This window comes from Chlorocebus sabaeus, chromosome 25, assembly GCF_047675955.1.
Source record: "Chlorocebus sabaeus isolate Y175 chromosome 25, mChlSab1.0.hap1, whole genome shotgun sequence".
Taxonomy (NCBI): domain Eukaryota; kingdom Metazoa; phylum Chordata; class Mammalia; order Primates; family Cercopithecidae; genus Chlorocebus; species Chlorocebus sabaeus.
The window spans coordinates 56,057,579-56,534,681 of NC_132928.1; the positions used below are offsets into that span (position 1 = coordinate 56,057,579).

At 39.5% G+C, this 477,103-nt stretch overlaps 6 protein-coding genes, 1 long non-coding RNA gene, 1 other non-coding gene and 2 pseudogenes across 23 annotated transcripts; 5 read left to right on the forward strand and 5 right to left on the reverse strand.

Annotated features, from left to right (window-relative positions):
- The first annotated feature begins 1,661 nt into the window (after positions 1 to 1,661).
- Positions 1,662 to 64,713, forward strand: ANKRD45 (ankyrin repeat domain 45). The gene is made up of 6 exons (XM_007989458.3): positions 1,662 to 1,690; positions 11,728 to 12,070; positions 25,781 to 25,948; positions 46,717 to 46,811; positions 48,978 to 49,116; positions 60,490 to 64,713. Exons 2-6 carry the CDS (start codon positions 11,743 to 11,745, stop codon positions 60,558 to 60,560), a joined length of 801 nt encoding a protein of 266 aa, XP_007987649.2. The 5' UTR covers positions 1,662 to 1,690; positions 11,728 to 11,742; the 3' UTR covers positions 60,561 to 64,713.
- Positions 10,962 to 11,065, forward strand: LOC119619875 (small nucleolar RNA U13). Its single transcript, XR_005236317.1, has one exon. It is a non-coding gene; the product is annotated as a small nucleolar RNA U13 (small nucleolar RNA).
- On the reverse strand, positions 29,663 to 35,195 carry LOC140710285 (uncharacterized). The gene is made up of 2 exons (XR_012091270.1): positions 34,789 to 35,195; positions 29,663 to 32,577 (listed from the first exon to the last, which is right to left on the reverse strand). It is a non-coding gene; the product is annotated as an uncharacterized lncRNA (long non-coding RNA).
- TEX50 (testis expressed 50) lies at positions 35,697 to 37,484 on the reverse strand. The gene is made up of 2 exons (XM_007989457.3): positions 36,977 to 37,484; positions 35,697 to 35,999 (listed from the first exon to the last, which is right to left on the reverse strand). The coding sequence occupies exons 1-2, from the start codon at positions 37,298 to 37,300 to the stop codon at positions 35,790 to 35,792; spliced, it is 534 nt and encodes a 177-aa protein (XP_007987648.1). The 5' UTR covers positions 37,301 to 37,484; the 3' UTR covers positions 35,697 to 35,789.
- A 9,774-nt stretch (positions 64,714 to 74,487) lies between the features above and the next one.
- Positions 74,488 to 170,783, forward strand: SLC9C2 (solute carrier family 9 member C2 (putative)). The gene is made up of 27 exons (XM_037985941.2): positions 74,488 to 77,755; positions 79,716 to 79,816; positions 81,879 to 82,007; positions 88,721 to 88,886; positions 93,170 to 93,286; positions 94,808 to 94,969; positions 100,043 to 100,142; positions 103,448 to 103,591; positions 115,722 to 115,890; positions 118,437 to 118,518; positions 125,462 to 125,625; positions 126,242 to 126,337; positions 137,008 to 137,105; positions 138,093 to 138,212; positions 139,356 to 139,554; positions 140,242 to 140,430; positions 143,964 to 144,113; positions 147,321 to 147,372; positions 149,089 to 149,237; positions 149,921 to 150,046; positions 152,235 to 152,333; positions 155,923 to 156,090; positions 163,929 to 164,060; positions 166,602 to 166,787; positions 168,336 to 168,420; positions 168,672 to 168,679; positions 170,338 to 170,783. The coding sequence occupies exons 1-27, from the start codon at positions 77,629 to 77,631 to the stop codon at positions 170,395 to 170,397; spliced, it is 3,378 nt and encodes a 1,125-aa protein (XP_037841869.2). The 5' UTR covers positions 74,488 to 77,628; the 3' UTR covers positions 170,398 to 170,783.
- Positions 170,784 to 184,104: 13,321 nt separating this feature from the next.
- On the reverse strand, positions 184,105 to 195,849 carry PRDX6 (peroxiredoxin 6). Its single transcript, XM_007989487.3, has 5 exons — positions 195,657 to 195,849; positions 191,315 to 191,471; positions 187,383 to 187,529; positions 186,482 to 186,628; positions 184,105 to 185,119 (listed from the first exon to the last, which is right to left on the reverse strand). The coding sequence occupies exons 1-5, from the start codon at positions 195,749 to 195,751 to the stop codon at positions 184,991 to 184,993; spliced, it is 675 nt and encodes a 224-aa protein (XP_007987678.2). The 5' UTR covers positions 195,752 to 195,849; the 3' UTR covers positions 184,105 to 184,990.
- A 121-nt stretch (positions 195,850 to 195,970) lies between these two features.
- Positions 195,971 to 474,297, forward strand: LOC103230569 (TNF superfamily member 4). 16 transcript variants are annotated; one of them, XR_012091274.1, is made up of 5 exons: positions 195,982 to 196,421; positions 228,902 to 228,997; positions 251,673 to 251,845; positions 267,704 to 267,834; positions 474,072 to 474,297. XR_012091274.1 is itself a non-coding variant. In XM_073011787.1 (3 exons), the coding sequence occupies exons 1-3, from the start codon at positions 196,085 to 196,087 to the stop codon at positions 251,766 to 251,768; spliced, it is 240 nt and encodes a 79-aa protein (XP_072867888.1). In that variant the 5' UTR covers positions 195,982 to 196,084; the 3' UTR covers positions 251,769 to 252,483. The 16 variants fall into 16 exon arrangements, 1 of the variants encoding a protein (XP_072867888.1); XR_012091271.1 differs by lacking the exon at positions 474,072 to 474,297 and adding an exon at positions 288,597 to 296,139 and having other exon boundaries at positions 195,982 to 196,132; XR_012091279.1 differs by lacking the exons at positions 267,704 to 267,834; positions 474,072 to 474,297 and adding exons at positions 198,742 to 198,901; positions 249,029 to 249,174 and having other exon boundaries at positions 251,673 to 252,483.
- LOC103230572 (T-complex protein 1 subunit alpha pseudogene) lies at positions 285,785 to 288,483 on the forward strand (annotated as a pseudogene).
- On the reverse strand, positions 314,848 to 315,974 carry LOC119619648 (large ribosomal subunit protein uL24-like). The gene has a single exon (XM_073011433.1). It carries the CDS (start codon positions 315,810 to 315,812, stop codon positions 315,390 to 315,392), a length of 423 nt encoding a protein of 140 aa, XP_072867534.1. The 5' UTR covers positions 315,813 to 315,974; the 3' UTR covers positions 314,848 to 315,389.
- LOC119619887 (small nucleolar RNA U13) lies at positions 396,317 to 396,441 on the reverse strand (annotated as a pseudogene).
- Positions 474,298 to 477,103: the final 2,806 nt, after the last annotated feature.

The window sequence follows — 477,103 nt, forward strand, 5'->3', positions numbered from 1 at the left end:
ACTACAGGCGCCCACCAATACTCCCAGCTAATTTATTTTATTTTATTTTTTTATTTTTAGTAGAGACGGGGTTTCACCATGTTAGCCAGGATGGTCCCTATCTGCTGACCTTGTGATCCGCCCGCCTCGGCCTCCCAAAGTGCTGGAATTACGAGCTTGGGCCACCGCGCCCGGCCCCAAGATGTACTTTTTAAGTGGTCCATTTTCAGAAAACAGGCCCGGGCAAATCCGGGCAGCTCCCTTGCAGACATGACAAGCCGTGCGCTACAGACATCTGGGAAGAGTGATAAGACTCACAGAAGTCAGAGGGGAGGGAGAAAGAGAATAGGGGGTGGGGTGGCTAATCCATAGAAGGAAAGAAAGTTTTGTCATTGGGAAATCAAAACTTAAAGTGGGGAAGGAGACAAGATGTAACCTTGTAAAGGGATAATGAAACTTAGGCAATGGAAGATTGTAACCCCATAGTACTCAGCCTATGAGGAACCGGGGTAGGGACTTGCACACTAGGTGATAAATTCCTTGTCGAAACTGCACTGGGTGTGCCTGCTCACCAGACACCTGATCTTGCAAGACTGTTATTAAAAAGTCTCTCTTTTGCTGTTCTTCATGCCTCTAAGTCCATTCTTTGGGTTTGGACAGGTGAGTGTGTTTCTCACATCACCTAACTCCTGAGATCTTATGGGGAAAGCTGCTGATAACCCGTTTCAGGTGTTTTCTGTCTATTGGGAGAGTGCCTTTTCCTGGCATTGGATGCAACCAATTATTATTTTAGAGACAGTTAACAACTGCCTATTACCTGATGGTCGCGTGACATTCCTGGTGGGGGATGGGGAGCCTGCTCTGCTCATACCTGACTACCTACCTACTGTAACAATGGTGAAATTTTGCTTGGGCCTTAGGTCAAATATTCATTTCAAACTAGGCTATTCGAACGTCAGCACAAATGTTCAGAGCCCCTCTAAAACATTCACCTACTCCTTAATGGATTCCTGGTAGAAGCACTAAAGAAATGAATATTTTCCTTCACACTTGCCTTCAGCACAAAAACTTCCCTGTTTTCACTGTGTGATTCAGGTGAACGTTGATATAATTACTAGGTATGCCTGACCCTTCCCTGCTGTTTCTTTCGAACCCCTTGTCCCTCCACCTCCTTCGCTTCCCCCTTTTTAAAGTTGCGTTTTGCATCTTGAATTTCTGAATCAAGAGCGATATAGTCTCCAAGTTTCTTCTGCTCCTAAGGTAGCTGGCACTTGTGAGGTCGCCTGAAACGCTCCTTGCTGGTGACAATGACCATAAACCATGGGAGAAAGATATTCAATAACTGGAAAATTAAGGGGTTATTCGTACAATCTTTTGTAGTTTTTAGAATGCAATCTCATATTTCCAGAAAATTCTTTCGTTTAAAAGCCAAAGATTAGACGGGCCAACAACCAATATGCACAACTTATTTTTAAACTGTAAAACAAATACAGTATTACAGAAAATTTACAAAACAAAGAAAAAACCGACACGCCACCCAGAAACTGAAATTATCTAGATTAATTTCTGGCTGTTTTCCCCCTCTCGCTTCCTGCGCCTTTGCCACCAAGCATAACCTTCCCGCGCTGCCGGAACCGCGGCGCAGGGGGAGGCGCTGCCTCGCGCGGTGCGCCGTTGCCATGGTAACCGAGGAGGCTGGGGCTCGGGTGTGGTGAGTCTAGGGGTCCTGGCGCCGTGAGCTGGGTGGGCACTCGGGGAAGGGTGCGAGGGGGTAGACGGACATCTTCCCTCCAGGTTGCTCGGGCAGGGCTGGAGGGGAGTGGGCTTCAATCTCAGCGTCCTCAAACTGCTTCTGTCCAGAGCTTTGCGCATCGGTCCCCTACCCCGCGGGCCGGCGCGAGGGACTCGCAGAAGGTCCCCAGGGAATTCAGGCCGAAGAGCAAACTCTGGTGCCCGGAAGAGTCCGTTGCCCCCTCGCGGGACCTCCTGGATCACCTGGCGGCGCTGACACTTTCTGTATCCTGTACCTCAGGCCCTCTCTTTGTTTAATCCTGTGTACTCAGGGCTGCCCTTGGGGGTCCTTCTCCTTGAGCTGGGACTTAAAATCCTTAAAGGACTACATTTTTTTTTTTTTTTTTTTTGATGAAAAAAATCAGTTGGCTTAAAAGGCACGTAATGATCTGCTCCTGTATGACAACTTCAGGCTGCATCGCCTGCCTCCTTGCCCTTTGTTTATGTTCTTCCCGTTACCTGGATTGTCCTTTTTTCCTCCTTTTAAAACTCCTGCTCTTCAATATCAAGGTTTCACCTCTTCTGGGAAACCTTTCTGAGACCGCCACCCGGAATTGAATGTAGATGTCCACGTTTTTACTCTCAAAGCACTCTTTGCTTACCTCCATTGAATCCCTGATCTCACTCTGTCATTGCTAATTTACTTGTGTCTTCCCTAGTAAAATGTGAGAGCCTTCGGGGTAGGGACTATGACCTATGTGATTTTCTACTGCGGGTGCCTCGAAAGCATCCACATTCTATACTTAAAAAGAAAGGTTTATAGATTTTTCTAGACTGATTTAGTAAGGCAGACCAGGTGCTATCCTCATTTCAGAAAAGTCACATAATTAGTAACAGAATCAAGACTAAAGCAATGCCATTCTGCCTTCATAGTTCCAGCCTTCCCTCTTCCCTCCCATGTTCATATTCTATGTGAAACTTTAGTTATATGTAGCAGGGTTACAATTTTGATGTATGTTATTACTTCTGTGGGCAAAGACAATGTAATTTATTTTTGTATATGACTGGTCTAGTTCCTTTCATGAGCATTTACATATTGATTATTAAGAAAGAATCTAACTGTCCAATTGGTTTTAAAGTTTAGCTCAATCTAGAATTGAATTCTTTGGGTAGTGCTTAATTTCTCTTATATACAAATGTTTAGGTTCTCAGGTATCTTCTTGGATTCTTTCCTTGAGATGGTCCCCCGGCTATGTGGATGCATGTGGATGGCTCATGGAATCAGTTATGGGGACATGTCAGGGTCCCTTTGCCTTCCCTTGGCTGTCGGGGTGGGCGGTGATGTTCCTGGTATATCGGGTGCTCCCTAGGGCTTTCGTGGTTCTTGGTTAACCTTTGGCTTATATACCTTGTGAACAGGTATCTCTTGGTTTGGTCAGGACTCAGTAGAGCTCCCTGGCTCACTCAGTTGCGCTGAGTTCCTGCTGTGACTTCCCTTCAGCCCTGACTGGAGTGGTTTGCACCACAGCCCTCCCTACCTGCAAAGCCTCCTTGCCCTGCTATAGCAATTGAGTAGGGTAAGCATCCTGCAAGACTTCCCTATTTCTAGGTCTCATGTATATCCAAAGGCAGTGCCCTCAAACTTTGTTGTCTCAGGACTCCATTTGACTCTTAAAAAATGATCCCAAAGAGCCCTCCTTTATGTGAGTTGTATCTTTTAATACAGTATTAGATATATTATAAGAATTAGAATTTAAACTGAGGATTTAAAAAATGTTTATTAATTCCTTAAAAAATAACAAATTCACATGTTAACATAAATTACGTATTTCTTATAAAAATAACTATTTTCCAGAACAAAAGAATTAGTGAGAAAGTGGTATTATTTTACATTTCTGCAAATGTCTTTAATTTCTGGCTTAATGGGAGAGAGATTCTTAAGTCTGCTTCTGCAGTCAATCTGTTGCAATAAGTTGTTTTGAAATGTGTAAAGAAAATTCCTCCTTACATAGATATATAGTTTGAAAAGGGAAGAGTATTTTAATAGCTTTTTCAGATAATTGTGCACATTTTTTGTGACTGCACCAAAACTCTACAAGTGGTAGTTTCTTTTTTTTTTTTTTTAAGACGGAATCTCTGTTGCCCCAGGCTGGAGTGCAGTGGGGCAATCTCGGCTCACTGCAACCTCTGCCTCCTGGGTTCAAGTGACTCTCCTGCCTCAGCCTCCTGAGTAGCTGGGACTACAGGTGCCTGCCACCATGCCCGACTAATTTTTTTTTTTTTTGCTTTTTTTGTATTTTTAGTAGAGACGGGGTTTCACCATATTGGCCAGGCTGGTCTTGAACTCCTGACCTTGTGATCTGCCCACTTCAGCCTCCCTAATGCTGTGATTACAGGTGTGAGCCACTGCAGCCGGCCACAAGTGGTAGTTTCTTAAAAGCTACTTGCAGTGTGGAATCTGAAGCCATGTCAATGAACTTTTCATACTGTGTTACATTAAAATCTATTGATCTGTCTTATACTTTGGATCTTTTACCCATGCTTAATATTGTAACATAATGGAAAATGGCAGGGGGAGTAAAGCTGATTTTGTAAAGGAGAAAAGCAGTCATTAGCAAAATGTTGCTTCATTTAGTCATATCAATTTTCCAAATGTTAACATGTTTCATGCTGTAATATTTTTAAAAGCCCACTTTCATTAATATCACCTCTGATCTCATCATGAAAGTATTGGGAAGTTGTTGGCCAACACATGGCCAATAGGAGTTTTCTAAAATGTAAATTGCAGCTGGGCACGGTGGCTCACACTTGTCATCTCAGCATTTTGGGAGGCTGAGGTGGGAGGATCGCTTGAGGTTGAGACCAGTATGGGCAACATAGCCAGACCCCCTGTCTCTACCAAAAAATTAAAAAATTAGCCTGGTGTGATGGCATGCAGCTATAGTCACAGCTACTTGGAAGGCTAAGTTGGGAGGATTGCTTGAGCCCAGGAGTTCAGGCTGTAGTGAGACATAATGGCATCATTGCACTTCAGCTTGGGTGACAGAGTGAGATCCTGTCTCAAAAAAAAAAAAAAATAAATAAATAAATAAAATAAAATGCTATACATATTAGAGTTCTTCAGAGAAACAGAATCAATACAATATATATAATCCTCTGTATTTGTGGATTAAACCAGCCCTGGATCTAAAATATTTGGAAAAAACATGGATGGTTCTGTTTGTACTAAACGTATACATACTTTTTTTCTTGTCATTATTCCTTGAAAATAGGCAGAGAGAGTGAATTCTCCCTTACTTAATCTTTCGTTGTATTCAGGCCTAGTTATTTTTCATAAACTATTTTTTTTTTTGTTAACAGGTAATGTGTTTAAGATGAATTCATATGTACTTTATGTTTTTGTTGTTGTTGTTGTTTTTTTTTGGAGACAAGGTCTTGCTCTGTAATCCAGGCTGGAGTGCAGTGGTATGATCATGGCTCACTGCAACCTCTGCCTCCTGGGCTCAAATGATTCTCTGACCTCAACCTCCCAAGTAGCTGGGACCACAGGCATGTGCCCCCATTCTCAGCTATTTTTTTTTTTCTGTATTTTTTGTGGAGATGGGGTTTCAGCATGTTGCCCAAGCTGGTCTCGAACTCCTGAACTCAAGTGATCCACTCACCTCAGTCCCCCAAACTGCTGGGATTACAGGTGTGAACCACTGTACCCGGCCTCAGTTTTAATTTCTCATATAAATATTAATTTAGATATAACCCACATAAACAAAAATTCCCTGGGGTTCTCAATTTTTAAGACTGTAAAGAGCCCTGAGATCAAAGAATATGAGAACCGCTGCCCTAATTATGTTGGTTCTGGGCTGATATAGAAATTAAGCTCCATTCAAGAGTATAACAAGAGTAGCTGTGGGTATTCTGGCCCAAATCATAGTGCAAGATTTGATCTAGTTTGTCTGCATATCTCTGAATTAACCTGGGATCAGACTGATCTCTAGATGTGGAATGATATGTTGGTAATCAAGTGTCTGGTGGTGGTAGGGTAGAAAATTATTTGTTCATACCCTGCATAGGAATAAACTATGGAATATTCAAAAAAGAGAAAGAGCTGGGCCTGGTGGCATGGGCCCGTAGTCCTAGCTACTTGGGAGGTGAAGGCAGGAAGATTGTGAGCCCAGCTATTTGGGATCCAGGGCAGGAGGATGGCTTGAGCCAGGAATTCAAGACCAGTCTGTGCAATATAGCAAGAACTTGTGTTTTTTTGTTGTTGTTATTGTTGTTTTCTTTTTTAAAAAAAGAAAGAATAAATAGCAGCAAGCATTACCATCTTTTCTTTTGCTTCATGGATGATTTTGCTGGAGGTTTGATGATGACCTAATAATGATAATGGTAGCTTGTATTTACTAAATGTTCCCCATGTTCTTGGCATGTACATCATTTAATTTATTTTAATTCTTAGAACAATCATAGTCTAAACTCTAGTGTTATTCCTACAAGAGAGTAGGTAAATTGCCCAGTATTATGCAGCTAATAAATTGCAGGATTGAATTGTGAACCCAAGTCTCTCTGACTCCAAAACCCATTGCTCTTGGCTACGAAAAGCAGCACTGGGAATTGCAAGCTTGACTTTAAGAGTTATTGAATATATACAACTTGTTAAGAATTGTGGCAAGTCTGAAAGTAACACAAAGAAATGTAAAGCTTCATTCCTGCCCCCAGCAAGTTTACAACCTAATTGGATAGATGTCTTACATACTTGAAACAATTAGAAAATAATATATCATATTTGGTAGGTTGTATTGTATAGACTATACACAATGGCCTTTGGAGTTCAGAATATTGAGAGGCCAGTGTGCACTCAAGAGAGGAATTAAGGAAAGTTTTAGGAAGAAAGTGGGTTTATAGCTCGGCCTAAATAGGATTTGGGTAGTTGGAATGTAGGAGATGTAAAGCTATTCTAGGTCTCATAAGAGGAATACCTGTGAAACAAAAATAGGAATTTCTCAGTCTCTTCAAGGTCTCATGGCTGGGTCCCTGGTGTGCCAGTGAAAGCCATTCCTAACACATCCTGCCTCTATTCTCCAAGGTTTGAATATGGATATCTTTAGCAGAAATGTTTCAAAAGATTATGACTACTATTAATAGAGTGACAAAATTATTGTCTAATAATAATGGACACTTTTGAGAGTGAAAGTAGGTGCTATTAAAAATTATACCAGGAAAACAGATAAAACAGGAAATGTCCTGTATACATCGGGACATATGTCACCCAAGCTATTAACCATAAACACAAGCTGTTTAACTTCTGTTAGAGTTCTTCTTGTTGATTTCCTGGTATAGTCTCCATAGTGCTTATTCGAGACTCATGTTTTTACACACTGTGGGTTGCATCCCATTTAGTGGGTGATGCAGTCAATTTAGTACGTGGCACCCAGTTTTAAAAAAATAAAATGGGATGAAAAACAGTGATATGTTACCTGTAGTAAAGAGAAATATTGCTTTGTTTGAAAAAGAAATATATATGTACAAATATAGCCATATATGCAATGTATCCATGGTAAAATTGTCCATTGTTACCGATCAATAAATTATGTGGTCACTCTATTGATAGAATTTACATATATTTACATATAAAATTAAAATGAAATGTCATAAACTAATATATATTATGTATTATAACAGAAATAATTTATACAAGATATAAAATAATACATATGTATTTGAAGAGACCAACCATTATCCTTTCAAGCTCCAGCTATTATGCTTGAAATCCAGTGAGAAGGAATTAAGCATTCCTGGAATTTGCAGTCTATATATCTGCTTAGATCTTATTGCTTACTATTTGGGCATGTGGCAACACCAATATTACAAGAGAGACTGGAAAATAGTCTTATTCCACCGTAAAGATCAGTTTAAAAAAAGCCTGTTAAAAGAAAAGAGGGTGGGCTTCTATTCCAAAAGAAAAGAGGGTGGGGTTCTATTCCAAAACAAAAGGAGATTAGATTTTGGGGAAGACAACAAGTAATTACTGGGAGGCTGAAAATGAGGAAGCCAAGGGAATTGTGGAGGATCAGACCACAAGAACCACAGCATCTTCTCATAGCAGGAAGTTTGATCAGCATACTATTTCTGTCACTTGTGATGAATGCCCTTCAACTAGCCTCATTTTCTTGTATCCCTTGTTCAAGAGTCAAGATCCTGGGATGGAGCCCCTGATTGGCTGAGCTTAAATAATGTACCTACCCCCAGGCTTGTGCTGAGAAAGAGAAAAGAAGAATCCTGCTTCTTTATCTTCTGGTGTGGGAAGTTAGCTATATCTTTTATTAGAATTATCTGAAACTGAGATAGGCATGCTTTAAAGAAGGGGTGTGTGTGTGTGTGTGTGTGTGTGTGTGTGTGTGTGTGTGTTGGAAGGGTGGGGAGTTGGATGTCAGACACTGAAGAATTACAAGTTTCCACTGTAATTCTTCTGTAAAATGAAAGAGTTGAACTAAACCATCTCAAATACAAGACATGCACCGAATCTTATGATTGAGTCATTGTTGATTGGGTAACTCAACTCCTATTTCCAATCCCTGTCTACCTTGCTCGCCTCTATCGTAGAGGCTGGAAAATCAAGAAACTTGCTTTTTTTTCCTCCTCTTCTCTTAAAGATGGGGTAGCCACACCACATTGTACAGTCTGGCCTTTGAGATATTAACTGGAAGTTTGTTGGGACTTGTTAGGAAAGATTTTTGTTTTGCTTTCCCCTTAAGAGGCATTGGAGGGATTGATATCACTGGTATCCTCTAGGGGATTCCCCATTTTTCCTGCCATGAATTAAGATAAGATTCCAGGAGTTATAACATGAGGCAAGAGTTGTGAAGATGAAAGTCTAACACACTAACTATGATGGAGTGATAGAAAGAGATTGGATCTATATTTTGGAGCTGCTGAACCATCTCCATCTTTAAATTTCTCATTATGTATGAAAAGAATCTCCTACTTTTAAATGGTCAATCTTATTTGGCTTTTCTATTATTTACAGCCAAAGAATTCCTAATGGCTTACAAGCATTATACACATTTAGAGAAGGAAGGGATTAATGTCGGGTAGTAATAGAGAAGATTGTAATATTCTACCAATTTAAAATGCATATCACAATGAGCTTTCAACTATTATCCTATTTATTTTCTTTACTTCACCGTAGAAGTAAATGACAGTTTTCTTTTCTTTCAGCACTCTTTAGGACTGTTATTTCTTAAGAACAGGGTCAGAAAACTATGGCCTGTGGAACACCACCTGTTTTGTAAATAATGTTTTCTTCAAACACAGGCACACCCATTCATTTGTGTATTGTCTATAACTACTTTCAAGCAACAACTGCAGAGTTGAGTAGTTAGAATAGAGACAGAGGGCCCACAAGCCTAAAATATTTGCTCTCTGGCCTTTAACCCCTGCTTTGGATTTCTGTTCCATTTTCCTGTGGCCTTCATAGTCTTTGTCATTCTCTGCAGTCCTACTTCAATATCACCTTGATTTTTCTTTTTCAAGTTTTTTCTCTTCACTTCCCTGTTATTTCCTAGTGCTTCACCATGTTTATTTCCTTGGAAACACTTATAACAGTCTAAAATTATCACGTTTGTTTTATTTTTTATTGCCTGCGTACAATCAGAATATATGCTTCATGATAGGAGGGATCTTTCCTAACCTGTTGAATCCTCAGGATCTAGCATAGTGCCTGGCATAGAGGAAGGAATCCATTAAACACTGAATTATATGAGTGAATAATTAAAGCCCTAATTCACACTAATTTAGACTTCTCCAATAACTGTCTAATTGATTTTTCTTTTTTGCCTCTAGTCTCTTATTCCTCTAATCTATGTCACTCAGGCTTGTCAGACCAATCTCCTTGAAACCTACTTAGTTCCTAGCACTAAAACCTTCAGCTAACTGCCCTTAATTGTTCCTTGCTCTACCAGTTGCCTACAGAATCAAGTTCAGACTTATTGATGCAATCCCTGGCTCTTTTTAAGAGCAGACTTCTTGCTTATTTTGAATGGCTTATACTTAACCAAATTGGCCAACATGCTCATTACCAAAAATACCTGTGATCTTTGCTTTGGTGCTTTAACTTAGTTATTCCATCTGGAATTTCCTTCCTTCTGACTTCTGAATGACAGTCTTGCCTATTCCTGATGGCTCAACTTGAATGTTAATATTCTTTACTAAACATATGATTCCCTTTATCACATTTCTGGCATCTTGTCTTCTCCCACTACCCTTCACCCTGTTAAACATGATCTTGAATCTGTGTTCAATCTTGCTTTTTGTCTTTTTTTTCTGTGTAGTGTTACTGCATCTACTTGTATTCCTAAAAAGTCTGTTTAATTACTTTTCACTTGGCAAAAATATATCTTTATATATATATAAAATCTTTTGGATTTATATTTTTCATGTGATATATTGATAAGATTCATTTATATTGTTCTGTGTCTTACTGCTGTGTGACAAATTAGCCCCAAGCTTGTTAGGTTAAAAACAACACTCATTCATTATCTCACAGTTTCTGTGGGTCAGGAATCTAGGCACAGGTTAGCTGGATCCTCTACTTCAGGATTTCTCATGAGGCTATAATCAAGGTGTTGCCTGAGGCCATAGTTACCTCAAGGTTAACTGGGCCAGATCTACTTCCAAGCTCACTCAGTGGTTGCTGGCAGAATTAAGTTCCTTATGGAATTGGATTAAGAGCCTTGATTCTTACTGGCTGTTCAACAGAGATCACCCTAGTTCCTTGAAAAGTGGTCTTCTCCATCACAGCGCATGAGAAGAGCAAGGGAGAGAATATCAGCAAGACAAAATCACAGTCTATTGTAACTGAATTACAGAATTTACATCCCCTCACTATTGCTGTATTCTCTTCATTAGAAGCCAGTCACTAGATCCAACCGACATTCAAGGTGAGGAAATTACACAAAGGTTTGAATACCAGGAGGCAGGGGTGGGACATTGGGAGTCTTGTCAGAAGCTGCCTACCGTATGGTATACCACTGTAATTTATTTCTTTTAACAGTTACATACCATTTTGTGTGAATATACCAGTTTATGCTCCTCTTCTTGGACATTGGTTTTCCCTTCTGGGTTTTTTGCTGTTGTGAACAGTGATGCCACGAACATTCTTGTATGTATGAAGGGTCTCTGGTACTCTTCTCTGAAGCTTTCCCGGTTTAATATTGTGTTCTGACAGACTGAAGCACTAGCAAAACATCCTTAGTTTGATCCTTTTGTAATTCATAGGTGTGATTATTGGGTTTTCATGCTGATGTTTGAGAGGTACCTCCTTCAAACCTTGTTACAACATGGGCACGTTTCCTGTCTGATGTGAAAAAAAAGAGACATCCTTGAATAATTTTATCTAGAATTAATCTTATCCCTTCTAATCTCCTATAGCATTTCTTTTGTTGTGGTATTTACTACTTGTCACCTTTTATTACACTTATTTTGTGCATTTCATATTTTTTCCCTTGAAATAGTAACTTGTTGAGGGTAGGAAATCTGATTCTGGTTTTCACAATTTACACAGTGCTTTCAGTATGTGTTACTGAGCGAATGAATTCTGTTTAAATGTTGGTGCCTAATTTTTAAAGTCTTTATAATCTGGCTCCAGTAACCCAATTATATTTCTCACTTCTGTCATACAGGGACCCTTATTTAGGCAGGTGGGTCTCTTAGACGTTCTTTTTCAATCTCTTCCTAATGAATTTAGATCATACGATCTCTTTCTTCTGTTTCTATTGAATTTATTATTTATTTCACACGTTTAACATTTTAGTATATACTTGAGCCGTGTTATATGTACCTAGTCGTAATAGGTACACAATAAACTTTATTGATGGAATTACTGAAGTATCTTACTTTATAGTTATTTTCAACTAGTTAAGTATTTTTATACCATCTATATTGTCAGTTGACTGAGCAAATAAATAAACGAATACTGATGTGTTTGAGTAGATTTTTATCACTTTTTAATTTTTTTGGTCATAGGTATTTTTGGAGTTAATGGAGTCAGAAGGACCTCCAGAGTCAGAGAGTTCAGAAATTTTCTCACAGCAAGAAGAGGAAGATGAAGAAGAAGAAGTCCAAGAACCAGAGGAAACAGGCCCCAGGAACCCCCTTTTACAACCTGCTCTCACAGGGGATGTAGAGGGTTTGCAGAAGATTTTTGAGGATCCTGAGAATCCTCATTATGAACAGGCCATGCAGCTCCTCTTAGAAGAAGACATCGTTGGGAGAAATTTGTTGTATGCAGCTTGCATGGCTGGGCAAAGTGATGTGATTAGAGCTTTGGCAAAATACGGTGTGAATCTGAATGAAAAAACCACCAGAGGTATTTTGTCTTTTTTCTCTCATCAGTATTACTTAGGATGACCTAAAGATGCCATGTAATACATTTCAGGTTAGATATATTTGATGTGCCTGTTTTATACTTTACATATATGTGTATATACATCTATATGGGTATATGTATGTGTATACATGTAAGTGTCAATGTCGATATTACATAGTATAGTATTTTAGAACATAGACTTCACTATTTATTAGCTGTGTGACTTGGCAAGTTACCTGATCTTTTCGTGTTTCTGTTTTTCTATCTGCAAAATGGGGACAGTAATTGTATTTTCCTTACAGGGTATAATGAGGATTAAATAGGATAAAATAAATATTTTAGTGCTTGGCATATCGTAAATTGATATATAGTAAATGTGTAGTAATTTACTGTTATCTCTTTCCCTTGAAGATTTATTAATTGTTAGCAATCATCTAATTAGCTTTTTAAATTCAGTAATTACTTTTTCAGATTGCAAATATAATATGTGGTCATGGTAGAAAATAAAAAAATGATCATCAGCATGATCTTCAGCAAAGAAAGGATATACACTCTCTTCATGCTCACATGGAACATTTAAAAAATACTGATCGTATGTTAAGCCATAAAGGAAGTCTTAACAACTATCAGAGAATCTATAGCATATAGTCTTTGATCAGTGACTATGACAAAATAAAATTAAAAAGTAGTAACAAAAAGATAACTGAAAACTGAAAGCAAGAACACACTTATTTATTTTTTATTTTCATTTTTATTTTTTGAGACAGGGCCTCACTCTGTTGCCCAGGCTGGAGTGCAATGGCATGATCTCAGCTCACTGCAACCTCCGCCTCCCAGGTTCAAGCAATTCTCACACCTTAGCTTCCTGAGTAGGTGGGATTACAGGCATAGGTCACCGCGCCTGGCTAATTTTTGTATTTTTTGGTAGAGACAGGGTTTCACCATTTTGACCAGGCTGATCTCGATCTCCTGACCTCCAGTGATCCACCTACCTTGGTCTCCCAAAGTCCTGGGATTACAGGTGTGAGCCACTGCACCCAACCAAGAACACACTTTAAATCATCTATTGGCCACAGAAGACATAATGAAAATTATGAAATGTTCAAGTGACAACAGCATCACTATGTCTGAACCCATGGGATACAACTAAAATTAAAATTCTAGTATAATACATATATTAGAATATATGAAACATAAACAAATTAGTAAACAAAGCATTTGACTGAAGATGTTAGAAAAAGAACAACTGAGTAACCAAAGAAAGTAAAAGAAAAATAATTGAATAAATTAATGATGTTGAAAATAAAGAAATAGGCCAGAGGCCAGGCGCAGAGGCTCACACCTACAATCTCAGCACTTTGGGAGGCTGAGACAGGAGGATTGCTTGAGGTCAGGAGTTCAAGAACAGCCTGGGTGACATAATAAGACTTTGTGTGACATAATAAGACTTTGTTTCACAAAAAAAAAAAAAGAGAAAAGAAAAGAAAGAAAGAAAGAAAGAAAATAGAAAACGGAATAGATGGAAAGGAAAGGATTGTCAATACCAAAATCAGGTTCAGTGAAAATGACAGTTGAAAAACATTTGATTTTATATATGTATACACATACACACACACACACACACACACACACATATTTGTTGTTCTCTTTTTTTTGAGACAGAGTCTTGTTCTGTCACCCAGGCTGGAGTACGGTGGCACAATCTTGGCTCACTACTGCCTCCGCCTCCTGGGTTCAAACAATTCTCCTGCCTCAGCCTCCTGAGTAGCTGGGATTAAAGGCATGCAACAACATGCCTGGCTAATTTTTGTATTTTTTAGTGCAGAGGGGGTTTCGCCATGTTGACCAGGCTGGTCTCAAACTCCTGACCCCAGGTGATCCACCTGCCTTGGCCTCCCAAAGTGCTGGAATTACAGGCATAAGCCACTGCACCCAGCCGATCTTTGATAATATTAATCAGAGAGAGACAGCATAAATAATATTTGGAACTGAAAACATAGAACATTAACACAGAAAAAAAGTAAGATTTTTAAAAAATCATTAGAACCAGGTATGGTGGTTCACACCTGTAATCCCAGCACTATGGGAGGCCAAGGTGGGAGGATAGTTTGAGCCCAGAAGTTTGAGACAAGCCTCCCTACCTCCTGGGCTCAAGCAGTGCTCTCACCTCAGCCTCCCAAAGCGCTGGGATTACAGGCATGAGCCACTGCATCTGGCCTGTGATGAAAGCTCTTAGGGAAATAGGAATAGAAGAAACTTTCCTTAAGGCTGTCTATCAAAAACCTGAAGCGAACTTACCCAACATTGAATTTTTCAGAAACATTCTTTATAATCAGAAATAAGACTAAGATATTTGTTATTATGGCTTCCATTTATCATTATAATAGAGTTTCCAGCAAGAGCAGTAAGAAGGGTAGAGAAATAACACAGTATTGTGCTAGAGCCAGCTTTTATGAGCTCTGAAGAACTGATTGTTAAAATTTCAGCGTTTTTGTGAATTTGTTGATGTCATGTTGATAGTTATTGAAATTGGCCATGTTGGGCCATACATGACAGTAATTGGCTAATGATACAAATCAGGGCTTTTCTCTCCAGATAACTAGTTATACATTTACCAGCATACTACTGGATATAAAGATCAGAGTATAAGAAACAAAACTCTGATTATTCATAGGTACATAGACTTAAATTCAAGGGAATCTGCTATTAGTACTAAGAGAGTTTAGGAAGAATATGAACATAAGACCAATATCCCAATCAGTAACTTTCTATATACCATCAACAACAAGGGAATGTGATAAAAATAAAGATCTTATTCATAACAAAATGATAAAGGAACTAGGAATAAATCTGACAAAATAATTGTAAGACATGGGTCCATTACAAGATGGCCAAATAGGAACAGCTCCAGTCTGCAGCTCCCAGCATGATCGATGCAGAAGATAGGTGATTTCTGCATTCCCAACTGAGGTACCTGGTTCATCTCATTGGGACTGGTTGGACAGTGGGTGCAGCCCATGGAGGGTGAGCTGAAGCAGGGTGGGCATTGCCTCACCTGGGAAGCACAAGGGGTCAGGGGATTTCCCTTTCCTAGCCGAGGGAAGCCATGACACACTGTACCTGGAAAAATGGGACATTCCTGCCTTAATACTGCTCTTTTCCAACAGTCTTAGCAAATGGCACACCAGGAGATTATATCCCGTGCCTGGTTCGGTGGGTCCCATGCCCATGGAACCTTGCTCACTGGTAGAGCAGCAGTCTGAGATCGACCTGCGAGGCAGCAGCATGGCAGGTGGAGGGGCATCCACCATTGCTGAAGCTTGAGTAGGTAGACAAAGCAGCCAGGGAAGCTCGAACTGGGTGGAGCCCACCATAGCTCAGCAAGGCCTGCTGCCTCTGTTGACTCCACTTCTGTGGGCAGGGCATGACTGAACAAAAGGCAGCAGAAACTTCTGCAGACTTAAACGTCCCTGTCTCACAGCTCTGAAGAGAGCAGTGGTTCTCCCAGCATGGTGTTTCAGCTCTGAGAACGGACACACTACCTCCTGACACCCATGTAGCCTAACGGGGAGATACCTCCCAGTAGGGGCCAACTGACACCTCATACAGGCAGATGCTGCTCTGGGATGAAGCTTCCAGAGGACGGATCAGGCAGCAGTATTTGCTGTTCTGCAATATTTGCTGTTCTGCAGCCTCCGCTGGTGATACCCAGGAAAACACGGTCTGGAGGGCACCTCTAGCAAACTACAACAGACCTGCAGCTGAGGAACCTGACTGTTAGAAGGAAAACTAACAAACAGAAAGGAATAGCATCAGCATCAACTTCAACAGAAAGGACGTCCATACCAAAACCCTATCTGTAGGTCAACAACATCAAACACCAAAGGTAGATAAAACCACAAAGATGGGGAGAAACCAGAGCAGAAAAGCTGAAAATTCTAAAAACCAGAGCACCTTTTCTCCTCTAGAGGATTGCAGCTCTTCAACAGCAACAGAACAAAGCTGGATGGAGAATGACTTTGATGAGCTGACAGAAGTAGGCTTCAGAAGGTCGGTAATAACAAACTACTCCAAGCTAAAGGAGGATGTTTGAACCCACCGTAAGGAAGCTAAAAACCTTGAAAAAAGATTAAATGAATGGCTAACTAGAATAAACAGTGTAGAGAAGACATTAAATGACCTGACGGAGGTGAAAATCATGGCAGGAGAACTACGTGATGCATGCACAAGCTTCAGTGGCCAATTCAATCAAGTGGAAGAAAGGGTATCAGTGATTGACGATCAAATTAATGAAATAAAGCAAGATAACAAAATTCGAGAAAAAAGAGCAAAAAGAAAAGAACAAAGCCTCTAAGAAATACGGGATTATGTGAAAAGACCAAATCTACATTTGATGGGTGTACCTGAAAGTGACTGGGAGAATGGAACCAAGTTGGAAAGCACTCTTCAGGATGTTATCCAGGAGAACTTCCCCAACCTAGCAAGGCAGGCCAACATTCAAATTCAGGAAATACAGAGAACACCACATAGATACTCCTCAAGAAGGGCAACCCTGAGACATAATTGTCAGATTGACCCAGGTTGAAATGAAGGAAAAAATGTTAAGTGCAGCCAGAGAGAAAGGTTGGGTTACCCACAAAGGGAAGTCCATCAGACTAACAGCGAATCTCTTGGCAGAAACTCTACAAGCCAGAAGAGAGTGGGGACCAATATTCAACATTCTTAAAGAAAATAATTTTCAACCCAGAATTACATATCCAGTCAACCTAAGTTTCATAAGTAAAGGAGAAATAAAATCCTTTACAGGTACGCAAATGCTGAGAGATTTTGTCACCACTAGGACTGCCTTGGAAGAGCTCCTGAAGGAAGCACTAAACATGGAAAGGAACAACCGGTACCAACCACTGCAAAAACATGCCAAATTATACAGATCATTGATGCTAGGAAGAAACTGCATCAACTAACTGGCAACATAACCAGCTAACATCATAATATCAGGATCAGAGTCACACATGATACTATTAACCTTAAATGTAAATGGGCTAAATTCCCCAATTAAAAGACATGGACTGACAAATTGGATAGAGTCAAGAACCATCAGTGTGCTATATTCAGCAGACCCATCTAATGTGCAGAGACACACATAGGCTCAAACTAAAGGGGTGGAGAAAGATCTACCAAGCAAAAAAAAAAAAGGCAGGGTTGCAATCCTAGTCTCTGATAAAACAGACTTTAAGCCAACAAAGATCAAAAGAGACAAAGAAGGCCATTACATAATGGTAAAGGGATCAATTCAACAAGAAGAGCTAACTATCATAAATATATAGACACCCTATATAGGAGCACCCAGATTCATAAAGCAAGTCCTCAGAGACCTACAAAGAGACTTAGACTCCCACATAATAATAATAATGGGAGATTTTAACACCCCACTGTCAATATTAGACAGATCAACGAGACAGAAGGTTAACAAGGACATCAAGGACTTGAACTTAGCTCTGCGTCAAGCGGACCTAATAGACATCTACAGAACTCTGCACCCCAAATCAATAGAATATACATTCTTCTCAGCACCACATCACACTTATTCTGAAATTGACCACATAGTTAGAAGTAAAGTACTCCTCAGCAAATGTAAAAGAACTGAAATCACAGCAAACTGTCTCTCAGACCACAGTGCAATCAAATTAGAACTCAGGATTAAGACACTCACTCAAAACCCCACAACTGCATGGAAACTGAACAACCTGCTCCTGAATGACTACTGGGTACATAACGAAATGAAGGCAGAAATAAAGATGTTCTTTGAAACCAATGAGAACAAAGACATAACATACCAGGATCTCTGGGACACATTTAAAGCAGTGTGTAGAGGAAAATTTATAACACTAAATGCCCACAAGAGAAAGCAGGAAAGATCTAAAATCAACACCCTAACATCACAATTAAAAGAACTAGAGAAGCAAGAGCAAACAAATTCAAAAGCTAGCAGAAGGCAAGAAATAACTAAGGTCAGAGCAGAACTGAAGGAGATAGAGACATAAAAAACCCTTCAAAAAATCAGCAAATACAGGAGCTGTTGTTTTGAAAAGATCAACAAAAGTGATAGACTGCTAGCAAGACTAATGAGAAAAGAGAGAAGAATCAAATAGATACAATAAAAATGATAAAGGGGATATCACCACCAATCCAACAGAAATACAAACTATCATCAGGGAATACTATGATGCAAACAAACTAGAAAATCTAGAAGAAATGGATAAATTCCTGGACGCATACACCCTCCCAAGACTAAACCAGGAAGAAGTTGAATCGCTGAATAGACCAATAACAGGCTCTGAAATTGAGGCAGTAATCAATAGCCTATCAACCAAAAAAAGTCTAGGACCAGATGGATTCACAAGCAAATTCTACCAGAGTTACAAAGAGGAGCTGGTACGATTCCTTCTGAAACTATTCCAATCAACAGAAAAAGGGAATCCTCCCTAACTCATTTTATGAGGCCAGCATCATCCTGATACCAAAGCTTGGCAGAGACACAACAAGCTTCTCTAAAATTCTCCTTTAGAGAATTTTAGACCAATAAAGGAGAATTTTAGACCAATATTCCTGATGAACATCAATGCGAAAATCCTCAATGTAATACTGGCAAATAGAATCCAGCAGCACATCAAAATCTTATCCACCACAATCAAGTCGGCTTCATCCCTGGAATGCAAGGCTGGTTCCACATACACATATCAGTAAACATAATCCATCACATAAACAGACCCAATGACAAAAAACCACATGATTAACTCAATAGATACAGAAAAGGCCTTTGACAAAATTCAACAGCCCATTGTGCTGAAAACTCTCAATAAACTAGGTATTGATAGAATGTTTCTCAAAATAATAAGAGCTATTTATGACAGACCAGCAGCCAATGTCATACTGAATGGGCAAAAACTGGAAGCATTCCCTTTGAAAACTGGCACAAGACAGGGATGCCCTCTCTTACCACTCCTATTCAACATAGTATTGGAAGTTCTGGCTAGGGCAATCAGGCAAGAGAAAGAAATAAACATATTCAGTTAGGAACAGAGGAAGTCAAATTGTCCCTGTTTGCAGATGATATGATTGTATATTTAGAAAACCCTGTCTTCTCAGCCCAAAATCTTCTTAAGCTGATAAGCAACTTCAGCAAAGTCTCAGGATACAAAATCAATGTGCAAAAATCACAAGCATGCCTATACACCAATAACAGAGAAACAGAGAGCCAACTCATGAGGGAACTCCCGTTTACAATTGCTACAAAGAGAATACAATACCTAGGAATCCAACTTACAAGGGATATGAAGGACCTCTTCAAGGAGTATTACAAACCACTGCTCAATGAAATAAAGGAAGACACAAACAAATGGAAGAACATTCCATGCTCATGGATAGGAAGAATCAGTATCGTGAAAATGGCCATACTGCTCAAGGTAATTTATGGATTCAGTGCCATCCCCATCAAGCTACCAATGATTTCCTTCACAGAATTGGAAAAAACTGCTTTAAAGTTCATATGGAACCAAAAAAGAGCCTGCATTGCCAAGACAATCCTAAGCAAAAAGAACAAAGCTGAAGGCATCACACTACCTGAGTTCAAACTACACTACAAGGCTACGGTAAACAAAACAGCATGGTACTGATACCAAAACTGAGATGTAGACCAATGGAACAGAGCAGAGGCCTCAGAAATAACACCACACATCTACAGCCATCTGGTCTTTGACAAACCTGACAAAAACAAGCAATGGGGAAAGGATTCCCTATTTAATAAATGGTGCTGGGAAAGCTGGTTAGCCATATGTAGATAGCTGAAACTGGATCCCTTCCTTACACCTTATACAAAAATTAATTCACAATGGATTAAAGACTTAAATGTTAGACCTAAAACCATAAAAACCCTAGAAGAAAACCTAGGCAATTCCATTCAGGACATAGGCATGGGCAAGGACTTCATGACTAGAACACCAAAAGCAATGGCAACAAAAGCCAAAATAGACAAATGGGATCTAATTAAACTAAAGACCAGGCTGGGAGCAGTGGCTCATGCCTGTAATCCCAGCACTTTGGGAGGCCGAGGCAGGTGGATCACAAGGTCAGGAGCTCGAGACCAACCTGACCAATATGTGAAACCCCGATTCTACTAAAAATACAAAAATTAGCTGGGCGTGGTGACATGTGCCTGTAATCCCAGCCACTTGGGAGGCTGAGGCAAGAGAATCACTGAACCTGGGGAGGCAGAGGTTGCAGTGAGCTGAGATCATGCCACTGTACTCCAGCCTGGCATACAGAACGAGACTCCATCTGAAAAAAAAAAAAGAAAAGAAAAGAAAAGAAAAGAAAAGAAAAGAAAAGAAAAGAAAAGAAAAGAAAAGAAAAGAAAAGAAAAGAAAAGAAAAGAAAAGAAAAGAAAAGAAAAAGAAAAGAAAAGAAAAGAAAACAACAACAACTAAAGACCTTCTGCACGGCAAAAGAAACTACCATCAGAGTGAACAGGTAACCTACAGAATGAGAGAAAATTACAAGAAAAAACCAAACAACCCCATCAAAAAGTGGGCAAAGGATAAGAACAGACACTTCTCAAAAGAAGACATTTATGAAGCCAAAAGACACAAGAAAAAATGCTCATCATCACTGGTCATCAGAGAAACGCAAATCAAAACAACAATGAGATACCATCTCATGCCAGTTAGAATGGCAATCATTAAAATGTCAGGAAACAACAAATGCTGGAGAGGATGTGGAGAAATAGGAATGCTTTTACACTGTTGGTGGGAGCGTAAACTAGTTCAACCATTGTGGAAGACAGTGTGGCAATTCCTCAAGGATCTAGAACTAGAAATACCATTTGACCCAGCAATCGTGTTACTAGGTATATACCCAAAGGATTATAAATCATGCTGCTATAAAGACACATGCACACGTATGTTTATTGCAGCACTATTCACAATAGCAAAGACTTGGAACTAACCCAAGTGTCCATCAATGATAGACTGGATTATGAAAATGTGGTACATATACACCATGGAATACTATGCAGCCATGAAAAAGGATGAGTTCATGTCCTTTGCAGGGACATGGATGAAGCTGGAAACCATCATTCTCAGCAAACTATCACAAGGACAGAAAACCAAACACTGCATGTTCTCACTCATAGGTGGTAATTGAACAATGAGAACACTTGGACACAGGGTGGGGAACATCGCACATTGTAGGGTGGAGGGGCTGGTTGGAGGGATAGCATTAGGAGATATACCTAATGTAAATGACGAGTTAATGGGTGTGGCAAACTAACATGGCATATATAACCTGCATGTTGTGCACATGTACCCTACAACTTAAAGTATAATAATAATAAAATAAGAATTGTAAGACATTTACGGCAAAAAGTATGAAACTTTATTGATTTATATGAAAGACCACACAAAGTGTATATATGTCTCAATAGTGAGATTAAATATCATAATGCTGTTTCTCTTAATTTCTTCCAAATTAATTTGTCAATCTAGTTAATATCTTTTTAAAAAGCAACTGAGAAGCTGACTCTAAATTTCAGTGGGGAAAATGAACTATTTAACATATGATGCCAGAGAATGTTTATTATTCATCTGGAAAAAAATAAAATTATATACCTACTTTTTTTTTTTCTTTTGAGGAACAACTCTTTAATTAGTCTTTATCATGCTTGCTTTTTCTTTTCTTTTAGCCACCAGAAAACATTGGGAACAGAAAAAGACACAAAGTAAATAGATTGGCAAATATTTCTCTTCTATGACTCATAGAAGTTGCTGCCATCAGGTATTCCCAGATATAGTGCAAAGTACTTTACATGTCTTACCTGATTTAATTCTTTTAAAAACTATCTAAAGATGTTCTGTGTTATCTCTTTTGATCAATGAGGAAGCTGAGGCTTAGAAAGGAAAAGGAACTTGTCCAAGCCTCACAGCTAGAGACTGACCTATAGTTTAAGTCCTGATTTGTCAGGACAAAATGCTTAGTTCCTATTACATGTTGCCTGTATTTGCAGACATAGGACCCACTGCAAATTGGCATGTGATACCTGCTCATGTGCTATGCAAAAATACTAAGATGCCTAACTATGATTTGTGCCACCCTCCCATAGCATAATATTGATGTAGATAAATGTCTACCCATTGTCCAATTCCCCCGTATGTATAGGTGTGGCTATGATATAGATAGGTTTTTTTTTTTATTATTATACTTTAAGTTCTAGGGTGCATGTCCACAACGTGCAGGTTTGTTACATAGGTATACATGTGCCATGTTGGTGTGCTGCACCCATTAACTTGTCATTTACATTAGGTATATCTCCTAATGCTATCTCTCTCCCTCTCCCCACCCCACAAAAGGCCCCAGTGTGTGATATTCCCCTTCCTGTGTCCAAGTGATCTCATCGTTCAATTCCCACCTATGAGTGAGAACATGCGGTGTTTGGTTTTCTGTCCTTGAGATAGTTTGCTGAGAATGATGGTTTCCAGCCGCATCCATGTCCCTACAAAGGACACAAACTCATCCTTTTTCATGGATGCATAGTATTCCATGGTGTATATGTGCCACATTTTCTTAATCCAGTCTGTCACTGATGGTCATTTGGGTTGGTTCCAAGTCTTTGCTATTGTGAATAGTGCTGCAATAAACATACGTGTGCATGTGTCTTTATAGCAGCATGATTTATAATCCTTTGGGTATATACCCAGTAATGGGATGGCTGGATCAAATGGTATTTCTAGTTCTAGATCCTTGAGGAATCGCCACACTGTTTTCCACAATGGTTGATATATACCTACTTTTTACCACACATAAAAATCAATTACAGGTGACTGTAAGACATGAATGTGTAAAGCAAAATATTTTAAACTTTCTAAAAAATAGAGGTGTATTGCTATGTTCTTGAGACATCACAGAGTATCTTGAGATGTAAAGAACCCAACCACTAAAGGAAAATATCTCTCTGTCAGTCTATCTATCTATCTATCTATCTATCTATCTATCTATCTATCTAAATTTTGAACTATGCCCAAAAGGTTTCATGAACTAAGTGACAAAATAAGCCACAAAGGATATATCTATGTAAAGACAGCCTACTAATTAATAGGCTTAGAATTCAACCCAATAGAAAAATAGGCAGAGGTTAGGAACATGCAATTTATGGGAGAGAAACTCTCATGGCCAATAAATAAATGAAAATATGTTTAACTTCACTATAAAAGCAAATGTAAACAATGGGCTACCATGACTCATCAGAGTCAGAAAAATTTAAATATTTGACAGTATTAAACATTGCTGAAGATGTAGGAAATGGGAATTCCATCACTCTGAGGAGGGAGTATAAATTGATGTAATCACTTTTGAGAACATTTATATCAAGTTGTTAATAGACATACCTGATGATCCTAATTTCCATTTCTAGAGATATGTCTTTGGGAAACTCTCATACATGCTTACAAGAAGACGTAAGTATAAAAATGATTATTCAAGCCTTGCTTATAACAGTTAATCACTGGAAATAAATAAAAGGAGAGTAGATAAATACATTATGGTATTTTCATACAATGGAATATTACACAATAATTAAAAGGAATGAATTATCTCTTTGGGTATTAAAATGGATAACTCTCAAAAATATTGAGGCAAAAATCAAGTTACAAAAGGATTCTGTAATAAATTGGTTAACAGCATGGATTTTACAGCCAGACTACCTGAGTTAAAACCCCAGCTTTCCATTAACTTGACTATATGACTTGGGCAAATTATATAACCTTTCTGTGCTATGGTTTCTTCATCTATAAAAATGAGGATAATAGTAATATTTTAAAAAACACTATATAAAGGAAAAGGAGAGACCCAAATCAGTACTTGGCAGTGTTCCCTAACACTATTCAAGGAGGGTTGTATTGTGACTGGTTGACATGAATATTGCCATCTTTTTGGTAGGTATTTTCCAATGTGTGGGAATAGGTGTATACTCTATTAAGACTTGATGATACACTCTAAAATATTCTGTTTCTTCATTCTGATTCTATGTCACCATGAAACCTTATTTAGAGAGGGGATTCCTAAGCTAAGTGTTGCAGGTGCTCCTGGTTTCTTCTTGCTGCTTATAGGAAAACACCAGAGGAAAAATAAATTAAGAAAAGGATAATTTGGGAAATTCCAAGCCTGTCCATATGGCAAAGACATGAAAAATTAAGATTCACTGTCAGAAAAGCATGCTTCAGAGAAAAAACCGAGCATATGACTCTACAACCTTCTGTTGACACGTTGGATCAAAAAGTTCAGAGTGGCTGGGTGCGGTGGTTCATGCCTGTAATCCTAGCACTTTGGGAGGCCAGGGAAAGACTGCTTAAGCCCAGGAGTTCCAGACCAGCCTGGGCAATATACTGAGACTCTGTCTCTACAAAATGTTTAAAAAATTATTGGCTGGGTGCGGTGGCTTATGCCTATAATCCCAGCACTTTGGGACGCTGAGGCGAGTGGATCATGAGATCAAGAGATCAAGAGCATCCTGGCCAACATGAGGAAACTCCATCTCTACTAAAAATACAAAAATTAGCTAGATGTGATGGGGCATGGCTGTAGTCCCAACTAATCCAGAGGCTGAGGCAGAATAGCTTGAACCCGGGACACATAGGTTGCAGTGAGCCGAGATCGTGCCACTGCATTCCAGCCTGGCAACAGAGAAAGACTCTTGTCTAAAAAAAAAAAAAAGATCTGGGCATGCTGGCATGAGCCTATGGTCCCAGCTACTCAGGAAGCTGAGGTGGGAAGATTGCTTGAGCCCAGGAGTTCGAGGCTGCAGTGAGCTATTCATGCCACTGCACTCTAAACTGGGCAACAGACAGAGACCCTGTCTGAAAAAATAGTTTAGAGAATTTAGACACAAGAGATTATGGGAATGACTGGGGTTATCCCTTTATCACACCAGGAAGCCTCTAGAAAGCTTAAGAGTATTGTCCCTCTGTGCAATAAAGTGAATTGCAGTAAAAAGAAGTATGTATGTCCTTGTGGGCAAGTTCTAACAATGATCTTTGATTTAATTTTTTAAAAATCAATCTGAAAAAAATTTAAAGATGCCTTCCATATCCTTCTTGTTTACAATTATACCTCATGGCAGTCACTTGAGAAAGTCTAAGAAATGACTTTCTAATTTGATGGGCCATAATTTTAGCTTTAATTAAAAGAATTTCCAAACCTAAGGTATACACAGTTTTAGTAATTTATATGATTGTGCTAACAATAATGCTAGAGTGGTTAGAGTTTGATAAAAATTCTTTACAATCACAGTCCAGTTGTGTTTAGAATAGATGACTGTTAGGGAGATTGCCATCTTCCTCTCATGATGTTGAAGAGCTCAGGCTTCAGATAGGCTATGTTGGCATCTTGCATCCGTCATTTACTGTTTGCCAGAGATGTTCCTTGGGGAAGTTTCTTACCCCACCTGGACTTTAGTTTCCTTGTCTATAAAATGAGAACTGTAGTAGTTCTGACATCATAGTGGTTTTATAAAACTAAATGAGTTTTCTATATGTAAGACAGAATAGTGCCTGGCCCATAGTAATTGTTCAATACTTGATCACCATTATGATCTTCCACTACGTAAATTAGCCTAAAACAGTGTTGTCTGTTTGATCTCACCATCTTCATTCCATTTGTTAGGGTATACACTCTTACACTGTGCTGCAGCCTGGGGTCGTTTGGAAACTTTGAAAGCACTCGTAGAACTGGATGTTGATATAGAAGCTTTGAACTTCCGGGAAGAAAGGGCTCGAGACGTTGCTGCTAGATATTCTCAGACTGAGTGTGTTGAATTCCTGGACTGGGCAGGTAAGCAAGCTCACAAGGGGTTAGCAAACTGACTGATGTGATGAGTTTTTCTCCTATGAGTTACAGGATATGTCACCTTTTTTCACAGTGTTTTATTTGTAGATACAACTGCAGTCATAGTTGACAATAATACATGAAATTTCCCCCTCTTTCTTTATTTTGCTATTGGCCATAAACATTGTATTTATTAGGAACTGTACATATTGGAAGCTTGTTGATTTACCAACTTCTGTCTCACCAATAATTTTCTATGAGAAAATAATTTCTATAAGAAGATTATTGTATGTTCAATATATATGTTCAAGGCCATTGTTTGAGAGACTCAGGCAAAATGGATCATTTCCTAAATGTTTAAAAAATAGCATATTTGAGTAATATATTTGATTCCTCAAATATAAAAGGTTGTAACAATAATTTTAGAAAGGCTTATTTAGGCTAAATTAATTTATAGTGCTAATAGTCAGAATAGTAGCTACCCTTATGGCATGGGGGAACTTCTGGGATGTGATGTTCTTTTTCTTAATCTGGTTGCTGGTACATGGGTATGTTTCTTTGAAAATTCATTGAGCTGTACACATAGGTTTTGTACTTTTCTGTTTGTAAGTTATACTTCAATACAAAGGTCAAAAAACAGTACTATTTTGTCTTTTGCTAATATTTTGCATATATACTTCCACAACCCTGTAAAATATAGCTTAAAGAAATTTCAGGAAGATGTACCTTTGTAACTAAGCTAGTGCTTATGAAGTTCACAGCATTTATTTTGCAAGGCTATCTGCATTTCTGTTTTTAGCAAGCATTTATTGAATATCCATTGTGAGTATACTATTGCTGTAGATACAACTGGTTGTTCCTGTCCTCTGGATATTTGTTAGGTGGGAGATTATAAGTTATGGACACATTCAACGATTATTTAAAAATATCAGAAAGACTGTGAATAAAGGTTAAAATTGGCAGAGCAGGTATTCTCTGCTACAGGGTGGTGGGAGAATAGGAAGTCAGAGCATGTTGGGCTTGAGCTGGGCCTTGAAGAATGGATGGGATTTGAATATGCAATATAAAGGGAAAGGGCATGAGCAAAATCTTAGAGCTGTGAGTGAAAGTGGCATGTTGGGGGATGGTGACAAGATTGCCTTATTGAGCAGTGGGTCATAGTTTCCACAGGTAGGCTATAACATAGGTAGAATAATAAAAGGGTTAAGTACATGTCCTCTTGAGATTGAGTTTAAATACTGGTGTCCCTACTTGAAACCTATGTGACCTTGGACAAGGTGCATAAATTCTCTATACCTCAGTTTCCTTCTCTGAAAAAGGGGCCAATAATATAGTTCCCACCTTTTGAGGATTACTGTGAAAATTAAATGAGATGATATAAAGCAGTTACCACAATACCTGGCATGTGGTCAGCACTTGAAAAATGCTGCTGCTTTTATTACACCGTACCCTTAAATGCTTGGCTAAGGTGTTTTTATTTTATTCTGGGAGCCACTGAAAGTTTTTATGTGGAACAGGAAGAGGATGAAAGTGATCTTGAGGAAGATTCAGCTGGTAGTGGTAAGGTGCATGTTCATCAATAGAATGAGAAAGGGACTAGAATAATTAGTATAAATAAGGAAATTAAAGGAAGGAAACACATTTGGGAAGAAAGAGATGAATTGTGCTTTGTAGATTATAATTAACTGTCCACTTGAACTGTTTTCTATAAGCAATCTTATGTCAATATCTTTTATTTTTATGATTAGATCTGTAAGTAAAATGAAAACACAAATAACAAATAATTCAATTGATCCCCCCATGATTAGTAATTTTAGGTGAAATTCACATTCCATAATTTTTCTTTTTTTTTTTGAGATGGAGTTTCGCTCTTGTTGCCCCAGTTGGAGTAAAATGGCATGATCTCGACTCACTGCAACCTCTGCCTTCTGGGTTCAAGTGATTTTCCTGCCTCAGCCTCCCAAGTAGCTGGTATTACAGGCATGCGCCACTATGCCTGGCTAATTTTTGTATTTTTTAGTAGAGACAGGGTTTCACCATGTTGGTCAGGCTGGTCTCGAACTCCTGACCTCATGATCCGCCCTCCTCAGCCTCCCAAAGTGCTGGGATTATAGGCATGAGCCACCATGCCCAGCCCACATTCCATAATTTAAAATCCATTTTTGAAAAATGACCCATAGTACTTAAAAATCACAATTCAAGGACAAAGTTTGCTGTAACTTTTCTGAGAAGTTTTTTGGGGCTTATGGGTGTGAGGTATTATTGGTTTCCTTCTTCATAATATCCATCTGTTTAATTTGGGTCCTTAGGTTCTTGGAGCAATTATACTTAATATGTCTTAGTGGTGAAAAGAAATGAAAACTATAAAAAGCAAACTAGTATTGTGTTTCCAGATTAATGATTAAATTAATATTGGAGTTTCATAGAAATGTAGCTGTGGAATGTCAGAAACGTAAATAACTCAATATAAAATTTAACATTTATATAATTCAGCCTTACTATTTGTTTAATTCAGTCTTATTCAGAATGGAGTTTCATAGTAATGTGGCTGTGGAATGTCAGAAACATAAATAACAGAAAATTTAACATTTATTTAATTCAGTCTTATCAAGAATGTACATCACTTATATTTCTTCTGGTGATTAGAGTAGGAATTACCTGGGGGGACTTAAAGGATTCAGAAATCCCTACCCCAAATAGTCTTCTCCATTCTACTGAAAAGTCCATTAGTAGAGATAAGATAAATTTCTTTGGGTTTTAGAGGTTTGGGGATTTTTTAAGTCTTCAATGGTTCACCATTAAAATAAATATAAATGTTCTTTTAGAGGGAATTAGCTAACTTTTCAGAACTCTGAAGGTATGAAACAAACATTTATAGAAATGTGAAGGTGGGGTTGTGCTAAGATGGAATGGAGGTAAAGGGAGTCTGGAAAGTGGAACAAAATAAACCTTTCATAATCCATAGTATCTCAAGCCAGGTACTATTCTTTTCCGCTACTTATAAAACTGTAAAGTTTATTACTGTTTCAAGGATTAGTTTTGAAAAGTTTTTTTCCTCTCTTATAATGATGGCAGATATGTTATAGATATATTTTTCTTGGATTTTTCAAGATATTTTAAGTCAAATCATCTGTCCCAGTCTTAGGCCTATCTCCTAGTTGTTCTTTGAAAAATATGGTAACCATAGTTTAAAAAATTGAATTGTCTTATCAACAAAAGCCTGAAATTAAAAAAAAGTTAATCTATAATTCATCATTTATTATACTGAAAATGAAAACATTTATACTTTAAAAATTAATATATTCTTTAATATTTCCATGCTATTTTAGCAATCTGAAGTAGGAAATTAAAAGTCTTTCTGTGGTTATAAAATTTTCTCAGGAAGGCTGGGTGCAGTGGCTCACGCCTGTAATCCCAGTACTTTGGGAAGCCAAAATGGGTGGATCACCTGAGGTCAGGAGTTCAAGACCAGCCTGGCCAAGATGGTGAAACCACATCTCTACCAAAAATACAAAAATTAGCTGGGCATGGTGGCAGGAGCCTGTAATCCTAGCCACTTGGGAGGCTGAGGCAGGAGAATTGCTTGAACCAGGGTGGCAGAGGTTGCAGTGAGCCGAGATGGAGCCACTGCACTCTGCCTAGGTGACAGAATGAGACTCTGTCTCAAAAAAAAAAAAAAAAAAAAAAAAAAAATCTCAGGAAAATAAGACAAATCACAGCTATTATTTATCAGAGATTTATTAAAACACTAAATTAAGCTTCTGTTATATACATTGGTTAATGATTAGTAATCTAACACATTGAAAATAACAAAATATTTAAACATGTAGCAGTGATAGTGTATGTTGGGAACAGGTGGTCGGAGTCACACAAATCAACACTGAGACAAAGGATCTCTTAGCAAGGCTAGTTTACTTTCTGCAGAAAGGGTGCTGCTCATTAGCAGTCTTGCCACATGGGCACACACGAACAAAAGAGACAGGGTCATTTATAACCTGGTGCGTCCATCCTACTGCTGTGTCTGGTTTCCACTGGCTGGAACAGGACCTCACATTCGGTACTCGACCTGACTGGCTAGCAACTTAGAACCTCCCAAAAGAGGCAAAGGCAGAGGAGAACAAAGGAAGAGAGGAAGTAACTTGCGGAATGCTGAGAGAGGCAAAAACACTTCCAAATAAGGAAAGAGGAACAGGCTATGACCTAATGCTTGCTTGGACCTGTTCAGGCAAGCCAGGGCAAATATCTAGGCTACAATGTGGAGCTAAGAACAGAGTATATTGATTTCTTTATTACAGCTAGCAGAATTTAAGAATATTAGCACAGGTCTTTGAGTAAATTTTGCTTCTAAGAGAGGTTACTATCTATTCTGAATTAGACTGAGAGGAATGTCCCTTTGAAGAGGAACTTCTATTTCATTTTCTACAATTCCCCCCTCTTTTATTTTATAATTCCTCTTTAAACTTGTTTAACATGTCTTGACTCAATTGCTCTGTTTGTCCTTTTAAGAGAAGTAATCATTCTGAATAGGCTGGAGGAAAGTTAGGAATTAGCTTTGTAAGAGTGGCAGAGACAAATTTTTGTATAAAACTTTGAAGGCAGGGAATAATACAACAGCCTGTGAGAATAAGTATACCAATAACAAGGGCTAATGAGGTGAGAATTGAAGTCAAAATCCCTTTCCATCCACTGAACCAATGTTCTATCTTTTAGAAAAAGGATCATCTAGTCCTTTTCGGCAAGTTCATCGGATAGGGCTGTTAATCCTTGCAGCATTCTTGTTATAGTTCCGTCAGGGGCAGTATTATTAGGAATAAAGGTACAACATTGAGTTTCAATCATGATGCAAACATCTCCCTTTTCTGCTAATATCATATCTAAGGCTATTCTATTTTTCCAGGCCATCTGGCTGGTAGGTCTTAGTTGCTCAGCTATCCCTTTGATGGAGTCCCTAATATGATTTACAAATCATTGATGATTGTAATATAGTTTATCCAGTCTACATTTTTATTTATAGATTTATAGTTAACCACCAGAACAATGTAGATTCAAATCCTGTAGCTATTTGATTCCATGCTTTAAACTTATCTGGCACTCCTCATGGGACCCCAATAACATCTATGTAAACCTGAGGATCAAAGGACTCATATAGAGTTTCCCTTGGCCTGCAGTGTCTTGTTTTTACTTTCTCAGATTGATGAAATGCCAGGGTGAAGGGGATAGTCAATTGGATTAGAGCACAAGTACTGCTTCAATTATAAGGCAGAGTATCCAGTGAAGGTCCTCCACAGTACCACCATACATCTGCTCGGGGACTGATGGGCAAGCTTCTGGATAGGCTTGAGTTCCTTGCATCTTTTTATGCTTCCAAGGAACACCAAATTCTCCCCCTCCTGTGCAAGGCATGAAGTAAACGTGGCATTTAGAGGTGGAAGCTGGATTGCCCTCCAGGCCTGACCCTCAGGATGTTGAACTTCAGGAAACAGCAGAGAGAGCTTGGTGTGATGGATTATCCCAAGCAGTGGGATTCTGGAAGAGAGCCACCATACAGTCCATGCCTGGTCAACGAGGAGACCATCTGAGTGGAAAGGGACAATCTGGGCCTCTGGTCTACCGTGTGCACAAGCGTAACAATCACTTTTATTTAAAGTGCAAACGGAATATTTAATCCATTTCAGCCAGGTATTTGCATCTTGATATCCTGTCTCAATAGCTAAGGTCTGTCTTAGATATTTCACTTTCACAATAGACACTCTAGTTTTATCATTAGGTGTTGGAGTAAGTGGTGTGGGATTTAAAAATGAGGATACTGAAGAAGGGGAAGATGGGGGAATAATGCGTATCTCAAAAGTGCTTAGGGGGTCTTTCCCATTTACATCAATCCCAATACCATAGAAGTGAACAAGGGCATGTTTAGAGTCAGTTAAGGTGGAGGTGGTGAGAGAGAGGTTACACCGATAAGGCTGACAGTTAGAAGGGGTAGTCCCTTTAGTGAAATAGATGAGGGGTTTTAGATTTGCACAAACCTCCTCTGTGGAAGTCTAACCTTGCTCCTGAGTAGTTCAAAGGACATAGTCCCAGCTACTACAAGGTTGCCAGGCTGTAGCAGCAGAGAATTGGTGTCTCAGCTGCAGGCAATCACAACTATGAGTGCTAGGAGTAACTGTGTCAGTTAAAGGGCTGGGGCATAAATATTTGTGTGAAAAGGCTAGCTGTCATTGATCCTTCACATCTCCACAAGGTATGACAGAGCAAGCATTAAAGGCAATGGTCTGAGGTGGGTCAGACTTAGTTATATTAATAACAAAGGACCTAATAACAGAATAAGGAGAGGAAAGGAAGCAATATAGAAGGTACATGAAAATTAAGCTTTCTTTAACTTTAACTTGGTAGGGCTCAATCCTGGTACAGCAACCCATGATTCTGATGAGGAAGATGCTTTCTTGACCTGAGTATGGTGAGTCCATCCTTTCTCAGCTGTGTGGACGGCAGTAGCGGTGATTAACAGCACCAGATAGGGGCCTTCCAAGCTGGGCTCGAGTTTTCCTTCCTTCTACCCTTTGATGAGAAGGTGGTCCCCGGGTTGGTGCTGGTGTTCTGGAAATTCTAGTGGTGGCTGGTGCTAAGAGACCTTTGACCTTAAGAGAAGAAAAGGTAGAGGAGAGACCAAGTATATAATTTCTGAGGAACTGATCCTTAGTTTTAAACGTAGGAACATCAGCTGAGGAATGTAAATAAGGCAATCCATATAACATTTCATATGGAGACAGGCCTGTATCCTTTCAGGGAGCTATCCTGATCCTCAGTAAGGCAATGGGAAGACATTCGGTCCACAGTAAACGAGTTTCTAGAACTAATTTGGTTAAGTGGTTCTTTAAGGTCTGATTCATCCTTTCTACCTTCCATGATGAAGATGGATGCCAAGGGATATGATACTCCCATCTAATGTTTAAAACCTGGGATAGCTTCTTAACGACATGGGCTGTGAGATGGGTTTCATTGTCCAAGTCCATATTCTCTATTAGCCTACATTTGGGTGCTATATTCTCAATTAATGCTTTAACTACATAATTAGCTGTTGCATTTGAAAAGGAGGTAGCTTCAGTCTAGTGAGTGAGATGATCTACTCTTACCAACAAATACTTTAGGCAACTGATTGGGGTCATTTCACTGCAGTTCATTTGAACACTTTGGAATGGCCTTAGTCCTGGATCCCTGCCCCTTGGAGGTGATTTCTTTATGACTTGTTTGTTGGTTTTCTTACATATTAGACAACTATTTGTAACTTGCTTGGCTAGGGTATGAATTCCTATACACCCATGAAGTCTGAGAACTGTGGTTAAGACCTGCCTTATGAGAGGTTTGGATAACATCTTCCTTTGATCTAGTAATACCCATTTTCCTTCTGTGTTCTCTTTAGCTTCTATTTTTATTAACTTTTCCTTTTTTAGTGGAAGAGAAGATGGGGACTGCAGTAGGGGAAGGAAGGCAAGGAATTAAGTGAAAGGTATTTTAGAAGAAACAGCAGCTTGTTTGGTTATCTGACCTGCAAGGTCATTTGGTTATTTCCCTGACTTGTGAAAGAAAAGTCCTTTATGCCCTGGGACATGTACAATAGCTATCTCTTCTGGCAACTGGAGATCATCTAGGACACGAACAATTAGTTCTTTTTGGACTAGATCTTGGCCTTTATTGTTAATAAGACCTTGCTCAGCCCAAATTTTTCTAACTGTATGTACCACTCCAAAGGCATACTTAGAATCAGTATAAACAGTTCCTTCTTTGTTCTGCAAATATTTCAAAGCTTGATTGAGTGCAAACAGGTCACAGGTTTGGGCAGACTAATTATTGGGCAGTCTTCCTTACTCTACTTCTTCAAGTGTTTCTCCATCAATTACTGAATACCAATTACTTTTTTCTACTTTGACTGTTTTGGAGGAACCATCCATAAACCAGTGCCACCCTGTTTTAAAAGGGGCCTCTCCTAGATCTGGCCTGACTTTTGTTTGGTAGTGAAATCTAGACACAAGTGTTTTTTAAATTTGGGTCTCCTGCCAAGAAACCTGCTGGGTTGAGCAAATTATCAGTAGTCAAGGTTAAATCATCTTTTTCTACTAAAATAGCCTTATATTTCAAGATTCTGGAGTCAGTAAGCCACCTTCCTGCTTTTGATTTAAAATAGCTCTAACTTGGTGGGGTATGCTTGCAGTTTATTTCCCACAAAGGTTAATTTTCTACTTTCTTCAACTAATACTGCTGTAGCCACAGCTCTTTATCTTCTCTTACTCGAAACATTTCCTCTCTTCAAGTTTTTGGGTGGTGCCTGACTAGAATAGGCCCCTTCCCTGGAGCTTTCAACCCCCCTTGCTCCTTGCTGGAGGTTTCTAGCACTCCTGGGTGCGGTGGCAGCGGCAACGGGGGAGAGGGGCTTGGCTCAACCTCTCCTACTAGAAGGTTCTTGCCCTCCCTTCCTTTGGAGGCTTGCCAAGGGCCTTTTCCCATGTTGAATCCTAGATAGGCCCAATTCTTTGTGCTAGGGATGTCTCGCCTATTCTTTTCCCGGGAAGGCTCAATCCCCCAGATCCTTCAGACTGGGGATACCTTGGCTCTCCCATCCTTAAAGGCTTGCAAAAGGCTCAATCTCTCATTCCAGAGATGTCTCGCCGATTCTCTTTCCCTGGGAGGTTAACCTTCCTCCTTTTCCCTTTTGGAGGTTCCTTACACCCTTCCTGTTTGTGTTCACGCACTCTGTCCAGCAACAGACTGGTAATCGTTCACACACACACACTCAGCTTCCAAAAGCTGACCACCAAGGACGTACTTTGCCACCCTCTTGCAGCTTTTCCTACCTTGGCCTGTGCATGGAGTCACCTGGTCACTGCAGTCCCACAAGCCTCTCTCTTTCCCCGCATTGCTGAGAATCCAACTATATTCCTTGCACCAGGTAAGTCCTGGCTCTCCTCCTGGGGCTGCTGCAATGGGCGGCAGGGCGCCTCCCCATGAGAGAGGACCAAAGACTGTCCCAGAGGGGAATGTTAATCCCCTATGGGCCACCAAATTGTTGGGAACAGGTGCTCAGTGTCACAAAAATCAACACTGAGACAAAGGATCTCTCAGCAAGGCTAGTTTACTTTCTGCAGAAAGGGTGCTGCTTGCTAGCAGTCTTGCCACACACGAAGAGACAGAGTCATTTATAACCTGATGTGTCCACCCTACTGCTGTGTCCAGTTTTCATTGGCTGGAATGGGACCTCACATTCTGTACTCGACCTGATTGGCTAGCAACTTAGAACTTCTCAAAAGAGGCAAAAGCAGAGGAGAACAAAGGAAGAGAGGAAGTAACTTGCGGAATGCTGAGAGAGGCAAAAACACTTCCAAATAAGGAAAGAGGAACAGGCTATGACCTAATGCTTGCTTGGACCTGTTTAGGCAAGCCAGGGCAAATATCTAGGCTAAAATGTGGGAGCTAAGAACAGAGTATATTGATTTCTTTATTACAGTTAGCAGAATTTAACAATATTAGCTCGGGTCTTTGAGTAAATTTTGCTTCTAAGAGAGGTTACTTTCTATTCTGAGTTAGACTTGGAGGAAAGTCCCTTTGAAGAGGAACCTCTATTTCATTTTCTACAGTATACAATTTATTCTCTAGTACTTTAGTAAGTCCGGGTTCTTTTTTAATTGAATGGAAGCAACATTTCAACCCAGGCTTCTTTGGAAAATTTTAGTAAAGATTGTGGCAAAAAATTTATAAAGGTTTATAAAGGTGTCCAAAGAACCATTTTTATCCTTAGATGATAGATTTCTTTTGTGATCTCTATATTTGACTAAGCTACATTTGCATATGCTTATATTTAGTGTCTTCTGGCTCCTTCTTCTTTACTCTTCTTCTTTAATTTGCAGTGCTTAATTTTCTTAGAGGAAGGATGGCAAGACCTGTGATCCCAGATCTTGTATATCGCTGATGCTGTGGTTGCCACTCTGTAGAGTGTTTTGTCAATGTTGTAGATGAATGGGCTTTCTAGATCATTACCAGGTTTTTCTAATGAGGCTTGGTTTTTCAGCTAAAAGGGGAAAAACAATATAGATTTTATCTACATAAAATAGTAGAGTTCAATACTATAGTAGAGTTAATAATACAGTTCAAATTAAATTTGTGTTCTAAATGTGTAAAGAAACTTTGTTAAAACAGCACACATCAATTATTTATACAAAAGGAAGGTTACTATAGAAGAAAGGTATAAATGCAGAGGAAATGTTATCTATATACCACATATATGATCCTTATCACCATCAGCAAATAATTAGCATGTCCTATGTTTAGGGTACTCTCTTGTGAGAAATTATTTGATTAGCAAAATGTATTCCTTTACTAAAGAATCTCAAGATATAATACCATAAAGTAACAGTCATTTTAAAAATAAGAAAACATTTATAAATATCTAATTCTTCTGAAGGTCAATGAGGTTTTGTTTTTTGATCAAAGAGCTTTTAAGGTTGCCTCTGACACTATGGTGTCATCTATTGGCAAAGTGGGAAATTATGTAATAGTTTAAAAACTCCTTTTCCCAGAAAGTTGTTTTAATATTAGCAATTAGTTTATAGCCCATATAAAAATTACATGACAACTTTTGTACTTAGATTTCTTAGATACATCTGGAAGAGTTCTAAGAGATCTCTTGTTACAGATCCTTTTATGGATGAGGCAACTGAGAAAGAGCAAATGACTTACCTAAGGACCCAGACAGATAACTTGATTTTCCATACATTCTCCGAATGGTAGCACACTACTTTTTTTGATGTGTTTTGTAACTTGAAGTAGAGGGGACTAGATGATTCTAAGGACCTTCTAATTCAATACACATTTGTTCAATACCTAGTATGAGCAAGACACTGTGCTAGACGCTGAGGATGAATGGGAAGTTGGGGGAAGGTTACAATGAGGAATAAAACACGGTAACCTCTCTCAAAGAAACTAGTAATATTATGTTCTAAACCCTTAGAGATTTTGTAACTATTACTACTTGTATCATGAATTCACCTTTTTTTGGTGTTTCTTCCATTTCATCCACAGGTAATGCACAGACAAAACAAATAAGATGAAAAAGAGAGCTTGTAATAAATTATAAATGAGATATAAACAACCCTGAAATATATCCATGTTAGCAAAGTCGCAGCATAGTTTATCCAGAAGATAAGGCAGACGGTGAGATGGAGAACCCTTAAATTTCCAATAATGTACTTCTTCTGGAAGAATCTCCCATCCAACCTTTGTCCAGATAGTTCCATCACAAATGCAGAAACTCTCCCCAAAGAAGCAGATAAGCAACAGAGAAAAAATCAGTGGTAGTCCTTGATTAGACATCCTTCTTTGTCAACTGAAAAAAAAGTAGCTAAAATTTAGCTATTTTAAAATAGCTAAATTAGCTAAATAATAAAATAAAATAGCTAAATTCCCTATGAAGGGAAGCAGAAAATACCATGAGCTATTAGCTAAAATGGTGCTTCAATAAAAGCACTTCATATAACCTTGCCAGTCAGCAAAATATGCCCAGCAAAGGATACACTGATGATCATTGTAACATTATCAGTCATAGTGACTCAGGGGTAAGTTCAGTGACGTCATAAAGAACCACATTGGAACTAAAAGGTGTCACCTGACCAATCACATTGAGTTTCTTAAAGATACTTTTTTGTTGTTGTTGTGTTGTTGTTTTGCCAGAATGGTTTCAACTTCTTCAATTTTCCTTAAAATGAACACTTTACTAATATTTTGTTAGCTAATAAATTCAACTAAGTCATATTAATAGAATCTTATGGAAATAATTTACTCATATCACCTCTAACCTTTCTTCTGAAGCACTGCAGTTTTACATTTACTTAAAAAATAACCTAGTATTTGCTTTTATTTTTTTGTTTGGGAATGTCCTTCCCTTCAAATAGTTCAACAAATATTGAGTGCCTATCCCTTATAATATATTCCTGTGGTGGTGATGTGGTCCTATCAGGTAGTGGGTAAGGGGTGAGGAAGGTGGCGTGGTATATGATGAAAAGATGGGACATAGACCTTGCCTTTAAGGAGTGTACAATCTAGAGGTAAAAGCAAAAACCAATGTAATAATTAAAATGATTCTGGTTTTATTATAAAAAATAAATATTATAAAAATAAATATAAAAAATTATAAGTAAATAAAATTATAAACACATTGTTGAGAGGGCAATGAGTTCCACTTGGGGGAATTAGGAAATTTTGCAGAAAAGATATGTGAGTGGGCTTTAAAGAATGAGTAGAATTTTTGTAGGTGGCAGTGTAGAGAGGCTGTCTAAGATTGGGGAAACATAGTAAGCAAAGACATTTTGTGTAAGCATTCATATAACAAATATTTGTTGAGTGCTGACTGTGTGCTAAACACTGTTTTAGGAGCTGAGAATACGTACACAGTGTAGCCCAAAACAGAATCATTAACCTTCATAGAGTTTACTTTCTAGTAGGGGGATACAGAAAATAATTGTATCTATCTAAATCTGTATGTCTGTATCTGTGGAGTGCTGTGGTGATATGATATATCATTGCAGTTTTGATTTGCATTTCTCTGGATGATCAGTGATGTTGAGCACCTTTTCATATACTGGTTGCTATTTTGTATGTCTTTTGAGAAATGTCTATTCACATCTTTTGCCCATTTAAAAAATAGGATTATTAGATTTTTTTTCCTATTGAGTTGTTAGAACTCCTTATATATTCTGGTTATTAATCCCTTGTCATATGGGTAGTTTTCTTCCATTCTGTGGGTTGTCTCTTCATTTTGTTGATTGTTTCCTTTGCTGTGCAGAAGCTTTTTAATGTCATAATCCCATTTGTTGATTTTTTTTTCTTTGGTTGCCTCTGCTTGTAGGGTATTACTGAAAAAATCTTTGCCCAGACCAGTATCCTGGAGAGTTTCCCTATTGGGAGAACCCGCTCCCAATAGTTAACGTGGGTTCTTTTCTATTTCCTAGGTGTCTCCGCTGGTTTGAGAAATAAAGGGAAAGAGTACAAGAGAGAAAAATTTTAAAGCTGGGTGTCCGGGGGAGACATCACACGTTGGCAGGTTCTGTGATGTTCCCCAAGCCATAAAACCAGCAAGTTTTTATTAGCGATTTTCAAAAGGGGAGGGAGTGCACCAATAGGGTGTGAGTCACAGAGATCACATACTTCACAAGGTAATAAAATATCATAAAGCAAGTGGAGGCAGGGCGAGATCATAGGACCACAGGATGGAGCGAAATTAAAATTGCTAATGAAGTTTCGGGCACGCATTGTCATTGATAACATCTTATCAGGAGACAGGGTTTGAGAGCAGACAACCTGTCTGATCAAAATTTATTAGGTGGGAATTTCCTCCTCCTAATAAGCCTGGGAGCACTACAGGAGACCGGGGCTTAGTTCATCCCTTCGGCTTCGACCATAAAAGGCAGCCGCCTTAAGGAGTCCGTTCATAGACCTACCGTCAGGGCGCATTCTCTTTCTCAGGGATGTTCCTTGCTGAGAAAAATAATTCAGCGATATTTCTCCTATTTGCATTTGAAAGAAGAGAAATATGGCTGTCTTCCACCTGTGCAGTCAGGCTCACCTGTGCAGTCAGGCTCCAAGTCTTATCTCCCTTGTTCCCTGAAGATTGCTGTTATCCTGTTCTTTTTTCAAGGTGCCCAGATTTCATACTGTTCAAACACACACGCTCTACAAACAATTTGTGCAGTTAACACAATCATCACAGGGTTCTGAGGCGACATATATCCTCCTCAGCTTATGAAGGAAATGACGGGATTAGGAGATTAAAGACAGGCATGGGAAATCACAAGGGTATTGATTGGGGAAGTGACAAATGTCCATGAAATCTTCACAATTTATGTTCAGAGATTGCGGTAAAGACAGGCGTAAGAAATTATAAAAGTATTAATTTGGGGAACTAATAAATGTCCATAAAATCTTCACAATTTAAGTTCTTCTGCCGTGGCTTCAGCTGGTCCCTCCGTTGGGGGTCCCTGACTTCCCGCAACATTTCTCAAATGTTTTCTTATAGTAGTTTCATAGTTTGAGGTCTTATATTTAAGTCTTTAATTCAGTTTGATTTAATTTTTGTATGTGGTGAGAGATGGGGTCTAGTTTCATTCTTCTGCTTATGGATATCCAGTTTTCCCAGCACCATTTATTGAAGAGACTGTCCTTTCCCCAGTGTATGTTCTTGGCAACTTTGTCAAAAGTGAGTTCACTGTAGATTTATGGATTTATTTCTAGGTTTTTCATTCTGTTCCATTGGTCTATGTGCCTGTTTTTAGGCCAGTCCCATGCTGTTTTGGTTACTATAGCTCTATAGTATAATTTGAAGTCAAGTAATGTGATTCCTTCAGTTTTTTTGTTTTTGTTTTGCTCAGGATGTCTTTGGCTATTCTGGGTCTTTTTGGTTCCACAAAAATTTTAGTATTGTTTTTTCTATTTCTGCAAAGCATGTCATTAGTATTTTGATACCAGTGTATTGAATCTGTACATTGCTTTGGGTAGTATGAGCATTTTAACAATAGCGATTCTTCCAATCTATGAACATGGAATGTCTTTCCATTTTTTGTGTCCTCTTCAGTTTCTTACATCAGTCTTTTATAGTTTTCATTATAGAGATTTTTCACTTTTTGGGTTAAGTTTATTCCTATTTTATTTTCTTTGTATGTATTATAAATGGGGTTACTTTCTTGATTTTTTTTTTTTTTTTTCAGATTGTTCACTGTTGGCCTATAGAAATACTACTGATTTTTGCATGTTGATTTTGTATCCTGCAATTTTACTGAATTTGTTTATCAGTTCTAATAATTTTTTTGGTGGAGTCTTTACACTTTTCCAAATATAAAATTATATCAGCTGGAATCAAGGATAATTTTACTTCCTCCTTTCCAATTTGGATGCCCTTTATTTTCTTCTCTGATTGCTCTAGGTAAGACTTCCAACACTACATTGAATAACAGTGGTGAAAGTGGGCATTCTTGTCTTATTCCAGATCTTAAAGGAAAGGCTTTCAGTTTTTCCTGTTCTACATTATACCAGCTGTGGGTCTGTCATATGTGGCTTTTATTGTGTTGATGTATGTTCCTACTATACCCAGTTTTTTGGGGGCTTTTACATGAAACAATATTAAATTTTAGCCTCAATTAAAATGATCATATGGTTTGTGTCCTTCATTCTGTTGATATGATGTATCACATTAGTTGGTTTGCATTTGTTGAAACATCCTTGCATCCTTGGGATAAATGTCACTTGGTCATTATGATAGTCATGATGAATGATCTTTTAAATGTGTGATTGAATTCAGTTTGCTAGCATTTTGTTGAGGATTTTTGCATCAGTGTTCATCAGGGAGACTGGCTTGTAGTTTTGAGGTTTTTTTTTTTTTTTTTTTTTTTATGTATCTTCATCTGGTTTTGGTATCAGGGTAATAATGGCTCTGTAAAATGTATTTGGAAGTATTTCCTCCTTCTCTATTTTTCAGAATAGTTTGAGTAGGAATGGTATTAGTTCTTTAAATGTTTGGTGAAACGGCATGAAGCTATTGGGTCCTGGGCTTTTCTTTGCTTGGAGGCTTTTTATTACAGCTTTCATCTCGTTACTTGTTATTGGTTTATTCAGGTTTTGGATTTCTTCATGGTTTAAACTTGTAGGTTGTATGTGTCTAGAACTTTATCCATTTATCTTAAGTTTTCCAATTTGTTGGCATATATTTGCTCATAGTAGCCTCTAGTGATCTTTTGAATTTCTGTGGAATTGGTTGTAATGTCTTGTTTTTCATTTTTTCTGATTTTTAAAATTTGGGCCTTTATTTCTTAGTCTGGCTAATGGTTTGCCAATTTTGTATATCTTTTCAAAAAACCAACTTTTCATTTCATTGATCTTTTGAAATTTTTTAAAAATTTCAATTTCATTAATTTTTGTTAGGATCTTTTTTATTTATTTTGTTCTACTAATTTTGGGTTTGGTTTGCTCTTGGTTTTCTAGTTCTTTAAGATGTATTGTTAAGGTGTTTATTTGAAGTTTTTGTATTTTTTTAAGGTAGGCGTTTATTGCTATAAACTTTCCTCTTAGTATTGCTTTCATTACATTCCATAGTTTTGGTATATTGTGTTTCTATTTTCATTTGTTGCAAGAATTTAAAAAATTTCCTTCTTATTAGTAATTTCTTCATTGACACACTGTTCATTCAGAAGCATACTGTTTCATTTCTATGTGCTGTATAGTTTCCAAAATTCCTCTTGTTATTGATTTCTAGCTTTATTCCATTGTGGTCAGAGAAAATACTTGATATAATTTTAACTTTTTTTGAAACTTTTAAGACTTTTTTTGTGGCCTAATATATGGTCTGTCCTTGAGAATGATCCATGTGCTGAGTAGAAAAATGTGCAGTCATTGAATGAAATGTTCTGTAAATATCTAGTAGGTCCATTTGGTCGGTAGTGCAAATTAAGTCCGATGTTTCTTTTTTAATGTTCTGTCTGGATGATCTGTCCAGTGCTGAAAGTAGGGTGTTGAAGTCTCTACCTATTATTGGATTGGGGTCTATCTCTCTCTTTAGCTCGAATAATATTTGCTTTAAATATCTGGTGCTCCAATGTTGGGTGCATGTATATTCCCAGTTGTTATATCCTCTTGCTAAAGACCTTCTTTGTGTCTTTCATAGTTTTTTTCTTGAAATCTATTTTGTCTGATGTAAGTATACTACTCCTGCTCTTTATTGGTTTCCATTGGCATGGAATATCTTTTTTTATCCTTTTATTTTCCACCTATGTGTGTCTTTATAGGTGAAGTGTGTTTCTTATATGTAACAGATAATTGGATCTTTGATTTTTATCTCTTCAACCACTCTATGTCTTTTGATTGGAGAGTTTAGTCTATTTACATTCAGTGTTATTATTGGTAAATAAGGACTTATTCCTGCCAGTTTGCTATTTGTTTTCTGGTTGTTTTGTGGTCTTATATTCCTTCTTTCCTTCCTTCCTGTCTTCCTTTTAGTGAAGGTGATTTTCTCTGATAGTATGTTTTAATCTCTTGCTTTTTATTTTTTGTGTCTCTGTTTTTTTTTTTGTTTTTGTTTTTGTTTTTTTTTTTTGACAGAGTCACCCAGATTGGAGTGCAGTGGCGCAATCTTGGCTCACTGTAACATCTTCCTCCTGGCTTCAAGTGATTCTCCTGCTTCAGCCTCACTAGTAGTTGGGATTACAGGCATGTACCACCATGCCAGCTAATTTTTATATTTTGAGTAGCTGGTCTCAAACTCCTGACATTAAGTGATCCACCTGCCTTGGCCTCCCAAAGTGCTGGGATTATAGATGTGAGCCACCATGCCCAGCTTTGTTGTATGTTTTTTGATTTGAGATTACCATGAGACTTTCAAATAGTATCTTATAGTTCATTATTTTAGACTGATGACAACTTAATATAGATTGTATAAACAAGCGAAGAGAAAAACAAATAAAAACTACATTTTAACTTCATTCCCCTCCAACTTTTTACCTCTTTGTTGTTTTTATTTATATCCTATTGTACGATCTATGTCTTGAAAATTGTTACATTTGATAGGTTAATCTTTTAGTCTTTCTATTCAAAATATGAGTAGTTTACCCACTGTAATTACAATGTCATACATAGTATTTTGTGGTTTTCTGTGTACCTACTATTACCAGTGAGTTTTATATATTCTGATGATTTCTTATTGCTCAACCACATCCTTTTCTTTCAGATTAAAAAACTCCCTTTAGCATTTCTTCTAGGACAAGTCTAGTGTTGATGAAATCCCTCAGCTTTAGTTTGCCTGGGAAAATATTTCTCTGATGTGTTTGAAGGATATTTTCATGGATATACTGTTCTAGGGTAAAAGTTATTTTCCTTTAGCACTTTAAATATGTCATGCTACTCTCTCCTGGCCTATATGGTTTCTACTGAAAAGTCTGTTGCTAGATATATTGGAGTTCCATTATATGTTATTTGTTTCTTTTCTCTTGCTGCTTTTAGGATCTTTATCCCTGATTTTTGGGAGGTTGATTATTAAATCTTGAGGTAGTCTTCTTTGGGCTAAAACTGCTTGGTGTTCTATAATCTTCTAGTGCTTGAATATTGATATATTTCTCTAGGTTTGGGAAGTTCTTTTTTTATTAATATTATTCCTTTGAATAAATTTATTCCTTTGAATAAATTTTCTACCTTGATCTCTCTCTACCTTTTCTTTAAGGCCAGTAACTTTTAGATTTGCCCTTTTGAGGCTGTTTTCTAGATCTTATAGGAGTGCTTCATTGTTTTTTATTCTTTTTTCTTTTGTCTCCCCTGACTGTATTTTCAAATAACCTGTCTTTGGGCTTACTAGTTCTTTCTTCTGCTTGATCAATTCTACTGTTAAGAGACTCTCATGCATTGTTTGGTATGTCAGTTGCATTTTTCAGCTCCAGAATTACTGCTTGATTCTTTTAAATTGTTCCAAACTGTTTGTTAATTTTATCTGATAGGATTCTGAATTATTTCTCTGTGTTATCTTGAATTTCTTTGAGTTTCCTCAAAATAGCTATTTTGAATTCTCTGTCTGAAAGGTCACATATCTCTTTCACTCTGGGATTGGTCACTGGGGCCTTATTTAGTTTGTTTGATGAGGTCCTGTTTTTCTGACTGATCTTCTTACTTGTGGATATTCATTGGCATCTGGGCATTGAAGAGTTAGGTATTTATTGTAGGTATTGCAGTCTGGGCTTGTTTGTACCTGTCCTTCTTGGGAAGGCTTTCTAAGTATTTGAAGGGACTTGGGTGTTGTGATCTAAGTTTTTGGTTACTCTGGCCGTATCTGCATTAGGGGGCACCCCAAGCTCAGTAACCTGTGACTCTTGCAGACTTGTAGAGATACTGTCTTGGTGGTCTCGGGTAAGATGTGGGAAAATGCTCTGGAGTATCAGGCAGAAACGCTTTTTAAATTTTCTTATTTTCCCCTCAACAAACAGAGTCTCTCTCTCTGTGCTGAGCTGCCTAGAACTGGGGGAGGGGTAACATAAGCACCCCTGTGGCCACCACCACTAGGACTACCCTGGGTCAGACCTGAAACCAGCATGGCACTGGGTCTTGCCCAAGGCCTGTGGTGACCACTGCCTGGTTATTGCTTGTATTCACTCAAGGCCCAATGGTCTATAGTCAGCAGTTGGCAAATACAGCCAGGCATGTGTCCTTCCCTAAAGGCAGCAAGTTCCCCCAGGCTCTGGGTGGGTCCGGAGATGCTATCTGGGAGTCAAGTCCTGGAGTCAAGAACCTTAGGAATCTACTCTGTTCTACTGCAGCTGAGCTGGCACCCAAGCCGTAAGACAAAGTCCTTCCCACTTTTCCTCTCCCCTTTCTTCTAACACAGTAGTCTCTCCCTGCGGCAACCACTGCCCAAGCCCACAGCAAGTACCACCTGGCTTCTGCTGATATTCACTCAAGGCCTAAGGGCTCTGCAATCAGCCTGTGGTGAATACTGCCCAGCATGGGTCTATCCTTTCAGGGCAGTGGGCTCTCCAGGTCCAGGCAAGACCCAGAAATGCTCTCCAGGAGCCAGGTTTAGAATCAGGGACCTCAGGATCCTGCTTGGTGTGCTACCCCACTGTGGCTGAGCTGGTACCCAGGTTGCAAGACAAAGTCCCATTTACTCTTCCCTCTCCTTTCGTCAAGCAGAACGTGTTTCTCCCCATAGTCACTACAGCTGGGGAATGTTCTGGGTCACCCCTGAAGCCAGCATGGCTCTGAGTCTCACCCAAGGCCTGCGGTGAGTACTGCCTGGGTATCACCGATACTTATTCAGGACCCAAAGGCTCTTTAGTCAGCAGGTGATGAATCCTGCCAGGACTGGGTCCTTCCCTTCAAGGCAACTGGTTCCCTTTTGGCCCAGGATATGTCTAGAAATATCACCTTGGAGTTAGGGCCTGGAATGGGGGCCTCAGGACTCTGCTTGGTGCCGTGTTCTACTGTGGCTGAGCTGGTATCCAAGTTGCAGGATAAAGTGTTATTCACTTTTCCCTCTCTTCTCCTCAAGCAGAAGAAAGGAATCTCTCCCAGAGCTGTCAGCTATGTCACCTGGGATTGGCAGAGGGGTGGCAAGCACTCTCATGGCCATTCAGGCTGGTGTCTCACTAGGTGACGTGCACCCCGAGTCAACTGGCTCTGATCCCTGCATAGCACTAGGACTTGCCCAGGAATTGCAGACCTCGTGGCATAGATGGTCTTTCAAGTTTATTTAGGACCCCATAGCACTTTAGCCTGTAGTGGTGGGGCCTGCTGGAACTCAGATTCCAACTGTTGGGATGTGCGTCCCCTCTGGCTAGGGCTGGTCTAAATGCTGCATCCATGGGTGGCAGCTGAATTCTGCCCCATGTTGCTTTCTACTATGATGGGAAGCATTGAGCTGTAGTGCAGAGTCCCACAATCACTGTGCTCTCCCTCCCTCAAGCATACAGATTCTCTGTCTGCACTGTGTGGCCATTGCCAGGGGTATGGGGGAAATGTGGTGTAGGCAGTTCAAAACTGTCTTTCCTGCCCTCTTCAGTGCCTCTTTCCTTAATATGATGTTAAAATGAGGTACTGTGATTGCTTACCTGATTTTTGGTTCTCATGTTGGTGCTTTTTTTGTATGGATAGTTGTTCAATTTGGTGTTTCTGTGGGGTGGGGTGGACAGTGGAGGCTTCTGTTTGACTATCTTGCTCTGCCTCTTGTCTTTGTCTTGTCATGTGTGTGTTTCTGTCCATTCTTTCAGATGCAAGACTGACTCTGAAAAAATATATTGCAAAAGTCTCTTTAGCTATTACTGACACTGAAAAGGGATCAGGGAAACTCCTTAAGGAAGACAAGGTACTGTATTGTGATTATTGCTTGTTCTGTGGTATTTTGAGAATTTTGTCTTACATTTTAATTTTTGCACTGATGTTCTAAAGGCAGGTTGTGGTCCTTACTTCCTCCTTCCTCCCTCTTTCTTTCCTTCTTCCCTCCTACCTTCCCTTCCTTTCTTTATAAACCTCTAATAGAGGATAGTCTGATCAAAACTAAAATAAATAGTATTAAAGAGTGACATAGAGATGTACTAAGTATCAAACCCAGTGACATGGCTGAATCTTAGAAGTGTAATATTGAGTTAAAAAAAAAAAAATCAAAGACTACATAGATTTTTATAAAGCTCAAAAACAAGCAATTACAAACTATATAATTTAGGGATGCCTACATATGGAAGTAAAACTATTTAAAAAGTCAAGCGAAGGGATAAGCACAGATCATAGTTATCTCCTGAAGGCAGTCAGGGGGCTGGGATGGGGAGGGACAGAAGCTGCATTAATAGTACTGGTAGTGTTCTGGTTCTTCTGTTGAGTAGTAGTGTCCAAAATAATACAATGGAAATATTCATTTCATTATTTTGCTTCAAAACTGAGATACACATTATATATTTTGGTATATATGTACATGTACAAACATATTGCATATTATTTAATGTGTCAATTTTTCCAGAATTGGAAAAAAATACACAGATGTAAACATAGTAATTTTAAAGCCCACTTGCCCACTCTAAGTACTACCCACGCATTCCCTGTGCAATAGTTTAGTGCTCCGAATGTGCATTTAAAAAATATACTGAGGGTATCAGAAATGTGTTTTGGTTTTAAATTATTTCTTATATTTTTGTGCAGGATGCTCTGTGAATTTCCTGTGACCTATTATTCAGATGAAAAAGAATTGGGTATTGCTAAATTATAAGATATCACCAAGTCTAAGCATTTGATAAGTTATACATTTTCTCTTGTGTCTTGTAGAGTACTCTACAAAATCTCTTGTGAAACAAATAAAATGTAGGAAAAATTCTGTTAGAATAGCTTTTGGAGCTATCAGATCTGCAAAAAGCAAAATTTTCCTGACACAAAGAAATAGTGCTTTGTCAAACTAGTTACTAGAACGTTCTTATTTTACTTTTAAAAAATTTGATTATTTGAACTAGAAATTATGTATACATAGTAATAATTAGAAAAACATCAAAATGTCTAAAGCAAGCCTAATAGTTTTTCTTTTTCTATTTCTATTCTTATGCACTCTGTGGTTCTAATAACAATTTTGTGTTATGTTTTTCCTTTCACTTATATAATCATATGTATCCATACACATAATAGGAATTTTATGAAAGATTTTGTTTTTATAAAAATGAGATCACACTTATATATATTATTCAATTTTACTTTTTTTCTTCTTAATAAGATATTAAGGACACCTCTAAGTCTACTTCCTTCTACATACTTCTGCATATTCTACTGCTTGTTATTTAACAGTGTGGACAGGACATACCACAAATGTATTTATTTATCTTTATTATTACAGACCATAGTACAATAAACATCTTAAATCAGACATCAGAAATTTGCTGCATATGTGCAACAAGATAATTTTACAGTGCAAACTGAGAGATTTTCAGTAAGGTGGAGCTTTTCTTGTATTTCTTGAACTTCCTCCTGTGAACCATTTGAGAGGGAATAAAATATCAGCATTGTCTTTTGAGATGCATGCAACTGATACCATCCACCTATTCTTTTCTGGTCTTTGCAAGTACTTCTTTTAGTCACAGGGCTTAACAAAAATGAAGAATTAGGGAGAAAGTGTAGAATGGTACCAGGCTTCATGACTCTTGATGGTGAGTTTTATTGTGCTCATATTCCACTAATGTTAGAGCTGCACTGTCCAATATAATAGACACTAGCCACATGTGACTATTCAAATTTGAATTATTTAAAATTAATTACAATTTAAAATGTAGTTCCTTAGTCACCCTAGCCACATTTCTAGTGCCCAATAGCTATTTATATCTAATGGCTACTGTATTGGTCAATGCAGGTACAGAATATTTCTATCATCACAGAAAGTTTGATTGGTTTAGAACTCTGCTGGTTTTAAACCAGCAGAACATGTGCTGGTTTAGAGATACTGTTGAGTTTTATTTTTCAGTAAATAAGTGGAGAGCAAACTCTGTATTTCTGTCCCTAGAATACCATCCTGAGTGCATGCCGTGCAAAAAATGAGTGGTTGGAAACCCATACAGAAGCTTCCATTAATGAGCTTTTAGAGCAGAGGCAACAACTGGAAGATACTGTGACTCCTATCTTCACAAAAATGACTACACCACGTAAGTTTTGGATAAAAGGTGGTTTGAATGTCAGAAGGGATGAAAATTAAGTTCAATGTTGTTATTTCTGAGATATTCTGATTTTAACAATCTTCATTAAGTAGTCATTAACATTGTTACAAGCACTAATCTATGATATAGTTCCCTAGTTTCATTATTTTCAATATTAGTAATAACTAATAATAACAGAATTCTTCCTACAGGAAATGTCTAATACTAATCTTAATGTTACCATTATCAGTCATTAAATTTTATGTGATTACTGTCGCTTTGCTTTGATTTTTTTTTTTTTTTTTTTTTTTTTTTTTTTTTTGAGGCAGAGTCTTGCTCTGTTACCCAGGCTGGAGTGCAGTGGTGTGATTGTAGTTTACCGCAGCCTCCAACTCCTGGGCTCAAGTGATACGCCTGCCTCCGGAGTAACTGGGACCACAGGTGGGCATCACCATGCTTAGCCAATTTTTAAATTTTTTATGGAGATAGGGTCTTGGTATGTTACTCAGGCTGGCCTTGAACTCCTGGCTTCATGTAATCCTCCTGCCTCAGCCTCCTGAAGTGTTGGCATTAGAGGTGTGAGCCACCACACTGGGCCTGTCTTTGATTTTGATTCTCATCTAGGAAGTATCTCCTCCTGGGAGATAGGGTGGCAACATTTTATTTTATTTATTTTTATTTATTTTTTTTTCTTTCAACATTTATTTTAAGTTCCAGGGTACATGTGCAGGATGTGCTAGTTTGTTACATAGGTAAACGTGTGCCATGGTGGTTTGCTGCTCAGATCAACCCATCACCTTGGTATTAAGCCCAACATCCATTAGCTATTCTTCCTGATGCTGTCCCTCCCCCAACCCCTACAGTGTGTGTTGTTCCTCTCCATGTGTCCACGCGTTCTCATCATTCAGCTCCCACTTACAAGTGAGAACATATGGTGTTTGGTTTTCTGTTCCTGCATTAGTTTGCTGAGGATAATGGCTTCCAGCTCCATCCATGACTCTTAAATGGACATGGTCTTGTTCCTTTTTATGGCTGCATAGTATTCCATGGTATATATGTTCCACATTTTCTTTACCCAGTCTATCATTGATAGGTATTTGGGTTGATTCCATGTTTTTGCTATTGTGAATAGTGCTGCAATGAACATACATATGCATGTATCTTTATAATAGAATGATTTATATTCCTTTGTATATATACCCAGTAATGGGATTGCTGGGTCAAATGGTATTTCCATCTCTAGATCTTTGAGGAATTGCCATACTGTCTTCCACAATGGTTAAATTAATTTACATTCTCACCAACAGTGTATAAGAATTCCTTTTGTCCACAACCTTGCCAGCATCTGTTGTTTCTGGACTTTTTAATAATTGTCATTCTGACTGGCATGAGATGGTGTGTCATTGTGTTTTTGATTCACATTTCTCTAATGATCAGTGATGTTGAACTTTTTTTCATGTTTGTTTACTGGCCACATGAATGTGTTTTTGTTGTTGTTGTTGTTGTTTGTTTGTTTGTTTTTTTGAGGCAGAGTCTCACTCTAGTCACCCAGGCTGGAATGTAATGCTCACTGTAACCCCTGCCTCCTGGGTTCAAGTGATTATCTTGCCTCAGCCTCCTGAGTAGCTGGGATTACATGTGTGCCACCATGCCCAGCTAATTTTTATATTTTTTGTAGAGAGGGGGTTTCACCATGTTGGTCAGGCTGGTCTTGAATTCCTGACCTCAGGTGGTCCACCCACCTCAGTCTCCCAAAGTGCTGAGATTACAGGCATGAATCCACCATGCCCGGCCTTTTTTTTTTTTTTAATGTTGTCTTTTGAGAAGTGTCTGTTCATGTCTTTTGCCCACTTTTTAATGAAGTTGTTTTTTTTTTTTTTTTCCCTCATACATTTGTGTAAGTTCTTTGTAGACTCTGGATATTAGACCTTTGTCAGATGAATAGATTGCAAAAATTTTCTATAGGTTGTCTGTTCACTCTGATAGTTTCTTTTACTGTGCAGAAGCTCTTTAGTTTAATTAGATCCTATTTGTCAATTTTTCCTTTTGTTGCAATTGCTTTTGGTGTTTTATTCATGAAATCTTTGCCCGTGCCTATGTCCTGAATGGTATCGCCTTGATTTTCTTCTAGGGTTTTTATAGTTTTCAGTTTTACATTTAAGTCGTTAATCTATCTTGAGTTAATTTTTGTATAAGGTGTAAGGAAGGGGTCCAGTTTCAGTTTTCTGCATATGGCTAACCAGTTTTCCCAACAACATTTATTAAATAGGGAATCCTTTCTCCATTGCTTGTTTTTGTCAGGGTTGTTGAAGATCAGATGGTTGTAGGTGTGTGGTCTGATTTCTGAGTTCTCTGTTCTTTTTCATTGGGCTATGTGTCTGTTTTTATACCAATACCATGCTGTTTTGGTTACTGTGGCCTTGTAGTATGGTTCCAAGTTGGGTAGCAGGATGCCTCCAGCTTTGTTCTTTTTGCTTAGGATTGTCTTGGCTATTCAGGCTCTTTTTTTGTTCCATATGAATTTTAAAATAGTTTCTTCTAATTCTGTGAAGAATGTCGATGACAGCTTAATGAGAGTAGCATTGAATCTATAAATTTTTTGGGCAGTATGGCCATTTCATAATATTAGTTCTTCCTATCCATGAGCATGGAATGTTTTTCCATTTGTTTGTGTCCTTTCTGATTTCCTTGAGCAGTGGTTTGTAGTTCTCCTTCAAGACGTTGTTCACTTCGCTTGTCTGCTGTATTTTTATGTATTTTATTCTTTTTGTAGCAATTGTGAAGTGGATTTCATTCATGATTTGGCTCTCTGCTTGCCTGTTGTTGGTGTATAAATATGCTAGCAATTTTTGCACATTGAGTTTGTATCCTGATAGTTTGCTGAAGTTGCTTATCAGTTTAAGAAGCTTTTGGGCTGAGATAATAGGATTTCCTAGATATAGGATCATGTCATCTGCAAACAAAGATTATTTAACTTCCTCTCTCCCTATTTGAATACCCTTTATTTCTTTCTCTTGCCTGATTTCCCTAGCCAGAACTTCCAATACTATGTCAAATAGGCATGGTGGGAGAGGGCATCCTTGTTTTGTGCTGGTTTTCAAGGGGAATGCTTCCACCTTTTGTACATTCCATATGATATTGGCTGTGGGTTTTTCATATAGGTTTCTGATTTTTTTGAGGTATGTTCCTTCAATACTTAGTTTATTGAGAATTTTTAACATGGAGAGATGTTGAATTTTCTCGAAGGCCTTTTCTTTGTCTATCAAGATAATCATGTGGTTTTTGTCTTTAGTTCTGCTTATGTGATGAATTACATTCATTGATTTGCATATGCTAAACCAACCTTGCATCCTGGAGATGAAGCCAACTTGATCATGGTGAATAAACTTTTTGAAGTGCAGCTGGATTTGATTTGCCAGTATTTTATTGAGGATTTTTGCATCAATGTTCATCAGGGATATTGGCCTAAAGTTTTCTTTTTCTGTTGTATCTCCACCAGGTTTGGGTATCAGGATGATGCTGGCTTCATACAATGAGTTAGATAGGAGTCCTTCCTTTTCAATTATTTGGAATAGTTTCAGTAGAGATGGTGCCAGCTCTTCTTTATACCTCTGGTAGAATTCAGCTGTAAATCCATCTGGTCCTGGGCTTCTTTTTGGTTGGTAGGCTATTTATTACTGCCTCAATTTCAGAACTCATTATTGGTCTATTCAGGGATTCAGTTTCTTCCTGGTTCAGTCTTGGGAGGATGTATGTGTCCAGGAATTTATTCATGTCTTCTAGATTTTCTACTTTATGTTCATAGAATTGTTTATAGTATTGTCTGACAGTTGTTTTGATGTAGAATCAGTGGTGATATCATCCTTATCATTTCTGATTGTGTCAATTTGATTCTTCTCCTTTATTAATTTAGCTAGTGGTCTATTTTATTAATTTTTTTCCCCAAAAAAACCAGTTCCTGGATTCATTGTGTTTTTTTTGAAGGGTTTTTTGTGTCTCTGTCTCCTTCAGTTCTGCTCTGATTTTGATTATTTCTTGTTTTCTGCTAACTTTGGGGTTTGTTTGCTCTTGGTTCTCTAGTAATTTTAGTTGTGGTGTTAGGTTGTTAATTTGAGATCTTTCCAGCTTTTTGATGTGGGCATGTAGTGCTGTGAATCTCCCCCTTAACTCTGCTTTAGCTGTATCCCAGAGATTCTGGTACATTGTCTCTTTGTTCTTATTAGTTTCAAAGAACTTCTTGATTTCTGCCTTAATTTCAGTATTTACCCAGGAGTCATTCAGGAGCAGTTTATTCAATTTCCATGCAGTTGTGTGGTTTTGAGTGAATTTCTTAGCTTTGCGTTCTAATTTGATTGCACTGTGGTCTGAGAGACAGTTTGTTATGATTTCAGTTCTTTTGCATTTGCTGAGTTTTTTACTTCTGCATATATGATCAATTTTTGAGTAAGTGCCGTGTGGTGATGAGAAGAATGCATATTCTGTTGTTTTTGGGTGAAGAGTTTTGTAGATAACTATCAGATGTGCTTGATCCAAAGCTGAGTTCAGGTCCTGAATATCTTTGTTAATTTTCTGTCTGGATGATCTTTTTAATATTGTCAGTGGGGTGTTAAAGTCTACCACTATTATTGTGTATGAGTCTAAGTCTCTGTAGGTCTCTGAGAGCTTACTTTATGAATCTGGGTGTTCCTGTATTGTGTGCATATGTATTTAGGATAGTTAGCTCTTCTTGTTGAATTGAACCCTTTACTGATATGTAACACCCTTCTTTGCTTTTTTTTTGAGACGGAGTCTTGCTTTATCACCCAGGCTGGAGTACAATGGTGCAATCTCGCCTTACTGCAACCTTTGCCTCCTGGGTTCAAGAGATTCTCCTGCCTTCCTCTCCCGAGTGGCTGGGATTACAGGTGCCCACTTCCACACTCGGCTAATTTTTGTATTTTTAGGAGAGACTGGGTTTCACTATGTTGGCCAGGCTGGTCTCGAACTCCTGACCTCAGGAGATCCACCAACCTTGGCCTCTCAAAGTACTGGGTTTACAGGCATGAACCACCGTGCCCAGCCCCTTCTTTGTCCTTTTTGACTTGTTGGTTTAGAGTCTGTTTTGTCAGAAACTAGGACTGTGATCCCTGCTTTTTTCCTGTTTTCCATTTGCTTGGTGAATTTTCCTTCATCCCTTTCTTTTGAGCCTATGTGTGTCTTTGCACATGAGATGGGTCTTTTGAAGACAGTGTACTGATGGGTCTTGGATCTTTATCCAGCTTGCCATTCTGTGTCTCTTAATGGGGGGCATTTAGCCCATTTACATTTAAGGTTAATATTGTTTTGTGTGAATTTGATCCTGTCATCATGATGCTTGCTGGTTATTTTTGCAGACTTGATTATGTGGTTGCTTCAAAGTGTCACTGGTCTCTGTACTTCAGTTTGTTTTTGTAGTGGCTGGTAATGGGTTTTCCTTTCCATAGTTAGTGCTCCCTTCAGAAACTCCTGCAAGGCAGGACTGGTGGTGACAAATTCCCTCAGTGTTTGCTTGTCTGAAAAGGATCTTATTTCTCCTTTGCTTAGTTTGGCTGGATATGAAATTCTGGGTTGGAAATTCTTTTCTTTAAGAATGTTGAATATTGGCCCCCAATCCCTTCTGGTTTTAGGGTTTCCACTCAGAAGTCCACATTAGTCTGATGGGTTTCCTATTGTAAGTGACCTGGCCTTTCAGTCTGGCCTCCTTTAACATTTTTTCTTTCATTTTGACCTTGGAGAATCTGATGATTATGTGTCTTGGGGTTGATCTTCTCATGGAGTATCTTACTGAGGTTCTCTGGATTTCCTGAATTTGAATGTTGGCCTGTCTTGCTGGGTTGGGGAAATTCTCCTGGATAATACCCTGAAGTATGTTTTCCAACTTGGTTTTATTCTCCCTGTCTTTTTCAGGTACCCCAATCAGTCATAGGTTTGGTCTTTTTACATAGTCCTATATTTCTCAGAGGTTTTGTTCATTCCTTTTCATTCTTTTTTTCTGTATTCTTGTCTTCCTATTTCAAAAGATAGTCTTCAAGCTCTGACATTTTTTCTTCCTCTTCATCTGTTCTTCTATTGATACTTGTGATTGCATTGTGAATTTCTTGCATCATGGTTTTCAGCTCCATCAGGTCAGTTATGCTGTCCTCTAAACTGGCTGTTCTGGTTATCAGCTCCTGTATTGTTTTATTATAATTCTTAGCTTCTTTGCATTGGGTTACAATGTGTTCCTTTAGCTCAGTGAAGTTTATTATTACCCACCTTCTAAAGCCTACTTCTGTCATTTCAGCCATCTTGGCCTCAGTCCAGTTCTGTGCCCTTGCTGGAGAGGTGTTGCAGTCACTTGTAGAAGAAGAGGCACTCTGGCTTTTTGAGTTTTCAGCATTTTTGCATTGATTTTTTTCTCATCTTTGTGGGCTTATCTACCTTTGAGTTTTGAGGTTGCTGACCTTTGAATGGAATTTTTTTGAGGTCTTTTTTTGTTGATGCTGCTGCTGCTGTTGCTTTCTGTTTGTGTGTTTTTCTTTTAAAAGTCAGGCCACTTTTCTGTAGGGCTGCTGCAGTTTGCTGGGGGATGGCTCCAGAAAACTGGAAGTTGCCTTGATTTTTCCTCTACCTGGAGGTATCATCAAGTAAAGGCTGTGAAACAGCAAAGACAACAGCCTGCTCCTTTCTCTGGGAGCTTTGTCCCAGTGGGGTATTGGTCTGTTGCCAGCCTGGAAGCTCCTGTAGGAGGTATCTGAAGACCTGTGTTGGGAGGTCTCACTCAGTCAGGAGGGATGGGATAAGGGAACTTCTTAAAGAAGCAATCTGGCTCCTTTTTGATAGAGCAGGTGTGCTGTGTTGGGGATAGCCCTTCCTCATCCAGACTGCCTGGATTCTCCAGAGCCAGTGGGCTGGAAAGGCTGTTGACTGAACTGCAGAGACATCAGTCATCCCTCCCCACAGTGGCTCCATCTTAAAAGAGATCAGAGTTATGTCTGTATAACCCTGGCTAGAGTTGCTGTAATTCTTGCAGGGAGGTCCCACCCAGTGAAGGGGGATACATTGGGGTCCCATTTAAAGAAGCAATCTGCCCACAATCTGGCACAGCAGCTGTGCTGCATTGTGCAGCCCTCCTCCTCATGAGGACTTCTTGAACGTCCCAGAGATGGAAGGCTAGAAGGACTGAGTTAAACAAACTGCAGAAATGGATGGCACCTGCCTCTACCCCCTGGGAACTCATCCATCTCAGGCAGTCTCCAGCCTGTTGTGCTGTCTGGCAGCAATTCCAAGGTGGTGGCTCTTAACTTGTGAAGTGCCGCGGAAGTGGGGCCCACAGAATGACACTGCTTGGCTCTCTGGATTCAGCCCTATTCCTAGGGGAGTATACAAATGGATCTCCTGCCTTGCTGGGATTCCTGGGGCCAGAGTATGTAAAACTCCTGGGTCTCTGTGTGAGCCTGAGCATCTGCTTTGCCAGGACTCCATGTAGGTCTGTGTATCAGACTCAAGGCTCTGGTGGCATAGGCTAATGAGGGGATCTCGTGATCGGTGGGTTGCAAAGATCTGTGTGAGAAGTGTGGTTTCTCACTTTTCTTACTCCTGCAGCAGATAAGCCACACATACATTGTACATGGTCACACAATCACTTACTGCTTCTCTTGGCTGGGGTTGGGGGTTCCTTTGGTTCTGTGCCACTCTTGGGTAGGCCATTGCCCCACTCTACTTTTCTTTATTCTTTCTGGGTCAAGCCATTTGCCTAGTTGGTCTCAATGGAAGAACCTGGATATTTCACTGGAAGCTGCTGAATTCACTCACCGTTTTTATTTTCCATGAGAGCCATGGACTGCAGCTTTTTCTAATTGGCCATCTCAGTTCCTCTTGGTAGCATTTTAAAAAGCAGTTTAAGTATTATAATTCTGTATTTGGGGAAAAACCTACTGTGGGAATACCGTCCTAAGAATCGGGAAGGTGAACATATCAGAATCTTGGTGGCAGGCACACCCCTAGCATTTTTAAAAAATAATAGCTTTATTGAGATATAATTCTCACACCATAAGAGTAATCATTTTAAAGAGTACAGTTCAGTGGTTTTCAGTATATTCACAAAGTTGTGTAATTATCACCCTTATCTAACTTTCGAGTTTTACCTCTTTGAAAAGAAACCCTATAGCTATTAGCAGTCACTTCCTATTCTTCCCTTCCTCAAGCCCTGGCAACCACTAATCTACTTTCTCTCTTGATGGATTTACCTTCTCTAAACATTTTTTTTAACTTTTTCTTTTTCTGGGGGCAGGGCAGGTTGGGTTAGGATGGCTGCCCTCTGGACATGCCCCTCAACATTTTATAAATGAAATAATATAATATTTTGTTGACTTTCGTGGTGGCCTCTCTCACTTGGCATAATATTTTTAAGGTTCATCCATGTGGTAACATGTATCAGTACTTCATTCTGCTTTATGACTAAATAATATTCCATTTTGTGGGTACAAATTTAATCTATTTTTTTTTTGAGATGGAGTCTCACTCTGTTGCCCACAAAATTACATTTTGTGGGTACAAATTTAATCTATTTTTTTTTGAGATGGAGTCTCACTCTGTTGCCCAGGCTGGAGTGCAGTGGTGTGATCTCGGCTCACTGCAGGCTATGCCTCCTGGGTTCACGCCATTGTCCTGGCTCAGCCTCCTGAGTAGCTGAAACTACAGACACCTGCCGCCATGCCTGGCTAATTTTTTGTATTTTTAGTAGAGATGGGGTTTCACCGTGTTAGCCAGGATGGTCTTGATCTCCTGACTTCGTGATCCGCCCACCTCGGCCTCCCAAAGTGCTGGGATTACAGGTGTGAGCCACCGTGCCTGGCCCAAATTTAATCTGTTTATCAATTGATGGAAATTTGGGTTTCCACTCTTTTGGCTATTACAGATAATGCTGCAATGAACTGTTGTATGAAAATTTTTCTGTGGTCACATGTTTTCCTTTTTCTTTGGTATATTGCTGAGTTATAAACTGATTTCCATTTTATATTCCCACCAGCAGTACATGAAGATTCAAATTTTTCCACATCTTTGTCAGCATTTGTCATTATCTTTTTTAAAAAAATTAGCCATCCTAGTGGGTATGAAGTGGTATCTTAATGTATTCTGATTTGCATTTCCCAAATTACTAACAATTTTAAGCATCTTTTCATGCTTACTGGCCATTTCTGTATTTTCTCTGGAGAAATATATATTTGAATTGCTTGCCCATTTTTATTTTTTCTTTTCCTGGTCATTAAAGGGAAGAATCTTTTCCTTCCTTTCTCTCTCTCTCTCTCTCTTTCTTTTCTTTCTTTCATTTTAAGACAGGCTCTCACTCTGTTGCCCAGGCTGCAGTGCAGTGGCACAGTTATAGCTCACTGCAGCCTCAACCTCCCTGGGCCCAAGTGATCCACCCACCTCAGCCTCCCAAGTAGCTGGGAGTACAGGGGTGTGCCACCAGACCTGGCTAATTTTTCTACAGTTTTGTAGAGACAGGGATTTGTTATATTTCTTAGACTGGTCTCAAACTCCTGGGCTCAAGTGATTTGCTTCTACCTTGGCCTCCCAAAGTTCTGGAATTACAGGTGTGAGCCACCACACCTGCCCTTGCCACCTTTAGATTGGATTGTCTTTTTATTTTTTAGTTGTATGAGCTCTTTTTGTGTTCTGGATACAAGTCTCTCATCAGAAATATGATTCTATTTCTTCCCATTCTCTGGATTGTCTTGTCATTTTCTTAATTATGTTTTGGAACACAAAAATCTTTATTTGGATTGAGTTCAATTTATCTGTTTTTCCTTTGTTGCTTCTGCTTTCCGTGTCATATCTAAGAAACCATTGCCAATCCAAGGTCGCCAAGATTTAATTCTATGTTTTCTTCTAAGAGTTTTGTAGTTTTAGCACTAATGTTTAGTTCTGTGATATATTTTGAGATATATATACATATATGTATAATGTGTGTGTACATATGTGTGTGTGTTGTGTGTATATATATGTATTAGGCCATAGGGGTCCAATTTAATTCTTTTGCATGTGTATAATCAGTACCTAAGATTTTTATGTTTATCAAAAGGAGTTGTGGATTTTTAAAGGTTAAGACACTTAACCCAGTCCAGGTATTACAGTATGACAGAATGCTTCTTGCCATCTAGAACTAATATGAATTATATGATCTGTTGAGCACACCCATATCACTCTCCTAGGAGCCTACCACTTAGTTTGTGAGTAGAACATACCTGAAAAGATAATCTAAGTGCTCTGTATGATCGGAGAAGCCTAAGTATAAAGAGAAAGCATCACGAAGAAAGAAGAGTTTCCTGAAAGGATGGGTAGCCAGCGTGAAGTAGGAAGGAAATTCTGGAATGAAAACACAATATTATGATCAAAAGTGGAAATGTGGGAATAAGGAAGTGGCCAGTACCCATCTGGCTGATTGTAGTTGAGTCTGTGTCAAGGTACATTAGAAATGTAGAAAATAGAGGTATTGAAAAGTTAACGTGAACATTTTATTGAAACTACTAAATTGTAAACGTAGAAGTTTAGGCTTTATTTTTTGGGGCAGCGGGATGCCATTTAAAGGCTTTGGGGTGGGAGAGAAGAGAGATTAAGTAGGGGAGGATAATCTGGCCTAGTTTGTAAAATGGATTGGAGGGAGAGGAGACTAGAGAAAGTGAGATGAGTATAGTTTAGGAGTGAGATAATTAAGACCTGAATTATTTTTTATTTTTTAAGATTTTGTGTTTTGCTTAATTTGTTTTTCAATTACTTTTTTTATTTTTTTATTTTATTTTTTTTTAGATACAGGGTCTTGCTATGTTACCTAGGCTGAACTTGAATTCCTGGGTTCAAGCAGTCTTCCTGCCTCCGCCTCCTAAGTAGCTGGGACTATTGGATATACAGTTATTCCCACCTCTCTACCAGTACCATTAACCTGGCCCAGCAATCCCCCCTCCTTCCCTTCTCACCTATGAAGATTTACCTCTCTCCCCCAATCCTCTATATCACATGTTCTCTAAGCACCTTCACATCATAGAATGTTAGATCTTGATGGAACCTCTGAAATGAACCCTGACTTCACAGTGAAGAAAGTGAAGAGGACAGAGGTTTAGCAGTTTATTCAAAATTATTCTCGTCAATGGCAGAACTAAGGATAATAATACTGATTATATGGGAAATGTGATCTCACAGCTTTAAATATAATGAAAAGGAGAGACTATTTGAATGACATACCAACAACACCAGGGTTGAATTAATAGCTGGTTCAGGCTGGGACAATCTAGTTATTCCATGCTTATTGTCTTAAAAAGTGGCTTCATTTTGTTTCATATTGCAAACTAATTAAATTCAATTTTAAAATCTGTTTCCTTTCAGGTCAAGTGAAAAGTGCTAAATCTATAACAAGCCATGACCAGAAGAGAAGTCAAGATGATACCTCCCACTGAACATACGCTTTGTAAAAGGCCACATTTTCTTCTAGTATCTGAAAGACAAACCTATTCATGCCATTTGAAATCAAGAAAACAGATGTGGGTTTCTTTAAGTATTTAAGTACAACATTACATCACCCTTGTTTTGTTTGACCTGTTCAGCATGCTTATGTCTGGACCCTCTGGCCTTGCCTCTGCTCCTCCAAGCCCAGCCCCATGTGAGTTTCACATGCTCCTTCAGGAAAGCACTTGGGTATAAATCATTAGGCTTTAAGAACTACTCAGAGAATCTAATAATTTTCTGTGTAATTGAGGCAATCCATATAAAGGGACATATTTGGCTATTTCCAGAGAAAAAAATTGTTCTCCCTCTCTGAAAAGGAAATCTTATGGAATGACACTTGGAGCAAGGAAATATTAAGACGGGCGTAGATTAGGAGCCTCTGGGTACAGCTATCACTTTTTATGTCCAAATTAAAATTCACCTGTGAAGTGGGATATACCTCTGAGTAAAACTCCTCTTTATCTTTGACCTCCTTCTGTCTGTCAATTAATTAACACAAATCTGTATAGTTTTTAGATTTAGAAGAGTTCTCCTATTCTATAAGGCTGGCAATACAGATGTTGTAACTGGACTGAAGGTCATCTCCTCTCCCATTCTGTTTTATATTTCCTAGGTTTTAAGTACCATAGTTGGTTTCATATTGGTGGTTTGGAAAGCCTTTTTTCTAGTTTATTTAATCAGGCGCCTCAACCTTCTCTTACGTTGTGACTTTATGGAAAAGTTTTGTAGAAAAGAAAATGGTTTTTAAAAAGCATTTGTTGTTTGTTCTTATGACTTTCTCTTCTTTGTCCTGTTCTGAAAGCCAGTTTTCCCTTATGGGAGAAGGAAAAGGAATGGGTAATTCAGTAATACTTGGTCAGTTGACATGTATTTAACCATGGTTTTGAGATAACTCTGTTTTAAATGTCTCCCAAAATTTTAAGTTTTTAATCTTTTTAATGTATGAGCAATTCAGTTTCAATTTTTTAAAACAAAAGAATACTGCAATAACTTTCACCCACCTTTTTGGCCGACCCAGTGGGTGTTTATGGAGCAGTACAAAGAAGACCTGTGTTTGCTCCTTTTTCTTTTCTTCCTTCCTTTTCCCTTCTCCCTTTTCCCTTCCCTTCCCCTTCCTTTCCCCTTCCCTTTCCTTCCCTCCCCTTCTCCACCCTTCCCCTCCTTTCCTCTCCCTTCCCTTCCCCTCCCCTCCCCATCTTCTTCTCTTTCCTCCTCCTCTTCCCTCTCCTCCTCCTCCTCCTTCTTCTTCTTCCTCCTTCTCTTCTCTTCTCTTCTCTTCTCTTCTCTTCTCTTCTCTTCTCTTCTCTTCTCTTCTCTTCTCTTCTCTTCTCTTCTCTTCTCTCTCCCCACCCCCACAACCCCTTCTTGACAGGGTCTCCCTCTCTTGCCCAGGCTGGAATGCAGTGGAGTTATCATGATCATAGCTCACTATAACCTGTAACTCCTGCACTCAAGTGATCCTCCCACCATGCTTGGGTAATTAAAAAATAAACATTTGCAGCCTGGGTGCTGGCTCACACCTGTAATCCAAGCACTTTGGGAGGCCAAGGCAGGCGGATCACCTGAGGTCAGGGGTTTGAGACAAGCCTGGCCAACATGGCGAAACCCTGTCTGTACTAAAAATACAAAAATTTAGCTGGATGTGGTGGCATGCACCTGTAATCCCAGTGACTTGGGAGGCTGAGGCAGGAGAATCAATCACCTGAGCCCGGGAGGTGGAGGTTGCAGTGAGCCGAGATTGCAACACTGCATTCCAGCCTGGATGACAGAGCGAGACTCCATCTCAAAATAATAATAATAATAATAATAATAAAAACAAATAAACATTTGCAGAGATAGAATCTTGCTACGTTTCCCAGACTAGTCTTTGAGTTCCTGGCCTCAAGCATTCCTCCTGACTTCACCTCCCAAAGTCCTGGGATTACAGCTGTGAACCACTACGCCTAGCCCATTCTCTTAATACAGTATATTGTGCGAAGACCAGTGTCCTTAAGCACTGCAATAATTTAAGAAAAGTCCAGGTGCCATTTTTGTCCTTTCTATTCTAACTCTACATTTTCTGAGCTTGGATTTTGAATATAACATTACTTTCCAGGAGTGTGTTCCAGATTAGGGAGGGATTCCTGGATTCTTAATTCAAAGATTTCTAAATTAGACCAAGGCATTTCTGGAGACCCCTTAGTATAAAATAAACCTATTTTCCCTCTTTATTAATCTTTCAATCCTTATCCTCAAACTTTGTATAGCTTTTGATACATTTGCTGATGCTATTTTTAAACTCCTTGTGTTGGCACTTTTATGCCAGTTATGATTCCTCTACTCTCTTAAAACTGCTTTTCTAACTCCTTCACCAGTTCCTCTTCTTCCTCTTGCCCCCAGTTGTGGGAATTTCTCAAAATTCAATCCTAACCTTTGGTAAAGCAATCTGTAATTCTCTATTCCATGACCTTCCCTGTCACCAATATTATGAAGAATGAGTCCTTCCCTCTTTAGGGCACCCATAGTGCAAATAGCCTCATACTGTGTTCCACTTAATTGTTCACAAGTTTGTCTTTCTGTGTGAACTGTAAGCTTTTTGAGGGTAGGGACTTCGTTTTGTTCTTTTTTATACCTAAAAAGTCCGTAAGATAGTAAGTTAGTAAATAACTTAATGAATTACCTTTTAGTAATACCTTATACATAGAACTCATTACCTCTTCATTAATTTATAGAGCTTGTACACCTTTATAAAAATGACTACCAACACTTATCTCCATATTTTGCCCCGTTTTAACTCCTACTCCTCTAGCAGATAAGCCATACATACATCCAACATTGTAACTCTATGCCTAATTTCTCCTCTGACCTTCTATTTTCTGAGCCTTCACCTTGAATGTCACTTTACTTTTTGGCATGTGAACCAAGTGATTACCAACAAATTCCTAGATCTCATGTCAAAGATTTCTTTGATGTGAGAATCTGAACATTTATTTATAGCTATGGATTTATAATTTTAGTCAATTTTGAGAGATACAGTATATCTTGTTACTTATCGTTGCACTGAATTATAGATATATTCATAGGAGAATTTAAATGCCCTTAGGCTTTGAGTTTGAGCTGTTACATAGGTAGCTGCATGACTTTTTCTGAACATCCACAAAGTAATTACTATTCAAAGTGCATACTAATAAATCAACGAAGCCTCCAGATTATTTGGGAAGTAGTCAATCAAAGGCTAAATTCAATGTTATAACTTTTAGACAGTAGTTCTTTAGACTTCTGTATTTAATTAACCAGAAAAAATGTAAAAAAATAAGGGGAGGAGATTGATAGGACATCATTAAGGAAACAACTACTATCTACTGTCGCTATCATTTAACAAAAGACATTTTAACACCAGAAAAGGGAAGAGATCTCAGTGTAGGGCTCTACCCTTTAAGTTAAATAAATTAAGTTTTATTATATATCTTTATGTTATTTTTTTTCTTATTTTGTCATATATGATGGAACTTTTGTCATGAATCAGAACTGGCCAGTGGTCCAGCCTTTGAGAACTACTGCTCTGGACTAAGTAGATTGCTATTTAGATTAACATGATGGCCCCAGATTGTAAAGGACTGACAGTTATGCCCATGTTCAGTCTAATATGTGGTAGATTGTATTTTCCAAGATGGCCACATCTCCCTTCCCACGTGCTCTTCTTACAATATGGTCATGACATTCCTCGCATAGAGAGATATGTCTCTGTTCTTTCCTCTTGAATCTGGGCAGGCTCATCACTACAGTGGAAGTGATTCTATGTGATTTCTGAGGCTAGATCATAGAAGGTGATGAGGGCTCTGCCTAACTAGGGGAAATGCTTTCTCTTGAGATGCTCACTCTTGATCAGCCTATAGAAAGATCCACAGGGAGGAACTGAGGCCCCAGCCCACAGCCTTGGTTGAGCTCCAGCCTGCAATCATCCCCAACTTGCCAGCCATATGAGTGAGCCATCTTAGAAGCAGATCCTCCAGTCAAGCCAGCCCAGCTGATGCTGTATGGAGTGGACGCAAGCCTTCTGTGCTGAGCCATGCAAAAAATTGCAGACTTGTGAATGAAATAAATGATTGTTGTTGTTTTAAGCTACTCAGTTTTGTGTTTGTTTGTTACTTAACAATATATAAATCACAAGTTTTACAACTTGGAAGTGAGAAATTGACATAACAAAACCTAAAATATGTGTCATTGTCTTTGGGACTGGATGGTAGGCAGAGGACAGAAAGGCCTGGAGGAGGGTGTGGGTGAAAGCTGTAGGCCTTCAAGTACAGTCTTAGCAGAAGCCCTAGGGCCTTCTAGGAGGCTATTGGTGAGTTTACAGTAAAGAGAGGAAAATGCTATTGGAAACTGGAGAAACCTTTGTTAGGAGACGGTAAGTTTGGCCACATTTTGTCTAAATAATGAACTCGATGACCCTGCTAAGGATATTTCCAGACTGAGTGTTCAAATACCACCTGGCTTCTACTAAATGAGAGGAGAGAGAGAAACTGAGAAGGAACATTTCAGCTTGCAAATAAAATTTAGAAGATACAGAAAAGAGCCAGTGCTCACTGGCTTTGAAAATAAAATTGCTTTTCATTCCTATCCTTTCTAGATGGCAAAAAGTTCTCTGCCTAAGGAATGGTTTCTGGGAAAAGATAAAATCCATGGTGGAATTATAAAGTCATTTGTTAAGAATTCAGAAATATCTAAGGTCGTGCTTTATAGGACCTTTCAGACTTTAGGTGGGCTTTCTCCATGCAGCTGGGAAGGTGGCCTCTAGCTGCTCTGGGCAGCCATCATCACCACTAAACCTAAGTGGAGAGAGAATAGCTGTCTCCCAATAATGTAATATACCAATCTAGGGAACCATCTAATTGGTATTGTCTGAGTCCATGTCCACTCCTGAACCAATTATAATGTTAGGAGGATGGGAAACTGACTAATCCTTCTATGTTATGTGTCTATCTCAGTTAAATAGTATTATCTCTTTTCAGAAGATGGAGTTGGGAGAAAACACACTGGGCAGCCTGTCAGCAGTCAACTCCCCAAATTGATGAGAATCTCCTTCAGCTGGATTTATAAAAAATGGTGAAATATAACCTTATTATTGCTTTAAAAAAAAAAGCTCCATGGGAAAGGATAAAAAATTTGATCACCTCTATATTTTAGTTATGTGCTTTCTTTAGTTTTCAGAACTATGTGTAAGCTAGCTGACTTTATGGATTTCCTCCAAGTTTTCCTGAAGTATGAGAATTTTTCTAAAGGCCATAGGGAATCTGAACTTCAAAACTTAGATTCAACCTACAGGAGTCTTAGCTGCAGGGCTTAGGTGAACCGAGTGAGTCTGAGGGGACTGCAGTAGGATAGGAACTAGGTAGAACCTGGAAGGGCATTACTCAAACTGATCTGAGGCAGTGCTGAGATCAGTTTGACTAAGGACGGAGTCAGACTTAATTTTGAGAGGAATCAAGGTGACAACCAGTATATAGATTAGGTGAAGATCAGAACAGGAGGGTAGTGAACTTGGTAATGAGGTGAGTTAAGTAAAGGCAGAAGAGGGAAGAGTAAGGAATGGGTTTCTTAGGAGCGGGCCTGTGAATAAGACAATTTTTTTTTTTAACATAGTTCTTGGCATTGTAGTAGGGATGGGCTCAGTGACTTAAAGTAACCACACCAGTTTATACAAAAAAGGAAGTCATAAAGAATATTTTAGGAGCTAGTGTGTGGGCACCAATGTTGCTTGTCACAGTCATAGAGCTGTTGACAAGAATTGTGTTTAGTCTCAAGTAGGAATTGAGACTCACTTGTCAGAGGTTTCTTGATACATAGTGAAGGTGTAATTTTACTGCTGTGATGTTCTCCTTGGTGCCCTTGGGACAATGATGTGCAGCGACCTTAATGAATGTGGTATAGGAATGAAAGAGCAGAATTTGTCACAAAACAACTCTTCTTTGAAAGTAATCCACCAATTGATTATTGTTCATTTGTTTAATATTTATACTGTATTTGTTTTTAGTAATTATATATGAGGCAAGAAGTATGTAAGTCAGGCATCATGGAATTTGGAATGCATTTGTCCTCCCATGAAGAATGGGTAACACTGTTTCTTCAAATTAAGGACCGGAAACCAGTGACGGATAGGAGTTAGGAAAATAGAAGCGAGAAACATTGAAAAGGAAGGAGAGGTAGAAAAAGAAAATGAAACAGTATGACTGAAAAAGAATTAGAGAGGAGACAAGACTGTGTTGAAGAGGGTTAGGGCTGACCCAGGTAGTGTTGGCATAAGAAATATAGAGTATATATTAAAAATATAGAAGGAGATTCTGTTTACATTAATATCTTTGACCATTTCAGCTATTATGTTGTTGTGGGACAATCAAAGATGGGAGAGATGAACAGAGTGAGTTCAGGAAAGGTCTTTATTAAAAGGTGATCACCTGGCTCAGTAGGACTAGCATCCAGGAAAGTCTGAGCTCCAGACAAAGAAAGCAGCCACCTTGTAAGCAGTCAGTGGCCAGGAGCTACATGATGTAGGAAGCCTACTTACGGAAGTGAGAACAAAAGCAGTTGATCAGTCTTTTACATTTCCACATTTCTGCATGTTCCCCATTCCTGGGAAACCATATTTTGGTATTAACTTTGTAACTTTGCAGTTGCGCTAGAGAGGTGAAGCAGGAACTCGCTGAGCCTCATGGAATGTGAAACTAGCAAGTACATATAAGGCTAGCTGAGCACAGAAGGAAAAACAGGCTGTTAGTATTCTTTTCTAACTTAGACTCTTAGACTATGGGGGAGCTACACTACACTTAGCTTTTGAAGGAAAAAGTAAAAATTTTTGGTTGTCTTTGATTATACTTGTAAAATTCATGAATTCCTTCTTCATCCCCCCTTTGGTGTTCACCATAAATGTAGATTAATAAAGAGTACCACAATAGTTTATTTTTTCTTGTGTAGGCACATATTTTTCCTGGGGGACTGGTGGGTGTTTTTGTAATGCTATCATTTTGGTGGTAGTTGTTTGGTCCACTATCGTTTCAATAGTAGACTGGATGCTTCTGATGAGGAGAGGTAAAAGACAAGGCAATATTAGACATCCTCCAATTATAGCTATAAAACCTATTATCAAGATTTTAAAGCCTCCAAACCATGAGAACCATTTTCCAAAAAGTGAGTTTGGGCTTCACCCGGACCAAGTCTGGACTGGGGCATGGGCTAACTTCTGCATTCTGGCAGTAATTTCCATAACAGCTCTTCTATTATTATTGATCTGTAAGCAAGAGTTGGTTAAATTAAGCTTACCACAAACTCCTCCTTCTGAGGCTAGGAGATAGTCTAATGCTAGTCTATTTTGGTATAGAGCATCTCTCATTTGAATGGCCTGTATGGCTAACAGATCTAAGGCTCGAGCTGTCTCATTGACTATGATCTCTAGTATTGCTTGCAATTTTATAATTTGGTTTAACATGTAAATAGGGGTGTGGAAGACCCATGATCCATCTTGGGCCTATGTAGCTGGCCCATATTATTTGATAATTCTTTTAGGAGGCCATTCATTATCTTTCCAGCTAGCTATCTTAATGTCCTTTTTTATGTTTGTGTTTATCTTTTCTACAGTACTTATCTGAGTAAAGATGTTTCTTCTGGTCCTTTTTTTTTCTTCATTATAGACTGGGTAACTTAAATCTTCCCCTTGTTTCAGTGGGAGCAAGAAGGATAGTCTTATTGTCTCTAACACACGGCTCTGGTCCATTTCTTGGGCAATAGTTGATAGGCTTTTGTCCCACAAATCCAGTATAGTCCTGCTGGTGCTCTCCAAACGTTTGGAGCATCTAGTTGATACCACAACCGATTCAGCACTGGAAACTGAGAGAGAGAGAGTGTTAAAATCTGGTACAGAGGAATTGTCTATGAAGCTTCTCCACTGTTTCTTATTCTTAGACTCTTTAAAATATTGTTGACCTAGATAGGTTGTGTCTCCTACTGGAGTCTGAAAGTCTTTTCCCCATCATGCTGTGCAATATCTTCCAATGATGGGGGTTTTTAATAGCCAGACCCTTGGGTTTGCATTGAACTTTGTAACAAATCCAGTATGGTAAAGTTATCTTGTGGCATTAGTTCTCTAGCCTCCCAGAGCCATTGGTCACCTACACTGGTACCTCCATATATATAACAGGAGGTGACTCCAAGATTAGTAGCAATACTTTCAGCTAGCTAAATGAATAGGTTCTTGGCTGACATTGGTGGAATCTGAACTTTTGGCTCCTTGGGGTTAAAATATTTATTGAAGGATTTGAAAAATCTGGACTGTGACATTGGACTGACTTGAACTTTAGCTCGTTGAGTCTTTTTAATAATGACTAATGGAACACCTAGGTTTGCTCCTTCTTGATCAAAGCTTAGCTCTCCTTGATGTCCTTTAGTCCAAAAAGTTATGTTTGTCTTTAATATGGTCAGATTAAGGGGGCTGCATGTTTTAGTCGTACAACCAATCTTTGCTTCTTGGCTGGCAAGCAGAGGTATTCTCCCTGTATATAGGTGTTGGTTGAACTCATGTGTGGTCCGTTGAATGTTACAATCAGGACATTCTTCTTCTGGATCTCCTATTATGATCATAGCAGCTTTACTGCTGACTCTTTCTTGTCTTAACTTCTTGCAGACTCATCCTAGATTGGTTAGGATGCTGAGGTGTGCAGCCTGACAGGCATCAAAATATATAGAAACAGATCCTTTATGTGAATAAGGGAATACCTGTGTTTTGCTTATGAGTTTTCTAGTTCCAGCATCTTTAGGATTGGCCTATGAGGGTAACAAAGGTTTCCCTATTTGGATTTCAAACCAGAAGTCATAGGGTGGAAGGCCTGGATCATAACACACTTGAGGTTGCCCATTTCCTGGGTCACAGACAGAGTAGCTGGTTTGATTATAAACACATGTCTCCAGGGGAGTTCCTGTCCTGTACATTTATAATAAGTTTCATATAACAGGGTCTTAGTTATACTTTTACCAGACCAAGCTTCTATTATACAATAATGGCAGTTATCTTGGTTTCCTCCTGTGACTGCTAACATTATTGTTATTAGTGTGATCCAGTTTATACTATGCACGGGCATCCTCCTAGGCAACAAGTTTGATAACAATTGCAAAGAGCATGACAGCAAGACAATCAGTATAAGCAATAGTATAACTACACTTGCAAATTCAATCTACATTTACTTATCTGGCACCAACTTCCTCAGGCTTTGGCCGTGCGTAGACTAGTCAGTTTCTGGTTGCGTGACTAGATCAGGGCTTGACATTTTCTCAAGCTTCAGCCATGCATTGGCTGACCAGCCTCTGGTGTGGTTGGAGCAGGGTAATCATCTTTTCCTGCTGCGCCTTGATTTCTCTGCAAGTTCGAGTTGGATGATCTGGATCTTGCTGACTCGTCCACTGGTCTTGGACTGAGGCTGCAGGTTTCAGTAGGCTGTGATAGATCCAAGGTGTAATACTTGTAACTTTAACAGTGGTAGGGGTAGACATGATCACAATATGGGGACCATCCCATAAGCGCCCGATGGTGGTAGGATTCCAGTGTTTAACCCATACAGAGTCCCTGGGTGGAAAGGGATGTATTGCATCTGTAAGGCTAACAGGTATTCTTTCTCTTACCCATGCTTGTACTTCTTGCATTATCTCACCTAATGCTTGCATTTGTCTTCTTAGGATCAGTTCTCCAATTTCCTTTAAATCTCCTTTTACCTGAGATATAAGTGGGGGTGGTTGGCCATACACTAACTCATAGGGTGAAAACCTGGTTAATTTAGTAGGGGTATATGTGACTCGGAGAAGGACCATGGGCAGTACGTGATCCCACCTTAAATGTATCTCTTGGCAAAACTTCTTCAACAGTTGTTTCAGTGTCCGGTTCATCCTTTTAACTGTTTTAGAACTTTGGGCGATAGGCTGTATGCAGTTTCCATTTAATCTTTAACATCTGAGTTAGTTGCTGTACTACTTCTGTCACAAAAGCTGGTCCATTGTCTGAGCCTAAAGTTAGAGGCAGTCCAAATCTAGGAATAATGTCTTTTAATAATATCCTGGTTACTTCTCGTGCCTTTTCTGTCCTGGTGGGGAATGCCTCAACGCATCCTGAAAAGGTACAGACAAACACTAATATGTACTGATAACCTCCAGCCCAAGGCAGTTCAGTAAAGTCTACAAGTAGGTTTTCACATGGCACTGCTCCTGTTTCCTGAATTCCTGGGGGCTGAGTAGGCCCTTGCCTTGGGTTATTCTGGGCGCAAGTAACACACTGCTTGCAGACGGCTCGAGTGATGGCAGTTAGGCGTGGCACATAGAAATACTGCCCTACAAGAATTTCTAAAGCTGTTTTCCCCATGTGTGTTCCTTGGTAAAACTGCTTTATAAATCGGGAGCAATGGCTTCTGGAATGGAAGCCTCCTGTCTGAAAACTTCCACCAACCTCCTTTTTAATAACTCCCATTTTCCTGCTCAAACCATGCCTTCTCGGAGTAGTTAGGAGTCTCTGCAAGGGGAGGCTCTAGTAAGGGCATAGTATAAGTCTCTTCTTTCTTTGTTATTTCTGTCATTGCAGCCGTTTTTTGCTTCCTTGTCTGCTTTTCTGTTTCCTATAGCCTTATCACCTCCTCCTGTTCGATGTCCTTTACAGTGGATGACTGCTACTTCCTTTGGAGCCTATACAGCCTTGAGGAGCTGCTCTATTTCTTTTTTGTTTTTTATTTTCTTTCCTTCAGTAGTTAACAGTCCTCTTTCTTTGTAAATGGCTCCATGAGCATGCAAGGTGGCAAAAGCAAATCTTGAGTCAGTATAGATGTTCACTGACTTTCCCTTCACTAGAAATGGTGCTCTTGTGAGAGCTGTTAGTTCTGCCTTCTGTGCTGAGGTTCCGACCAGTAGAGGGCAGGCTTTGGTCACTGAGCTTAATCTGACGACAGCATATCTGGCCTTTCTGATACCTTCAGATATGAAGCTGCTTCCATCAGTAAAATATTCAATGTCAGGGTCCTTTAGAGGCTGGTCTTTCAAGTCTTTTTGGCTTGAAAAGACCTCATCCACTGTTTCTATACAGCAGTGATACCCTGGGGCATATAACGGGGGCTTCCCATGCTCCGCATATTCTATTGGTAACAGTATGGCCAGATTTAGGGTCTTCACAGTCTCTAAGGTGATGTATGGATTCTCACATAGGAGGCCTTGGTATCTTAGCATCCAAGGGTTAGAGAGCCAACAGTGTCCTCTCTGTTCCATCAGGGTGACAACTGTGTGGGGTACCCAAATTATCAGCTTCTGTCCAAATGTGAGTTTGTTAGCGTCCTCAGCTAACAAGGCAGTGGTGGCCAGCACCTTGAAACAGGGTGGCCATCCTATAGCCACCAAGTCTACTTGCTCAGACAAATATGCTACAGGCTGATACCACAACCCTAGCATTTGCACTAAGACCCCTGTAGCCATTCCTTTTCTTTCATGAACATACAGGTAAAAGGGCTTTGCCATGTCTGGCAGCCCTAGTGCTGGTGCCTGGATTAAGGCTTTCTTAATTTTCTTGAAAGCCATATCTTGTTTCTTTTTTCAAAGGAGGGGCTCCTTTCTCCCACCTTTCGTTGCCTCATTAAAAGGTTTTGCTAAGAGCGAGTAGTTGGGGATCCACATGTGGCAGAAACCAGCTGCCCCTAGGAATTCCTGCACTAGTCACTTTTTTTTTTGTCTGGCTGAGGAATGCTATAGTCTCTTTTTGCTCTTGCCCAAGCTCACACCACCCTTGGGAGATGTAAAATCCAAGATACTGGACTCCATGGCCACAGATCTGTGCCTTTTCCTTAGATACTTTATAGCCAGCTTTCCACAGCACTTGAAGGAGACTCTCTGTCCTTGGATACATTGCTTTCTGGTGGGTGCAGCTAGCAACAAATCATCTATGTGCAGCAAGACACATCGGTCCTAGGTGGCGTGAAAGCCTTTAAGTCTGAGGCAGGTGCTTCTTCAAAGATAGTTGGGGAGTTTTTAAATCCTTGGGGAAGTCTAGTCCAGGTATACTGAGATGGGCCCCACTCTAAGGCAAAGATATCTCGGCTTACAGGGGCCAAATGAATGCAGAAAAATGCATCTTTTATGTCTAAGCAAGTGTACCAAGCAACACTAGCAGGTATTTGTCCAAGCATAGTGTACGGGTTAGGCACAATAGCATGCAGTATAGCTGCCACCTTGTTGACTGCCCTTAAGTCTTGTACAGGTGGATAGTCACCAGAAGGTTTTAACACCGGCAATAGGGGAGTATTCCATGAGGAAACACATCTTTCTATTATTCCAAACTCAAGGAACCTTTTTAAGTGTTTTTCAGTTCCTCAATTGGCCTCCATGGGAATGGGATATTGGCGGATCCACACTGGGTAGGTTCCTTGTAGTCGCTCTACTATGACAACTGCTTGATTCACTGCCAGCCCCGGGGGATTGTCTTCTGCCTGGACTCCTGGTAACTTAAGAAGTAAGTCTGTGAATAGTTTTTCTCCTTCAGTCACACTCTATCTTTTTCCACACTCCTGGCAACTACTTTCATAAAGTCTCCATTCCTCTGTTTTCAGGAACGTGAGTGTTAATACCATAGCCTTTCTTTGCCTTAGGCTTAAAGTCATGTCTCCACTCGGTGTAAAGGAGATCTGAGCCTACAGCTTTTGTAATAAGTCTTTTCCCAATAGTGGCACTGGGCAGTTTGGTAAGTATAAAAACACGTGTTGAACCTCTTGGTCTCCAATCATACATCTCTTCGATTTGAAAAAAGATGTATTTTCTGTGACCTGTGGCCCCGATAATATTAGCGTAGTCTTTTGATAACAGCCCAATTGTTTGAGTCACAACCAAGTGTTCAGCACCTGTGGCTACCATAAAGTCTATTTTTCGGCCCCTTACCACCATTGAGACCATAGGCTCCTTGAGGCCTAGTGAGATGGAGTCTGGTCTGTCTCAGTCTTCAAGGTAGCCATTGGCTCCTGCCAGCCCAGTTAGATCCATGTTGGATCCTACTACACCTTGCCTGGCAGTGGAAGGAGGCCCTGTCCAGTCATTCTGTCCCTGGTTGTTGTCCTTGTCCTTTTCTTTCTCTGGACATTCATCTTTCCAAAGCCCTCTTTGCTTGTATCTTGCACATTGATCTCTCAATCGGCCTAGTCTAGGCCGATCTTCCTGACCTGTCCTGGTCTCCTGACCTGGGCTAGCTTGTCCTCTTCTGTGACTGCGTCCACGACCACGTCCACATCCTCTTGCAAATCCAGTCTCTCTTTCAACCAGGGCTGTGGCCAAGAACTCTGCCTTTTCCTTCACTCTACGCTTGGCCTCCCGCTTTGCTTCCTCATCTTGATTTACAAACATTTTGATTGCCACCTGGATAAGGTGGGAAATGTTCATACCTTGAAACCCCTCCAGCTTCTGCAACTTTCGCTTAATGTCATTTTGTGCCTGACTCACGAATGCCACATTAACCATGTACTGATTCCCTGCCACTTCTGGGTCAAAAGGTGTGTAGAGCCGGTAAGCCTCACAAAGCCTCTCATAGAACTCACTGGTGCTTTCATCTGGTTTCTGATGAACCTCTGAAACCTTTGCAATGTTCATTGCCTTTTTCCCTCCAGTCTTTATTCCTTGTATTAGAGCCTCTCGGTATCTCAGCAAGTTCAGCAGCCCTTGTGCCTGATTTGGGTCTTTTCTATGGTTCCTTGTTTTGTACGAGCCACTGGAGTCTTACAATAATCTTCAAAGCAGGACTGTAGCCATTTCGGACAGGTCTGAATCACACTCAGCCAGGAGTCTAAGTTTGGGAACTGATCAGGGTGCCCAGGCTGTTGTCTGACCCCAGTGACAACCTGAAACCCTCGGCCAATTATTTCCTTATCTATGGTTCCCTTGACGGGCTACCTTACATTAAAGGAGGGCCAGTCAATTTCACAAAGGGTTCTTAGCCTCCGTGGTGTTAACTTCATTCCATAATCACCATAAAAACCTTTCTTAAAGTTCTTCAACATATATTCTAATGGAGTTGGCTTTGACACTTTTCCTCCCATTTCCTCCCTCACGGCACACTTTCACTCTCACTTTCACTCTTGGATTCACCAGACCGGGTCCTATTACTGGAGGTTAGGATGCTGCTTAGCCAGGTCACAGTCAACTACTGCTGTGAAGCTATGAAGCTAATCCTCTCAGCCTTACGCAGTGACCTAGGTCTGGCTAGTCCCACACTCAGCTCGGAGGACACAGTCTGGACTAAGAGATCTGCACCTCCCCACATCACTCCCTGTGTTGGCCTCTCCCAAGACTATCTCTTTTACACACTTTCACACACCTCCCCTGCCCCAGGACTCCTTATCAGATGAAACGAGCCTCTCTCGTGTCCCAGGTAAGCCTAGTTAGGCTCCCACATTCACACACATACACACACCACTCCTAACCTATGACTCCTCATTGGATGAAACGAGCCTCTCTTGTGTCCCAGGTAGGTGCACACAAACCCACACACTCCCAGTTGGGGTGGCAAGCCACTCTTGTCACCCTGCCAGCAAGCCCTACCTTGCTGCACTTGCTGCTCTATCGTCCCATTTTCTCCGTTCTTCCAGTTCATGTTAGTGGGGACATGAGGTTCATCCAAATTGGCAAGCCACTCCTACCACCCCCAGCTCCTCTGTTGGATAAGTGGTTGTTCCCTGGGAGGTGATCAAGCTCCCTTCCGTCCTTATGAGATGGACTTTCCTAGGGCCCAACCTTACTGCAGTTCAGTAGTCTGCCTGCGCGCTGCTCCTGTGACTGTCCTGCAACTCCCGGGTTGGTTCCATTTGCACTGTCAGGGGAAGGCTCCAAGACATGGGAGAGTCGTTGTCCTTCTGGGCTAAGTCTTACCCAGTGGTGCCAAGGGTCCCACAACTCCCATGTCCTGGGGCCCTAGCCCACAAGCAGAGGAGACAGAAACCTGCCGTCTCCAATCCCGGACAGGCCCCCAGAAATGTGGCGGGACAATCAAAGATGGGAGAGACTGAACAGAGTGAGTTCAGGAAAGGTCTTTATTAAAAGGTGATCACCTGGCTCAGTAGGAGTAGCATCCAGGGAAGTTTGAGCCCCGTACAAAGAAAGCAGCCACCTTTTAAGCAGTCAGTGGCCACGAGCTACGTGATGCAGAAAGTGTACTCACAGAAGCAAGAACAAAGGCAGTTAGTTGATCAGTCTTTTACATTTATACTGCATGTTCCACATCCCTGAGAAACACGTTTCTGTATTAACCTTGTAACTTTGCAGTTGTGCTAGGGAGGTGAAGCAGGAACTGGCTGAGCCCCAAGGAATGTGAAACTAGCAAGTACAGATAAGGCTAGCTGAGCACAGAAGGAAAAACAGGCTGTTAGTAGTCTTCTCTAACTTAGACTATGGGGGAGCTACCCTACACTTAGCTTTTGAAGGGAAAAGTAAAAATTTTTGGTTGTCTCTGATTATACTTGTACAATTCATGAATTCCTTCTACAATGTCAGCAAAAGAAAAAAAAATCAGTTAAAACAGTTGTGGGTACCTACATAGCTTGAGGGTTAAAAAATGAAAGCTTCCCCAGAACTAGATCACTTGGCTTCTTCTGGATTGGGGGTGGGGATAATGTAGGCAGCCAATCAGAATGAAAGCAGGTTGGCAAGAAACCAATGGGAAGTAGGCATGGAAATGGATTTTGGTGTGGCATCAGTTGGTAGTACTGTCCCTAGCAAACAGAAACATAACTGTGCATTGTATTTTGGGATTTTGAGAGCCTTCATCTCAATTTCAACTTTGAAGCAGCTTAATCTTTAAGGAACATATCTCTGATCTGGGTAATTTGTAGAAGAACTTAATTTGAGGGTCATTACACATGAGGACAGCAGGAGTTGAAGATGCCAAGGACCTGAAGGGCTATTTGAGGGACAGGTGAAGTGATTTGAAGATGTAGTATTTTGAATCTCTTTCTGGCCCATCCTCTGCTTCACACCAGAATCATTGTGACCTGTAGACCAAACCAGTACAAAACAAAGGACCAAAGATAAGCCTTAAATATTATTGGAGATACTTGAGGAACCTCTAGGATTTTTAGGTTAAGGCTAGCTGCAAGGAAAAATAAAACAGAACAAATCTTTCTCAGGACCACCTCATAGATTCGCATTGGTTACATCCTATACAGAGCACCAACTGAGGTGGGATACTGGGACTGAAATCTAGCCTGGTAGTCACATGCCTTGTTGTCAGGCTTCATTGCTCTGAGGAAGGGGGACTTTTTCTAATTCACTCGAAGGCATCATATGATCAAACCTCAACTTTGGTCTTTTCCTTTATTTTTAGGTTTATTCACCCTTATCCTCACTCCCGACCTTAACTGGTGTGACTCAACTTTGACTTTGTTTCCCATTTGCCATCTTTTATTTGAAGGGTGCTGAGAGAGGAAAGAGATATTAGGGCGGGAGTGGTAAAATGGAATTCGAGAATGATTTATACCCACAGAGAAGGGGGAGCATAACATTTATCCTTGCTCCTTTCCCCTCAAATAGTTCAGCCCATCAAATATTTTTGGACAGCCTATCTCGTGCTACATACTACGTGCACAGCCCTAAGGAAAGTTCGGGCTCTGGCCTTTGAGAAACTCACTGTCCAATGGGGAAAGAAAGCACATTACTATATCATTACAATGGTAAGTGCACCAGTCAATGCACCCCCTCTCTCATATACATGTAACAGTACAGGGAGTCAACACTAACATTGCTGTTAGTGTTCCTATAAAATGTTCTTGGAGCAAAAGGTAGGGCAAGAGGTATTAATGTGTGCCCCGTGACAAGAAGAGGCATGTTCAGATCTGAGTGTGGCACAATCTTAGGTAGAAAGGGTATGGATTAACTGGGTCTTGGTAGGTCTTATGTTCTTTTTGCATGCTATACAGGTCAGTGTGCAGAAGTGAAAGTGTCCATAATAACCAAACCACTCCATCAAGTTAGGTCTGGGGAAAAGCAGCAGCAAAAATGAGTTCTTACTTCTGGGCACAAAACAAAAGTGACAGACCTGATTTACTCTGCGGGCAGCCAGCTGACTACCTTATTGAAGAGGAACATTTCACAACGCTTGTATGTTTCATTGTTGTTTTGGGAGGTAGGTGGTTGTTTTTGAAACTCATCTTACCTCTGCCCTGTGAACCTTCTGTCAATGTGGAAAGCCATCACAACTACATAACATCAAAAGAAGGGGCCCAGTGAACTGACAAGACATGAGTGAATACTGTCAATCTCGCTTCATTTAATTATAAGTAGTGTCTATTCTATATTCCTATATTCAGTAACATTTGCTGAGCATGGTAGTGAGGTAGACATGTAAGAAGAACAACTTAACTTCAAGGAGCCCTCTCATGGGGGAGATTGGCAAACACATAATTACTATGCAATGTGTTAAGTATAACTATAAAGGTGTGGTCAAGATTCTCTGCTCACAAGAAGGAGGAAGAGCTATACACTGCCTGCCTGGCCAGACCTAACCTGACCAAAATATCTGAGGCGAGGGGAGGACAATGGGAGCAAACACACAAATAGAGCCCAGGCATACAATTCATGACTTACATAATTGATGTCATTCATTTTGTCCATTTTATTATGGCTTTTGGTGTGATCTCTCTTCAGGGAAGATAAATAACCCACCCCAACCCCAAGAAGAAAATTAGGAAAGACTTCACAAATAAGGACCTCTTAAACAATGATTAAGAATTCAACAGGTATAGAGAATGATATTCATGCAGATCGAGTTACATATCCAACACACAGATGGTTTAGCCCACAATTCAACACTAGGGATTAGGAAAAAGGAAAAATAGCTGCTTTAAAATCCTTTCTGGAACTAGGAATACTATACAGAAACAAATAAACAAATGTGTATAAACTTCTTCAATTTTACCCATTGTATCAAGGAGTGAAATTACTTTCTTTGGGAATCTTTAATATACTCACTAATGACCTTGGTCCCTTTTGATATCACAAGGTGCTGATGACCATGGACTAGCTCTATATCCTTTGTAGAGACAAATGCTCCAGTAGTAAAGAGCATTGCAGAAATAGTGTAAAAAACATATCTTTATCTGGTCTTACCTATAACAAATATAGATGCTCCTTGATTATCAGGTTGTGTCCTAATAAACCCATCATAAATTTGAAATATTGTAAGTTGAAATGCATTAATACAACTAACCTACTGAACATCATAACTGAGCCTAGCCTACCTTAAAAGCTTTCATAACACTTACATTCGCCTACAGTTAGGGAAAATCATCTAACACAAAGCCTATTTTATAATAAAAGTGTTGACTATCTCATGTAATTTAGTAAATATTGTACTAAACATGAAACACAAGAATAGTATGAGTACTCGAAGTACACTTTCTACCAAATGTGTATCACTTTTGCACCATCCCAAAGTAAGTTGAGGCCTTCTGTATTCAATTAATATTTAATGATGTGGTTTAACTTATAACTGGAAGTCAGGAAATGCAGAATCTGGGATGCCAATGAATCTTACCCCAGGCATAAATTAATTGTATTGTAGTTTATATATTGTCTCTAGAGGCAATGAAATGAATAACTTTAGATAGAGTAGAGGTTTCAATGCAAGAAAATGCAGATAGAGAATAATGAGTGGCTTTTGTTACTAGTGTCATGAAGGCAGTTTTCTCTATAGTTAGAGCTCAGTTAAATGTGTTTCTGGCTTTTGGGAAAATTTTAGAAATATGTCGCTATAGCTTAGGATGAGGAATTATTAATAGAAGGTGTACTATGTAGATGTAAAATTGGGCTTTCCATAATTTCTCACCATCAGATCCATTAGTAAGAAACCCATACGTTATCCTGATGTGTCACTGGGCAGGCACATTGGAAGCAGGCAAATCTGTGAGAAATGCCTCATCATGTGTCATATCCTTAAGAGACAGCATTTATAACAGATGTCAGTTATTCATCCACAAGAATATGACACTCAGAAGTTTAAAATTAAATAACTAGAGAAAAGAAATATTAATTAAATTGCTTTGAAACTTATCATGTTTAAATAACACATACATGTATTTCTTTAGGGCTTTTGAAGATGTGTTTAAAGAATTCCGAAGTCATTGTTTTGACGATTCTTTCTCTGTCGGGATTCGTGATAGGACAGATGGCCTACAGTTCTGTTGAGGTACTGTATGTACAATAAATTAGAGAATAAATTAAAGGAAAAAATGCCAAAAATAAAGTCCACTCCCATCTCATCCCTGAATGCATGGAATGTTTTTTCTTATGGGAACAGCTACTCAAAAAGTTCTATCTGGTATTTAAAAATTTGAAAAATAAAAAAACCACACAGTAAAGGACACATCAATTAGGGAAACTTCAAAAGAGCAGTAATAAGAGGAAAATGTGCCCAGGTGATGGCTCACGCCTGTTATCCCAGCACTTTGGGAGGCTGAGGTGGGTGGATCACTTAAGGTCAGGAGTTTGAGACCAGCCTGACCACCATGACAAAATCCCATCTCTACTAAAAATACAAAAATTAACTAGGAGGGGTGGCCCATGCCTATAATCCTGGTGACTTAGGAGGCTGAGGCATGGGAATCTCTTGAACCCAGGAGACGGAGGTTGCAGTGAGCTGACATCACACCACTACACTCCAGCCTGGGCAACAGAACAAGACTGTCAAAAAGAAAAGAAAAAAAGAAAACAAGGAAAGAAAGCAAGGAAAGAGCATCCCAGCTAACACAGTGAAACCCTGTCTCTACTAAAAAATGCAAAAAATTAGCCGGGTTTGGTGGTGGGCCTGTAGTCCTAGGTGCTTTGGAGGCTGAGGCAGGAGAACAGTGTGAACCCGGGAGGTGGAGCTTGCAGTAAGCTGAGATCGTGTCACTGCACTCCAGCCTTCATGACAGAGTGAGACTCCGTCTCAAAAAAAAAAAAAAACAGCAAGCAAGGATAATGTGTTTGCATTCTTGGGTTCATCATCTGCTTCTGAAGCCTTGCTCTGGCTTCCTTACCCTGCACACATGCACTGGCTTCTTCCCTGCTCTTGCCTTATACAAGGCCTGCTTATAGGTTGAGGTAGGAGAATTGCATGAACCTGGGAGTCTGAGCTTGCAGTGAGCCGAGATCACGCCACTGCACTCCAGCCTGGACGACCGAGCGAGACTCTGTCTCAAAAAAAAAAAAAAAAAAAAAAAAAAAAAAGGGGGCGGGGGGACCTGCTTATAAAAGGTAGCAGTTATGTTCATCATTAGGCAAGGTCACTGCCAGATTAAATGTAAAACATGCTTCATATAATATGTACCATAGATACAAGAAAACATTCATTCATTATCAACCTAGTATTAACTTCTGATTTCAACTGCATAGCAATTTGATCGATAACAATTTGCCTCCACTCATTCCTTTATTTTTTTAAAATGGAGATAATGCTTGTACCCATCTAGGATTGTAAACGCTTCTTCCTGATCGTCTCAAATACCACCCAGGCTCTCTTTTAAGTGCTTTGTATTTATTAATTTATTAGTTTATTAACCCTTGAGTTAATTTATTCACTCTAACAGCAACCCATTGAAAACAGATACTCTATTTCCATTTTACAGATGAGCAAACTGAGGGATAGGGAGGTGAAGTAATGAAAGTTAAACTATCGATTCGGCCAAAATAAACTTTTTAGGAGGGAACATTTATAGCACTTCAATCGTTGTTGTTGTATTTTCCATTAATCTGTGTACAACCTTCATGATTTATGTCTTATGTATACAATCTGCTATTTTCTATGAATTATTTTTCTCTACTGACTCACTTAAAGATTTTAAAATCCTAAGCCAATCTGTGAAACAAGTACCTGTTTAAGATTCTTTCCCTCACCTAAAGCGAATTGAAATAAACATCTAACAGTCAAATTAAAAAATGCTTACCTGTGAATCACCAAAAATATTTTCTGATATCACCAACAGTAGGGATACCACTTTTGAAAATACTGATTGCACACCACAAGCAGTGTTTGTGTAGCCCAAAACCACTCAATTCTCTGGTGAATAGAGGTCTACATAGATAACTTATTTGGATGGCTAGATCAAGCAATCTACCACAAGACCCTTAGGACTGCCCTTGTAGATACTCTCTCATTAGCTGTATACTGAAAGATTCTAAAATTTATATTGATTGATATAGCATCAACCTAATTTCTAATACTTGGAAATGGTAGCACACTAATTTCTTGTTTGTCTTTGTTACTTTAGGTGCACCAAATTGTCTACCCTCTTCTAAAAACATCAAGTTTTTCACTTTATTCTTACTTTTCACCTTTAATTATATTTATGGTTGCTTTGGATGTAGACTTTTATATACTCAAGAATATGTTTTGGCAGGTAAGAACACATTTAAAACAAAGTATGATCAATTCTTGCTTATGCATGTTGATAGAGAATATGGCTGCCTGTATAGATGATTAATAATTCACAAAATCTCATATTTTATTTGTTTTGCCCTCTTCATTCTACAGAACTACTAACTAAAAAGAGTTGAAGGGAGAGGAAAGGAATTAGTATTTGCTGAGTGACCATTGTGACTAGGCATTCTCAGTATAAATATCAGAGTAAATATCATTTTCATTTTGCATATGAGCAAACTGAAGCTTAGAGGTCACAGACAAGGATAATAAATGTCAGAATCTGGATTCTAGTTCCACATCTGACTTAATCTCAACTGTTTCTGTAGATTTGCCCATTTTCCCTGCAAAGATTGTTACTTGTGCCTTCTCTCTTCTTTTCTTAATCATACCTCTTGTACTGTTTTATTTCTTTTTTCAGAGAACACTTTATTTTGGTTTTATTCTGTTCTTTCTAACATCTTAAATTAATATTTGATCCATTTTTAGCTTTTTTTGTTTTCTGTGTGCATTTAAGGTTTTAAATTTTCTTTTTAGTGGTATCCCACATGTTTTGGTTTTTAGTGTACTCATCATCATCCAGTTCTACATTTTCTTATACTTTTTGATCCATTAATTATGTAAAAATTGTTTTGAATTTTACAAATATGATGTTTTATTATTATTTCTCTTATCATACCATGATCAGAGAATGTGTTTTATATGTCAATTCTTTGATTTGTGAAAACTTGCTTTGTAGGCTTGTACATGATTTTTTAAAATGTTGCGCTGTAAAAATGTATATTCTCTATTTAGTGTAGGGGTCTAAATTTGTTCAGTAGATTGGTTTATTAATTATGAAGTTCAATCTTCTATGTTTTTCCCAATACTGTTTTTCAGTTCAATTTAATAAGTTTCCCCTATCACTGTGGATTTATCAATTTCTCCTTGCAATTATGTCAGTTTTTACTTTATACAAATAGAGGTTGTTATTAAGTGTCTACAAGTATTGCTATTTTTCCCAGTTAATTTTTTTTCATATTATTTAGTTTCCCTTTTATCCCAAATAATGCTTTTTGCCTTAAAACAACTTTATTTGGTATTACTATAGTTACATCAGCTTTATTTTGGTATTTGCCTGCTACAATTTTTCCATCCTTTTGTTTTCAAGATTTTGGTATCTTTTTAAGAGTATACAGTTGGATTTTTTCTTTATTTTATACAGGTTGATAATTTGTGCTCCTTTTTAAAAACTAGTTTAGTCCATTAGTATTTATTGTAACTAAAAATAGATTTAGAAGAGAAAAGATTTGAGCAGATTTGAGACACCAAGGAAGATATATGAATGGAATAAAAGCACTTGGAAAGATGCTCAACATGATAAGTCATCAGAGAAATACACACTAAAATCACAATGAGATACCACTATGTACCTATTGGAATAGCAACAACAAACCTGTTAATGCCAAGTGCTGGTGAAGATATGAAGACAATGAAACTTGCATACATTGTTGGAGAGAAGGCAAAATGGTACAACCACTTTGGGAAACAGTTTGGGAGTTTCTTATAAAGTTAAATATATCCTTGCCACATGACTCACCAATCTCACCCTATGTATTTACCCAAGAGAAATGAAAACTTATGTTTACAAAACCTCTACATGAATCTGTATAGTAGCTTTATTTATAACCTCAAATGTCTGGAAACAACTCAAACGTTCTTCAGCTGGTGAATGGATAAACTGTGGAGCATCTTACAATGAAATATTACTCAGCAATAAAAAAGGAATGGAGTATCGATAGGCACAACAAGGAAGAATTTAAAATGCATTGTGCTAAGAGAAATAAGCCAGCCTCCAAGGGGTACATACAAATTATATAATTACATTCATAGACCTTCTAAAAATGGCAAAACTATAGGTCTAGAGAACATCATTGGTTGCTAGGGAATGGGGTTGGGGAAAAGAATTGACCACAAAGATGTAGCATGAGGAAATTTTTGGGAGTGATGTGTCTGTCTTGTTTCTTAGTTTTGGTGTGATTACATAACTGTATGCATTTATCAAAACCCATATTACTGTACACCCGAAGAGTAGATTTTACTGTTTATAAATTGAAAATAAAGTTTTTAAAAGAAATATATTTGAACTTTTTCTCATATATTATTTTATCCTTTTATTTGCCATGCTTTGTCTCATTCTTCCTTTTCTCAATTAATTGAATTAATTCAGTTTCCTTTATCCCTTTTGTTCCTTCTACTAATTTAAAAGTTTCATGTTCTATTTTTTGGTGGCAGGCATTTCTGGTTGCTTATCCAACATGCAGTCTCCCTCTCTTTCTCACTAACAGAAATTTAAAATTTTTCGTTTGGTATGGCAATAGGTCTAGTGTAAAATGTCATATTTCCAAGCATCCCTAACAACTTTGGTACCCTAAGAAGATAGTTTGGCCAATGAAAAATGTACAAAAGTTTGCTGAATGGGCTTCTAGAAAGCCCTTAATAAGGGGGTTAAATCAGCTGGCATGTGCTTTTTGCTCTTTGCTTTACCTCTCTTTCTGCCTGGAGCCTTCCCAGTGGTCTAGAATGAGTATTCATCTTGAGATTGTGAAGTAGTGAACATGAGAACAGGCACTATGTATGATTGAACATAAAGAGAAAAAAGAGCTTGGGTCCTTAAGAGCACTGGGAGCCAACATACTAACATAAGGCTGTTTATTCCGGATTTAGGGTTACTTGAGGTGCAGTGGCTCACACCTGTAATCCCAGCACTTTGGAGGCCAAGGCAGGCAGATCACGAGGTCAGGTTTAGTAGAAACCCTGCTTCTACTAAAAATACAAAAAATTATCTGGGCGTAGTGGCGTGCACCTGTAATCCCAGCTACTCGGAAGGCTGAGGCAGCAGAATCACTTGAACGTGAGAGACAGAAGTTGCAGTGAGCCGAGATTGCGCCATTGCACTCCAGCCTGGGCAACAGAGCAAGACCCCATCTCAAAAACAAAAACAAAACACAAAACAACCAAAATCTCCATTTATTGACACTATAAGCGCTCTTTTCTGTTAAATGCAGTCAAAATTGCTATATTCCTAAATACAATTCTCTCACTAGTTTCGTACATTTTAAAAATCTTAGATTTTAATAATTATATTTGATTTAACAAGTCTAAAGTTAAATGTCTCTACCTTCCTCCAAATAATGCAGGAACTTCAGAATGCTTTAATTATCCTTTCTCATCTTATATTTTATTACATTATTGACATAATACTACCATCCCTGAAATTAGTCATTATCATTATTATTGCGATCGTAATGTTTTAGGTACCAGTGCTTCTCCACACTCATCTAAATGCTTACCAATTTCAATTTCTTTGCTCACTGCTTCTTCTTGCATCCAACTCCATCTTTCTGGATTCAGCTTCCTTTTTCCTGAAGTTTCGCTCTAGCAGCTTTTTAAAAATTATATTTTTAAAATGACTAATAATTGTACATAGTTATGGAATACATAGTGATTTTTCAATATATATAATGTATAATGATCAGATCAGGGTAATTAGCATATTCATCATCTGAAACATTTATTATTTCTTCATGTAGGGAACATTCAATGTCTTCCTTCTAGCTGTGTGAAACTATATAATATATTGCTGTTAACTATAGTCATCCCACAGTGTTATAGAACACTAGAACTTACTCCTCTCTAGCTGTGATTTTGTGTCCTTTCCATTAAAGGTCTGTGAGTAGTCATCTTTTTAAATTTAGTGGTCTTTGTGGCCAGCATATCCACTGTGTATACATTATCTCCTGCCCATTAGTCACTTAGTAGCCATCTCAGTTATCAGATAGAACATACAGTATCACAGTGCTTGTGTTCATATAACCCTTATTTTACTTTATAATAGCTCCAAAGTGCAAGAGTAGTGATGCTGCCTTGTGGTTATACTTGTTCTATTTTATTATTACTTATTGTTAATCTTTTACTGTGCCTAATTTATAAATTAAACATGATCATAGATATGTATGCATTTAAAAAAACTATAGTATATTTAGGGTTGGGTACTATCCGTGGTTTTAGGCATCCACTGGGATCTTGGAACATATCCTTTGCAGATAAAGGAGGACTATTTTAGTTTCACTGTGATGTTTCTGGGTGTTAGTATCTTTTTATTTATACATATTAAGACTTCTTATGGTTACTAAATCTGAGAATTAATATATTTCATCAATTCTAGCCACATTTCGGCTATTATCTTTTAAATATTTTCTATACTCTGTTATTTTTATTTTTATTTTTTTGAGATGGAGTCTTACTCTGTTGCCCAGGCTGGAGTTCCATGGCACAATCTTGGCTCACTGTGACCTCCACTTTCTGGGTTCAAGTGATTCTCCTGCCTCAGCCTCCTGAGCAGCTGGGATTACAGGCATCCGCCACCGTACTTGTCTAATTTTTGCATTTTTAGTAGAGATGGGGTTTCACCATGTTGGCCATGCTGGTCTTGAACTCCCAGCCTCAGATGATCCGCTCGCCTGGGTCCGCTAGAGTACTGGGATTATAGGAGTGAGCCACTGCACCAGGCTTGTTATTTCATTCTTAAATTCCCATTAGTTGTAGATTTTTCATCATATTCTCCATGATTTTTAATTCTCTGTCTTTTATCTCTCGGAACTCTATTGTATGTAATTTCCTCAAATTTAGTTTCTCATTTACTACTTTATCTTTAACAATATCTAACCTACTGCTAGGCTTAATTGAATCATAAATATTTTTAACCTTTATTCTTTTCCAATATATGCATTTAATGTTATAAGTTTCCCTTTAAGCACTGCTTTAACTGCATCCCTCTAGTTTTGATGCCTTATTTTCTTTATGATTCAGCAAAAATATTTAAAAACTTGGACAAAATGGGAAATTCCTAAAAATATGTAATTTGCCAAAACTTATACTGGAATTTCTTTTTATTTATTTATGTATCTATTTTTTTTTTTGAGACAGAGTCTAGCTCTGTCACCCATGATGGAGCACAGTGGCATGATTACCCCTCACTGCAACCTCAACCTCCTGGGCTCAAGTGATCCTCCCGTCTCAGCTTCTGGAATAGCTGGGACTACAGGCACATGCCACCATGCCTGGCTAATTTTTTCTTATTTTTAGTAAAGGCAAGGTCTCGCTCTGTTGTCCAGGCTCTTTCTAGACTTCTGGCCTCAAGCAATCCTCCTGCCTCAACCTACCAAAGTGTTAGGATTACAGGCATGAGCCACCGTGGCTGGTCTATTCTAGAATTTAAAAAGACCCAAATAGTCCCATAATCATTAAAAATTGAATTGGCAAATAAAAATGGTTCAAAAAAAATGATACCCAAACTATTTTAAATGTAAGTTATGTGAACCAGTATGAAAGATAACACTAATCTTATGTCTTAAAGACAAGAGTAAAAGGGGAAATCCTCCCACACTTACTTTGTTTTATTTTTAGAGACAGAGTCTTGCTCTGTTGCCCAGGTTGGAGTGCGGTGGTAATATCATGGTTCATTGCAACTTCAAACTCCTGTGCTTAAGCAATCCTCCCACCTCAGTTTCCTGAGTAGCTGGTACTACAGTTATGCACCACCATGCTCAGCTAATTTTTAATCCTTTTTTTTAGAGGTGGGGGTCCCACTATGTTTCCCAGGCTGGTCTTTAACTACTCAACTCAAGAGATCCTCTTACCTTGCCTCCTAAAGTGCTGGGATTATGGGCATGAGCCACTGCACCTGGCCTCCTCCCTTACTTATTTTATAAGGCTTGTTTAACCTTAACACCAAAACTATACAGAAATATTAAGAGAAAGAAAAATCATAAGTCAATGTCACCCACAAACATAGAACAATTCTACACAAAATTTTGGCACAAATATATCCAGTAACATACAAATAATAAAAACATGATCAAGTTGTATTTATTCCAGACCAAGTTAATTTAACATTTAAAAAATTCCTTAATGTAATTCATGCTCTTAAGAGATTTAAGAAGAAAAACCATATGACATTACAATAGATAAAGAAATAAAAGGACCTAAAGGGCAAATTGTGGAAACCTCACAGAAAGTAAAACAAAAGACAGAGATGGAAAATAAGAAAAGGATTGAATAACACAACTATTTTTTTCCTGAGGATAATTTTGAAAAATGAATACTTTCTTATACTTGGGCATAAACAATGTGTGCATAGAAATTACAAAACTCTGTAAATCACTTAATCTCAAGCATTTCATGGCCTCCCCTTTCTCTATTGCAGAACTACTTGTTTTACAATTAATAAAAGGTAAAGGGGGGGATTTTCTGTGAATATTTTAGAGTCTTGGTATATAAATTTGTGTCATGTACTAGATACAATATGTCAGTAACAATTTACTTTCCAAACTAATCAGGATATGTTTTATATAGAAGCAGGAGAAATTTGCATTCTGTTTTAAGAACCTTTCAATATTGAGAACTATTGAACTAGAATAACAACAAGAAAGATAGTTGAGTAAGTCTTTTTAATAATAAGGTAGAATCTTGCTTATTTGAAAGGGGCGGTTTCTTTGTGGCAGGTGGTTAAACTAGAATACTTTTTAAAGTTATCTTCCAGGGTAATTGTATAACATGTACAACCAAGATCTGTCTCTTAGGATATAAGTAAATGCCATCATGCCATCTTTAGATGTTAAGTCTAATACTGTGTTATGAATTGGTTCACAGGTCTTGTTAACTGGATTAATTAGCTTTTCTACAGCAAGCATCATACTTGGATATGTGGTTATAAAATTCAATAAAGCTTCATGGGATTTGCAATCTTGCCTACTCTTTAGCATCACCCTTGGCATTACAGATCCTCTTCGTTCTGTGAATTCACTAAAAACTATTGGTATGTCACATTTATTTCTCTCTCTTATCTTGAAAATATAAGGGTACATTATTTTCTTTTGATTACATTTTTCTTGCATGAATTGTGCACCCAGAAGAATAAGAATCTGTGCTTTTTTTTTTTTTTTCACCTTGAGAGGTAGAGCACTGACTGACTTGAAGGAGACAGTGCAAATAAGACAACCACCAAGGAGATAAGATAAATAGCGCCAATTATAATCTCCAAGGAACTTTTTCAGTTTTTTTCAAAGAAAATGTAACCTTCTAGAAGGTGATAAAAATTGGCATTCTTATTCTGTTCCAGTGAATTCTCAGCCACAAGGTAGATATTCTAAGTTGGTGAGTTTGTTTACCAATAAGAAGAAACATTAAAGATCCCTAATGAGACTATTTCAAGGCCTTGCTACCTCTTGTTAGAACTGCCTCCATTTGGAGTAGCTAAGGTTTGGCAGGTGGTGGAGGGGGTTATAGTTTATCTTCAAGAAAAGCGGTAAAGATATAGTCTGGCACTCAAATATATTACTCAATAAAAGCTTATTCCCAAGAGGACTTGGAGTCCTGCACTATTTCCCATATTATTTGGTAAGGTGGAAGATGATTTCACTCTGAAATATCCCCCTATTGTCAGGTTTTTTTTTTCTTTGTTTCTTCTATAAACAACAACAACAACAACAAAAATGGGATACATGTGCAGAATGTGCAGATTTGTTACATAGGTATATGTGTGCCATGGTGGTTTGCTGCACCTATTGACCTGTACTCTAAGCTCACTCCCCTCACCTCCACCCCGCAACAGGCCCCGGGGTGTGTTGTTCCCCTCCCTGTGTCCATATATTCTCATTGTTCAACTCCCGCTTATGAGTGAGAACATGTGGTGTGTGGTTTTCTGTTCCTGTGTAAGTTAGCTGAGGATGATGGCTTCCAGCTTCAGTCATGTCCCTGCAAAGGACATGATCTCATTCCTTTTTATGCCTACATAGTATTCCATGGTGTATATGTACAACATTTTCTTTATCCAGTCTATCATGGATGGGCATTTGGGTTGGTTCCATGTTTTTGCTATTGTAAATAGTGCTATAATAAACATGCATGTGTATGTGTCTTTATGGTAGGATGATTTATATTCCTTTGGGTATATACCCAGTAATGGGATTGCTGGGTCAAAAAGTCAGGTTTTATTAACACAGAAGTACCAACATGAATGGCTATATGCTATGGTTTCTGTTTTTTGACTCAGAAATATTTTCCTAACAAATTTAAAAATATCAGTTGTATTTAGTGGAAATATACTACCTTATGATTGGAGTGAGAAACCTCCAACCTTTCCAGCATGTGATATTCTTATTTTCATACTCCTAGCTGGGAAAACATAGGGTTTTAGGCACTTTTGGAGGTTCTGTTCTAAATTGTTACAAGGTAGATATGTTTCTCAAAGACTCTGATCCTGTTCTCTTTTTTCCCTTTGCTCCTGTAAGTACAGTTTCTTTCTGTCTTTCCTTACCTGTCTTATTCTTTCAACCATTTGTATTTACCTCGTGTTTCATTACCTCATTTTTCTTCCTGCTGTCCTTTCTGCACTCTCTTGACTGTAAATGGTTATAATAAACTATAATAAACTATAAATGTTATTTATTGCAACATTCAATTTTTTTTCAAAAAAAGGAGTACAGTAGAAAGTCTTCTTTTCTTTTCTTTTTTTTTTTTGAGATGGAGTTTAGCTCTATACCCCAGGCTGAAGTGCAATGGCGCGATCTTGGCTCATGGCAACCTCCGCCACCTGGGTTTAAGTGATTCTCCTGCCTCAGCCCCCTGAGTAGTTGGGATTACAGCCATGTGCCACTACTCCTGGCTAATTTTTGTATTTTTTAGTAGAGATGGGGTTTTGCCATGTTGGCTAGGCTGATCTCGAACTCCTGACCTCAGATGATCCACCCACCTCGGCCTCCCAAAGTGCTGGGATTACAGGCATGAGCCACTGCACCCGGCTGAAAGTCTTCTATTTCTTTAAGACAAAACTAGTGAAGGTATTGGATTGGCTCTTAATTTATATATTTTTTTATGTCAGCAACACTCAGGAGGTTAGATGGATTCTGGATCCAGTAGCATTGTCTCCTGATAAGACAAATTTGACTTAATTTTATGGGGAAAGTCACTCTCACTTGTTTTGGGTGTTGGCTGGACCATCATATTGTCTCTGTGTGTGAATTAGATAAATGGTTCTTCCTTCAAAACAGTTTTCTTCTATTTAATAGTCATAATACATTAATTTTTTAAAGGAAAAACTATTTTTTGCCAAATGCCTAAAATTATCATAATATACAGAACTACAATTTCTATAATGTTACTGGTGTTTCTTTTGATGAGGTGCCTGTCTGCACTGTAAACCTGTGCAACCTAAATCTAAGGTGGACTGGCCCAGTCAAAAATGTAGTAGACGTTCATATGTAAGTTAAAAGGAAATTATCTATCCATTACCTGTTTTAAAAGAGTGTAAGGGCTTAACTCTTATTTTAAAGCAAATCTGGAAGAGGATCTTGTAAAGAAATAAAATACAGAGTGTTAGTATGATCTCAGTTGAGTAAAAAGAACCATCTGCTTAGAAAAGGAATTTAACTTTAAAATGGTTATATCTGGGTCATCATAGAATTATAGAAGATTTGTTTTATTCTTTTCTTTTCCAAATTTTACAATGAATCAATATAAATTAGGTCCACATTAAGCCAAAAGAGAAGGTGGAGAGTAATTCTTGTTGTGTCTTACTATTAAAAATATAAATCAAATCCAAAACTTTATACACCAAGCCTTATACCTTACTTGTTCTGATTAGTTCACCAAATGTGAGAGAAGAATTAAAGGATTTCTTCACCAGATAAATCAAATGTGCTAGTAGTCTCTCAACCTGTTTAACCAGTATTTTTATGCCTTCTGTCATAGTCAAAGGTAGTAACAAGTAGTAAAATGAGATGATTGTGACTGTTAATGACAACAGATTAGACACTGCAGAAGAAAAGATGAGAGAACTTGAAGATGTAGCAATAGAAACTATCTAAAATGAAACACAGAGAGAAAAAGACCAGAAAACATGAAGTGAGCATCATTGTGCTGTGGACAACTTCAAATGACCCAATGTATGAGTCCCTAAAAGAAAAGAGAGGGAGGAACAAAAAATTTGAAGCAATCCTGGAGAAAAAGTTTCTAAATTTGATAATAATGAAAGCTACAGATTCAACAAGCTCAATAAATTGCAAGCCCAAGAATTATAAAGACTACACAAAAAGCACATAAAAAGCAAATTCCTTAAAACCAATGATAAAGAGAAAATTTTAAAAACAGCCAGAGACAAAAGACACATTGTATTTAGAGGAACAAAAATAATGACAACAGACTTAGAATTCTACACTCAGTGAAAATATCTTTTGAAAGAGAAGGCAAAATGAAGACTTTCTTAAACATACAAAAGCTGAGAGAATTTATCATCAGCAGGCCTGCACTGCAAAATTGTTAAATGTCTTCTAGGCCAAAAGAAAATGATGTTAGATGGAAATTTGGCTGTGGAATTTTATTTACTCAAGCCTCTGGAAATCACACCCAATCTATTTTGGTCTCTATGTCTACCACGGACATTTCATATAAATCAAATCATAAAATATGTGACTTTTGTGTCTGGCTTTCACGTAGTATAATGTTTTCAAGGTTCAGGTTGTAATATGTATCAGTAAGTACTTCATTTCTTTTTGTGGAGGAATAATATTCCATTGTAGGGATATATCACATATATTTATCCATTTATCGGCTGACAGACATTGAGTTGTTCCCACTTTTTGGCTCTTATGAATAATACTATTATGAATATTTATGTACAAATCTTTGTGTGCACATACATTTTCAATTACCTTGGGTATATACCTAGGAGTAGAATTGTTGTGTCCTATTTTGTACTTATTTCTAAAATGAGGTTATTTTGGAATCTGATTCAGGTTTATTCAAACTAAATGTGGTATCTTGAGAAGTATTTGTCTCATTCTGAAACTCAAGTACGGTTGAGACACTGAGCAATACAAGCAGTGCTATCGCCATGTTTCTTTGCCATTGCAAATACAGGAGGCGCAATATAGAAATATAAAAATGGTGATTGTGATTGTCTCGCAGATCTATCCCAGTCATAGTTGCCTTGTTCTTTCTTTTTCTTTCTTTTTCTATTCTTTCTCTTCTGTTTCTGCTTCCTGTGCAAGAACATGATTTTCATGTAGCATATTGAGTTATATTTTGTATTTCCTTTTTCAGGCATTTCTAAAATATACATTGATCTCATTAGAGGAGAATCATTGATCATTTGTAGCATCACATCAGTTTTTCTTGGAAATTTTCGGGGCAGTGGAATCCACTTTTCTATTTTTAGAGGTAGGAGCATTTTTTGGGTCTGTATATTTTCTAAAATCATTCTCATTAAAATTAAAATACATTCAAGATGTTTCAACTTTGCTGCCTTTTCTATACTTTACTTTTGTGCTGATTACAATGATACATGAAGTAACAAGAAAAAATCATAGTTGGCCATCTGCATCCGTGGATGCAACCAACTGCAGATCAAAAATATTCATAAAAACTCAAAAAAAATAATGCAACCATAAAATGCAAATTAAAATACAATACAGTATAATAACTATTTACATAGAGTATTTACATTGTATTAGGTATTACAAGTAACCTAGAAATGATTTAAAGTACACAGAAGTATGTGCTGTAGGTTATATGCAAATAATGTGCTATTTTATATCCAGGGTTTTGAGAATCTGCAGATTTTGGTATCCAAAGGGGTTCTTGGAACCAATACCCCATGGATACCAGAAGGAGTACTGCATGTGTGTTCTTGCACATTAAGGGGGAAAGAACATTCAAAAAGTGTTTTAGTTTTTCTCCATATGCATAAATGCATGTGTGCACACATATAGTGTCACAATAGAGACAATATAGTGTCAGCTCGCTCAGACTTACTTCTTTCCTGGATCAATCTGGATCTCAGTGAGTGAGTGCGAAGAATTGGCTTGGTTCTGGATTTGGGTCTGAGAGTGAAAGCAGAACATTCTATGCAGGACTGGAGAATCCAATCCTGGAAATGACAAGAGCCAGATTCCTGCAGCTAAAGCCCACTGGGATATGAAGCTGTTGCCTTGCTAGGTTTCCAGATGTGTTACTAGTAGAAATGAAAAGGGGGGAAAAGAATCACAGTGTGAAGGGGGAAAATGTGTTTTTCTGATATACTTTTGTGATAGTCACAAGAGGAGGAAGATACTAAAAGGAGAAATAAATATTAATGAATAAAGAGGGGTGTGCAGTGCTTCGCAGTGAGGGAGCTACCAGGCATTGGGGTGGAACAATTTTTGTCATTTAGGACTTTGTAATTTAGGACTCCCCTTATAGCTACCCACTAACTGCCACTAGTGTCCCCAGTTATTGTGACTAATGAAAATGTCTCATCTTCATTTTCCAGTGTCTCCTGGGCTGGGGGTAGGGGTCATAAACTAACTGCAGGTTAGCAGTGACCTTGGGCCTAGTTAGCTTGGTCTTGACTAGTTCATCAAAAAATTTTTAATTTAGATTTTTTTTTTTTGTTTAGACATTCACTCTAAACCCATTTGTCACAAGTTTTTCACATTTATTCTCCTTGCCTTTCTCCTGAGGACATTTGAATCTTCTATCCCTAGAGAAGCAAACCTTAAGCTGCAGACTGTAAAGGAAGGTTATTCTGAGAGAGGCTTTTACCAGACTTTCATGAGACATACTCCTATTTGCTGAAAAATAAGGTCCCCACTCAAAATCTCACACGTAAAACAAAGTGCAAAGACCCAAATGCCATCAATGAAAGAAACGAAAGTTATAGCTCAAGTTTTTATTTCTTATTTTTTCTTTCTTTTTTTTTAGATTTACATGTAGGCATTGGACTCATCTTGGACATTTTGGGAAGCATAATATTTGGATATTGGTGTGCAAAAATCATTCGGTGTATATTGGCTGATGTTTTTAGCAATATGCTGACTAATATAATTCTCTGCTTTTCAATGGTGTACATGACTTTCTATATTGGTAAGGCAGAAGTAAATACAAAAGTTACTGTCCTTAAAGTAAGCTTTATACATGTTTATTTTTTCCTGATCTTGAATCCAGTTGCTTCTCCTCCTTTTTGTGGTCCCACTGTGTGTCTTCTCATATTATCTAACTCACTTCTAGCTCTTTCCTGGTCTTTCTCAATATCCTTTTTACTTCAACTCCATGTCCAATTTCCTTGCACTGTTCTCTGTGATTACTCTCTTATTCTTTTTGAACTCTTCCTTTAACTTTGTACATAGTCACTGGTATTCCCCAGGCAGAGGAATCAACACTGAGCTCTCTACTATGATCCTGAGAACAAACCATCTGCAAACTGAGAAGGCTGGGAGAGATGCTCCTGAGGCTTTTCTAGATCAACAGCCTTTAATTCAATGGATGCCAAATTGAGGAGACTATAGAAATGGCAGCCTTCACTTAGGCTAGGAGTCGGGAAAGGAGAGGTATAGTTATTGTTGAAAGAGAAGCAGGAGAGTGAAATAATCACAGGAGTAAGAGTGCCCAGCACTGACTGACTTTCAGCTAGTTTAGTCCAATGAAATGGAGATTTAAGTGTTTACTGGCCTGACTGAGGCGCCCGGTCCCTAAGAGACATAACTGTGGTCAAACTGTCAAATTCCACTTTTGCTGTCATCTCACACAGTGAAGCAACTTCAGTTCTTGAAAGACCTCAGGTATCAAGAGGTTAATTACTTCTCTTTCACCTCCAGTTACCTAAAAGCGCTGCTTCTTCTACAGATTAATTGCCACTTGAGGGTTACTCACTCCCCTGAATCAGAAAAAGTATAGAAAGCATTCGCTGAAGGCTCATTTCCTTCAAATTTCTTCATTTTTCCCCTCTCCTGTGCTGTTTTTTATAGATGCCTTAAATGTTTGAAGAAAAAAATTTAATTTAGTCTATCTTTCTACTAGACTGTGAGTTCCTCGAAGTAGAGGCTCTTAGTCATCTTTTTATTTATTCTCTTTTCTGTGTTTGGAGCTTGCCATATGCCTGATAGTAATTCAACACACGTTGGTTGAATAAACTGCTACTAGTCCTAGAAGAGCTTTGGAGTTAGGCAGACTTGAGTTCAAATCTCAGCTCTGCAATTTATTAGCTTGGTGACCCTGGAAAATTACTTAACCTCTCTACGGTTCACTTTCCTTAGCTTTAAAAGTGGTATGATAGGCTGGGCTCAGTGGCTCACACCTGTAATCCCAGCACTTTTGGAGGCTGAGGCAGGTGGATCACTTGAGGCCAGGAGTTTGAGACCAGCCTGGCCAATATAGTGAAACCCTGTCTCCACTAAAAGTACAAGCAATTAGCCAGGTGTGGTGGCACACGCCTGTAATTCCAGCCACTGGGGAGGCTAAGGCACAAGAAACCCTTGTGCCTGGGAGGCAGAGGTTGCAGTGAGCCAAGATCATGCCATTGGACTTCAGCCTGGGCAACAGAGTGAGACTCTGTCTCAAAAAAAAAAAAAAAAAAAAAAAAAAGTGTTATATCACCTAATGTATTAAGGGTATTGCAGGCATTAATGAGGTAATCTGTCATATGACTCCTGCTGGTATGCTGATAGCTCTTGCTGGCTTGCCAGAGCTGATTATGCTCTTTTTTTTCAAATTCTGTTCAAGTGACATTATGTTGAGAGCTCGAAATTGGCCACAGTGAAAGTCTTTACACCACAGAAATTGGAAGACACTGCTTCACTGCAACTCAGAGTTCCTTCTACTGCCCCAACCTTGAACTGGGTTTTAAAAAGTTTTTTTCCCTTACTGCCTGTATGATTGCAGAAAAGAGCTGACTTTAATCATTTACCAGCACATCACTGGGTTCAAGGTAGGGCAGTCAATAAATATGAGTTCCTATTCCCTTTTCCTTCTAAAAAATGGAGGTGCTTCCAGTCAATGTGTGGCATCATCCTAACCAGATGTATATGAATTGAGGGCACTCAGGTAGAATGGGGTTCCCTAGAGTCTTTTAGCATTATTGCCACATTAGAAGATTCCCATTTCTGACATACAACTTTTCAAGTTGGAATAGGGTTATTTGGTTAAGCAGTATGAATTCCTTATGCTCATTCAGGTATCCAGCCAAAAAGCTGATCAATTCAGCTCAACCCAATTCAATTCAAATCAAATGTTTACCAAAAATATATTTAAGCATTATGAAGTCTGATTATTTTGTGCTAACTAAACGGCGTAATAAGACTTTGAAACTGATTTATATGAAGGCGTATAAGTCGCGTAGCTGTGGAGTAAAAGATCCTTAAACAATTGAGACACTTGTGGTTTAGATTTTAGGAGGTGGAGATCATGGAGAACTGAGCCAGGACCTTGGTTCTAGTTTAAGCTTTACCCTCAGTTCCTTCACCTGTAAAATGGGGAGACTGAGTTAGGCAGTGATGGGGTGGTAAATTGGCTCTCTGGGAAGAGAAAAAGCCCCGATTTGTAGTGCTTGTCAATTTTCATGGGATAAATACATCTACCGTGGCTGATTTCAAGGATAGCTTTGGGTAGCAACCTGCTCACAAAGTTACTAAAATATTAACAATTAACTTTCCTGAGCAGGTACCAGGTCTCTAAGAATCAGACTTAAAGAGAATGATGATTTTCTTTAGAAATTGTGCCTTTGAGATTGTAGCAGTCACCAGCAGAGGGGAAGTATCTGTCTTTTGGTTGCATTTGATCAGGTAAGACTTACTACAGAGTGTAGATGAATGATAGAAGGTAGGAATTTAGCATTAACCATTCAGGCTTAAATACATCCCAGAGTCAGCACTGTGTATGCTATATATACTGATTTCAGCCAATAATTCTTTGTAGCTTCAAGGCAGCACTGTACCACTGCTCAGAATGAAAGCTTGCTAGGTAGCCTCCTGTTTTAGGTTGAATTGTGTCCCCCCAAAAGACGCTGAAGTCCTACATTCCAATACCTGTAAAGGTGACTTTATTTGGAAATAGGGCCTTTGTAGATGACCAAGTTAAGATGCAGTCATTAGGGTGGGTCCTAATCCAGTATGACTGTATCCTTAAGATTTGGACACAGCGACAGACACACAAAGAGGGAAGATTATGTGAAGACACAGAGAGAATACCAGCTATAAGCCAAGGAATGCCTGAAACTACCAGAAGCTAGGAGAGAGGCCTGGGGCAGAATCTCCATCACAGCCCTCAGAGGAACCAACCCTGCTGGTCTTGGACTTCTAGCTCTGGAACTGTGAGACAATACATTTCTGTAGCTGAAGCCGCCCAGTTTGTGCTATGCAATTATGGCGGTCCCAGGAAACCAATACACCTCCCTCCTCTATTACACTTTCCTCTGCTTCAGGAACTAAAAAACAACCTCAGGCAGTCCTTTACTCATACTTAGTAAGTTCCTGAAAGCAAAATCAGAAAAAGGCAGTGTTACAAGGAGATGTTCCATAGCCAGAAAGCTGAAATGTAGATAAAATTCTCATTTATACATTCTCTAATGTTACATTTCTTTCACGTTGTTTAATTTTGTTCTTTTCCCTGACTAATGAACATACCATCAACTGGCTTAAGTCCAGAGAGCATCTGACTGAGGTTGGAGAGTCACCTCTTTGAGTGTTGATGTATAATTCATGAAAGAACACGGGTTCTATAAACGTGTAGGCTAGAGGCATTCCACGAGGGATTCCTCCATCCTAGCAAGGAGGAATATTTTATCAAGTGACGGTGTTTAGAATTTTGGGGGGAATGGAGATAATAAAAAGTAGAAGGAGTTTTTGTCATCTTTATAATTGTTTTAAAAGTCTACAAACAATGCATCCCCTTGTTGCCTGTAACTGGGGCTTATTACTTCCATTGTCCCTTCTTTATAAAATAGTAATTGTAGAGAATTGGAAATTGAAAGATAGTTTCCCTGTCATCACAGTTTGCGGCACTCCTGGTTTTATTGTCACTGGTTATTTAAAGTAAATTCAGTTAAATAAGTAGATAAAAAGAAGTCTAAAGTGAACTTGTGATTAGATAAACCAAAAGAATAGTAAAATCCTCTTTAAATTAATAAACAATATTTACTAAGCAATAAAGTAGATAAAAACAATTAACAGCATGACAGTATTATCACTTATTCATTGCTTTAAAAGTGTGGTAAGCATTTTCGTGTTTTCTAATTTAATTTTCACAACTATGAGTCATAACTTTTTTACACCTATTTTATAGTTACAGGGCCACTAATGGAGGAAGGTGAGGTCACGTTCCAAAAACAACCAGCTCTGCTTTGCCCCAAAGCTCTTCCAATCCTATTTTTCATGTTCTTTGTCTTCCTTTCTGTCTGACGGTTTTAGTGTTCTATTTGAAGACTCTGCAGCCTAAGACTGCAGAGTATTTATGGTATTCAAATATCCTTCAGGTTGGGTTTCCTGCCTCAGACTATTAATACATTTACACATTTGTTTAGAGCCCAGCAAATTACGAGTTTAATTAGGGAGGTCTATATCTGCAAAAGAAAAGCAGGTGTAAGGAACTGGAGTCATCGGAAGTACTGAGCTTGGCTCACAACTCCCAGCACATGTAGTGCAGTATTTCTGAGATGCTTAAAGGACACCCTCAGGGCTGTTGAACTTACTTTTCCATTAGCCCTATCCTCAGTGATGGTCTCCAGCAGGACCTGGCAAACTGTGACTCTTGGGCCAAATCTGCGTGTTAGCTAAAAATGGTTTTTACATTTTAAAATGGCATAAAAGAATATCTTGTGGCACGTGAAAATTACGTGAAATTCAGACTTCAGTGTCTATAAACCAAATTTCACTGGACACATTCGTTTACATATTATCTATGGCTGCTTTTGTACTACAACAGCTGAGTTGAGCCATTGTAATAGAGGCTGTATGCATCACAAACACTAAATATTTACTATCTGACCCTTTATAGAAAAAGTTTGCCAGTCCTGGGTTTACTGGATTAGGTCAATCCCTCGAAGCAATTTTCTAAGAACTACTACTTCTCTTAAGATTCCCACCAATTCTTTATTCAAGATAAAGTATCTCAGTGTACAGATATGAATACAATGCATTTGATTGATTTGTTTCTTTTTCTCCCCAGTGGAACTTTTAGGAATGTCAGGCACTCTTGCCTTAGTCGCTGTAGGACTGAATTTAGATTCTTTAACCTTTAAACCGAAGATAGAATTCGTGATTACTAAGTAAGTTTCCTATCGTGCCCTTTGATGGATCTCATAGCAGTTTAGTGCATAAGGGGTCTCGCCTTCATGGACACTAGTAAAACTCTTTTTCCATAACCTTTTTTTATCTTGAAAATTTTATTTTTGTTATCAGTTACATTTGAAAATAATTTAAGGTGCCAACAATCAGCATTAATTGATACTCCTGTTATGAATAAAGTGTCAGTGGCTCAGAAACCACGGTGTTTTTGTTGCATGTAACCTGATAAAAATTTACTTTGAACCATGGAGATTTAAAAAGATACATTTTTCCTTTGTTTCCTTCATAATGTGCCTAAATAACAGTATATTAATGTGGGAAGAGCTGGAAAAGAAGAGTAGCAGAAAAATGTTACATCAACAAAACTCTTACCTACCCTTTACTCCTGGTAATAAATGCCATATGGACATCTCTGTATAGAGGGAAAATCATTTGCCTGTCTGTGCAGAGAAATGTCAGCCTTTCCCTGAAAGACTATGATAAATTAGAGAATTGGTTCAGAATTACTGAATACCAAATCATCGTCTAATATAGAAATTCCCACATCAGATGAAAACAAATGTCGAACTGAGAAAAATAAGCCATAATCCTGAGTTTTCCCATGAAAATTAATTTATTTAATGTAAGGACTATGCATTACTGTGAAATTATGTCCATCCTACTTTTTTGTTGTTTATAATGTCCTTTCTTTTATGACATTCCAATGATATAAGATGGTATTTTCTTTTCTACTTGGCAAAATGAAAAAGCATGGGTGGCCGGGCACGGTGGCTCACGCCTGTAATCCCAGCACTTTGAGAGGCCAAGGCAGGCAGATCAAGAGGTCAGGAGATCCAGACCATCCTGGCTAACATGGTGAAACCCCATCTCTACTAAAAATATAGAAAAAATTAGCCGGGCGTGGTGGTGGGCGCCTGTAGTCCCAGCTACTTGGGAGGCTGAGGCGGGAGAATGGCAGGAACCCAGAGGCGGAGCTTGCAGTGAGCCAAGTTCGCGCCACTGCACTCCAGCCTGGGCAACAGAGCTAGACTCCATCTCAGAAAACAAAAACAAACAAACAAACAAACAAACAAAAAACATGGGTACCTAAAACTATTCCAGTTTTGTGTATATGTGAATGAAACATTACAGTGTTTTTAAATCCAGAAGCTTGGGAATAACCAGTTCATAGAACATCTACTTGGTGTAATGCTCAATTTAGACAGTTTCCCGAGCTCAGTGGTGCTATCTGTTGACATCATTATAAATTACTTTTTATTCACTCAATTGTTTATTTTTTCACCCATTCCACCAATCCTTTCTTAATGTCTGCTGTGGTCTGGATATTGCATCTTAGGTGTGGGGCTACAAAAATAAGTCCCTTCTCAGAGGTGCTCATGGTTAAGTGGCAGACATGTTTTTATAAGAAAGTAACAATATGTGTGAATAATTACGTATTTATTCAAGTTCTACTTTATACATAATGCATTTTTTAGGTCCTGTGGAGAGATTTGAAACAAAAATTTTTTGAGACAGGATCTTGCTTTGCCTCCCAGGCTGAGAGGCAATGGCGCTATCAAAGCTTACTACAGCCTCCACCTCCAGGGCTCAAGCGTTCCTCCCACCTCAGCCTCTCAAGTAGCTGGGACTACAGGCATCCACCAGGATACCCGGCTAATTTTTTGTATTTTTTGTAGAGGTGGGGTTTCACCATGTTTCCCAGGCTGGTCTCGAACTCCTGGGCTCAAGCAATCTGTCCTCCTTAGCCTCCCAAAGTGTTGGCATGAGCCACTGTACCCACATGACATTTTTTTTAAAGTATTTAACTCAGGCCGGGTGTGGTGGCTTCTGCCTGTAATCCCAGCACTTTGGGAGGCTGAGGCAGGTGGATCATGGGGTCAGGAGATCAAGACCACCCTGGCTAACACAGTGAAACCCTGTCTCTACTAAAAATACAAAAAATTAGCTGGGTGTGGTGGCGGGTGCCTATAGTCCCAGCTACTAGGGAGTCTGAGGCAGGAGAATGGCGTGAACCCGGAAGGTGGAGCTTGCAGTGAGCCGAGATCGTGCCACTGCACTCCAGCCTGGGCGACAGAGCAAGACTCCATCTCAAAAAAAAAAAAAAAGAAAAAAAAGAAAGTTTTTAACTCAGTCAGTTATTCCGTGACTTCTGAATTTTTTGAAAACTATGCACTGGGGTTTGAGGTCCCCCACTCAAACTCTTCCCTGTAGGGGTTCAGAATCAATTGAATCAAGAGACAGAAATCACTTGGAGAATGAAATTATCTCCTTGATTGGGGTACTGCTGTGTGTATCAAAGAACATGGTTTATGTCTGCAGCTAAAACGAGGCTTCCTTATGCTTCTTTCCGAGCATAAATTTTGAGATCCACCTGTAAGGAGACTGGTTTGTGGGGCAGACACACTTACCCAGTCAGCTGAAAGGGAAAGTCTCAAGAGAGAGAATCTAGAGGAGGCAGGCCTTGAGATCTGCTTGTGGAAGTCATACTTGGCTCTGACCCAGGCATGCTACCACATGGAACCGTATAGAACAGAACATGTATTCTACTGAGGCCTCAGCCCCCTGACCTAACCCATGTGCTTTGGTCTACTCAGTAAGGATCTCTGGGGGTGGTTCTGTTAATTTTTAGAATTCAGTCTGGGTGATTGTAATGCTTTCTTCTGCTTAAAAACTACGTTAGTACAGACAGCACCGTAGGAATTCAGAGCAGGACTACTTCCACCTAGGGGGCTTAAGATGCTTTCATGGACAACCTGAGATTAGAGTTAGCCTTACAAGACTTTTAGGAATGCAGTAGACAGGAAAGCAGACAGGGGAGACTTCCAAAGTAAATAGAAGAGTACGTGTGGGTCACAGAGGGAGAGGTTGTGCAGAAAGCATTGAGATGATCCTGTTAGCATTGCAAAGTTACTGAGGTACCTCCTAGTAGCAACTACAACTCTGGGTTTAGCAGTAGCAGGCCCAACAGTTGACATGCTCCCGCTGAATCCCAGAGAAACTGATAAATCAGCACCTTGTGGGGAGGTCCTCATTGTTCTGCCTTCCTCTTATTATTCTACTGTGAGAAGCAGCCCTTGGGTATTAGTGTGATGAAGGTAATGAAAAATATGGAACTGGGTGTGTTTAGATCCAACAAAATTCTTTTAAGTGTTGACTATAACAGAGATGAAGGCAAGGGCCTCTGCTAAGACATCATGGAAGATATAAGATACATGCTTTTATGTGAAAAGGAAATATATTTTTAAGATGATTGCTGAAAATGTCATTTCTATTTCATTCATCCTAGGTTCTTAAGAATTTTTTCATGTGTATATGAACATTTAATATACACTTTCTTTGGCATTGTGATTGGATGTGGAGAACTCGACCATTATGAACTTTACACTATAACTTTCATAGTCATTTTATTTACAACAGTGAATTTGGTAAGGTAAGAATAATATTTTAAAGTTTGTTTACTGACTTAGATTCTCAAGGCCAGAATTAGAATTACGAAGCAGTGACATACAGCAAAAAGGACTCTGGACATGGAGCCAGGAAACCTGCATTGTTGTCAAGGCCTTGACAATAGCTTGCTGTGCAACTTGGGGTATTTATTTTTCAAGATTTTATCCATAAAATGAGAGGGATTGGCATCACCCAGAAGCTAGATAGAAATGCAAATTCATGGGCCCATCTCAACCTATTGAATTGAATCTCTAAATATGAGATCCAGGAAACAGTTTCAACATGCTCTTCAGGTGGTTTGTATGCATGTTAAAGTTGAGCATTACTGGACCAGATTAATTGCTCTTAACATTTTTGTAGAATTTCATCATAATTTATTATCATTGATAGCTATGAGAAAGCCACTATCATGCTATATACCAATAGCTATGATAATGCACTTACCATGTACCGTATGCCATTAATATGAATATAACCTTGTGATGTATGTGCTATTGCATCACCTCACAGATGAAGCCCAGAGAATGTAAAAACCTGCCTAGAGTCACTCAACTCATAAGAGCAAAGTTGGGATTTAAACCTGACTCCATGAGCATCCTTATTCAAGAATGCCATTGCCCACTGATGGTAGTTGTGTCTTCCATAAGAATTTATGACAATGTTTCCAAAAACACTGTCATTTTCACTCAGGATGGTGACCAAGGTAGCTTGTCTTATAGTATGTTCCCATGGAAACTTGAGTCTGCTGACTCAAGGCACTGCATGCAACCCAGATTGTCACTCTCACACAGAAGGCTATGTATACAGCCCTGAGTCCCACCCCATCCCCCACCCCATCAGAGTGGGGCCTAAATTGGTGCCTGCCTGCTGTTCCCATGCAGCTGTGAAATCAGTAGCCATCTTACCGTCTTTTCTCTGGCTCTCTGTCTGGACTCTTAAAAAATAGGTTTTAAGTTAGTCATTGCTCCCTAGTATAATTTAGATGTTTATGTTTATTTCTGGGTCCAAATTCCATCTCCCACACTTGTTAGCTTTGTGACAATGTATGTGACTTTGGGTCATTACTTTTTTTTTTTTGAGACGGGGTCTCACTCAGTTGCCCAGGCTGGAGTGTAGTGGCCAGATCTTAGCTCACTGCAAGCTCCGCCTCCGGGGTTTACGCCATTCTCCTGCCTCAGCCTCCTGAGTAGCTGGGACTACAGGCGCCCACCACCTTGCCTGGCTAGTTTTTTGTATTTTTAGTAGAGACGGGGTTTCATCGTGTTCGCCAGGATGGTCTTGATCTCCTGACCTCGTGATCCGCCCGTCTCGGCCTCCCAAAGTGCTGGGATTACAGGCTTGAGCCACCGCGCCCGGCTTTTGGGTCATTACTTAATCTAAGTTTCAATTACTTATCTGTAGAATGGGCATAATAATAGATCATTTCAGAGGGCTGCTGTGAGGACTCAATGAGGTAATGCAAGTACGAGAATTTAGCACCATGCCTGGCACATAGTAAATGCTCAGTGAAGTGAGTTTTTGCCATGATTGTGGCTATTCTTATTTTCTCAGGATAAGAGACAACTTTTGAAGCTTCAAAATAATGAAAGGATTCCCCAAAGAAATTATCAGTAGGTTTTTAAAACAAAACATTATTAATAAAATTAAAACATGAAAACAAACCACCACTGTATTTGTTAATTCTTTCAGTTGATATTTATCAAGCCCCTGCTAAATGTCAGGCATTGCTCCAGGCACTTAGGACACCTCAATGGATGAAACAGTCTGAAAACATGAAAATTTCTGCCATCGTGGAGTTTACAATGTAACTGAGGTTTTCAGAAAAAAAACCCAAAATCATGTTAAATAATGAATATAATATATTAGAAAATATAAAGACTATGAAAATAAATAAAGCATGGTGAGGAAGTTGGTTGTGCCAGCACTAGATGGCAAGCTGCAATCCAAACCCGGTGGGCAGGGTAGGCCTCAATGAGAAAGTGACATTTGAGTAAAGATATGAAAGAGGTGAGGGAGCCAGGCAGATACAGGAGGAAAGACTCATAATTGTATATGCCCTAAGGGAGGGGCCAGCCTGGTATGTGCAATAAACAGCAGGGAGGCCTTGGTCACTGAAACAGAGAGGGGAGAGCAGGAGATGAAGATAGAGAGGTAAGTATGAAAAAAAGTGAGAGAAAGAACCCATATATGAATGCCTTTGTGAGTTAAGAAAACACCTGGGAGGATGTACAGCAGCCCCTTAAGAGTGGTTACTTTCGTCTGGGGAATGGGATTTGTGAAGGGGAACAAAGTCAGGGCATTTTAGCTTTTAAAATGTTTACCGAGGATGGAGCGATGGCAGAATAGAAGGCTCCACTGATCATCCCTCTCACCGCCCCCGCAGGAACACCACATTTTAACAACTATCCGCACACAAAAAAGCACCTTCATAAGAACCAAAAATCAAGTGAGTGATCACAGTACCTACTTTAAAATTCATATTGCAGAAAGAGGCACTGAAGAGGTAGGAAAAACAGTCATGGATTGCTGACACCACCCCTCCCCCGTCCTCCCCTGACAAAGCAGCTGTGTGGTGCAGACAGAGAATCTGTGCACTTGGAGAAGGCAGACCACAGCAACTGCGGGAGTTTGCATTGAGCCTAGTGCTGCCTTGTAACAGTGGAAAGCAAAACTGTGCTGAACTCAGCCAGCACCTGCCCACAGAGGGAATATTTAGACCAGTCCTGGCCAAGGGCAAGTGCCCATTCCAGCGGGAGGAACTTGAGTTTCTCGGCAAGTTTGCCACTGTGGGCTAAAGTGCTCTGGGATACTAAGTGAACTTGGAAGGCAGTCTAGGATACAGGGACTGCAATTCTTAGGCAAGTCCTGATGCTGTTCTGGCTCAGAGTCAGTGGACCGGGGCAGTGCGTGACCTAGTGAGACAGCAGACAGGGTGGCTGGGGGAATATTTGTGCCACCCATCCCATAACCTCAGGCAGCGCAGCTCAGAACAATGAAAGTGACTCCTTCCTTCTGCTTGAGGAGAGGAGAGTGAAGAGTAAAGAGAACTTCGTCCTGCATCTCGGATACCAGCTCAACCACAGCAGAATAGGGCACTGGGCAGAATTGTGAGGCCCCCTGTTCAGGCTCCAGTTCCCGGACAACATTTCTAGACACACTCTGGGTCAGAAGAGAAACTGCTATCTTGAAGGGAAGGACCCAGACCTGGCAGGATTCATCACCTGCTGACTAAAGAGCCCTCGGGCCTTGAGTAAATACAGCAATACACAGGTGGTATGCTATGGGCCTTGGGTGAGACTCAGATGTGCTGGCTTCAGGGACCAGCTTGGCCACAGTGGGGTAGAGCACCAAGTAGGCTTTTGGGGTCCCCAAGACCAGGTTTAGGCTCTTAGACAGCATTCTTGAACTTGCCCTGAGCGAGAGGGGAGACCTCTGCTCTGAAGGGTGAGTCTCAGGCCTGGCAGCATTCATTACAAGCTGGCTGAAGAGCCCTTGGGTCTTAAGTGGACATGGGTGGTGGTGTGGCAGAAATCCCAGGGGACTGGTGGTAGTGGTGGCCATGGGGAAAGGCTTTCCTGCCTGTGGAAAAAGGAGGAAAGAGCAGGAAGAACTTTGTCTTGTGGTTTGAATACCAACTTAATCACAAAAAAAAAGAACACCAGGCAGATTTCTAAATCTTTTCACCCTATTTTTTATTTCTTTTTGAGACAGGGTCTTGCTATGTTGCCCAGGCTGGTCTTGAACTCCTGGGCTCAAGCAATTCTCCTGAATTGCTTGAGAAGAAAGAATTAGAAAGACCCAGAATAACCAAAGATATCCTGAGCAAAATAAATAAATAAATAAATAAATCAATAAATAAATAAATAAAACTGGAGGAATCACATTACTTGACTTCAAATTATACTGCAGAGCTATAGTAATGAAAGCAGCATTGGAATGGCATAAAAACAGACAGACCAATGGAACAGAAAAGAGAACCCAGAAATAAATCCATATGTCTACAGTGAACTCTTTTTTGACAAAGGTGACAAGAATGTATATTGGAGAAAGAACAGTCTCTTCAATAAATAGTGCTGGGAAAACTGGATATCCATATGCAAGGGAATGAAACTAGGCCCCTGATTCTCATCATAGGCAAAAATCAAATTCAAATGGAATACACAGGTAAATCTAAGACTGTAACCTATGAAACTACTGCAAGAAAACATTGGGGAAACCCTCTAGGACACTGGTCAGGGCATAGATTTCTTGAGGAATAATCCACAAGCACAGGCAATCAAAGAAAAAAATGGACAAATGAGATAACATAAAGTTAAAAAGCTTCTGTATAGTAAAGGAAACAATCAACAAATTGAAGAGACAACTCACAGAATGGGAGGAAACCACCCACCTGTGCAGTGGTGCGTGCCTGTAGTCCCAGCTACTCGGGGGGCTAAGGCAGGAGAATCGCTTGAAAAACCCGGGAGGCAGAGGTTGCAGTGAACTGAGATCGCACCACTGCACGCCAGCCTGGGTGACAGAGTGAGACTTTGTCTCAAAAAAAAAAAAAAAAAAAAAAAAAAAAAAAGAAAGAAAAGAAAAAATAAAAACAAAAAGAAAACTACCCATCTGATGAGAGTTTCATAACAAGAATATATAAGGAGCTCAAACAAGTCAATAGGAAAAAATCTAAAAATCTGATTAAAAATTGGGCAAAAGATCTGAGTAGACATTTCTCTAAAGAAGACATACAGATGGCAAACAGATATATGAAAACATGCCCAACATCATTGATCATCAGGGAAATGCAACTCAAAACTACAATAAGATATCATCTCATCCCAGTTCAAATGGCTTATATCCAAAAGACAGGCAATAACAAATCCTGGTGAGGATGTGGAGAAAAGGGAACTCTCATACACTGTTGGTGGGAATGTAAATTAGTACAACCACTACAAAGAATATTTTGGAGGTTCCTCAAAAAACTAAACACAGAGTTATCATATGATTCAGCAATGACATTGCTGCATATATACCCCAAATAAAGGAAATCAGTATATTGAAGAGGATATGCACTCCCATGTTTATTACAGCACTATTCACGATAACCAAGATTTGGAAACAACCTAAGTGTCCATTAACAGATGAATGGATAAAGAAAATGTGGTACATATACACAATGGAATACTATTTAGTCATAAAGAGGAATGAGATCCTATCATTTGCAACAATATGGAAAGAACTGGAGGTCATTATGTTAAGTGAAATAAGCCAGGCACAGAAAGACAGATTTCACGTTTTCACTTATTCGTGGGATGTAAAAGTTAAAACAATTGAACTCATGAGGGTAGAGAGTTCAAAGGGGGTTACCAGAGGCTGGGAAGGGTAGTAGGGGGATAAGGGGGGAAAGTAAGGATGGTTATCAGGTATGAAAAACAGAAGGAATGAGTAAGACCTAGTATTTGATGGCACAACAGGGTGACTATAGTTGATAATAATTTAATTGTACAATTAAAAATAACTAAGAAAGTCTGGCCGGGCGCGGTGGCTCAAGCCTGTAATCCCAGCACTTTGGGAGGCCGAGACGGGCGGATCACGAGGTCAGGAGATCGAGACCATCCTGGTTAACATGGTGAAACCCCGTCTCTACTAAAAAATACAAAAAACTAGCCGGGCGAGGTGGCGGGCGCCTGTAGTCCCAGCTACTCGGGAGGCGGAGGCAGGAGAATGGCGTGAACCCGGGAGGCGGAGCTTGCAGTGAGCTGAGATCCGGTCACTGCACTCCAGCCTGGGCGGCAGAGCGAGACTCTGTCTCAAAAAAAAAAAAAAATAAAAAAAATAACTAAGAGAGTCTAATTGGATTATCTGTAACACAAAGGATAAATGCTTGAGGGCATGGATACCGCATTTAGCATGATGTCATTATTATACATTGCATGCCCTGTATCAAATATCTCATGTACCCCTTAAATACACACACCTACTCTGTACCCACAAAAATTGAAAATTAAAAAATTTTTCATATACTTTTTTACTATTTGAGATGTTTTTTCAGTATTCATGTATTGTTTTATCATTTAAAACCAAGATAAAGAACTAGTTTGGCCTTGCCTTCTCTTCCCAGTGCTTCCTGGAGTTGGGAAAAGCTGGGTTGAGGGGGCATTTAAAAAATAATAAACATTATGGAGGATATGACAAGTTCATAAAAGAAGAAATATTAATGGCTAAAACATGTTTAAGTTTTAAACCCACTAGAAATTTTTAAAAATAAAATGAAAAGTAGTAAAATCAGTGGTTTCTAAAATTCGTGCGTTCAGCCCTGTGAGAGTGTGATAAAGACCCTGTGAAACACTGGCCCTGCCCCCCTCGTCAGCCGGCTCAAAGGACCCTCTGCTGCTTGCTCTCTTCACTCCAAACACGTGTGACAAAGTTCCTCAGATACTTGTTCCTTCAGGTCCTTCCATAGCTGTCCTCTGGCTGTCCTTCATCCTGGCCCTTGGTACCTTCAGATTACAGGACAAACCATCCTTCCTCAGGGAAAGCCTCCATGCTTCTGGTCCCTGCCGTCCACCTCCACCAGGGGAGGCACTGCTCTCCCACACTCTTTGTCACTGTGTAGTTCTCCTTTTAGCACTTCCTGCAAGTTTTATAGAACACTTACTTGTATAGTTAGTGATTTAATGTTTGTATTCCACTTGTAAGAATGTGATTTAAAATGTGGAGTGGACAATGGGCTCATCAAATTATATATGCTAAATATGTGCAGATTTCTGTATACCAATGAAGCTGTTAAAATTTAAAAAAAAATCTGGACGATGAATTTTTTCAAAGTGTTTTCATTGTAGTCGTATTCATAGAGATGAAAAATTAGAAAGAATCCAAAGGTCCCGAGGGGTGTGAATTATGGACAAGAAAATCTTGCACTTTCCATTTATAAAATCACTTACCCTTGATGGGTATATTTTTAAGATTAATAGAAAATTTTTCCTAATCTGTTAAGCTCCACTATGTAGAAAATGTTTAAAGAATATTTAAAATTAATAATCTTTGAAGGTAGACCGAAAGTTACAATTTGTGAGATTGCTTGCATTTTTGATAATCAGAAAAATAAACATTATGAAACTCATTAAAAGATATTTTAAAAATTTCAGACCTCAGGATTTCACTTTGATGAAGTACAAAATTAGAAAAAACAAGTATAATTGATTTCCACCTTGACAAAGATTAATTTGGCCTCTTTGATGTTGCAGTCAACACTTCTAGGGAGCTCTGGATTTTTTTCAATAGTCATTGGGAGCAGGGGCTAGTTTCTGACTTGAACGATGACCTTAATGAATTTTTTTTCCCTATAGAGTTGTAATGGGCATATAACTTAATTCCTATTAAAATAGTGCCCAGATTTTTAGTACTCAAAAAAATGAAATTTTATTTCTAGAACTGGCTTTACTATATAGCTGTGAGCTGGATCCTGGTGGATTTAGTTTACATACAATCAGGTAAATTCATTCCAATCTAGTGACTTCCTAGGTCAGTTCAGGATTGTTAGATTAGTTACAGTCGTGTGTGTGTGTGTGTGTGTGTGTGTGTGTGTGTGTCCTTTATGTGATTGGTCAGTCCTTGGGGGAATGGGTGGGAGTGGCTGATCCTTTTCATGTGTGATTGGCCGGTGGTGGTGACAATGGAAGGGACCAGTGATGTTCATTTTATCTGGTCAAGCCTGTTCTGGGACCAGTTGCTGATGTCCTTGAAGGCTGTCGCCTGGACAGGGGCTCTAGTCCAGACTCTGTTGTATCTAAGTCCCTCAGGTTAGTCATACTCCTGAGGGACTGTCAGACTTCCCATCCATACTCCATTCATCAGCAGGACCCCACATTTCTCTGACCAGTTTCCCCCAGTGTGAAGAGCTGGAACTAAGGGTAGAATAGAGACACTGTCTCCTATCAACTTTTTAGTCTGAGGTCAGAGGATGCTGATTCAGCTAATTCTACTTCCAGGTCTTGGTTGTATAGCTATGCAAACTTGCCTTAAAAATAAGGAGTCTTTCAGCTCGGAAGCCAAACAATATGGTACATGTTTTTCCCCGGTCTCTGGTGACATCCCTTACCCCCAGCTCCATCCCAGGCAAACAGCAACCCCAGGTCTCTTTCTCTAAAAAGGAGTGACCGTGACCATGTAAATACAATAGGACTTGCTGTGTGAAGTCTCAAGGTTCACAGAGATGCATAAAACACAGTACCTCTCCTCAAGAAGTTTAAAATCTAGTTGGAGGGGATAAAATAAATATATAAATAACTATGACATAAGGAAAGATAAGCTTCATATAGGAGGCTTAAGAAATATGTTATGGGGCCAGGCACAGTGGCTCACACATATAATCCCAGCACTTTGGGAGGCCAAGGTGGGTGGATCATGTGAGGTCAAGAGTTTAAGACCAGCCTGGCCAACATGGTGAAACCCTGTTTCTACTAAAATACAAAGATTAGCTGGGCGCGGTGGCACATGCCTGTAATCCCAGCTACTCGGAAGGCTGACGCAGGAGAATCTCTTGAACCCAGGAGACAGAGGTTACAGTGAGCCAAGATCACTCCACTGCACTCCAGCCTGGGTTATAGAGCATGACTCTGTCTAAAAAAATAAATAAATAAATAAAAAAGAAAGAAAAAGAAAGAAGGAAAGAAAGAAAGAAAAAGAAAGAGAAAGAAAGAAGAAAGAAAGACAGAAGGAAAGAAAAGAAAAAGAAAGAAAAGAAAGAAAAGAAAGAAAGAAAGAAGAAAGAAAGAAAGAAAGAAAGAAAGAAAGAAAGAAAGAAAGAGAAAGAAAGAAAGAAAGAAAGAAAGAAAGAAAGAAAGAAAGAAAGAAAGAAAGAAAGAAAGAAAAGGAACAAGAAACGTGTTATGAGGCTTCATAGCTAGCTGAGGGGTTCTGTGGAATGCCTGCCCTGTGCTAGACTTACAAATTCGAAGGAGTCATAGGTTGGGTTTCCTGGGAGCAGAATCTGAGAGGGAGGGTTGGGAGAGTTGGGAGAGTTGTTGGCAAAAGGTTTATTGGGCAAGTGTGGAAGGCAGAATTGGGCAAGGGGAGAAGCTGACCCACAGCACAGTTTCATCCAAGGCTCCCCTGAGCTTTGGGAAACTGTGGAGCTGGAAGGGCCCTTCAGAGTCATCCCACACTGAGACAAGGGAACAGGCCTTTGTATCTTCATAATGCAGTCATTGGCCAAGGGCTATCCCTTGAGAGGCAACAACTTTGAGGAGGGCAAGTCCCTGTAGCCCAGAGCAATGTGCAGTGAGAGGCAGAGCCATGCAGGCCCATTTAAATCCTCAAATTCCTACCAGTTGGAGGATGGGCTGTCAGCCCCGAAAAGGATGTCTAAGTGGAACACCACAATATCCCACCCACCAAAAGAACCCACAGAGTGCTGTTCCGCAATACATGAATGTGTTTTCTTTTTCGTATTATAGTTCTTTATGTATGACCTTCCTTCTATTCAGCTAAAAAAGATTAAGATTTTATGATGAAATTCCAAAATAAAGAGTTTATATGTAGCTCTTGATTTCTGAATATTTTTGAGACCACACAATGAGACAACGGTTCTGAACGCCAGGCTTTGCTGAAGAAGAGAAGACTTTGTTAAATTCTGAAAATATCCTTTTTTCATATCAAGAGACAAGCTTGGTAGATTCGGGTTACATAATTTTCTTTTATGCCATGGTGAAGATAATGGAGGATATGACAAACAGGAAGGGGAAGTAGAACATTGCTGATTATATAGGGGGTTGAGACCAGGGTGAGGACACTGTCCACTCCCATCACATCCCCACCTGTACCTCCGGTTTGGAACTCTGAGAAAATACAGCCTCCTAGAGTGACACGGGCCTAAGGCTACTGAGCAGAAATGGTAAGTAGACAATAGGCCTGAGATAGTACTTTTGATCCTTACTTAATCTGTTTCTGACATGGAAAGAATCTGAAGTTCTTTCCTCCTCTGTGGTGAATTCAGAAGATATTTGGTGAGTTTGCCAGAAGGGTCACCAAAGTGACCCCAAGTCGGAGGGCTACATGGGAGACCATTCAAACCTAGGGTCGAATGGGAGTGGCAGCAGACCTCAAGGGATCTGCAGTGCTGGGTGGTGGTGGTGGTCATTTAGTTGGTAGAAGAGACAGGTCATCTGAGCAATTACCATGCACTGGCCTTGCTGAAAAAAATAGACCAAGAATACTTCCCAGTAGATGTCTCAAGAACAGGGGCCAAAGGCCAAACACAAGTAACACAAGTCACCTAAATCAATAGATGTTCTCTGCAAGCCTTTCCCTGATGCCATGAGTTATGTGAATTTCCAGACCCTGTCTTGGGAAGGCAGGGCAGGGGGAGCATCTTGGAAAACAGGACAAACTGCTCTTTATAGGGAAATTTGAATTGACTGTTTGTATAGGCAAGATCAAGTTATACCCAAAGAATCTTTCAACTAGAAAAGACTAAGTTATTCCATTTGAAAGTTAACATTTCGTTCTGGCATGAGAGCTCATGTGTAAGTTGAGATTGGTCATAAAGAAAGAAACATGGCTTTAGCACACTGTTTGACTCAGGTATACATCCATTACCTCTTTTCATCTTCATAACAACACTAGGAGATAAGAATTATCATCTCCAACTATTTATCTCTGTTATTTTCTACGTTTTGAAGATATCGTACCCCAGAAAAGCAAAGGACCTTTTCCAAGGTCAAATGGCCAGTGAGTGCCAGAGATCTTGCTGAACTGATGGTTCCACGTCACCAGAGGAAAGGCTTTAATGGAGGGAATTATCCTTAAGTCGGCCCTTGATGTGTGTGGGGGTTTTCTGTAAAGACTTGAGAAAAATATTTCAGAGAGAATGAGCCAAGATAAAGAGATCGGAATACAAGAACATAATAAGCTTTGCTGATTGAATATTTTGTATGGATACATATGTATCATATATAGTTATAATTATGTGTTGATTATGTATTGAGTGCTGACCACACGCAAAGCGTCATTCTAAGCCCTGAGTATTGCCTCATTTAACTGAATTACCACAATAATCCTTTGAGGCAAGTACAATTGTTATCATCTTCATTTTACAGATGAAGAAACTGAGACACAGAGAGATTAAATAACTTGCTTATGTAGTTATGCAGTTAGTAAAAGGCAAGCCTAGGTTTAACACAGGTAGGCTGACTTCAGAGTATTTGCTATTCTGCCTCCCTGTTTTTGATATCAGGAAATGACATAAGTTGTTTCTATTTTGGTTGGACTCTGATGTTTTAGGGAAAGGTTATTTAGTAAGGCTGAAAATGTTGGTGAGAGTCACGTTGCAAAAGGCTCGCATGCAAGGCAGAGGAGTTTGCCCAAATAATTTTATACATTATAGGTGGTAATTGTAGATTTTCTGTTTCTCAATGACTGGAATTCTGTAAATTGACTTGTGCAATTATAGCTGATCAACTGATACACAATATTTTTTTGAGGCTAAGAACACATCTGCTTTCACTTTTGCTGAAATTTCATTTGTTCTAAATTATCTGAAGTACAGGATTGATATTCTCTCAGGGCCAGTCCCTTAATGATAGATTTTAAATTTTGGCACTCCTATAGAAAAGTAATCTGGAGAGCAAGAAAGTGCAAATTAAAATTATTTGTGTGACATTTAGCTTCTGATTCTTGTGGGAGCTCAATAGACATTTGGTTGGGTTAAGTTTATTAATGTGTCTAAAATAATTTTACATTTGAGTCATGATCTGCACATGCCCCCATTGTAATTTTGAATCCAGTCATGTGTGGCTTTTCAGGAGTAGATGAGCTTGTCAGCATTCTTAGAAGAGGCTTCCCTGTGAGAATTTACTACCCAAATCCAAACATTATACAGTAGTGTTGATGATAATTCCTTATATTTGTTTAGAAGTTCTAGCATTATTTTTCAAGACTTGAGTGTCATGTGCAAAATTTAAATAGTAGATTTGGTTAGTCTGAGAAAATTGGAAGGACTTAATAATAAATTGCATTTTTTTCTTTCCTGAAAATTTTTATATTGAATTTAGTATTTAGTACATGCTTTCAACTATGAATAACGTTAATAAACAAGGTGTGATTTATTTTTAATGTTTCCCTCTCCACAGGTTGCTTACTATTTTGTTAGTGAGCCCTATTTTGATGCATTCAAATTATGAATATAATTGGCGATGGGGAGTTGTAATCACGTGGTCTGGAATTAAAGGAGTTTTTAATTTACTCTTGGCTCCTGATATTTATAATCTTGCTGAACAAAAAGTAGAAGTACCACAAATGGTAGGAAAGATCATATCTCATGATTATTCATATTTGTCATTTTTACTTATCTTGCCCACTTGTCAGAGAACCCAGTAATAAAGTTCACCAGCTTTGAATTAGATTTTTAAAATGCATTCTTTTAAGTAGAAAGGAACAGAGCAGAATGTTATTTATGTTGAGAATGTGAAAGGGACCAAGTCATGGAGTAGTTATGGATGTGGTATTAGATACACTGGGGCTCTGATCTGGACTCCACCATTCACAGGCTGGGTGATCTTGAGGATGTTCCCCAGCCTTGCTGAGCTTCAACTTTCAGTTGAGAATTGACATCATGCTCAATAAAATACCAGACACTTAATAAATGCTCAATAAATGTTATTGAACACACAAATGCTATTTTCTTTTCTTTTCTTTTCTTTTTTTTTTGAGACAAGATCTTGCTCTGTCGCCCAGGCTGGAGTGCAATGGTACGATCTTGGCTCACTTCAACCTCAGCCTCTCAGGTTTAAGCAATTCTCATGCTTCAGCCTCCCAAGTAGCTGGGATTACAGGTGTGCACAACCACATCTGGATTATTATTATTATTATCATTGGTATTTTTAGTAGAGACAGGGTTTCGCCATGTTGACCAGGCTGGTCTCGAACTCCTGGCCTCAGGTGATCTGCCCATCTCGGCCTCCACTCAAAGTGCTGGGATTACAGACGTGAGCCACCAGGCCCGAGTACAAATACTATTTTTCAATAGCTGCCAGAAAGCATGAAAAAAAAATACTCTTGTCAAGAGCATTCTAATCCTTATAGTTCTTAGAACAAAAACTGAAATGCTAGGTAAGTATACCAAGATAAGAAATATTTTATACATTTTTAAATTAAGGGTCTAGTTAGATTTATGTCTTTAGGGCTAATTTAAAAAAATTTATTTCTCGAAAAATTCTGGGCAAAGACTCCATTATCTGTAGCACAAAACAAAACTTGATTTCCTTTCCACTCTTTCTCAAAGCCTTTCCCCATGGGTTAGCTGGTGGATTTCTGGGGAGTCTGGTGGTGGCTGCATCTGACAGTCCAGGCAAGATTCAAAGAGCCCAGTGCAACTGCTGGCCGTGTACTTTGTCATTTGTGACAGCACTGTGAGCTAGCTAGAGAAGTTTCCAGAAGCTGCTAGAAATCTCCAGGATCAGCCTCTCATTACCTTCTAATAAGATAAACCCCAAATCTGTTTCTGGGAGGGGAAAACCTCTTGAATGATATGAGCTCAAGAGCACTGACTCATCTACCAAGGAATCTGGAGGTAGATGTACTGGAGGTAGATGTACAGAGTTTGTCGCTATTGTCCAATTTCCATCCCAGAACTTCTCTTCTTTACTATTTTACTGCTGTCCCAAAGGCCCAAGGAATGCAGTATTTATTTAATACCTTCTTTTTGGGAGCAACTATTGACGTCTCCATCTTGCATGTAGAGAAATCCAATCAAAGAGTAGCTTTCTGTATGTAGCAGAAGAGGGAAAGACCTCAGGTGCCCTAACTCCCCAAACAGGAAGTGCTATTTTTGATGGAGTATAATATTCATATTCCTCACCACATTTTTTTCTGAGGTTTTATATCCACGGGCCTGATCTGGGCATTAATTTTGAGTTCAAATAACCAGTGGTTTTGCAAAGACTTTGGTTCTTTCCATGCTCCAAAAGAAAAGTAAAATAATCAACATTACAGCTCCTTCAATTCTCTTTTATGCAAGGAATTGGCCTAAAACCAAGTCAATGAGAAGTTAACTAGCACCTGGGCATCATTTTACAGTGTTTCTTAGTTCTGTCTGGTATTAAGAGTCCCATTGCTTCCACCCTAGACCTATAGAATCACAACCCACAGCGGGAGTCAGTATGTTTAACAAGCACTTCAGGTGATTGTTATTAGTTAAGTGTGCGAGACACTGGAGGAGAAATTACTATTAACTCCTCTTTTCAGTGAAGGATGCTGTGGCTCAGAGTGATGGTTAAATTAACTGGCCCCCGGTCACATGGCTAAGAAATGGCAAAGTCATGGCCTACAAATGTTGGTTATCTTTCTGCTTCCACACAGCACCTCTCCAGGCCTCACCACAGCTCCTGCCTTCTCCTTCAGAACCTCTGGTACAGCCGTAGTAAATGCTGGTGGCAGGCACATATCCCTCTGCTGCCCACAGTCACCACCGCCTGCGGTTGCTGGGCTTTCTCTCCACCCTGCAGTTTCCACAAGCCATGCCTGGGATGGCTACCACTGTGCTGTCTTTGCATGACTGCTGCCAGGAGTGGCAACTGTGGAGAGCTCCTCCCTCAGTGTCCTTAGCACAGAATCTCCAGTCTATTGTTTTCCTCGTTCAGATTGAAAATTAATGTCTGCCCCGTGTAGTATGTTCAGGCAATGTCCACAAAACTGCCTTTTTGCCTTAACTGACTTGTCAGAAACAGGGTTTTAAAATGTGGATTAAGATATTAATAGAATTTTGTTGGTAGCTAATTGAACAATGATTGCTGTTGGAGTACTTATTTAATATTTTGGTTCTAACTATTTATGTGCTTTGTTTTTAGTCTATACTCTATGTGCAAGTAGTATCATTATTGACAATGGGAATAAATTCATACGTGATGACTCAGTCAGCCAGGAAGTTAGGTAAAGTATATGTCTCATTCATGAATTAGCTGGGGGGAATAATACAAACAGGTTATTGTTGGGTGTCATGGGCACGTTTCTCATGAAGCTCAAGGAATTGGTTTAGAAATTATTCATTTTTCATTTATTCATATATTTAGATGCATATTGCTTGGGTTATTGATTCAGCCAGTTTAACAAAAGCCAGATGAACAGAGGCTTAAACAAGACAGAAGGGTTTTGTTTCTCTCCACCAAAAAGTCCAGAAGTGTGAGATGGTTCTAGTCTACAAGGTTGTTTAGAAATCCAAGTTCCTTTGATTGCTCTTCCATGCCCTAGGGTGCTACTCTTGTCCACAGGGTAGAAGCCTGCTCACTACCACCATGTCTACAATCCAACCAACTAGAAAGGGGAAATGGTGGGGGAGGGGTGTGTGGCAATGGAGGGTAAGCAGCCTCCCTCTGTATATATCATTATCACTCACATTCTATTGGCCAGAACTTAGTCACATGGACACACATGGGCAAGGGAAGCTGGGAAATATCATCTTTCCCTGCTGGCGATATGATCAGCCAAAACTTAGAGATTCTATTGGCAGAAGGAAGAAGAAGAGAATGGATGCTGGGAGATAACAGCAGGCTCTGCCACAGTTGGTTATTTCTAAAAGGAATCTCAGGCCATTTACAATAAAATGCATAAATATAATAAAATAACAAATAGACACATTCAGTAGAGAAATCCAGAATAAGATACTTGGTGGCAGTAGGGTCAAGGGGAGAGGGGAAAACTGGGGTGAGATTAGGCAAAGTCTTATAGCAGAGCCTTAGTATAGTTCAATATGCCATGGCCTGATCCTCAGCTTTGCTGCTACAGAGACCCAATTTTGTCTGGGTATTTAAAATTGATCAGACTACTGGAGATTTACCTATCAGGCATAACTTGCGGATATTGCAGGTTCAATTCCAGACCATATGACAAAACAAATAATGCAACAAATATCACAATAAAGCAAGTCATACAAATTATATGGTTTCCCAGTGCATGTAAAAGTTGTGTTTACATTGTAATGTAGTCAATTATAATGCAAAAGCACAGTGTTTAAGAAAACTATTTACATACCTTAATGAAAAAATGCTTTCTTGCTAAAAAAATGCTAACAATCATCTGAGCCTTCAGCAATTCACAATCTTTTTGCTGGTGCAGGGTTGATAGCTGCTGACTGATCAGATCAGGGTGGTGGTTGCTGAAGATTGGGTGGCCGTGGCAATTTCTTGAAGACAACAAAGAAGTTTGGCACATCAACTGACTCTTCCTTTCATGAAAGATTTCTCTGTAGCATGCAGTGCTGTTTGATAGCATTTTACATAGAGTAGGGCTTCCTTCAAAATTAGAGTCAATCCTCTCAAAACCTGTTGCCACTGCTTTAGCAACTAAATTTATAAAATATTCTAAATCTTTTGCTGTCCTTTCAACAATGTTCACAGCATCTTCACCAGGAGTAGATGCCAGATCAAGAAAGCACTTTGTTTACTCATCCATAAGAAGCAATTCCTCATCTATGCAAATTTTATCCTGAGATTGCAGCAATTCAGTCACATGTTCAGGCTCTTTTTATTTATTTATTTTTGAGACAGAGTCTCGCTCTGTCGCCCAGGCTGGAGTGCAGTGGCGCCATCTCGGCTCACTGCAAGCTCCACCTCCTAGGTTCACACCATTCTTCTGCCTCAGCCTCCTGAGTAGCTGGGACTACAGGCGCCTGCCACCATGCCCAGATAATTTTTTGTACTTTTAGTAGAGACGGGGTTTCACCGTGTTAGCCAGGATGGTCTGGATCTCCTGACCTCGTGATCCCCCTGCCTCGGCCTCCCAAAGTGCTGGGATTACAGGCATGAGCCACCGCGCCCGGCCTCTACTTCTAATTCTAGTTCCCTTGCTATTTCCACCACATCTGCAGTTACTTTCTCCACTGAAGTCTTGAACCCCTCAAAGTCATCTGTGAAGGTTAAAATCAACTTCTTCCTGACTCCTATTAATGTTGAATTATGAATGCTCTTAATGGCATCTAGAATGGTGAATTCTTTTCATGAGGTTTATTATTGATTTTCCCCACATCCATCAGAGGAATCACTATCTATGACAGCTGTAGCCTTACAAAATGTATTTATTAAATAATAAGGCTTGAAAGTCAAAATGGCTCCTTAATACTTGGGCTGCAGAATGGATGTTGTGCTAGCAGGCAGGGAAACAACATTCAACTTCCTGTCCATCTCCATCAGAGCTCTTGCCTGACTAAGTGTATTGTCAGTGAGTAGTAATATTTTGAAAGGAATCTTTCTTTCCTGAGCAGTAGGTATCAACAGTGAGCTTAACATATTTAATAAACCATGCTGTAAAGAGATGTGCTGTCATCCAGGCTTTGTTTTTTCTTTTTTAGACCTCAGACAGAACACATTCAGCTTAATTCTTAAGAGTCTTAGGATTTTCAGAATGGTAAGTAAGCATTAGCTTCAACTTAAAACCACAAGCTGCATTAGCCCCTAAAAAGAGTTAGTCTGTCCTTTGAAGCTTTGAAGCTAGGCATTGGCTTTTCCTTTTTAGTAATGAAAGTCATCCATGGCATCCTCTTCCAATATAAGGCTGTTTATCTACATTGAAAGTCTGCTGAATCTACATTGAAATCTACATTGAAAATCACGTTCATCAATGATCTTAGCTAGATCTTCTGGATAACTTGCTGCAGCTTCTACATCAGCCCTTGCTGCTTCACTTTGCACTTTTATGTGATGGAGATGACTTCTTTCCTTTAACCTCATGAACCAACCTCTGCTAGTTTCTAACTTTTCTTCTGCAGCTTCCTCACCCCTCTTAGCCTTCATAGAACTGAAGAGAGTTAGGGCCTTGCTCCAGATTAGATTTTGGCTAAAGGGAATGTTGTGTTGGTTTGATTTTCTATTCAGACCACTCAATCTTTCTCCATATCAGCAATAAGGCTGTTTTGCCTTCTTATCATTTGTGTGTTCACCGTAGGAGTAGCACTTTTAATTTCCTTCAAGAGATTTTTCTTTCCACTCACAACTTGGCTGACTAGTGCAAAAGGCCTAGTGCGTGGCTTATCTTGGCTTTCAACCTGCTTTCCTCACTAAATTTAATCATTTCTAGTTTCTAATTTAAAGTGAGAGACATGTGACTCTTCCTTTCACTTGAACACTTAGAAGCCATTGTAGGGTTATTAATTGGCCTAATTTCAATATTGTGTGTCTCAGGGAATAGTGAGATCCAAGGAGAGAGCGAGAGAGAGATGCAGAAATGGCCAGTCTGAGGGGCAGTCAGAACACACACTTACTGATTGTTGTGTTATGTGGGTGCGGTTTGTGGTGCCCCAACACAATTACATTAGTAATATCAAAGATTACTGATCACATATCACCATCATGGATATAATAATAATGAAAAAGTTTGAAATATTGTGAGAATTACCAAAATGTAGACACAGAGACATGAAGTGAGGACATACTGTTGGAAAAATGGTGCTGATAGACTTGCTAGATGCAGGGTTGCCACAGACCTTCAATTTGTAAAAACTGCAATATCTGCAAAGCACAATAAGGTAAAGCACAATGAAACAAGGCATGCCTGCACCACACTCACAGATTCATCAATAAACCAGAAGGCCGATTTACTAGTTTATAATGAGAATGAATTTCTATGTGTGAAATTTTTGTGACCATTATCACAGTATTCACTTCTGATACCAATTTTCTTGATAAACCGGATTGGTAATCAAAAGGTTTCTTGTAGAGCATGGAACTAATGAGGGCAAAGGAAGGATAATGTTGAAGGAGAGTTGATCTAAATATGGCAGTAGCCTGAGATATTTATCCTGTTCTACTCATAAGAGTCAACACTGTTCTGCTTGGGTGTTTTCAGAAAGTCCTGCACATTCTTAGAACTGTGCCCCAAAACACTGTTGCAGAACTTCCTGTGACAGCCCACCTCAAAGCAAAGGGCTCCAATGGTTGAGTGAGGCTAGTACATGGGGCAGATTTTAGGCAGCTCTCCTTTTTCCCCAGTTATGGACCCCTGCCTTCCCCTCCCTTCCCCTCCCCTCCCTTCCCCTCCCTTCCCCTCCCCTCCCTTCCCCTCCCTTCCCCTCCCTTCCCCTCCCCTCCCTTCCCCTCCCTTCCCCTCCCTTCCCCTCCCCTCCCTTCCCCTCCCCTCCCTTCCCCTCCCTTCCCCTCCCTTTCCCTCCCCTCCCTTCCCCTCCCCTCCCTTCCACTCTCTTCCCCTCCCTTCCCCTCCCCTCCCTTCCCCTCCCTTCCCCTCCCCTCCCTTCCCCTCCCCTCCCTTCCACTCTCTTCCCCTCCCTTCCCCTCCCCTCCCTTCCCCTCCCCTCCCTTCCACTCCCTTCCACTCCCTTCCCCTCCCCTCCCCTCCCCTCCTTTCCCCTCCCTTTCCCTCCCTTCTCTTCCCTTTCCTTCCCCTCCCCTCCCCTCCGTTCCTCTTCCCTCCCCTCCTCTCCCTTCCCTTCCCCTCTCTTCCCCTCCCCTCCCCTCCCCTCCCTTCCCTTTCCTTCCTTCCTTCCTTCCTTCCTTCCTTCCTTCCTTCCTTCCTTCCTTCCTTCCTTCCTTCCTTCCTTCCTTCCTTCCTTCTTCCTTCTCTCTCTGTGTCTCGCTCTCTCTCTTTTGACAGCTCACTATCTTGCCCAGGCTGGTCTCAAATTCCTGGGTTTAGCCTCCAGAGTAGCTGGGACTACAGGTGCTCACCACCCCAACAGGCTGTGTTTGTTCTTCTTCATTTAAAAAAAATCATACAGGGCCGGGTGCAGTGGCTCACACTTGTAATCTCAGCACTTAGGAAGGCCAAGGCAGGCAGATCACGAGGTCAAAACATCGAGATCATCCTAGCCAACATGATGAAACCCCATCTATACTAAAAATACAAAAATTAGCTGGGCGTGGTGGCATGTGCCAGTAGTTCCAGCTACTTCGGAGGCTGAGGCAGGAGAATCACTTGAACCTGGGAGGTGGAGGTTGCAGTGAGCCGAGATTGCGCCACTGCACTCCAGCCTGGCGATAGAGCAAAACTCCGCCTCAAAAAAACAAAACAAAACAAAACAAAAAAAACAGGGTCTCACTCTGTCACCCAGGCTGCAATGCAGTGGTGTGATTATGGCTCGCTGCAGCCTGGACCTCTTGGACTCGAGTGATCCTCTTGCCTCAGCCTCCCAAATAGCTGAGACTACTGGTTTGCACCACCACACCCAGCTCATTTTTTTTTTTTTTCTTTTTTGGTAGATACAGGGTCTGACTATATTGCCCTGGTTGGTCTTGAATTCCTGGGCTCAAGGGATTCTCCTGCCCTGGCATCCCAAAGTGTGGAAATTATAGGTGTGAGCCACCGTGCACGGTCTCGGGTTATTGTTTATAGTGAAAAGCTGTGCTTGGATTGGCAGAAGCTCACAAGGCAGCGTGAGTGAAGTTAATTTGATGCCTGAAGTCTTGCTCACACTTTCCTTCCCACCAAATCCCTTTGGCTGCCAGGGATCTAGACCCAGTTGGCTCTCTTTTTTGAAGACAAAATATGTGGGTTTCTCTCATGCTTCCTTTCTTGTGATTCTTCCTACTCTGTATTCAAAAGTGAGAACAGTGAGGGATTTTACTACATGACAATGCTTTTTTTCTCTTGTTTCTTTTTTTCCCCCTCTATAAATTTTTGGTTGTATTAACCAAGCTTCAGAATTTCTTTTAATTCACTCTGGAATAAAGATTATATAGCAAGTACTTTATATTTTCAATGTTCATTCTTTCTAGAAATACCATGTGGTACACACTTAACAGCTGCTTGTCGGATTTGAGTGTTATCAGTCAGAGGCTCAAACCAACTCCTTCCACCTGGTCTAATGCTTTTAAGCGGTCCCTCCTCATACTCTTCCAGGATTATCTTAAACACTGGGAGTACATTCAGATGTACTGGTGCCACCAAGCAGCCCACATGCCTTCATACTTCCCCTGAGTAACTGGAAAGTGGCTGTTGCCCCATCATATGGTTGGTATCTAATTGGGCAAACGAATACATTTTCTCCTTGTGTGGTCTTAGCCCTGGGAATTTTAAATCCAAGGCAGCAGGCAGTCAGATGCCTCTGTGCTCTGGGTTACAGTGAACTGATTCTGATGCTTGAGAGGGATATCCCTGCAGACCTTTCTGGATCCCCAAACTTCAAATCACTCCATTGTACCCAGTGTCCCATAGAGAGTGAAATAAAGTTACACTGAAACATTTGGAAGCCATTTAGCCCTTGAAGAGACATTTCGTATGCAATTATAAGGAGAGAACAGCTTTATTGAGATGGAATTGTGAGTAAGTAGACTAAGCTCATTTACTCATTAAACTCTTCTCTTTGGTAAGTGAACCTTATAGAAACCACAAGAAAATGCAAAATGCTACACATTTTGAACATATTGATTCACTGGCCAGAAAACTGAGATGTTAAATTTGAGGGATCTCTATTGCACTGGCCTTTAAATGTTATTATGTACAGTATAAGAAACAATTGGAGAACTTGTTAAAATGTAAATTTTCAGGCCAATCTGATTCTGTAGGTATGGAGTAGAACCCAGGAATTTGCATAGTTTAATACGCAGCCCTTCCACCTGTGCCCTTTACACTTTGAGAAATATGGATTGGGTGCGTTGAAGTAGTCTTGTCTTTAGCTATAGGGAAAGCAGGGAAACTAATAAACATTTTTTAGCAGTTGAGTCAGATAAGGTTGAGCTATACAACCAAAAAGAAATAAATAGTTCGGTAATCTTCTGGAAAGTTTTGTATGAAAAATTGTCCTTGCTCTAACCACTCTGGTTTGCAGGTGATCTCAAGATTTCACTACATAATCATGCAACATTTTTTTGCTTTCCCTTGCAGTCATCACTGTACTCTATTAAGGCCTTTGCTTTTGTCTTTGTCACAGATTTGTGTGTTCTTTCCCTCCCAAGACAAATGGCCTTGCAAAATGCTACTCAGCACATACAGGAGATAGTACAGAACACAATAAGTTTATCTAAAGCAGAAAAAATTTTGACAAATGTTAATTGGACCTTAGTAGAAGATAAAACGAGGATCGAATACATTCCTGTGAGTTGATACCTGGCAAAAAATAGTTTTCCTTTCCTTCCCTTGGTCTGCCTCACTTGCTTTAGTCTATTGTTAAAGACCTGATTCTGCTAATTAAACGTCAGGAAACTGAGGGGAGAGAGTTACTGGCTTTGCTATTTTGGTGAAATGAGTTTGAATTCTGTCTCTAAAGAGAAGGTCTTGGTTATCCAGCTTTATTTGCCAAATACGAGGAGAATGGATGTGTTTACGATCTGGCTGGTTGAGTACCAATCAATGGCCTCTGCCAAGACAATGTTTTTAATGGCTTAAGATACTAAGAATTCTCTCCTGGTAGGAGTGTTATAAAAAGCAGAAAACACGGGCTGATTTAGAGAGCAGTCAAGCATATAGATAAGTTTAGAGAAGAATTTGGGATATAAATCTCCCCAAATAAGTATTTCCTTTAGCACAAATGAAGGCAACACTTCTTACATGAAAAAACATTACCCACGTTATACACAGCTCTTCATTCTAGCAATTCTGCTTTGAATTACTGGAATCTTTGTTGAGAGTAGCACTTGCCAGTTCCTAGTCATTTTTACTTATTTTTAACTTTATCTCTTTATGTTTTAAAATGTCGTCTGGTACGTTTCAGTCTTCCCACGTTTCACATAAGGATATGAAGAAGGAATCCACAACAGATGAAGCTTTAATAGAAGAAGCCAGATTGCGTGTAGCTACAATACAAATGGTTGGTGCTGTTCACATAATGTTTTAAAATTTCTTGTCTTGCAATGTCTTTAATCCTGGCATATGATTTTCAGATGACTTGAAAACTTTTCTTCATCTTCTGACAGTCTGTTGATTGTTAAAATTAATGTGTGATTTGTTAAAGTCAAAAAATAAAAAATTTCCTTCTTCCTGAGGCTTTAAGTTTAAGACACAAACCTTATTATCCTGTTTCTATGTCTGGCAAATTTTAGCAGTCACTTTTGAGGGCCCTTAGAATAATGTTTGGTGCTATTTACATACCAGATAATTAAACATTTTCAAATATTTAAATTGCTTTTATAAATGTAACATATCTGAGTTCCATTTATATAAAATTCTCTCAAGTGCTAATAATAGCTGTTAGAGATACATTAAGCTAAAATAGATCTGATGAATCAAAAATTCTCTTGAAATGTTGTAATACTAATATTTAAATGTTCTAATATAAATATAGGAAGATTACCTGGTAAAATCAAGTTTACACCAGCTTATCAAATTATACATTTTAAACTGGAGTTATAATCAAATAGAACAAATTTTATTCAATATAAAATGTATATAAAATACTAATTATGCCTGGAATTCTTTTTTAGTTTCTTTTTAAAATTTATCATCAATATTAAGAATTCCTAACATATGCAAAAGTAGATAGAATAGTGTAATAAACCCTCATGTGATGGGTACAACCTTAAAAACCATCCACATATGACCGATACCTGCTGCATCCTAACCCCCATCTTATGTATTAGTTTGAAACAAATCATACATGGCATATCATTTCATCTGTAAATATTTCAGTATATATCTTTAAATTCTAAAGTATTTTTAAAAACATAAAATACTAACATTATACTTAAACATGAGTAATAATTCCTTAATAACATCAAATATCGAGTCAGTGGTAAGATTTCCAATTGTCTCAAAAATGTGACAAATACTTATTTTTACAGTTTATATTTTCAAATTGAATTCCAGTAAAGTCCACACATTGCAGTGAACTGATATGTCCTTCAAATCTCTATTAACATATAAATTCCTTCTTTTTGCTTTCATTTTTTTCTGTTGAAGAATATATTTCTTCTTATTTATTTATTTATTTATTTAGAGACAGAGTCTGGCTCTGTCATTCAGACTAGAGTACAGTGGCACGATCTTGACTCACTGAAACCTCCGCCTCCTGGGTTCAAGAGATTCTTGTGCCTCAGCCTCCCTAGTAGCTGGAATTACAAGTGCGTGCCACCATGCTCAGCTAATTTTTGTATTTTTAGTAGAGATGGGGTTTTGGCACCATGCCCAGCTAATTTTTGTATTTTTAGTAGAGGTGGGATTTTCGCACTTTGGCCAGGTTGGTCTCAAACTCCTGGCCTCAAGTGATCTGCCCACCTCAGCCTCCCAAAGAACTGGGATTACAGGTGTGAGCCACCGCTCCCAGCTTGAAGAACATATTTCTTCTTAAGAAATTATTTTCATTCTTTTAAACATTTCTATACTTAGTTTAACATATTCTCAGAGTTTGAAAGGCTCTCATCCACAGTAGAAAATTCCATATGGCCACAAATTCTTTGCAGAGCCTCCTGTTAAAAAGTGGTATCTTTATCCTACCCCTTGAATTTGGGCTGTTCTTGTGATTTGTTTTGAGCATAAAATATGGCAGAAGTGGCTTTGTGAACGTTCTGGAGCCTAGGCATTGAGAGGATTTGTAGCTTCTACCTTTTTTCCACTCTGAATGCCACCCTGAGACTGCCATGCAAAGAAGATGACCTAGCCTCTGAAGAATGAGAAGCCACCTAGAGGAAAACTGAGGCAAAAGGGCTAGTACCTAACTTCCAGACTTGTGGATGAGGCTGCCTCAAGTCAAGGGGTGGGGCAATAGACTCAACCTCTTAATAGTAAGACATACACAGAATTTGTGGCCATATTTACTGTTCCACAGTTTGCCCACTGGCCACAATATTTCTACCCCTCCTACATGTAAAACAGACTCACCCTTTTCCAAGAATCCAAAAAGCTACATCCTATTTGCTATCAGACTCAAAGTCCAGTATCTCATGATCTGCAATCCAGGTGAGAGGCTCCTTGGTTGCCTCTCCTGAAGTGTGACTCCTCTTGATCTAGAGACCTGTGAACTAAAAAGACAAGTTATCTGCCCCCCAGACACCCAGTATTCAGTGATGATCAACAGACACCACTGTTTAAGACGGGGAAGAATGGGATGGCTTGAGAAATTACTGGTCCATGGCAATTCTGAAATCCATCTGTGCACACATACCAATTCTCCTCATTCTTTCCATTTCTGTAGGAAATCATCCATGCTTGTAGCCAAGTGATTTCTCAGTTTGATTTCTGCCTGTAGAAAACTGGGAGGTTTATATTCATTTAGAACTGTCTCTGTCCCTTTTTGTCCAATCTAGCACAATTACCGTAAAAACTGTTTGTTTTCAATGACTCTGGTTTAGTCCACCCCACTTCACAATTTCTTATCAGGTAGACTGTTGACTGTGTCAGACAACACAGATATGAGTCTGAGGTGGCCTTTAGTCTTGTTGAGAAGGTAGACGAAGTTCAACCTTGAATCTTTGGGTGGTCTTAACAAAGAGCCTTCAGCCACACCCTCGATTTGATTTGGAAGCTGAGGCCATGTTTTACTGGCAGCACCCTGGATTTGGTCTTTTTTTTAAAAATTATACTTTAAGTTCTAGGGTACATGTGCACAAATGTGCAGGTTTGTTACATACGTATATATGTGCCATGTTGGTTTGCTGCACCCATTAACTTGTCATTTACATTAGGTATTTCTCCTAATGCTATCCCTCCTCTATCTCCTCATGCCACGACAGGCCCTGGTGTGTGATGTTCCCTGCCCTGTGTCCAAGTGTTCTCATTGTTCAATTCTCACCCATGAGTGAGAACATGCGGTGTTTGGTTTTTTGTCCTTGTGATAGTTTGTTGAAAATGATGGTTTCCAGCTTCATCCATGTCCATACAAAGGACATGAACTCATCATTTTTTATGACTGCATAGTATTCCATGGTGTATATATGCCACATTTCCTTAATCCAGTCTATCATTGATGGACATTTGGGTTGGTTCCAAGTCTTTGCTATAGTGAATAGTGCCACAATAAACATAGCGTGCATGTGTCTTTATAGTAGCACGAGTTATAATGCTTTGGGTATATACCCAGTAATGGGATTGCTGGATCAAATGGTATTTCTAGTTCTAGATCCTTGAGGAATCGCCACACTGTCTTCAACAATGGTTGAACTAGTTTAGAGTCCCACCAACAGTGTAAGAGCATTCCTAATTCTCCACATCCTCTCCAATACCTGTTGTTTCCTGACTTTTTAATGATCATCATTCTAAGTGGTGGGAGATGGTATCTCATTGTGGTTTTGATTTGCATTTCTCTGATGAGCAGTGATGATGAGCATTTTTTTCATGTGTCTGTTGGCTGCATAAATGTCTTCTTTAGAGAAGTGTCTGTTCATATCCTTTGCCCACTTTGTGATGGGGTTGTTTGATTTTTTTTTCTTGTAAATTTGTTTAAGTTGTTTGTAGATTCTAGATATTAGCCCTTTGTCAAATGGGTGGATTGCAAAAATTTTCTCACATTCTGTAGGTTGCCTGTTCACTCTGATGGTAGTTTCTTTTGCCATGCAGAAGCTCTTTAGTTTAATTAGATCCCATTTGTCTATTTTGGCTTTTGTTGCCATTGCTTTTGGTGTTTTGGTCATGAAGTCCTTGCCCGTGCCTATGTCCTGAATGGTATTGCCTAGGTTTCCTTCTGGGGTTTTTATGGTTTTTAGGTCTAATATTTAAGTCTTTAATCCATCTTGAATGAATTTTTGTACAAGGTGTAAGGAAGGGATCCAGTTTCAGCTTTCTACCTATGGCTAGCCAGTTTCCCCAGCACCATTTATTAAATAGGGAATCCTTTCACTATTTCTTGTTTTTGTCAGGTTTGTCAAAGATCAGATGGTTGTAGATGTGTGGTGTTATTTCTGAGGGCTCTGTTCGGTTCCATTGGCCTATGCCTCTGTTTTGGTACCAGTACCATGCTGTTTTGGTTACTGTAGCCTTGTAGTATAGTTTGAAGTCAGGTAGTGTGATGCATCCAGCTTCATTCATTTTTCTTAGGATTGTCTTAGCAATGTGGGCTCTTTTTTGGTTCCATATGAACTTTAAAGTAGTTTTTTCCAATTCTGTGAAGAAAGTCATTGGTACCTTGATGGGGATGGCATTGAATCTATAAATTACCTTGGGTAGTATGGCGATTTTCACAATATTGATTCTTCCTATCCATGAGCATGGAATGTTCTTCCATTTATTTGTGTCTTCTTTTATTTCGTTGAGCAGTGGTTTGTAGTTCTCCTTGAAGAGGTCCTTTGCATCACTTGTAAGTTGGATTCCTAGGTATTTTATTCTCTTTGTAGCAATTGTAAATGGGAGTTCACTCATGATTTGGCTCTCTGTTTCTCTGTTATTGGTGTATAGGAATGCTTGTGATTTTTGCACATTGATTTTTTATCCTGAGACTTTGGTGAAGTTACTTATCAGCTTAAGGAGATTTTGGGCTGAGACGATGGGGTTTTCTAACTATACAATCATGTCATCTGCAAACAGGGACAATTTGACATCATCTTTGCCTAATCAAATACCCTTTATTTCTTCTCTTGCCTGATTGCCCTGGCCAGAACTTCCAACACTATATTGAATAGGAGTAGCGAGAGAGGGGATCCCTGTCTTGTGCCAGTTTTCAAAGGGAATGCTTCCAGTTTTTGCCCATTGAGTATGGTACTGGCTGTGGGTTTGTCATGAAAAGCTTTTATTATTTTGAAGTACATTCCATCAATATCTCATTTTTTGAGAGTTTTTAGCATGTAGGGCTGTTGAATTTTGTTGAGGGTCTTTTCTGCATCTATTGAGATAATCATGTGGTTTTTGTCTTTGGTTCTGTTTATGTGATGGATTACATTTATTGATTTGCGTATGTTGAACTAGCCTTGCATTCCAGGGATGAAGCCACCTTGATCTTGGTGGATAAACTTTTTGATGTGCTGCTGGATTCAGTTTGTGAGTATTTTATTGAGGATTTTTGCTTTGATGTTCATCAGGGATATTGGTCTAAAATTCTCTTTTTTTGTTGTGTCTCTGCCAGGCTTTGGTATCAGAATGATGCTGGCCTCATAAAATGAGTTAGAGAGGATTCTCTCTTTTTCTCTTGATTGGAATAGTTTCAGAAGGAATGTTACCAGCTGCTCTTTGTACCTCTGGTAGAATTCGACTATGAATCTGGTGTTGGACTTTTTTTGGTTGGTAGGCTATTAATTATTGCCTAAATGTCAGATCCTGTTATTGGTCTATCCAGCAATTCAACTTCTTTTTGGTTTAGTCTTGGGAGGGTGTAGGTGTCCAGGAATTTATCCATTTCTTCTAGATTTTCTAGTTTATTTGCATAGGGGTGTTTATAGTATTCTCTGATGGTAGTTTGTATTTCTGTGGGATCAGTGCTGATATTACCTTTATCATTTTTTATTGTGACTATTTGATTCTTCTCTTTTTTCTTCTTTATTAGTCTTGCTAGCGGTCTATCGATTTTGTTGATCTTTTAAAGAAACCAGCTCCTGGATTCATTGATTTTTTGAAGTTTTTTTTATTATCTCTATCTCCTTCAGTTCTGCTCTGACCTTAGTTATTTCTTGCTTTCTACTAGCTTTTGAATGTGTTTGCTCTTGTTTCTCTATTTCTTTTAATTGTGATGTTAGGGTGTTGATTTTAGATCTTTCCTGCTTTCTCTTGTGGGCATTTAGTGCTATAAATTTTCCTCTACACACTGCTTTAAATGTGTCCCAGAGATTCTGGTACGTTGTGTCTTTGTTCTCATTAGTTTCAAAGAACATCTTTATTTCTGCCTTCATTTTTTAAATTTACCCAGTGGACATTCAGGAGCTAGTTATTTAGATTCTATGTAGTTGTGCAGTTTTGAGTGAGTTTCTTAATCCTGAGTTCTAATTTGATTGCACTGTGGTCTGAGAGACAGTTTGTTGTGATTTCTGTTCTTTTACATTTGCTGAGGAGTGCTTTCCTTTCAACTATGTGGTCAATTTTGGAATAAGTGTGATGTGGTGCTATGAAGAATGTATATTCTGGTGATTTGGGGTGGAGAGTTCTGTAGATGTCTATTAGGTCCGCTTGGTGCAGAACTGAGTTCAAGTCCTTGATATCGTTGTTAACCATCTGTCTTGTTGATCTGTCTAATATTGACAGTGGAGTGTTAAAGTCTCCCATTATTATTGTGTGGGATTCTAAGTCTCTCTGTAGTTCTCTGAGGACTTGCTTTATGAATCTGGTGCTCCTGTATTGGGTGCATATATATTTAGGATAGTTAGCTCTTCTTGTTGAATTGATCCCTTTACCATTATGTAATGGCCTTCTTTGTCTCGTTTGATCTTTGTTGGTTTAAAGTCTGTTTTATCAGGGGCTAGTATTGCAACCCCTGCTTTTTTTTCTTTTTTTTTTTTTTTTTTGCTTTCCATTTGCTTGGTAGATCTTCCTCCATCCCTTTATTTTGAGTGTATGTGTGTCTCTGCATATGAGATGGGTCTCCTGAATATAGCACACCATTGGGTCTTGACTCTTTATCCAATTTGCCAGTCTATGTCTTTTAATTGGGGCATTTAGCCCACTTACTTTTAAGGTTAATATTGTTATATGTGAATTTGATCCTGTCATTATGATGTTAGCCAGTTATTTTGCCCGTTAGTTGATGCAGTTTCTTCTCAGCAGTGATGCTCTTTACAATTTGACATGTTTTGGTCTTTACTTTTAGATCTTTGCCAGCTGGAGAAACCACAGATGAGAAACACGTTTAGTTTCCAACTTGGCAAATCATGGCTTCTATATTTTCTCTAAGTTCTGCTTTAAGACTGAACTATTTCTCTTTGGTTTATCCCAATCTCTGTCTTTCTCTATCTTGTTATATGAAGCTAAAAAAAAGCAGTACTTTTAATATTCCTGGAATATTAGAAATCTAGAAATCTTCTTAGCAGATTCATGAGGTACATTTTCTGTCTTCCACGTTGCCTCAGGCGACAGCCTGGTCAGCGGTACTGCCTTTTGGTAGCATGGCTGCCTCCCTCCAGTCTCCTGCTGTAGTTTCCCCACTGCTCTTCCAGCTTCCACTAACAGTCTTCTCACTGCCCCCCTACCTCTGCCCACCACCCAGTTCCAAAGCTAATGCAGTGTGTTTTAATTTCTAGAGGCTCTCCACAATTGATACTGATTTTTCCTGTTTTAGTCAGCTTCTGCTGTTTAACCAACCAACCCAGAACTTGGTGGCTTAAAACAATGATTTATTATTTCTCACGGTTCTGTGTGTTGGCAATCTGGGTGATTCTACTCTTGGTCTCATTTTGGATCACTCATATGCCTGTGGTCATTTCCTAGATCGGCTATGGTCGGAGGGTTTGGCAGCTGATACTAGTTGTCTTCCAGGGTGGTTTGTTTCTCCCCTCTATGGCCTGTTCTGTATAGTTGGCTGGACTGGGCTTCTTCACAGCATGGTCTCTGGGTTTCAACAGGGTGAGAGGGAAAGCCACAAAGCCTCTTAAGTTCCAGGCTCTGGAACCTGAACAATGTCATTTTTACCCCCGTTTTATTAGTTAAAGCAAATCACAAAGCCCGCCCAGAGTCAATGAGTAGAAAAGTAGATTACACCTCTTAATGGGGAAACAGTGATGCCATTTGCAAAGCGGGCACGGACACAGGGAGGCATGACACACTGCAGTCATTGTTATAATGACCTACCACATTTACTTTTTAAAACCAACAGTCCCATGGAAGGACTTGCTTCATGCTATTTTTGAATAGCTTTCCTAACAGTACCTTCTACTCTGGCGTTCTTCCTGTGTTTGTTACCCCTTTCCTTTTCAGTCTCCTCTATGAACTCTTTTTAACCCTTTAATGTTGGTGCACCTCAGGACAATTAACTCTGTCCACTGTTCTTACTTTATAGTCTCTCTTTCTTTATTCCCAGCTAGGCTCATGATTTTAACGCTATGCATAGATGCTCTACAAATCTATAATCTTCCTTCCACACCTTTCAACACCAGCTCTTTAGACTCATGAATCCAGTGGTGGCTAGACAGCTTCTCCTTTCACTCTGCCTCAAATCCATATTGAACTCATCCCAAGCCTACTGTTATATTCCAAGTGTTAGTGAATTAGACCATTGGTTGCTGGAGTCAGTCCTCTTCCTCTACCCTTCTCCAAGCTCTATCAATCTTACTTTCTAAATATTTGTCAAATACACCCCTTTCTGTCCTCATGAATGTTAATTTAGGCTATCATAATCTCTTGTCCAGACGGTAACCTTCAACTGGTCCACTTGCCTCCAATATTTCCATTCTCAAGTTACAGTGACTTACTAAAAGACATGTGACTATACCTCCTTCCTGCTTAAAACCCTAAATGACTCCTCAGTACCTACATTTTCCATTGTGAGTTCCAAAGAACACTTATTCCATGGGATGCTAATAGAAACTGCATGAAAAATGAAGTTTCCATGCTCAAATTACTTTGGGAAATGGTGGCTTAAATAAAGTTAAATTGGTTTCTTTTAGAACTTCTCAGAATTTTTAATATGCTAATATACATTGAGCTTCTCCAAGAGGGACTGTTGAGTGCAACATTTCCTTACCCTTTCCCCTGCCCTGCATAGTTTTTCAGGCATTGAGATTGAAGGAGTATCTCACAGAATGAGTATATCACATTCCAAGAAAAGTTTACCTATGCAATTAAGTCAAAGTGCAATATACAAGATATTTTAAAATCTGGCCTCTGACTGTTTCTCTGACTGATGCTGTGCCCCACAACTTGTCTTTTACCGCACGCAGCATACTGTTTTTCACCTCTGTACATGCACCAGAGAGGCCACCCTGTGCCCACCTCTTTCTTCACTCTGCTCGCCCCACCACCATTCCTCATCTGGATAATTGTACTTCTCCTTAAAACTATTATCATCTGGATAATTGTACTTCTCCTTAAAACTCAATTGAGGTATCATCTCCTCCAAGAAACTCTCTCTGATCCCATCTCCACATCAAGCACATTAACACCCTGTGCTGAATGTTATCCCCTTAATTTCTTGCTTTATCATATATGACTTTTCCCCTGCCCCACTGGATTGTGAACCCCTTAAAGCCCTGGATTATACCTCCATTGCCCTAAAACGGGGCTTGGAACAGAGTAGGCATTTAATAAACATTTGTTCAAAGGATGAATGAATAAATAAACAATCCATCATATTAGTAAATCATAATTTTCTTGATCCAGGCCTACTTCTTGATGGGCAGGCCTGGAAACACTACAAGTGTAAATACTAGAGGTAGGCCTCAGGACTGAGCTTCTAGGACATACTTTTCTCACAGTGGACATCCTACCAGGGCCATCACGGAGGATTGCAATGTGGAGAAATCCGCTAAGTGCTCCGGTATCCCTCAGAGTAGAGAGAGCCTGGCCATCGCCCCATACCCTTTGGAAGGCAGCTTCAGAATTTGCATATCCTTTATCAAAGCTGTTACTGATGGATCATTTTTCTATCTTCTGGAAAAGGAGCTAATGAGTGAATGAGAATTGTCTTGAGATATAAGTGGCGTGAATTCTCTCCTTTCCTGAAATGACTATCATCCCTCGAATTTTAAGACTTGAGAAAATATGTTAAATGCAGTAGCGGTTGGAGCCAACATTTCTAAACAATGGATAGGCGAAGTATATGGTCAGTATGTGAGGAAATGTAGGCATCAGTTCCAGGAGGTAACGCTAACCTCTGAATGTAATGTCAATGTCATGTAGAAGCTATAATTTTTCTGCTATTTTAGGGGGAGGATTGACACAATAATACAGCCTATCTTTTTCTTTTGATGGTTCCATGTGGGACTGAAATGATTAGTTACACTTAGAATTAATATTTTGCACTCTCCATTCTGCTATAGAAAGATGATGCTACTGATGCTATTTATATTACTGAAGTAAACTCTGAGTTGTGTATATATGTGTGTGTGTGTGCGTGTGTGTATGTGTGTGTGTGTGTGTGTGTGTGTATATATATATATATTTTTTTTTTTTTGAAATGGAGTGTCACTCTGTTGCCCAGGCTGGAGTGCAATGGCGTGATCTCGGCTCACCGCAACCTCTGCCTCCTGGGTTCAAGCGATTCTCCTGCCGTAGCCTCCTGAGTAGGTGGGATTACAGGCATGCGCCACCATGCCTGGCTAATTTTGTATTTTTAGTAGAGATGGGGGGTTTCACCATGTTGCCCAGACTGGTCTTGAATTCCTGGACTCAAGTGATCCCCCTGCCTCGACCTCCCAAAGTGAGCCACCATGCCTGGCTGAGTGGTATACATTTTGAGTCTCTAGAAAGCTAAGACCCTTTTTATCTCTTGTAACATTCAGGACTGTACTTTATAAAAATGAGTATTCTGTAAACATTTGCATTGAATGAAATTTATTTCCTACTATATAATTTTTTGTAATAGCATATTTTGATATATTGAGTTCAGTAATAATAGTGAGGGCTATGTAAGGGTTAAGAAGAATACGTTCCATTTATGTCTTAATCTTTTGTTTTCTTCATTTAATGTATGTTTAGAGTAGCTTTGAAAAACAGCGTAACAATGGAATTCTTGAAATAGAGGCAGCCCGGATATTAATTGGTGCGGCAAAATGCTATTACTCCACCCAAGGAAAGTAAGTATAACACTTAATTGATATTCCAAAATTGAATGGCTATATGATGAAGAATGAATAAAATGAGAATTAAATGTCCAGATTGATCAATCTATTATTTCACATATCTATACCTATCCATCTTCTGTCTGTTCATCTGTCTGTCCTTCCATCCATCTATCCATCTACTTTTTATTTTGTTTATTTTTTTTTCCCTGAAGTTTTATAACCTAGGTGACATTAGGGGAGTCTGAGAAAGATTGGACTATCATGTAATTAGATAAGACACCAGGGAATCCATGAAAGGGAACTTATATAACTTCAATTACTTATTATAATTATTTTGCCTTTATATTATCTTCACTTTAAATTACCAGACAGAGGAGGTTCAGAAGCCTGGAGGCTGCCATTAGACTGCGCTCTGGGGTGGAGCAGGCTCTGGAAGAATTGACCCAACTGCTGGTGCTGACAAATGCAATTAAGTCTGGTGGGAAAAGCTCAGTATCTTAGAGATATAACAATATCTGGTTACAGTCCTGGCAAACATTAGATGATAGATGATCTAACACAAAGCTGTGGGGCAATAATAATAGGAGATCCCGGCTAGGTGATAGATAACATTTCAGCAGCCAGGTAGTCTGTTTGGAAGACCGTTATCAGTCGCTGGAATAAAGTTTAGGAAAGTTAGAGCCCTCAGGGCCTTGGAGAGGGTTGGGCCAGACCAACATGACAAAGGAAAGCTTGATTCCAAACTCCAAAGAAATGGTCTAGGGAAGCTTTACTTACGTTCAACCTCTGGTCAGGAACAGAGGCAGCAGGGGTCTCATGCTGAAACTACTCCTGTACCATGACCATGGATGGATAGGTAGATGGATGCAGAGGCATGCAACTGAGCTTATTTGGTGGTCCATATTAAATGTATACTTAGTACACCTTCCCCTTTTATATTAACCCAAAGTATATCACTTGCTTTTTATTATAACACATATATACATTTTTCTCTGTTAGATTCATGAGTATTGATGATGTTTCAACTTACATGAGAACTAGAAGTTGGCTTATGAAGTTTAAAACTGTTTTAACTTTCTTGGACTATCGTAAAGAAAAGATACATTTTATTCCACCTGAGTAAGTATTGTGAACCTTTAATAGAAACATACTTGAAAATACTACCATTTCTACATTGTCGGAATAGCTTATCTCAATTTTCCTTAAGAAAAACTATATTACAGTTTATTTTCACTGATTGAGTGGTGCTTGCTTCTCTTCTTCCATTCTGTTTTAGCAACTTCAATGACATCTCTATTAGAGAGTAGTCAGGAAGGGAAAGAGGATGGTCACATTTGGATCCTTCAAGTTTTAATTGCTGTGTCTGAGGGTTATAGTGTGTTGTGGGCTGATTAATATTCTTCTGGATATAACATAGAGCAGGGATGAGAAATAGCTAACTTTATAGACTAGATCTAGCTCTGTTTAATTTCATCTGTTCTATTGCGTGATTCTTTTGATCTATAATTAGAAAAAACACAACATGGCCTTAATAATACCTGTAACCAATTTTCCAAAATATCACAAAACACAGATTTTACTTAACTGGGGTAGATATTTTACTTAGTTTTATAAATTGTGAGCTTACATACTTTTTAGAGCAGAGAGACTTAATTTTTCTACCAATAGAACAGGTCAAAACAAGAATATACCAAGGGCGTTAATGCTGCTAAATTTTAAGTGGGCATTAACTTTTTATAACAAATTCTAGTAATTTTTAAAACTTTTTTACATTTAATAAGTTTAAAGAGATATACAAAAAATCAAAAGTGTAGGACTTTGACATATATCCAGAGAATTTCTTTTTGTCATGCTCTACTTTAGATGGAATGAAAAGTCTTAATAAATATGTGTCATAGTAATTATTTAATATAATGGTTTTCCCATTCTTGATTTTAAACAATCCAATGTGTGATTTGTTTTCCTCTAAATTTATTTATTTTTTGCTTTTATTTATGAATCTTTGCATTGTTTCCAAGGTACTGTAGCCTTGAGTTTTAAAAATGCTTCCCATCCCTGATATGGATTTTTAAAAATCATATTTTTTACCTTTCTTCATTATGATTTTTATGTATAGAAAGTATGCTTTTGAGTTTTGTTTCCTTTATTTTATATTATGTATAGTCTTCAAATTAATTTTAATTATTTATTTAAACAAATGTTGAACTTCAGCTGCTAATTATACGTTTAAGTGATCTAACATTTTATTTGATCTCTTTTCAGGAGTAATGCATTTCTGACTTTTATATTTCACATAGTATTTTCTGAAGAATTTGAATATACAGGACAGATTATAAATTTGATATATATTTATCCTATGATAATACATCTGTGGCCAATGGCAAGAGATTTACATGTGTCAGCACTGATATCAATAAACTACTATTTTATGTTTTTATATGTATTAGAATCAACATTGAAGGTACTGTTTAAAATAGAAATAGAATCTATAAAAAGAGCAATTCAGGTATTTTAATCTGTTTTGTCATATTATTGAAGTGACTTGATACCAAGAACCATTTGCTATGATAGTTGGTGAGATCCTGGAATTTTAGTAACGTTTTTGAATTTTCCAAGTTTAATAGTGAAATTAGTGTAAGAGTCATAGTATTGAACATCAGTTAAGTATCATAAAAGTAGAGAGATTCTCAAGTATCAGGTAAAGGATAATTGAAAATCCAGACATGGATGTTTCCCTCAAATATTTTGTGTAATGATGCAAGAAATAAGTGAATAAGAATTGGTTTGCTAGGTCCTTGTCATAAAATGTGAGTTAATCATTAGTATAAATGTGTAAGGTGATTTCTGAGCATTACTTGTTCATACTTTATTATTAATAGTATTGCAATGAATCTGTTTGTTGCTATTTTTATTGCTTGTTTCTGGCATTCCAGCTTTCTTATAGAGTATATATTTTTAACCAAATTATAAATGGTGAAGAGTTAAAATAATTTTTGGGGGGATTCCAAATGAATAACTTAAAGCTCAACTTTTTGAATATAACTCATTTGTAGTTAAGAACTTAATTGTTAATTTTATAGATTCCTTCCCCCCAACATTACTGTATAGGTGCTATGAAATAACACCTATACATTTGTTTTGCATACAGATAATAATTTTGAAAAGAAAATATTTTCAACAATATTGGAATGCTTTGGAATTTTTTATCCTGGTTGTTGGAATCATTGATATCTTTTGTGTATACTTTGTGAAATTGAGACCACATAACTTGGCTCTTATTCAGCTTACAGTAATAATGGGATATTTAAGAATAATTAGATTTCTTCCTCTCTTCAAGGTAAGATTTCACGTATTAAAATATTAAGATTTGCCAGGAGTTGTAGCTCGCACCTATAATCCCAGCACTTTGGGAGGCCTAGGTGGGTGGATTGCTTGAGTCCAGAAGTTTGAGACAAACTGGGCAACATAGCAAGACCCCATCGCTAGAAAAAATTAAGAAATTAACTGGTCATGATGGTGTGCACCTGTGGTCCCAGCTACTTGGGAGGCTGAGGTGGGAGGATTGCTTGAGCCCAGGAGGTTGAGGCTGCAGTGAGCTGAGACTGTGCCATTGCACTCCAGTCGGACAGAGTGCAATGATGGCTCTGGTGACAAAGCAAGACCCTGTCTCAAAAAATAATAATAAATAATAAAATAAAAATTTAAAATTCTTTTTTTACATTGTGTTAGGTGAGTAAAAAACCTCATTGTTTTGAAAGAAATGGGAGCAGAAGTTGTCTCTTCTGGAACACCCTCTCAATAGGTATCTGCATGGTTCCCTTTCTCATCACCTTCAAGCCATTGCTCAAATCTCACCTTGTCACAGATGCCTTTCCTGACCAGCCTATGTCAACTGGCAACCCACCCTTCACACCCTCAATTTCTACCTCATCCTCCTGATTCTCTTCTACCTGCTCAACTTTAATTTTTGCCCCATAGTACTTATCAGCTATTTACTGTATATGGTACTCTCCATGAGGTAGAGATCTTTGTTTTGGTCTTTCTTTTTACATTTTTGAATAGAGATGGGATCTAACTATATTGCCCAGGCTGGTGTCAAGCTCCTGGGCTCCAGCAATCCTCCTGTTTCAGCCTCCCAAAGTGCTGGGATTACAGGCATGAGCCACCATACTCGGCCTGTTTTGGTCATTGATGTAACCTCTGCCTCCAGAACAGTGCCTGGCATAGAGTAAACACTAGTAAATATGTGTTGAGTGAATGAATGAAAATCTTGGTGTCGCTAGAAGCAGGGTAACCCAAAGACAATTCTTTAAGTTTCAGTAAAATTTGTTCATGTCTCCCAAACTCTACAGAAGCAAAAATATTTCCTCCATAGCTCCACAGTCACATAGCATACTACCTATGGAGTTTAATTTTACCGTGGCCTTCAGTTGCCTTAGCAATTACTATGCCTTCATTCCATGACTCTGGTTTTGATACTGAAGGCAGATTTTTATACTTTCAGTTTCAAATCTTAAACCTCTTTTCTCTCTTTCCAATGGAGTTGCATTACATAAACTTTTAACTTCAGGGCTTTAAATGATTTCACTTGCCATGCCATGTTTGTTGTTGTTTAATTCTTATTACATCAAGCAAATCCATCATGTTAGTAGTTATTGAAGTTATATACAGAGACTTAACATTAAAAAAAATTGCTATAAACCCTGATGGTAAAATGCACACATGAGACTCCCCCACCTAGTCTCCATTCTCCACAACGTATAATAGTTATCTTTAAGGCAGAATTGTTTGACTATCCAGCTTGTGCTTACAGATTTTCTCTTTTGTTCCTTCATTTATTCTACATTGGTGTAACCAAACTTTAGTGTTCATAAGAATTACTATTCAGAGTTACTGTACCTGGTTTAAAGGGTAATTTTGATTCGATGTGCTTTTAGCCTTATGAGCTGAGAAGTGCTCATGTAAGGTGTAACTCCACCATGAGGTACACTACCCTAGAAATCAGGATGTGTTGTGTGAGGCAAAGACTTAAAATCAAAGGTAGAAGTTTCTTTAGGTAATCAGTATTTATATAGAGATCGTATGCGGGTAAATGTAAAATAATTATTTTAGAAGTAATACTTTGTGAAGAGTATTTAAAATGAGACAAAGATTTAAAAGTGTATTCTTGTGGAAACTGTCACAGGGGAGCGACAGCTATCTGGGCTGGCGGCGTGGCAGTAAAAGAATTTACCAAGACAGTTGTAGATAAAGAAAAGCATATTTATTTATTAGAGACAGTAGAAAAATACATTGCCAGGGAAACAATGGGCAGCCTGCAAGAAAGAAGCCAACTGTGAAGAAACAAAGGCTTGCTGGAGATTTTATAGGATAGTGTTTATGCCGTCTGTTGAAAAGGACTTTGTGCAGTTAATGCCACGGTTGCAGTGAACTAACTTGCAGGAGTCTGGTGGTTGTGGGGCCCAAGAAGATTTTGAGTTATCTGTGCAGGAGGGCAATGCGACCTGGTCCATGAACAAAGGCAGACTTGCAGCTTATCTGCTGCTTCCTTTTGCTTTCCTCTGATCCCACCAGCCTGACTCTTTTTGCCTGATTAGGGACTTTACATAAACCAAATCTGTTTAGAGTGTGGGCAGCAATGTTCCGAACCAGTCGTCCCTTCTGTCTAGCATGCTCTGACAAATCTCAGTGAAGTATATTATCATGGTTTTTAATTGAACACTCACTATTTTCCAGGACCTGTGTAAAGCACTTTACATAAATTATCTAGTTTAATTAATGGAATAGCTCTGTGAGGTAGATTTCACCACTCTGTGAAGTTAGGTGGCTCATAGCCAGTCTCAGCATAATGTGGCTTTCAAAAGAAACAAACGTGCATTGGAAATCTTGAAAGAATATTGGTGATCTTTAGGTGCCCTAAAGGACAGCTCAAAGAGTGTCAGTACACTGCAGAGTGTAACTTTGAAAACATCTTTAAACATCTCTCCCTTTGCCCAAAGTTTCAAAGGCAAAATAGCAGCTTAAAAAAAATTCCCTTCTCTGCTCTTGTAACTCCTTCACTATAATGCCATCTCCCAGTTCACTTTTTTTTTCTTCCCTTGTTACCCAGTCCCTCACCATCTGCCCCTGTGCTCTGACATGACTTTAACCCTGTGGGAAGCCCTCTGTCTGAGTGACTATGTGGATTTTGAGGAGCAGTTCTATTGGAATTCTGGTACTTAGATATTATTTCCTCATTTTACACATGAGGAAACTGAGTCCTCAAAGTCAGTAAATAACTGGCTCAAGGTCACAGAGCTGGTAAATAGGAGAGTTTGCATTTGAATTTAGAGAGGTGTATATTTAAAATCTCATTCTCTTAAGTCATGACACTAGCCTGCCTTAGCTTATGATTGGAGAAATATAGAACTAAGCAGGAACTTAGATACCTTAAGTTTCCTATTTTGCAAGTAAAGAAACTGAGGCACAGAGAGATGATTTGTTCAGTGAGTAACTATGACCTAGGTTAGGAGACGTGGTTAGGGGTTTTCTGAAATCTGGGGGTACAGAAAATGAGGGAAAGGGCAGTGCTAGAGACTTCCCCCTAAAGCAAGAGTCAATTATTCACTAAGCTTCGCCTTCTTTAGAGAATGGGTCTTGACTTTTGTAGGCACAGAATCACCTGGAAGACTTGCTAAGACACCGACTACTGGGCCCCACCCAAGAGTGTCTGATTCCGCAGGTCTCTAGTGGGACCTGAGAATCTGCATTCCTAACAAGTTTGTGGGCTCTGCTGTTGCTGGTCTGGAGATGACGCTATGAATTTCTGCCTCAGAGGGTGCTTTTCCTCATAAAATTTACGGGTTTTTTTCCTTCTTCTCATTATTCCAGATAATAGTACCAATACTGATAAATATTGCAGATGTGCACATCAAAAAGTACCTCAGCTTGATGTATAGTATTACAAAAGGCTATATCAAAAGTCAAGAAGATGCCAAACTTCTAATAAAACAAATATCTGTCCATGAATCAATATATCAGGTGAGAAACAAGCACTGGTCATTTGGGGAGAAAAACACCTTAGGTGTTTTAACTTCTTTTAAGACTGGTTCTATGTATGTTTGACCAAACAGACAAATTCCAACAGTTGAAATGGATTCAGTTGTTTATTATATCATACGAGGTGCTGCAGAGAAAAGTCTCTTATCATTATATTTCAGTAGTTATCATCAAACTCATTTATTCTCTTCATAGCAGAAAATACCTTATCTCTTTTCTGAGTGCAGAGTATAGAGAAGAGATCTAGTATGTCTCTGTAACACTCTCTAAAAGACAGGACACTTGCAAAGGCGTTATGCAGGATTTGAGACTTGAATAAGGCTTCAAAGAAAGGGTAAGCCTTACGAGGAGAGGAAGAGAGGAAAAAAGAACAAAGATTTGACAGTGAAAACTTGAAATCCTGGTACTGTGGGGTGGGTGAGTAGAAGTATTTATTTTTTGTCATTTAAGACCCTCTTCATTTCCAGCCACTACGCGGTAAGTACTAGATGGGAGCCTAGAGGTGGAGTGAATCCCCTCCTAATCAGGCTCCCTCACACCAGTCTGTCTACTACCAGCCACTTGCAAAGAGTAGGGAAAGTGGAACGTGACTGCTGTCTCATTCTCAGGCTTCTTTGGGCCTGATAATGTAAAGGAGACTCTAATTCTTTAGATAAAAAACTTCGTTATTTTTCACTCATAACTGTCAACTCTGCTCTTTGCAATGAGAATCTTTCAGCTGATTTTCCAGGTTACAAATTTTTAAATTTCTAGTTGTGTTCATTCTTCTGTTTAACCCATCTATTAAACTTTTTAAACTTTTTTTTGACAATTACTTTTTGATCTCCAAAAACTGTAGTTGCTTCCTTTTCATTACAACTGTTTGCTTTAAAAGAATTAATATAACATTACCTAGAATCTTCTTTTCATTTTAAAAGATTTTTTGCTTCCTGTGTTAATTCTGCTTCCTTGGGGTTCATTCTCCTATTTGTTGTGTTTGGTTTCTATATTTCATTCTGTTTTTGCCCCCAGTGTTTGGTGATTTTGGTTACATTTTCACATGTGTCAATGAGGGGCTAAGGTGAGCAGTATCAACAGCTGAAAGGTGTTTTCTCAGCCCAAGTGACATTCTTGATTTTTAACCAGAGATGGATTTAAATCCTGATTACTACAATGAGTATGTGTGGATACATAAAACCATGGATGGCCTGGAGGTTTTGTCTTCTGGTTATGGTGCCTATTTTTGTGGTGATGGTTGCATTACCTCAGTCAAGAGAGGCTCTTTACTTATTGAAATCAGAAGAGGAAAAGAGGCTGTGAAGATATCTACCTTTATTGGATTGAACATTGATGTGTAACAGAATTCTCTCCTGTTGCTTTACTTTGAAGAATGGAGAAGAAAATTAAAAGAACTACTCAAAGCCTGCATTGATCTGCATTAGAAAGAACACAGAGCTATTCATAGGAGAAAAGATTTCAGAAGTAGGAGGAAAAGAGAAGAGAAACAAGAGCCAGTGGGGGGAGTTAAGACTGTGTTTTCAGGAGTTGGGAGAAGATGCCTTCTACGCATCTGAGGGCAGTTTCCTTGACGTGTCACAGGTGAAGTGAATCTCCTATGACATTTTAAAAGAGGCACCAGTAAATATTTAAATGGCCTTTTGAGATGTGTTTAGATGTCTAACTGGTGTTTATTCTGAAACTGACTTGGTTCTGGAAGTTGGCCTGTGGCAGCTCACCTTAAGAAAAATAAATGTATCCCCAGGCTTTCATGATTATGCTGTCTCTATAGGCAGGAGTCAGTTCCCATGTGCTTTTGTGCAAAGGCGTTCTAGAGCAGTCTTACAGGGTTGCTGTAAGTCTAGTTTGGTGTGAAGGGGGCCTAGCTGCTATCTTTGCAGCTATGCAAGCAGGGCTGGTCTAGGATGGTAATTGGTTGTGGACAGGCTAGTAATTTGGCACCTTCCCAATATTGATGCAATGTTATCGAGTAAGAAGAAATAATTTAATAAATATTACATACCTTATTCTTATATTCAAAATGAGGGATTCATTACATGTGATTTTTTTCTAAACCAAAACAAAAAACAACAACAAAAAAAACCAAAAACTTAACTTTGCTTAAACTTTAGATAACAAACCAGTTGTTCGCTATAAAGAGCACTATGCCATGCATTATTTGGGGCAGAGTTTCAGACATCTGTACCTGACAACTCTGAAGAACTGTCAGTTGTGTGATTTCAGGACTGTTGGTGTAGCCAAGAGCAAACTCCCCAGTGACTCAAAGCTAGAGGGTAAGCTTCAAGAGGAAAAGTGCCTGGGACATAGTGGGCATCCAATAAATACCTGTTGTGTGATTGGTTGAGCAGAGCTTGGTTAGCCCTGGAGTGCAGTGGTTTCTTCAGTTATCTATGGAGTTATTTGTTAGAAATATGAACAAATCAATATCGTATTTTCTCATTTTTCTACTTCTTTTTGTGCTCCTGATAGGATGGCCTCCCAACTGGCTGCTCAGTTGGCTCACTCCCAAATCAGGCGCTGCCTATGAGAATTCTCCTTGGTGCACAGTGGAGTACATACTGATCTTTTCTGATAAGTATTAGGCACAGTAGTCATGCAAGCTACTGACTGTACTAGACTCATTGAGATTGACGTCTGAGCATGGGCAAAACAGCAGAATTGACCCAGAAGGAAGAATTGAGCCAATAACTTTTCTAAAGTTAACTAAGTGAAATGTCCTCTACCATACTTCCTTTTCTCTGAATTTAAAAGGAAAGCCAGGCTGGGTATGGTGGCTCATGCCTGTAATCCCAGCACTTTGGGAGGCCGAGGCGGGTAGATCATCTGAGGTCAGGAGTTCCTTGAACCAGCCTAGCCAACATGGAGAAACTTCATCTCTATTACAAATATAAAAATTAGCTGGGTGTGGTCACCCACACTTGTATTCCCAGCTACTTGGGAGGCTGAGGCATGAGAATAACTTGAACCCGGGTAGTGGAGGTTGCAGTGAGCCAAGATCGCACCACTGCACTCCAACCTGGGCAACAGAACAAGACTCTGTCTCAAAAAATAAAAATAAAAGGAAGGCTAGAACTATACTTGGTATAATAAATATACTTCTCAGGAGTATAAGAAGAAATGCATGTTTTTCTTAATTTCTGACACGAACTATATCAATAATAAGAAATACGTGTTTGTCTTAATTTCTTACAGAAACTATATGAAATTTTGGAAACCAACAAACAGGATGCTGTCAAAGAATTAGGTAGGAAGTTGAAGTATCTGAGTTCTTAAAGTCACACCTTCTTATCCTATAATTTAGTAAAAGAAGAACAATTCATGCTTTCATTTACTTGCTCATTCATTTATGCATTCAACAAGCATTTATTAAACACAGCTAATGGGCCAGGTATGGGAAAGCAAAGATGGGTAGATCCTGACGCTTAAACAGTGCAGAATCTTGTGGAGTATATGAGCGTATCAATAGATAATTGAAAAAGTTAGCAGAGTCCTGTTAGTTGTTATGGGGGTGTAGAGGAAAGAATGAGAGGAGTGTGGAAAGTGTATTAAGGTGGCAAGGTCAGAGTCCTCAAGGTTAGAAGAAAAAGACACGTAAAGGTTACCTTTGACAAAATGTTTTTGTTTTGTTGTTTTGTTTTTTGCAAAGATACTCTGGAATGTAGGCCTGCAACGAATGTCATTTCTTGAGTATCTCCAGTCACTCCACTTTACTTGAAGCACAGAGCAGGAGTCCAAGGATTTTATGCCAAGTTTTTTGGGTCAGCTTTCCTCATGTGGGGCTGTGGGCCAGGCTCTCAGTGTGTGCAAACGCATCTGGTAGACTGCCTGGCATACGGAAGGCCCTTAATAAATGGAAGTTATCAGAAAAGAAAATAAAGTAAAACCATTTCATATTCATGACCACATTGTAAGATGCCATATGGGGTTACACTCTCCAAATCAAAATGGAAAGAATGTGGTCTAATGAATGAAAGTGTAAGTTTAGAGACAATAGATTAGGATCTTTTGGCATTATCTCAGAAAACCCATGATCCATTGTTGCCATTTACATATGGACAGATTTTTATTTCTGTGCTTTTAAAGATTAGGGGTTAGGACAGCTGCTTTATATTATGTTTTAGATCAGTATGGAATATTACAAAGTTTTCTCAATTCACTACTCTAAAAGGCAGTGCTTGTTTCCATGTGGTTACTGCAACTGATGACTGAATGCTTATCATGGCAAGAACTGCTAACTCTTTATGTACATTATCTCATTTAATCCTTATAATTACTCTATGAGGCAAATACTATTATTAGAGAGGTTAATTTGCCTGAGGCCCTATGGCTAGTAAGTAGTGAGCCAGGTTTCTAGCCCAGGTGTATCTGACACTAAAACCTATGCTTTTGATCATTGCTACCTTTCACTTTAGTGGTCAATTCATTTAGTTAAAAAAAAAAAAAAGAGTGTGTACCTTCGATATGGCAAGCATTGTGTTCAATGTTGAATACAAAGATGAAACAGATGCAATTTTAGCCTTGACTCACAGTCCAGTTCATGTCTTCTCAGGTTTACTAAAGGAGAAAGAATATGCGCCTTGATCTCAGAAATACCTACCAGCCAAAGTCCAGGGATACTTTCGTTCTGTCATGTATTAATCTAACCAACAAAAATTATACAATATGGAGGATGAGACAGAGAAGTAAAAACAGTAACATGATAATGTAATGAGTTCCATAATAGAGATATGCAGGAGATGCCACGGGGATAAGACAGAGTGATTTTCTCTTAGCTGGTGGGGGAAGCCAGTTTCCAATGTTCTCATCCATAAAATAGGGTTGAAAATAACTCTTGTCCTGCTGACCTCATGAGTTCTGCATGAAACTAGAATAAAATAATATTGTGTAAATGCTTCGGAAATTATACAGTATTGTGGTTATTGCACAGGCCACTTACTGAATTTTATTTTCTTTGCTGTAGGACTCATAGAGCATGAAGGTCGTGATGTTGTCATTGCTTTGAAGACTAAACAGGCAATCCGGAATGTGATTGCTAAAGCTCTAAAAAATCTCACCTTCCTTTGTTCAAGAGGCATTATTGATAAGCATGACAGCACTGAGATAAATAAGGTAATTTTGCTTGATTCTGTCTGCATAATACCCCAGCTTCATGGTTACTTTAGCAGTGTGTAATAAGGAGGGAGATTGAAAAAAAGTGTTTAACCACAGGTGGTAAGTCTATAATCACCTTCAGCCTTTGATAATGCAAGGGACGACGAATGCCAATGCTACCCAGTACGCTCCATTTGTCAAAACCACTTGATTGCAAGTAACAGAAACCAACTTGAACTAAGTTAGGAAAGAAATGGTTGGGGGATTTATCAAAAGGACACAGAGTACTTTATAGAACCCACAATAGCCGGGCTATGTGACAAGGCCTAAGGAAGGGATTTGAACAGAGATGTAGAAAACTTTCTAGAGTTTCCATTTCCTAACAGGGTTGCCCTCTATGGCATCTTCCTTTGGCTCACCCTATAGACTCACTAGATTTTTCTGCTTCTCCATCCACTGTGTCAATTGAATTATGAAGATGATAGGTTCAATCTGAGTTTGTAAGTCAGTGAAAATAGTAATAAGGGGAGACTAGGGACAAAAATGGTTAGAGGAATTTAGATAGGAAGAGAGAAGCTGTGAGTCAAACATCAAGGTTATACTTGCCTAACAGTAGTTTATTTAGATTTCCTTAGTTTTTGCCTACTGTCCATTTTCTGTTACAGGATCTGATCCCCATTATTTTGATTATTTGTTTTTAGATACTTCTTAAAAAATTAAAAGCACTAAAGAACTTTCCAAAGGCAATCCCACCCCCAACTCCTGACAAATACCTTCACAACATCATTTGGCTGGAAGGTAACGATGTTCTCATTGACTTCTTCAAGGTAAAGATTTTCTTTTCTATTCTGGCTCAGGTTTGATGATAATTATCTATTTTTTCCACTCCCTAATGAAAGATTAACAGAAAAGCATATCATATACTGGCCAATTCAGGGAAAGCCAAGACAGAGGCCCAGGAAAGTCTAAAGGAGGAATAAATCTCTTTTTGAGCCTAAAGGGCAAAGATAGTTTTTCACAATGCCTTATCTGCTTGGGAGTAGCTATATGTGTCTGACTGTTACCAATCCCATTCCATTTTATGTTGTAGAGTTCTGGACTTCTCGATGTACGCTCTTGGAGAGACTTTTTTTAGAGCAAGGGTCTCGAATTTAAGTTACTATACAGACCGGGCAGATAGTGTAAAAGTAAAGCTGATTGGCCATAGTATAATAGGGAACGGTGAGAACTGAGGTGTGTTCAAGTTCATGCTCTGTCAGCTGAGGGTTGCAACAGGACTTTGGACTCTTTCAACAAATATCTATTGAATATCCGCTACATGTCAGGGACTGTTCTAGGTTTGGTGATATGGCAGTAAACAAAATAGATAAAATCCCTACTTTCATTTTTTAATTTTAATTTAATTTTATTTATTTATTTTTTTGAGATAGAGTCTCACTCTGCTGCCCAGGTTGGAGTGCACTGGTGCAATCTCGACTCACTACAAACTCCGCCTCCTGGGTTCAAGTGATTCTCCTGTTTCAGCCTCCCAAGTAGCTGGGATTACAGGCATGTGCCACCACGCCCAGCTAATTTTTGTATTTTCAGTAGAGATGGGGTTTCACCATGTTGGCTAGGCTGGTCTTGAACTCCTGACCTCAAGTGATCCACCCATCTTGGCCTCCCAAAGTGCTGGGATTACAGGCGTGAGCCGCCGTGCCTGGCCGAAGTCCCTACTTTCATAAAGCTTATGTTATATGGATGGAGACGGACAATAAACACACCAAACCCATAAACATATAGCCTATCAGATGGTTATAAGTGCCAGAGAAAAATAACGAGAGAAAAGGTAATACAGAGCGGCCATGGGAGCCTGCTCTAATAAGGTGACATTTGAAGAGAGATGTGAAAGAAGGGAGGGAGCAAGCCAGGTAGTGTCTTAGAGAAGAGCACCCCAGGCAAAGGGAGTAGTGGGTGCAAGGAGGCCCCGAGGCCAAGTGTGCCTGGTGTGTTCCAGGAGCAGCACAGAGGCCCCTGGCAGGAGCGGTGCTGGAGAGAGCACATAAAGTCAGGGCAGTTGCAGAGGGCCCAGAGAACATCATGACTCTCAGGGGCCCTGGGCACTTCTGCCTTCGTGGGCCTCTTCCTCCACAAAACTATGAAAAATTAGACTTTATGACTGTGTTAGTATAACAATGAAGATATTAGTATTATATATTAAAACATTTTTCTTTATCTAAAACTAATTTTCCTCCTGATTCTAAAAGACATTAAAACATTGTTATAAGTGTCTAAAAGTATTGTAGATGCAGGTACTGCACCTGCTGATTCCTAGTGGATGGCTCCACCTTAGTCTCCATCCCTCCCTGCCTGAGACATACACAATCTTTGCTATTACCCTAACTGCAGACGTTCAGTTTGCTTCTGGATTTTGCATATATGAATCTTCTGCCCTGGAGGTCTTCAACTCATGTTATCCGAGCTATCTGCTCCTCCTCTTTCAAGTCTCAGCTTAGCTGTCCTGTCTGCTGTAAAGGCCTCACTGAACAACCAAGATAGGATCCTGTGGCTTTTCTGCACTTTTTTGTTTTGCATAGCACCCTGTCCCTGTCTTCTTTGTCATAATTATCCCATTTGATTGTAAATATCTACCCAACCTAACTAAAAGTTTGTTCTGAAGGCAGGGAAATTGTTTAGCTTACCATTATAACCCAAGCCCCAAACGGGGCTGAAAAGAAAGTTTTCATTCATTAATGTGCATATTCATTCCATAGTTATATCAGTTACTATGCTGAGTACTAATCACAAAGTCAAAGTTTGTTTGCCTGTTCCTTTATTTCTAGAAGTTGATGTGGTATATTAGCACGTTACAGTTCAGTAAAAAACCAAGAATGTAGTTTGTGTTTTATGCTACTTGGAAGCTATTTTAGCTTTAAAATCATATATATATTACATATATATATATAAAATCATATATATATATCTCTAACATATATATGTTGACTCTCTTTTTCTTTTCCTTTTTTTCCCACCCAGGAAAGAGCCAAACTTGCCTGTTTTGACTACGGAGATATCATTTGTAAAGCAGGTGAAATGCCACAAGGAATCTTCTTAATTATTTCAGGAATGGCAATTGTAAGGGACTATTGGTTTGTTTGTTTTTTTTTTCTTACTTAAAATGTATTTTGAAACATGTAATTGTAGAATAAGAATACATTTAGATACTGAAAAAGCTTAAATTTTTAATGTGATGAAACCATTTCTACTCTGAGCATGACAGCTGAGAGATAAATATGCAACACCTGAAATGTGCTTCCCATTCTACAAAATGCTGTCATAGTCTTTACTTATTTCTTGCAGCAATCCTGGGAGGAAGCAGGATTTTTCTGAATGTTCAGACAAGGAAATCAATACTTGGCGTGACTTAAATTACTCACGTAAAGGAATTAGGATGAGGATCAAAAATACCACTTTTAATCTGTCCAATGGGAGGCTTTTGTTGACCAGAGAGAGAGAGAGCGATTTCAGTAGAGTGATGGGGACAAGAATCCTTTGTATCTGCATAACAGTAGTTTAGTAGCTGAATTCATGGGTGAGCCCCAGTTTGTGAACCAAATAATTCCTAGATCATCCCAGATGATAGTCATAAAATGACAAATCCTTATTATGGGAAAAATAATACATTCGACTTTCTGGTTTTGAAATGCGTATGTTAGACCTTAAAATATCATGGAAATAAACTACTATAATAAATAGAATACTGACACAATATAACACTTATTTACTCTCTGGCACTATTCTAAGCACTTTTCATTCATCCGTTCATTCATTTATTCAACAAAATACTTGCTTCATTACCACCATGTGGCAAGCACTATTAATTCTAGGCATGGGACTGACAAAACAGACACAAATCCCTGCCTTCTTGGAGCCTAATTCTAGTAGAGGGATAAAAGGAGATGGAACAATGAACAAAACAAATAAGTTTACAGTATGTTAGAGATGATGGAGATATGAAGAGATTAATTGTGATTTTTAAAAAGGTAGTCGAGAAAGGCAATGTGGGCCAGTCACGATGGCTCACAATTGTAATCCCACCACTTTGAGAGGGCTAGGCAGGTGGACCACATGAGGCAGGAGTCCAAGACCAGCCTGGTCTTGGCAAAACCCTGTCTGTACTAAAAATACAAAAATTAGTTGGGTATGGTAGCACATGTCTATAATCCTAGCTACTTGGGAGGCTGAGACACGAGAATCCGAGATCCTGTCACTGCACTCCAGCCTGGGCGACAGTCTCACTCTGTCACTCAGGCTGAAGTGCAGTGAGGCTATCTCAGTTCACTGCAACATCTCCCCCTCAGGTTCAAGAGATTCTCCTGCCTCAGCCTCCCAAGTAGCTGGGATTATAGGCACGCACCACCATGCCCATCTAATTTTTGTGTTTTTAGTAGAGATGGGGTTTCACTAGGCTGGTGTTGAACTCCTGACCTCAAGCGAGCCACCTGCCTCGGCCTCCCAAAGTGCTGGGATTACAGGTGTGAGCCACCGAACCCGACCAACAACCCTATTTTTTACATGAGAAAACTGATGCACAGAAAAAAAATAATCCACTTGGCCCCAACTACACATACTCAGAGGCCAAAGATTACTTTAAACTCATGTAGTCTATCTCCAGTATCCATGTGCTTAGCCATTACACTATACTCCCATTAGAATTCTAGGAAAAACACACAGCTGCCAGTATTTATGAAATGTGGCAAGTTCAATACTTAAAAGCTGCAACTTGCTGTAACAGGTTTCTTTGGGCGTTTTCCTGCAGTGACTGGACTAGCTAAGCCTTATTAAACTATAGTCCAATGATGTTTGGTCTGAAGAGGTTATATTAGTACTCTTTTGATACCATAACAAATTACTACAAATTTAGTGGCTTAAATATATTATCTCATGGTTCTGTAGGTCAGAAATCCAATGGGTTCTGCTGATTTCACTGCTTGGGTCTCAAGAAGCTGAAATCACGATGTCAGTAGGGCTGCATTACCTTCTGGAAGCTCTAGGGGCAGAATCTGTTTCCAGGCTCTTTGAGGTTGTTGGCACATCTAGTTATTCTTTATGGCTATTGAACAGAAGTCCCTGCTTCTTCAAGGCTGTCAGCTGGAGCCCACCCTGAGCTCCTAGAGCTTCTCTTTCATCTTTGCTTGCAGGTCCTCACGTCTCAGAGCAGACAAAGACATACGGAATCCTTCACACATCTCTCTCTGATGGACTCCCTTCTACTTGCAAGGGCTCATGTGATTACAGTCCCCCCAATATTCCCGTCTATTGTTTAATCAAACACTAATCTGTAACGGCTGTGAAGGGACTTTGTAGATCTTTTTACGGTCAGCTGATTAGTATCCTTAACTCCATAAATCATCTTTTTAAGGTCAGCTGATTAGCAACCTCAATTCCACTTCAAAGTCCCTTCACTGCAGTCCCTAGATTAGTATTTGGTTGAGCAACAGACAGGAATCTTGGGGGGCCTCCTTTCAAATGCTGCCTACCTCAAATGTCATCATCTTTTCTTTGTTTGCAAAAAGCAGAGGCATTCTTCATTGCTCAAAGATCCTTTTGAATTGCATTCAAAATTACAGCCATTTAAAAAAAAAAAAATCAAACTCCTCTGGAAGCATGAATGCCTTTAAAAGTCTGAATGCTAATTGTTGGGAGAGAGTGACCTTTTGTGACCTGTTTCCTGTGTCTTAAACAATACCCTTCCTCTTTGATGTTTACAGCTAAATTTTCTGAAAAATTCTGTAATCCTTCTAATCCCAATTCTTTCAACTTCCCCCTAAAATCTGATACCTCTCTGCTTTCTCCAGTTATGCCTACCAGTTATTTTCTTGAAGTAACTCAACCATCCTATGTTCTTCCTAAAACCTTTTCCTGTTGATGTTGCATGGTAATTTTTCTTAAGCATTTTGAAAAGAGACAAGGCTTTCATTAACATCATGGCTTGGTTTGGAGTCATATTAATTCATAATATTTGATTTATGTGCCCAGGCAATCAAAAGTTATTTCCACGTGATGCATTAACCCATTGTGGTAAGAATATCTAATGGACTCAATGAGTGATTGCGTTAGTTGCATACTATAATTTCCAGTTTGGGTGGGATATTTTTTTTTTCTTTGAGATGGAGTCTCACTCTGTCGCCCAGGCTGGAGCGCAGTGGCATGATCTTGGCTCACTGCAACCTCTGCCTCCTGGGTTCAAACAATCCTCCTGCCTCAGTCTCCTGAGTAGCTGGAACTACAAGCACACGCCACTATGCCCGGCTAATTTTTGTATTTTTTTTTTTTAGTAGAGACAGGGTTTTACCACGTTGGCCAGGCTGGTCCCGAACTCTTGATCTTGTGATCTGCCTGCCTTGGCCTCTCAAAGTGCTGGGATTACAGGCATGAACCACTGTGCCCAGCCCTGGTGGGATTTTTATATAAGACAGGTATAAATAGAAAGTTGTAAATAGGGGTCATCTGTAAAACTAAAGATCAGAAAAAAAATCCTTGCCTTGGGAGTTGAAATGTGAAAGAAATCATGACTTTTTTTCCTTAAGCCTAATTCTTCTTTCACACCTGACAGGAGATCTTTGTCTTCCATTGGAAAGTTGTAAGAAATAGTGGGAGCCCCTATGATTTCATCAAAATTTTAATTTTTTCTTTCCCTTTGCACACTTTTTTCCCTTTGCAGTTGCATAGTTTATCTCCTACCTTTGGAATAGAGAGTAGTCAAAGGCCTGAGAGAAAGTCCAGTGACATGTTTACAGAGTTCTGTACTGCTGGGGACATAATTGGAGAGCTAAACTGTCTGCTTAAGTGTGAAATTGAATATACTGTCATCTGTGAAACTAGTTTACAGGTAGGAAAATGGTTCTGTCATGAGTTATTAATTTTTCCTCAAGTAAGTAAAAAATGCCAGCATCTTTTCTTTTTTAAGGTTTTGACATCTTAGTCATCCAACCAGCTATTGGGAGGTAACATAGCTGAAAAGGCAGATTTAGTGTCTCACATGCCAGGCTCTGCCAAGCTCCACTGCATCCTGCCTAAGGGAGTAGTTATTTAACCTCCTTAAGTCTCAGTGTCCTTGTTTATGAAGTAGAGAGAATACCTACCTTTTGATGTTATGAGGATTAGGAAAACATCTACGTAACATAACATGCCTGACACATAAAGGTGCTCAATAAATGGTCACCATTATGACAACAGTGTTTTTAAAGAATATTTATTTGTTTTTAAAACAACCCCGTTAAAAGTGGGCAAAGGATATGAACAGATACTTTTCAAAAGAAGACATACGTGTGGCCAACAAGCACATGTAAAAAAGCTCAACGTCACTGATCAATAGAGAAATGCAAATCAAAACCACAATGAGATACCACCTCACACCAGTCAGAATGGCTGCTATTAAAAAGTCAAAAAGTAACAGGTGCTGGAGAGGTTGTGGAGAAAAAGGAACAATTACACACTGTTGGTGGGAGTATAAATTAATTCAACCATTGTGGAAGACAGTGTGACGTTTCCTCAAAGACCTAAAGAGAGAAATACCATTGACCCAGCAATCCCATTACTGGGTATATACCCAAAGGAATATAAATCATTCTATTATAAAGACACATGCACATGTATGTCACTGCAGCACTATTCACAATAGCAAAGACATGGAATCAACCTAAATGCCTGTCAATGATAGAGTGGATAAAGAAACAGTACATATATACCATAGAATATTATGTAGCCCTAAAAAAGAGTGAGATCATGTCTTTTGCAGGAACTGTGGATGGAGCTGGAGGCCATTATCCTTAGTAAATTAATGCAGGAACAGAAAGCCAAATATCACATGTTCTTACGTATAAGTGGGAGCTAAATGATGAGAACACATGGACACATAGAAGGGAATAAAACACACTGGGGCCTTTTGGAGGGTGGAGGGTGGGAGGAGGGAGAGAATCAGGAAAAATAACTACGGGTACATGGGTGATGAAATCATCTGTACAACAAACCCCCATGACACAAGTTTACCTGTGCAACAAACCTGCACATGTACCACTGAACTTAAAAGTTAAAAAAGGAATATTTGTTTTTAAACTTCCTTCTATGTTTCATTTGCTAAGTAAGAAGTTATCTATTCAACACCTAAGTGTCCTGACATTTCACTAGGTGTGGGGAATTCAAATAAAAATGAGCCAAAGACCAAGGAACAGTCAAAGTGGTTCGTTAAATGGGTCCTGCTCCCTGTGCCACCCAACTGGGTGAGACCCTTGTCAGACACCCTATACAGGAGCATAGGTTGGTGCCCCTCAAGGTCAGAGTTCCCAGAGTAAGGAGCAGGCACCCATATTTGCTGTTCTCCAGCCTCCTCGAGTGACATATCCAGGTGTGGGAGCAAACCAGATGAATGGGTCCTGAAGCAAACCCCCAGCAAACTGCAGCAGCCCTACAGAAGAAGGACCTGACCATTGCAAGAAAAACAGACAGAAAGCAACAACACCAGCATCAACAACAACATAAAGTCCCCACAAAAACCCCATCCAAGGGTCAACAGCCTCAAAGATCAATATTAAACAAACTCATGAACATGAGAAAGAATCAACGAAAAAACACTGAAAACCCAAAAGGCCAGAGTGCCTCTTCCCCTACAAATGATCGCAATGCCTGTCCAGCAAAGGCACAGAACTGGATGGAGGATAAGATGGATGAATTGACAGAAGTAGGCTTCGGAAGGTGGGTAATAACAAACTCTGCTGAACTAAAGGAGCATGTTCAAACCGAATGCAAAGAAGCTAAGAATCTTCATAAAAGGTTACAGGAGCTACTAACTAGAATAATCAGTTTGAAAGGAACATAAATGACCTGATGGAGCTGAAAAACACAGCATGAACACTTCATGAAGCATGAATAAGGATCAATAGCTGAATCTATCAAGTGGAAGAAAGGATATCAGAGTCTGAAGGCCATCTTGCTGAAATAAGGCAAGAAGAGAAGATTAGAGAAAAAAGAATGAAAAGGAAAAAACAAAACCTCTGAGAAATATGGGACTATGTAAAAAGACCAAACCTATGATTGATTGGAGTATCTTAAAGAGACAGGGAGAATGGAACCAAGTTGGAAAACACACTTCAGGATCAGGATGTTATCCAGGAGAACTTCCCTGACCCAGTAAGAAAGACCAACATTCAAATTCAGGAAATACAGAGAACACCACTAAGATACTTCATGAGAAGATCAACCCCAAGACACATAATCATCAGATTCTTCAAGGTCGAAATGAAGGAAAAAATGTTAAGGGCAGCCAGAGAGAAAGGCCAGGTCACCTACAAAAGGAAGCCCATCAGACTAACAGTGAACCTCTCAGCAGAAACCCTACAAGCCAGAAGACAGTGGGGGCCAATATTCAACATTCTTAAAGAAAATAATTTTCATCCCAGACCTTCATACCCAGCTAAACTAAGCTTCATAGAAAAAGGAGAAATAAAATTCTTTCCAGACAAACAAATGCTGAGGGATTTTGTCATCACCAGGCCTGCCTTGGAAGAGCTCCTGAAGGAAGCACTAAATATGGAAAGGGACAACTGGTACCAGCCACTGCAATAACACTCCAAATATATAAAGGCCAATGGCACTATGAAGAAACTGCATCAACTATTCTGCATCAACTATTTTGCATAGTGTGCAAAATAACCAGATAGTGTCACGATGACACGCTCAAATTCACACATAACAAAGTTAACCTTAAATGTAAATGGGCTAAATGCCCCAATTAAAAGACAGAAGTAGGCAAATTGGATAAAGAGTCAGGACTCATTGGTGTGGTGCATTTAGGAGACTCATCTCACATGCAAAGACCCACATAGGCTCAAAACAAAGGGATGGAGGAAAAATTACCAAGCAAATGGAAAACAAAACAAAAAAAGCAGGTGTTGCAATACTAGTATCTGACAAAACAGACTTTAAACCAGCAAAGATCAAAAAAGACAAATAAGGGCATTACATAATGGTAAAGGGATCAATTCAACAAGAAGAGCTAACTATCCTAAATATATATGCACCCAATACAGGAGCACCCAGATTCATAAAATAAATTCTTAGAGACTTACAAAGAGACTTGGACTTCCACACAATAATAGTGGTAGACTTTAACACCCCAATGTCACTATTAGACAGATCAACAAGACAGAAAATTAACAAGGATATTCAGGACCTGAACTCAGCTCTGGATCAAGTGGAACTAATAGACATTTACAGAACTCTCCACCCCAAATCAACAGAATATACATTATTCTCAGTGCCACATGGCACTTATTTTAAAATCGACCACATAATTGGAAGCAAAACACTCCTCGGCAAATGCAAAAGAACCGAAACTATAACAAACTCTCTCTCGACCACAGTGCAATCAAATTAGAACTCAGAATTATGAAACTCTCTCAAAACCATGGAAACTGAAGTACATGGAAATTGAGCAATCTGTTCCTGAATGACTCCTGGGTAAATAATGAAATTGAGGCAGAAATCAAGAAGTTCTTTGAAACCAATGAGAACAAAGAGACAACATAATGGAATCTCTGGGACACAGCTAAAGCAGTGTTAAGAGGTAAATTTATAAGCACTAAATGCCCATATCAGAAAGCTAGAAAGATCTCAAATCAACACCCTACCATCACAATTAAAAGAGCTAGAGAAGCAAGAGCAAACAAGTCCAAAAGCTAGCAGAAGACAACAAATAATTAACATCAGAGCAGAAATGAAGGAGATAGAGACACAAAAAACCCTTTAAAAAAATCAGTGAATCCAGGAGCTGATTTTTTGGAAAAAATTAACAAAGTAGATAGACTGCTAGCTAGATTAATAAAGAAGAAAAGAGAGAGAAATAAAAAAGACATAATAAAAAATGATAAAGGGGATATCACCACTGACCCTACAGAAATACAAACTACCATCAGAGAATCAACACCTCTATGTAAATAAACTAGAAAATCTAAAAGAAAAGGATAAATTCCTGGACACATACACCCTCCCAAGACTAAACTAGGAAGAATTAAAATCCCTGAATAGACCAATAATGAGTTCTGAAGTTGAAGCAGTAATTAATAGCCTGCCAACCCAAAAAAGCCCAGGACCAGATAGACTCACAGCCAAATTCTACCAGAGATACAAAGAGGAGTGGGTACCATTCCTTCTGAAACTACTCCAAAAAATTGAAAAGGTGGGACACCTCCCTAACTCATTTTATGAGGCCAGCATCATCCTGATACCAAAACCTGGCAGAGGCGCAACAACAACAAAAAGAAAACTTCAGGCCAATATCTCTGATGAACATCAATGTAAAAATCCTCAATAAAATACTGGCAAACCAAATCCAGCAACACATCAAAAAGTTTATCCACCACGATCAAGTCAGCTTCATCCCTGGGATGCAAGACTGGTTCGACATATGCAAATCACTAAACATAATCCATCACATAAACAGAACCAATGACAAAACCACATGATCATCTCAATAGATGCAGAAAAGGCCTTCAATAAAATTCAACATCCCTTCATGTTAAAAACTCTCAATAAGGTAGGTATTGATGGAATATATCTCAAAATAATAAGAGCTATTTATGACAAACCCACAGCCAATATCATACTGAATGGCAAGAGCTGGAAGCATTTCCTTTGAAAACTGGCACAAGACAAGGATGCCCTCTCTCACCACTCCTATTCAACATAGTATTAGAAGTTCTGGCTGGGCAACCAGGCAAGATAAATAATAAAGATATGCAAATGGGAAGAGAGGAAATCAAATTGTCTCTGTTTGCAGGTGACATGATTCTATATTTAGAAAACCCCATTGTCTCAGTCCCCAAACTCCTTAAACTGATAAGCAATTTCAGCAAGGTCTCAGGATACAAAATCAATGTGCAAAAATCACAAGCATTGCTATGCACCAACAACAGACAAACAGAGAGCCAAATCATGAATGAACTCTGATTCATAATTGCTACAAAGGGAATAAAATACCTAGGAATATAACTAACAAGGGATGTGAAGGACCTTTTCAAGGAGAACTACAAGCCACTCCTCAAGGAAATAAGAGGGGACACAAACAAATGGAAAAACATTCCATGCTCGTGGATAGGAAGAATCAATAGCATGAAAATGGCCATACTGCCCAAAGTTATTTATAGATTCAATGCTATTTCCATCAAACTACCATTGACATTCTTCTTCACAGAATTAGAAAAAAAACTATTTAAAATTTTGTATGGAACCAAAAATGAGCCCACATAGCCAAGACAATCCTAAGCAAAAAGAACAAAGCTGGAGGCATCATGCTACTTGGCTTCAAACTATACTATAAGGCTACAATAACCAAAATAACATGGTACTGGTACCAAAACAGACATGTGGACCAATGGAACAGAACAGAGGCCTCAGAAATAACTGTACACATATACAACCGTCTGATCTTCGACAAACCTGATAAAAACAAGCAATGGGGAAAGGATCTCCTATTCAGTAAATGGTGCTGGGAAAACTTGCGAGCCATATGCAGAAAACTAAAACTGGACCTCTTCCTTATACCTTTTACAAAAATTAACTCAAGATGACTTACATGTAAAACCCAAAACCATAAAAACCCTAGAAGAAAACCTAAGCAATACCATCCAGGACATAGGCATGAGCAAAGACTTCGTGACAAAAATGCCAAAGGCAATTGCAACAAAAGCCCAAATTGACAAGTGGGATCTAATTAAAGAGCTTCTGCACAACATGAATAGGCAACCTACAGAATGGTAGAAAAATATTGCAATCTACCCAACTGACAAAGGTCTAATATCTGGAATCTACAAGGAACTTAAACAAATTTACAAGAAAAAATCCCATCAAAAAGTGGGCAAAGGATATGAACAGACATCTTTCAAGAGAAGTCATTTACGTGGACAACAAACATGAAAAAAAGCTCAACATCACTGATTACAAAAATGCATATCAAAACCGCAATGAGATACCATCTCACGCCAATCAGAATGGCAATTATTAAAAGTTAGGAAATGGGCCAGGCATGGTGGCTCACACCTGTGATCCCAGCCCTTTGGAAGGCCGAGGCAGACGAATCGTGAGTTCAAGAGATGGAGACCATCCTGGCCAACATGGTGAAATGCCATCTCTACTAAAAATACAAAAATTAGCTGGGCATGGTGGCACACCTATAGTCACAGCTACTCGGGAGGCTGAGGCAGGATAATTGCTTGAACCCAGGAGGTGGAGGTTGCAGTAAGCTGAGATGCACCACTGCACTCTAGCTTGGTGACAGAGTGAGACTCTGTCTCAAAAAAAAAAAAAAAAAAAAAAAAAAAGAAAAAAGAAAAAGAAAAGAAAGGAAAAAAAAAAGCCAGGAAACAACAGATGCTCATGAGGCTGTGGAGAACTAAGAACGCTTTCACACTGTTGGTGGGAATGCAAATTAGTTCAACCGTTGTGGAAGACAGTGTGGTGATTCCTCAAGGACCTAGAACCAGAAATACCATTACTGAGTATATGCCCAACCATAAAAAGCCCAGGTCCGGATAGACTCACAGCCGAATTCTACCCAAAGGAATATAAATCATTCTACTATAAAGACACATGCACATGTATGTTTATTTTGGCACTATTCACAATAGCAAAGACATGGAACCAACTTAAATGCCCATCAAAAAATGTGGTACATATACACCATGGAATACTATGCAGCCATAAAAAGGAATGAGAACATGTCCTTTGCAGGGACACAGATGAAACTGGAAGCCATCATCCTCAGCAAACTAACACAGAACAGAAAACCAAAAACTGCATGTTCTCACTCATAAGTGGGAGTTGAACAATGAGAACACATGGACACAGGGAGGGGAACATCACACACCAGGGCCATTTGGGGATTGAGGGGGTGAGAGGAATGAGAGCATTAGGTTAAACAGCTAATACATGTGGGGCTTAAAACCTAGATGATATGTTGATAGGTGCAGCAAAGCACCATGGCACACGTAGACCTATGTAACAAACCGACACACTCTGTACTTGTATCCCGGAACTTAAAGTAAAATAAAATAATTAAAAAAAAAAAAAAAAAGAAATGAGTCAAAGAATTCTCCATCTTTGGAGACTATCTGATGCAACAGAGCAGGATCCAGAGTCTTAGGGGTGTGTGGAGTGGAAGGAAATGTTGTTTTAGCTATTTCATGTCATTTTATTTTTGGAAGAGGCATGAGTTTAGTCATAAGGCTGAATTGAATTCACTGAAGTTCGTGTAACTTGAATCTGAAAGTGTATTTTTTTTATTCAGGTAAACTGTTTGCCTCTGGAAACAAATACCATGAATGAGCTCACTTTATCTACCATGACAATAAAAATAGATAGGTTCATATGGCTTAGTTCCTGAATCCTGGGCTTTGGGCTCATGAGCCATATCCTTCATTGTATCTATTGACTGATATACATTTTTCTGGTCTCTTATTAAAGTCTATAGCTTTAATCGCACCATGCATTTTATCATCTTATACTTAGCAAACAACCATTTTCACAATACAAATGCTTCTAAATGACAAGAGTATCATAATTATGCTAGAATTGATAGTTTTTCTGAAGGTTAAATCCACAGGCATCTTGTTTTTCGACGGTCTTGTAATTTAGTTCCAAATCAAGCTGCTATGGCCTGCGGTCTTTTTGTTTCAGGCCTGCTTTATCTCCCTGGAGGATTTATATGAAGGCTTTGATGCCTTCTGGCCATCTCTGGAATATAAAATATGGCTAAAGCTTGCTCTCAGTACTGCCTACCAGTATTTTGAATCAAGTCTTATTGACGAGGTAAGTTACATGATTAAAATATTAATAAATTGAATTTTTATGCATTGTATTTTTTACAGAATGCCTTTCATATTTTTGAGACAAAAATAGAAAGGAAATTTGTGTGCGTGTGTGTGTGTGTGTGTGTTTTTGAGACAGAGTCTCACTCTGTTGCCCACGCTGGAGTGCAATGGTGCAATCTCAGCTTACTGCAACCTCTGTCTCCCAGGTTCAAGCAATTCTCCTGCCTCAGCCTCCCAAGTAGCTGGGATTATAGGCGCCTGCCACAACCCCTGGCTCATTTTTTAAATTATTATTAGTAGAGGCAGGGTTTCACCATGTTGTCCAGGCTGGTCTTGAACTCCTGACCTCAAGTGATCTGCTTACTTCAGCCTCCCAAAGTGCTGGGATTATAGGCGTGAGCTACCGTGCCTGGCCCTGTGTCGGATTTTCTAAAATGAGATTGCTAGAATTTTAACTGCTCTCTTATCCTGAGTTCCTACAGGTTGTCAATCCTTTTGTCACAGCTAATTTTCCCAAGCTACTTGCAATCATTTAAAAAAAAAGGTAGATTTAGCAAATTCAAAATAGGTAGATCCCCCCTGAACCAAGCATAGTGTTAATCAGAATGTGTTAACAAATGCTCCGTCTATATTTATTATTGCCTACTCTGCCAATGTTAATATAAATCTATAAATCTCCTGCCTTTTCAAAATCTTTGTGGAGGTGACTGAGCCTCTCTCATGGACTTCCCTTCCAAACAGTAGTGGTTCAAGTTTGTCTCTGGACAAGCACAATTTACAGTCTCACATTTGTATCCTATTTAGTAACTGTTGGAACCCTTACTAGCTAGTGAGTCAGAACTGGGAAGTGAACTGGGAAAGATCTGAAGTTCAGTAATATTCACTGAACTGAGCAACTGGATAGAAATAAACATTCGGTTAAAAAATGAGTGTGTCATACATGCCAGTAAGGTTTCTTTTACTATATTGCAATAATAACTTTCAGAAAAATTTTAGCAGACGGATAAGGGGATTGGAATTCTTCTCTTTTCCTTTTACCTTGCCTCTTCATGAGAAGTGGGACAAATTTAGAGTCTAGTATGAGACTCCAGGGGTGAGAATTAGGACGAATGGATAGAAACTATGGACTCAGACTTGACTCAATAATAAGGTGAATGTCCTTTACATTTTTTTTTAATTCACAAGCAACACATATTCATTATACAAATGAGAAAGTACAGATACAAAACATTAAAAAATGTCTACTTTTAAACAGAGAATCTCTATTTAATAGTTTATTTCTTTCTGTTTTTTTCCCATTAAAGAACTAGCCAATTAAGATTTTTTTCCCTCTAAATCACAGAACTCAAAAAGTATATGCATTTTAAAATCAAACTAAAACAGCTGATTGTCTTTAGATTTTCTGGTTGTGAAATGCTAGATAAATTTGCTAATTTTTAAATGTTTTTGGTGTCCTAGTTGTGCTGGTGCCCTCAGCAAATAAATGTATGATTCGCCTGTCAATGACTGAGATTCAAGGACTGGCTCTTGTAGCCGTGCCCTGCTTGGGGGTGGAGATGTTTAGACTGAGCTGACAGCCCTGTCAGGGTCCTGTGCAGGAGATTCCTACTGTTGGGCTGATCTCTAAGTTCCTGGGTTAGTTTGCAAGCACTGCTGTAACAAAGTACCACAAACTGGGTGGCGTAAAAAAAACAGAAATGCATTGTTTCACAGTTCTGGAGGCTAGAAATTAGAAATCAAGGTGTTGGGAGGGTTGGCTCCTACTGAGGGGCTGTGAGGGAGAATCTGGGCCAGGCCTCCCTCCTTGGCTTATAAATAGCTGCCTTCATATTCACGTGGCATTCTCCCTGTGTGCAAGTCTGTGTCCAAATTTCCCTTTTTTCTAAGGACACTAGTTATTCAAATTAGAGGCCCATCTTCTTCCAGTATGACTTCATCTTAACTAATTGCATCTGCAGTGACCCATTTCCATAAGGTCACATTCCGGGATACTGGGAGTTAGGACTTCAGCATAAGAATTGGGTGGGAGGTGGGGTGCGTGTGTGTGTGTGTGTGTGTGTGTGTGTGTGTGCTCAATTCAACCCATAATAGCTCCCTCCCAGTTCTAAAGTCTATGACTCTGAGCCTTGAAGTATAGCTCAGACTCTAGCTTGCTTTCTTTTGGCTTTGTGTTATTTCTATTCACCTGTCAAATGGAATGTAAGCTTACTGCTAGGTGACCCTCTGAATCTTTTAAGACTCTGGGTCTTTGTGCAAATAGAAATCTCCTGAGTCATAGCCGACTACCCTGCTGTGGCTGACAGCTCACAAATTAGGGCTGGGCAACAGTATCCAGGGCCCATTAACAGCGCAAACACTTGGAATTTAGAAATTTGTCAGAGGCCATTCTGAATGCTAAATAAATCCTGTCTGTTGGTGCCAGGGGCCGTGTACCTTCTGACATCCTCAAATAATTCAGATCGATCAGTGAATCTGTTTTCTTCTTGATACCATCTGTCAGTTTGTATGACTTGTTTTTAAAAATGCAATTTTATTGTAGGACTTAAGGTTTCAGAAGTGTGTGATGTTCAATCAAGCATATGTGGAAACTTTATCAAGCTATAATGAAATGAGTATTGATAATATGACCATGAAATTTGTTATCATTGTGTATGGCAGTGTAATTGATATTAAGACAGAGGAACCATATTTTGCACCTTGCATTATACCTACAACCTGTGAGCAGGTAAGAAGTATCGTTTCTAAAGAGTCTCTTGCTTTTCACAGTGCTTCAAAAGTGACTTTAAAACTCAACTGGCCACCTTAAAAAGAAATTTAACCTGGAATGACCGTGTAGTTCTTACTTGCCTTTTGCAAACAGTAAAAATGTACCAAGGGCTTCTGTGTACTGTAGTACAGGTGCCTTACACAAGGGTGTGCCCAAGGGACAGGGAGCTGGAATCTGCCTGCTGTTTGCTTGCCATGCACGCCCTTTGCTCTGGCATGCGGCTGTGCCAGAGGAAGGATGAGATGCAGTAAGTTTTCCCTGGTTTACACCAATGCAATGATGCCATGTTCTAGCATAGCTCTGGAAGTATCTGCATAGCTCTGGAAGTATCTGCACCAGTTGACAAGAAAGGAGTAGAGCCGGGGCCACATCACTTTGTTGCCACATTAGGGGCTATGGGCACTTGATAGTAGATCCTGGGCCCTGGGTCTCAGCATTCCATACCTCTGTAAAGACAAAGGAAGTGTGACCACCTAGGACATAACAGGGCGTGGGAAGGGTAGAAGCAAAGTCCCTAATGACCCAAGCTGCCTGCCACTGGACAAAGGAATGGGGAGGACCAAGAGGCCATGGGAAGAGATGACATCTTTTTAAATCTGGGAGTAAGTTTCTCCCCTATGGGAGAGACCTTTTCTGCCAGTTCAGACTGTGAAAATTCATTAGGAAAATTTGTCCTGGAAAAGTTGGTAAACCTAAAAAGTGAATTTTTTCCTTTCAAAACATTCTTACTTTGTACCTTTCATCAATTCAAATGATGAAGGTAATTTAAATGTTTTTAATAGAAAATTAAAATCTTGTTCAGTTTTGAAACAAAGGGTGGAGGTAAGAGGCAAGCGGGCAACAGGAGTAATACTGCAGCTTAGTGTCTTAAGAGACCAGGGTTTGGAGTCAGGCACACTTAGACTTAAAACTTGACCCCTGTGCCTACTTGTACTTGAGCTTAGGTAAGCTGCTTAACCTTTCTGACCCTCAATTTCCTTCTTAGTAAGATAGATAGGGATAAGGTCAGCAGCCATCTTATCGGGTTATTGTGAGGATTAAATGAGATAATGTGTGGTAATCTAAAAATGATAGTTACGATGATTCCTTGTTTGCTGCTGGCATTCTGGGAGGCAGATTTTATGGTACATAGGACAAATGGTCTAAGAAAGGAAGACAGTCTTGCCATCCTGGGAATGCTGAGCCTTGAGCCCTTGAGCTTCAGTGTAGGAGTAAAAGTAGCTTACTGGATGCTGGGGATTCCCTGCTTTCCAAACTGGGAATTTCCAGTCTAGTTATAAGTAAGGTGTAGAAATTTCCTCTCTGGTGTCTAAATATGCAAGGACAATTTGTTGGTCTAAGACTTCTCAACATCAAAGAGGATTTGAAATTTAGAATACAGAGCCAAGATTGAAGACCCAGCTCTACGCTTTGGCTTATTTTTTATATTCTTTGGAAAGGTCAGAAAGAAGCCAGGTTAGAGATCAAAGAATGCTCTTTTGACTAATTTTGACTTTTCTCCTCTAGGTTCAGGGAACTTCTGATTTAAGCAAGCTGCTAATAGTCCAAGCATCAGAGCTTACCCAAAGGAATAGTAACACCAATGTCATGGGTAAGGGATAGACCTTTAGTGGTAGGAAAACTATTGAGAAGGAACTTCAATACATGTAAAATTCCTTTAACTCTAAGAAAGTGATTTGAGAGGGCACTATGTGGGTTTATCATTAGTCCCCATCCTCGGGCCCACCCTGGCTGCCACATTGCTCTGGGAGGTCACATATGAGAGACTTCCAGACCCTAAAATCCAGGTGGCTCCTTCCTCTGCCGTGTCCTTCCCTCCATACACTAGTCAGGGGAGAGCAGCTTCTGCGGTGCACTCTGTTGCTGCCCTGGTAGGCTGGAACCACATGGTGCTGGCAGTGCAGCAATGGGGTGGGAACAGGGGAGCTGGTTTGCTCCCAGCAACTGAAAGGAATAGGGAACCTTACCCATGCTCAGTGAGTATTCCAAACCATGGTCACAGCTACAAGTCAAATGACTTGCTTTGAGTATGCTTTGATAGTCACTGAGTAGTTATAGTTACGTTTATTAGCATCCAACTGCATGCATCATGATGCTAAGCATTATACAGAGAAGACTTGATAGGAAGAGCTTGCTAGAAAAAGCACACTCAGGATCTTTCATCTTCTGCTTAGCATCCCTGCCCTCCCAAGCCTAATGACAACATTCTCCCAGCTGTCCCAGCTTGAGGACACATTCTGGGTTTGTAACTCTAACCTGCACCATCCCAGTGTTTACAATTCATGTGATCCATCGGTTTATATATTATGCAATTCTTAATGAATTGTTGCTTTGGGGGAGGGATTTACATGATTTCAAATTGTGTGCGAAGAGTGAGGTTTTCTCAGTATCTTACATCTCACTATTTCTCAATTGCATACTTTTTATAAAATTCAGCCCCACTGTGTGCTGGGTACTGTGCCAAGAGCCAATTGGTGAGTGAGCCAGATGAGGTATTTGCCTTCACAGGGAGGAGAGACAGATATTCAATAAGTAATTATACTTTTCCCTTGGCAGCAATTTGAATCTCAGAGGTTCCTGTGGCTCACCCTCCATCCCCTCTTCTAGGGTCATACATAGCACTGTGATTTAGGGAGCCTCCTCTGCTATTGGGTCACCTGTCCAAGTGGGCTAGCACTGAGATGACCATTTCCCCAGCCCACACAGTCTCTGAAAGTCTGCTGCTCCGCTGCTTCCAAATCACTCTTGGGGCGCAGGAGTCTATGGCAAGGCTGGGAACTCAGGGCCTAGCGTCAGCCCCCTTGGGTCACCCTAAGAAGTGCTATTGAGTCAGAGATCTTAAGCACTGTCAGGGAGCAGGGCACAGGTCCCTAGTGTTCTTGTGCTCACAGGCCCCTTTTCTTCATGAGTTCCTCTGTAATCATTTTTAGATAGAGGAAACACATCACTTTGTATTCTTCATGGGTTTGAGACAAAAGTCACAAATGGTAGGCACATGGACTGGATCTTTGACTCTTAGTTTGTTTAAGAGTCACTTGTTTTCTTTTAAAATTTTAAAATTAGTTGCCAAATAGAAACAAATGTTTTGCATTTTAAAAATGCAGATTTTGAAGTTTTCATGAAAAAATAAGGTCAGCCAGCACTCAGCCCTCATTCCTGTATGTGGCAACAGATAGGGCTGAGTATCAGTTGGCGTCTATAGAGGGAGCAGACGCTCTGCAGCTTGCCACAGTCCACACGGCTCCCTCTTGCCTTTTCCCAGCCCACTTCAACTGTTTACGTGATCTGCCTATTCCCACATGAGTTTGTCAGCCCTTGTATTGGACTTTAGGGAGCCTACCACAAACCTCTGAGGGAAGAAAAAACAGGGACATTTGAGAGGGGGAAGGGAAAAGGGAGACTTCTAGGGAGAAAGCAAATAGATATTTCAAAATATTTTCTGGTTGCCTTTACTCTTAAATTCCTAATTTACTTTTTCTGTTCAATGCTCGGATTTGGTTAACCTCAGTCGACACTGGTCTTTGAACAACAGGGAGAGAATATGACTGGAAGACAAGAGATGAGGTAATAAACTTGACACTTCGATTATATTTTTTTCTTACTGCAAATATTGAACTATACAGCTAAAACAAATTGAGGTAAAATAGCAAAATGTAGGTGGTGAGAAAAGACACTCCTAGCTACAACTTATTAATTGGGACAAATTAGAATAAAGCCCATCTGAATTACTTAAAAATTAAAATTACAGAGTATTTTTGAAAGATGTAATTTTGCCCCACCCCATTTTTCCCCCCTCACTGATATTTAGGTCAAAGAATAGGGATCTATGGAATTTGCGGTGAGGAGGGACATACATCATGCACACGTGTAGACACCAGAGTCTAAATCTCCATGCTTCTGCCTTTGGAGTGTGGATTCCTGGATGTATAGATTGCTACGCTTGCAATTTGTGGGGTCACAGGCTGATCATAGACATCTTCCTAGAGTACCAATTTTACTTGAGCATCTTTTAAAGAAAAAGGTTCACTCATTTAACTGGTGGGTTACTTAAAACATTTTATATTAAAAAACATATTATCGAGTAGGATGACAAATTTGCATGAATTTTTAAGATAAAACAAGAGACTTCAAAACATTTTGTTATGGAGAGTCATGTAGATTTTTGCCCCCACATCTTTTCCTTCTTTCTTCAGTGACCAGGACCAATTTAGAGAAGTCTGAGAAGGCTGGAAGTCATGCCTAGAGTTGAAAAGGAACACGGGCCTTTCATATTGGACCAGGACAGAATAGAGACAAGTCTGGTGGTGGTGAGGCAGCCTGCAAGACTCATGACTCTAGAGGTCTCTATTAGGGCTCCTGTTTGGGCCAGAGCAGACTGCCGGGTGGACTGGAGTTGCAGATGACTCTGACAGGGTAATAGGATGCTAGGCAAATGCTGAAGTGGGCCAGATAGTAGTGATGGTGCTAAGCACAGGCTTCAAGGGCCTTTAGTCTTTTCCCAGCCAGGTGCCAAGTCATCCCAAATAAACAGCTTTTTTTTTTTTTTGAGACGGAGTTTCACTCTGTCACCCAGGCTGGAGTACAGTGCACAATCTTGACTCACTGCAACGCCTACTTCCTAGGTTCAAGCAAATCTCCTGCCACAGCCTCTGGAGTAGCTGAGACTACAGGCACATGCCACCATGCTCAGCTACCTTTTTTGATTTTTAGTGGTGACAGGGTTTCATGATGTTAGCCAGGATGGTCTTGACCTCCTGACCTCATGATCTGCCCACCTTGGCCTCCCAAAGTACTGGGATTACAGGCGTGAGCCACCACGCCCAGCCATAAACAGCAAGAGAAGTCCCTTGGCCCACTTCATCCCCAGCCCAAAGACCCTTCTAATAGCAATGTTGGTCCTGCCACTGTTATTTATGATAATCAAGGTGGTTTGCAGTGTATTTGTTGGGGAAAGGAAAGTTGCATTGACCAAATTTATGGTCAATAGTTCCTTTAAACCAGGTAACCTCACTCTTTTTAGGCATCCTCCCAGGGCCTTCCTCTCCTCTCTCTTAAAGGGACCCTATTTCACAAAGGGGAATTAAGACTCAAATAATTGAGTTCCTCATTTGTTACTATCTTGCCCAGCCCCCATTACTTAAAAAGATTCCCATTCTGATTTACAAGAAGAGTTTCCAGTAGCCCTGCAATCAGTCATAAAGTTAATTGGAATTCAACTTCTGTAACATTTCTCTTCTTCTTAAACACACCTTTGATAGACTACTCTCATTGAATTAATGTAGTATCTCTTCACAAGATGACAGCGTAGAGATGCACATGTAATTAATTATATGCATCACTCAAAATTCTTCACATGAAGATCTTTTAGGAGGAATGTTTCAGATAATAAAATAGAAATGCTTACATAAGTTTTCTGGTTCCATTTAACAGTTAAGAAGTTTTTCCTGAAATGTTTATAGGCTAATATTTAACTTTTGACTTTCTTTTATAGTTGAAAACTGGATACCATTTTAGAAAAGGGTATTAATGATACAAATATGATGTGTGGAGTCAGGTTAAAGACCAAGCTACTTTCCTCACTCAAATGCTAAAGGATTATCTCCAAGGAGTTTACTTAGAAGCTACTGAAACAGGTTACTGCTGCATTTATTTTATAAGCAATGGATGGACTGCTGTAAAAATTCTTAATTTTAAGTAGTTGCATTATATTTGAAATGTTAAAAAATTCTTCGGGATAATATAAAATACACTGAAACATATGTCTTATCAAATGAAACCCTGTTTCCAGCTAAGAGCAAATTTTAACATAGTGCATTATAAAAAGTATTGTATAACTGATATGTTACTATCTAAAGCATAGAATCTGTAATTTTCATTTGTGAAATTGTTATAATTAGTGCCTCCCTAATATTTTCCAGAGTGTAGCTGTTCTCCCCTTCCCAATTTGGTAAATATTGAAAAACTGAATTATATTCCACAATCTTAGTAACTTTCAGTAAGTAACTTTTGCTTTCAGTAAAATTTAGGAGAAATTAATATTCTCATATTGCATAGTACTGTTTGATGTCACCTTTCATTTTATTTTTAAAAATCAAATAAAGTTGAGTTTTATGGTTGTCTGTTTATTATTAGAACCCATTATTCCTTTTCATCTCAACAAGACTGAAAGGAATACATAATACGTTAGAAGAAAACCATAATAGTGGTGTTACAGGAAGGGAGTCAGATCCAGACCCCAAGAGAAGGGTTCTTGGATCTCATGCAAGAAAGAATTCAGGGCGAGTCCACAGTGCAAAGTGAAAGCAAGTTTATTAAGAAAGTAAAGGAATAAAAGAATGGCTACTCCATAGACAGAGCAGCCCCGAACGCTGCTGGTTGCCTATTTTTATGGTTATTTCTTGATGATATGCTAAACAAGGGGTGGATTATTCATGCCTCTCCTTTTTAGACCATAGACGGTAACCTCCTGATGTTGCCATGGCATTTGTAAACTGTCATGGTGCTGGTGGGAGTGTAGCAGTGAGGACAACCAGAGGTCACTCTTGTCGCCATTTTGGTTTTGGTGGGTTTTGGCTGGCTCCTTTACTGCAACCTGTTTTTATCAGCAAGGTCTTTATGACCTGTATTTTGTGCTGACCTCATATCTCATCCTCTGACTTAGATTGCTTTATCCGTCTGGGAATGCAGCCCAGTAACCTTCAGTCTCATTTTACCCAGCTCTTATTTAAGATGGAGTTGCTCTGGTTCACATGTCTCTGACATTTCCCCCTCCCTTTTATAAAAGGAGGGGGAAACCTTAATCCTGAGGGTTGCAGAGGGATGAAGATCCATCTTCTGTAGCTTTTTCAGGTTGAATGGGGTGATGATATTCTTGCCTAACTATGAGGATCTCTTGCATTCAGGGTGGAGAGGAGTTTAGTAAGAAAGCATCAGTATGGTAAGGTTCATTCATAATTCTTGAATTTTGACAAAAGGTGATATCTGGAAGATTAATAAGTGTTTAATGTAAGAAAATATTTAGGGCTGGGCATGGTGGCTCATGCCTGTAATCCCAACGCTTTGAGAGGCCAAGGTGGGTGGATCATGAGGTCAGGAGTTTGAGACCAGCCTGGTCAACATAGTGAAACCCCATCTCTACTAATAAAACAAAAATTAGTCAGGCATGGTGGCGTGCTCCTGTAGTCCCAGCTACTCAGGAGGTAGAGGCAGGAGAATCACTTGAACCCGGGAGGTAGGGGTTGCAGTGGGCTGAGATCACACCACTGCACTCCATCCTGGGTGACAGAGCGAGACTCCATTTCAAAAAAAAGAAAAAAAAAAAGAAAGAAACATTTAGTAGGCTTGTTCTGTTTTCCTACACAAAGAGTATAACAGTAATATATTCCACAAGAGTAAGGCAAAATAAGTAAAGTTATATTCTAAGTAAACTAAATTAGAAGGCTTTTCATGAACTGGGCAACTTTTAGAGCTAAGCCGGTATGGGGTTAGTTGGTTGTAATGTGCCCAGAATTAGAATACTGATCCAGACTTTTATATTACCCATCCTCTTGTTTTTTTCTGAGCAACAGTCAGAGATTACTGGTTGGTTCACAGGAGTAAACAGGGTTAGCCTAAATTGCAGAAACAGAAACAACTAATGAGACTAGAATTTAATAACAAGTGTCCCATAGTTCTTGAAACATAATATTTCTCTCTCCAGTTATCCATTTTTACTAAAGACAAATCATGGTGAGACTGATTTACTTTATTATACTTGGCCTGATTATTTGTATAAAGTGCAGCAAGAATAATTATTTTTCACATAGGTTTTTAAATTGGCATTGATAGAACTCTGTTTTATAAGGAATCTCAGATAAGGGTTTTTAAAAGCTGAGTCCAGCCATGGGTTTGTACCCTCTAATACCTATGAGTTGGGTAAGTTTCTTTCCTCTTGCAGTCCCAAGATAACTTACTTCTACTTCTACTGGACTTGATAGAAAGTGACATTTACTTACCACAAGTCAGAAACCCTGTACAGGGACTGTGTAGGCAAGGTATGAGGCCAGTTCCCCAAAGGGCTTTTACTGGCTCTACACGTTAATTTTAATTCCTTAAAGGAAAACACACCGTTCCAATAAAAGCCTTGGTAAAATAACCAGTTTCTCCAATTGTGCCCTTTTACAAAAGAAAACAGATTCTGATTGTACTTATGCAAATAACTATATTGCCATAAGTTAGAATACTCACAACTAGTTTCCAAATTCTGGAGAAATCAGGTATAGAGAAACAAATACACTCCAAATTTTGTTCACAGTAGTATATTTTACTCAACTGCTAAAAGCTATAAATAGAAAAGCTCAAAAGAAAAGTTTCCTTGACTCTGAAAAACAAAACAAAGGATCAGCAACATTTTAAGCAAAGTTAAAAGGATTACTTCAGTCTTCCATTGGTTCAGTTAATTTAGTTAAGACCTGTTCTATTTTATATTCATGAACAGTCCAGCTCTTCATGAGAGTTCTAAAAGGTGTTTTCTCTATTCTAATGTTACAATCTCCAAAGTTATTAGAAAAACCTGCATTTAAGAACACCTGTTAGAGTTCTATAATTGATTATAAACCACCTTCTGAAGAGGATTAAAACAAGTTAACAATTGTCTGTGGCTTACAAAATGTTTTAGGGCAGCCACAGTCAAAGAAACAATTGACAAGGAAATTTGTTACCTCTGTGGCATACAGTGATTTTGTGTAACAATTGTAATTGTTACTGATAATGTACACTAAGTCATATCAGAATTATAGGAGTTTCCCATAATTTTGGAATATATACCAATAACACAGTTACGAAAATACAGCCCAAAGAAAACCAAACACCATTTTATATTTGACAATACTTCCTGTATGACTTTTGTACCGAATAAACCAAATGTCACTGTTGCATTAGTGCATTATTTATGTCAAACCCAATTCTTAATAAAACCTTATAAATAAATCCATCCAATCTTAGTTTGACCATAAGGTAAGATTCTCATAAGCCTTTTATAACCCTTTACAAGTTTTTGTTAAAGAGCAGATCATAAGCACGGTTTTGCTCTAAGAAAAGCCTGTTGTGCTTTTATTCCAATGTTTAATTTATAGAAAAACTGAATAATATCCCTTTAATTCAGCCAATGTCCACACACAGACTCTCTTTTATAATTATTTTTTTACAAACCTTTTACAACGGTTTAAACCTTTAGCTTTATTCTGTCTTACTTAAAACAATTCTTTAACCCTTTAGGCAAAAAAAAAAAAAATCTACATTCTCATGCCTTTTTGTCATCTTTTACCAAAAATACATTTTACTTTCCTTGCACACCTTACAGGTAAAAGTGTTTCTTCAATAGTCTCAATTACATGTTTAAATGTTAACTTTTAGTGACTTTTACTTTTGGTGAAAGCCCTGGTTAGTAAGCAATTTGAATTGTATGCTAGGTGTGGAGCCTAGCCTAGGACACACCAGGCAGAAGTGCAGATAAGGGCTGACTCTCCAGCATAGCTAGGGGTGTGGCTAACTGCACATGTGCCCATGCCTTATCTAGCAGTAAAGCAGGCAAGTTGTACAGTAGGAGTCATAGTGGCATTTTATGAAGCATTTAGGAGGCCTAACAACCTTTGAATTGTACAGTGTTTCTTGCATAAATTCCCTTTCACAAATCCTTTCACAATTTACACAGACTATCTAAGACATTCTAGGACTTTCTGATTTGCCCTAAATATTCTTCCTTTTAAACAACCAGTCATTTAACTTTAGGGCAAGAATTTATCACACGAGATCCTTTTTTATATAAAATCTCTTTTTTAATAATCTTCTTTGTATAGGTAGGGGACATGGCTAATTTCACATGTCCCCAAGCCATATCTAGAATCTAATGGCTTTAAGGTAGGTAAATTGAACAATTTTTAAAAGTCAGAGAAGCTGTTTATGACCTTAAAGCATTTAGCAAACTTAATATCTGATCTGCATGATTTAGACTAAATGTTTTTATCAATCATTTTAAAGCTGTTTTTATTTCCCCAAAATTACTAAAGTTACATGAACTAAAAGGCATTAGTTTTTATTTTGCTTTCAAAATATTTAAGTGTTTATTTATGTTTAAGCCAATTAATTAGAGTTCTTTTATATAAACATTACACACAACACATATATAGCTACACAGAAAGACAGAAGAAGATTACTACAGTAGTTGTAAAATTTTTCATTTGCCAAGTTTTAAGTTTCTTAATTGGATTACTGGCTTTAGGGTGGAGCCCTTGGAAGAACAGGGCCTGGCAACTGGTCTCTGGTGCCTCTTTTCCCAAGGAGTCCAGGCTGTTAGAGCTTGAATATCTGCTTTTAATTAAACTGATTTTAACCATAGCACTCAAAAGTCCTCTTAGAATTTCTTATGCCAAACAGCCAATATTTCTAGCTTTTGAACTTTACCAAAGGTAACCTCCCAGGTGGTTAGAGAAAGGAAAATTTAAGACAGTCCCTGGAGGAGAATAGAATAGACAAGGTCGTGCAGATATTAAACCAGAAACAACTTACTTCCTGGGTGGGGAAATGAACCTGGATCACCACTGTGAAAGTGCAAAAACCTTTGTTACTGAGCTACAGCACAGGGCAGTCTCCGTTTCCTTTCCCAGGAGTTTAGAATAGTTAATTTTGAGCTTGTGAAGACTTTTAACTATTTAATATGATTTTTAAAGCTAACTATGACATGAACCCTAAAATTCCTGTTCTCTGAAGGCGGAGACCAACAGAAAGTACCGCCACATGGTTAAAAGGTCAAGCTCCCAAGGACATAAAACAAGGTGGAGACTTTATCCAGTTTTTGTTTGTTTGTTTTAGGGACCTGCAGTCAAGTTTGCTACTGAACAGCCTGCTGGGTCTTCTTGAAAAGCAGGCTTACAGGTGTTCTAGGTCCATGTTTTATCCTGAAGTACCCCTCGACACAAAAAAACAAATTTATACTACAAAATACATCAGCTTAAGACTAGCCTTAGAATTCTTTTTCACATTAATCGAAACTTTACAGAGGAGATAAACACTGTGTTTGTTTCATTTGTTTTTTATCATTCATTTAACCGTTTGCACAGAGAGAGAGAAGCCAGAAATCTAACTGGCAGGAAATTCCTACCCTTTTGCTGGCATGCCAGGCTTCTGGCTCCCCTTTCCCTGAGTGGCCCTAGTGATCTGGCTTGTGGCACCACTGCCCTAGGGACCAAGCCGCATCATAAAGGAAAATTATTTTTTTCATTCTGACCAGAGCAAAATACATGTGATAAAACATAGACATTAGCCACTCTGCTTAGCACCCAATATCAAACTGGCAAGGCTTAAATTTGCCCCCAAATGGGCCCTGTCATCTTTAATCCAACCTCTGACTTGGAGTTTCAACATGTGGTCTCTGGGCAAGATGGTTGCCCTGAATAAAAGATAGGAAGGGAAAATTAGAGCCGGGAGCGGTGGCTCACACCTGTAATCCTGGCACTTTGGGAGGCAGATGGATCACCTGAGGTCAGAAGTTTGAGACCAGCTTGGTCAACATGGCAAAAACCCATCCTTACTAAATACACAGAAATTAGCTAGGCATGGTGTTGGGTGCCTGTAATCTCAGCTACTAGGGAGGCTGAGGCGGGAGAACCGCTTGAACCAAGGGGGTGGAGGTTGCAGTGAGCTGAAATCATACCACTTCACCCCAGTCTGAGTGAAACAGTGAAACTCCGTCTCAAAAAAAAAAAAAAAAAAAAGGAGGTAGAGAAGGAAGGTATTGCCTGTGGCAGGGTGGGGAAGGTGAAGGCTTAGGGAAGCCAGGGAAACCCACTTTTTCCCTCCGACAATGAAAAAGTTCAGGTGGCCGCTTGTTGATAGCAAAGGAGTCTTTTCCAGCAGTCCCACTAGCTCTCAAGTTTCCCCTTTTAGCAGGGGAAAAGCTCCCCATGTCCCATGATCCTGTACATGCCTAATCCTGTCACCCATAGCTGTCAGCAAAGAGTACAAGGCAGATTAATCCAAAGAGAATAGCAGTTAACATCCCATAGTGCCAAATCTGTTCTTAGGGACTTTACTGAGAGGGGCCTCTAACCAACCCCCTAAATCTTAGAAGGGACTCTAACCCTCCTGAGTTGGGCCTGTAACCCAAGGTCAGTCAAGCGTCCTTGCCTTTTATTAAGAGGGGCCTTTAACCCACTCAGTCTTTGGAGAGACTCTTAATTCCCCTAAGGGGGACCTCTAACCCAATTCCATTCTTTACCTGGGTACCCCACCGCTTACCCCAAGTCATCCAATCATTGCTGCAGTCTATTTTCCTTGGGTTTTGGGGGTCTCCTCAGTATCGTCCCTTTTGTGGTTTGTGAGAAAGATGTTACTGGACCCCACCACTTACCCAAAGTTCGCCTTTGGGTCGGGGGTTTCTGCAGTACAGTCACTTCCCTTGTTGCCAGAAAGATGTTACAGGACCCCACTACTTACGCAAAGGTAGCCGTTGGTCAGGGTTTCTGCACGATAGTCCCTTTGTGGTCGCCAGAAATATGTTACAGGAAAGGGGTGCAGATCCAGACCCCAAGAGAGGGTTCTTGGATCTTGTGCAAGAAAGAATTCAGGGCGAGTTCAGAGTGCAAAGTGAAAGCAAGTTATTAAGAAAGTAAAGGAATAAAAGAATGGTTACTCCGTAGACGGTTGCCCATTTTTATGGTTATTTCTTGATGGTACACTAAACTAGGGGTGGATCCCATTTTTAGACCATATAGGGTGACTGCCTGACGTTGCCATGGCATTTGTAAACTATCACAGCACTGGTGGGAGTGTAGCAGGGAGAACGACTAGAGGTCACTCTTGTCATTTTGCTTTTGGTGGGTTTTGGCTGGCCTCCTGCAACCTGTTTCCTCAGCAAGGTCTTTATGGACCTGTATTTTGTGCTGACCTATCTCCTCCTGTGACTCAGGATGTCTTAACTGTCGGGGAATGCAGCCCAGTAGGTTTCAGCCTCATTTTACCCAGCTCCTATTTAAGATGGAGTTGCTCTGGTTCACACACCTCTGACAGAGGTAAGAATAGAAGGGAATACAAGAGAAGAAGTCAAGTTCAAACCATTAAGAAACTTCTGGATACCTAGCTTAATAAGGCAGTATTTCTCAGCATGGTCCTTGGAGCATCTGTTTGTTAACAAATATGAGGTGTTTCTGAACATTACGGAAACCTGACCACAATGGCATCACCACATAGGGGTCCATCTTTCCAGTTTAACTGGATGTCTGGAAATAGGCAGATAGGAGTGGTGCAGCTGCTTGAGGATGTTTTTATGGACCCAGGGTTCCTGTAGCCTACTTCTCCTTTATCCTTGGCTTGTGATATTTATCCTCACAGTGGCAAAACAACACCTGTTAACACCAGGCCTCCCAACTGTTTTCCAGGAGCTTTCTCCTAATGAGGCTTTGCCTTTTCAGTTAGGAAGGGACCTGACCCTAGGCCAGAACTGTCACATGGCCACACCTATTTCAAAATTCACCTTGAGATGAACCAGCACCTCACCTTCTTACCCTTATGAAATCTTGGTCTTCTTAGTAAGGCTTAAAAGGGAAATGGATATCGGTTGAACAGCAGCAGTGTTTGTTGTATTCTGTGTCACAGTCACCTGGGTTGTCAAAAGTGAATTCGTGAGCTGGGTGTGGTGGTATGTGCCTGTAATTCCAGTTACTCAGGAGGCTGAGGCAGAAGAATCTCTTAAGTTCAGGAGTTGGAGACTAGCCTGGGCAACATAGTGAGACCCTGTGTCTAAAATATTGTTTTAAAGTTAAAGAAAATGGATTTATAGCCACCTACGGAATCAATCCCTGGGGGTAGGCCTCTGGGCTCTGCATTTTAGTGTGCTCCTCAGGTGGTTTACTGCAGATTGAAGCCTGAGTTCCATAAGTATAGGTAATACAGAAGTAGAAGAAAACATATGTCTGCTTGTTTAGGAGGCAGTACATCACCATATATTTGAGACAACTAGAGGATAATACTTCATCGCATGCATATGTTAGGATACTGAGGGGCTGCAAGCACCAGAAAACCCAACTCAGACTTAAATACTAAAGACATTTTTAATTTTATGCAATGCAAGTTAAGAGGTAGGACATGTTTGTGGTTGGTAGACTCAGTGAAGGTCATCAAATATGAGTTTTTCTTTCTCTCCACTCTGCTGTTCACCTTTTCAGCCTCATTCTATGGGCGATTCACTACTCCTAGGTGGTAAGACAGCTACCAGCAGCAATTAGTGCTTCATGTTTTCTTGCGTATATCCAGTGGGAGACAAACAAGTGCTTACAATTGCTCTCCAGAGTGGGAAAGAATTCTAGAAACCTCCAACAATCCTCTTATTTGTGTCTCATCAGCAAGAAGCGAATTACATGGCCATTTCTGAATGACAAGAGGGTAGCAATGGCCTTTTAACCGGTTAAATGCTATGCCCATTCAGCTAGAATCAATGTTGTCAGCATTTCCTCCATTTGCATTGTTTCAAAGAGGAAGGGTCAAATGGATGTGAGGGAGTAAATCCCTAAGCCAGTTCACTGCACCCAGTAATTGGCATCCTGACTTGGCCATTTAGGTACAGCCATTCTGGCTTCTAATCCCTTTGCTGAGCTTCTCACTGCAGATCCCTATCTTTTGGTTGGAGGCTGGGGGTAAGATCAGACTTTTGATGAGACGACAACAAAGGAATCACAAGTCTATCACTTTGGTCACCTTAGAAGACTGTATACTTTAGAAGACTAGCCAAAGCATTTCCCAACTCTTTGGTCACACAGACTGCCTCTCAAGTTGTATTTCTTTCATAGCTGCAGTAGTCATACATTAATTCACTTCCTATAAATAAATCATTGGATGCATAATGAAAATTTTCTGTGAAAACTGAGGGCAGCAATTCTCATAAGGGGACTCTACTTTCCCCGCCTAATAGTGTTACAGTCATGCATCACATAACAGTGCTTCAGACAAATGATGGACCACATATATGACAGTGGTCTCATAAGCCTTTAACGGAGCATTTATAGCAACCTAATATATTGCACTTGATGTTGGCACCACAGATCACGTAGGGAAATGACTGATGTTCAGTAATGATGCTGGGACATTTGGTTTTCAATATGATAAAATATATAGAAAATAAAAATATATATCATCTAGGTTTGTATAAGTATACTCTATGTAATGTTCACAAAACAAAGAGATTGGCTAGTGGTGCTTTTCTTAGAACATATCCCTGTCATTAAGCAATGCATGACTGTATTTAAAAATGTACTTAAGGATCACTTCTACCCTGGAAATGCATATTCATTAGGTAATATTTTATGTCTGGAAAAGAATACTTGCACAAGGTCTCATGGCTTCATGGCTGCTTAGTGACAGAACCAGAATTCAATTTGAGGGTACGTGACCCATTTTCTTTGAGCTCTCTTTCAGCATTTTTATACTGACATCATCTATACAGGTAGAATAGTATATATAGCCAAACACACACCAAGGCTGAATAAGAGGTAAGAGGGGTAATAGATAGGTTTGAGGTTGGAGAAAACGTTGACGAATTCCATTTAGAATTTGCAAATTAAACAGCAAATTCCATCCATCTGTAAACAAGATTCAAATCTGAGTAACTAATGTTGGAGATTTAAACTTTGAACTATCACCATAAAAAAGGTGAAGCCAGACTCTCCATGAGAGAGACAAGAACAAAAGGCGGCAAATATCAAAGTGAAGAGAAGAGAGCAGTGAGCACCCTGATAGCTAGGGAAACAACAGGAGCTAGGGATAGTCAGATTTGCTGTAAGAGGACAGAGAGCATTTAACTACTTAAGAGACTGGGCCTATGTTGCCCAGGTTAGACTTGAACTCCTGTGCTCCAGCAATCTTCCTGCTCTCAGCCTCCCAAGTAGCTGGAACTACAGGTGCATGACACGATGCTCAGGGTAAAATATATTGAATTGCAGAGGAATGAGAGCAGGAAGCTAGCTAGCCCTCTTGTCTCTTTCAAACCAGCATTCCCCAGAATTGGAATTTCTACCTACATTCTCAATCTTCTTAGTGTTACTCAAATTTTACATGTGGAGAAATCAAGGAAACTAAAGGCTTAATGACTTATCTAGCACATGGCATTGGGGCTCGTTTTACATTATTCTACTCAATAAAAATATAGAGGTTTCGACCAGGCGCACTGGCTCATGCCTGTAATCCCAGCACTTTGGGAGGCCGAGGAGGTGGTTCACGAGGTCAGGAGTTTGAGACCAGCCTGGCCAATATGGTGAAACTCCATCTCTACTGAAAACACAAAAATTAGCTGGGCATGGTGGTGCCCGCCTGTGGTCCCAGCTGCTCGAGAGGGTGAGGCAGAATTGCTTGAACCTGGGAGGCAGAGGTTGCAGTGAGCTGAGATTGCGTCACTGCACTCCAGTCTGGACAGGGTGAGACTCTGTCTCAAAGAAAGAAAAAAAAAAAAAAAAGAGGTTTCATGCAAAGGACCATACCAGGTGCTATGGACTGAATGTGTCTCACCAACATTCTTATGGTAAAGCCTAATCCCCAGTGTGATGGTATTTGAATGTAGGGCCTTTGGGTGGTAATTATTAGGTCATGAGGGTGGAACTTCATCAATGTCATTAGTGACCTTCTGAGACGTTGAGCGATGATCCCTCTCTAGGTCATGTGAGGATACAACAAGAAGGCAGCTAACTACAAACCAGGCAGCAGGTCCTTGCCAGACAGGATTTACCAGTGCCTTGATCTTGGACTTCCAGTCTCCAGAACTGTGAGAAATGTTTGTTGTTTGACCCACCCAGTCTATAGTATTTTTGCTATAGCAGCCCAAGCAGACTAAGACACCGTAAATGGGACACCCCTTTCTAAACCTAGCACTTACTAGTAGAGTATGATCAAAGTCTGAGAGAGTATTAGTTCAGAGCAGCAAAAAGCACAGATGTACCATTATCTTTGAGGTTCACATTCCTATACCCAGCAATCCCATTAAGGCATTAGGTTAGGAGAGCTCTTTATACCAGGGATTATAACATCATGGGACTCTAGGATCCAAGCAAGTAACATGAAGGAGCAAAGTGGACCAAGACATGTTGTGACATCACACGTTCTTCAGCTGTTCCTCCATTTTCATTATATAAAATCTTATATAAATTCTGTCTTTGGAAGAAATTACTCATGCCAGTCCTAGGAAGAAGGAAGCCTCTGCCCTTCAGGACATAAGTCTAAGCTGATACTTCAAAATGTGACAACAGAATTCTCTGACCCAGTTTTAACAAAGGATTTTATTTTGTTCCCTAAAAAGTAAAATCTAGAAAATAGCAACTCACTGCAAGAGTTCTATAATAAAACATTTTCAATCATTCTCTCTTCTCTTCACATGGTGTACTCTTTCATGTACACATCATCGGAAAGCAGACTGATAAATGCAAACTCTTTGTGAAAGGCACATGGCACTAGCATTCCTCACACCTGCTACACATCGTTGGAAGCCAAGGGAAGCCTTTTCTGCAATCTCCCCATTTTGATAGAAACTTATCACACATTTTTATAGCAAAATATTTAAAGGTCTCTTCCCCTGCTCTTCACTTATCTACTAGAAAGGTACAGAATTAAAAAGCTTTTTTCCCCCAGTTGTGATCAAAACATATTAAAAGAATATTAAAGCACATCTGGGTTATTCTAGAAGTTCCTGGGTTTTACACTTGGATATTTACAGAGGAAGCTGAACCTCAAGTTCTGCCACTCTTCAAAATGGGTGACAGAAGAGAGGATGTGATAGGATAGTTAAAAAAAAATTGATAGTCATTCTCTGATGCAGAGTGAAGCAAGCTTTCTCAACCATCAACCAATATGACCTCATTGGTCACAAGCCCTGCAGAGATCCAACAAGATTTGAGTTTTAAATACAGAACATATTTCAAACAGAACCAGTAGAGTGCTGATGTATGAATGGAATTGGTTGCTGGTGAAGGCAAAGAGTAAAGAATCCCAAGAAACTTTTAGTGCCATTTTCATTTAATAAGCCATTGGTATAGCAACCTAAAAACCTTGGCTGTGATGACACCAGGATGTGTTTATGGAATTGCTGCAGGAAAACATGATTGGCAGCTGACATCCTCTGGCTCACAGCACTAACTTCTCCAAGAGAATTAAGGCTGGGGTGTGTAGCGGAGATATTTCTTGCCAGATGGGAGCTCTTTGGTGAAGACTCCTTTCGGGAAAAGTTTTTTGGCTTCTTCTTCAGGGATGGTTGGAAGGACCATCACACTATCCCCATCCTATTGAAAGACATTGAGAATGGTGAAATTCAGTCTCATAGTGAAGCTTCAAGGCCTTCATGAATTCACTTTAGAAAAGTAGCCACAGGTGCTAATGAGACTAATCAAGTGTTCTTCACTCTTCCCCTCTTTGAGGATTTTGTTTTCCAAGTTGATCTTTGGCACTTTTGGCGGGAAAGTAGTTACCCCATATTAACAAGAAACAGCCCTGTTTTAAACCCAGTAACAGCCGGCCACCACACTTTACATTTAATTCTAAGTGAGTATCATGGCCTGCAAGCCCTGTGTGATGGAATCCTGCCTCCTCTCATCTCTTGTCCCTCACCCCACCTTTTGTGGCTTCTGCTCCAGACATGCTAGCTTTCCTTGTATTCCTCCAACAGCCAAGCTCATTTGTAGGCCCAGCTTCTTGCACTAACTGCTCCTTCTGCCTGTAGTGCTCGTCCCTCACAAATACATATGCCTTGGTCACATCTTCTCTGTGTCTTTCTTCTCAAAGGTCCCTTCAGACACAGGCATTCCTTGACAGTCACTCTCCCACCCCTGTACTGTTATTCTCCCCATCTGTGCTTGATTCTTCCCTGTAGCACCTGCTATTACCACTTAATAAACTTGTTTACTGCTTGTCTCCACTCACTGGAATGGAAGTTCTATGAGGGCAAGGACCTTCTATTGTTCACTGCTATCCCCCCAGTTCACTACTATCTGCGCTCAGTAAGTACATAAATAAGTAATATTAAATTAACTAGTGGATACAGAATTTAAGTGATTTGTCTGTCAGAAAAAACCAAAACAAAACCTGGTATTCAGGTTAGCATTATTTTAAAAATGTAGCAATGTTAAGATACTCTTGTGATGTTATCCATGTCCTAAAGATTAAAAGTATATGAACAAATTTTGGAGAATTCTAGCACAGGTTTAAAAGAATGAAGCTTAAGAGAAATCAAATACTTAATGACATTAATACACCAGTATTTTTATATCCATGACTTAACAGAAATGCCAAATCAAGATTGTGCGATAAATATTGTGCCATTAGGGAAAGGTTAGATAAAAGTGTGTGTGTGTTTTTTAAACCTTCTATTAGGAGAAGGAATCATTCTGACCAATAATTTTTCCAAATTATCTAAAAGTTAGAAAGCCATATAGAGAGTTTGTGTTGTACATAAAAGGTATTAGTTATGAAGACCTTGAAAAGGGCCTCTGAGCAAATCTTGAACTCAGTCATGAGGAAAAATCCTCCCAGTGTACTTGCGTGCTAGAAACAGAGACCCAGGTAACACAGACCTTGAAGTTGGCCCTTTAGAGACTGGCCCTTCAGGCAAGTACAGAAATTGCTTTTTTTTTAAAAAACATCTTTACCTTCCAATCAACTGGGGTGGCAACCCTTTTTTCTGCTGTCAGCTGGAGAGAGATGACTACCCTGAGAATCTCATCAAAGTTCCTGCCAGTGGTAGCTGGGTAGAGGATAGACAGCTTCAGCTTCTTATCAGGACCAAAAACAAACACCTGCAAAGCACAGAAGGGCATAAATAGGAAGAGTTCTTTGAGTGTTTTTGATATTAAAGCCACTGGTTTTGATATTAAACCAGTCATTAATAATTTTCAAGGGTATAAAAACAAGACAAAAACAAAGCACCAAAAGGATACACCAACTAATGTGGATGGCTGGAATACAGATAATTTTCTTCTCTCTGTTATTTTCTAAACTTAGAAGGGAATTCCATTTGGTTCTGGCTATCCCAGTAAGAAAAACTGATATGCAAATTTAATCCAGGAAAGGCTATGTCCATTGGGGATGACTATCATAAAAATAATACTAATGGGAGTTGATATTGTTCCTTGAATAGTTGTGCATTTATTCAGATGAGGGATTGGGTTTGTTCTCTAGTGGACAGAGGACAGAACAAATAAAAATTTAAAAACAGAGCTGCCTTATGAAGAAGGACATGGCCAATCACTTTAAAGACAGGGCGGTCAGGAGAGCTATGAAAAGGTTTCTCAATTCTGGAGGACATTTTAGGATAAACAACTTTTTTTTTTTGTAGATTTCCATGAACTATGAATTAAGCAGTTGAAAAATTTAGTTGAAAATTTCAGCCACTTTGCATCAGCATTACAGATAATCAGTGATATTGTTGCTAATACACAGTTATTTCATAATTGTAGATACTCCCCTATCTCCTCTAGCTGGTACGAGTATTTACATGGACATACAGCCTGATCAGTTATGCTGACTACAAAATGAATTTGTATGACCTACCACACGAGCTGTCACAGGCATGCCCTTTTCATCCTTCTCTGCTGGATCCAGCATGCCCAACAGGATGGCAAGGTCCCGATTCTTATCATCGATGATGGGAAAAGGTAACTTTTCTGTGGGCTCTTCACAATTGTAAGCATTGATATCCTGAAACACAAGTAAAAGGGGAAAGAGGAATCTAAACCTAACACATGCTCTGAATTTCATCAGTTAACAGCCATCACCTTGCAAGACAGGAAAGAGGACCAAATCACAGTAATTTTCTTTAAGCAATTTTAATTTTAAAAAGTGAGTAAATCAACACTTTTCATTCCAATTATTGCCAGGAATAACAGCAGAGTACAGTACTTAGGTTGTAATCATGGACCAAAGCCATTTTCATGCCCAGTTCTCTTAAATTCAGCATGCTTCCACTGCCATGAGAAAACAGCAGCAACCCCTTTAACATTGCAATAATTTAGTTACATCCAAATACAAGGCACCTCTGGATACCCAAATACTGTAAAAACCATCAGATACAATAGGTTTCTTAAATCCATCACATCTAGAAATAATACCATATGTAAAGAAAATCTTATAGCTCTGGTCCCTGACTCAAAAGCACCCTAACTCAGATGTTAAGTTACAAGACAAATAGTAAGAAATGACAAAAAAAAAAAAAAAAAAAAAAATCACAAAACAAAGCAAACACAAGAATGGAGAGCTGAATATATACTTGAAGGACAAGTCAAAAATAAATGGGTGAAAAGGCAGAGGTAAACCTAAACTAGGGTGAAATTCAAACAGAAAACAAAGCATTTCAAGTCTGAACTAAGGAAAAATGATATGCCTCCATCCTTCCCTAGTAAAACTTTATTCATCCATTTATTTCTACTTTTTCTATCCCTGGAAGCTTTTGGAGAAAAAAAAAATTTAGTTTTGTTATTTGATTAAGCATTGATATAGCACTTAAGGTGGGCTAAGCATTATGGTAAGTACATGTGGAATACAGATGCGTAAGACATGGCTCCTGCCTTCAAAGGAACTTCTAATTTGGTTAGAGATGATTCCAGCATGAAGCAGCAGCAAATGCAAGACTAATGTTAAAAGGTGGACGGTAAATGCTGAAGTACTGAACACTCCCATTTGTAGGACTCCAAGAGTTAGAAAAGGCTTCAAGAAAAGAATAGGACTTCTATCTGGGCCCTCGAAGGATGGGTAAGATTTTTCACAGAGAAAAGAAAGGCATTCTAGGGATCAGGAACTACACACACACATATGTGTGTGTGTGTGTGTGTGTGTGTGTGTGTGTGTGTGTGTGTATATATATATAAAATTTTTTTTTTTTTTTGAGACAGAGTCTTGCTGTATCACCCAGGCTGGAGTGCAGTGGTGCAATCTCGGCTTACTGCAACCTCTGCCGCCGAAGTTCAAGCAATTCTCTGCCTCAGCCTCCTGAATAGCTGGGATTACAGGCACCCGCCACCACACCCGGCTAATTTGTTTTTGTATTTTTAGTAGAAACAGGGTTTCAATATCTTGGCTAGGCTGGTCTTGAACTTCTGACCTTGTGATCCACCTGCCTTGGCCTCCCAAAGTGCTGGGATTATAGGTGTGAGCTAGTGCACTTGTCCAGGAACGATATTAATGAAACATGTGGGCAACTCTGTACATAAACTATTGATAGGAGAGTGAGGAACTTAGTTGGATAGAGTTTGGCAAGTAATGGAAAAAATGATTTAAAATTGGAATCAGGTCTGTTATGTGTAGGCTTGAAAGTAAAACAGGAGTTTGATGGCATAGCAGATACAAAACCATTGTGGATTTCTCAACAGAGATGTAACAAATGTGGCATTGATGAGCTCTGAAGTGGATAACAACAAATTCTTATTATTTATTTATTATTTTTTTTGAGGTGGAGTCTTGCTCTGTCGCCCAGGTGGAGTGCAGTGGCACGATCTCAGCTCACTGCAGCCTCCACCTCTTGGGTTCAAGCCATTCTCCTGCCTCAGGCTCCTGGATGACAACACATTCTAACATTCCTTCATTTTATTATCTTAACTTTCTGTTGTCACTGGCTGCCTATTAAGTCACCAGAGCTAAATAATAATTAATATAGTCTCATGCTAGAGGCAGATTATTATATATCAGGTGTATGTCAAAGTTTGGGCACTCCTTCTGGTAGTTCAGACTTTTTTCCTATTCAATGTAATCACAATTGTGAAAACTTCTAAGGCAGCAGCTCAGGGTAAAATAAACCTGTGTATGCTTCTATACTTTAAAAGCTATTCTATAATGGGCTACAAACACCTCCTTTGGCAATATGTCACTTTAATTATTGCTATGCACTAATTCTCTACTCTGCCACTTGCATGATGGACACTATATTACACCCATGAACACCAAAGAAAGTATCCTAAATTATTTGGCTTTATTCTATCCTAAATTAGGCTAAATCCTACTTTTTATCATCTTGTATTAAAAAGAACATTGATTTGAGATTCAAATCTTATTGCCATTGGGTAGTCTTGGGCAAGTCCCTCCAAGTTTCTAAGTGAAAAAAGTATTCTCAACTGCAAAAATGAAAATGAAAAATGATAGTGAAAACTACAGTTACCACTCACTGAGAAATGTAAGGAATGAAAAAAATTCTATTTCAAGATAGATAACTGCCCTTCTTTTTTCTCCTACACATGATTCTTCTAGTCTCAGATATTTAGGATTAACTGGTGTTAACTGCTATAGGATGCAGCCACAGATCCCTAACTCACAAGTCAATACATCTTTTATTCAACTACACATGCTTGACATAGTTTCTAGTATGCATCCCTCAAAAAGTAGTTACCATTATTACTTAACCGCACGTTGTAGTAAAGTCCTTAAAATGTTTTCAAGGTAAATTCAGACCACCAAATTTATTGTTCAAGTAAATTCTTTTGCTAAAAGTAGGTATTTCCTTCAGTTAATTCATTCAACAAATACTGACTGATCACCTAAGACGTACTGAGTAGTGAGCATCGTTCCAGCAGTGCACAAAACAGGAGTCTCTGTTCCTGTTGAGTTCACACTCTACTAGGAAGAAACAAACTAAATAGGTAATATGCAGAGTATTTGAGTGCTGAGGAGAAAGGGATAGTGAATGTGAAAAGGAGTTATCATTTTAGATAATGAGGACAAGGAAGGCTTTGATGAAATGTCCTGTGAGTTGAGACCCAAAAGAGGTGAGGGTAAGTCACACAGATCCCTTGGGAGTCAGTCTTCCATCCATGATACAGGACATATCTTGAAGGTGGAGCTGACAAGTTTGAGGATAAATCAGATGTTATGATGTGAAAAAACATGAAGAACTCAGAATGGCTCCTGGATTTGGGGCATGAACAATTATAAAAATGCAGTTGCCATTAGCTTAGATGAATAAAACTCTGGATTTTGAGGCCTAGTTAGACATGCTAGGTTTGAGATGACTGGACATCCCAGGAAAGATGCTAAGTAGGCAGTGGTTACATGAACCTTGAAGCGTCTGGCCTAGAGATGAAAATTTGAGAACCACAGCACATAGATGGTATTTAAAGGTATTTCCAAGGGAAAGAGTGCAGACAGAAAAGAGAGGAGGTCCAAAAAATAAGTTCAGGGTAACTTCAGCATAAATTAGGAGTTGGGAGATGAAGAATCAGTGAGCAGGAACAGCTCGGATGTGGCGTCCTGGAAGCCAAGAAAGGAAAACAGTGATCACCTAGGTTGAATGCTGCTGGCAGGCCAAGATGAGGGCTGCGAATTGACTGACCAATGGATTTAGCAATGTGATCACTGTGTGGTTCAACTGAAATTTTCAAATAATCAGTGAACCTTGACCCTAAAGCTTACTTGTACCTTAACCTCAAAAACCAAGGACTCTATAATTTATAACTTGACCTATAATCTCAGGCTCAAAGTACATGCCAATTGATACTAACCTTGCTCCAGGCAAGATGGTCCTCAACACTGTCTATTGAAAGGGCAATCAACTTAACATTCCTCTTGGCAAATTCTGGTGCCAGCTTTGCAGCTCTGCCAAGCTCTGTGGTGCACACTGGGGTAAAGTCCCGAGGGTGGGAGAAGAGAATGCCCCATCTGAAAGGAAGAAAAACAAGGTCACAGTTGAATGAAGAGTTATCACCAACATCACAGAGAATGAAAAGTCACAACTTCTGAATCAAAAACACGCTTTCTTTTTTAAATGAATGTTTATGATGGTATTTACTTCTAAGCTTTTCTGTTGAGGAATGCTTTTCGATCTACTTACCTCTAGAGAAGCCTATGCTTATAGCCTGATTCAATCAAAGATATGAAATTCAAGATGACACATATTTAAAAAGACTAATTTTAAGGTGTTGCTTCCTTTAATAATTATGGTGCCGCCCTGACTCCTTTTTGGCTAATAAAATCTGTGCTGTTCAAGCCAAGTAACTTACTGAAAAAACTTAATTATTTCTTCTTATCCCTTTCTACATTTTTTTCTAGCACAGACCATGACATTCAGCTCCAATAATGGATGTCCCAGTATGCTCTCAATCCAAACAAATGCCTGACTACAATAATAAACAGATTATGTAATCTGAAATAAATAGGTTTCTATCCTCTATTTATATGTAAAAATTGAAGTCGATACTTGGTTTCTTCGAAGCAAGTGGATACAAAATCTTGTAAAACCACTTTACTGATCTAACCTGCCAAACAGGACACCCAATATTTATACTCTGACAAAACAGTATCACCTTAACAGTTTTACCTATCTCTTCATTTGCAGTTTTTCTTCTTTCTTCAGACCAAGCAGGTAGAATTTTGATAGCCTACAATGTAGATTTCTACAATAGTAAATTCTTTTTATTTATTTTTTATTTTTTTTTTATTTTTTAAAACCAGAACATTTATTGCATGACTAATCGTGGACATTCTTAAGATGAACTAGATGCTGCAACAGCTGCCCTCTTGGGTTTAGGTGTTGTTCCTTCACGGAATCCATGCCTGAATCTGCGGTATACAATTTTTAGGTGCCTCATTCGACCAGTTCCGGTGGTATTTCGTCTTTTAGCCTTGGCACTCCAGTTATACTTTCTCTTGCGCTTGGCAGGGTAGCCACATTTGCCACAGGTCGACTTCTGAAGGTGGTAGGCCTTAGAGCCACAGCGGCGGCACAACGTGTGCGTCTTATACAATAGTAAATTCTTAGGTAAATACTAAGATCTAAGTCATCATTGTCTAAGATTTTATAGATTTTGAGCACGTTTCAAGTGGCCACTAAGAAAGCTGAAGTACCATTTCCTTCTCCTTGGCAACAGAAACTACTCTTTCAACTGAAAAGGAAAATTTAACACTCAGTTCTCCACATCCCCATCAACTTAAACTATCCTAAACCAGATGATTTAGGCAGGATCCTAAACTAGTAGATAACTAAATCTTGCCTAGATGCCAAGCTGACCTTTCCAAAGTTTCCCTGAGTACAGAGAACAAGCAAAGACAAGGGCACCTCCTTCCCACTTACAGCTTCCACTCAACTCCCAAGGTTTCAAGAAGGAAAAAGATCTTCTTATGAAAAGGATGGAGGGCCCTATGGCAAGACTGGGAAGAAAGCTAATATATATTTTTTAAGATTGTGGAGGTGTGCACTATGTTCACTTTATTATGAAGGGCAAAAGGAAGAACATAGAGTATATCTTTTGAAGTAGATAATATCACTATGAGTAAAATCTAGGCCTTAGGTTCTATGGAAAACAATCTATTTAATGGTTAGATGAGACTTAACAGAAGGTCTCCAAAAGTTGAGAAGAAATGGAACAGGGCGTTTCCTCCTGTATTGTTAAAAGGGAGGATGAATTAGAAAAGTTAGGAGTTCTTTTTCCATTGTCAGTTGGCAGAGACTGTTTTGCTGAATCATGCGAAAGGAACTGGTTTTAAGCCAGTTCAGGTCCTTCCCTCCCTCAGAAGTGAAACTCCAGTTTACCTCGTGGCTACAAGTAGGATAAACTCCAAGAATGTCTCACCTTGGCCTTCCTTTCCCTCTAAGTCTTCCTACTGCTGCACTTAAGAGTAATTCAGTGACATTCTCCCGTTCTCTTTCTTACCCATTTTCAAAAGACAAAAGGTTTCCTCCTTCAAGAGAATGGTTCCCATTTACTAAGCCCCAGAAGACCCCGGAAAACACATATTTTGCGTAGTGAAGATGTGCTATGAAGAAGCTACTTCTACCACTTACAGAAACAGTGATAAAATCCAGTAAACTCACCCAATGTAGCACCCAACCTCTTTAGTTGCTTACAATGATCAGGGGTAAGGTAGAGAAAGATATTTTAATTTTTTCTCCTCAAAAATACCTGGATCAAAAATTGACAGTCTGACTTGGGATCATATACAGAATAGAGTTTGGAAAAATCAGGCAAAAATCCACGTCATAAACATATAAAAGGCTCAAACTTCTCTTCCTGGTAAGGTAGGGAATACTACGCCTGATCCTAGGCAGACTTGTCTATTAGTTAATAAATGCAGATATTTTTATCGTGTTCCTAACTATGGCTGATAAAGTACCACTTTTGATCAAATCTAGATGGATCTAGAGGCTAATAAACATTAACGAAACCCCAAAAAAGTATGGTTAGCTTAAAAAGCGACATTTCTAATTGTTGGCACAGTAAATACGTTTTATGCTAATATTTAATCTACACAAGCTAAGAGTTCTGGAAATAGTTTATGTTTCATGGGGGTGAGGGCTGCAGGCAGAAATGGGAAGGAACACAACTCTAAAAATCCCAAGGATTACTGGAGAAATACTACTATTTAGATCCTAAGTATAAGACTGGCCATAAGCTGTATTTCTAAAGTATTTTTCTGCATTCAAGGTTTGAATATTCCATTTTTCAACCTTTTTCTGGCCTAGTCCTATCTTTCACAAAGCTTTTTCCTCTATTCAGTGGCTGGAAAAGGGACGTAAGAGGTTGTAAGGGTCCAGGTAGGCACATGATGTGTAAGAATCTCTCCCTGGTTCTCTGCACAGCCCTGTCCAATCATTGATTAATTTCATAAGCCTCTCTCTTTGTCTCCCTGGATACTGTACATAAAAAGGATATAAACTGGGGAAGAACTGTCGTCAAACCTCAGAGCCCCACAGTGTAGTGGGACCACTAGAGCTCCAGAACCATAATATAACTAGACATGCCTGGAATGCTTCTGATGAAAACTAAGCCACTTCCAGTTTGCTAATCCAGGAGCTGCCAAAAAAAAAAAAAAAAAAAAAAAAAGGCAACACGGATTCACTACTCCTATTCATAATGGCAAAACTGCCAAGTCAGATCACAGGTCATCAATTTGGCTATCATCAGCAAGCTCATGTGCTGGAAGCAAGGCAGAAAGTGGAGAGGACAGTGAGGCGCAAGCCACTGGGAAACAAAAGAGTCTCAAAGTTGGGGAGTACACGTGTCCTGGAGCCTGGAACGGCCATCACTAGCAAGAATAGGCTACTACAGCTGAACGGCGTCAGAAAGTCCTTCCCTCTAAGCGTTGCAAGTTCTGGAATCTCTGAAGGCACACCTACACAGAGTGTTCTTGGCTCTTCCTAAAGCTGTTATCAAATCATATCTTGGTCATTGAAGGAGGGTCTGGACAAAAAGTCTTTCGGCCACCTATTAGGCAGCTAGTGGTTTTAAATTTCACATTTTGTGCCCAGAAGCCTGCAAATACCCTGCACCCTCAGATAATACGTTGGCCTTCCTGTAACATATAGCCAGCAGCTGTGTCCTCCGACTTTGGCTTTAGACACCCATCCTCCCCAGGGAGCAAATTCCAGAACGGAGGGTGGGAGGGAGGGCGGTGCGACCCTGGGCACTAGACCGGGGAAGTGATCGCCAGTGCCGACCCGCCCCTGCGCCCTCGGCCTGACCACGCTACCTGCAGTTTACTAAGACGAGTTCAACGGACAACAAACCCTCCCACGGGCAGTGAGTTTCCAGAACCTGCAGAACCCAATTTTGTCCTCCCCATCCCCCACCTTGGCGTGGCCTTGCCCAGCCACGCCGGAGGCGGGGAGGCCTGGAGGGATCCAGTGGCTCGCGCAGGGCAGGCCGAAGGGGTGCCAGCTCCCGGGGGCGCAGCCGACGCTGAGCAGAGGCCACACGGCCTGGCGCGCGCGGAAACCGGTGCGGGGGAGGGGGCGAGCGGCGCAGGGGGCTGAGCGGCAGGGAGGACGGAAGGGAGAAGAAATAGGGAAGGCACCTCCGAGTCCAGGCGCAACCAAGGCCAGAGCAGGGCTACGCGGTGGCCACTTACGAGTCTCCCAGAAAGTCGTGGAAACGGATGCGGCCGACGGTGGTATTGGCCTCAAAGTTGGGAGCCTCGTCCCCGAGAAGCAGACCTCCGGGCATGGCGGCGGCGATGAAGAGGCGCCGCTGGGACGGCAAGCAATCGGGTGGTTCTGGCGAAGAAGCAGCGGGTCCCTGCGCGCAGAGAAATAAACGAAGGCGCGAGGGGCGGGTACTGGGGCGGCGGGGGCGGGGCCGCGGGAGGCTGGCCGCTGGGGGCCGGGCCGCGGGAGCGGGGCGGGGCGCGGCTGGGCGCTGGGATGGGCTGGGCTGGGCTGGGCTGGGCAGGGCAGGGACGGGGCGCGACCTGGACAACCGCGGTCGCTGTCCGTGGCGCCGCTGGGCCTGCGACTAGGTGGCATCCTTCCGACACTATAGGCCGTTTCTGCACACGTGATGCGGGGCTCAGTCACGTTTCCCCCTGGAGGCTTGAGGATGCGCGAGGTTTGACTCTGCAGGGCTTGCGCGCTTTGGGGGTGGAAGGAAGAGGAACGGAGCGGCCAGGCGAGCCCCAGGGTGGAGAATCGCCGGGGCGCGCAGGCTGTGGCGGCTTCGCACAGCCGCCCTGGGCGCTGCACGGATCCGCGCGCACGCTCCTGCGCACCCACTCGCGGCCAGCTCCCTACAGAGGAGTGGAGTGACTCCTCGACTCCCATCCCTCTTTTAGTGTGAGCGTCTGGAGTCCTGACTGTCCCAGCCAGCCCAGCCACGATGAGCTGTCTAAGAGGATGTGGTAAGACCCAGAAGTGTGAGTGACCTTATGTCAGAGGAAGTGGTTTTCTTATTGCAGCAAAAATTCCCGTACCAACGTCAGTGCTAGGGTAATGTAACTAAACGTTTATTTATTTTTATTCTGCCCTCCCCTTTCTGTTTGTTATGAACCATAAAATATTCAACACAATTATCTTGAAATCTAAATATAAAATTTAAAACATACTCATTGAGACCTACTGTGTGCAGGTCAACTCTGTCGCCCAGGGAAGTGGGCGGCTTAGATTCATTTATTTGCTATGAGCCAAGTACAAGGTAGATAAAATGCCTGTCCTCTTGGAGCTTTCCTTCTTGTGAAGGGAAACCGGTGACAGACAATAAGCACACCGAAATGACCAAAATATGTTAGAAAGCAATCAGTCCTATTCCGAGAACTAAAATAGGGTTATGTGCTTAGAGGGTGACTGGGGGGCTGCTTTGTTTTGGGTGGTCTGGTCTGGGAAAGCCACCAGGATAATGCAGGTAAACTAGTCAGCTCACAGTAGGTGCTCTGGAAATGGTAGCTATTGTTTGGATGATGATACTGGTTCGTGCAATGACTCTTGCTTTGCCTACTGTGTGCCGGACACTGTGCCAGGCTGTACAATGGAGAGACACAGTTCCTGCTCTTACAAGGAAGGCATATTTATATGCAATTATAATAAAATATAGGGTAAATTTTGATGGGGGAAAGTGTAAGTGATTGGAGTTCAGAGATGAGAAAAATCCTCTGGATGGGGCTGGCAGGCTTATTAAGGCAGAGACACGGCAGTGTTGGGAGTGGTGACTCACATACTGTGATTTGCGTTTTGATCACAGCGATGTGTTTGTGTGTGCATGGTAATCATATTTACCCCGTTCTTCACTGACCCAGGAATTGCAGTAAGATTACTGGTAAAAATTTCCAGCCACTCTAGAAAACCATTTAAAACTAACGTAATTTAATCTCTTATTTGGCTCCGAGCTTTAACAGCTCCTTGTTTTAACTCCCTTTGTAGGGGAGAAAGAGAATAATTGGGAAAGAAGAGTAGTTTGGCCTAAGGCACTATTAACAATGTGTTGTGGAAATAAGCTAGAAAACACAATACTCTATAAATATGGAGAACGAATACAGAAACAGATTATTGATGTCTGTCAAAGGCATAATTATATAATTGTCTGTTGTAAATTAAACAAAGATAATAAAATACTCATTAAAACTTAACAGCGCCAGAAGCTGTACACTGGCAATGCTCCTTCACTCTGTGAACTTGTTTGCTTGAGACTTTGGAGCATTTTAAATTCTTTTGAATTAACTGTCAGCATTTTGAAAACATGATTTTTCATAAAAATATCTGGATTTTTGTCTCCTGAAAGGTCAGAAGATCTAGCAACACAGCAACACTAGGCCCATCTTCCACTTGGCAAACAGTGGCTGCTGAGTAGCCCTCTTAGAGAGCATATGTTCTTTGTTACTCGGAAGGTCCTCTGCCAATTACTGACATTAGAGTGAAATTGGGAGGAAAAACAAATAGTTCTTGCATCCCTATCTGTCAAAACTGTGCAAATGAAAGCTTAACTAAGGCCTGTATGTTTCAAGAAAAAACAAGCATGTTTCTTTGTGAAAGTAGAGAATGTTCTGTGAACTTAATGTGCAAACAAAGTCAGAAGAACACTGTTCTGCCTGGCCTTCGTAGGTAATTGAGTTTAACATCTGACTTATGCGGAAGGTAGGTGCTCTGTGGACAGGGCCCCATTCCAGAGGGGAAATTTTAAAGCTATTTTCCTGAGGGTCAGTGAGAAGTATAATGGGAAAGGAAGAAGGGAGGAAGGATAGGGGAGATATTCCAGGGAAAGACCGGAGTGTGGAAAAGGAGAACTTGACTAAGAAAGGATTTACTTTCCTTGGAGAGAGGGTGGAGGCTCTCATATCAGAAAAAATGTTTTCAGACAGCTGTAAGGGTTAGAGAGAACCTTGAAGCCCTTACAGTGATCTGAGGGACAGGAAAGAAGGAATTTCAGGGATTTCCAGAGGGCTGTGACTCTGGGATGACTCACATCTTTTCTTCTGTCCTTACTGCTTTGACAGAAGAATAAGATGAACAGATTAGCAATGGACATTTGGAAAAATGTCCAGCTGTGCACTGTGATGCCTATCTCTCTCACCAGATTGTGAACTCCTAAAGGTTTGACTATATTTTGTTAATGAATATTTGTGACCCGTTAGATATAGTGGGCATGAGGACTACGTTGTACAAAGTATTAGAGAAACATTTGGTTGCCTTCCTGCAGCCACAACAGCAACATTTCTTGTTTGTCCACAGCTGGCAGTAAAAGAACCAGATGTCTCTAGTTATACAGTCATGTGGTACAACATTACTACATATACTACAGTGGTCCCATAAGATGATAATGGAACTGAAAAATTCCTATCGCACAGTGACGTCTTGAGGATCCTGACCCTGTGAAGCTCTAGGCTAATGTGTGCGTTTATCTCTTCGTTTTTCATTTTTAAAAAGTTTCAAAAGAAAAAAACCTTTTAGAAATATAAAAAAGTTTATGGAATAAGAATATAAAAAAGAAAATACAGTAGTTTGTATAGCTATACAATGTGTTTATGTTTTATTTTATTTTTTATTTTTATTTATTTATTTTTTGAGACGGAGTCTTGCTCTGTAGCCCGGACTGGAGTGCAGTGTTTATGTTTTAAACTAAGTGTTATTACAAAAGAGTCAAAACATTAAAACAATTTTAAAATTTATAAAGTAAAAAAGTTATAGTAAGGTAAGGTTAATTTGTTATTGACAAAATAAATTTTTACACATGAATTTAGTGTAGCCTAAATGTACAGTGTTTATAAAGTCTACAGTACATTCATTCACCACTCACTCACGGACTCACCCATAGCAACTTCCAGTCCTGCAAACTATATTCATGGTAAATGCCCTATATGGGTGTACCATTTTTTGTCCTTTTTTTTTTTCTTTTTTCTTTTTGAGACAGGGCCTTGCTCTGTCACCCAGGCTGGAGTGCAGTGGTGTGATCATAGCTTACTGCAGCCTCAAGCTCCTGGGCTCAAGCAATCCTCCCACTTCAGCCTCCTGAGTAGCTGGGACTACAGGCACATGCTACCATACCTGGCAATTGTTTTATTTTTGGTAGAGACGGGGTCTTCCTAACCTATGTTGCCCAGGCTGGTCTCGAACTCCTGGGCTCAAGCAGTCTTCCCACCTTGGCCTTCCAAAGGGCTGAGATTACAGGCTTGAGCCATATTTACCATGGTGTTATAATTGCCTACAGTATTCAGTATAGTAATGTGCTGTGCAGGTTTGAGGCGTAGGAGCAATAAGCTTATGCCATATAGCCCAGGTAGGTAGTAGACTATACCATCTAGGTTTGTGTAAGCGCACTCCATGACGTTCACACAATGACGAAATTGCCTAACGACACGTTTCTCAGAACATAGCCCCATCATTAAGTGGTGCATTACTGTAATCAGAGCTAGGTAAAAATCCCTGTACCAATGGGAGGAGACATATAAAACTAAAAATTAATGTTAGGATGGTGAGATTGTGTGTGTGTGTTTTTTTTTTTTAAACTCTTATAAGCTTTCTTGTTAGATTTGATTGTCTTTTCAGAAATAAAGCTTGGGCACAGTAACCTGTACATATCGTTAGGGCAGTCCTGTCAACCTTCAGTGAGTGGGGCTGATAATCTCTCCACTGCTCTTCTTTATCGTTGTAATAGTTTGTTTTCATGATGCTGAGAAAGATATACCTGAAACTGGGTCATTTATACAGGAAAGAGGTTTAATGGACTTACAGTTCCACGTGGCTGGGGAGGCAGAAGGCAAGGAGGAGTAAGTCACATCTTACGTTGATGGTGGCAGGCAGAAAGAGAGCTTGTGCAGGGAAACTCTCATTTTTAAAACCATCAGATCTTGTGAGACTCATTCAGTATCATGAGAACAGTGCAGGAAAGACCTGCTGCCATAATTCAATCACCTCCCATTGGATTCCTTCCACCCCGTGTGGAATTGTGAGAGTTACAGTTCAAGATGAGATTTGGGTGGGGACACAGCCAACCCATATCATTCTGCCCCAGCCCCTCCCAAATCTCATGTCCTCACATTTCAAACCAATCATGCCTTCCCAACAGTCCCCCAAAGTCTTAACTCATTTCAGCATTAACTCAGAAGTCCCCAGTTTAAAGTCTTATCCGAAACAAGGCAAGTCCCTTCTGCCTATGAGCCTGTAAAATCAAAAACAAGTTAGTTCCTAGATACAATGGGGTTACAGGCATTGGGTAAATACAACCATTCCAAGTAGGAGAAATTGGCCAAAACAAAGGGGCTACAGGCCCCATGCAAGCCCGAAATCCAGCAGGGCAGTAAAATATTAAAGCTCCAAAATTATCTCCTTTGACTCCATGTCTTGCATCCGGGTCATGCTGATGAAAGAGGTGGGTTCCCATGTCTTGGGCAGCTCCACCCCTGTGGCTCTGCATGGCACAGCCTCCCACTTGGCTGCTTTCACAGGCTAGTGTTGAGTGCCTGTGGCTTTTCCAGGCACATGGTGCAAGCTGTTGGTGGATCTACCATTCTGGGGTCTGGAGGATGGTGGCCCTCTTCTCACAGTTCCACTAGGCAGTGCCCCAGTAGGGACTCTGTGTGGGGGATCTGACCCCACATTTCCTTTCTGCACTGCCTTGACAGCCCTGGCCCTGCAGCAAACTTCTGCCTGGATATCCAGGCATTTCTATACATCCTCTGAAATCTAGGCAGAGGTTCTCAAACCTCAATTCTTGACTTTTGTGCACCTGTAGGCTCAACACCATGTGGAAGCTGCCAAGGCTTGGGGCTTGCACCCTCTGAAGCCATGGCCCAAACTGTATTTTGGCCCCTTTTAGTCATGGCTAAAAGGAGCAGCTGGGACACAGGGCACCAAGTCCCCAGACTGCATACAGCATGGGGACCCTGGGCCTGGCCCACAAAACCATTTTTTCCTTCTAGGTCTCCAGGCCTGTGATGGGAGGGGCTGCTGTGAAGACCTCTGACATGCCCTGGAGACATTTTCCCCATTGTCTTGGGGATTAACATTTGGCTTCTTGTTATTTATGCACATTTCTGCAGCCAGATTGAATTTCTCCTAAGAAAATGGGATTTTCTTTTCTATCACATTGTCAGGCTGCAAATTTTCTGAACTTTTATGCTTTCCTTCCCTTATGAAACTGAATGCTTTTAACAGCATCCAAGTTACCTCTTGAATGCTTTGCTGCTTAGAAATTTCTTCTGCCAGATACTCTAAATCATCTCTGTCAGGTTCAAAGTTCCACAAATACCTAGGGCAGGGGTGAAAAACTGCCAGCCTCTTGACTAAAACATAACAAGAGTCACCATTGCTCTAGTTCCCAACAAGTTCCTTATCTCCATCTGAGACCACCTCAGCCTGGATTTCATTGTCCATATCATTATCAGCATTTTAGTCAAAGGCATTCGACAAGTATCTAGGGAGTTCCAAGATTTCCCACATTTTCCTATCTTTTTCTGAGTCCTCCAAACTGTTACAACCTCTGCCTGTTACTCAGTTCCAAAGTTGATTCCACATTTTTGGGTATCTCTTCAGCAGTACCCCACTCTACTGGTACCAATTTACTGTATTAGTTCATTTTCACACTGCTGATAAAGACATACCTGAGACTGGGTAATTTATATGGGAAAGAGGTTTAATAGACTTACAGTTCCACATAGCTGGGGAGGCCTCACAATCATGGCGGAAGGCAAGGAGGAGCAAGTTACATCTTATGTGGATGGTGGCAGGGAAAAAGAAAGCTTGTGCAGGGAAACTCCCGTTTTTAAAACCATCAGATCTCATGAGAGTCATTCACTATCACGAGAACAGTGCAGGAAAGACCTGCCCCCATGATTCATTTACCTTCTACTGGGCTCCTCTCATGACACATGGAAATTGTGGAAGTTAAATTCAAGATGAGATTTGGGTGGGGACACAGACAAACCATATCAATCATGTTTAGTGTTGTTATTATATGTACTGCTCCCTATTATATCTACTACAGGACTTCTACACTCTGGAGAGAAATCAAAGTAGGAAATGTAGGAGTGAAAATGAAAGACAACAGCTTATAAAATGCTATAATGAGGAATAACTTTCAGAGGGTTTTGGAGTAGTAAATTATTATTGTTTTTATTTGATTCAGGACCTCACTTCACCCAGGCTGGAGTGCAGTGGCATAAACTTGGCTCAGTGCAGCCTCCAGCTCCTGGGCTCAGGCATCCTCTGTCTCAGACTCCTGAGTAGCTAGGACTACAAGTGTGCCTATGCTTCCTCATAAAGAAAGCTGGCCACTTGGTGATTGCACAGGACTATTAATCTGGATGCTGGCTGTTACATGTGTGTAGTTTGTAAAAATTCATCAAACTGTATATTTGAGATAATTGCCATTTTCTCTTTGTATATTTTGCAGTACTTCAATAAGGCTAAAAAAAAAAAAGAAGAAGAAAAGAAAAGAAAAAGTAACTACCACTGTATGTACATTAGAATAGTTGTATATGAACTATTATTTTCCTGAATTGTTCAAAAAGCTCACTCTAGTATTTCAAAACAAACTTCAGGAAGTTTCAGTCAATGTTGCTAAATTGTTAAAATCACTGTAATTACCAGGAAGGTTCTTCTTACATGAAAAACATTGTTGAGATCATGCTTTCTTTATAAAACCTTTGTTTAGGGGCATCCTGGGTGTAGAGGCTCATTGAATGGTTGATAGCCCATAGCCTCTGGCTGTGATTGAGTAGATATCACACCCAGAGGTGGTAGACATCTTTGAGAGCCCCTACTCTACAAAATTCTTTACATATTCACTCATTGAGATAGTTGACATCCCCGCAACAAGTGGTACATTTGACTAGCCTGGTATCTGGTTGATGTGGTTGGGCTGAGTCCCCATCCAAATCTCATCTTCAGTTGTAGTTCCCATAATCCCCACGTGTTGTGGGAGGGAATCTCATGGGGTTCTTGTGACAATGAGTGAGTTCTCACAAAATCTGATGGATTTATAAGAGGCTTTTCTCCCACTTTGTTCTGCAGTTCTCCTTGCTGCCGCCATGTGGAGAGGGACGTGTTGCCTCCCCTTTTGCTATGACTGCAAGTTTCCTGAGGTCTCCTCAGCCATGCTGAACTGTTAGTCAATTAACTTCTTTTCTTTATAAATTACTCAGTCTCGGTTATGTTTTATTAGCAGCGTGAGAACGGACTAATATACTGGTGGTCTCTCAGTGCATGTTAGTGCTTTTCCTGAATGTCCTTTCCTCAGGATATTTGCCTTTTAGTAAATAGTCTTCAGACTATAAAGGATCCCTGAAGTTTTGAATGAGGTCATTTTGATGTAGCCGAAAAAATAGACCACTATACTTTAATTTTTTAAAAATTTACCAGATAATATGCTCAACATACACTCTTTCCATATTGCAGTGGCTTGGCTGGCCTCACCGTTTCTTCATTCATGTGTGAGCCGCACCCAGGTTCAGGGAGGGAGAAAAGAATATTGAGTGTTTGACAAGGTCAGTTGGGTATTACTTAGTGATAAAAATAGTATAGTTTTTACATTTTGGCTCATCAAAATGTTCTTTATGCAGAACTTACCCAGTGTTCACTGCAGAATGTTAGAGTCATAAATCTTTACAGTGGAAGGAAACTTTGAGGTCATATAATACAAACCCTATCTCCAACCCCCTTACCACCATTTTAAAACTGAAGAAACTGAGTTCAAGTCAGGAATGGATTTTTAATTTGATCAAATGTCTTTTGGCCTTTAGTAACACAAAGCATGAAGCTTTTCTCCTTAATCTATTTGTGTAATACATGAATATATTTCCAAATGTTCAATCACCTTGTATTCTTAGGCTAAATCCTATTTGGTAATACTGTTTTATTAATAGATTCTTAGATTAGCATGGAGGCTGCTGCACATCCATTTATACTTCCTTATTTTCTAATAGAGTCACTGCTGTGTTCAGGTCTCCATTCTCAGGGTGGCCAGCTGTCTTGGGGAAGTTGACCTCATTTCCAGCTCTAGAGATAGTCCTGACTGGTTCAAGATAATCAGTATTCATGTAACTGGGGAATTTATTAGAAATGCAGATTTTCAAGACCCATACCAGACCTACTGAGTCAGAAACCCTGGTGATGAGGTACAGCAATGTATATTTTAACAAGTCTTCCAGGAGATGCTGATGAGCAGGTCTAAAACAACTCCATTCTGGTGATTAGGATTGGTTCAGTTATGAGCATGTAATCCAACTCTTGCTAGTGAGCAATGATGCCTGCTAGGTGAACTTCTGGGAAAAGTGTCTTTGGCTCATAAGTAGAAATCTGAAAAGAGTTAGTTTTTCATCTTTTTCTGGAAATTGTGCCTGGATGCTTGGAAATATTACAATCATGTTGCTAGCTAACCAGGAATGAAATAACACAAAGAATGGCAGACCAGAAAGATGGAAAGGATGGATTCTTTTTTAAATTTCCAACTTTTATTTTAAGGTCAGGAGTACATGTGCAGTATGTGCAGGTTTGTTACATAGGTAAATGTGTGCCATGTTGGTTTACTGTACAGATCATCCCATCACCCAGGTATTAAGCCCAGCATTCATTAGCTGTTCTTCCTGATGCTGTCCCTCTTCCCACCCCCTGTCCTCTGACAGGCCTCAGTGTGTGTTGTGCCACCCGATGTGTCCATGTGTTCTCATCATTCAGCTCCCACATGTAAGTGAAAACCTGTGGTATTTGGTTTTCTGTTTCTACATTAGTTTGCTAAGAATAATGGCCCCCAGCTCCATACATGTTGCTGAAAAGGACAAGATCTCATTCCTTTTTATGGCTACATAGTATTCCACAGTATATATGTACCAGATTTTCTTTGTCCAGTCTATCATTGATGGACATTTAGGTTGGTTCCAGGCCTTTGCTGTTGTGAATAGTGCTGCAATGAACATATACATGCATATGTCTTTATAATAGAATGATTTTTATTCCTTTGGGTATATACCCAGTAATAGGATTGCTGGGTTGAATGGTATTTCTGCCTCTAGGTCTTTGAGGAATTGCCACACTGTCTTCCATGATGGTTGAACTAACTTACTTTTCCACCCACAGTGTAAAAGTGTTACTTTTTCTTTACAACTTCGCCAGCCATCTGTTGTTTTTGACTTTTTAGTAATAGCCATTCTGACTGGTGTTAGATGGTATCTCATTGTGGTATTGATTTGCATTTCTGTAATGAACAGTGATGTTGAGCTTTTTCTCATGTTTGTTGGCCACATGTATGTCATCTTTTGAGAAATGTCTGTTCATGTCTTTTGCCCACTTTTTAATGGGGTTGTTTGTTTTTTCTTGTAAATTTGTTTAAATTCCATTTAGATGCTGGCTATTAGACCTTTGTCAGATGATAGATTGCAAAAATTTTCTCCCATTCTGTAGGTTGTCTGTTCACTCTGATGATAGTTCCTTTTGCTGTGCAGAAGCTCTTTAGTTTAATTAGATCCCATTTGTGAATTTTGGCTTTTGTTGCTATTGCTTTTGGCATCTTTGTCATGAAATCTTTGCCCATACCCGTGTCCTCAATGATATTGCCTAGGTTTTCTTCTGAAGTGTTTATAGTTTTGGGTTTTACATGTAAGTCTTTAATCAATCTTGAGTTGGTTTTTGTATATGGTGTAAGGAAGGGGTCCAGTTTCAATTTTCTGCATATGGCTAGTTTTCCCAGCACCATTTATTAAATAGGGAATCCTTTTCCCATTGCTTGTTTTCGTCAGGTTTGTCAAAGATCAGATGGTTGTAGGTGTGCAGACTTGTATCTGGATTGTCTATTCTGTCTCATTGGTCTATGTGTCTGTTCTTGTACCAGTACCATGCTGTTTTGGTTACTGTAGTCCTGTAGTATAGTTTGAAGTTGGGGAGCATGATGCCTCCAGCTTTTTTCTTTTTGCTTACAATTGTCTTATCTATTCATGCTCTTTTGGGGTTCCATATGAATTTTAAAATAATTTTTTTTTCTAATTCTGTGAAGAATCTCAATGGTGGTTTAACAGAAATAGCATTGAATCTGTAAATTACTTTGGGCAGTATGGCCATTTTCACAATATTGATTCTTCCCATCTATGAGCATGGAATGTTTTTCCATTAGTTTGTGTCTTCTCTGATTTCTTTGAGTGGTAGTTTGTAGTTCTTGAAGAGGTCCTTCACTTCCCTGTTAGCTGTGTTCCTAGGTATTTTATTCTTTTTGTGGCAATTGTGAATAGGACTTGACTCTTGGTTTGCCTGTTGTTGGTGTATAGGAATGCTAGTGATTTTTGCACACAGATTTTGTATCTTGAGACTACTGAAGTTGCTTATCAGCTTAAGAAGCTTTTGGACTGAGACAATGAGGTTTTCTAGATACAGGATCATGTCACCTGCAAACAAAGATAGTTTGACTTCCTCTCTTCCTATTTGAATATGCCTTATTTCTTTCTCTTGCCGGATTACGTTGGCTAGAACTTCCAATGTTGATTAGGAGTGGTGAGAGAGGGCAGTCTTGTTTTGTGCCACTTTTCAAGGGGAATGCTTCCAGTTTTTGTCCATTCAGTATGATATTGGCTGTGCATTTGTCATATATGGTTCTTATTATTTGGAGATATGTTCCTTCAATACTTAGTTTATTGAGGTTTTTAACATGAGGGATGTTGAATTTTATCGAAGACCTTTTCTGCATCTATTGAGATAATCATGTGATTTTTGTCTGTAGTTCTGTTTATGTGATGAATTACATTTATTTATTGATTTTTGTATGTTGAACCAGCCTTGCATCCCAAAGATAAAGCCAACTTGATTGTGGTGGATAAAATTTTTGATGTGCAGCTGGAATCAGTTTGCCAGTATTTTGTTGGGGATTTTTGCATTGATGTTCATCAGATACATTGGCCTGAAATTTCCCTTTTTTGTTGTATCTGTGCCAGGTTTTGGTATCAGGATGATGCTGGCCTCATACAATGAGTTAGGGAGGAGGAGTCCCTCCTTTTCAATTTTTTTGAATATCAAATTGTTTCAGTAGGAATGGTATTAGCTCTTCTTTGTACCTCTGGTAGAATTCACCTGTGAATCTGTCTGGTCCTGGGCTTTTTTTTTGGTATTGAGGTGATCAGACCCAACACCAGGTCGTGGGGGTGACAAAGTCCAGCGGAGTCAAAGGATTGAGAAAAAGACAGTTTGACAGAGAAAGGTGGGACCAGGGAGCCATCGCTAGTGTATGGAGGCTGCGAAGGCTCCGAGCTCTGGGAGCCCACGCTGTTTGTTGGTAATCCATCAGAGAAACAGGTGGTGAGAATGTGGAGGTCAAAAGAGCAGGTGCATGATCTACAGCTGTGACGGTTTAGCATTTATAAGGAACATGTTCTGCTACTTGAGAAAATGGGAATACAATCAATCTAGGAGCCTAGGAGGGCTGGAAGCAAGGAGCCAGCAAGTCTAGATACATTCCAGAGGACATTATGTCAGACATGCAAGCCCTGCCTCAGCTTTCTTCCCAACACTCAGCTTTTTCGCAACAGTTGGTAGGCTATTTATTACTGCTTCAATTTCTAAACTCATTATCGTCTATATAGGGATTCGGTTTCTTCCTGGTTCAGTGTTGGGAGTATCCAGGAATTTATCCATTTCTTCTGGATATTTTCTAGTTTGCATAGTGGTGTTTGTAGTATTCTCTGATGGTTGTTTGTATTTCTGTCAGTGGTGATATCACACTTATCACTTCTGATTGTGTTTATTTGAATCTTTTTTCTTTTATTCTTTTAGTTTAGCTAGCAGTTTATCTATTTTGTTAATTTCCCTCCCCCCCCCCCCAAAAAAAAACAGCTCCTGGATTCATTGATTCTTTGAAGGGTTTTTCGTGTCTCTATCTTCTTCAGTTCTGCTCTGATTTTGGTTATTTTTTTGTCTTCTGCTAGCTTTGGGTTGGTTTGCTCTGGTTCTCTAGTTTGTTGTGATGTTATGTTGTTAACTTGAGATCTTTTTAGCTTTTTGATGTGGACATTTAGTGCTATAAATTTCCCTCTTAACAGTGCTTAGCTGCATTCCAGAGATTCTGGACGTGTATCTTTGTTCTCATTAGTTTCAAAGAACTTCTTGATTTCTGCCTTAATTTCATTATTTACCCAAAAGTCATTTGGAGCAGATCGTTCATTTTCCATGTAGTCATATGGTTTTGAGTGAATTTCTTAATCTTGTGTTCTAATTTGATTACACCTTGGTCCGAGAGACTCTTTGTTATGGTTTCAGTTCTTTTGCATTTGCTGAGGAACGTTTTACTTCCAATTATGTGATCAATTTTAGAGTCAGTGTTGTGGTGATGAGAAGAATGTATATTCTGTTGTTCTGGAGTGGAGAGTTCTGTCTATATCTATCAGGCCCACTTGACCCAGAGCTGAGTTGAGGTCTTGAATGTCTTTGTTAATTTTCTGTCTCAATGATCTGTGTAATATTGTCAGTAGGGTAATAAAGTCTCCCACTCTTATTGTGTGTGAGTCTAAGTCTCTTTGAAGGTCTCGAAGAACTTTCTTTTTCTGGTTGCTCCTGTATTGGGTGTATATATATTTAGGTTAGTTAGCTCTTCTTGTTGAATTGAACCCTTTACTGTTATGTAGTGGCCTTCTTTGTCTTTTTTGATTTTTGTTGGTTTAAAGTCTGTTTTGTTATAAACTAGGATCGCACTTGTTTTTTTCTGTTTTCCATTTGCTTGGTAAATTTTCCTCCATCCCTTTATTTCAAGCCTGTGTATGTCTTTGCACGTGAGATGGGTTTCTTGAAGATAGCATATCAGCCCCTAATTGGTTTGGGCTCTCTGAGGCCCACAGGCTGGACTGGCTGAGCTACCCAAGGCAGCCAAGTTGGTGGCCTGCCTTGCCCTCTGGGCACTCTGTCCCAGGGAAAAATTAGAACTCTGTTGGCCGCAGAACATGGGCTGGGGTGGCTGGATACCCCAGGTGGCATGATCTACCCGTCAAGGAAAAGTGGATCAGGGTCCCACCTAAAGAAGCCATCTGGCCATGCAGAACAGCCATGTTGTGCTAGGGAACCGTTTCTGCCCTTGTTGGCTTGGACTCTCCAAAGCCCACAGGCTGAGTCGTTAAAACAACCAGCATGGTGGCCCTCCCCTCCCCTCCTCTCAGGCATGCTGTTCCAGGAAGAGATCAGGATCTGTTGGTAGAATACTGGCAGAGATGACTGGAGGCCCCGGTTGGGAGGTACCTGTCAGTGAGGAGGAATGGATTGGGGCCCCACTTAAAGAAGCAGTCTGGCCTCGTTCTGGCAATGCCGCTGTACTGTGCTGGGAAGACCATTCCTTGTCTGAACCATTTGGACTCTCCAAAGCCCACAGACCGGAATGGCTGAGTCAACCAAACAGTAGAGATGGCGGCGCACCCTCCCACTGTGGACTCTGTCCCATCGCAGGCAGGCTATATTCCAAGCCAGTAGGTCTTATTTTGTGAGGTGTCGTGGAAGTGGGACCCACAGATTGATGCTGCTTGGCTCCCTGGATTCAGCCCCCTTCCTAGGGGTATATACAGACCTCCCACCTTGCCTGAGTTGCAGACACCTCTGTTGGGGATCCTGGGACCCGAATATGTAAAGTTCCTGGGTCTCTGTGCATGCCTGAGCAGCCGCACTGCCCAGACTCAACACACCTCTGTGTGTGGGACCCAAGACCCTGGTGATGTGGGTGCACGAGGTGGTGTGGGTGCACCAATCTCCTGATCTGTGGGTGGCAAAGATCCGTGGGAGAAGCATGGTTTCCTGGGGTTGCACAATCACTCACTGTTTCCCTTGGCTGGGGGTGGGGGTTCTCTTGGCTTCATGTTGCTCCCAGATGGGTCATTGCCCCATCCTGCTTGTCTCTCTTCTCCATGGGTTGAGTTGTTTCTGTGATCCATCCCAATGTGAGTACCTGGATATTTCAGTTGAAGGTGCTGTATTCACTTGCTCCTTTCTTCCTCTCCCTGAGTGCCACAGACAGCTGCTGCTTCTAATTGGCCACCTTGGCCCTCTCCCCTGGGTTCTTAATAACATAATTAAACCACAACCCATCCTAAAACTTATCCTACTTCTAGACTTCCTGTTGAGTCCAGAATACCCTCATTTTTAACGGTAATTTGAGTCAGGGTTTCTGTTACTTGCTGTCAAAAGCATTCTTAATTAGACTTGCTAATGTTTGACTTTGGATTTTGAGAATGACCCAAGATGTATTTTATTTTATTTTTACTATTGTTGTTTAGTATTCAGTATAATTTAGTATCAGAATTAAATTTCTCAGTGAAGTGTTTTGGGATGTTTTTCATAGTTTGTATTAGCTGAATGTTTAAATAATCCGGGAATTATCTGTTCTTTATGATGTATTAGAACTTACTGATAAAACAAACTGGAACTGGTGCTTTTTTTGAAGTTAAAGCTTTTGCTGCATTTTCAAGTTTTTCTCTGATTATTGGGATAATTTCTTCTCTTCATGAGCCAATATTAGTAATCTGCAGTTTCCTAAAAATTTGTCTATTTCATGTAGATTTTCTAATTTACTGGCAAATATTGGAAATTTTAGAATTTTAAAAATCTCTTAATACTTAATTATTTTTCTTTCCTTGTTGTAGATATTTGCATTTTCTTTCCCTTTTTTTCTTGTTCAGACTTACTAATGGTTTGTGTGTCGTATTCTAAAAACAAAAACAAAATAAAACAATTGTGTTATTTACCAAGTCTATGCAATTGTGTTTTGCCATGCTTTCTAGTTCATTAATTTTGAATTTTCTTTTTATTAGTTTGTCCTGTTCTCTATTGGCTTATTATTATTTTTTTTTAATGTTGTTAAACTTTCTTGAACCAGGTGCTTAGATCATTTACTTTCAATCTTCCATGTATATTATGAAGATCACTAAAAGCTCTGAATTTTCCTTTGAGTTAAGACTTTGGTAGTATTCCATAAGTTTTGAAATGTAGTGTTGTTTCATTGGTGATTTCAAATAGTCTGTGTTCTAGTACTGATTTCCACTTTAATCCAAGAGTTATTTAGAACACTGTTTTATAATGTCTACGTAATTAGATTGAGTTTGCTGTCTTTTTCTTACTGATTTCTTGTTTGGTTACCATGTGATCTGTACCTTTGGATATTTGAGATTTTATTTGTGACTTAGTCCTTGATAAATGTTTATCACTGCTTCATGGCTGTTTAAAAAGAGTGAGTTCTCTCTGTATAAAGGATACAACAAATATTATCTATGTACATGCCTTTCTCTACTTGTTTGTTGATCTATCCATGATGTCCATCACCCTTCATCAGCTTAAGCTTTTAAAGGTCTTTTCTCTTTTTCTTACTCTTTATCTTTCTACATCATCAATTCCTGATTCTCTACTAGATCATTATATTAGCATACAAACATGCTCTAGCACAACTCTTTCCAGTAGAAATATGATGTGAGCCACATATGTAATTTAAAATTTTATGGTAGCCACATTAAAAAAGTAAAAAGAGGGCCAGGCGCGGTGGCTCAAGCCTGTAATCCCAGCACTTTGGGAGGCCGAGACGGGCGGATCACGAGGTCAGGAGATCGAGACCATCCTGGCTAACACAGTGAAACCCCGTCTCTACTAAAAAGTACAAAAAACTAGCTGGGCGAGGTGGTGGGCGCCTGTAGTCCCAGCTACTCGAGAGGCTGAGGCAGGAGAATGGCATAAACCCAGGAGGCGGAGCTTGCAGTGAGCTGAGATCACGCCACTGCACTCCAGCCTGGGCGACAGAGCAAGACTCTGTCTCAAAAAAAAAAAACAAAAAAAAAAAAGGTAAAAAGAGAGAGGTAAATTTAATTGTCATATTTCATTTAACCCAATGTATGTGAAATATTATTTCACCATATAATTGATGTAAAAATTATTAATGAGATATTGTATATATTTTTTCATATTGAGTCTTTGAAATGTGGTGTGTAATTTATACTTATAGCATATCTAAATTTGTACTAGCCACATTTCTTTTATATATATATTTTTGTTACTATACTTTAAGTTCTAGGGTACATGTGCACAACATGCAGGTTTGTTACATATGTATACATGTGCCATGTTGGTTTGCTGCACCCATCAACTTGTCATTTACATTAGGTATTTTTCCTAATGCTATCTCTCCCCCAGCCCTCCACCCCACACAGGCCCAGGTGTGTGATGTTCCCTGCCCTGTGTCCATGTGTTCTCATTGTTCAACTCCCACTTATGAGTGAGAACATGCGGTGTTTGTTTTTCTGTTTCTGTGTTAGTTTACTTGGAATGATGGTTTCCAGCTTCATCCGTGTCCCTACAAAGGACATGAACTTGTCCTTCTTTTGGCTGCATAGTATTCCATGGTATATATGTGCCACATTTTCTTAATCCAATCTATCATTGATGGAAATTTGGGTTGGTTCCAAGTCTTTGCTATTGTGAATAGTGCTGCAATAAACATACGTGTGCATGTGTCTTTATTGTAGAATGATTTATAATCCGTTGGGTATATGCCCAGTAATGGGATTGCTGGGTCAAATGGTATTTCTAGTTCTAGATTCTTGAGGAATCGCCACACTGTCTTCCACAATGATGGAACTAATTTACACTCCCACCAACAGTGTAAAAGCATTCCTAATTCTCCACACCTCTCCAGCACCTGTTGTTTCCTGACTTTTTAATGATCGCCATTCTAACGGGCCTGAGATGGAATCTCATTGTGGTTTTGATTTGCATTTCTCTGATGACCAGTGATGATGAGCATTTTTTCATATGTCTGTTGGCTGCATAAGTGTCTTCTTTTGAGAAGTGTCTGTTCATATCCTTTGCCCACTTTTTGATGGGGTTTTTTCTTGTAAATTTGTTTAAGTTTGTTGTAGATTCTGGGTATTAGCCCTTTGTCAGATGGGTAGATTGTAAACATTCTCTCCCATTCGGTAGGTTGCCTGTTCACTCTGATGATAGTTTCTTTTGCTGTGCAGAAGCTCTTTAGTTTAATTAGATCCCATTTGTCAATTTTGGCTTTTGTTGCCATTGCTTTTGGTGTTTTAGTCATGAAGTCTTTGCCTATGCCTGTGTCCTGAATGGTATTACCTATGTTTTCTTCTAGGGTTTTTATGGTGTTTGGTCTTACATTTAAGTCTTTAATCCATCTTGAGTTAATTTTTGTATACAGTGTAAGGAAGGGATCCAGTTTCAGCTTTCTACATATGGTGTACTGGCCACATTTCAAGTCCTCAGCAGCCACCTGTGGCTAGTGGCTGTTATATTAGACAACTTATTTTTCATATTTTTTCAGGTTTAAAACTTATAGTTTGACCCAACATTTCCTCCTGCTACCACTTATTTCTGTCTTCATCTTTCTTTCTTTCTCTTCCTTCATATATTGAAATACATCTTGTTAAATCCAGGCTGGGTGTGGTGGCTCATGCCTGTAATGCCAACACTTTGGGAGGCCAAGGTATGAGGATCACTCCAGCCCAGGAGTTTGGGACCAGCATCTGGGCAACATGGCGAAACCCCATCTCTACAAAAAAATACAAAAATTAGCCGGGCGTGGTGGTGCGCACCTGTAGACGCAGCTACTGGGGAGGCTGAGTGGGGAGGATTACTTGAGCCTGGGAGGTTGAGGCTGCAGTGAGCTGAGATCACATCACTGCTCTCCAGCCTGGGCAACGGAGTGAGAACCTGTCTGAAAAAGAAAGAAAGAAAGAAAGAAAATCCAATGGAAGCTTTTCTTCACTTTCAATGCATTTGGCAGAGTTGATTACTTTTTTGGAAACACTTCTTTCTCTGCTTCCGTTACACCAAACTCTCCTATTTTTTCTTTTTCTTTTTTTATTTCCCTATCACTGGCTACTCTCTCTGTTTCACTTCTTTTCTTACTTCTGAGTGTTGGTGCTTCTCAGGAGATTCTCTTGCTTTTTTCTCTATCTGCAGTTTCTCTGGAGATGATATCTAGTCCAGTGGCCTTAAATAACATATATATATATATGCTGATGATGCTAATTTTTATCTTCAGACAAGCTCAACATTTGTATAGCCATCTATCTGCCAATTTGACACCTTGATCTGAATGTGTCATAGACATTTGATACATATTCAAAATTTAATTCTTAAGTCTCTTTCTTTCTAACCACAACAAACTCATTCAATCCACAAATGAATATACTATGTTTCCTTTCTCTTCAGAAGGATCATCCTGATTCCTCCTTTTACTCCCTCCCACAGGAGTCTTAACACTAAGTCCAAGTGATTCTGTCTCTAAAGCATATATTGTAACTGTTCGCCTTTCCCCATCTTTACTCCTAGCCTCTATATTCAAGTGTGCTTATTATTAATTTATTTCCTCTTATTCCGAACTACCTTTCTTTGTCCTATTTCACGATACTGGAGAGGTACACTGCAAACTACATTTTTTTTTTTTCTCAGATGTATGGTTTTATATTAGGTTCAGCCAATTTGGGGCTAAGGGAGTGCTGAAGGGAGTCTCAAGGTTGGAGAAGGAAAAAGGGACTTATCTTCTGTTATTTTTGCCTTCTCCATGTGACAGTGAATGGATCAGCACACAACTGGCCCCAGCAGCATTCCTTGTGGTGGTGAATTGTTCCCATGGTTCCAGCAAGTGAATGTCCCCCGGAGGTTTCTTCTTCACCCCAGCAGTGGGTGACATGTTTCTGCAGCAGCTGAACCGTCTCCTTAGAGGCCCAAATCTTAGCCTGCTGGAGTCCTTTCTTCCTTTCTAAGTTTCCTCCTTGTTTACCTTGCCTTTTATCTTAAGAGTGATAGCTGTAGTCTGAGGTTGCCACCTCTATTACACCATACAATTCTCTTTTATCTTTTTTAGTGGTTAACCAGCTTTTTTACCAAGTTAACAGTTCTTCATGATTATACTTTCCTTATTTGAACTACTGTGTGGTTTCTGTCTCTTGACCGGACACTGGACTCTTAATGGCAGTAGTGATCACTGCAAGGACTGTGGCATAGGACAGATATTTCTGAGTGTAGTGGAGTGCTTATAGACAGAAGATGAAAAGCTTGGGTCCTTAAGCTCTTAGTTTAGTTCTTGGTCTGAGAACTAGAGAACTTCCATGGCAGCCCTAACAGAATCTTTTATGTCTTATAGCCACAGGGTTGGTATTGTTAAAAATTAAACACAAAATTTAATTTTTCAGGTTGCAGAACTACAACATCAGTATAATATTCTTGGGAAATTAATGCCAAGTTTCTCTCATGTGAAAGTTAGCTCATTGATTGGGAAGGAAGGAGACCCCAAAACTTGAAATGGGCACATCTGGTTGGTCTCAAATGAGAGTGAGAATCTTGAACCCCTGAGTTGCTTTGAGTCTCCCTTGCCAGTGGGAGTATCTTGCCCTTGTGTATCTGCAGAATTTTGTCTCCCTTCAAAAATCCTGTAATTGCTTCACCTGGAGCAAATAATTCGCAAACAAGAGGATGTTCACTCTCCTCGGAACCTACCTCAAACACCCGTTACTGCCACTAGACCAATAACTAGGGTCAATTGTTATCATATTCCAGTGGCCTGGAAATGACAGCAGATCTGTGAATGTAACTCTGGTCCTGAGTCCAAGTTTGCCCCTTATTCCAAAGAGTCACTGTTTGTTCTGCAGAGGAAGTATGGGCCAAGATAACCTCACCAAACACCAGGTTCCAGATTCTCAAGCAGTCCCTTTCAACACCATGGTTTCAAAAAGCAAATTTGAGGGGTAATTTTAAGGCTCTTACATAGAAGAATTCTCCCCAAAGAAATATATCTACGGTGATTATTGTTCAATTCTGGACCTCTCAGCATTGTTTCCTTGCTTGTCAGTTACAAAATAAATATACTTCTAGCTTTCTGGCTGTATGGGTGGTACTTACATGGCATAGAAATCTTGGGTAGGAGAAATGGGGTGTCTGGTAGGGACAGCCCCTTTCTCTGAGATTTGTTCTCCTGAGCTTTCTGAGCACTGAGTCATTTTTAGCAAATAACTGCGTTTTAGCTGTTGAAAAAATAGGATCTCTCTTCCAAGGAGAAGGAATGTGGGCTTGTCCTAGTCTTTAGATACTGAGCTCAAGTGTCCCTAAACTTGTTTCATTTTACAGAGGGCTAGACAATTAAAGCTATATAAACAGAGTATTTCCATGTGTTATATAGTCAGTAACACTGTTTCCCAAAAGTCCTCAAGGGCAGACAGGTTTATTTTACAGTTAACAATCACAACCCTTTGTGAAGTTTTGACTGGCAGATTAGAAGCCTGGAATTTACTCTTATACCTCTGGGGTTTTTGTGTGCCCACTTAGATACGAACTCAGTTCTTGTCAGTAAGCACTCAGCTTTCATTTCCATCTCGTTAGCTGAGAGTACAATCCCACTGAAAACTCAACTGTGGCTTGAGGCCTAGTGGGCACCTGTAAATTTTCCTCTGTTCCATAGTCCCATCTCTCAGATCAACAACCTGGTCATAAAGATAGGTGATAAAGGTAGTTACACATCAAGATGTGTAACTAATTCACAGAGAAGCATCTCTAGTGGAGGATAAACAATTGAAAGTACATAATTCTGGCCAGGCACAGTGGCTCATGCCTGTAATCCCAGCACTTTGGGCGGCTGAGGTGGGTGGATCATCTGACCTCAGGAGTTCGAGACCAACCTGGCCAACATGCTGAAACCTCGTCTCTCTTAAAAAAAAAATACAAAAATTAACCGGGTATGGTGGTGGGCACCTGTAATCCCAGCTACTTGAGTGGCTGAGGCAGGAGAACCGCTTGAACCCTGGAGGCGGAGGTTGTAGTGAGCTGAGATTGCACCATTGCACTCCAGCCTGGGTGACAAGAGTGAAACTCTGTCTCAAAAAAAAAATTCAATTAAAAAAAGAAAGTATGTGATTCTGTTTGGAGGCGCTGAGAAGAAATGGTATTGGTGTTGCCTTTTTATATAAAGTTATATTATTAATGATATTGATGTTGCTTTTTTATATAAAGTTAGCTATTTAATATTTAAAACAATTTACAAAGTTAAACTTTGTGCAAGGTGCTGGTATAAAGCACTGATGAGTTTGTAGTGTGATGTTCTTTTCCCTGACCTCTTTTCCTATATTTGCTCATTTGTCATTCCATTTTCTCTAAACATTTCTTCTTTCCTATTTTTTCTCTTACATTATTTAAATGTGTTTTAAAAATAATGGTTGTCTATTAAGATTCAGCTATCCCAAAGCAGGAAGATAGGGATTTTGAGTACTTCTTATAGCCATGGTGGGCTGCACTCCTGCATTTTGCCTTTGCCACTAACAGCACCTGCTTATGGGACAGTTAGAGGCATGGGAGTAGTAGAAGCAATGCTAGGTACCCTACTGAGATCAATTCCACAATGTTGGACACTAAAGTGTAGCCATCTTCCCCTTCAAAGTCTACCTTTGTCTTGCTCCAGCATTAATTAGTACAATTCCTACTTCTCTCTGAAACAATTTTGGTTTTAGGGCATTCTCTCTGCCTAGCTACCTTGCCCATATGAAGTCTGGAAAATTTCGCTACACAGAGGTGTGCCACCCAGAAGAAAACAGTTTGGAATGGCTCCAGTAAGCATCATCTGAAAACATAAAACCATGTGTTTGCGATTAGTCTAGAATGAACTCTTGGGGGTTGGAGACTCTGGCTTTATATTTTCTTGTGACTGCCTAGTACATTACGTTTTACCTGCCCAATAGGTCTGTTATGCTTACTTAGTAAATATTTAATGACAACAATGAATAAAAACTAAGAAGCTAGGCTGGGTATTACAATAGTCGGGTGGACAAATTCTATGAGAACAAACAAGTAAGAGTGACTTCCTTTTTCATCTTCCTTTCCAAGCCGGGGTTTGTTTTTTTATTCCAGCCTTGTAACCTAGGGAGTCAGAAACTGTTGATCCAAGGAGGAAAAACGCTGAAAACAAGGCCAGAGATGAGAGATATGTACACCTCCGGCTGTTTAATAACAGGTGTTTAGTAAAGACATCACTTTTAGTTTATATCGGCCCATACTCTGCAGAGCAAGTGGGATGAGGCAAATCTGGGGTCTTGGGCTCAGTGCCACAGTTAGAGACCTGCTGCCACTTCCAGGCTGCTGGAACATGTTGGAATTGGACTCTAGGTATGGGTCTAGTGGCAATAAGAAGTGTTTGGGGTAGATTTTGAGGAGAGTGGGCATCCTCTCTTTTGTGAGGCATCTGCTCCAGGTGAGGCAATTACAGGGTTTTCAAGGGGGTAAAAAAAGAAAAGACTTCTTAAAGACACAGAAGGGCAAGATACTTTCTTTTTCTAGAAGTTTATTAGCTTTACACTTTATGAGCCATTTTGAGTTTGTTTTGTATAAGGTGTGAAGTATAGGTTAGGCTTATTCTTCATATATATGTATGTATGTAGGTATGCATGTATTTGTGTATATATGTATGTGTGAATTTATATGCATCTGAATGTCCAAATGTTCCAGTATCATTTGTTGAAAATACCGTAATTTCTCCACTGAATTCCATTTATACCTTTAAAAAAATGAATTTACCATAAATACAAAGGTTTATTTCTGGACTGTCAATTCTATTTCATTGATTTATCTTTTCCTTTGCCAATCCCACATGATCTTCACTAATATAAAGTCTTGAAATCAGGTAGTATGACACCTCTAATGTTTTGTTTTGTTTTCTTTCTTTTGGCTAATCTGGTTAGTTTGGTTTTCCATATAAAATTTTAATTGTTTAAATCTACAAAAAAACCTGCAAAAATCCTTTGGACTTTCAATTGGAATTGCATTAACTCTGTAGATTAGGAGAATTTACATTTTAACAATATTGAGTCGTCCTTATCCTTGAATACTGTATCTCCACATTTATTTAGATCTTCTTTGACTTTTTCGTCAATGTTTTATATTCAGCAAATTGTGCACATATTGTATTGTTTATACCTAAATACTTTCCTTATTTTTGGTGCTATTATAAGTGGTATTTTTGAAAAAATTCAAATTTCAATTATTAATTGCTGGTATATGGTAATATAATTAACTTTTTTATATTGACGTGTACATATGCTGGCACCATGCTAACTCACTAGTTTAAAAGCTTTTTGTAGATTCAATGAAATGTTCTACATAAACATGTTATCTATGTATGCATAAATATATTTTTGCTTTTTCCCTTCTAATATTTATATCCTTTACTTCTTTTTGTTGCCTTATTACACTGGCTAATACTTTCAGTGCACTGTTGAATAAGAGTTTGAAGAGAGGACAACCTTTTCTTGTTCCCAGTCTTAGGGGGAAAGCATTAGTCTTTCATCATTAAGTATGAAGTTAGATGTAGATTTTTCATAGATGCCTTTTATTAGTTTAAGGAAGTTCCCTACTATTTCTTGTCTGCTGGAGGTTTTTATTTTTTTATCATGAAGTGATTACTGAATATATTCTAAAGCTTTTTCTTCATCCAATAAGATATTCATGTGGTTATTCTTGTTTAGACTGTTGATATGGTGAATTACATTGACTGCTTTTCAAATGTTGAGTGAGCCTTGCATTCTAGGGATAAACCCCACTTGATCATGCCATATTATTAATATCTTTTAAATACATTGTTGGATTCAATTTGATAATATTTCATAAGATTTTTGTGTCTGTGTTCTTAAAGGATATTGGGTTGACATTTTCTTAATTGTGATGTCTTTGGTTTTATTGGGTAATGCTAATCTCATAAAATGAATTGAGACGTGTTCCTTCCTCTTCTTTGTCTGGAAGAGATTATGTAAAATTGTTATCTCTTCATCAGTGTTTGGTAAATTTCATCAGTGAAACCACTGGGGCCTAAAGAATTCTTTTTGGAAGGCTTAAACTACAAATTCAATTTAAAAGTTATGCGTACATATATATGAAATAAATCATTGCCTTAACATAAACTTTTTTCTTCCTGAATGAATTTGGTAATTTTTTTTAATTTAAAATATTAGTTCATTTTGTCAAATTTACAAACAGCTTTCCATGGTATTGTTCCCTTGTTATCCTCTTACAGTCTGTGGGGTTAATAGTGATGTTCCTTTTCTCATTTCTGATGTTTCTAATTTGTGTCTTATTTTTCTTGGTCATCCTGGCTAGAGATTTATCAATTGTGCTGAATTTTTCAAAGAATCAACTTTTAGTTTCATCAATTTTCTCCATTATTTTTCTATTTCCAATTTATTTGATTTCTGTCTTCTAATAATACTTTCCTTCCTTCTACTTACTTTGGGTTTATTCTGTTCTTTTTCTAGTTTTGTCACTTGCAAGCTTAGATCATTGATTTGAGATGTTGTTCTTTTCCAATATAAGCCTTTATAAATTTCTCTTAATCACTGCTTTAAATGCCTCCCACAAATTTGGTATGTTGCGTTTTCTCTTTCATTTATTTTTCTAAATTCCTTTGTGACTTTCCTTTTGGCCCATGGGTAATTTAGAAGTATGTTGGTGTATTAGTCCATGCTTGCATTGTTATAAAGAAATGCCTGAGGCCAGGTACGGTGGCTCCTGTCTGTAATCCTAGCACTTTGAGAGACTGAAGTAGGCAGATGCTTGAACTCAGGAGTTTCAGACTAGCCTCAGCAACATGGCAAAACCCTGTCTCTACAAAAAAATTAAAAAAATTAGCTGGATGTGGTACGTGCTTGTAGTCCCAGGTACTCTGGAGACTGAGGTGGGAGGATTCTTTGAGCCAGGAAGGTGGACGTTGCAATGAGCTGAGACTGTGCCACTGCACTCCAGCCTGGGTAATAAAGCAAGATTGTCTGTCACAAAAAAAAAAAAAAAAAAAAAGAAAAAGAAAAAAAAGAAGAAGGAAAGAGAAATACCTGAGACAGGGTGATTTGTAAAGAAAAGAGGTTTAATTGACTCATGGTTCTGTAGGCTGTACAGGAAGCATAGCTCTGGCATCAGCTTCAGAAGAGGCCTCAGGAAGCTTACAATCATGGAAGAAGGTGAAGCCAGGAGCGGGGACACCACATGGTGAGAGCAGGAGCAGGAGTCGGGGGAGGTGCCACACACTTTTAAATGAGCAGGTCTCACAAGAACTCACTCACTATTGTGAGGACAGTACCAAAAGGATGATGCTGAACAATTCATGAAAAATCCACCCCCATGAGCCGATCACCTTCCACCAGGCCCCACCTTTAACAGTGGGGATTACGTTTCAATACGAGATTTCAGTGGAGACACACATCCAAACTATATCAGTTGGTTTCCAAATATTTACTAGATATCTTTCTTTTATTAATTTTTAACTTAGTTCCCTTATGGTTCAAGAAGATTCTTTGTATGACTTCAATTATTCTAAATTTGTTAAGGTTTGTTTTATGATTCAGAATATGGTTTAGCGTGGTGAATATTCCATGCATGTTTGAAAAAAAAAGTTTTCTGCTTTTGTTAGGTAGAGTATTTTATAAAGGTAAATTATGTCAACTGGACATAATGTTGTTTGGGTCTCACCTGTTGGTACTGATTTTCTGTCTACTCCTATCAATTACTGTGAGAGGAATGTCATTCTGCAACTGTGGTTGTGGATTTATCTAGTTCTCATTTCCGTTTCTGTTTTAAGTTTTTGGAACTTCTCTTAATAGGTGTGTACATTTAAGATTGTTACTTTTTTTGATTTATTGAACCTTATCCCATTATGCAATATCTCTGTTTATCTTTAGTAGTAGTTCTGGCTTTGAAATCTATTTTGATATTAATATAGCCACTACGTTTTTTCTTTTGATTAGTGTTTGTATGCTATCTCTTCTTTCATCTTGTAACTTCTATTCCCATATGTGTCTTTATTTTTAAAGTAGGTTTCTTGTAGATAGTTAGGTCTTATTTATTTTTAATCAAATTTGGCGAACTCTGTGCTTTAATTGGTGTGCTTAGATAATGTATATTTAACGTAATTATTGATATGTTTGAATTTATTTTGTTATTGATTTTCTGGTTGTTTCCTGAAGGGGTGGCCTGCCCCTCCACACCTGTGGGTGTTTCTCGTAAGGTGGAACGAGAGACTTGAGAAAAGAAATAAGACACAGAGACAAAGTATAGAGAAAGAGAAAGTAGGGACCCAGGGGACCGGCGCTCAGCTTACAGAGGACCCACGCCGGCCCCGGTCTCTGAGTTCCCTTAGTATTTATTGATAATTATCTTTACCATCTTAAAGACAGGGGAGTGGCAGGACAATAGGATCAGAGAAAAAAAGAGGAAATCGGCAGTATGACATATGAACAAAAACCTCTGAGACATGAATAAGTTTAAAGGAAAATGCTGTGCCTTGAGATGCATATGCAAACATCTCCATAAACCTTTTAGCAGCATTGTTTCAGTCTATCACATGGGGAGAAACTTTAGACAACACCTAGCTTTCCTAGGCAGAGGTCCCTGCGACCTTTGGCCGTGTACGTGTCCCTGGGTAGTTGAAATTAAGAGAATGGTGATGACTTTTAACCAGCAAGCTGCCTTCAGGCACTTGTTTAACAAAGACACATCCTGCACAGCCCAAAATCCATTAAACCTTGAGTCACCGCAGCACATGTCTCTTGCAAGGACAAGGTTGGGGGTAGGGTCACAGATTTACAGCATTTCAAATACAGAACAAAATGGAGTCTCTTATGTCTACTTCTTTCTATATAGACACAGTAACAGGCTGATCTCTCTTCCTTTTCCCCACAGTTTCCTCTGTCTTTCATTCCTCTGTTTTCCCTTTCTATTGATCTCTCACTATGTTTGCTGACTCTTTTTTTCTTTTCTTCTGTGTTTTGCTATTAAACCCATCAATTGATTTCTTAATTTCACACAGTGTATTTTTTTCACTTCTAAAATTTCCATTTCGTTCTTTAAAAAAAACTTTAAAAACAGACTTTATTTTTAGAGCAGTTGTAGGTTCACAGACCAATTGAGTGAAAAGTACAGAGAGTTCCCATATGCCCCCTACCCCTATACATGCACAACCTCCCACACTGTCAACATCTGGTACCAGAGTGGTACCTTTGTTACGTAAAGATGAACGTACACTGAAATATCACTATCACCCAAAGTCCATAATTTACATAAGGGGTTTATTCTTGGTGGCAGATTCTGTGGGTTTGAACAAATCTATAATGACATATATCCACCATTATAGTATCATACAGAATAGTTTCACTGCTCTAAACATTGTCTATGTTTTGCGTATTCATCTCTCCCTCTCTGCTAAACTCTGACAATCACTGACCTTTTTACTATAAGTTTTACTTTAAGTTTCTGTAAGTTTTTACTATAAGTTTCTATAGTTTTGCCTTTTTCAGAATATCACATAATAGGAATCATACAGTATATAACCCTTTCAGATTGGCTTCTTTCACTTAATAACATGTATTTAAGTTTCTTCCATGTAATTTCATGCCTTGATAGCTCATTTCATTTTAGAGCTGAATAATGTTCCATTGTATGGATATACCACAGTGTATTAGTCAGGGTTCCCTGGAGGGACAGAACTAATAGGATAGATGTATGTGTGAAGGGGAGTTTATTAAGGAGTATTGACTCACATGATCACAAGGCAAAGTCCCACAATAAACTATCAACAAGCTGAGGAGCAAGGAAGCCAGTCCAAGTCCAAAAACCTCAAAGGTAGGGAAGCCGACAGTGCAGCCTTCAGTCTGTGGCTGAAGGCCTGAAAGCCCTTGGCAAATCACTGGTGTAAGTCCAAGAGTCCAAAAGCTGAAGAACCTGGAATTTGATGTTCGAGGGCAGGAAGCATACAGCAGGGGAGAAAGATGAAGTCCAGAAGACCCAGCAAGTCTCCTCTTCCATCTTCTCCTGCCTGCTTTATTAGCTGCACTGGCAGCTGATTAGATGGTGCTCACCCAGATTGAGGGTGGGTCTGCCTCTCCCAGTCCACTGACTTGAATGTTAATCTTCTTTGGCAGCACCCTCACAGACACACCCAGGAACAGTACTTTGTATCCTTCAATTCAGTCAAGTTGATACTCAGTGTTAACCATCACACACAGTTTATTTATTCATTCACTTACTGAAAGACAATCTTGGCTGCTTCAAGGCTTTGGCAGTTGTGAATAAAGTCACTATTTATGTCTATGTACAGGTTTTTGTGTGGACATACGTTTTTAACTCATTTCAATAAATGCCAAGGGATGTGATTGCTGTATTGTATGTTAAAAATATGCTTAGTTTTGTAAGATGATTTTTTTTTTTTTTTTTAATAGTTTCTATTATTCTGCCAATAACTTCATTTTTTCCCCTTTGTTCAAGAGTGTTTGTCTTTACTTCATGGAGCATAGTTACAATAGTTGCTTTAAAATCTGTGCCTGATTATTCTACCATCTTGGTCTTCTCAGCGGTAGCATTTATTGACTATTTTTTGTGCAAACTAGTAAATTTTATTGGTTCTTTATATGCTGAGTTATTTTAGATTGTATCCTGGACATTTTGAATATTTAATTTGGATGTTTTTCATTAAAATCCTCAAGAGATTTGGAAGATTGTTTGATTATTTGAGAAAGTAATCATACTGGTTTTGTTCAGACTGTCTGTATTTTGTGAGTGATAGTTTCAATGTTATCTCAGTTTTCGGAACCTCTACTAGGCAGCTTTGAGTATGTTCCATGCATGCACAGCTCAAGGTTAAGCCTGGGCCTATGCTGGTTCATACACAGAGTTAGGAGATCCATTTCTGTAATCTCTTATCTCCAGGATTCCCCATAGTCACCCACCTATATAAGTTTTCTATTTCTTATCCTCTGGCCCAATGGATAGGGGTTCTTTTGGAGTTTTGGCTGCCTGTGCTGCTACCAGGTCCTGTGACCAGGACTGTTTTTGGTGCTATGTGGAGATGGAACAAAGAGAGAGAAAATTTACCTACTGACTTACTCCAGTACTCTCTGGACCACAGGAGCCCTTTTCTATTTGTTTAACTAGAAAAACAGAATTTCTATTGGGATTTTAGCTGACCATGCTACTTGCCACCCTGGCTCTGCTAGGCAAGCTGTGAAAATTAGGAGAGGGAATGAGAACACAAGGATTCCTTTCTGTGTTCTTCAGCTTAAAGGATCCCAGCCTTCTTTCTAGACGGAAGGGATTTATCTGAAGGTATTAGCTGTCTGCAGTACCCCCTTGGCAGTTCATTTGTGTGATTGCTCTCCGTCTAAGGCTGTGAAAAGAAAGAGGAAATAAAATGAGAAACTTAATCCTGTGCAACTGAAACTTAATGCTGTTTCAGTTTTTGACTTCTCTTCATAATCTGACTGCATTTCTTTACCTTTCAGAGTCCTTAGGTAGTTGTGTTTTGTATTTTGTCTAGAATTTTTAGCTGTAATAATCAGAAGAGGTGGGCTTTATTGAATTCACTCTTGACTGTACTTTCTTTTGTATTCTTTTTTCACTTCTGTCTGTACTACCTCTCTCAAGATACAATAACTGATGCTAATCCTATCCTTTTATTCTTTGAAGTAGAAACCAGGACTATCCCTTTAAAGACCACATCTGTCACTTCAGGTATTTTTACTTTTGGCTTTCATTTGCTGGCTGAGTGGGTTAAACCTGTTTAGGAGGAATGCAATTCAAGAACCTCACTTTGAAGCTAACCACAGCAATCCTAGTTTACCTCTAAAATGCAGTGTGCAACCACTCCTGTCATCTGTCTTTTGTATGCTCTTCATCAGCAGTCTTCCTCTTCCTTCCTAGTTCATTTATTTAGCCTCTGATTCATTCTTCTCTTCTCCCACCCCGTTCTCTTTTACCAGCCCAGCCTACCAATACTTACTCTCCCTGAAAGGATCTTATCCTTTACCAGAAGTTCAGTTATTACCTCTAAGAACCAGTCCTTTCCCTTTTAAATTTTCTTTTCCCTGAAAGAGCCACAGTTTTATGTATTAGAAAAAAGAAGATATATGTTTGCCCTTAAAGGGATTATAATCATTATAGAAAATTTGAAGGTTTTCAAAAAATTAAAAAAAAAAAAATTTCCCAAAGCCTGACTATCCAAAGAGAAACACTCAATGTTATGTGTGTGATCTTGAGTGAAAATTTAAAATTTAGATTAGAACATTTTATAAATTATCCAAACTTTTTGTAGGAAAAAAACAGAAAATGTAAATAATCAGTTAAAAAAAAAAACACTCATAATCCACTGTCTAGAAGTAAATACTGGTTTTAGTTAAGAGTATGTGTGCAGATAGGTGTGTGTGTGTGTGTGTGTGTGTATGTGTGTTTGTAGGTTGCTTGGTTGGTTAGGGTGGGGAATGGTTGAACCTGATCTGGGATCACAGCCTTGCTGTGTTGGAGGAAGGGGATGGGTGGAGTGGATGTTGATATGCAAAGGTTGATTTAAACAGTTTCAATTTTGGTATTTGGACAAGGCTTTAGGTGGAATCTCCTGGTGAACAAAATTGGGGAATGGAAAGAATTTGGTAGTGTTATGTTTTGTGTCTTCCTGTCCCTTTTCTTCTCATTTTCCAAAGAGCTTGCCCTGTTCTGTAGGCTAAATCTTAGGCCTCTATGGCAACAAAGACTGTAGGCTAATGGCTCAGATGACAAAGAAAACAAAAGTTGGAAAGGGGCTTTCTCTACATTTCAATCAGAACATAGCAGGACTGCAGCACAGTCAGTACTGGAGTGAACGCCATTGCATCAGTTTTGTAGCGTCAGGGAGTTCTAGAAAACAATGCGTTGTGTTGGGAATTAGCGTTCTACCAGTAACTATGATATTGGTGGGGCAAGGGTGAAGAGAGGACCAAAGTAGAGGAATATGAAGGAAAAGTAATGAGCAAACTATTACAAGTAATCCATGAAGACTCCAAAAAGGAATTAGGGGTGATTTTACTGGAGAGAGAGGTCCTGGGATCAAGAGCCTAAGGGGTGTGTGTGTATAAATATGTGTCTATTTATGTCTACATTGAGCTATATCTACATCTATCTTTCTTCAAAAATAGTACATTTTTATATGTACTATTGTATAATCTTTCTTCCCTTAGTAATATACCTTGAAAATCTTGTCATATCAAATATAGAAATATTTTATCATTTTAAATGGCTGCATTATATTCCATTGAATGCATGAGGATTCCATTGTAATCATTGTATGCATGTATGCGAGTATCAAAATGTATTTAACCATTATCTATCTTTAGGTTGTTTTCAAGCTATTATTAATTTATTAGCAGTTCATTATTAAAATAATGTATTTTTCTCCTTTAAAAAACATTATTCTCGCTTCTCATACTTTCAGCCATAGAATCCTTAGATGGCATTTAAAGGTTTCTGACTTATTCTTGCTCATCTTTTCTGTGTAACCACATTTAGTCTGTTTTCAATTTGATTTACATGGCCAGTGGTACTGCCCCAAAGGGAAGAGGCAAAATGGACCCTAATAGTGCCCATACGTTGCTCACCTTCTTTCCTGCCCATCTCAAGGCTCATTGTCTGGCAAGGATCTGTTAGACTTACATATTCTGAAATACGAATGTTATAAAACTGAGTGGCCTGGCATGGTGGCTCACGTCTGTAATCCCAGCATTTTGGGAGGGTGAGGCAGGTGGATCACCTGAGGTCAGGAGTTTGAGACCAGCCCGGCCAACATGGTGAAACTCCATCTCTACTAAATGTACAAAAATTAGGCTGGGCACGGTGGCTCATGCCTGTAATCCCAGAACTTTGGGAGGCCGAGGCGAGCAGATCACGAGGTCAGGAGTTTGAGACCAGCCTGACCAACATGGTGAAACCCTGTCACTACTGAAAATACAAAAATTAGCCAGGCGTGGTGGCGGGTACCTGTAATCCTAGCTACTCAGGAGGCTGAGGCAGGAGAATCCCTTGAACCCAGGAGTCGAAGGTTGCAGTGAGCCGAGATTGTCACTGTACTCCAGCCTAGGCGACGGAGCGAGACTTTGTCTCAAACAAAACAAAACAAAACAAAACAAAACTGAGTGGATTAGATTTCTCAGGGACATTTTCATTTTAAAGGCAACAAAGAAGTTTTAGAACCAAGTGATTGAAATTCTTAGGTATGTGGGAGAGGTGTTGCATTTTGTTTTGTTTTGAACCAAGGGGTTCGGGGGAGGAGTTGGGGAGCAGGATCACTTGGATACTCTTGAACTCCATCAGGACGTGACCTGCTTTTCCTGAATGAAGGTCTGATCCTGGCGGTCCTGGTCTGTGTGGTGGGAATACTATCCTATAGAACGTGGACTTACCATGCATTTACTCCCAACTCGGCATTCAGTTATTTCACAGGGGGAGCTTGAAATTGGTCGGGGTAAGAGCATTTATACCATAGAAAGCAGAAAACACTATAACTCAGGTTTTTCATCACTCTTCTCCCAACCCAGACCCAGTTGTTAAACATTACCAGCACAACATTGACTTCTTATTCCTCAGTTTACCAGGCTGTTACTCAAAATTCCCTCTACAGCCCTGCTTTGGAGCAGTTGGGAACTTCAGCATTTTGATCCACCTTTTTGGAGCTGCCTCATGTGAAAAATGGATGAGACCTACGTCAGCAAACCTGGTAAGAACTCACCAGTCCTGTCCTGAGGATGGGGTGTTAGTTTTTGCATTGCCCTTCACCCTGGAGAGTTAAGCATAAATTCTTCGGGTGGAGGTAAAATGTGACTACTCTGTCTACACCAGGTGGAACATCAGGAACACAAGTATGCAAGCACACATTCTTGTTCACCCACACACAAATAAACTTCCTTTTAGAGTGAAAACCAGAAACTGTTTAAAGCACCCATTTAAAAAATAAAAACTAAGAGTTCTGAAAACAAGTAATAACAACTGATCTTTGGACTTAATTTTTTTTGAGACAGAGTCTTGCTCTGTCGCCCAGGCTGGAGTGCAGTGGTGCAATCTCGGCTCACTGCAACCTCCACCTCCCGGGTTCAAGTGATTCTCATGCCTCAGCCTCCCTAGTAGCTGGGACTACAGGCACACACCTTCATGCCCGGCTAATTTTTTTGTAATTTTAGTAGAGATAGGGTTTCACCACGTTGGCCAGGCTGGTCTCAAACTCTTGAGCTTAGGCAATCTGCCTACCTCGCCTTCCCAAAGTGCTGGGGTTATAAGGCTTGAGCCACCGTGCCCAGCCTAGACTTAATTTTAATGGTAAGGGAAGGGAGCTATAAGGAAGAGGAGGAAATGAAATTGAGGTAGAAAATAGGAAAAGAAAAGAGAGGGGAGGGGAAAAGGGATGAAAAAGAAGAAAAGGGTGAGAAGTAAAAGAAGCAAGTAGGGAGGAAAAGTTTGGAGAGGGTGGATAGGAGGAAAAACTGGACTGTGGAATGGAAGATGGAGAGCCTGCTGGGCTTTGGGGTGAATGTGGTGGTTGGAGTTCAACTATTTTGGTTTCCTTGGGCACAGGCCCTGAGAGGAGGTTACCCCTGCTCTGACTGCACTCAGAGGTTTAGTAACAATCATATTCTAAGCTTTTATTTTTATTTCCATCTTTATTGTCTATTTTTGACCATCAGAATATTTTCTACTGGGATTTTAAACATCTTGTGACAAAATTACTTAGAACTAAAGATTTAGAAATTTAGTAATTAATATTAGATTGTATTAATATGTATAGCCTGTATTTTGCTTTGGTGGATTTTAAACCTTATAGATTGCATTAATTGTTTTTAAGAAAGATTGAGAATGTCTTATTTCACAACGTCTAGAGATTGCACCTTATTAAAAAATAAACCTATTTTTAGTCTACGTAGGAGCTGGTGTGAGAAACACACAATGCAAGCAAATAAAGTGAGAAAAGATAATTCAATAAGAGGCTTCACTGATTTAATGTTTATTTAACTGCTTTGACCAAAGTGCTTGGTTCTTATATGAATAAGAAAGGGGATGAGTTATCCACCAGAATGAAAATTATATTCTGGTTTGAAGCTTCTGCTGTCAGATAATACAGTTTTCTATAGTGTGGAAGAACAGCATCATCTTCAAGCATGGTGGAATTAAGCATGGACAGAACCGTGTTTCTCACCCAGGAGGAGGGTAGGTTTGATGAATTGTTTACAAATTTTGTGTTTGGTGGTAGTAGCAGGGGAGGGATCGTGCGGCCTTCTGGTCACCAGCAAACCTGCAGAATGATTCAGTGACCTTTCCAGTTGATTTAGATAGCCTGTGTCCCTCGTGTCACTGACTGGCACCTACAGTAATACTTGGTGTTATTTAGCTTCTTGTCACATATAACTTTCTTCTCTTCTTTCCTTCGATTGTCCCTTCCCTCCTGAGGGATAGCAGGATTGAGGCCACAGGCTGCCACTCAGGGCATTCACTCTCTGATAAGAGTCAGTAAGGTGGAGCCACTGGTGCCCCCTTAACCCCTGTTACAGGTGGGCAGAGGCTGGGCTGCTAGTATGGTATCCAAAGGACAGTAGCTGTGCTCACTATGGCAGAGTCTAATTTTGAGATGTTGGGATTCTGGAGGAGAAAAATTTTGTGTGCTGCTGAGTCACTACAAATTGATCATTATAGGTAGTAAATAGCAGAACAGAAGAAAGAAACAGGAGGGTACAAGACTGATCATGAAATAATTGGAGTGAGGAGTTCTATTGACTGTAACAATGTAAGACATTTGCATGTACACTGTGAGGTTGATTAGGAAAGAAGCTCTTTGTTCTGAAATGTCTTCATCAGTGAAAGTTGAAGAGATATGCTCAGCTGGGATACAGTGAACTCAATCTACTCCTCCAGGACTGGATCTGCAGAACTCAGATCTACCTTCCGTGACAGCTTCTGACTGTTGGCGTACAGAGCTCTTCTCTCTCTCTACGTGTAGCTTGTCACTCACTTGGCTTGCACCGATGGGGTGGGGCAGCCTCAGATTGTTTTATAGGTGCAATTATTTCACTCCTTTAGATGAGGGTTGTGTTTTATGTTACTCTTGAAGCCTCATTTATTTGCCACATGGTGGGCACATGAAGATACATGCTAAATGAAAATTGTGCAAAGAGCTCTGAACTTGGAGGCAGATGACCTTGGACTTTTATTCAGTCTATACTTGTTACAAGTGAGCTTGGATAAGACTGATCTTTCAGCTTTCTTCAGAATGAGATATAAAACAAGTAGAACATATAAATAAATAGAAGAAAATATACACAGATATTACATGATCTTTGAATTATAAGACTCACTAAGCATAAATGCCACTGAAGAAACCACCAAGAATAGATTTGCAAGTATGGAAAGCTTTTTAATTCTATGTATCAGAAAATGTAATAAACAAAATTAAGAGGTAAATGACATACTGAGAAAAATACTTCTACTTGGTAAGTCAAAGTATAGAAAATAAGCAAAAGATACAGTCCACAAAGAAAAAAAATACAAGCAGCTGATAAATATATGTGGTCAAAGAAGTGCACTTCAAATCTACAGTGAGATACTTTTTAATCAGCTCAAATTTTCAGGGAGACCCATTCAGTCTTATATGATGCTGGTGGAAGTGGAAATTTCCTGGAGCAGTGTGTATTAAGAGCCATAAAATGCTTATTTCCTTGAAGTTAATAAGAAACTTGCTAGACCTGTATGAAGGATGCCAACTTAAAACAATTTATAAAATGTTTGTATTTATTTTTTTCGTGATCTATAGGTTTTAATGTTTTTGAAACAAAATTAACCCATAGTAGACTTTGGTAGACAATGTGTGTCTTCTACCTAGATACCCTCTAATTCAGTCAGGGTTTAATTAAAGACATATAAGTACTAGGATAAAAATGTATTTGTTTTTACTGGGGGACATACTGTGTTCCTGCATGGAAAGATTCAGTTTTATAGGTGTACAATTTTCCCAAAATTAATATTTAAGTTTAGTGCAATTCCAATAAAAAATTCTAGTAGGATTTTATTGGGGAGGGACAGGTGTGATGGGAATTGATGATGTGATTTTAATTTTTCTTTTATGTTCTGAATAAAACATTTTGTTGGGGTACAGAACATTTTATGATGGAAGAATAAATAAGAAAACCAAGAATATTTTGAATAGGAACAATAAGTTGGAAAAATGTATGCAGTGGGATATTAATATGTATTATAAACCACAGAAACTAAAGACGAGTGATGGAATGTATATAGATGGAACAGAATAGAGTGACCACATATAAGCCCTAGTGTATGTGTGAATTTAGCATGTGATAAAAATGAAGAAAAATTCAGTGAGGCAAAAGATGGTTTTGGGTCAATTGAGAAACATTTTGGGAAAAAGTAACAATAGATTTTTACCTAAAAGAGTACAAGAAAACAAATTCCAAATGGAATTAGTTAAATGAGGGAGAATGACACTCAAAAACTTGAAAATAAAGCTGAATGCCTATATAATTTTGTAGTGAGAAAGACCTTTGTAAGTACACAAAAGCTATAAAGGAAAAAACTGATAGAACTGATTATACAGTAACTTAAAGCTACCACAAACTAAATTAATAAGCAAATAATTAATAATAAGCTATTTACAACCACAAAACTTAACAAAGTTAAAATACTTTAAAAAAAAAAAGCCGAGAGACCTTCTCTGTGGCCACCCTTGGGTTGGGTAATTCACACGAATGACACACAGAACCCAGGAAAGCACTTTTATTATGCTTACAATTTTATTATAACGAAAGGACACAGATAATACAATCAGCAGAGGGAAGCGACATAGGGCAGAGCCTGCAGGGGTCCATGCACAGAGCTTCCCATCTTCCTCTCTCTACAGAGTTATGGATTGTGTGACCTCCTGGTCACGATATGTGACAATACACGCAGAGTACGGCCAACCAGTGATGCTCACCTGAGCCTCTGATGTCCACAGGGTCAAAGCCCTCACCATAAATCACATCTCTAGACTGGTGGCTAAAGCCCTCAGGCCAACAAAGACACTCATAACACGTCGGGCATTCCAGGGGCCTGGAGAGCACCTCCCAGTAGCCAAAAGCCCTAAGTTAATTCTTCACTACACAGAAACCTATCATTTTATCCCTATCAAGTTGACAAAGTGTAGCAGATGCCATCAGCGCCAGGACACATTTCTGGACATTTCAGTGCTCCCCAGTAGATTTCTAAGGGTGGTATTTGTAACTCCATGCCTGAGAGCTTTAAAAAAAAAAAAAAAACTGCTGAAGGCCCTGTGGCCTTTTCCTTAAGTAGCCCTCTCTTGGCAGTGGCTAACACCTGTAATCCCAGCACTTTGGGAGGATAAAGTGGGTGGATCATGAGGTCAGGAGTTCAAGACCAGCCTGGCCAAGATGGTGAAACCCTGTCTCTACTAAAAATACAAAAATTATCTGGGTGTGGTGGCAGGTGCCTGTAATTCCAGCGACTCAGGAGGCTGAGGCAGGAGAGTCACTTGAACCCGGGAGGCCGAGGTTGCAGTGAACCAAGATCGTGCCACTGCACTCCAGCCTGGGTGACAGAGTGAGACTCCATCTTAAACAAAATAAAACAAAGCAAAACAAAACAGTAGCCCTCACTTAATGACTCTTGGAGTTGTCATGTAAGACCATAGCCCTTTAGGTGGGATAATGCTGGGGCATTTTGTATTATTGCCCAGAATTTCTCTGCAAGATTAAGTTCCAGTTGCCCACTGCGATAGGTGGCTTAGTAATGTACCCTTTATTGGCTGCCTTTGCTTCTGGTTACCACTTACCCATATCCATCCCTATTTCTGTATTACTCAGATAAACTTCCTGCACTTGAATCCTTGTCTTAGTGTCTGCTTCTGGGAGATAACAAACTAAGACATAAAATTTAAAATGAAATTCAGAGGTGACATGAGTACATGGGAATAGATGTTCTCTTCTGCTCCTTTGTGGAGTGTAAATTGGTTCAACCTTTTTGGTGGATACTTTGGAAATATTTATCCAGTAGCTTTGAAATACGCATAGTCTTCAACTTAGTAATTCTACTTCCGAGAATATTTCCTGAGAAACAGCTAGGGATGTGTACTAGGTTTTCTTTTCTGTTTTCTGAACAATAAACTACTTTGAAAATGAAGAAAAGGATGCTAAATGGCATTCATAGATAAAGCTTTTATGTCTCATTATATTAAAGGTAGGATGCAACAAATAATTGACTACAGTTTTTCTTTCATAAGCAAGTTTATTAACTTTTATTTCTTTCATAAGAAAGTTTATTAACCTTTAAAAAACTTTCCTCAGCGGTAGATTAACTTTTATTGAATGTAGCTATTAATAAGAAATTTTAAAATTGATTGCATACTGAGCTTGGGCTGCCGTAACAAAATACCATAGGCAAGGTGTTTTACACAACAGAAATAGAAATGTATTTTTTCACAGGTTTGGATGCTAAGAGGTTCAAGATCAAGGTATTGGCCAGTTAGTTCCTAGTGAGGGCTCCTTCCTGCCTTGCAGATGTGTGCTCACGCAGCGGGGAGAGAGAGTAAGCTCGCTGGTGTCTCCTCTTCTAAGGACACTAATCCTATTGCATCGGGGTCCACCTTTATGATCCCATTTAACATCAGTTACATCCTTACACCAAATACAGCCACCCTGGGGGTTAGGAGTGCAACACATGAACTTTGGGAGGACACAATTCAGTCCAAAGCATAAACTAATAAATAGCTTAGTTATTTAGTAAGTTTTAGAATATTTTTATTTGCTCCTTTTGTTCTTTTCTAGCTCTCTGGGTCATATGTGTTGATGAGTATCTCTAGTAGGTAAAGCCTGTCTCCTATCACTTTCTGGGTCCATCTACATAGGGGTTTTTGATGCCATTGTCCAAAAGACTTGGTTTTACTGCTTACCAGCAAGATAGGATCAGGACTACTAGACATGGCCATGAGTGACCATGAAGCTGAGAGTTGCAGCAGTCCCCTCAGCCTTCCATTGGTTGCCCCTGTCCTGTTTTCATGGGCCAGCTCATAGGTGGAACCTCAGTATTATTCATGCCCAGCACTCCAGTTTTTCACCAGAGATGAATCCTGGGCTGTTTGGCTATGATCCTTTTTCTTTCTTTGGTGTTTCACTATTTTGTCCCATGGGGCGTTAGATTGCTCTCCCAGTCAAGAGCACATCTGACACTGAGAATTTCCCTGGATATTCTTCTCTTTGCCAAATCAGATTTCCTCAACTAAAATCCTGCGTGATCCACAGCTATGCTCACCATTCTCTTTAGCCACTGTATCTCAGTTACCCAGATGGTATTATGGTTCCAGCCTCTGCAGAGGACTGCCTTTGCTGGCATTGGGTCTCCATGGCATCGAATACCTTGCACACTTTTGTAGCCACTCCCACTTCATGACCCTCAAATCTCCCAAATGTTAAGTGATAACTTAGAAAACTACCAAGTAATGTGGATAACACATTCCCCAGCACATCCATGAACTCTCGTCTGTTTGCACCCCATCGTTCACTCCAGTGCTGTGCCTCACTGGCATCTTCTTCTGATTTGGCACTTGGTGATGAAAAAGGTGAAAGGTTAATGGTCAAATTGGCTGCATCACAATATCTTTATTTTGTTGCAGCTCACCCATTGATTGCTCACTTACCAGTCTCACTTGCTCACTTTTCTGACAGGTCTCCTAAGTGATCTTTTGTGTAAAAAGAAGTTTAGAAAATGCTGCAGGATAAATTGTATGAGGTACAGTAGGGACAAAAAAGCAACTACATCATCATAAGAACAGTTACCAATGCACTTGTAATATCCTAATTAGATACAAGGCAAGAAAATACAAGGGAAGGTAAAGTAATTTGAAACAATTGTGCATTAGTTTTCTAGGGATGCTGTAAGAAAAGACCACAAACTGAGCAGATGACACTGCAGAAAACCGTGTCTCATGATTCTGGTGGCTAGAGGTGTGAGAGCCAAGTGTCAGCCGGGTTGGCTTCTTCTGATGGATGTGAGGGAGAGTCCGTTTCATGTCTCTCCCTTAGCTTTGGGTGGCTTGCTGGTAATCTTTGGCATTCCATAGCTTGTGGCAGCATCACTCATCTTCATATGGCATTCTCCTTTTACATATGCCTGTGTCCAGATTTCCCCTTATAAGGACACCAGTCTTACTGAATTAGGGGCTATTTTACTCAAATACAATCTCATCTTAACTGACTACATCTGCAACAACGCTGTTTCCAAATAAGGCCATATTTGGAGGTACTGGGGAGATAGGACTTCAACATATGAATTTTGGGGGGACAAAATTCAACCCATAACAACTTGGAAGTCTTTGTGGTGGATCAAGAGTTGAGTCAGAGTCAGTTTCTTTTATTTTATTTTTGAGACGAAGTCTCACTTTCTTGCCCAGGCTGGGGTGCAGAGGCATGATCATAGCTTACTGCAGCCTTGACCTCCCCAGGCTCAGGTGATCCTCCCACCTCAGCCTCCCCAGTAGCTGGGTCTACAGGTGCATGCCACCATACGCAGGTATTTTATTATTATTATTTTTTGTAGAGATAGGGTTTCGCCATGTTGCCCAGCCTGGTTTGGAACTCCTGGACTCAAGAGTTCCACCCACCCTGACCTCCCAAAATGCTGGGATTACAGGCGTGAACCATCTCGCCTGGCCAAGAGTCAATTTCTTAAGAGATGTTTGTTTACTTATTTATTTATTCCTTGTTCGGGGATAGAATTATTGCACCTCGCTACCACCCTTAAGACTATACTGCAAGTCTATATATGAGTAAATTTCAGACTAAAAGCACACTGTGTTTGGGGCACTTGAGGCAACACTCCTTATTATGACTACTTTAGATGGCCTAAAAGGGCAGCATAATACTAGGATCCTTGGGGATTGCCACAGTACATTTATATTTCTGTGCCTTCAAAGGGTTAGTGAGTTAGTACTCCTGAGACTTGACATCTTGTTTGCTTATTTTTATTTTCCCAGTGTCTAGTATAGGCAAAAAGTTCCTGGCAAATGGGTCAATAAACATTGAGTTAATCTTATCAATCAATGCTAAGATGTATATGTTACGTATATGTGTATATATGTACATACGTATACATTTTCACATTTTACCATCTTTGAAATAAAGACTGTCTCACAATACATGGAGTATAACAATTGTCACTGTTTTCTTCTCTTAATAGCAAATACAGTAATGCCTTATAAGCATTGGTTTCTTCGATTTGATGAAATGGGATATTTGCACAAAATTTACCCAAGAAATTGCTATCGTTTTTACATGAACAAGGTAGATTATAGGTGAAACACCTAAAACTGGTTTTTAATGCTCCATTTTTTTTTTTTTTCAGGAGAGTTCTGTATTCCTCAAAGATCCCTCAAGAATTTTGTCAGTGTTGCCATAACTTATTGTTTATTAGTCTGCTTGGGTTGCCATAAGAATGTACACAGACTGGTGGCTTAAACAACAGACATTATTTTCTTACAGTTTTAGAGTCTGGAAGTCCAAGATCAGGGTGCCGCAGGGTTGGTTTCTAGTAAGGCAACCTTCTCACTGTGCTCACATAAACGAGGCCTTTCTTCTGTGTGTGTTTGTGGAGAGAGAGCTTTGGTGTCTTGTTCTCTTTCTATAAGGTCACCAGTTCTACTGGATTAGGACCCTACCCTTATGATCTCATTTATCTTTAATTATTTCCGTAAAGGCCCTGTCTCTAAATACAAATACACTGGGGATTAGGACTTAAACATAAACTTGAAGGGTGGAGGTACACAATTCATTTCATAACACTCTGGTTTGGATGGCAATTGTCTAACAAAGATCTAGTTGTTTTGGACTCAGCTGGGTGGCTGTGAGCTGGTCTCTGGGTTTGGACTGGATTTCTCACTGCAGAACTGCCCTTTATCATTACCTGTTTATAGGGTATTACTAGGAAGTGATGTGTCTTGCTTCACATTATTACGTGCCAAATGCTAATTGTGGAGGACCTCTTCTTCTTCTACCCTCTTAGGTCTTAGCCATTAGGTATTAGTTGTCAACCCTCATGGCTTCCTTCACCGAGTTCTTTTAGGACCTCTCAGGGCATTGCTACACTCTGCTGATTTCTCTTTGCTACTGTTATCAAATATGTGTTCTAGCCAAGGGGGCTACATACTGAGCTTCAACACCAGCCTGTGTTCATGATACATCATGGGTCACAAGTGAGGCTGGAGGAGAACTTGTCTGCTGAGGAAGTAAGCACATGACCTGTCACCAAGGAGTCACCATTTGGCCAAGATCGAAATCCAACACTAAACTTCAGTACACATCACCATCAGGTCGCAGTCCTGAACATGCATTGTGTTCCATGCCTCTGGAGACCCTGGAATGTCAGTGAAGGACAGCAGGCAAGGTAGTTTATGTACAAACAATTGTTGACCGTGAAATATTTTATTCAGAAATGAGTAAAAAATAATCTTTTTAGCAGATTTGCTCAGTTGGTTCACTGAAGGCAGATGAATTGGCACTTTGCAGCTGAGAGCCAATGCAGGCTCTCGCAGGTGGCTTCTCTCTGCAGGCTGATTTTGGGCCCCCAGCAGGGCCCAAAGCCCAACAATAAGCGCATGGCTCTTAATTCTGTGCAACTAACAAATCCCGTCCCGGTGTGCTGAGAGCGCCCTCTAGTGCCCAGCAAGTTCCTCAAGAACGGAGTGTAAAGACCTTTAAGGACCTTCACTAGGAAGGAACCACCATACTTTTGAATTTCAAGCCTAACCTGAAGGTTATTATTTAAGGAAACTGACAAATTTTCTCAAAGAAATTATTGTAATTGGAAAATATTTAGAATGTAAAAGCATTCTCCAAAGAAAACCAAAGACAACTACAGTGATTCATTTACTTTAGGTCTACAACAACAAAATACTGATTTAACAATACAAATAACATGCTCTTTAGCTCTTTGAAGGATGGCAATGAGGAAAACTGGAAGAATTATCTAGCAGTTGCTGGCTGACCCACATTCTAAGAAATGTTAAGATAACAGGTGAACATTCAAAATTCAAATTTAGCACTTTGGAGGCGCTTATTTGCATGACAAATGGATTATTTCTTTTACAGAAGGGCTTTCTGGCCTGGGTTTTATTACCAATTAGCCTTAAGCCCAGCAGAGCTTTAATTAGAATGCAAAGGGTTTGTGGGATCTGTGGACACTGAGGGAACAGTGTCTTAACGTTGAGATTTTTTCTAGGATTAAGTACATGGCCTCTGAGTTACATCTGCTGTATATAGCACAAATTATATAAACGTTGGTATTGCCTGTCACCTAATACAATTATTTGTACAGACAGAGTATGACATTAATTCCTGCAGTGAACAACTCTATAGACCCTTCATCCTAATGTGTCCATTTAAATGAAGCCCTATTTGCTATGCACAGACTTTTTCAAAGAATCTGTTAGGGAATGTGAATACCAAGTTATAAGCAACAAAAAAGAAAGCAACGAAATATAATGAAATCCCCATTACATCCCTTGGCCCTATAATACCTTTCCTTGACTTTGCTCTAAGCATTCCTCTGGCATTCCCACTCCTGACCCACATGATTATAAATGTTATTGTCTCAACTAACTATGCCAACAGGTTCATAGTATCACTTGCTACAGAGAAAGTGGAAGACTGGTTTACATTAAACATTCACGTGTGAAAAAGGATTGTTGAGCAACAGGACCGAGCTAAGAAAGCAGTTGTGAATTTTGTGCATTCAAGATGAAACAAAATGTTATCTATATGTGTTAGCTGCCTGGCTGAGTAAATAAAGAAGATTCAAATTTGGCGCAGCTGTTCTTTCTCAGTGCTGCCGGAGTATTAGATTCCCTGCAACCGTCTGTGTGCTCAGACCCTGCGTTCCATTGCGTAGGGAGCCCGCGGCTCTTTTTTTAGCGGAATGCAGCCGGGAGCAGGAAGGGTGGAGCCGGCTGGGGTTTGACTCGGCAGCTGTGGGCGAGGCCCTGCACAGTCTATTTTGAGGACTGTGATAAAGGTTAAAAATAAAGGATAGCACTTGAGTGGGCTTCATAAGGAGTAGCTATCTAATTATAGGGCTTATTTTTACAAAGCAGCAGCTGACAGCGTCAGCCCAGCACATCCCGAAAGTTCTTACTAAGACAGGAAGCTGCTACATTTGCTATGACCAATGTCACTTTAAGGAGTCTTGGCAATTACATTCTCACTTAACTTTTCCTTCTGCAGCAAGGATATTTGAGGAGGATTAGAGGATATTGCAAAAGCTCACTTTTTATTCAGACCCACTTAAAAACTAAACCCACTAAATCAACTTCCTCTCTCCTTTCTCCAACATTTATAGAGCGCCACCACACGGCAGGCACCGTGCTGGGGGCTGCCATTCGTAGGTGCAGACCCCCGCATGGTCTTTCCCTCAGAGCTGGTGGAGGTTGTGGCGCAGCCTGTGCTCAGTCTTGGCTCTGTCTCTTGAGGACCAGTTTCTCTTTGGGCTCTTGTTTCCAAGAGCCATGGAGAATGAGCAGAGCAGTATCTAACAAAGGACGGGGTCCCCTCTCAGCTTCTGTCTTCACAAGTGAATGCCACACATTTTAAACTAGAACTTTTTCTACTTACTTAGCACCTAACAGATGCTATGAGAATTCTGGTTACTTTTGCTTTTCTGTTTGGGTCGTGAGTACGTGTCTAAGTGTGACAAATGTGAACAGATTCTTTGGAGAGGTGAGGAAATACAGGAAAGAGGGGGGCCAGTCTTTTCTCTCTTTGGAAAAAATAGTCATTTTTCATAGAAACCAGATATTTGCATAATACTCTTTTTTATAAAGAAATGTTTTAACATAAAAAAAATTTAAAGATACATAAAAGTAGACTTAATAGCGTTGTAAGTCCCCATGTGCTTTTTGTCCAGCTTTAACAATTAGCAGCATGTGGCCTGATCTTATTTTGCACACATCCTCTCTCCTGTATTATTTTGGAGCAAATTTGATCTTTCTTTCTCTTTCTTTTCTCTTCTCTTCTCTTCTCTTCTCTTCTCTTCTCTTTTCTTTTCTTTTCTTTCTTTTCTTTCTTTCTTTCTTCTTTTCCCTAGACAGAGTCTCGCTCTGTCACCCAGGCTGGAGTGCAGTGGCACAGTCTCAGCTCACTGCAACCTCCGCCTCCTGGATTCAATCGATTCTCCTGCCTCAGCCTCCTGAATAGCTGGGATTACGGGCACCTGCCACCATGCCCGGCCACAAGTTCTGTATTTTTAGTAGATATGGGGTTTTACCATGTTGACCAGGCTGGTCTCAAATTCCTGACCTCAGGTGATCCTCCTGCCTTGGCCTCCCAAAGTGCTGGAATTACGGGCGTGAGCCACTGTGCCCAGCTGATATGTTATTTCATCTGTAAATATTTCAGTATGTAGTTCTATAGATAATAGTTGCTTTTTAAAAAGTAACCACAAAACAATAAATTCACCTAACATTAGCAATAATTCATTAATATCATAAACTAGTCAGTATTTATAATTATCTCAAATGCATATGCACATTTTTTACAGCTTATTTGTTTGAATTAAGATAAAAATCAGCTGCACATATTGTAATAAGTTCCTTTTTCTCTTAAATTTTTTATTCCATAGATTCCCCTTCCATGTCCCTCTCTGTTTTGTTATCCAGGCAATCAGTTGAGAAACTGAGTACTTTGTCCTGTAGATTTTTATGGATTGGATGCCTGTGGTCCTATATAACAGTGTCCTCCATTTTCTGTTTCCTGTAAATTAGTACAGTCATGCCCCTCATAACAAAATTTCTGTCAACGATGAAGCGTTATGGATGGTAGTCCCATAAGATTATAATAGAGGTCGGGCACGGTGGCTCACGCCTGTAATCCCAGCATTTTGGGAGGCCAAGGTGGGTGGATCACTTGATGCTAGGAGTTCGAGACTAGCCTGGCTAACATGGCAAAACACCATCTTTACTAAAATAAAAAAATTAGCCGGGGGTGGTGGCGGGCACCTGTAATCCCAGTTACTTGGGAGGCTGAGGCAGGAGAATCTCTTGAACCTGGAAGGTGAAGGTTGCAGTGAGCCAAGATCGCACCACTCCAGCTTGGCCAACAGAGCAAGATTCTATCTTAAAAAAAAAAAAAAAAAAAGATTATAATAGAGTTGAAAGATTCCCATTGCTTAGTTACACAGCCATTGTAACATGGTAGCACAACACATTACCTTTTCTATGTTTAGATATGTTGTGATACACACTATTGTGCTACAGTTGCCTACAGTTTTCAGTACAGTAACATGCTGTACAGGTTTGTAGCTAGGAGCAATAGACTACACCATATAGCCTAGGTGTGTGGTAGATTATACCATCCAGGTTGTGTAAGTACACTCTGTGATGTTTACGCAATGAAATCACCTAACAACATATTTCTCAGAATATATTGCTGTCGTTAAGGGATGCACGATTGTAGTTAACTCTAGAGACTTGATCAGAGTCAGGTTTCATTTTTCTGTCAAAACAACTTCATACATGGTAGAAAAATCTCATGTCTCTCTTTTTTCCCCATGATATTCTTTATACTGTCAGTGTAGTTTCTGAACTTAGTTGCAGTCTGTAAGACAGGGTGTCTTGACTTTATCACTATTGAACTTTTCTACCAGGTAATTCTTTGTTGGTTGGGGAGGTGGGGGGACTATCCCATGCTTTGTGGGATGTTTAGCAGCATCCTGGTCTCTACCCACTAGGTACCAGTAGCAGCCACTCCCCAGTTGTGACAATCAAAAGTATCTCCAGACATTGCCAAATATCCTTTAGGAGGGTAGGGCAAAATCATCCCTGGTTGAGAACCACAGCTGTAGACTAACCATCAGTTATTCTCAAAGGTTATCTGTCCACAGCCTTTAATGTTTCAAGCGCTAATCCATTGACCATGAGACCCAGGCCATTCGCTATGACTATTATATTGATTTTTTGTTGGTGCTGTGACAAATTTCTACAAATGTAGTGGCTTAAACAATACAAATTTATGATCATATAGTTCTCAAGGTGACAAGTCCAAATTGGGTTTCACAGGGCTATAATCAAGGCATCAGGAGGGCTGTGTTCCTTCTGCATGGTGTTTTCCTTCGTCTTCAGAGCCTACAGTGTAGCATCTTCCAGTCTGTCTCTCTCTGGCTGTCTTGCATCCCGCTTGTAAGAACCCATGGGAGCTGGGCGCAGTGGCTCCCCCCGTAATCCTCACACTTTGGGAGGCTGATGCAGGAGGATCATTGGAGCCCAGGAGTTTGAGAGCAGCCCTGGCAACATAGCCTTGTCTCTACAAAAAAATGAGAACATCAGCTGGGTGTGGTGGTGTGCACCTGTAGTCCCAGCTACTCAGGGGGCTGAGGTGGGAGAATTGCTTGAGGCTGGGAGGTTGAGGCTGCAGTGAGCTGTGTTGTGTCACTGCACTCTAGCCTGGGCGACAGAGCAAGACCCTGTCTCAAAGTAAAATAAAAATTTAAAAAATGAACCCATGGGATTACATTGGGCCCACTGAATAATCTGAATAATCTCTCCATTTAAAAGTCCTTTATTTAATCATAGTTGTAAAGTCCCTTTGACCATGTAAAGCAGCACATTTACAGGTTCTGGGGATTAGAATGTTAAAGCTCAGACAACAACACCAGTAAGTATGGCATTTTGACATGCTGAGTGTTTTGAACTAGAGAAGCAGCCGTGGAATCAAAGTGTCTCTGACCACCTCCTGCCCGCTGTCTCTTGCCTTTCTGCCTCTCCTGAAGCAGAGGGAGGGACTTTTTCTAAAGTTCCTATATCTGACTAAGGGAAGCTCCTCCAGAAGGAAGCAACTGACTTGAGCCCCACTCCCTATAATCTCATCAAACAGGTAAGACTGACTCGCAGGAAGGAAGGTTAGAGTTGACGCCACACCCAGAGCCCGGAGGAAGTTTGTTCCAGGTTATTATCTGAGTATATAAACTTCTATTGCTATAGCACATTGGGTTATTGGGTACTCACTTTCCTGTGATGCCCCATGCACTTGATAAGTCTATATGCCTTTTCTCCAGTTAATCAGTCTATTAGTTCATTTTGAAGACTCAAACCTCAGCAGGGGAGAGAAGGAGTTCTCTTGCCCCAGTAAGGTCATTCACATCTTTTGGGGACCATATCCATATAACTGAGGCCAGAATGTGTGAAAAATTCATCAGGAGATTTACGAGGAATGAATGCAAGTTGTAGAATCTGGGAACAGTCCATGGTTTGGTCACAGTGTCCAGGCTCAGCCTCCTCACTCTAGTTCATAGAACCACCTGGAACACACAAAGGCTGTGTGTGCATTAATCATTTACTCTATCATGTTTCTTTCTTGAACAGGGCTGAATTTTTACCTGCCTGATGTCTTTTTCTGTCTGTTTTTGTGATTGCTGGCTCCTCCAACTGTGTCCCAGACAGATTCATTGACTTCGTTTCTAAATCTGCTCTTCTTCCCCATATCACTAGTTGTGTTAATGGCTTTGCCGTCTTCCTAGAGCCAGATTTCAACCTCATTCTTTACCTCATCTAACATACAATTATTTACTAAATCCTGGGGATTCCATTTCCATGGGAGCTTTTCAATCTATCCTTTCTTCTCTATTCCTAGTGCTATTCTCTTATTTCAGGCCTCGAGTGGCTTTTCATGGATTATGAAATAGTCTTTCTAAATGACCCCCTAGCCAGTCTCCATGGCTTGTTTTTCCTCTGCTGTCAAGGGTCTCACAGAAGCAGCTATTCTTATGGAGCACTCTGAGTAGGTAATACCCTTAACCCTCAAACCACTCCCTGAGCTGCACTGAGCCAAGTGCAAGCCAGAGGGCAGAGGTTCATATTCACAACCTACAAAAAAATACCAAGACATCATCGAAAATCAAATCCACTAGAAACTTTTGTATATGTTTCAAAGGAAGGAGAGGACTCAGATTAGCCGCAGGGTCCTGTGTGGCTGGGTGGAATATTGACACTTCCTGGGACAGTGGAGGAAAGGCTAGGAGTCATTGCCTGACTCAGTGCTCAGCCTCTCCTTTAAAAAACGTGATTATTTAAAGAATAAGAAATATTTAAAGAATCTCTGATTGAAGGGGTGCTACCTTATTGCATGTCTGAAAATCCACCTGTCTGATCCCATTCTTCAGATGAAGCAACTGAGGCTCAGAGGATTTAAGTAATTTGCCTGAGGTCATGTAGACAGTAAGTGGCAGAACTGGAATTCTGTTTCAGGAATTCAAAGTTTCATATTCTTTCCACTGTTTGACCCAGTTTCATCCACGTTTGCAACTTTGTTTTCCATTCTTTTATTTTTATCTTAATGTTGCAGTAAAACTAAATTCCTCACTCTTTTTTGCTGGACTTGGAACTTTTCCACCTTTATATCTTTTCTCATGTGGTTCCCTCTGCCTAGAATGGCCCAGAACCTGTCTAAGCCGTGAAAATTGTACCCTTGAAAATCCAGCACCAACAGCATTGCTTCCAGGAAGGGAACAGCCAGTTTCTCTCTGACTTTATCGCACCCCTTTCATAAGAACTCATAGAATCACATTGGGCCCACCGGCCCACAAAGATCCCTACTTTGTTTTTTTTTGTTTGTTTGTTTTTTTGTGTGTGTTTCAAACAAACTTTATTAATTCAAAAACAGCAGTAGCCAAATCTCACAGCTCAGTTCCTCGTTTACTGAGTACCACCTAAAGTAAAGAAAATAGTCCTCTTGCTTTCTATTTCTAATTGCAATCATTACTCCTCCACTGTCATATAAAACCACTTTATTTGAGGCGTGTATCATCCAAACTGTGATACCGTCTATTCTTCTTTAATATAATGACCTCCTGGTTATCCCAGGAGAATAAAAGACATTGACAAGTGTTTGTAACATGATTATGTTTGGGAAAAGATTCTCCTCTTAAGATCCCTACTTTGAAGTGATAAACACTAGCAGCAGCTCATAGCTTGTTTATGGCTATTTCCAGTTTGTGCCTTTCATTATAGATAGTTACGCATAGGTCTTCCTCTTTTAGTGAATACATTGTCCATGAGGAAAGAGCTGTGTTTGATTCATCTTTATGCCTCCCATAGAGTCTTGCCCATGAGAGGCACTCAAAATACGTGTGGACTAAAGAAGCAAGTAAAGAGAAGAAATACTTTGTCCAGAATTGTCTATTTCTTTCCGGTGTGGTCTGAATGTGTTTCCCCAAGTTCATGTTAAAGCTTAATCACCAGTGTGATAGTATTAAGACGACAGGCCTAAGTCCTGAGAGCAGAGCCTTCCTGGATGGAATTAGGGTCCTTACAAAAGAGCTTGAGGGAGTGTTTGTTCTCTTCTGTTCTTCTGCCGTGAGGATACAGCATTCACCCCTCTTTTTGCCCTTCTGTCCCTCCTACCATGTCAGGACACAGTGTTTAAGGTACCTCCCTGGAAGCAGAGAGCAGGCCCTTTCCAGCCACCAAACCTACTGGCACCTTGATCTTGGACTTCCCAGCCTCCAGAACTGTGAGAAATAAATTTTTTATTGTTTACAAATGACCCAGTCTCAGGTATTCTGTTATAGTGGCACAAATAGACGAAGATATTCTCTAATTACAAAGGATTTGCCAAGGATAATATTAAAGCCAGAGACATAAAAGATAGGCATAGTTTTGGTGCACTTTGCTTCTGTGTCTTTGTACAAATTGTTACTTCTCCATCACCTGTGGGATGTTCTCCTTCCTACCCCACATGCTTCCACCAGTTCCCAGCTACCAGTTTCTTCAAGACCTGGCTCAAAGCCTAGTCCTTCCTAGGGGACTTCATTCCTGAGTCCAGACCACTGCAGTTTCCCCTTTATCCAGTGGTCACAAGGCACCCACACAGACTGACAGTTGCCACCTGATCATCATCACCAGTCATCACACTGTTATTGCATACTTGGTATAGGAAAGACTCTATGTCATGTGCTGTGGGGGAGGGAGGGAGAGCTTTGCAGAGGAGGTGGGATTCAAGCAGGGTCTTGAAGGCTGTGTTTTCATTAAAAAGGTGGAAAAGAAGGGGAATAAAATAATGCACAACACTGAAGATCAACTTCTACTCTTCTTGTTATTGGCTATATAATTTTGAGAAAAATCCTTTAATCCCTTTGGAAATCCATTTTCTCATATTTAAGGTGGGAATCTATTATTTTAGATTTAGGGAGGGTGCTTATGAGGATCAATGTGAAAGCCCTATGTATTGGTGAGAATGAATTTCTTTGCAAGTAATATTAATAACTTAATTAATATATAACATGTAGGGAGACTGAGGCAGGAGAATCGCTTGAACCCAGGAGGTGGAGGTTGCAGTGAGCTGAGATTGCACCACTGCACTCCAGCCTGGGTGACAGAGCGATATATATATATATATATATTTAACATGTAACATCTCTTCAGTGGTTAACATATGAAGCTGACAAACCTCTTTTCTCCATGACATCAACTCTCTCATGTGGTGATGTCCACCGTCTTGCTCCTGTTGGTTGAAGATGGGAGAAGTCTTGCATTTATACTTCCTCGTGCCGGGGCCCACAGATGGGTGTTCCGTCATTCCAGTAACTTTACATTGCTTAGTAATTGGCTGGTTTTCTGAAGGAGAAGGGAACTGAATTGTCTCCCCGTCCTCTGCACACGCTTTGTTGTTTTAAGTCTGCACCTTTGCTTGCTGTTGCCCCCACTGCTTGGAATGTGCCATCTTCTCAGCCTCAGCCTGGTCAGCAGTTACTGGGTCAGTAAGAGTCAGCTGAGAACTCACTCTATGAAGTTTCCCTGACCTCATTTTGACCTCCTAGACTGGCTAAGGTTCCCCTTTTCTGTGCTCCCATGCTGTACTGGGCATTGCTGTCTCCAGTGCGCAATGATCACACCATACTACAAAGACCTGCCTCTCTCACTGGGCTCCCCATCCCTTCAAGACCGGCACATAGCACTCACTCATGACATGGTTGTTGAATCAATCAATGGCCTTTCTCCCTTCTCTCCCAGTCCTACTTTTTTTCACTCTGGGCACCACCATTCCTTCTCTCTCATTCTGCGTTGTTTATGGCTTGTTAGTCATTAATACAAAGCCATTTCCAGGTCTGGCCATTAGTAATGTCTGGAGGTGTTAATAGTAACACTAGCTCACATCTGAGCACTTACTATTTGGCTGGCACTGTTCTAAGCACTTTGCATGTTTAAACTCCTTTAAACGTTCCTTTGTTGCCACTTTTTTTCTGCTGGGGACTAACCTTGACATGGTGGGGAGAGGTGTTCTGGTATAGCCATGGGACTGTAGCATGGTTTTATTGTCCTATTACGTGTACGTGTAGGACAGTAAATCCTGCAGTGGAATACGAGTTGACTAACTCTGTCATCACTCAAATATTGGAAGATATGTGGGAAAACACCACCAACAAAAAGTTTTGATATCCTTATGATACAATGACATTACAGTTTTATTTTGTTTTTTCTTTATGTGTAGTTTTAAATCACTGTATTATGTTTCAGATAATTAAGCCAGAAGAACAAATTGGGATGGACTGTTGTATTTACATTTCAGTTTACTAGAGGTAGCCTTGAAAGAGTTACAAAAATATGAATATCAGTGTGGAAAAAAATAAGGGAGGTTTTCAATTTTTTTTTTTTTTTTTTTAAATGATAAATCGTCAAGGAAGACAGATATGGGAAAATCAGTCATGGGAATTTGTCTTTCAGTGACTCCTTCTTGACTGGGAAGAAAAGCTTTTATTCGATTTAGTTGAGAGCAGTGACAAGGATTATTTTACTTGAGGATGGAAGATTATTTTACCAGCAGCTGGCAGACGAGAAGAATTCCCTGGACAACAAGGAGGGGCAGTATGGTATGGAGGGAACCCGGTTGAGAGGGTCTGGGGTTCAGAGCTCCACGATGCTGCTTACCAGCTCTTAGCCTTCATTACATTGCTTACCTTCCTGGAGGTTCAGTTTCCTTATCCATAAAATGGGGGTCAGGTTGCCAAATTTATCAAATAAGAATCTAGGATATCCAGTTAAAGCTGAATTTCAGATAATTATTTTTTAGTATAAATATGTCCCATAAAATATTTGTGCCCCATGCAGTAACTATGTCCGTAATGGTACATGGGACATATACTAAAACATTATTTGTTGTTTATCTGAAATTCAAATTTAACTGTGCGTCCTATATTTTTTCTGGCAACCCTAAATGGGGGCAGGGGCAGTGGTGGTGACATGAGTAATTATCTTGTAGGGGTGGTGTGAGGATAAAATAATACCACAGTTAGGTTTTCTCACAGTGTGTAGTCTGTGTGTAGTCAACACATGACTATAAGTAGTGACTGTAACATAACTGTAACTGGTGTATAGTAAAAAACAAGTGATATTATTAGTATAATAGTTATTAATAAAGGTCTTTAAATGACAACTGGTCATATAGGGAACCTTTGGGGAAAAGTTTCTGACTCTAAGCTAAGGGAAGGTAAATTATGATAAGATCTGGGAATGAGATTTAGACTTACACAGTAATAATTTGAGGAAGAGAAAGACTTAGTAAATTAGTTATGTAATTACATAATTAACAACTTGGGAGGTTTTCTTTCAACGTTTATTCCCTAGGGCATCATCTTTAAATTATATTTAGTTTTTGCTAAGTTGACCAGTTTGTGGTTTTAGGTGTTTACTTTCTTTTCTTTTTAAATGTAGGGAAAGCATATTTAACTTCATCTTAAAGAAATTATGTAGCCATATAAAACCGGAGGGTAGGATCTACTGGCAAGGAAAAAAGGGCCTTTACTGCCACCTGGTGGCCATATTCTTTAACTGCAATGTGCCTAAGTGCGGCTGGAAAGGAAAGCGCTGGAAAATCTGCTAAATCCAGAGAGCGCCAAGGCAGTGTCATGACAGTAAGAGCCGTGAACTACTGTGTCCTTTCCCTCAGTTCCCAATCTCTCACAGCTTGAGGCGTGAGAATTAGCAGCTGCCTTTGAGAGGTGGAGGACAGAAAATGGTGAAGTCCATGCCTTCTTCCTTGGTACCGAGTTTCCAAACCTTAAGTGAAGGAGCCTGAGAGGGGAGAAGCTTCAGGTTGAGTAGACTGTTTTTTTTTTTTTTTTTACTTTTTTGTTTGTTTTAAAAAGCCTCTTATTTAATGGCTCAGAGTGGCTAGAAAATCCGTGGTATTGATTAGCTTTCATCTCAAATGCAAGGAGGGACAAGGCAAATCCAGAGAGAGGAGTTGAAAGGACAAAGAAAAAAGAAAAAAAAAAAGCTTTTTACTTGCATTTTGCTGCATGCAGCTCACTCAATAAACATGTTTTAAATGCATAAATATATCATGAGGTAAAAATCGGGGGGAAAGGCAGTGCATTGATGCTGATAGAGGACAGGCAAACTGCATTCCATTTGGACTGCGGTCTCTCACTCCCGCCACCACACACAAACTAAGGTCAAAATCAGGGAGGGAGTCCGGGGTAAAGTTATCAGTAGAGTCAGTTCTAGGAGCCATAATTTTAAAAAGTCTTAAAAAGCCCATAAGTCCATTATAGCAGGGACATAAAGCAGTCCTGGCCTCCGGACCCTGACCCAGCCATGGCAAGCAGGACTGCTTCCTTTTATTCTCCCTTGTGTCCTCATGGGTCTTTCCAAGCCCTGCAGGGAAGGATGGAAGCTGGTTCCATCAGTGCCTCTCCCCCAGCTTCTACCCTCCTCTCTCTTCTGTGACCTCTCAGTTTTCCTTCTCTGTACCCCAAATCATGCCTGTCTTAGTCCGTCGTCTGTTGCTGTAACAGAATACTACAGACTGGATCATTTATAAAGACAAGAAATGTATTGTTTACAGTTCTGGAGGCTAGGAAGTCCAAGCACATGGTGCTGACATTTGATGAAGGCCCTCTTGCTGCGTCCTCACACGGCTCAGGTCACTCTAACTCTTCTTGTAAAGCTACCAGTCCCACCGTGGGGGCCACACACTCATGACCTTATTTAATCCTAATTACCTCCCAAAGGCCCTACCTCCAAATGTCATCAATATGTGAATTTGGGAATTAAGTTTCCAGCACATGAAATTTGGGGGACACTTTCAAACCATAGCAATGCTTAACCTTAGAATACCGCCTGGCATCTGCCCAGGCTTTTACAGCCACTACCTCTGGACATGTTAGGATCTCTATTTACACATAAGGCTTGCCATGGCCATTACACATCTGTGAGTCAGTGTAGGGTCCTGGTGGAAGCCCGGGTCTTGGAGTCCCTCCATTATGCTTGCTACCCTGGCTCTCCACCTTCAATTTTTGGCTTCTTATTTTGAACTATGATGATATTCTTGTTGTTGATTTTTTTTTTTTTTTTTTTTTTTTTTTAGTATGAAAGTTTTCAAGACGCCTACAAGTGGAAAATGCACTCCTACCAGCCACATCAAGCTTTGCCAGATTCCTTACAGCTGTGTGCAGTGAAATGACTAATGAAAGAGCCCTCTGCTGCTGGTGGAACTTTCACATATGGCACTGCTGTGCCACTCAGCAGGACCTGACCCTGGTATTTACATATTGGATGTCACCCCAAAAGCCCCTGACACGGGGGTTTCCGGGATGTAATAAGAATGCCACTCTGGGCTTTGGAAGGTGCACCGTATGCACACCCATACTATAGGGCAGGGATTAGCATTTCAGACCCCCATTCCTCCCTCAACAAGCAAGTGCTTTTCTCTAGGGAGGATGTTCAGATTCATTCATAGATCCATTGGTGCCATGGGCAGCTCAGTAACAGTAGCTCTGCTGCCTACCAGCTGCTGGTGGAGGTGTTGAGAATACCTAGATGAGGAAGTCAGGGCCCCTGCGTGCTTGAGCAGAGCTGGATGCCTGGCATGGCAATGGACACAAACCCTTGGATAATTTCCATCCTTGGCGGTGTGTTCTGTAGCATAGGTGTGAAGTGGGTGCTCTGCGAGCTTGGAAGAGGGGCTCTTAACTTATGGGTGGCCAGGGAAAGCTTCCTGGAGCTCAGATGACTGAGTGGAGTCTTCAACATTAAAAAATAAAAAGTGCTCCCCCCTACTCCCAGTTAAAAAGGTAATACACCTAATTGAAATAATTTAAACTTTACAGAAATGTGTTCCTTTAAAGTTCAGAGAGTAAAGAGGAAGTAATAAAGCTCAAATCATAGAATGTCTAATTAACTGCAGCCTGTAACTTTCTTCCTGAAAAGGGAGTGGTGTGTGTGCGTGTGTGAGTGTGTGTAGGTGAATCTGTAAAGGATGGAGTAGTACTAAAAAGAGGGAGGTGAAGACGGAGGTGAGATCTCATCTTTGTGCCCTGAACCTCTTTGTTATAATGGCAGGCAAGGAGAGAAATCAATACTCATCCTCTCTGGGACTCTGGCTTTTTCAAACTTGGTTTGCCAGGTTTTGGTCTTGGTTGTTGATGGCTTGTAACTTCAGAGTCTCATTGCTGGCCACGCTTCCAAGTGGTTTATTAAGAAGTTTTCCTAAACAAAATTGATCTCTCCCTAAAAAAGTTATAGGTCTAGCTGTGAGATGTTAACAATATTTAGCCTGCTACAATGCCAATAAGAGTTCCCATTTACTGAAGACTTTCTTTGTACCAGCTGTGTGCTAAGAGCATTATATTTGTTACCTCATAACATCAACCCTCACACCAACCTTACGAAGCAGGCATTTCATTATTCCTACATCCCAGATAAGGAAGCTAGGATTATTACTGCTGCACCCACATAGCTGATAATCAGTGGGGCTTGGCCCCAAACCCAGGTCTCTGACTCCTAGGTCTATGGTTACGAACGTACCATTCCTGTGCAGTATTTCTCAAACATATTTGGCTACAGGAACATTTTCAAAAGTGAACACCACTTACTTCTTAGTACTGTTATTAGCATTTCATGGAACACAATTTGGGAAATACTTCCCCAGGAAAATACTGCCCTGTCTTTAAGATAGTGATAATAATACAATCTCCATATTGCGATGATTAAAAGACGTTTCAGGAAATGGGTGCTGAGGATACTTACTTTCCACCAGGAATGTGTGTGTGCTTTAAAAATAACATTCGTGGCCAGGCACAGTGGCTCACGCCTGTAATCCCAGCACTTTGTGAGGCCGAGGCAGGTGAATCGCGTGAGTCCAGAAGTTTGAGATCAGCCTGGGCAACATGGTGAAACCCTGTCTCTACTAAAAATACAAAAATTACTCGGGTATGGTGGTGCATGTCTGTGGTCCCAGCAATTCGGGAGGCTGAGGTGGGAGGATCGCTGGAGTCTGGGAGGTGGAGGTTGCAGTGAGCCAAGATGACATCACTGTACTCCGGCCTGGGCAACGGAGTGAGACCTTGTCTCTCTCTAAAATAATAATAATAATAATAATAATAATAATAATAATAATAGTATAACATTTGTAATGTCCTCAGTGAAAGGAAGCAGTGTTTTGGCCAGGATGATAATGAAGATATTGTTACTGGGCTGGAAGACCCTTGGGCCCTGTGGGGGAGGACCTTGTAAGCTGCCACTGCCTCCCTTCCACAGGTGCCCCTTTGGTCCCCTTCCCTCCCCTCTGCCCTCTGGTTCTCTCCATCATCCCTCTGTAGTGCTCGTCTTTGTTCAGGATGATGCTCTGTTTGCCTGCCTCTGGGCAGGGGCCTTGCTCTAAACCACGCTGCTGCCTACTCAGGCCAGCCCAGGATGTCTGCTTTGCAAATTTGGACTGTTCTGAGCCCCAGCTGTAGGCCAGGGGTCTGTGACATATTGGGCAGACCACCCACAGCCCAGCTGCTGCCATTGCTCAGCCTACATATTCCCAGAGAGCACGTCATCACCCACAACATCTCACTGACAGACCCTGCCTTTAGAGACAAGGACCAACCTAGGTGAGCCTGGTTGGCTCCACTTCCCTGGACATTGATTTGGACAGCTCACCGACTCCCAAAGGAGCCAGTCTTTGGGCCTGGTTGGCTCCCAACCTACTCCCTCCCCCATTGGTTTGCTACAGGGTCCTGGCAGTCCCAAATCATGACATTCCTTTTCTTCCATGCACTGGTTTTGCCCAGCTGTCCTTTTTTCTTTCATAATTTCATCAGTCCCACAGATATGCACATTTGGGCAAAAATACTAGGAACAAAACAGACAAACAAAAACAGGCCCTCAACTCAGCTCCTGAAGACCAGTTAGAAAGAGCATTTGCATTCTTCTCAGTAAATATCAAGCACACTAAAAAAGAAAACAAATTATTTCACTTACGTTCTCACTTGCACCTGTGAGGGAGCCATTGTTACTGTCATTTCATGCATGGAAAGGCGGGGGGTCACAGAGGTCAGCTGATTTGCCTAACGTTGCAGAGTTGAGAGCACCAAAGTCAGGACCAGAATAATTATCCAGTGTTTGTCCCTCTGCCAAGTGCTGCCCCTTGGACTTGGGGCCCTTAGGCCATCAAGACTGGGGCCCTTTGCTCCTGGAGTGTCCCAAATTGATAGCGTAAGGCTGGTTCCGATCGAGTCTGACATGCTGCTAGGAACCCTCCGTTTTCTTCCCTTTATTCTCTTCCATCTTCCTTTTCCTAAGACTCATCCCACTGTCCATTCTTCAGAGGCTTCAAGGTGCTCTTTGACTTTTCTCTGTAGCTAGGCCATGGGACTTTAGGTGTCACCCACCGTCCCACCCACTCACTTGCCTCTTGACAGTACACCAGCTGAAGCACAACTATGTGTTAGGGAGATATGTAAGGAGAAATGTGAGATGTGGTCTTGCCCCTAATAAAGTGTTAAAGAAAAATTATCCTGATATCTGTGAAAAACAGCAATGAAGACTACTCAAGACTGTTGCAATAAGGGTCAAGATTATTGCAATAGGTGAGAGGATTGAAACCCAAGTATATCAGGGATAAGGGAGGATTTATAGCCAATGAGCAGGGTGGGGGAGTGGATGGAAAATTACCTAGAGGAACTTGATTAGGTGGAGGAAGAGGAGCTTGATTGGATGTTGAGGGTGAGAGAATCTCAGTAAATGGACTTAACAAGATTCATTGCTAAAACTGGGCTCAGCAGGTCAAGGGCAAGGCCTAGTTGAGAAGAGGGCTTAAGGGAACCTGACTAAAGTTTGGTCAAGGAGGGAGTCTTTGTCAGCACTCACAAAGTCTTGTGAGAGTCAGGACCCAAACGCAGGACCCAAGGTGCTATGAGGCAGTGATGTGCCAGCCATGGCATGACTGGAGCTTGGAGAGGAGCCAGTGGATATATCTGGGTTATTCCATCCCCTGGCTTCAGGGCTGACTGGCAGACAGTCACACTGGCTTCATCTCAGGTTCATTCCTTTCTCACTGCTCTGTGATATACCATACTCTTCTTCTACTTCATACTTTGAAGCTTGAATTTCCAGGATTTGATAAGAAAGGCTGAAAACCATAAGCAGACTGAAAAGTGCCAAGGCTTTATCTAGACCTTGGACAAGAACTTCAACCTCATGTTTCTTGTTTGCAATATTGGGACAATACTTGTTACAGATTGAATCGCATCCCCCAAGAATTCATTTATTGACTTAACCTGCAGTGTGACTGTATTTGGAAACAGGGCCTCTAAGAAGGTTAACAGTTAAATGAGATCATAGAAGGTGGGGCCCTAATCTGATAGAACTGGTGTCCTTGTAAGAAGAGGAAGAGATACCAGAGATCTTTTCCTCTTGCACACACAGAGGAAAGGCCATGCAAAGACACAGTGAGAAGGTGGCCGTCTGCAAGCTGGGAAGGGAGGTTTTACCAGAAACAACATTTTCTGGCATGTTGACCTTAGACTTCTTGCCTCCAGAACTGTGAGAAAATAAAAATGTCTGTGGTTTAAGCCCTCCAGTCTGTGGTATTTGTGATGGCAGCCTGAGCACACTAGTGCAATACCTATCCTGTGGGTTTATGATGAAAACTAAACATAAGGTAAGTTGAGGACCTAACTGCAATTCACACATATTGGCTTGTCTCTCTTTCCTCCTGTCATGTGATTTGTGGGGTGTTAAGGGTCTTTTGCCAGCAGACACCTTTCTTGTGAGCGACCATATGATGGTGTGAAAAATTCACACGGTAGAAGCATTCTTTTGGATTCAGGCTTTGTTTCTCTGTGTTGCAAGGAACAGAACCTTCACAGATTAGTATAAACTAAAAGGGGGAATTTTCTGAAAGCATGTTATTATCAGTTAGGATTCCTGGTTTCAAGCCGTGTACATGAATTGGCTGGGTTAGGCCAAAAAGGAACTATTGAAAGGATATAGACTGGGGCACAGGATTGGAGGGAAGGATGGAGGATCAGACGTGGAGCCTGCCAGCAAAAGGGCCAAGCATCACACCTTAGAATGGGGCGTGAGGACTGCAAGGCTATGCTGCTGGGCGCCGGCTGCTGCTGCTCGCTCCTCTGACCCCGTGAACACGGGCCTGCTCTGACATTGCTGGACTAGACTCTTCTATGACCAAGTCCTCCACACCGATGTGCCCTGTGGTCTCTGTGGTTCTGGAGCCTGCTGTCTCCTTGGCTGAGCTTAGATCATGAACACTGGCATTTTCAGCACAGAGTGGGAGGCAACTCTGCCTCCTTTCAAGATTCATAAGGCGGGGAACTTCCCCAAACAATTAAAAGCAGGCTCAAAATGCCAGATGGTCAAAAAGAATAACAAATTCCCCCACAGATACAGGGAAACCTTTCAGAGCCCCCACATAGGAAGTGCAGCTTCACTCACAGGAGTGAGAACAAAGAATTGGAAAGCCGACGGCTGGTCACTCTGCATCTGTCTGCCCCTGTCTCTCTGTCTCTGTGTCTCTGTCTTTCTCTCTGTCCTGTGTTTTCCAGCTCCACTTGCTAAAGGTAAGGCCCACCTCTGTCCTGACCGTAAGAAGTTAGTTGTCTCCCTTAGAACATCTTTTTCCTCATCTTCTGCAAATGCTTCTCAATTCTCCTTGGAGATCCCCTCCTCTGTCCGTTTTTGGTCTGGGTGGGCTCCATTCTCAGCCCTTGGGATGGGCCATAGGGCCCCGTCCAAAGCCAATCAGCACACTGTATGCCCTTGGCTGCAGGAGTGAGCATGTGACCTAAAACAGCCTGGATGTTTTCCCCCTCTTTTTTATTGAACTCTAACTTACCTGTTGCAAAGTGCACAAAGTGTACACTCAATGAATTTTACATAAAATCCATTGTATACACCTGTGGAATCATTACTGAGACTGAGATACTGGTCATTTCCATCAGTCCAGCAACTAACTCCCCTTGTAGCCCTTCTCTGTAATACTCCACTCGAAGATAATCACTATTCCAACTTCAGTTCCCGTTAATGGAAATTTTACCCATTTTTGAATTCTATGTGAATGGAATAATATGTAATCTTTGGTGGCTGGCTGTTGGTCTTTCTCTTATTGACTTGCAGCAATTCTTTATTTTGGATATGAGTCCTTTGCTAAATATATATTGCAAATATGTTTTCTTAGCCCATAGTTGCATTTTGACTCCCTTGAGGATGTCTTTTTAGGAATATTAGTTCAAATTGTTAGTCTTGTCTACGGTTAATGCTTTTAATTTGTTCTATTTAGAAATAGAAAATCTCTTAATGCTTTTCATCTGATCTATTTAGAAAATCTTTGCACACTCTGAGATCATGCGCAAGTTAATAACTTTGAGGGACGGAGAAGTAAAATGTTTTTGTTGCGTTGCATTTGAGATTGTGAGGCAGTGAGGTTGAGCCAGAAATGGAGACAGAAAGCAGAAAAACTTGCAGGGCTGGCCTTGAGATGGGGCACTGTCACCAGGGGAGTCTGAGCTTTGCAGGAACTGTCTGTTTGCTGTAGTTACGGCTGAAATCAGAGGCAGGTCAAGTGAATGAGACGTGGGGCAGTTGACCTCAGAAGAGATTCCCTAACTAGTTCCTTTTTTTTTTTTTTTTTCTTGAGACGGAGTCTCACTCTATTGCCAGGCTGGAGTGCAATGGTACCATCTTGGCTCACTGCAACCTCCACCTCCTGGGTTCAAGCAATTCTCCTGCCTTAGCCTCCCGAGTAACTGGGATTACAGGCGCCTGCCACCACACCTGGTTAATTTTTTACATCTTTAATAGAGACGGGGTTTCACCATGTTGGCCAGGCTGGTCTTGAACTCCTGACCTCGTGGTTTGCCCGCCTCGGCTTCCCAAAGTGCTGGGATTACAGGCGTGAGCCACCATGCCCGGCCAACTATTTCCTTTTTAAAAAATTTTTATTTTTATTTTTTGAGAGAGTCTCGCTCTTTGGCCAGGCTGGAGTGCAGTGGTGTGATGTTGGCTCACTGCAACCTCTGCCTCCAGAGTTCAAGTGATTCTCATGCTTCAGCCTCCTGAGTAGCTGGGATTACAGGTGTGTGCCACCATGCCCAGCTAAATTTTTGTATTTTTAGTAGAGATGGAGTTTTGCCATGTTGGCCAGGCTGGTCTCAGAATCCTGGCCTCAGGTGATCTGCCCACCTCAGCCTCCTGAAGTTCTGGGAATACAGGAGTGAGCCACTGCATTCAGCCTATTTCTTGATCGAATATTTTATTGAGCTCTTATGCTGCAAGATGACATCCTCATGGAATTTATTTTTTTTATTTTTTTTAATTTTTTTAAATTTATTTATTATTATTAAACTTTAAGTTGTAGGGTACATGTGCACAACGTGCAGGTTTGCTACATATGTATACTTGTGCCATGTTGGTGTGCTGCACCCATCAACTCATCATTTACTTCTAGAGGATTTTAGAGATTATTTTAAAATACCTTCTTGTAGTCCAGATTAGGAAGCCAAGGTGAAGACATGAAAAATAATTTGCTTGTCATCACAGAGCTAGGGTAGAAGCACAGTTAAACCAGAACCACAGCTGGAACCAGGTCTCCTGGACTGAACTGTCCCCGCCCCTGCCCCTGCCCCTGCACCAGTCCAGCAGAGAAAGACCTGAGGGGTGCTGGTGATGAGTGATGGCTGCTCTGCCTCAGGCTGAAGATAGAAGCAGCCTGTCTCAGGTGGGTGGAAATTTTCCTTTCTTCCTTTACCACGGGCAAAGTGATATGCCCTGGTCCACAGCAACAGAGACTTCAGGAAGCCCACACACGTCAAGCGGCCAAAGCGGACCCAGTGTCAGCAGGGGGAAATCAGAGGGACTTCCCCCAAGTCCTTCCTGTCAAAGAAAGAAACATGAGAGACCTTCACAAAGGTGAAAACAACACATTTAAGGACTAGTCCAGACTGGGTACATGTCTCCCCAGTGCGGCTGCTACCCCTTGGGTTTTACCCCAGGACACTGGGTTCTGTCCTGTCATGGTGGTCACTGCTGGAAAGCTGGGGTTTGAAGCTGTGCACACAGCTTCAAGCAAGTCCTAGGCCAAAGTTCAGTCCAAGGAGCACCAGGGTCTTCTTATTGGCAGCAGGTAGGAAATGATGGACATTGGGTGATAACCTGGAGGCCAGTGACGTGGTGAGACCACTTCTGACTCCCTCATTTCCCATCTCTTACATCACATCTCCACCACATGGGCTCACTGAGACACGCTCACAACTGTTAAGGTACCACTGGGGGCTTCCTATGACCAAGTCCCTTTAAATAAACATCTTTTGAATGTTCCCTCCCATTGTGAGAGGAAGGCAGTAATAAGGTGGTAGTAAAATAGAATCTTGACACCCATTTACGAATTTTATGTGAGAGAACTGGGGAGTTGATGAGTGAGTGTATGGAGAGCCAGTGAGTGAGTGAATGTGTGTGTGTGTGTGTGTGTGTGTGTGTGTGTATATATATATTTATATGTACTTTTCTGGGCCCCAGTAACCTTCTCCCTTGAATTCCTGTTGAAGTGCAAATTTAGAGCTTCTTTGTAGGTTAGTCTGGTGATTCACTGTTGGTTTGTGGGTGTCAGACATGCAACTGTGACAGCTGTCATCATCTTCTGTTTATGCTGGATTGTGGATTTCTTAAGACCGAGGCCTGTGCCTTTTTTTGTTTTTTATTTTTAAATTGAGGCAGTGTCACACTCTGTCACCCAGCCTGGAGTGCAGTGGTACAATCATGGCTCACTGTAGCCTCAACCTCCAAGGCTCAAGTGATCTTCCCGCCTCATTTTTTGATTCTTTGTGGAGATGAGGTCTCATTATGTTGCCCAGGCTGGTCTCAAACTCCTGGACTCAAGTGATCCACCCACCCTGGCCTTCCAAAGTGCTGGGATTACAGGCATGAGCCACTGTGCCTGTGTTTTGTTTTTTTTTAAAATTTAACGTTACGATTTATTGAAGTATCGTATGTCTATAGAAAAGAGTACAAACCCTGAGTGCAGCAGGAGGGTGTACATGTGCATAAAGGACGTACACCCATGTACTGAGAGCCTAGATCAGGAAGCATGGAGAGCTGCCAGAGCTCCTCAGGGCTTACTGCCAGCCACCACTTCCCCTTCATCCTCCTGCCAGCGTAACCACTGCCTACACTTCTCACACTGTAGATTAGCTTTGCATGTGGGAGTCATATTTTTATGCCAGAAAAAAATACTTGATTTTTAAGAAACCTTATGAATCACTAAAAGCAAATGTCCTTCAGGGAATACACAATAGTTTGGTTATAAATTCTGTAGTCTTGGGCCTTACCTAAAAAAGTTTGATGACTGTCAAGTTACTTTTTTCTTCTTATTTTGAAATAATTTCAATCTTAAAGAAAACTGGCAAGGAAAGTATAATGACTTTTTTCTTGAACTGTTGGAGAGGAAATTATTGGCGTGATGCCACATCACTTTAATATTTGAGTGCATCATTCCTGGACCCAAGGACATTCTTCTATATAACAATAATACAACTATCAAAGTTATAAAAGTATTAATAACATTAATACCTTACTAACATCCAGTCTGCAGACACCATTCAAATTTCCCCAGCTGTCCCAATAAACGTGATTATCGCAGAAGTCCAGGATCGAGCCCTGCATTTGGTGGTTGTGCCTCATTGACCCTCTTCAGAGTGGGGGATTCCTCAGTCTTTCCTTGATTCCGTGACCGTCACATTTTAGTAGATTACAGTTATCTGGTGGAATGCTGCTCAATTTGAGTGTGTCTCATATTTCCTCAGAATTAGATGTAGGTAATGCTTTTCATTTTTGGTAGGAATAGCAGAGAAGTGATGCTGTGTATGGTCTTCTCATTGCATCCCATAGATGGTGCACAATTTCCATTTGTCTTATTAATGGTGATGTTCACTTTGATCACTGAATTAAGAGGTGTCTGCCTGTCCTCTTTACTGTAAATTATTCTTATTTTTTAAAATTAGTAAGTATTTTGGAAGGTACTTTGAAACTATTTAAATATCCCATTCGGGCCGGGTGCAGTGGCTCATCCCTGTAATCCCAACTCTTTGTGAGGCCGAGGAGGGTGGGTCACTTGAGGCCAGGAGTTTGAGACCAGCCTGGGAAACATGGGGAAATCCCCCGTTTGTACTAAAAATACAAAATTTAGCCAGGCATGATGGTGCATGCCTGTAGTCCCAGCTACTCGGGAGGCTAAGGTGGGAGAATCATCTGGGCCTGGGAAGTTGAGGCTGCAGTGATCGAGCCACTGCACTCCAGCCTGGGTGACAGGAGTGAGACCCTGTCTCAAAAGAAAAAAAAAAAAAAAAACCCATTCTGCATCAAATGTTCACCCATTAGTTTTAGCATCCATTGATATTTCTTGTCTGAAACATTATTATGATGATTGCCAAGCAGTGATTTTTTAATTTAATTATCCATTCTGCATTTAATTAGTTGGCATTCTACTCTAAGAAAAAACTTACTTTCTTCCTTATTAATCAATCAATTATTTATATTCGTATGGACCCATAGAAGCTTATTTTATCTATTGGGTTCTAATTTGTTTTCATCAAATTGTTCCCAATTTGGCCAGTGTCCCTATCATCCTTTGTGCATTTCCTTGCCTTCTGGAACAACAAGATATTCCAAACTCATCTTGTAATTTTCCTGCCATTTCTTCTGAAAGGCCTGGCTCCTTTTTATGGAAAATGGTATTTAGAAGTTGTCTTAGTCTGTTTGGGTTGCTATAACAAATACCATAGACTGGTTAGCTTATAAACAACAGAAGTGTATTTTCCACAGATCTGGAGGCTGGTAAGTTCAAGATCAGGGTGCCAGCATGGGTGGGGTCTGATGAGGGTTTGCCTGTGAGATGCGGATTGCCAACTTTCTGGCTGTGTAAGGGGCAAGGCAGCTCTCTGAGCCTCTTCTGTAAGGGCATGAATACCTTACCTGGACCTCTGCCCTCATGACCTAATCACCTCCCAAAGGCCCCACCTCCTAATACCATCACTCGAGGGGTTAGGATTTAAATATATGAATTTTGTAGGGGATAAAAACTGTCAAACCACAGCAGAAATCAAAATGTGAATGATAGCTGTGTTCCTTGCTATTGGGATGTCTCTGCTCCCAGGTGCTCAGTGTATAGAGCTAGGACAGACACACACACACACATGCCCATTTACATCTAGTTTTATATCTGTATATACAGGAAAGCATGAATTCATGCTGATATTGTTGATTTTAATCTAACAGCAGCACAGATTCTTTCTAGTTTTCACTTTCCAGATTTGTAACTTTTTTTTTTTTTTTTTTTAGGCAGAGTCTTGCTCTGTCACCCAGGCTGGAGTGCAGTGGCATGATCTCAGCTCATTGCAACCTCCACTTCCTGGGCTCAAGCGATGATTCTACCTCAGCCTCCTGAGTAGCTGGGATTACGGGTGTGTGCTACCACACCTGACACATTTTTATACTTTTCATGGAGACGGGGTTTCGCCATATCGCCCAGGGTGGTCTCAAGTGATTCGCCCACCTCGACCTCCCAAAGTGCTGGGATTATAGGTGTGAGCCACCGCGCCCTGCCAGATTTGTAACTTCTTTTGCTCACTGTGAGAAGCTGGTTACCTTGATCTACCCTCAGGCTCCGACACTCCACACGGACTGTGCTAATATCCTCTTCATCCTTTTTGGGCCCCAACACCCCATGCCAGGCTGTTTGGTCTGCTTTGCTCCCCTTCCGCACCACCTGGCTCCCCAGTGGCCACTGCCTTTGCTCCCTGCACAGCCATCAGCCTTACTCCACTCAGGCGCCAGCAGTCTGCACTGAGTGATGCAGTCACCCTCCTCATCCTGCTGCTGCTGTAACTTCCTGCCTTGCCATTGCTACTGTCTCTCCATCCCCGCAACTAGATCCCCCTCCTCGCCCTGCTCAGAACCCAATACCCCCCAACAGACTGCTGTCACTGTTCACTTTACCCCATGGCCACAGGCTCTCCATTCGGAAGCTCTCCACAATTAACCTCTCAGGATTCCCACACCTGGGAATTTCACCCCCCAGTCCCAGCTACCTTGATTAGCTCCTTCGAGTAACGTTTGGACCGACTCATTCAGGACAGGAGGCAGGAAGACAGAGACTGTCGCAGGGCAGTCCCCTCACTGGGCACAACAGACACAGGGCCCAGGGCCCAGGGTACTTTTAGGGTCAACAACAATGTTTTAATATTAATTGCTTTTAAATTCTGAAGAAATAATGAATATAATAATTAAGAACATAACAATGAATCCAGCCTGAATTATATTTAAGACAATGTAAAATAAAAATTTTAATGTTTTTAATGGAAGAAAGGGTCCATGAAGGCAAAAGAGCCTAGGACCCATGGAAGTTATAATGCAACCCCGTAGTGTCTTCATTAGCTCTGTGGGCCAAATCCCTTGTAGAGTTCCTGGAACATAGTAGGTATTTAATACTATTTGTGAAATAAGTAAATAAATAAGTGGCCAAGCACTGGGGCTTATATCTCTTGTTTCTCCTGTGGCAGACAAGAATAGAGTACAGTAAATGATAATTAATGATGACCTGTTTACTTGAATGAGTGCTTTTTTCCCCCTAGTAGTTCAGAGCTTTCCGTGTATTTATTCATTCATTCAAATATTTGTTGAGTGCCTACTATATGCCAAAGCCCTGCTTCCTTTGAGCGTGTTTGTGTGGCATTGCAGAATGTCTACCTCAGTTTTGGGAAAGCAGGGTGTGTCTACAAGAATATAGCCTTGAACTAACTTGCCAGCGTAGAAACTGATCTGAGCCCACCCTCCTTACCAGAAGACCCAAATGCACAGGGCCCACAGGGGAGAAGTGGGTTGAGATCAAACTCTAGATCCGATAACACACAACCACATGCCATGCAGCCTTTTCTGTCCTGTGAGATGAGCTAACTCCATATTTCACAGTGTGAGTCACAGTTGAAAATGCCTGCAACATCATAACTGGTTTAGTTCCTAGTTCTGTCAATTGCTTTTTAAACAATAATAAAATCAAATCCAGTGCTCATGCTGGAAATTTGGATTTATCAATGAGGTACAATGTGAGATGCATGAGATGTTTGGGGACAGAATTGTTTACCATCTACTCTTTTTATGTGATCTTTGAAAACTTGACAACTTCATTGTTCTAATCTTATTTAATTTAAATGAGTTGTACATAATTCAGACAGTGAATAAAGCTAAATTTACCTTGGTACTATGGAAAGGCACCTGGCAAAGCACATTAATAATGTGTGTATACATGATCGTATAAGGAATGTTTGACATACTTAAAGCAACATCCCACTTTCAAGTGCCCTCAGATATCTTGGCACAATGGTTTCCATATGAGCCCTTAATAGGTGCTGGCTCAGGGACTAGTAAACTGTGACCTGTGGGCCAATTCTAGCCTGCTGCCTGTTTATGTGGCCTGTGAACTAAGAATAGTTTTTACACTTTTAAGTGGTTGAAAAACAAAAGCCAAATATGTTGTGATATGTGAAGATTATGTTAGATTTGAGTTGCAGTGCCTGTAAATAAAATTTTACTGGACCCCAGCTATACCCATTTTGTGTATTAGTGTGGCTGCTTTTGTCTTATGAAGGCAGAGTTGAGTAGTTGCAATGGAAACCATGTGGCCCACAAAGTCGAACATATTTGCAGTCTAGCCCTTTACCTTGGGACTTGCTGTTGCCTGTTTAGGTACTTGGGATATGTCAGTGAGCAAAACAGACAGAAATCTCTGCCCACAGGAAACTTACATTTAATAGGGGAAGATAGGCAATGAACATAAGTAAATTATATGTAGCATGTTAGAATGTGATAAATGTGATGGAAAAAAATAGAGCAGAGTAAAATGGATAGGGGTGTTGGGGAAAGAAGGAAGATGTTATAGTAAGAGGGCAGTCAGCGCTGGGCAGGGTGGCTCACACTTGTAATCCCAGCACTTAGGAAGGCCGAGGCGGGTGGACCACTTGAGGTCAGGAGTTTGAGAGCAGCTTGGCCAACATGGTGAAACCCCATCTCTACTAAAAATACAGAAGTTAGCCAGGTGTGGTGGTGCACGCCTGTAATCCCAGCTTCTCGGGAGGCTGAGGCAGGAGAATTGCTTGAACCTGGGAGGTCAAGGTTGGAGTGAGCTGAGATCGCACCATTGCACTCCAGCCTGATGACAGAGCAAGTCTCTGTCTCAAAAAAAAAAAAAAAAAAAAAAAAAAGATGGCAGTCAGGGATGGCCTCGTTGTAAAGGTGACATTTCAGCAAAGACTTGAAGTAGGTGAGGGCATTGAAGTAGGTGAGTGTCTGGGAAAAGCATCCCAAGCAGAGGAATAATTACAGTTCCTTATAGCGATGTTGTGTGGATTGACAAAATGACACATTTAACTAAGAATAGTACCTGGTACATGGTAAGTTCTAAAAAAAATAGTTATTTGTCTTAGCACAGCTGGCTGTAGGTGCTGCTTCCCTCTCTGCAGCAGGTTGCTGCTCTGAGTTACTCCCTGTGGGTGATTCCATGGGGGGTTCTGATATCTTAGCTTTATGTGTCCCAGGATTAGCTATCATCCCTGGGACTTAGCTCTCAGGGACAGAGTTGTCCCTAGAGAACCATGGTCCTATAAGATATCATATATGTGGTCTGCATAGTTACAAAATACAGATTCCAAGAGTTTGTCACCACATGCAAGGCGAAGGGACTTGCCCATTATCACACAATGAGTCAGCAATGGAGCTTCCATGTCCAGTGCTCTACGTTCTTGGACTGCATTCCATGCTCTGCAATGAGCCTGTCCTTATATATCTTATTTCCTCCAATAGATTTTCAGGCCCCTTTGTGCTTGTATCATGTCTTATTCATTTATATTTCCCCCTTCAGGCACTAAACAAACAAACACAAAATGAAAAAATGAAAACTATTTTTTTTTTGAGATGGAGTCTCGCTCTGTTGCCCAGGCTGAAGGTCAGTGGTGTGATCTTGACTCACTGCAACTTCTGCCTCCCGGGTTCAAGCGATTCTCCTGCCTCAGCCTCCCAAGTAGCTGGATTACAGGCGCCTGCCACCACGCCCAGCTAATTTTTGTATTTTTAGTAGAGATGGGGTTTTACCATCTTGGCCAGGCTTGTCTTGAACTCCTGACCTCGTGATCCACCCGCCTCAGCCTCCCAAAGTGCTGGGATTACAGGCGTGAGCCACCATGCCTGGCCGAAAACTCTTGAAAGATTTCTCAGGGTTTCATTTGACGATATAATTTCAAATCTCAATTGTTACGTATGTGGATCTGTCAGAAAATGTCAATGTGGAATTGATTGTCCTCTGTTCCCTGTGCTTACATAAAGCATGGGGAGATAAGTTATCCTACAAATTAGGGAGCTTCTAGAAAAGACCCAGACACTTACATTTTCAAACTCCTTTATGTTGCAAAGCTCCTGGAGCTTAAAAATGCATGCATGTGTTTGGGCCTTGATGGTCTCTGCTGGCTAGCAATAGCATCAGGCTGCTAGATAACAGATGGCGTTTCCAGGGGGAAAAAATCCCCAGATGATGCTAGACAAGTACTGAGGTATCCTTTGGCCTAGTCTGGAGTGTTCCTCAAAGTGTGGTCCACGGACCAGCAGCCTCAGTAATCACCTGAAAACTTGTTAGCAATGCAAATTCTTGGGCCGGGTGTGGTGGCTCATGACTGTACTCCCAGCACTTTGGGAGGCTGAGGCTGGAGGGTCCCTTGAGCACAGGAGTTTGAGATTAGCCTGGGCAACATAGTGAGATACCGTCTCTTCAAAAAATAGAAAATTAGCTGGGCATCATGGTGAACAGCTGTGGTCCTGGCTACTCGGGCAGCTGAGGTTGGAGAATCACTTGAGCCTAGGAGATTGAGGCTGTGGTGAGCCATGATTGGGCCACTGCACTCCAGCCTGGATGCACAGTGAGACCCTGTCTCAAAAAGAAAATGAAAAGAAACACAAATTCTCAGGCCTCACCTCAGACTCCCTGAATCAGAAACTCTGGGTGTGAGGCTCAGGAGCCTACAAGCCCTCCAGGGGATTGTTTGAAAGCCACTGGCTACTTTTCTGTCCTTACAGATTTCTGGCCAAAACTCATCCTTCTCTGCAAAGTGCCCAAGCTATATGATGGGGTCATCAAGGAGCTTCATTTGCTGCACATGGTGATCACCTGGAAGCAGGATTGATGAGAAATAGTGCTCTGGGGAAAGGTGAGATGTGTACCCCTTTTCCAGTTGGTTTAATACATTCCATCTGACTGATAAAGGTGGGATACGTGTTGGCATGAAGCATGGCCCAGGGCATATTACAAAATTAGATCAGGTGTGGAAATAAAGGGAACTTCAAAATCTGAAATTATTACCTCTGGTTGGGTTTTGGTTGTGGCTGGATGTATACACAAGCTGGGCTGTGACAGGAACAGTATGGAGTCCCAGAAGCTCTACTCTGGTTTGTGAAGGCTGAGATTTGAAAAATCCTCTTGTGAAGCACAGAAGGCCAATTAATAGTAGGTGAAGTGGCTTCTCCAGGGTCCTATGGCAAATCAGCCTATGGTAAGTAAGGTATTATTATTCCTGCCTCTCAGGATTGCAGATGTGGTGTACCTTTGGCTGAGGTGTGGGAAGAATAACTTAGGAATGCATCTTTGACCTAGGGTAAAAGAGTTGACATTTATTTGCCCCTGACCTGCTCCCAATAGAAAATTTCTGAGCATAAAAATATGAAGCTTAGGATTTGAGGCCAATGGTTAAAAATATCCTTGTAAAGAAGCCATGAATTCTGAAGACATATTAACAACACAAGTGCAAATGGACAATAAGAAACTGATAGCGAGCGCTAGCTGGCACAAACTTTACATTGGCCACATAACAAGGCAAAAATAAGGATGATCTAATGTCTGACAAGCCATTGACCATGAAATAGGGCATTAGCAACATTTTTCAACAAATGGACTTATTATTAATGACAAGCCGTTCCCAAATATATAGTTGTGTTAACCTGAGTTCTCCAGACATATATGTATATGTGTATATATGTATGTATGTGGGTGTGTGTGTGTTGTGTGTGTGTGTGTGGAATTGACTTATGTGACTCTGGAGGCGAGAAGATTCATGATCTGCTGTCTGCGAGCTGGAGATACAGGAAAGCCAGTGGTGTAGTTCAGTCTGAGGTTTTGAGGCCTAAGAAGTTAGGGAGATGATGGTATAAGTCTCAGACCAAGGGCAGATGTTTCCACTCTAGTGGCCAGGCAGAAGGAGTGAGTTCTTCCTTTTTCCACCTTTAGTTTTTTTCATGTTCTCAACAGACTGGGTGATGTCAGTCCTCATTGGGGAGGATAGTCTGCAGATCCAAATGCCCATTTTATCTGCAAACACCTTGACAGACACGCTCACAAATAATCTTTGGCCAAATATCTGAGCTTCTGTGATCCAGCCAAGTTGACGCGTAAAATTAACCATCACAAGTCCACCCCTTGCCAACTTGATAGCCATATGTGCCTTGTGAAACCATACTTAACCTCCAAATAAAGACAATAATGAGTTCATAATTCCACATGATATTCCTATCCAGTATACAACAAAATGTATAACCCTTTTCCCAGAAGAGGAGTTAAAGCACTTGAGTGAGGTTTACCCTTCTTGAAATCTTATAAACATTATGATGTAAAATTAACAAAACTTAAATACTATGATAAAACAATACATTTTGTGTTATATAATAGGGAAGTAAGAGAGGAAAGAAAACAAATATATATGTATTTATATGCACATACACAATTGTATTCATAACAAAATAAGGAGGAAATAATCATGACAATTAGAGTCCTTATTTTTGTAACTAGGTGTGTGGTCATTGCTGGCATTTATAACTACTTTCTATCACAACTTACTCATATTGCCTTTGCCTTCAGCAAGTTTCTCAATTGGTTGTGATTCTTTTCCTGGTGAAGTGACCCCAGCTTCATTACTGAGGGATCTTGGCCATTAGTAGTTCTGTCTGGATTGTGTTGTAGTTCTCCGCTGACCTAATCACAGGGCAGAGCAATAATAAGAGATGCCCCCAGGGATCTCCTGTATGAGAGATATACTCTTCCTTACTCCATTGTGAACAGTTTAATTTCCCTTGGGAGTAAAGATCAGTCACCCCAGTCGGCAAAGGAACTCCCTTTTTCTGTCTGTTGATTCAGAGGCACGAAGAGCCCAAAGTGGCCAGGTGGCAGTTTTAATTTTATAACAAAATAAGGAGGAAATAATCATGACAATTAGAGTCCTTATTTTTGTAACTAGGTGTGTGGTTATTGCTGGCATTTATAACTACTTTCTATCACAACTTACTCATATTGCCTTTGCCTTCAGCAAGTTTCTCAATTGGTTGTGATTCTTTTCCTGGTGAAGTGACCCCAGCTTCATTACTGAGGGATCTTGGCCATTAGTAGTTCTGTCTGGATTGTGTTGTAGTTCTCCGCTGACCTAATCACAGGGCAGAGTAATAATAAGAGATGCCCCCAGGGATCTCCTGTATGAGAGATATACTCTTCCTTACTCCATTGTGAACAGTTTAATTTCCCTTGGGAGTAAAGATCAGTCACCCCAGTCAGCAAAGGAACTCCCTTTTTCTGTCTGTTGATTCAGAGGCACGAAGAGCCCAAAGTGGCCAGGTGGCAGTTTTAATTTCCAATTCGATGGAACTGGAATTGGAGTTCATTGTTGTTCATTGTCTCCTGGTTGAAGCATTTCTCCTTTTGAAATTAAGACCTCTAGGCAGGCGGAACATAAAGTTGAAGGAACAAGGAAACATTTTACTGGTGTAACTGGAGTAACAATAAGAGGTGCCACTCCTGTTCCTATCCTTTGATTCCTGGACCTGTGAATCCCGGCTATGGGAGAAACAGCACTATCTATTACTTGCTGATTCAGAGCATATGTAGTTTTCTGGGGGAATCTTGCCCAGCTCTGCAAATATTGCCACCTAACTCGTGCTGTAATTGAGTCTTCAAAAGACCATTCCAATATTCTGTCAAATCAGCTGCTTCAGGATAGTGGAAAACATGGTAAGACAAGTGAATTCCATGCTGTACTTTATTTTCTGTGAAGTGAGTTCTTTGTTCAGAAAAAAATGCTGTGTGAAATGCCATGACAGTGGATAAGGCATTCTGTAAGCTTGTGGATGGTAGTTCTGGCAAAAGCATTGTGTTCAGGGAACACAAGTCCACATCCAGAGTGTCTATTCCAGTAAGAACAGAGCACTGCCCCTTCCATGCTGGAAGCCATCCAGTGTAATCAGTTTGTCACCTGATCACCTTGGGGAATGGTACCATAATGGGAACTCAATGTAAGTCTCTGTTGCTGGCATATTGGACACTTAGTGGTAGCTGTAACCAGGTCAATGTTGATGAGCAGAAGTCCATGTTGCTGAGTCTTTGCATAACCTCTATGCCTGCCACCGTGGCCACCTTGTTTATGAGCCCATTGGGTGATGACGGGGTGATTGGGAAAAGAGGCTGACTGTTGTCCACAGAACAGGTCACCCTATCCATTTGATTATTAAAATACTCCTCTGCTGTGGTCACCCTTTGGTGAACATTCACATGGGACACAAGTATGTTCACATTTTTTTTCATCCATACAGAGATGTCTGTTCACAGATCACTTCTTTAAATTTCTTTGTCATCAATTTTCTAACATGTTTTTTCCGAGTCACTGACCTTCCAGCTAAACCACTGGCCATGGATCATGAATTAATGTATACTTCTATGTCTGGCCATTCCTCCTCCCAAGCAAAGTGGACAGCGAGTTGTATTGCTTGAAGTTCTGCCCACTGGGACGATTTCCCTTCACCACTATCCTTCACAGATGTTCCAGAAAGGGGATGTAGTGCTGCAGCTGTTCACTTTTGGTTGATGCCTCTGCATTATGCAGAATCATCTGTAAACAGTTCTGGGTCTTCTCTGTCAGCTGTTCCTAGGGAACTTTGCATGAGGGTATAAGTGCAGGTTGGCAGACGGCAGTAGAGCAGGGGTGAGGACCATGGATATTTGGCCATTTCTTCATATTACTTACTTTTGCCTCAGGGCCTGTTCAGACCCAGTCCCATATACATCACTTCCATTTGATGAAGGAGTGCTCTGTGCACACCCAACTTTACGACTTGGCGGGTCAGATAACATTTCATGATGTGCAGATCAGGCTACATGGTAATTTGGTCACCCACAGTTAAGTGTTCAGCCTTGACTAAGGCTAAGTAGGAGGCCAAGAGCTTTCTCAACAAGACAGAAGTTATCTGTGCAGGACTGCAGGGCTTTACTTCAAAATCTCAAGTGTTAATGGGTCTGGACCAACACACTGAAATGAGAATATGTTGCCTCCAGAATCCAAAGAGGCCCTGTAGGCATTGTGCCTCTTTTTTGGTTGTATGAGGGGCCAGATGCAAGAATTTATCTTTCACTTTGCAAAGGATATTTGGATGTTTCCCATACCACTGTACCCCTAGAAATATCGCTGAGATAGGACTGGGCACAGTGGCTCACACCTGTAATCCCAGCACTTTGGGAGGCCGAGGCGGGTGGATCACAAGGTCAGGAGATCAAGACCATCCTGGCTAACATGGTGAAACCCCGTTCTCTACTAAAAATACAAAAAAATTTAGCTGGGCGTGGTGGCGGATGCCTGTAGTCCCAGCTACTCGGGAGGCTGAGACAGAAGAATGGAGTGAACCCGGGAGGCAGAGCTTGCAGTAAGCTGAGATCATGCCACTGCACTTCAGCCTGGGTGACAGAGCGGGACTCTGTCTCAAAAAGGGAAAAAAAAGAAAAAAAAAAAAGTCACTGAAGTAGAAGGCCCTTGAATTTTTGTTGAATTTATTTTCCATCCTCTGACACATAAATGTTTTACCAATAAGCCTAGAGTAGAATCTACTTTATGCTTACTAGGTCCTCAGTGTAATGGATCAGTATGATATCTTGTGAAAGAGAATGTCATCAGTGTAATGGATCAGTGTGATATCTTGTGGAAGGGAAGGTGCCATGATCTCTAAGAACTAATTTATGATGACAAAGGGCTGAGGAGAGACCAGATCCCTGAGGTTGGACAGTGAAATTGTACTGATGACCTTGCCTCAATAAAGCAAACTGGCTTTGTTGGCCTTACGGACAGGTATGGAGAATAAGGCATTTGGCAGATCCATATCTGTAAACCAGGTACTAGAAGATGTGTCAATTGGTTCTAGCAATGAAACATATCTGTTATAGCAGCTATAATTGGAGTCACCACCTAGTTAAGCTTATGATAATCTATGTCATTCCCCAAGACCTATCTGTCTTTTCACAGACCAAATAGGTGAGTTGAATGGGGATTCGGTGGGTACCACTACCCCTGCATCCTTGAAGTATCTTAATGGTGGTACAAATCTCTGCAATTCCTCTGGGAATGTATTGTTGCTTTTGGTTTACTATTTTCCTAGGTAGTAAACCTAAGGAAAAGTGGAAGCCTTTTCCAAATGGCTTCCATTTGATCTTTCCCACCAGGATAGCTCTCACTTCACAAGTCAGTGAACCAGTTTGTAGGTTCTGCCAGCTATTGACTATATCTGTTTCAATTGCGCATTCCAAAACTGGGGAAATAGCCACAGAATGGGTTCAGGGCCACTGAAATAGTTCAGGACCCACTATGAGATGAACATGAGCTAAATTCCACTGATACCTGACTTTCATAATCCACTGCTCTGACTGGAGGGCCACAGTGACAGTTTGGGTCTCCTGGAGTTAGTGTCAGTTCAGAGCCAGGGTCCAGTAGTCCTGAAAAGGTCCAATTATTTCCTTTTCCCCAGTGTACAGTTACTTTGGTAAAAGGTCAAAGGTCCCTTTGTATAAGGCGGGGAGGTGTATTAATATAACTTTTAAGTAGTGAATAGGGTCCTTCTTCAAGGGGACCTGACCTCCCTTTCATTCAAGGGGTTGTAAGTGATCTTGTTTGGAAATTGATTGAGGGGCTTTGGCTCTCTGTTTTTATGATACAGGTTAGACTTTGTTCACTTAACCTAGAACTTTTCTGCTTATCCAGATCAAGTAAGAATTTACTAGGTTTACTACCTATTTTACTTCTAGGAACACCGTGATCAGCCAGCCAGTGCCATAGGTTTTATATATCAGACCATTCAGCTTGCTGCTGTGACTCTGCTGTCCATGATGGTAACCACACCCGCCTTGTCTTTGGCAGTTAAGTGTTGCTGCTTGGCCCCTGCCATCCAGGATCCAATTACTCTCACTGCATTTAATTCTTAATTCAGTGGCTACAGCTTCCACTGTGAGGTGTGGCCTACAGAGAAGAGCAATCACAAGGCTCTTCAGAGATGCTAGGGCTCCTCTCACAAATTTATTTCTCACTGTATTAGTGAAAGGCCTATCTTCTGGACCCTCCCAGTGTGAACAAGCAGGCCTTATGACAAATCCACTCTAAGATTCCAATTTCCCTAAACCATTGAATCTCTTCCTGTACATTAAACCAATGCAGGTGTGATACATAAATTCACTCACTGTGGGCCAACTTTTGGTCCATGTTTCAGCCGATCAGTCAACAAAAATGTAGAGCCCTTTCTAATTCCTTGAGCTCAACATTTAATGCAGAATTTCTGCTTAGTGAGCCCAATCAATAAACTTGATTGGATTAAACTTTATGTTCTTTCCACCATTTGCCCAAACCTTATTTTTTTTGTATTGAGGCAGGGTCTCACTCTGTTGCCCAGGCTGGAGTGGCGTGGCATGGACATAGCCTACTGCAGACTTGACATCCTAGGCTCAGGTGATCCTCCTGCCTCAGCCTCCCGAGTAGCTGGGACCACAGATGTGCATCATCTTGCTGGCTAATTTTTAAATTGTTTTTCATAGAGACGGGGTCTTACTTTGTTGCCCAGCCTGGTCTCGTGTTCCTGGGCTCAAGTGATCCTCCCAGAGTGCTGGGATTACAGGTGTGAGACACCATGCTTGGCTCCAAACCTTTAATATGCATCTCCACTTGTGTTCCCTGGATTTATGACTGTATAAATGAGAAAACTCAAGTAGTTGTTTTGGAGTGTAGCACACCTCCTCTTGGGTCACACTTTGTACCTCACCTTTCGGGGCCTGCGGGGACAAATCTAGTTATAGGTATAGAAGCAAAGAGAGGTGGTGAGTGTGGGTCCTGGGGTGAATCAGCAGTCTTGCAAGGCAGTTGCCTGGGGTGGGGGCATGACAACTTCCTAGGAAGTTCAGGGTTAATCCCTTTGGATGAGGTGGAGAGGCCACTCCCACTGGGGGTGGGTAAGTGCTACCACTGGTTGTTGGGAGGCCACTTGTTCTGTGGGTGGGAAGGCTGTTCTGCTGTGGGGTGGGGGAGCCTCTTCTACTGGCAAAGAAAACTACCAGAATTCAGGAACTCAATGTTTCCAGTGTCATCAAAGTTTTCTCACATGTCCCCATCCCAATTTATAAGATCCTATACTTTCCTAGTTTATGTCCTCACTTTAACAGTAGACACCCTGTGAGGCTAGGAGTTTAACTTGTGTTGTATTTCAGCTAGTTGCAAAATGAGATTCTGTTTTTGATTTTCAGCAATCTCAGCTCTTTTTTTTTTTTTTTTTTTTTTTTTGAGACAGAGTCGTCGCTCTGTCGCCCAGGCTGGAGTGCTGTGGCCGGATCTCAGCTCACTGCAAGCTCCGCCTCCCGGGTTTACGACATTCTTCTGCCTCAGCCTCCCGAGTAGCTGGGACTACAGGCGCCCGCCACCTCGCCCGGCTAGTTTTTTGTATTTTTTAGTAGAGACGGGGTTTCACCGTGTTAGCCAGGATGGTCTCGATCTCCTGACCTCGTGATCCGCCCGTCTCAGCCTCCCAAAGTGCCGGGATTACAGGCTTGAGCCACCGCGCCCGGCTCAGCTCTTTGGCTATAGGAAATAATGGCTTCCTTCAGGGCACACATAGAAGCCTTTAGGTCATTTATGCAGTGCTCAAGCTGAGAGTTTGAATTCCTGAATTCATCCTTTTCTTACACCATTTTGGTCAGCAATATTAGGTGTAAACAGCCAACCTCATTATAGTCACCAGTTTTCCCAAAATTTTCTCTCTCTATATATATGAGAGAAAATTTTGATAATAATTTTGAGTAATATAACCTCATTATAGCCACCATGTTTGTTGATTCTTATAAGTGGTTGACTAGGAGTATCCAATGCAGATATTTTGTATATCTCTATTGCCAGAGTATGCCATGAATTATCAGTGCTCTCTTTACTTCTGAAAATAGTCATTAGTATCTTCAAATCTCATCAAATTAGGGAGACAATCCGGAATCCTGGAACCAATTCAGAAAATTCATCTGTAGCATTTTGTTCCCTTAGAACCAATCTCAGAAACAAACAAAATCTATATTAGGGTTCTCCAGAGAAACAGAATACATCTTTATCTGTCTCTCTCTCTCTTCTATCTATTATCTATCTATCTATCTATCTATCTATCTATCTATCTATCTATCTCTATTTAAATATAAAAGATTTATTGGGAGGAATTGGCTCACATGATTGTGGAGGGTGAGTAGTCCCATGATCTGCTATCTGCAAGCTACACACCTAGGACAAAGCCTGGAGGTGGCAAAGGACCTTGAAAGGGGTAAGTTCAGAGGCCAGGAAAGCCAGTGGTGTAATAGAGTCTGCATCTGAAGAAGACCTGAGAAGCAGGGGAAATAATAGTGTAAGTCTCAGACCAAGGGCAGGAGAAAATGGATGTTCTAGCTCAAGCAGTCAGGCGGAAGGGGTGAATTCTCTGTTCTTCAACCTTTTGTTTTATTCACGCCCTCAACAGATTGGACGATGCCAATCCTCATTTGGGAAGACAATCTGCTTTACTTAGTCCACAGATTCAAATGGTAATCTCATCTGTAAATACTCTCACAGGCATACCCAGAAATAATGTTTAGCCGAATATCTGGACACCCTGTATCCAGTCAAGTTAACACATAAAATTGACAATCACAATAAAGTATCTGGAAATATAAAGTAAGAATAGCATGAGGCCAGCTTGATTAGCAAGACCCTTGACAACAGGTGCTTAGAACATGAAACAATCATTTCAGCATTAAAGTCCTGCAGTCCTCAAGTCAGGATCAAGTCTTAACATTTCACCAAACTCATGAACATATTTTTAGGACAGATATTAGTTTTTTGTTTGTTTTTTTTAAAAGATGGAGTTTTGCTATGTTTCCAGGCTGGCCTTGAACTCCTGGTCTTAAGGGATCCTACCACCTCAGCTTCTTGAGCATATGGGACTACAGGCATGCACCACTGTGCCTGGATTTAAATTTCTTGCTTGTAATATCAAAAGACAAAAAGTTATACACCGTGGAGAAATAGCTTATCCTTCTTGCTGAAATAATTTAGATATAAATGGCTAAAATAATTCAAAGGAAAAATGGCATGAAATTAAATAAAACATTTTTTCTTTGTCAAGAAATAATATTGGAAAATATTGCCAAATGTCCTATGAAGAAACAATAATCATGGCAAGTTATGCAGTGTGGGATGCTGATTGCATAAGTTCATTGAAAGTACAGATGTTTCTCACATCTCGGCTAATAGCACATTCTAGATTTTGTGTCAGTAGTGGATCACAGGAAGAACTGCGTTTGAAAGTGAACCACTGCAGGAAGGATATACAGATAGTCTCAATTGTAAATGATTTACTTAAAATCATCATTCTATGGGAAAACTGTATAATCTATAGCATTTTTTGTCTTCTTTGGATGAATTCTAAGAAATGCTGCTCTTGCAATGTCATCTATTATACTACAGAACTTGTAGAATCTCAAGGTGCCAGCTGTGAGCTCCCAGGAACAAATGGTTGAACTTGTGTTCCCAGTTAAGGAGTTTGGGCCTTACCATGGGGGTACATGGATCAGATTTGTGATTTGGGATGGTCAGAGGCTGGAAATGGCAAAGGGCCCTGAAAGAGCAAGTTCAGAGGCACGGAGACAGTTGTGAGGCAGGGCATCTGAGCTGGGCGGATGATGGATTCCTGAACTAGGGATGTGGTAGATAACAAAGTATGTTGTGTGAGGGTGAGGAAATGTCAGGAATGACTCCCATGTTTTTGGCAGTGAGTTAGGAAGCAAGGAAATTTGAAGTAGATTTCTGGGATACACATCGAAGGCAGAATTAACTTGCAGCAGAATTTTTGTCTTGCAGCTTCTTTTCTGTATTTTGCTCCCACATCTGGGTATCCTCTTCCACACATTTTAGGATCTTGGTGCCCTCATCCACGTCTCTGGCTATTCAGCCCTTCCATTCCTACCCAAGCCTAGACATAGGTCCCTACTCTAGCCTCGATTCCTTCAGTGCTCCCTTCTCTCTTGTATCCTTTTGTCCCCCACCCTACCAACCAAACATTCATTCCCTTTAGGCTCTGGGTTAGGAAAATAAAATGGTCTGGAGACAGAATATGCCAAAATTTATGGCCTTGTGCTTCCAATTCAATAATTTTATTTGGAGTAAAATCCCCTTCTTTAAGGAGTTTTAATGGCAATTCACCAGTGTTTTATATATAGCTGGAAATTGTAGATGGTATAGCTGTAATTTTTAAATATTATACTAAATATAAGGCTTTTCCTCCTAACTTTGCTAACCTGTTTTCTATCCAAATTGCCTGATTTAGTGATTATAGATGGTCTTTTCTAATATTGTTTATCTAATCTGAAGAAAGTCGGACATTTTGCCTCTTAAAATGCCAAGAATAAGTTTCTCGAGAAAGATATATATTCTCCTCAAAGGACTTATCTAAATGTTTTGGCATCACTTCTCAGTAAATATGTACTCAGTAGCAAAGAATAAATGAATAGCTTCTTGGGACTCAAGCTGTTAGTAATACAAATAATAGTTACCAGTTGGTGAATGCCAGGCAGCCTACTGTAATTTACATCTGTTATTTCTAATCCTAAAAATAATGATGTAATACAGAGAGTTGTTTGAATTAAACTTTGGATGAATTCTAAGAAATGCTGCTCTTGCAATGTCATCCATTATACTACAGAACTTTACACCACAGTGTAGCAGAATCTCAAGGTGCCAGCTGTGAGCTCCCAGGAACAAATAGTTGAACTTGTGTTCCCAGTTAAGGAGTTTGGACCTTACCACAGGGTTAGGGATAGGGCTCTACAATCATTTTTTTCCCTTTTTGTTTTCTGGGTTTCTTTCTTCAAACTGACTATAGTAAAACTTGGTTTGGTTGTGCAAGAAGAGTACTGTGTTTATTCACATTTATTCAAATTTGGAAATATTTTTATGTAAAACATTTAATACTTAAGCTAATTCTGTGAGATAGGCATTAGCCCTCACTTGGTAGAGGAGGAAATTGGGGCCCACAGGGTTAACAAATTAGACACAGAGCTGCTAGTAGAGCCCAGGCCTTTTGACTCCGAGGTGACATTGAGTTAGAACTCCATTTGTCACCTGACTCCGATAAGCCTTTGCTCAGACTGGCATATTCTAAAGTGGTATTATGAGTTTCAGGAATTAGTATTATCTCAGGGTTTGTAGCCAATATTCCCCAAAGATTTAAGGATATTTTTCAGATAAATGCTTGCAAGTCCATTTGGGTAAACTTATGGAATTTAAAGGTCACTATGATTGAGCATTCTGGCTTACATAAAGTATTTGTTTACAAGGTCCTGCTTTTTATTTTTGTAATAAAAATCACCCTAAAATCTCTCAGTTTTGTCCTTGAAGGCTCCCTGGTCTATAAGTCAGAGTTAGAGATCTCTGAGTGTCGGGCCACTGATTGCTACATATATTTCATGGTAATTGCTAGTTATCCTCACCTCCATTTAGAGGCTAGTTTAGACTGTCCAGCTGGCAGAGTGACAGGGTTAGACTAATTTAGATTGAGAAGGAATCAGAAATGTAGGAAGAGGGACATAAAACTGACTTTCTCAGGGAGTGGGAGGAGAGGAAGATGATTTACTAGCTCAAGACCAAGTATAAACAGGGTCACAGTGGATTCAGTGTCAGTCTAAGACCTCCTAAGGAATTTAAGGGGGATGGTAACTAGTCTTGAGAATGTAGGGCTGAGTCAATATTGGAAAATCTTTTTTTTTTTCTTTCTAAGGAAGATAGACTATGCTAATGGGAAAGCCATACATATGATGAATTTATATATATTCATTTGGTAATAATATTGGAAAAACTTTTTTTTTTTTTTTTTTTTTTGCTTTCTAAGGAAGATAGACTATGCTAATGGGAAAGCCATACATATGATGAATTTATATATATTCATTTGGAAATAATCAGAGAGAGAGCTAATCTAGTGTGCACGAGAGAGAGAGAGAGAGAGAGACAGAAAGAGAGAGAAATTTGAAGCTGGAGATAGGGATGCATAGGGACATGGAGAGGGAGAAGGAGTGGACCATAAAGTGGGGTGCTACATAGGGGAAGGACCAGAGCAAGAATGCGCTGATAGCATGATTGTCTGAAGGCTGAGAATAGAAATGTTGAATAAGGATTTTTAACATGTCTGCTGTAGTGATGCACACTTTATTAAGCAAGAGGAAAACATGACCAGTTTCATAATTTATAGGTTTTTCATAAAAGAAGAATGTTGAAGACTGGGCGCAGTGGCTCACGCCTGTAATCTCAGCAATTTGGGAGGCTGGGGCAGGAGGATCACCTGAGGTCAGGATTTTGAGACCAGCCTGGCCAACATGGTGAAACCCTGTCTCTACTAAAAATATAAACATTAGCCTGGAGTGGTGGCAGGCACCTGTAATCCCAGCTACTCAGGAGGCTGAGGCAGGAGAATCGCTTGAACCTGAGAGGCAGACATTGCAGTGAGCGGAGATTGCACCATTGCATTCCAGCCTGGGCAACAAGAGCGGAACTCTATTAAAAAAAAAAAAAAAAAAAAAAAAAGAAGAAGAAGAAGAATGTTGAAATTAGGTTGCTAATAATACAATTGATAATGTATTCTGTCTTTCCACTTGCTTATGAAGTTGAAGAAATACGGTGATTTAGGTTTGAGAAGACAAAATAATTTGGAGGATAAATTTGGTTTTGTCTTAGGTGACCTACACTTGAACAACAAAGAATAATGAGTACTCCCGTTTCATGCAATATGGTGGACTAGATTATCCATTACCACCTCTTCCAGTGCAAAACACCCAGAAGTGCCAGACAAAGTACAACAAGTATCCTTTTCAATGCATAGTCGAATTTATAAGAAAGAAAGGAAAAATCCCAGGGCCAAAACTTGAGGGTAAAATGAAAACTTGAAAAGGTTGTAGGTCTCCAATGGTTGGGGTTTAATGGCTTCACAAGGCCTTAGGTTCAGTGGAAATGAAATTGAAATGCCAATGCATAGAGATCTACAAAGGCAGCAACAGTAGTGAACAGGGAGAACTAGAAAATGACTACTTTTGGCTGGACACTGACCTGAAGAAAAGTGTTTCTTAATGAATGAATACTAGTACTCTCACATAGTTTTGAGGTTCATATTTGTATTGTCCACATGCTCTATTAACATCCAAACGAAGAAATTACCATACATGCAAATCTTTGGATATCTGGTAGTAGCAAATGCAGAATCTCTCTGGAAGGAGTTACCCTTAACCCAGGCCCTACAAAACATCCACAGAATTAACTGCTAGGAATTTCAGATATTGGGATTATTCAAGCCTTTAAAATAGCTATGTTCAAAATGAATAAATATATCAATGAAGGAGTAAAAAAAAGAGAAACAAAGCTCGACAAACAGAAAAGCTAGGTAGATTTGAAAAAAGAATCAAATAGAACTTCTAGAACAATATAGTAGTCATTGACACTAGAAACTCAAAGGAAGAGTTATATAGTAGATTAGATGAAGCTAAAAAGAGAATCAGCAACTTAGAAAGTTCAAATCAGTAAGTTAGAAAGCTTACGAATAAAGAATAGTGCACCAGAAATAATTAAAAAGAGATTCTTTCTTTGGATAAATGAATACATCTTTTTGGGTTATATTGGACTAGAAGATCTTCATTCTCTAAGGTGACTTTTATACATTTCTGTTCTGATCCATGCTATATTATAAAGTCAGGCTTGCTTGTATGTTTTTGTATATGTGTATGTGGAGGCCCTTCACTGCAACTCTTGTATATAGATGGCAAAAATGGGAGATCTCATTTGTGGGGGATCTCAGAGGAGTAACAAGAAAGAAAAAAAGGAAAAAGAGATAATGAGAATGGATTTCAGACTCTGAAAGAGGAGAGAATTATTTAGATATTGAATATATTTAGAACTATTTTATTAGCTCAAAGATAAAGTGATATTAAGAAAAGTGAAAATGAAATTTTCTGGTAGTCATAGACTACCCTGTCATTGGCCGATAGATATCTAAAGAAATGCGGGTGTCCTGAGTGCCTCAGTAATATCTGGAAGGGAAGACATACAGTCTGTTTTCAAGAGTGTATAGCAAAAGGAAGAGTTGGAAAGTGTAATTAAATGACGATAACTTTAGTTTTTCCTATTTTAAAATTCTCAGTTAGTGTACATAATACACTACCATTTGTAAAAAGAAAAAATACGTAATGCACATAATTATATATGCATGTAACATACAGGAAACTGGTAACAATGGTTGCCTCTAAAGAGGGAAACTGTATGCCTAGGGGACAGTTAGGAATGGGAGAGAGACTTATTTCTCATTATATGTCAGTAGTTCCAAAACTTTTTAGTTTCAGGGCTTCTTTAACTCTTAAGAGCCCCAATAATTTTTGTTTATGTGAATAAAATTCCTATTAATAGTGTATTAGAAATTAACACAGAAATCTGAAAAATATGTATTTATGGATTCATTAAAAATAGCAATAATAAACCCATTATTTGTTAACATTTTACATGAAAAATAACTATATTTTGTAAAACAAATACTAGTGAAAAGAGTGACATTGTTTGACATTTTTATAAATCTCTTTAATGTCTGGATTAGGAGAGACAGCTGGATCCTCATGTTTGCTGCTGCACCCAGTCCTTTGTGATATCACACATCATGGTGCCTCTGAAGAACATTATTGTGCAATTTTGAGAGAGTTAGAGTGAAAAAGGCAAATAGCATCTTAGCCTTATTATGGACACATTTTCATCTTGTGGACCCATGGAAAGGGTCTTGGGAGCCCTGTAAGAGCCCTGGACTATACTTTCAGAAATGCTACTGTATAAAATCTGTTTGAATTCTATACCTTGTGCGTGGGCCACTGTGTCAAAAATACATGCAAAGTGCATAGACACAAACATACATAACATGCGTAAAAGGTGCTCTCTTCCAGGCTTTCTGGAAGGCAAAAAGAAAAGCAATTGGAAATTGGTACAGAACAGGTGTACCACAGTTTTGATGTCAGCAATACTATCTCCAGCTTTTGAAAGGGAAACTAATATATAGCTATTTATTATATATAGCATTTATTGAGTGCTTACTATATGCCAGGCAACGTGTCAAGAATTCTACATGTTTTCTCTTGTTTAATCTTTTTTTGAGCCAATGTGAAAGGTGCTATTATTTTTTTCACTTTACAAAAGAGAAAACAGACTTAGAGAAATTCAGTAAATTGTCAAGTATCAAGCAACCATTAGAATCTCAGAATGTCCAGTTCTAAAGCACATCACTCTCAAAAACTGGACTCTGAATGGTTTTCTAATCCATCCTTCGCTTTCATTCAATTCTGAAAATCATTTTTTAGCATGAGAATAAGGTGTTTTATGGCTTTAAAATATGCTCGGTAATATGAAATAGGTTTCTTTTCTTGATATGTGAATAAAGTTAATGGTTAATGAACAATTTTCTACCATATTTCAGTTAAAAATTTAAAAATATCTTCTCCTCAGCTCTAAAAACTGATATTTTAGTCCTGAGGGATAATGTCAGGCTAGTTAGGACTCTGAACATACAGCTGACTGAGGCATTTGAAAACACAGCAATGATCTCAACTGACTATCAATTTCAGGAAAGAATCTCTTAACCTGTCTTTCAAAAACATTAGCATGTTCCCCCTGCCTTAATGCATCTTTGCTTCTATAACAAAATGCCTATGACTGGGTAGCTTATAAATAATAGAAATTTATTTCTTACGGTTCTGGAGGCTGGGAAGTTGAAGATCAAGGTGCTGGCAAGTTCAGTGTCTGGTGAGGGCTGCTCTCCTTCCAAGATGGTACCTTGAATGCTGTGTCCTCATATGGGGAAAAGACTGGCCATTCCCTCCAGCCCTTTTATAAAGTATTAGTCCCATCCAAGATGGGAGAGCCCTCATTGCCTAATCACCTCCTAAACGTTCTCTTAATACTGTTGCATTGGGGATTCAGTTTCAACATGAATTTTGAAGGGAACACAAACATACAAATCACAGCATTTCTTTGCTGGTTCTCCAAAATTCATGTCCTTCTCACATACAAAATACCTTCATTCCATCCTGATAGCCCACATGTCTTAACTCATTCCAGCACCAACTCAAAAGTCTAAAGTCCAGAGCCTCATCTAAATAGCATCAATATCAAACGTGGCTGAGAATCCAAGGTATATTTCATCCTGAGGCAAATTGCTTTCCAGCTGTAAACCCATGAACTCAATCAAGTTAGGTGTCTCCAAAATACAAGTAGAACAGACATTTCCATTCCCAAAGGAAGAAATAGGAAAGAAGGGAGGAGTAATAGGCCCCCAAAAAGTTCAAAACCCCATAAGACAAACAACATTAAATCTTGAGGCTTGAGAATAATCATTGACTCCATATCCTGCCTTCTGGACACACTGGGGTGGGGATTGGGCTCCCAAGGCTACAGGCAGGTCCATCCCCATGACTTCACAGGGTGCAGCCCACACAGCTGCTCTTGGAGTTGGAGTCAGATGCCTACAGCTCTCTCAGGCTGATGTTGCATGCTTATGGCTCTACAGGTCTCAGGGGCAGCCCTGATCCCACTATGCATTACCCCACTGGGGGCTCTCTGTAGTGGTCCCAACCCCATGGCTCTCTGGACATTGACCTAGTGGGGACTCTCTGCTGTGGCCCCACTCCCATGGCTCTACTAGGCATTGCCTTAATGAGGGCTCTCTGCAGTGGCTCTGACCCCACAACTCTATTTGGGCATTACCTTGGTTGTGGGATTTCTGTGGTAGCTGTTCTCTGTCTGGGCCTTGAGGCTTTCTGAGGCATCCTTTGAAATCTAGGTGGAGGTAGCTGTGCCTCCATAGCTCTTACACTCTGTGCACTTTTAGAGTTGACATGCACAGACACTGCCAATGTTTACCACTTGTGCCTTCTAGAGCAGTGGTCTAAGCCACCTCTGGGCCCACTTGAGCCACAGCTAGGGCAGTTGAAGAGCACTGCACCAGAATGTGTGGAACAGAGACTTGAGGTAGCCCTGGGCATGAGCCCCAAGGTCCCACAAGCCCCTCATTTGCCACTGTTCTGCTCTAAAGGTCCTCGAGGCCTATGGACACTCTGGGCCTGTGATGCAAGTGGCAGCCTTGAAGATCTCTGAAATAACCCTGGGGTCCTTCTTGCCTTGTCTTGATGAGTAACAATTGACTTCTGTCCATCTATACTAATATTCTTATCAAACGGTGACCTGGCCATACCCTAGTGTTCTCTTCCTAATACACCTTTTCATTCTTTACATGACCAGGTGAGAATTTTCCAAATCTTTAAGTTTTGCTACCCTTCTGATGATACATTGTTTTTTTTTTTCTGAGACAGAGTCTTGCTCTGTTGTTCAGGCTGCAGTGCAGCAGCATGATCATCATGGCTGACTGCAACCTCCATCTCCCAGGTTCAAGCAATTCTCATACCTCAACCTCCCAAGAAACTGAGATTACAAACATGTGCCACCATGCCTGGATAATTTTTGTATTTTTTAGTAGAGAAGGGGTTTCGCCATGTTGGCCAGGCTGGTCTCGAACTCCTGTGCTCAAGTGATCCACCTGCCTCAGCTTCCCAAAGTGCTGGGATTATAGGCGTAACACAAAATCTCTACTAGCTTGTTCACGTAATAACAATTGCTGCTGGGTGCCCCTAACATTACAGAAATTGTGTCAATGACTTGCTGTGCTTTTTCTCCGAATATAACATCATCGCTAATGTTGTGGCTGTTATTAACCTTTTTAGCTATAGTGTGACGTGCACCTATTTTTTTTGCTAAGAGGGTTGCAACTTTGAATAATATTTCTTATAGTTTTTTCTTTTCTCTGTCTTTAGGGTTAAAATAATGCTTTCTTCCTGGAAGGCATTATTTGCCCTTGTTATGAAAACAATTCACTGGTGTTTGGAGATTGTTGGAAAAGTTTTGATGACCTCCTGCCACTAGTTGGTAAAATTTCATAACAATTGATATCATTAGGGCCAGAGATAAATGCATCAAGAACCCAATAAAATTCATTGTTTGGATAAAGGATTCATTGTCCTACTTCCTGTTTATACTTCCCACTTTTAGCTGCGTGGGAAAAATCATTTTACCCACAGAGTCACTTATCCCAGCAAATGCAGATTTATTTAAAAAATTAGTACTAGAGTCCTGTTTGCTATTTATGCTTCCAGTTATTTTGAGTTATATAATTTATAATGCTGATTTCAGCACTATGACTACACTAAAACCAGATTTGAACTATATACCCATTTTTGTGAATTGGGATATAAGGCAGCAGAATAGAAATAATAAAAATTTATATTTCAGGCCAGGGCAGCTGGGAAGCGGGTAGGGCGGTGTTACCCAGCAGCTCCTGGGGCATCGCTCGGGTATGCTCCAGGCCGTCGCAGCCACTGCCGTGATCCGCCAGGGGCCGCGATACTGGTTGCTCGTGGTGAGAGCAGAATTCGATGTGTATCACTGCCGCGAAGATGGAGGGGCTTTGTCCGTGTACCGTGACCGCAGCGCTGGGGAAGCGATCCGCTACCAGAATGAAATGGGTTTCGCTGTGTTGCCCAAGGGGTTCTCGAACTCCTGGCATCAAGCTATCCTCCTGCCTCGGCATCTCAGTGTTGGGATTACAGATGTGAGCCACAGTGTCCGCCCCATTTAGACTCCTATTATGGCTGCAGCTTCCATTGCCAATATTGTAAAAAGTTCTCTAGGTCCAGTTGGCTTGGATAAAATGCTTGTGGATGATATTGGTGATGTAACCATTACTAACGCTGGTGCAACCATCCTGAAGTTACTGGAAGTTGAACATCCTGCAGCTAAAGTTCTTTGTGAGCTAGCTGATCTGCAAGACAAAGAAGTTGGAGATGGAACTACGTCAGTGGTTATTATTGCCGCAGAACTCCTAAAAAATGCAGATGAATTAGTCAGACAGAAAATTCATCCCACATCAGTTATTAGTGGCTATCGACTTGCTTGCAAGGAAGCAGTGTGTTATATCAATGAAAACCTAATTGTTAACAGAGACGAACTGGGAAGAGATTGCCTGATTAATGCTGCTAAGACATCCATGTCTTCCAAAATCATTGGAATAAATGGTGATTTCTTTGCTAACATGGTAGTAGATGCTGTACTTGCTATTAAATACACAGACACAAGAGGCCAGCCACGCTATCCAGTCAATTCTGTTAATATTTTGAAAACCCATGGGAGAAGTCAAACAGAGAGTATGCTCATCAGTGGCTATGCACTCAACTGTGTGGTGGGGTCCCAGGGCATGCCCAAGAGAATCGTAAATGCAAAAATTGCTTGCCTTGACTTTAGCCTGCAAAAACCAAAAACGAAGCTTGGTGTACAGGTAGTCATTACAGACCCTGAAAAACTGGACCAAATTAGACAGAGAGAATCAGATATCACCAAGGAGAGAATTCAGAAGATCCTGGCGACTGGTGCCAATGTTATTCTAACCACTGGTGGAATTGATGATATGTGTCTGAAGTATTTTGTGGAGGCTGGTGCTATGGCAGTTAGAAGAGTTTTGAAAAGGGAGCTTAAATGCCTTGCGAAAGCTTCTGGAGCAACTATTCTGTCAACCCTGGCCAATTTGGAAGGTGAAGAAACTTTTGAAGCTGCAATGTTGGGACAGGCAGAAGAAGTGGTACAGGAGAGAATTTGTGAGATTGAGCTGATCTTAATCAAAAACACCAAGGCTCATACATCTGCATTGATTATCTTACGTGGGGCAAATGATTTCATGTGTGATGAGATGGAGCGCTCTTTACATGATACACTTTGTGTAGTGAAGAGAGTTTTGGAGTCAAAATCTGTGGTTCCCGGAGGAGGTGCTGTAGAAGCAACCCTTTCCATATACCTTGAAAACTATGCAACCAGCATGGGGTCTCGGGAACAGCTTACTATTGCAGAGTTTGCAAGATCACTTCTTGTTATTCCCAATACACTAGCAGTTAATGCTGCCCAGGACTCCACAGATCTGATTGCAAAATTAAGAGCTTTTCATAATGTGGCTCAGGTTAACCCAGAATGTAAAAATCTAAACGGATTGGTCTTGATTTGAGCAACGATAAACCTCGAGACAACAAACAAGCAAGGGTGTTTGAACCACCCATAGTTACAGTTAAGCGTTTGAAATTTGCAACAGAAGCTGCAATTACCATTCTTCGAATTGATGATCTTATTAAATTATATCCAGAAAGTAAAGATGATGAACATGGAAGTTATGAAGATGCTGTTCACTCTGGAGCCCTTAGTGATTGATCTGATGTCTCTCTTATTTATAACAATGTTAAATGCAATTGTCTTGTACCTTGAGTTAAGTATTACACATTAAAGTACAACAAGCTGTAAAAAAAAATATATTTACATAGGTAAGTAGTAGCACATAAATATAAGAACATATTCATGAGAAAAAAATGGGTCTCAGTTGATTGTTAGTAGCAGTGACATGATGTGTGCAGCCCTTATAGTGTATATGCATCTTGTTGGAACATTTGAAAAAAAGAATATGGCAACATTTCTGTCAGTTGTATATTAAAAATTTGTTCCATCACTTTTTTCTCTAAATTTGCCAGAGCACTTCCAGACTCCTTAGTAGATTGTCAGGGAGCGCCACTGGTTTGTGTACCTTCGAGGGAAGACCACTGCGTATGCTCTGCTGTTGGAAGAGGGGATCAGGGTCATGAAGGTAATCATGTGGTGGGTGAGGGCAAGGATGGTTCCTAGAATTCGGTGCTTTTTATAAAATAAATGTGTTTTTTTGCTTTAGAGCTACTATAGTAACTCTAAAGAAGGTGAGAGCAATACTGTTTACTGCTCTTAGGAATACCTTTAACAACCTTTGTTCTCCCCCTAACATACAGAAATGTTAGTTTTAGTGGGGCTAACCTTGACCTGCTTCTCCTGATCTCATTTACTCTACTGTATTTTTTACTTTTTTCCATAGTGCTTATCATCTTCTAATATGCTACTTTATTTATTGTGTGTATCATTTATTTTCTATCTCCTTCTAAAATGTAAATATCACCAGGTAGGGATATTTGCTGATCTTTACATTGATGGAGCAGTTCCTCACACCCTTTAGCATGCAATGTTTATTCAATGAATGAATGTACTGAAAGCCAGTTATGTGTAAGCAGTGTCAAATGCATCAACTCATTTTCTTCTTGCTTTGACTTACATGAAGTGGCTAGTATCCCCACGCCTACCAGAAAAAGAGGGGTAAAGAAGTTGATGATGATGGTCATGATGATGACGAGGATAACAACATAAGTTGTCACTTGCTATCTTTCTACTGTGTGCCAGTTGATTTATTAATATCACCTCATTAAATCCTCAAATTAGTCCTGAGTGGTAGGCATTTTGATCCTCATTTTATACAATTGGAAATAGTTCTGAAGGGGTAAATAATATGCTCATGATGACATAGCTGGGAAATGATTGAACGAGGACTTGAATCTCTGCCCCTGTGGTCCCAGTCTCTGGCTTTCTCCGTAAGTTGCCTCTTTTAAGAATCTGTTTTAACACCGTTGATCTGAAAAAAAATCTACAGTATGATTAAATTGCTTAATTCTCTGTGGGAAGATTTTCTTATTCAGATCATTGTTCTATTCTTCCTGTGAATAACTGGTTTAATGTTCAAATGGTTATTCCCAAAACCACAGTGTCTCTTTCCAGAATCTGAAAAGGAAATGAGGTAATCTTCAATACTGTGAATGAATGAAGCCAAAGCTATACAAACCACAGACAGAAAAAGCAGCTTTTTCCTTTTTGCTCTCCTTTTTGTTTAAGTGTGATAAAGTAAAATTTTAAAAATGTTAATGGATCTGGGTTTAAATGATACCTCACTGAAGAAGCTATTCACAAAATTTGGTTGGTCTGCTACCTCTACTCAATAAACATTACTGATGTAAAGTCCTATTTCTCTGCACTGAACACATGCACTTTTATTTAAGTAGATTGAGTTTTTCAACCTCAGCACTTGATTGCTATTTTGGGCAAAGAATTCTTCCTTGTGGCAGGGGCTGTAAGGTGTTTAGCAACATTGTAAGATGTTTAGTTACATCCTTGGTCTCTACTCACTAGCAGCTAGTTCCCCCCACTCCTGACCTCCTGCACCTAATAATTGGAATGACAAGATTTCATCCCCCAACCTATTTTGGAGATAACTAAGATGAAGGCATGAAACAGTGTCAAAAAGAGATCCCAAGCAGAGTACCAGACCTCAAGTTTGTTTTTAAAAAAGCTAATTGCCATTGATTTTGTTCTGCAAAGATGCAGAATTTCAGCTACTCACTTCTTAGTTTTGAGACACCTTTTTTTTGTGTGTGAAAACAGTAAATCTCTTAGAATGGTGCCCTACACATATTAAGGCCTTGATAAATGCTAGCTATTACAATCATGAAGGGGTGGTGCATGGTGGCTCTGAGGGTAGGTGATATGGTAGATATGACATAGTCCAGGCAGGCAGGGAAAGGTCCACCTTAGGAAATGCTGATCACTGTGGGATGTGAAAAAGAATAGGAATCAGTCAGGTATTTGAAGAGGAACACTGTAGGTTAAAGGTCCTAGTTCTAGCTGCACACTGGAATCATCTGGGGAAGGCTTTTCTTTCTCATGGTATGTTTTTAAAATTATACTTTAATTTCTGGGATAGAGGTGCAGAACGTGCAGGTTTGTTACATAGGTAGTGGTTTGCTGCACCGATCAACCCGTCCTCTACATTAGGTATTTCTCCTAATGTGTCTGGAATTGGTTCCTTCCAGTGGGTTCTTGGTCTCACTGACTTCAAGAATGAAGCCGCAGACCCTTATGGTGAGTGTTACAGTTCTTAAAGATGGTGTGTCCAGAGTTTGTTCCTTCAGATGTGTCCGGAGTTCCTTCTGGTGGGTTCGTGGTCTAGCTTGACTTCAGGAGTGAAGCCGCAGACCTTTGCATGAGCAGGTTGCCGCTACTGGCTTGGGTGACCGGCTTTTATTCCCTTATTTGGCCCCACCCACATCCTGCTGATTGATCCATTTTACAGAGCGCTGATTGGTCCATTTTACAGAGTGCTGATTGGTGCATTTACAAACTTTTAGCTAGACACAGAGTGCTGATTGGTGTGTTTACAATCCTTTAGCTAGACAGAAAAGTTCTCCAAGTCCCCACCTGACCCAGAAGCCCAGCTGGCTTCACCTCTCAATCCCCTCTCTAAACAGGACACCCCAACTGCTGTTGGGAGTTGGGCGATGATTGCTCTAGCTACTTCCTGTTGGATAGGGGTGAAGAAGGGGCCCTGCAATTTTAGTGTCCACCAGAGGGGAACTCTTTAAGTCAGTGAAAGTGGGTCGGTCCAGGGGTCCTTGGTAGAAGTTGTGAGTTGAGCTCATTTGGAGTTCCATTTGTAAGACCATCTGTAGCTTGATGGCCTTGATCCTAGAGGAAACACATTTGACAAGGAGGTTAAAAATACAGGGTCTGAAGGCGAGTAATAGCAAGGTGGATGTCACAGGAACTAGAAAGGCGAGAAGCCATGTTGCCTGACTCCAGAGGTTGGTATAAGAGTTTGAAAGGCGTTGTCTGATTTCAGAAGCCTTTTCCTGTAAATGCCAGGTGGCATCTCATACTATCCCTGACTGGTTAGAGTGAAAACAACACTTTCGCTAAGAAGGTGCAGAGTCCTCCTTTCTCAGCAATGAGGAGGTCTAGGCCTTGGCAGTTTTGGAGTCACTGCTGCCAAAGAGTCTATTTGGGATTGTTGAGTAAGGATAGATTTCGTTATTTCTCGCAAATTGTCTGAGAAATCCTTTGAGAGTGTGTGGTAGCAGGGTAATGAAGTAGATAAACTGGCTATTCCAGTTCCTGTAGCAGTAGCCATTCCTAACCCTGTAAGTAGGGGTATTAGTTGTATGGCTCTGTGCTGACGGACTTGAGCTTTGAGGGGTACTGATAGGGCCTGATCTCCTTGGACAATGTTAATGTTGGGACTTAGAAAAACTAAGGTGCAGGTGCCTGTCCAGTTAGTGGGGAGGCAGATATAAGTTGAAGTTCCACATAAGAATATACCTTGGCTGGGTAGACAGAACTGGTTGTGTATGTTAAAAAGGTGTGTGAGTTTGTTGTTTTCATTTTCCCATACTCCTAGAGTACTTGCCAAGGTAGCTCCAGTGAGTGGCTGGAAAGGAGTGTTGGGAGAAAACTGGCTCCCTGTGTTCTATTTTCCTATTGGAGAAAAAATTGTTTTGTTTCTACTAGGAACCATTTGAGAGAGTGATTGAGAGAAGGCGTGAGGAGGCATTCAGTAGTGGTGGGGACGCTGCTGCAGGGGGTGTCCAGGGGTGAATGGTCATGCACGGAGTATGTTTGCCATTACAAAACCTGGACTGTTTGTTAAGCAGGGAGGAGGTGATGATTTTTGGAGGCCCTGAGAAGCAGACAAGTCGTCTGAATGGAGCTGTTTGGGTGACTCAGAAGTTACTGTGATCAGCTGGGGCTTGAAGTTGTAGGGTGTAATTACACTGATGGAGTCTTTTAGCCTGACTTGGACTGGATGGGCATTTTTTGCCCTTCCAAATTGTCCTTCCAATGCCCAGACTTCAGGGTTGATTCCCTCCTCAAGCAGGGGACTACGAATGGGTAACTTTCCCCCCATATTCATGTAGATAATAGCTCCAGCTTTGGCTAATATATCCCTCCCCAATAAGGGTGTGGGACTTTCAGGCATAACAAGAAAGACATGTGAAAAGAGCAAAGTCTCCCAATTACAGCTGAGAAGGTGGGAGAAATATGTGGTTACAGGCTGTCCCAGGATTCCTTGGATAGTAGCAGACCTTGAGGACAGTCGTTTGGGACAGGAGAAGGCTGTGCCAGTGTCCAGGAGGAAGTCAATTTCCTGGCCCTCAATGGTTAAACATACCTGGGGCTCAGTGAGGGTGATGACATGAACTGGTGCTTGCCCCAGGCATCCTCAGTCCTGTCGTTGGATCATATGGTTGTGGGCTTCTGGCCCAGAGAACGTTTGCACTCTGGGGCAGTGCGTCTTCCAGTGATATTCTTGGCACAGCAGACATGGATGAGGGAGCATCTTGTTTCTCATTGGACAATCTTTTAAAAAGTGTCCTTGTAAACCACACTGATAACAAGCCCTACCAGGTGATTGGCCTGCTCCATTTTCTGTCCTCTCTGAACCATCAAGGTTTGCTTGTCTGAGGGCCATGACTAAGGCTGCAGCCTTTCTCTCATCTCACTTTTCCTTTTGGGCCTGTTCCTCTTGGACCCTGTTACAGAACACCGAGGTTGCCGGGTTTAATATTGTCTCCAGATTTTTTTCAGGGATCAGGGCTCGCTTTTGGAGCTTTCTCCTGATATCTGTGGCTGATTGGGTAATAAACTTTTAGGATCAATTGACCCTCAAGGGAGTTGGGTGACAGGGAAGTATATTTTCTTAAGGCTTCCTGTAGCCACTCGAGGAAGGCAGAAGGATTTTCTTCCTTTCCCTGAGTTATGGTGGACATCATTGAATAATTAATGGGCTTTTTCCTAATTCTCCTTTGTCCTTCTAGAACACAAGTCAGCAGATGTTTACGACTCCAGTCCCCATGATCTGAGTTGAGGTCCCAGTGGGGATCCATACTGGGGATGGCTTGCTTACTGGTAGGGAATTTGTCCCTTTCTTCAGCTGTCATTCTACCATTTACTTGACTAAGATACCGGGTATCTCCAAACTCTCAGGCTTCAGCTAAAGCTGCATTCTTTTCATTAAAGGCTAGGGTTTGATCTAAGAATAGTATGACAATTCTCCAAGTGAGGTAGAAGGTTTGCCCTAGACCCTGTAGGACATCTGTATACCTATCAGGATCATCTGAAAACTTCCCCAGGCCTACCTTGATCTGCTTTAAATCAGAGAGGGAGAAGGGCATATGTACCCCAGTTGGGCTAAATTCCCCTTCTCCTATAGCTTGAAGGGGACATAACTGATAGCCTGGGGTTTTTTGTGGTCCCTTGGAGATTTCTTTGCTTGTTTCCTTCTGGGTGGGGGAGATTAGAGGAGGCTCATCATTAATAGGAAGGGGAGCTATAGGGAGGCTAGGATATGGGGGTAAGCTGAGAGGTCCTCTTGTGGAATGTAAGTTGCAAGCTTTGTGTAGTTGTGTATTTTCCTTCAATGAAAATAAAGCTTGGACATAAGATATTTCACTCCATTTGCCTTCCCTCTTACAGAAAAGGTTAAGCTGCAGGATAGTATTTTAATTTATACTTCCCTCAGATGGCCATTTTTCCCCATCAGAGAGAGAATGTTGGGGCCAGGTTGTATTGCAGAAAAAAATAAGCCACTTCTTTTTCAGGGTTTGTGGGTCGAATTGGTCCCAGTTGCTTAGGGTAAATTTCAAGGGTGAGCCTGTTGATGCTTGAGTGTTTCCCATGTGCAAGATAAAACTACCCTGGTTTTGGTCTGTTTTTTCCCCCCACCCAAGAACTCGTAACGGTCCCCGGACCCTGCTGTTCAGAATAGTTGCGCTAACTGAAGCAGCAGCAGAAACACTAGTTTTCCTCCTAGACCACTAAGAGGACTGAGGAAAGTCAGATTTAGTGGCCCTTACTGATACATTCTTGAAAACCTGCACCCTTGCCTTTCCTCTTAGACCACAAAGAGGACCAAGAAATGTCAGATTTAGTGGCCCTTACTGACGCATTCTTGAAAACCTGTTAGAGTCCTAAGCCTTTTCTCCTGTTAGTATTGGGACCTTACACTTTTCCTATAAAGATGATATGCCCCAAAATGGAGTAGAGGGCCATACCCTGAGGGAGGGAAGGGATCTCCAGGGTGGGAAGAGTGATGCCTTTTGTCCTCACTTCTCATCATATGAATGGGAAAGATATCCCTCCCAATTTTGAAGTCTGTAATTTCTGAGGCTCCCCATATCCTAACTTCAGGAATAGCCTTTGTTAGGCCTGCTAGTCTGAGGAGGAATCCTAAAATTCCAGATAAGATAGTCCCCTGTCCCGACGGGGCTTTGGGCAATAATTATGTCTTTCTGATTGGTGAGCCCAGGTGCCTAAAGAAGGGAACAGAGTCCTGAAATTTATACTAGAAATCATTCTTATAGGATAAACTAGAAGAGCACCAGGGACAGGGTGTGGTTTTTAGAAACAGGACTGGCCTCGGAGAAGAGAGGTGGGAGGAAGTTTATTTGACAGGCATTAGGACCCAGGAGGCAAGGGTCAGGATAGATAGGATAGATGGGCTAGTCTTTTTTATTTATTTATTTATTTATTTTTTGAAAGATCGTTCATTATAACCAAGTGAGATTTATTTCTGGGAAGCAAGAATGGTTCAAAATATGCAAATCAATCAGTGTGATACATCATATCTACGGAATGAAGATTTAAAACCATATGATTATTTAAATTGATAGTGAAAAAGTATTTGATAAAATTCAACATCTCTTCCTGATAAAAACCATCCAAAAGCTAGGGATAGAAAGAGCATACCCAAACATAATAAAAGCCGTACATGACAGACCCATAGCTGAATGAGGAAAAACTGAAAGCCCTTTCTCTGTTAAAGCAAACTAAATATGGCCTGAGAAGGATGTTGCACTTCTATATTTGAGTCACTGTGTCTGAACTGCAACCTAACAATAGGTAGACAAGATTAAAGACATAACTTAGGAGTATGCACCTGTAACAATCACTGAGTCTTGGCCGGTCCCAGCAGCGATACTTCAACCAGTCATACACAGCTGAGTGTTCAAACTGTGCTCCAATAAGGCAAAAGCCGAGCTGTAACCAATACAGCTGTTTCTGTACCTCACTTTCCATTTCTGCATCTCACCTTATTTTCTTGTCTATAAATTTGTTCTGACCATGAAGCATTCCTGGAGTCTCTCTGAATCTCCTGTGATTCTAGGGGATGCCCAATTTGTCAATTGTTCATTGTTCATTTAAACTCTTTTAAATTTAACTTGGTTGAAGTTTTTCTTTTAACATCTCTGAGATCTGGAACATGACCAGGATGCCCACTGTCATCACTGTTATTCCACCTAGTACTGGAAGCCCTAGCCAGAGCAATTAGGCAAAAGAAAGACAAAAAGCATATGCAAATTGGAAACAAAGAAGTCAAATAATCCTTGTTTGCTGATTATTTGATCTTATATTTGGAAAAATCTAAATTCTTTTTTTTTTATAATTTATTTATTATTATTATACTTTAAGTTGTAGAGTACATGTGCATAACGTGCAGGTTTGTTACATATGTATACTTGTGCCATGTTGGTGTGCTGCACCCATCAACTCGTCATTTACATCAGGTATAACTCCCAATGCAATCCCTCCCCCTCCCCCCCTCCCCATGATAGGCCCCGGTGTGTGATGTTCCCCTTCCCGAGTCCAAGTGATCTCATTGTTCAGTTCCCACCTATGAGTGAGAACATGCGGTGTTTGGTTTTCTGTTCTTGTGATAGTTTGCTAAGAATGATGGTTTCCAGCTGCATCCATGTCCCTACAAAGGACACAAACTCATCCTTTTTTATGGCTGCATAGTATTCCATGGTGTATATGTGCCACATTTTCTTAATCCAATCTGTCACTGATGGACCTTTGGGTTGATTCCAAGTCTTTGCTATTGTGAATAGTGCTGCAATAAACATACGTGTGCATGTGTCTTTATAGCAGCATAATTTATAATCCTTTGGGTATATACCCAGTAATGGGATGGCTAGGTCATATGGTACATCTAGTTCTAGATCCTTGAGGAATCGCCATACTGTTTTCCATAATGGTTAAACTAGTTTACAATCCCACCAACAGTGTAAAAGTATTCCTATTTCTCCACATCCTCTCCAGCACCTGTTGTTTCCTGACTTTTTAATGATCGCCATTCTAACTGGTGTGAGATGGTATCTCATTGTGGTTTTGATTTGCATTTCTCTGATGGCCAGTGATGATGAGCATTTTTTCATGTGTCTGTTGGCTGTATGAATGTCTTCTTTTGAGAACTGTCTGTTCATATCCTTTGCCCACTTTTTGATGGGGTTGTTTGTTTTTTTCTTGTAAATTTGTTTGAGTTCTTTGTAGGTTCTGGATATTAGCCCTTTGTCAGATGAGTAGATTGCAAAAATTTTCTCCCATTCTGTAGGTTGCCTAACCCGCATCTCCAAGACAATCCTAAGTCAAAAGAACAAAGCTGGAGGCATCACGCTACCTGACTTCAAACTATACTACAAGGCTACAGTAACCAAAACAGCATGGTATTGGTACCAAAACAGAGATATAGACCAATGGAACAGAACAGAGTCCTCAGAAATAATACCACACATCTACAGCCATCTGATCTTTGACAAACCTGAGAGAAACAAGAAATGGGGAAAGGATTCCCTATTTAATAAATGGTGCTGGGAAAATTGGCTAGCCACAAGTAGAAAGCTGAAACTGGATCCTTTCCTTACTCCTTATACGAAAATTAATTCAAGATGGATTAAAGACTTAAATGTTAGACCTAGTACCATAAAAATCCTAGAGGAAAACCTAGGTAGTACCATTCAGGACATAGGCATGGGCAAAGACTTCATGTCTAAAACACCAAAAGCAACAGCAGCAAAAGCCAAAATTGACAAATGGGATCTCATTAAACTAAAGAGCTTCTGCACAGCAAAAGAAACTACCATCAGAGATGGGCTAGTCTTGCTTGGGTGACGTAACTTCGAGAGTTCTGCTCATGGCTGCAGGGTCAACCAACTTGTTGTTAGGACCCTGGAGCTGTATGGTTTTCCTCTCTGTTGACCCTCAGCTCAGCCCAGAAGTACAGGGAAAGTGGAAGCTGTTTCCAGGCAAACCAACACTCCCAACTCTGAAGAGTCAGGGGTTGTTAGAGAGCTCTTTCCCAGAAAGCCTGAAACCGTGTCTTTAGTCTGGTGGCTGCACTAGTTACTTTTAACTGGCCAACAGGTGCCTGGTATTTAGCTCCTGAATTCTAAGGAAAAATGGGACAGAATAGCAAGTGAAAGTGGTCCAACGGTACTCACCACGTGGTGACATTCTGGATGAACCCCCAAGATGTGTCTGGAGTTGGTTCCTCCTGGTGGGTTTGTGGTCTCGCTGACTTCAAGAATGGAACCACGGAACTTTGCAGTGAGTGTTACAACTCTTAAAGATGGCATGAACCCAAAGAGTGAGTGGTAGCAAAGTTTATTGTGAAGAGCGAAAGAACAAAGTTTCTACGGTGTGTCTGTTGGCTGTATGAATGTCTTCCTTTGAGAACTGTCTGTTCATATCCTTTGCCTACTTTTCGATGGGGTTCTTTGTTTTTTTCTTGTAAATTTGTTTGAGTTCTTTGTAGGTTCTGGTTATTAGCCCTTTGTCAGATAAGTAGACTGCAAAAATTTTCTCCCATTCTGTAGGTTGCCTGTTCACTCTGATGGTAGTTTCTTCTGCTGTGCAGAAGCTCTTTAGTTTAATGAGATCCCATTTGTCAATTTTGGCTTTCGTTGCCGTTGCTTTTGGTGTTTTAGACATGAAGTCCTTGCCCATGCCTATGTCCTGAATGGTATTACCTAGGTTTTCTTCTAGGGTTTTTATGGTATTAGGTCTAACATTTAAGTCTTTAATCCATCTTGAATTAATTTTCGTATAAGGAGTAAGGAAAGGATCCAGTTTCAGCTTTCTACTTGTGGCTAGCCAATTTTCCCAGCACCATTTATTAAATAGGGAATCCTTTCCCCATTTCTTGTTTTTCTCAGGTTTATCAAAGATCAGATGACTGTAGATGTGTGGTATTATTTCTGAGGACTCTGTTCTGTTCCATTGGTCTATATCTCTGTTTTGGTATCAGTACCATGCTGTTTTGGTTACTGTAGCCTGAAAAATGCTCATCATCACTGGCCATCAGAGAAATGCAAATCAAAACCACAATGAGATACCATGTCACACCAGTTAGAATGGTAATCATTAAAAAGTCAGGAAACAACAGGTGCTGGAGAGGATGTGGAGAAATAGGAACACTTTTACACTGTTGGTGGGATTGTAAACTAGTTCAACCATTATGGAAAACAGTATGGCAATTCTTCAAGAATCTAGAACTAGAAGTACCATATGACCCAGCCATCCCATTACTGGGTATATACCCAAAGGATTATAAATCATGCTGCTATAAAGACACATGCACATGTATGTTTATTGTGACACTATTCACAATAGCAAAGACTTGGAATCAACCCAAATGTCCATCAGTGACAGACTGGATTAAGAAAATGTGGCACATATACACCATGGAATACTATGCAGCCATAAAAAAGGATGAGTTTGTGTCCTTTGTAGGGACATGGATGGAGCTGGAAACCATCATTCTCAGCAAACTATCGCAAGAACAGAAAACCAAACACCACATGTTCTCACTCATAGGTGGGAACTGAACAGTGAGATCACTTGGACTCGGGAAGGGGAACATCACACACCGGGGCCTGTCACGGGGAGGGGGGAGGGGGGAGGGATTGCGGTGGGAATTATACCTGATGTAAATGACGAGTTGATGGGTGCTGACGAGTTGATGGGTGCAGCACGCCAACATGGCACAGGTATACATATGTAACAAACCTGCACGTTATCCACATGTACCTTAGAACCTAAAGTATAATAAAAAAAAAAAAAAAAAAAAAAAAAAAAACCAAAAAAAAACAAAGTTTCTATGGTGTGGAAGGGGACCTGAGTGAGTTGCCACTGCTGAATGGGAGTGGCCAACTTTTATTCCCTTATTTGTCCCCTCCCATGTTCCATTTTTGTCCTATCAGAGTGCCTTTTTTCAATCTTCCCTGCGATTGTCTACTTTTAGGATCCTGCTGATTGGTGCGTTTTACAGAGCACTGATTGGTGCATTTTACAGAGCACTGATTGGTGCATTTTACAATCCCCTTGCTAGCTACAGAGTGCTGATTGGTGCATTTTACAATACTCTTGTAAGACAGAGAAGTTCCCTAAGTCCCCACTTGACCCAGCAAGTCCAGCTGGCTTCACCTCTCAGTCTGAGATGCTATAGAGACAGGTGTAGGTGAAGGAGGCAGGACCTCATAGGCCACATTAGGGTTTTGTTCCATTGGGGAATTGTTAGACAGTTCTGATGATCTTTTTCCCTGAGTGTCCTCCTAAGCAGGGTCTTATGTTCAGAGGCAGGTTTTCCATGAAGTTAAAGAAGCTTGAACTTCAGGATCCTTCATGGCATGAGCTTCTTAGAGGGACACTGGCAGTGGGTTCACATGATCTTATGTTATCACAAAATTTTCAAAAAGAAGTTATTTTTACCCCATAAAACCCCTGACTCTTAACACTACAACTTCTCCTCTGTCAAAAGTCCTTTCTGTTGGTAGGGTTGGAAGTGAGCATTTTTAGGAGTATAATTGGATTGTTTGAAACACAAAGGATAAATGCTTGAGATAATGGATACCCTATTTACCCTGATGTGATTATTATGAACTGTATGTCTGTATCAAAATATCTCATGCAACCCATAAATATATACACTTAATATGTACCCACAAAAATTGAAACTCAAAAATTAAAAAATATATATGTCCTATAAACACAAGAATTTGCATAAATTTGATTTGGTACAATTTTCTTTGAAAAGTATATGATACAGTATAACTATATATGCTGCCTAAAGAATAAATTCCTGACATAAGAGAATGGCGATTTTCTCCTTCAGCCCCTGCCCCTGAACTTCCCTCCCCAGTCTCTGGTAACCATCCTTCCACTCTCTTATCTCCATGAATTCAATTATTTTAACTTTTTGCTCCCATAGATAAGTGAGAACATGCAATGTTTGTCTTTCTGTGCCTGGCTTATTTCACTTCCATCTATCTTGTCGCAAAAGACAGGATTTCATTCTTTTTTATGGCCAAATAGTGCTCCATTGTGGATATGTATTAATACCACATTTTCTTTATCCATTCATCTGTTGATAGACACTAGGTGGCTTCCAAATCTTGGCTATCATGAACGATGCTGTAATAAACATGGGGGTGCGGCTATCTCTTCAATATACTGATTTCCTTTCTTTTGGGTATATACTAGGACTTGGATTGCTGGATCCAAAAATATGGTAGCTCTATTTTTAGTTTTTTGAGGAAATGTTTTCCATAATGTTTTTACTAATTTACATTCCCACTAACAGTGTACAAACATTCTCTTTTCTCCACATCTTTGCCAGCATTTGTTATTGCCTGTAAAAGACATAAATCTTAAGCAGTATTACAAATAAGGAGTCTACATATGTGTAAACTTGCATATCTTATGCATACCAATATGCTATGAAAGATCTTAGTGTATTTGATGAATCTTGTCCTGACAAAGTTTGGTGGTTCTATATGAAACGTCATACAGATCATACCCCCAAACATTTATTTTACCTAAAACCCAGTTATGTCATTAACAGAAAGAGGTAAATTTCATCAGAAGTAACGATCAACTCTTAGCTTGTTTGATGATTAAATTAATTAAGAGGAATTAATTATTCAAACATAACTGGAAAATAAATTTCTTGCTGATTTGACACGACATACAAACAAAAAATAATCTAAAACTCACAAAGTGCTACTACAATGAGGACATTGATGACAAATCAGTTAATGAATGATCATTTAAAATTACTCACTCTACAAGAAACTTGAAGTGCCCTGAAATTTTACAGTTGATATATGAAAGACATTTAATAGAATTTCCCCTCATTATAGGACAATGATCCTAAACATTTTATATATCATTAGCAATAATGAATTTTGAAGCACAAAAAAGCCTTTTGAGACAGACAATAATAAAAAACATATTTCCATAAATTGTGCTAAACACTAAATAATGTTTCCTCTGTAGAAAATGACATTACAAAATTCTTGTTAAAGAGCATCTCGCCAAAAAGTGTAAGAGAATAGTATTATAGAAATGTATTCTAAAAATAACAACTTCAATAAAAGTTGATATTTTTCTGGATTATGTCATTGCTGTGTTTGTTGGCTTTCTTGTGTTTTTTTTTTTTCTTTTATGCCAAGTGACTTCTCACCTGAGACTGATGCATTCTTTTTTTCTGTTTTTTTTTTTTCTGAGACAGGGTCTCACCCTGTTTCCCAGGCTGGAGTGCAGCAGTACCATCATAACTCATTGCAGCCTCAGTACCTGGGCTCAGCCTCCCAAGTAGCTGGGGTTAGAGGCATGAGCTATTATGCCTGGCTTGTTAGCTTTCTTGAATTTATTTTTTTGTGATTTCTTTTTCTAAATATTTAGCCTTATACCTGATTTTATATTGATAATTTTATATTCTTTTTTCTTAAAATTGTGTAATTAAAATAGCAACTTGTATAAACTTGACTACCGCCCTGCCTGATATGACATTTAGATCCCCTTGAACAGTTAGTGGTATAATAGTGATGTGATGTTCCCATTTCCCTATATTTGTTGTAGAGTGGGAGAGACCGAAGAATACCAAACACAGTTTTCTTACACTTTAAAGCAATATAATTAGTTTAATTGTAATGCAATCCTGATTGGATAACAAAATACATGCAACAAGTTTCAACTCCCTTAAGAAGTATTTTTGTTGATTTTTAAAATTACAAAGGTAGTTCAAATTATTTAAAAATTGTAATACAGAAGTAACATAGCAAAAATACCATCCAGTTTACCAGAGGAAACCATTGCTTATTATTTGGTGTGAGTTTTTTTCTTCACACTTTTTCTATGCATATACAAATTTACATCTGTGAATATATATATATATAAATGTGTATATATACACATACACCCCTGCATATATGTACAAGTATATCCATTTACAGTTAAAAATTAGCTTATAACAAAAACAAGATGATAAAATACTTTTTTCTTTTTCTTTGAACAATATGTTATGAACCCCTTTCCACATCAGTACATATATATATATATATATATATACACCTATTCTTCTTAAGAAATGCAAAATATAGATCTAGTATAATTAAATTAATCCCCTATAGATAGACATTTAGGATATTTTTATTCTTTTCTTATTATAAACAGTGCTAAACTGAAATCCATAAAAATATCTTTGTACACATTTATGAGTGTTTCTGGACATCAGATTCCTAGGAATTAAATTTCTATATCAAAGGCTTTGGGTTTAAAAATGTCTGTTATTTATTACCAAATTGTCCTTCAAAAAATGGTTGGCTTTCACATGGTCACAAAATTTATGATTAAGGCCAGATTGAGTTACGTGGTTGTCCCCAACAGACTAAGAAAGTGGCACCAGTGTGTGGCAGGGTTTTCTAAGCCCAGCACTAGCACCTTTCCCCTTTTCCATCAGGGGTTCAGCTTAGGATCACCCCTGGTGGGCAGCTCCTGAGTTGTGAAGGAGAGTATGAGAACTCAGACTGTCTCGGACCTGTGGAGGCTCCGTGGGTGGCGTTGGTCTCTGCTGCTTCTGGTTCTCAGTTCTCGAACGTCTTAGCTGAATCATCAAGGCCTCAAGGAAGTACAGTTCAGCATTCTTCATCTCCATATGTAGTATATCCATCTGATAAGCCTTTCTTTAATAGTCATCTATGACACTCCCCAAATAAGACTATACTTGCCTATCTAGAAAGCAACAGCAGAGATATATTTTCTGCTCTTAAGAATCTTCAAAGTAAGATTTGATGCTTGGAACTTGAAAGGATTCCAGAAGAAGAAAGTGTAAAAACCTTGTCTAGAGAAACAGTTGAATCCAAGAAAGTACTGGATGAAGATATACAGGAAAGGGAGAATTCAAAGAATGAAGAATCAAAGCACAATCAAGAATTGATATCTCAGTTGATAACTGCAGAAAATAAATGTAATCTTTTAGAAAAACAATTGGAATACATGTGAAATATGATAAAGCATGCAGAAATGGAGAAGACATCTGTCTTAGAGTAACAGGTTTCCCTAGAAAGAGAATGGCAACACAATCAAAGACATGTTTGCAGCCAACTTGAAAAATTGGATCTTTTTGAATGGGAGTATAACAAACTTTCCACAGTGCAGGCCCTTGCAGAAAGAAAAAAATGTAAGAGTTGGAAGCAAAACTCTCTGAAGAAGAACAGGAAAGGAAACACGTACAAACTAAGGTAGCTAAGTTACAGACTGGTCTAGAAACAAATAGACTTATCATTGAAGATAAGGCAAGTCCACATTTTCCCAGTGCAAGAAGAATTTTTTAAAAAGTCAAAACCACAAGAAAAACTAAGTTCTAGGAACTATTTTGCTGCACCAGTACGTTATAGATTATGCTTGGGTGATGTGCCGTTTGTAGCTGGGAAGTCCACAAGTCTTAGCTATGCTGTGGCAGCCAGTGTTCAGCTTGTCTTGCATTGCATCTAATGAAGAAACACAGTAAAGCTTTGTGCAATGATCAGTCATTAGTATTCCCTTGGCAAAGCAAGTATCTTCATGAGTGTTAAAAGTAAGAAGTTGTCAGTAATACCTCCCTCCTCTGACAGCATGAATGAGGAGCTGTCAGAAGTCTTACAGAGTTTACAGATGAATTTGGACACAGGAGCTGTAATCATCAGCGGCTTGCAAAACTTACCCAGGAGTTGCCAACTGTTGAACTGAAAGACAATTTAGTATGTGAATTAGAGGCATTAGTGGAAAAGATGGAGGCAAAAGGCAACCAAATAAATAAAGTTTGAAAATACCAAACCGAGCTGGAGAAACAGAAGGTAAAGAAGTAGTAGAAAGAATTAAAAGCTACCAAAAAGACTCTGGATGAAAAAGGAAAGAGCAACAGCCATTCTTCTGGACCACAAATAAGAAGGCATATAGTATGAGTGCAACATGAACTGTACACACATTGTTATCATGTTGTTGTGAATCATAATTTCAACTAGATGAAGCCATGTTAACCTTTTATAAATTTGCTACTGAAGTCAATAAAACAATTTTTTTTAAAAAAGAAAGCACTGAAACTTTCCTTAACAGCCTCTTTGTTGCAGGAAGTCAGGGACCCTGAACTGAGGGACCGGCTGGAGCCACGGCAGAGGAATATAAATTGTCAAGATTTCATGGACATTTATCAGTTCCCAAATAATACTTTTATAATTTCTTATGCCTGTCTTATTTTAATCTCTTAATCCTGTCATCTTCATAAGCTGAGGATGTATGTCACCTCAGGACCATTGTGATAATTGTGTTAACTGTACAAATTGATTGTAAAACGTGTGTGTTTGAATAATATGAAATCAGTGCACCTTGAAAAAGAACAGAATAATAGCGATTTTCAGGGAACAAGGGAAGACAACCATAAGGTCTGACTGCCTGCGGGGTCAGGCAAAATAGAGCCATATTTTTCTTCTTGCAGAGAGCCTATAAACGGACTTGCAAGTAGGGAAGATATTGCTAAATTCTTTTCCTAGCAAGGAATAGTAATAATTAGTACCCTGGAGAAGGAATGCATTCCTTGGGGGAGGTCTATAAACGGCTGCTCTGGGAGTGTCTGTCTTATGCGGTTGAGATAAGGACTGAAATATGCCCTTGTCTCCTGCAGTACCCTCAGGCTTATTAGGGTGGGGAAAAAACTCCACCCTGCTAAATTTGTGATCACACTGGTTCTCTGCTCTCGAACTTTGTTTTCTGTTGTTTAAGATGTTTATCAAGACAATACGTGCACAGATGAACATAGACCCTTATCAGTACTTCTGATTTTGCCCTTGTCCTGTTTCCTCAGAAGCATGTGATCTTCATTCTGCCTTTTGCCCTTTGAAGCATATGATCTTTGTGACCTACTCCCTGTTCGTACACCCCCTACTCTTTGAAAATCCTTCATAAAAACTTGCTGGTTTTGTGGCTCAGGTGGGCATCACGGCCTACTGATATGTGATGTCACCCCCAGAAGCCCAGCTGCAAAATTCCTCTTTGTACTCTTTGTCTTTATTTCTCAGCCAGCTGACACTTATGGAAAATAGAACCTACGTTGAAATATTGGGGGTGGGTTCCCCTGATACCTGTTAACAAAGGCTGTCTTTGTTATAAACTCTCAAAATTGCTTTTCTAAATAGAATATGAATGTATTGATGCTAAGATAAAACTGGTAATTTAGTATTTAACTTATTTGCCATTCTCATGCTTACATAGAAATTAAGCCCAAGAAGACTGAATTTCCTCATCGTATATGAGAAGATACTCCAAGAGTGCTAATGGACATGTTCACCACATATTAGAGGAATTCCTTTATATGGCCCTCTTAGAACTGATCAAGATAGAGTTCTAGGATTGTATCCAGATATCCAGCATGAATTGTCATAGCTACCTAGCCACTAGGCATGTCAAATCTTTCTATAGTTAGAGCTTTTAATTTAGGATCCTTCAATAGATTTTGGAGTATTTGTGAATCTCCAGAAATTATATGTAAACTTTTGCTTTTGGGGCCAGTTTTCTGATGAGTAGGTTTGTAGCTTAATCAAATTCACAACAGTGAGTCCGTAGACCCAAGGAAAGTAAGAATCAGTCCTCTGGTCACATGGTAAATATGTGTCTCAACCATCCTTTTAACAATTAAACTTTTGTTATCTATTTGTTTGGAAAAGAAAGTGGTACCTATGCATTCTTTTTTTTTTGAGATGGAGTCTTGCTCTGTCACCCAGGCTAGAGTGCAGTGGTGCGATCTTGGCTCACTGCAACCTCTGCCTTCCAGGTTCAAACGATTCTCCTGTCTCAGTCTCCTGAGTAGTTGGGGTTACAAGCACATGCCACCACGCCCAGCTAATTTTTGTATTTTTAGTAGAGATGGTGTTTCACCATGTTGGCCATTCTGGTCTTGAAGTCCTGACTTCAGATGATCCTCCCACCTATAAGTTGTTGGTCATACTCATGAAGAAGGGCGGCTCAGTGATGTGTGACAAAAGGGCAGAAAGGCGGGGTCTCTACAGCAGAGCTCTGCTGCTTCTCTGTCATCCCAAGCAATTCTGCTCTGGTCCAAATTTGTAGACTCACTCAGTAGATCAAAACCCCTGCAGTCATCTGGACCCACCTATTTTAAAAGGCAGTTTAACAAACATCTGGTGTTATTCAAGCATGCTTTTAAGGGGATTTCACCTCCCACTTCCTCCTTCACAAGAAGTTATCAAATTATTCCTTGTAACCACATTCAGTAAGCTGCACGAGATGAGTTCTAGTACACATAATTTTCTTCATCTCTCTATCTTTCCAGGACTGTTGCCCCATGGTTAGTTTGGCTAATCCCTTCACTTTCTCTGCCCATTTTCCATCACAGGGCTGTTCAGGCACCTCATCTCAGCAGCCCGTCTGAAATGCTCCCTTTGCCTATCAGCAATGCATAGCGTAGGTATGTGTTGCCTCGCACCTTTTCTTGCAGCCTTGTTCTTGCTCACATGATGACTTTAATAATTTATGTGGGTTATTACTTCCCTTCCACCCCCTAATTTCTCACAAATGGGTTCCTTGCCCACCGAGTGAGTCCTGCCCTGAAGTTTCTTTTCCACAAAGGGCCCCTCAGTTTAGCTTCTTGTTTAAGTTCTTCTCTATTTCTTTGGACATCTTCCTGTTTCTGTCACTTGCAGTACCATAGCTAAGTCTGCTATCCCCAGCTATCCACCTTTTGTAATTCAACAGTAAAAGCCAAGGTCATGAAAGCAACAAGCTGGTTGGATCTTCACAGCTAGTCTCAGGATTTCTAGCTCTCTTTTTGGTAAATATAGATCAAGCATGGTAAGTGGAATTAACCATATCCCTTTTGAAGGCAGTCCTTGTTCTTCAAAATTGTCATATTTATTTTAACAACATGCTTAGCTATTGCAACCCACATGTAGTGGGAGGAAACGTTTGAAAGGCTTTTCTGCCACAGTCAGCAGTGACTTGTCAGACAAACAACTTCTGAGGTGCAACTTTGGTCCTGACAGCTCTCATTCCATTAGGCACAGCCCAGGAGAATGGGAAGCCAGGAGATTTCCGAGAAAAGGTGTCTGTTTCATGGGCATATATTCTTCACCTGTCAATAGACACTTTTAAAAAAGCCTCCAAACAAAGGAGATAGATATAGTTCTCTCTCCAAGGGTAGAATCTGAACTGAGTCTGTGTTATCAGCTGGCTAGTTGGAATGGGGAGAGGCCAAGGGTAATGACTGGCAGTATGGTTGCTGGCCTGTGTGGCCGTCATAGCCAGGGTGGACAATATGATAATAGATATTGACCCTATGGTCATATAATCTGATCAATGTCCTTAGATCAACAAGCTTCTCACTATGTTTTGTATAAAATACTGGTGTGCAGAGAACAAGATGTTGACTTCTTAATCCTTTGAGCCCAGGCAGGACCTGGAGCATCAGGGAACATGTGGGCTGCTCACCTTTGGCCTCAAGTAGCCTCTCCCATTTGCCCCAGTATGCAGTACAAATAACATCACTTTCTCTATGTGTCCTGATATGGAAAGATTGGAAACACTATCTTAGCAGACCTGCCCTTAAAGGCCAGTGGTTTAAGAAAGTATAAGGTTTAGGATAGATAGAGCATCCTAAGAAGGAAGTATGATGGAAAGTAAACATGAGAAGGAAACATGAAGGAAAATAATCCCGGAAAGTGTAATCCAATATGCTGAAATATGTGAAAATAGTAAGGAGAGGAAGGAGAATGCCATTGGATGGCCGAGGAAGTCAGCAGATGTAGTTTTTTTATGTTTCTTTTTTTTTTTTTTTTCCAACTGGTAAAAAGAAAGTCCTTGAATTTTCCTTTTTTCTGTTTTTTTTTTTTTTTTTTTTTTTTTTTTTAAATTTAAAACTCTTAGACTCTGACTCTCTGACTAGCATTTGTATATGCTTGTTTAAGAACTGTGTTTTAAAATCTTTTTATTCCAAACACCTAACACAGGGTCTATCACATACAAGTATTTATTGATCAAATGTTTGTTGAAATGACCAGTCATGAAGTGATTGCAAAAGAAGAAACTCATTCATTCATTCAACTCAGCAAACATTTAAACATTTTCTAGTTACTGCTATGGGCTAAGCTTTGGACATTCAAATGAGTGAGAAATACCATAGTTTTCAAGGAATTCATAGTTTAGAAGAGAAGAGAAGGCATATTGATAATACATTATTACATATGGCATAACAGAGGTTGCACAAGATAAAGTTAAGTACGAAGAAGGGATAATCAATTTTATCCTGGAGAGTGGTTAGGAAACCAGAGGAATGCTTTAATTGAGTTTAGTTTTAAAGGTTGATTGAAATGTAATATACACGTATAGTAAATGTACCACTTAATAAAATTTGAAAAGTTGAACATACCATGTAAGCCAGGTGCCTAGAAAGATCTCTTATTTTTCTTCCTAGTTACTGTCCACCAAAAGTAAGACCTATCTGACTTTAAACAGCATATAGCAGTGATGCCTGCAACTAGTGCCTTGTATAACAGGAATGGCACAATATGTATACTTTTCTGTCTGGCTTCTTTCAACAAACATTATATCTGTGACATTCATCTATATTATTAGATATGAGTAAAGATCAGTCTCATTGTATGATATTCCATTGTCAGAATATGCATGCATTCTTTCCTCCATACCTACTGTTTGGTGGACATTTTTAGTCTCTGACTGTTACAAATAGTTCTGCTATGAAATTCTAGTACATGTGCTTTAATGAATGTTTGTATGCATTTTTGTTGAATGTATACCCAGGAGTGCAATTGTTTGTTCTTATGGTATATTAAGATGTATAGATACTTCCAAATAGTTTTCCAAAGTGGTCGTACTAACTTACACTCCCAGTCGCAGTCTATGAGGGTTCTGGTTGCTCCATTTCCTTGCAAACAATATTTTTTCTTTTCATTTTAGCAATTCTCATGGCACTATATTGTAGTTTAGCAGACTTTTGAAAGATACATTCTATTTTATTAGGCAAAAGGGGTAATAGAGCGAGTCCTGGGGAGGATCAAAAAAATAAGAAAGAGGGAGCATGCAGGAGTCCTGAGCAGCTCTCCTTGGAGGCACTAGGGGGGAATCTATTTCCTTGTGTTTTTCTAGCTTCAAGAGGCTGCCCAAATTCCTTGGTTCCTGACCCTATATCATTCCAACTTCCTTCCATCATCATGTCACCTTCTCTGACTCTGACTCTCCTACTTTTCTCTTGTAAGGACCCTTGTGATTACATTGGGTCCATCTGGCTAATCCAGGATAACCCCTATCTCAAAAGCCTTAACTTAATCATGTCTGCAGATTCCTTTATCATGCAAGTTGCATAGTTACAGGTTCTGGGGATTAGAACATGAACATCTTTTGGAGACCCTTTTTAGTCTACCATGATCATGTTGTAGCCTCACCTTATCTATACCATAGTATGTGTTATTCTTATTTATGTGGGCCAGGTGCTAAGCAGAGTGGTGTGATGGAAGAGGCTGGGTACGGTGGATCCTGCCTGTAATCCTAGCACTTTGGGAGGCTGAGGTGGGCAGACCATCTGAGGTTGGGAGTTTGAGACCAGCTTGATCAGCAAGGAGAAACCCCTTCTCTACTAAAAATACAAAAATTAGCCGGGTGTGGTGGTTTATGCCTGTAATCCCAGCTACTCGGGAGGCTGAGGCAGGAGAATTGCTTGAATCCAGGAAGCGGAGGTTGCAGTGAGCTGAGATTGTACCATTGCACTCCAGCCTGGGCAACAAGAGCAAAACTCCGTCTCAACAACAACAACAACAAAAAATGCTGGTATGGAGTTAGCACACCAGGGAGTCCCAGAGCTGCTTCAGAGCTATGAGGCCTTGGACAAATCATTTAAATTCTCCTGGTTCTCGCTTTGTAGTTTGTGAAATGAGGCTATTGGACTAGGTCAGGGAAGGCAAATTCTTGCTGGGCACACTGTCAACCTTCTTCCCTCCCACACCCATGGCAGAGATTACTACTTGTTCAAGGCTCTTTCTCTTGTGATCTTGTGTCCCAGCCTAACCTTCCAAACAGCCACTACCAGATGGCATGAGATAATACTGAGATGAAATCTACTTTCTCTCCTCAAAAAAGGTCATCTATGAGGCCTACATCTTAAGCTGTTAAAACAACATAGACTCCTAAAACTCAATTAACCTTACCATGGATCATCGAATGCCCAAAGTCAATTGACTTCCTTTCTATTCTATGTTTTCTTCCCCAAGTTTTCTCTAACTTATTAACTTGGCTAATCAGTATTTTATATATCTTTGCTTCTCCTCTGAAGGGAGCAGTTAGGAACAAAAAGAGAAATAATAGGCCGAATGGGTCCCCAGCTGTCTTATCATCAACCCGGTATAAATAAGAGTTGCCTACACAGAAACCCTGCACTGCCACCACAACCATGGCAATACATGTACTTATACTTACACTTGTAACTACACTTACATTTAAAAGCCCATGTCACTTTCTCCCACACACATTGATTTCTACATAGAACTTGCCTTTTCCTAATATACAGAGAACACAGCAACAAATTACACTGTTGATTGCCAGACTCATGAGCTAGAAAGAACTCTCTCAAAAGTAATTGACAACCAGGCATGACCAGGCATGTGAAACATCTCTCTGAGGGTGAGAGTGAAACATTAACATTAAAGACATATAGCTTGGATCATGAGAAAAGCTATGAGACAGGATATGAACTCACTTCTACTGGAAGGAGTAAAATGCAAAGAATACTCAGGGGACTTAAGTTGAGCACAAGAATCAAAGTCAGATACTAGACCCAAAAACCAGAATAGTCAAATGATCACACTGTCTTGTGATACATGGTTTCTGGAATGCATTACGAAAAATGAAAGAGCACTTTTCTATTGAGATAACTGTCTCTTGTCAGATTCTACCTAGGTTTGCTGTAACCTGATGCTTTCAACTCTATTTGTGGTTTATAAGATTTTCCAAAGAAGAGACACTTTTTCTTCTTAATCTAATACCCCTTCACATCAAAATGGAATTTTGAGTTGCTTCATTTTATAACCACAGGACAGAGAAGATGCCTCTTCTGAGATCTGAGTTCCTCACTGGAAATTCTTGGTAGAGACAAAGATGTGTGGTGTCCTGGAATGGGTTGCTTTCCCTGAAAAGCCAGAGCATCCCTCCCCCACATTTAAGTGATTACCCTCACATAGGCCTGCCTTACTTTTCTCACAAAATGTGTCGATATCTGAAATTATTTTATTGATTTGTTTACCTTGGGAATGGCAGCCCTGTAAATGATGAATTGGGGATGCTGATCTAAGTGGCAGGCTTGTTTTCTTTGGTCAGCATAGTGGCCATAGATCAATTTTGAATTGAATGTCTTTAGACAAGCAGAAACTCTCCTGCTCAACATAATCACCACTCCCTGTATTCTCACCCTTGACTGCTTCACACATGTGAGTCCTCTGCATAGCCCAGCAAGGCATTTGAGTATGGGAAGTGTGGCTTCCCTGTAGCAGGTCTCCTGCTCTGGAATATAACTGCATGGCAGTGGGACCTCATCTGTACCCCAGCATGCATAATGGAAGGGATTCAACAAATATGTGTTCGCTGGTGTATAAAATGAGAGGTTTTATTTCTGGCTTCTTCTAACTTGTTGTACGTCAAAGAGGGGGCGTTCTGCACTTTTCATACTTTCACTTTCTCACCTGTGGGAGGTTTGAGTGGTACAATGTACATGGAGTTGAGAGGGAAATGGGTGGAGGCCCTGTTAAGATTCTTTTGGAGACACCCCTCCAGAGTCAGCACTCTCTAGACAATGAGAAACTCCCTTCTAGCCAGGCTTTTGCAAAGAACTGAGATGCTTCCTTAGACAGGAACAAAGGTTCACAAGTGTTATTGTTGTAAGTGTCCTCTCTGTGAGAAATGAGATAATGACGAGTCAGCCAGTATGGTGGACAAGATAATGCTCCCCCACCCCACAAAGATGTTCACATGCAAATTCCCCAACCTGTGACTTTGTTACCTTATATAGCAAAAGGGACTTCGCAGATGTGATTAAGTTAGAGTCCTTGAGATGGGGAGATTATTCTAGATTATCCACCAGGTCGGCCCAATATCATCACAAGGATCCTTATGAGGTAAAGAGGAAGGCAGAAGAGTCTGAGTCAGAAAGAGTTATGTGATGACAAAAGCAGAGATAAGAATAATGCTATTGTTGGTTGGGGAGCATGAGCCAAGGGATGTGGGTGACCGCTAGAAGCTGGAAAAGGCTGGGAACAGATTATCTCCCAGAGCCTCCAGCAGGAATGCAACTCTAACTATGCATAGGTGTTAGCCCAGTGAGACCTGTGTGGGACTTCTGACCTTCAAAACCATTAAGATAATAAACTTGTGCTGATCTAAGGCATTAAGTTTGTGGTCATTTATTATAGCAGCAACAGGAAGTTAATACAATGAGTCAGTATTTATTGAGCATCATTTGTGAGCTAGGAACTGCATAATGTTCTCAGAATAAAAGATAGATATGGTCTTCAAATGTAATTTTGTAGGGAGGGTAACCTTTTTTTAGAAACTTTTAAATTCTACTTTCCCAAACTTTTTTTATTTTTTATTTTTTGCATTTCAGTAACTTTACTGAAAGGTATATCCCTTAGTACTAAAACATAATGGTAGTTGGTTAGTTTACCTCTGCCAACTCAAAAATTAACGATATATTCAAAATGTTGAAATGTATCAGGCTTTTGGGAAAACTAAAAAGTTATGTATAAACAGGATATTGGCCTGAGATTTCCTTTTTTTGTTGTATCTCTGCCAGGTTTTGGTATCAGGATGATACTGGCCTCATAAGATAAATTAGGGAGGAGTCCCTCCTTTTCAATTTTTCAGAATAGTTTTAGTAGGAATGGTGCCAGCTCTTCTTTGTATATCTGGTAGAATTCAGCTGTGAATCCATCTTGTCCTGGGCTTTTTTGGGTTGGTAGACTATTTATTACCGCCTCAATTTCAGAGCTTATTATTGGTCTGTTCAGGGATTCAGTTTCTTCCTGGTTCAGTTTTGGGAAGATCTGTGTGTCCAGGAATTTATCTGTTTCTTCTAGATTTTCTAGTTTATGTGCACAGAGATATTTATAATATTCTCTGATGGTTGTTTGTTTTCGGTGGGGTCAGTGGTAGTATTCCCCTTATCATTTCTGATTGTGCTTATTTGAATCTTCTCTTTTCTTTTTTTTATTATACTTTAAGTTCTAGGGTACATGTGCATAACGTGCAGGTTTGTTACATATGTATACTTGTGCCATGTTGGTGTGCTATACCCATCAACTCATCAGCACCCATCAACTCGTCATTTACATCAGGTATAACTCCCAATGCAATCCCTCCCCCCTCCCCATGATAGGCCCCGGTGTGTGATGTTCCCCTTCCCGAGTCCAAGTGATTTCATTGTTCAGTTCCCACCTATGAGTGAGAACATGATCTTCTCTCTTTTCTGATTTATTAGTCTAGCTAGCAGTCTTATTTTATTAATTTTTTTTTTTTTAAAAACCACCTCCTAGATTTGTTGACCGCTTGAATTTTTTTTGTATGTGTGTGTCTCGACCTCCTTCAATTCAGCCCTGATTTTGGTTACTTCTTGTCTTCTTCTAGTTTTGTTTGCTCTTGTTTTTCTAGTTCTTTAGAATTACAGAACATGTACACTTTAATGAATTTCTTATTGCTATGAAGATGAGGAATACTTAGAGACAATTACATCAATACAATACATACTGATTCCACAGAATGCTTATACATGCATACATTTTCCTCCAAACGAACATGTTTTTCACAGATTTAAGTGACAAATGATTTATATAGGATTCTCCAGATTCCAAAATATGTACAGATTTTTTTACTCTACAGAAACTGATGAGCAGTGGTTGAAAAAGGGTTGTTTTGTCTAACATGGCTCTTATGAAATTCTGTATCAATACACATTTTTCAGTAACCACACATTTTCCTTTTAATTGTTAAGTGAAATTCTGGACATATCAGCATGCGGGATGAAACTGTCCCATTTCCAAACACTGTTTCAGATGAGATCATGAGTGACTGACAGCATGACTTAATTTTAACCATACACACATGCACACGCACACAGGAGCACGCACACACACAGGCACATGCACACACATGCACCATCCCCGATCTTCTCTGTGACTTTTGACTAACATGGCCACAGCAGCAGTGGAGGAGATCACATTAGAAGACACACAAGTTAAGAGTAAGGTGTCCCCACTCCTGAGAACTCTGCCTGAGCACTGGCAGGGCTGCGCCCGCGTGGATGTGAGTGAGGAACCCAGTGTCTGAGATCCCTCTGGTTTACCAGAGAAAGTGAGCAGCTATGGCAACGACGGTCACCAGTGTGCCTAGAAATCAATGGCCACCATGAATACATATATTTTTTCTTCATTTCAAATTTTAATCAAAGCTTATATATAAGATTACTTTATTCCTGCATCTCCTCAATTTTTTTCTTCCTTGTATTTGCCCTTTTCCTTTCCTACTTGGCGAGATTTGACTTTCTGTTCAAGGATCTTATTGTGGTCTTTGTCCAGTTTTAGGCTAGTGATAACCACCTTGCTGGGGTGAATGCCTAGATGGACAGTTGTGCCATTAGTCTTTTCCCCCTGCACCCATTCAATGTAGATGACATATTTCTTCCTATAAATCTGGACTACTTTATCAATTTGCTGACCTTTATTGTGTCCTTGCACAACCTGAACTTCATTATCCTTTCGGTTAGGCATGGATTGAACATTGTACTTCTGTCTCAGCTCTTTGGAAAAAGGGGAAGACATAATCTTCCTGCGAATGTGGGAAGGTGTACTGAAATGTCTTTTGCGGTTCTTGCTTCGATCAGAAGTCACAAAGGGATTGAACTTCATTTTGGCTGCTCCCACTTCGGTCTAGGTTTTTTAAAAGCTTCATAATTTTTTAATTTGGCAGAGATGTGGTTCTTAAGTTTGATTTAGCTATTTGCAGCCATTTTCCAACGTTCCTAAACATCATTCTAAGACTCTCAGACTTTCAAAATAAACCATGAGGAACCCAAGCAGGTGGCCTGTGCAGTGGTACCCCGAAGCCACGCTGAGCTCAGGCCTTTGCTTGTGCAGTGGAGGGAGAGATCTGGCAATCAGACCTCTTGCCATGAGAAAACGCAAGGCCCCGGAAACATCTGGACACCTCACAGCACTCCATCAGGCAAATTCGTTCAGGACAGCTAGATCTGAAACCTGAGCAACCAGGCTGACTCAGTTTTCAAAACAGTGCAGTCAGGAAAACATGTCAGATAAAAACACATTTTTGATCTTTAAAAACAAAATGGGTCAGGTGCGGTGGCTCACGCCTGTAATCCCAGCACTTTGGGAGGCTGAGGCAGGAGGACTGCCTGAACTTAGGAATTCGAGACCAGCCTGGGCAACAGGGTGAAACCCCGACTCTACTAAAATACAAAAAACTATTTGGGTGTGGCAGTGTGTGCCTGTAGTCCCAGCTACTCGGGAGGTTGAGGCAGGAGAATTGCTTGAACCTGGGAGGCGGAAGTTGCAGTGAGCGGATATCATGCCACTGCACTCCAGCCTGGGTGACAGTGCAAGACTCCGTCTCCAAAAAAAAAGCCAAAAAAACACAAAAAACAAAACAAAACAAAACAAAACACCAAACCAAAACAAAATGACTCTAAAGTATTTGCGGTTTGTCCCTTAGCCAACTCAGATCCATATTATGTCATTATCGGTTACTCTTGGACCCCAGGCTGTCAGTCATTTCAGAATCATTCTGGATGATTGAGATCTGAAGTTCCTAAGACCAGCACTTGAATACCCAAGTAACCAGGTGCCTCTCACTCTTGGTAAGCTCCACTGAAGGACGGTCCAAATGTCCCTGGTCCTACTATATCTGTGTCTACCACTTACGAGATGGGTTCCCTCCCATATCACTGCAAAACAGGGCAAAGCACAAAGAGTCTAGTTCTTCTAGTGGTGATGTTAGTTTGTGAACTTGAGATCTTTCTAGCTTTTTGATATGGGCATTTAGTGCTATGAATTTCCCTCTTAACACTGCCTTAGCTGTGTCCCAGAGATTCTGGTACATTGTATCTTTGTTCTCATTAGTCTCAAAGAACTTCTTGATTTCTGCCTTGAGGGTAAATGTTAAGTAAATAGATGTGTGAGAAGTGTTGTGACAGACTAATTCAGGGTGTTATGGGACCATAACACAAAGAGAAACATAGCCTAGATTGGCATGATTGGATAGGGATGCTTAGGTTGATATCTGAATGATGGGTAGCAATAAGCTAAGAGAAGAGACCAGCTAAGAATGTTCCAGACAGAGGGAACAGAATGGGTGAAGGCCCAAAGTGAACATGATATGTTCAGGGAGAAAGAAAACTCAGTGTAACTGGGGTGTGGGGTGTGGGGAGTGGGGAGGGATAGCATTAGGAGATATACCTAATGTAAATGATGGGTTAATGGGTGCAGCACACCAACATAGTACATATGTAACAAACCTGCACGTTGTGCACATGTACCCTAGAACTTAAACTATAATTAAAAAAAGGGGTTTCTCTTATAAAACCATCAGATTGCATGAGACTTTTATTCACTACCACAAGAACAGTATGGGGGAAACTGCCCCCATGATTCAGTGATCTCCCACTTGGTCCCTCCCACAACATGAGGGAATTATGGGAGCTATAATTCAAGATGAGATTTAGGTGGGGACACAGCCAGACCATATTAGGTACTTAGATTATTGATTTTCTTTCTCCTTTTCTACATATTTCAAGCTCCGTTTTCTTCTAAGTTCTGCTTTAGCTGCATTCCATGAATTGGAAAATCACTGCCTTAGACTCACTCCCAAGGTTACACCTTAGGCCAGTGATTCTCAACTAGGAGTGATTTTGTCCCCTTCCCCTGCCAGGAACATTTGGCAATATCTGGAGGCATTTTTGGTTGTCACATTTGAAAGAAGGGAGCTACTGGCATCTAGTGAGTAGAGGCTAGGCGTGCTGCTCTAAATTCTATAATGCACAGAACAATTCTTCACAGAAAAGAATTATCTGGCCCCAAATGTCCATGTTGCTGAGGTTGAGAAGCCTTGTGGGCTAGACCTACATTGCCAGTAAAAGTTGCACACCCTCTTGCCATAGTGCCCTCCATGTGACTTGTTCCTCGTTCTTTCAAATTCCAGAGATGCTGTCTCTGATAACCCTGTACATATAACTCTGCATAAAATAAAATGATTTCTTTTTGCCTGCCTTCTTCCAATAGAATAGAAGCTCTGTGAATGCAGGACTTTGTCTATTTCATTTACTTTCCTTTCCTAGTATGTAGAACAATGTTGAATGAGTTGATGCTTACTGCATGATTGAGTGCATTGCTGCATGGGAAAGAGTGTCTTATTCCCAGTGTGTGGCACTGAAAATACAGTGATAAATAAGGAAGAGGTAGTGTAAGGTTAAATTCAAAAAGAAAAAGTTTTCCCTGGTGCCAGAAGGGAAAGAGACTGACTTATCAATTTCCTTAGAACGTTTACTTTAAATAAAAATTATATTTGTGAGTTCTCTCTGATGCTTTGAGATGTCCGTAAGCATTTTTAAAAGCTAAATAAGAGGTCTGCAAGTTTTACAACCCAGGGATCCTTTCCTTAAGGACTTGGGAGCTATCTCATTGAAATGGAATCATTCAAGGAGATAGTGCCCCATCTCTCAGACTCTGGGAGAGGGTAGGAACCTAACTTCAGTACTGCGCCTGACTCCAAGTTGCTAACCTACTTCTGGTCACAAGTATGCAAAAATCTTACTTTTCCTCCGGATAAAGTCAATTAGCAAATATAGTGGCTACATCAATTATCAGGTGGATTTGGGAGGAACTATGTATGACAAATGTTGCCGTCAAGTCGTCTTACTTGAGTACTAGTTATTGTCTATCTTGAGTTCATGTGTGGTATGGGTTCCATCTTCTTGGCTGTATAAATGGATGAGATTTCTTTCTGTTTTTGCAGTTTCTTTAGTTCACCTAAAGAACCAGAATGTGCACAACACATTCTGGTTTAATGATTATTCAATAATATAATGGCTTTCTTTTTCTTCTACTTTTGTGGAGAGGTTTTTCTGGGTGGGCAGGAGATTGTTTTTAATTACATTTCCCCAACAGTAGTTATTGCCATACCAGGAAGGTGGGTTAATAGTTTAAAAGATGCTCCACTGCATCCTTTCTTTTGCAAACGAACACCCTCCTTATATTTTCTTTATCTCTCCCTTGGTAGTTGTTTTCAGAGCATCTGTACTGCTGAATCTTAGGGAGACTCTCATTTCTATCAGTTTCTTCCCCCTCCACACCATCTAGGAATGCTTTCACACAGTATGTAAAGTGCTATGTAACTTCAGCTTCCAGGTAGGGAACAAGCAACAATTAATACATGGATGGACTCTCCTTTTGGTCCTTCAGTGGGTTTGTTTTAGACCTCTCCTTTGTGGGAGTGGGTACAGAAATCAGAGGGATTTAGAATTTTTTCAGCTATGTGGTCCTCACTGGTTGGTACTGTGGTCTAACATTCCACAGTGGGATATGCAGGTATTTTCCCTACAACTCGCTCTGATCTGAAGGCTTGTGTCTCTTTTCTGGATAGCATATGTATTTCTGATGATGTTTAAGCAACTGTTTTACTGGAGATCTTGCTTAAGTGTCCTAAAGCAGTGCAGAGTTGAGGGTGGGGATGAGCGAATGATCAGTGGTGACTTTGAGCTAACTCCATCACAGTGGGTGGGGAGGGGTGGATCAGGCTTCATTTTAGGTCTTCAGGAAGGTGAGCCACATGCATAAACTTCTTCCAGTCCCACCCATTCCCTCTCATCAGCTCTCTCCTTAAATCTCCAAAGTCCCTGGCCCTACCCTCAGGGTCACTCTTGCCCTTCCTTAGGGGTAATGAAATAACAGGCTCAGGTCATTCCTAGGATATACCACTCTGCTGCCTCAGGCACCAGTGGGATCGCACTGAGTCTTCCTCTATCTGGTGGCCCACTGACTCCCTTTGTCAGGGGGGCCCCGGGAATGGTAGTTGCTTTCACTTCAGTTGGATCTCTCTCTGTTGGTGACGGAGATTCTCTCCTTAACCAACCTTCAGTTATGCTTCTCCAAGTCCTCTTTTTGATTAGGCCTCACTCTTAGACTCTGTCCTTGGTCCATTAAATCCATCTTTCAAGAATCCTGCTGGGTCAGTTTAGTGAAAATTCTTTACCTTTGCTATCTGATCAGATTCCTCATTCCCCAACCTCAATGTCTGATCATCCTAGCCTGTCTTCAGCAAGAGTCTTATCAAATCAGTTTAGCCAGAATCCTCTTTATCTTTGAGAATTTTCTCTGAATAATTTTCTGTCTACAGACCCCCAGCCTGATTTTTGGCTGTAAATCACTTGTTGTTGTCTTCAACTCAACCTTGTTGAGTCAAGGTATATCTATACTGAGGTCTCTCTTTCTCTGTTGCAATGGTTACAGAATAAAATTAACTTCCCAGTTTTCTTTGGCATTGGCAATGCCAAAGCCAATTTTTCTCTTAAAATACTTGATGGCCAACACACTTTTCCACTGGACTAATTAATGTTTTCCAGAAAACTTATTGGTCTCTCCTGTGTGAGGTGTTTATATTATTCCTCTTATTCTTTGACCCTATTCCTTGTGAAACAGCAAAAAGACAAAAATCTTGGTTTTGTTATGCTATAGGCACATTTTTCTCTGTTCTTTTATTACAAAGGTCCTCTGCATTAACTGGAGATTACCTCTGCCTAACTTTTCGATCTACATTCAAATATGTTTAATTCTGATTCCCCAAATTCTCCTGTGGCAGATATGATTGAAATTTCAGTAATACTACCATGTAAATATTCAGTATTGAAACTTAGACTTGCAGATATAACAGAGAAGAACTGTTCCAATGAGAGAGGTTGCATGAACTCTTTGAGGAGAGATGTTTACTATAGATGACTTTGCCAATGATTCAATGGAAATACTTCAGTAATTGTAGAATCCTGTCTAATTGAACATTAGATGTTTGTATAACACTTCTAAAATTATTTTTATGCTGAATATAAAAAGTAATTTGGTATCTGCTTTATTCCCTCTTGTCCTCTCATAATGAAGTTGGTCTCCAGATATTGAAGTTGGAGATATTTTCTTAGGGTTATTAAAATGTCAGCACAGACTATAATATAGAAGACACTAAATGTAAGAATGATACTGAATGCACGTGTGAAAGTGAGACTGATGCAAATTTTGAATCCCTGGGATTCACGGTGCAACCTTGCCACTTGCTGAACTTTGGACCAAGCGAGAAGGAAGCCAAATGATATTGCTAAAGCTCCTAGTATCCTAAGGTATCGTGCTAGTTGTTTACCCATATGTTATCCCCACATTTTATTACCAACCATACAAAGTATGTTTTATTGTCTCATTGTTTGCAAATGAGGAGAGCCAAACTTAGAGAGTTTAAATGGTTTTCTCAAGATTTCCTATATTCAGGTGCCGATCTGGAATCTAAGATTACTTGAATTTAAAGCTCTTACACTTTCCGCCATGCCATACTGCCAACTTCAGGAGTCAAAAGTTCTTCAGGTACTATTTACTGCTGTACAATAGTGCCCTACAATGTTACTTCAGCATAGTGGGATTGTGGCCTTGCTTTGTATGGTCTTGTGCCCCTATTCTATATTCCTTTGATGGGAGAGATCATGACTTATTTAGCTTCGCCTTACCAGCACAGGGAATGAAATTCAGGAAAAATTCAATAAAGGGCTGTTAAAATGGATGAACAAATCAGACATGGCCATCCTAAGCCTTTTAGTTTCTAGAACCTGTAGGATCATTTAAAGTTCCTTTTCTCCTTGTCCACTTTAATGTTCATAAAGTTGCCAGATACTGCCATTTTACTTCAATAATGTCTCTAACACCTGTCTGTTCCTTTTTATTTCCATTGTCAATACTTCTTTTCCAGTTAGCTTCAATTAGTGTCTTTACTACTTTCATTCACTTTCCATTTCATTCCATCTATCAATTCATTTATCCATCCATCCATCCATCCATCCATCCATCCATCCATCCATCCTTTTATTCCTTCAACAAATGTTTTGTGAGCACTTATTAAGTACCTGAAAAACATGTTATCAGAATACAGTGTATAAGTTCCTTAAGAAAAGATTGTTCAGAGTTCCATTAGGGTATGGAAAAGGGTTACTCTTATCCAATTTGGAGAGGGATATTCAGAGAAGGCTTCTTGGAGTAAGTATCATCTGAGCCAGATCTTGAAGAATCAGTTGAGTTAGGAAGGCAAAGGGGATAGAGAAGGGAAAAATAATACCTGTAGTGTCTCTCCCTTGCTGCATCACCATATCCTTTCCCATTTCTATTTTTCTCCGTGTTCCTTGAATGCATGTTGGGCTGTCTGCTGCCTCAGAGTCTTTGCACTTGCTTTACCCTCTGCTTATAATGGTTTCACAGATATCTGCATGGCAAACTCTTCCATTTCCTTAAGGACTTACATGTCACCTTTTCAGAAACGGCTTGTCTGACTATCCTATTTATAGTTGCAATGACTCCCCTCCCTGACAGAACTCCTCATCCCCTGCTTTTGCCTAGCAAATATCATCTTCTATCATACCATATATTTATTTATTTCATTTACTCCCCTAGTTTTGATTACTGCTTTCTTCACTACATGAGTGCTGGCACATAGAAATTTCAGTAGTTATTGATCATATGAATGAATGAAAAGTTGGGAGATAGGAATGCAGAGGCAAGGATGTGAGAAATTTTAAGGGAATGTAAAATTAATTTGGCCTGATTCCTTCTGAGATCCCTTATTGCACCACCATAGAGCATTGTGGCACCTTTTCCTTAGACTCTTGCTGAATGCTGACTCTACTAAGGGTAAAGAAGAATGTTTTGTTGACTTTCCTTCTCTCTTCCAGATAATGTTGCTTTGTGCTTTCACCACTACCAAACGATCACTTCTAGATTTCTCAGAAGGGCTTTTCTCTTTGGCCAAGACACAGGGCTCTCCTGCAGAGCTATGGACTTCCTGGTTCCCGTTTGTCATCACATTATAGACATTAGGAGTGGAGGAGAGGGAAGTTGGAGTTTTTGGTTAATGGCTTCACCTTCCTTAGTGTGTAGGAAGTTAGGTCATCTATTAAGAGGGAGGAGGGAGGATGAAATCTGGAACCTTTACTGACGGGATTAGGACAGGCAGTTGGTAAGAGAAAATAGAGTTGTTGAACAGAATAAAGTGTTTGAGAAATGGATATGTCCATAAGATGTTTCTATTTTTTTTTGCATAATGCATCATTAGTGTTGTGGTTTTGTTAAAAAGGAAGAATGAAAATTTATTTCCACTGTCGGGAAAATAACAAGCAAGATGTAATAACATGCTGTGATTTGCTTATGGGGAATCCTTGTTATCCTCAAATTGTGTGAGCTGCTTAACCTGGGAAAATCCACTGGACAGGCTAATCATCAACATGTATAAAATAATCAGACATCCAGCAGGTATATGGGGAAGGGGTAGCCGTGTAGGAACACTGGGCCTTCCAGAAGCAGATTTCGTGGTTATTTCCTAGTCCCAGAGAGATTAATGATTAACCCTGAGGCTATGATTTACCAAGGATTCCTTGTGAGATCTGTGCCTAATACTGGTCAAAGCTGCTTGAGGGACATCCAAGCTCATAAGATCATACAAGTCCCCTCCCCGTGGCAGTAGGAGAGGCTGTTGGTAGCTAAATGCCCTTGCTCTTATCTTTATCAGATCACCCTAAAGTTAGCAGAAAGTCCAACACTGTGCTAGACCTTTTCTAGGTCTAGAAAAGCAGAGTAGAAACAGAAGGACTCAAATAAAGGGAGGAGCAGGAATTCTAGAGGGTACCTGGAGCCACTGAGACTTCCGAAGGGGTGAGAGGACATCTTCAGGATGCTAGACTTGGGGTCTGGGACAGGGATTTTAGGGTAGGAAATGGTAAGGATGATTCTGCAATGGAGCACAGAGCAATCTTTCACCAGAATGGAAAAATCAGAGCCCATACCAACAGAAAAGGAAGGAAAACAACATTTATAGGGCACTGACTTCATCTGGTATTTGTCTTAGGCTTATTGCATACCACTAACATATGTTACTTACACCTCATAGCAGTTCTGTGATTGTAATGTCTCCTGTCTGAAAGTGACAAAATTGAGGTCTAGAACTGCTCAGGAACTTTCTTAGGGGCACAAGCTAGTAAGTGGCCAAGCTGAGATTTAATTATGTCTCCTAACTCCACATCCAGAGTTCTTATTAGCTCATCCCACTTGGGGAGGAAATTGTGGCAGTCAAGCCACTGGGTGACCAGGCCTTAGTCGTATTCTGAGAAGGGGGCCTGTGCTAAAAACAGTTGTTAAATGTCTGTTGACTAATGAATACAAAGACCTGCTGTCTCTTTTCAAATTTTGGAATTACACTCATTATTCTGAGCCTCCTCTGTCTTCTTTCATAGCTCATTGACTCATGGTTTGATCTTCTACACTGCTGTGGGCTCTGTTTGTCCCAAGCAGGTAAGAAGGAAAGGTATTTCTTCTGTTTGCCAAGTGTATTAGTCTGTTCTCATGCTGCTATGAAGAAATACCTGAGACTGGGTAATTTACAAAGAAAGAGGTTTAATTGACTCACAGTTCAGCATGGCTGGGGAGGCCACAGGAAACTTACAATCATGGCAGAAGGGGAAGCAAACACGTCCTTCTTCACATGGCAGCAGCAAGGAGAAGTGAAGAGTTAAGTTAGGGAAAAGCCCCTTATAAAACCATCAGATCTCATGAGAACTCACTCACTGTCATGAGAACAGCATGGAGGTAGCTGCCCTCATGATTTAATTACCTCCCATTGAGTTCCTCCCATGACATGTGGGGATTATGGGAACTACAATTCAAGATGAGATTTGGATGGAGACATGGCCAAACCATATCACCAAGACTATGCAGCAGTCACAGACAGGGCATCTTATTGTTAGTAAACCTGGCAAACAGATAAAGAAGGAAAGCCTACCCATCTATTTTATCTCTTCCTCCTCATTCCCATTCTAAAACCCTCTTTATCACTCTCAGGCCATGGCTGGGGAGAGAGACCTCCAGGGAAACCAAAGCATTCACTCGTGTCTGCTTCCTTGTTTGTTACTTGAAAATATCTAGATTTCTTGAGGTCTGCCAATCTCTCCTCCTTTTCTCCTTACAAATCTATCTGCCCTGGGGACCTGGTTGGGACTATAGGCTTCTAAAAACAAACTTCCTCACCCATTAAATTGCTTAAGCTTTTTTTAGAGGGTCAGGCTCATCACCTCAAATGGTCCATTCTTAGTGCTGCTTCCTGCATTTTGCTCCTGCTACACAATTTCTCTTTCCCTACTATAGTAGTCAGTGTTCTCCAGAGAAACAGAACTAATAGGACGTGTGTGTATGTGAAGAGATTAGATACATAAGGATTTGGCTAACACAATTACGGAGGCTGACAAGTCCTAGTGCCTGCAGTGGGCAAGCTGGAGATCCAGGAGAGCCGATGGTGTAGTCCCATTCCTGAAGATACTAGGCTCGAGACCTGGGAAAAACCGATGTTTCAGTTTGAGTCCAAAGACAGGAAAAAACTCATGTCTCAGTTCAAAGACAGTCAGACAGAAGGAATTCCCTTTTACTTGCAGAAGATTTAATCTTTTTGTTCTATTGAGGTCTTCAACTGTTAGATTGGGGCCCACTCACATCATAGTAAATGGAGGGCAACCTTTACTATGTCTGCTAATTCAACTATTTTATCTTATCCAGAAGCACCTGTACAGACACACCCAGAATAATATTTGAGCAAATATCCAGGCACACTGTTGCCTAGTCAAGATGACTCTTTAGGCCATCATGAGTCTACTCCTGATTAACTTGGCACCTATCTGCATCTCCTTAAAACATACTTAATGTCCAAATAAAGACAAAAGCAAAGTCATATTTTGCTCTAACATGATACAACTATCCTATGTATAACAAAGAGTACACTAACCATTCATTAGGAAAAGCAGGTAAGATTCTTGTGTGATGTTTATTCTTCTCCTTGATATCCCATAAGTTAACTACTATGTTGTAAAATTAACAATACTTACACACTATGATATAAAGTTACTGTATCTTATGTTGCATGAGAAGAGAATAAGAAAATAAATATTATATATATAAATTTTACTATGCATACAATCATATTCATAACAAAATAAGGATGAAATATGTCAATTACAGTACTGAATTCTGTAACTCGTCACATTGCTATAGCTGGTATTTGTAATTACCTCCTTCTTTCACTACTCATTCTGCACTTGTTTTGCCTTTAGCTGTTTTTTTAATTTTAATTTTTATTTTTTTGATACAGGATCTCCTTCTGTTACCTAGGCTGGAGTGCAGTGGCATAATCACAGCTCACTGCAGCCCCTACCTCCCAGGCTCAAGTGATCCTCCCAACTTAGACTCCTAATTAGGTGGAACTACAAGCATGCACCACCATGCCTGGCTAATTAAATTTTTTTTTTTTGTAGAGACGAGGTCTCACTGTGTTGCCCAGGCTGGTCTCAAACTCTTGGGTTAAAGTGATCCTCCTGAAGTGTTGGGATTAAAGGCGTAAGCCCCTGCACCCTGCCTGATTGTGATTCTATTTATTTATTTATTTATTTATTTATTTATTTATTTATTTGAGACGGAGTCTCGCCTATCGCCAGGCTGGAGTGCAGTGTCGTGATCTCGGCTCACTGCAAGCTCTTCCTCCCGGGTTCACGCCATTCTCCTGCCTCAGCCTCCTGAGTAGCTGGGACTACAGGCGCCCCACACCACGCCCTACTAATTTTTTGTATTTTTAGTAGAGACAGGGTTTCACCGTGTTAGCCAGGATGGTCTCGATCTCCTGACCTCGTGATCTGCCCACCTCGGCCTCCCAAAGTCCTGGGATTACAGGTGTGAGCCACTGTGCCCGGTGATTGTGTTTCTTTACCTAATGAGATGACCCAAACCATCATTCCTGAGGGGTCTGGGTCATTAGTAGTCGTGCCTGGATTGTGGCGGTGTAGTTTTCCACTGACCTTAATCACAGGGCATAGTAATACTAAGAATGCCTGAAGGAATCTCTTGTATTCCAGATTTTACCTCCATCGTGGGGTGGTAGTCCAATTTCCTTTTGGTAGCCAGGTTTAATTACCCCAGCCAACACAGTAACTTCCTTTTTTACCTGCTGGTTCAGAGCCAGGATTCCAAAGTGGCTGGGCAGCAGTGTTAACTTCCAATTCAATGGAATCATTGTAGCATTCCACCCCTGCAAATAAGACCTCTGGGCTGGCAGAGCATAAAGTTGTGGGAACAGGAAGCAAAAATTTTGCCAGTGGGTTACTGACAGTAATAATGAGTGGTGCCTCTCCCATTTGCATTCTTGATTTCTGGACCCGTGACTCCTGGACCCTAGCTATGGGAGAAACAGCACTGTACATTGGACACTGATTTGGAGCATATACAGTGTTCTGGAGAACCTTGCTCTAGCCCTGCAAGGTATTGGTACCTAGCTGGTGCTATAACTGAGTCTTCAAAAAGTCATTCTACCATTCTGTCAAACCAGCTGTTTCAGGATGGTGGGATACGTGGTAACATCAGTGAATTTCATGAGCATGGGCCCATTGACACACATCATTTTCTGTGAAGTGAGTTCTATCATCAGAAACAATGCTGTGTGAAATACCATGACAGTGGATAAGGTGTTCTGTAAGTCCACAGATGATAGTTTTCACAGAAGCACTGTGTTCAGGGAAGGCAGATCCATTTCCACAGTAAATGTCTGTTTCAGTAAGGACCAAAAGCTTTCCCTTCCATGATGGAAGCCATTTAGTATAATCAGCCTACAACCAGGTCACTGTCTGATTCCTCTGGGAGAGTGGTACCATACTGGGGACTCAGTGTTGGTCTCTGATGTTGGCAGATTGGGAAGTCAGCAGTTGTTGTCTTCAGCTAGGCCTTGGTGAGCAGAAGTTCATGTTGTTGAGTCCATGCATAACTTCATCCCTGCCACTATGGCCTCTTTTTTCATGATCCCCTTGGGCAATGTCAGGAGTGGCTGGAGAGGGAGGCTGACTATTGCCCACAGAACAAGTGATCCTATCTAATTGACTATTAACATCCTCCTCTCTGAGGTCACCCTTTGGTGAGCATTCACATGGCACACAAATATCTTCATGCATTTGGCCCATTCAGAGAGATCTGCTTCCTCTCTAAATTTCCTTGTCATCAATTTTCTAATCATGTTTCTTCCAAGTTGCTACCATCAGCCATGGCCACAACCCATGAATCCATATATAATCACACGTCTGGCCATTTCTTCATTCAAACAAAATGAACAATCAGGTGCACTGCTCAAAGTTCTGTCCACTGGAGGATTTTCCTTCACCACTATCCTTCAGTAGTGTTCTGGAAAAGGGCTGTAGTGCTGCAGCTGTCCACTCTTGGGTGGTGCCTGAACATTATATAGACCTGTCTGTAAACCAAGGCTGAGTTTTCTTTTCCTTTGTCAAATGGTCATTGAGAACTCCCAGTGAAGCCATAGGTGCAGACTAGAAGAGAGAGGGTAGTATAGCAGAAGTGGGGGCAGCAGACATACTTGTGCCTTCAGGACCTGCTTGGGCCTGACCTCGTATTTACCACTTCCCTTTGATGATAGAGTGCTGCTTTGCGCACCCAACTTTATGGTTTGGTGGATCAGATAACAGCCAATTCATGTTGGGGAGCTTAGGTTTCATGGTAACTTGCTGGCCTATAATTAAGCAACCAATCTTTACTAAGGCCAATAGCAGGCCAAGAGTTGTTTCTCAATAAGAGAAGTTATCTGTGGAGTATTGCAGGGCTTTGCTCCAAAAACCTAGAGGCCTGCACTGCAATACACCTATAAGAGCCTGCCAAATCTCCAAACAGGATTCCTATCTGTCACCGTCATTTTAAGTATGGTTGGATCTGCTTAATCACCTGGCTCAATAGCAGATTAGCTTTTACATTAGCCTGGATTTATTGCAGAGACTTTTTTTGTTTGTTTGTTTGGAGCCCCACTCAAAACTAGCAGCTTTTTAAGTCACTTGGTAAATAGGTGAAAGTAACACACCTCAATGAGAAACATGTTGCCTCTAGACTCTAGTGGCCTAATTAGCATTGCGCCTCTTTTTTTGTTGTAGGAACAGCTAGATGCCATGACTGACCTTTACTTTTTGAAGCGATGTCTCCCACATGCCTCATACCACTGTATCCCTAAAAATTTCACAAGTGAAAGCACCTGAATCTTTACTGGATTTATTTCCCACCCTCTGATGTGCAAATGTCTTACCAATAGTACTTCTTCTTGATCAGTAGTTCCAGTTGGCACAATGTCATCAATGTAATGGACCAATGTGATATCTTGTGGAAGGGAAAAGCAATCAAGATCCCCACAAACTAAATTGTGACACTGGGTCAGAGAGAGTTGTTATGCCCCTGAGGTAGACAGTGAAGGTAGATTTCTGGCCTTGTGGGCTCAAACTGCTTGAAACTGCTTCTGGTGGTCCTAGATAATAGACATCAAGAAAAAGGCATTTGCCTGATCAACAGCTGCATACCAGGTACCAGGGAATGTGATGATTTTCTCAAGCAATGAAACCACATCTAGTACAGCAACTCCAATTGCAGTCACCATCTGCATAAACTTAAAATAATCCACTGTAATTCTCTGAGATCCACCTGTCCTTTGCACAGCCAAAATAGGCAAATTGAATGGGAGTGTGGTGGAAATCACCATCCCTGTGTCTTTCAAATCTTTAATTGTGGTAGTAATCTCTGTAATCCTTCAGGAATCCAGTATTGCTTCTGGTTTACTGTTTTCCTAGGTAAGGTAGTTTCAGGGGCTTCCACTTGGCCTTTCCCACCATAATAGCCTCGTAGGGATTTGGTGAACTACTGAGTATATCCGTCTTAATTATGCATTCTAGAACTGGGAAAATAACCACATGATAGGGGCAGGACCCACTGTGCCCACTGTGAGATGGACCGGAGCTACAACAGTATTGATTACCTTATCTTCATAAGCCCCTACTGTGGCTGAGGGATCAAAGTCATGTTTTGGGTCTCCTGGAAAATTATTGTCAGTTCAGAGCCAGTGTTCAATAGTCCTGGAAAAGTCTGATTATTTACTTTCCCCCAATCTATAGTTACCTTAGCTAAATGCTGTAGGTTACTTTAGAGAAGGCTGGTAGAAATAGTAACAGTATATATTTTAAGCAGTGTACCAGAGTTCTTCCTCTAGAAGACCTGCCTCTTCTTAATTGAAGGGATTCTGGTCTGTTAACTGGTTTAAATCTAGAAATGATGGAGGGGCCATGACCCTGTGTTCTTCTGATTCAGATTAGACTTTTGTTCACTTGATCTAGAACATTTCTGCTTATACAGATCAAGTAACAATTTACTCAAATTTAGTATGTTTCCCATCTATTTCATTTCTAGTTGGTGCCTGAGATGTGCCTTACTGCTGCCTTGACTCCACTGTTTATTATGGTAATCACATCCCCCTTGCCTTTGGCTGCTGACTGCCACCCCAGGATCCATTAGCTCCATTGCATTTAGGTATCCTAATCCAGTGGGGGCTGTTTCTACTGTAATGTCTGGCCCACAGAGAAGAATGATCACAGAGCTCTTCAAAGATGCCAGGGCTTCTCTCACAAATTTATTTCTCACAGTTGTAGTGAAAGATGTGTCTTCTAGAGCCTCTGATTATAGGTGAGTAGATCTTAAGTAACACATCCACTCTAACTTTCCAATCTCCTTAAACCTTTGAATCTCTTCCTATACATTGAAAGAAGGCAGGTCTGGCATTTCCACCTTGCTCTCTGTGGGCCACTGGTCCATGTTTCATCTAACCAACTAAGCAAGCAGTTAGAGTCAGAGAGTTTCTTAACTCCCTGAGGTGCAACATTAAATGAAGAATCTCTGCTTGGTGAGCTCATATCAATAAATTTGGCCTGATTCAATTTATGTTTCCTCCACCATTATCCCACAACCTCAGTATCCATTCCTACACATGTTCCTCTGATTTCTGCTTGTATAAATGAGAAAACTTGAGTAGTTCTTTTGGAGTGCAGACCACCTCCTCTTGGGTCATACTTTGTACTTCACCTTTAGGGGCCTGCTGGGATTTAAATCTAGTTACAAGTCTAGAAGCAAAGAGGTGGTGGGAGTGGGTCCCCTGAGGGGAACCAGCATTTCTTGAAAGGCAACTGCCTCAAGGGGGACCATTACAATTTTCTAGGCAATACAAGGATAATTATCTCATACTGCAGTGGAGATATCTCCTCCACTGGCAAAGAAGACTCATCAGTTTAGGGGCCTAGTGTCCCAAGCTTCATCAGGGTCTTCTCATACATCCCCATTCCAACTTTCAGGATTTCGTTACTTCCTAATCATTTTAACAATAGACACCCTATAGACGTGAAAGTTCAACTTGTGTTGTAATTCAACCAGTTGTAGGATGAGATTCTATGCTTAATTTTAATCAATCTCAGCTCTGTGACTACAGAACATAAGGAACTCTGTTAGGGCAAATATAGAAGCTTTTACATTATTTGCACAGTTTAAGCAGAGAACTTAGGCTCATCGTTTTCTTTTACCTTGGTAGGATCAACTCGCCAATGTCATTGTATTCTTTAATTTGAGAACAATACCTGAAATATGTAGTCACTTAGATCCTTGCATCTTATAAGTGGTTATCTGGGAGTATTTAATGAAGATATTTTGTGTCTCTCTATTGCCAGATTATGCTATGACTGTTAGTCTTCTCTTTACCACTAAAAATAGTCACTAGCATCTTTAATCAGATTAGAGAGCCAATTCCAGAAACCCCACAACCAATTAAGAAAATTAATCCTTAGCGTTCTGTTTCCTTAGAACCAATCTTAGTACCAAAATTCATTTCTCAGGGTTCACCACAGAAAAAGAACTAGTAGGATTAATTAATTAATTAATAGGAATTTTGCTCACATGATTATGGAGGCTGACAAGTCTTAAGATCTGCAAGGTGGGTGAGTTAGCAAGCTGAAGACCCTGGAGAACCCTGAAACCTGGAGAACCCTGAACCCTGCTGATATAGTTCCAATATGAGTCTGAAGGTCAGCAAACCAGGAGAGCTGATGTCGCTGGAGTCCAGTGGCCAGCAGACTTGAGACACAGGAAAAGCCTATGTTTCAGTTTGAGTCTATCTTAGTCAGCTCATGCTGTCATAACAAAATACCATAGACGGTGTGGTTTAGACAACAGAAATTTTTTCTCACTCTTCTGGTGGCTGAAAGTCTGAGATCAGGGTTCCTGAATGGTAGGGTTCTGCTGAGAGACCTCTTCTTCTGGCTGTGTCCTCACGAGTTGGAGGGAGAGGGGTTCTGGTTTCTCCTCTTCTTATCTCCTCTTCTTATGATGGGAATAGAACACTATTTCCATCATGGGGGCCCATGCACATGATCTCATTTAATACCCTCTCAAAGGCCCCACCTCCAAAGACCATCACATTATGGGTTAGGGCTTCAGCATATGAGTTTTGGGGGATACCAACATTCAGTCTATAGCAGAATCTGGAAATGGGAAAAACCGATGTCTCAACGTGAAGGCAACAGGTAGGGGGAATTCCTTCTGACTTGCAAGAGGGTCAGCTTTTACGTTTTTTTTCAGGCCTTCAGCTGATTGGATGGGGCCTGTCCACATTAGGGAGGGCAATTTGCTTTATTCAGACTACTAACTCAAGTGTTAATTTATCCAGAAGCACCCTCACAGACACACCCAGAATAAGGCTTTCCAGAATATCTGTGTACCCTGTGCCCAGTCATATTGAAACATACGATTAACTACACCTTCCCTAACCACCCTTCCTTTGTTGCCCCTTGTGTCCTGAAGACCTTTCCATTTCTTCTGATCCTATCTTTATCTTGGCCACTGCATGATATCACATGTAATTTTGAAAGAACAGAATTGTCTGGGATTCTTTACTGGTTATTTGTGTTGTGTCATTTACTAAATTCTAAACTTGGTGATGGCAGAGATTTTATTTACTAAACAAGAGATGTATATTTTCTGTATTCTCCTCAATGGAAAGCAAGTGGATGTGCAACACATGTTTATTTATGTATTTATTTATTTTTTGGAGACGGAGTCTTGCTCTGTTGCCCAGGCTGGAGTGCAGTGGCCTGATCTTGCTTCACTGCCTCCCAGGTTCAAGGGATTCTCCTGCCATAGCCTTCCGAGTAGCTGGGACTACAGGTGCATGCCACCACGCATGGCTAATTTTTTGTATTTTTAGTAGAGACGGGATTTCACCATATTGATCAGGCAGGTCTTTAACTCCTGACCTCGTGATCCCCTGCCTTGGCCTCCTAAAGTGCTGGGATTACAGATGTGAGCCACTGCACCCGGCCCAACAAATGTTTATTTTATTTTAATTAATTAATTAATTTAGAGACAGAGTCTTGCTCTGTCACCCAGGCTGGAGTGCAATGGCACGTCGCAGCTCACTGCATCCTCCGCCTCCTGGGTTCAAGCAATTCTCCTGCCTCAGCCTCCCGAGTAGCTACACATTCAATCCATTTGGAGAGCATGTTTTTGACCAGTTGGTTTCCCAGGAAGGCACCTAGGGAAAGTGAGTGTTAGTAAGTTGGAGTCAGACAAGGGTTTCTTAGTCTTTGCCTCAGCCCTTGTGCAGCAACTCACTCCTGGGGCTGTGGGCTAGGACAGAAAGGGGAGGACTACTTTCTTTCCTCACTCTTGCTGAGTGAGAGGAGCTGGATCAGAGGACAGTGAACTTCCGCTCAGGATTACAGTCATTCGGGCATACCTAGGAGATGTCCCTAGGCCCCAGACATTGCTTGAGAAGCTGGGAGTAGCTTACATTTGTCTAGGGCAGGGTTTCTCAACCTTATCACTATTGGCATTTGGGCTGGGTAATTTTTTTTGTTGTAAGAAGCTGTCCTGTACATTGTGGGATGTTAAGCAGCACCCCTGGCCTGGACCAGTTACTAGATGCCAAGTAGCACCTGCACTCTGAGATACGACAACCAAAAATGTCTCCAGATATTGACCAATATGTCCTGGGAACAAAAGCATTTCAGAACCACTGATCTTGAGCTTTGTTATTTGCAAAGCAGTTTCACCTGTTATCATGTCTGAGCGACATTATAGCTCTGTGAATCAGGCAGAAATCTGTTCTTTCTCTAATTTACACAGTTGATCGAGTGGCAGGAAAAGAAATGAAACTCATATCTTCTGACTGCAAACTTTTTCTCTTTATCTTAAGGCTCCTAGAGATAAGTAAGTAAAAGTGATAGTAACTTGCCCCCAGGAGATGCCAATTTTGAGTTGAAGAACAAAAATCTTTGTTAAATTTCAAAAGTTTTCACGAAGGGACACCATTAATCACTTTGCTATTTTCATATGTTGGCTCTTAACTGTATTTTGATGAACTTTCATTTAGTCCTTTTGAAAGGAAAGTAATTTAGATTTCCTTTCTGAGTGCCTAGTTTTATTTTTGACTACTAAGGTTTCCAAATCTTTCACGTCCTAATAAAACATGTTCACTTCCTCTTGAAGATGCGTCATTGTGATAACAGTGTGTATGTACCTTCCCAGTGGTGTTTTCCAAGAAAACCAAAATACAATACTGCTTTTAAAAACAGAAGTTTGCAGTAATTGTTATTGAGACTCGCTGAAAACTGGAAGTACTGAAATACGAGTTTGAAAGGCACAACATTTCTAAGGCTATAAATCTTCTACTTTGTGTGTTTTGAAAAGAAGAAAGAAGGCTGGACACGGTGGCTCATCCCTGTAATCCTAGCGCTTTGGGAGGCTGAGGCAGGCGGATCACCTGAGGTCAGGAGTTCGAGATCAGCCTGGTCAACATCGTGAAACCCCGTCTCCACTAAAAATACAAAAATTAGCCAGGCGTGGTGGCAGGCGCCCGTAATCCCAGCTGCTCAGGAGGTTGTGGCAGGAGAATCGCTTGAACCTGGGAGGTGGAGGTTGCAGTGAACCGAGATTGCGCCATTGCATTCCAGCCTGGGCGACAAGAGCGAAACTGTCTCAAAAAAAAAAAAAAAAAAAAAAAGAAGAAAGAAGTATATTATTTTAGATTGGTATCTGGAGGTAAAGAACTATAATTTGCTAAGTAGGGGTAAGAATATACTGAAGTTTGACATTTTGGTAACTAGATTAAAACACATCTTTTCGTATCTATATTTCTTCTCCTTTGCAATGAACTTTCACTATGCTTAGATATCAGATTTAAAATTCATGATTTTGGAAGCACATTGTTAGTCATAATTAATAATTATTAATATCCAGTTAGGACCTACTTTGTGCTCTACTGTATTTCAGGAGCTTCAGTTTTTCAGGGAGGGAGGGTGCTGAAGCACAGGATATGATTTAGCAAGTTGGCAACATCTGCTTTTTCTGTTAGAAAATGCTTTGACCTTTTCCAGATGCTGGACATTTTGCAAATTATGTAGCCTCTTTGAACCTCAGTTTTATCACTTATAAAATTAGGTATTAATTATTTTGTGAAAACTAATGAAAAAATTATGTGCAACCATATTAATATTAAACTTAGTATCAATATAATAATTTATTAACAAAAACATAACAATATATAATACATAATTAATATTGTCAATTATTAATACTTAGTATTAAAATAGTGATGTGAAATAAAAGTAAAAATTAGTGAAAGCATCATTAATACCAATATTAATTAACATTAATAGTAATGATTATTTTTGAGTATGTTGAATTGCTTTTGAACACTTATGAACATTTCTAGTCAACAAGATGGGTTGCTATTTGAGGATTTCCCTATTTTTCTCCAGATTGGATTTATTTATTTTTTATGTTTTTAATTTGTGGTTTTATTTTTGAAAGTACCAGTGTTACTCCCCTATGGCCTGAACAAAACCTATGGACAGGCGCTGATCTGTTTACATTACACAAATGACTGGAGAAAGGGTAGAGTTTATGCATCACTGATTACATTTATTTTGGGAAAAGCGTCTAGACTACAGGTGATGACGCCGGCATTTTTAAGGAAGTGCACAACTAAATTGTTGAGTCTGGTATATCTCAGTAAAATGTTCCTGCGCTTTTTTTTTTTTGTGGTTGAGACTCAAATGTCTCATGATTAAAAAAAAAACACACGTTTCTTCTTGAATTTCTTAGCGGTAACACAGAAGACTGTTTACAGATAACAGAACCTCTCCTACTGCCTAACATCTATTGGGTCTCAATAATTGCCTATTGAACTGAAGAAGGTGCTCATGTTACATGAAGTTTGTTACAGTTGTTAAGTGTGTTTTCCACTTGTATATGAGGTGAAAAAAATCCCCTAAAACCATGCCCTGATAGACAACTATATCTAATTTTGTGTTGCTTTTCTTTTTTTTGGTATTTTATGCATTATTGTAACCACAGTACATTCTCTGTTTTCACTCTGCTTTTGTAGTTGACCCTCCTTAACCATGGGCTTTGCATCTGTTGGTTCAACCAACTGTAGATAAAAAGTATTTAAAAAAATTGCATCTGCACTGAACATGTACAGGCTATTTTTCCTTGTCATCGTCATTCCCTAGACAATACAGTATAACAAGTATTTACATACAATTTTCATTGTATTAGGTAGTATAGGTAATCTAGACGTGATTTAAAGTATATGAGAGGATGTACATATGTTATATGCAAATGCAATGCCATTTTTTATCAAGGACTTGAGCATCTGTGAATTCTGGTATCAGTGGGAGGTCCTGGAACCAATCCCCAAAGGATACAGAGGGACAACTGTACTTTAATATTACAACATAAGCATTTTTGTTGTTCTTTCAGGCATAATTTTAAAAAGATGCATGATAGTTGATTTAGTAGATACCCTACACTTTCTATAGTTGTTTCTCTGTTATTGGGCACTTGAGTTGCTTTCCAATATTTTTGATGTTACAAAAATGCTGCAGTGAACGTATTTACATAGAAGGCAATTTTCATTAGTGTTTCATCATCTTTAATTAAAATGGCTTTCCATGTGTGGAATTACTGGACCAAAGGGCAAAAAACATTTTTAAGGTACAAAACATTTTTTTTTTCTGAAGCACAAAAGTTTCTAATTTTAATTAAATTGAAGTTTAATTTATCTGTTTTTTTTCTTTAGTTGTTTGGGTTTTTGGTATCATAACACAGAGAAAAATGGACTAAACCAAAGTCATGACAAAATACATCTATGTTTTCTTCTAACAGTTTATTTATTTATTTATTTTTATTTTACTTTAAGTTCTGGGATGCATGTGCAGAATGTGCAGGTTTGTTACATAGGTATACTTGTGCCATGGTGGTTTGCTACACCTATCAACCCGTCTTCTACGTTTTAAGCCCCACATGCCTTAGCTATTTGTCCTAATGCTCTCCCTTCCCTTGCCCCCCGCCCCCTAACAGCTAATGCATATGGGGCTTAAAACCTAGACGTTTCCCTCTGTGTGTCCAGGTTCTCATTGTTCAGCTCCCACTTAAGAGTGAGAACATGTGGTGTTTGGTTTTCTGTTCCTGTGTTAGTTTGCTGAGAATGATGGCTTCCAGCATCATCCACGTCCCTGCAAAGGACATGAACTCATTCTTTTTTATGACTGCATAGTATTCTATGGGTGTATATGTGCCACATTTTCTTTATCCAGTCTATTATTAATGGGCATTTGGGTTGGTTCCAAGTCTTTGCTATTGTAAATAGTGCTGCAATAAACATACGTGTGCATGGGCCTTTATAGTAGAATGATTTATAATCCTTTGGGTATATACTCAGTAATGGGATTGCTAGGTCAAATGGTATTACTGGTTCCAGATCGTTGAGGAACCACCACACTGTCTTCCACAATGGTTGAACTAATTTACACTCCTACCAACAGTGTAAAAGCATTCCTATTTCTCCACATCCTCTCCAGCATCTCTTGTTTCCTGACTTTTTAATAATCACCACTCTGACTAGCGTGAGATGGTATCTCATTGTGGTTTTGATTTCCATTTCTCTAATGGCCAGTGATGGTGAGTCTTTTTTATATCTATTGGCTGCATAAATCTCTTCTCTTGAGAAGTGTCTGTTTATATCCTTTGCTCACTTTTTGATGGGGTTATTTGTTTTTTTTGTGTGTAAATTTGTTTAAGTTCTTTGTAGATTCTGGATATTAGACCTTTGTCAGATGGGTATATTGCAAAAATTTTCTCCCATTCTGCAGGTTGCCTGTTCATTCTGATGATAGTTTCTTTTGCTGTGCAGAAGCTCTTTAGTTTAATTAGATCCCATTTGTCAATTTTGGCTTTTGTTGCCACTGCTTTTGGTGTTTTAGTCATGAAGTCCTTGCCCATGCCTATGTCCTGAATGGTATTGCTTAGGTTTTCTTCTAGGGTTTTTAGGGTTTTGGGTTTTACATTTAAATCTTTAATCCATCTTGAATTAATTTTTGTATAAGGTGTAAAGATATCCTGCTGATTTCAGTTTTCTGCATATGGCTAGCCGGTTTTCCCAACACCATTTATTAAATAGGGAATCCTTTCCCTGTTGCTTGTTTCTGTCATATTTGTCAAAGATCAGATGTTTGTAGATGTGTGGTGTTATTTCTGAGGCCTCTGTTCTGTTCCATTGGTCTATATATCTGTTTTGGTACTAGTACCATGCTGTTTTCAATACTGTAGCCTTGTAGTGTAGTTTGAAGTCAGGTAGCATGATGCCTCCAGCTTTGTTCTTTTTGCTTAGGATTTTCTTGGCTATATGGGCTCTTTTTTGGTTCCATATGAAATTTAAAGTAGTTTTTTTCTAATTCTGTGAAGAAAGTCACTGGTAGTTTATTGGGAATAGCAATGAATCTATAAATTACTTTGGGCAGCATGGCCATCTTCACAATATTGATTCTTCCTATCCATGAGCATGAAATGTTTTTCCATTTGTTTGTGTCCTCTCTTATTTCCTTGAGCAGTGATTTGTAGTTCTCCTTGAAGAGGTCCTTCATGTCCCTTATAAGTATATTCTTAGGTATTTTATTCTCTTTGTAGTACTTGTGAATGAGAATTCACTCATGATTTGGCTCTCTATTATTAGCGTATAGGAATGCTTGTGATTTTTGCACATTGATTCTGAATCCTGAGACTTTGCTGAAGTTCCTTATCAGTTTAAGGAGTTTTTGGGCTGAGATGATGGGGTTTTCTAAATATACTATCATGTCATCTGCAAACAGAGACAATTTGACTTCCTTTCTTCCTATTTGAATACCCTTTATTTCTTTCTCTCGCCTGATTGCTCTGGCCAGAACTTCCAATACTATGTTGAATAGGAGTGATGAGAGAGGGCATCCTTGTCTTGTGCCGGTTTTCAAAGGGAATGCTTCTAGCTTTTGCCCAATGCCATGATATTTGCTGTGGGTTTGTCATAAATAGCTCTTATTATTTTGAGATATGTTTCATCAATACCTAGTTTATTGAGAGTTTTCAGCATGAAGGGATGTTGAATTTTATCGAAGGCCTTTTCTGCATCTGTTGTGATTATCATGTGGTTTTTGTTGTTGGTTCTGTTTATGTAATGGATTACGTTTATTGATTTGCGTATGTTGAACCAGCCTTGCATCCCAGGGATGAAGCTGGCTTGATCGTGGTGAATAAGCTTTTTGATGTCCTTCTGAATTCAATTTGCCAGTATTTTATTGAGGATTTTTGTATCCATGTTCATCAGGGATATTGGCCTGAAATTTTCTTTTTTTGTTGTGTGTCTCTGCCAGGTTTTGTTATCTCCATCCAGTTTTGTGTCCTCGTTGAAGAGGAGTTGCGATCATTTGGGGGAGAGGAGTTGCGATCATTTAGAGGAGAAGAGGCATTCTGGTTTTTGGAATTTTTAGAATTTCATGCTGGTTTTTCCTCATCTTTGTGGATTTATCTACCTTTGATCTTTGAGGTTTATGACCTTTGGATGGGGTTTTTGTGGGGGAGATCTTTTTTGTTGATGTTGCTGTTCTTGCTTTCTGTTTGTTAGTTTTTCTTCTAACAGTCAGGCCCCTTTTCTGCAGGTCTGCTTCAGTTTGCTGGAGGTTCACTCCAGACCCTGTTTCCCTGGGTATCACCAGTGGAGGCTGCAGAACAGCAAAGATTGCTGCCTGCTCTTTTCTCTGGAAGCTTCGTCCCAGAAGGGCACCGGCCTGATTCCAGACGGAGCTCTCCTGTATGAGGTGTCTGTTAACCGCTGTTGGGAGGTCTCTCCCAGTCAGGAGGCACAGGGGTCAGGGACCCACTTGAGGAGGCAGTCTGTCCCTTAGCAGAGCTGGTGCACAGTCCTGGGAGAATCACCCTTGTCAGGATCAGCTGCTCTCTTCAGAGTCAGCAGGTACAAAAGATTAAATCTGCTGAAGCTGTGTCCACAGTCATCCCTTCCCCCAGGTGCTCTGTCGCAGGCAGATGATAGGTTTATCTGTAAGCCCCTGACTGAGGCTGCTGCCTTTCCTTCAGAGATACCCTGCCCAGTGAGGGGGAATCTAGAGAAGCAGTCTGGCCACAGTCTCTTTGCTGCGCTGTGGTGAATTCTGCCCAGTCCAAACCTCCCAGACCCCTTAGCACCGTCAGGGGAAAACCACCTACTAAAACTCAGTAATGGCGAGTACCCCTCACCCCACCAAGCTCAATCGTCCCAGCTTGACTTCAGACTTCTGTGCTGGTAGTGAGAATTTCAAGCCAGTGGTTCTTAGCTTTCCGGGCTCCATCGGATTGCGACCCACTGAGTGAGACCACTTGGTTCCCTGGCTTCAGCCCCCTTTCCAGGTCAGTGAATGGTTCTCTCTCACTGGTTTTTCAGGTGCCACTGGGGTACAAACAAACTCCTGCAGCTAGCTCAGTGTCTGCCCAAACAACTGTCCAGTTTTGTGTTTGAGACCCAGGACCCTGGTGGTGTAGGCACATGAGGGAATCTCCTGATCTCAGTTGGAAATGCAGAAATCACCCACGTTCTGCATTGGTCTTGCTGGGGGCTGCAGACTAGAGCTGTTCCTATTCGGTCATCTTGGACACCTTCTCTGGTACAAAACATTTTTAAGTCTTTTGATGCATATAGCCAAATTGCATTCTGAAAGGTTTTTATAGCTATTCATATAAATTCTTGCTTTCTTACCCTTACCAGAACTACGTATTTCCATTAAAGTTTTTCTGGTATATAGAAATATATTCCAATATTTTAGTATACGTATTATTAAATATTGATGAGGTTGAAATTTGAAAAGTATGTTTTGTTGATCATTTGAATTTCCTTCGAGAATTTTCCATTCTCTTCCCCCATATCCTTGACCTTAAGAATGCCTACCTTGCTCTGCTCCATTAGTGAACTAATGGCTTCAGGAGTGAATTGTTCATAGAGGAAAAAAAGGGAAGAAGGAGATAATGTTTTCTATTTAAAAATGAGAAACAGACCTCATTTGGAGATTTTATAGTTATGTGTCTATTACAGGCGCGCGCCACCACGCCCAGCTAACTTTTTGTATTTTTAGTAGAGATAGTGTTTCACCATGTTGGTCAGGCTATTCTTGAACTCCTGACGTCGTGATCTGCCCTCCTTGACCTCCCAAAGTGTTGGGATTACAGGCGTGAGCCACTGCACCCAGCCAATTCTTTAAACAATTGGTAGTAATTTTATTTGCCTAATATAAAGACTGGGAATGTATATATTTACAAATGGCCAACCAATTGTCCAGCTACTACATGTTGAAGTGCCCTTTTTCTTTCTCAGTGATTTGTGATCCTTCCTTTATAAAGTTTGTATGGTGTGTATTTTTGAGCCATTTGTTCTATCCTAATGACATTTACCAGTATTCGTAATTGTCGTAATATTTATAATTTGTACTGATGGTGGTGTTAGTTTCCCTTTACATTTCTTACTTTTCAGAGATAACTTTTCAAAACACTATAATTGCCTATTTTTTCTTTGGGATGGACATCAGAATATTTTTTAAATTGCCCTCTCTCACTGAAAAATCCTATTGATACTTTAATTGGAATTTTGTCAAAATCTACAGTTAGTATCAGAATTGAACTTTAAAAATAGAATTTGGTTTTCCTATCCAGGAATAATATATTTCTTTCCATTCATTACAGGGCTTTTTTGTATGGTTTTGTGGTTTTATAGTTTCTTCATGTGGATATTTTGTTCAAACTATTTCTTAAGTATTATATTTTGTTGCTATTATAAATTGAATGCCTTTTTTTCTAATCTAGTTTCTTTCTTTTAAATACTACTGTTAATTACACATGTAGTAATTAAAGATATCCCCTGGGTGGGGTGAAGGACCATTGTTACACATAAGGGTATATCTTTGACTCTCCATTGTTAATCCTAGCACCATCACCAGATATGCATAGTAATCACACTTGATCTTAGCCAAAAGGCCAAGAAGCGTATTGAGTAATCAAATGACCATACAGATTACCATACAGGTATCATCATGCTGTTTCCTTTGGATTTGCATTGTATACTTATAGAACATATTTAACATGGTGTTGATGGTGGTACTCAGCTGGTGGATGGGCAGTCATGTATCTGGCTCCTTGCTAGAGATGCCTAAAGTCTAGGCTCAGTTAGAAGAGTTCACCAGAACATATGCGTGGCTTCTCCAGCACAGTGGTCTCAAGTTATTTGACCTCTAACATGGCAGCTCAAAGCTCCCAGAGAGGGTTCCAAGAGGCCCAGAAACTGCAACGATTTTTATGACTAGTTTCAGAAGTCGCAGAATGACATATAAGCAACGTTTTTTGGTTATGTAAGTCACTAAAACTAGCCTAGATTCACAGAGGTGGGACTCTCAATGAGAGCTGCAGCAAAGAATCTGGGCTATCTTCATTATTCCAGATGGATCATAGTCCTAAATATTAAAGGTAAAACAAAGCTTTTAGAGGAGAACATGGCAGAAAATCTCCATGACCTTGTAAAAATTTCTTTTGTCTAGTACAACAATTACATATCAGTTTTAAGAAATATGACCTTGTAAAAATTTCTTTTGTCTAGTACCGTGATTATATGTCAGTTTTAAGAAATAAATAAAATATTTAAAATGAAAAAACTAAAGCCACCACATTTTTTTTTTTTTGTCTACTAATTTATTTTTCTTATATTTTGCAAATATATAATGGACTGGGGGAAAATGGCCTTTCACCACAGATGGTTTGAGAAACATTGATGCATACATTGAAATATAATAAATCCTTGGTAGATGTTTATTTTAACACATAAAGTAATCATGATGTGGTCTGGCAGGAAGTTGCTTCACAAGTTTTCTTCTAGATCTAAAGTTTTTTTTACTTGGAAAAAGTCTTTGTTCTGAAATATCTCTGTATATTTTGTGTTATTGAGGAACTTCTGAGTACAAAGTATTTTAGAAAAAATTGATACAATCTTTTCATCCCATCTAACCAAGTTTTCCCGTTTATTATAAATTAATTTATTTAAATACAAATTATGTATATTTAAGGTGAAAATGATGTTTCGACATACATATCTACAGTGAGATGATTACTAGAGTTAAAGTAATTAATATACTTATCTCAAGCATATATGGTCAACTTATTTTTGACAAGGTTGCTAAGCATACACAATGAGGAAGGGTAATCTTTTGAATAAACAGTGTTGAGTAAACTGGATATCCACATGTTGAGTAAACTGGATATCTACATGCAAAAGAATGAAATTGTAATTCTATCCTACATCAGATACAATAAATTCAAAATGGATTAATCTTAAATGCAAGACCTAAAACCATGAAACTACTGGAAAAAACAAGAAAAAAGCTTGATGTAGGCCTTGACAACGAGTCTTTTGATATGAAATCAAAAGCTCAGGCAGCAAAGGCAAAAATAAGCAAGTGGGACTACATCAAACTACGAAGCTCCTGCACAGCAAAGGAAAAAATCAACAAAAGGAAAAGGCAACCTATAGATTGGAAGAAAATATTTGCAAACCATGTATCTGTTAAGGGGCTAATATCCAAAATATTTAAGGAATTCAAACAACTCAACAGCAACAAAACAAACAATCTGACACAATTTTGGTAAGCTATTCAGTGATCAAACTCTAAGTTTAAATATGATTAGTCCAGAAAGACAGAAGTATGTTTCCTGCTCTTAGAAAATTGCCAGATTCCATTTTCTCGCCCAAAGTAGCCTCCCTTTAATCGTGTGTCCTTACAATTTAGGGTATACTTGAACGATACTTTTTTTTGCCTCCACATATGGTTGCAGTATGATTTCATGGGGTTTTCTAAATCTTCAGTAGTCTTTTATTGAAGTAACGGGCTGTGGTTAACACAAATAGACGAAGAACTCCCCTGTGATTTTTTTATCTGATATTCTTTTTTCTTTGATGTCTAGACTTTACCCTTAAAGATGATAATACTTTTATCCTATAAGGAAATAAATGGAATGTCTGATTTATTGAAACAGCTTTTATGGGGATTGAAATAGGGAGGTATTGAAATAGCAGATTGATTTTTAAAATCCTCTTACCATCCATTCCATACATGTGACTGTAGTGAATTTTATATCTTAATTGACCTAACTCAGCAAGTACTCAGGCTGGCCAGAATTTTTTATTGATCTAAATCTTGGTAATTTCAAATCACAGATGAAGAGCACAGAGAAGACTGAGGTCACACGTAAAAAATGGAAAACAAAAATATTAATCTCTAATGACCTTGTTTTCTGTTTTCATCTCTCATCATTCCTCATATTTCTTTGGTATTAGATACTGTTGAAACCTTCCACCTTGAGTTTCCACTGTGTTGACTCACTCTGCTGCCCTTGCCCCAATTCTCCTACCATTTAACTGTGGCCATAGCTAATGTTCAGTGCTATGGCCAAACATTATACCAATTGTACTTCACTTGGGAGAGAGTGGCTTTGACTATCAGATGAATGACTCTTTGAGGGGGTTGGTATCTCCAGCTCTGATGCCATTCAGCACTCTTTCATCTGTGTCTCTGTCTACAAGTTCAGCATTGCAGCATGATGCAAAGAAATACTGGAGTTTCCCAATTATCAAATATTCAATAATTTAGCTTAATTATTTTCTTTTTTCAGCAGTGACTGCATCTCTATCTTTTGCCTTCCAGGTCCTGTGCCACATAATAGAGAGAAAATAGAAGTTACAGAGAAAGTAATTGCTCTCAAGGAGCTCAAATTCCTGTGATGCATGCACAGAATGAAACACATTAGATAATAGAAGTATGCAAAATGGGTGTGCTGTGGAAACAGGGAAGGAAGTTGGACATCATCAAATGGAGGGCACTGAAGGCTGATAGAATAGTGTGAGCAGAGGCCATAGCATATGTAGCCTGCTTGAGGACTAGCAAGTATTCTCATGGTTTTGTAGACTGAGAAATGAATCAAAAGAGCTCAAGAATGGGAAGAATGGTGTAAAATAGAAATCACAAGTAGTAAATTTTAGAATTTTTACCACGATTATAAAACAAAATGTATGCAATAGTTCTTAGATACGTAATGTAAGAAGAAACAGAATAATCACTGGGATCAGAACATTTAGTTAGAGGTTTGTGAGACAGGCAAAGGGGAGGTCACCATATTTCACAGATGGAAATCATTATAGATTTTGATTTAGAAATGTGGGTTTAAGTGTATTTATTATAATTTTTATTATGTAAAGACGACAATAGGATATGTAGAATGTATGACTAATAAATCACTAGAAAAGAAGAAAAACCTAATAAAAGTCAATGCAGCAAAATATATGATTATATATTAGGGAAAAGGCAAGAAGTAAAAAAATAGAAAGCATATAATAAAATGATGGTAGTCACATCTGACATATCACTTAGAGGAACTAATATGAATATTTCAAATGTCCTTATTATAAGACAAGTATTCCCAGGCTGGGCTCTAAACACAAAATTCAAATATTACTATTTATATACAATAAGTATACCTAAACCTAGGTGGCTGGACAGTTCAAAATAAGGTGTGAGCTTGGCCTTTTCATGAAAGTGTGTATAATATACGAAGAGGGAAGATACACTTTCCATGAGTAAAGAAAATTGACAAGTAATTAAGAGAAATATTGATAATCTATATAAAAATAACTTGGATCCTCAGAGAGATTATTGAAATATTGATAATCTATATAAAAATATCTTGGATCCTCAGAGAGATTATTGAAAGGAGTATGCTCCTTTAGAAAAAGAAGAAAAACCCAGAGAAAATCTAAAGCACTGGGAGAATATCTTGTAAATAAAGTGTCGTGTACATTTTTTGGAGAATAGAGCTATGAAGCATCACTAACATATGAGAGATGATAAAATATACTATTATAATTAAATGTGTTACTGCTTAGGATGTGGCAAAATTAAAGGTGTTTGTAAATCTGATATTCCAAAAGAATTCTCAAGCCAAGTAGACACAGAACGCATATAGTTTAAAACAAAACTGAATTGCCTTATTCAATTGAGAATGTTAGGTTTTATTTATGTTTCTAATGAATTATTTATTATCTTTAAACTTTCTATTAAAATGCTAAATATCTAATATGTCCATATAAAACATCACATAAAAACTGGATGGCAAATGATAAATCAGAAGAAAAAAGTAGATTGTATAATGGGCAATGACTTGATATCCTTAATGTATCAAGATCTTTTATGTAGGGGGACCATTTTCTCCTTCTCCCAAAATCCTGACATTGGTTACTAAGGTAGAATTTTCAACTATTTAGTAGAAAAATGAAGGGAATGTCCACTACTACATTCTGAAACCTTTGGGGAGATTGAGAGAAAGAATTGTGAGGCAGGGCTGCCACTTGCTCAGGGCTGTGCATCTGTGCCTGCAAATGGGGCTAAAACTCAGCTGAATCTGCAGGCTTGTGTCCTGGAAAAAAGCTAGTATTTACCTGGAGTAAAGGGCTGATTCCAACAAAGATGTTGGTGTCCCCAAGCCTGAGGGCCTGGATCCACGTGTAACAGGTACTTCTTTCTACAAACTTGCCATTTGGGCTGGCTGGGGTCCCTGTGAGCATGTGTGTTTTAGTCTCTTCTGGGTTCTTTTCCATTTTAGATAAGCCCCCACATCTGGGATACTCTGGTCTCTTCTTCTCCATATGACAGACTTAACTGTCTTCTGAATTAAGAGGCCCACAGTTTATGCCTGAGCCTGGGGGAGAGGGACTGGTGATAAGTCTGATCAATTCAGAAGCAAACTTTTAGGAAATCTGTTTGGCTTCCTCAACATTATCTTCATTAGTAAGAAAGCTGATAATTTGATTTTTGTTTTTGAGTCTTTGTCTATTTTCTCTCTTGGTTTAGGATTTCAGAGAGGAAAAAGGAGGATGTTATTCCATTACTGATCTTAAGCCCCACATTAATCAATAAAAAGAGAGAGACAAGAAATTAAAAAAAGGGAAGAGGACAGGAAATTCATTCAAACACAAATACAACAAAAGGCAACACAGAAAGGCAGTCAGTTTGTATGAGTAAAAATTCATAATGTCTCAAGCAACTGGTGAAATGAAAATTGAAATGCTGATAGACAATTTTCACCAATGCAATGAGAAATTTAGAAAATGTTAACAACTTAAGGTGATAGAGGCTCTCACAGTTGCTCTTCAGTATTTCTGAAGGCAGGGATGGTACTATACATGAAAAACCTTAGAATTTTTTAGACACGTCAACACAGCAACTTTACTTCTAAGACTTATCCTAAGAAAATCATCATGGATATGCACAAATGTATACTTACCAGTTAATTAATACATGTCACAAAAGTAGCATATAAGCCAGAATCAAGTAAATGGAATTAAACTGTTTTAAGATCCTTGCTCTGTGCCAGAAGAGATTAAAAGCAACAAGAAATATTAGACATTGCTAATTCAAGGATGCCTATTATAATTTCTAAAGTAGCCACCAAAAAGGAGTAAAATAGTAAAAAGCTATCAGAGGATGTGTCCATTACCAATTTGTTGCTCATCTCCAAATCCACATTTTATTGCCCTGCTTGAGGTACTGATCATTTCTCACTTGCCAGTTGGCATGATGGTAAGCTTCATCAGTAGAGGGTGTGGGAGAGATGCTGGAGGAGGAAGGGCTCTTCCTGGTTCTGGTGTGCTCCACCTGGCTGACTCTTGTATCCCACAGCACTTCCTCCTGGACACCTTACTCTCCCACCCCAGTGCCTGGTTTTCAACACAATGAAATGCTTCATCTGCACCCTAGAGGGTGGCTTCCCAGTTCCACCAGTAAGACCTCAGTGGTCATCTCCACTGTCTAGTGGGCTATGGTCATGCCGTCTCCAGTGAGGTCTGAATCTCAGCCTGGTGAAGGAGAGGGGTCCTTCAGATTTATTCATTTATTGTTTACTCTCACAGCCCTGGGGTAGTGGCTCCTTCCTTTTATTGGTACTGCATTTTATCTTGTATCTATATCTGACTCCTGTATAATTTAGCATTCTCTTAACTTATTAGCAAATCCCATATTACTTCAATCTCCTGTTATAGTTAATACATCTTTATATTAAACATTGCCAGCTCAAATGGCTGTATGATTTCTGTTTCCTGATTGGACTTTGATGGATACACAGGAAAGAAAGGCAAATTATAAAAAATGGTCAATCTGGGCACGGCGTGGTGGCTCACGCCTGTAATCCCAGCACTTTAGGGGTCCGAGGTGGGTGGATCACGAGGTCAGGAGAGCGAGACCATCCTGGCTAACCCAGTGAAACCCTGTCTCTACTGAAAAATGCAAAAAATTAGCCGGGTGCGGTGGCGGGCACCTGTAGTCCCAGCTACTCGGGAGGCTGAGGCAGGAGAATGGCGTGAACCCGGGAGGCGGAGCTTGCAGTGAGCCGAGGTGGCGCCACTGCACTCCAGCCTGGACCACACAGCCAGACTCCGTCTCAAAAAAAAAAAAAAAAAAAGTCAATCCAAATGATGGCAAATAGGAGTGATAAAAGAACACAGAAGAGGCATGACAATGAGATAGCAAATATTAAGACCCAAACTGATCACTAAGAACATTAAATGTAAGTGGACTAAATGCTTTAATATACACAGAGATTATTAATTTGGTTTAAAAACTTAAACATATGATGTTTACATGAGATAATATAAAATATAAGAATAAAATATAAAATATGAGGCTATGAAAAGATTAAAATTACATGATGGTAAGTATCTACCATGCAAACAATGAAAAGAAACCTGATGCAGCTATATTAGCAAACGTGAACTTTAAGTCAAAACATTATTAGTGATAAAAAGAGGCAGGCTCAATAAGTTTCAACTTACCATGAAGAAATAATTTTAAATTTGCATGCACCTAATAACGTAAGTATTAAAATATAAGACAGAATTAGCAAAACTGCAAGGAGAATAGACAAATCCACAGTCTTCATAGAAGGTTTCTATTATTTATTTATTTATTTTTATTATTATTGTACCTTAAGTTCTAGGGTACATGTGCATAACATGCAGGTTTGTTACATATGTATACTTGTGCCATGATGGTGTGCTGCACCCATCAACTCGTCAGCACCCATCAACTTGTCATTTACATCAGGTGTAACTCCCAATGCAATCCCTCCCCCCACCCCCCTCCCCATGATAGGTCCCCATGATAGGTCACCTATGAGTGACAACTTGCGGTGTTTGGTTTTCTCTTCTTGCGATAGTTTGCTGAGAATGATGGTTTCCAGCTGCATCCATGTCCCTACAAAGGACACAAACTCATCCTTTTTTATATGGCTGCATAGTATTCCATGGTGTATATGTGCCACATTTTCTTAATCCAGTCTGTCACCGATGGACATTTGGGTTGATTCCAAGTCTTTGCTATTGTGAATAGTGCTGCAATAAACATACATGTGCATGTGTCTTTATAGCAGCATGATTTATAATCCTTTGGGTAAATACCCAGTAATGGGATGGCTGGGTCATATGGTACTTCTAGTTCTAGATACTTGAGGAATCGCCATACTGTTTTCCATAATGGTTGAACTAGTTTACAATCCCAGCAACAGTGTAAAAGTGTTCCTGTTTCTCCACATCCTCTCCAGCGCCTGTTGTTTCCTGACTTTTTAATGATTGCCATTCTAACTGGTGTGAGATGGTATCTCATTGTGGTTTTGATTTGCATTTCTCTGATGGCCAGTGATGATGAACATTTTTTCATGTGTCTGTGGCTATATGAATGTCTTCTTTTGAGAAATGTCTGTTCATCTCATTTGCCCAGTTTTTGATGGGGTTGTTTGTTTTTTTCTTGTAAATTTGTTTGAGTTCTTTGTAGGTTCTGGATATTAGCCCTTTGTCAGATGAGTAGATTGCAAAAATGTTCTCCCATTCTGTAGGTTGCCTGTTCACTCTGATGGTAGTTTCTTTTGCTGTGCAGAAGCTCTTTAGTTTAATTAGATCCCATTTGTCAATTTTGGCTTTTGTTTCCATTGCTTTTGGTGTTTTACACATGAAATCCTTGCCCATGCCTATGTCCTGAATGGTATTACCTAGGTTTTCTTCTAGGGTTTTTATGGTATTAGGTCTAACATTTAAGTCTCTAATCCATCTTGAATTAATTTTCGTATAAGGGGTAAGGAAAGGATCCAGTTTCAGCTTTCTACTTATGGCTAGCCAATTTTCCCAGCACCATTTATGAAATAGGGAATCCTTTCCCCATTTCTTGTTTTTCTCAGGTTTATCAAAGATCAGATGACTGTAGATGTGTGGTATTATTTCTGAGGACTCTGTTCTATTCCATTGGTCTATATCTCTGTTTTGGTACCAGTACCATGCTGTTTTGGTTACTGTAGCCTTGTAGTATAGTTTGAAGACAGGTAGCCTGATGCCTCCAGCTTTGTTCTTTTGACTTAGGATTGTCTTGCCAATTCAGGGTCTTTTTTGGTTCCATATGAACTTTAACGCAGTATTTTTTTTCCAATTCTGTGAAGAAACTCATTGGTAGCTTGATGGGGATGGCATTGAATCTATAAATTACCTTGGGCAGTATGGCCATTTTCACGATATTGATTCTTCCTATCCATGAGCTTGGTATGTTCTTCCATTTGTTTGTGTCCTCTTTGATTTCACTGAGCAGTGGTTTGTAGTTCTCCTTGAAGAGGTCCTTTACATCCCTTGTAAGTTGGATTCCTAGGTATTTTTTTCTCTTTGAACCAATTGTGAATGGAATTTCATTCATGATTTGGCTCTCTGTTTGTCTGTTACTGGTGTATAAGAATGCTTGTGATTTTTGCACATTAATTTTGTATCCTGACTTGCTGAAGTTGCTTATCAGCTTAAGGAGATTTTGGGCTGAGACGATGGGGTTTTCTAAATATACGATCATGTCATCTGCAAACAGGGACAATTTGACTTCTTCTTTACTTAACTGAATCCCCTTGATTTCTTTCTCTTGCCTGATGGCCCTAGCCAGAACTTCCAACACTACGTTGAATAGGAGTGGTGAGAGAGGGCATCCCTGTCTTGTGCCAGTTTTCAAAGGGAATTTTTCCAGTTTTTGCCCATTCAGTATGATATTGGCAGTGGGTTTGTCATAAATTGCTCTTATTATTTTGAGATAGGTTCCATCAATACGGAATTTATTGAGCGTTTTTAGCATGAAGGGCTGTTGAATTTTGTCAAAGGCCTTTTCTGCATCTATTGAGATAATCATGTGGTTTTTGTCTTTGGTTCTGTTTATATGCTGGATTATGTTTATTGATTTGCATATGTTGAACCAGCCTTGCATCCCAGGGATGAAGCCCACTTGATCATGGTGGATAAGCTTTTTGATGTGCTGCTGGATCCGGTTTGCCAGTATTTTATTGAGGATTTTTGCATTGATGTTCATCAGGGATATTGGTCTAAAATTCTCTTTTTTTGTTGTGTCTCTGCCAGGCTTTGGTATCAGGATGATGTTGGCCTCATAAAATGAGTTAGAGAGGAATCCCTCTTTTTCTATTGATTGGAATAGTTTCAGAAGGAATGGTACCAGCTCCTCCTTGTATCTCTTGTAGAATTCAGCTGTGAATCCATCTGGTCCTGGACTTTTTTTGGTTGGTAGGCTATTAATTATTGCCTCAATTTCAGAGCCTGCTATTGGTCTATTCGGGGATTCAACTTCTTCCTGGTTTAGTCTTGGGAGAGTGTAAGTGTCCAGGAAATTATCCATTTCTTCTAGATTTTCTAGTTTATTTGCACAGAGGTGTTTATAGTATTCTCTGATGGTAGTTTGTATTTCTGTGGGGTCGGTGGTGATATCCCCTCTATCATTTTTTATTGCGTCTATTTGATTCTTCTCTCTTTTCTTCTTTATTAGTCTTGCTAGCAGTCTGTCAATTTTGTTGATCTTTTCAAAAAACCAACTCCCGGATTCATTGATTTTTTGGAGGGTTTTTTGTGTCTCTATCTCCTTCAGTTCTGCTCTGATCTTAGTTATTTCTTGCCTTCTGCTAGCTTTTGAATGTGTTTGCTCTTGCTTCTCTAGTTCTTTTAATTGTGATGTTAGAGTGTCAATTTTAGATCTTTCCAGCTTTCTCTTGTGGGCATTTAGTGCTATAAATTTCTCTCTACACACTGCTTTAAATGTGTCCCAGAGATTCTGGTATGTTGTATCTTTGTTCTCATTGATTTCAAAGAACATCTTTATTTCTGCCTTTCTTTCGTTATGTACCCAGTAGTCATTCAGGAGCAGGTTATTCAGTTTCCATGTAGTTGAGCGGTTTTGATTGAGTTTCTTAGTCCTGAGTTCTAGTTTGATTGCACTGTGGTCTGAGAGACAGTTTGTTATAATTTCTGTTCTTGTACAGAAATTATAGGGAGTGCTTTACTTCCAATTATGTGGTCAATTTTGGAATAAGTGTGATGTGGTGCTGAGAAGAATGTATATTCTGTTGATTTCGGGTGGAGAGTTCTGTAGATGTCTATTAGGTCTGCTTGCTGCAGAGATGAGTTCAATTCCTGGATATCCTTGTTAACTTTCTGTCTCATTGATCTGTCTAATGTTGACAGTGGGGTGTTGAAGTCTCCCATTAATATTGTATGGGAGTCTAAGTTTCTTTGTAAGTCTCTAAGGACTTGCTTTATGAATCTGGATGCTCCTGTATTGTGTGCATATATATTTAGGATAGTTAGCTCTTCCTGTTGAATTGATCCCTTTACCATTATGTAATGGCCTTCTTTGTCTCTTTTGATCTTTGATGGTTTAAAGTCTGTTTTATCAGAGACTAATATTGCAACCCCTGCTTTTTTTTTGTTCTCTATTTGCTTGGTATATCCTCGTCCATCCCTTTATTTAGAGCCTATTTGTGTCTCTGCATGTGAGATGGGTCTCCTGAATACAGCAAACTGATGGGTCTTGACTCTTTATCCAGTTTGCCAGTCTGTGTCTTTTAATTGGAGCATTTAGTCCATTTACATTTAAGGTTAATATTGTTATGTGTGAACTTGATCGTGCCATTATGATATTAACTGGTTATTTTGCTCGTTAGTTGATGCAGTTTCTTCCTAGCCTCGGTGGTCTTTAAATTTTGGCATGTTTTTGCAATGGCTGGTACCGGTTGTTCCTTTCCATGTCTAGTGCTTACTTCAGGGTCTCTTGTAAGGCAGACCTAGTGGTGACAAAATCTCTAAGCATTTGCTTATCTGTAAAGGATTTTATTTCTCCTTCACTTATGAAACTTAGTTTGGCTGGATATGAAATTCTGGGTTGAAAATTCTTTTCCTTAAGAATGTTGAATATTGGCCCCCACTCTCTTCTGGCTTGTAGAGTTTCTGCCGAGAGATCTGCTGTTAGTCTGATGGGCTTCCCTTTGTGGGTAACCCGACCTTTCTCTCTGGCTGCCCTTAAGATTTTTTCCTTCATTTCAACTTTGGTGATTCTGGCATTTATGTGTCTTGGAGTTGCTTTTCTCGAGGAGTATCTTTGTGGGGTTCTCTGTATTTCCTAAATTTGAATGTTGGCCTGCCCTACTAGGTTGGGGAAATTCTCCTGGATGATATCCTGCAGAGTGTTTTCCAACTTGGTTCCATTTTCCCCCTCACTTTCAGGTACCCCAATCAGACATAGATTTGGTATTTTTACATAATCCCATACTTCTTGCAGGCTTTGTTCATTTCTTTTTCTTCTTTTTTCTTTAGATTTCTCTTCTCACTTCCTTTCATTCATTTGATCCTCAATTGCTGATACTCTTTCTTCCAGTTGATCGAGTCGGTTACTGAAGCTTGTGCATTTGTCACGTATTTCTCATGTCATGGTTTTTATCTCTGTCAGTTCGTTTATGGCCTTCTCTGCATTAATTATTCTAGTTATCAATTCTTCCACTCTTTTTTCAAGATTTTTAGTTTATTTGCGCTGGGTACGTAATTCCTCCTTTAGTTCTGAGAAATTTGATGGACTGGAGCCTTCTTCTCTCAACTTGTCAAAGTCATTCTCCATCCAGCTTTGATCCCTTCCTGGTGATGAGCTGCGTTCCTTTGGAGGGGGAGATGCACTCTTATTTTTTGAATTTCCAGCTTTTCTGCCCTGCTTTTTCCCCATCTTTGTGGTTTTATCTGCCTCTGGTCTTTGATGATGGTGACGTACTGATGGGGTTTTGGTGTGGGTGTCCTTCCTGGTTGTTAGTTTTCCTTCTAACAGTCAGGACCCTCAGCTGTAGGTCTGTTGGAGATTGCTTGAGGTCCACTCCAGACCCTGTTTGCCTGGGTATCAGCAGCAGAGGCTGCAGAAGACAAAATAATGCTGAACAGCGAGTTCTGCTGTCTGATTCTTGCTCTGCAACCTTCGTCTCAGGGGTATACCCCACCATGTGAGGTGTGAGGTGTTGGTTGCACCTAGTGGGGGATGTCTCCCAGTTAGGCTACTCAGGGGTCAGGGACCCACTTGAGCAGGCAGTGTGTCCGTTCTCAGATCTCAACCTCCGAGCTGGGAGATCCACTGCTCTCTTCAAAGCTGTCAGACAGGTGTCAGACTCCACCCAGAGGTGGAGTCTACAGCGACAGGCTGGCCTCCCTGAGCTGTGGTAGGCTCCACCCAGTTCGAGCTTCCTGGTGGCTTTGTTTACCTACTTCAGCCTCAGCCATTGTGGGCGCCCCTCCCCCAGCCTCTCTGCTGTGTTGCCCTTAGATTGCAGACTACTGTGCTAGCAATGAGGGAGGCTCCGTGGGCATAGGACCCTCCCGGCCAGGTGTGGGATATAATCTCCTGGTGTGCCCGTTTGCTAAGACCCTTGGTAAAGTGCAGTATTCGGGTGGGAGTTACACAATTTTCCAGGTGTTGTGTGTCTCAGTTCCCCTGGCTAGGAAAAGGGATTCCTTTCCCCCTTGTGCTTCCCAGCTAGGCAATGCCTTGCCGTGCTTCAGCTCTCACTGGTCGGGCTGCAGCAGCTGACCAGCACCGATTGTCCAGCACTCCCTAGTGAGATGAACCCAGTACCTCAGTTGAAAATGCAGAAATCACCTGTCTTCTGTGTCGCTTGTGCTGGGAGCTGGAGACTGGAGCTGTTCCTATTCGGCCATCTTGCTCCACCCCCAACAATTGAAGGTTTTTAACATATATTTCTCAGTGACTGCTACAATAGCAGAGAAAGAAAAAAAGAAGTACAATAAAATTATAGAAAATTTGAAAAATGTATTAAGAAAATATATCTAAAGGACAGCTGTATAACACAATACATTCTTTACAATCCTACACTTTTAAGAATTGACTATATTTTGGTCCCTGAAGCAAGACTCAAGGATTAAAATAATAAGATGTTTTATAATGACAGTTCAATTAAAGCAAAAAATCAATTGCAAAATGTTAAGTTGAAAAATCCCTGTATGGTTGTAAGTTAAGAAATATATTTCTGAATACTCCTGGGTCAAATATTTAAAAATCACAATGGAAATTAACAAATGTTTTGAAACAAAGGATAAAGAAAATACTGCATATCAAAACATGTGGGACCCTGCTAAAGCAGTGTTTAGAGGACATTTTTTGCCCTTAAATACATACAGTAGAAAAGAAGACAGTCTCAAAGTAAATAAACTTGTCATCTATCTCAAGAATTTAGAGGAACAACAATGAATTTAAGCTAAAGAAAGTAGAAAGAAGAAGACAATAAAGAAACAGAAACTGGCAAAACAGAAAGCAAAAAAAGGATCAACAAAGTCAAAAGATGTTTTTGTGATTAATAAATTTTGGTGAGACTGATAAAGACAAAAAGAGGGATAGCACAAATTTCAATATTGGAAGAAAAAAGGTGACATCAGTACAGAACTGACAGTCGCTAAAAGCTCATGTGAACATTATGAACCACTTCTTTTTTATCAATACATTAAAAATTTATATGAAAAGGATAAATTATTAACAAAATACAAATACCAGATTTTATGCTAAAATAAATAGAAAACCTGAATAATTCTGTAACCACTGAGAAATTGAATCTATCATTAAAAAAATATTTTCATTAAAAAATTTGAGGTCCAAATGGCTTCACTGGTGAGTCCTACTAAATGTTTAAGTAAGAAATAATGCCAGGTTTACATAAACTGAGAGAATAGGAAAAGAGAGCAGTCTCAACTCATTTGATAAGGCTACCATAACCTTAGTAGCAAAGTCTAATAAGGACATTAAAAAAGGGGAAAAAAATCACAAGATAATCATTTCCTGTAAGTATAGCAATAAGTCCTAAAAAATCAGCAAGCAAAATCCAGCAGTATATAAAAGGGATACTATATCCTCACCAAGTGATGTTTATTTTGGAAATACAAGTTGATTGGTTTTCAAATCAACTAAAAAAGAAAAATGATATAATTATCTCGATAGTTCCAGAAAGATGTCTGATAAAATTCAGTATCTATCCATGATCTTAAAACCAGTAAGCTCAGAAAGGGATCTTTCTTAATTTGTTAAAGAGTACATAGTTAAAGAAACAGCAGAGATCATTCTTAATAGTGAAATGTTAGTTTCCCTTTGAGATCAACAATAAAATAAGGATGACTCCATCGCCATTACTGTTCAAAATTTTACAGGAGGTCCTAGCCAGTGTAATAAGACAAAAAATGCAAATGAAAGGCATGAGGATTAAAAAGAGAAAATAAATACTAAAAATGTAAATGAAGAGCATGATTATTAAAAAGAGAAAATAAATGGTCATTCTTTACAAAGGTTATGAGTGTATATGTAGAACATCTAAAAGAATCTATAGATAAATTAGTAGAATGAATAAAAGAGTTTAATTCACACCTATATATGCCCCACTCCATAAGACGTTCTACCCTGTGACCATTGATATTTCTCCATTCAGCAGTGGAGTCTATGGTCCTTTTTGAACCCAAGTGGACCTTGGCGATTGCCTCAGTCACTGGAATGCAGTGGAAGTGATGCTGTGTGACTTTTGAGGCTATTTTATAAACATCAATACAGCTTCTTCGTAGCTCTCTCTCAGGATACTTGCTTTTGAGACCCAGGTCTTATTAGAACGCCATATGTCAGCCTGCAGTCCCAGCTAGGCTCCAAGCTGCTAGACAGCATGAATAACTAGACATGTGAATGGGCTGGCATTCAGATAATTCCTTCATAGCCTTTGATTCTTTTAGCCCCCAGGTAACATGGAACAGGGATAAGCTGCCCTCACCATGTCTTGTCTGAGTAACTCACCAACAGACATGTTGACATAAAAAAAAATTATTGTTGTTGTAAGTCACTTAGTTTTGGAGTAGTTTTAGCAGCAATAGATAACTAATATAGGTCAATATAAAAATCAATGCATTTTGTAAAACTTTGAGAAACAAAAAATAAAAGGATTAAAAAAAAAATAGTGCTGTGTCTCCATATGAAACAATAAACATTATTATCTCCCACCATACACAAACAACAGTTCCAAGTAGATTATAGACCTACATGTGAAAGACGAAAGAATAAATATTCTAGAAGACAAAATAGAAAAATGTCTCTAAGACCTTGACACAGGGAAAAAGGTCTAAATAAAACACACACACACTCATACACACACACACACACACACAGAAAGAGAGAGAGGGGTGGGATGGAGGAAGAGAACAGTTAATAAAGTTGACTGCAGTCAAGTTGAAAACTTCTGTTTATCAAAAGATACCATTATAAGAGCTAAAGACTAGTCACAGAGTAGAAGGAGATATTTGCAACACATATTGCTAACAAAGGGATTGTATTTAGAATAAAGAATTTGTTTAATAAATAAGAAAAAGACAGACAACCCAATTCAAAATGTGCAAGAGACTAGAACAAGGCATTTAACTAAAGAGGTTATTCAAAGTCCAATAACACTGAACAGGTGCTCAACCTTATTAGTAATTAGGGACCTTTCCTTTTCTGTATTATGAGCATAATTGTGCATAATTTTGAGGGTTGAAAAAAATCACGAGATAATTTTTAAACTTTTATTTTGAAATAATTCAAACTTAGAGAAGAATTGCAAGAAGTCTGATATATATTTTGCTCAGATTAACCAAGTGTTACCATTTTGTCATATTCTGCATGCCCTTTCCAGATCCAGATTCATATGTGTGTGTGTGTGTATGTGTGTATATATACCTATTTTTTTCTGAACCGCTTGAGGGTTTTATATTAGTATATCATGTCCCTTTGTGCCTAAATACTTTAAATACTTCAGTATTTCATGAGAACAAAAGACATTCTTTAAATGACCACAGTATGATTATCACATTCAGAAAATTTAACATGGATTTGCCACTATTATCTGATATAGAGTTAATATTTCAATTTTCCAATTGTCTTAATAGAAAAACTTTTTTCCCAAACCAGAATCCATTCCAGGATCATGCACTGTATTTAGTTGATGTTTCTGTTATTTTCTTTAATCTGTAACAGTTCCTCAGCCTTTGTCATTCATGACATTGACACATTTGAAGAATATAAGCTAGTTGTTCTGTACATCGTGTTTGAATTTGGGTTTGACTGCTATTTCTTCATGGTTAGATTTAGATTTTTGCGTTCTTGGCCAGTATAGTACATTAGCAATATTTTGTCTTTCTCAATATATCAACAGTACATAACTTAAAGGACCTGGCATAAATAGATTGTCATATCTTACCTTACTGTTATTTTTTTTTATTGTGAGCAATTTCTCAGCATTTTTGGGAAAAAGTAGAGAATGAATTGATTTAATAAATAAAGCATTTTATGTGTGAATATATCTATCTGACAGTTTTATGGTAAAACCTGAAACAGATGAGGTTGCCTAAAACTGATCATTCCAAGAAGCAATTAATAAGTAGTATTCTCAGAGTCAATGAGGATGATGCTTCAAGAGAACCATTTGGATAATTTGTCGTGTGTTTCCTGGAGTTAGAGGGGTGCAGGGACTAGTATCTGACTCAAAGCTGCAAAATCTAGAGGTGAGAGTTTGAGGCCTGAGCTCTGCTGACTTGGGGCACAGTGAGGGAAGTTGGAATCCATCATGATTTCTAGCATCTGGCCTGACAAGGAAGCCTGAATTTCCCTTGAGCTTATGAGACCCCACAGGAGGAAGTCATATTGAGTTCTCTTGAATGAGACTCCACAAAAGAGGACTGAGCCCTGTAGATGGTTGGGCCACAAGAAACCAGTGGATAAAGGGAATGTGTAAGTGGCCATCTGGAGGAGGCATAATGTATGTGAAAAGAAGTGTAGGCAAGTGTAGGAAGTGTAGGAAGTGTTCCCTAGTGATGGAGGTCATCTGTGAAAAAACCACAAAACCACTCCAGAAAAGAAACAACTGATATTTTGAATATTCTTTGCAAAGAGAATACCTACACTAGACTATAACCGTATGGTGAAATATTACCTTTACTTACCCATGCCTCTTCCCACCCATCTCGCTCCAGTCCCTAAAGGGCTCCAGAGTATCTGCCAGAGAGTGAAGGAGAAGGTGGAATAAGAGCTAGAAATGAATATGATCACCCCCATCTTTTCTCATTACAGGCTTCCAGACCTGAAGTAGGTCAGAGTTCAGAGAAGGGGGAAGTTTTAAAGTTGATGAGAATAGAGTTTTAGTTACTATACTTGATTAGAATTTTTAATACTTAGAAAAAGACATTACTAAATCTCATCGAGTCTAAGATGCTATTGATTCTAAGATGCTTCATTATTTTTATATGCCACTAAGAAAGGGAAAAAATCTCCTTCCAATTATGATTATAAGATGCCACCGAGATTTGGATTTCAGAGATGAGATGTTAAAATGGAAAAATATGTTCATGTTGGAGTAGATTAATATATTTTATTATCTGAGAGTGATTAGAAAAGCTATGAGATCCATGTAAGATTTCATCTAGGGAATGGTGATGTGGTTTGGCTCTCTGGCCCCACCCAAATCTAATCTTGAATTGTAATTCCCACGTGTTGAGGGAGGGGCCTTTAATCCCCACGTGTGGAGGGAGGGAGAGAGGTGATTGGATCATGGGGGCAGTTTCCCCCATGCTATTCTCAGGATAGTGAGTACTCATTCAGGAGATCTAATGGTTTTATGAGTGTTTAGCAGTTCCTTCTTCACATGCTCACATTCTCTCCTGCCACCTTGTGAAGAAGGTGCCTGCCTTTCCTTCCACCATGACTGTAAGTTTCCTGAGGCCCTCTCAGCCATGTGAAACTGTGAGTCAATTAAATTTCCTTTTTTTTTTTTTTAAATAAATTATCCAGTCTCGGGGTAGTATCTTTATAGAAGTATAAAAAACGGACTAATACCAAGGGTAAATGAATTAATGTAGAGGTTTTAAGTTGGGGAGGCAGTGGGATAAGAAGTAAAAGTGATTCCTACTTGATCTCTACATTGTCCAACTGGTTCAAGAAACTGGTTGAATCATGTAATTTCTCAGTCTAATTTCAGGCAAACAACTATACATGGGCCAAGCCTGCCTTTCACAAATGCTTGAACAGAAAAGGGGATCCAGGTGCTTAAAAGTTCATTTGAAGGTTCATCTCTTCCACGTAAGCATGTTTCATCCTGCCCAGAAAGAGCTGAATACATTCCCTGAATATTATTTTAGGTGCTAGATTTTCTTGGTAGGAATTAAAACTCAGGGTACATGGAAATACTGAAAATCTTAGAGTGTTCTTGTAATTTATGGAAACTAACAGGAAATATTTTTTCCAAAATCGTGACTGTTTTTGGAAATTGTAGATCTCATGCCCTTTTGGCATGTTTCATAACATATGGAATAGTATAACTGAAATATCATCTGGTCTCCCTGCCTCTTAGGTGTTTGGATAAATTAAATGGAATCTTCCCAATTCTATGGCTTATGGAAGTCTGAAAAATTCCTGTTCATTTTTGTGAATTCCTAGGGAATGATGTCCTATGGTTCCTCAGCCTCTGGCTCTTAAGTGCATCAATCTGGGTTTGCAACTAGACCCCTGTGGTGATTTTACAAAATGTCCAAAAATTATTTAACACTCTTCTCTTCAAGAGACAGCATTTACTTCCTCTCCCCTGGACTGTGAGATGGACTAAATGACTTACTTCTAATGAAAATAATATGGTGGAAGTGACAATGTGGCTTCTGACACTAGGTTATAAGGTGTGTGGCTTCCTCTTTGTCCTCTCTCCTAGATTGCTTGTTCTGAGGGAAGCCAGCTTCCATGCCATGAGGGCACTTACAGTCCTGTGGAGAGAGAGGTCCATAAAGTGAGGGATCGAGGCCTCCAGCCAACAGCCATGTAATTAAGCCATCTTGGAAGTGGAGGTTGGTTTCTTTGGCAATTATTGAGAGTAAGTAACATTTTAGAAGGAAAGGCCAGAGTTTGTAGTTGTGCTTCTATCAGCAGTGATTATATTAAGGCCCAGAATCATTTTGCCTCAAGAGTGCTGAACACCTAAAGGACTTTTCCCTCATGAACAATTAGTTCTCCTTATCCTGGATTTTCTCCTTTCTAAACTATTCTCTTTAGCCAGTGAGATTTGCTTATGTCATTTCTCTATCCCCCAGTGAAGAAGTGCATCCATTCCCAACCCAGTCCCCTTGCCTTCAAGATGAAATCCAAATTATTCTACCTAGTTTATAAGAACTCTTAGCACTGCCATGATGTGAGACTGTGGTCACTTCTCTGGCCGTGAGATATTTATTTTGAATATTGTGCAATAAATGTTTTATTTTTCACAAGTTCTATGGAAACAAAAGATACCATAACCTTTACTTGGAGATTTTTTATTCTAGAAATGAATACTTATTGTATGTCAATGGTTTTTTTACATACACAGAATTAGTGGACCAAGTGACCAGAGCTTCTGAGAAAGAAATAAATAACTGTTTTCACACCTTTACAGCAGAAATAATGAAAACTGTGTGGGCAGTTAAAACTGGACAGGAGAATAAAAAGATATTGGTGAAGCAATATATCTTTCTTCTGAAAATGCTGTTGCATTAAATTCTTAAACAAAGAATAAAAATAATTATGATATTTTCACTGTGTAGTCATTGAAAAGTAAAAGGGTGACTTATATATTATTGACCTGGAATCTTGTCTATCATATAGAGTAGAAAAAACGGTTAGAGAACAGTATGTAAAGAATAATCACATTTAGAGTAATCACATAATCATATGTAGATAATAATAAAATATTTAGTTATGTATGCTTACACAGACAGTGTAGAAGGCTCTATATCAAGTTGTTAATGATGATTATCTCTGGGGAAAGGTTTATGAAGGGAGTTTGTGGGATGGTTTTTACGTTATTAACTTCTGAATTTAAAAAACTGTATAAAAACATTTTTATAATTTAAAAAGATAATTCCATTTTATAAAGATCAAGGATCACATAAACTAGGTGATAGAACAGGAGCACCGTCATCTCGGACAAACACCGCCACTTTAAATTCCAGCTCCCTTTTTAGCCTCATGCGTTTCAAGGAAACCTCTTCTAACTACAGAAAGAGCAGCCAGAAAGAGCAGACAGGAAAACACAGACAAGACAGCTCAGGCACAGAAGGAGGTGGGGGGAAAGTCTCTTGGGTAACTGCCAAACTTCACCCTCATACAATGAACCCCAGTAAAACAGTGGGCCTTAATAAGCACATTCCTTTCCCTTCAGGTGCACTAAGATAGATAAGCTAAAAGCAGACTCAGGGGAGTCTGCTTTTAGCTGCATTCTGCCTGCAGCTGCAGAAAGATGTATGAGAACAGACACACAACTCTCCCTCCCAGATAAGCACAACAAAGAGACACAGAAGCAGTCTAAGCCTCTGATAAACTCTCCCACCCTGAATCCTTAAAAACTCTTGAGTCTGTAAGAGAGTGTGGCTCTGACCTAACTTGGTCAGAAGGCACCTCTCAGGTTTGTTTTCTCTAAAATAAATCTGTCTTGACTGTCCAGCTGCTTTTCATGTTTCTTTCCTCTTTCTTTAATTCTTACACTAGGAATCCTCAACTGATACCTATACCTCTTTGGTCATACAGACTCTCATTTAAATCCTCTTGGAATGATGAATGGTTTGATGTCAGGGTTTAACCACGTCTTAAAATTGTTTTCCAAAGGTGTCCTTTATAACATTATCAGTGGCTAAAGCACTACGTGTTGTTGAATTCTTCCTCATAGCCAATCCTCATGTTATTCCATGTGATTTTCCTCTGGAGCTCAGCTAAAAATGGAAAAAAAGAGAAAGAGTTGATGACTTTCTCTGTTTAAAAATGATTAAGTGATTTTTAGTTTTATTTTTGTAGCATGTTTATCTTTTTTTTAGATATCTTGCCCTTGATCATTTCTTGGAAGCCACATGGTAAAAACAGAGAGTATGGGATTGCAAGTTGGAGGAACTGATGTCATACCCTGTTATCTTCACAAACCAGTAGTCTACCTGTGGGTCAGTCATTACCTTAAACTGTCTGAACTGTGGTTTTCTCATCTATAAAATGGGAATGAGAGTGTCCTAGAGGATCATAGGAGATGAGGTGAAAGAGTGTGATGAACAATAACATCTTGCACATATGCTGGTTTACCCTTCTCTTTCTCCTGTCCTCTTTCTTTCTCTTCCTTGCTTCTTAGGGATGTCAGAACTCTCTACAATCAGTGTCTTCTTCCATAAAATAGAAAAAGAAAATAACTCTTTTACTTCTGTACTTCAGAGAGTCACTTTTGTAAGACTCATTTGGACAAATAAATGTCAAAATGTGTTTTAAAGAATAGGGTCTTACACTGATGCTAACTATATTTGTGCTTTGCCATATGTCAGCTTTATGACTGCGTCTGTCCTAGTGGATATCATCCTTCCCATTTTATAGAGAAGGACATGGTTTGAGAGGACCTGCACGGGGTCTCATAGTATTAGAACCCAGGCTTCCATACTATTAAAATCCATTAAAAAAGTTTATTTCTCTTCTGTAAATTAAATGACCTCAATTCTTTTAGCTTTTTTGCCCATAAATTCCACATATCAAAATAACTGACAAAGAAAAATGAGTGAATTGGTCAATTACTTTTTATATGGATTTTTTGCTGTTAAAGTCGGATCGATTTATGTGAGCGCCAAGTGTGTATAGCCAGGAAATGTGCAGGGAATGAGAACTGGCAAATAAGAAGACAGGATTCCCACCTTTATGGAATGTATGTTCTGTAGGGTGGGAGTGGGGTGCATGGGTGGTAGCAGAAAATAAGTGAGTAAACAAATAAATGAACAAGATTGTTGCAGGTGGTGATAAGCATTTTTGGATCAAATGAAGCACAGTGATATGAAGGAGTGACAGTGTGGTGGTGTTGGATGAGGAGGTGTGGCCTAGACTAAGTAATCAGAAAAAGGTTTTGGGAGGAGATGACCTATGGTGTTCAACAGGTATTTGCTGAGTGAATTAATGAATGAATGAGTCATTCATGCAAAGATTAGGAGCGCTGGTGGAGAGAGTGTTTGGAAATGCTTTTGCTATAATAGTTAATACTAATAGCTGCTTTTGATGTGCTCTTATGTGCCAGGCACTATGCTTAATTATTTACATTTACTTAAAAGTTGAATCTTCACAACAACCCAAAGAACTCATTAATTAGAATAACTCCATTTTTAAGATAAGAGTTGTGATGACATTTGTGGTTAAAAATGGAACTTTATATTTAAAAATCTTTAATGTTCATATTACTTCTGTAAAACTCAAACAGCAACATTTGGTTGTAAATTAATCAAAGTGCTAGGAGAGGTGGTGGTCTGTCTTATTCACCTAATTTTCTATCAAAATAGATTTGTTAAAGTTCTGTATAAAAATAATAGCTTCTTTATCTGCTCTGTTCATGTGTTGTAATTAGATCATAGAAAGTTATAATGGAGGAGGGGGCAGAGCAAGATGGCCTAATAGGAACAGCTCCAGTCTCCAACTCCCAGTGCGAGCCACACAGAAGACAGGTGATTTCTGCATTTTCAACTGAGGTACTGGGTTCATCTCACTAGGGAGTACGGGACAGTCGGTGCTGGTCAGCTGCTGCAGCCTGACCAGCAAGAGCTGAAGCAGGGGGAGGCATTGCCTCACCTGGGAAGCACAAGGGGGAAGGGAATCCCTTTTCCTAGCCAGGGAACTGAGACACACAACACCTGGAAAATCGGGTAACTCCCACCCCAATACTGTGCTCTACCAAGGATCTTACCAACAGGCACACCAGGAGATTATATCCCACACCTGGCCGGGAGGGTCCCACGCCCATGGAGCCTCCCTCATTGCTAGCACAGCAGTCTGTGATCTCCTGGCAAGGCGGGCAGCGAGGCTGGGGGAGGGGCGACTACCATGGCTGACGCTTAAGTAGATAAACAAAAGCGGCTGGGAAGCTCAAACTGGGTGGAGCCCACAGCAGCTCAAGGAGTCCTGCCCGTCTCTGTAGACTCTACCTCTGGGGACAGGGCACAGCTCAACAACAACAACAACAACAAAGCAGCTGAAACCTCTGCAGACGCAAACGACTCTGTCTGACAGCTTTGAAGAGAGCAGTGGATCTCCCAACACGGAGGTTGAGATCTGAGAACGGACAGACTGCCTGCTCAAGTGGGTCCCTGACCCCTGAGTAGCCTAACTGGAAGGCATCCCCCACTAGGGGCAGACAAACACCCCACACCTCACATGGTGGAGTACACCCCTGAGACGAAGCTTCCAAAGCAAGAATCAGACAGGTACACTTGCTGTTCAGCAACATTTTATCTTCTGCAGCCTCTGCTGCTGATACCCAGGCAAACAGCGTCTGGAGTGGACCTCAAGCAATCTCCAACAGACCTACAGCTGAGGGTCCTGACTGTTAGAAGGAAAACTAACAAACAGGAAGGACACCCACACCAAAACCCCATCAGTACGTCACCACAATCAAAGACCAAAGGCAGATAAAACCACAAAGATGGGGAAAAAGCAGGGCAGAAAAGCTGGAAATTCAAAAAATAAGAGTGCATCGCCCCCTGCAAAGGATCGCAGCTCATTGCCAGCAACGGATCAAAGCTGGACGGAGAATGACTTTGATGACATGAGAGAAGAAGGCTCCAGTCCATCAAACTTCTCAGAGCTAAAGGAGGAATTACGTACCCAGCGCAAATAAACTAAAAATCTTTAAAAAAGAGTGGAAGAATTGATAACTAGAATAATTAATGCAGAGAAGGCCATAAACGAACTGACAGAGATGAAAACCATGACACGAGAAATATGTGACAAATGCACAAGCTTCAGTAACCGACTCGATCAACTGGAAGAAAGAGTATCAGCGATTGAGGATCAAATGAATGAAATGAAGCGAGAAGAGAAACCTAAAGAAAAAAGAAGGAAAAGAAATGAACAAAGCCTGCAAGAAGTATGGGATTATGTAAAAATACCAAATCTACGTCTGATTGGGGTGCCTGAAAGTGAGGGGGAAAATGGAACCAAGTTGGAAAACACTCTGCAGGATATCATCCAGGAGAACTTCCCCAACCTAGCAGGGCAGGCCAACATTCAAATTCAGGAAATACAGAGAACACCACAAAGATACTCCTCGAGAAGAGCAACTCCAAGACACATAATTGTCAGATTCACCAAAGTTGAAATGAAGGAAAAAATCTTAAGGGCAGTCAGAGAGAAAGGTCAGGTTACCCACAAAGGGAAGCCCATCAGACTAACAGCAGATCTTGCAGCAGAAACTCTACAAGCCAGAAGAGAGTGGGGGCCAATATTCAACATTCTTAAAGAAAAGAATTTTCAACCCAGAATTTCATATCCAGCCAAACTAAGTTTCATAAGTGAAGGAGAAATAAAATCCTTTACAGATAAGCAAATGCTTAGAGATTTGGTCACCACAAGGCCTGCCTTACAAGAGATCCTGAAGGAAGCACTAAACATGGAAAGGAACAACCGGTACCAGCCATTGAAAAAACATGCCAAAATGTAAAGACCATTGAGGCTAGGAAGAAACTGCATCAATTAATGAGCAAAATAACCAGTTAATATCATAATGTCAGGATCAAGTTCACACATAATAATCTTAACCTTAAATGTAAATGGACTAAATGCTCCAATTAAAAGACACAGACTGGCAAACTGGATAAAGAGTCAAGACCCATCAGTTTGCTGTATTCAGGAGACCCATCTCACATGCAGAGACATACATAGACTCAAAATAAAGGGATGGAGGAAGATCTACCAAGCAAATGGAGAACAAAAAAAAGCACGGGTTGCAATATTAGTCTCTGATAAAACAGACTTTAAACCATCAAAGATCAAAAGAGACAAAGAAGGCCATTACATAATGGTAAAGGGATCAATTCAACAGGAAGAGCTAACTATCCTAAATATATATGCACATAATACAGGAGCACCCAGATTCATAAAGCAAGTCCTTACAGACTTACAAAGAAACTTAGACTCCCATACAATAATAATGGGAGACTTCAACACCCCACTGTCAATATTAGACAGATCAACAAGAGAGAAAGTTAACAAGGCTATCCAGGAATTGAACTCATCTCTGCAGCAAGCAGACCTAATAGACATCTACAGAACTCTCCACCCCAAGTCAACAGAATATACATTCTTCTCGGCACCACATCACACTTATTCCAAAATTGACCACATAATTGGAAGTAAAGCACTCCCTATAATTTCTGTACAAGAACAGAAATTATAACAAACTGTCTCTCAGACCACAGTGCAATCAAACTAGAACTCAGGACTAAGAAACTCAGTCAAAACCGCTCAACTACATGGAAACTGAATAACCTGCTCCTGAATGACTACTGGGTACATAACGAAAGGAAGGCAGAAATAAAGATGTTCTTTGAAACCAATGAGAACACAGATACAACATACCAGAATCTCTGGGATACATTTAAAGCAGTGTGTAGGGGGAAATTTATAGCACTAAATGCCCACAAGAGAAAGCTAGAAAGATCTAAAATTGACACTCTAACATCACAATTAAAAGAACTAGAGAAGCAGGAGCAAACGCATTCAAAAGCTAGCAGAAGGCAAGAAATAACTAAGATCAGAGCAGAGCTGAAGGAGATAGAGACACAAAGAACCCTCCAAAAAATCAGTGAATCCAGGAGTTGGTTTTTTGAAAAGATCAACAAAATTGACAGACTGCTAGCAAGACTAATAAAGAAGAAAAGAGAGAAGAATCAAATAGATGCAATAAAAAATGATAAAGGGGATTTCACCACTGACCCCACAGAAATACAAACTACCATTAGAGAATACTATAAACACCTCTGTGCAAATAAACTAAAAAATCTAGAAGAAATGGATAATTTCCTGGACACTTACACTCTTCCAAGACTAAACCAGGAAGAAGCTTAATCCCTGAATAGACCAATAGCAGGCTCTGAAATTGAGGCAATAATTAATAGCCTACCAACCAAAAAAAGTCCAGGACCAGATGGATTCACAGCTGAATTCTACCAGAGTTACAAGGAGGAGCTGGTACCATTCCTTTGAAACTCTTCCAATCAATAGAAAAAGAGGGATTCCTCCATAACTCATTTTATGAGGCCAACATCATCCTGATACCAAAGCCTGGCAGAGACACAACAAAAAAAGAGAATTTTAGACCAATATCCCTGATGAACATCAATGCAAAAATCCTCAATAAAATACTGGCGAACCGGATCCAGCAGCACATCAAAAAGCTTATCCACCATGATCAAGTGGGCTTCATCCCTGGGATGCAAGGCTGGTTCAACATACACAAATCAGTAAACGTAATCCAGCATATAAACAGAACCAAAGACAAAAACCACATGATTATCTCAATAGATGCAGAAAAGGCCTTTGAGAAAATTCAGCCCTACATGCTAAAAACTCTCAATAAATTTGGTATTGATGGAACGTATCTCAAAATCATAAGAGCTATTTATAACAAACCCAGAGCCAATATCATACTGAATGGGCAAAAACTGGAAGCATTCCCTTTGAAAACTGGCACAAGACAGGGATGCCCTCTCTCACCACTCCTATTCAACATAGTGTTGGAAGTTCTGGCTAGGGCCATCAGGCAAGAGAAAGAAATAAAGGGTATTCAGTTAAGTAAAGAAGAAGTCAAATTGTCCCTGTTTGCAGATGACATGATCGTATATTTAGAAAACCCCATCGTCTCAGCCCAAAATCTCCTTAAGCTGATAAGAAACTTCAGCAAAGTCTCAGGATACAAAATTAATGTGCAAAAATCACAAGCATCCTTATACACCAGTAACAGACAAAAAGAGAGCCAAATCATGAATGAACTTCCATTCACAATTGCTTCAAAGAGAATAAAATACCTAGGAATCCAACTTACAAGGGATGTAAAGGACTTCTTCAAGGAGAACTACAAACCACTGCTCAGTGAAATCAAAGAGGACACAAACAAATGGAAGAACATACCATGCTCATGGACAGGAAGAATCAATATCGTGAAAATGGCCATACTGCCCAAGGTAATTTATAGATTCAATGTCATCCCCATCAAGCTACCAATGAGTTTCTTCACAGAATTGGAAAAAAACTGCATTAAAGTTCATATGGAACCAAAAAAGACCCCGAATTGCCAAGACAATCCTAAGTCAAAAGAACAAAGCTGGAGGCATCACGCTACCTGACTTCAAACTATACTACAAGGCTACAGTAACCAAAACAGCATGGTACTGGTACCAAAACAGAGATATAGACCAATGGAACAGAACAGAGTCCTCAGAAATAATACCACACATCTACAGTCATCTGATCTTTGATAAACCTGAGAAAAACAAGAAATGGGGAAAGGATTCCCTATTTAATAAATGGTGCTGGGAAAATTGGCTAGCCATAAGTAGAAAGCTGAAACTGGATCCTTTCCTTACTCCTTATACGAAAATTAATTCAAGATGGATTAGAGACTTAAATGTTAGACCTAATACCATAAAAACCCTAGATGAAAACCTAGGTAATACTATTCAGGACATAGGCATGGGCAAGGACTTCATGTCTAAAACACCAAAAGCAATGGCAACAAAAGCCAAAATTGACAAATGGGATCTAATTAAACTAAAGAGCTTCTGCACAGCAAAAGAAACAACCATCAGAGTGAACAGGCAACCTACAGAATGGGAGAAAATTTTTGCAGTCTACTCATCTGACAAAGGGCTAATATCCAGAACCTACAAAGAACTCAAATTTACAAGAAAAAAACAAACAACCCCATCAAAAAGTGGGCAAGAGACATAAACAGACATTTCTCAAAAGAAGACATGCATACAGCCAACAGACACATGAAAAAATGCTGATCATCACTAGCCATCAGAGAAATGCAAATCAAAACCACAATGAGATACCATCTTACACCAATTAGAATGGCAATCATTAAAAAGTCAGGAAACAACAGGTGCTGGAGAGGATGTGGAGAAATAGGAACACTTTTACACTGTTGCTGGGATTGTAAACTAGTTCAACCATTATGGAAAACAGTATGGCGATTCCTTAAGGATCTAGAACTAGAAGTAACATATGACCCAGCCATCCCATTACTGGGTATATACCCAAAGGATTATAAATCGTGCTGCTATAAAGACACATGCACATGTATGTTTATTGCGGCACTATTCACAATAGCAAAGACTTGGAATCAACCCAAAGGTCCATCAGTGACAGACTGGATTAAGAAAATGTGGCATATATACATCATGGAATACTATGCAGCCATCAAAAAGATGAGTTTGTGTCCTTTGTAAGGACATGGATGCAGCTGGAAACCATCATTCTCAGCAAACTATCGCAAGAACAGAAAACCAAACACCGCATGTTCTCACTCGTAGGTGGGAACTGAACAATGAGATCACTTGGACTCAGGATGGGGAACATCACACACCGGGGCCTATCATGGGGAGGGGGGAGGGGGGAGGGATTGCATTAGGAGTTATACCTGATGTAAATGACGAGTTGATGGGTGCTGACAAGTTGATGGGTGCAGCACGCCAACATGGCACAAGTATACATATGTAACAAACCTGTACGTTATGCACATGTACCCTAGAACTTAAAATATACTAATAAAAAAAAAAGAAAAGAAAAAAAATAAAGAAAGAATGGAAAGCAACCTTGGAATTCAACTAGTCCAGCAGTAGTTTATTATATAGAGACTTAGGCACAAAGAAATTAAATGAAACTTTAAAGAAAACCTAGATATTTGTAGTGAGCATTTGGAATGAATAAAAGTATAAAAATGGTTATCATTCATTAAGCACATAAATTACATGTTTCTCAAACAGTACTTTTGTTCTTTATAAAAACTACAATGACATTATAATCCCCACTTTCCTGATAAAGGCACCTAAGTAAACTGCTCAAGATCACATTGACAGTAACAGTAAACCCAGGATGTAAAGTCAGATATGCTCCTCCAATACACTTTGCTTACTTTTAAAATAAGATCAACTCATAGTAAAAATCTTTTAGAAATTAATTATAGCAGTTACAGTAGTTTGGATCGAATGTTTACTTATTCTAGAATACTGGAAATTATGTTGATTTTGTTTATTTTGGAGGGTGGGGATGGAACACTCCACTTGAGAGAAAAATGCAGAAAAGTTCCATTACTCATGTTACCATTAATGCCTGTAGCATCGCAAATCCAATGATCAACAAAATCCAGTACCATTTGGGCAGTGAGATAGTGGCTTTCAACAACTATGGAGAGAGAAACTTGCAGAGACTCTTGGGGAAATCCCTAACCTAAGAAAATCCCTCCTCAGCAACAAAGTGTCCCAGGGACCTTTTAGATTCTACTAAGGGCTGGTAAAGTAAAATGTCAGTCGAAGTGGCAGATACTATCTTTCATGTCTTCTCTGAATGACAGGATTTCTCTCTTCCTATTCCTTCTCTCCTCCTATTCCTCATAGGAAGTTCCTGGCTGTAGAAACTCCCAATATGGGTGGGCCAAAGAGGAAGGACTGTAGGGCTGCTATGAAATACTATGAAAACTCTGTATTTCCTTGGGGACTTTAAATACCAGCTTCTGCTTTTATCTTACATCCATCTATCTGTCTGTCTATCTATCTATCTATCTATCTATCTATCTATCTATCTATCTATCTATCTATCATCTACTTATTATCTATCAATCAATCAACCATCTATTTTGGGGGAACTAGGGAGTTATAATGAGCAGTAATCAAATGATCAATATAGCCTGATTTATCGAACTCATAAAAAATCAATAAAATATGCCTTTTAGAGATTGAGAGAAATTAGCCTAAACGTAATTTTTTGGCCATGTGAGCAGTTGACAATGGGTTTAAATACAACTTCATCTTTAGTTGATGAGCCCCTCAGCCTACCCCCTGACAGTACAAGAAAACTGCTTATAGTTAGTGCATGACTTCCCACATTTCCTATTCCTTCTTATGTTCCCCCTCCCAACTTTACATGTTGGGGGCATGGTGGAATCCTAATTTATATAGTTACCACAGTCCGAGAAACAGGTGAACTCTGCATTCATGATTACAAATTTAGATTGTTTCTGCAAAAATAACTGTTACACATCATCCCATATAAAGCCTTAATTCCAGGCTCATAAATAAAATAGTCAATACAAAAAGCACTTATGGGTTACCTCCTATGGATCTGTTGCTAAAACACAATGCAATTTAGTTGTTAGCTGTCCTAAACTGTAGAAAAGTATTTCAAGGAGATTTGTTTGAATAACCCGTGGGAGAAGGAAAGAAGTAGGATTAGGCAGAGGGAAGAATTGAAATGCAAAACAGTCACAAGTCCTCATGCAATCCTCATAGATGCCCTGGGTGACTTTAGATAGCCCCTCAGAATCCTACCACCGCGGGGAAAGGGAACTGGGTCTTTATTTCCCGTCCACCAGTGATTGGATGCAGGTTGGCCCTGGGAGTGAGCCATCATCTTGGGCAAGGCAGCTTTCATAAGCTGAGGGCAGTTTCCAGAGAATGATGCAGTTGAGAACTGTCAGCTGCTGTCAGTACTAAAAGTGGGGGAGAAAAGGAGTGTGCTTCAATTCGGGATGATTAGACATCAGGATTTATGGGCTGTTGAATATGGCACTGAGTGGCATACCACAGCATCCACTACAGCATTGAAAAAATAATATTGTTAGGTAAAGGACATCGTAGTCCAAGCATTTCCCAAGTGACTGGTACTTTTTATTTCAAATGTATAGTTGGAAAATGTTAACACACAGGATACATCACTCATAGTTGTTAGTTTAGAGGTGTCATGTTAAGTACTCATTGTTATATAGCTACTAAATTTCGTATGAATTATATTTTATATGTCCTCTTTCATGTATCCAGTGTGATTTGCTTAAAGGAACCCTGAGACTCCTTTATCTCTGAGTCCTTTTACCTGGGTCCTTACCAAAACCTGTCACTTACGATAGAAGAAGTCATTTTACTTCCTCATCTGTAAATTAGTGATGGTGATATTTTGGCTGACTCTTCCACAGGGTTGTGCGCAATAACAAACAGAATACTTGTAAAGGCCTTTTGTAAACTGCTGCTAAAGAAGAGTTCAGAGAAGCTGTAGCTGTGGGAGTACTGCTCTGGCTAAGGAGCCTCAGTTAGCATGAGGAGCCCCTGGAACTTGACAGTAGTGCAGAGTGAAGTGTGGATGAGGGAATGAGGCAGGAGATTCCAAAAAAGAAGGGGTGAGGAAGAAAGGTGGAATTTTCCTTGGGTGCCAAAGACTATCTTTTCCTACCTCACCACTCTAACTCAGGCCAGCTCTACTAAAGCAAATTGGAAACAAAACAGAACAAAACACAGACAGACAAATCAGCTGACTGAATTACATATGTTAACTAAACCATTATGCGTCTTAGAGCATGTCCCTTCCTCCCATTCTCACCCTGTTTCCCGCATCAGGTAAATAACAATCATATTGCTGAGAGGAAAGAAAAACCACTGTATTTGTTTAGTTCTGGGGGTTCTTGGCTATAATATAGGATCTGTCACCTCCTTAACACCACTTTGACTCAACCTTTTCATCTGAAAGCAAGTGGGTGTTCATTTCTAAGTCTCTCTTTATTGCTGTCTCTTTTTGTTGTGGTCATGGTTGCTTTGGTCTCATTTTTAATCTTTCCCCGTGACAGTCCTCTCTCAGCCCCTGTCCTGAAAGTAAGTGATCAGCCTTCAGGTCAGGGTAGAGTTAGACTGGACTTCCCCAGGCGCTACCCACAGCATCGGAAATGTTTCCTTTGAATTCTCAGCTTTTTCAACATTGATGGTACAGCCTTGGTTTTGGTTTAAAAAACTGGAGAAAAATGTCATGTGGTCAACTCCAAGGAGGTGTAGTTGAATGATTTCTAACCAGAGGCATTTCCCAGTTGGCTGGCCATGTTGAGACCAGCTTTCCCTTCTACCCCAGAAGTTTTCTGTAGCATATTCTGCTCCCTCACTGTATTCTTCCTTCCAACAACCCGTCTATCCATCTTCTCATTCATTGATTCATTTATCTATTTCCTTCTCTTTTGGTCGAGAAACCAGTGTGGGCTGCATTGCATATTTCATATTCTCTTCTGCAGCCTCCTTGCATGGGCCAGATATGGATGAACTCCTCGTTCAATTTCAATTCCTTGCTCCTAGCACCTACTTTTTCCAGTTTGGCCTCTATCTCTTGGAGCTGATGAGTGGCCAGGATAATTTCAACAAAGCAGCAGTGCAGACTGGGGCCAGGTCTGCTTTGTGCTTTCTGTTACTTTGGGATTTATGGGCTGTTGAATCTGACACTCAACCCTGGCTTTGCCAATAGTACGTTTGTTTTATCCATAAAGCAAACAGCAATGACTGTGAAACTTGACTTTACTTGTACTGTGGCAAATCTGTCTTCTATAGCAATCATCCTTTTTTTTGTGTGGTGACAGATAACTTGTCTCTTCCTGCCGCCCAAGATTTTTTAAAGGAAACAAGGTCTAACATATCATTAGATGGTGTATGAATATAATGAAAGCATTTTTCTCATGGAAGTCTGTCCTGTCTCCCTAAGGATAGGCTGGCTACCTTTCTCTGGACTCCAATGGCACCTTATACTCTTCCCTGTATTTTCTGTGTCTTTCTCTCCCACTAGACACCATGAGGACAAAAACTCTCTGGCTCATGATTATATCTCCAGTCTGGAACCCAGAACTGTTAGTGTATGTTTGTTCACTGATTAACTCAACTTTATAATGTGTGGGCTTTCTTCCAGTTTCCTGAGAAGGAAGGGAAGTAGTAATATCTGCTTTTCTGGGCACCATCTACCTGGGACTCCAAGGCCTATTGAGAGGCTGTGTCTGAGGGTAAGTTGGATGTTGGGTTCTTGCGTGTGATTTTGCTTCCCCATTACGTCTGTCCATCCATACCATTTTCCTTGTCAGAACATGTCAGTCACAATCTTCTGCTATAGGGGAAGCATGATTGGTGATGGCTAAAGGTAATCAGAAGAAAAATAGCCAGAAGCAGCATGCCCTATTTTTTCTGCCTACCCATGTCCACTAACACAGTAGGAAGTCTGTGCTTGGCAGTGTATCTATGGCTGTCAAGATCCTTTCCCAAGCCTGCAGTCTTTCCTTCTTGTGTCTCCCTACCCCTACTCAACCCCTTTTGCAACCTTCTCTCCTGCCAGTTAAAAAACCACCACACCTTATATTACTTACAGTAAATGATTACTTGTGTGTGGCATAGGTGGCTTTTACAGCTGGTTTAGATTACTATGAAAACTCTGTATTTTTGTGTGTGTGTTTAAGCTCTACCTCTTTAACATATTGTAAGCTCCTTGAAGGCATGGCTGATCCTCACACTCTTTTTCTTTCTCTTTGGCTCCAATGTGTAGAATAGAATGTCTTCTATATATTAGGACTTTAATAAATATTTGTTGGGTAAATTGAAATTCACATAATGAGACATCTCATTTGTAATGGGTAGCTGTGCTCAATGACATCACCTTTGGTTTCCAAGGGATCAGGATTTTTAACCAAACACATTCTCTTCCTAACTCTTTGGCTAACCCATACTTGTCTCAAAAATCACTTCCTCTGAGGAACCCTCTAGGATGACACAAATCTGGGCTAGGTTCTCCTTCTATGTGGTTTCATAGCATCTTCTACTTCTCCATTTAATAGGAATGTACTAGGGCTCTTAAAAACATTCATGGAAAATGTGTATTATGAAAAAACTATGCATAGATTTCAATTATTTTCACCCAAATAAACTTGTACTAACTTGCTGCAACATGTATGAACAGGAGCTAGTTTGAGATACTTAGAAAGATAAGATATCAGTTTGAAAAAAGACCCTATCAGAGCCATGCAAATTCTGCTAAAATTGAAGCAGGAACAAACGTCAAATTTATGATGAAGTTTGGGTGGAAGAATGGTGAAATCAGTGATGCTTTATGAAAAGTTTATAGGGACAATGACCCAAATAAATCAACAGCTTACAAATGGAGAGCTCATTTTAAGAAGGGATGAGATGACGTTGAAGATGAAGCTCACAGTGACAGACCTTCCACATCAATTTGCAAGGAAAAAATTCATCTTGTTTGTGTCAGTCCTCTTCAGGCCTGACCGATTAACAGCAGAAACAATAACTAACACCACAGACATCTCAATTGGTTCTGCTTACACAATTTTGACTGAAAAATTAAAGTTGAGCAAACTTTCCATTTGATGGGTGCTAGTACTTTTGTGTCCAGATCAATTGAAGACACGAGCGAGAACTTTCAAAGGAAATTTTAAACAAGTGGGACTGAGATCCTGGGGCACTTCTTTGAACAATGATTAATTCCTTTTTATTATCGGTTAGTATTTCATTGGATGGATACATCACAATTTGCTTATCCATTTGTTTCATGATGAACTTAGGTTGTTTTCAGCTTTAAGCTATGATGAATAAAGCTGTTATGAACATACATATTTTTGTGTGAAAATGTGTTTGCATTTCTTGTAGGTAATTACTTAGATGTGGAATTGTTGGGTCGTATGGTGAGTGTATGTTTAACTTTATAAGAAATGGTCCGAGTATTTTAAAAAAGGGTTGCATCATTTTCAACTTCCACCAGCAATGTATGAGAGTTGCTCATCGATACTTGTTATTGTCAGTCTTTTAAATCCTAGCCATTTTAGTGGGTGTGTAGTGGTATTAGACTGTGGTTTTATGTTGCAGTTTTCTGTTGACTAATTATGATGAGCATCTTTTCGTGTGTTCATCAGAGATTTGTATAATTTTTGTGATGTGACTATTCAAATATTTTGCCCATTAGGAATTGGATTGATTGTCTTCTCAGTATTCAGTTGTTAAGAGCTTAAAAAATATATATTCTGAATAAAAGTTTTTTCAGTCATATGTATTACAAATATTTTTCTGCCTGTCTGTGGCTTTTCTCCTAGTCTGCCCTCTGTATCCACATGTTCCACATTTGTGGATTATTCTTTTCAAAGTCCAACTTTGGGTTTCATTGATTTTTCTCTATTGTTTGTCCCATTTCTGTGTGATTGACTTCTGTACACATATTTATTATTCTGACCTTTATAGTTTGGGCTTAATCTGTTCTTCCTTTTTATTTTTGGGGGGTTTGCTTTGCTTTTACTTTTAAAAAACTTTTATTTTAGGTTCAGTGGGTACACGTGCAGGTTTGTTACATGAATATATTATATGTTGCTGAGGTTTGGGTTACGAATGATCCCATCACCTGGGTAGTGAGCATAGTAGTTGATAGTTTTTGAACCCTCATCTACCTCTGACCCTCCCCATTCTAGCAGCCCCCAGTGTCTATTGTTTCTATCTCTGTATCTGAGTGTACTCAGTGTTTAACTCCTACTTGTAAGTGAGAATATGCAGTATTTGGTTGTCTGTTTCTGCACTAGTTTACTTATGATAATAGCCTCTGGCTGCCTCCATGTTGCTGCAAAGAACATGATTTTGTTATTTCTCATGTTTGTGTAGTATTCTATTTGTATATATACCACATTTTCTTTATCTAGTCTACTGTTGATGGGCATTTTGGTTGATACTATCTGTCTGCTGTTACGAGTGGTTCCATGAAGAACATACAAGTGCATGTATCTTTTAAATAGAATGATTTATTTTTCTTTGGGTATATACCCAGTAATGGGATTGCTGGGTTGAATGGCAGTTCTGTTTGTAGTTATTTGAGAAATCTTCAAATTGCTTTCCACAGTGGCAGAACTAATTTACATTCCCACCAGCAGTGCATAAGCGTTCCCATTTCTCCATAACTTTGTCAACATCTGACTTTTTAATATTAGCTATTCTGACTGGTGTGAGATGGTATCTCATTGTGGTTTTGATTTGCATTTCTCTGATAATTAGAGATGCTGAGCATTTTAAAATATATTTGTTGGCTGCATGTGTGCCTTTTTTGAAAAGTGTCCATTCATGTCCTTTACCCATTTTTTCATAGTGTTATTTGTTTTTTTGCTTGATGCATTAAGTTCCTTACAGATTCTGAATGTTGACCTTTGTCAGATGCATAGTTTGCAGATATTTTCTCCCATTCTGTAGGTTGCCTGTTGACTCTGTTGATAGTTTCTTTTGCTGTGCAGAAGCTCTTTAGTTTAATTAGGCCCCATGCCAATTTTCATTTTTATTTCAATTGCTTTTGGGGACTGAGTCATAAATTCTTTGCCAAGACTAGTGTCCAGAATGGTATTTCCTAGGTTTTCTTCTAGGATTTTTAGAGTTTTAGGTCTTAAATTTAAGTCTTTAATTTATTTTGGGTTGATTTTTGTATAAGGTGAAAGTAGGGGTCCAGTTTCAATCTTCTGTGTATGGCTAGCCAGTAATCCCAGCACCATTTATTGAATGGAGAGTCCCTTCCTCGTTGCTTGTTTTTGTCGGCTTTGGTGATGATCAGATGGTTGTAGGTGTGCAGCTTTATTTCTAAGTTTTCTATGCAGTTTATTTGGTCTGTGGGGTCTGTTTTTGTATTAAATACCAAGACTATGCTGTTTTGGTTACTGTAGCCTTGTAGTATAGCTTGAAGTTGGGTAGTATGATGTCTTTGGCTGTGTTCTATTTGCTTAGGATTGCTTAAATTTTAAAGTAGTTTTTTCTAATTCTGTGAAAAACGACATTGGTAGTTTGATATGAATAGTATTAAATCAGTAAATTGCTTTGGGTAGTATGGCCATTTTAACAATGTTGATTCTTCCTGTCCATAAGCATGGAATATTTCTCCATTTATTTTTGTCACCTCAGATTTCTTTCAGCAGTATTTGTAATTCTCATTGTAGAGAGCTTTCCTTGGTTAGCAGTATTTCTTGGTATTTTATTCTTTTTGTGGCTATTTTTAATGAGATTGGACTCTTGATTTGGCTCTTGGATTGAACATTATTGTTGAGTAGAAATATTACTATTTTTTGTACATCGATTTTATATCCTGAAACCTTATTGAACTAATATTCAGTTCTAGGACCCTTTTGGCAGAGTCTCTAGGGTTTTCTAAGTATAGAATTCTATTATCTGTGAAGAGAGATAATTTAGCTTTTTCTCTTCCTGTTTGGATGCCTTTTCTTTCTTTCTTTTCTTTTTTTTCCTGATTGATCTGGCTTCCAGGACTTCCAGTACTACGTTGAATAGACATGGTGAGAGTGGACATCTTCGTCATTCCCCACTTCTCGAGGGGAATGCTTCCAGCTTCCAGCTTTTGCCCATTTAGTATAACGTTTGTTGTGGGTTTGTTATAGATGGCTCTTATTATTTTGAACTGTGTTTCTTTGATGCCTCATTTGTTGTGCATTTTTAACATAAAGGATGCTGAATTTTACTGAAAGCCTCTTCTGCATCTGTTGAGATGACCATATGCTTTTTGTTTTTAATTCTGTTTATGTGGTGAGTCACATTTATTGATTTGCATATGTTGAACTAACCTTGCATTTCAGAAATAAAGTCTACTTGATCATGGTGAATTAACTTTTTGATGTGCTACTGGATATGATTTGCTAGTATTTTGTTGAAGATTTTTGCATCTATGTTTATCAGGGAGATTGGCCTGAAGTTTTTTTTGCTTGCGTTTCTTCATGATTTTGGTATCAGGCTGATGCTGGTTTCATAGAATGAGTTAGAGGGGAGTCCCTCCTCTTCAATTTTTTAGAACAATTTCAGTAGGACTGATACTAGCTCTTCTTTATACATTTGGTAGAATTCAGCTGTGAATTTTTCTGGTTTAGGGTTTTTTTTTTTTTTTTTTTTTTGGTTGGTAGATTTTTATATTATTGATTTAATTTTTGAACTGATTACTGTTCTGTTCAGGGTTTCAATCTTGGGGAGGTTGTGTGTTCAGGAATTTATCTAGTTCTTCTGGGTTTTCTAGTTTGTGTAATAGCGTAGGTGTTTAACAGCCTCTGAGGACTTTTTATATTTCTGTAGGGTCTTTTGTAATGTCACCTTTGTCATTTATGTTTGTGTTTATGTGGATCTTTTCTCTTGTTTTCTTCATTGATCTAGATTTCAGTCTTTTAATCTTGCTTATTCTTTCAAAGAGTTAACTTTTGATTTCAGTGACCTTCGTATGGATTTTTGAACCTCAGTTTCATTCAGTTCTGCTCTGATTTTGGCTGTTTCTTTTCTTAAGCTAGCTTTGTGATTGGTTTGCTCTTATTTTTCTAGTTCCTCTAGGTGTGATGTTAGGTTATTAATTTGAGATCTTCCTACTTTCTTGATGTAAGCATTTTGTGCTATAAGCTTTCTTCTTAACATGCTTTAACTGTGTCTCAATGATTTTGGTATGTTGCGTCTGTGTTTTCATTAGTTTCAAAATTTTTTCTGATTTCTGCCTGATATAGTTTGGATATGTGGCCTTGCCCATATCTCATGTTGAAATGTAATTCCCAATGTTGGAGGTGGGGCCTTTGGGAGGTGATTGGATCATAAGGGTGGATTTCTCATGAATGGTTTAACACCATCCCCTTGATGCTGTCCTCATGATAGTAAGTGCTTGTGAGATCTGGTTGTTTCAAAGTGTGTGACACCTCCTCCCACCCGCACCCTTGCTCCTGCTTTTACCATGTAAGGTGCTCGCTCCTGTTTTGCCTTCCACCAGGAGTAAAAGCTCTTTAAATCCTCCCCAGAAGCAGATGCCATTGTGCTTCCTGTACATCCTGCAGAATCATTAGACAAATAAACTGCTTTTCTTTATAAATTACTCAGTCACAGGTATTTCTTTGTAGCAATGCATGAATGAACTAATATACTGCCTTAATTTTGTGGTATTACTTTCTTTTTTATTGCACTGTGATCTGAGAGTATGGTTGGTATAATTTTTTTTTTTTTTTAACTTTCTTGAGACTTGCTTTGTGGCCAAGCATGTGATTGGTCTTAGAGTATGTGCCATGTGCAGATTAGAGGAATGTATATTCTGTTGTTGTTGGGTGGAGTATTCTGTAGAAGTCTATTAGGTCCAATTGGTCAGATGTCAGGTTTAAGTCTAGAATATTTTTGTTAGTTTTCTGTCTTGATGATCTGCTTAACACTGTCAGTGGGCTGAAGTCTCTCACTATTCTTGTGTGGTTATCTAAGTTTCTTCTAAGAACTTGTTTTATGAATCTGGGAGCTTCAATGTTGGGTGCATATATACTTAAAATAGTTAAGTCTTCTTGTTGAATTGAACTCTTTATCATTATGTAATGCCTCCCTTTATCGTTTTTGATTGTTTTTTATTTAAAGTCTGTTTTATCTGATATAAGAATAGCAACCCCTGCTCTTTTTTTGTTTTCTTTTTGCATGATAGACCTTTCTTCATCCCTTTACTTTAAGCCTATGAGTGTGACATGTGAGGTAGATCTCTTGAAGACAGTAGACAGTTGGGTCTTGCTTCCTTATCTAACTTGCCACTTTATGCTTTTTAAGTGGGGCATTTAGCCCATTTACATTCAAGGTTATTATTGATGTGTGAGAGTGTCATCATGTTGTTAGATGGTTGTTATGCAGACTTGATTTTGTAGTTGCTTTATAGTGTCAGTGTGCCTTGTACTTGAGTGTGTTTTTGTGGTGGCAGATATCTTCATGATATTTTTAAGGTAATTTGATTATAATGTTCCTTATCAGGTTTTATTTATTTTTATTCTGCTTGTGGTTCATTAAGATTCTTGGGTCTGTAGGCTTATAATTTTCATAATATTTGGAAAGTGTTGAATCATTATTTCTTCAATTTTTTTTTTAGCCTCAAATATATCTCCTCTCCTTTGGGAACTCCAATTACACTTCTGTTGTATTTCTTGATATTGTCCTATAGCTCACCAAAGTTTTGTTTTATCTATCTTTGTACTTAGGTTTAGGTGGTTTCTATTGCATATCTTTTTGTTTTTATTATTATACTTTAAGTTCTAGGGTACATGTGCATAACGTGCAGGTTTGTTACATATGTATACTTGTGCCATGTTGATGTGCTGCACCCATCAACTCGTCAGCACCCATCAACTCATCCTTTACATTCAGTATAACTCCCAATGAAATCCCTCCCCCCGCCCCCTCCCCATAATAGGCCCCGGTGTGTGATGTTCCCCTTCCAGAGTCCAGGTGATCTCATTGTTCAGTTCCCACCTACGAGTGAGAACATGCGGTGTTTGGTTTTCTGTTCTTGTGATAGTTTGCTGAGAATGATGGTTTCCAGCTGCATCCATGTCCCTACGAAGGACACAAACTCATCCTTTTTGATGGCTGCATAGTATTCCATGGTGTGTATGTGCCACATTTTCTTAATCCAGTCTGTCACTGATGGACCTTTGGGTTGATTCCAAGTCTTTGCTATTGTGAATAGTGCTGCAATAAACATACGTGTGCGTGTGTCTTTATAGCAGCATGATTTATAATCCTTTGGGTATATACCCAGTAATGGGATGGCTGGGTCATATGGTACTTCTAGTTCTAGATCCTTGAGGAATCGCCATACTGTTTTCCATAATGGTTGAACTAGTTTACAATCCCAGCAACAGTGTAAAAGTGTTCCTATTTCTCCACATCCTCTCCAGCACCTGTTGTTTCCTGACTTTTTAATGATTGCCATTCTAACTGGTGTGAGATGGTATCTCATTGTGGTTTTGATTTGCATTTCTCTGATGGCCAGTGATGATGAGCATTTTTTCATGTGTCTGTTGGCTGTATACATGTCTTCTTTTGAGAAATGTCTGTTTATATCTCTTGCCCACTTTTTGATGGGGTTGTTTTTTTCTTGTAAATTTGTTTGAGTTCTTTGTAGGTTCTGGATATTAGCCCTTTGTCAGATGAGTAGACTGCAAAAATTTTCTCCTATTCTGTAGGTTGCCTGTTCACGCTGACGGTTGTTTCTTTTGCTGTGCAGAAGCTCTTTAGTTTAATGAGATCCCATTTGTCAATTTTGGCTTTTGTTGCCGTTGCTTTTGGTGTTTTAGACATGAAGTCCTTGCCCATGCCTATGTCCTGAATGGTATTACCTAGGTTTTCTTCTAAGGTTTTTATGGTATTAGGTCTAACATTTAAGTCTCTAATCCATCTTGAATTAATTTTCGTATAAGGAGTAAGGAAAGGATCCAGTTTCAGCTTTCTACTTGTGGCTAGCCAATTTTCCCAGCACCATTTATTAAATAGGGAATCCTTTCCCCATTTCTTGTTTTTCTCAGGTTTGTCAAAGATCAGATGGCTGTAGATGTGTGGTATTGTTTCTGAGGACTCTGTTCTATTCCGTTGGTCTATATCTCTGTTTTGGTACCAGTACCATGCTGTTTTGGTTACTGTAGCCTTGTAGTATAGTTTGAAGTCAGGTAGTGTGATGCCTCCAGCTTTGTTCTCTTGGCTTAGGATTGTCTTGGCAATTCGGGGTCTTTTTTGGTTCCATATGAACTTTAAAGCAGTTTTTTCCAATTCTATGAAGAAATTCATTGGTAGCTTGATGGGGATGGCGTTGGATCTATAAATTACCTTGGGCAGTATGGCCATTTTCACGATATTGATTCTTCCTATCCATGAGCATGGTATGTTCTTCCATTTGTTTGTGTCCTCTTTAATTTCACTGAGCAATGATTTGTAGTTCTCCTTGAAGAGGTCCTTTACATCCCTTGTAAGTTGGATTCCTAGGTATTTTATTCTCTTTGAAGCAATTGTGAATGGAAGTTCATTCCTGATTTGGCTCTCTGTTTGTCTGTTACTGGTGTATAAGAATGCCTGTGATTTTTGCACATTAATTTTGTATCCTGAGACTTTGCTGAAGTTTCTTATCAGCTTAAGGAGATTTTGGGCTGAGACAATGGGGTTTTCTAAATATACAATCATGTCATCTGCAAACAGGGACAATTTGACTTCTTCTTTTCTTAATTGAATACCCTTTATTTCTTTCTCTTGCCTGATGGCCCTAGCCAGAACTTCCAACACTACGTTGAATAGGAGTGGTGAGAGAGGGCATCCCTGTCTTGTGCCAGTTTTCAAAAGGAATTTTTCCAGTTTTTTCCCATTCAGTATGATATTGGCTGTGGGTTTGTCATAAATATCTCTTATTATTTTGAGATACATTGAATCAATACCGAATTTATTGAGCGAACCTTCAACATGAAGGGCTGTTGAATTTTGTCAAAGGCCTTTTCTGCATCTATTGAGATAATCATGTGGTTTTTGTCTTTGGTTCTGTTATATGCTGGATTACGTATATTGATTTGCATATGTTGAACCAGCCTTGCTTCCCAGGGATGAAGCCCACTTGATCATGGTGGATAAGCTTTTTGATGTGCTGCTGGATCCGGTTTGCCAGTATTTTATTGAGGATTTTTGCATTGATGTTCATCAGGGATATTGGTCTAAAATTCTCTTTTTTTGTTGTGTCTCTGCCAGGCTTTGGTATCAGGATGATGTTGGCCTCATAAAATGATTTATGGAGGAATCCCTCTTTTTCTATTGATTGGAATAGTTTCAGAAGGAATGATACCACCTCCTCCTTGTACCTTTGGTAGAATTCAACTGTGAATCTATCTGGTCCTGGACGTTTTTTGGTTGGTAGGCTATTAATTATTGCCTCAATTTCAGAGCCTGCTATTGGTCTATTCAGGGATTCAACTTCTTCCTGGTTTAGTCTCAGGAGAGTGTAAGTGTCCAGGAAATTATCCATTTCTTCTAGATTTTCTAGTTTATTTGCACAGAGGTGTTTATAGTATTCTCTGATGGTAGTTTGTATTTCGGTAGGGTTGGTGGTGATGTCCCCTTTATCATTTTTTATTGCATCTATTTGATTCTTCTCTCTTTTCTTCTTTATTAATCTTGCTAGTGGTCTATCAATTTTGTTGATCTTTTCAAAAAACCAACTCCTGGATTCATTGATTTTTTGGAGGGTTTCTTGTGTCTCTATCTCCTTCAGTTCTGCTCTGATCTTACTTATTTCTTGCCTTCTGCTAGCTTTTGAATGTGTTTGCTCTTGCTTCTCTAGTTCTTTTAATTGTGATGTTAGAGTGTCAATTTTAGATCTTTCCAGCTTTCTCTTGTGGGCATTTAGTGCTATAAATTTCCCTCTACACACTACTTTAAATGTGTCCCAGAGATTCTGGTATGCTGTGTCTTTGTTCTCAATGGTTTCAAAGAATATCTTTATTTCTGCTTTCATTTCATTATGTAGCCAGTAGTCATTCAGGAGCAGGTTGTTCAGTTTCCATGTAGTTGAGCAGCTTGATTGAGTTTCTTAGTCCTGAGTTCTAGTTTGATTGCACTGTGGTCTGAGAGACAGTTTGTTATAATTTCTGTTCTTGTACAGAAATTATAGGGAGTGCTTTACTTCCAATTATGTGGTCAATTTTGGAATAAGTGCAATGTGGTGCCGAGAAGAATGTATATTCTGTTGACTTGGGGTGGAGAGTTCTGTAGATGTCTATTAGGTCCGCTTGGTGCAGAGATGAGTTCAATTCCTGGATATCCTTGTTAACTTTCTCTCTTGTTGATCTGTCTAATGTTGACAGTGGGGTGTTGAAGTCTCCCATTATTATTGTATGGGAGTCTATGTCTCTTTGTAAGCCTCTAAGGACTTGTTTGATGAATCTGGATGCTCCTGTATTGTGTGCATATATATTTAGTATAGTTAGCTCTTCCTGTTGAATTGATCCCTTTATCATTATGTAATGGCTTTCTTTGTCTCTTTTGATCTTTGATGATTTAAAGTCTGTTTTATCAGAGACTTGGATTGCAATCCCTGCTCTTTTTTGTTCTCTATTTGCTTGGTAGATCTTCCTCCATCCCTTTATTTTGATCCTATGTATGTCTCTGCATGTGTAATGGGTCTCCTGATACAGCAAACTGATGGGTCTTGACTCTATCCAGTTTGCCAGTCTATGTCTTTTAATTGGACCATTTAGTCCATTTACATTTAAGGTTAATATTATGTGTGAACTTTATCCTGTCATTATGATATTAACTGGTTATTTTGCTCGTTAGCTGGTGCAATTTCTTCCTAGCATCGATGATCTTTACGTTTTGGCATGTTTTTGCAATGGCTGGTACTGGTTGTTCCTTTCCATGTTTAGTGCTTGCTTCAGGGTCTCTTGTAAGGCAGGCCTTGTGGTGACAAAATCTCTAAGCATTTCCTTATCTGTAAAGGATTTTATTTCTCCTTCACTTGTGAAAGTTAGTTTGGCTGGATATGAAATTCTGGGTTGAAAATTCTTTTCTTTAAGAATGTTGAATATTGGCCTCAACTCTCTTCTGGCTTGTAGAGCTTCTGCCGAGAGATCTGCTGTTAGTCTGATGGGCTTCCCTTTGTGTGTAACCCGACCTTTCTCTCCAGCTGCCCTTAACAGATTTTCCTTTATTTCAACTTGGTGAATCTGACAATTATGTGTCTTGGAGTTGCTCTTCTCGAGGAGTATCTTTGTGGCGTTGTCTGTATTTCCTGAATTTGAATGTTAGCCTGCCTTACTAGGTTGGGGAATTTCTCCTGGATGATATCCTACAGAGTGTTTTCCAACTTGGTTCCATTTCCCCCCTCACTTTCAGGCACCCCAATCAGATGTAGATTTGGTATTTTTACATAATCCCATACTTCTTGAAGGCTTTGTTCATTTCTTTTTCCTCTTTTTTCTTTAGACTTCTCTTCTCGCTTCATTTCATTCATTTGATCCTCAATTGCTGATACTCTGTCTTCCAGTTGATCGAGTTGGTTACTGAAGCTTGTGCATTTGTCGTGTATTTCTTGTGTCATCGTTTTTATCTCTGTCAGTTCGTTTATGGCCTTCTCTGCTTTGATTATTGTTGTTATCCATTCTTCCATTCTTTTTTCAAGATTTTTAGTTTCTTTGCACTGGGTACGTAATTCCTCCTTTAGCTCTGAGAAGTTTGATGGACTGGAGCCTTCTTCTCTCAACTTGTCAAAGTCATTCTCCATCCAGCTTTGATCCATTGCTGGTAATGAGCTGCGTTCCTTTGGAGGGGAAGATGCACTCTTATTTTTTGAATTTCCAGCTTTTCTGCCCTGCTTTTTCCCCATCTTTGTGGTTTTATCTGACTTTGGTCTTTGATGATGGTGACGTACTCATGGGGTTTTGGTGTGGGTGTCTTTCCTGTTTGTTAGTTTTCCTTCTAACAATCAGGACCCTCAGCTGTAGGTCTGTTGGAGATTGCTTGAGGTCCACTCCAGACCTTGTTTGCCTGGGTATCAGCAGCAGAGGCTGCAGAAGATAGAATATTGTTGAACAGCGAGTGTACCTGTCTGATTCTTGCTTTGGAAGCTTCATCTCAGGCGTGTACCCCACTGTGTGAGGTGTGGGGTGTCAGACTTTCCCTAGTGGGGGATGTCTCCCAGTTAGGCTACTCAGGGGTCAGGGACCCACTTGAGCAGGCAGTCTGTCTGTTCTCAGATCTCAACCTCCGTGTTGGGAGATCCACTGCTCTCTTCAAAGCTGTCAGACAGGGTCATTTGCGTCTGCAGAGTTTTCTGCCGCTTCTTTTTTGTTTATTTATTTAGCTGTGCCCTGTCCCCAGAGGTGGAGTCTACAGAAACAGGCAGGACTCCTTGAACTGCTGTGGGCTCCACCCAGTTTGAGCTTCCCAGTGGCTTTGTTTACCTACTTAAGCCTCAGCAATGGCGGGCGCCCCTCCCCCAGCCTTACTGCTGCCTTGCAGTTAGTTTGCTAAGACCCTTGGTAAAGTGCAGTATTGGGGTGGGAGTTACCCGATTTTCCAGGTGTTGTGTGTCTCAGTTTCCCTGGCTAAGAAAAGAGATCCCTTCCCCCTTGTGCTTCCCAGGTGAGGTGATGCCTCGCCCTGCTTCGGCTCTGGCTGGTCGGGCTGCAGCAGCTGACCAGCACCGATTGTCCAGCACTCCCTAGTGAGATGAACCTGGTAACTCAGTTGAAAATGCAGAAATCACCAGTCTTCTGTGTTGCTGGCGCTGGGAGCTGGAGACTGGAGCTGTTCCTATTCGGCCATCTTGCTCCGCCCCCCTCTATTGCATATCTTAAACCTCACTTATGTATTCTTCTGCAGTTTCTTATTTACTGTTAATGCCGTTCACTGAAATTTTCAATTCAGATACTGCTTTTTTCAGTTGTTGAATTCCCATTAATTTTATTAATCTTCTATTTTTACTCTTATTATGTTCATGTGTTCATTTACACACTTGAACTTATTGTTTGTTAATTTCACCATTAGTGTCATTTCTTGGCTGATTTTACTGACTTTTCCCCTGTGCTGGCTATGAGTCACATTTGCCTAATATTTGCATGTCTAGTAATTTTAAAAAATAATTTTTATTATATGCTGGACAGTGTGATTGTTACATTGCTGAATGTTTAGATTTGGTTGTCTTTCTTTAAAGAGTGTTGGAAAAATTCTGGGAAGCAGTTAAATTACTTGTGCATCGGTTTATTCATTTTAAAATTGTTTTTAAACTTTGGGGGAATTTAAGGTAGCACTCATTAACTGAAAAATTCCCCACCCCTCGACCCCTCACTAATGTGAGCTCTGCATCTCTTACATTTCTGTATAAATCTTAAACTTGGAGCTCTCCTGTAATTTTTGGCCTCACATTTTGCCGTCTGTGTAGATGATTTAGTGTTTATCAGTTGACTCAAGGGTACCACATTACATATTTTTAGAGTTTTAGAGCCTTTTCTATGCATAGTTTCCTTTTCTCCAACACTGTGCCTTGAAAAACCTAATCACTTCATCCTCCCTGTTCCCCTCAACTCTCAGAGCTCCTTTCTGTCTCTTAAACTCAGTGAGACAATTGGTCTCTGGTTGGATTCTCTTTCTCTGCACTGTAGTCTGGAAATTCCCTTAGGTGGAAATCAATAGTAGACATAGGGGTCTCTTAGTTTATTTTCTTTCTCTTAAAAATTCCATTTATGTGCTGTGTACAATTTCTTAAAACATGCTTTTATATTTTTTTCTAGTTTTACAAAGAAAAAGGAGAAAGTATGGTTTCAGTTATTCCATCATGTCAAGGGCAGTCCTGATTGGTGGTGTTTTTATTATTGTTTAGTTTTAAAGATTCTGCAATTTCTGTTGTGATTTTATTTTAACCCATGAATTATTCACAATTGTGTTCTACAATTTTCAAAATATATGAGAGTTTTAATTTTTTTGTATTTATTTTGAACTTAGTTTTATTGTACCCTGTGAATGTGTTCTAATATAACATCAAATAACTGGAATTTGTTGGATTTGACTTATTGCTATCTTACAAACATGTCATGTGTATATGAGAGAAAAGGGTATTTTTTAATTATTGAGAACCATTTCTACATATGTTCATTAAATCAACCGTATTGTGTTTAAACTTTTTATATCTTTGCTAATTTTTTGTTTACTTGGCTATTTATTTATTCATTTTTGAGATGGGGTCTGGCTCTGTTGCCCAGGCTGGAATGTAGTGGCACCATCTCAGCTCACTGCGACCTCTGCCTCCCAGTCTCAAGTAGTCCTCTCACTTCAGCCTCCCAAGTAACTGGGGCTTCAGGTGCATGCCACTACGCCCAGTGTAGGGATGGGGTTTTGCCATGTTGCCCAGGCTGGCCTCAAACTCCTGAGATCAAGTGATCCACCCACCTTGGCCTCCCAAAGTGCTGGGATTTGGGATTAAAGGTGTGAGCCACCATGTACTTGGCTATTTATTGAGAGATACATGTTGAAATCTAATACTGGATGGTGAAGTTGTTAACTTCTCTTTATAGTTCTATAAAGTTTTTTCTTTATGTATTTGGAAACTTTAAAAATATTGAATACACATTACACATAGTAAAATGAACAAATCTTAAATGTCTAGTTCAAAGAATTTTTACACATGTGTACATATACACACCCCACTGTGTAACTGCCTCATGAAGATGTAGAATATTTCTTGAGCTGCAGATGTCTCCTGTGTATCTACTTTCTGTAAATATCCACTCAAAGGAAACCACTGTTCAAATCTGTATCAATATTGATAAATTTTGTGTGGTTTTGAACTTTATATAATTAGAAACGTAAATTTTTTTTTTTTTTTTTTTTTTTTTTTTTTTTTTTTTTTACTCAGCATTATGGTTTACATTTTATCTGTGTTGTTTTCTGTATCCATAGATTTGTTTTTTTTAATTGTTCTGAAGAATTCCATTGTGTGAATTTTTCTCTGTTCTATTATTGACAATCATTTCAGTTGTTTCCAGTTTAGGGGTATAATAAATAACCTTTCTGAGAGCATTCTTGTACATGTCTTCGATGGGTACCATAAACATTTACATTTATTGATAAATGCCCAGTAGTATAATTGCTAAATCATAGAGTAAGCATCTTACTTTTGCTTTAATAGATATCACTGAACACTTTTGTAAAATAATGGTACCAATTTACTCTTATATCATTACTGTATGAGAATTCCAGTTGCTCCACATGCTGTCAACACTTGGCATTGTCAATATTTTAATTTTGGTAATTCTGGTGGGTAGGTAGTAGTTATCCCATTGTGGTTTTTAAAAATTATTTATTTTATTTTATTTTCGAGTCAAGCTCTTGCTTTGTCATCTAGGTTGGAGTGCAGTGGCACAATTACTGCTCACTGCAGCCTCAAACTCCTTGGTTCAAATGATCCTCCTGCGTTAGCCTCCCAAGTAGCTGGGACTACAAGTGCATACCACCATGCCTGGCTAATTAAACATTTTTTTTTTTTTGTGGAGACAGGGTCTGGCTGTGTTGCCCAGACTGGTCTTGAACTCCTGGCCTCAAGTAATCCTCTTGCCTCCACCCCAAAAGTGTTGGGAGTATAGGCATGAGCTGCTGTGCCCAGCTCATTGTGGTTTTTAAGTTTGCATTTCTCTGATGACTATGGATGCTGGGCACATTTTAATATATTTATTAGTTATTTCAGTGTCCTTTTTATTAAATGACTGGATTTTGGCTTTTGTGTCCTTTGGATTTTTTTCTGTTTTCCATACCAATTTATAAAATGTTGAAGATATATTCTAAATAATAATTCTTTGTTAGATATATATATTGAAAATGCCTTATTTTTGTGTTTCTTGCATTTTCATTATCTTAATAGTGTCTTTTGATCAACACATGCTTGATTTTAAGAAAGTCCAATATATTAATGTTTTATGGTTAGTGCTTTTTGTGTCCTGTTTAAGGAATCTTTGTCTCTCCCAAGTTCAGAAAGAGATTCCTCTCTTTTTTTCTGTTAGAATATTTATTGTTTTAACTTTTACATTTAGGTCTACTGTTCATTTGGAATAAGTTTTTGCATGTAACATAGATTGAGTCTAAGGTTAATTTCAAAAATGGATATCCACTGAATTCATCACTATCTATTGAATTGATTGTACTTTCCTGACTGAATTAGTGTCTTTGACACAAATCAGGTGACTGTATATTTATAGGTATATTTCTTGCTTAATAGCAATTCTGTATCATTGCTCCATTCTTGTGCCAATATTACACAGTATCTTAATTTCTTCAGTTTCATAATGGTTCGAAGTCAGACAGTGTATGTCTGCCAGTTTTGTTCTTCTGTTAGATTGTCTTGGCTTTTCTAGGTCTCTTACATTTCCTTATACATTTTAGAATTCGCTTGTAAATTTACAAAACAAAATAAAACAAACCTTAGCTAGGATCTTAAATTGGGATTGAACTGAGTCTATAGAACTATATGGGGTGAAATGACATTGTAACAATTTTGAGTTTTGTAATTCATGAGCATATTATACTCTTCTATTTACAAGTTTTCTTTAATTCTCTTGTTATTTTCTGAAGCTACTTCGTTAGGTGTAAAAAAGTTAATTAAAAAAATCTTCCAGATAAACTGAATATTTTAACTTTTCTGTGTCTTTTCATATTGGTCAGGGGTCAGCAAACTGTATTGTAAAGTGTCAAAGTAAGTATTGTCAAGTTTGCAGGCCATACAGTCTCTGTTGAAATTAAAGGGCATACCGCAAAGATATGGCAGGTTCAGTTTCAGACTATAGCAACAAGGACAGTCACATGTATTTTTCTGGTTTCCCAGTGCATATAAAAATTATATGTATACTATACTCTAGCCTACTGTGTACAATAGCATTGTGTCTAAAAATAATGTACACAGCTTAATTTAAAAATACTTTATTGCTAAAAATGTGATCACTTGAGCCTTCAGCAATTTGTAGTCTTTTTGCAGTAGAGAAACTTGCCTGGATGTTGATGGCTACTGAATCATCAGGGTGGTGGTTGCTGAATGTTGTGGTGGCAGTGACAATTTCTTAAGACAACAATAAATTTGCTGAACTGATTGACTTTCCTTTCATGAAAAATTTCTCTGTGGCATGAAATGCTGTTTGATTGCATTTTACCCGAGTAGAACTTCTTTCAAAATTGGAATCAATCTTCTCAAACCTTGCTGCTGTTTTACCAACTAAGTTTATTGAATATTCAAAATCCTTTGTGTCATTTCAACAATGTTCACAGCATCTTCACCAGAAATAGATCACATCTCAAACAACCACTTTATTTGCTCATTCATAGGAAATAACTCTTTATCCTTTCAAATTTTAGCATATAATTGCAGCAATTGAGTCAGATGTTTAGGATCCACTTTGAATTCTAGCTCTGTTGCTATTTCTACCACATCTGCAATACTTCCTCCGGTGAAGTCTTGAACCCTTCCCAGTCATTCATAAGGGTTGACATTAAGTTCTTCCAAACTCCTGTTAATGTTGATATTTTAAACTCCAAACAAGAATCAAAATGTTCTCAATGGCGTCTAGAATAGTGAATCATTTCCAGAAAGTTTTCAATGGATTTTGCCCAGATTCATTAGAGGAATCATTACTTATAGCAGATATAGCCTGACAAAGTGCATTTCTTTAATGGGACTTGAAAGTCAGAATTACTCCTTGATCCATGGGCTGCGGAATACATGTTGTGTTAGCAGGCATGAAAAGGACATTTATCTTCTTGTATATCTCCATCAGATATCTTGGGTGATCAGGTGCATTGTTAATGAGCAGTAATGTTTTGAAAGGACTCTTTTTCTGAGGAGTAGGTATTAGTAGTGGACTTAAAGATAATCAGTAAACCATGCTTTAAATGAATGTGCTGTAATCCAGCCTTTGTTATTCCATTTATAGAGCACATGGAGAGTAGATTTATACTTAAGGGCCCTAGGATTTTCAGAATGATAAATGAGCATTGGCTTCAACTTAAAGTCATCAGCTACATTAGCCCTTAACAAAAAAGTCAGCCCGTCTTTGGAAGCTTTGAAGCCAGACACTGACTTCTCTCTGGCTATGAAAGTTCTAGATGGCATCTCCTTCTAGTAGAAGGCAGTTTCATCTACACTGAAAAAACTGTTGTGTAGTAGAGCCACCTTTATCAATTGTCTTACCTAGACCTTCTGGATAACTTGCTGCAGCTTCTACATCAGCACTTGCTGCTTCACCTTGCACTTTTATGTGATGAAGAGTCTTCCTTCCTTAAACCTCATGAACCTCAAAGGCCTGTTTTATTCAGGATCTAGCTACTTTACAGTGAGAGAGTCCTTCAGAGTATGTATCCCACCACATAGGCTAAAGTGGAGGTCTTCAGGAACCATGTTCAGTTGAACTCAGTGCCTGTCACAATGATTCATTGAATGAGTAACTTACCTTTGACATAGGTGAAGAAGGTAGCTGTCAGTATAGCATGCAATGATAGATCTGGGACAGAATTGGTGCTGAAAAATACTTCCACATTGCTCCCAGTTGATGCCTGCATCCCTTTCTAAATGAGCTTCTTTTAAGTTAAAGCAGATATCATTTAATACATGGAAATGCCTGCCAGGTTGGTCTCTGTAGGTAACATGTAAAAATTGTCATCAGTCATTTATCATTTATACCTTAGTAAGAATTTATTATATAAACCAAATGAAAGAGTCATCACATGTTTAAGCTAAAGAAACCTTAGACTTTATACATTTAAAAATATAGGCCTGGAAAGTGGTTCACGCCTGTAATCCCAGCATTCTGGAAGGCCAAGGTGGGTGAATCACAAGGTCAGGAATTCAAAATCAGCCTGACCAACATGGTGAAACCCCATCTCTATTAAAAATACAAAAATTAGCCAGGCATGGAGGCATGTGCCTGTAATCCCAGCTACTCAGGAGGCTAAGGCAGGAGAATCGCTTGAACCTGGGAGGTGGAGGTTGCAGTGAGCTGAGATCCCGCCACTGCACTCCAGCCTGGGCGACAAAGCGGGACTCTGTCTCAAAAAAAAAAAAAAAAAAAATTTGGACTGTGAAATTTAACATATTCTATCCATATTACTCATAGACAGTGAGTTTAAATGTCTGATATAAGATCCTATAACAAACTCTACAACCACCAAGAAAACACAGATTTTTATTTCATTTTTTATTGATACATAATAATTGTGCATACTTATGGGGTGAGTGTGATATTTTGGTACATGTATGCAATGTGTAATGATCAGATCAGGGTAATTAGAATATCCATCACCTCAAACATTTATCGTTTCTTTGTTTGGGAACATCCTAAATCTTCTCTTCTAACTATTTTAAAATATACAATAAATTCTTATTAACTATAGTCACTCTACTAACAAACACTAGAACTTACTTCTATCTAACTATATTTTTGTACCCATCAGCCAACATCTCTTTACCAGCCTCACCATGCTTCCCAGTTTCTGGTAATCATTCTACTCTACCTCCATAAGATCAACTTTGAAAAACCAGGTTTTGTGATAAGAAGATTGTGTGGAGGTTGTGCATGAAAAGACTGGGAGTTGGACACACCTGGCTTTGCCAGTTAGTGATGTGTGACTGGGCAAATTCTTATTCTCTCTGTGGCTTAGTTCATTTTTCACTGAAATAGATAATGTTAGTATGTCCCTCATAGGATTGGTTGTGAGTATTAAATGAGATAATGTATATAAAGCATTTAGCAAATGTCTCATGCATAATGAGTTCAATACATGTTGGCTGAAGATTTGATTACTCCATCCTTCTAGCTGTAGCAGCAAGCCAACACAGAGGAGAACCTTGATCTTGAGAACATTGATCACCTTGAGCCATTAGAAAAATATCTAAATGTTATCTTAAAAAATAGAGCCATTATAGCTTTCTTACGTAAGCATATTTCAATAATAATATATATTTTTCCAATTTAAAGGGATATTCAATAGCTTCCTGAGAAATTTAGTCATACATTAGTGGTTATTCACTTTCTGATGATGACATCTAAATGAAATATGTAGGCACATATCATTCTGCCTAATTCCAATGTTCTTGTTCTCATCTTGAGGATGAATATATTAAAACTTAGATTCATGGAACAACTAAAAAGCCAGGATTCTATACTAAACATCTTTACTAAGTTTGTTAAGCATGGGCTCTCTCCATTTAGAGTACATATAATCTTCTACATCTGAATTCTTCCATATATTAAAATCACTCTGGGCAAAAAAATTCCTTTTTATTTTCTTTTTTGTTACTTTTCTTTCATGTCAGATGGGTAATGTGCCAACGAACTTTGTGTGAGATGTGCCTCCCTCAAACTGTTCTAACAATGCACATCTCACGTATTAGTGTGAAAACCCAATTATCACGCTTATGAACCACAACAGAATCACAAAAAATATGTCCCCATTTTTTTGAGACTCAACACTGATTTTATCTCTTGACTTTAAAGCCTCTTTTTCAGTATTTCAAGTTTTGAGATTATGTAAGGACTAGTAATACTTAAATCTAGCAACTGAGAAGTACCCTTACAAATTGGAAAGTAGGTTATTGACTGAGAGTTTAAATAATAAAATCCATGTATAATGAAGGAGATGAGTCATCTCTAACAGGCTTAGAGATTATTAATAATCTTTAAACTTCTGACTCATGATTTTTGAAATTTCCCAAAGACCTGTCAATAAGATCTGGGCAGAATCTCAGTGAGACAGAATTAGAATGTGATTTTAACATAGTAAGTGGAAATAATCAATTGCATTATATTATTTTAAAATAAGGTATTGGGAGCAGACAAGCTTCCGTAGTGAAAGCTAAAAATGAGGGCCGGAGAGAAAACATTCAAATGTTTATTCAGCCTAATCCAAGGAATAAAAACTAACTTGTTGTTAGGTAGTGATTCATTACCAGGACTCACAACAATGATTCAATGAGGAGGGACCATTAAGACTAATTATTGTGTTTTGTCTTCATGTTCTCCATCCACCCATTCATCCACCCATGCCCCCACCCATTTATTTGACAAATATTTATTGAATCTCTATCATCTACCAACTACTAGTTAGATTATGAACACATGAAAATGAAGGACACAGACCTTGAACTCAGGGAACTCATAACCTAAAGGAGGAGAAACCAGAAAGACACATCAACCATGATTAGTGTAATTGGTAAAATGGTACAAAGAGGAATGGTATCCAGCCTCCCTTGAGGGGCTGGAGGGAAGAGTAGGCAAGAAGAGAGGAAGAGTAGAGGTGGGAGACAGTGGTGGTTAGGTTACAGTGACGGACATTATGAAAAGAGTATATGGGGAGGATATGGGGAGGACATCACTAGTTTAATTTGGAAGGATATGTGGAAGTTTGGTATGCAGAGAAAGGGAGAAAAGACATCCTAGGTGGGGCACTGTGTATAAAACAGAGGAAAGACTGAAAAAGTGAGGCATTTTCTGAGAAGACCAAGAAGTTTGAAAAGAGATGAGGCTACAGTTTGGCAGAAGGCAGTTTATAAGGGGCCTCACAGACAATGGAAAATATTTTATAATTATTCTAAAATAATGGAGAATAATTAAATGACGTTGAGTGAGATTATTATGGATTTGTGTTTTGTTTTTACTCATTATTGGTATTGCACTAAATGTCAAGGGTGTTAGAAAGGAGACTGAGGGAAACCTGAAAAAAGGTAGTAGCACTGGGAAATGAGAGAAGGAATGGGTATGACAAATACTTAGGTGACAGGATTTATCTAGATTCATGGTTAATTTTTTGGAGTGTAGGTAAGGAAGGGAAGGCAATTAGGATGATTGCCAAGTTTCTAATTTGAATACAAATTGGCTGGTGCTACGTTTTCTATTATTGTTAGGAAACACAGAGGAGCAGATAATGATGAAGACATGGTGAGCTTAATTTTGGACCATGATATTTGCGTTTGACTACTCAAGTGGAGCTTACCAGAGGCAGTTGGATGCATGAAGCTGCAGTTTGGGAGTGAGATCTGGGCTGCATAATTAAGTTGGGGTTTTTAACAACATAAAGACAGAATTGAAGCCATGGATAAGAACGAGGACTGACGACAGAGACTTGAGTAAATTAACATTTAGGGAGAGGAAAAGTAAAGGGAACTCAGAATGTCCAAAGAGCTAGAAGAACCAGGTAAGAGTATGGGCTTAAACCATGGAAAGAGAGTTCTGTAAAGAAAAATGAACAACAGCATTTAATGTTACAAAAAGATCAAAAGAAAGGTGAGAAATGTAGATGTTCATTTGATTTTGAAATGTAGGGGTGCTCTTAGTCACCATTTTTATACAAAATATGAGTTGCGATTATGACCTACAATGTCCTATGGGAAACTAGCTTGCCAACTTTAAAAAAATCACTTAGTAGTAATTGAGTCAGTGGCCAGGAGAAATGAGATCTTCCAGCAGTAACAATGGACATATGCTCACTGGACAAGTAGGGCAGCTACTGTGTTTCTTGTGGGCTAGTAAAAGTTTTAGATTTTACATGTTTTGATTACAAATATGTTGTTCCTCAAGATATTTTTGTTGACAAGCAATTTGACCCATTTGTGTGCAGCCGCTGTGGTTGATCTGACATTCTTATAGTGCTTTTACAGGGAATTCTGCCCTTATCTTCTTTCTTGAGTAATTGGCTAAATCATATCATCATATCAATTTATTTCAAGAATGCTTCTGGTAGCTGGAACATGTGCTCTGGAAGTCTCCTCCCATTGCTGTGCCTCCCATTCCTTTAATTAATTTTGAAACATCATTTGTGTGGAAAGAAGGTTATTCCATATTTATGTAATCACTTATATGCTAGCTGTGCTCTGAGATGATATTTGATTTGTTAAGAAGTAAAGTGCAATTTTTTGAAGACTTTACTTTCCAGTGAAACTTTCATTGAACTCTGCCTCATAGATACAAAGGCTTTTCATGCTGATGCTGGGAATGGCATAAATGATGGTGGTAGGCTTACTTAATAGAGACAATGATAAATGTTGTTAAAGTAATCCATCCCAGCTGGAACCTGAAATGAATGGGCTTGGGAGAAGAAGAAAAAATATTTCTTGTCTGTTTCAGGGAGGGTGGAGATAACCAGAAATGCATCATTTTGAAGGAGCAATCAGGAGAGTGTAAGAGATATATAAATTCATTCATTCATTAAAAAATTAATTGAACACCTACTCTATACCAAGCATTGTGCAAAGTGCTGGCCGTGTAGTAATTAACAAGATAAACAAGATCTCTGGATGCACAAAATGGGAGAATGTAGTATATTTTTAATTTCAAGACTTGAAATTGAATTGAAGTAAAAGTTGTCAGAGAAGGTCGGGAAAAATGACAGTAAGACTTGGGATCTCCTATTTAAATGATCTGAGAGCATTTGGATACCATTCTTCTTAGATGAGCAAATCTCATTGTTTATTGAATTTAGGCCTGACACAAGAAGGATTTGGACCTACACTAAAGTTTTACACTCCCTGGGATTCTTCGTGGTGTCATTCTTCCCTTAGTGTAATCCTCCCTCCTTTAACTGTCATGCTATTTCTGCCAGGAACCTTTCTGTAGGATACTTGGCAATATAAACACAATGGTTAAAAACATGAGTTTTGTAATCAGACTGACCAGGACTCTGGTTTGTCATTGATGAACAATGTATAACCATACGTACTTCATTGGACTTCTGTGAGATTAAGTGAAATGAATACCCAAAGCTTTTAGCACCCATTGTGCCTGATACATTGTAAGTGTCCATCATTATTAGCATTGCCCTGGATTCTAATAGTGACCCCAGAGACAGTGCTAATGCAGAACTGATAGCAATAAGAGACAAATCCACCTGTGTACTAGCCACCCTTGTGAGTCACACCTGGTAATTACTATTATATATTAAGTACTTATTATGTCCCAGCTTTATGCTAAGTAACTTACACATGAGTTGACAGTATCTATTCCTCCATATCACTCTTCTCTCATTTTTTTGTTCTTACTGTTAAAGTTCTGAGGACACCCTAGAAATAGGGCATCCCCCCAAAATTGGGGTCAATATGTTAGAAAGGCTACACAGGTCACAGCAGAACTCTAATCTCTTAGACTCCCAAGTTTAAGACTGCACTTTCTGACGGGTGCGGTGGCTCATGCCTGTAATCCCAGCACTTTAGGAGGCCGAGGCGGGTGGAACATGAGGTCAGGAGATCGAGAACATCCTGCCTAACACGGTGAAACCCCGTCTCTACTAAAAACACAGAAAAAATTTGGTGGTGGGCGCCTGTAGTCCCAGCTACTCGGGAGGCTGAGGCCGGAGAATGGCGGGAACCCGGGAGGCGGAGCTTGCAGTGAGCCCAGATCAGGCCACTGCACTCCAGCCTGGGCGACAGAGCGAGACAAAAAAAAAAAAAAAAAAAAAAAAAAAAAAAATATATATATATATATATATATATAGACTGCACTTTCCATCAATGCTGTATTGAGGTCTCTTTCTTTATTTTCCTGGCCAAGTCATCAGAAGCTGGTTGAAGAGAACAGATCTTGAATAGTTACCTTCATGACAAATAATAACAGCTACACACTTTCCCATGGTCTTCACCCCAGACAGGTTTCTGTCTCCTCACTGTGGAAGGTGGTAGGGTGAATACCATGAAACCACGTGCTGCTTTCTTTTTTACCACTGGCAGAGTTTCACCCTGGTTGAATGGGTTCAAAGAGAAGGTTTCACTCTAACTGCTGGCCTTACAGACACCTGGAACGTCTGAAGCATTATTATTATGGCTGACTTGTTCTGAAGAACTCAGGCTTTTCTCACTTTTAGAAAGTGTAATTTTGTGTACTTGTTTGAAAGGAAGAGAAATACTGCCCTCAGAAATGAAAATTCTCTCACAGCATTACTGTTAGTTAGATATCACATGTATATCGAGCTGCAGATAATAAAGCAGCTGTGTCAAGCCCCCTGTGATGGCTGAAGAGCCTGGTTCTTGGGTTAAAGAGGACAGACACAGGCAAGTTCTCCTCATCATTCTACCTGTGATTCGCCCAGTGGCCTGTTCTAATCTTCCTTTCTAAAATTCAGGCCAATGGTAATTTTCTTATCAATAGTACTTAGTCAAATTTCTTGCAAATTTGAAATGTCAAATAGAAAACTCCCACGAAGTTGAGCTCGTAAATTAATCATGGTTGCAGGAGCTAACCAGCAATGCCACTGGGCTAGACTTCAGCTCCTTTCCTGTGGCCCTAATGCCTCCAACTCAGTGACTCCTTTCTCTACTCATTCTCTCTGCTGCTGTTTAGGTTAGGCTCATTGACTCCCAGCTTAGTGTGCTTTTCCTTTGGACAAGATGACAGAAAGTTGACCGCCATCATAGTGTTTGAGTCCTTCCCAATCATGGGAAACTGGGAACGACTGTGTACACTCTTAAACTGTGTGGTAGAGGTGGAGAGGAGAAGGAAGAGGATAGTTGAGTGTGAAGCCTATAGCTTAGAGAGTGTCTTCCTGGTGAAAAATTGCACTCACTGGGCAGTGGCGTTACAGAAACAGGCTTAATTTGGATTAATCTTTCTGTAAACCTTTATTGAGAATTGTTTCATAAAACAATGTCACCGGACTTCTCTGTTGTTTGTCTCTCTTTTGCATAAGTTTAACATAGTTATCTTTAGTTTTTCATTCTTAGGTATGACGTTGGTTGTCGATACTGATATTCTTTTTCATGTTAAGGAAATATCTATTACACATTTTTAAAGAGTTCATTTAACTAAAGCAACAGTTTTCAATTTGATTGAATTTCTTTTTCACGACAACCAGTTAAGAAGCTTTTATTGTTTTTCTTATTTAATATAATGGTACTCATACCAACCACACTATTGGGAGGTTTTAAAGGGCTAAATACGTTAAGCTTCTAGAATAGTGTCATATAGTGTTAGCTGTTATTATGATACATGATGTGGTATGTTATCTTAATAAATTACAGATAATCCATTCTTACATTCCTGGGATTAAACCTCAAAGCCTCTGTCAACCTGGGCTGGTGACTGATGTGTGTCCCATGGTGGGGGAACTCTAAACATTGTAAACATCTTTTTTCCCCAGGAGTTCCATGTTTTCCCTTGGGATTATAATTGTGTAAAAGCCAGGCATTAACTTCCCTCTCTCCCAGCAAACACTGGTAATAAGAGATCTGCAAGTGCTTACAAATTGAACAGAAGTGGTCTCACCTGCTGTTGGTCAGATTATTTTGAATGGTCAGCAGAGTGTTGTAATAATAAAAATATGGAAATGACAGGTGGATTTGTTCAGAGGCAATTCACCTTGGTGTTTTTACACATCTTATGACAGCTTTAGTTCTAGACTGTCTTTTCCAGGATGGTTGTATAGCATACAGGCTTGGGAGCTAGAGATGGTATCTCTCTCCAGGTCAGACAGTAGATTTGTTTCCTGAAAAAGATAATATAGTTTCTCTCTGTGGAGCAAAGTTTGGGCAGATTTGCTTGCAGCCACTTAAAAGATGGGAAGTTTCCTAAACTTAGGGTTCCTCAGCTGGGATGGGACATGGATGTGTCAGCAGCATCTGCCCAGGCCTGTTCTGTGTCGTTCCCTTTCCTGATGGGATTTAGGGACAAAGGGACATATGAGAACATGGAGCTTGTGCTGCATGCTCTGCCATGAGTAAAAATAGTCCAAATCAGTTTGGGCTTGTTTCCTTTCCAACTAAATTTTGAAAGGGCGTCAAGTCAGCTTAGTACCTATGCTGTTGCTTAGAGATTGCTTAAGCTCTTGACAAGAGTAACACAAATGACACTATAGCAAAATGGTCAAAGTAAAGTACTGCATGTGAACAGGCAATTAACTCAGGGGAAATCTAGCTGAAAATGTATGGAAAGTTTCTTTATTTTACTTAGACATGCAAAATACTCTTTATTAAACATATATCAAAAATTAGGTACTTATCAAATTGACTGAATTTAAAAACATATTTAACTGTGCTGATGAGAAAATGAATATAGTTACCTTGTACAATCCTTTCAAGAGAGTGAATTCTTACTGTATTAATTTTCTATTGCTATGTAACATTTGAATCTCTGAATTCTTTTTCTGGGATCAGCTGGAGAAAACGCTCTGCTTTTGAAGGACTCATGTAGTTAGGTAAGATCCACCTGGATAATGTCCCTATAGTAAGGTAATAGAATCAGGGAATCTGTCATATCCATAGTTCTGGGGATTGTGCAGGGTGTGTACACAGTGGGAAGAGGGGGACATCTTAGAATTCTGCTTACTGTGGTTACTGTAATCCTGGAAAGCAATCTGGCAATATCTTTTGCAATTATGCATCCATATACCTTTTGATTCTGCAACCCAGCTTTTAGAACTTCCTTTTTATAGAAATAAGTACAGCAACATATAAGAATAAAAGTTCAGAAATGTTTTCTGCATTTTTAATGACCTCAAAAGGAGAATGCTTGAATAAATTATGAAATATCAAAGGCATTCTTATTATAAATGACTTCGATCTTTATTGATTTGTACAGTGACAAATGCAAATTGTTGAGCAATATGTGTTTAAGAATATGATTCTATTTTGAAAAGAAAAATACAGAAACTATCTGTGTATACACTGTGTGTGTGTGTGTGTGTGCGTGTGTGTATGAACATGAAGAAGCAGGGACATCAACCTGTTAATTAGATTGCCTCACGGGCTAGGAATGGAAAGAGTTAGATGGGGTGGTGAATGGGGAGACTACTAGGAACTTTATCTTTACACATCTCTGCACTATTTCACTTGCTATAAGTAATATCTCACTTTTGTAATTAGAAATAATAAATATTATAGAAAGCTAAACCAAATGCATATCTCTTGTAGAAAGTTCGCAAAATACAGTCAAGCCTAATGAAGCAAATGCAATTATCCACAATCCAAACATCCAGCCATATTTCCTTTTAACAGTTTACTATATTCTATGCACATACATCCAAAAATTCAAAGTGCTAATATTACTTTGAATCTTGATCTTTTTTGTGTGTGAATATATTACAGATGAAAGTCCATCTTCATCCTAGGATTGTGTACATAGCTATGAATATTTTCTTCCATGGTTATTATGGTCTAGTTTTAAATATTTAAATGTTTAATTCCCCTGAAATTTATTTTGGTGTACAGTGCTAAATGAGGATCTAATCATCTACATTTTTTTTCCCAACTGGTAAACTATTGTCTCAATAACATTTATCAAATAGCCATCCCCATTGATTAGAAATGCCACTTATATACTAAATTCTTATACAAAGGGTCTTTGAAAAGTTCATAGAAAATGTTGAATATACAGAAACCCATTTCAAAAATTTTTTGCACCACAATAAACTTGTACTAATTTGTGATAAAATATCTGAACAAGATCTAGCTTGAGGCACTAGGAAGAATAAGACATCAGTTTGAAGAAAGTCCCTATCAAGAGCAACACAAATTCTGCTAAAATTGAAGCAAGAACAAATATCATGGTGAAGCTTGAGTGGAAGAATGGTGAAACCACCTTTGCTTTGTGATAGATTTATAGAGACAATGCCTCAAATAAATCAGTAGTTCACAAATGGATAATTTATTTTAAGAAAGGACAAGATGATATTGAAGATGAGGCCCACCATGGCAGACCATCCGCATCACTTTGCAAGGAAAAAATTCATTTTGTTTGTGCCCTAATTGAGGAGGACTGATGATTGACAGCAGAAATAATAGCCAGCATCACAGATGTCTTAATTGATTCTGCTTACACAGTTCTGACTGAAAATTAAAGCTGAGCAGCTTTTCACTCAATGGGTTCCAAAGTAATTGTATCCAGATGAGCCGCAGAAAAGAGCACAGCTTTCAATGGGAATTTTAAATGAATGAGATCAAGACCTTGAGACATTTCTTTGAAGCACTGTAATAGGAGATGAAACACACTTTTACCAGTGGGACCCTGAAGACAAAACCCTATCAAAGCAATGGCTATCAAGAAGTGGAAGTGGTCCAGTTTGCATACAGGGCAAGAGCAAATGTTGTGGCAACATTTTTCGGGGACACTCAGGGTATTTTGATTGCTGACTTTCTGGAAGGCCAAAGAACAATAACATCTGCTTATTACAAGACTGTTTTGAGAAAGTAGCCAGAACTTTGCAGAAAAACAACCAGGAACGCTTCACTAGAGAGTCCTTTTTCACCATGACAAAGTTCCTGCTCCTTCCTGTCACCAAACAAGGACAATTTCATGAATTTTGATGGGAAATGATTAGGTTACAGTCCTGATTTGGCTCCTTCTGACTTCTTTTTGTTTCCTAATCTTAAAAAAATCTCTAATGGGCATGCAATTTTCTTCAGCTAGTAATGTAAAAGAAGACTACATTGACATGGTTAAAGTCTCAGACTCTCAGTTCTTTTTTTATTATTATACTTAAAGTTCTAGGGTACATGTGCACAATGTGCAGGTTTGTTACATATGTATACATGTGCCATGTGCCATGTTGGTGTGCTGCACCCATTAACTTGTCATTTACATTAGGTATTTCTCCCAGTGCTATCCCTCCCCCATCGCCCCACTCCATGATAGGCCCCAGTGTGTGATGTTCTCCGCCCTGTGTCCAAGTGATCTCATTGTTCAATTCCCACCTATGAGTGAGAACATGCGGTGTTTGGTTTTCCATCCTTGCGATAGTTTGCTCAGAATGATGATTTCCAGCTTCATCCATGTCCCTACAGAGGACTTGAACTCCTCCTTTTTTATGGCTGCATAGTATTCCATGGTGTATATGTGCCACATTTTCTTAATCCAGTCTATCATTGATGGACATTTGGGTTGGTTCCAAGTCTTTACTATTGTGAATAGTGCCGCAATAAACATACGTGTGCATGTGTCTTTATAGTAGCATTATTTATAATCCTTTGGGTATATACCCAGTAATGGGATTGCTGGGTCAAATGATATTTCTAGTTCTAGATCCTTGAGGAGTCACCACACTGTCTCCCACAATGGTTGAACTAGTTTACACTCCCACCAACAGTGTAAAAGTGTTCCTATTTCTCCACATCCTCTCCAGCACCTGTTGTTTCCTGACTTTTTAATGATTGCCATTCTAACTGGGGTGAGATGGTATCTCTTTGTGGTTTTGATTTGCATTTCTCTAATGACCAGTGATGATGAGCATTTTTTCTTGTGTCTGTTGGCTGCCTAAATGTATTCTTTTGAGAAGTGTCTGTTCATATCCTTTGCCCACTTTTTGATGGGGTGGTTTGATTTTTTTTTGTAAATTTGTTTAAATTCTTTGTAGATTCTGGATATTAGCCCTTTGTCATCTGATCTTTGACAAACCTGACAAAAAAAAAAAAAAGAAAGAAATAGGGAAAGGATTCCCTATTTAAGAAATGGTCCTGGGAAAACTGGCTAGCCATATGTGGAAAGCTGAAACTGGATCCCTTCCTTACACCTTGTACAAAAATTCATTCAAGATGGATTAAAGACTTAAATATTAGACATAAAACCATAAAAACTCTAGAAGAAAACCTAGGCAATACCATTCAGGACATAGGCATGGGCAAGGACTTCGTAACTAAAACAAAAAAAGCAATGGCAACAAAAGCCAAAATAGACAAATGGGATCTAATTAAACTAAACAGCTTCTGCACAGCAAAAGGAAACTACCATTGGAGTGAACAGACAACCTACAGAATGGGAGAACATTTTTAGAATCTCAGTTCTTTAAGGATGGACTAAATAGCTGGTACCATCACTTACAAAAGTGGCTTAAACTAGATGTAACTTATATTGAGAAATACAGTTTATATTTTATATTTTTATTCCATTTTCTCATGAACTTTCAAAAGTACTCTCATATATATTTTCAAAAATTCAGTTCTGCTCCATTGGTATGTATTTCTGAAAATTTGGTTCTACTGCATTGGTCAGATTATGACTCTAGTGACACCTCATTAAAAAATGTACTATAGCTTTATAATATACATTCACATCTGGTTGGGAAATCTCCCTACTACTGTTGTATTTCTAATAGTTTTGTGTTTTGCTTTATTTTCTTTAGGCTTAGCTCCCTTGTTACGTATTTGCTTTAACCACAACTCTATATAATTTTGCTCCTTCAATGCCCAACATAGTTGGGAAAAATGTACCACCATGCTGAGTGTCTGACTTTAAATTTATGATTACTCATCTTAAGTATTATGCTTCCCAGTAATAGTCTATATTTCCCTATACTATTTACTCTCCCACTCTTCTAGATGATCATTTTGTACCATCTCTTTTCTCTTCAAATCTTTTCTTCCCAATCCTCACCTTCAGTTGTAGCCTCTGCTTCCTCCTCAATCTTCTGTTTACTAAGCATTTGAGAGCCCCAGAGTCCTCTTCACTTTTCTATTTACACTCATTGCCTAGGTGAGCTCATCCAAACTCATAACTTTATGTGGCACCTTTACACTAGCGATTCCCAAACTTACAGTCCCGACCTTGACCTCTTCCTTTAACATCAGGGTCTAGCTGCTGCTCATCTTTACTTTGAAGTATTGATAGACATGTGAAGTTTAAAAGTTCCACATTGAACTCCTAAATGTTTTCCCCAAAACCTGCTCCTCTCATGATCTTCCCCATTTCAGTACAGGGCAACTCTATTTTTCCAGTGCTTCAAGTCAAAAGACAATTGGGATTGTTCTTGACTTTGCTGTTTCTTGCATACCACACACTTGCTCTGTTAGCAAATTCTATCACATCTGCTTTCAGAGTATTCTCACAGTCTGACCCCTTCTTAGCATTCCTGCAACCATCTATGCTGGAGGCATCATTATCCTTATTGCAATAGCCTCCTGGCTGGTTTCCCTGCTTCTTTCCCTGCCAGCTCTTCCAATGTGCTCTCAGCAAGTGGCCGCAGTAATCATGTTAAAACATGAATCAAATCATGTCATGTCTTTACTCAACCCCAAAACAGTTATCCTCTTTTATCTAAACTTTCTGTAGTTTCAGTTACCAGTGGTCAACCATGGCCTGAAAATATTAAATGAAAAATTGCACAAATAAACAATTTGTAAGTTTTAAATTGCCACTGCTCTGAGTAGCATGATGAAATATTTCACAATCCCACCCAGGACATGAATCATCCCCTTGTCCAGTGTCTCTATGCTGTCCATGCTACCCACCTGTTAGTCACTTAGTAGCCACCTGGGTTATCAGATCAACTCTTGTGGTATTGCAGGGCTTGTATTCAAGGAACCCTTATTTTATTTAATAATGGCCCCAAAGCATGCAAAAATAGTGATGCTGGAAATCTAATTATGCAAATGGAAGCTGCAAAGTGCTTCCTTTAAGTGAAAAGGTGAAAGTTCTCAACTTAATAAGGAAAGAAAAAAATTGTAGGTTGAGGTTACTAACATCTATGGTAAGAAAGAATCTCTTATCTGTGAAACCGTGAAGAAGGAAAAAGAATTTCAGGCATTGTATACATAGGGTTTATCTATATAAACTATCTGTGGTTTCAGGCATCCATTAGGGGTCTCGAAAAGTATCGTTCTCAGATAAGGGAGATGCACTTTGCCATTCTTATTTCATCTATCCCTCTGTCTGCTCCCTAGACCTTCTTGATTATTATTACTTTCAATAGAGCTTTTAGAAATTACATTTTGCATTATAAATTATAAATAGATGTAAATATTAATTCATTCCACCTTAGTAAGTCACATGCGCATAATGTCTTTTGATAAAAATAGACTATAATGAGGAGAGTAAATGTTGTACTCTATCTGAACTGCATCATTGAGGACATGAAAAATGACTTCATCACATTTTTTGAGGTTAAGTATTTACAACTGTGGTCTTTATCAGCACGACTTAAGATGTCAAATATAGTAGGTACATAATGTCATTTTGCTATATTCCTTTTTGTCTCTAATAATGTCATTATGTCTGGGTCTACTTTATATGATATTAATATAGTCATTTCTGCTTTTATTGATTATGCATGATATATATTTCCCCATTCTTTTACTTTCATCCAACCTATGTCATGTTTGAAGTGAGTTTCATGTAGACAGTATATAGCTGAATTGAGTTTTAAAAATCTACTTTGTCAATCTCTTTCAGTTTGTGTAAGTCTGACATTTTATTACTTGTTTTCTGTTCATTCCCTCTGTCTTTTGTTTCTCTTCATTTCTTGGCTTCCTTTGGGTAAATTACACATTTTTTAAGAGTTTCATTTTTATTTATTTATAACATCTTTGATTATATCACTTTGTGTAGTTTTCTTACTGGTTGCTCTAGGTATTTCTGTGTATATACATAACTTTACTTAGCCTACTGGTATTGCTGTTTTACTATGGTTAGTGGTAACCTAAGTGTAGAAACCCTATTTCCATTTTAGGTCTCTTTAGCTTCTTCTGCTTCTAGGTATAATTGTCTTAAATATTTCCTTTACATACATTGAGCATCACATCAGATGGTATTAGAAGTTTTACCTCAACTATGAAATATGCTTAATGAACCTCATGAAGTGAAGTTGCCCTTCTTTCCTATCTGAAGGCCCCAGCCTTCTTCTGTTACCATGTTTGCTCTGTTTGGAGAGTTTTTAAGCCCTTTAAGTATAGGTCTACTAGAAACAAATTCTCTTCATTTCCCTTAATCTGAGGATGTCTTTGTTTCTCCTTTGTCCTTGAAAGGTAGCTTTGTCAGGTGCAGGATTCAGAGTTAACAGTGTTTTCTCTAAGTACTTGAGAAATCGTTCACCAATTGTTTTTGTGACCTCCATGGTTTTATATGAGAAATCTGGTGTCATTTGCATTGGTGTTCCTTTACACGAATACCTCCTCTCCTGTTCCTTCTCTCCCCTCCCCTCCCCTCCCCTCCTCTCCTCTCCTCTCCTTTCTTGTTTTCCTCCACCTCCTCTCTGGAAATTAGTTTCTATTGTACTGGCAATCTGATGAAGGACTGACTGGTGAGTAATCTTGGAAGCAAATCCTCCAGCCTTAATCAAGCCTTCAAATGACTGTAGCCCTGGCTGACAGCTTAACTGTAATCTCCCAGGAGACTTTGAGCCAGAACCACGTAGATCATTTATGACCCACAGAAACCACGAACTAATACATTCTTGTTGTTTTAAACCACTGAGTTTTGTAGTAATTTATTATGCAGGGAAAGATGACTAATGCAAAAATCCCATTAATTAGATCAATGTCCCACAATGGGTAATTACTATCACACATACAATAGAGCAGATATTTCATTTTTATGATTGGATAGACCTACTGGTATGCAAATTGGGAATCAGCATTTATAATATGTACTGCATATATTTGAGGGAAAAGTGCACAATGGCCTTTTGTTTTGTTCATCACTGAAATCTCACATTATAGGAGAAAATATGTTTTGTTTAGTTGCTGATGATCTCAGGAACTTTAATACAGCCTGGTAAAGGTATGTTGGGGCTCATAATTCCAGGATACCCGTTATGTTTGCAGCAAGAATGGGTGTTACTCTGCTAAAGGAGGTTGAGCCCAAGCTCTGTTTCACACCTTATTTTTTAAAGGAGAATAGTTGATTAATAATACACCTTTCGATCTTAATTGATGATTAAAGGAAATAGTGACACTTGTGGATATAATCAAATAGTCACTGGCTATGCGTCTTTTCAGTGCTGTGTAAGTTAATGGAAAGCATGTGAGTATAAGACTGTCTTTTCCACATTAGAACACTAGATGTCAAGAGGAAAGGTGCTCCTATGAGTTTTAAAAATAACGGCTGAGTTAAAAAGATTTCTTCATGACACTGAGGTACTGAGAATAATGGTAATAACCATTCAAACAATTTCATGTAGTTAGAACTTCCATTAAGTAGTTCCTGGATCCCCCAAATTTGAGTAAACACTTACCTGACACATAGAAGGCATTGAATGACTGCTATCATTTTATTATTTTTTGGATATGTATTATTTTTTGAGTGCTCCCTAAATGTTTGACACTGTAATAAACACGAGGAATATAAACATAAATGTGACCATCAAGGAGTCTAGAAAAGGGAGAAAGGCACATGCACTAACCATGTGAATGCCAGACAGACATTGCTATGCTGGAGGAATTCACAGAGAACATGAAGAAAGGCATCTAGCTCAATTCGGATGGGTGGCTAGAAAGGCTTCCTGTAGGAACGATATTTGAGAAGGATCTTAAAGGAATAGTGACAATAGAGTATGTAATTGGTTGGGGGCTGATTCATGACACATTTCCATACATTTTAGAAGTCAGACAAGCAGGTGTTCATCCTATTTTGAGGTGCTCAACCAGGACTCTCACTTGGTGGGAGGCGATCCCATTTCTCCACAGAGTTGGGCTGTATTTTCCTGGTGTGGTTTATATAAGTATACCCTTGCAGTATTTTGCCTTGTTTTCTCAAACTGTTTGTTTGCAAAAGCTGTTTCTACTCTCTTTGATATTCTTTACTCATCATCCATTGAACTCATTCACACCCACCCTTCAAATACATACTCATCCTTCAAATTCTTTCTTTAGAAGTATTTCCCACTACCCTAGGTTGAATTGGTTATTATCTCTCCATCCTTCTTACTCTTGCACACTCTTTATATTCATTAATGATTGTCTGTGCATGTGATCTGGGATAGTTTTAACTTTTGGAAGACAAGTCATATGTCCTATTGTGATGGTTTCATTGTTAGTCTAGTCAGGTTAAGCACTTATAGAGGAGTTAAAGTTTAGAGGAAAAGAGTTTTATGATTAGATTTGCCATCTAGAAATATGACTTTTGCAATAGGGAAGATGGAGTAGAGGAGGAGGCATTGGAGACAGAAAGGCTAGTTAGAAGGCTATTACCACTAATGCAAATTAAAATAATGAATATGAATAAACAAACTAGAGAATTTAGTGGGAAAGAATATCATTCCCAATCAAATTGAAATGAATAGAGATGCAGAAGGGAGTCATGTGGTTGGATTTCAGCTGTCCTTTGAAGAATGGAAAGAATTTGGATAGACAAATTGTGTGGGCGAAATCATTCAGGTAGGAAGAAGAAAATATGGGCATATATGGAAATGATTGCTGAAGGGACCAAAAAAGTAACTTTTCTCTAAAAGTTACTGTCCACTTATACAGTCATTGACATAATGTGGGTTTATGCAGGCTCTCCATCTGCTGTTTTAGATACGATCTTAAAATAGCCCATCAGAAATTAATCTGGCTAATTTCTATTGAGTCTACAGATCTCAGATAACTTTCCTTCCCACTAGAGCAGCAGTGTATAAGCTGAGTATGCATACCCCACAGGATAAGTAAAGCCTTTCCTAGGGGTAGTCACAGGTAGTTCCAAGGAAACACATTTCCCGGCCCTCAACTTCCAAATATATTATTTCTTAAAATTAACCCATGATATTCCATCACCTGCCTATAGGAATATTATGGACTCTTTTCTCAGCCCACTTTCATAATTGGTCTCTTTGTCCTTTACAAAATAAATTCTCATCTATCATCTATCACTCATCCTGAATCTTACTATGCTACATTCCTCTGGGGAGTAAAAACTTCTGCGGGGTCTCAAAGAAGGGACCAATTGAAATATTGGTATTAGAGAAGTCTCCTTTGGTCAAGGCTCCATAAGGTTTTTTGTTTGTTTTATTTTCTTTGCTTTACACATGTTTCCATCAAAAGCAAAGCACGCCATAGAAATGAGGTATTTTGCCTTGTGTTGTGATGGTCTGAATTCAAATTTAGTGTAGAGTGGGCAGTGGAATAATGATAATTTTCATTCAATAACCTTGTCCTTCTTCCCTTCTCCAACTAATGTCACTGAATGTAGTAACCCCGAGGGAGAGTCACTTAAGAACAGTAGAATTTTAGAAAGAAGCAGGGAGGGAAGTTGGCCTTACTGCATTCAGCAACAAAATTATAGTAAGTTTCAGTACCTGCTCTCTCTCTTTCTCTTTCTCAGAATTATAATTCAGAAAGAGCTGGTTGTTACAGGAATGCATATTAACATTTTGTTAAAATTGAATAATGTCAGAAAGTATGTTTGCTTTGCCTGATTGGTTTGGCAATGAAGATTTGCTTTGTTCATTACATTATGTGGCAGACCATTTGCGCAAGTAGCCTCTACTAAGTCTGCAGTTTCAAGATTTGGAAGAAAATATATTTGAATGTAAGATGTAGTTAAATATTTCTATAAGATGAAATGTTTATATTTTTAAATATAAGAATTCAAGGCCAGGCATGGTGGCTCACACCTGTAATCTCAACACTTTGGAAGGCCAGAAGAGTCGCCTGAGCCCATGAGTTTGAGACTAGCCTGAGCAACATAGAGAGACCACTGTCTCTATGGAAAAAAAAAAAAAAAAAAAAAAAGCAAGGTGTGGTAGCACACACCTGTGGTCCCAGCTACTTGGGAGGATCTCTGGGGTCCAGGAGGTCAAGGGTACATTAGGCAGTGATCGCTTATGCCACTGTACTTCAGCCTGGGTGACAGAATGAGACCCTGTCTCAAAAAAAATTCAAAATATATTTAAAAAAACTTTTATTTTAAGCTCAGGGGTATATGTGCTGTGCAGGTTTATCATATAGGTAAATTTGTGTCATGGGGGTTCGTTATACAGATTATTTTGTCACCAGGTACTAAGCCTAGTATCCAATAGTTATTTTTTCTGCTCCTTTCCCTCCTCCCACCCTCCACCCTCAAGTAGGCCCCAATGTCTTTTGTTCCCTTTTGAAAGAATTTTATAGTAGTTTGCTGTGGGGTGTCACCTAGGTCCTCCCTTCAGGATAAAGGGACTGATTTCCCCAGCTGCCTGGAATAGTGACTGCTCACAGCCTTGTCCTCTCTGGGAATTGCCCTCTGCTGAAGGAAACTTCCCTTCCCAAGGCTATGGCTCTCCTTGGGGTCAGCCTACACTCAGTGGTTAATCCCATACAGGTGGTATAAAGGCCCCACTTTTGCCTCCATTTTGGAACATCTCTGAAGGGTCATCTCAGCCCTAGGTCTCAAACGAAAGGAAGTGATTCTCCATGGCAGAGTAACAGCCACAATTACTAATTATTTATTAAGTGTTAGTAAGAGCCTTTTGGAGTTACTTCCCAGAAAATGAGAAAGTGAATGACTTTGTAATATCTGGGTAACAAATTATTTAGCAAATTAGGTAGTTTCCAACTTTTTGCTTTCAATAAAATTGCAGGAGGGTCAAATTAAGTTGTTAGTGATGAATATTAAAAATAATTTCTAGAAATAGCTTATCATGTGATTTCCAGATATAACTCAGAAAGAGACCAAAGAAATTGAGTAAATTGAATTGAGTAATTGAAGCAGCGTGATGCCTCTGGTTGTGTTCTTTTTGCTTAGGATTGTCTTGGCTATTTGGGCTATTTTTTGGTTCCATATGAATTTCAAAATAGTTTTTTCTAATTCTGTGAAGAATGTCAATGGTAGTTTAATGGGAATAGCATTGAATCTATAAATTACCTTGGGCAGTATGGCCATTTCACCGTATTGATTCTTCCTATTCATGATCATGGAATGTTTTTCCATTTGTTTGTGTTCTCTCTTATTTCCTTGAGCAGTGGTTTGTAGTTGTCCTTGAAGAGATCTTTCACTTCTCTTGTCAGCTGTATTCCTAGGTATTTTATTATTTTTGCAGCAATTGTTAGTGGGAGTTCATTCATGATTTGGCTCTTGGCTTGTCTGTTCTTGCATAGGAATGGGCAGTGAATTTTGCACATTGATTTTGTATCCTGTGACGTTGCTGAAGTTGTTTATCGGTTTAAGAATCTTTTGGGCTAAGATAATTCCTAGATATAGAATCATGTCATCTGCAAACAGAGACAATTTGACTTTCTCTCTTTCTATTTGAATGCCCTTTATTTCTTTCTCTCGCCTGATTGCCTTGGCCAGAGGTTCCAATACTATGTTGAATAGGAGTGGTGAGAGAGGGCATCCTTGTCTTGTGCCAGTTTTCAAGGGGAATGCTTCCAGTTTTTGCCCATTCAGTATGATATTGGCTGTGGGTTTGTCATAAATAGCTGTTATTATTTTGAGATATGTTCCATCAATAGCTATTTTATCGAGAGTTTTTAACATGAAGGGATGTTGAATTTTAGTGAAAGCCTTTTCTTCATCTATTACGATAATCATGTGCTTTTGTCATTGGTTCTGTTAATGTGATGGATTATGTTTATTGATTTGCATATGTTGAACCAGCCTTGCATCCCAGGGATGAAGTTGGCTTGATTGTGGTCGATAAGCTGTTTGATGTACTGCTGGATTTGGTTTGCTGGTATTTTATTGAGGATTTCTGAATCGATGTTCAGCAGGGATACTGGCTGAAGTTTTCCTTTTTTGTTGTATTTCTGCCAGGTTTTGGTCTTATAAAATGATGTTGGTCTTATAAAATGAATTAGGGAGGAGTCCTTCCTTTTCAATTTTTTGAACTAGTTTCAGAAGAAATGGTACCAGCTTCTCTTTGTACCTTTGGTAGAATTCAGCTGTAAATCTGTCTGGTCTTGGGCTTTTTTTTTTGGTTGGTAGATTATTACTGCCTCAATTTCATAACTTGTTATTGGTCTATCCAGGGATTCAACTTCTTCCTGGTTCAGTCTTAGGAGGATGTACATGTCCAGGAATTTATCCATTTCTTCTAGATTTTCTAGTTTATGTACATAGAGGTGTTTATAGTATTCTCTAATGGTTGGTTGCATTTCTGTGGAGTCAGTGGCGATATACTCTTTATCATTTTTTATTATGTCTATATGATTCTTCTCTGTTTTCTTTTTTATTAGTCTAGCTAGCAGTCTATATATTTTATTAAGTTTTTCAAAAAACCAGCTGCCTGTTTCATTGCTTTTTTCTGAAGGGTTTTTCATGTCTCTATCTCCTTCAGTTCCACTTTGATCTTGGTTATTTATTTTCTTCCGCTAGCTCTGGGGTTTGTTTGCTCTTAGTTCTCTCATTGTTTTAGAAATGATGTTAGGATGTCAATTTGAGATCTTTCTAGCTTTTTGATATGGGCATTTAGTGGTATAAATTTCCCTCTTAACACTGCTTTGGAGGGGGCGGAGCAAGATGGCCGAATAGGAACAGCTCCAGTCTCCAACTCCCAGCGCGAGCGACACAGAAGACCGGTGATTTCTGCATTTTCAACTGAGGTACTGGGGAGTGCCAGACGATCGGTGCTGGTGAGCTGCTGCAGCCCGACCAGCGAGAGCTGAAGCAGGGCGAGGCATTGCCTCACCTGGAAAGCGCAAGGGGGAAGGGAATCCCTTTTCCTAGCCAGGGGAACTGAGACACACAACACCTGGAAAATCGGGTAACTCCCACCCCAATACTGCGCTTTAAGCAAACAGGCACACCAGGAGATCATATCCCACACCTGGCTGGGAGGGTCCCACACCCACGGAGCCTCCCTCATTGCTAGCACAGCAGTCTGTGATCTACCGGCAAGGCAGCAGCGAGGCTGGGGGAGGGGCGCCCGCCATTGCTGAGGCTTAAGTAGGTAAACAAAGCTGCTGGGAAGCTCGAACTGGGTGGAGCTCACAGCAGCTCAAGGAAACCTGCCTGTCTCTGTAGACTCCACCTCTGGGGACAGGGCACAGTAAACAATAACAAACGCAGCAGAAAGCTCTGCAGACGCAAACGACTCTGTCTGACAGCTTTGAAGAGAGCAGTGGATCTCCCAACACGGTGGCTGAGATCTGAGAAGGGACAGACTCCCTGCTCAAGTGGGTCCCTGACCCCTGAGTAGCCTAACTGGGAGACATCCCCCACTAGGGGCAGTGTGACACCCCACACCTCACAGGGTGGAGTACACCCCTGAGAGGAAGCTTCCAAAGCAAGAATCAGACAGGTACACTCGCTGTTCAGAAATATTCTATCTTCTGCAGCCTCTGCTGCTGATACCCAGGCAAACAGGGTCTGGAGTGGACCTCAAACAATCTCCAACAGACCTACAGCTGAGGGTCCTGACTGTTAGAAGGAAAACTATCAAACAGGAAGGACACCTACACCAAAACCCCATCAGTACATCACCATCATCAAAGACCAGAAGCAGATAAAACCACAAAGATGGGGAAAAAGCAGGGCAGAAAAGCTGGAAATTCAAAAAATAAGAGCGCATCTCCTCCGGCAAAGGAGCGCAGCTCATCGCCAGCAACGGATCAAAGCTGGACGGAGAATGACTTCGACAAGATGAGAGAAGAAGGCTTCAGTCCATCAAATTTCTCAGAGCTAAAGGAGGAATTACGTACCCAGCACAAAGAAACTAAAAATCTTGAAAAAAAAGTGGAAGAATTGATGGCTAGAGTAATTAATGCAGAGAAGGTCATAAACGAAATGAAAGAGATGAAAACCATGACATGAGAAATACGTGACAAATGCACAAGCTTCAGTAACCGACTCGATCAACTGGAAGAAAGAATGTCAGCAATTGAGGATCAAATGAATGAAATGAAGCGAGAAGAGAAACCAAAAGAAAAAAGAAGAAAAAGAAATGAACAAAGCCTGCAAGAAGTATGGGATTATGTAAAAAGACCAAATCTATGTCTGATTGGGGTGCCTGAAAGTGAGGGGGAAAATGGAACCAAGTTGGAAAACACTCTTCAGGATATCATCCAGGAGAACTTCCCCAACCTAGTAGGGCAGGCCAACATTCAAATCCAGGAAATACAGAGAACGCCACAAAGATACTCCTCGAGAAGAGCAACTCCAAGACACATAATTGCCAGATTCACCAAAGTTGAAATGAAGGAAAAAATCTTAAGGGCAGCCAGAGAGAAAGGTCGGGTTACCCACAAAGGGAAGCCCATCAGACTAAGAGCAGATCTCTCGGCAGAAACTCTTCAAGCCAGAAGAGAGTGGGGGCCAATATTCAACATTCTTAAAGAAAAGAATTTTAAACCCAGAATTTTATATCCAGCCAAACTAAGTTTCATAAGTGAAGGAGAAATAAAATCCTTTACAGATAAGCAAATGCTTAGAGATTTTGTCACCACTAGGCCTGCCTTACAAGAGACCCTGAAGGAAGCACTAAACATGGAAAGGAACAACTGGTACCAGCCATTGCAAAAACATGCCAAAATGTAAAGACCATCAAGGCTAGGAAGAAACTGCATCAACTAACGAGCAAAATAACCAGTTAATATCATAATGGCAGGATCAAGTTCACACATAACAATCTTAACCTTAAATGTAAATGGACTAAATGCTCCAATGAAAAGACACAGACTGGCAAACTGGATAAAGAGTCAAGACCCATCAGTCTGCTGTATTCAGGAGACCCATCTCACACGCAGAGACATACATAGGCTCAAAATAAAGGGATGGAGGAAGATTTACCAAGCAAATGGAGAACAAAAAAAAGCGGGGGTTGCAATACTAGTCTCTGATAAAACAGACTTTAAACCACCAAAGATCAAAAGAGACAAAGAAGGCCATTACATAATGGTAAAGGGATCAATTCAACAGGAAGAGCTAACTATCCTAAATATATATGCACCCAATACAGGAGCACCCAGATTCATAAAGCAAGTCCTTAGAGACTTACAAAGAAACTTAGACTCCCATACAATAATAATGGGAGACTTCAACACTCCACTGTCAACATGAGACAGATCAACGAGACAGAAAGTTAACAAGGATATCCAGGAATTGAACTCATCTCTGCAGCAAGCAGACCTAATAGACATCTATAGAACTCTCCACCCCAAATCAACAGAATATACATTCTTCTCAGCACCACATTGTACTTACTCCAAAATTGACCACGTAATTGGAAGTAAAGCACTCCTCAGCAAATGTACAAGAACAGAAATTATAACAAACTGTCTCTCAGACCACAGTGCAATCAAACTAGAACTCAGGACTAAGAAACTCAATCAAAACCGCTCAACTACATGGAAACTGAATAACCTGCTCCTGAATGACTACTGGGTACATAACGAAATGAAGGCAGAAATAAAGATGTTCTTTGAAACCAATGAGAACAAAGATACAACATACCAGAATCTCTGGGACACATTTAAAGCAGTGTGTAGAGGGAAATTTATAGCACTAAATGCCCACAAGAGAAAGCAGGAAAGATCTAAAATTGACACTCTAACATCGCAATTAAAAGAACTAGAGAAGCAAGAGCAAACACATTCGAAAGCTAGCAGAAGGCAAGAAATAACTAAGATCAGAGCAGAACTGAAGGAGATAGAGACACAAAAAACCCTCCAAAAAATCAATGAATCCAGGAGTTGGTTTTTTGAAAAGATCAACAAAATTGACAGACCACTAGCAAGACTAATAAAGAAGAAAAGAGAGAAGAATCAAATAGAGGCAATTAAAAATGATAAAGGGGATATCACCACCGACCCCACAGAAATACAAACTACCATCAGAGAATACTATAAACACCTCTACGCAAATAAACTGGAAAATCTAGAAGAAATGGATAATTTCCTGGACACTTACACTCTCCCAAGACTAAACCAGGAAGAAGTTGAATCCCTGAATAGACCAATAGCAGGCTCTGAAATTGAGGCAATAATTAATAGCCTACCAACCAAAAAAAGTCCAGGACCAGATGGATTCACAGCTGAATTCTACCAGAGGTACAAGGAGGAGTTGGTACCATTCCTTCTGAAACTATTCCAATCAATAGAAAAAGAGGGAATCCTCCCTAACTCATTTTATGAGGCCAACATCATCCTGATACCAAAGCCTGGCAGTGACACAACAAAAAAAGAGAATTTTAGACCAATATCCCTGATGAACATCGATGCAGAAATCCTCAATAAAATACTGGCAAACCGGATTCAGCAACACATCAAAAAGCTTATCCACCATGATCAAGTGGGCTTCATCCCTGGGATGCAAGGCTGGTTCAACATTCGCAAATCAATAAACATAATCCAGCATATAAACAGAACCAAAGACAAGAACCACATCATTATCTCAATAGATGCAGAAAAGGCTTTTGACAAAATTCAACAGCCCTTCATGCTAAAAACGCTCAATAAATTCGGTATTGATGGAACATATCTCAAAATAATAAGAGCTATTTATGACAAACCCACAGCCAATATCATACTGAATGGGCAAAAACTGGAAGCATTCCCTTTGAAAACTGGCACAAGACAGGGATGCCCTCTCTCACCACTCCTATTCAACATAGTGTTGGAAGTTCTGGCTAGGGCAATCAGGCAAGAGAAAGAAATCAAGGGGATTCAGTTAGGAAAAGAAGAAGTCAAATTGTCCCTGTTTGCAGATGACATGATTGTATATTTAGAAAACCCCATTGTCTCGGCCCAAAATCTCCTTAAGCTGATAAGCAACTTCAGCAAAGTCTCAGGATACAAAATTAATGTGCAAAAATCACAAGCATTCTTATACACCAGTAACAGACAAACAGAGAGCCAAATCAGGAATGAACTTCCATTCACAATTGCTTCAAAGAGAATAAAATACCTAGGAATCCAACTTACAAGGGATGTAAAGGACCTCTTCAAGGAGAACTACAAACCACTGCTCAGTGAAATCAAAGAGGACACAAACAAATGGAAGAACATACCATGCTCATGGATAGGAAGAATCAATATCGTGAAAATGGCCATACTGCCCAAGGTAATTTATAGATTCAATGCCATCCCCATCAAGCTACCAATGAGTTTCTTCACAGAATTGGAAAAAACTGCTTTAAAGTTCATATGGAACCAAAAAAGAGCCCGCATCTCCAAGACAATCCTAAGTCAAAAGAACAAAGCTGGAGGCATCACGCTACCTGACTTCAAACTATACTACAAGGCTACAGTAACCAAAACAGCATGGTACTGGTACCAAAACAGAGATATAGACCAATGGAACAGAACAGAGTCCTCAGAAATAATACCACACATCTACAGCCATCTGATCTTTGACAAACCTGAGAGAAACAAGAAATGGGGAAAGGATTCCCTATTTAATAAATGGTGCTGGGAAAGTTGGCTAGCCATAAGTAGAAAGCTGAAACTGGATCCTTTCCTTACTCCTTATACGAAAATTAATTCACGATGGATTAGAGGCTTAAATGTTAGACCTAATACCATAAAAATCCTAGAGGAAAACCTAGGTAGTACCATTCAGGACATAGGCATGGGCAAAGACTTCATGTCTAAAACACCAAAAGCAACGGCAGCAAAAGCCAAAATTGACAAATGGGATCTCATTAAACTAAAGAGCTTCTGCACAGCAAAAGAAACTACCATCAGAGTGAACAGGCAACCTACAGAATGGGAGAACATTTTTGCAATCTACTCATCTGACAAAGGGCTAATATCCAGAACCTACAAAGAACTCAAACAAATTTACAAGAAAAAAACAAACAACCCCATCAAAACGTGGGCAAAGGATATGAACAGACATTTCTCAAAAGAAGACATTCATACAGCCAACAGACACATGAAAAAATGCTCATCATTACTGACCATCAGAGAAATGCAAATCAAAACCACAATGAGATACCATCTCACACCAGTTAGAATGGCGATCATTCAAAAGTCAGGAAACAACAGGTGCTGGAGAGGATGTGGAGAAATAGGAACATTTTTACACTGTTGGTGGGATTGTAAACTAGTTCAACCATTATGGAAAACAGTATGGCGATTCCTCAAGGATCTGGAACTAGAAGTACCATATGACCCAGCCATCCCATTACTGGGTATATACCCAAAGGATTATAAATTATGCTGCTATAAAGACACATGCAAAAAACGTATGTTTATTGCAGCACTATTCACAATAGCAAAGACTTGGAATCAACCCAAATGTCCATCAGTGACAGATTGGATTAAGAAAATGTGGCACATATACACCATGGAATACTATGCAGCCATAAAAAAGGATGAGTTTGTGTCCTTTGTAGGGACATGGATGCAGCTGGAAACCATCATTCTTAGCAAACTATCACAAGAACAGAAAACCAAACACTGCATGTTCTCACTCATAGGTGGGAACTGAACAATGAGATCACTTGGACTCGGGAAGGGGAACATCACACACCGGGGCCTATCATGGGGAGGGGGGGAGGGGGGGAGGGGGGAGGGATTGCATTGGGAGTTATACCTGATGTAAATGACGAGTTGATGGGTGCAGCACACCAACATGGCACAAGTATACATATGTAACAAACCTGCACGTTGTGCACATGTACCCTACAACTTAAAGTATAATAATAATAAATAAATTAAAAAAAAACAAATAAACAAACAAAAAACACTGCTTTATCTGTGTCCCAGAGATTTTGTACATTTTCTCTTTGTTCTCATTAGTTTCAAAGAACTTTCTGATTTCTGCCTTAATTTCATTATTTACCCAGGAGTCATTCAGGAGGAGGTTGTTCAATATCTTTGTAGTTGTGTGGTTTTGAGTTTCTTAACCTTGAGTTCTAATTTGATTGCGCTATTTTCTGAGAGACTATTTGTCATAATTTTAGTTTTTCTGGATTTGTTGACGAGTGTTTTACTTCCAATTATGTGATCAATTTTATAGTAAGTGCCATGTGGTGCCACGAAGATAGTATATTCTGTTGTTCTGGCATGGAGAGTTCTGTAGACATCTAACAGTTTCACTTGATTCAGAGCTGAGTTCAAGTGCTGAATATCTTTATTAATTTTCTGTCTCAATGATCTGTTTAATATTAACAGTGGGATGTTAAAGATGCCCATTATTATTGTGTGAGAGTCTAAGTGTCTTTGTAGGTCTCTAAGAACTTGTTTTGTGAATCTGGGTGCTCCTATATTTGATGCATATATATTTAGGATAGTTAGCACTTTTTGTTTAATTGAATCCTTTACCATTATGTAATGCCCTTCTTTGACTTTTTTGATCTTAGTTGGTTTAAACTCTGTTTTGTCAGAAACTAGGATTGTGACCCCTGTTTTTTTCTGCTTTCAATGTGCTTGGTAAATATTCCTCCATCCCTTTATTTTGATTCTATGTGTGTCTTTGCATGTGAGATGGTTCTCTTGAATACAGGACACCAATGGGCCTTGAACTCTTTATCCAGCTTGCCATTCTATGTCTTTTAATTGGAACATTTAGCCCATTTACATTTAAGGTTAATATTGTTATGTGTGGATTTTATCCTATCATCATGATGCCAGCTGGTTATTTTTCAGCCTTGTTAATGTAGTTGTTTCCTAGTGTCATTGGTCTGTCTACTTCAGTGTGTTTTTGTAGTGGCTGGTACTGGCTGTTCCTTTCCATATTTGGTGCTTCCTTCAGGAGCTCTTGCAAGGCAGGCCTTGTGATGACAAATTCCCTCAGCATTTGCTTGTCTAAAAAGGATTTTATTTCTCCTTCACTTATGAAGCTTAGTTTGTCTGGATATGAAATACTGGGTTGGAATTTCTTGTCTTTAATAATGTTGAATATTGGCCCCAAACACTTCTGGCTTGTAGAGTTTCCACTGAGAGGTCCACTGTTAGTCTGATGGGATTCCCTTTGTAGGTGACCTGTCCTTTCTCCCTAGCTGCCCTTAACATTTTTTCCTTCATTTTGACCTTGGAGAATCTGATGATTGTGTGTCTTGGGGTTGATCTTCTCATGGAGTATCTTACTGGGGTTCTCTGGATTTCCTGAATTTGAATGTTGACCTGTCTTGCTAGGTTGGGGAAGTTCTTCTGCATGATATCCAGAAGTATGTTTTCCATCTTGGTTTCATTCTCTCTGTCTCTTTCAGGTGCCCCAGTTGTAGGTTTGGTCTTTTTACATAATCCCCTAGTTCTTAGAGGTTTTGTTCATTCCTTTTCATTCTTTTTTCTCTAATCTTATCTGCCTGTATTATTTCAGCAAGATAGTCTTCAAGCTCTGAGATTCTTTTCTCTGCTTAGTCTATTTGGCTATTGATACTTGTGGTTGTCTTATGAAGTTCTTGTGTTTTTCAGCACTGTCAGGTCATTTATGTTTATCTCGAAATTGGTTATTCTGGTTATCATCTCCCATATTGTTTTATCATGATTCTTAGCTTCTTTGCATTGGATTAGAACATGCTCCTTTAGCTCAGGGAAGTTCATTATTACTCACCTTCTGAAGCCTACTTCTGTCAGTTTATTCATCTCAGCCTCATCCTTGTTCTGTGCCCTTCCTGGAGAGGTGTTGTGATCATTTGGTGGAGAAGAAGCACTCTGGCTTTTTGAGCTTTCAGCATTTTTGTATTGATTCTCATCTATCTACCTTTGATCTTTGAGACTGGTGACCTTTGGATGGGGTTATTATGGGGTCTTTTTTGTTAATGTTGATGTTGTTGTTGTTGTCGTTGCTTTCTGTTTGTTTTTGTTTTAACATTCAAGCCCTTCTTCAATAGGGCTGCTGCAATTTGCTGGGGGTCCACTCCAGAACCTATTCACCTGGGTCCCTGCTGCACCTGGAGGTGTCACCAGTAGAGGCTGCAGAACAGCAAAGATGGTAGCCTGCTTCTTCCTCTGGGAGCTCCATCCCAGAAGGGCACCAGCCTGATGCCAGTGGGAATGCTCCTGTATAAGGTGTCTGGTGACCCTTGTTGGGTGGGAGTCTCACTCAGTTAGGAGGCGTAGCATCAGGGACCTGCTTAATGAAGCAGTGTGGCTGCCCCTTGGTGGAGTGGGTATGCTGTGCTGAGAATTTCCTGGACTCTTCAGAGCCAGCAGGCAGGAAATACTAAGACCACTGAACCATGGAGACCATGGCTGCCTCTCCCACCAGGGGGTCCATCTCAGGGAGGTCAAAGTCCTGTCCTTTGTCCGTAATGCTCTGGCTGGAGTTGCTGAAATTCCTGCAGGGAAACCCTTCCCAGTGAGGAGAGATGGATCCGGGTCCCACCTAAAGAAGCAAACTGGCCACAAACTGCCACAGCTGCTGTGCTGCCCTGTGGGGAATTCCTTCCAGTCCAAACCATCCAGACTCCCTGGCCCTGACAGGACAGACTGGAGCCATGGTGACGGTGGCTCCTCTCCCCATGGGAACTCAGTCATCTTAGGCAGTCTGCAACCTGCTGCCCCAGGCCACAACCCAAACAGCTGCTGAGTGTCTGCACAGTTCTGTGCTTGGGACCCAAGGCCCTGGTGGCATGGGCTCACGAGGAGATCTCCTGATCCGCAGATTGCATAGATTCATGGAAAATGCATGATTTCCTGAGTGGGGTAGCACAATCACTCACTGCCTCCTTTGGCTGGGGATGAGAGCTCCCCTTGCCCTGTGCTACTCTGCTTCTGGGTGGGCCATTGTTCCACTCTGCTTTTCCTTGCTGTCTGTGGGTCGTGCTAACCGCCTAGTTAGTCCCAGTGAGAGAACCTGGATACCTACGTTGAAGGTGCAGACTTCACTTGCCATTTTTGTTCTTGGTGGGAGCCTCTGACTACAGCTGCTTCTAATCAGCTATCTTGGCCCCTCCCTACTCCTGCATTTTTATTACTGATTAAATTGAAGCCTGCTAGAAGCCTGCTGGAAGCCAAATGGAATTTGGTTGGTCTTTGTTCCTGGTTCCTGGGAGATAACTTCTAACCCCTTGGAATTTCCCAAGTGATGTGAGAGTGACTTTATTAATGATGGGCCCTGATAGTTTACCAAGCTGACTTACTTTGACTCCTCAATAGTTAATGCTAATGAATGACTCAGGATTGGGGGGCTGGCCATGGCTGAAAGATCAACCATGTGATTAGAGGGTTGAGGCTTTGAGCCATTATGATATCAGTCTGACATCTGGAGGATGATGCTGGAAATTGAGTTGAACCATATAAGTATTGATTCCATCAAAGATCCTATGTAATTAATCCCAGTAAAACTCTGGATGTCAAAACTTGGGTGAGCTTCTCTAGTTGGCAGTTCCCTGTGTACTGTCCTACATGATGTGCCAGGAGGATAATCTACCCTAACTCCATGGGGAAAGGATAACAGAAGCCTCGTGTTTGGAACCCTCCCAGATCTTGCCTCTGCATGTCTCCCTTTGGCCAGTTCTAATTTGTATCTTTTTGCTTTAATAAAACTGTAAAAATAAATATAGTGCTTTTCTGAGTTCTGCAAATTGTGCTAATAAGTTAACCTGAGAGCATAGTGGAAACCCTAAAATTTGTAGCCAGTTGGTCAGAAGTGAGGGTGGGCTGGGGACCCCTGCACTAGGAGCTGGCACCTGAAGTGAGGGCAGTCTTGTGAAGGACTGCACACTTAACTGTGAAGTTTGGCCCAACTCTGAGTAGTTGGTGTCATAAGTCATTGAAATGACCATTCCTAATTCTGCCTAAGCCTAACTCTATTAATAAAGAGTTATGTAAATATACCCCTCTCACTGTAGACACTAAATAGCTAAAGCCACAATGATACTGTGAATGGGACTTAATAAAGAGGGACTAGATTAACATCAGAATCCCCATCGTACAATATGGAGTCATCAGTGCATAGGTATTGTTTAAAGCAGTTAGACTGCATTAAACCTTGGAGATACGAAAGAGTTTCTTTCTTGGATTTCTGAAGTAGAAGCATTGGATAGTGCCTTCTGCCAGGTGAGAGGGAGATCTGGGCTCATCTAATCTCATCAGCCACATGGACAATAAGTTCAATAGTAGAGAAGTGATAAAGAAGGAATAGGCATTCAAGAAGATGACTGGAATCCCTTTTCTTATCCACTCAAATCTTCAATTTGACCCAATTTCATCTTTAGAATCCATTTATATTTAAAGCATAATGGAACTTGTGTTTGAAGAGCTATGAATTCAACAGTAAGGAATATGTTCAAACATTTCAGTACCCTTTAGAGGTTAAGTAAGAGGTTAAAGATAGAGCAGGAGGCATGGCCTGGCCACTTCAAGGGTCGTCCCCAATAGATAGGGGAGGTTTCTGGGTTTTGATTGTTGCAAGTAATGTTTCTAAGATAGGATAGGATAATGCAGTAAGAGATGAGTGGAAGCCGCATCCGATCTTCATTCTATCCAAGTTTAACCCTTGCCCCTAAGGCCAGAATCTACATCGGGCTATGAAAGTTCCTTAGTTTGACTCTTCCACGGTTGGTATGGACCGAATTGTGTCCCCTTCCCCCAAATTCATGTGTTGAAGCCCTAGCCCCCAGTGTGATGGCTCTTTGGGTATTTGAGATGGGACTTTTAGGAGTAATTAGGCTTAGATGAAGTCATGAGGGTGAGGCCTTCATGAGAAATCAGTGCTCTCATAAGAGACACCAGAGCTGTCTCTCTGCCATGTGAAATCACAGTGAGAAGGTGGCCATCTGCAGGCCAGGAAGAGGGCCCTGGAACCAAAGCAGCTGACATCTTGATCTTAAACTTCATAGCCCCCAGAACTGTGAGAATAAATTTCTGTTGTTTAAATCACCCAGGCCATGGTGTTTTGCTATAGCAGTCCAAGCAGAGTAAGATAATAGTTAATGTTAATTATGCTCAGAATCTGGTGACTATGTTATTAATATTCTATTTTACCATTTTTCTGTTTGTGAACTCCCTCCAGTCTTCATTGATATGTTGATGGACAATTGGGGCAAAATCAGGCATTGCTGTCTTCCTACTATTTAAACCAAGAAGTTCAGCCTTGGTGCATTTGGCTTAACTTCCTCTATCTTTTCAAGACATTTTCAAGGAATTGTAAGAACTACCGTCTCTTTTCCACTTCCACGTTTCTTTCTTTGAATAACACCCAAGTAAAAATGTGATGTTATTACAATGGTATCTTGTTAGGACACTACCTGAATCCTGACCTACACCAACCCTCCCCTCATTTAGAGATTCTCTGAGGTCTTGGAGGTAGTGGCACAGATAAAAACAGATAAATGGTGAAGATGAAGTAAGACAAAGCAAAGCAAAGAAATGGTTATTCCTTAGTTATAAGGTGAGCTCCTAAGCCTAATGCAGAACTCTGAAAAGTTTCAGTGGATCTTGTGAAGAACTTCCTTTTGCTGTGCAAACTAGTCAACAGTATAAACTATTTTTGTTTCACAAACAAAAATCCACATGCAGATTGTACCCTCTTTTCCACTCTGTTTGCTAAGACTAAGAGAACCCAAAGATGCCACACCCACATTATAACGATTGTTTACTTGGCAATGTGGTAACATTTAATACCAAATAGCCAATAAAATCCTAAACTTAAACCTAAATAATACTTCTCCATGGGGACTGGAAAGAAAGGAGATGGGGAGAAGGAGCCTTGAGCTCCCCCTAGAGGTCAGCAATTACAGTCCCATAAATTAGGTTTTATATTATAAACTGACTTTTGCTTTCTTCTATAATTAAATTTTCCTTCACCAATCATCCTGCCAAAGTCTGTTCAGAACTTTAGGGAGCATTAAAGTAATTAAATAAAAAGAAAGCATAAGTAAAGCACACAGCCTAAAAAAGGCACAAAGACACATGCAGTAATTGTACACACATTCTTTTTGACCCTTGTTATAAGCATCCTGGTAAGGGCATGAGCGTTGAGGTTTTTGCCTATCTCAATTAGCCACTACAATTAGAAATGACCACACAGATTACTTGAAAAAGAGAAGACTAGTTTTACCCCCTTTCCTCAGCAACTTCTCAGACCACTAATTCAGAATCTCTGGGAGTGGGACTCGGCATCAGTGTTTTAAAAAAAACTTCTAAGGTGCCTTTAATGTGCAGCCCAGTGCACTATGGGCAAAGATGTGTTCTTCAAACCTAACTTCTTCCTTCTGAGCTCCATGTTTTTTCTCTTTTTATAATTTATGATTCCATTTTCTATGATTCCATTTTGTTGCAGGCAGTTCCTGTTTGATATCTTTTATATTTTAATTTTGTCAATCTTATTTTCTTCGCCACTTTCAGCTTCTGTTCAAATGATGCTTCTCATTTGCAATTTTATTAATAATAAGCCTAAGATATTCTAGGTTTACTACATCACCCTTGATCTGGTGATTCCTACTCTTCCAGGAGCCTGGACCTTGTTTATGAGAACTAGGTATTAAAAAAATTATAGGAGGTCATTTTTTAGATTGAACTTTTACACTAAATCCCAACAGATGAGAACAAACCAAAATGAAGTCACTTATGCTAAATGCCACACAGTGAAACTGAAACTTTTTTTTGGGAGCAGACAGAACCCAAAACAGACCATTTTTTCCTGAAAACAGGAGATTCCAGTCTACCGGAGTCAGTTGAATAAGGAAGTCCCTTCTGCTTTAACCCTTAGGGAAAAAAGTGAACTGAAGTAGCCTGATATTAACAATCAGCCTTTTTTTCCTACTATTTTGTTTCCTTGTTCCTACCTTACAAAACCTACTGTATGCCATTGTCCAGTGGGAACTCGTATTCTATTTTATAGAATGGAGGCTGACCTGATTAATGAATTGTGAATAAAAACCAATTAGATTTGTAACTAAATTTGTTGTAACTTAGTCTTTGACAAAGGTAAAGATCTCTATCAGGCACAAAGGCTTCACCTAAAGAGTTTGAGTCTTAAGACTTTTCCTGCATTCATCACACTTTGACTGATGGCTACCTTTGCATTGTATTAATTTGTTCAAATTGCTCCCCTTAGAACTTGATTTTTAAATAGAACATCAAAGAGTTTAAGATCTTATACAGAAAGTCATCCAACCATAACCCTAAATTCAATACTAGACCTAATGCCTCCATCTCTCCACTTCCATAACTGTCCTGGAATGCCTTTCAGAAAGCTGGGAAGATAGACTGCTGGTTGCATATTGACTTCTTATCTACTGCATATACCTCCTACAACTAATATTTAGCCATGACTAAAGACAGACAGGGTAACTTTGAAGTTTCTAATAGAAAAAAACTCATCTCACTTTAATTTATATGCTTGGTTCAATTTTAGCAGGAAAACCCCACAACATCAGAGGAGCTTATCCAGCTATCTTCACAGCATCATGTAGTATTCTCTGACCACAATCCCCACACTATAGTAGGGCAGAAACTAGATGTTCATATGTCTTGGCTTTATCCCTCTAACCCATAGCTCAGTTCTCTCTTTGTTACCAGGCAAGAATCAAATGAGAAAATAGTTGCCAGGTCCTGATGTTTTTACCTCAATTTTTCTGTGTTATTAAGGTTGAATTGTAAGGCCTATGTCTTCCTCATTACTCCCCTTCAACTCCCAACTTTACTCTTTTTGAATACTCACACTCTTAACAAGTATCTAGGAGAACCCTTTGCCAGCATGGCATGGGGCAGAGTCACTGGTCTACTATGGATCCTGTTCTAGCCTCTGCTGGCTTTCTTCTTTGCCTTACGCCTTTCATATTCTATTCTAAGTTCATTAACTTATGTTTGAGGATTCTGGCTTTTGACCTCCCTCCCAGGTAAATGGGAATACCAGAGCTGAGCTCTTGTGGTTGGAATGGATATGCTCATATACAAGTATAGGGCTTGAAGAAAAAAACCTGATAGCGGAAAACTGCAGAAGAGTTGACTATGAGAGAAGGTCTAAAATATCAAGTCCAGATAAACAGGGGAAGAGCAAGACATTGACCAAAATTGAAGGGTCGGCCAAAAATTCTGGTAAGACAGAGTGAATGGATTTAAGAGAAAAAACATGAAAATATTCCTGAATGCAAGGAAGTACAGGGGATGAGATTCTTTTGTAGTTTGCCCATGGCTGATCCCATGGAAAAGAGGCATGTAAGATTTCAAGGAAGTTCTGAAACTTACCCTGCTGGAAGGAAGTTTGTAATCATTTCGTCTGCAACCTCTTAAATACATTGTAAGTATAATTTTCATTAGAAATTTCTATGGAAGTTTTCTATTACCGGGGGTGTTCTGTGAAAAGTCTGCTGCAGTTCCTTGTTAACTTGGGGAAATTTATCTTGCTGTCACTCCTGATCAGTGCTCCTCCTGATGTCTGAGTTGCTGCTTTCTATCAGCATTCAGCATGGGTTCTTCACAGTTATGAACCACACATCCTACTCTGGTGGGAAGAGTTGCTCCCTAGTTGTAGTCCAAGCCAACCTGCTGTAAATATAGACATTGAGACATTTACTATGCAAGGCAAGTAAACGTTCTTCCAACCTAGATTCAGGGCAGAAGTGCAGTGAGTATGTAACCACTTAATATCTGGTATTGCACAGATAATTATCTCAAAGGAAGAGAAAAATGGTGGAAAGGCTCTTTGAGGAATTCCCTATATTTAATTTCAGGAAATAATTATGTATTTTAATAATTTCAACAATCAGAGCGTCACATCTCTGATTAGATTTGTATGAAGATTATATGAAGCTATATCAGGAGATCCAAAATTAAGCTGTTAAGCATTCTTCCAGTATAATTATTAAAAATTGGACTTATCTTGTAAGATAGAATTTCTAGAAGACTATTTTTTCCTTCCCTCCTTTCTTTTCTATTTTTCGTTCTATCAAGACAGCTGAAGACTGGAACTATCATAAAAAGTGGAAGAATCCATATTTTGACAGAATTATCTCTATAAACATAAAGCATTTGATCTAGTTAGCCCACTAAAACATGCCTAAAATTCAAGTCACACAATAACAGGGCACTTACCTTATTTTCCAATCATAATTCTCTGTCTTCTAGAAAGGATTTCAATAAAGGACACGTTCCTGTGTTTCTTTCTAGGGAAAATAAATTGCCATATAGGGTAGGCACAAATCCTTATAATGGCAATTGAACAATACAGGTGCCTTAGTCCTAAGCATTGACTCCTCTACAGTAGTATCAACCACAATAATGATCACAATAACCATAAGAGCTAATATTTATTGACAATTTCCCAGGTACTCTGCTATGTTATTTATATGTATTTTCCCTTTTAATCATTAGAATAACTCTATGGGCTAGAAACTGTTACCATCTCTATTGTACAGATAAGGAAAATAGCACTTAGATTAAATAACTATTGCAAGGTCACACAGCTGCAAGGGCTGAAACCATGTCTTTCTCACATACCCTCCCCCTGCCCCTTTCAGACATCTTGAGGGCCCACCTTGTTCAGCCCTTCCCACATGTGAGATTGCCTCATCTATTCACCAAATAGGTATTGAGTACTATGTACTCATAGAAAATGGGGGTTCAATAATGAACAAGATCAGTCTCTGCTATCAAGGGGCTCAAAGATTAATTCAATTTCCCTTCAATTTTTTCTATAACAAGATTTCTTTTCAGATTTCTTTGTTGGGCAATTAACAAGAAGTGAAAATTTAGATGCCTATACAGAACCTGCAGTTAGCTTAAATGGTGTGAAGTGTGCCAGGCAAAGGTAGAATTCTGGGAGCAAAGCTGTTTGTATTTTGACCAAATGCACACATCTGCCTAGTTTTTGCCATATTAAACACCTGGCGGCTTTATAGTGTCTATGGACAGTCTTTGTGCCTTCCTTTTAAAAGGTTTCCAAACCTAAGTGTTCATCAGAATCACCTGTAGGGCTTAAGACAGCCTGCTCAGCCCTACCCCCAGTTTCTGATTCAATAGGTCTTAGGTCGGGCCTCAGAATTTGCATATCTAACAAGTTCCCAGGTGATGTGGATGGTGCTGATGTGGAGACTACATTTTGAGAAACGTTGTCAGACCATTTATGCATAATTTTAGTCTTTCTATTATATTAGTTATATTATTCTTTCTGGTGAGATTCCTAATGAGCTTAGTCTCTCAATAGACTTTTGATCTTAAAAACCTCAGATTTCACACTATTTCTCTCCCTTCAATCCTCCAAAAAATATTTATTGAGATCTGTGTTAAGAAACCGGAGATACTGAAATGAATAAGTCAGTATGGCTGGTAGTTTTGTACATATAAGACATGATTTTCTGTTTCTTAACCTCTATTTCTATGCTTTCTTTAGTATAATCTTAAATTTACTGAAATTTGTTTCAGGGTGATGAGCTAAATTATAAGTTCAACTAAGAATTCACCAACATTTTATTACTGTGTTAAATGGTAAAATTAATGAAAACCTTTAAAAATTTTCATAGAACAAAGAAAAAATAATCAAGTAGATTAAAATAAAGATCTCAATTTAGCCACTAGATGCCGTATATATAGGATAGTTAGCTACTGAATGGCTTCTTGGGTGCACTGATGAACAGGGAGTATGCACAGCACTAAATTTTGTTTGGAAAAATACACATTTGAAGATTTAGGAGTTTCAGGAGCATATATTTTTTTAAATTTCAAGTTCAGGGGTATGTATGCAGAATGTGCAGGTTTGTTACATAGGTTAACATGTGCCATGGGGGGAAATAGAACATACTATTCTTATGAGTTATCAGTATGACTACCATCGATACTGCCACAATCACCCAATATTTGTTAAGTGTTGAGTGTGTGCCAAGAACTATGGTTCGTGTTAATGATGCATTATCTCTTACTGCTCATGAAATCTGTGAAGCAGGTACTAGTATTATCTCCATTTTTACTAAGGCTTTAGGCAGATTTAATACTAAGTGTTGGTACTGAGTGTAGTGTTGCTGCTAAAGGCAGGAAGCTTTGGTGTCCTGGCACATGAACTGTTAATATACTGTGTGCTTGGGAATTAGGTAGACTCAGGCTATTTTCCAGAAGTCATGAGTGCCCTGCCCAGGTCCACCCACTGACTTCACAGCCCAGCTGAGTTTTGCCCTTTTCCTTTGTCCTCCCACCCTGTGGTGTACTGGGTGTGGCACTGCTGAAAGAATGACATCACAAGGAACAGAACACTTATCTCTACCATGGTGCAGCTTTCTAAGAGACACTAAAAGTATAGCTTTCCCTTGCTATGATATTGTAGAAATCGAATGGACAGTTTTATTTTTGGATAGTTCCCTGAAGCTTGCATTTTATTCATACAAGAGATGTCCTCGGAAACTAACAAAGGTCTTTTCCCTGATATCTAGGTCAACTTTTCAGCATTCACAAGTCCTCTTATTGCTTTAAAATGTATCCCAATTTTGAAATGTTCAAAACTGAGCTTACCTCTTTCTGCTTCTGCAAACCTGCCCACCCTCTAATATCTCCCACCGTGAAGAATGGTCCTGTCATGCATTCAGTTGTCCCAGCCAGAAACTCATCCTAAACTCCGGTCTTCTCTCTATCCCTCCCCCTTCTAATTAATTAAATCTTGTCAACTCTACTTTCTAAAAGATCATCCACTCTTTCCCCAACCTGCATGTTTACCTATCTTACCTTCTGTCCTTTAGTTGGCTACTCATTCATCTTTTATTCATGTTGTTGTCAAAGTAAAACTTCTAAAACTTAATTATGTCATGTTCTTACTTAAAATCCCATTGACAGCTTTCCATTGCTGTTAGCACAAGCTCCAAATTTGTAACATGACTTACAAGATGTTTCACGTGTCTGGCTCCCGCCTGCCTCTCTTGTCTTGTCTCTGCCCACTTATAATCCCACCATGATTCATTTTCTTTGGCATTTTGAAAAGGTCTCTCTCTCACGTGAAACTTTTCTTCTATTTTTTCTTTTTCTTTCTTCCTTCTTTCTTTCGTGAAACTTTTCTTTTTCCTTCCTTCCTTCCTTTCTTCCTTCCTTCCTTCCTTCTTTCCTTCCTTCCTTCCTTCCTTCCTTCCCTCCCTCCCTCCCTTTCCTTCCTTCCTTCCTTCCTTCCTTCCTTCCTTCCTTCCTTCCTTCCTTCCTTCCTTCCTTCCTACCTTCCTTCCTTCCTTCCTTTCTCTCTCTCTCTCTCTCTCTCTCTCTCTCTTTCTTTCTTTCTTTTTCTTTCTTTCTTTCTTTCTTTCTTTCTTTCTTTCTTTCTTTCTTTCTTTCTTTCTTTCTTTCTTTCTTTCTTTCTTCTTTCTTTTTTTCTCTTTCTTTCTTTCTTTTTCTTCTTTCTTTCTCTTTCTCTTTCTTTCTCTTCTTTCTTTTCTCCTTCCTTCCTTCCTTCCTTCCTTCCTTCCTTCCTTCCTTCCTTCCTTCCTTCCTTCCTTCCTTCCTTCCTTCCTTCTTCCTTTTTTTTTTTTGACAGAGTCTCACTCTGTCACTTAGGCTAGAGTATGGTGGTGCAATCTGGCTCACTGCAACCTCTGCCTCTCGGGTTCAAGAGATTCTCCTGCCTCAGCCTCCTGGGTAGCCAAGACTACTACAGGCATGTGCCACCAGGCCCGGCTAATATTTTTTGTATTTTTAGTAGAGACAGGGTTTCGCCGTGTTAGCCAGGATGGTCTCCATGTCCTGACCTCCTGATCCACCCGCCTTGGCCTCCCAAAGTGCTGGGATTACAGGTGTGAGCCACTCTGCCTGGCCTGAAACTTTTCATATGCTGTTCTATCCATCTAGAAGACTCACCCCTCAAGTCCTGCTCATCAGCTTAAATATTCATTTCTCCTGGAAACTTTCTATTCTTTTTCTTTAAGTAAGTTATGAGGCTGTAAGGGCTTTGAACTTCTTTAATGTAACACTTGTTCACTTTATTATAAATTTTTGTTTAAAAATCTATCATTTCTGTTGGCTTATAAACTTAGAGATGGCAGAGACCGTATCCACGTATTCATAAATGTATCACAAAGATTGACACATAGTAGGGACAAATTAAATAGCTTTTTAATTAATTAATCATTTGAATGACTTAAGTAGGATCAAGTTTTTAAATAATCTTATACTTTCCTACGTCCCTGAAGACATGTAGACATGTAGCATTTTAATCTCTACCATATTTTCCCTGTTTTGATTATTTTAAAAAACAAAAAATTTAAAAATGCCAAACTGGGTCAGAGATAACTGAAACTTTGTGTAGCTCTAGGTAAAACTGTGAAATAGAGAAAAGAAGAATTCAGTGGTCACTTTTGTCAACTGACTGAGGTTGAAGTTTCTCTCCTTTCTGCTCAATGCCCTCAGTTGAGAATCTTGGGTAGGCCCAGTTCCCCCTAGAACTTATAATTTTTCCTATTAATCTTTTAAAAAAACTCACTAAAACTCATCTCAGCTGTATCCTTTCTCTCCCTCCTCCTTCAGAACATACCCTGTATTCTGCTTTTCCATGGAGCCACAGGTTTGGAAGAAATCTCACACCATATCTAGTCTAACTCACCCTTCTATGCTTTAATTTCTCTTTTTCATTTTTTATGTTAAGGGTTATCTAGTGCCAGATGCAGAGATACTCAGTGACAGGGAACTCCTTACCTCCAGAGACAGCCCATACAGGTAGTACTAATTGGTTCAGAAGCCCCTCTTAAAAGGGCACCCATCCCCAAGTGGGAGGACGCATTTGGCTTTATTGACAATGTAAACTTTGATAGAGTTTATTCATCTTTTTATGAGACAAGGTTTGGTAGGCGAGGAGAGGAGACAATATTTAAGGCATTAGATTCCCTGGGAAAAGAAGGAGGCACTATAGGAATAGAAAAAAAAAAAAGGTATAGAAATGAAGATCTAGCACTTATAGGCAAAGTGGAGAGACTGCCAAGTTTAGCAAGTTCTTGTCTTAGCTTGGGAATGTTTGAAAAGCGAAAGAGAGAATGCCTGGAAGACAGAAGACCCAGAGAGGCTATCACTGATAGGTTGTTTTGGTGGTGGTGTGTGTGGGACCAGGAAGGAATAGAGGTTGCAAGGTTGTATTATTATTTTTCGCACATACTTTATCATAAGTAGCAATTGATATCTGAGAGAAAAAAAGATTTTTACATCTAGTACTTCAGTATGTGTGTTAATGAAAAGGTATAAATATTTCACTCATCAATACTATTGCTGAATATATTCAGCAAATTTATGTTCAGCATTTCTGAGGAAGTTTTTGTTAAAAACTTGTCATTTTGAAAATAGTATAGAGGTGTATATGTGCCACATTTTCTTTATCCAGTCTATCATTGATGGGCATTTAGGTTGGTTCCAAGTCTTTGCTATTGTAAATAGCTGCAATAAATATATGTGTGCATGTGTCTTTATAGTAGAATGATTTCTAATCCTTTGAGTATATACCCAGTAATGGGATTGCTGGGTCAAATGGTTGAACAATGAGAGCTCATGGACACAGGGAGGGGAACAACACACACTGGGACCTGTTGGGAGTTGGAGGTAAGGGGATGGAGAACATTAGGAAAAATACCTAATGCATATGGGGCTTAAAACCTAGGTGATGGGTTAATAGGTACAGCAAACCACCATGGCACATGTATATCTATGTAACAAACCTGCACACCTATGTAACAAACCTGCACATTCTGCACATGTATCCCAGAACTTAAAGTAAAATTTTAAAAAGTATAGATGTTTCTCAAAAAATTAAAAATAGGACTACCCAAAATAAGATCCAGCAATTCCCCTACTCAGCATATATCCAATGGAAATGAAGTCAGTGTTTGAGATCCCCATGTTTATTGCAACACTATACACAATAGCCAAGATATGAAATCAACCTAAGTGTCCATTGGTGGATGAATGGATAAAGAAAATGTAGTACAAAAACTCAATGGAATACTATTCAGCAACAAAATGAATACAATTCTGTCATTCGTGGCAACATGGATGAACCTGGAAGACATTATGTTAAGTGAAATAAGCTAGGCACAGAAAGACAGATGCCACATAATCTCACTCATATGCGGAATCTAAAAAAGTAGATCTCATAGATGTACAGAGTAAAATATTGGTCAGCGGAGGGGAAGAGGAGAAGAAAGGGGGTCATAGGGAGATGTTGGTCAACAGGTAAAAAGTTACAGTTCGGTAGAAGGAATAGGTTCTCATGCTCTATTGCACAGTAGGGTGACTATGGTTAAATATATTGTATATTTCAAAATAGCTAGAAGAGAGGATTTTGAATTTCCTCACCACAAACAAATGATAAACATATGTAGGAATGGATAAGCTAAATACCCTGACTTAATAATTATGCAATGTATACATGTATGGAAACATCACCCTGTACCCCATAAATATGTATAGTTATTATGTGTCAGTTAAAAGTGATACACAAAACAAAACAAAGCAAATAAAGAGTTTGTCATTTTGTTTGTAGTAACTGAATATTCTGAATGAGAAAGAAAGCAAGGGAACCCAGAATAATCTCTATAAAAGCAAAGATGGTCTCAATGAGAAATTAAATATTCAGGAAAAATAAATAATAAATATACTATCAGCAACAGCAAAATGTTTTTTATCTATAAAACCACAGATGAATATCTTTATTGATCACCTAGTCCAGTGGCTTTAAAACATTTTTAAAAGAAGGTAAATTCTACTTTTTGCTATTTTGAAGTGGAATATCATGCCAAAATCAAACAGAAAACAACTAAAAGGAAGCTGCTTTGACTGAAGTTGTGGTGGGACTCTCTAAATTATGTTCACTTGTTACCTTTTCTCTTCTGTAGAAGTGAAAAAATTTAGTTTGAAAACCACTGATCTAGTATAGCCCATACTAGTCATCATATAGATGAAGTTAAGACCACATTAGATAAAATTAAGATCTCATCAGGTTTATCTATCAATGTCCTTCTAAAATAGCATGGGAAAGGAAAGATCCAATTACATAGAAACAGAACTGAGAAGTAACACACTCTATAAGCATGCATTTCTTATAGACACACACACACATACACAAGCACATAATCTGCAAAAAGATATTCAGATTATGCTATGCTACATAGTACAAAGTGACTTACTGTGTATGCATATCCAAATGTCATTTGCGTGGCTGCGACCCGAATGGAAAACTCCATGTGCTCCCCATAATTCTTTTTTAATTCGAGGGCTTATGTTTTAATAGTCATCTCTGGCTCAAAGCTTTTGCTTAAATAGAATTAGCTGTATTTAGGGACTGTTGCACTGTCTAGCTGACACTTCTCTCATTTCTACCACATCATACCAGACATGGGACTCAGCCCTAAGACATAATACGTAATCTGTTTCATTTGGAATGTTGTTATTTGATTCTAGTCTTGTAACTCCTGAAACAATAGACTTAATTTTATTCAAATGCACTATTTTCAGAGTTTATGTAAATTTTAACTCTTTGAATGCTTAATATTGATTCATCGATATGCAAACATTTACAAGATCAGGGGAAAGAAAAAGTGGCTTTGAAGAGGCTGCTAAAAAGCTTAGTGAACTGACATAATTTGGAAATTGCAAGAAGCTGCTCCTTGTTCTGGAAAACTCCTTGCAATGATTTATCAAGATACACATTTCCTAGCCTACTCTAAGGAGACAGAGCAATGATTAAAATGGTTGTGAAGTAGACGGGGACAAAACTGAAAGCAGTGACATAAAAAGGGGGACTGCAAAATAGCCTCACCACAAACCCATGATATGGGGAAGACATGGATATGAGAATGGGCAGGTTTTAGTGTATCCTGGGACTCAGGATCAAAGGATAGAAGAAGCAGAAGTGCCACCATTGTGTGTTGATGACTAGGCATGAGCAGATAGTGGAGAGGACATATGGCAGGGGGTGATGATATAAAGGTGGAAGGGCTAAGGTTTTTGTCAGGGGGAAGTTGTGATTAACTTTTTCATGTTTTGTTTTGGGGATAGCTAGATGCCTGTTTTTATTCTTGCCAAAATTGGACCAACAGGTTCATATATCCACTGCAGTAACAGACCAATTACACTGAGACAGCAGGGTTTGCAGTAGAGAAAGAATTTAGTAATCATAGGGTGCTGAGTGAGGAGATGGGAAGAGACCCTCAAATCCACTTGCCCCAGGAGTTCTGGGCTGAGGCTCTTAAGACGACTGTGGAGGGTAAGGGGCTGGAAAATGGGATTATTGATTGGTTGGGATAAGGGGGATGAAATAATCAGGATGTGGAAACTGCATTCTTTGTTGAGTTGGCTTCTGTGGGGTCTTTCAGATCAGCTGAGTCAGTAGTTTCATTGATGTGTAGGACATGGAAAAATATCTCAAATGGAACTTAACAATTCACAGTGCTTAAGTTGTTGTCTATAGAGTAGTTAAGGGGAACTACCATCTTGTGAGAGGTCTATGTGATCCTGGGGTGGTAGGTATTAAGCAACTATGAGGAAGCAGGTCAGAGAGCAAGCTGACCTCATGATTAATGTGGAATGTGCCACAAGCTTGGCTTATTTTTGTTCTCCCCTCCCCACTTCTTACCTGGTTAATTTCATAAAGCTTGAGATAGAATGAAATAGAATTTCATAAAGTTTGAAATAAAAACTGTTTCAAACTTAGGGATGTGTCTTAGCTTTCTACTATAACAAAGTACCACAAAATTAGTGGCTTAAAACAACAAAAATTTGTTATTTTACAGTTTTGTAGATTGGAAGTACTTGAGTCTCACAGCAGGGCTGCATTCCTTTGGTACACTGCAGGGGACACTCTGCTTTCCTGCCTTTGCCAGTCTCTACAGCCTGCTCATGTTCAGTGGCTCTTGGTTCCTCCCTCCATCTTCAAAAACGACATCACTCCATCTCTCTCTGACTATTTGCCCATTGTCACATCTACCTCAGGAAAGGTCCTCTGCTTTTAGGGCCTCATGTGATTTGATTGGGTCCACCTGGATAATCCCCCCTAATCTTTAAAGTTCCTGAATTTAATCATGTTTGCAAAATCCCTTGACCATGTGAGGTGACATACTCATAGGTCATTATTCTGCCCACCACAGGAGAATGAATTCCTTCTCTGGTCTCAGTGCTACTCTAATTCTTTTACTCAAAGCAAAATGAACCTACTAGTAGTCAAAGAATTCTGTTCTCTGTCTATTTCCTATAAAACTGATTGTCAAGCAATATCCTGTTATTTTCTGTTTCCTCTGTCCTACCTAAAGAAGGGAGTCTCTAAATATCTGAATGGTTTGGGGCCCCATACTGGCTCAGTTTCTTGGTGTGAGGGTGGATTAAAAAGCAGGAATACTTGTGGCTAGAAAGCAGCCTTCTGTCATAACCAGATGATCATTTTAAAAGGGGAATGAGTATTTTGACTACTCTGACTTTATCCTTAGGGAAAATACTTTGGCCTGGAGTGCTATCCACTTATAACACTCTACTCTCACTCTTCAGACTGGGAGGGGCACATTTTTCTTCCATATATTTCAAGTCAAGTAAGCATGATTAATAGAAAAAATGGACTTCTCATTGTGAAACTGTAAGTGTTACATACTGTGAAAATTCCAAGTGCTTCTTTGACATCTTCGAGACTTGCAGGCCCCCAAAGACCTGGCTGTAAGTTTCTCTACTCTTGTCAGATGCCACTTGCTCTTAACAGAGTCTCACGCAATGCAAAAGGCTATCCACTTTGGGAGTTCCCCTATCAGCCAGGCCAACTTCACCCTACCTGGTCTTCCACCTAATGGGTTTCATCTTCCTGCCAGCCCATGAAATTATTCAAGCAAGCAAATCACATCCTCCCATGGGAAACAAGGGTTACCCCATTCTCTTGTCACTTCTAAGCCTGACTCCCACAGCCTCTGCTGGTTCACTCTTTTGTCCCTGTGTGGTCCCTCATGGCGTGTGTATACTCATTCTCTCGGCCTATAAGTACATGTGATGAATAAACTGTTGCCAGTCTTATCTGGGCAGTGTCAGACATCACGTGCTCAGCCATCCTGTACTCTTTATAAGGTGCAGACTTTCTCTTTTACTAATGCTGTGAATAGAGAGTAATCAGAACACATGCTTACTTTCCAAATGTATGGTCTATCCTCTGGATAAAAGATAAATGGATGCTTCTAGTCCCTTGCTAAGAACTGCAGGCACAGTCTTCCTCATGCAAAAGGAAAAGAAGTCAATACATATTCAGATCAGGGGATCACAGGATTTTTCTAGGGAGTTCCAGTAACACTGATGAAATGTGGCAGAGGACAGAGAATAATGAAATTGGTTTCACAGGCAGCTAGCTCAGTAGCTTCATTGGGTATAAAATGATCTTCTAACACTACATTAATAGTCTCTGGAATGTGCTGGGGTGGGGGAGAGGTTCTTGGTAAGACTAGGCTCCATTCTATTTCACTTTCCCAACAAAGTTTTTTCTTGACTCTTGTAGAAATAGGAAGTATCTGTGTAATAGAGAGGTCTAAATCTAGAAGAGATAGATGGCTAGAAGGTAAAAGGAACTCCTACAAATCAAGAAAAGATGGTAAATTCAATAGAAAAAATAGGCAAAGGATATAGCTAGACAATTGGCGGAAAGAGAAATCCTGATGGCTAGTAAATACTGAAGAGATGCTAAATCTTAATAGCAATCAAGGAAATCCTGTTCAAAATAGCAATACTACTTTACACTCATCATTTGGCAAACTTGAGAAAGTCAGATAATATCAAGTGCTGATGAGGATGGGGGACTGGGTTCCTCATGCTCTGCTGGGGATAGTGTGAACAGGTACAGCTATTCTTCAGTGCACCCTGACATAATTTTTGAAATTAGGCATACTTGTTCTCATGACTAGTACCTTTGTTACTAGGACTATATCCCAAGGAAGTCATCAAGGAAATGTTTATGAGGGTATTCAGCCAAGTGTTAATTGTGGTAGCAAAGAATTGGAAGCAAACTAGATGACCATTGATTGCCAAGGCAATATATAAAGTGTGATTGTATGATCAGATTCTCAGTATCAGTTAAAAATAATAATTTAAGTTTACATTTAGCAACATGGATAAACCTCAGAAATATAATATTGAATAAAAATAACTTGAGAAACAGGATAACACTTAGATATAATCGCTTTTATTTAAATTGAAACTCCAACATGAAACATGCCATATATTTTAAGAATATCTCTAAGTAGATATTTGAAAGGTGGATTGGAAAGAGAATGTCTATGGAGGAGAAAAGGGAAGTGGGATTATAGATAGGAAATAAAGATAAAAATATAAAAAAGTAAGATATAATCAACAAGAGGCCCTACCTTGACTGATAATGATAGTGTGCCACAAAATGGGGTTTGATTTAACTCAATTCTGTGTACTTATTCTTAAGAAATAAAAAAGGTAGGGAGGAAGGAATGAGGAAGGAAAGAAAGAAGGAAGGAAGCTGGTTGTTGAATGTGGCAACCAGGTAGTAGGAAACTGACTTTTGGAGGTTGACTCAACCACTGAGCCAATTCTCTTTTTTCTTTTCTTTTTTTTGAGACAGAGTCGTGCTCTGTCACCTAGGCTAGAGTACAGTGGCGTGATGTCTGCTCACTGCAGCCTTCACCTCCAAGTTCAAGTGATTCTCCTGCCTCAGCCTCCCAAGTAGCTGGGATTACAGGCATGTGCCACTACGCCTGGCTAATTTTTTGTGGTTTTAGTAGAGATGAAGTTTCGCCATGTTGGCCAGGCTAGTCTCGAACTCCTGGCCTCAAGTGATCTACCCACTTCAGCCTCCCAAAGTGCTGGGATTATAGGTGTGAGCCACTGTGCCCAGTCCCACTGAGCCAATTCTCTTATTGTCACTTTGGACTTCTCCCAGTGAGGACAAATAGGCATGGAAGACATCATGATTTAGCAGAAAGAAACTTGGAATGGAAGACAAGAGACCTGTACCTTTCTTTCAGCTCTGTTCCAAGATGCTTGATCACAGACATCTCTTCTGTTAGATGAGGATAACAGTATCTGCTCTACCTGCCCTGGAGGGTCTTTGCAAGAATGAAGTTAGGGGGAAAAAAGTGACAGAAAATATTGAAAACTTTTCATAAATATCAGAGGCCTTATTTGTTGTGACACTGTGGGTGGACAGATGATTTCAACTGAGAGAAGAACTAAGATTCCTATGTCCTGCATTTATCCGGGTCTTGGTTACCCTGAAAGACTGAGAGGGCAAAACCCAAATATATAGGGAGTTTTTCTTAACTGTCCTCTCACTGTGGCTTATTTATTTCCTTCTGAAAGTTCAAAATTGATGCTATTAATTTGGGGTGTCAGCAGTTATGAATAGATCTTTGGGCCAGCAGATTTTTGTTCCTGTTCTGGAGGGCAGGCATAGCTGTGATGTGAATTGGACATGTTAAATACTGGAGTGGATTGCCGAAAGAAGGAAGAAAGGAAAAGCTACATTTCTTGAGTGCCAAGAATGCATATTTGAGGCATCATTTAATTATACAGTAGTTCATTGAGGTGGCAATCACCATCAACATCTTGGAGATAACAGGCTCAGGGAAGTTTAACATGTTCTCAGTGACAGAAGATCACACACACAAAGTGGCAGAATTGGAGTTTAAATTTGAATGATGTCAAAGCCCATTATTTTGTTCTATATCCCCCTAAGGTCTTAGGGCTCATCTAATATCCTTTCTTTTTTGCCTCTAAAACGTCTCCCTGCATTTTCAGGTGAGAAAACTGAGTTCAGTCCACAATGGCTGAACAAATCTACAATCCCACCAGTAGTGTATAAGCATTCCCTTTTCTCTACTATCTCATGAGCATCTGTTATTTTTTTGACTTTTTAATAATAGCCATTCTGACTGGTGCAACATGGGATCTTATTGTGGTTTTGATTTTTATTTCTCTAATGATTAGTGATATTGAATATTTTTCATGTTTCTTGGCCGCATGTATGTCTTCTTTTGAAAAGTGTCTGTTCATGTCCTTTGCCCACTTTTTAAAGTAGTTGTTTTTGTTTTGCTTGTATGTTTGTTTAAGTTCCTTGTACATTTTGGATATTAGACATTTGTCAGATGTAGAGTTTGCAGATATTTTTCTCCCATTCTGTAGGTTGCCTATTTACTCTGACAGTTTCTTTTGTTGTGAAGAAGCTCGTTAGTTCAAGAGCTTCTTTAGGGTCCCATTTGCCAATTTTTGCTTTATTGCAATTGCTTTTGGCATTTTTGTTGTGAAATATTTGCAATTTTCTATGTCCAGCATGGTATTGCCTAGGTTATCTTCCAGGATTTTTAAATTTTTAGGTTTTGCATTTAGGTCTTTAATTTATCTTGAGTTGATTTTTCTTATGGTGTAAGGAGGAGTTCCATTTTCAGTCTTCTGCATATGGCTAGGTTGTTATCCCAGCACCATTTATTGAATAGGAAGTCCTTTTACCATTGCTTGTTTTTGTCAACTTTGTCAAAGATCATATGGTTGTAAGTGTGTAGCTTTATTTCTGGGCTCTCTATTCTGTTCCATTGTTCTATGTGTCTGTTTTTATACCAGTACTATGCTGTTTTGGTAGCCTTGTAGTATAGTTTGAAGTTGGGCAATGTGATTACTCTAGCTTTGTTCTTTTTGCTTAGGATTGCCTTGGCTATTGTGACTCATTTTTAGTTCCATATGAATTTTAGAGTAGTTTTCTCTAGTTCCGTGAAGAATATCATTGGTAGTTTGATAGGAAAAGCATTGAATCTGTAAATTGCTTTGGGAAGTATGGCCATTTTAATGATGTTGATTCTTCCTATCAATGATCATGAAATATTCTTCCATTTGTTTGTGTCATTTCTGATTTCTTTGAGCAATGTTTTGTAATTTTCATTGTAGAGGTCTTTCACTTCTCTGATTAGCTGTATTACTAGGCATTTTATTCTTTTTGTGGCAATTGTGAATGGGATTACATTCCTGAGTTGGCTCTCAGCTTGGATGCTATTAGGATATAGGAATGATACTGATTTTTGTACATTGATTTTGTATCCTAAAACTTTGCTGAACTTGCTTTTCAGCCCAGGGAGCTTTTGGACTGAGACTATGGGATTTTCTAGATATAGAATCATGTCATCTGCAAGCAGGGATAGTTTGACTTCCTCTTCCTATTTGCATGCCTTTTGTTTCTTTCTCTGGCCTGATTGCTCTGGCCTGGGCTTACAACACTATGTTCAATAGGAGTGGTGAGAGTGGACACTTATTCTGGATTTCAAGGGAAATGCTTCCAGCTTTTGCCTATTCAGTATGATGTTGGCTGTAGGTTTGTCACATATGGCTCCTATTATTTTAAAGTATGTTCCTTGGATGTTGAATTTTATCAAAAGCCTTTTCTTCATCCATTGAGATAATCATGTAGTTTTTGTCCTTAGTTCTGTTTATGTGATGAATCACATTTACTGATTTGCATATTGTATTAGTCTGTTCTAACGCTGCTAATAAAGACATAGCAGAGACTGGGTAATTTATAAAGGAGAGGTTTAATGAACTCACAGTTCCACATGGCTGGGGAGGTCTCACAGTCATGGTGGAAAGCAAAGGAGGAACAAAGGCACATCTTACATGACAGCGGGCAAGACAGCTTGGGCTAGACAACTTCCGTTTATAAAACCATCAGCTCTCATGAGACTTATTTACTACCATGAGAACAGTATAGGGGAAATCACCCCCATGACTCAATTATGTCCATCTGGCTCCGCCCTTGACACATGGGCATTATTACAATTCAAGGTGAGTTTTAGTGGGGGACACAGCCCAACCATATCATGTATGTTGAATGAACCTTGCATCCAAGTGGTATCAAACCTCTTCCTAATTCCCTTTTCCTCCTACCCTTCCCAGTCTCTTATATCCTCCATTTATTCTATTTTGTACCTCTATGAGATCAACTTTTTTTAGCTTCTACATGTGGGTAAAAATATCTGGTGTTTAGTTTTTTGTTCCTGGCTACTTTCACTTAATATTATGTTCTCCTGTTCCATCCATGGTGCTGCAAATGGCAGGATTTTATTGGTTTTATGGCTAGATAATAGCCCAGTGTGTATGTATACCATATTTTCTCCATCCATTCATCTGCTGTTGGAGACCTCAGTTGATTCCATATCTTGGCTATTGTGAATAAATAATAAACATGGGGGTACCACAATAAACATGTGGGTACACATGCAAAACATTTCTTAATATCTTTTCTTCTAGCTCTTCTACCCCTTATTTTATCACTGAGCCCTGCACCATATCTTCTTTTTTTTTTTTTTTTTTTTTTTTTTTGAAATAACTGATGCTTGCTTCACAGGAAGCTCCAGAAAATACTGTGCCTTGGATTTCCTAGGCACTTAACTTACAAATATAAGGGAACCAAGGATCAGAAGCTGGATTGGAAGACATTACAAGGAAGGTGTTTCCTAGAGTAATCTATAGATGGAATTGATTCTATAGGAAGGTGATGAACCCTGACCATTTAGTGTTGAAGCTGAGATGAGGAGACTACTGGCAGAAATACTCAAAAGTAACTAAAACACACAGGGGCTGGGGATGGATGGTTAGTCAGATTATTGACTCAAATGGCTTGTAATTAGTTTCTGATCTGAATTTAAATTACTTAGGAAAGGAATGGCTTTTCAGCATAAAAATATATGCATCAATAGCACCTACCAGTCCCAACAAATGATTCTATATTTTATGTAAATCTTGTTTCCTCTTAAGGGGCTTGAAGGCACTATCGCACTATCAAGCAATGGATGATTGTTCTCTTCTCTGTGCCTTGAGGCTGTAGACTTTGCTATATTAGAAAAGGTCTGAAGTTATCCATCCCATCCTTCTTCCTCTCCACACGCCAGTTCAGTCTCTTCTTTCAGGATCACATGACATTCCAGTTACTCTGAAAAAATTTGCTAGGCTGTCTGTCTAATCATAGTAAATAGATGAGATACAAATTCCTGGAGGGTGGAAGTTGCTCTTGAGTAGAGGGGAATGTGAGTACAGTCTGGGAAAGACTGTGGGAAGGAAACAAATCATGCATTCTCAGGAAGGACAGATAACATTAGAGAACAAGGCAGGCTAGGTGAAGAGTTGCAGAAGGAGGATCAATATAGAAAGTTCCATGGCTGGACCCTGAGGGGAGCAGAGGGTGGACCTGGAAGGGGGACAGCTGTATACATGAAGGAAGGTTGACTTACAAGGAGGGAGGTGATCAGTGTTTACTGTTGTACCTGGGAGCTGGCTAGCAGATTTGCAGACATGGACTTTAGCATATTGATTCTGAAATCACTGAGCAATGCTGTGAGTCTAAGTAGGGTGGTGGTAGGATCGATGGACGGTCAATGTATTCCAATGGGACATATCATAGGAAAAGTTCTTTTTCAACCTGAAATGCCATAATTCTCTGATTCTAAAAGTAGAAGTTAATGAACAAGTAAAAGTTATAAAGCCCTCTGAGAAAAGTAATACCTCATTCCTCTCTTTGCATTCATTTTAATAATATGATGTCTGGAAAAAATGAATTTTGCCACTAAATTATGAGTCTCAAAGCGTCTAGAGCTGGAACACACTCTTATTCATCAACACCTTATATGATCTGTATCTTTAGCTTCTTTTCAAGAGAAGGTGCTTCTACAAGCTTCTCTACAGCTCAGTCTGGAAAAGTTTTCTTCATTTTTAATCAGAAACCTTTGAAGCCTTCTTTTCTAGACTACTATCTTCAGTAATGATGGAGTACAAATTTGTTTTTTGCTGAAGATATATTGAAATTTTTATCCTCACAGCTGATTCCACAGAAATAAATGAAGTGCATTTTCATTTTGTGGGCTTGATGGAAAGGCACAAAAACTTGCATGTAACAGACCTGATTTTACGTCCTAGCTCCACTACTTGCTGGCTGTGTTTCTGTCTCCAGATTGTTGTGCGTGCTGTTCCTTTTCTCCAAATCTTTGCCTGAATCTCTCTTTTATATCATGTAGGCCTCCCTTCACTCCTTAGCTTCCACTTCTTTTCTTCATAGTTCTTATAATCACCCATTACATTAGTTGTTTGGCTTTTTTTTTTTTTTTTCGTTTGAATACTCTTTTATAGTCTTTTCCTTAATTAATGTTTGGCTTAGGGAAAGCAGTTGTAAATATTTATTAAATGGATGAATGAATGAAGGAGTTAGTGACTTTGGGCAACTTAGTAAATTTAGTTGAATTTTTCTGTTAAAAAAGATAATTAAATTTCCCTCAAAGGATTGCAGTAAAGATTAAACAACATGATCTACGACACATCTAGCACAGTGCCTACCACATCAAATGCATTCCAGACTTCTGGATTTTTCTTTCCCTGGAAACAAAGGATTTGTTTTCAATGTTCATCTAATGGATGCTTTGGGATCTGTACCATTGACAGATAATTAAGCCTGATGATAGCAAAGGATGAAAAAAACTCAAGACTTTTAATGGATTAGGTGGCAACAAGAAGAAAAAAACTCAGTGAAAATTGACAAAGGATATTTTGTAAGACAGTATTGCTAGGATAAAGCTTAGAGGTCTATGGTTTTCTGATATCCTTCTATTATGGATAAGGCAAGAGAAGGATAGGGAGGTTAGGTCACTTGTCCAGGTAATCAGTAGCAGAGTTGGGCTGGAACCCAGATGCCTAAGTGTTTGTGCTCTAACCTCCTACACTTCACTTGCCTCCAAATACAAATTGGTTCAAACCAGTTTCAGAGTTTACAAGCTCAACAGATGGAAAGTATTAATCATTCTGGTTTCAGATTCTTGGCTGTTTTCTGGAGGTTAAGTAGCTTTCTAACTCTAGTTATAAACATCTCTTAACCTTTGTCATAATAACACTTTAATAAAAATAAAGACATTGGAAGACTTTTTTTTTTCTTGTTTGCTAAGTTAGGTGACCTCTTCACACATTTCTTTTTTTCTAGGTCTAAAATTATAGTATAGAAAATATTTAATAAAGAAGACATATACCAATATGAGAAGTGTATACAAAATGAAAATAGGACAAAAAGCTAGAAACACTTTAATATCCTTGTCAAAATTAGTATCACATCAAAGACTGATAGTCTGAAAGTGCCAACACTAGTCAGTAAATGTGAAAAGATGAAGTAGCACTATAAATATGGCCTGAAAGTGTGGTCAAAAATAAATTTAATAATTTAAAGAGTATGCTTTAAAATTTTGCTTTCAATTTTTAGACACAGTCAATCTTCTAAGCAACTTGGTTTGTTCTATAGTAAAAAACTTTGCAAGATTTAAAATAATTAAACATTTAATACTAAATCAGTTTTATGGAAAGATTAAAAATTTAGTGTGTATTAAACTATGATTCCCATCTAGCTTATTCTGGGTAGAATCACAGTAGATTTATTGTATAAACCTAGTTCCTAGGAATGAGCGAAATTTTTGTCTAGTGGGCTTCTAACAACTTGATGGTCCGGGTTGCATTTTGATGGGGCTCTCTAAGAACAAACACAGTCATTAATTTCTTCCCTTCTTTCTTTTCCTTTCCCTCTAATGTCCCTTCCTCATTTTCTTACCTGTCCATTCTCTCTCACATCTCTCTTCCCCCCTTCCTTCCCGCCACCTTCTTTTTCACATCCCTCATTCCACACCCTATGCTACTCTTCCTTCTCATTTTCATAATTTTCTCATTACCTCTCTTTGTTCCTCTTTCTTTCCTTTTATTGGTTCAAGTGAAGTTGAAAAAAATTATAGAAATAAACAACAGTCTTAATATTTTTGAAAACCATATGGATAATCCTTTCAATTTAAAATACACGGTAATTTTTATTAGAGATGGACATGATCTTAGATATAATTTGTAGTATATTGCATTGGTGGCCCTGGTTTTTCCCTGAAACCACATTCTTAGGGAAATTCTACTCTGTGAAAAGGTGGAACTACATGGAAGGATATTTCCCCCCTTTGACTTTGCTTTGACCATGTGATTTTTTTTTAAATTTAATTTTTAGTTTTTGGTATTGCATGATGCAATGGGTAAATGTTTGGAAGACCTGGATAACTCAGTGAACCAACATTTTAAAAATGACCAATGTATTATGCTACAAATTTATGTATGGATAAAAGATCCTTTCAAAATGCAAGATATAAATGGATCTTATTGTGATAGTATCGTAAGTTCATTGACATGATTTTAGATTCTACCTGGCAACTAACCTTTAAGAAACTACTTGTTGAGTTTTAGTGTGTAATCAAATGATAATATCCAAATTATCTGAAAAGAATATTAAAGTACTTCCCTCATTTCTAACTACACATCTGTAGTCAGTCATAGTATTTTTTTAATACACATCAGCCAAAACAGCATGTCACAACAGATTGAATGCAGCAGACATGTGAATCAAGTTGTCTTTTATTAAGCTAGATTTTTTAAAAATCTAAGTGAAAAACTCTACTCATCAAATTTTTAGAAAACAGTTATTTTTCATAAAAAATTTATTTACATTAACATGTAATAAAGTTTATTTTTTAAATGAATATTTTTAAAATTCTGTTTTAATTTTTGCTGTGGTAAATATCAATAGATATAACACATATAAATAAAAGCTCTTAAGAGTTCTCAATAATTTTTAAGAGTATAAAGAAGTCCTGAGATTAAAAAAAAGTTTGGGAATTGCTGGTCTACAAACAACTCTATACTATAGGTAACATTATATTTCCATCTTATAGATGATGGAACATAGGCTTAGAAAGCTTAAGTAACTTACCCAAAGTCAAATAAGCTTGTGCATTGTAAAGTCAAGAATCAAACCCCAGCAGACTGCTTTCAGGACTTCCATTTCTTGCCACTATACTCGAAATACCTCCCAGTATTTAGAAAGCACAGAAAAACCAAGACAGTTTCCACTTAGAACAGACTTTCTACAAAGGTTCATATCCTCTAAGTTCATTTTTTATTCTGCTGACCCTAGTTTCTTCTCAGTTCTGAAGACGTGAGTCAGTTTATATGCAGAGCTGTATTAAAGTCAGATGAGATGCAAGCCAAAGGAAGGAACTGTGGAGAGAGAAGTATTTTAGACCCATTTGTGTATGTCTTTTCATTTACTGTAAGTATGACAAGGAGAGGAGATCTGAGGCAGAACTTAGGGGGCTGGGGAAGGTTGGCTCAGTTGGCCAGGGTAGGTGGCAGGAAGATCCAACTCAAGGATTGGGGGTTGCCCTGCTCCACGTCTTTAGGTCAGGAATATCCCAAAGATGGCACTTCTGCATCTTACTCCATGGCAGACACTAACAAGCAGTTATAACTCTCTTTCTCACTGGGATCACAGGCAGCCTCAGTGTCCTTCTCAAAGCTGGGTCCAATATAGGCACTCTGCATTAAGGACGTGACATATATAATAAAACATCATCACCATTTTGGCTTTAGGTTGTACCTGCAACCCCATCTATGCAGCTGGTGTATCTCAGCCAAGCACAGAGCCCATCATAAGGCTGTGTGTAACCCATTCCCAGTATTGGAAAGGCAATTCCTGGCATGCCTGTGGAGTTTTCACTGGTTGCATTAAATTAGGAAAGATTTACATAATTTTCCTCCTATACATATGGAATTGAAACTTTTTTGTTGTTCATGTCCCCGTAGGCAGAATGTGTAGTAGTTAATAACATGGGCTCTGGAGTCAGATTATCTGGGTTTGACTTTGCAGTGGTATTGTAAGGATTAGATGACTTTATATAAGAAAAACACATTTCACAGTACCCAGCATAATGTTCATATTAGCTATTATTATTAGTGGCTAATACAGCTATTATTATTATTACACTGTGGCAGATTCCTTATTTAGAAAAATATCAATAATTTAAAACAAGGAATTGCAGATTGCCAGTTCCAGAGACAGGGAGGTTAGTTATTGATGGTTATTCTCTTGTTGAAAATAACCAGAAGAAATGGATAGAATATGAAGAATATTTTTTAAAGTCCATCTTTGTGTCAGCAAGAGAGGAAGGCATCCACAGAGGTTAAAAACTAAGTGAAAGTGGGCACCTCAAAGGCAAACGAGCATCAAAGAAAATTTCATCTAAGAATATCTGACAAACCTTGATAGCCTTGAAATTTTGTTCTGATGGATGTACAGGACTTAGAAGACAAGGGATAAAGCCTAAGGTTTGTCTAAGGTGGGGATCTAATAAGAGACCCACAAATAAAATTTGGATACCAGAGAGCTATGTCCTCAGTTTAAGGTTAAACTAAAAACAAATCTGTCCCGTAGAATTAGAAAACAGGGAAACTCATCTGGCTTTACCTCGGTGTTGGGGGAAAGAAGAAAAATTCATCCTGATAATTTATAACTAGACAAGTCTTCTCAGGGATTTGTGGATGAATGGAAAGTCTGAGATGCAAGAAGAAATGATGATCAAATATGTAATCAAATATAAGTAAACACTGAGAATATAAAATAACAATAATTATAATGCTCAATTGCTGGAAAAAATCAAAATAAGATAGAACCAAAATACTATGCCGCTAAAATATTTAAATTCATGAAGTGGCATTAATTAGATTTAAACATTCTAAAGTCTTTATAGTGTTTTAGAGAAGGGTAAAAATATTTATGAAATTTAGAGCTTGTTAAGTATGCCTGTAAAAAACAAATAAACACACACACAAAACTAGGTTCACCACTAAAAGAATAGACTAGATGTTCCTTTTCCTGAACATCTCTTGAATTATTCTCAAGTATGATGAGCACTTAAGTTGTATTATCCAAGTCCTTGCAGTTAGGTCATAAAGGAAGCAAAGGTTATCACAATGTAAAATATTCATTAATGAACTGGCTAATAACGAAATTAGTTCTCATATAAGCATCGTTCCCCATTTCTCTATGTCCATGATTGTAAACATTTGAATGCAAACTAAACTGTGTAATAAGTAAAACTGCAAATGTTGTAAAAGAGTCAAGATATCAAAAATTCAGTGAAAGTAAAATTAGAGAAATACTTAAATTGCACTTAAAGCTTTTGAAAAAGGAGTCTCTGGCAGAGTCAGATCCGTTAACAGCTGAAGAACAGTGAATTAGTTGAGATGATAACATGACTAAATGATTCAAAGGAGACTGATTTTGAAACATAAAGAGAGCCCTTGAGAAAACTGATGAATCTTTAATTGTCTCTCTAACTGTATTAATTATGGAAAAAGCTAAGGTGCTGAAAAAGTGACACCCAAATACAGTGATTTAAAGATGAAAGAAGTTTATATCTCATGTAACTATCTTGCTCTTTGAGGTCAATCATGGATCCAGGTTCCTTATATCTCTGCTTTCTTGTAGGGAGTGATGCTCATTTGCATAGTCAAAGCTGAATCATATGGCATATTTGTGTTTTAGTACAAAAAAAGGGAGAAGAGAGAAAGTCCAGGGCAAGCAATTTCCTTTTGAACAAGTAAGATAGAAGGCCTGTACATATCACATTCTCCCACATTGCATTGGAGAGATATAAATCATGTGGCCATACCCAACTGCCAGTAAATCTGGGAAATGTCTCTAACTGGATAACAAAGGGCCTAAGAATAAGGGGAGAATGGATTTTTGGGGAAAACTGATAATCTGTTTCATAAACATTTATCCAAAAAATTGTGTGATAATAGTCTGAAAAAAACATGAAGAAAAGGATTATGTACATATAATTAGGTCTGATAAATAATACCTACCCAAATAAATACCTGATTCATTCTTTAACTTAAAAGAGATGACATATCAATACTCACATTTTGTAAGTTCAGATACAATAAATTTAGTTTTAAAAATGAATAAAACACAGTAAGAATTTACTAGACTACAAGGTGCTTAATAGCCTGTTTTATGTTTATGTTTTCTAGTAGGATGATTAGAAAAATTCTTATTTCTCCTTCATATCTGTAGTTGGCATGATTCTCCATCCGCAGTCTCTGTGTTCAAGAATTTTAACCAACCTAATTTTTGTCTTTCTATTTCTATTTTTGACCATCATGTATTTTGGTCTGAGATATAGCAATTTAATTTCCATTCATGGTTCCTCTTTTTACTCTGGTTGCACCTAAGTTCTGATGCCTTACATAGCATCCAGGAATTATTAAGGGAAGCTAGTCCTCGGTATTATCTGTCTAACCTAGCATTTGCTGAGACAGTCATCAGTCATTTGGGCCTCATTCATTCAGAGAATACTTAAAACACCCACATATGCCAGGTACTGAAAATAGCGTCGGTCAAGAGAAACACTTTAGTCCCTTTTCTTGTGAAAGATGGTGTTTAGTAAATTTTGGTGCATTGCAAAAACATCTGTACCAAGGACAAAGCCAAGCATACACATATGTAGAGAAAGGAGTCATTTAAAAAGTTGGTCCCAAAATAAGGAGAAGAAAGTTAATGATCAGATGAAAATTTGTAGATTATTTATGATTTTCTATTTTCAATGACTTTTCCATTCCACCATAACCTACGAAAACTGAGAATTGGTGATGTTTAGAAGTCAGGAAAGACTTAGAGAAGATAAGTATGAGTGAGAAAGTGTGACTTCTCTTTCTCCTGGGTAATTTCTCTTTAAATTCCTCTTTTAGTGCCTGGAGAAGGTCCTCTGCAGACATTCAAACTAATCCAGTAGTATGTAACCAACCTTTTACCACATAACCTTCACTTCCTGGTTGCTGTGGATGACAAGGGGAGTATGAGACATAGTTCTGAAAGTTGGTTAGAGTCTCTATACAAAGAAAAATTATAGCCAGGACAGGCAGGAAACAGAACTACACTAATAAAAAACACTGTGGCAGAAATAAAGCCAAACCGTGAGGGAGACTAGTTTTTGAATATCAGAGAGGAAGGGGAGATGATTGCCAGATGGGAGAACAGTGTAGTCAATGAATTGCAAAGGTGTGGCAAGAAACGTGGTGGACAGAGGGTCTAGGTGGCAGGGAGGACAGGCTTGGCTGGAGCTAAGGTTTGGGTAGAAAGTGTGATTCTGTGGCCATGCTCTCTCTTCATCTGTTCATGCTGTATAGCATTGCAAGGCTACTCCCATACACTCAGTTTAATTGCATTACTCTTCACTATAGCTTAGGGAGTGGGAGCACTGGCTGTGTAGCCAGACAGACCTGAGTTTGTCTTACTCAGTGTCTAACCAGTGCTTACTAGTGTCTAACCTCAGGGAAGTTACTTAACCTCTCTGAACCTAATTTTCCTTATTGCCTTGCATGTTTCTGACAGTTTAATGAGTTACCACATGCAATGCTCAGCAAGAGTTTTCAAAGCCCTCAGTAAGAGTAACTACCATAATTATGGCCTACCAATGAGGGGATAAGTGCTGGGACCAGGAGGTAGCATGAGGCATAAAAAAATGAAGTGTTTTAGTTTCAGACAGTCATTGAGCATTCACATTCCAGCTGCATCACTTCCCTTCTAATTCCCACTCTGCAGGGATTAAATTAGATCATGAATATACACTATTCCACACAGGGCTTGCGTACCAATTAGTGCTTTTAGAAAATGTTTGTTTCCTTCCTCATCACTTATCCATCGTCGTTTATTTCTCTAATCCTGAGCATACATCTAGTCTTCTAGTTTTGTGTTTGTGCATGGAGTAGGGCAATGGACACTTACTAGGATGCCTGGATAGTTCTGATGTAACCTGTTGGCACAGCTTTGTTATGATCTTCCCTGTCTCTCTGAAAATGTCCTGTTTGGACAATAAATTACCCTAGTGCTGCTTAGGGCCTTTTACTCTCTAGTTTAGTGGGTCTGGCGTGATCCTAGGTTGCCTTTTCTGAAGAGGAAATCACCTGGGGGCTTTGGGCTACAGCATGTCCTTGCAGTGTTATTGCTGAGTTGACAGGCATCCCCCAGGCAACCCCCTGGTGTATGTCTTTTTCATCATCTGGGGGTCCCCAAGGTTAACTATCCTGTGTTCTGCTTTCGGCCACCACCCATTCTTTCCCCTGGGGTTTCTCTCCTTTGTCTGGAGCTCTTGCTGGAACAAGATACGAGGCATGATAGAGTTTCCCCCACCCCCTTCTTTCCTACTCGTTTGAATTGTACAAAACAATACACTCTTTTTCTGGTTGTGTAGGTTTCTAAGATATATCTAGGAAAAGGAAGACAGGGCAACAAAGTAATACACAAGGAAAAGTTCCAACTCTTTATGACATTTAAAAGTTATCCTAACCTTTGTAGGCATGTGAATAGAACTAGAGATGGTCTTTCTTGGCCCTCTTCACTGATTCATCTCTTCCAGTGAACTTCTGAAATCCGCCTTTACCTGATTGTCTTTTCCCTCTATTTTTATTCTTGGGACTTTATGCAATGGTTTCCGTCACTATTTTCTTTAGCTTATTATTATTTTTTTTTTGGCTGGGGTGGACTTAGGTACTCAATAAATATTTTCTAGAGTGGTGGTAAGCAATAGAAATGAATTGAAATGGAACAAAGTTGTGACTGAGAATTTTAAAGAAATGTTCATTGCCACCAGAAAGAAACCCTGGTCCAGCCAGAATGAAACTCCAGACAATAATATAACAAGTGTAAATGCTTGTTAAAAGCTGCGTGCCAGGTACTTTACATGCATTATCTCATCATCTCACAGCAACCCTGTGAACTGAGGTACCAGTTACAGTCATTACACTCTTTCCCACATTTATTAATAAGAAAACCAAGGCTTAAAAATGTTAGGTAATTTGCCCAGTTACTTCCATAATTCTTCCATTATGGCTGAAAAGCTTGAGGCAAGCTGGGATTCAGATTCAGGCAGCCTGTCTCCAAAGCTGTTGCTCTTAACCATTACATTAGACTGTCTCCCCAGACTGCAGGCACCAGAGACTCCACCCAGAGGTATAGCCAGGCTTGAACTAGAGAAAGTCTTGTCAAGGATGGGCCTTGGTCTGGGGTAGAAGCAGGCCCTATATTACTGAAAAGAGGCATTACAATTTGATGATTCATTTCTACATGTCTCACCATGGTCTTGCTTTTACCCTACTTCCTCTGATAGCTTTTTGTGTCAGTTTTAACGATCATATTTTCATTTCACCTTTAACAGCTATTAAAAAGACACCATTATGGTGACTGTTCAGAAGGATCACTTTCCTTCCAACCTTAGTGGGCATTGATTTTTCATTGTAGTTCCTTCTTGCCAAAGTATGTACTATGACAGAGGAGGGTTCACATCACAAAGGCATTCATATGTTAGGATGTACTTTGCTTGATGGAAGAGGCTGCTGCACCTATGAGGGCTCAGGGAAGGAAATTTGTATGCATTTAACCTAAAACCTCTAAATCTTGCTAATTTTAAACCAGTCCTTCCTCTGAGGTCAGTCTTGGGGAAATGCTCTTGAATACTCCCAACCTTTGGCCTTCCAGTATCAAGATCTCAATTGCCTGATTGTATCGAGTGTGGTTATTTTTCTTTATTGATGCAACTAACTTTCCCTGATTAAGGTTGGGACTTTTTCCCTTTGTCATTTCAGTCCCTTTTGGTGAAGTTTTCATATCTTGTCTTTTGCCTCAAATGTTTCCTTTACTTAGTCAGGCTTTATTTTAGGTTTCATTTAGTACTCCCTACCCACCCACCCATGGGAGAGTACCCATCATAGGAGATCAAGGTTTTCATTCTGATCTGTAGTCAAAACAATAAGAAGTAAGAGAAGGACCACACACTGGTGACCTATTAGAGGGAGAAAATCTACCTCCTTGATGGGTCATTTTATTTGGAGTAAATCCAGGATTATAATGCTACCGTAGCTTTGGAGATAACTGAGTATAATAATAGCTAATATTTATTGAACACTTATTATATGCTATGCCATGCACATTGCTTGCTTTGCTCACTTAACCCTTACATAAAGCCTTGACAGAAAACTTCCAACTTTAAGAGGAGAAAAATCAAGGTTTAGAGTAAGTGATTTGCCCAAGGGTCATACAACTAGTACATAGTGGCCCTAAGATTAGGATTCAGCAACCTTAACCTCTATGTTATGTGTAGAGAAAAATATCACATAAAATGAGTTAGCTGAGTGACTTCGGCCAAGTGGCATGACCTCTCTGTGCTTTAGTTTCCTTGCCTATAAAATGAGTAAAAGAAAATGACTCTTGGATAATTATTGTGGTGCTTATATGGGGAGCTGTGCAAAAACTGAGCTCTTCATTTACAAACCGCCTCTCCCTATCTGCTCCTCTCTGGTCTTCCCCTTAATCTCAGTCAATGACACCACCACACAGTTACTCAGCCCAATAACATACAAGTTATCATTGATGCCTTAGTTTCCATTACTCGCCATGTCTAATCCAGTAAGTCTTATTGCTCTGCCTCCAAAGTATTTCCCAGATCTGGTAATTTGTCACCATCTCTTTTGCCGGGGCCTAGTAGTCAAGGCACTTTACATCTTATCTGGGCCACTTTACATCTTATCTGACAGTCCTTTAACTCATCTCTCTGCTTTAACTCCTGTTCCATTGTGGTCTGTTTTGCCACGCAAAAGCCAACTGGCTTTTAAAAACATGAATCTGAAATCACTCTCCTAATTGAAACCTTCCAATGGTTTTCCACAAAATTCATGATCCAAAGGCTCCATTCAGTCTAGCCCCTGCCTACTTGTTAATGCTATAGCCTATTACTTACTTGTCCTTCACCCCTACTTTACTCTGCTGTAGCCACTTTCTTTTCTTCAAGCATGCCAAAGTTGTTTTTGTCTTAGGGCTTTCAGACTTACCAGTACCAGCCCTACTGCCTAGAATGTTCTTCCCCTAGCTCTTTCCCTGACTGACCCATGTGAAGGCTTTGCTCTACTATCATCTCCACAGAGAGGCCTTTGATGGCCCAATCAAAGTGGTGCCCCTTCTTGTCACTATTTCTTTACTCTGTGGGTTTTGGGTTTGTTTTTTTTTTTTTTGGTGAGAGTGAGTATGTGGGTCACAGCATTTAACCACTTTTTAATTGTCTTCATCAGTTCAGGCAGCTATAACAGAATCCTATAGATTGGGTGGCTTAAACAATATTTATTTTTCATAGTTCTGGAGAACTAGGAAGTTCAATATCAAGGCGCCAGAAGATTCATTGTCTGGCGAGGGTCTTCGTCGGGATTTGTAGATGGCCACCTTCTTGTTATATCCTCGCGTGGCAAAGAGATCCTCTTTCTTGTGTCTTTTCTAATAAGGGCACTAAATTCATCATGGGACCCCCACCTTCATGACCTAATTGCATACCAAAGGCTCCAAATACCATCACCTTGAGGATTAAGGCTTCCACATATGAATTTTTGGAGAACATAAATATTCAGTCCATAACACTAAGATTATTAATTTGTCTGTGCATACATTTATTGTCTGTTTTCTCCAACAGGAATATAAACTCTAAGAGAGCAGGCACTGTATTTGCTCTTTAGCAGAAACTAAATAAATAGTTTTTAGTAATGAAAAAATGTACAAATGAGCAAAGTATGCAAAATTCAAAGCTTGTGTGCAGTACCTACCTATGTTTAAAACTGGTTAATTTCCTTTATGTTTTAACTACTCCTTAATTTTTTCTGAGAGAAATATTCTGAGTCCTGCGATTCAATTCAGTTTTATCTGGGGGCTCAGAGTAGCAGAAGAAATTTTGCTTTTTTTAAAAAAAAACTTTATTTTCATCAAAAGAACAATATTTGAAGGTTGCTGGGTTTCTACTGTGAAGAACCACTTTGAATGAAATCCCTTTGTTTTGGGAAGGTGAATAGGTTATCTTTATTTTTTTTTAATCTTTAAGACTTTTTTTGTTTTAATAGGTTTTTGGGGAACAGTTTGTGTTTGATTACATGGATAAGTTCTTTAGTGGCAATTTCTGAGACTTTGGTGCACCCATCACCTGAGCAGTGTACACTGTACCCAGCGTTTACTCTTTTATCCCCCAGCCCCTCCCACCATTTCCCCTGAGTCCCCAAAGTCCATTGTATCATTCTTATGCCATTGCATCCTCAAAGCTTAGCTCCCACTTATGAGTGAGAACATACAATATTTGGTTTTCCATTCCTGGGTTACTTATAATAATGGTCTCTAATTTCATCTAGGTTGCTGCAAATGCCATTATTTCATTCCTTTTTATGGCTGAGTAGTATTTCATGGTGTGTGTGTGTGTGTGTGTGTTTATGTGTGTGTGTGTATATATGTGTGTGTGTGTGTGTGTATCTATATCACAATTTCTTTATCCACTTGTTGATTGATGGGCATTTAGGCTGATTCATTATTTTTGCAGTTGTGAATTGTGCTGCTATAAACATGTGTGTGCAAGTGTCTTTTTCATATAATGACTTCTTTTCCTGTGGGGAGATACCCAGTAGTGAGACTGCAGGATCAACTGGTAGTTCTACTTTTAGTTCTTTAAGGAACCTCTACTAGTTTACATTCCCACTAGCAGTGTAAAAGTGTCCCCTTTTCACTATATTCATGCCAACAAAACAGATGATCTTTAAAGGTAAATAGTCACAAATTTCCAGGGAAACCCAGGTGTTATGAAATGGTCTACAAGCAAGTGTTTCTTACTAGTCTTTTGAGGATTATATTTAAGTCAATAAAAACCTCGAGATAACCATCCTTATGCAGTGATAAAGAATTTAACCAATGAAAAACTGTTTAAAAACTCCTGTGTTAGCTAACAGGCTTCTGAATGTATCGCTGTGGTCCACAGAGAAGACTGGAGAAGGTAGCAAGGAGGTGCTGTATCAGCTACTACAGCCTTAAAACAAAGTTGGTGTCTCTTTGGACTTTAAATTTTTTTCCTATGCAGCTTATTTTATTTTTGTTTAATCAAATAAACAAGAGGGTTTTCCATGAAAAAAAAAAAAGAATTGAATATAATACAATTGGCAATTGGCTCCCATCTTCTGTCCAACCCTATTCCTGAGGGAAATTATGCAGCTAAAGTTCTTTTTATTATTATTATTATTATACTTTAAGTTCTAGGGTACATGTGCATAACGTGCAGGTTTGTTACATATGTATACCTGTGCCATGTTGGTGTGCTGCACCCATCAACTCTTCAGCACCCATCAACTCATCATTTACATCAAGTATAACTCCCAATGCCATCCCTCCCCCCTCCCCACTCCCCATAATAGGCCCCGGTGTGTGATGTTCCCCTTCCCGAGTCCAAGTGATCTCATTGTTCAATTCCCACCTGTGAGTGAGAACATGCGGTGTTTGGTTTTCTGTTCTTGTGATAGTTTGCTGAGAATGATGGTTTCTGCAGCTAAAGTTCTTTTGGTGCGAATGGGAAGCTGCGAGGAGGTTAGAAAGGGACTAATTTGTGATTACTTGGGACTTTCTCAGTTTAGCATGTAATCTATTACATATATTTTATGTTTCTTATGGCTTACATAAGTTTTTAGTATTAGCCAATCTCCTATACAAGTAATAAAAGAAAATGAATACACTTTTCTGTCTTTTATTTTTCTAAGCAGTAACTAAGAGATCAATGAAAAAAGTAATTTATATGTATTTGCTAAGTTGGAAATAACCAAGTGCCACATTTTACACATTATAGAGGAGCTTCGATGTAATGTAAGGGTTAGAAGTAGGGATTTTTTTTTTTTTAAATTTTAGGGGAATTTTGTTCCTCATATCTGGGGCAGGGATAGAAGACTGGGCCATAGTAACTGAAGAGAGAGTGTAAAAGGAGAGGGGGCTTCTGAGTATAGGAAGCGTTGGGAATTTTTTCATTGATGGGCACTGAGTTGCCTTTCCCACTGCCATCTGAAAGCTGTGAGGAACTGGCCGGTGGCCCTTGAAAGGGTGTACTGAGCTCTTGGGTGCTGAGAGTAGTCATTTCTAGTGCCTGTGGAGCAGACCTAAACCACAGCACATAGGAACAAGAAAATAGAGAGGTCAGTCTGGAATATCACAGCGATTAGATCATGGGAGGGACCTGAAGATTCAAGAAGAACAACAGTTCAGAGAGAGAACAGCTGACAGAGATGACAAGTATCAGCCTGGACCAATTTGTGGAGCATGTGAGCATTTCTTGGTATTCCCAGAAATACCTGGGGAACCACACTGAGGGGTGTGACCTCATCATCCTACCATGTGTGTTAGGGTCTATCTAGCCCAGCACTGTCCAATTCAAATATCACAAGGTAATTTAAAAATTTCAGCTGGGAATAGTGGTTCATGCCTATAATCCCAACACTTTGGCAGGCTGAGGCGGGAGGATTGCTTGAGGTCAGGAGTTCGAGATCAGTCTGGGCAACATAGGGAGACCCTGTCCCTACAAAGAATAAAAAAATTAGCTGTACATGGTGGCACGTTCCTGTGTCCCAGCTACTCGGGAGGCTGAGGTGGGAGGATGCTTAGGCCCAGGAGTTCAAGGCTACAGTGAGCTGTGATTATGCCACTCCAGCCTGGGCAACAGAGTGAGACCTTGTCTCAGAAAATTTTGTTTTGTAGCAGTCAATCAAAAAAAAAAAAAAAAAAAAAAAACAGATAAAATTAATTGTAATAGTGTTTATTTACCATAATAGATCCAAACTATTATCATTTAGATATGTGGCACTAGCCTAATCATTTGCTGGTAAAGCAGCTCTCTGAAAAAATTTATAATGTTTACCAATTTCCGTGGTATAAATGCTCTCATCATGTTCAGTTTTAAGCTACAATAATGATAACTAGCAATTATTGAATGCTAATATGTATCAGACAAGATTTCTCTCTGTGTGTGCCTTCTACCTATACTTATTTATCTATCATTTATAGATGACTAAATGAAGGATAGGAAGCTAAGTAACTTGCTTAATTAGAAATAGTAATGCTTTTATTTGCATACAGATCTGACTTTTGCCCAGAGTGTCAAAAATAAAATCAAGGTAGGATCAGAGAACAGTGGGGAGCTGAGGGGGCAGAAGGAAAGAGGGAACTCTGAATAAAACTTCACCCCACAATCCAGTCTAATTCTGTTCATGTATTGAGCACAGCTATGGATTAGTGCTGGAACAAACAGGAGAATATGAAGATGAATGGGGCTTGGAGTTTCTCCACCAAAGGGAGACAGGCACATACATGTATAACCCTGACACAGTGCAGACTATGGTCTGTGCTAAGAGAAGAGTGTAATTATTCTTCCCCAAAGTGAGTCTGGAGCAGATGGGAAATGGTGTGGTAAGAAACAGGGTTGAACACTGGGGAGAGGGATTTTTGGGATCTGGAGCTTGGGCAATTCCTATAAGGACATCCTTTGGGATTTCTGGGTCAGTGATGAAGCAGAAAGTTGAGATCTCTTCCAAATATAACCAGGGCGAGTTTGAGCCAATATAGGAAGAATAAGGGTAAGAACAGCAGAAAACACCAGGGAACATGGCACATTGTAGGAAGGAAAGGTCTACAGGAATTCCTTGAGCCAATTTGTAGAAAGCTGCAGAGGTTTTCTCTTTTTTCGTGTGTGTATTTGTGTATGTGTGATATTTGCAGAAAGGACACACCGCAAAGACTTCTGAGCACAGCTTAAGGGGCCAGAAAGGGGTGAACAAACTCTATACAGTGGTAATGAGTGTGGAGATAGGGAATACTACCTTCAAAAAGAGAAAGAGAGAAAATCATGGCTCATTGCTATACGTCTCTCCATCCGCCCTCAGTCTGTGATCATAAGGAACCATTTTATGTGGTTCTTTATGTGGCAGGGCACTATTTTGAAATTAATAATTTATTTTTTTCCCTGGCTATTTCCTTTTATTTCCTGGCCCTGTTTAGTTAACTTGCCTATGTTCATTACCTTTGGGGGAAGGAATGTGGTGGCGCAAAGGAGAAAAAAAGATTCTCTTGACTTTAGAGTTTCAAAAGCTGAGTCCTAAAGGGGAGCAGAAAATGTTCGATGAGTAAGCGGAAAGCTTTCTGGTCCCCTGATGATGTAAAGATCCCCTGGGCTGGAGAAAGAAGGGAATTAAGGGGATGAATTGGGTGCATAGATGAGGGTAGATGCCCATGTAAGGGGATTCCTACCCTGCTGATGCCTAGGGTGAGGATGGGGCTTAGCCAAAGCTCACATACGTTTTAAGATGTAAGATGTTGTTATGGAAGAAAGTTTCTAGTGTCTTGTCAGAGATCTGCCCTTAGTCTTCTGAGTCTTTATCCACTCACTCTTTCTGTTAATGATTTAACTAAGTGCTTTTCAAATTTCATGTGGATGCAAATCTTTTTAAAACAGGGATTTTGATTTGATAGGTCTGGGGTGGGGCCTGGGATTCTGCTTTTCTAACAAGCTCCTGAGTGACGCGGATGCAGCCATTTGTGGACACAGACCACAGACCACGCTTATCGTAATTATTGTGCACTTTCTATTTGTAAGACAGTGCTAATGGTGTAAACATTGTCCCATACAAACCCTAGAGCAACCCCAAGAGGTAAATCCCATTGAGGATTTGGGGCAATTTTAAAATGAGCTCACTGGGGTTCAGTTTCTCATGCTATGATTGGGATAAGGATATTGATGATTGCTGATTGCACCTGAAGAAAGCTTTAAGAGGTGTTTAATGCAACATATGTTAGTGAAAGAAAAAACGCTAAAAAGGCTTACAGGTTTTTTTGTTTGTTTGTTTGTTTTGTTTTGTTTTGCAACACCATAATATTTACTTAGGCCTACTTTGTCTAGACATGCTGCTTGGTGTATTACATAGACTATTTTATTCTAGTTCCAAAATAGGAAAGACATTTAGGAATAGAGATTCTTATAAGGACATTGAAGATAACAGAATAAAATTCGTGTTATCATAGAGAATGATAGGTAAAACTTTTGTTACCACAGAGGATAAAATTCATGTTAGCACAGAAGAAGGTAGAGAAATTTCAAGAAGCAATGCTCTTTTGGTACCATTTTATAATTTCCATCTATCTTAGTCTGCTTGGGCTGCCATAAGACAACCATAATATGGGTGCTTAAACAACAATTTATTTTCTCACAGTTCTGGAGGCTGGAACTCTGGGTCAGGGTACCAACATGGTTGGGTTCTGGTGAGGGTTCTTTTCTTGGCTTGCAGATGGCCACCTTCTTGCTGTGTCCTCACGTGGTGGAGAGAGAGATGGCTCAAGTTCTCTGGTGTCTTTTCTTATAAAGGCTCTAAATTCCATCAGACCAGGGCCCTGCCCTCATGACTCAATTACTTTCCAAAAGCCCCATCTCCAAATACAATCACATTGGAAGTAGGGCTTCAACACATGAATTTGGGGTGGGGGTTGCAGGAACATAAACATTCAGGCCATCACACCAAGTGAGTGGTTTGGTACCGTTAAACAAGCAGACAAACCCAGATGATCTCGGTTTAACTCCCAAAGCTGTTGTGGTTAGGTTGCCCTGAGATTCTGGTTCCTTGTGTTAAAGATGTGGTTAGTAATCAGGCAGAGTGTTCCCAGGAGGATTGAATGAAAGAAAGCTTTGGTGCTTGACACAGAGAAAGCACACAATAAATGGAAGATCTACTTCCATTCATCAATAATCTGAAAAGAGAAGATCTAATTTAAGTTTGTTCAACCCGCGGCCTGTGGTCCACATGTGGCCCAGGATGGCTTTCAATACAGCCCAACACAAATTTGTAAATTTTCTTAAAACATTATGAGATTTTTTTTTTTTAGCTCATTAGCTATCACTAGTGTTTTTGTATTTTTTGTGTAGCCCAAGACAATTCTTCTTTTTCCAATGTCGCCCAGAGAAGCCAAAAGATTGAACATCTTTGATCGAATTGACAGGAAAAAGTTATTTTTTTCTTACTGGATTAGTAGCTGTGTGCATTTGGCATATTAAGATCTGGTTAGATAAATTGTTACTGGACATCTAGGCCACACACAGAACTTATATTTCATGTAAAAAGATCAATAGTATCGCACACAGTTTAAGAACAGTCTCTAGAGTAAACAAAGCTGGATTTGGATACCAGCCCTGCCATGTGCTAAGTGTGTGACCTTGGCCAAGATAGTTCATCTCTCTAAGCCTCAGTTCGTCTCAACTGTAAAATGGGGAGAAAAATAGTACCCTCCTCATAGGATGGTTGCTGAGGAGTGGAGAGGTGTTTCAGACAGCACAATAAGCATATGCAAAAACTCAGAGAGTGAATATTATATTGCCTCATTCCTAATCAGTTATGGGCATGGATGTATCCAAATCAGGGTTTCTCAACCTCAGAACTCTTGACATTTGGGGCTGATAGTCTTTTGTTGTTGATGGTGGTGAGGTATTCTCAGTGGAATATTTATTAACATCTCCAGCCTCTATCCACTAGATACTAGTAGCACCCTACCCCCAGTCCAGATAAACAAAAACGTCTCTAAATATTTTCAAATGACCCCTAGGTGGATTGCAAATCTACCCTCAGTTGAGAAACATAGGTTTATGCTAATTCCAATTTATACTCGATTGAATTTATTTTGAAAAGAAGAGATTAGTGTCTCATGTATTCAGTATAGATTTGCTTTTGGAATGATTTCTATTTAAAGAAAATTATCTTTTGAAGACGAATTAAGTTTCTTTATCTTGATTGTGTTGAGTTTCATGAGTGTCTACAATTGTGAAAGCTCATCTAATTGTACACTTTAAATAATGAGATTTATTGTCTGAAATTATATTTTAATACAGTTGATTTTTTGAAAAAGAAAATTACTGATATCCTATTGTGAGTTGAAAAACGTACTTATAGATATTTACATGTTCTTGGCGTTGCACACATTTTAAATACACGATTTAAAATGTAATTTTTTTGTGTGTCAAAAGTCTGTCTAGATATTTGCTTTCTTTTTTTTTTTTTTTTTTTTTTTTTTTTTGAGGCGGAGTCTCGCTCTGTCGCCCAGGCTGGAGTGCAGTGGCCGGATCTCAGCTCACTGCAAGCTCCGCCTCCCGGGTTCACGCCATTCTCCTGCCTCAAGACTCCCGAGTAGCTGGGACTACAGGCGCCCGCCACCTCGCCCGGCTAGTTTTTTGTATTTTTTAGTAGAGACGGGGTTTCACCGGGTTAGCCAGGATGGTCTTGATCTCCTGACCTCGTGATCCACCCGTCTCGGCCTCCCAAAGTGCTGGGATTACAGGCTTGAGCCACCGCGCCCGGCCTAGATATTTGCTTTCTATAATGGTGTGGTACATCGTGAGTATAGTTCCATACAGAGAAAAATTTCGGTAGCTGTTTTGTGCCGCTAAGTTTTAGAATCTGTCATCATGCCCTAAAATAACTGCCAGTGGTCAAGATTTAAAAAAAAATACTAAGCAACATGAAGAATGAAAGGGAAAATTGGCACCAGAAGAAAAGGGGTTGACAAGTGAGAGACGAATGAGTCTGAAACCCAAATGGAATATCATCACACGAGTTCACATTTGTATTTCAACTAATGGTGTGCATCCGGTTTCAATGAAAAGTACACATTTCAGGTTTGCTAATCTTTCAACTCTAAGATCAAAGTCCAGCTACCAGGAGACTTCTGTATTTAATAGTGCTGTTTTCAGTATTGTTTAGACTCTCATTATTTCTGCTCCTGTGAACAGTGTGTTTCAGCTCTATTACAAGCAAATTCAGTCTGGCCCTGTGAGAGTACAATATAGGACTCCTAACCTCAGGAACTTGCAACATCATGGGGGAGACTAAAATAGATTTATTTATTTATGTGTATTTTTGAAATTTTATTTTTATTTTATTTTTTATTTTAAAAAGTTTTAAATTAATTAAAAAAATTGTGGATACATAGTAGGTATATGTATTTATGGGGTATGTGAGCTATTTTGATACAGGCATGCAATGTGAAATAAGTTTATCACAGAGAATGGGATATCCATCCCCTCAAGCATTTATCCTTTGAACTACAAACAATCCAATTACATTCTTTAAATTATTTAAAAATATACAATTAATTTATTATTGACTATAGTCACCCTATTGTGCTACCAAATCGTAGGTCTTTTGATTCTTTCTTTTTTCTTTTGTATCCATTAACCATTTCCACCTCCTCCCTCCTCCCCGTGAAATAGATTTAAATAATTACAAGAAGAAACAGAGCATAATAAATGCTCTCAACACAGAGGTGAAAACAGCTGCATTCTTCTGGAAAATAGGATGAGGTTTCCTATCATAGAAAGTAATGGTAAAAGAGACCTTAAGTGGTCATTTAGGGAGATTCACAAGTCTGACTCTTATGGACTGTTTTAGAAATATGGCTTCAAAAGACATCATTCCAAACCTAGTGCTATAGTTTTGATGTTTGTCCCCTCCAAGTCTTATGTTGAAATTTGAGCTCCAGTACTGGAAGTGGATCCTAATGGAAAGTGTTTGGGTCATGAAAGCAGGTCTCTCATGAATAGATTAATGCCCTCCTTTGGGAGTGAGTGAGTTCTCACTGTATTAGTTCCTGCAAGAACTGGTTGTTAAAGAGAGCCTGGCACCTCCCTCTTGTATCTTGCTTTCTCTCTGGGTGATATCTCCACACTCCAGCTCACTTTTACCTTCTGCTATGAGTAGAAGCACCATGAGGCCCTCACGAGATGCAAATGTTCAACCTTGAATGTTGCAGCCGTCAGAATTGTGAGCCAAATAAACCCTTTTTCCTTATAAGTTACCCAGCCTTGTGTATTCCTTCATAGCAATACAAAATAGACTAAGACACCCACGGAATCAGAATTTATTTCTCTCTTTCTTTCTTTCTTTTTTTTGAGACGGAGTCTTGCTCTGTCGCCCAGGCTGGAGTGCAGTGGCCGGATCTCGGTTCACTGCAAGCTCCGCCTCCCGGGTTCACACCATTCTCCTGCCTCAGCCTCCCGAGTAGCTGGGACTACAGGCGCCCGCCACCTGGCCCGGCTAGTTTTTTGTATTTTTTAGTAGAGACGGAGTTTCACCGTGTTAGCCAAGATGGTCTCGATCTCTTGACCTCGTGATCCGCCCGTCTCGGCCTCCCAAAGTGCTGGGATTACAGGCTTGAGCCACTGCGCCCGGCCGGAATCAGAATTTCGTGAGTGAAGGAATTAGGAGTCAGAATCATTAAAAAGTTCGCCTAGTGATTCAGATGATAAACTAGGCTTTGGGAACTACTGATCCTATCAACCCTCTACTTAATGCTAGAATTCTCTGAACAGAATTTCTTCAAGATTTTTGTTTAGCACTTTTAGAACACAGTAAGCTCACTACGTCACAGGACAGCCCTTCATGGAGAAGTGTGTAATGTGTAGGGTTTTGACAGTCAGAGGTGGAGGGTAAGGTTGTTTGAGACAGAGTGAATATTAGAAATAATCAGAAAATAGAGGGAGATAAGTTTGGAAGGAAAACTTGGAGCTCCTGCAAGAGGAAACCTGTGCCAGGATGAAGGACTTGGAGAGCTGACTGCAGGAGCTCAAGTGAGGAGTAATAAGAATTTGGATTAGAAGCAGTAGGAATCACAAAGAGGAGGAAAGAATAAGCTGCATTGCAGGGCTAGCCTACAAAGCTTGGTGACTGGGAACAAGGATGATTCAAAGTCGATTTTTGGATTTTGAGGTCCTGGAGTACAAAAATCGTTACTCAGGACAGTGACATTAGGATCAGGGGTAGGTTGAGAAGGCAGATTACAAATCATATTTTGACATTAGAAAATGCATTTGTTTCCATCACCTCCCACATCACTCTATCACTCGTCCCAGGGCAGAGCTTATCTATGACTCCGTGTGTGCTCAGAGATTGGCACTGAGTACACTCTCACAATGTCTGGTGAATGAAGAGCCAGTGTAAGTGTCTTCTACTCTGGTATCCTCCCTGCTTTAGTTTAGGACCTTATTTCTCACTTGAGTCATTGCAAACTCAAGGTCCCTAGCTTATACCACTGTCTTTATGTGTTTTAGAACAAGGCATCCCCTATGGGTTTATAAATTAGAAAAAGAGCCTTCATTTAAATGAGTACAGCCCTTTGTTCAGGGCTTGGGAAGCAAAGTTCACCTTTGTGGGATAAGTGTCTCCCTTCCTGCTGGAGGAAACCTCTTGTATCAGGATGGAGGGCTTAGAGGGCTGACTGCAGAGGTGGAATTTTAGATCTCATTCATTCCCTCAGCTGCCACGGAGCACCCTGGAAATGTCTCCCAGTTGGCCAACTTGATTCTGCCTTGCCATCCCTCTCTCTTTTCTACCCCCTAGAATTATTTCCTGAAGTACCTGCCATTTCTATTTCCCTCAGTCAGAGTGATCTTTTTTTTTAATTCTAAAATGTAATCATATCACATTCTGCTTCAAACCTCTCCATGTTTCTCCAGTGCCTGCAGTATGAAGTCCAAAGTTCTTAACTTGTAACAAAAGTCCATTTACGACAACTTCTTCTGAGCCTCTTCTCCAGCAGCCACTCTCCTTCACCGTCTTCCTCTTCAGCTGTAGTTCCGTGAACTGACACTGCACAAACAGGCTCCACTGCCCTCACTGCTGGCCCAACGGCCACTGCCCCTCCCCAGTGCCCCAGACGGCCAGACTGCTTCTTGTTTCTCCCAGATTGACTTGATTCATCTCCAGGAAGCTGTTCCTGTCCTAATTCCAGTATAGATTAGCACCTGTCACCCTGCACCCTTCCCTCCTGCACTAATACCTAGGACATAGAACTTTCCAGGCTGTGGACGTTCTGCTTTCCTGTCTGTGACCTTCCTGAGGACTAAAAATGTGTTTTGTTCCTGTCTTTTCCTCTAGTATTTGGCTCAGTCTTGTTGAATGGACAAATGAAAACCTGACTTAGAGATAAATGAAAAATATATATGTTTTATCACCAAAAAACCCCAAAACAAAAACCCAGACACCAAAAATTCCAAACAACAAAACCCTCAAACCAAAAGTAAATAAATAAATAAATAAATAAAAATTCAAATGATTTTTGCTTCTTTCTGAACATGAGGTATCTTGCGAGTGGTCAAAGCCCTTTTCTTTTCCATATTTTCTGTAGTCTTGAAATGGCTATTCATTTAGGAGGTTAATGATCTATGGGAAGATAATTACTGTGGTTTATTTTACATCCTGTGGCTTTATTTTAAGGCTGATTTGTTCTGGTGTGCTAATGTATTTAATATTTGTGAGATACTTTAAGAAAAATTGCCGCCAGGCTTGGTGGGCTCATGCCTATAAACCTAGTGCTTTGGGAGGCCAAGGCAGGAGGATTGCTTGAGGCTAGGAGTTTGTAACCAGCCTGGGAAACATAGCGAGTCTCTACAAGAAATTAAAAAAAAAAAAAAATTAGCCAGACCTGGTGTTGCTTGTCTATAGTCCTAGCTACTTGGGAGGCTGAGGCAGGAGGATCTCTCAAGCCCAGGAGTTCTGGATTACAGTGAGCTGTGACTATGCTACTGTACTCCAGCCTGGGCAACAGAGCAAGACCCTGTCTCTAAAATAAATAAATACAAATGAAAAAAAAATTGCCCATAGATTTAGTAACGTCTCCGACCCCTTTAAAAACAATTAAACTTTGTTTTTTGAAAAATGTTTTGAAGATGGAGGACTCTGCCCATGTGCCTGAGACTGAAAGGTCAGCAATGATAACTCTAATAGTGATTTCATTTGTTAAAATGCTAGACCAGCCCAATGATGAACTTTGGAATGCCTAGATAGTCTATCAAAACGTTGTGCCTGAAACTTCCAACCTGATTTGTATGTGTGTGTGTGTGTGTCTGTGTGTATCTCTCTTCCCACAAAGAATGTGAAGACCTGTGAAAACGTGTTCAATAAAAAGAGACAATTAAGTGTAAAATATCACTTAAACATCAACAAAAATTACAACTAGGCAAAATATGGTAGTAGGATGACAAGACAATAAAAATGAGAGGTGTGTCATCAAAGTGTTAGCCTAAATGTGGGTAGAGATGACTCTGTGCAAAGATTTTTCTTCCTCGGAGCCATGATATTAACAGTGAGAAGAAATGCTGCTTAAGGCACAAGTGTGTGCATGGTAAATGTTTATTTTTTTTCATTCTCTTGACAGTAATTTAAAAATGTTATCTATGATTTTCAGCATGCATAGTTTTTACTACTTTTTCAGTTTATTCCTTGTTTCCAGTAGTATTTATGGCTTTTTTTTTTTTTTTGCTTTGACTCTTAGTCATTTTTAAAAAATTGATGAGTAAATAGTGATTTTAATACTCTTTTAGGATTAACTATTACACAAAAATTGGGCTTTATGCACTGATTTTTCCTTCAACTTTTTTCTCCACACCCTGTATGTAACACAAGCTTTGTTCAAAGGAATAACAATGACAAATATGTTTAGATACGACTTGATTTATAGTTTTGGCTTGGAGTCTATGATATTGAGCCTTAGTTACCTTATCTTTCAGATAAAACTTAAATTTCTGAAGACCAATATGTTCTCGAAATGCAAGGTGTAATTATTGTAGTGAAGGTATTATTTCATATTTTAATTTATTAATACTGTAGTCATAAATATACTTTACATTTCCCACAAACTTTCTCTTTTAAATATGCCTCATTTCCATGTTTTCTGTGAAGTGGTGTATAACAGCTTATACTGTCAATATCCGAAATATTTCTCCCTCCTTTCTTTACATATCTGTTGGGTGCCTTATGGGGAGCTCAGAGCCGGACATACTTGGCCACAAAGAGAGACAGTTCTGTCTTAAACAGCTTTTCCCCAGCGTCCCTTTCCAGTACAGTGCCAGGCTCATATGATGTACTCAGTAAATATTTGCCAATTTGAACTTGATATTATAAGTAATTTTATCATTTATTTCATTTCACTGTTTATTTTAGTGGTAAAGGGTATCTGGTGTCTATTGATAGAATACTCTTACTTTCCAAGTTCTGAGGCCAGTCACGACCTCAAAGAAAGAAATAATCTTCAAGGCTTATTTACATCTATTCATTTGTTCGTTCATGGAAAAATTATGTATGGGAAAAATGTAAAGTGGAAGGAAAGAGGAAAATGATACCCTTCTGCTTCTTTTCTGGTATGCAGAAAATTAATCATATAATTTTTTATTGAATTTGCCTCAAAGGGTTAAATGAGAAAAAGATTGCAAGGTCATCTAACACAGTGTCTGACACATAGTAAATGCTTCAAAAAGGTAGTTTGTTTATTTCTATGCAATAGACTACAACCAAGGATCTCACTCCTTTACTTCTGCATGACCCACTGTCCTATTTTCTTGTTTTATCTTTTTCATTCAAGAATGATCTGTGTGTGCTTTCTTTCTGAATCTGTAAGAGGGGTTCAATGTTTAGTTACATAGTAAAGTGCAGATAAGAACCTTGGGCCAGCATTTCCCCTAAATCTATTCTATGATTTCAGACACCTTGGGGAAGGTATATATGAGCTCCTACATTAACGGATGATGATTTTTATCTTTACCAAGTGACCCACAATTTGTTACTGGTGCAATGAGTTAAGAAAATAGCATACTTTTATGACTGTCATTTCACAGTCACTCAAATCAGAACTGGAATGTCACAAAAACAACTCCCTGTTAGCCCAGAGGAAAAAAAAAAGAAAGAAAGTAAAGGGGAAATTCAGATTAGTCACAAAGAAGTTCCCCCGCCTGCCTGCAAAAGTTGCAGCGTTAAAACTGAGAGAGTCCGCTTTGCTCTTTCAATCGCCTTTTATCTCTGGCCCTGGGACCTTTGCCTATTTTCTGATTGATAGGCTTTGTTTTGCCTTTACCTCCTCCTTTGTGGGGAAAACATCAGTTTTATCCCAGGTTCCCCTTTTCCATATCTTCATTTTCCCTCTACCCAGATTGTGAAGATGGAAAGGGTCCAACCCCTGGAAGAGAATGTGGGAAATGCAGCCAGGCCAAGATTCGAGAGGAACAAGCTATTGCTGGTGGCCTCTGTAATTCAGGGACTGGGGCTGCTCCTGTGCTTCACCTACATCTGCCTGCACTTCTCTGCTCTTCAGGTAAGATGCACCACTGGGCGCTGTTTTCCCACCAGCTCGTGCTGATGGCAGCTGCAACAGCCGCAAACAGTCGCTTGGAAATAATCTTATGCCAAAAGTGTTGAGTTTTTTTTTCCCCTCCCCACAGCAATCATAAAGTGTGGTTAAACGCCCTTCTGTCTCTCCTTTCCTTCCTTCTTTTCAGCAGTGGCAGTGGTAGGGCAGAGTGGAGGTAGGGCAGAGGCACAGCTTTTAGATCTTTTTCTTTTTCTTTGCAGTGCAAGAATCCTGGTACCCCTTTATAAGCTGTCACTTTGAAACTTTGAGTCACTGATATACCTGGTCTACCCATTGTGATAGTAATGTGTTTGATCAGGCAATTAATATTAAAAGGAAATAAGAAAGAGACCAGTTCCACTTTCCCATAATATTCATAAACTCTATAGACCTGCAAGGTGATTTTCTTTTTAAAGAATGCTGAAGGTATCAATATTAATAGGGGAGCAATGTGTGTGTGCCTACGTGCTCACTCATTCACCCCAATGATTTAATCAGATATTGTTTCTCACAATCTGTCTCTTCCAGTCATAACTTAAAGACATCATTTCATCTTTTTCCCACCTTATTAAATACATCATGTAGGAGGAGATTATCTTTCTAGTATTTTCCCCATGTAATTAAAATATTTCCATTTTTCCTTCACTTTATTCTTGTTCCGCACTTCTGTCTTTTGCATTATTTTTTCTTATTCACTAGTTCAGATATAAAAGCATTATTAGGTATTTAAAGATGTTCTTCACTGCAGAAGATGCCACTGGAGAAAAATAAATCTATACTCTCCTCGTGTTCCTTTGTCGAGCTAGTGTGATAATCTTGTTTTCCAGCTGGTTGCTTTGGTTTAGAAATGTTTCTCCCTGATAAAGGTCAGGTAATACAAACTTTGATTTCTGATTGTCTTGTCTGAGATTAAGCACCTCCAATGAAACCAGAATGAGATGAGCAGTCTTGGCAAATGCCTGGGCTTGTTTCTGCCTACAGGAAATAGGGTTTTCAGTGCATGGAGGCTGGTAAGAGTGTGTGTGGTTATGATCACTGTACCACAGACAGTGCTTGTGTCTCCAAATTCCAGAAGTGTAGCTGGTGTCACGCTCAGGTCTGCAGACCAGTGAGCACAACAACACACTCATCCTGTCCTCATCACACCACACGGTTACGTCTTCTCGCAGAACTCTTTGGGTGAAATTAAAGCAGGCGATTCGGGGAGAGGGTGTGGGTGAAGAGTAAGGTGTCCGTGGCAGGATGCCCAAGACATCGACCGGATGCCCAAGACATCGACCGGAATTAGGCTCTTTTGAGAAGAAAACAAAGAGAGTAACCAAATATAGAACAGCTGAGTGCATTCACCAGTCTGGGAGCCCTAAGAGTGCTTTTTCTAACAACCACAGTGTTACATATTTCCTTACACCATGGGATGATAAAACACAGGACACATGGCTCCATTCAAGGCTAACTGATTGCACGAGGGCTCTGAGCAGGAGAGAGCAAAAGGTGAAACAGTTGTACAGCTTGCTGGTGATTGGGATCACCTTGGACTATCAATATCCAGGAGATGTTGAGAAAAAGAGGGGGTCCTTTCCAACAAGCCATCCAGCAACTCTGGGACAGAAGGAAAGCTGTGGGAAGAAAAGCAGGGTGCTGGTTTCTAGGAGAGTAAACCTCATGGTGAGTGATCTCTAGGGGAGAATTAGCTTCTATAGTCCTGGCACAGAGATGGAAGCAAGACATAGGTGGTTTACTTGAGTTGTTTGCTTAAGAAACATGCTTCTGTCTACTCTGAATATAGTTTTTTTTTGCTCAGGTATTTGAAATTCTTCACTTGATGTTAATTATAAATTTTTTATTTCTAATTAGCGAATGTAATTTCTTATATTGTTATAGGATCTGGGACAGCACAATGGGTCCTTACATTTAATCTTGTGTTTATTATTTACACTTCATTATGAGAAGGATAGCATAGATGGGTTGTGTGTGTTTTCCCTAGAACCTGATAGTTTACCAAATAATGTTGGTGGCAGTGGTAGCAGCAGTGTGTGTGTGTGTGTGTGTTTTTGTGTGTATGTGTTTGTGTGTGTTTGAGAGACAGAGAGAAACAGAGACAGAGAGATTGAGAGAGAGCATTGTAGAGCAGCTGTTGAAAAAGAGACATAGACTAGTAGCCATTTAAAACTCATCTACAATACTGTTTGGAATTTTGATTGAGGGATTGGGGGGCGGTGGTAGTGGTGGTGTTGGTAGTGGTGATGCAAGTCAAACCTCTATTTTATAAGACATAATGTTACAGTGATGTGTATTGGAGGTGAAATAGAGCTGAAATGCTCACCATTTACCCAGTTAAATTGGACCTCTTTTATTGCGAGAGAAAGGTTTTTGGGAAATAATTATGATTTTCCCCTTTATTTCTTAGATTTATTTTTTTAGTCTATAAAAAATTGCCTACATGAATGGCTCTATAAATACAGAGATAGCTACCAAGCTCCATTTGGCTGTCAATTTTCCTTTCAATCAAGTTTATTTAGTAACCTCTGTTTTCTCATCACTGGATTAGGTCTATCTACAATCATGAAATGCAGAATATTTTGTTTTCAAGATGCCAGAAAAAATGTTAGACCCTACCCACTCCTCATCTAATTTACTTTCCTCTTTGGGCCTTGATTTTATCATCTGTATTATGAGAAAGTAGGATCAGATGACCAATAAGATGTCTTCCAGCTCAATATCTTATGAATATATAGTTTATATGTTCATAGAATGGATATAAGGATTTGAAAAATACAAAGTGTGAGTTAGTAGATTGTTGTGTTTAAGCTTATGGATTTCCTGGCTCCTAAGAA

Excerpts from the sequence above, each read along its gene's own strand:
- ANKRD45 (XM_007989458.3), top strand. The coding sequence starts at position 11,743 with ATGGAGTCAGAAGGACCTCCAGAGTCAGAGAGTTCAGAAATTTTCTCA. Across the intron at positions 25,949-46,716 it reads TGAATTCCTGGACTGGGCAG|ATGCAAGACTGACTCTGAAA; the intron begins GTAAGCAAGCTC and ends CCATTCTTTCAG. Across the intron at positions 49,117-60,489 it reads CACAAAAATGACTACACCAC|GTCAAGTGAAAAGTGCTAAA; the intron begins GTAAGTTTTGGA and ends GTTTCCTTTCAG.
- TEX50 (XM_007989457.3), bottom strand. The coding sequence starts at position 37,300 with ATGTCTAATCAAGGACTACCACTGATTTTTTCTCTGTTGCTTATCTGC. Across the intron at positions 36,000-36,976 it reads GGAAGAAACACCAAAAAAAG|CTGAAAAACCAAGCCTCATT; the intron begins GTGAATTCATGA and ends TTCCCCTTTTAG.
- SLC9C2 (XM_037985941.2), top strand. The coding sequence starts at position 77,629 with ATGAGTTCTTACTTCTGGGCACAAAACAAAAGTGACAGACCTGATTTA. Across the intron at positions 77,756-79,715 it reads TTTCATTGTTGTTTTGGGAG|GGCTTTTGAAGATGTGTTTA; the intron begins GTAGGTGGTTGT and ends GTATTTCTTTAG. Across the intron at positions 94,970-100,042 it reads GTACATGACTTTCTATATTG|TGGAACTTTTAGGAATGTCA; the intron begins GTAAGGCAGAAG and ends TTTTCTCCCCAG.
- PRDX6 (XM_007989487.3), bottom strand. The coding sequence starts at position 195,751 with ATGCCCGGAGGTCTGCTTCTCGGGGACGAGGCTCCCAACTTTGAGGCC. Across the intron at positions 187,530-191,314 it reads ACCATCTTGCCTGGAGCAAG|GATATCAATGCTTACAATTG; the intron begins GTTAGTATCAAT and ends CTTGTGTTTCAG. Across the intron at positions 186,629-187,382 it reads TGCCTGTGACAGCTCGTGTG|GTGTTTGTTTTTGGTCCTGA; the intron begins GTAGGTCATACA and ends TGTGCTTTGCAG.
- LOC103230569 (XM_073011787.1), top strand. The coding sequence starts at position 196,085 with ATGCGGGGCTCAGTCACGTTTCCCCCTGGAGGCTTGAGGATGCGCGAG. Across the intron at positions 196,133-228,901 it reads GAGGCTTGAGGATGCGCGAG|CCCTGCTTTGGAGCAGTTGG; the intron begins GTTTGACTCTGC and ends TTCCCTCTACAG. Across the intron at positions 228,998-251,672 it reads GACCTACGTCAGCAAACCTG|TATGAAAGTTTTCAAGACGC; the intron begins GTAAGAACTCAC and ends TTTTTTTTTTAG.
- LOC119619648 (XM_073011433.1), bottom strand. The coding sequence starts at position 315,812 with ATGAAGTTCAATCCCTTTGTGACTTCTGATCGAAGCAAGAACCGCAAA.